Source organism: Ptychodera flava, chromosome 6 (genome assembly GCF_041260155.1).
Source record: "Ptychodera flava strain L36383 chromosome 6, AS_Pfla_20210202, whole genome shotgun sequence".
NCBI classification, from domain to species: Eukaryota; Metazoa; Hemichordata; class Enteropneusta; family Ptychoderidae; genus Ptychodera; species Ptychodera flava.
This window is the reverse complement of record NC_091933.1, coordinates 17,950,582-18,510,449: the sequence shown is the minus strand read 5'-3', so window position 1 is coordinate 18,510,449 and position 559,868 is coordinate 17,950,582. Positions and strand designations below refer to the sequence as shown.

At 38.0% G+C, this 559,868-nt stretch overlaps 23 protein-coding genes, 1 long non-coding RNA gene and 1 pseudogene across 50 annotated transcripts; 6 read left to right on the top strand and 19 right to left on the bottom strand.

The window, feature by feature from the left end:
• Positions 1-40,387: 40,387 nt before the first annotated feature.
• Positions 40,388-59,228, top strand: LOC139135043 (uncharacterized). The gene is made up of 4 exons (XM_070702230.1): positions 40,388-40,711; positions 52,366-52,912; positions 53,884-53,972; positions 56,332-59,228. Exons 2-4 carry the CDS (start codon positions 52,376-52,378, stop codon positions 57,005-57,007), a joined length of 1,302 nt encoding a protein of 433 aa, XP_070558331.1. The 5' UTR covers positions 40,388-40,711; positions 52,366-52,375; the 3' UTR covers positions 57,008-59,228.
• Positions 59,229-61,931: 2,703 nt separating this feature from the next.
• LOC139135042 (uncharacterized) lies at positions 61,932-76,503 on the bottom strand. 2 transcript variants are annotated; one of them, XR_011552922.1, is made up of 6 exons: positions 75,986-76,503; positions 69,828-70,030; positions 67,498-68,514; positions 65,884-65,969; positions 64,038-64,982; positions 61,932-62,626 (listed from the first exon to the last, which is right to left on the bottom strand). XR_011552922.1 is itself a non-coding variant. In XM_070702229.1 (5 exons), the coding sequence occupies exons 1-5, from the start codon at positions 76,371-76,373 to the stop codon at positions 64,730-64,732; spliced, it is 1,947 nt and encodes a 648-aa protein (XP_070558330.1). In that variant the 5' UTR covers positions 76,374-76,503; the 3' UTR covers positions 61,932-64,729. The 2 variants fall into 2 exon arrangements, 1 of the variants encoding a protein (XP_070558330.1); XM_070702229.1 differs by having other exon boundaries at positions 61,932-64,982.
• Positions 76,504-94,994: 18,491 nt separating this feature from the next.
• On the top strand, positions 94,995-105,136 carry LOC139135041 (inhibitor of growth protein 3-like). Its single transcript, XM_070702228.1, has 10 exons — positions 94,995-95,151; positions 95,267-95,338; positions 95,429-95,529; positions 95,648-95,713; positions 97,157-97,253; positions 98,410-98,457; positions 99,048-99,325; positions 100,156-100,325; positions 101,049-101,244; positions 102,096-105,136. The coding sequence occupies exons 1-10, from the start codon at positions 95,124-95,126 to the stop codon at positions 102,210-102,212; spliced, it is 1,173 nt and encodes a 390-aa protein (XP_070558329.1). The 5' UTR covers positions 94,995-95,123; the 3' UTR covers positions 102,213-105,136.
• Positions 105,137-109,674: 4,538 nt separating this feature from the next.
• On the bottom strand, positions 109,675-149,676 carry LOC139134237 (mucin-22-like). Its single transcript, XM_070701150.1, has 11 exons — positions 148,816-149,676; positions 147,247-148,462; positions 146,009-146,998; positions 144,355-145,920; positions 143,847-143,962; positions 143,378-143,436; positions 142,571-142,758; positions 141,910-142,090; positions 141,390-141,575; positions 140,373-140,769; positions 109,675-110,039 (listed from the first exon to the last, which is right to left on the bottom strand). The coding sequence occupies exons 1-11, from the start codon at positions 149,674-149,676 to the stop codon at positions 110,004-110,006; spliced, it is 5,796 nt and encodes a 1,931-aa protein (XP_070557251.1). The 3' UTR covers positions 109,675-110,003.
• Positions 149,677-149,819: 143 nt separating this feature from the next.
• Positions 149,820-150,815, bottom strand: LOC139134235 (salivary glue protein Sgs-3-like). Its single transcript, XM_070701149.1, has one exon. It carries the CDS (start codon positions 150,813-150,815, stop codon positions 149,820-149,822), a length of 996 nt encoding a protein of 331 aa, XP_070557250.1.
• A 204-nt stretch (positions 150,816-151,019) lies between these two features.
• On the bottom strand, positions 151,020-152,419 carry LOC139134234 (uncharacterized). The gene is made up of 2 exons (XM_070701148.1): positions 151,687-152,419; positions 151,020-151,531 (listed from the first exon to the last, which is right to left on the bottom strand). The coding sequence occupies exons 1-2, from the start codon at positions 152,417-152,419 to the stop codon at positions 151,020-151,022; spliced, it is 1,245 nt and encodes a 414-aa protein (XP_070557249.1).
• A 328-nt stretch (positions 152,420-152,747) lies between these two features.
• On the bottom strand, positions 152,748-155,039 carry LOC139134233 (mucin-22-like). The gene has a single exon (XM_070701147.1). The coding sequence runs from the start codon at positions 155,037-155,039 to the stop codon at positions 152,748-152,750; it is 2,292 nt and encodes a 763-aa protein (XP_070557248.1).
• Positions 155,040-156,149: 1,110 nt separating this feature from the next.
• LOC139134232 (uncharacterized) lies at positions 156,150-157,013 on the bottom strand. The gene has a single exon (XM_070701146.1). It carries the CDS (start codon positions 157,011-157,013, stop codon positions 156,150-156,152), a length of 864 nt encoding a protein of 287 aa, XP_070557247.1.
• A 431-nt stretch (positions 157,014-157,444) lies between these two features.
• Positions 157,445-158,491, bottom strand: LOC139134231 (uncharacterized). Its single transcript, XM_070701145.1, has one exon. It carries the CDS (start codon positions 158,489-158,491, stop codon positions 157,445-157,447), a length of 1,047 nt encoding a protein of 348 aa, XP_070557246.1.
• Positions 158,492-158,745: 254 nt separating this feature from the next.
• On the bottom strand, positions 158,746-159,603 carry LOC139134230 (salivary glue protein Sgs-3-like). The gene has a single exon (XM_070701144.1). It carries the CDS (start codon positions 159,601-159,603, stop codon positions 158,746-158,748), a length of 858 nt encoding a protein of 285 aa, XP_070557245.1.
• A 151-nt stretch (positions 159,604-159,754) lies between these two features.
• On the bottom strand, positions 159,755-160,525 carry LOC139134229 (uncharacterized). The gene has a single exon (XM_070701143.1). It carries the CDS (start codon positions 160,523-160,525, stop codon positions 159,755-159,757), a length of 771 nt encoding a protein of 256 aa, XP_070557244.1.
• A 370-nt stretch (positions 160,526-160,895) lies between these two features.
• LOC139134228 (mucin-22-like) lies at positions 160,896-173,416 on the bottom strand (annotated as a pseudogene).
• LOC139134227 (uncharacterized) lies at positions 173,413-177,054 on the bottom strand. The gene is made up of 3 exons (XM_070701140.1): positions 176,997-177,054; positions 174,266-174,582; positions 173,413-174,177 (listed from the first exon to the last, which is right to left on the bottom strand). Exons 1-3 carry the CDS (start codon positions 177,052-177,054, stop codon positions 173,413-173,415), a joined length of 1,140 nt encoding a protein of 379 aa, XP_070557241.1.
• Positions 177,055-222,728: 45,674 nt separating this feature from the next.
• On the bottom strand, positions 222,729-224,765 carry LOC139134226 (uncharacterized). The gene has a single exon (XM_070701139.1). The coding sequence runs from the start codon at positions 224,763-224,765 to the stop codon at positions 222,729-222,731; it is 2,037 nt and encodes a 678-aa protein (XP_070557240.1).
• A 69,460-nt stretch (positions 224,766-294,225) lies between these two features.
• LOC139135040 (ADP-sugar pyrophosphatase-like) lies at positions 294,226-306,745 on the bottom strand. The gene is made up of 8 exons (XM_070702227.1): positions 306,350-306,745; positions 303,442-303,562; positions 302,188-302,295; positions 300,491-300,586; positions 300,127-300,182; positions 299,653-299,698; positions 298,274-298,336; positions 294,226-297,996 (listed from the first exon to the last, which is right to left on the bottom strand). Exons 1-8 carry the CDS (start codon positions 306,728-306,730, stop codon positions 297,896-297,898), a joined length of 972 nt encoding a protein of 323 aa, XP_070558328.1. The 5' UTR covers positions 306,731-306,745; the 3' UTR covers positions 294,226-297,895.
• Positions 306,746-306,986: 241 nt separating this feature from the next.
• Positions 306,987-350,951, top strand: LOC139135037 (6-phosphofructo-2-kinase/fructose-2,6-bisphosphatase-like). Of its 9 annotated transcripts, XR_011552918.1 has the most exons (17): positions 307,021-307,187; positions 309,593-309,756; positions 333,405-333,527; positions 333,862-333,958; positions 334,719-334,857; positions 335,405-335,461; positions 335,592-335,713; positions 337,035-337,096; positions 337,500-337,573; positions 337,978-338,202; positions 338,564-338,668; positions 339,065-339,106; positions 339,647-339,734; positions 340,045-340,107; positions 340,537-340,601; positions 346,703-350,216; positions 350,495-350,951. XR_011552918.1 is itself a non-coding variant. In XM_070702223.1 (16 exons), the coding sequence occupies exons 2-16, from the start codon at positions 309,648-309,650 to the stop codon at positions 342,715-342,717; spliced, it is 1,416 nt and encodes a 471-aa protein (XP_070558324.1). In that variant the 5' UTR covers positions 306,987-307,187; positions 309,593-309,647; the 3' UTR covers positions 342,718-345,689. The 9 variants fall into 9 exon arrangements, 6 of the variants coding, with proteins under 6 accessions (XP_070558324.1, XP_070558321.1, XP_070558322.1 ...); XM_070702223.1 differs by lacking the exons at positions 346,703-350,216; positions 350,495-350,951 and adding an exon at positions 342,673-345,689 and having other exon boundaries at positions 306,987-307,187; XM_070702220.1 differs by having other exon boundaries at positions 346,703-350,951.
• On the bottom strand, positions 324,708-329,033 carry LOC139135038 (ubiquitin thioesterase OTU1-like). Its single transcript, XM_070702226.1, has 2 exons — positions 328,895-329,033; positions 324,708-327,983 (listed from the first exon to the last, which is right to left on the bottom strand). The coding sequence occupies exon 2, from the start codon at positions 327,943-327,945 to the stop codon at positions 327,031-327,033; it is 915 nt and encodes a 304-aa protein (XP_070558327.1). The 5' UTR covers positions 327,946-327,983; positions 328,895-329,033; the 3' UTR covers positions 324,708-327,030.
• A 1,073-nt stretch (positions 350,952-352,024) lies between the features above and the next one.
• LOC139135036 (uncharacterized) lies at positions 352,025-357,242 on the bottom strand. The gene is made up of 5 exons (XM_070702219.1): positions 356,987-357,242; positions 356,060-356,224; positions 355,134-355,327; positions 354,295-354,493; positions 352,025-353,616 (listed from the first exon to the last, which is right to left on the bottom strand). Exons 1-5 carry the CDS (start codon positions 357,225-357,227, stop codon positions 353,363-353,365), a joined length of 1,053 nt encoding a protein of 350 aa, XP_070558320.1. The 5' UTR covers positions 357,228-357,242; the 3' UTR covers positions 352,025-353,362.
• Positions 357,243-362,958: 5,716 nt separating this feature from the next.
• Positions 362,959-366,686, bottom strand: LOC139135035 (large ribosomal subunit protein eL20-like). Its single transcript, XM_070702217.1, has 5 exons — positions 366,559-366,686; positions 365,003-365,182; positions 364,373-364,502; positions 363,938-364,047; positions 362,959-363,135 (listed from the first exon to the last, which is right to left on the bottom strand). The coding sequence occupies exons 1-5, from the start codon at positions 366,673-366,675 to the stop codon at positions 363,040-363,042; spliced, it is 633 nt and encodes a 210-aa protein (XP_070558318.1). The 5' UTR covers positions 366,676-366,686; the 3' UTR covers positions 362,959-363,039.
• Positions 366,687-366,836: 150 nt separating this feature from the next.
• On the top strand, positions 366,837-394,589 carry LOC139135029 (exportin-T-like). 2 transcript variants are annotated; one of them, XM_070702196.1, is made up of 23 exons: positions 366,837-366,954; positions 367,216-367,306; positions 369,227-369,366; positions 369,650-369,719; positions 371,270-371,488; positions 371,670-371,753; positions 374,351-374,620; positions 375,083-375,162; positions 376,122-376,278; positions 376,901-377,127; positions 378,183-378,327; positions 378,782-378,832; positions 380,757-380,990; positions 381,462-381,557; positions 382,917-383,059; positions 384,100-384,159; positions 386,119-386,404; positions 387,211-387,400; positions 388,684-388,751; positions 390,880-391,044; positions 391,805-391,924; positions 392,360-392,416; positions 392,560-394,589. In XM_070702196.1, exons 1-23 carry the CDS (start codon positions 366,896-366,898, stop codon positions 392,584-392,586), a joined length of 3,039 nt encoding a protein of 1,012 aa, XP_070558297.1. In that variant the 5' UTR covers positions 366,837-366,895; the 3' UTR covers positions 392,587-394,589. The 2 variants fall into 2 exon arrangements, with proteins under 2 accessions (XP_070558297.1, XP_070558298.1); XM_070702197.1 differs by lacking the exon at positions 384,100-384,159.
• Positions 394,590-398,200: 3,611 nt separating this feature from the next.
• LOC139135030 (serine/threonine-protein kinase TBK1-like) lies at positions 398,201-513,210 on the top strand. Of its 17 annotated transcripts, none has more exons than XM_070702215.1 (16): positions 398,201-398,222; positions 496,199-496,296; positions 496,936-497,076; positions 497,437-497,563; positions 498,251-498,432; positions 502,130-502,287; positions 503,666-503,956; positions 504,392-504,591; positions 505,199-505,257; positions 505,934-506,025; positions 506,889-507,233; positions 507,924-508,040; positions 508,819-508,920; positions 509,716-509,812; positions 510,330-510,502; positions 511,154-513,210. In XM_070702215.1, the coding sequence occupies exons 2-16, from the start codon at positions 496,201-496,203 to the stop codon at positions 511,302-511,304; spliced, it is 2,331 nt and encodes a 776-aa protein (XP_070558316.1). In that variant the 5' UTR covers positions 398,201-398,222; positions 496,199-496,200; the 3' UTR covers positions 511,305-513,210. The 17 variants fall into 17 exon arrangements, with proteins under 17 accessions (XP_070558316.1, XP_070558304.1, XP_070558302.1 ...); XM_070702203.1 differs by lacking the exon at positions 398,201-398,222 and adding an exon at positions 410,300-410,448; XM_070702201.1 differs by lacking the exon at positions 398,201-398,222 and adding an exon at positions 425,356-425,523.
• LOC139135034 (uncharacterized) lies at positions 465,774-485,897 on the bottom strand. The gene is made up of 3 exons (XR_011552917.1): positions 485,256-485,897; positions 467,734-468,134; positions 465,774-467,021 (listed from the first exon to the last, which is right to left on the bottom strand). It is a non-coding gene; the product is annotated as an uncharacterized lncRNA (long non-coding RNA).
• Positions 513,211-520,163: 6,953 nt separating the features above from the next.
• Positions 520,164-531,237, bottom strand: LOC139135033 (probable E3 ubiquitin-protein ligase makorin-1). Its single transcript, XM_070702216.1, has 7 exons — positions 530,873-531,237; positions 529,647-529,772; positions 528,750-528,979; positions 527,595-527,812; positions 526,168-526,382; positions 523,851-523,961; positions 520,164-523,449 (listed from the first exon to the last, which is right to left on the bottom strand). The coding sequence occupies exons 1-7, from the start codon at positions 530,965-530,967 to the stop codon at positions 523,134-523,136; spliced, it is 1,311 nt and encodes a 436-aa protein (XP_070558317.1). The 5' UTR covers positions 530,968-531,237; the 3' UTR covers positions 520,164-523,133.
• Positions 531,238-531,302: 65 nt separating this feature from the next.
• Positions 531,303-538,751, top strand: LOC139135028 (transmembrane protein 121B-like). Its single transcript, XM_070702195.1, has 3 exons — positions 531,303-531,476; positions 532,618-532,813; positions 535,092-538,751. The coding sequence occupies exon 3, from the start codon at positions 535,104-535,106 to the stop codon at positions 536,184-536,186; it is 1,083 nt and encodes a 360-aa protein (XP_070558296.1). The 5' UTR covers positions 531,303-531,476; positions 532,618-532,813; positions 535,092-535,103; the 3' UTR covers positions 536,187-538,751.
• Positions 538,752-550,573: 11,822 nt separating this feature from the next.
• On the bottom strand, positions 550,574-551,791 carry LOC139134225 (beta-1,3-galactosyl-O-glycosyl-glycoprotein beta-1,6-N-acetylglucosaminyltransferase-like). The gene has a single exon (XM_070701138.1). The coding sequence runs from the start codon at positions 551,789-551,791 to the stop codon at positions 550,574-550,576; it is 1,218 nt and encodes a 405-aa protein (XP_070557239.1).
• Between the last annotated feature and the right edge of the window lie 8,077 nt (positions 551,792-559,868).

Sequence of the window (559,868 nt, the reverse complement as noted above, 5' to 3'; positions counted from 1 at the left end):
TCATTATATCTAAATGGTCCATTCATAAGCTCTGTGGTATTATCAAAAAGCCATAACATCGAACTAATGTTAAAAGTGTTGTAATAAATTTCCGTTTCAGATGGCAACATGGATATATACATCAGCTGGCATCATGCAAGGAATCTGTGTATATTTTGGTGGTCTGTTGGATAACAAGTTTGGAGCACGCTTGACAGTATTCATCGGTAGTGTTATTCAAAGGTAAAATGCCACCACCACAATCATAACCATGATCTACCAGAGTTAAAAGTCCCTTTGACAGCGGAAGTACATCTGGTCATTATGAATAAAATTATTTCACAAGTGAGAATATCCTCATTGCAGGATAGAAAAACTCGAAAAAGACTAAAGAATCAGATTAGGTACAATGCGCCTCGGGGACAGATATTCGGACTCTCAAAGTTCTTAAATTGTTTTCTGATCTATCACTTATTGAGGCTCATTTTTAAGCTCTCACCGTCTTAGAATATTGAAAATCCCATATTGATTTTTTCCTCCTTAGAGTTTTCACAGGGATAGCGGCCATTTTGAATTTCAAATATCGCAAAATGTTGGGCAATTTGGTACGCCAGTTCCAAACTTTGCACGGCGACCCCCATTTTAATTGTTGATTGGAGAGTGAATGGTTGACAGTTTCACTTAGGAAAGTTTTCAGCAAAAGTTTAAGTCTTTCACTTTGGAGGTGCATACCACCTCAATAGCTTCGCTGACATATTTTGATAGGCTAGCCGATTGGGATATGGTGCTGTACGTATTTTTAATCATGTAAATATTTTGACAAGGTACCATAAAAGAGATTATAACAACGATTCTATTTCCACGATTACAGTGCTGGTGTTTGGCTGACCTATTTTAGTATCAAGTACTCATTCTACCTTGTAATTATCACATACAGAGTGATGACTGGGATCGGTACTGGTTTTGCGTATGGAACGGTCATCACTTGCGGAATGAGGGTAAGAGATGTTAGGGTGCTTTTTGCGTCGGGTAGTGACATAATAAGATACGAACACAACTGTGCCAACAAATTCAAAGATTCGGCCATTGTGCTCGAGGAACGTCGGTCATTTAAAGAGAGAAATAAATTAACACAATATTATAAAGAGTGTCATCGATGGTGTCTTTTGAGGAGGATGATAATGAAGAGTCTTTTAAATATGAACATTTTGTTACAGTCAAATGATGTCATTTTTTCGTCTGCCATCTATTACAGTGGTTTCCGAAACACAAGGGTATTGTCAGTGGTTTTGTAGCCACTGGAATCGGTGCCAGCACCTTAATATTCAATCAACTTCAGACTGCATATATTAATCCAAAAAATCTCTTGCCAAAAGAGACGCCCGCCGGAAAGTAAGTACCCTTGTCTTGTCTATCCAATCTTTCCTCACTTAAACCTATTGCAGTGCTGTAAAGGGATCATATTGCGCAGTATTGGAAACACCTCCAGGATTTGGCAAAGTGCTTCTTGTCTGTGGCTTCTCCGATAGTTCACTGGCTGCCATTTGTTGTGAATTCGAACCCGATAGAAGACTTACAGCAGATCTTGCTTACTGTACAGAGTTTTCTCTCGACTGCGCAAATTGCGCATTTCGAGCCATTGTCTGCCCTGTAAAAATTACTGACAGTGCGGAATCGCACACAAAACAAAGCCAACAAAGTCGTCCATACATACCTGTGAATTTGCTACTGTTTCAAGTCCAGTTGGTGACGTGCATGAGTGTACACAACCAATAGAATAGCCGACGACGTAGCTGCGGTTTAGTGTCAATGGATACTACCACAATTTTTGTTCATATTTTGATAGTGGTAAAGTTTTGGAAGCAGAACTTGAAACTATGTATCAATGAAGGAATTATGGAAATTTCCAGCGTTAGAATTCTCTAGGTACTGCATACCGTGATGATCTCGATTGCAATGAAAAGCAATCGTTTGATCACCACACATTTTCATGGATTTAGGCTGCATTCACAAACACCTCTGGAAAGGGGAGGGGATTAAACAAATTCTCAGCTTTTTTCAAATACCCCCTAAAACTCACAATGTGTTCAATTCCCCCTTCTTGCTTGCTATGATTCTTAAGGCCCCCTTAAAGTGTATATCTTACCTTTTTTGTATGTCTGAACTTAATCGAATTGCATAAAACAATATTCATTATATCGGAAAAATCCATCATGTTGTAGACAACTATTGCTATGGCAGTGTAATCCAAAGTTCATCATGTCAGGAAACATCCGAGTTCATATCCGCCGCGTATTGGTCACGTGTTATAACGTCAGAACTGGCTAACATGTGACAGCAATCCCCAGAGAGCAATAGTAGACACATTGGGTACCAATTTCAAGAAGATGTCAGGTAGTTCGCTATGATGAATAGGTGCGCGGTAGAGCCGAATCGCAAGCGTAGCGAGGAAGGCGCGAGCTGGGAATTCCCAAAGTATACCTTGACACAAGACACTTCCCTAGCACTATAGGGAAAAAGTGCGTGACTAGAGCGAGAAACTGACGCTTTCTCGCAATCGGTGAGAATCTGTTCTTATTCTCACCGCTGTCGGTGAGAAAATTTTAATCTCCACTGGAGATTGGTGAGAAATGCACACCTTGGTGAGAATCAAGTGTGAGAACAAATTCTCACCAGTGAGAATGGAAATTCTCACTAAGTACAGCGAGAATTGAAATTCACTGGCGAGAATCATCAAGAAATGCCGTTCAGAGTCTTTATGATTCTCGCCAATGAACGGCGTGTCTTGATGATTCTCGCCAGTGAATTTCAATTCTCGCTGTACTTAGTGAGAATTTCCATTCTCACCGGTGAGAATTTATTCTCTCACTTGATTCTCGCCAAGGTGTGCATTTCTCACCAATCTCCAGTGGAGATTAAAATTTTCTCACCGACAGCGGTGAGAATAAGAACAGATTCTCACCGATTGCGAGAAAGTGTCAGTTTCTCGCTCTAGTCACGCACTTTTTCCCTATAGTGATTTATCTCTGTGACAGTCCGTCGTTCTTCGAGATTAATAGGCTACTAGCCTCACAGAGGATACCGCAAAATATATATTAGGCCTACAGTACTATAGAGTGCTGTTATTTTCAACTAATAAACTTACTTAGTGGTGAAAACCCCAATTCTTAGTTTGAGGTTTGAAAATTAGTGCCATGGATTAAAACCTACATTCAAAATGTAACTAAATATTTTGCATCTCATGTCATGAATAGAAAGTTTACAACCATCGTTATCTCGAAGATTCCGTATCATAATATAAAGAATCAACATTTCAATATAACTATCACACAACACAACATAACATAACATATCCACAGGACAATATAATGATGGCAAATCACCATATAAAAATCTACATCAAAAGATGATGAATGAACCTCACAATAGAACAAATGCACATCAAAATATAAAACTGTTCCTCATAATATACCGAATGCCCATCACAACATAACATACGTCCATTATACTGTAACGAATGCACATCACAGTATAATAAGTGCTCAATAAAATATAACAAATGCCCGTCAGCATATTACAAATGCCATTACAAATGCCCATCACTATATAACAAATGGCCCTCACTATATAACAAATGCCCATACCATATAACAAATGCCCATCACCATATAACAAATGTCCATCACTATATAACAAAAGTACATCACCATATAACTAATGCCCATCACCATGTAACAAATGCTCATCACTATATAACAATTGCCTATCACTATATAACAAATTGTCATTATTATATAACAAATGCCAATCACCATATAACAAATGCCAATCACCATATAACAAATGCCCATTACTATAAAACAAATGCCTATCACTATGCAACAAATGCACATCACCATATAACAAATGCCAATCACCATATAACAAGTGCCCATCGCTACATAACAAATGTGCACCACCATATTACAAATGTGCATCAAATCATCATTTTACTTCACTTAAGACATCTACGGCTTTCCATGTCTCCTGCTTGCCACGTGTGCAGCTTGGCCGGCGACGGGATGCCGACAGTATCGTACGAATACAGAGTTCGCATCACAGATTTTACGTGAAGCAAAAAAATATAGCAGCATACATGTACATCCTGAATACCATTAATGGTAATAACAATATAACAATATAACAATAGCAACAACAACAACAACAACAACAACAATAACAACAAGTATTTGTAGAGCGCCATAAATCTTCAAAAGTTCAAAGGCACTGATCAACAGTGGGGTAAAATATTAAATGCAAAAATAATAAAACACATAAAACGGGAAGTCCTCGCCAACACACTTAAATACAGTAAACAGACAAACACACTAATCAAACGACATAAGCAGATCTTAAAAGATTTGCCTTCAATTTCATATAAAAAGTCACCAGCGTATAATACTGGTAGCGTCAAGAGGTAATTGTTTCCATAACTTTGCTGCACAGTCGGAAAGGCACTTTTTCCATATGAAGATTCGCTTTGCTTAAACTTGACTGGGAAAGGAAATTAAAAATGGCCCATGTAGATGAAGTAATTCACAAGAATATTGTGAAGCCCACCCGCAAATTGTATTTTAATCAGGAGTAATTGTGGTGATATGGCGCTGTCTTGATATAAGTTCGGGTGTACCAAAAGAGTTGATGACATGTAAACAGGCCGTTCCACAGCTAGTGATTCATGATCCTACTTCAGACGAGACATCGATATACGAGTCATTGGCGTATGATAGTGAAATTTATCAAATCACTTTCGAACAGGTATTTTGACCAAAAGGAAATATTGGATAGAACACCCACATGTTTCTTGTTACTTGGAAGTTGCTGTACAGTTCTCCAAGTCATTGGAACGCTATTCATGGCCGACCCTCCAGAAAGTGAAGTAAATATAATTTTGTACATTTACAATATTATGTTGTTACTTATCTATACCACCATGTGTATCAATATTTGCATATTTTCGACTTTTCATATTCTTATGCCTGAAGCAAATCGTACTAAAGAGTTTGAAGGATTAAATTATCTTTCATTTTACTAACAACTGTTTATTAGAGACAGAAAACATCACGTGAGCGGTGGGAAATACAAGAAATTTAAAGGAGATTATATAAGAAGGGAGAGACTAAATACACATACAAGTCACACAAACCAAAGGTGTTTACATTTTCATCCTCAATAATGCAGTCACTTCAGTCATTCATTTTCATTGCACCGTGTCTCACATAATTGCAGATTATTTCCTGTAATCCCTCAACTTTGATTTGATACTTCAAAACAATATATCATGGAAACAACTAGCATTTAATTTCCCCCTTCATTTCTGGACACTTATTTGTTTTTTCGCAAGATCTTGTTTCTGAACAGGGAGACTACATCCGAAAGACATCATATTGTTTCCGAAAGCGATGGCGAAGAAATAGACTCAAGAAGCAGTGGCAATAATTTGAAACCTAGTGCAGTTGTTCGGACCAGAGCATTCTGGACATTGTGGTTTATATTTACTCTCAACACGGAAAACAGATGTGTTGGTATCATCTTTGTACAAAGTGAGGGTTTTTATACATTCTGCTATCCCCATTTGTGATATTTGTTTTACGAAAGTACAAATGTTATCTACTGCTTTCCTTTTTAACCCGTCTTCTTAGCTATTCAGACCTCCTTCCCGCTATACTAGTTCATGCCTCTCATCTGTATGTACAAACAGCCTGAACAAATACACTCCATTCATCAGGAGCTTGACTTATTACAGACGAATGGAAGTGAATAATGATATTCGCTGTTATATTCGTCGTATTTTTGTCTGTTTACCGTTCCAATATAGTTATCGTCTGTTGAAATTCGTTTAAGAGAACTTCTAACCTGAAAATCTCATCTCCCTTAACTTGTTTACCTCGATCGATTTTAGATTTCCAATGACTGTACTTTTAATTCATATATATATATATATATATATATAATATATATATATATATATATATATATATATATATATATATATATATATGTCAACAATAACAAGAATAAGCAAGCAACTATTAAATCCTGCAATTTTGAAGCAACCAACAAACAAATATGATTAACAACAATTCAACACCGTCGACTTTTTCTTGCATGCCAAGTCTAACGGACAAAAGTATGCGATTCATGGTAAAGCGCTCGAGTGAAAACAATTCTTGGCCGGACAAGTATTCAAGCTTTGTTGACAAATACAATACAATGGGAATTACACTGCCGTGCATGCGCAACCGCTTGAACGCGGTCTTGTCGCTCCAAAGCCCAGCGTCTTGGCAAAAAACCGCGCAAAAATCCGGCTAAATGCCAAATTGATCATGGTAAGGGATTATCGCGTATCGAGTGTTTCGACTGTCACCAAGGCTCTTCAGTGAATTGTCGAGAGAGATCAAGAGAGATCAAACGAAGAACGAGAGAGAGAGAGAGAGAGAGAGAGAGAGAGAGAGAGAGAGAGAGAACAAATTCTCATCACTAAACCACCGTAATATTTGAACTGCATTCCTTTTTTTTTTCCATTGCGCAGTGTTATAAAAAAATCGTCGTAAAGTAAATGGTCCAACAAGGTCAGCGTCAGCTTCGTACCTATATTTTCGAAAACAAATCCGCCGAGCCGTGTGTTTCTGCCTTAATGTTACATCAGTACCGCGAGATACCGGAGTTTTACTCTACTGACTATACTTGCCACAAGTATATTGGCACTTACATATCAAAATAGAGTACATTAAAGGAATAATATCAGCAGATTGTTGCGATAGTGTTGAGAAATAGAAGCAATAACTCGGACAGACTGTCGCGTAGATCGTGGGATGCCAGCCAGTAATGCTGCGAAGCTACTAGAGCCAGGCTGCATAAAGCTAACTACCCCGGTAGCGTGATCCCAAAATCACGGAAATGGGAGCATTTTTGTTCATCATAACGGTCAGTGAAAAGTAAAAAAAGGAGATACTATTTCCACTAATTTGTCCGTGAATGATTAGAATATCATCTGGAACCTGGTAAATAATTGCAATAGATGCACAGTCGTGGAAGTGTTATCATATGGCCTTGGTAGACTGTCATTGGGGTAGGCTAGTATACACGACAACGATATGCTGTATTGACGTGTAACACGTTTGTCACTTAATATGAGATTGGCATAAAAATTATCATTAGCTCACGTGTGTGAACACGTGGGCTAATGTCATAGCGATGTCTGTCTGTCTGTTCGTGTGTGTGTGTGTGTGTGTGTGTGTGTGTGTGTCTGTGTGTGTGTGTGTGTGTGTCTGTCTGTCTGTCTGTCTGTTTACACGATAACTCAAAAAGGCCTGAACAGATTCAAGTCAGATTTGGTACACAGGTACCATATTTTCATATTTAATCAACTTTGTAGTTAGGGTATATAACTCTGAAATTACGGCACTCAAGTCAGTGAAATCTGGTACAGATATTGATCTGATAAATATCTAATTGTACTGACATAGCATTTGGCAGTGTCAAGTTAACAAATAGCTCATTTACATATTTTATGAAGTTTTGTAATTTGTCATATAACTCCGAAAGAACGGCACCAAATGTGATGAAATCTGCTGCAGATACTGATCCGACAGATATCTAATTGTGGTGTAAAGCGTTTAGTTGTGTGGAGTTAATTAAGGGTTTATTTGCATATTTAATGAACTTTGAAATTAGTGATATTACTCCAAAATTACAGCATTACATTTGATGAAACCTGCTACAGATATTGATCTGATAAATATTTAATTGTACTGAGAAGCATTGGGCATGTCAAGTTAATAATTAGCTCATTTACATATTAAATACAGTTTTGTAATTAGTGATTTAACCCTGACAGTACTTTGCGAAAGTTGATGAACCTGCTATATATAGTGATATAACAGATATCTGATTGTTCTTATTACACGCCTCACACGGGTGTCGATTATATTGGTATGAATTTGGTTTATTGACAGGAATATTGAAAAACATAATACAATAAATCCTCGTCAGAGATAGTTACTCTTGCAGTAGACCGTATACACGTCTAGTCTTATCAGAAGTCTGCTTTCCAATCCGCGTTGTGTGCTCAATTGAACTGCTATCAGAATATACAATGTCTGTCTTTGTTCTTGTGTTTTGGTTAGTGATTATCCTGAGGTCTGCAAATGTTGCGTAACATCTCCTTGCTCGCTGTTTTGTCACAGGTCTTTTGAGATACGTCAAAGGTGCAATTGTTTTACGCAACTTCATAACAGTCAAAAAGTATGCAATAATTCATGTCATACTGTATTATTTCATGCGTCAAGTAGTGTCTGATAAATGTCAATACATGTCGAGTCGTCAGCAGCCAATTTGAATGCTTGATAACTAAGTTTGTGATTTTATCAAACTCGACGTCTTCAATGCAGGAGTCACATTAGCAGATCAAGTTGTTCTGTAGCGTAAATGCTAAAGTTTACTTGTCTGTTTACTGGCTAGAAAACTTTCTGTGAAGCGTGCTAATATTAATGAACCTGTTGTAAAACACGTGAGCACATTCATTTCATATCTGGTTTTAAAATTATCCTCCCCCCTAAGGTTTTGTAAATAAGGGGATACCTTACAGTTTAATTAATTTTCTCCCATATTTCTCAAAATAAGGAGGTTCGTTTTTGTGAAAAATCCAAGATAAGGGTTGTTTAATTTTTTGCGAAACAAGCATGCATGGGTACCCAACAACTTTGTGAGTGCCGCCGCTGGGTTACCAATCAACCCGATCTACTGATTGTAAGCCCTATGTCCTCACACGCGCGACCGTTTACGTAGTTTGGCAAATAACAGAATGTCACTATTGCAGAAGTTTGCATAACTTTCTCCGTTGTCGGTCAATCAACTATATGGCGTGATCACAAAACATCTTCCAAGGTCGAAGATATCATCATTATCAACGTTCGCGATTACATGTACAGATTGACGACAAATTAGCGAGGCATTTCCACTCAAACTGGTAATATTTAGCGCTTCCATATCGCTACATCAGCACAAATATTGCTTATTTCTTCACTGAAATAACATCCCATAGTGAGTGCACGAGGTTAACGGGAAATTTTCGAAGTTGATAAAAGTTAGCATTACTTGAATTCAAACGTGTGTTGGGATGATAAAAGTTAGGTGCTTGAATTTTTTTGACTATGTGTACTTTGTTATTTCAGGTGTTTGGGCAGAATTTCATCTTTGATGATCACTTTTTAGCTCTCGTAGGTTCTATTGCTGCCGTTATCGGTTGTCTTTCTCGTGTAGTTTGGGGATACCTGGGTGACAGATTTTCCTTCCGTGTAAGTATGAGATAAAATAATTGATTTTGTAAGGTTAAATATTGAAGTACTTCCTTAAAGCTTGTCCTTTCGAGAAGTGCTTGGATTCGCAACCCAAATGTTTCTCGCGTTACAAAAGGCATTCGTATATGACTGAGTGGTTATGTGTAAGAGGGAGGTGATGGAGTGAGTGTGACTGAGGCAGAAACACAGCGTCTTTTTGAAAAAAAGATATTAGAGTGACTGGCTTCAAAATTATTGGTATAATTATCTATCAAACTCTTACAAATAATAATTATCTCTGTTTTCATAGGCTGCAATGCTCTTTTTATCCACCAACACTGTTGTGCTCATGGTTACGTTATACTCACAAGTGAGGCTGGAAAAGCGATGTTCACTATATGGATGTGTGCCATACAATTTACTTTCGCTGGAAACTTTGTACTTTTTCCTATGGCAACGGCAAGGTATGTTAATTGTTTAAAGGTTGCATTAAAAATTGAACGAGATAGAAGGTTTCAAAACAGACATTGATGTCATTAGCGTTTCAACATTCAAGAATTACATATGGCGTTACACCGGTAATACGCCCATCTAGAGATATCTTCAAAATATGGTGCACCGATTGCAATTTATTGTTTATGTGTAACAACTATTTGGAGGACCGTTTTATTTTTCTTTCTAGTGCCAAAAATATGCAAATGAACAAAACATTATCGAAACTCTTAAAAAATATTCATATTGAAAATCGCTCATCCAATAATTGGTGTTTAGATCCATACATATGAGTGCATTCTGAGGGGTTTTTGTAGATTAAAAAGCTTTATTTGAATTTTAACATTGTTTTTCAGTTTTATTAAATATTCAGCGCACGTCATGTGCTCTAAAGACTGTCTGATTGCTTCAAAATGAGTTTTCAACTATCCTATGAATAACTTCCCTGACATTCGTTCAAATGCTTGTTGAAAATTGCATTTGCAGACTTTAGCGTAATTTGTTTATATGTCTATAAAGACAAGTCCTGCTAGACAGGACATGATGAAAATTTGTTCAAATAATGTTAGAATTTTCGTCTCTTAAATTTTCTCTTTGGGTGTCAATATGCTGAAATTTGAAAAACACACAATTCCTTAATTGCATTTACCTGAAGATCTAACATCTCAAAGGTCGCTATGGTGATTGCCATGATTACGATAGTTAACACGATTGGAACTAATTTGGGATAATTGGATGGTGAAGTAATGTCTATTTGATCTGCAAATGTAAACTCATCTGCTTTTCTTTTTAAGTTACACTCTTGTTTTTATGGATAATTTGTAATATCACAACATTCAGCTATAGGGCACCTAAAGTTTTTGAGAAATTTGAAAAATATGAAAGTCCAATTATGCCAATCGTGTTAGTTTTACTCTGATGTAGTTAATATAAAAACCTTAGAGGCGCTATGTGTGTGCATACCTGATTATTAGCAAAGCAGCATGTAAAGGGGACAAAGACGGAAGGATATGCCTGTAAAACATCAACAGAGACTGTTATAGGTCAACTCTAATTATTCCTCCTGTTCAGTCTGAGGAGCGACTAACACCTTTGGCGTAAAGGTACAGACCAATTATATTCTGTCACCTTCTTCTGCCCAATCACTAAGAATAAGTTACCATAAACCTCTAGCGAACCGACGATTGCAAGTTTCAAAGTGATGTTTCCCAGTGTTTTCTATGTAACATAAATTGCTTTATTTTATTTGGAAATGAGCCTCCTCTTATCTTGCTAGAAAGGATGATTGCATCTCTTCAATCTATTGCAGATCCTTTGGTGAAGAAAATGCAGGTTCAAATTATGGTATTTTATTTACTGCAGTGTTAGCATCGACAGTGACGGGAACGCTAGTTGTGTATTTCTTGTTTCAGCACATTGAATGGATTGGTCTTTTGAACTTTTGTGCGGGATGTTCGTTGGCTGGTGAGTACCATATCAAATATCATGACAATAAGTGAAGATAAACGATGCAATCTACTGCTTATTTCGGCAATTCATTCGGACCGAATAGACGATGCAATCAGCCGGTTATATCGGAATTCAGTCGGATCGCATAGAGGCATAACCTATTTCAATATGTTTTATACATAATGACAATAGCTGGGTATTTGTATTAAATGTATAAATGTAATATTTAATGCAGTGCGATATCACTCGAAATTATCACAGTGAAAACCTCTAAACTACTTTAATGGTAAATAACTGTGAATGCTTGAGGAGACCAGGCGTGATTATGAACACAAAAGCTACTATGAAATGTAATTTTTAATGTAGGCAGACATACGTATAAAAACTTGAAACGCTTATTTTTACACTTTTGGAATATGAAACAAATTCATGAAAGGCGTGATTTTACTTGCATTCAACAGGTGGTATATTAACATTTACCTTCAACGTGAAGACACCAAAAGGAAGGGATATATAGGAAGAGCATTACCACAAGACAGCATATGGCTCTTTGAATATTTGAACATCGCTGCTCAAACCAATTGGATTTGAGCTAATATCATACCTGTAGCAATTCAGTCATATAAATGCTTATAGGAGTTATTGCCCAAAGTTCAGTCGATATAACATCGTGTCCGAGTGATATGTCCGTATTTTGACAAGTTTCGCAGTAAAATGCCCCTCTTAGGCTTCATTGACAAATACTTGAGATGGGGCTGGAGGAATCCAAGGAGATTTAATAACTCAGGGTAGTAGAGGGGGACTTGAGATTTTGCTTCGGGTTTCATGACTTTTATTTCGAAAAAATCTCAAATGGTATGAATTAAGTATGAATTACATTGAACTTCCATAGAAAAGCAACAAGTAGAAGGTGCAAATGTCATAATTTTTGCCAATATTTCCATTCAATGTGTCAAATATAGTTCCTTGCTGTCTCCCTACAGCATGTTGAAACGCAATGTTCAGCTTGTCAACAAAGCCTGTAAACACCATTGGTGATACCTGAATTGTCTATCAGACTGGAATTCAGTTGTCAATGATACAAATACACAGTGCACTTACTCAGGTGACAGGCTGTGTTAGCAAGGTGGATACTGGAAAGTTCAACCGGCTTTTAAGGAGTAGCACGAGAACACATCTGGTAAACTGAACAAAACATATTGCCAGAATTATCAAAGTTAATACAGCTACGGACCCGCTACTGCCTGCGGTCAGTGTCACAGTCGATGCATACCAGAAGTGACAGTGACAGAGATAGCTATGACTCTGATGTATTTGAAGCAGTCTCAGTGTAGGTCATTCGACGCTCATGACAGTGATCATTCTTATACACACGCTGCATCAAAAGGCAATAATACAGATAAATTTGCACTAACTGTGTTGCTTGTTTTATAGCACAATATACGTGAGTTCATAGGAGTCCACATGAATACAGGCTTGTTGAATAGAAATAATGGATTCTTAACTGTATACAGGCAATAATCCATGCTAGTACTGTAAGTGTTATAGGGTTTTCATGCAGTACAGGTTTAGGCCGGAGAACAACACGTGGGAGACCAGGAGACTTGACAGTTATCAATAAACAATGGCCAAAAGGGAAAAGAGGTATATCAATGTATTCAAAATATTATTGACTTTGATACACAAAATGTGCATCTCCTTGAACGTTGGTGCAGTTAACTTCTAATCCTGCATGGCTACTTGTATTTGTCATTTTGCAAATAATACATTGTCCATAGAGATTAACCCTTTCACCACCATGGTTTGTCCCAAATCCATTGTTTTATATGGTAAAGTTGGACCTGTATACAGGGAACTGGGGTGAAAGGGTAAACCAAGATGTGAGTAGCTATGTTACAGCTTCAAATGTTTTCTCAACATTGTACTGTGTATCAATATCTTTTATGTTGTCATTCTTTTAATCATGTTGAAAATTGTTCCCACAGCCTGAGTATGAATATGCAGCAGTGTAGTCGTCTATTGACATTTATGGCTAGACTGAAATGCGACTGACAGTTATGTAAGCACAGGGCCGTAAGGCATTTTAGTCATAACAAAAGAATAAAAAGTATGTTATCAATAAATTTATGATTATGAATATTGTTGACAAAAATGTGATATTTCTGTCATTATTGTATACTTCTAAAAGTACCCAACTGCACTGGAATCCTGAATGATGATCATTATTTATGCCAAATTCACAGAGTTGTAGTGCAGGCTCTCAGAATTATTGTCTTTTGTAGATTGGCCCCAGTCGCTAGTGTTCACTCCACGATCTATGTAACAGCCTGCCAGGGTATACTGCTTCAAGTCGTGCTAGCAAAGAGGTCTATCTTTATGGCACGTATGCACATTTCAGGCTGTAACAGACAAAGACTTAGTGTTGTCGTTATACCTGTGTAAAATTAATAGGTCCGGTCTGGAAAAGCAAAAGCTGCTTCGGCAGACAAACCGCAACTTTCATGGGACAAGTTATTGTTTTTCTGATTATTTTTAAATTGATTCTGACAATCTTAGAATAGCTGTTACCTTTAATAAAGTAATGGACGAGGTCAATATTACCTACACATACATCTTGAGATGAGCGCTTACCACAGTTCAGTTGCATAGCTAGCATGTTGTCGCTAATGCACTTGACATCAATATTAATAAACTATGATTGCACTTATGCTATATTCAGTGTACAAAAGTTTGTGACCCTGTGTCATATAGCTGATAGTTCTGTTTGTAGAAGGATGTTTTCTCTTTCTGGCATAGGTTTAATCGGTTAATGTAGACTGGTTTTTCCTTTGCCTCGACCTAATATTCATGTTGATAGGGGGGTCCAAAAACATGCGCGAACAATTTCAAGTTAATTTGCATACCTAATAGATATTGATGTTTGTGCGCCAATGTCAGAATTATATGTAGTACTGCTCACAGAACTCAAAAGGCTCTGTTCTTCACTACGGCATATCGGCTACCAGCATAACATTATTGATCGAGTCAGAACCCAAAGAGGCAGCATTTGAATTGATCGTTGCCTACAAAACATCATCGAGGCCTAAGCTATATGACCAACACATGTATCAAAAACACATGTCCTGTCCTTTACTTGAGACCAAAAGCAGTAGAATCAACCAACTTGAAACCAAGCATGTGTTGCTATTGCAGTCTGTTACAAAGTTTGTTACCAAAATAATGTATGTTCCAGAGTCCAGAGTTTGAAACAGGCAACTATCGGTCCAACACCTCTATGAGAACGTCCCTAAAACATTATACCTATGCAACCATATTTTTATGTCCAGAATATTTACCCTAGTGCATGTACACCTTGTGATACAGATTGTCTGCAGTGAACATCGCATAGCCTTTTTGCAAGCACAGCACTTCAGTTTCCTACGTACTGCACACAATATTCGATGTTAAGAATAACAACTACATGTACAGAGTCTCATTAAGGTTACTTCCTTAGATAATCGGTTTGTTGGACCGAACGTGAATTTTCTACACGCAACTTTAATCTTTAACTTATTCATAAAATTTTTGTTTCAAGTTCTCTCATTATAAGAAGATCAGAAACATTGCTAAGATTTGCGATCGTGACACGACACCGCTATGCGTCCTATACCAGTCTATTTCTTATTTATCTATGTCTATGTTATTTATAGCTATTGATATCGTTAAAAACTTTATTCTTAGAATCGCAGTGGAGAAAATGTTTTAGAAATACAACCCTTCTAGTATAAAATATCAGTAGTCCCGCTACAAGATAGAAAGATGCTGCATAATAAAGACGTACATTAAGATTGCAATTAGACTGAGGAGATATGATATTGTTGTACATAATGCATTGTCTCTCGGCAAGCACTTGAATGAATCTTTGCTTGGCAAAATATCTACCATATAACATTGTAAGCTATATGAACGAAAACAGAGCACTATTCTGTGACATTCTTAAGGGTGCAGACTGTCAAAAAAGTTGAACGTGAATATGAATGTATGCTACAGTACAGCTAAGGTAAAGGTGAAATATGTCAAGTCTGCTATGTATTCAATGACAGGATGAAAGCTCCCGTAATTCCCCTTATAGGCCAGACATAAACACGTTTCTATTAAGTCTTACACTTAATTGAACGATTTGCGCTATTTATAGTAAAGTAGCTGTTCCATACGTTACTGGTTGAAAACGTTTTTTACTAATTATGACATTCAATTCGTATACATGGCAGTAGACAGATCCTTTGCACTGATTCAAGAGCCTAAAGGTAAGCTTCTCGCTTTCTGCTTCTTCAGCATTGATGATGTTTAGTAACGGTGCTTCAAAACGACCCTATGAAATTTTTGCTGTTACTCTGCTGAATTAGACTCTCAATGCATCTTGTACACACAATGTTGAGGCTTTACACAGAATGTACATCTGTTTCATTGCTAACAAAAGCGGGGTATATTTATTGAATAGTTTACAGAAACCTTTCTTAACTACACAAGAACTCACAATAGTCACACTATAAATATTGGTTTCTCGCGGAATCGCGAAGGCATAAAAATAGCATGTGAGCACGCGATTTATGAGATGCGCAGCAACTTTTAACACTTTACTATTTTGCTGTTGGGACGATGTTTGAAATTATCAATGGAAATGACTCACGCAATGAGTGTAGCTGATGATTTAAAATGGCCTACTGTCTATGTTTCTATCTCGAAATAAATTGATTTAGATGTCTAAATAATAGTTCAATGTCCTTGCGTCTTACTTTAAAGGAAATGTTTCGGGACAAATTCATGACCCTTATAGGATGACAAATTTTCCCTGAATGATCAATACTATAAAAATATCACTGATTATTCAACTTCTGGTATTCTTGAGTGGTGGGCACTCGTTGGCAGCATGGATAGTCTGCCGGATCGATCATCAGTGTACTTGGTTAGCATGCATAGCACCTATCTACTATGCGATCCCTCGCTTGAGCAGACCACCAAGTTACTGAGCGCCTATATATGCGGTTAGTTAGTGGATCATCCAAACCTATAGCCGAGGGCGTGAATATTGCCATCCAACGAGTATACAAATATGTACTGTGGTGTTGAATCTCCTCTTTGTTCGCCTCGTGTAGACTTTTGACAAAGGAAATTTTGATAAATAGAGACTTTGACACTTGTTTTGCCTCCAGCAGGGTTTTTACCCGTCATTTCCCGGAAAATGTAGAGATTAATGCCAGTATTTCGGTCAAAATGCCGACTATTGACCCCCACTTGAGTTTGTAAATGTACGCAAATCGGGAGCTTGTGTCTCACTACCCGACTATTGATGATAATAGGCACATATGTCAGCTTTCAAGGGTATTTGCGCATGTTCGGATTTCACGACCAGTTCGATTCTGCAGCTACGAATTCTGAATGTCTGAGTATTACGCAACTAGTTTGAATTCTGCATTCATTGGTTTCAATCTTCAACAGAAGCGTTGAATTATGATGTGGAATTTCAAACAACAGAATAGAAATTCTTGAATTGCAAAGTAGCAGTTAGATAAGAGAAACGCTGAATTGTAAAATGGAATGTAGAACTGTAGCAAAATACATGTCAACCTTGACGGTAAATTTTTTCCAGCCAGATGCATTCGATTTTTTAATTATTGTGAAAGGTTCATTAGTATGTCAATGTGCAAATATTTCAGATCTATCCTATTAACACCTTCGTTAATATTTCATATAACCAGCTGTCTTGCCCCTGATTACAAAGCATATACCTTTTAATGCGATGGTTTTATATTTTCTCCAGCAGAGACAGAACAAACCTACGAGCCGTGTTTCTCATGAGAAATTCGTAATGTTGAATTGCAAAATAAAATTGTAAAAAGTGAAAATTTTCAAATGTAATCGGTGAATACTGTAAGATAGAACAAAAAAAGAAGGGTTGATTGGAAGCCATGGGAGAAGTTAAGCGGTTGTGGCCAATGGCAAGTCAGTTATTAATGAGGAGGAATTTGTTGCGGTGTCTGCATTTTGAAAGGAATTCTGCTCGTTTGTTAAGGGTTGATTTGCTATCTGAATAAATTATATGGAGTTTGTCCACTTTCAGGAAACTGCCTCACCTCTTCAGTAATATACAAAGCCACTGTCACCACAAGCAACGATCAGAAACACTACATTGGACTCACGGACTCAACCTTCAAACAAAGATACACGTATCACAAGTACACATTCAAAACACCCAAGCACAGAAATAGCACGCAACTCTCAAAGTTCATATGGAAACTCAAAAAAACAACATAAACTACGATATCAAATGGTCAATCATCGACAGAGCTCCCCCCTATTCAAATAAAACCAAACGCTGCAACCTTTGCATAACAGAAAAACTCCATATAATTTATTCAGATAGCAAATCAACCCTTAACAAACGAGCAGAATTCCTCTCAAAATGCAGACACCGCAGCAAATTCCTCCTCATTAATAACTGACTTGCCATTGGCCACAACCGCTTATTTGAATATGCATACTCACCTGCAACACAATATAAACAGTTCCATTCCCGTCAAACCCTCACTCTTGATGATTGCTTAGCGCATGAAACAGCCTGTAGAGTGACAACTACAAGTTCCTAGATTCTCAGTATTACCGCCCTGCAGAAATGCATTGAGCACTATAATTTACCTGCATTGACAACCAAACCATTTTCGTAAAAAAAAAAAATATATATATATATATATATATATATATATATATATATATATATATATATGTTTATATATATTCCGAGAAGATACGTCTGCATATATTGTATTATATTATATTATATGATATAATATTACATATATATATATATATATATATATATATATATATATATATATATATATATATATATATATATATATATAATTTATATATATCCAGAGAAGATACGCCTTCATTGGATTAGATAGATAGATAGATAGATAGATAGATAGATAGATAGATAGATAGATAGATAGATAGATATCAGTCTCTCGAGTGACAATGTGGTTTTAAAATGCGTGCAATAGTTTTATTGTGATTATTGAATTCATTCCGCCCACCAAAAACTTTGAAAATAAAATTGTCGGAGACAGTTTTCAAGTTAAAAATCAAAATGTATTGTGCTGACAACCGTTTCACCATAGAAAACAATTGTTGTGTGGTTGAAAAGTATAGTTCCAAGCATTACAGTTCAAAGCATTTGGTAATGGCGACGGCTGTCTGTTCTACTGGTTTGGGGGAGTGAAGACGAATCGCGAGACTCGACGTCCAATATCAGACTCGAGCAAAATATAAGCTTTGAAAGAATTCAAAATATTTATATGAAAGTTATTTTTCCTTTAAAACGTCTCAGTTGCGTGAAACTCCTTGGAACTTGAAATAAGGACGTCCAATAGGTGCAAAAAATGGTAAATAATGTGAAAGATACGATAGAATCTTATTGTAACTGTGTCATCTTAGTCAAAACTTTCCATCGTTCGGAGAGAGGAGAAAGACTAAACGCAGAGCGACTGCGAATATAAAGACTTGAATTCCAGAGCAACTGCAATTCGACAATGTTTTTTATTTTGGATGAAATAAATGCTAAAATGTGAACAAACAAAGAACAATCTTCATAATGGGGACTCTCATAATGTTTTATGCTTTCCAAAGAATCATCACAAGATCTTTTTATGAAGCTAAGCAGCCTTTGGGAAGTACCTCTGATACATTTCTTCTGCACGTTTTCTAAAGATAGGTCAGAGATACAGATCACGATCACACTTACTGGTAGGCCTTTGATTTCAGACACTATATACACATGACAACTATTGTACAATAAATGTCTAAAATGTCATTTCTCTTATCGGTTAATGAGCTAGTGCAAGACTGGAAAAAATATACAAATCAACGTAATTTTAGGGGCCCAGTTGTTTCAATGAAGGACACAGGATGAACCAAGGAAACTCCATTGTTTACAACAGAAAATAGTATTTGGCCGGTTTTCCGCAGTGCGCCAGATATAATGTTCCACTTGGTTTTTACAACATAGAGAACAGACCTAAAGGTCAAATAAGGCATATTTACCGTGACAAAAGCATAACCTTCACTTGTATACAATTTCTTACAAAACATGACACAAACCATCATGAAATTGTATTTCTTTTTCGAATTTTTCATTTTCGAAGTAAGTAACAGTTGAACAGTACAGGAGATTATCATCATAAAATGGTATTTTCCGTACTTATTCATTTTTGAAGCAACTACTGTTAAATTTTCCCAGGAAGGCTGTTGTACTTCATTCTTCTCAAATATACAAACGTTGGGAAAATTACCGAATGTGGCAGTAGTGAAAGTGAGAAGAATAGTGAGAGCGCCACCACCGTCTAGAGTGAGTGAGGACATTTGTCCATTTCGATTACGGCTTTGCAACATTCTCTTCCAACCAGTTATCTGTACAACGACAAGTTTGAGCTTAGTTTCAGACGGTTATTCTGGTTCACTGAGACCTTTTATTGTAATTTGAATCCAGATCCCGGAAGGGATGAAATTTCAATAAAGGATATGACATCATGGATTACATTAAACTTTACATAACATATACTTATCTGGTGCAAGAGACAGAACATATATGTACATTGCAGCTGTAGGTTTTATAGGGGATTGATCGCCATTTTTTGCATGTATTTCAGAGCGGTCATCAAATTTTACACCGGCTGAGCGTCACCATATTTTATGTTGTGCACTGTGCACTGATTTGACACACGGCCAACATAGAATCAATGATGACGATGTATGATAAAAATTTCATAATTTCCCTGCATTTGCTGTAATAACCTGTCTTATCCACGATTATGCTTTGATGTGCCCGTAAGACCAAAACTGAAACTTACTGTTCGTTTCAGGTTACTTCCCCAAAGCTTAATATTTCCAAAACATTGCAATATGCCATGGATCTTGGTATAATTCAGCTTTTTTGGTATTATGTACTAGTTGACATGAATTTCATAGAACTCAGAGGGTCATGCTGATTGTTACAGTTAATGATGCAGGACTTGTAATTTAAACATGCATTTTAATTGTTTTCGAGACTGTGGGGTAAAGTCTAAATCAAGTTTTATTCCACTAAACCGCAGGAACAAAGGAATTGTGGATAAGGTGTGATGCTAATAAGCTTATCAGTTTTCTTGATAAAATGAAGGTAGTGTACATATAGGTAGGTAAGTAAGTAGGTATAAAGTAGGCACGTAAGTTGGTAGGTAAGTATGTATGTAAGTAAAAACGTAGCTGTGTTTCTTTCTTTGTTGTCAGCTAGGGATAACCATGACAAAGATAGGATTCGGTGGAAAAAAATGGAACAATAGCTGTTCTAGGTGCAATGTTGATCCATTTTATGGCAGGGTGGTAGGTGGTATATTTCTTCAGTCTTTCTATTCTTTTAATGCAACACAAGAGCAGTCAGTTTCACTACCGTAAGCACTGCAAGGTTTTTTAATAATCTCTGTGTTTATCTTGTCAATGATGCAGCTGGCCTATCTTGTCAGGTTGACCTTAATCTGTCGGATTTCACCCGAAACGAATGCATGATGTTGCTGCAATCATACTCCTCATATTGTTCGGCGCATGCTCGGCTGCGACGAACAGCTCTTTGGACGACCTCCCGTGTTTTATGTTCTACAGTCCTTCCTGTCTCATTTTTAGGCAGAAGCCCTTCTTGTTATTTTACTATAAGTGTATAATGTCGTCAATCGTTAGATGTCTGTGTGTTCTACTCATTGCTCTTTCGCTTGTGAGTGATTTCTGTACTGGTCTGGATATCAGAGGTGACCAAAATGGTGGCCTGACGTACACACGTGAGCAGCTTCTCCTGCTTCGTCCAGTTTCAACATCACACCTGTTGTCAACTGTCATCTCCTTTGATGGCCCGAAACAACGTAAAAGAGGTAGGCGTGGAGGTGTACGTACAAGACTGCGTAAGAGGCCTACCAAACCACCTCTACCAGCAATGGTATTTGCAAATGTGCAGTCTTTGAGAAACAAAATGGACGAACTTCATGCGAATAGTCGTTTCGATAATGTATACAGAGAGGCATGTGTTATGGCTTTTTGTGAGACTTGGCTAAATGATAACGTGACAGATGATGATATCAGTCTGGATGGATTCACCGTATTTCGTGGCGACAGGAATTCTCACTCTGGCAAAAGCAGAGGTGGAGGCGTTTGTTTCTATATTAATTCTCGTTGGTGTACTAACATCAAAATGCACAAGAGGCTTTGTAACCCAGATTTCGAGATACTAACTTTGTCACTACGTCCTTTTTATCTGCCACGCGAGTTTTCAAACATTGTGCTATCCTGTGTCTATATTCCACCTCGTGCGGATGTACGTATAGCAGCTGATGCCATAGCCAATCACACCCAGAATATGCTGTCTCACTATCCTGACGCTCCGATGTTTATATTAGGTGATTTTAATAGCTGCAGATTAGAAGACATTTTGCCATCCTTCCATCAATATGTTGATGTTGCGACACGGAAAGAAAAGACTATCGATCTTTGCTATGGGAATATTACCAACGCGTACACTGCCCGTTTGCGCGCACCTCTGGGTCGTGCCGACCACAACGTGATCCAGCTCATTCCAACTTATCGACAGGTGCTCAAAAGAATGAAACCAAATAAAATCCAGGTTCGTCATTGGTCGGAAGATTCCATCGCACAGCTGCAGGGCTGCTTTGCCAGTACTAACTGGGATGTTTTCACACCAGAGTCAGGAGATCTGAATGATCATGCATCTGTTGTCACTGATTATATCAATTTTTGTACCGATTCCGTAGTGTCTACAAAGTCTGTTTTAGTCTATCCCAATTCAAAACCATGGGTTACTTCAAATATCAAATTCTTACTTAAACAGAAACAATCAGCATTCCGATCAAGAGATAGTCAACAAATTCTAAGGGCAAATAGATTACTACGTGCAGAAATCAAGGAAGCAAAACATAAATTCAGGAAGAAAGTTGAAAGTGAGTTTAGTAACATGAATTCAAGGAAAGCTTTTCAGTATTTGAAAAAGATGTCCGGTCAAAGCGTCGTACAATCAACATCATCTTTATCTGATCCACAATCATTGGCTTCAGATCTTAATATGTTTTACACCAGGTTTGACAAAAAAGACTTTTCTGCGGAATGTAACAGAAGGCTGACCTCCTGTCCACTTCCACTTCAAAATGACATAGTCATTACTGCTTGTGATGTACGGCGCCAGCTGAAAGGTACGAAACCGCGCAAAGCCCCAGGCCCAGACGGTGTTACTGGTCGGATGCTGAGGGCGTGCGCTGATGATCTTGGTCCTGTGTTTCAAAATTTATTTCAGCGTTCCATTGACACTGGCACTATCCCTAAAATTTGGAAAACGTCGACAATCGTACCCGTTCCCAAAATTTCATCACCTTCTGAATTAAATCACTATAGACCAGTAGCCCTCACATCTCTCATTATGAAATGTTTTGAAAGGTTGATCCTGTCAAATCTCCTCCCCCACGTTCAATCAAAACTGGACCCAAATCAGTTTGCATATCAACGTAAAAGAGGTACAGATGACGCAGTCGCTTGCCTTCTCCATAGATTGTTAGAACATCTTGATAAAGCTGGTAACTATGCCAAGATTCTATTCATTGATTTTAGTTCTGCTTTTAACACTATTCAGCGACATATTATGATAGATAAATTAATGAAGTTCAATGTTCCATCTTCAATTATTCATTGGGTTTATAATTTCCTAACTGACAGACCACAGTGTGTAAGGGTTGGACAGTCCAAATCCACGATGATTTCTACAAACACTGGTGCCCCACAAGGATGTGTTTTAAGTCCGTTCTTGTTTATTTTGTATACAAATGATTGCCAAAGTAGTTCTCCCACTAGCCCATTTTTCAAATTTTCAGATGATGCAGCTGTACTTGCTCTCCTTAGTGACTTAAACTCGAAAATTGATTACATAAATTCTGTTAAATATTTTTCTGATTGGTGTAGCTCGAATTTCCTAGAGCTAAATGTATCAAAGACGAAAGAGCTTACAATCGACTTTCGTCAGGTTCCTGACCAAAATGACCCGATTTGTATTGATGGAGAACCTGTTGAACAAGTGACCTTTTTCAAGTACCTTGGCGTAATTCTCGACAGTAAACTTTCATTTAGTCATCATACAACAGCCCTTCAAAAGAAATGTCAGCAGAGGTTGCACGTGCTTTGGAGGCTGCGTTCCTTTGATGTGGATTCACATCTGTTACTCTTACTATATCGGAGTATTATTGAACCACTTCTGACTTATTGCAATATCTGCTACTTTTCGTTGCTCTCTACCGTAAATCGCAATAAGTTGTTAAAAATCTCGCAAACTGCTGCTAAGATAATTGGTAGACCCACTCCGTCCTTTCGTCAGTGCTCACGGATAGTGCAATACTGCGCAAAGCACGATCAATCACTGCTGACGTAAACCATCCTTTGTATTCCTCTTTTGAATTATTGCCTTCAGGAAGGAGATTTCGCTGCTTGAAGTGTAACAAATTAAGGTACAGAAAGAGCTTTGTCCCAACAGCCATTAAGAGACTCAATCTCTGAAGTGTATTTTTTTTCCGTGTGTTTTCTGACTTAGTTTGTGTTTTGTTTTTTTTTTGTTTTTTATGTCTGTCAGGTCGTTATTTTTATCCTCTGAGCTGTAAGGTGATTATCCTTTTTAGGACAATAAAGTATAATAATAATAATAATAATAACAAGGCAGTATTGCTGAAGGCAATGAGTACTTGGGCCGTGATAGAGTAATTTTGAGGACAATATATACTACTATTCAAATATGGTCTTGAATTTCCTCCTGTCAATGAGGCATTTGATTAACTGGTTATTAAACGAAGCAATGGCATGACAACGGCAAAATATGTCTAGCAACTTTTGTGGAGTTTGAGGCAGGGGTTCTTTATTTATAGCGGGAATTGCTTAAACTCCTTAAATATTCAAATTACAGCAAATTTCTTTTGTTCTCGATGGTAGATGTCTAATATTTAGATGGGCATATTTAGATTTCTACCCTATAGTTATCCCTATATACCAAAAATCGGACATCCAGCTCTATTGGCTTGCTCAGAATTAGATATGTACATAATTAATGAGGTACAATATGTGGTGTCATAAGGTGTCCCATCATACCATTTATGAAGGGTGTAGCACTTGTGGTTACTGAGTTGTGGACAAATATATATATTTGAGGTCAAAGGTCATCGAGGTCACGTGACATTTTGTCAAAATAATTGTATTGCTAAGTTATTCCTATATACCAAAAATCAGACCTCCAGCTCTATTGGCGCGCTCAAAATTATATATGCGCATAATTAATGAGGTACAATATGTGGTGTCATAAGGTGTCTTATCATACCAAATATGAAGGATGTAGCACTTGTGGTTACTGAGTTGTGGACAAATATATATATTTGAGGTCAAAGGTCATTGAGGTCACGTCACATTTTGTCATAATAATTGTATTGCTAAGTTATTCCTATATACCAAAAATCAGACCTCTAGCTCTATTGGCTCGCTCAAAATAAGATATGCACATAATTAATGAGGTACAATATATGGTGTCATAAGGTGTCCTTTCATACCAAATATGAAGGGTGTAGCACTTGTGGTTACTGAGTTGTGGACAAATATGTATATTTGAGGTCAAAGGTCATTGAGGTCACGTGAAGTTTTGTCAAACAAATTATATTGTTAACTCATCCCTATATACCAGAAATCAGACCTCTTGCTCTATTGGCTCGCTCATAATTAGATATGCACATAATTAATGGAGTACAATATGTGGCATCATAAGGTGTCCCATCATACCAAATATGAAAGGTTTAGCACTTGTGGTTACTGAGTCATGGACAATAATGTATATTTGAGGTCAAAGGTCACCAAGGTCACATGATATTTTGTCAAAATGTCTGAGATATCTGCGTGAACCGATGGACTCACTGATGCACTCACTGACGGATATGAGCCAATCTATAAGCCCCCTGGACTTTATCCGTGGGGACAAAAAAACTGTGTCACTGCATCCTTTAGGCAATATGAATACGATGAGAAACTAAATTTTTATTTTTCTTGGCATCATACATGCGAGTCTATGGAGAACTGCCTTATACATGGGAGTCTATGGAGGTGTAAACTAAAAAGTCCTCTAACACGGCCAAATTTGATAGCATTGTGAAACAAATCGACGTGCATCTGTATGGGGTTGGGTACTGTAGGCGTGAACGGACGGACGGACGCACGCACATGACCAAACCTATAAGTCCCCTCGGACTTCGTCCGTGGTGATTAAAAACAACGCAACAGTTATTACAGCTACACCGGCGGTAGGTTCATATCCAGAGCCCCGTACGGTCTGCCGCCGTCGCTTGAAAACAATCTCATGCACCCGGCCATATGGGCAGCTGGCCGGATCACAGTCGCTCGAGAGCTATTCAGCTCTGGGACTATTCGCCCCATAGACGAGTATACAGAAGCGAGGTATTTCTCGCTTCTGTATACTCGTCTATGGGGCGAATAGTCCCAGAGCTGAATAGCTCTCGAGCGACTGTGGCCGGATGCATGACTTCCCGGAGAAGGCGAGCTGTCACGTTCAAAGCTCAGGATTATTTGTCGATCAAATTTCAGTAAATTTACCTTACCTAGATGAAATTTTGTCTATAGGCTGAAATTTCGCCGAAGTTTGACAAAATTACATCGATTTTTCAGGTTCATATGCGACATTTTTGAGTTTTGAGTGCAGACAGAAATAAGTTTTGAGGCAACATGGCTGCGACCCCATGTTGACCCCTAGCCCTGCGTACGATGCTATGTGCTACAGCTAACACACAGCATCGTACGCAGGGCCAGCGAGAGAGTTGCCGACATCGACGGTTATTTACGAGAAGTGAATAAAAGACTGTCATTTTTGGAAGCGATCGAGTAGCTGAGGTAGGCTGGGATACGATTTGGGCCCAAGAACGCTGAATTTCGGCAGTAATTTGGCTTTTTACGTCAAGTCCCAAAATGGATGTGAAGTCACCTACCCAACGTACGGGTCTTTGCAGGGCTGTGGTGAGCGCCCCGGTTAGCTGTAGCGGAACACACAGCATCGTACGCAGGGCTAGTTGACCCCCAAGTGAAAATGTGTTCGCGATCAAATCTTCCTATATTTTTTTCAGAATTTTCAACAAAATCATTGCTTCTTACATCTTTTGTAAAATATAAAATACTAAAATAAACTGCGATGTGCCATGTCTCCAGATTTCTAAAATATCGTTCGTTGACCGTTCGACACAAACTTGTGACGCAGTTGAAATTCAATACTGACGCCAAATAAATGAGACGAGATCAGTCTAGACATCCTCCAAATTATCCAACCATTCGCATTGGAGTTCAGCTCGCTTAGAGTATCATAACATTTTTCGGCCTTTTAGATCGACCCTAATATCTCCCATTTAGGAAATAAATACACAAGCTACCTCGACAAAACTTCGTGCACCATGCACCATCCAAGACCAAACGCACTACAAATCTGTCTTGACGTCATCATCTCCTTACATGGTAATCGGCATACCGTATTTTTTAGCAAAGGGGACACAGAATACGTCGGAGTATTCAGTTTCAAAACGTATTACATTGTGTGATGTTGTCAAAAAAAAGTCATGTTACTGCAGTGGTATAAATTACAAAACACAAAAGTTCAAATCAGTTTATTTTGGACTGGCTTTACCCAACATTTCATATTGTTTCTTATGCCAGATTTGACCACGTGCTTACTGGCGACCCCTTTTCATGCAAATTTTGTGTCAAATGATGTGTTCACCTGGAAAAACAAACGTACGATTTCTAAATGAAGGAGGCGAAATTTGCCCTCAAGACTCGAAACCACCCCTTATGGGGTGTACCTAGCTATTTTTAACGAGCTTCTCGAATCTGCAGCTCTATTTCGAAATGATGGTCTGGTTTTCTCAGCTCAAGGATAAGTGTTCTCCATCGCTGTGGGCGTTACTATTCTCAACCGGGGTACAGTTTCCAGTCGTAATGTTTTTCATTGTGTCCGGGATATAAAACCTTTCCTTTTCAAACTTTCTCTTTGATTAACACTAATCCACATCTTGTCAGTGATTAAACATGTTTCAAGTTTAAATGTTAAATTCTGGTCTCGAGCCCTCCTGTTCGACCAAACCGAAATTACCCCTCCCACTTTGGCTCGTCCAGTGGGTATAGCAGGGTCGTGCCATCGCCTAGTAAACGGAGGGTGCATTAATTATTGCATTTCGATGCACATTTTGATTATATTCAGAAGATTTTGTGGCAAAAACTCAGATAGAGAAGCATTTATATTCACATCTCACTTATTCAAGACTGGCTGAGAGCAGCACTTCCATTCAGTTAACATCATTACGCCATTTATTATGCCAAGAAAGATGAAGCCAATACATTTTGCCCTCCCTGGTCTCAGCCAGAAATGGTTATACCTTACAGTTTTTTCCCACGGAATGAAAACAAATGTACTTGGGCTGAGGCCCAAGTACAATAATATTGAAGATGGGTAGCAACTGATGGAAGAATGGCTTGATCATCCGTTTAATGATATGTCCCCATGGGTGATGCTTTCTTTTTTAATTTTTTCGTGAAGTTTTGACTGATTTCTTCGTAAGGTGACTTGGTGCCTTACCTTGTTGGTTCGAATACAAATATACGATCGAAAATCTATTGTATTTTCAATACAAAATCGGATTTTTTTCCTTTATCGACGGATTGTGAAAATACTATAACACACTCTGAAAACAATTTATGTCAATTACTCTAGAAGTACACCTTTCTGTCGGTACATATCTCCCATTTGACAATCAAGATCATCTCTGATTTTGTCAATTTTTTCTAGGAAATGACTGTTGAATCTATTAGCTAACTCAAAACTTGTGGCGTGATCTGGTAAAGGTGTAATACAAGGTGGTTTTAGCAATGAGTTAATGACACCGTAAAGCTTTTTATGATTACCATGACAGTCATTGACTTTGTTTCTGTAATATTCAGAGCAAGCAAAATCAAGCTCCCGGCAAAAGCGATTTTTAAACTGTTTAAAAGTTTGTCTGCTGATTACGGTTTGATGCAGCCTCCACTTTCTTTCTAAACGTCTCCTCAGTGTTCTGACACGTGTAATGTGCTCATTTAATTTGGATATGCTTTTGCGGCAGTGTTTAGTGAACGGCATTTTCGGTCGCTCGAAAACCATGAAAATAAGGCTAACGCAAAAACGAATCGATAAAACCCCACAAAAAATCATCGGCGAACACTAACTAAGAGTACAATTCATCCGCTAACTGGAAATAGGACGGATGCTACACGAAGGCTGAGATATCTGCGGATAAAATTCTGGCGAAAAATGCCTAACCGTCACTCACTGGCTAGAGGGCGCTAAATCCCCAATTATACATGCAAATGAAGTACCCTCCTTTCAGACTGTCTATCTCGTCGGTCTATGGTTTCAGCACTGGGATCTTCCTGACATATTTTGCTGTCAAATCATCATATTATTTGGTAATAATTACGTACGGGATAATAGTTGGATTCGGTAACTCTCTATCGTACTGGACCAGCTATAACTTGCGGAATGAGGGTAAGATATGTTGAGGGCGCCCTCTACCTTTCCTCGAATTTGACCGTTCCTTATACTTAATAATTAAAATATAAAAACTGCACTGCAACTGTATAGTACGCTCCGTCGTCGGCTAGGCTGCACGCGTGGGGAACGGGAGACCCATTGTACGTGTTCTTCAGATCGCACACGATCAAACCATGCCATATTGAGTACGTCGAAACATATAAAGAATGAATCAGGTAAATGTCAGTTTTTCATTGCCCAAGAGAAATACAAACCAGCTAGAGTTAATAAATACTTAACTGCATACATAAACTTTTTTTGAAAGTAAAATCACATTATATACCGATCGCGATCCAACGTTAAGGATTGTATTTCCCCTGCATAGACTCTGTAGCCTTATTTGGCATGGGTTCAATGTTATCAAAGTGATTTCAAACTTACAATAATCTATATGCCCGTTTTCTAAAGATTAATGATTTCAATTCACTACTAATTAAAATTCAGTAATAATACAGGAGTAATAACCCCTCGGATGGACAGTATATGTTACACAGTCGATAGATCAGCATGTGGATGACCTCGCAATCAGCCGTGGTGAACAACAGTGATATTAATGCGCATAGTTTGTCCGAAGGCAATAGAAATATCGTTCATCAAATTTCCGGCAAAATCAAACTTTACTTTTAATTTGTGATTAGGCCTATGACCTTTGTGAAAATAAGAGCTTACGGTCATTGACATTTTAGAGTGGGTAACTATCTAGTTTTACAAAGTTCTCATCGACATGACTTTAAATTTGGCAAACAGTACATTTCTCAGTGCGTATAAGCGAAATTTTTTGCAAAGGTTGACCAAGTCATGAGACTAACAGCCTATATTTTCCCGCCAAAATCGCATACGGGATATAAGGAGACATTTAAATTTCATGACAAAATTCTGTTACAAACGAAATCGTCCGTAGATATAAAGTAGTATGAAAGCTCATGATGTAATGACCACGGACTAATTCACAATTATTACGATTTCACAATTTTTTTCTCCGAAACCCGAAAAAAATCGATAAATAGTTTACATTTCACTGACATTTTTAATACATATGTCAAATTATTTTATTCGGGTTATGGTGTCTGTTAAGTTGAGTGATAATTGCTCTTTCAGAATAAGCTGAAAAAGAAGACAAATTTTGAGTCCACAAGTTGAAATTTTACCTTTTTTAAATATTTTAGATTTATGCGGGAAAATGTCAATTTTCAGTCACGTGACCATGTCTCCCAACGTTTTTAAAGTATAACAAAACAAAGTAGTTGACCAACTTTCAATCACTTTTGACCATATCCCTTGAAATGATTGAGTCCGGTGTGTTTTCTACAATGACCCTACTGGCGCGGTCGTATTGCCACTATTAAGAATGGGGGCCGTCTCTCATGAGTCGAACTTGAAGGAGGACGAGAGAGATGCAGCCCGCATCCTCGACTCGTCGAGAACGATAATGTGGGATGATAACCTCACAGTATTTTAGTAGATTATATGTGATATTAATACAATGGCTCGCTGTTTTTAAACTTTCAGTGGTTCCCGAAACAAAAGGGCCATGTTTGCCATCTTGGTCTGTGCCGTATTCTTTACTTTCTCTGGAAACTTTGCACTATTCCCGGTGGCAACCGCAAGGTATGTGATACAAGGATTAATAAGCTGTTTTTTTATTTATTTATTTATTTATTTATTTATTTATTTATTTATTTATTTATTTATTTATTTAAAGAATTTGTAATATTCGAGAAGAGGCAATTAAACGCATTAGTAAAACAGAAGGCTCCGAGGCAAGGGTACTGTCAACCATTATTGGTGTGGAATCTTCTTTTGCAGCTTTTACGATGTTGTTATACATGTTCCGGACTGCCTTAGGATTTGAACCTTTACTTCTGAGTTCTTGCAGAAAAATTAAGATCGTAACCCCATCAAAGTATATATTTTCTGAAAGCTTAGATATTAGCAAATAGTGTGCTTTGTATAATTTGAAAATAGTTTACATAAGGACCACGTGACAGTCACGTGCATAATTTCCGGTCAAAATTAATCATGTGAACAACTTTATTCGTTGCCAGTCTATACTGAGAAAGTTTGCTTGGGTCTGATTTCACTTGGTTTAGCAGAGTATCTCTTCCATGCATTACATCTAAAATATCGGTATTCATCCATTTAGGTTGCCTGATACGTCTAACCCTACATGGTGCGTGAATATCACAAATTTTATCAGATATGATGAACCTAAATTCTCATCGCAACTGAATATTGTTCGAAATATCTACTAAATTCCATGGAGCATGACAGCTGTCACGAAGAAATAAACTGTGGTCAAAATTAGTAAAAGAACGAAATATGACTATAAGATGAGAGGGTACACACAAACACTTTGACTTTCTTTTGCGCACCACAATAACAGGACAATGATCCGAAAGACCAATTTCAGGTACAAAAACTTTGGCGACACTCTCATGATCAGTGGAGTTAACTCTACGAGAGACTCCACAATAGTGAGAATGTAGTTATTGTCTTTTACAATTGTATATGTTGTATGTGGAGGCTAGTTGACAAGGAAAATAATGGTAAAAGATAACGTACCCGATTAACTGCACGGGAAACATCCGTCTCATCTTTTGATTCCATGCACCTCATATGCCTTTATGACAACTGTTAGCATTCAGAGAGGCACGGGTCGCTGATCAAAGACTGAAAAATTGTCATTCCCCTATCAGTGTAGATTTCTACAACGTTCTTCGACATGAAATAATAACCAATACTGAAAAGACACAAGTGGATAGCTGATAAGGAAATGAAAATTCTAGGGGACATATCATAAACACTGTGAACACTGCTGAAATACGATTGGAACTAATTGTTCGAATTTATCAAAAGTGCCAGGCGCCCTTTAGGTGAAAGTTGGCCCTATAGGTGAAAGTTGCAATTATATTACAAATTACCCATAAAGGCAAGTGCATCGAAAAAAAAGAAAAGCAGATGAGCTTATATTTGCAGATTAAACTAACATTAGGCCAAAGAAAAAAATTGTGCTGTTCCGATAGCCCGACCTACCCTATTTTTTGCCTGCCGACTCGGACCCTAAGCTTTTTAGAGCTACGTAAACACGGAGGTACAAAAAGAAAGACAGAAAAAACCATAAAATCACGTGTTCGTTACCTTGCTTGAACGAGGACGTCTTTTATGTTGTTTTTCCTTTTATATGCTATGATAAGTTTTTCTGGAAATGTTGAGGCCAGTGTTTGATCGCCCCGAACCCCTGGAAAGTGCATATTCAAAAATGAAAATATTTTGGAAAAAAAATCCCTACCGACCTACCTATCCTATTTTTGAACACCATGTTATCGGAACAGCACAATTTATTTTATTTTATTTTATTTTTTAGTTTTGGCCTAACTACACTATCCTATTATCCCAAATCAGTTCCAATCGTGTTCTGGGTGAGCAGGTTTTTTTTGTGAAGAAAGAAATAACATGAAGTCTTGTCCCATGATGCAATACTGGTGATGCTCCTCCAACAGACTCTTTTTTGGAAATGTAAAGAAAATAGCAATAGCATTTTCTTGCGTTTCTTCGTAAATGTCAACTGAATTCGCTGTCATTGCACAACTTAAGGAATCATCATTCTATCCACATGGTATAGGATCATCGCTAATTAGATATCACCTCATGTACTTATTAGTAAGATTCTACAGATAAATGTGCACGCAGGCGCGCATCCACTTTTACACATGTTTATCTGACGGTTAAGAGGATAACTAGCCTATAGTTCTCCAAATTATCTAATAGATAACTTTCTGTTCACACGTGACTGCTTCTTCGACACAAGGGCAGGTTCTCTAGACAACTTCTTCACATAAACAGATCACATCAAAATGATAACCACTCTCAGGCAATCAAAATAAAAGTATAGTTGTTAGTATAACACAAATCAATTACGACAATACTTGAAAGTCTACACAAGGGAATTAACACATCGCCTAACACAAAGCGGAAGGTAATATAGCAATAATTTCCCATTCAGGTGAATTTTAACAAATTCAACCATGACAGTCATCTTACGTCCGTGAGTGTGGCGTCAAATGGGCCATAGCGGTTGTTCCCATGCAAGATCACGACATTATCGGGCCTTTTCATTGTCAAACGTCGATGTTGCACGACCGAGAAAGACTATAACTGTGTGTAAACTGTACACGTATCACACGGCAATCTTGGTGATTATACACTGAGTAACCGGAGACCGTCCAAACGTACCGTGCGAACACAGGGCAGCTTTGTTTTCCGTGTTCTGTTCTTTCTTGTCCTATGTTTCCCCGCTTTGTGCTTTGAGTACTAACGGTAAATAGCATAATGTATGCAGTATGTAGTGCGCCCTCCCTTGGTGAACTTTTCATGCAGGATTTCTGCCTTGACCCTCATACTGTTGCCATTATAAAGCTATAAGCCTATTGGATAGATAGAATGCCAAACCGTAAAAATGTGTTTGGGATTTTTGTTTTAGGCTCAAGAACGTCTTTCATGACGCGACAATTACCTGACCCATAACTGATCCCTAGTCTAACACCTTTCAAAGTATGTAACATAAAAAGTGGGACAGATTAAAAAAATCCCAGACACGCTTTGGAAGATTAACACAACACCTTTTGATCATGCTAGTTTTGACCGGAAATACCGCAGCGTTAAAAATTAACTGTCACGTGGTCCTAATGTAAACAATTGTCAAATAATACAACAGACAGGTTTTGCCAACTTATGCTTTCAGACAATAATACACTTTGATGGGGTTACGGGCTTAATTTTTCTGCAGAGAGTTCATTAAATTGGAAGGGTTAAATACTTGTCTTCAAACCTTCAGCTGAAAAGAAAAGAAGCAGCCAATCCCTAAACATTAATCAGCCTGCACAGGATTCAGAAACTGGAAAGAGTATATCATTTGACATAGACTTCGTCCCCTGACGTTACATAATGATATGAGGATAGAAATGACTATGTTTTCCAATGCTTTTTGACTGAATATAGGCTGTTAACTATGGGCTTAAATACTAGTTGCCAGTTAAGACAGATATTACTTATTACTTATATTATACTTATATCATGAGCGCCCTGGCTTTAAACGACACCTTACATGCAGGTTTTTATATTGTGCGCCTGTACTTGATATCAATAGATCCAAGAATGATGAAGACGAGAACGTTGAATTCAGACTTTCTCTGATCCACCACAGGTTGCCAGTAGCTGCACCTCTTAACGTCAGTTTTCATTATTTTTGTTTGAACAATGTAGAAAAATGTCGTGGTGTATCTAAAAGTCACTCAAGACAATCACCTATGAGAAAGTGTCATTATATTCATGTCCACTACAATTATGATAAACTGACACATTGTATGCGTTGACTGACACTGGCTTTAAAATGACAAATATTTTCAATGCACCGCAGGTCTTTTGGTGAAGAGAGTGCTGGACCCAATTACGGCATTTTGTTTTCTGGGGTGACTGTATCATCATTGACGGGCACCCTATTTGCTACTACACTATCCAACCACATTGGATGGAATGGTCTGTTTTACTTTTGCGCAGGCTGTTCACTGATTGGTAAGTACAACAGTACAACTGTCAAAGTGGTCAAAGATAAATAAAGACAGACAAGCTGCTGACGTGGTATTTTTGTACTCTTCAGACCTATTCTGGTTGTTGTTGTTATTGCTGCTGCTCAGTGCTGCAACCATGACTGCAAACTGGCACGAAGTGGTGTAACAGGAGTGTAGCTTTATACACAATGCTTGAAAACCAGAGCATGCATAAATAAATTCTTGACGGAGCTTAAGGAAACTACGATGAATTTCGTAATTTTCAGGTGACAATTGAGTATCCGAACATGATTACCAATTTCTTGCAAGCAATTGCTAGTTGAATTAACATAAACTTGAGCGTCAATAAGCAAAAGACCAAACTCACAGAGAATTGAAGTGTTTTTCTTTTAAATTTCTTTGCCAGGTTTTATATTAACCCTTACCTACAATGTGAAGACACAGGATGGACGAAATGTTTGAGAAAAGTATAAAAATAGCAATGTTTATGGCTTTTTGAAGATTTGTTCCAAACAGGAAGGCTCAACAAACGTATTGTGATAAATCTATGGGAATGCATTGGAGTGTATTGCGCATGCTTGAGGAATACCTGGCAGTTAATATGGAAGTCGCGTCGTTTTCTTCTTTCAAAAAATATCCTTTTGACCCTGTATACCAAAACGGCAAGAAATGTCAACCGTGATTTTTTTTTTTGCTTTATACTCCTAATATTGGATACTATATAAACGTTTGTGTCCAGGGTCGATGGGTTGTAAGTCAGAAATAAGCCCACCGTCGAACGAAATCAAAAGCTGAAATTCAGTATTGTACTGGAAATTGAAAGAACTAAAAGAGCTTGACATTATGCATTCATGAAATAATTGTCTAATGAAACGTAATTACGGGTATTCTCTTTCATGCAATTCATATTGGGAATACACCTTGAAAATGCTGCATTTTACAGCTATCTTAAAATAGGTGGCTCACACTTGTAGGACATAGTTTTTTACTTGGTCCAACAACTTGGGCTTTCATCGATCACCGTAAAGCTCTTAGAGTCACGCTACTTACACATTGTTCAAAGACCGTGACAAGATATTATCATTTCATTATTGCAATATTTCATACGATATGAATGACTTCAGAGATATCTATGCTCGTATCGGTGTTTTAATATCAACTGTCATTCAAGATGCCGATTATTGTTACAAAAGTGTGCAAAATTGGCTGAAATCCCACGAAATTTTACTTTCTTTAATTATCAATTGGAACGATCCAATTTAAAATTTGTTTATGCTCTGCTCTACCTGCCGGGATTCTATTGGGTACACGAACAATGTCAGAAATTTCGTAAAATCTAGAATGCGTAAAAACACTTTCTTATAACACGGTAGGTCAAAGGTACGGTCAAATGAAAACCGACCCACAGGTCATTTGAAATTTGAAGAAATGGAGAGAGCTTACAAATATATAGGTGATTGTGAAATAAGCAGTTGATCAGCTGAAAAATCATGTGGTGATTGTATATCTTATATCTTTCAAAGAAATTGTCAGGCTCATGCAAGGGTGAACAATGAGAGAGACAGGAAAAGGGAAAACTGGGCAAGGTCAGAATAAAATGCGTGTTGATAACTTCACCTCGGATACGCAAAACGACCATCAAAACACCCTGTGCAGGAAATGAACACGATGCCGGCCTTGCGAAAATTAATGCATCTAACAATAACAGGAATCTCGCACACTGAAATGTCCTGGAATCTGACATCAGTCTGTATGATGCCACCAATCAGTTAACGAAGGGCCGAACCACGGTCCCTCCACGTGGCCGAACATAACTGGCTTAAGCTCCCTCATCGTTCCGTCGGTAACAGATCAGTTTTGACATGAGAGAGATGGTATTGTATCTCTCTATTCGTTCGCGAACATATTAAGCGACACATTGAAAATTGCCTAATAAAGAGTATTTTATGCTTCGCCACCATCCTATCTCTTAGGAACTGAAACCACATACAAACTCCTTCTGTATTAGCTCCTGTGGCTACACATTGCCAAATAAGATATCTATTAAGATTCAGGAAACGTCAGGGTCGTACAGTCCAACAGTCTGAGAGAAACATTTTGTTCGGGCAAAGAGTTTTCCCGCAGTGCTCTTTTTTTAGGGCGCTGTTTACTTGAAAACTCGATATCGAAATAGCAGCACGTAAGAGTTTGTATAGGATTTTAATTGCAGCGGCTGCATGCTCTATAAGTGAATTTTAATGACTTCCCGGTGAATTATCATAATGTATCACATGTCCATACAATTTTATTTTATCACGCTCCAAACACGTTTTCAGATTAAATTGAGTGGTGAAACCTAGGTCATAAATGCTAGCTTCAAGTTCTCATATTTCAGTATGTGCGTAATATCTAAGGAATGAATGGGCCAAACGTGCAAATAACATTGGTTGCGGAACGTTAAAACTTCCAAATCACCTAAATTCATTCGATTTTCCATTTTGGTGAGCGCATTCCAATCGCTTTTCTATCATATGGCGCAATTGGTACATACGCCATGTTTTTATTTTTTTTTCAAAATTTTTTGAAAAAAGTAATGGCGGAAGCGTCCATGACGATTGAAAACACTAAACTATTTTGATTCTTCACGGATCAATGCCGCTACATGGGCTGTAAGAGTCGTAAATATATAAAACTTTGCTCTAGCGGTAGATAATAAAACGGAGAATTTCCTGGAGCGTACCCTCTGGCCTATAAGTGACCCCAGCCAGTATCGGGTGATTGAGCTCTTTGCATGGGGTGGATAGGGGGTGATGGGCGCATTACTGATCATCAATACATCAACGAAATGTGCATTTTTGTCATTTTAGTCTTGATCGATCCTCTCAAGTTGCTATACTGTTGGGCTCTCTGGGACTGGTTTGACCCAACACACCACTGCCAGTAGACCGAATTTGCCGGATAGACGGTGATATTAGTAGTGATTGCATTTCCTCGGTAAACATTTCGTCACTACATCAACTGTTGCAACAGCGCTGCCCTAGCAAGTTTCCCAGTTGAGCTCTCGTTTTTCCCTTTCATGTCTTTTTCTTTGACTGATAGTGCTCTCAACATGAACTGAAACACGAATTGAAACTCGTGAGAGATGGCTAGTATCAGCCACGTCACAAATACAACCGGTCAGATTTTATGTGTGTCATGGATATAAAGATGATATTTGTTTTTCGGAGTATGCTTGTAGCATCGCTTCTTTTTATATGTCCCACACACAGAGAAAAAGATTTGACTGCGACATTCAAGTCAAACATCCTGTTCCGGTTAAGTGGAATTCCCGGAAACATGGAAAATGGAAAATGGAACATGGAAAATCATCTTAATTTGGAAACACATTCGCTATACCCAACTTACAGACCGAAAATAGCGATCTAAAATCCCAGTAGCTCAGAGTATACGTGTGAGGCGCACAGGCATATAAGGCGCCCACATGCACCAGTCGAACCAGAGTTCTTATCGCACGTTCGCTCATAAGTATCTCATTTATCCATGGTCAAATATCTGTCTGTATGTCTGTCTGTCTCTCCCATCCAAGGAGGGGTGCCCGTGGACAATTGACGAGGGGGCATTACTTTTCTTGTGGATTTATTTTTACATGGTCAAATATCTGTCTGTCTCTGTCTCTCTGTCTCTGTCTCTGTCTGTCTGTCTGTCTGTCTGTCTGTCTCTGTCTCTGTCTCTGTCTCTGTCTCTCTCTGTCTCTCTCTCTCTCTCTCTCTCTCTCTCTCTCTCTCTCTCTCTCTCTCTGGACTTCGGAGAACTCGTCAACACTAGAAATACAACCAAATAATATCTAGTTCACTCAGTTGTATGGTCTGATAAAAGGAAATTTTGTTGATATACACAATCCCTCGGTCCAATCATAGTCATTCGAGTGTTCACCCCATACTGACGGTATGAAAAGATAAGAACCGTGCCTTACTTCAGAAGGCGCGTGCGAAAGATACCCACTGCGCAATTAAAATCAGCTGTTTGCGGTCGGTATTTTCGCCTTCCTCGATTCGATGTGGTCTTCCTTGCTCTAAACAACGCCTACCCCTCGGCTGAAGTAACAGAACCCGGCCCCCAAAACAAACCCGTCTCCCAACACTACACTCTATCGAAAAGGGGTTGCACATACTCGATCAACGACCATCTTGCGCGACTCTTACCAGAATATAGTGTAGTCGTATGCGTTACACACGAGTTGTACTTGGGACTGAACTACGCGTGGGCGATGCTACCGACTCAATGATTTACTCTGTGTCCAAACACATATGTATAAAGTATAACCACTAGCACATTGAAACTTAGAGAAAATTCTGTTTAACTGATTATATGTAGCTAGTTAGATCAACGATGTTACAGTAAACCATAGACAGAATTTAGAAAGAGAGTATTAAAACAGTGGGCGCGTTTGTCGCAGGGCCGCGGCCGGCCGGTCCTTCTCTTCATTTTAATCAGATTACCCGCGCTGAAACTGCAGGGCTCGAAATTAACTTTTTTCCCTGGTAGTCCGCTTGGGCTACCATTTTCTGAAGTTGGTAGCCTGATGACAATGGCTGGTAGCCAAATGCATATTTTAGTTCAGGATATCTTTTTTCATTAACCCGACAAGAAAAGGCTATTTTCAAGATCCTGTCTATGAAGTGAATTTTCTGGTCATTTGATGTGAATACTTGCACATCTTTAATACCCAAGGAAACAGGTATAATGGACGACAGAGAAACTCAAAAGTTTGGTGACTATTGACAACCAGTTCCACTCTCAGAGTTGTAAGCAAATTTTGATTGTCGTCATGACAACAACACGACCTTCTGAGCATGCACTGAGACATACTGTTGCAGGGCTGAAAATAGACCATCTCCCTTTTGTAGAGAGGAGGCATAATTTCCGTGTAATTGTGATTGATACATTATGATCAAACTGCAATGAAAATGAGTTTTCATTGGCCATCATTTGCTGCGCCTGTCATTCAAGTACGTCAGTTCAGATATTAAAACTTTGTTGCAAAGTTCCCTCTCACGGCCGGTAGTCTTCGTAATTTGCATATGACAAAGTCATAGTCTGGCCTTTCTGTGTCCAGCTGGGTTTGACTGCATTTAGCTCTTCCCAAAGTGACGGACCTGACATGGCATGCCAAGTACTGACTGAAATTCAGGTCTCAGGCTTTGGTAGTCCATGTGGGCTACCATTTAATTGATTTTGGTAGCCCCAGAGAAAAGTTGGTAGTCTGTGGACGCGGGACTACTGCTAATTTCGAGCCCTGAACTGCCACAAAAAAATAAACGGCGCGACTGATCACAAATTTCAGTCGGAGGCGCAAAGTAAGTTTTTATTGTCTAATCTGTCAAATCTGTCTAATTTTCCATTTTCCATGTTCCATGTTCCATTTTCCATTTTGCCATGTTTCCGGGAATTTCACTCAACGTCCTGTTCCCGTTCCTGTCCTATCGATACTACGCTTTCTCACTGCTAACGTTGCTTTCGAATGGTACTTTCTGATATTCTTTGCTTTTCATACTTCCCATTTTCTTGCACTCGACTTTGTAAAACGCGTGATCAAACGTTCACCCAGCCTGACTTTCACTGAAGAAAAAAAGACACCACAAATAAGCTTAATATCGAAACCCGGAGAGATCACATGAACTGTAAATGAAAGTAGATTATTAAATTTCGTTTTTATTGGGTTGTCTTCTTGTTGTATTCGGCTGCAAAGCCTTAAGAAGGGCACGTTGATCTATATATTACTCCACGCAGAGGATGAGAGATGGATGCCCGTGCAGTTTTAAATTGAACCTCCCGTCCCTCCTGTTTAGCCCCGTACGTTGCCCATCTAATAAATGGTATCACCCATGAGTCATGTGATATCTGGCCGAGGAGTTGAATGCGGAAGGTATGCACTTCCGCGTCTACCATTCGCGGCATTCGTCTGCAGAAGTCGGGAGATAATTTCGTGGTTTTTCGTCAACAGTATGAGGTGGGATGTACATGAAACACTGAATGTGCAATTTGAGAAAGTTACACCGCAAGTGGAACGTGTTTAGCACATCCAAGAGAGAGTTGTATCGAGGACAACGGACGCGTCGCTGACAAACACACTCGGACGATTGATTGGTGGAGTCGATGGTGTTGCCGTCCGGCAGGCCGTGGTTAATTGGCCCACTTAAGAAGCCAAGGTAGGTACTAGCGTCAGAGTGGGAAGAAGTTCATATGTAGATGACACCAACTACAGAAGAGTTTTTAAATAGTTTTTGGGCCATGACAATGTACTGGTTGTGTTTCCTTTCTTTGTTCACTTGCTATTAACCCTATGTGTTCATCGTGGCTGTCGCTACTGTGAGCGACAGCAGAGAGGTCACGTCCCATGATGAACTATTGGCGGCGTTATATGCAGTAGAACATAACTCGTACGTGCTGCCAGTATCAATATATATTTAGTACATTTGTTTGGCACAGTTTCCGCATACATGTACCGCCACTACCATTGTCATCCGAGCTACAAAGGTATTAGTGCTTCATTCTTGCCAAACTGAAGAAAACAGACACTACACTTACGAAAAAAGGCAGCCTAGCCCGTTTCAAAAAAAAAAAACTACTTCGTTCATACTTAAATGCGATCCAGTTGCTTTTGATCATGGAGGCATTCAAACAACCTTCATGGTTCAATAAACATGGCTCGCTTGCTAAAACTTCAAGTGTTCCAAGCTTTATAAGCTCATCGTGACAGATTTGCGTAACATATATAGACACGTAAATACGTGTACATTGATACATACATGGATACCTACGTAGATACATATAGCTAGCTAGCTAGCTATACATACATGCGTTTACGTACGTACATACATACATATGTAAATATCGAACTGTTACTCCGAACCGCCGAGTACCTTTGAAATACCACAATGATCCCTTCGCGGGGACTGTGCAAACATACATGAATCTATACATACATTTTTATTCTTCCCTGTTCCTATGAGATAGTGAGTGAGCCATTTCATTAAAGGGGAAAGTATCCTAGTTAATTAAAATGACAATAGCTGAAACTGTTGATATTATTTTTATATTTTTATTTATATTCTAGGGAAAAAACATTCTTATTATTCAATCCAGAGTATGATGAAATAGAGTATTAGTCTTGCAAATACATCACATTATGTACATATACGGTGTTACTGTTGACGGATGAATTTTACTCCAAACTTATTTATAATGCATCACAAACAATAACAGCACCACGGTCCCTGTCGATAGAGGGAGCATGATTTTACCAACAAAATAAGATTACCGAGAAACTCATCCACCGTTACCGTTAATGGCTCTTTAAAGCGGCATTCCTCAATCCCCGGTTGTTCTCGCATTAGTGCTTTGTTTTCTTTGTCTGTGTATAGGATTTAAGTGCTTTGTTCTCTTTTTAAGAGTCGTGTACCTTAATCAATTTGTCCAGAGACAAAACTGGGTCGACGGAACAACATGGCCGACTACTGTGAAGGGGAGGGTCCGAGTATTTCTGGAATTCCAATGCATGCTAGTACCTGGCTTGCATAGGCATGACTGTAGATCCATAACTATGAATATATTGACTTTGCACAAATGATAAAGTCTGGAAATTGCTGTACTATAGTTTGCCATAAGATAGAATGTGTCTCGGAGACAGATATGGGGACTCTCAAATTTTTACAATTTTGCTGATCTAGCATTTGTGGGAGCTCACTTTAAAGCTCTTCGAGTGACAAAAAATTCACTTTTTTTATTTTTCCGAGAATCGAAAATTGTATTTTTTTTCTCCACGGACTCCAAGTTAACCACAGGGATGGCAGCCATTTTGAATTTCAAATATCGATGATATGTTAGATGATTTGTTTCTCAAGTGCCAAACTGTGTGACCCCTGATTTTTATTCTTGATTTGGTGAGATAATGGTTGAAAGTTTGCTTCGAAATATTCCTTTATCATCGAACTTAGTTAAATGTATTTACATCATTCCATGTTCAATTTCCTCAATAAAAATTCCAAATACTAAAGAAATGTTGTTTTTTTTAACTCTCCTATTAATATAACCGTGATGGCATACCGGTACTTTTGTAGCGTTTTGTTTCGAAGTCATGATCAGTTCCTGAGGTATCACTTCCCATGTATTGTAGAGTGTAATTTGCAGTCATGAGTGATAGCCCATCATGCAGATCAGATGTTTGTGAAATAGGAAAGAAATTTGCGGAGTGAACATGTTGTTGTTGTTGTTGTTGTTGTTGTTGTTGTTGTTGTTGTTGTTGTTATTGCCGTAGTGTTCATGCCTCTGAAGCCTGAGTGCATGTAACTTGTGTAATGGGTATAATAAAGTACGACCTCTCTGTCTATAAGGAAACAAACTTCCAATGTGTAAGTTCAGAAATTACATTATTCCTCATTCTGAACGTAAATCAAAATTTTGCGTCTTAGAGCGCCAGACGTGGCAATTCAGTATCTTTCTTACTATATTTGTTTTTCCTTGTATTGGTGCGCATAACATGCATAAGAAGAACTGTAGTCACCAAGGAATGTTTGGGTTACGTTATGTCATGAAATCAAACGCAATACTTTACGAGCCATAGCAACGCACAACAAGAACTTTGACCTAAAGTGTCATTTGCTCACGTGATTTTGGATCCATACGTTTACATGCTTGGCCCAATGTTCAAGTGGTCTGATCTGTTTATGGTGCCTGTGGGTGCCGAGAGGGATTATGGATCCATATATATATAGGGAACTTTAAGGAGCAATAATTTGCAACTTTATGGGTTTTAATGGTTCGTCTGGTCAAGGCATACTTGCGGCTGTGAAGAAACGTACATAGGCGGTCCAGAAATTGTAGATTTGACCTTTGAACCCAATTGTCAGGGGTTCAGTTTATTTTTGCCACAAGACTACTACTATCTACTATATAGGCCTACATGCGATATGCACGGACCTCCCAACACCTCCCATGGCATGTCCCTTCACATAGTCGGACTGGAGATAATATTATAGACTGAAAGATCCGTCGCTCGAGGGCCTCGAGGGCGACGAATCTTTCAGGCTGGAGCTCAACAGGGTCTCCTTTCCGCACTAGTTGCACAGCACCCGTTCCTTGATTGTGGTTTTGCGCGATAGTTTATCTGTTGATAACGTTCATAGGGACGGTGTGAATCTCGGTAATCCATCCATGCGCATCACCAATCATGCTGATTAGAATGTGCGAGTGAATGGCATGGGTACCGTCTCCTACACAGTAATTAGTTACTGGACGGAAAGATGCAGTCGTGTACGGGTCTCCGCTAACTCAAGCGCTAGCTTGATTGAATCGTTGCCGTTTGGGAAGGGTAAGGCTGCAGTTTGTTGTCCGGCCCCAAAGAAGCCAGCGCCCCACCCCGCCCCACAGTACGTCGATTATACTGTGCCTCGCAGGGGAGGCCAGCACTCCTATAGAAAGGTGTAGGGGCACGTGCCTCCCGGATGGGTCACTTTCACATGAAAAAATCCCTAAACATAGAGTAACTTTTCATCTAAAAAAAATCTAAAGATAGGTCAGTGCATAGACCTCCCAAAACACTATAGTCAGTGACAGAGAAAATGTCCCGTGCTACAGTGGAGAACTTCACATGCGGGAGAATAACGGTAAAAATTCCCATATATTGTAAAGAAAATCGCTGACAAGGGGTCATAAATTTTGGAATGTTCATGATCGATATTTTCAACTGGGCCGACGGCATAACTTTGTATGAAAATAATACAAGTAACCCCTCCCCCAGGAGACAGGGAACGGTCGAGTGTGTATCGTCATCCTAACCATCTCTGTTGTTTTAGCGCACGGATGTAACGTTGGCAATGCTACAGAAACAAAGTGCGTTCCATCATGTTTTACTTTCAGTAGATCCAACTGTATGCAAGACAGCACAATATATCCACTATTCGAGCTATTTACTAGACGTAGTGCGGCTGCGGTTGCGGTTGCGATGATGTAGTAGACAGATGTCAGGACCCTGGAGCTCGAAGTCCTAAACACCTCGCTACCAGTAAGGTTACAGTGAACGGACAATACCAGGGTTATCTCTACAGAGCAGTGCCCTAAGGGGGCCAAGCTGGCTCTTTGTCGGATAACTCCATTACGCATGACCGGCTTCCTACGTTTGACTGTCAGACACTGAATACTGTATTACTGTATTGTAGGCCCATAAATAAGGTAAAGCGGTGCCACTCGCGAAGTTTTCGGTGAGAATTTTAACCTGCCTGTCTTCCATAGGAAGCGTTATGTTATTATGGCCGGGGTGAGCCTGCAAATTCTTCGTGCGCTTCTGTCAATATGATAGAACCATATCCAATAAAAAGTGCTGATGTCCCCCAAGGTTATAAAAGTTTGATGACCCCTGAAGAAGGCATAGAAGGTTCTTGATATTGAACCTTGTATAAATAAAGTGCACTAAATGTTTCGTCCTCAATAGATCTTACTTTGATACAGATCCATCTTTTAGAGAATATAATTTGTCAACTGTCGTATGTTTTGTGTTATACGACCCCAAGGTATGGCTAAACTTTGTGTCAAATGTAATCACTTCCCAAAATTTTATTAGAACGCTGTTGATGTTTACACTTTGTATGAATATAGTGCAATAAATATATGTTATCCTAAGTAGATCGTACTTTGATACAGCTCCGTCATGGAGTAAATGTAACCTGTGTCAACTATCGTATGGCGTCCAACGTAGAGGATGTCTCATAGGCAAATAAACACTTCCCAATTTTTATTAACATAATGACCGTAAGTCATTATGTTAAAGGGGTTGAATGGAATGTCGTCCATTGAATATTTTCCGTAAATGACAAAAACTGAACGGTCCCTTATTCTAACCTCATTATTCTTACACTACTGTTATACCTTATAACCACAAAATTTTTCAAGAGACGAATACGTGATTGTCACTCAACAAACCATTTACAGAATTATGTCTTCTGCTTTTTTTCTCCGTATGCATATACATGTCTCTTTTCTCATAAAAATTGGCTTAAAATCGCAATGTGAAAAATAGTCTTTCAGCTATATGTTGCACATTGACTTTGTGGTCTGTCTAATTCACAGTGAGTGGGGTTTTATGCTCACGTGTTGACACACGTGAGCATATGTCGCAGCGATGTCTGTCTGTCTGTGTGTCTGTCTGTCTGTCTGTCTGTGTGTCTGTCTGTCTGTGTGCTCAATATCTCAAAAACGGCTAATCAGATCTGAATCAAATCTGGTACATAGATTCAGTTTGCAAATGGCAAGAACTGATTAGTTTTTGGTGGGTGTGGCTTGCTTACTTTTTGCTCACTTGCATAATTAATGATTTTAGAAAAAACGGCTATACATTGAGAACGACTGCACACAATTTGATGAGATTTGCTACAAATGTTGATCACATCAAGATATATCAGCTGTGCAAGTTATTAAGGGTTGACGTGAAAGATAATTAATAATTTGCATATTTAATGAAATCTACTAATTAGGCATATATATCTGAATTTACTCGATCAAAATTGACGAAACTTGGTATGCATATTGAGGATACTATGATTTAACATTACTGAAAGTCAATAAGCATTTTTACTTCATCCAAATCCTAATTTGCATATTTAATGACCTTTTGAAATTAAGGATATATATTTGAATTTACATGACCAAAATTGATGAAACTTGCTATGTACATTAAAGATACTATGATAGAACATTATTAAATGTCATTGAGCATTTTTACCTCAGCCAATTCCTAATTTGCATATTTTATGAACTTTCCTAATTAGGGGTATTTATCTGAATTGACGAGACCACAGTCGACGAAACTGGCTATATACATTAAAGATACTATGATAGAACATTATTGAAAGTCATTAAGCATATGAACATGAGCCAATTCCTTATTGCATATTTAATGAAATTTCATGATCAGGGATATTTATCTGTATTGACCAGACCAAAGTTGACGAAACGTGCTATGTACATAACACGACGTTACTGAAAGTCATTAAGCATTTTTACTTCATCCAGCTCCTAATTTGCATATTTAATGAATTTTTTAAATTAGGGATATATATTTGAATTTACATGACAAAATTGATAAAACTTGCTATGTACATTAAAGATACTATTATGTAGGCTAACGTTATTTTTTTTTTTTTTTTTTTTTTTTTTTACAAAAAATCACTTTTATTCATCTCTCAATTATTTTTAAACTGTACACAACTTTCCCAAGACAATTCAATTGGAAAAGTCAGCAAGGGGAAAAAAACACCCACAACAGCAATGAACAAAAAAAATACAATGCGGCAACGGTATTATTCACAAAACTAATCCATCATAAATACTTTATCATTTCTTCTATGTATTTACTCTTCTTTGTGATTTTCAGATACATTAGTTCTTCCTTCAGAAAACGTTCAATACATTTTTCATTCAATATCTATGTCTTGTATACTACAAGGTAGCAATATTTATAACTATGTTCATCTTTAAACGTATCAATATCTATCATATAACCATACACCGCGTGTTTCCACAGTATTTTAAAGTTCGTTTTCCACACCATATTAATAATCTCATTGACTTTTTGCCAGAAACGGATTGTAGTAGCGCACCCAAACAGGAAATGCTCACAATCGTCCTTCTTATGGCATGTCTTACACTCAAAGTGGTCTTCAATTTTCCATTTCCATAAGTTATACCTATGCGGTAACTTATCATGTAACATAAAATAATTAAACTGGGCAATTTTAGGCTAACATTATTAATAGGCATTAAGCATTTGTGCTTCAGCCAATTCCTAATTTGTGTATTTAATGAACTTTCCTAATGAGGGATATATACTTGGATTTATTTGATCAAAGTTGGCATAACATGCTATGTACATTGATGATTATACCAGGTTATACCAATATTGATAGTCATTTCGCACTTAAGTTTTCGTGTCAGCTAATTTATAGTTTGCATATCTAATGAGCTTTCAAAGTTTGGAATATATAGTTTGAAGGACTTGACCAAAGGCATGCAATTACACTTGCTATGTAAAGTGGTGATACAATGACAGCAGTCAAAGAAATTAACTATTTCTATTTCAGCTAATTGCGTGTTTGAATACTTAATGACCTATAAAGTTAATCTGTGGTGAATATTGTTCATTATGTTGATCATAATACTTTCAATGAAGTTTCAAACATGTGGCAAAGGTTCAAATTTACACATAACTTCAATATATAATTAAACACGTGAGCATTTACAGTTCATATCTGGTACGGTTGATAAATGCCGATAATATCAGACGGTCATTATGTCCAAGCGCCATTAGCGGGATTTTTAGAAGGCTGTTACTATTGAAACTTGAAATAAATGTTGTGCAACTATCCTAAATCACAGACAGGGAGTCTGTGCCTAAATAGATCTCAATTTGATACTGATCAACAATGGAGTATAAAATAACTCAGTTGTGTCAGTCGATGCATTTCCATATAGGTCCGTGTATAAGACATATGCTAATTGTGCTTCTACCAAACTTAAGTCACAGCATGATGATACCAAGAGCCTGTCATCCCCACCCTGCTGGTAAAAGCTCTTGTAAGACAAGTCTGTGTAACTATATAGACTTGTCAAGACAAGAAATAAGACACTAACATATGTTCTTGTATGCCGACCACAGTGTACTGACTTCAGAGAATAAGTAAAAAACAATCGGAGAACCGCCTTATAGTTTCCTGGAATGTTTTTTTTTAAACTGAAATAATGCATTCTGACAGAATGAAGTTTTTATCGAAAATCAAATGATCCACTCCCAGTACATTTTGAAAAAAAGCAATCCAATTTCAGATGACAACCCCCCCCCCCCACCCGAATTCGGCCGGCCCACCCTAGCCACTATAACTGGACGCTCCCTTAGCTGTACTGTGTGTTCGTCAAAAACTTCGTGCTTTTTAGACATAGATAACATTGTTTTTATTTAATATAATAGCGTGTGAAATGCATTCTGTAGACAGAAGAAAAACACTGGCAAACACAAAACTAACAGCTGAGTCCAAAATTAAGTGTGTGCATGTCACAATAATTATGATTTGTCTCCCAGTAAACAGGCTAGTATATCCAGTGAGAAATTCTTCTCATAGAAGAAATCTGCGTGCTAAAGAGCTCCGTGCTCTTATTGTATCGTAATCATTTATCATGTTGCTAAATATCATTTTAATTTATTCATTTAGTGGGTCTGAAACAATGGATATAGCATGCCATGCCCGGGCAATTGATAATTAATGCTTTACATTCTTTTCAAAGGTCGGTGCAAGTCTTTCTTGAGTTGTGATCTTTATGGCGTCGTTATCCGTAATAGCCATAGTATTATATGCTCACCCTCAGCCACGGCCTTTCGCCCTCTCTCATGTGTGCTATACTCTGATATATCAGCGGCTGGGCCATGACGCCTAGCTGTGGTGCTATATTCAATAAACAAGTTCCAGTTCCACATTATAACTCGTCAGTTCCAGCGTCGCCGCCGTCATAGTTTGTACTAAAATGATGACATGATGAAGAACTTTTCAGATGCAAATTTGTAGGGCGGGTTTTTTTTTCAATTTTTGTCGAAATGTTGTTTCCCCAGATACCACTTGGCTTACATGTTTAAAATTTAATATGAAGCGTCTAATCTTAGGGATATCCTCATTAAAGGGTCAGTAGCTGTATTTGTTGGTAATTCCTTCACTATTTGTGTTTTTTTTCCCAATGTTGACTACTTTGTTGTTCTACTCCTAAAATACTGTTAAGATACAAAGAATTCAGGTCGTCAACTCACCCTATACATGTGTGATCTTCATTAGGCCGAAGTAATTAAATTCTTTGTTTTGCGTCCACTCTAAATGGGAAAAGGTACGCGCCTAAGCGGCTGAAAAACACACACAAGAAAATTAACACAATGTAATTTGATTGCAGCAAATAAACAAGCGACCTAGCGGCCGATATAGCTCCGCTGTGTTTATGTAGAGAATAACTATTTTAGACACATGTTGATGAAGAAGGAGGAAATCTTTGATAGCTCAATGCAGTGGCCAGAAAAAAGTGGCTAAAATAAGCTGCAAAAATACACAATTGAAGATTTCATCATACTTTGAATATATCACATCGGATCATCCCTAGGAACATGTCAACCAAAGCTATCTGATGAGTAGTGTTTTGAGAATAAAAATTTTCTGACCAAAATGGCAACAATTGCCCCCCCAAAATAAAATTGCAGATTTCATCATAATTTCAAAAGATCAAATTGAGTTCATCTATAGAAACCTGTATACCAAATTTCAAAGCTGTTAGACCAGTACTTTTGAGAAACACATATTTTGACCAAAAATGGGAAAAATTGCCACAAAATTCAAAATTGCAGATTTCATCATTATTTCAATAAATATCATGTAGTTCATCTATGGAAACCTGTATACCAAATTTCAAAGCTATCAGATGAGCAGTTGTTGAAATACACATTTTTTGACCTAAAATTGCAAAAATTGCCCCAAAAATACAAAATTACAGATTTCAGGAGAAATTAAATATATATTACTTAGCTCATCTGTAGGAACCTGTATACCAAATTTCAAAGCTATCAGACCAGTACTTTTTGAGAAACACGTTTTTTGACCAAAAATAGCAAAAATTGCCCCAAAATTACAAAATCGCAGATTTCATCATAATTTCTACAAATATCATTAAGGTGATCTGTAGGAACCTGTATACTAAATTGCAAAGCTATCAGATGAGTACTTTTGGAAATACACATTTTTTGACCAAAAATGGCAAAAATTGCCCCAAAAATACAAAATTGCAGATTTCATCATAATTTCAATACATATCATTTAGTTCATGTGTAGGAACCTCTATACCAAATTTCAAAGCTATCAGATGAGTAGTTTTGGCAATACACATTTTTTGACCAAAAATGGCAAAAATTGCCCAAAAATACAAAATTACAGATTTCATCAGAAATTCAATATATATTACTAAGTGCATCTATAGAAACCTGTATACCAAATTTCAAAACTATCAGACCAGTACTTTTTGAGAAATACATTTTTGACCAAAAATGGCAAAAATTGCCTTAAAAATGCAAATTTGCATATTTCTTCACAATTTGAACAAATCTTAAATAGATCATCCCTAGGGACATATGTACCAAATTTCAAAGCTATCTGACCGGTAGTTTTGAAGAAGAAGATTTTTAAAGATTTTTTTACCAAAAATGACAAAAATTGCCTTAAAATACAAATATGCAAATTTCACCACGATTTGAAGAAATCTGACTGAAGTCACCCTAAGTAAACTGCACATCAACTTTCAAAGCAATCTGACAAGCGCTTTCAGAGAAGAAGCTTTTTTTACCAAAAACAGCAAAAAATGCCCCAAAAATACAAATATGCAAATTTCACCACGATTTGAATAAACTTAAGAGAGGTCACCCCAAGTGAACCGCATATAAATTTCAAAGCAATTGGACTTGCGGTTTCAGAGGAGAAGGCAATTGTTGACTGACGACAACAACGGACGACGACGGACGACGGACGACGGACGACGGACGACGACGGACGACGACGGAAAATCAACCTATTTGATAAGCTCCGCGTCGCTGACAGCGGAGCTAAAAATTGTAATAAACTTTTAGTTCAGAAAAGCTAAGCGGTCATGTCCTAAAATTTCCTATTCAAATACATTGTGTGTGTTTTTCATGAAAACTTTAAAAACCTACGAGGGTGGGGACGCAAAACAAATAATATAATTACTTTGGCCTTATTATTGTTGACAAGTGACTTATAGTCTTGAGTAGATTTCAAATGTAAAACAATATTAAATATCGATTTTACTCTCACAGAGGCTGTGTTGACAAGCTAAATATTGGATATTTCAACATGCTCTGCGGAGTAGAACAAAACTTTGGTTGACACACAAAGCAAAAATTGTGAAAAATCATCAAACCGTTACAGCGTCTAGCTTATCGGTATATAATGGCGGGCATATTTAATCACTACCTTAATATTTGGCATTAGAAATCTCTACATGATTTTCTCAGTGCAAAGTTCCCATAAAGAGAATATCACAAGCAATACAACCATATTACATAATAGCATGCATACCTAAAGGTGTGTAAGTTTTGCAGTGCGCAGACACCGTGACGCCAATGACAAATCTGTGCGGAGGAGAGATAATGATTGCCACGGTGCAATATGATGACATTCCTTTCAGCTTCAGGGTGCTATGCAATGAAACATTTGTTTGTTGTTTTTTTTCCCCGGAAAAAATTACAGCGAGCAATATCAGCCGCTAGTTTGCTTGTTAAGACTGTGTTAACGGGGAGCGATCAATAAAAAAGCAAAAAAAATCATTTGGCAAAATTGTAAATGAAAATGTTTGCCTGCCAGTTAGTGGGGATGCACCTTTGGAGAAATGCAATCTTTAATAATAAAATATAGTTTAAGACAACCAACCAAAAAGCGGTTTTGCAGCGTAGAATTACCATTGGCACTGAACAAGGTCATTCCTTTAAAAATGTATAATAAATAACGCTGTACATTTTCATGTAAGTGATCAAATTGAAGTCACCCGCGTCTTGTAGTAGGCTTTTTGTCCGAGTCGTTCAGGTGTATTGACCCCGTGCTGTGCACTCACTTGATTTGCAAATAATGCTGACGAAGGGAACAATAATCGAAATATTTAACTGCAGTAGGAACAAAATTGCTTCCGTAGATGCTGGCGTTTTGAGAGAGCATCGTGCGATCGAGGAATTCGTGCAGTATTGTGTAATTCAGATCCTTTACGCTATCGTTTATTTCAGGTAAAGCAAGATGGCGTCTACAACCATTGAAGTCATACTCAATTTGCAGAATTCAGGCCCTGAATCGCACACAGTGCCTGTGCATCCGGGTTCTTCCATAAGATTTTCTCTCCAGAACTTTCTCGAAAAACACGGGCTCAGGTCTGGGGACTTGACCGCCTATGACACCACAAGAAAAAAGAGCGTCAACTGGGACGAGACGGTTGACGGCTTACTATCAAGCACCGTACTGATAAGTGACAGCAAGCCATCGCAGAAGAAAGTCTTCCCAAGGAGTCGCTCGACCGACGATCTTGCACCACCAGTGACCTCACCACGGTATAGAGGGTTAAGAAAAGGATCACTTCCCGCCACACTACCAGAGCTACCTCCCAGGCCGGGCAGGCTACCAAGTGACACTCTACCAGCTGACATCCCCGAACGACCGCCACCTCCGCCCCCACCCAGAGAAATCGCCACTGAAGATTTGTTTTACTCAGAAACTAGATCTGAAAGTACCGATATCACCGAACTTCCATGTTACCATGGTACCCTGACAACTAGAGAGGTAAAACTAGTTCTTAAGAGGTTTACAGTATTACGTCATACGAATGTTATTGATATGCCCTACTGGATCATTGATATCAGTCCCGATGGTGGATTTATTTCGTTCATTTGTGATGTTTAAATGTATGTACCACATTCTGTTGTCGAATCTGTCACAATGTTTCTCAGGAATACCTGCCGCTTCATATGCTACTCTTAGCCAAGAATTGAAAAATTTTACAGTGATTTGTTCATTTGGTCAAATGTATTGAATGCGGAAGATATGGGCATCGAAAAGTTTCAGGATTCTGTGGCGAAAGAAGTCACGTGACTTTAAGACCCGTGGTATCGTACAAGTTGGAAGTTAAAGAGTGACATATTGTATAATATATATCATTCACGTTCTTAAGAAGTGTTAGAATTTGATAGTCTGTCACACGGGTGACACAGTATTATGCAAACAAAAGTTTATGTCTGTCGTTTCAGATCTGTACATAAGTTGTGTTGTTGTTTTTTTGTTTTTGACCGTGTTTTGTTTCGGCTGTAAATTCAAGGATGGGGGACTGCGGTAAAATATAGTTCCTGGTCTGAACCCAAAGCATCAAGTTGAAATTCTTAGCATTCAACTTGTCAAGATAGTCTGCATCTATCCAACGAACAATGGCATCGTGTTGGCAATGCTGATGATTTTGTACATCATGGGAGAACAACAAGAACATGTCTTTAAAAAAAATGAAAATTTCGAATGTTACAGCTATTAACCCTTTCACCACCATGGTTCCACCCAAACCCATTGTTATCAATGGTGATCTTGGACCTGTATACAGGGAACTGGGGGTGAAAGGGTTAATAGTCTGGACCAACCGCTATGACCATTTCAAATCTAAATATTCATGCATGCATTCATTTTATTTGCCCATTTATTTATTTATTTATTTATTTATTTATTTATTTATTTATGTTTATAACTTGTTCATTCGTTCTTGTTTGCAGGTTGAAGTGTCACTGGGTGGTCGTCCAGCGTATTCATTTTTGGTCAGGAACAGTATGTCAAAGCCGGGTAATTACACGGTGTCGGCAAAGTAAGTTTGCGGAGGGCCTTTGGGTGTTTTAATTTTAAGGATTACATGTACTTTAGTTATGTCAGAGCGTACGGTCATTCAATAATCGTGGTAGGCCTATGTAGGCTAAGTGGCGGTCTGGCAAAATCAACGGAGTCGCCTTAAAGGTATACAGTCACCTTTAATCTGAATATGCCTATATATGGTCAAAGGGGTGTTCCTTGGTATTCAAAATGCCCATGTGAGGGCGGTGTTTTTAAAAAGTGGCCACCCACTTAAAATCTGTGATTGGTTAGATTTTCTCTTTCCGTGGTAACTGTGGCAAAATTGGAACAGGTGACAGTATACCTTTAAGGTACATGTAGTTCGCGCCTCGAAAGTAAAGGACTTAATCTTTTGCTCAAACTTTCCTCAAGGAATCTTTCCACCATTTACTTTCAAAATCAAGAATAAAACTCAGGGGTCACCGTGCAAATTTTGGCACTAGAGAAACAAATAACCCAGATTTACCGATATTTGAAATTCAAAATGGCCGCCATCCCTGTGTTAACTCTATGGAGAAAAATAAAGTTTTCGATTTTCGAAAAACTAAGCCAGTGAAAAGTTTTCTTACACCAAGAGCTTTAAAATGAGCTCCCACAATTTGAGAGTCTGAATATCTGTCCATGAGGTGCATTCTACCTTAATTACCATGGCTGTTCACAAGGGAGCTGGGTTGTTCTTTTACCGAATTCACCGAAGTTATGGCCGTTAACGCTTCCGTTGCTGCATCTTTATTGTGACGTCATGATTTAGCTTTCAAGTTATTTCATGCCATTGTACGAACTGAGTTGTGCATGCATTTATACTTGTCACCACGTCCGTGCAAGAAGTGCGTGTTATAACTAGCGATGCACCCCAAAATGGCTGCCAACATTACACCACTCGAAAAATATCCAAAATCAATATGACAAACTGACTTATGTGTGTATCTAACGATACTGAAGTTTAGTTTTTTATTTGGAAACGACTTTGGAATAACAGCCTGTTATTTAGTCCTGGTGTTGACGGGTAAAAGCGCTCTTCAAATGACAGTTAGAATTTAACTTTACACCATGTGTAGCAATAAATTAAAATTGAATAGAAACGGCGCCACGTGCACTGTAGCGTAGTTTGTTCAATGCTATATATAGTATTATAGAAACAGACGTCTTAACACCCAGAGTGTGTTCAAATGGCTATGCCGGTCCTTAAAATATGCAAATGAGCATAGAAAATGTGACAGTCAGAACCTAAAAACTGCTAAAAAGTCGAGACTTGTCGGTCAAATTGCCTTTATACTTGGAATATAATTCCTAGGTACGCTCTAGATAAGAGTTTCATTGAATTAACATGAAATGTGCATTATTAAAGGCGTTGAAAATGTTTTCATCTTTTTCTCCTTCAAAGACTTCAAAGAAACGAAGATGCTTGTCAGGTTTTTTGAAACTCAATTGTTATGTTCCTGAGGATTTTTCACTGTTTTTTGTTTTGTATGTCAACGGCAGTTTCTTGTTCTGCTCCCAAAGGCATTTCAAGATACACAGTATTTAGCTCTTCAACTCATCCTTACACGTATGTAAACTGCATTGTTATTGTTGACAGGTGAATTTCAGTTCCGATTCAAATTCAGATGTTAACAATAACAATGCACTTTACACCCTGTTTCTTGAAAAGCTGCACAATGGGCATTTCAACATGCTTTTTGGAATATATAGTACAAAAAGTTGCCGTTGACATAAAAAAGCACAAAAAACCATGGCCTTTTTAAATGATGATGAAATTTTCATATGTAATTCTTTAGGGGCAAATTTGTAAATAGAGGTTCAAAGCATCTTTTTTCCTCTAAAACCACAACTTGATATTTTCAAATTCGGTCTTTAAATGCTAAGGGATAAAGTCATTGGAATTTGATTAATATATGTGGATTTGTTTGTCAAAATTGCCATTTTTGCCGAAATTATTATTTATTTATTTTTTTGAAAGTTACATATGTACAAGTGTCCACCTTTACTATTTAGGCTGATTTTGTTTGTTGAAATTTTTATACGTTGTATCCTTCTTGCCAATTTTCTAATATTCCAAGTTGGCCAAAACATCTCCTCCACTGAAACGGTTAGTCCCGATACATTTCAAATATAATGTGCGGCAAACTTAAAGCAAATGTGGGCGAACACGATTCCATTGACACCAAGCAATGGTATACCATGAGATTTTGACCAGTTCACGACACATGTGCACGGGTATTTGACTCAACTCTGAGGAGGCCGCTGCCTTCCCGTCATATTCGTTGTTCACACTGTGTCGTCACATTTTAATCGTAGAATTCACGCCGCCTTGTTTTCCATTCTTGTTTTCACAGTTACCACAACAAAAACATATTCCATTTCCATGTCAACACGGACGGAGGAAAGTACTTTGTTACTGAAGATTGCAAGTTTCCCAACATGCCGGCGCTCTTGAGATATTTCCAACGGCACCCTATTCCAGGCCAGCACGTTCAAGATTTGAAACTTATGTACCCCATTACAAAACCATGCGTTGGGAAGCCGAACGATAAGGGATATACAGAGTTTATCAAGAAGGAAGCATTGAGCACGGCGAGCTACTTGGCAACGGCGCCGACGGGGGAACAGCACCTCCAGAGCCCCAAACGGAATCATCTGTCTCGGACAGACAGGCCGCCCGCTCCGCTGCCGGAAACAGCTTCCGCGCAAGGAAAATCTGGCTCGAAGCTCTATTCCACAACGCTCGAAGAAGGGAGGAGTCGGCTGCCGGAGCTCCTCCAAAACCTGAAAGTTCAGGAGCGTGGAAGCGACGCTGGCAAGCGCTGCATCTGTGGCCTGTTTGTGGAGGAAGCAACTCTCATCGGTGGCTGGATGATGCATCGCAGCAACGATCCAGAAACCGAGGGACAAATATACTTCGCACGAGGCAATGAAGTGGTCTGGGACTTGCCACAGGAGACGATGGCTGAACTTGAGAGGGTCAATCCAAAGAAAGCTGAAATAGTTCGCCGTCTCCTCCTTAGAGACTAAGCTTTGTCGTCGCGTAATATTACAGGAAAACAAGACCACGGTGTGCCTCGATTTCTTTTTTTGGATTACAACAGATAATCCCCCTGGTGTTTGATTTTTTATTAGTCGCTGAAAACTTACCACTAGACCCCAGTATGTTACGGCAACGAGACGGTTTTTCAGTTTGAATGCTTTTTCAACTACATAACACATTGTGGGTTCTCAGATTAAAAATGTACCACTCTCCATCGATGAACTCATGCAGCCCTCTCCTACACTTTGGTGCAATGATGTACTTCAGGTGTTTTCTTAGACTTGGTTCAATTCGGTGAATTTTTAAAAAATGTTAGCCTTTACAACATTTTCTCTTGTGTCTCCTCTGTTTCATAGAAATCTATTTGACATTTGGCAGCTCAGGTCTTCCTAGAAACCGAACGCGTTACCTTTAAGTCTTACTTAGTTTCTATCGGCTTTGGGTGAAACTCCCCTCTACATTGTTCACCCCATTCATCGCGTTCACCCCGTTCACACGGTTCATACGAACAGAGAAGTATCGCGTCATCCCCACTCACACATTCACAACTCACAGCCTTGAACCAAGTCTGGTGTTTTCTGTCCATCCGTCTGAATTTTTTCCAACCTGTTGATAATCCTGACGCTTATGTAGCATCGAAATTTTCGCTTACTCAACTGTCGTCATAACATTTCCCGTGTATACAAATGGCATGCTTTTGAACAATTGCTTGCCATAACCCTGCATCTTTACACTTGTCGGTCAATGCACGGCAAAAAATGGGAAGTAATTTTCCTAAAAGAGAAGCCACAATACATTCTTGTACGCAGAGTAACATCGTATACTTAAAAAACTGTCTCGTGAATTAAGACAGTGTAATGCCCGAAGATATCAACAGTAATTCTTTGAAATGTAGCCAGCCGAGAAGATAAAAACAGTAAAACTTTTCGAGTTAATAAGGCCAACTAAAGACAAATGTGTGTGTTTCCAGTACCACGCGTCAGAAAATTTGGGTACGTCGGAAGAATTTATTTTTGTTGGCTGAGACCCTTAAAATTAAAACTTGGAGAATTTACTCGAATAAAAATGAGGAAAAGTCTGTAGGGTCGTCGAGTTTTTCCAGGGTAGATCAGGTTACTGGAAAATACACGCTTTTTAATTTTGCCATAATGGGCAATAACTGTAACACCTGAACATTTCCTTCTCCACTCTGTGGATTTGTTTAACGCAAGACATAAAGAAAATACAGTAGGCGTAGACCAATAATCGTCAGTACCATTACAAAAAGAGAAAAATATCAAAAGTTATAGCCGATTGGGTTTCAAGCATTATTTACAGTTTACAGTAAGTCTCGTAGCAAATTCGTAATCACATAGACTATTGCAGAGATGAAAATTTATTGTTCACAGAAATTAACAAACTCAATATTTTGGAATTAAGCAATGTCAGTATTTCTTTTCTATTTTTTATATATTTGTACTGGTATTACACAATATTATGTCATGCAACATGAAAGAGTTTGAAAATGTGCCCAGTATTCATGTGTCAGTGCAGCGACCAGCATGCACCTTGATTTTTCGACACCCGCATTTGTTACTCTCATCAATAGATATCCCGTAAATTTGATTAATAGACACTTTGATGGAACTGTTGCACTTCCTTCACCTATTGAAGTAGACTGAAAGGTCCGTCGCTGGAGGGCGCTTCCCACAGCGCGCCATCTACCGACAGATCTTTCAGTTGAGTATTGAAGCGTCATTGAAAAAACTCAACTTTAAACAAGATTTTTTACAGTTAACGAAAATTGCCTTGAGTTACGTATCATCCCTAATTAGGCCTTATTATCAAATAATTCATCATATGTTTATCCTGGTCTTCCAAAAATGAATTATACTAAGCTTGATTTAAGTGCCTCATTGCAAAGTGAAACAAAGAAGTACCTATTTTCAGTGGAATATTTCCTCTTCTTTTTCCCCCACAGGCCTTCCACAGTGCACAGAGAGGGCCGTCCACGCCTATTGACACATACAATGAGATGTCATGCTCTCATCGTTTCAGTGTGTCATTTTATTTATTTTTGATGAATTTTGTAACAATTACTCGACAATAAAAAAGGTCTCTAATTCAAATAGTTTTTTGGGGTTTGTAATTGTTTCAGTGTGTCATTTTATTTATTTTTGATGAATTTTGTAACAATTAATCAACAATAAAAAGGGTCTCTAATTCAAATAGTTTTTTGGGGTTTGTAATTTCCAACCACATGAAGCCCAATAAGTTGCATATTTAGCGAGAAGCAATATATATTGACATCTTATTTTCACGAAGTCGACACATAAGAAGTACCGAAAAATGCTTGTTATTCTCGCTAATGGTGACGATATTGAACTTGGTTCAGATACCGTCTTATTCTATGCAATTAGTTAGAGAGAATGAACAGGTGTTTGTGGTACATGACGTCTATTTTGAAATAGATTATCACCGATTTACGATAGTTTAATCCCATTGCATTATTTTGCCAAATGTTTCCACTTCCCGTGGAATTTTCAAGCTTGCGGTGTTTGACCTATTCAAGCGATAGTGTGCCGAATTTCCCGCTCCAGTTGTGAAAGTAAGAAAACAACAAAGTCAATTGGCTTATCCTTGGTCGACAGAAGTAAAACTCATCAATATTTAATATCTTGACAAGCGGAATATTAATGCTTTGCCCTGTTCAGATTCTTTCACTGTATTAGTAAGTATCAAATTCTTGAAACGGGCGGAAACGTTCATGCAACGCTATGAATAAGGAAGAGAAAATACGCCGACATTGCAAGCTAGGGGATGTTATACGCTCTATGAAATTAAAATAATATGGTTCTATTAATAGCTTACAGCAGGTAATGCGTTTTTGGGTATTTCCGAACAGATCTACGCTATATGATTTTTAACCCTACGTGAACGCAGCAACATTGCAATAAATCACATCTGGGCCTTCTAATGAAGGGAATAAAACGAAAAATTATTTTCGGTACACGCTCTTCATACATTTTTCAGTTCGAAGTAAATTCAAGAAGACTTCTCAGACTGCTTGTATCCAGTCGTGTGCAACCTGACGAGAAAACTGACAAATCTCGCAATTATACGTTGGTTCGCATTACAGACAGTATTTTTTTAGTTTTCGTGTCACCTCCGTCTATTGGAGCTCACCCCACGGTAAAGAGTGAATGACCTCTTTGATGGATTATTGCACCCAATAACTTTTAATGAGGAGCAGTAGGTCATTTCGGCTTGTAGTTTGTCCATGATGTCGGAGAGTTCCTCAGCCTTCCCGTATGTTGAAACGTTCGGTGCATTCCCTCCCCAGAGCGAAGGTTCAATCCGATAAAATTTTGGAATCTTTTGGAAACATTTGCCGATGAACGGTTGATTTGTGTGCAATGTGCGTGTCGTCAAAGTCGCACTAATAAGATATTTGAAAAAGCATGGCGTCATGGTGTCACAGCTATTGTGTATACACCCGCCGTCATCCAGCCATCAATATCATTTTACGGGAAGTTGCCGAACCCGGAAAACCAGAGTTTCGAATGATTAAGGGTGCAAGACAAGTAAGTGACCTCTTTAATCTAACAATTCTCTGGTGGTTAATAAGCTCAGAACCCCCGCAAATTATGCATTTTCTGAAAGCCTAGATATAGGGAAACATTTCGGTAACCACAGTGTCACCACTCTTTACATAACTATCACGTGAAAGGTAATTTGCATAACCTTTCAAAAATCTGTTTTCCCTATGTTTTGCCTCAATACTTCAAGACTTGCTGTAATGCAAGCTTTCAAAACGCTCTTCCAAGGTGTGTCTCAGATTTTTTTATATATTGCTTAGTTATTTTTAGAGCACAATTTAAAGAAATTAACTGAGGTTAAATTCACCGCTCTGGAAGTTTTTATGGCATAAATATTGTTTAAGAAGGTTTAAAAAAATATTCTGATACACGTTTTAGAAGATCTTTAAGACAGCTTGCAGTCACATGAATTTCTGGCACATATCTTAAAGCAGTGAACAAAATATAGGGAAAACCGATTTTTGAAAGATTATGCAAATTACCAGCCACGTGATAGTTATGTAAACAATGGTGACACTTTGGTAATCAAAATATTTCCCTACACCTAGTCTTTCCGAAAATATATAATTTTTCGGGGGTCTGAGCTTGTTTACCACTATAGAAATGTTAGCTTAAAAGGTCAATTACTTCTCTGAGAACCTTAATGACATTTCACCAGTGATGGTACTGATTGAGACATTACCTCCCTACATCCTTGCCTGTGAATGGCAACAATTTGTCTGAGAACACCGTCTGTTAACATCTATGTATCAATTTATACAACGGAGGTTTAGGGATCGGACGCTATTATTTATTGACGTAACCATGCATCCTTTGTTTTCATTCGATCAAAATTTCTGCTTTAGTCAACTAGTTATAGACTGGGCAGTTGATGGCCATGCACGAGGGATTATAAGCCGCTGAATATTTTGCAGATATTGTGAGAACCCTTTCTGTCTTTATCATGGCATACAGTTAACCAGCCGCCAGGGGAGGGTTCTGACATACCTCAGTCTTTGTATTTGAAATAAACTACCCCCTACTTGACCCAAACACCAGTTCATCTCATGCCCTTATTTCTGTATCCGTGTACGGATATTTTCCCCCTTTGCCTATACACGCACATCCTCTCAGCGTCCTATGATTTAATGACGTAACCATGCATCCTTTGTTTTCATTCGATCAAAATTTCTGCTTTAGTCAACTAGTTATAGACTGGGCAGTTGATGGCCATGCACGAGGGATTATAAGCCGCTGAATATTTTGCAGATATGTGAGAATGTATCAAGTCACCTGTTGATGTTGTGAAGATGCGAGGAAGTTTGTCTCCAAATGAAGTACTACGACACCAACATTTTGTTAAACTTTCAAATTTTATTTCCATGAATTATATGCACCATTTCATAGAATGAAAACATTATAAGAAAGTAATACGACAGTCTTGCTGCGTTCATCTGTTGCTAACTTGAAAACATTCCAGATCTGTGCGTCTACATTATTTTGACCATATAAAAAATGTATTATTTTTTTTTGAAAAATGTTGTACTTTGTTGTTGGCGGGCTTCTGTATAGCGCCCTCTAAGTTTAATGATGCTGATATAAAGTTGATAATGATAACAATAAGACACTTTCGTCATGTGTCACATATGCAGAACGCTTGGTAATCAGTCAGAAGACTCATACTGGAGGGTATTCGTTTTCGTCATGTGTGTCAGTTTGTACTTCCAATTGTCAGGAATTGCCGGTAAATTTCAAATGTGTGAATACACTAACCAACAACTTCAACGGAACAACAGTACAGTCGATCATCACAGACGTGTAATCTTACCCAATTACTCATCAAACTTTAGGGTAAATGCAGTGCTGTGAGGTATGCACACTGTGTACCATGTACAGAAAGTATGCACATGTATGTATGTATGTATGTATGTATGTATGTACGTATGTATGTGAGTTTGTGCATGCGTGTGTACGCTCGTGCTCGTGTGTGCTACAAACACTAAACAGGTTGAGTTGACACTGATCAATTTCACGTTAACACGATTGGAACTAATTTGGGATAATTGGATCTTCTTATTTTTCAAATTTCTCAAAAATGTTAGGTGCCATATAGCTGAATGTTGCGATATTACAAATTACCAATAAAAACAAGTGTTTAGGGAGCGTTCAGTTTTTACGGCCTGGGGGGGGGGCGGCAAAATCTTGTCGCCGGTGTTTAAAAAAATATAGACCCCCCCTGAATTTTTTGTGAAAAAAGATGACCCCCCCCCCTTTGTCAGACGAAAAAAATTGATGACCCCCCCCCCCTGAAAAATAACCAAAACCCATATGTCAAATTGACCCGCATGGTTTGGATTTGAACTCCGGTACGCGGCACACTTTATTCGATGCCAGTGCACAAACTTCTCAGCCACATCCATTGAAATGTCTGTTAATTAGGACGACTGTAAGGCAATTTTAAACTTCATTTCCATAGACAACTCATGTCCATGGACATTGTATAAAGTAAACTTTATTGGAGTGGTTCGCCAAAGGCAGCCCTCCGGTTAAGAGGGTCATGGGCCATTACGTAAAGTCAACTTTATTCTAGTGGGCCACCAAAGGTGGCACGCCGGTAAAGAGGGTCGATCATGGCTATTGCATAAAGTAGACTTTACTTGACAGGGCCGCTGAAGGCGCGCGGCCATTACCATTATTCAGTGCGTGATCACAGGGGTCCCTCAAAAATGTTTCTAATACAAGCCGCGGCTTCAATTGGGAATTTTACGGTAAGATTGCCGTGGGGTATTACATAAAGTCAATTTATTGTAGTTGGCCGCCACAGGCGGCCCGCCGGTAAAGAGGGTCAATCATGGCCATTGCATGAAGTAAACCTAATTGGAGTGGGCCGCCAAAGGTGTCTGCCCGTTAAGAGGGTCATGTGTAATACATAATGTATATTTATTGTAGTGGGCCGCCAAATGCGGCCCGCCGGTAAAGAGGGTCAATCATGGCCATTGCATGAAGTAAACCTCATTGAAGTGGGCCGCCAAAGGCGTCTGCCCGTTAAGAGGGTCATGGGTAATACATAATGTATATTTATTGTAGTGGGCCGCCGAAGGCGGCCCGCCGGTAAAGAGGGTCGATCATGGCCATGGCATAAAGTGAACTTTATTGTTGGTATTATGTTTTTGAAAATGTGGTGACCCCCCCCTTTCCTACCAGTGAAAAAGCGATGACCCCCCCCCTTTGCGGATTCCAAAATTATGATGACCCCCCCCCCCCTGGATTTTGCCGGCCCCCCCGGCCGTAAAAACTGAACGGTACCTTACTTAAAAAGAAGAGCAGATGAACTCACATTTGCAGATTAAAACGACCTTACTTTACCATCCAATTATCCCAAAGTAGTTCCAATCGTGTTCGTTGGTTCCATAATTAAGATGGATAAAAGATAGAGTCTTTTACCAATGAAAAATTGGACAAATTTAAATTTTAACCGTTATTTTGATTTCCCGCCATTTTAAAAAAATGGTAATATTACAAAGAAAACGAAGCATATGATGTCCCGGTGGAAAACATTCAGCACTATGCATTATATTGGACTACTCTGTTGTTTCTGTGAAGATACCAATGTATATATGCACGACGTTCAGTGTTTTTGCTTTATTTGCATGAGGGCGCCATTTTATGTTTGGGAAAACGTTTATTATTTATCTTGCTCAAAATTGCACAAGCAGTCCCAGTGGACAGTTTATTATACTTATATAAATACCCACAATGAGTACATTCCCATGAACTTGTTTTAGTTTGAAAGCAAAATCACAAAAATAATGCTAAAAGATACAGCTATTGGGCCTTTAAGAAATATAGTGTGAGAAACTATCGATTTCACAAAAATTGAATACTGGTTTTTATAAGTGCTTGATTTTTCACAAAATGACTGAAGACTGGAAACAAGCAGAGGAAATGCGGGGTTGGCGGGCTCTGACAATGTTGTGGATTTCAGTTATCAACATCATTGTTGTTAGGTCCGTATTTATGAAAATTAATAGTGAAACTCCCAGTTAGTTATTATGCTAACATACGTGTAGCTTGTGCGTTTCCATCCGAGAACGTCAATACGCGTTCTCATGCATTTACACCATGGAACACTTGCCAACAGCCTGCGGACCATCAGTACCCGAGTCTCCAGTCAACTGTAATCGGTTTATGAAAACGAACGTGACTTCGTCTTTCCGGTACGGGTGGCGCTGTAGGGTCTGCCGCAGTTTGGACGTTTTTGGACTGGCCCTTTGCGACTACGTCGTTGCACCTATAGACTTCGAGTAAATCTTCCAACGTGCGAAACTTGTAGTGGTCCTTGTTGATGTATACCTTGCCGTTTTCGTCTTGAAATATGCAGAAATGTTTCAGTTTCCTCTGGAACCTACAGACAGAATGAAACATTTTCAGAGATTAAGAGACTGAAGAACGTGTTTCCCATACTAATAATGGTTTTCCCAATCATGAATGAGCCATCGAACTCTTCACATTTCGATTTGTCCAACCCACTTTGTTTTCTCATGATCAAAGTAGAACGCGCCTCGGGGACAGATAGTTGGACTCTCAAGTTTCTACAATTCTCTTCTGATCTACAACTTGTGGGGGCTCATTTTAAAGCTCATGCAGAAAGAAAAACTTTCAACGTCTGAGTTTTTCGAAAATCCCAAATTTAATTTTCCCCCACAGAGTTTACACTGGGATGGCGGACATTTTGAATTTCAAATATCGCAAAATTTGGGTAATTTGTTTCGTTAGTTCCAAACTTTGCTCGGTGACCTTGTTGATTTGGTAAGAGAATGGTTGAAAGTCTCTTTGAGGAAAGTTTGAGCGAAAGTTTTACGTCTTTCACTTTCGAGGCGCATACTACCCCAACTAAAGATATTGTTGAAAAGACCTTTCGTATTTTTACGAGCGTCATCTCAACCTTTCAATGCAGTCTAGTGTGACGTCACTCTCGAGACAGCAAATGGTATGCACTGTGGCATCGGTGTCACCAGCAATTCACACTCATGCAGAGGAGTGTCTGTAACATCTGGACATACAGGTCCTGCTTCATCGAGATTCGTTACAGCCAAAGACGATGAAAACTTCTGATTTCTTTCTACTTCCTAAAAATATGACGCTACTAAACTACAGCTGTTTGCTTGCTTCCGTTACTAGTACGGAGTGTCCTATAATTTTTGGAAAAGGTTGTGTATATAGGGGATCGCATTGCTGAACTTAAGTGATATATGCAAAGCTTTTAACTTTCGCAGCAATATATAGCGGTGGTATATAATACTCACGTGACTGTAATTAAAGTTTTGCCTTCATATGGATGGATTAGGTACCAGCCATCTTGACGAATGTACGGTTTGGTCACTTTGTCAACCTGTAATCAACAAGGCATGGTGTCTTGTTAAGGTTACCCTCCTTCACAATCGAAATCGCTCCATGATTACGTCATCATGGCTGCTACACTAGTAGTTAGTGAAATGTTTTTCAAACGTTACATGTTATATCATGGGTTCACAAACTGTATTAGTTTTCATGTATTTTCCTTTTTTTTATTCTGTTGTGAAATGTGAGACCACAACTTAATTCACTTCACTTTCGAGTAACTTGCTACGTCATCATAGCTTCAAACAATAGAACGCGCACTCTCTACGACGCGCGCGTCCACTGGACCGTCATCACAGTTGTTTTGATGGAAACCTATCTTCATACAACTTATTGCTAGTGATGACTGAATAATCATTATATTATCTTAGAGTTGTAAGTTTTAAATGTTTGAATGTTGACATACTTACAAAGTATTTAAAAATCCCAACAAAATAATTTGAAAAGGATATAGTTCTCATCAAATTGTGATTTTTTTCCATTTTACATATGGGGAGGAGGTGATGTTAGGCGATGTAGCGTTGTAAATAGGCTGGTGACCCAATATTTGTATTTGATGTATTTGCAATATCTGAACAGTAGTTTATGTGAAAATAAACAAAATTGTTGGATTGGAAATCTAAATAATTCTACAAAGTATGGATAAGGCGTGGTCATTACTTTTAAGTTTGCAACTGCTTTAACTGTTGTTTTGGAAGGCCTGAGAAGTGATAATTTAGATTCTTGTGAACATTTTCAGCAGAAAGATAGCTAAAACTTTCATTTATTATTCAATGTGGTTCACATTTAAATAAAACAAGTGCAGCATTTCAAGAAAGGAACTGAAAGTAAATATATCGGGTTGGGCGACGCTCACAGGAGATTCATAATTTCTGTAATTCGAATGGGATAAAGTGGGTGTATTTCAAATCCTTCTAGCTGACAAATTAATCTGGTGACATATTGATTTTTTGTCGTAATCTCACCCTCAATTATCTTACTGTTAGGGAAAATGACTAAAATTGTTGGTCAAAAATTTAGTGGCTCGATCCCCCTTAAGACAAATTTCCTGTTGATTGCCCTGTGATGAAATGTGATTTACATAACTTCAAAAGTCTGGTATTCAACTTACTAATACGGCATATGTGCATGCCGCGCGGCAATGTCTAATGTCAACGCCATTGATGACAACGGCTAATTCATTTTCTCATCAATAAGATCACCACATATCAATAGATGATGTGTACACAGAATAGCCCAAATAGAATACATATAGTTTGGTGCACAGCACACGCAAATAACAGTGTTTTGGCCGGTTTGAGGAGCCGCTTTCCCTTCATTAGACGCTACGTGTGAAAAAAGGGTGCGCCGAAAGTGAAAAATTGTGACTAAAATTTAACCGCGCGCTGATGTGTTTTGCTTTACCGGTCGTCTCTATAGAGTCTGTGACTGCGTCTACTTGAAACTTTACCCCCAATTTTCAACTCCCCCCTCCGATATCAGATGGTCCACCCCTAAGTGTGTTAAAACTACAGTCTTACCGCAGCTGCATCGGATGGAAGATTTGGATGCCATGCGGGATGATCAGAACACATTTCCAGTAATGTGTGTCGCTGGAAACGGCGTGTGGAGGCGCTACTAATGCTGTCAAAATCGTCGTCCTCATCGCCAGGTGGCGTGCTGTCTCGCAGGTAAGAATAGTTGCTGGCGATGCTCTTTGGAGCACCGTTGAAGGTGTAGTCCGTGTAGTCAGCATCGAGGTTATACGCGTCATCGTCACTGGTTTCTTCTGTTTGCAGTAGCTTCATGTAAATATTTCTATCAGAAGAAGAATGACTTGATTGCAGCTCTAAACTTGATCTCATCTGGCATACGCTTGCATCCCCTGAAACCTTCAGCGATATTCCTGCACGTCTATGCTGCACCGGCTCCGAGACATGCCTCAGACTGTCATCCAGTTGTTGCTCTGGTCTTTCGTTTAAGACAGGTGATTGTCGTCGCTTAGAAGGAGTGTCTCGGTCGCACTCCATCCGTGCCGTCGGGTTAGCGGCAAGGTGCTCCCTCGAAACTTTGTCAGTGCTCGGACGCTTATCAACAGGGGCAGTCTTTGCTGCTTCCGAAAATCCACAAGCTGGCGAAGATGACCGGCGAATGTTCGTTGCTTTGGGAGTCAATCCAGCGTCCAGGGTGTCCCCTGGCCTCAGTGGCCCAATGTCAGAGCCACGACGGGTGTCGCCGCGAAAAGTCGCGCCGACGCTCGCAAAACCACCTGGTTCAAACGCCCGCGGCCAGGTATTCACCTGTGGCAATGGTACAGCGCCTTGTACTGTTCCTATTTTGCACCTATCAAAAGTGAAGTAATGTTTCACGATCACCGTTGGGTTCGGTGAAACGGATCGCGTCGGCGATGGTAACGGCGACGAAGATCTGGCCTGTGACGGCGCCGAAAGGGTTGATGAAGAATCGGAAGATGAGGAATCACCATCATCTGGAGTGTACATCCGTTGCAGATCATCGAGCTCGCTGAAGTCCTTTGTGGCGAGCACAAGTTCCAGACCCTTTAGAAAACAGTGAGATACAGTCCAATAAGGCTAGCTGCACTGTGGATGCTGTCATTCCACACAGGCGAATACAAATTTCAAGTCTTATATAAAAATATATATTATTAGATATGAATATTATTATTAAAACCAGATTACCGTTCAATATGTAGAAACGACGTAAATGTTGTGTCAAGTGTGTCCCGTACGTACGTGTTCAGTAACTTTAAAAGTACTGCCGCAGAGCGCGGCAGGAAACTCTGGAAAGAAGCTCAACCTTAAAGGGGAAGTTCACCAAGGATCATTTTACATATGTGGTAGCTCTGTGGTCATTTACCCAGGAAAAACTATTTTCACCATTTATAACTCGCAAGATTTTTTTACAAAAACGATAAAAATAGTACAGGAAGTTGCCCATGTAATATCATGGGAAAAAAGCTCCAAGCTTGCTTAATGTTATATGGACGGGACCATCTCCGGACGGGTATGGCCCCTACATTGTCCACTCACAGTAACACAGTAGTAAACAGCAACACAAAATCTGACAATGGACATTTTATTATAAGTGAATCATCGTTTATGCAAGGATACTCAGTATAAACAAAATTTATGTAAATACGCACAGCCTGGTTTAAGCATGGGTGAGTGGACAATGCCATATCTATGGGAAAATGGTCCCTTCCATATCACATTATGCAAGCTCCAAGCTTGGCGCTGTTTCCAATGATTCAAATTACATGGGCAACTTCCTGTACTATTTCTATCGGTTTTTGTAAAAAATATTGCGCGTTATAAATGGCTAAAATAGCTTTTCCGGGGTAAGTGACCACAAAGCTAGCACATATGTAGAAATCGTCCTTGGTGAACTTCCCCTTTAATAAAATACCAAACTGGTTTTATTTATTATATTCATGTTTCATAACTCTTTATATAGAGTGCATAAACTATAAATTTCGTATTCGCCTGTGGTAATTTCACTCAATTGACGCAAACTTTGTCTCACTGATGACAAAAGATGGGACACATCTTTAGATCTTTCAAATGGATCATAAAATGAGATTATTGGAATTTGTTTCACACGTCCCTCTCACTTCCCCAATCGATTTCGCACTTAGAAGTTCCGACAGTATATGGGGTGTCATAAAACGACATGCGCATTTACTTGTAATACATTTTAAGGAAGGACTCTCTCTCTCTCTCTCTCTCTCTCTCTCTCTCTCTCTCTCTCTCTCTCTCTCTCTCTCTCTCTCCCCATACATCTATTCCAGGCATTGTTGTTGCCTGACAACTATAAGATTTGCTGATGTATGGGAATATATTACAAAACTTACTTTCAACTTCTTCGTGTGAGTTGACCAGTCTAAAATAAAGCCCGACTGTTTGGGACTGATGAACAAAATATCCTCTTGTACCAGTCTGTTCTCCTGTAGAAATTCGCTGAGAACTTCCTCTATGGTGGACTTCTTTGATGAGTGCACGGTAAAGTCACGAGGGGTTTCTCCCATCCAAATTCTAGCCTCAAGTTGAAATTCACCTGTAAGAACGAAGTATTTCTTGAATAATTTCGTTCAAGTAGCTAGTGAAAGCATGCCCAATACCAGGCACCTCTGTGCTCGTTTTGAAAACAATAGCACCGTCACACACACATACAAACTGAGTACGCTCGGCGGTGAGTTCGACCACGGTCCGACTTACAATTCGACATTGTTTCCCATCATTCATATCTGTCCAATCAGCAACGTAGCCTGATCCGGCTTTGGCAGTTCTGGAAATCGCCATTACAGTTGACCAGTCAGATATGTTATTTTTTTCCCTAGGCTGTGGGCAAAATACGTTATACACCAGTTTCACAACTCCTGGGGTACTAATTCTATACTCCGCATGGATTGATTTATGATCACTTTCGAGTGAGACAGCTTACATAGCACCAACGCTGGCGAGACATAGACCCTGGGGTACCCCCATTGAAAAGGTGTACGAGTATGTGCCGTCTGCAGGCCCTAAACATTGGTCGATAAGAAAGCAAATGTCTCATACTTTAGGAAAGCCTTCACATGCAACAGAATAAAGGTGATAAAGCCCCATATGTTCAAGCAAATCTATAACTACAGTGGGTTATATTTTTGGAATATACATGTCATGGGTATGTTTTCAACAGGGACGACATACGTGTCTCCAAATGAAAATACAACCGCGGCAAAGCCAGTGCATGGGTAACTGATTGTAATACAAACACTAACAGTAATTAATATGTAGTCTAACTGCGCCTTGTTTATCTATACTTTGTGGCTGTCAGTAAGAAATCTCAGCAGGGTGGCGTTAAATGGTACTGTCTTCAGGAAGTCCATGCCAAGTTGATTTCTTATATTTATGTTTGGCAAGAAGACTTCTCATATCTAAACCAAGCACCCCGTGGTTTATTAGCTCTTTATCAGTAAAATAAAGGTGCCGCTTCTATACTTTAAGGTTTTCCAGTACTTGTTGCTATTGTAGTTTCTGTTTGTATTACAATCAGTTATCTATGCTCTGGCTTTGCCACGGTTGTATCAAGAGTACCAGGGGACACATGCAGGTTCTCCATAAGTATTTTGGTGGATCGGGAGCGTTATATCCAAACACGACAAGTCTGTTACTCGTATGGTGAATTGCTAACTTCTTGACACTGACTCGCCACAGTAATTCGGCGTCATCACCGGATTACGATTAGAAAGTGCTAGTTCGTGCTATCCTAGCGGGTCCGGGGTGTAAGATGCTAGCAGGTACGCTTACCCGTTCCGGGCAGGTGCGCGTGATACCATCACTCACTAATCAGGTGTTAAAAACATTGCCAACTGCAGATATTGTCCGATATGGGTCTCTTTATGGGCCTGTTTAATTTTGTTACCTTGAATTGCAATTGTTATTCGACAAATGTTGATGCCATATCAATTAACCATTTCAGTGGCGGACGCTATATGTAATGAACGATCACTGTACCCTATAGAACATTCAACAAGTCATCGTTGATGACACAGTCCCCACTTGTTAGTGGGTGCTTTGATTACAGGTCCTCAGAGAGGATAGAGTCCCCTTCATTAGGTCTGTGATAAAAATACTTTTGAATAAATTCGCTTGATACATGTCTGAGTTGTAGTTCAGGACATGAAAAAATCGTAATAAAATGGCCACATGGTGGCCATAATGGATCGAATCACAAAACAAATCAATGTGCATATGTATGACATACGGTAGGTCAATGTCCTTGTACCAACTTTGATTAAAATTGGTTGAAATATGCCTGAGTTATGGCTTTGTACATGAAAAAATCATAACAAAATGGCCGCACAGCAGCCATATTGGATCGTATCACAAAACAAATTATCATGCATATGTATGACATTGGTCAATCTCCTTGTACCAACTTTGAATAAATTTGCTTGATACATGTCTGAGTTATGGTTCTGGATATGAAAAAACGTAATAAAATGGCCACACGGTGGCCATATTGGATCGTATCACAAAACAAGTCAATGTGCATGTGTATGACATAGGTTGATGTCCTTGTACCAACTTTGAATAAAATTGGTTGAGATATGCCTGAGTTATGGCTCTGTACATGAAAAAATCGTAACAAAATGGCCGCACGGCAGCCATATTGGATCGTATCACAAAAAAAATTGATGTGCATAGCTGTGACATTGGTCAATGTCCTTGTACCAACTTTGAATAAAATCTGTAGAAACATGCCTGAGTTATGGCTCTGTACATGAAAAAATCGTAATAAAATGGCCTCCTGGCGGCCATATTGGATCGTATCACAAAACAAATTGATGTGCATATGTATGACATAGGTCAATGTCCTTGTACCAAGTTTGAATATAATTGGTTGACATATGCCTGAGTTATGGCTCTGTACATGAAAAAATCGTAACAAAATGGCCGCCTGGCGGCCATATTGGATCGTATCACAAAACAAATTGATGTGCATATGTAAGACATTGGTCAATGTCCTTGTACCAAGTTTGAATATAATCGGTTGAGATATGCCTGAGTTATGGCTCTGTACATGAAAAAATCGTAACAAAATGGCCGCACAGCGGCCATATTGGATCGTATCACAAAAAGAATTGACGTGCATAGCTATGACATTGGTCAATGTCCTTGTACCAACTTTGAATAAAATCAGTTGAAACATGCCTGAATTATGGCTCTGTATATGAAAAAATCGTAATAAAATGGGCGCCTGGCAGCCATATTGGATCGTATCACAAAACAAATCGACGTGCATCTGTATGACATATGAAGTAATCCTTGTACCAAGTTTGAATGAAATCACTTCGGGCATCTCTGAGATATCTGCGTGAACGGACGGACGGACGCACGGACGGACGCACGCACACACGCACGGACACGACCAAACCTATAAGTCCCCCCGGACGGTGTCCGTGGGGACTAAAAAGAACACAGCATCTTTCTTGAGCTAAGCTGTCGAAAAATTTGAAATTCTATGTATGTATGTATGTATGTATGTATGTATGTATGTATGTATGTATGTATGTATGTATATTTTATGTATCTATGTACGTATCTATGTAAGTATCTATGTATCTGTGTATCTATGTATATGTGTGTATCTATGTATTCATGTATGTATGTATTCATGTATGTAATTCATTACATTGCAAAAGTGGCCAATAAGGGAGCCGACATTATTTATGGCCTGGGGGGTCAGAGGAATCTAAGGGGGTTCACTCAAAAAATCGAAAGCTACAAGGAGGGTTGCTCAAAAGTGGATAACAAGAAGGGGGGGCTACTCAATTTGGTTGATATGTACTGAAGTATTTAGTGAATTCGAAGTTATGAATTAATACACCAAAGAACAGCAATATGTATGCTTAAGATATGTATGTTCATACCCGGTATATGTACACAGTGTCACACACACACATGTAATATATATATATATATATATATATATATATATATATATATATATATATATATATATATATATATATATATATATATATATATATATATATATATATATATACAGGTGGTTTCAAGTAGAAACTAAAATCTCATGTACTTGGAATATATAAAGAAGGGCTGCTTAACTAAAACTGGTTCTGAATGCACATTCTGCCAGAGCCATGAGTTAGTCCCCAGATGAAACGTATACCACAGCCAGTGCCAGATCCTGCCAGACCAATGCACTACAAAGATGTGTTCAACACCAGTAATGAAAATGAAAATGGAAGTCAAGGAATAGTATATGACTTTCAACCAAGAGCTGAAATCACTAGAAAGTTCAACTGTGGTGAAATAACTAGTAGTGACAACATTGCAGTGCTGGCATTGTCAAAACAACTCGCTGTTCAGGAGAAATACATAAAATCATATGTGTTGCATTTAGAACAGCTCAAGCAGACTGCTAAGATCAGACAAGCTGACAGACATAAGAAGAAAGCAGAAAGAGAAATGCACAAATATGAGGTGTATGACTGGCTTACATTGACTATAGCTGGAGGACTACACAAATTGACAGTAAATGAACTGGACAAGTATTTAGAACGCCATCAACTGAGCAAGAAAGGAAAGAAGGAAGACAAAATCAAAGCAATAATGGCAGATTGCCTTCGTAGATCACAAATAGACTCTTCAAACCTGGAAGTAGCTGGAGCTGCAAGCAATACTGATAATGAAACAGCAGACAGTGATGATGACAAGGATGTTGTACTACATGTACTCAATGGTAGTAGTGACAGTGAATTTGAAGTTGAGGACAGTAGTGATGATAGTATTATACAGACACTCCCAACAGTTGTGACCAGAGGTGGCAGGAGAGCTGGATGACGGAGGAATGCCCTCAGCAGATACAAATAGTGCAAGCAATCAAGTATCCAGTGCTGTGACAACATAACTGAAATACTTGTGTATGAACAGTGGTGTGTCTGTGTTAAATTTTAATACAGGGCAACAGGGGCTGCAAATTTGTAAGATTTCAGGGGTATATATTTTCAGAAAAAAAGGAACCAGTTGGGTAAGAAAAAGGAATACAGGCATTGTGTGCTCATTAAATAATTTTGACCCTGATACAGGTTTGTATTCACATCCCAGTGTCCAGTCCTGTACATACAGGGCTGGGACAGGCAGAAATTTCAGGCCCTGTCACATCACTTTGTCCACAGCACTGTATACAGCCATGTCAAAAGAGCACTTGATACAGACCTGTACATCAGCCCCTATCACAGCAATGGAACCTCTTTCCGACACAGACCTGTACCAAAGGGTTTAATCAGGGTCTGTACAGGGCCGGTTGCAGCAGCAATCCATTTTACTGTATATATATTTAACTTTCCCAATTTTTTTTTTTTTTTTTTGGGGGGGGGGGTCACTCAAAATTTCTTTAGCAGAGAGGGGGGTTACTCAAACACGTCATGGTTGGCAGGGGGGGTTACTCGAAATTTTGGAGTTTCTAAAGCAATTCCTCCGACCCCCCCCCCGCCGTAAATAATGACGGCTCCCTAACATGGAAGTATGTCAAATTGTCATGAATCAATGCATCTCTTGTAAACCACGAAAGTTTAACAAGATACAGATCAGTAAAGCAGACTTACTTCATCAACGAAGTATGGCGCGTAATCACGGCCAATATTCGAATTTTCAACTATACAACTCCACATTTTCAACTTTCGAACTCCCAATTTTCAACTATTACGTGCCATAAACGGACAAAGTTGCTCTTTATTGGATACTTGCAAATAAACATTGCCACAATCATACCCGGGCCGATACAAAAGCTTTCTCGAGGTCCAAACTTTCGTAACAGTATATGTTCAGTCATGCATGGTGACCGTAGTGCACGGAGATGGATTTTGTAATGCAGGCTGTAAAAAGTTTCACTGAATCACCGTCCCTCCACCCACTAAATGTTAAATCTTGTTGACTTGGTACAAACAGAGTTGAGGTTGTGCACAGTTGACCAGTATTTCTGCGTTTTTTCAAGAAGTCAAACAACACAAACTACTTTTCATATCAAACAGAATTCGAGAAAAAAAGGTAAAAAAGGGAACTATATATACTTTGTCCTTTTAATGGATTGGTAGCCTGACCCGGATTTTACCATGTGGTATTACAGCCGCGGGATGCAAATAAACGTGAACAATATGTTGTTTACCTGTGGCTCAATCTCACCCTCAACAGCCCAGTGAAGTACAACAGTACACACTACAGAAATTTAATAAAGTTGAATTCATAATTTAAACGTAATATTCCAATACAATGGACAACTTTGTTTTTTTAGGGTGTCGCACACTTCTTTTCAGATGCGTGTGGCCACTCATGATTTGTGTGGGCCTCAACTGCTAATATACCAACCGTCAGCTTATTCTATCGAGATCTCTGTCTGTCATCCCTCGCGATAATGCGGCGGTCATTTTGAGTTACCTTTTGCACAAACTGACGTGTTCTGCGACCACTTATATCCATTTAAGTTCATTGTACTGACCTTTGATAGCTTCTTCAAGCAACATGAGTGCATCGAGTCTTCCCAGCTCTTTTAGTTTTTCTCGCATGACGCGGAAAGTTGCGCCCTCTCTTCTGCCCCAACGACGAAAAACTTCGTACACTGGATTGGTTCCCATCGTAGAACTCCTGCCCAACCTGTCACATTCTTCGATTTCATCCCGGGAAAGTCCCAGCTTGTCGGCGAGATTCTGCCAGCGGTAGAACGGCGACTCCAACGAGAGGACGTTTGAGAGTTCGGTCAGCCAACAGTCACCTATACTGAGGAACATTTCGCTGAGTTGGAAAGCCTCGTTGATGAGCGACCTGCGCTTGGGGCGCCGTTTCAGCTCGCGGGTGACTTTCCAAGTGTTAAGTGATTCAGCAGACATAGCAGGAGAGTTGCGGTGAGTCCAGCTCAGGTGGTAAAAATATGATAATGCTATCGTTCGAAGAGATGATCATAAGTACGCTCTTCCGTCCGAATAACACAAGTCATAAATGTCAACCCGGAAACGTTATTTGGGTCACACGCCTTCTATTGTGCCCGCACACTTTTGCATCAGTCTGATCGATCAACCATATTAGGAGTTGTTCATTTGCATAAAAATCTCTGTTTGTAGTCTGTTGGCCAGGCCTTGTAAAAGAGCTTAGAAATGGCATTACGTTGACAGGGGTCATCTGCAAAAACTGATTTTAAGTTAAAATGATTCATTATGAGGTGCCCAGACATATTTGAGAAGATCAATATCTGGTTATTCCAATTTACATGAAACAGCCAAACAGGATATACACTTATACATAAAACGCAAACAACCCGAATATGAACGATGTGTGAAGTTGCTTTCCCTTTACTACCTACGCAGAGCAAGTTGGCCTTGTAATGGGGCAGGAGCTACAACTGTTGATAATTTTTCAATATTTCTATGCAATGTATCAAACACAGTTTCTTGGTGTCTCTGTACAGCATGCTGAAAACACGATATTCAGTTTGTCAACAAAGCCCGTTTGTCTAAATATTGGTGATAATTGAATGATGCAAATGCACGGTACACGTAGGCTGTATTGGCAAGCTGAATACTGGATAGCTCAACATTCTGTAGGGAATAGAACAAGAACACAATTGTATAAACTGAACAAAAATATTGTCAAAATAAAAGTTAATACAACTACTGCCCTGCTACTACATATATACTGGCAGTGACAGTGATACATGTAGCTCTGACTCTGATGTAGTTTAAGAAGAGTCTCGGTCATAGGACACTCAATTGACAGTGAAACATACATCTACTTGTACACAAGATCCAGCCAGAGAGCAACACATAGAAGACTAGAGGACTAACAGTTACCATGGATTTTTGAATTCTAGCATATGAGAACAATCAAATATTACAGAAAAAGATGGGGTCACCATGATTGATCTCATACAAATATACGATGAAAAGTCAGTTTTTCTAAAATCACTTAAAATCAATACATAAAACCATTCATTTCAAGTTCATGCAGTGAATGAAAGTTTCACATCTCATTGTACCAATAACACAAAAGTAAAACTTTGAATGGTAAAGACTCTAATTTAAATGGAAAAATGTGTGACTAAATGGAATCTTTTATTTTTTTTATCAAATTTGCCACTATTACACCCAAAATTTCTGAGATAAAAACATTAATTTCATGGAATATTTTAACCTTCCAGTATTGTCAATTTTGTAAAACATTTTATAAGTGGCATCTAAGTTGTATATGTCTTGTACTTTTGAGAAAAAAAAAATTGGTAGGTCACTGTGCTCATTTTTTCACAATTTGGTTAAACGTAGCTAGGAATACACAATTTTCATACTCTCTCATGATTGTCATTTTGTGTGCTTTTCAGCTGGTGCCATTGAACTGGCCAGAGTTGGATAAACTCAAGTCGGCTTAGACTGAGAAATCCAAAAAGTTCACTGATGCATTTAAAAATGAATCAATTTAAGAACTTTCCCTAGGTATATGGCTCTACAACCTGCTGATAAGAGATAGTGTTGAACATTTGCGTGCAGAACGACACATTACATGTTTCTTTTACTCTGCGTACATTCCTAATAAATATGTGGCTATATGGTAATTGGGGGGGGGGACTTGAAAATTTTTGAGGGTATTGAGGGGGGATCTGAAAAAAAAAGATTTCAATCGCGATTCCTCCAGCCCCCCCCCCACCATTTTTTTTGAATGCGGCCTTATGCGTACGCGGTATTCTCTCGCTGTCGCCTCTCACTGCATCTGACCAACACCCATAGAAGGTCGCTTTCAAATATCACGCACTGAAGCGATTCCTCCAGCCCCCCCCCCCCACCATTTTTTTTTTGAACGCGGCCTTATGCGTACGCGGTATTCTCTCGCTGTCGCCTCTCACTGCATCTGACCAACACCCATAGAAGGTCGCGTTCAAATATCACGCACTGAAGCAGCCAGTGAGAGGCGACAGTGAGAGAATACCGCGTACGCATAAGAAGACGTCGCCGTACTCTACATCTGATTTTAATACTTTACTTAACTTTACTTTACTTTACTTTATTGCTCAACGACACACTCAAGGAGTGCGGTAAGGCAAAAAACTCGGCAAACACTGGATGGAGCTGCTGCTGGGGGAGGAACTAACGTACAAGAAATAAATTTGGCAAGAGGTAGTTTATCTTTGTGAGTAAAGATATACATGAACTTTTCTCTGTCATTCCAATCAAGAACGCCAGGATTTATACAAACTTGTGGATGAAAATAGACTATCTCGATAAACTCTGTATTTTGGACATTCTATTACAAATTGAAATTCATCCTCAACTAAAGACTTACAATACTTGCAGAATCTTTCATTTGCAGGAACTTTTGGAATTGACCTTCTAACCACTTCTATTTGTAGATTGTGATCCAAAATTCTTAGTTTTGTCAGCCACCTCCTATAGGTAAAAGATCGTATATCTAGCAAGTAATTTTCTAATTCAAATTTTGTCTTAAATAGTCAGTAAGTTCGGAGCTTATTGCTCTGCATTCAACACTTCCTTGTATCATTATGAATGTTTCTCAGCCATGTTCGTTCATGCGTTTCACATAAACTATCATATACATTATTAACTGTGGAATTGATATTGCAAATACAAGACCATATATCACTCCCACTGTAAGAGTTCAAAATGCTTTGTATATAATTATACCAATCTGAATTCAACCTGGATGTTTAAGCAGATCTCAGTAAGATGTCATCTGATAAAACCAATCTATGCCAGTATTTGAGCATGTGCCTTATCACCATAAAGTGAATTGGATATCTACCCAGCTCTCCAACAACACCATCAGATGGTGCATGTTCAGAGACTCCTCGGAAAAATCTATAATAATATATACTAACATCATTGAGAAAGTTACATTTGTCACTAACTTCATGTCCCCATATTTCACAGCCATATGTCATAATAGGAACAATTAAACTATCAAAGAGTGATAATGCAACTTTTACAGAAAGTTAACCATTTTGAAGGCCCTTACGAAGGCTGAAAAGAGCTTTCATTGCCTTAAATTTAAGATTGTGAAAATTACCTTTGAATCTACCATTTGGGGTAATGACAAAAGCAAGGTAACAGTACTCTTTCACTAAGTCAAGAGTCACAGTAACTCCTTTTACAACATGATTACTTTTGTTAAACACAATAACTTTCGTTTTCTTTATGTTAATAGATAATTTCCAATCACGACAAAAACTATAAAGTTTATCTAAGCCGCTTTGTAAGCCTGTTTCAGATTCTGAAATCAATAAAAGATCATCAGCATACATTAGACAATTGATAAGGAGTTTACCAAGTTTGATAGGACTCTGGACAGTCTTGACTGGAACCAAATGTACTGGGAAGATCATTTATAAAAATATTAAACAAAGTTAGACTTAAGTTACATCGTTGCTTAACTCCTAAATTGGAGTCAAATTCTTCAGTAAAGCAGTTGTTACTTTTCACACAATACTTAATATTGTCGTACATGGACTGAATTAAGCTATAAAAATTAAGCCATATTTCTGTTGATCGATAGCAGAACGCAAAACAAGATTATCTGCAATTATTATTAATCAGATTGATGACAATGGTACATGCGCAATGTGTACTGAGTACTGCGGACTGTGGTTATTACGACTTTGGTTCACGTTGAAACTTGAAAGTAGAAATGTCCACGGTAATAAATCAAACATGTTTTGACCGCGGGGTGTCCGGGTACAAGCAGACTTCGCATCGCGACGATTCACGTGTGCTCGACATGCTCTATGCCCCGGGACTGTTTTTCTTGAACGTACGTAGCTTGGGCGCGCGAGGCCGTTCTCACTTATTAGGTTACCGTCTTCATATGGTGTTGTGTGCCGAACATGAAAATGTTTACGCATACAAACTAGTTTTCTGTCAAATAAAAAAGATATTTCTGATAATTAACCGCACATGTTGAGGTTAATATATTTCCCTGCCATTCTTCGCCCATTTTTAGACAGTACAACTATAAACTCGGACGTGCCTAAAAGCATATGGGATACGTTTTTCATGAATTCGCTTTAAGGTTTAGATCGCCAACCTAGAGGACCCGACTAGGACCGACTAGGCCTGGGTTTTTCACTTTGCCGAAAATGTCTACTCGTTGATGTGTTGCAGCACGACGGAACCCGGAAGTAGCTGACTCCATGCAAACGGCCATGACATAGGCTGGTATTACGACGAACCAATATACCTGACTTTATTATTACTGGTATTTTGCTGAAAATCTGGATTTTCGCCATGAATTTATTTTAGCTTGTGTTATGCAAAGTATGGAAAATTGACTTGTCAACGGTAATTTTAATAGTATACAATTAGCGGACATCAGTTTCTAGTGAAATCAGTAAAAACAAGGCAGTATTGCTGAAGGCAATGAGTACTTGGGCCGAGATAGAGTAATTTTGAGGACTGTACTACTATTCAAATATGGTCTTGAATTTCCTCCTGTCAATTAGGCATTTGATTAACTGGTTATTAAACGAAGCAATGGCATGACAACGGCAAAATATGTCTAGCAACTTTTGTGGAGTTTGAGGCAGGGGTTCTTTATTTATAGTGAAATTGCTTAAACTCCTTAAATATTCAAATTACAGTAAATTTCTTTTGTTCTCGATGGTAGATGTCTAATATTTAGATGGGCATATTTAGATTTCTACCCTATAGTTATCCCTATATACCAAAAATCGGACATCCAGCTCTATTGGCTTGCTCAGAATTAGATATGCGAATAATTAATGAGGTAAAATATGTGGTGTCATAAGGTGTCCCATCATACCAAATATGAAGGATGTAGCACTTGTGGTTACTGAGTTGTGGACAAATATATATATTGATGTCAAAGGTCATTGAGGTCACATCACATTTTGTCATAATAATTGTATTGCTAAGTTATTCCTATATACCAAAAATCAGACCTCTAGCTCTATTGGCTCGCTCAAAATAAGATATGTGCATAATTAATGAGGTACAATATATGGTGTCATAAGGTGTCCTATCATACCAAATATGAAGGGTGTAGCACTTGTGGTTACTGAGTTGTGGACAAATATGTATATTTGATGTCAAAGGTCATTGAGGTCACGTGACTTTTGTCAAACAAATTATATTGTTAACTTATCCCTATATACCAAAAATCAGACCTCTAGCTCTATTGGCTCGCTCAAAATTAGACATGCGCATAATTAATGAGGTACAATATGTGGCGTCATAAGGTGTCCCATCATACCAAATATGAAAGGTTTAGCACTTGTGGTTACTGAGTTATGGACAATAATGTATATTTGAGGTCAAAGGTCACCAAGGTCACATGATATTTTGTCAAAATGTCTGAGATATCTGCATGAACTGATGGACTCACTGATGGACTCACGGACGGATATGACCCAATCTATAAGCCCCCTGGACTTTATCCGTGGGGACAAAAAACTGTGTCACTGCATCCTTTAGGCAATATGAATACGATGAGAAACTAAATTTTTATTTTTCTTGGCCTTATACATGAAAGTTATGGAGAACTGCCTTATACATGGGAGTCTATGGAGGTGTAAACTAAAAAGTCCTCTAACACAGCCAAATTCGATCGCATTGTGAAACAAATCGACGTGCATCTGTATGGGGTTGGGTACTATTCTTGTGCAAAGTTTGAAAGAAATTGACCAGGGCATGTCTGAGATATCTGCGTGAACGGACGGACGGACAGACTGACATGACCAAACCTATAACTCCCCCAGGACTTCGTCCGTGGGCACTAAAAACAACGCAACAGTTATTACAGCTACACCGGCGGTAGGTTCACATCCAGAGCCCCGTACGGTCTGCCGCCGTCGCTTGAAAACAATCTCATAAACCTGGCCATATGGGCAACTGTGTGTGAGCAGCTGGATGCTTGACTTCCCGGAGAAGGCGAGCTGTCACGTTCAAGCTCAGGATTATTTGTCGATCAAATTTCAGTAAATTTACCTTACCAGGGCTCGAAATTAGCGGTAGTCCCGCGTCCACAGACCACCAACTTTTCCCTGGGGCTACCAAAGTCCATGAAATGGTAGCCCACACGGACTACCAAAGCCTGGGACAGGAATTTACTTAGTGGGCGACATGATGTTGATCGCTGACGCCACTACACATGCTATACCGACGATCATACAGTCAACCCAGCTGGACACAGAAAGGACATGTCGAATTTGTTGCGACAAACTTTCAATAAAATATCATTTATATCTGAACTGATGTACTTGGATAACAGGCTCGAGAAATGATGGCCAATGAAAATTCATTTTCATATTTATTTAGTCACAATTTATCAATCACAATTGGACACAAAATTATTCAAACTGCAAAGAAAAAGCTGTCGGGCCATCCACACATTTAGCTTTCCGGGGGAAATATAGTCAAAATTGCCACGAAAGTATTAGGAACATGACTGTACCAAGTTGTCATCCTGAAATTCATAGCCAATCTATTTTTAGCCATGTTATGTTTACACGTGTGAGTGAAAAGTCGTTGTCATTGCGTACATCAAAGCTCTGCGTATGTGTGAATAGGTCGTCAAACTTTGAGGCGTCACCGTCGTCCACTACACATGCTATACCGTTCTCCTAAGGCCATGATCAGCAGGTATTGATGTCAAATGACTAGAAAATTCACTCACTGGATAGAATCATGAAAAATAAATCGTTCATTGTCTAGATATAAATAAAATATTCTTTACAAAAAAACCCTCTTCATTCATGCATGGGCTACCAGACCTTGTCGCTGGGCTACCAACTTAAGAAAATGGTAGCCCACTGGGACTACCAGGGTAAAAAGTTAATTTCGAGCCCTGCTTACCTAGATGAAATTTTGTCTATATGCTGAAATTTCGCCGAAGTTTGACAAAATTTCATCGATTTTTCAGGTTCATATCCGACATTTTTGAGTTTTGAGTGCAGACAGAAATAAGTTTTGAGGCAACATGGCTGCGACCCCATGTTGACCCCTAGCCCTGCGTACGATGCTATGTGCTACAGCTAACACACAGCATCGTACGCAGGGCTAGCGAGAGAGTTGCCGACATCGACGGTTATTTACGAGAAGTGAATAAAAGACTGTCATTTTTGGAAGCGATCGAGTAGCTGAGGTAGGCTGGGATACGACTTGGGCCCAAGAAACGCTGAATTTCGGCAGTAATTTGGCTTTTTACGTCAAGTCCCAAAATGGATTTGAAGTCACCGACCCTACGTACGCGTACGGGTCATTGCAGGGCGCGCTGTGGTGTGCGGGGCGATTAGCTGTAGCGGAACACACAGCATCGTACGCAGAGCTAGTTGACCCCAAGTGAAAATGTGTTCGCGATCAAATCTTCCTATATTTTTTTCAGAATTTTCGACAAAATCATTGCTTCTTACATCTTTTGTAAAATATAAAATATTAATATAAAAATGCGATGTGCCATGTCTCCAGATTTCTAAAATATCGTTCGTTGACCGTTCGACGGAATACTCATTTCGCAAACTTGTGACGCAGTTGAAATTCAATACTGACCGCCAAATAATCTTAATGAGACTAATCATTCTAGACATCCTCCAAATTATCCAACCATTCGCGTTAGAGTTCAGCTCGCTTAGAGGATCATAACATTCTTCGGCCTTCGTTTAGATCGATCCTAATCTCTCCCATTTAGGAAATAAATACACAAGCTACCTCGACAAAACTTCGTGCACCATCCAGGACCAAACACACTACAAATCTGTCTTGACGTCATCATCTCCTTACATGGTAATCGGCATACCGTATTTTTTAGCAAAGGAGACACAGAATACGTCGGAGTATTCAGTTTCAAAACGTATTACATTGTGTGATGTTGTCAAAAAAAGGTAATGTTACTGCAGTGGTATAAATTACAAAACACAAAAGTTCAAATCAGTTTATTTTGGACTGGCTTTACCCAACATTTCATATTGTTTCTTATGCCAGATTTGACCACGTGCTTACTGGCGACCCCTTTACATGCAAATTTTGTGTCAAATGGTGTGTTCTCCTGGAAAAACAAACGCACGATTTCTATATGAAGGAGGCGAAATTTGCCCTCAAAACTCGAAACCACCCCTTTATGGGGTGTACCTAGCTGTTTTGAACGAGCTTCTCGAATCTGCAGCTCTATTTCGAAATGATGGTCTGGTTTTCTCAGCTCAAGGATAAGTGTTCTCCATCGCTGTGGGCATTACTATTCTCAACTGGGGGTACAGTTTCCAGTCGTAATGTTTTTCATTGTGTCCGGGATATAAAACGTTTCCTTTTCACAATTTTACTTCGGTTAACACTAGTCCACATCTTGTCAGCGATTAAACATGTTTCAAGTTTAAGTGTTAAATTCTGGTCTCGAGCCCTCTTGTTCGACCAAACTGAAATTACCCCTCTCACTTTGGCTCGTCCAGTGGGTGTAGCAAGGGTCGTGCCATCGCCTAGGAAACGGAGGGTGCATTAATTGTTGCATTTCGATGCCCATTTTGATTATATTCAGAAGATTTTGTGGCAAAAACTCAGATAGAGAAGCATTAATATTCACATCTCACTTATTCAAGACTGGCTGAGAGCAGCACTTCCATTCAGTTAACATCATTACGCCATTTATTATGCCAAGAAAGATGAAGCCAAGGCATTTTGCCCTCCCTGGTCTCAGCCAGGAATGGTTATACCTTACAGAGTTTTTTCCCACGGAATGAAAAACAAATGTACTTGGGCTGAGGCCCAAGTACAATAATTTCAACTGAGTTCTATATTATTCTCCATTTTCATTATTATTATTAACAATTTTTATTGTGTGTCGTAAATTTGTGGCTTGAAGGAACTTTCAACTTCACTTATCAGAATCTTCGATTCATTTTGGTCACTTTCATTTTCACTCTCTTGCCATTGATGTTCATCTGGTAATTCATATTCCCCCTCTATTTCTTCAGTTTCCTCAATTTCACTGTCACAATTCTCATCAACTATCTGCTCATCTTGTATCATATTCATTATTTCAACATTTTTACCTCCCAAAGTTTCATCTTTGCTGGTTTTATTTTCACAATTGACACAATGACATCCAGGTCAACATGTAACCCCCTTCTTTCTGCATGAATATTGCCTATTTTTACATCTTCCTTTGCAATCACATCCCTTTGCATAAAAGGTGACATTTTCTCGCACACTCTCAAGATTCTCATCAGTATCCCAAACAATACTCAGTTTTGTTCCTTCAACTTTAAACCCATAATCATCATATGGGGGCAGCTGGATGTGTGTTTTGTGTGATTGATTCCACAAATTAGATATGAAAGAAACACGTAATCAGTGATACTTTAGTGCTGATGGATTTGGTATACATTCTTCCTCACTTCATCTTTGCTTTGTTCTTACTAAAATGGTGTTCCTTATTTTGAGAAGCCATTTATGATGTATGTCAACTGCATCACCATTGGGATTATTTGATTTTACATGTTTGAATATATCTACAAGACTTATACTCTCATCAACAAATTCACTGTTAAATTTCTTATAGTATGCACATCCAACAAGTCTGTGAAACCCTATTAAACCAGAGGAGCTCTCTGTGTCAGCCAAATTTCCTTCCAGCCAGAAATGAAACTGGAGTACTGAAAGAACGTGTTTAGGAAAGCAGCCTTTCCTAAACCAACAAAAAATGAAATATAATCGCACCCTGTTGCAATAAAAATTATCTGAAAGCATTTGTTTCGTTGTCCATCTGGAATTTCACAGACATCTGGATCTTGTGATATTGAGTCACTTAACTGATTAAGATGCAACCAGGAAATGTGACCTCGGGAACTCATCTGAATGTATATGTCCTTCTCCTTATTGATACCACATTCATCAACATGATTTAGTTCTCCAGATTCAAGGTAGGGGAGCCCAATGCACCATGGTACACACCAGTATCAGGGGATAATATGAGAGGATATTACTGTGTGATGATTTAACAACATGCAGCCATATTCGTGTGTCTGTTTCCTCATGATTTTCACTGAATACAGGATTGTGAACAGCATCTTGTATTTGGGCATTGATAACAAATGGAAATGCCTTGCCTTTGTCATTGCCATCAAATCCCTCTGCAACAAGCAATTCCTGGTTATATACAAGCAAAGGCTTCACCAGTTTTGGAATTTCTGTGCACATCAATTTTATCAGAAGCCTTTTGTTTTTTCTTTCACCCAAAAATATTTGCCATGGCTCTTTGGGAAGGGGAGATTCCAGTAATTCCAGTGTCAGTGAGTCATACACACAACACTTTTTCTTCTTGTTTGTATCCCTTGTCCACTGTTCCAGGACTTTGGGACTTGGATTTGATTGTGACAGAGAATTTGGATCATCAAATAGAAGGTGAACACTAGCATGCCTGAAATTTGGAGTGATCCACCGTCTGATTATATATTGAAAGTAGTCTTTAAATGATTTGTGGTGGCTCCTCATTGGGGCAGTCTGTATAATAAACATGCCCTCAAGAACAACTAGACCAGGCTTCCACTCAGTTTGTTGGGAGTGCATCTACCATGACATTTTCTTATTGATGTCTGGATGTAAGTACCTTGGTAGTGTTGGACTTTGTACCTTGGTGATACATACTACCATCTGCACCACATATGGCCCTGTAATGGTACAAATTGTTTGAACCCATCTATTGCTTGCCCAGTTTTAATTGAAAAAGCAAGTTGCTTTCTTAAACTCAAGTCTACAATTTTTTTTCATGCTGGTCACTGCTTCTGACTTTTCTTTTCACAGTTTTTACTGTAGGGAATGTTTTCAGCCTCGACTGGTGCTTCTGTGCTGGGCAACTTGAGCAATCTAGCAGAAATGTAACTATCACATCCTTTTTTGCCCCCATAATTCCGCTGTTTTCTGTAATGTTATTCAGTGTTTCCGGTAGTTTTTTTTTTTTACCATGCGTATGCCCTCCGCATGAGGTCACTAAAAATGCGTACTAACCTGATTTAAATGCTTACAATGTATTATCCTATCACAGTCTTTAGGTACTAACTGTTGCAAAACATTTCAAAACATACATTGTATTCTAAACAGACCTAACAACTTTTGAAGTGATTTGCGTTTACCAAACAATTATATAGACCAAACAAGTCTAGTACATTTTTCTTTTTACCAAAGCCCTTTCTTGGCTCTACCAAAAACAGGAAATCCATGGTTCAGATATTGTTATATCGCTCCACAGAGTTATAAATCAAAACTAACTATGAAGTCACCGCGCAAAAGTCACAAAGCTCAGAGTCTGATAACAGCTAAAATTTTGCCGGGTCTCTGCGTGCTCTAGAAGCGAAAATCTCTCTAGCCCTTTCATATGGGAAGTCGACGACACGAGGCCCTTCCATCGACAGCAACATCAAGTTATCAACATTGTCATCAGACAGTCTGCTACGCCTTGCCGTTTTGATCCTGTTCTGACAGCTGAAACCCCTTACATGGTACTGAAGACACGGGCATAACGAGTGCAATACATGCCAATTTTCGAAATGCAGGAAACAGTTCTGCGTACTCATTAGTAAGTAAACGACATAACTCGGTGAAATTAGGGTGGCCGTGCCCACGTAACGTGAATGACATCTGTCGAAACTCATTCCGCAGCGAGTGCTCATTCATTACGGGCTGCACGTCCGGGTCACCGTGGTGTGATCCAAAGTGATCGATAAGTGTCTCCAAAGACTCTCACGGAGTTCAGTGTCATGTTCCGGGTATTTACTCCCATTTAAGACTATTTTCAAGTCAAGAAAAACACACCAAATAAATGCCAGACAATTGAAATATTGGGTTTGTACTGTACGAATCAAAGGAGAAAGATGCTAAATATCTCCGATTTTTGCCCTTTCCATCGAATTAAAGGGTAGGTGTGGTAAGTACAGGACATGATGCTGCCACAAACCCAATATTTCAATAGTCTGGCATTTATTTGGTGTGTTTTTCTTGACTTGAATATACAGATGTTGGAATCCCAGTTGCTCCCCTTGTCTCAATATATAGAGGGAGTGAATAAGTCTAACCCTAACCCTAACCCTAACTTAAGCCTAACCCTAACCCTAACCCTAACCATCGGAAATACGTATCAACAAACAAACAAACAAATAAATAAATAAAATAAATAAATAAATAAATAAACAATCAAACAAAAAATAAATAAACTGCTCTTTATTGACAAATATTAACAAAACAGCTTTTCGCTGTTATGTTATTAAAAATAACAAATAAACAAACACAAACACATACACACAAACAAACAGACACAAATAAACAACGAGTACGAGTCCCCTGTGGTCCATGTTCAAAATTAACTGCTTGGTCACCATGTGTTTGGGACTCCCTAACAAAGTGATAAGTAGTTTCATGTAAAATGACACCGACAATTTTTTAAAGTCGTATTTGACTATATGTATGCTCATGTTGGCTTGTGCTCGCTGGCTAGTGGTCTAGGGGGATCTATGACTTCGATAGTTGAAAATGGGGAATACGAATCCAAAATGTAGAGTTGTATAGTTGAAAATGTGGAGTTCGAAAGTTGAATGTGTTGAGTTCGAAAGTTGAAAATTGGGAGTTCGAAAGTTGAATGTGTAGAGTTCGAAAGTTGAAAATTGGGAGTTCGAAAGTTGAAAATGTAGAGTTGTATAGTTGAAAATTGGGAGTTCAAAAGTTGAAAATGTGGAGTTGTATAGTTGAAAATTGGGAGATTGAATGTTGAATGTTGAGTTGTATAGTTGAAAATTGGGAGATTGAATGTTGAATGTTGAGTTGTATAGTTGAAAATTGGGAGTTCGAATATTGGCCTTGATTACGCGCCATATACATGTCGTGGCCACGAATGAGTATTGCTTAAATTTGTTTCAGTAAGCCGTCTGCTGTAGTATTATCGCGACTTTCCATCCCCGAACTCTAACATTATAGCTGGCCCGTTGTCATGAACACCGCGCACTGCTCTGTCGAGAGAGCCACAGTACAGAGCACGGCAAAGTCGTCATTCTCGAGTTTTTATTAACATAGCGTAGTCGCTCGTATCTGACCGCCGAGTACAGTAAAAGGTTAAAAATGTTGTTGACAGCTTTGCGGTATTGCATTACTTTATCGACCTTGTGACTAGCATCATAGCTTGTGAACAATGCAGTGGACGTTAATGAGATACATTCAGTCTTCGTAGAGGAGCAGCAACTCCGTTTTTGCGACCAGTCATGACTGATGCGCCGTCCGACCCGAGTCCAATCACTTTGTCAATATTTATGCCCTTGTCTGCAAGAACGGACGTTATTTTATCGGTCACAACTTCCGCGGTACCATTTAACATAGTGTAATTACCGGGAAATACTGTTCGTTGGCTACCTCTGTCGACAAATCTGATGAACAATAGTATTTTTTTCTGGACGGTTACGTTGACAGTTTCGTCGCACAAAATGCCGGCAAATGGCGACTCTGAAATCTTCCGTGAAATTTCCTCCCGGAGAGTATCGGCGAGTGCAGATTGTAGTGATCCTACACTTTCTTAGTGTGAGTAAGTGCCAGTGGCAAGCGCCTCTTAGCCATTTTCCCGCTGTAGTTCAATCAGGGAAAGAAACTTTCTGTTGGATATGTCCTCTCAGTTTGTGACAACAAATTGGACTGACATGATGCTCTGTATGGGAGCTAAATTGCTAAATTATCCAGCAGTTCCGGTGATGGTTAATGGATGGCAGTTTTAACGCTCAAGTTTATTAATGACTCGTGCGCTTCGTCCAATGCAATTTCCCGCCAGTTTATTCCTGTGACTGAAACAGTAAAACCACCATCACTTAGATGACCGAGTACACTATTTGGCATACATAACAGGTCCATCAAGTGCCTGGGAAAAAGCCGGAGATATGTTGGCCTGTCATACGCATGGAAAAGTGGGGCTAATATCTTAAGGAATGCCACCCTCAGAGTCCAGTTAGAACTCCGAACTGCCAAATACAAAGCAATATATGAAATACAATCACGATGGACAAAATCAGTCCAAAATTTAAATGTATCATCTTTTCCACACATATCAGTAATAAACATGAGGAATTCTTCTTCCAAGCCACTTAATTTGTATTTTAAATCACTCAGAGATGTGATTCTTTCTTCATGTACATTTGAGAATTTTTGCAAATCCTGTATAGATTTCAGTACAGACTTCAAAACTTCCTCAATAGCAAGAATTGTTGTATTTGATATCTGTATAGAGCTTCCCATGAAAGCAACAGAAATTGGTGGCACTGTTTAAAATTGTGACATTCGATTAATTTTGTCAAAAGGCCTTCCTCCTTATAATGACACTTTGCAATTTCCTTCAAGCCAGCATCCATGTACCCTACCGGACAAGGGAAATGGGCCCACTACGCGTGGGAATCACGGGTGTATATTCAGGAGAACGGTAACGTGTACGCGGTGGTACACGTTCTGTAACCCGAGTGTGTTTTGTTGGTTCACGTTCGTCCGTGTACTTGTACACGCGGGTCAAAGTCCGCTTCGAATCATGATTTTGATGAACCATCGCAAACCATAAAGGCATTCCCATGGGCACAAACTGCGCCCCACTTCTTGCAGACTTATTTTTGTATTCGTATGAAGCAGAGTTCATACAATCACTTCAGAAATCTGGATGTAAAAGGATTGCCCAGCGATTTAACAATACCCACAGATATATCGATGATCTCATCAGTTTAAACAATCCTGGTATATCCCATTATCTACACTACATCTACCCGGATGATTTAGAAATAAAAGAAACAACTGAAAGTGTGGACTCGGCTTCATAGCTAGACGTATTGTTTGAAATTAGACAAAATACACTATATACTAAGCAGTATGACAAAAGAGACGATTTCAATTTTGAAATCATAAACTTTCCCTTTTTGTCGAGCAACATACCATCATCTCCAGCTTATGGTGTGTACATTTCACAACATCTTAGATACAGTAAAGCATGCAATTCATATGAAGACTTTCGAGTTAGACACAGCCTATTAGCTCAAAAGTTAGTGAGGCAAGGATTCTCAGAAAGTAGATTAGTGAAATCATTTAAGAAGTTCTATGGTAGATACGGAGATATTGTATCAAAATATGACCTGTCTGTTACTCAAATGATGAGTGACAGCATACCAAATTTTGACTCACAAAAGTAATTTGGTGAATTCACCAAATAACAATGGATTTGTCGCTTTGGGTCAATCTTGACGGGTGCGGCTAGCTGGCAGGGTACGCTTATCCATTCCGGACACCTGGTACAACCACTATTTTGTGGTTCAAGATGACCCCATTGCCTTTGTCATTTTCAATATGTTCCTTGGACCTGGTAAATTTCTTAGTTACCTTGAATGATAACGATTAGTGGACCTGATTTGATGTCTATTTGAATGAGTACTGCGCCCTCACGAGTTCAGAAAATCTTACCCTTTGTAGGTATACTTGATTTCCACAGCCATGCTAAAGAATCGATCGGTAAAAATGCATGTGGATAACAGTTGCGGCGAAGCTGCAGTTGATTGATTTACCTTTATGTAATTACATAAACGTTGTGATTTCCACCATTTAGAACAGAAACCATCGTGTTTACCATTGAATTTTGGACAGCAGACTCTATGGTAACATCTGAAGCTTAGTGACAATGAGAAGTGTTCTGCGATCCTTAAACACACTACCGGCCTGCATAATGTTGCAAACTCTTTGTGCTATGAGGTCAAGTAAGGATTTTTCAACAGCCTATTTTTCACAGGCGTGAAAAAGTCAAACTCCGTGAATGCGCAATGTATCGAAAAATGCAACAACACGTAATCACGGTACTCCATGTTAGTACTAAAAATCGCCCGTGTGGCCAGTGCATAAGATGGCCGTGATTTATCTCAATAAAAGCACATACTTATGCATGCAGATAAAGGTAGGTATGATTTCAAATTCTTGGTTCAAATCGCTGGTAAATATACTGTGAAGAGCATGAATATTGTCTCCGATCCGAAATCAAATGTAGCCTTGAAGGAACGCGTATTCATATTTTTGAAAGTAACGGGAAGAACAGATTTTCGTATTCGTCGAGTTGGCTGTGTGACTTCGTCATATTTATTGTCAATAAAGCAACGGTAGCTGGTTGGTATTAGAATAAAGAAAGTTGCTTTGTGTTTTCTGTGTAATTAAAGGTAGCAAAAGTTCATGGTCGTTACTATGGGAATAGAGTAATGAAACAATCTCTATAACAGCTAGAGCAGTTTAGCAAGTTAATCATTAGTATGACATTGTCGAAAAAAGTCACAGAGGTACGAGAAATCTGAACGATTTCCGATACATAGTTCAGAGATCTTACAAAAAGGTCCCGAGAACTTCCACACAATATTCAGTTTGTCGACAAAGCCTGTATATATAAATATGTATGAGGTAATAAGGCCAAAGTAATTAAATTCTTTGTTTTGCGTCCCCACCCGCCTAGGTTTTTAAGGTTTTCATGAAAAACACACACAATGTATTTGAATAGGAAATTTTAGGACATGACCGCTTAGTTTTTCTGAACTAAAATAACTAAAATTTTGTTACAATTTTTTATTTGCTGCTATCAAATTACATTGTGTTAATTTTCTTGTGTGTGTTTTTCAGCCGCTTAGACGCGTACCTTTTCCCATTTTGAGTGGACGCAAAACAAAGAATTTAATTACTTTGGCCTAATTTAATTATAGTCCAGACTGACAGTCAGTTGTCAGTGATACAAATGCATGGTATACATACACAGGCTGTGATAGCAAGCTGAATACTGGCTAGTTCAACATGTTGTAGGGAGTAGAACAAGAACACAGTTATATAAGTTGAACAAAAATATTGTCAAAATTATCAAAGTTAATACAGCTACTCCCTACGGGTAGTGTCACTATCAGGTACCGCCCTGCTACTGCAATGTCACTGTCACTGCATACCTGAGCAGTGATAGAGATAGCTCTGACTTCACTGGCAGGCCAGCTTTCTTTTCAATGTTAAACTGGCCCTATCTATATGTTGACAAAAGTCAAAATAGAATGCCAGATACGTCGTTTCTCGGGAATGTTGATTTCGGATATACTTGCGACCTGATCTCTACAATTCAAATGAAGTTTAATGACATTGTGGAACATATCCCACACGCCTTTACACACCCGTGTCAAACGCGTAAAAACGGGAAGGTAGTGAAACCAAAAGCGGCATTGGCACTTACGCGCTTATCGCTACTTTGCAAAATTAAAGTTAGTGTACGCTTGCTTGTATTTTACCATTTTCTTGTACATAATTGTGTTTGATTGAATACGGATCGTCAATTAATGAACGTTTTGCTACTAAAACACTGAAATATTGACATTTGTGGAAAATTCGGGGGGGGGGGGCACCTGCCGCCCCCTCTAGGCTACGGCAATAAGAATTAACCCGCAGCAAAGTGATTTGTTGTTCGTCCTTACATATAATTATACCGTAAGAAGTCTACAAGTTATGATCGTCACGATAATCTTACTGTGGATGCTCACACATTATTTCTTGTGACGATACCACTGACTCGCTACTTCTTCTCGATTTCGGAAAAGAAGGGCGCGCTCAGTTTGCTTATCGTTCTCCGGCTTATCTCACATTGATGCTAGCTGGAGAACACACATTTGGCAAACGTCGCACAACGTCGCCGAAAAAGTTTGATATAAATTAAGAATGATTTGGTACATGAACTGCACAGTCCGTATGTTTTGCATCCAGAAATTATCAAGAAGGCCTAACTTTTCTGACAGAAACAAGTGTCATGATCTTGCAGCCACACATTTTGCATTAATACAACAACAACAACAACAACAACAACAACAACAACAACAACAACATCAGCGATTACATGCACTTCTTTAATGTACCATCGGAAAAGGCATGCATTAGCCGGGAACATTTTCTTTATGTATTAGATTTGATTGTTTGTCACCCAAGGAAACGTGCAAAATGCATATGATGGCTACAAAGTCTCTTGTCATTTGCATCTAGAAACGGACTCTTTAGGCTAGGCCTACATTGACAGTGTGCGGAAAACAAAGTGTTATATCTGTAGCTTTGAAATAGGGTTTAAGTCATTACACCTGAAAAGCGTTTTTCTGTAGCTTTACCAATAATCCACGCGGCGGCCGCTGTGTATCGAACCACACGTAACTGTGTCCTGATCCTGACGGAGACGACAACAACGCAACAAAATTGATAGAAATGACGCCCTCTGCGAGATGGCGACGAAGTATGCACGACAACGAGGCTATTTCAAGATGGTGGATATTGTGTGGCTCATACTCGTATAACAAACAATGTGATTGGGTAATCGCCAAACGACTTTAAGGCACTGTGATGTTAATTTTTTATCTCTAACATTGTCCCGAACACAATTTATTTAAAAGTGAAAGTTGGTTAAATAACAATTTTGAGGGGAAAAAACGCTCTACGGGAAACAGTTTGGTGACAGAGACAACGGCGTGACGGCGCCTTTGCAGCCAGTAGCCAATCAGATGCACTGTATTATTTAACAAAAGACCTAAGACGCTCGTGTTTCAGGCCCGACCATATTGATCTAACAAACTCGCCCGAAACATAGTAAAAATGCTGTACTTAGAAGACTATTTGGAAAGTATGTGTTCGCTTGTAAAGCCTCTTTGAACATTTAATAGTTAAACTTTCGATATAACTTGCTGTTTAGTTCGCACGCCGGACTGTTACTGACATATTCTCAATTTTTTACACAGTGATCGAACAATTACCAATGGATCTCCGAGAGAGGTTCACAGAAATACGCGAAATGGATTTGCAAGTACAAAGTAAGTTTTTACTTTCTGTCAGCTACTTTACCTTCTGTCAGCACGGTCCTTATAACTGAACATAACATAATGCATTCAACTACGTTTCAGATGCAATGGATAACTTAGATGAACGGGTAAAGAACTTCTTCAATAACGGCAAGAAGATGAAACCAGAACAGCGAGACCAGGAATACGAGAAAATTCGAAAAGTGAGTATGACTGTATAACTCGACACTATCAATATCAACTGCGTCAGGTAATGTTTTCTTTACATAAAGACAGAAAACTGTTTTAATTTTTCGTGTTCTTATTGTGTATTGTTCTCAGGACTATTACAAAGCGCTTGAAGACGCTGACGAAAAAGTGCAACTTGCTAACCAAATATACGACTTGGTAAGTAATTTACATAATTTATGCAAAGACGTATATTGTCACAATGAATATGTCCGCACACAGTCCCTCTACGTCCACTCACCTGTCTGGAAACAAACACGTTTCCTAACAGACTGAGACCATATCGAGCAGCTGTAAACTACAGGCGAGAAAAATGTATACCGTTTACAGTTTACTTCCATTGTTCCGCTGTTATTTGGATCATCGATGTAGACTTTACAATAATATCAATTATTAGCTTTTCAATTTTACAATATGGTATCAAGTTGTCCAATATCAATAACCATAAGTATGGGTATGATCTGCAAATTCAAGCTATGTTTTGCATTTGTATGATCGGTCAAACAAATTTGATATTGTCAGGATCCGTATTTTCTGGAAATTATTTTTTTACTTTCACATGTGGCACAGGAAAATGTTTGAAACATGATCTATGAAAACTTTTTCTTTTTTGCATTCATTTTGAAGCAGTCAACAAATATCTAATTTACTCCACTGTTCATATCGCATTCCTACCGTAATTCTTGTTTGTTTTTCTTTGCATTTGATATTCCCAGCAATATGCAGTGCACATATTGATTTATATTGATTTTGACAAATTATGTAGTTATTTTGACTTTGCAATTTAATTTTTGAACATCTATATCAATATGAATATTAGTCACATTTAACAAATATCAGAAAAGACAATATCTGACATTGTTATTTACATGTCAGCAGTGAAATTATGAATTTCGTAAATGCCAGAGATAACGTGATTTTTAATGTTCTTCAATAAAATGAAAGGCTTTTCAGTCTTATGCCCTTTTCCCAAATTATATTTTGAGCGACATATCTGACATCTCCAGAATTAAATTTGAGCAACATGTGAAAATGTAATTTTGATATTTAAAAAGTTTATATCCATATTCAGAGTTCTTAATGGCATCATATGGACGATATAGAATCATGCTGACGTACATTCTTTGATGTAGCAAGTATTTCTTGGATCGTAACTTCATGGAGAATTTTCAATATTTGGACTTATTTCTATCAGAGAACCTCGGTTTTTCTGTGGTCTTTGATGCAACATGGCCACTTGTGACCTGTTATCCCTTCAGAAAGGAGGCTTAAGTTTAACCCTTGATTAATGTTAAAGAGATACAGTCGTCGTAACTGGTCTCAAAAGTTGTATGGGACCCATATGACCAATGGCAACACTGTATCCCATTTACGATAGTGATTGATGAAAGTTAAAATATGTCTGTCATAATCTACATCCTATAATTTAAATGTTGCACCTATGATGATGAGGTGCATCTAGATATCGTGTACAGAATACATTGTTTGTAAACATGAAAGTCGCATAGGCACAGTTCCGACAACTGTTTCCATTTAATGTTCTTATTCATGTGGATGTACCAGTCACTAAGTGTAATTACTGTGGCTACTTTTGATTTTTAGGTTGATAGGCATCTTCGCAAATTAGATCAAGAACTCAACAAATTTAAAATGGAACTGGAGGCCGACAATGCAGGTGTTACTGAAATACTTGAAAGAAGTGAGTAGCCCTTATCAAGTATTTGCCGTTAGATTTTTGATATTGTTTCTCTGTCAGCTCATAGATCTCCAAAAACATTCCCCAAGGGTCTATGGTCAGCTGGAGAATTGGAATCCTAGTTGGAACCTCTGTTAGCAGTAACATGAATGATAGTTGTAATAGGAAATAGCATAGATATTCCATACTCTGCGCACAAAGATCTACATAGATTGTTTAATTAGGTAGGTGCAAATCACTCCAGAGTACTGATATCAGAAATTCAGATGACCTCAGTATTGTGGATACTACCAAAATACAGTTATTTGTTGATCAGGGAAAATATTCAGCTTTAGTAAGTAAACTTGTATGAACTATCGAGACAGTTTATCATGTGTAATGATATTAGCTGTTTACACTAGTCATCTCATCAACAAATTGTTTGGTTTCACCTAACACATCATTGTCATTTGTTGTGGCGTTCTCCATCATCAAGGTTTGAAGAATGTCACTGTTAGTGCGTTGGTCCATAAACATCAACAGAAACATTATTTTGGTGCAAATGAAAAAAGTGTTGACTGTTACAAATAAATTTCAAGCTTACAATCTGCCCATAAGTCCTACTTTTAACAGCTTAATTCTGAATTTTGAAATGTTGCTGATTTACAACTTGGGCTTTCATTGCTGTTCAAAATAGTTATGCTTGATGTCAACTGCAAGGATTCTTGGCTTTCACTGTTGGGTTAGACCAAAATGCAATGAATGGACTGTTTACAGACTGACTCGCCATGGGCAAAATTGTGATGCCAGATGGCAAATCTCCCGGTGTAGAGTTGATTAGATCAACAAAAATGAATTTGCCACCACTGAAAGTGATATTGTTTTATTTCTCAGAAGGTAGGACTGCATCCAGTAAGGAAAGTGTTTCCTTCCTTAAATACAAACTGCAATCACACCGTGTCAGTGATGAAAGAAAATTTATTCTGTTCAATTGCAGTTAAGTTAGTGACATTGTCGATATTTCTGTCACAGTTTCCAAATCCTTCAGTAGAAACAAAAACAGTGGTTGTCCAAATTGTTGAATTCTAAAGACGTATAAATGTCAAACCGTGGCATGATTGATTATTGTTACCGTTCAGTGTTGGTTGTCACTGACCTGAAAGCGTTGCATCTGTTTCAGGATCTCTGGAACTTGATGCACCATCACAACATAATCATCAGAGGGAGAGTAAGTATCTGTTAACTTTCAGTATACTGATATGTATGTGGTATGATAATCTTACACGTTGTGACGCACACCAGCATGATTTCAGTATGGTTTCAATTTTAGTTCTGAGAACATCAGGGAGAAAGGAAATATTCTACGCAGTGAAGGGTTAGCGTGTAAATTTTCCTGCAGTTTTCCCAGTCAGTCTCCCTCTATCATACATGTAGCTAACATACAATTTATATTAGGGGATGAAAGAAATTTTACCAGGGTTCCAAACTAAAACAATTTAGCAAGGTTTTTTAATCTTTGCAAAAAACACTCCAAAAGATAAAAAAACAAATGTCCGTTACCTGTGTAGTGTGTCTGAGTAAACCCCCCCCCCCCCAAAAAAAAGAATGGCACAAACCATATATATACCGGTGCAGAAGGAAATGGGGTTGATGGAGGTAAACAGAAGAAGTGGCTGTGCTTTTTGTTTTATGTCAGGGTAGGTTAGTAAATTACCTTTTTTGTGGAAGAGAGTACAATTAAATATTAATATCAATGTAACAACTTCGAGCAAAGAATAAGTTTTTTCAAATTAAATGTTGACCCCCCCCTCCCCACAGAAAGGAAATACACTACCAGTACTGTTGAGAACCCTGTGGAGAAAAAGGCCAAACCAGAGAAGCTTCTTTCCAAACTTGCAAGTGAGACGTCTCTTGATGCCCCAGGACACAACAGTAGTAGTTCAACTCCACCGGCAACAGCCCTGGTACAGGCCACAAGTACTGCAGATAGTGCAAACACTGCACAGACATCACTCTCATACAGGCTAGGACAGATGGGTGCCGGAACAAGTGCCATAGCACTGGCAGCAGCACAGGCTGTGTCTCATACACTACAGGTAAAGTATATTTACTCTAGACTGATTTAATTCCACTGATATGCCATATATTGTTGAACAGGAAGACTAAGATTTCTTAGTTGTGAATGGAATTTATTTGCTGTACATGTACATTATGATAAAGACATAATTTGTGCTGGTTAGTGGATAGCAAGAATATAACAGCCCATGAATGTAACGGCTGCATTATTCAGCGCATGTGCCCGAAGCATTGCAAGTATACGTGAGTTTTTGTCACATAGATTAATTTTATTCCTCACTATTTTCATGGTTGAGTAAAATTTTGAAGCTGGTAAAACTTGACTTTGAAGATAGATAGTGTCACAAAATTAAAGAGTTTACTTTTGTTTTCTGTTAATGCATGTTACAGTAAAAACCAGCTGAGAATGAACAACGAAATTGATCTAAATGTACAAATTTTCTTGTAACTACAGACAGAGGCAGAAGATAACCTGTGGAGGTTGACACATATGAAGTCCATAATGTTGAAGTGTGACATACTAGATCAGGCTCATTTCTTCCACATTGTACACTACCTTGTGCTATACTGCACTATACACTTTCAGCAACTATGCGCACATTGTGTGTGTTGATTTTCACCACACTGATCACAAAAAAGTGCTTGAGGTTTGTGCACTGTGCAGTAATCATGCCTTGAGACTGCTCGGGCAATGCACTAAGGAGGTGTCCAACAGATGCACACCTGATGCACTGCTGCGCAAGTTTTTCCGGTCATCATGCTGTATACAGGATCATTTGGAAAGTTCACGTTGAAGAAATTGTCAGTCATTGATGAGCCATTCTTGGTGATTCGTTTTGTTTTAATTCAGATGCAACAAGGGCGACGGACGGCAAGTATACGAGCTACCTATGATGCATTGAGAAGTGGTGCCGATTTATCTCAGATGTCAGGTTACACAGGTGCTTACAGCACATCAACCACTCCTGCCGCTGCCAATAACAGATCATCAGACTCAAGGTCACAAAGAAGTAACAAAAAGTGAGTGTATAGAGGGAGGTAGTCATCTTTTCATCAACAAGATTAGTTAAAAACATCAATAGATATCAGCTAACTACTGAAAAAAAAGGTTTTCCTGCTTTTCAAGAACAATGCTCTTGGAGAGAGAAATTACTTGAAAAACACTTTATTTAAAAGCTTGGTTAGCAGTAACTTTGATGTATTTCTTGTATTTTGTTCAGTTTGTGAGAGACAGCTGTGTTGTTCTACCGTCAAAATTACATCCAAATGTCTTGTATTCAACTAACCAAGATAGCATGTTTGCATTTTAAGGTAGTATGTCCCTCGAAAGTGAAAAGATTTTGCTCAAACTATTAATATCTATATACATGTAAGCTCATACTTGCATGCCACATCAAACCAAATGTGAGCCAGGTGTCATTGACGCTGTGTTTAAGTTTACATGTAAAGATATAGTGCTGACGCAAAGAATTTTCCACAATTTGCAAAATTGGCGCGAAGTTTTCAGAAAAGCACATTTGTTAGATGTCACACTGAGTCTGTGTATCTGTCCCTTAGGTGCATTCTACCTTAACCCTTTCAGCACCATGGTTTGTCCCAAATCCATTGTTTTCTATGGTAAAGTTGGACCTGTATACAGGGAACTAGGGGTGAAAGGGTTAATGTTGTATGGTACTGCGAAAATCAAATTTGAGTCTATACTTGAATTCATTCAAAATATTCTGTACGTTCTTTTTCATACAGGCAAAACTCAAGAAGTACATCATTTAGGGCAGAGCCAACACCTCCACCGCCACCACCACCTCCAGAAGTGGTTCCTGATCCGGTTGTTGAGACTGCTGCTGTGGAGCCAGATTGGACCTTTGATCCAAATGAACCACGTTACTGTGTGTGTAATCAGGTGTCCTACGGAGAAATGGTTGGCTGCGACAATGATGATGTAAGTATACTCTGCTTGCGAACTTTTGTAACATACTTTTCACCTAACCCTGTTGCTAAACCTAATCAAAGAGATCTTCAGTGAAAAATGGCTACATGGAACTGTGAAAATATTTACACCCAGTAAGTACACAACTACAGCAATGTCACCCATGCATGTATGACAGCTAGACCATGTGCAAAGACTGTCAGAAGCCTGTGGTACAGATCTTTGTTGGCAAAGATGGCGTAGGGTTTTAACAGTGCTGTGATACCGTCTGTACACTGTACCGGTATTGTGAAGACCTTGCTACCTGATGTACAATATTGAGCATAGTTGGGTTTTACACAACCTGAATTTTATGCTTCTTAAAGACTGTATACTGTATAACATGTAGGTGACCGCACTCCTCCGTAGGCATACATATAGGACATGATATGAAAGTTTTCCATTAAATGCCAAACATCATGGTACACTTGGAGACCTGTTGCCCAGGGTGCGCCTTTCATATTATTTCATTAGTATGTTTAACTAGTTCACCCCAATTCCCTGTTAAATCACCATTGATATCAGGAGATTTGAGCCGAACAACTGTGGTGAAAGGGTTAGAATCTCCAAAAGCTTGTGAATCAACAGACTCTCCAGCATGCTTTGAGCTAATAACATTGGACTCTCTATCTGTAGAACCTTTTATTATACAGTATATACATTAGAACGAATACTTGCTCTGAAACTCTTCAAGTCAATTGAGAATTTTTCTTGAAAAATTCTGATCTTGAATGTTCACTCGGGAATGTATCCCCAACATTCCATTGCCTTTAAGCGATTGTGGTACACCCACTCAGTGTCGTCATATTTTTTGCACTCTGCAGTGTCCAAATGGAGAGTGGTTCCACTATGGTTGTGTGGGACTCTCTGAGGCCCCCAAGGGTAAATGGTACTGTCCCCAGTGCACAGCGGCAATGAGAAGAAGAGGAAGAAAACTGTGATGTGTGATGTGACGTGCACCAGGAACCCAGGGCATGGAAACAATGCACACACACAGACAGGGATGATATCATGAGTTGAAGTTGTCGTCTGTCACCAATATGTTTCTGCAGAACGGAAGTAAGCTTGCCAGTGTTAATGTGTTCAAGGGAGGAAAACTACCGGACTCACGTGCTAGACAAAGAATTTAAATTTGTCATTCTTTGTAAAGATACAAAGCATTGAGCAGTGAGTGTAGATACAGTTTCTGTCATTTTTGACGTCAGAGTAGGCTATCTTGACAACTTTTCCATACGCTACTTTTAATCTCTTTCACGTTTTTGTGGTCTTTTTGGCAGTATGACTATCAGTGGCTGTGTGCAAATAGAGTTTCAAAATGCATTTCCTGTAATGAATTCAGGACAGCCATCAAGTATAGAGTAAAACAAATGGCTGTTGTAATATCCAAAAGGACATCTGTGCTAATGCAGTGGTTGCAATAAGGACACATACATGTATGGTACAGCATGTCAATCAGTGTCCAATAGCATGGTTGAGTTGCTCAGGTTACACATTAATAAAGGTGGGCATTTCTCCGCATTTTGCCTCGAGTAGTGTGGGCACGCCTTTGAAAAAAAAAAAATCATTTCTGTCACAAAAATTTTCACAACACCCAGGATTCTTTGCATTGAGTGTTTCTCTGACCAGGCAGAACACTAAAATTGGCCAAAGTATAGACACATGAAAGTCTTGCCTGTTCTGACTTTCAGTCAGTTGATGATGAGTACATAGGTGTATGACGTATGAATAGGTTGAGCAGCTCGTTGATTACTCAAATCACAAATTGCTGTCCCGTTTTATTGGTGCAACTACCTCAACATGACAATCAATGGCATTTGACATGAGTACATACATGCACTGATAAAAGTCTTGGGTTATTTTTTTTCCCTGGTGAACATTATCTCTGTGTGTAAATGGTAGTTAGCAAATGTATGTGAAGGGGGATCATACATGTATTGTGTAAAACATAAAAAAATATTATGATGACTTGAAAATGGATCTTGACAACTGACCAGGTCAAACAAAAATGGTAATCTTCTGTATGCTTGAGGATGTCTGTGTGATACTCTTGTTAAACAGGTACATATATGTCATTCCATGGTGTCATTCCATCAGTGGAGAAAACGACACAAACTTGTGAAAATTGCATACACTGTTGTATGTATTGCAGGCAGTGGTTTTGCAGCCTCTCCAGTTTACTTTTGTCAAAGAGACTTTCCTTCATCCCTCAGTTCTTACTCATAGGTATGTTGAAATGTAGGAGAGCTTTAAATTTTGTGCATCGTGTTTGAAGACCGTTTGTTTTACGTTGGTTGTTTCAGTAGTTTTTTGACCTCTTGAACTTAAGTAGATACTGTTCTGCATATTTTCTTGACGTGGGAGCTAGAAGCACACCATGTTAGTGTCGGAGCATCATTCAAAAGTAGAGTTGTATCACTGTAATAACCACAGTGATACTGACTGTCATCCAAATCAGCTTCCGGCCATCAGTGGACAATTTCTGGCTCTTAATTTGTCAAGTCGGTGCACACATGGGTTACAATTTATATTTCAAAATGAACAAGGTACCATGATAGTCCAGTTTCCATCACCGGATATCAGTGTCATCAGTTGGGCCACAGCCAGATCCGGTCGTGGCAGCTTGTTTGTGTGGTTGTGTTTACTACATTTATGTTGGATTTTTCTGTGATGTTTTATCGTTTTGTAATATGTGTCTCACCAAACGTTTTCAGCTGTGAGAAACTCATACCATAGAAACAGTGACAGATTCTTTGTGTACTTTTATCAAGGTACCAACTTGTACAAATAGTCCTTCATCTCCATACCTGTGTAATCATGAGCAGTGCAATAAATTACATGTATGTAGTTGCTGCCGACGTAGTGTGCGTATGTCGGCTTTTGGTGTGTTATCAGGGAGTAGACTTGAAAATTGAAAACCAGGAATGCACAAAGATCTGTATTTGTTAGTAAGCTGTTCCTGACATGTAGGGTGTGACACGTCTTCCAAGATTCCAGGGTTACCAGTGAATGTGTTCTTTGTTAGAGTGAGTTTGCATAATACGAAACATCAAGCGTCTCTAGTCTTGAACAGCAGCGTAGTTGTTTTTTTCCCTGGCAGTGAGTGAATATACGTGTGAGTAGTTGAATATCAGTTCTCTGAAGTGTTAATTGTAAATCTATGTCACTGCACAAGCTTCAAATGCAGGGATGTAGGGCTAGAAATTTTCGTATTAGCTTGTAACCGGAATTTTTCATGGAGACCGCTGTATCTGAGTGCTGGAATAACAGTTCTGCTCTTTAATATTGTGTAATTGAATTCTTATGAAACTTAATCTGTTCAAACTTTATTTCATCCATTGAAGTATGCCAGTGCTGTTCTGACATATAAAGCCGACTGTTTAGAATTTGGATGCAGATTTCATGTTGAACGTGTTTGGACATGTGTTGCATTTCACATTTTAGTCTTCATACTTCAGTGAATACAGAGTTACCATTGTGCCTTTTCATTTCCTTAACATTCTGTTTCTTGCCATCATTTTACTGCGCTCAGTTGATGCGACTCGCAGCTCAGAAGACGGCGTGTACCAACAATGTGCTGCATGACTTGCTGTGGGGGAAAAATGTGATTAGTGTGAACTTTGCGTTTCAAGGAAAGTTTCATTTCATCACCTCATTCTTTGTCAATAATGTACATTTATGTCAAAGTTTTTCCGGGTTGGTATGGGTTTATTTTTTTCTTTGTGAATGAGTGCAGGTCACTCCCTAACTATTTGCAATTATGCAGAACACTTTCCAAGTTGGGATTATTCGAAAATATGGGTAAAACTTTTATTCTTCAAATATTGTAAATATGGAGTTTAGTTCAATAAAGCAACATCTACCTGAAGGTGTAATGTGTGCCTTTGAATCACTGGATGCTTGTCTGTATATGCGACAGAAACTTCCCCTGTCAAGTACGTTGTGTTGCATGCAGAATGGGGAAAAGGGTGGTATTGTCATCCACCTAGAACCATGTCCCTGTCTAATGCTTTTGGAAAAAGGCACCTCACAGTCGTGCAGTGTTGTCTAAATACAGGCATTTGCATGCCCGATATAAACTTGTGCATGTTGGTCTCGGAATAGAGTGATAGTGACCATGCTATGCTGCATAAGCAAAGTCATCCACCGGTCCCTCAGCCTCAAGTACATGGTAATTTTATCATGACTTGACATGGTGACAAACTTTACCTGAAAACATCATAATATTTCTTGTAAACATTTTACAATGATTTGATTTCCCTGTCTGTTCAATACAATGTACTTCAACTTACAAATGTACATGTACACCATGCGGCTGTCCTTGCATCTCAATATTCACCTTATCATTCTCTTTTGACATTTTAAGTGTGTTGAGAATTCTATAAGGCCAAGAAAAATAAAAAGTTTGTTTCTCATCCTCGCAGGCATCAATTCAGACCCCCGCGTCAACCTTTTTTTCTGCTCATGAGGAAATAAATGAAAAAAAAACGTAAAAATACATGACGATAGTGCAGAACACAGTGCTGTATAAAACAGAACTGTACATAAAATAACTGACACTAACATTCCATTCAGAACTATACACATGTCACTGTTATATTCAGCTGTCAAAACTGCATTGCTTCACTGAAAGTCAAACCACAGAACTGTTGCGATACAAAAATACTAAAGCAACACTGCTATACATTTATTTCTGCGTTCATTCGTATGTTTTCATTTTTTGGGGGCGTTCTCGTTGGTTGAAGAATAAAAAAAATCGAGAAAAACAGTGTCACCGTATCATTTTTGCAACATGTCTAGGATGAGAAACCTTTTTTTCTGGGCCTAATTACATGTATACAAATGATTTCATTACATGATATATCAGACCACAAAGGGGATGTGGTTGTTGCTTTTCTGACTTAATCCAAACAAATGGCGATAACTTTTTGATATTGCAGGCGTTCTTATCAAAATATATTTGCAGATATTCACATTACAATGGATTTGTTATTCCACAAGGTACATGATAAAATATTGACAGTCATGATACAATGTTGTGTGCACCTCAGTCATGCACATATGGGCCTTTGCAAGGTTAGGCACTACCTCACCGCCATAATGTATTGGTCCGCATAACCTGTATCAGGGCCATAAAGATTTAAGACCAACAAGCTGCAACTCTGCAAATGTTCTCCAACCTCAAGGTACCTACCGTTTTCCTCAGATATTCATTGCAATCTACAAATTGAAAGATATAGTCATTAACTATCTCTCAACAACATTTGCTTGTGACAGAATAGGCAAGAAATTGAGTTTTGTTCATCTTTAATTTCCCACCATTTTCAACATCTTACCATATTATGTGAAAAAACAGAATTTTTTGTCAAAGTTGAGTCAATCCCTTTCCCGTCCTTTCAGTTAGTTGCACCATGTTGTATTTGTAAAGATTCAAATGTGTACATGCACCATTTACGCATATCGTGTAGTTGTATGGAGGTGGCCATATTTGGGTGTGGCACCTGTTTATTATTTGTCTTACTGAAACCTCCCCATGCAGTCCCACTCAGTGGATAATTATACTTGAGTAAACATCTCTTCGTAAGAACATTTCTATGAACTGATTGTAATCTAAATGTAAAATCATGAAAATAATGTCAAAAGTTGCAGCTCATGTGCCTTTAATACTGCATCACTCACATTTTAGCTTTACTAGTTGCAAAGCTTAACTTAAATTTTTGGTAGTTCAAGTGGGCTACCATTCATGTAAATTAGTAGTCCTCCCTTGTTCCCACCATGTAGCTTACTTTCAACTGAAATGATATAATTTGTTTTTCTGATGTATCTGAATAGCCACAAAAACCAAGGAAAGTTTTCAGACCGACGTTTTTTTCTAAAACGACATATTGGCAATGTGTGAAGACTGAGAGTATGAACAGCGCTTTTCAATCAGCCTGTTTGTTTACAAAACTCTGTAAAAAAACAATCAGCATTCTCTGTTCACGTATGCCCATCATTAACCAAGCATACACTAGACAAAAAAGCCACTCAGGATTTATGTGTCAAAAACAATGGCTAATTCATTTGCTGTAATGTCACACCAAGCTGGAGAAAATGAGTGACAATTGTTTGGAAAAGACTGCAAGTCAGCCTGTAGCCAAACACAATGCTCATTGCTCACCCCATTAAACTGTACAGGGTGGTTCCACTCATGATGCATGCGAGTGAGTGGTAGTCCTGAGCAACAACCAATGTCCAAAATTAGTGGTCCCAAGGCAAGGTTTGGTTGTTTTAAGGACCAGAGACAACTGTTTATTTCGAACCCTGTTTTGTCAGATGGCTGGAGAGCAGTGTTACACACAATGGTTGGACACACGGCTTTCACTTTGCTGGTGACAGTTTTCTGTGAGAAGTACAAAGTTTATTGAAATGTGCATGTGTCTAATCAGATGTAAATAATGCCAAGAATGAGGATCTACACATATTTACCGGTTCATTCGAAGCTACAATATCATACATACACCAAACAACATGTCTCTTTTGTACGCTTTCATGGTTTGATTTATTTCAATGACAAAACATATTTACACACGATCAATCAAAACACAGACATAGAAAAACCACCCCATACCCATTGCATATACATGTACTTTAAAGCAACTCAGTTCATTTAAAATGATGTATTACAGGGGCAGATTTTCGGGCTTACCGGAGTAGACTGTCTGCCACCAAACACTACCTGTGTAGGCGCACTTGATATACCATGACCTTACAATGTTTGGGGTCAGTGAGGGAATCTATGTATTTCACTATGTAAGTTTCACGTGGTATCATGTAGTCCTCTTTGCAAAAATAATTTTCATAACTCCTTGCATTGCTTTGCATCAAAATTGAACATTTCTATAATACAAGATATAAATTTCATTCATGATTGCAAAATCAATTCAATTACACAAACTCTGTTACTGCATAGATAAAGTTTTTGAGTCATGTGACTGTAAGTCAGTATATGAAATATGCCACAACACCAAGGTTACTGTTTATTTAGTGTATCAAATATTTTGGTTTTGGCTATTAAAAGGCTCCTTTCATTTTGTCTGAAATGCTTTGAGTGTTTTTTCATATTTTTCAAATTTCTCAAAAGTGTTAGGTGCCCTATAGCTGAATGTTGCAATATTGCAAATTACTCATAAAAACAAGTGTGTACTGTAAAAAGAAAAGCAGATGAGATTACATTTGTAGATTAAATCGGCATTACTTCACCATCCAATTATCCCAAATTAGTTCCAATCGTGTTATATAAAGGGACAAAGTCGCCCATTTTTCATGAATTTTGTTTGATACGAGATACTACTTATATTGTTTGACATGTTGAAAGATACTGAATGAATGGGTGACCATGCATATATTCGACCCCGGTTTTAGACACGATCAATGAAACATCGCAAAAAATGAATTAATGGTCATGACCATTAATTCATTTTCGCCATGGTTACATTTAATTTGTCTAAAACCGGGGTCGAATACAGACATGGTCACCGTATGTCTTTCAACATGTCAAATAATATAAGTAGAACCTCGTGTCAAACAAAATTCATGAAAAAATGGACGACTTTGTCCCTTTAATAATTTGTCAGCAAGGTTAATTGTTGCGTGCAAGACTTTGTACTTCAACGTACTTTAGAAAGAAAAATGAGGAACTTTGTTTTATACGACCAAGATAATGAAAATATTCGATCTGATTAAATTAGATGTAAGATTAGCTCGTTGCCTGTGGCTATCGTGTGTGCTGCCCTTCCTTCTCTACCAAAACAAAGCTAGGGCAGCGATCACGAATTTCTGATTGTGATATCTGATTTTAATCAGGTTTGACAATATCCGAAGTCAAAACCGTCGTCTCTTTAAAATGCACTGCTAGGGTCGTCTGTTGCACTAAATTGAATTTGTGTGTTTTTTGAGTAAGAATTAATGAGCACTCTGGCTTGAATGATCTTGACAAGCTAAGTCACTCTCTATTTGGCACAAGTTTCACATCCCCCCCCCCCCCACGAAAAAAAAAAACCAAAAAAACGAAAAACTTCTCTCTACCCGCCTAGCCATTGATAATGGATGAATGTGCCAGTTTGTTCAAATGTCATAAGAAAAATGTCCGCCTAGTTGTACCACCTATACCTTGAGTAATATTAATTTGAAGGGTTATTTACAGATATTTATCGCAACAGGCATACTTTTCTTGTCGTTTGCCCTTAACACGATTGAACTAATTTGGAATAATTGGACTTTCATATTTTTCAAATTTCTCATAAGTGTTAGGTGCCGTATAGCTGAATGTTGCAATATTGCAAATTACTCATAAAAACAAGTGTGTAATGTAAAAAGAAAAAGCAAATGAGATAACATTGTAGATTAAATCGGCATTACTTCACTATCCAGTTATCCCAAATAAGTTCCAATCATCCGCCAGATGATAATGGTGTTCCGCCTTTCTACATTTTCTTAAAATCATGAGCCTCCGATCGACAAAATAATGATATTTAACTCAAATTCAACAGTTTTGTGATATTTTCTGTAAACTCATTTTTGTTCGAGAGTGAAATGAAATGGCAGCATTTTCTTTGAGCGAATGTGAGCAATCTACACCGGGTACCAATAATCGTCGTAAACCACGGGCCCCATTACGGCAACATCCACTCGCATCGGTCCGTGGAAGGAAAGAAAAGTTCTGGCTGGCAAGAATGGTAGCAATGTGCCGCACCTTATTTATATATAGAAGATGGTCGACTGATCCGGAACTGTGAAGTAAGCGAAAAAGAAGAGCTATTACGGTTATCAACTGACACCGTATACGTCACTCTCAGGATCAGAGTCGCTATGATACCAAGTCTAATGCAATGATCATTAATGGCTATGCTGTGGTCACATTATTAATATGGTGCTATGATTGATCATCATTCAAATGTATCAAAGACACATGTTCCGTTGTGTGTGAAAAACAGAAAAAGATAATTACCCATCATTTCTATGACTCTCGCGAATATGAGAGAACCTTAAAAGGGGAATTTCACAGAGTTATATCGGTATGAGATTTCAAAATATCGCCATGGCATTCTGAGTGTATCATACACATTTGTAATGATAAAATCTTGGAAATTATAATAGTGTTTTATTTCAATTGAGATGATGACCATCTGTTATAAAAGTCTCAGTGCTCTTGAATGAAAAATGATTTGTCCCCTATATTCTCTTCAGCCTCATTTCACAAACAAATGACTAAATTTTGTGACTGTCTTGGCGCACTATTTGCCTCCATGACCAATTGGTAGTGGCTTTCTTGGAAAGTATGGGTATCCATGCGCGCGTGTGCTTCAAATCACGGAAATATGGTATTTTTGTTCATAATCATGGTTCCTTGAACACAAAAATGAAGCACTTTTTCACAGAGGAACTGCCCCGCGAAAGGATTAGAATACCTATCCGATATTCCAAACTCACAAAATATTATGAAGTTGTAGTATCCTGTTTTCAGAACTCATTCAAATCGGGAATTCGCAATGAAGATCAGTGTCTCGCCATTTAATACGACCCTCAAGTTGCTTTGTTCAGGCTGTCTGTTCCAAACGTTATCAAGTTGCTTCAGACTGAAGTAGACGTAGCAAGCTCGTAAAGACAACAAGAATAAACTAAACCGATATCATGTTGATATTGAAAACAATTTTATCGCTCTAGTCAGTATTGACATGTCCCTGTATTGTGATCTTAGACTTTTTAAATTTGGAAGTGTTTTTAAAACTCTTCTAAAACCCGGCTATATGGCTGCCCCTAGAGAACGCACGGTCTCTTGCAGCGAATATGATGAAAAGACATGAATATTCATACTTCTTTGAAATTCAGAGAAAAATTATCTTTACATATCAGGTCACTAATTCAGTTTCAACATCAACGCTTTGCAACAGCACGAACATGTTTAAGTTTGCACATAAATGTTACAAAAATGTTGACGACGAAATGTTCAGACTAACTTACTGGTATCGTTGGGTCGATATGGTCACGCCTCAGGTCATCATCTGCTTCATTCATAAAGCTCCATTCGCTGAGCCAGTTTCGAAAGACCTCGTCAGTCGGGCCCTTGCCGCTGCCAGTAGATTGCCGTTGGCCGTTCTTATACCAATCAGTCGCATTGTCACTGATTTGACTTTGACCATCTGAAGAATCGGTACCGTGTGCTGTCTCTTTGGGACAAACGCTGTCCTTATTCAGCGGATTAAACATTACGTCTACAGTCTCGTCTTCAATATCAACCTCATTCCAGCGGTCAGGGACGGCAATGCTATGGAAATTATTGGATTGCCTTTTCCGGAAATGTTCTTCATCGGGTGAAGATGATATTCCCTGTCTAGAATCTATACCATAAAGTTCATAACTGCAATAAATAAATTTATCAATCGCGTCATGAAAGTTGCGCTAAACAAACAATATACCAACCGACGATATATCCACTCAACTTTTGGTCCACATGACAGACGTAAAATGTTGATTTATGGAAGAACTCAGATTTTCACCTCATGCCCCGGTTACAAATATCTTAAGCGATATCGCGCCAAAATACGTCGAACGAAAAATAGATCACCTTTTTGCTGAAAGAATGGTGTTGTTAAAGTGTAGTGATCAGTGCAACAATTTTTATTTCATATTCTTCTGCTTTCAGGAGAACTTTGTGGAGAAGTGAATAAAACATACGACGCGTTTGTCTCAATTTCAAATTCCTTGATCTTATCTTAGGGGGCCTAGACGAATGTCAGAGAAATACTGGACATCCGGGTGTTTGACATCACAATGAAGAGGCACGAGCATGCAGAAGTAGGCTGACGTGAAAAATGAATACAAAATGTGCACTCATTTTATTTATTCGGACAAGTGTATGTTTTCAATTTTGAAAATTTTCTATATCGCTTCGTGTATTCTTTGAGTTTGTTGGAAAGTGTTTTGAAAAGGAATGCGTCCCATCGCGTTGCTGCAAAGCAGCGATTGTCTACTCACCTTTCTGTAACTCCTTTGGATGCTTTTTTCATCTTCTTCCATTTCCTCGCTAAAATCACCACAACGACCACCACTACAACCACGAGAAACAGCAGAGATAGACCTACTGCCAGATATATGTATAACTCATTCACGTATTTCTCACAGTGTTTACCTCTATAGTACCAATTTGTACCTGTTCTACACCTGCAATCAAGCGTTAGCTTCAGTGACAAGGATCTTATCATATTTTAGGAGGGTATCTTTTGTGAAAGCATTTACAAAGCTTGAAATACTTGTCTGTCCTTTTTTTCAAATTTCGATAGCCGACCTTCTTTGCTCGCTTGGAGTTTGGGCAATACTATTGTAAGCCACGATTGCAAGATGAAGAAGTCAACGGAACAATCAATGACTGTCAAATTTCTGTAAGTTGACTTTAAAAGTGATCATCAAACTCAAATTTTAGTTTGCTCAGTGTATAAAAAATGAGGTGTAAATTCTTTGTCTGTCAAGGCAGGTTTTACGAATTAAACCACTTCTTTTCTTTTCCATAAATTTAATACCTGCATTCAATTTCGTTTGTAACTTCATTTTCATTATTATCGTCGTAGCTATGTTTGCAATGAGCCGCATTTTGACAGTAGCCATAGTAACAGTCAGATCGACACACTGAACCACTTCCTGTATTTGTACATGTAAAATATGTATTACATGGTTCGACAGTCTCTGGGCTGCACCAATTGACTGAAAAATAGAATACAAATTTGATATTCAGGTGAAGAAATTAAAGAAAAACATGTCTATATGTGTACGCGTGTATGTACTCTGTATGTAGCATGTACTCTGTATGTATGTATGTATGTATGTATGTATGTATGTATGTATGTATGTATGTATGTATGTATGTATGTATGTATGTATGTATGTATGTATGTATGTATGTATGTATGTATGTATGTATGCGTATATGTATGTATGTATGTATGTATGTATGTGTGTATGTATGTATGTGTGTATGTATGTATGTATGTATGTATGTATGTATGTATGTATGTATGTATGTATGTATGTATGTATGTATGTGCGAGTGTAGTTATATGTGTTTGTCTACAGATATTGCCTTAAGTAGAAGTTCATTAAATAATGGGTCCAGAATTCATTTGTCAAAGACATTGGACGTTGCACTCATACAAGATGTATGAGCGCAAGGTATCATTTAATGAGAAGAACAGTAAATCGGTACTTCACAGACAGAACACCTTACTGGAAAATAGATCAAACTCTACAGCCAATGGAACTTTAAAATGTTCTTGTTTTTGTTTTAAGTTTAGGTGCAAAGCAAGACTCTTTTCGATTCGTACAGTAATCAAAATTGCCTTGTACAGAAGTGTCCGTGTTGCTCTTGCACACGTACATAAATTAATTCGCTCACCTCCACAGCTGACGTCATCATCAATGCTACATCCTAAGTAATCATAGGGTATTTGGAAATTGCCAACAGTTTTGTTATCGACGGCGTCTTTGAGACCAGACATTTCATATGCACCATAGCCGGATAACGCTTCAGTAACCGATGTTGAATTGAATATTGCCTCAAAGTGAATGTCCACGGTGCCCGGTCTGAAAAAAGGAGCGGGATTTTACAAAAAGAAACCACGACTGTGGATCAGTACTTTGGTAGTGTCCTGTACATGCAATAACCGTAGTGGCTTGTGACAACACACCATCCTTTCATTGTGGGAAAGTTACATTTTATATGTTTCGCTTACAAAGTGGGTGTTGTGGCATTTTACTTCATTTTGAAAGCTACTGATCATCATGTTTGAAAAAGTAAAGAGAAACACAAGAGAAATTAGCTGAGCAATATTTCATTCGAGGCTGTTTGCTAAGCTAGTTTACTCTCGTGTGTGGGCGATTTTTCGTGAGTTTTTTCCTCTCTAGTCGTTGAGCAAAACATTCAACATGTTTGATAGTTTTTGCCTCGCGAGGCAAATTCCCCACCGTGTGTGCGCCGGAGAAAGTGATTTTCCTCAGTTCTTTTTCACCAAAGCGCCCTTGTGGACATCACATGACAGGGCAAAATGATCGCCGGTAGTCTGGCCCGTAGTATTGAAGACACAGTCGCTTGTGGTTCGATACATGGCAAAGGCCGTAAAGATATATATGGCAGACAAGATAGGTTGGGCTTTCTTTCTAATCGTAACGACATTTACCTGAGCTCCTTGATTTCAAGGCGAATAAATCCATCAATGTTCCCGAAGAACTTTCCGAACTGTGGAAAAAAAGACTAATTCACTCATAAGAAATTGATAAAAATCCATCGCTTTCAATAGATTTTAATACAGGATCAAGGAAGGCATGCAAGATAATGTATCGCGATGACTGTCATAAGAAAAGTCTAGTCATTCCCAACTAGTGACGATTCTATCAAGTCATACTGTCTGTGAATTGATGTGTAATAATGCACATGTGGAAAGTAACACAATTGTACGTTTCTTGTCATCTGTCACTTAAACCGTCGGTAAACACAATAATTTCACCTGCGAGTCATGCTAGAACAGATCATAAAATTGTGAATCCCTATACTCAGAAACTAGCTGATCTTTAAATTCTTCTTTCAATCGAGTGCGTTAAATTCAGCCTTGGTTGTTCTCTCACTTACATGAATTGCAACATACCGAATCATTAAAGTCATTCTCAAATTCCTTAAATTCTTGTGACGTTTTATCCCCCAGTTTTGACGACCAGTTTCTAAGAACTTGTATATTGTAATAAAATACCATCTTCGGAAATTCTGAGGAATGATAAAGATACGAAAAGTAAAATAACAGAAATTAGTCAATTACCCATACGATTTCAATTTGACTTTCTGCGTGCTTGAAGTATCCATTAATTCAGTCTGAAGGGAGCCCACGAAGACAGAGCATTGAACAGTAGCAAAGCCGTCTTCTATTCCTGTAATAGCACTGTTATATTTGAAGAATCGGCCGACATACAATGATTTTAACTCGTCCTTTCTGAATGACATATTTCAATATCATGAAATAACAATCACACTGGCCGTAAGAGATTCAAATTTTCAAATACTACCAAACACCTATGTTAAGAAGATAACATTTTCATTCTACATAAGTCTGTTTTGTCAATCAAAGTATAATGCATACCTTTCTTATCTGTTGCCTGGTCAGGGGGTGATTCTATCAAGGGTACATCTGACACTGTTCTGTCTATATATGTAGTCATTGAAGGTGACCGTTCATGTGAAGTCGTCCTGTAAAGTCTAGTGAAAGTAGCTCCATTCTCAGTTGTCACGAAGTTGTCAGTTGATGTTCCGCCTGTAGAAGATATAGTAGTGGAAATTGTGGTATCAACGAAAGTCACTGATGATGTCGACATATAAGTGGTTGAGCCTTCCGAGTAGTCGGTTTTTACTGATGAAGTAATATCATCTGTTGAAGACACGTCAGTTGTTGAGTCTTCCAAGGCTGTTGGTGGACTGGTTGTTCTCTCAGAAGAAGTGGCAGCATTGCTTGAGGAGAAACTAGGTGTTTTTTCTGTTCTACTAGAGGCCGCTACAGAAGAAGTTGTATCAGTAGTAGTCATCGGTGATGTTGATTCTTCAGACGTTTCGACTCGAGTATTCGGTTTTTTGATGAAGTAATATCATCTGTTGAAGACACTTGAGTTGTTGAGTCTTCGGAGGTTGTTGGTGGACTGTTTGTTGTCTCAGAAGAAGTGGCAGTATTTGTTGAGGAAAAACTAGGTGTTTTTTCTGTTTTCCTCGAGGCTACAGAAGAAGTTGTATCAGTAGAAGTCATCGGTGATGTTGATTCTTCAGACGTTTCGACTCCAGTAGACGGATTTTCGGATGAAGTAATATCTTCTGTTGAAGACACTTCAGTTGTTGAGTCTTCGGAGGTTGTTGGACTGTTTGTTGTCTCAGAAGAAGTGGCAGCATTTGTTGAGGAGAAATCAGCTGTTGTTTCTGGTCTACTAGAGGCTACAGAAGAAGTTGTATCAGTAGAAGTCATCGGTGATGTTGATTCTTCAGACGTTACGACTCCAGTAGTCGGATTTTCTGATGCAGTTATATCACCTGTTGAAGACACTTGAGTTGTTGAGTCTTCGGAGGTTGTTGGACTGTTTGCTGTCTCAGAAGAAATGGCAGCATTTGTTGAGGAGAAATCAAGTGTTGTTTCTGTTCTACTAGAGGCTACAGAAGAAGTTGTATCAGTAGAAGTCATCGGTGATGTTGATTCTTCAGACGTTTCGACTCCAATAGTCGGATTTTCGGATGAAGTAATATCTTCTGTTGAAGACACTTGAGTTGTTGAGTCTTCGGAGGTTGTTGGACTGTTTGCTGTCTCAGAAGAAGTGGCAGCATTTGTTGAGGAGAAATCAGCTGTTGTTTCTGTTCTACTAGAGGCTACAGAAGAAGTTGTATCAGTAGAAGTCATCAGTGATGTTGATTCTTCAGACGTTTCGACTCCAGTAGTCGGATTTCTGATGGAGTAATATCATCTGTTGAAGACACTTGAGTTGTTGAGTCTTCGGAGGTTGTTGGACTGTTTGCTGTCTCAGAAGAAGTAGCAGCATTTGTTGAGGAGAAATCAGGTGTTATTTCTGTTCTACTAGAGGCTACAGAAGAAGTTGTATCAGTAGAAGTCATCGGTGATGTTGATTCTTCAGACGTTTCGACTCCAGTAGTCGGATTTTCGGATGAAGTAATATCTTCTGTTGAAGACACTTCAGTTGTTGAGTCCTCGGAGGTTGTTGGACTGTTTGTTGTCTCAGAAGAAATGGCAGCATTTGTTGAGGAGAAATCAGCTGTTGTTTCTGGTCTACTAGAGGCTACAGAAGAAGTTGTATCAGTAGAAGTCATCGGTGATGTTGATTCTTCAGACGTTTCGACTCCAGTAGTCGGATTTTCGGATGAAGTAATATCTTCTGTTGAAGACACTTCAGTTGTTGAGTCTTCGGAGGTTGTTGAACTGTTTGCTGTCTCAGAAGAAGTGGCAGCATTTGTTGAGGAGAAATCAGCTGTTGTTTCTGTTCTACTAGAGGCTACAGAAGAAGTTGTATCAGTAGAAGTCATCGGTGATGTTGATTCTTCAGACGTTTCGACTCCAGTAGACGGATTTTCGGATGAAGTAATATCTTCTGTTGAAGACACTTCAGTTGTTGAGTCCTCGGAGGTTGTTGGACTGTTTGTTGTCTCAGAAGAAATGGCAGCATTTGTTGAGGAGAAATCAGCTGTTGTTTCTGGTCTACTAGAGGCTACAGAAGAAGTTGTATCAGTATAAGTCATCGGTGATGTTGATTCTTCAGACATTTCGACTCAGTAGTCGGATTTTCTGATGGAGTAATATCATCTGTTGAAGACACTTCAGTTGTTGAGTCTTCGGAGGTTGTTGGACTGTTTGCTGTCTCAGAAGAAGTGGCAGCATTTGTTGAGGAGAAATCAGCTGTTGTTTCTGTTCTACTAGAGGCTACAGAAGAAGTTGTGTCAGTAGAAGTCATTGGTGATGTTGATTCTTCAGACGTTTCGACTCCAGTATTCGGATTTTCTGATGAAGTTATATCATATGTTGAAGACACTTCAGTTGTTGAGTCTTCGGAGGTTGTTGGACTGTTTGCTGTCTCAGAAGAAGTGGCAGCATTTGTTGAGGAGAAATCAGCTGTTGTTTCTGGTCTACTAGAGGCTACAAAAGAAGTTGTATCAGTAGAAGTCATCGGTGATGTTGATTCTTCAGACGTTTCGACTCCAGTATTCGGATTTTCTGATGGAGTAGCATCATTTGTTGAAGACACGTACGTTGTTGAGTCCCCGACACTTGTTGGCTGAGTCACTGTCACAGACGTAGTGGCAGCATTTGTTGAGGAGAAACCAGGTATTGTTTCTGTTGTAATAGAGGTCAGAGAAGTAGTTGTGTCAGTAAGAGTCGCTGATGATGTTGATTCTTCAGTAGTAGTGACTTGAGTATTCGTTGCTGTTGATGAAATAACATTATCTGTTGAAGACATGTACGATATGTTTATGTAGCAAACTGGAGTGGGCCACGTTATAAGAACAATCAGGTATATCCTTTAAGCTAATATAGGGCAACAATGATATAATGATAACTCATATTTAATATTTTTGATAGATGCCTAAAGTCATGTGATGTTATGGTGAAATGAGATATTAAATTAAGATAAACAATACATCCAATCACGAGCGTCAATACAGCTCTTAATCTTCAATTTACATGTCAAAGTGAACATCCACCACTGACAGCTTACTGAAGGATCAGGTGAAGTTCCCATGTCCATTTATTAAGTGTTGACTGCCTTCATTATGTTACTATCATCCAATCATACTGTGCTTTCTTCCAGACTTCTCGTAAATTAGCGTCATTTTGCATTTCCCGCCAATTTGGCGTGTGTCCGGTTTACGTAGATTAGTTTACACCATGGTATTTATTTACTCTTAACTTTATGTTGTATGTAACTGTTAAGAATTAAAATACATGAATTTGAATTCATTAAGTCTGCTAACGCAAAATATATTGATGGCTATAAATTAACCTTTGGGTAAAGTAACTAAGTTTTGGAGGTGTGAGTCATTCCCGTAACAATGTTCTGGTGACTATATACAAAGTATATGCAAATGAGAATATAGTCAAGTGAACAGCCAAGAAGTAGTTCAAACTGATGGCATCACTGCTTCAAAAGCGATCAGGTATCCCTTTCACGCAAACATTTCAAAACTGTCCTATTTATTTTTTCTTTTGGCATCTCAAAAAATACCCTTTCCTAATACTTGCTTGCAGTCTTTCCTATTGCCAACAAACTGTGGATGGATTTTTTAAGCTTCTTGGAAATTGTTTCCTCCAAAACTATTCCAAGACACACCCAAAGTATATGAAATTGCCCACCTCTTTCGGTTGATTACTAACAGAAAAGGGCAAAATCAAAAAGGCTAGTAGAAAAGAGCTTTGAAATTCCCGTTGGCATTGGAAAGGGACGTCAACTTGTCTCTTGAGAGTAACTCTATAAATCACAGCGAGAGGGCATTTGTGATACAATTTTCCATTAACAAGACTTATTTGACCTCATTTATATCTCAATATAGTACATTTACTTGATGATGAAATGCCTCTACAGTTTAGTTTTTATATCGGCATGTTTGCTGCCCCGGTAGAAAGACGGTCATCAGGGGTCGCTTGATTCAAATCAAAATCTATCATGCCAGGAAGTAGATAAAACCGAGCTCGTGTCTGTTTCCCTTTCTAGTCGAAGTAGACCAGTTTGTTAAATCACTCAAGGTTTGTATCAATCTGCCTGATCGTTTTATTTAGTTCATGTTATTTAACTGAATCTACAACTCCTGAACAGTCGCTTCATAAACATTGAATGACGTCGAAGTAATGCAACACTTGAATTGAATGTTGAACTTATGCGATGTATTCATATACTCACCACCCTGCAACCGAATATAAATTTTGTCTGCTATATGTGTAATCGAATAAAAAGTGCACATAAACAACTAAAATTAAAAGGCTGAAGTTCAAGCTACTTACCTTGTATAAAACCTAGAATAAGGAAAGCTATTAGGCCAATAGTAAGACGGACCGTCATGATATCTAACGCTTGTACTATTATTCCTCGGAGTAAAAACTTACAGACATCTAGCTGATTCCCCGCACAAAGCACGCTGTGTATAGGCCAACGACTTTGCAACTTCTGTACCAAGGAAATTTTCATATGACGTGTTTCTAAACCAGTGCCCGGATTATCAATCCCACTCAGTTTTTTTCATTGTTTGACAGATTAGCTTATCGATTTCCTTGTCATGATATTTATTGTTTTTTCATGGCAACATTTACATCAGGTTGGCTCGGAAAATGCACAGGACAATATATACTGACAAGTTCACATAGCAAAGTCTTTGCGTTTTGACATTTTCACGTGGGTTGTTGTGGGTTGTTACTTATTCAGCATTCACATACCCTTGGACCTATGAGCCTTGGGTGGGGTGCCCTTGCGTGTCTTTAAGGGGTTCAAATAATTTAGATACTATTTATATAAAACCCTTATGACATTGATTAAGTGCGAATTGTTACAAACATACACCCTGAAAGCAAACAAAATAGAAATATGCAATTGGGCCACAAAGGACCTGTCATAATGAGGTGACTAACTTTCAGATCGTGTAACCCATTCATCTGATAGCGGCATGTGTCGTTAGGGTGGGAGCATTTGGCATGTCAATAGTGTGAATATTGATGTAATATGATGTCATGGGTGTACGACGTTGCACGTCAATAGATTCGGCGCTAGGAATTCATATTCACCTAGATATGAGTCTAATAATGCTGTATGGAGTCAATTCAGACGTATATGAGGTGAGGTTTAAGTTTGATTCGTTGTAAGGAAGCACAGACAACATAGCTATGTGGTCGTACTGTCGCCCAGGAAAGAAACAAGTTCTAAGGCCGCATTCACAAATACTTGGAGGGAGGTTGAAAGAATTCTGAGAGGGTGAATTATTTGAAAGGTAGAAGAGGGGCATTTGAACGGTTTGAACTGCCTGAAGGGAAAACAGAAAAAAATTTGTTCCTTCATTTTAACATTATAAGATTCTTCAGTTTGGTTGGCAATTTGAAAAAACAAATATCGTCATGACATCCCAAGGCTCCAATATTAATAGTAACGAAACAAATTCTGGAGTAATTTTATAGCATTTCAGTAAAATGTACATGTATTTTTTTTTTATCAATTTTAAAAAGTATGGATGCTATTGGATTTTCATATGAAAACAATAGGTAGAAATTATAACAGGCGACAGAAGCTGCAACTGTTGGTATCTTCAATACTTATGATCTCTGTATGAACCGGCGCTTTTTCTTCTACTCCTTCGAGCATATATTTAAATTTCTATATCAACAAAAACAGGAGATTGTAATTTTAACAATTGAATCGCTATCCAGGCAAGTGCTGACTACATATCATATCAACTTTGACAAACCAAGTACCTCTTATTTTTAAGGACCAAAACAGGTAACTGTTTGCACACAAAACTAGCAGCAAAATTTGCGGCTATACTCTCCCTGCCAAATTTCACCAATGCAAATAAACATCTTGTACAGGCTGTGTTCGACAAGGCCAGGAGAATACATGGATATTTCAGCAAGGTTATGAGTAAAATGTTCTTAAAGAACAGGCAATTGTTTATACTGGGTAACCAAGATGGAAATGACCAGTAGCTATTTTCTCTAAATTTGTATTCTGTATATCAACCTCATTTGCTTTGTACTTAATTTTTTTAAATCGTGCTGAATGCTTTAAGCTTGTTAACACAGCTTGATTATGAATATGCAGCAGTGCTATTGTAATACTGACACTTAACTTTATGGCTTGACTGAAACGCAACTGCCAGCAATATAGAGGGATTTAAAACAAATAAAAATTCAATCATGATTCCAGCAGCGCCCCAACCAAATATTTGTGAACGCAGCTTTCCATAATGTTAAACAAGGAAATACAGCCCAAGTTTTAGTGTTTGACTTCTGAGTATCACGTGACCCGTATGACAACGGACTAGCAATTTGTGAAAAGTTGAGCATTTGCGACGTAAATCTGGCATATTTATTTACTAAAACTTGTAAAAACAGGTGTTGTTCCTTTGAAATGTCTGTAGCAACACTGAGTACCGCTGTCAGACAATGTTTATTTTTACCAATGAAGGGGGATATAGCCCATCGCAAGCCAAAGCCGCTTTTCTGCTCACTGTGAGTGGTCCATGTCGTTTACCATTGCATTTTTTAAAATCTTCATCATGTCGATTTCAAAAGAAATGCCGTACAATTTCAATATATTCTCTTCCATGTTTTCTCATTTTGCTTTCTTATCCTGGATCTGTCCGGCGCCCTCAACCGTTTGTCCATGATATAATCATCAGTCTGTTAAACAAAACGACTTCTCTGCAATAAAGTGACTCTGAAATTGAACCATACCGTTGACAATGAACTTGTATATTCCACAAGGAAAGAGTTAGCTCAAATTACAGTTTCACATTTATGAAGTCAATAAAAATATGACTGAACAGAATAATTTATAGGGATTTTCTCCTAAATGTTGTAGTAATTTCATCCTGCTATATCGTGACGATCTTATAGGGTTACAGCGGCCAGAGTATCCCTGTCTCAGTATGCACCGTGTTAACATCTGTACTCCATTTGCATATTGGACGCGCAAAGCCTTAATCATTCAGGTCGAATGTTGTATCTGAAGATGAGAAAAGTTGTCCTTTCAACATATTCATCAGTTCGATTTATATGTTCTTTCATCTTGGGTGTATAGATTACTCGAGCGATTAATTCTCATAGACTTGAGTATAATGGTGAACACGAAAATATTGGGTCGTCTTCAAATTCTTTAATACAATTTTTTAATACAAAGACCACAAAAAATTAGCAATTTTATAGCAAGGACCAGATATTCAAAGATCATGAAGATTTCAGATTTCGGAAAACGAATCAAATCAAGATGACCGAGATTGCGTCGTGGAACCCGATTGAGTTTGTATCAGAATAATCTGCACTCGCAATCGGGGTGCGATGAGATAATTTGCTGGAAGTTTAATGTAATTTTAGATGCCATCGTGTACATCTGTGATAGTAGTTGGTGATTTTGTTGATAAAATTTACCGTATGAGTGTCATAGGATGAAACTTGCATTGAATTAAAATGTGACGTCCTGTCGGGAAATGAATAGCACTTAATGTGTTCAATAACTGTGTGATACACGAGTATGCCGCTCCGGAGTTTCCAAACTTTATCAGCTAGCCGATTGACCTAGAGAATGAACTTCATCTATACACCCATCCGTACCCCGTCCGTCTTCAGGACCTTGGTTGATATCCACTAAGTTATCTCTCGGGCATCATCTTTGCGTTCAGACAAGGCCCTCTGAAAGGGCGATTGAGACAACCCCGTTGATTTTTTTCTGAAATCTCAGTGTTTCACATTATGCTTCTGTTACAGTCACCAGATTTAATAGTCTTGCTCGTTTTTCTCAATCAATCGTGTCGGTCAGTGTAGAAAGTATTAGTGATTTATGATGAAAATTAGAGTCGTCATTACCATGTAACTCTCTGTATTTTCTGGTGATATTGATTTGAAAAGGGCACCGTAAATACGTGCTTTTGAGCCGGAAATAATTATAAAAGAGTCGGGTAAATGTCAATGTTTTTCCATCGCTCCGAGGCGTGGTTCCTGTCCGTGTTCGGAACGATGTCATCGCCAGATACGTCGTCGAATGTAAATAATATGTTTCCGGCGGAGTGTTCCGGCCACTGAAACCAAAAGCGAAAAAACCGTCTCATGTGTTATCTGCAGAGTACACTGCCTTTCAAGACATAAGGTACACATGTACATCGATAAGGCATACAAATATAAACATCGCGAAACCTACAAAGCAAAGAAAGAAAAGCCATTCCTCACAAAAGCAATTGAAATCGACTGTCAAACTGTTTGCTGTGAATTACAAATCACTGCAATTTCTTCAGATGCACATGACAATACCTGACACACTTGTTGACACTCAATATACACGCTACAATGTATATTAAGAAATGCATACATACATACATACATACATACATACATACATACATACATACATACCAATTTTTCATTCCATTCATTTATCTTATGCGTTTGCAAAGAATCGACAAACATATTTTTGACCTTGCCTGTTATAAAAAATTGTTATAGTCTAAGTACGTACAGAAATACAATGGCTGACAATCTAACCTTGATGATCAAAACTTCGCAATTTTACGTAAGTGAGATATACTCGAACTAAAGCTATATATGCCGTATTGCAACTCGCATTACTAAGAGGTTTACTGCTCCTTAACACCTATTCAAATCAAGAAGCGGCAAAGCCTCGGAAAATAAGACTCGTATTTCAGCAGAGATTTTCCGTACGCTATTGTCGGCATCATTTCAGTTTAGATTAATGGACATCTTACATTAAAATTACAAACATGCAGGGTTGTTTGTCATCCTAGTTCTCTCACAAAAATAATGATGTGAGTTTTTTCATTCTGTTTTGTTTAATTTTAGATCGTTCTGCCATGCGAAGCACATTATTTCTTAATTTTTTTTCTCGAGATAAGATCGAAAATGGTCACGTGGCTATTCTTGATCGACGCGTGCGAGGCAGTAGGCGTATGCACTCATTTGCATGAGTCTCTTTTGAGAGTTGTTGAAATTGATGACTGTACAGGGATCTCAGAATATATTTATTCTTGTACGGAAAAAAATCGCGTGATTGGACAATAAGTATAAAACTGTTCTTACGTAGTCCCCCAAAAAGCGAAATGTCAGCGTATTTGAATTCACGAACGTTTTCATAAATTAAAGATTTTTATCCGTCCGTGCTTCCACTGAAATAGTCGATAAAACTTTTACGCGTGGTTGTATTCGGGAATGCCAATTAAAGTGCCACCACGTGTAAAATTTCAAACGCCAATGAACAAGGTTTACAGTGACAGGGTATAAAATTACGAGAGAATACACTTTCATTATTACATCAGCTCAAAGGGCCCAATGTCATCTTCCTGACACCGTCTTACTTTCTCCAACTCTCTCTTATTTCTAATCTGTCTCAAACTCTCTTAAATCTAATCCGATGAACACCGTCTGCATCACAAAGCTTTGCTCTCCGGTGTTATAATCGTCTCTCTTCTTCGATATGTCCGGTTCTCTCTTCAAATCGTTTACCTCAAGATACGTACTTGTAGGCGACTTATTTTTGCACTCAAACATCACAATTTTCAAAGCGATATTTCTTATTAAAGATGACATGAAACCCCCCTAATAGTATACATTTTCAAAAAGCAGAGACTCTAAAGCTTAGTATGGTAGCAGTAATTTACTCAAAAGATGATGAGGAACATAATGTTTTTGGTAGAAAACCTAAATTTTTGTATCAATGATAAAACTTCATTTAAGTAAAAAAACTTGATACTACTTATGGAATTTAATATGTCATTTGAAAGTGCAGCGTGCGTAGGAAAAAAACGACAATTTTGTTTTGCATTATGGAAGGGTTGAAAGACTGACATTCAAAAAGTCATTAAAATCATGACAAACAGAATTGCAACGATTCCTATTCAAAATGTCAGAACTTTAATGCCAAACAAAATTGTCGTTTTGTTGTATAGTATTTAAAGAAGATAATTACACTAAATTTGACCAAGCCAGAGTATTGAAAATAGGAGAATAAAGAAGCAAGGAAATCGGGTTATTTGCATACATTTGTATAACTTTACACTTCTTCCTCACCCAACTTACGACTGATTGTCATGCTCAAAGGTGAATCCAAACAAATATTTCAATCTTGAATTCAAATAAAAGTGATTTTTAGCAAACAACGCTGTGTTGTGTGCAACGCCATCTTAAAACAGAGTCATCCTTAAAAGAAGTATCTAAGTTTGTTTGTTTTTTTAAAGTGTTCAAAGAGCTTTACATTATAAATTGACATATAGTCAGCTGCAAGAGATTCTTCGGTAGTTACAGGTTCAAAACCCTACTTTAAAAGTATAGGAGCTACAATTTTCAAACAAACACCACAGGCCAGCTGGAAGCGGTCTTAGAGTACGTCCAATTAATGGAAATTAATCTCTCCCTGTCGGTTTGTGTAAACTACCCTGTATATGCAACTTGTAATTTCGTCATAAAGTATCGCACTCCTACACTGTAAAGTTAAATGTTCAAGGATAGAACACCAATTAAACGCCTTTTTGTAACACTTTTTGAATGCCTCTAGACGTTCAGAAATTTAACACTACGTGTTCAACCAACGTTCAATTTTTGAACACACGTGTGCAGATTTTGGACGCTACGTGTTCATCAGACAGTATATTGAACACCATGGTGTTCCATATCTGAACACACGTTGCACAGGAAATATGTTCAAAAAATTGAACGCTTTTACGCGTTCAAAGGGCTGTAACACTTTTTGAACGCATGGACGCCGTTCAACGATAAGTGTGTTAAAGGCTAGAACACATGATGCGCGCTTGTTGAACACCTTTAATTTTGGACGTTCAGGGGGTGTTCAAGCCTTGAAATAACATTACAGACAATTGATATCCAGTAAAATTATTTTATTCTAAAAATACACGACATATTTCTAGAGTAATATACAATAATTTACTGTAAAATGGGCAAATAAACATTGCCACTTTGTATGTAAAGTTTGTCAGAGGAAAAAAAAACAACAGTGTTAACACCTTCCTATCAAAACATAAGCAATAAAAATCACCATATTGTGGAGTACGTTTTATGTTCATACTTGTTTAAAGTATGTTCATACTTGTTTAAAGTATGAACATAAAACGTACAAAAATCATCTGAAAAAGCTCAAAATTTGGAATACTTATTGTGTTAAAAAGATGTATATGTATAAAATGCATCCTCCATTTTTGTAAGATGGTTTCTTCTTGTATACACATGTAAATTTTGAAGAAAAAAGAAGTTAGTCAAGGCTTCTCTGATGCACATGGTATATAGTTGTCCACACTAAAGTAAACACAACATGTCAAGTTGTCAAAGTGTCACAGTAAGGCACAACATGCTGAAATGGGGAAAGTGGGTCCTTGGCAGGGTAAAACCTATTTCCTTGTCCAACAAAGTCCTTCATAAACAAAAAGGTTTGTTTGTTTGTACTATCTTTAAATAAACCCTGAAATAAATGGGTGACATTTCAAATATATACTTCTGAGAAATTTAAAACATATTCGTAAAGACCTTTCAAATTCTGGTGTACCCTGCTATTAATTTTTATACATTTTTTTTAACCAAAAATGGTGAACATCACCCTTAAAATGAAAAAAAAAAGTACATTTCATTAAAACTTGAATATATCACATTCTGGTAATCCCTAATGTCTTAAAAATGTCTGAAATGTCCTAAAAATACAAAGTTGCAAATTTCTGCATAATTTGAACAACCTGAAAAAGACTATCATTAGAGATCTATGTCCTAAATATCAAAGCTGTTCGATAAACAGTTTTGAAAAAGATTTTTTAAACATTTTTTGACCAAAAATGACAACAATTGCCATGAAATATAAAAAATTGAATTTTTCATCACAACTAGCACAAATTTGACTGAGGTCATTTTTAGGGACATGTTTACCAAATATTGAAGACGTCAGTAAAAGAGAAGAAGATTTTTGCCAAAAATTGCAAAATTCGCCGCAAAAATACAAATTTGCGTATTTCACCATAAATTGAACATATATGATTAGGGTAATCTCTGGGACTTGTAATTCAAATATTAAAGGATTCGTACAGGCTGTTTTAAGAAAAACCTTTGGATGTACAAATTTGAGGACAATGCTACACATCCACCTATTTAGCTGACACCAAAGCTAAAAACCAGTTGCTAAGTACAAGAGACGTGTTGAGCTACAATACAAAATTATCTACGGTTTGGTAGCAGGCTATGATCAACTAAATGTTACAAGGGCATAAGCTTTCAAAGACGTGAAGTCTCCTTCATCAGATGCAAGGGAGGATGAAAAATTGAAGCAGAAAGTGACAGAAAATTCAGAGTGAAAATTTCAGAAAAATCAGTAATTCAGAGTGGACATTTTTTATTCTGAATGGTCTGTCGCTTTCAGCTTTAATTTAAATAAGGGAGACTACACGTCTGAGGAAGTTTATTCTCCGGCAACATTTAGTTGATCATAGCATGCTACCAAAGCTGAGATTAATTCAGAACAAAAATACAGAAACTTATCAAAATTCAGTTACTGACGTGACCCTTGGAAATTTAAATCTACATTAGAGATGAACTGAGGTTCTCAAGCTTGTTTCCAGACAGCTACCTGTATACTCATCTTCTTCGCTATCTGTACCATCAGCTTTTATAACAGCTCTATGATTTTCAGTTAATCGAACTTTTTACATCCTGAAAAAATGCAACAATAGGTAATATGGCGAGATGAAACTTTAAATGAAAGACAAGGGGATGATTAGGTTAAGGGGAAGGGGAGACTTTCATATACAGTGCCTCTCTTCAATACTGTTACAAAATATTTGCTGCTTCTTGTCATCAACTGATTAAAATAAAAAAGCCAAACTCTCATATGCTGAAAAAATACATTGTATACTCTACGATGTTTAACTGATGTTTAACATGCGACTGTGTCTACTAAAAGACATGTGTTAGCTTTGATTACGCAGCGGTACTATGCAAGGCGTATCGATCGCGCTCAGGTCAAGGGTTATCGCTACAGTTGTGCTGCGATGACCCTTGACCCAAGTGAGATCGATCGATAGGCTATGGCCAAAAGTACAACTGCGTATTCACAGCTAGTTGTTGGTATAGCAGCCACTGAAAGAAAAAAAGGTTTCTTCACGTAGTTAATCTATTTCAAGGTACAATACAATTAATTTCAAAGGATAATAATACAGATGCTTCAAAATTCAACACCTTTTACTATTTTTGAGAGGAAACTTACCCTTTCTGGTCTTGCTTCCGCACGATCACGACTTCAGCGTGCGTTTACAAGAAAAATGTCGCAACTTCCGTTTTGATGCATGACGGGATAAGAAAAAGCACCAAAGTTGAACAGCAAAGTGTTAAGGAGTAGAACGCCTCTTGCACGCCGATGTTAAAATTAAAACGTTCATGGTAGTTATCTGATTTTCTTTTCAAAATTTCAAAATTTCAACCCGTAATAAACGTGTAAAATTATTTTGTATACTTTCTTTTTTAGAAAAAACATGCTTTCAGTAATTTTAGACCGGAGATATTTTTCACTTAGTGGGAAATTTGTTACATCAAAATCCGTGTACGTTTGCATAACAGCGATGCAGTAGTAAATTTAATATAGCCATAGTAAAGTAAAAAACACTAAGATTGTTAATTGTTTTACAGTATTGCAAAATTTCTGTAATGCTGAGTTTTGAACACTTGAAGGAGATGGTTGTTAACACTACGTGTTCAGGTTTAGAACATCATTGTTAATAATATGAACACTAGTGTTAACAATATGAACACTAGCCGTTCAAATTTGAACACCGACATATACATTTTGAACGCGTAAAGACGCGTCTGGCGTCCGCTATTTTTACAGTGTACCCAACTGTGGGATGGCATGATCGCTATTATCGTTTAATTTGCATTAGCATGAGCGCATGGGTTTAACTTTACAGTTCACAACGTCAATTCTCACAATAAGTAACTAGAACGGCAGACTCCACTATTTCTTTATTTTTTTTCCAATGACACAGATTTTACTTAAGGAAAACACACGCGTCTTGAGAGCGCGTTACATGTTCTCGTGGTGCAGTTTATTTGCTAAAGCAAGTCAACCTGGCAATAAATGTTGATTGCTGTAATTCACGTAGAGAGAGAAGTACGAGAAAATGACGTGAAGAGATCTTGTCTTATCTTACCTCTCACACATCTCAAGCACCCTCCTTATTAACTTTGTGTCGTGTTTTTTGGTTTCTTCAGTTCTAAGTGCGTTCTGTTGTGTGTTTTTTAGCAGAAAAAATATTTTATGCCGAGAAGTAAAGCATAATGGTACTTACATTAATTACTTCAGGATCACAACTAATATCGCCATTGTTTTGGGTCTGATTTAGAAATTTGCCTTAGTTTTCAAATATTGAGACTACGGACATCTTTGAATTTTACATGGTAATGGGCAAATTTACACGAATGTATTTATAACCTGTAAAGTACTACAAGCAATTCCACACAAGTGATTTTACGATATAAAACGGCGAAGGAGATGCAACATATTAATGATATGAACTTTACGTTTTCGTGAAACAGTATTCATCATTTCTTAGAAAAACGAAGAACAAAATTTACAGTTTTGATACTTTTTTCGTTTTCATTATACAAAAAGTAAGCTTAATACAGCACAGCGTATATGCAGCGAAATCCATGAGATTAGACTGAGCATGTTATTACTATAGTCGTCACGAAATACGGTAAGAGTCATGGCGGATAATCACCTGAATAAAGGAGAGCTGGCAATATTTTCGTCCTGATTGGTGGGAATGAGGTTTACAGAGTGATGATTATTCTGATTCTGACATCACGAATCCCTAACGTGTCCAAGGACACATTGAACATCTTGGCCAGTGACCTAGTTTGCGAGGTTCTCCACATTTCATATTTTAATTCGGCATTGGAGCAGGGAAAAGGGGACATGGAAGTTGTTTCTTTGGCTTGATTGCAATTGTGAGTTATGGAAACGTAATCAAGCCGAGTTTGACTAGAGTTTTTAATAGTCTTATTAAATGCTTAAATTCCTCCTTATTGACGCAATATTGCTATAAATAGATATGTAAACATATATGAATAAATACAAACAAGTTTTGCATGGAAAAACTTGTTTATATTTTGCCTCATAAACAACTATATATGTATATTAGAATGACACTTTATGAGGACCTGTAGCCAGAGCAGTTGACACAGAAAGAGATCACATGTCATTATACAGTCATGTACCAACAGAACTATTTCATAGAGAAATTACAGTGTCTGAGGCTCTTTGGCAGCTACGGCTATTCATAAAGGCTGCACAGGGGACTAATCAGACCAGTTACAAACCTGTCCTGAACTCATTGGATTTTTGCTCTGGATTCTATATTTTTTACAACCAAATGTTGTCATTTCTTTTCTCGGCGAGGTCAAAGGTTTCAACTGATGATGCAGATGCGCAATTCATGCAGTACTTTTAGAATGAAAGATAGAAAACATCCAAGATAACAGACAATGCCCTGAAATGATTTCATGAAATAGTTGCTGACTCGGGTGAACAGGGAACTTTCTTGTGTAAACGATGAAACACTGTCAGCAAACCAATACACAGCATGATGAAAATAGAGTATTGTAGCACATGATAAATATTCAGCGACTCTCAATGGCGATGTCCTACTTCCAATCTAGCGTCCACGACATTGGACTCGGTAATCTGCTGCATAGAGTACAATGTTTCCATTAAAATGACGCCATTATTGATGATAATATGTATGACAATTTCCCTAAATTCATTTTCTCATAACAAGTTAATCTGTTTTGTAACAAGGACGTGTGTGGAGTAAGGCCAAACAAAAAAATATGTGCTGTTCCGATTACCCGACCCAACCCAATTTTAACCCCCCGACCCTAGACTTTTTAGAGCCTCGTAAACCCGGAAGTAAAAATAACGGTATGAAAAAACGTGAAACGCATGAAATCACGCGAGAACTATGACAAATCGCGCGAATCACGCGAGAACTAATACGTCATTCTTCTAGAAGTGATGCCAGACGGTCATGAAAACTTGCGACATGATGACATCGACACTGACAGCTGTTGCACACCGAACGGTGTCCGGTTTTCAAACTGCTGTATCTCAAAAAGTGTTGGGTCTAATTCAATAAAATTATCGATAAAAAAAATTTCAATTCAACTGCTCGTTCTACCATGGGATTTTTTTTTTGAAAATAAAGAAAAAAATATCGTGTCATTTTAGCGCTCAAAATCCAGCATTATTTTTTGCCATACAGCGCTGCAGCGTGCCGTACTGCGGTACGCACATTTCTCAGGCCACTACTTCCTATGTTAAAATGGAATGGCTCGTTACAGTATGTTGTTCAGTGCCTAAACGGCGTTTTGTGGGTAGCTTTTCGCTAAAATGCAGGGACAATTTTCAGTGATCGGAGTTAGTATACCAAACAGCAACTGTTATATTAAATTTGTGGAAAGTTTGAAGCATTTTCACGGCCGTTTTTTGATGTAATCTTTCATTTACCTTGTTGTTGTCATTTCCGAACCGCGCCATGCACAGCGCGGCCATGCAGGCCAAGTGAAAACCCGGAAGTGTTTTGTGATAGTGAATCGAGCAAAATTTTGGTCAATTTTACTTTTATAGTCATTCTATCATTACAATATAAACCCGTACACCAAAAACTGTGTGTTAAGGTCAGTTCTGAGTAGTTTCAAAATCTGTGCGTTCGGAATTTACCGTGAATTTTGCCGTACGTACGTACTTCGTTGAACACTTCAATGATGTACCGGTATGGGAATAAAGTCAGCATGCCATGGTTATTATTATAATAAATGTATGTAAACAACCTTAAACGTAAACTGGGAAAATGACAGATAGGGGTAGTGCAGGAATCGGGAATTGATAAACAAGACAAGTTGAAAGACGGGCAATGAAGAGAGAATGAAAAATCTAAGGAAAGGAAAGGAAAAAATCATAACCATGGCTCTAGATTTCAATGCTAAAGGAAAATTGACTACAACAAGATGACAGCTTTTTAGGGGGGAGTAATATTCTTGTGTAAAAAAGGACAGCTCCAGGGGGATTATTCTGTACTGTGAGTTGATCAGTTGAACAATGACTTATTTTATTCATATTCCTATGATTTTTGGTTTTTGAATATCAGAATTTCTCAAATGTAACACTTAAGAAATTTTACAGATCTAATTGTTATTACTCAAGTTTAACTGTCCAAAATTTGACAGAGCTAGCTTAAAACTCTGAAAATTACAGTAGTTTGAAAATGGCGAAAAATAGCTTTTTGACTGGTAGTATACACGTAACACGGTGCCTTCCAATTAATTTTCAACTCTGTCTCACAAAATTTTGGCATTTTCAAGTCTCTGTGTAAAGAAAACAAAAGCTCCTTATACCGTACTCTTACAATATATTGCACAAAAAGTATTTTAAAGCAGATTAGTTAGAGAATTAATGTTATTATACAACTATATTTTTTCATAGGGATACCCACAAAATGACTCTCAGCTATATGTTGAAATTTTTTGACCTTTTGTCAAAAAATCGAGCATATTTTAATTCTAAAAAAATCGTAACCCTGGAAGTAGACAAGATAGAACCATTATTCAAACAGTTTTTTGAATCCTGAGACAAGATCTTCAAGAAAACATACAATTCAAGTAAGTTTAACCGAGAACAAAAAAGGGCCTGGTATGCCTACTTATAGCAGGCCTCTACTATATAGCAGGCCTCGTCTAAACAAAAATGGTGACTCGCGATGGACATAAACGTGTACTCAATTTGTTTCGCAAATGCGATCATGGTGAGAAAGGTCGATTTTGTCTTCTGTTAAACAGACCGAACATTCGAAGAAATTTTGGGAGAACACCATCCAGGTTTTTCTGAATGTAAAATGTATTCTATTCAAGTTGAATGTGCCAGTGATGCTGCTGGGGCGTGGTTGTAAGTACAACAGACAAATATACAGGTTGGCGAGGCTACAAACAACTTCAACGTAAAGCATGTGCGTTTTTCTTGCGAGTGACTGCTAAAAGCTGAGGATTTACCTTTAGATAAACAGTTCACTTTCGTGTCAAAGAATTGTTATTCAGCCATATCAATTTCCATGGCAGTCTAATAAACCACACACTTCAATTCTACTGATGAATATTTTATTTTAATATATTGGTATTCAATTTGAGTGCGTTTCATGAGGAAATTGTTCACTGGTAGTTTGTTTGAACGCGTACAAAATGCACATTGAGAAATAAAAAAAAAATGAAAAAAAATTTCCCTACCTACCTACCCTATTTTTTAAAACCATGTAATCGGAACAGCACATATTTTTTTGTTTGGCCTAATGTAATAAATGATGAACTTTAACCTTACTTGATTTGTATTTCCCATTTGTTCGTATTGCTTTTACAACCAAACGCCACCGGACTCTTGTCTCCATAAAAGTAAAACGATGTACAAATATGAACATTCCATTGAAAAACGGATATCACACGAGAATAAATCATGAACACGGAAGACAACTCGATGACATATTTGCGAAAAACAATGATCCGTCTGCTAGAGGAGCGATACAAATTTGACGCGGTGGGTGCTTCCATCCATTTTTCGGACATGCCGCGCCTGAATGTTGTCACAAGAATGAAGCATTATGATTCATAAGTGAAATGCATGCTGTCGTTTTACCGAACTGTGTCTGTAACTATAAATTTTAAATTTCGTGATTTGACTGAAAACGGCGGAATAGTTTTTTGTCTTGCTGTCATTGTAATGCCGATTCTGACGTATTTTGGTATCACTGAAAGGTTCCACACATCGGTGATATTATGGATTGAAGACGCACGAAAATACCGTCTCAGACCACAGGGTACAGGGGAAGGCCCCTTGGGTGGGGAGGAAGGTGTTTTTTGTGCAACGGTTTACCTTATTTGATTTTATTAATTTTGACTGTGATATTTCAAATAAAGAGTTCAACTCCACACCGTCTGACTGCTTTATATATTACCGACAAGTCCTTATCTCCTCTCCAACTTGTGTATACACCACTGTAATTGCTCCGAAAACATTGCCAACTTGCTAATCCGCTGTCGGTATCAGCGGATTAAGTGATTGAGTCAACACCACAGCCGTCCCACACGCATTACGTGCATGGAGGTAGGAAGTACCTCCATGCTACGTGTGGGACGGCTGTGGTGTTGACTTAATAAGCTAATCCGCTGATACGCTCAGTCATTACAAGTTAGCAATATTTACGCAGCAATTAGAGTGGTATGTGCACTGGTTGAAGAGGAGATAAGGAATTGTAGGTATTGGAAACATAATAGTCAGACAGTTTGGAGTCAAACGCAAGTTGGCAATGTTTTCCGAGCAATTACAGTGGTGTATACTGGTGACAGTTTTCTGTGAGAAGTACAAAGTCTATTGATAAATGTGCATGTCATCAGGATGTAAATAGTGCCAAGAACGAGAATCTACACATATTTACCGGTTCATTCGAAGCTACAATATCATGCATAGACCAAACAACATGTCTCTTTTGTACGCTTTCATGTTTTGATTTATTTCAATGAAAAACATATTTACACACAATCAATCAAAACACAGACACAGAAAATAACTCCATACCTATTACATGTGCATTGCACTTTAAAGCAACTCAGTTCATTTAAAATGATGTATGACTTGAGTAGATTTCCGGGATTACCAGAGTAGACTGTCTGACACCAAACACTACCTGGTTTGAAGGCCCACTTGTCTCCCATACCACGACCCTTACAATGTTTTGGGTCAGTGAGGGAATTCATGTATTTAACTGTTCAGGTTTCACGCGGTATCATGTAGCCCTCATTGCAAAAATAATTTTCGTAACTCCTTGCATTGCTTTGCATCGAAATTATAACGTTTCTGTCACAGAATATGTAAATTTCATTCCTGATTGTTTGCAAAATCAATTCAATTACACAAACTCTGTTACTGCATAGATAAAGGTTATGAGTCAGGTTATGAGCCATGTGACGATAAGTCAGTACATGAAATATGCCACAACACCAAGGTTACAGTGTATTTAGTGTATAACACGATTGGAACTAATTTGGGATAATTGGATGGTGAAGTAATGTCGATTTAATCTACAAATGTAATCTCATCTGCTTTTCTTTTTACATTACACACTTGTTTTTATGAGTAGTTTGCAATATTGCAACATTCAGCTGTAGGGCACCTAACACTTTTGAGAAATTTGAAAAATATGCAAATCCAATTATCACAAATTAGTTCCAATCGTGTTGTACCCAATATTTTTGTTTTGGCTATTAAAGGGTTCCTTTCATTTTGTTTGCTCACGTTTTCGCACACGTGAGCATATGTCGCAGCGATGTCTGTCTGTCTGTCTGTCTGTCTGTCTGTCTGTCTGTGTGCTCGATATCTCAAAAACAGCTCATCAGATCAGAATCAAATCTGGTACATAGATTCATTTTGCAAATTGCAAGAACTGATAAGATTTTGGTGGGTGTGCCTTTCCTTACTTTTTGCTCATTTGCATAATTAATGATTTTGGAAAAAAACGGATATACACTGAGAATGACTGAACACAATATGATGAGATTTGCTACAAATGTTGATCATACCAAAATGTATCAGCCGTTAAAGATATTAAGGGGTGACATGAAAGATAATTGCTAATTTGCATATTTAATGAACTTTCCTAATTAGGGATTCATATCTGAATTCACTTGACCAAAGTTGATGAAACTTGCTACATATATTTAAGATACTATGATGCAGTATTCTTGAAAGTCATCAGGCATTTTTGCTTCATCCAACTCCTAATGTGATTATTGAAGAAACGTTTGAAATTAGGGATTTATATTTGAATTAAATTGACCAAAATCGCTGAAACTTGCTATGTACATTAAAGATACTATGATATAATATTATTGAAAGTCATTTGGCATTTTTACTGCAGCCAATTCCTTATTTGCATATTTAATGAACTTTCCTAATTAGTGATATATATCTGAATTGACTTTTGACCAAAGTTGAGGAAACTTGCTGCGTACATTGAAGATACTATGATATAGCATTATTGAAAGTGTTACTTCAGCCAATTCCTTATTTGCATATGTAATGAATGTTTCTAATAGGGGATATATATATCTGAATTGACTCGACCACAGTTTATGAATCTTGCTACATATACTATAATACAACATTATTGAGAGTCGTTAAGCATTTTAACTTCAGACAATTTCTAATTTGCATATTTGATGAATTTTCCTAATTAGAGATATTTATCTGTATTGACCTGACCAAAGTTGACAAAACTTGCTATGTACATTGAAGATACTATGATATAGCTTTATTGAAAGTAATTGCTTAATTTTACTTCAGCCAATCCCTTATTTGCATATATAATAAACGTTCTAATTAGCGATATATATCTGAATTGACTTGAACAAAGTTGACGAATCTTGATACATATTTTTAAGATACTGTAATACAAAATTATTGAAGTCGTTAAGCATTTTTACTTCAGCCAATTTCTAATTTGCATATTAAATGAACTTTCCTAATTAGGGATATTTTCTGTATTGACTAGACCAAAGTTGGCAAAACTTGCTATATGTACATTAAAGATACTATGATACAACATTATTGAAAGTCATTTAACATTTTTTATTTCAGCCAATTCCTAATTTGTATATTTAATGAACTTTCTTAATTTGGGATATATATTGGGATTTACTTGATCATTATGATTTACTTGATCATTTAAATTGATGATTATACCAGGTTATAACAATATTGAAAGTCATTTCGCATTTTATGTTAGCTAATTTATAATTTGCATATCTAATAAGCTTTCACAATTTGGCATATATAGCTTGAAGGACTTGACCAACGGCAATTACACATGCTATATTAAGCGGTGATACAATGACAGTACTCAAAGAAATTAATTATTTTTATTTCAGCTAATTACATATTTGAATACTTTATGACATTTAGAATTAATCTGTGGTGAATATTGTTCACTATGTTGATCATATCACTTTCACTGAAGTTGCTAACATGTGGTAAAGGTTCAAATTTGCACATAAATATATAATGAAACAGGTGAGCATTTTCAGTTCATATCTGATTTGAAATGGTTTGAGTGTTGTTCTAAGCAATAAGTTTCCAGCTCCATTATTTTTTGATGTACATCTCTTATATTTATTCTGCCCTTATCTTGTTCACCATACTGTTCAACTTATCAATACATCTTATATATTTGGAATTTCCCAACTGAAAACTTAATTTTCGGCCAGACAAGAATTTAACAATTTGTCAGCAAGACTTTGTATTTGAACATACTTTAGAAAGAAGAATGAGAAACTTTGTTTTATAGGACCAAGATAATGAAAATTTCGATCTGATCAAATTCGGTGTAAGACTAGCTTGTTGCCTGTGGCTATCGCGTGTGCTGTCCTTCCTTCTCTACCCAAACAAAGCCTAGACAGCGATCACGAATTTCTGATTCTGATATCTGATTTTAATCAAATTTGATTATACCGAAGTTAAAGCCGTCGTCTCTTTAAAATACATTGCTAGGGTTGCCGTCTGTTGTACTAAATTGAATTAGTGTGTTTTTGAGTAATGATTAATGAGCACCTTGGCTTGAATGATCTTGACAAGCTAAGTCACTCCCGATTTTGAACAAGTTTGGCGTCCTCCATCCCCGACGAAAGCCCCGCCTTCCCAAAAAAACAACTTCTTTCTACCCGCCTAGTCATTGATCATGGATTAGTGTGCCAGTTTGTTCAAATGTCAGAAGAAAAATGTCCGCCTAATTGTACCACCTACCTTGAGGAATACCGTTATTTGCAGATATTTATCGCAACAGGCATACCTTTCTTGTCGTTTGTCCTTGTCAGTTCGCCAGATGATAAGTGTGTTCCTCCTTTCTAAATTTTCGCCTACTTAAGAACCCCCGATCGACAAAATAATGATATGTAGCGTAGAAATCAACAGTTTTGTGATGTTTTCTGTAAACTCATTTTTGTTCAGAGTGAAATGAAAAACGCAGAATTTTCTTTGAGCGAATGTGAGCAACCTACACTGGGTACCAATAATCGTCGTAAACCACGGGCCCCATTACGGCAACATCCACTGGCGTCGGTCCGTGGAACGAGAAAATCCCTGGTTGGCAAGAATGGTACCGATTTGCCGTACTTCATTTGTATATAGTAGATGGTCGACTGATCCGGAACTGTGAAGTAAGTTCAAAAAGAAAAGGTAATAGTGATGAATTATAGATAGAGCTGTTATCATCTGACACCGTAGGTCACTCTCAGAATCAGAGTCGCCATGATACCAAGTATAATGCAATGATCATTAATGGCTATGCTGTGGTCACATTATTAATATGTTGCTATGATTGATCATCATACAAACGTATCAAAGACACATGTTTCGCAGTGTGTGAAAAACAGAAAAAGATAATTACCCATCATTTCTATGACTTTCACGGCGTTTTACGAATATGACAGAACCTAAAATGGGTGATTTCACAGAGTTATATTGGTATGAGATTTCAAAATGTCGCCGTTGCATTCTGAGAGTATCATGCACATTTGTAATGATAAAATCTGGTTGATATGATGACCATCTATTATAAAAGTCTCAGTGCTCTTGAATAAAAAAATGATTTGTCCCCTATATAATCTTCACCCTCACTTCACAAACATATGACTCTATATTTTGAGACTGTCTTGGCGCACTATTTGCCACTATAACCCATTGATAGTGGCATTCTATAGGGGAGTATGGGTATCCATGCGCGCGTGTTCTTCAAATAACGGAAATACGATGATTTTTTTTCATAATCCTGGTCATTGAACACAAAATGAAGCACTTTTTCACAGAGCAAGTGCCCCGCGAAAGGATTAAAATACCTATCCGATACTCCAAACTCACAAAATATTCTAAAGTTGGAGTCTCCTGTTTTCAGAACTCATTCACATCGGCAATGCGCAATGAAGATCAGTGTCTCGCCATTTAAGGTAGAACGCACCTCGGGGACAGACATTCGGACTCTCAAACTTTTACAATTCTCTTCTGATATACCACATGTGGGGGTTCATTTTAAAGCTCTTGGTGAAAAAAAACTTTTCACCGGCTTAGTTTATCGATATTCGAAAATTTTTATTTTTCTCCATAGAGTTAACACATAGATGGCGGCCATTTTGAATTTCTAATATCGGTAAATCTTGGGTTATTTGTTTCTCTATTACCAAAATTTGCACGGTGACCCTCTATTTTTATTCTTGATTTTGAAAGAGAATGATTGAAATATCCCTTGAGGAAAGTAAGAGAAAGTAAGTCTTTCACTTACGAGGTGCATACTACCTTAATACGACCCTCAAGTTGCTTTGTTCAGGCTATCTGTTCCAAACATTATCAAGTTGCTTCAGACTGAAGTGGACGTAGCAAGCTCGTAAAGACAACAAGAATAAACTACAACGATATCATGTTGACATGTCCCTGTGCGTATTGTGATCTTAGACTTTTTAAATTTGAAAGTGTTTTTAAAACTCTTCTAAAACCCGGCTATATGGCTGCCCCTAGAGAACGCACGGTCTCTTGCAGCGAATATGATGAAAATACATGAATATACATACTTCTTCGAAAAATTCTTTACATATCAGGTCACTCATTCCGTTTCAACATCAACATCAACACTTTGCAACAGCACGAATATGTTTAAGTTTGCACGTAAATGTTACAAAAATATTGACGACGAAATGTTCGGACTAACTTACCGGTATCGTTGGGTCGATATGGTCACGCCTCAGGTCATCATCTGCTTCATTCATAATGCTCCATTCGCTGAGCCAGTTTCGAAAGATCTCGTCAGTCGGGCCCTTGCCGCTGCCAGTAGATTGCCGTTGGCCGTTCTTATACCAATCAGTCGCATTGTCACCGAGTTGACTGTGGCCATCTGAAGAATCGGCACCGTGCGCTGTCTCGTTGGGACAGACGCTGTTCTTATTCAGCGGATTCAACATTACGTGTACAGTCTCGTCTTCAATATTAACCTCATTCCAGCGGTCAGGGACGGCAATGCTATGGAAATTATTGGATTGCCTTTTCCGAAAATGTTCTTCATTGGGTGAAGATGATATTCTCTGTCTAGAATCTATACCATAAAGTTCATAACTGCAATAAATAAATTTATCAATCGCATCATGAAAGTTCCGCGAAACAAACAATATACCAACCGACGGTATTCCCATACACCTTTTGGTCCAAATGACAGACGTAAAATTTTCATCTATAGAAGTACTTCGCCCCATGCCCCGGCTACAGATATCTTAAGCAATACCGCGCCAAACGAAAAATAGATCACCTTTTTGCTGAAAGAATGATGTTTGTAAAGTGAAGTGATCAGTGCAACAATTGTTATTTCATATTCTTCTGCTTTCAGCTGCAGGAGAACTTTGTGGAGAAGTGAATAAAACATACGACGCGTTTGACTCAATTTCAAATTCCTCGATCTTATGTTGGGGGGGGGGGGGGGCTAAGCGAATGTCAGAGAAATGCTGGACAGCCCGGTGTTTGCCATCACAATAGAGACACAAGCATGCAGAAGTAGGCTGACGTGAAAAATGAATACAAAATGTGCACTCATTTTATTTATTCGGACAAGTGTATGTTTTCAATTTAGAAACTCTTCTACATCGATCGCTTAGTGTATTCTTCGAGTTTGTTTGTTGGAAAGTGTTTTGAAAAGAAAGGCCTCCTATCGAGTTGCCGCAAAGCTGGGATTGTCTACTGACCTTTCTGCTACTCCTTTGGATATTTTTTTCATCTTCTTCCATTTCCTGGCTAAAACCACCACAACGACCACCACTACGACCACGAGAAACAGCAGAGATAGACCTACTGCCAGATATATGTATAACTCATTCACGTATTTCTCACAGCGTTCACCTCTATAGTACCAGTTTGTACCAATTCTACACCTGCAATCAAGCGTTAGCTTCAGTGATAAGGATCTTATCATATTTTAGGAGGGTATCTTTTGTGAAAGCATTTACAAAGCTTGAAATACGTGTTTGTCCTTTTTTCAAATTTCGATGGCCGATCTTCTTTGCTCGCTGGGAGTTTGGACAATATTATTGTAAGCCACGGTTGCAAGATATAGAAGTCAACGAAACAATCGACTTTAAAAGTGTTCATCAAACTCAAACGTAAGTTTGCTCAGGGTATAAGAAATGAGGTGTAAATTCTTTGTCTGTCAAGGCAGGTTTTACAATTAAATGAAACCACTTCTTTTCTTTTCCATAAATTTAATACCTGCATTCAATTTCGTTTGTAACTTCATTTTCATTATTATCGTCGTAACTATGTTTGCAATGAGCCGCATTTTGACAGTAGCCATAGTAACAGTCAGATCGACACACTGAACCACTTCCTGTATTTGTACATGTAAAATATGTATTACATGGTTCGACAGTCTCTGGGCTGCACCAATTGACTGAAAAATAGAATACAAGCAATTTTTGATAGTCAGGTGTAGAAATTAAAGAAACTTATGTGTACGTAGATATGCATGTATGCATGCATGCATGCATGCATGCATGTATGTATGTATGTATGTATGTATGTATGTATGTATGTATGTATGTATGTATGTATGTATGTATGTATGTATGTGTCCGGAATTCTTTTGTCAAAGACATTGGACGTTGTACTCATACAAGATCTATTGGTGAGTTGAGCGCAAGGTATTTCGACATCATTTAATGAGAAGGACAATAAATCGTATTTCACAGACAGAACACCTTACTGGAAAATAGATTAAACTCTACAGCCAATGGAACTTTAAAAAGTCCTTGTTTTTGTTTTCAGTTTAGGTGCAAAGCAAGACTCTTTTCGATTCGTACAGTAATCAAAATTGCCTTGTACAGAAGTGTCCGTGTTGCTCTTGCACAGGTACATAAATTAATTCGCTCACCTCCACAGCTGACGTCATCATCAATGCTACATCCTAAGTAATCATAGGGTATTTGGAAATTGCCGACAGTTTTGTTGTCAACAGCGTCTTTGAGACCAGACATTTCATATACGTCATGACCGGATAGCGCTTCTGTGTCTGATGTTGAATTAAATATTGCCTCAAAGTGAATGTCCACTGTGCCCGGTCTGAAAAAAGGAGCGGGATTTTACATAAAGAAACCACGACTGAGGATCAGTACTTCGGTAGTGTCCTGTACATGCGATAACCGTAGTGGCTTTTAACAACACCTCATCCTTTCATTGCCGGAGAGTTACATTTTATATGTTTTGCTTTCAAAATGGCTGTTGTGGCATTTTACTTCACTTTGAAAGCTACTGATTATCATGTGTGAAAAAACTAATCGATCTTAAAGCCTGCCGCATACGAGAGAAATTAGCTGAGCAAAATTTCATTCGAGGCTGTTTGTTCAGCTAGTTTACTCTTGTGTGCGGGCGATTTTTTGTGAGTTTTTTCCCTCTCAAGCCGTTGAGTAAAACATTCAACATGTTTGTTATTTTTTGCCTCGTTTGCTCGCGAGGCAAATTCCTCACCGTGTGCGTCGGAAAAATGATTTTCCTCAGTTCTTTTTCACTGAAGCGCCTTTGTGGAGATCACATGACAGGGCAAAATATCGCCGGTAGTCTGGCCAGTAGTATTGACAACACAGTCGCTTGTGGTTCGATACATGGCAAAGGCCGTAAAGATATATATAGCAGACAAGATAGGTTTGTCTTGCTTTCTAATCGTAATTATAACGACATTTACCTGAGCTCCTTGATTTCAAGGCGAATAAATCCATTAATGTTCCCGAAGAACTTTCCGAACTGTGGAAAAAAAACGACTAATTCACTCATAAGAAATTGATAAAAATCCATCGCTTTCAATAGATTATAATTATACAGGATCAAGGAAGGCATGCAAGATAATGTATCGCGATGACTGTCATAAGAAAAGTCTAGTCATTCCCAACTATTTACAATTCTATCAAGTTATACTGTCTGTGGATTGATGTGTAATAATGCACATGTGGAAAGTAACACAATTGTATTTCTTTTCATCTGTCACTTAAACCGTCGGTAAACACAATAATTTCACCTGCGAGTCATTGCTAGAACAGATCATAAAATTGTGAATCCCTATACTCAGAAACTAGCTGATCTTTAAATTCTTCTTTCAATCGAGTGCGTTAAATTCAGCAGTGGTTGTTCTCTCACTTACACGAATTGCAACATACCGAATCATTAAAGTCATTCTCGAATTCCTTAAATTCTTGTGACGTTTTATCCCCCAGTTTTGACGACCAGTTTCTAAGAACTTTTATATTGTAATAAAATACCATCTTCGGAAATTCTGAGGAATGATAAAGATACAAAAAGTAAAATAACGGAAATCAGTCAATTACCCAAGTACTAAGCTATTTCAATTCGACTTCATGCATGCTTGAAAGTAAGTGAAGTATCCCAAGATTCAGTCTGAAGGGAACCCACAAAGACAAAGCATTGAACAGAAGCAAAGACGTCTTCTATTCATGTAATAGCACTGTTATATTTGAAGAAATCGGCCGACATACAATGATTTTAACTCGTCCTTTATCAATGACATATTTCAATATCATGAAATAACAATCACATTGCTGGTAGTAAGAGATTCAAATTTTCAAAGACTACCGAACATCTAAATTGAGAAGACAACATTTTTCATTCTACACATGCCTGTTTTGTCAATCAAAGTATAATGCATACCTTTCTTATTTGTTGCCTGGTCAGGGGGTGATTCTATCAAGGGTACATCTGACACTGTTCTGTCTATATATGTAGTCATTGAAGGTGAACGTTCATGTGACGTCGTCCTGTAAAATCTAGTGAAAGTAGTTCCATTCTCAGTTGTCACGAAGTTGTCAGTTGCTGTTCTGGAAGTAGTGGAGACAGAAGTACGGGTAGGGGTATAAAAAGAAGTCACTGATGATGTCGATTGGACTCTTGTTGTAGCTTGATTTGTCGTTGTTTCCGAATTGGTAATGCTATCTGTAGGAGACACGTCATAAGTTGATTCTTCTATATTTGTGGATAGACTGCTTGTTGTAGCATGGCTGGCCATTGTCTCTGATGATATACCATCATCAGTTGAAGACACGTAGGTTGTTGAGTCTCCAAATGTTGTTGGTGGACTGCCTGTTGTCTTGGAGGTAGTGACAGTATCAGTTGATAAAGAATCAGATGTTACTTCCATAGTACTTGAGTACAGAGAAGTACTTGCATCACTAATAATCACAGATTGTATTGATTCTTCAGTAGTTGTGATTTGAGTAGTCGTTACCCCTGCAGAAGTAGTAGCATTGGTTGAATACGTTTCAGTTGTTGCTTCTTCTGACGTTGTTGGCTGACTGGTTGTTGCCTCGGAAGAGGTGACAGCATTAGTGGCGTGGAGATCAGTTGTTGTATCTGCTGTACTAGCAGCCAGAGAAGTAATTGTACCAGTAGAAGTTGTTGATGACGTTGATTCTTCAGTAATTTTGATTTGAGTAGTCGTTACCCCTGCAGAAGTAGTAGCATCTGTTGAATACATTTCAGTTGTTGCTTTTTCTGACGTTGTATGCTGACTGATTGTTGTCTCAAAAGAAGTGACAGCGTTGGTGGTGTCGATATAAGCTGTTGTATCTCCTGTAGTAGAGGCCAGGGAAGTAATTGTACCTGTAGAAGTCGTTGATGACGTTGATTCTTCAGTAATTGTGATTTGAGTAGTCGTTACCCCTGCAGAAGTAGTAGCATCTGTTGAATACGTTTCAGTTGTTGCTTCTTCTGACGTTGTTGGCTGACTGGTTGTTGCCTCGGAAGAAGTGACAGCATTGGTGGTGTCGATATCAGTTGTTGTATCTGCTGTAGTAGAGGCCAGAGAAGTAATTGTACCAGTAGAAGTTGTTGATGATGTTGATTCTTCAGTAGTTGTGATATGATTAGTCGTTACCCCTGCAGAAGTAGTATCATCTGTTGAATACGTTTCAGTTGTTGCTTCTTCTGACGTTGTTGGCTGACTGGTTGTTGTCTCAAAAGAAGTGACAGCATTGGTGGTGTCGATATCAGTTGTTGTATCTGCTGTAGTAGAGGCCAGAGAAGTAATTGTACCAGTAGAAGTCGTTGATGACGTTGATTCTTCAGTAGTTGTGATTTGAGTAGTTGTTACCCCTGCAGAAGTAGTAGCATCTGTTGAATACGTTTCAGGTGTTGCTTCTTCTGACGTTGTTGGCTGATTAGTTGTTGTGTCAAAAGATGTGACAGCATTTGTGGTGTCAATATCAGTTGTTGTATCTGCTGTAGTAGAGGCCAGAGATTTAATTATACCACTAGAAGTCGTTGATGATTTTGATTCTTCAGTAGTTGTGATATGAGAAGTCGTTACCCTTTAGAAGAAGTATCAATGTTGAAGACGTTTCAGTTGTTGCTTCTTCTGACGTTGTTGGCTGACTAGTTGCTGTCTCAAAAGAAGTGACAGCATTTGTGGTGTCAATATCAGGTGTTGTACCTGCTGTAGCAGAAGCCGGAGAAGTAATTGTACCAGTACTAGTCGTTGATGATGTTAAATATTCAGTAGTTGTGATTTGAGTAGTCGATGGCGCTGCTGAAGAAGTATCATCTGTTGAAGACGTTTCAGTTGTTGCTTCTTCTGACGTTGTTGGCTGACTGGTTGTTACCTCGGAAGAGGTGAAAGCATTAGTAGTGTAGAGATAAGTTGTTGTATCTGCTGTAGTAGAGGCCAGAGAAGTAATTGTACCAGTAGAAGTCGTTGATGACGTTGATTCTTCAGTAATTGTGATTTGAGTAGTCGGTACCCCTGCAGAAGAAGTAGCATCTGTTGAATACGTTTCAGTTGTTGAATCTTCTGACGTTGTTGGCTGACTGGTTGTTGTCTCAAAAGAAGTGACAGCATTGGTGGTGTCGATACCAGTTGTTGTATTTGCTGTAGTAGAGGCCAGAGAAGTAATTGTACCAGTAGAAGTTGTTGATGATGTTGATTCTTCAGTAGTTGTGATATGATTAGTCGTTACCAATGCAGAAGTAGTATCATCTGTTGAATACGTTTCAGTTGTTGCTTCTTCTGACGTTGTTGGCTGACTGGTTGTTGTCTCAAAAGAAGTGACAGCATTGGTGGTGTCGATATCAGTTGTTGTATCTGCTGTAGTAGAGGCCAGAGAAGTAATTGTACCAGTAGAAGTCGTTGATGACATTGATTCTTCAGTAATTGTGATTTGAGTAGTTGTTACCCCAGCAGAAGTAGTAGCATCTGTTGAATACGTTTCAGTTGTTGCTTCTTCTGACGTTGTTGGCTGACTGGTTGTTACCTCGGAAGTGGTGAAAGCATTAGTAGTGTAGAGATCAGTTGTTGTATCTGCTGTAGTAGAGGACAGAGAAGAATACTTGTACCAGTAGAAGTTGTTGATGATGTTGATTCTTCAGTAGTTGTGATATGAGAAGTCGTTACCCCTTCAGAGGAAGTATCAACTGTTGAAGACGTTTCAGTTGTTGCTTCTTCTGACATTGTTGGCTGACTAGTTGCTGTCTCAAAAGAAGTGACAGCATTTGTGGTGTCAATATCAGATGTTGTATCTGCTGTAGTAGAGGCCGGAAAAGTAATTGTACCAGTAGAAGTCGTTGATGATGTTAAATCTTCAGTAGTTATGATTTGAGTAGTCAATGGTGCTGCTAAAGTAGTATCATCTGTTGAAGACGTTTCAGTTGTTGCTTCTTCTGACGTTGTGTGCTGACTGGTTGTTACCTCGGAAGAGGTGAAAGCATTAGTAGTGTAGAGATCAGTTGTTGTATCTGCTGTAGTAGAGGACAGAGAAGTAATTGTACCAGTAGAAGTCGTTGATGACGTTGATTCATCAGTAGTTGTGATATGAGTAGTCATTACTCCTTCAGAAGAAGTATCAACTGTTGAAGACGTTTCAGTTGTTGCGTCTTCTGACATTGTTGGCTGACTAGTTGTTGTCTCAAAAGAAGTGACAGCATTTGTGGTGTCAATATCAGGTGTTGTATCTGCTGTAGTAAAGGCCAGAGAAGTAATTGTACCAGTAGAAGTCGTTGATGACGTTGATTCTTCAGTAATTGTGATTTGAGTAGTCGTTACCCCTGCAGAAGAAGTAGCATCTGTTGAATACGTTTCAGTTGTTGTTTCAACTGACGTTGTTGGCTGACTGGTTGTTGTCTCAAAAGAAGTGACAGTGTTGGTGGTGTCGATATCAGTTGTTGTATCTGCTGTAGTAGAGGCCAGAGAAGTAATTGTACCAGTAGAAGTCGTTGATGACATTGATTCTTCAGTAATTGTGATTTGAGTAGTCGTTACCCCTGCAGAAGTAGTATCATCTGTTGAATACGTTTCAGTTGTTGCTTCTTCTGACGTTGTTGGCTGACTGGTTGTTGTCTCAAAAGAAGTGACAGCGTTGGTGGTGTCGATATCAGTTGTTGTATCTGCTGTAGTAGAGGCCAGAGAAGTAATTGTACCAGTAGAAGTCGTTGATGACGTTGATTCTTCAGTAATTGTGATTTGAGTAGTTGTTACCCCAGCAGAAGTAGTAGCATCAGTTGAATACGTTTCAGTTGTTGCTTCTTCTGACGTTGTTGGCTGACTGGTTATTGTCTTTATAAAAGTGACAGCATTGGTGGTGTTGATATCAGTTGTTGTATCTGCTGTAGTAGAGGCCAGAGAAGTATTTGTACCAGTAGAAGTCGTTGATGATGTTGATTCTTCAGTAGTTGTGATATGATTAGTCGTTACCCCTGCAGAAGTAGTATCATCTGTTGAATACGTTTCAGTTGTTGCTTCTTCTGACGTTGTTGGCTGACTGGTTATTGTCTTAAAGAAGTGACAGCATTGGTGGTATTGATATCAGTTGTTGTATCTGCTGTAGTAGAGGCCAGAGAAGTATTTGTTCCAGTAGAAGTCGTTGATGATGTTGATTCTTCAGTAGTTGTGATTTGAGTAGTCGATGGCGCTGCTGAAGTAGTATCATCTGTTGAAGACGTTTTAGTTGTTGCTTCTTCTGACATTGTGTGCTGACTGGTTGATACCTCGGAAGAGGTGAAAGCATTAGTAGTGTAGAGATCAGTTATTGTATCTGCTGTAGTAGAGGCCAGAGAAGTAATTCTGGCAGTAGAAGTTGTTGATGACGTTGATTCTTCAGTAGTTGTGATTTGAGTAGTCATTACCCATGCAGAAGTAGTATCATCTGTTGAATACGTTTCAGTTGTTGTTTCAACTGACAATGTTGGCTGACTGGTTGTTGTCTCAAAAGAAGTGACAGTGCTGGTGGTGTCGATATCAGTTGTTGTATCTGCTGTAGTAGGGTTCAGAGATTTAATTGTACCAGTAGAAGTCGTTGATAACGTTGATTCTTCAATTATTGTGATTTGAGTAGTCGTTACCCCTGCAGAAGAAGTATCAATTGTTGAAGACGTTTGACTTGTTACTTCTTCTGACGTTGTTGGCTGACTGGTTGTTGTCTCAAAAGAAGTGACAGCATTGGTTGTGTTGATATCAGTCCTTGTATCTGCTGTAGTAGAGGCCAGAGAAGTAATTGTACCAGTAGAAGTTGTTGATGATGTTGATTCTTCAGTAGTTGTGATATGATTAGTCGTTACCCCTGCAGAAGTAGTATCATCTGTTGAATACGTTTCAGTTGTTGCTTCTTCTGACGTTGTTGGCTGACTGGTTATTGTCTCAAAAGAAGTGACAGGATTGGTGGTGTTGATATCAGTTGTTGTATCTGCTGTAGTAGAGGCCAGAGAAGTATTTGTACCAGTAGAAGTCGTTGATGATGTTGATTCTTCAGTAGTTGTGATTTGAGTAGTCGATGGCGCTGCTGAAGTAGTATCATCTGTTGAAGACGTTTTAGTTGTTGCTTCTTCTGACATTGTGTGCTGACTGGTTGATACCTCGGAAGAGGTGAAAGCATTAGTAGTGTAGAGATCAGTTCTTGTATCTGCTGTAGTAGAGGCCAGAGGAGTAATTCTGCCAGTAGAAGTTGTTGATGACGTTGATTCTTCAGTAATTGTGATTTGAGTAGTCATTACCCATGCAGAAGTAGTATCATCTGTTGAATACGTTTCAGTTGTTGTTTCAACTGACAATGTTGGCTGACTGGTTGTTGTCTCAAAAGAAGTGACAGTGTTGGTGGTGTCGATATCAGCTGTTGTATCTGCTGTAGTAGGGTTCAGAGATTTAATTGTACAGTAGAAGTCGTTGATAACGTTGATTCTTCAATTATTGTGATTTGAGTAGTCGTTACCCCTGCAGAAGAAGTATCAATTGTTGAAGACGTTTGACTTGTTACTTCTTCTGACGTTGTTGGCTGACTGGTTGTTGTCTCAAAAGAAGTGACAGCATTGGTTGTGTTGATATCAGTCCTTGTATCTGCTGTAGTAGAGGCCAGAGAAGTAATTGTACCAGTAGAAGTTGTTGATGATGTTGATTCTTCAGTAGTTGTGATATGATTAGTCGTTACCCCTACAGAAGTAGTATCATCTGTTGAATACGTTTCAGTTGTTGCTTCTTCTGACGTTGTTGGCTGACTGGTTGTTGTGTCAAAAGATGTGACAGCATTTGTGGTGTCAATATCAGTTGTTGTATCTGCTGTAGTAGAGGCCAGAGAAGTATTTGTACCAGTAGAAGTCGTTGATGATGTTGATTCTTCAGTAGTTGTGATTTGAGTAGTCGATGGCGCTGCTGAAGTAGTATCATCTGTTGAAGACGTTTCAGTTGTTGCTTCTTCTGACGTTGTTGGCTGACTGGTTGTTGTGTCAAAAGAAGTGACAGCATTTGTGGTGTCAATATCAGTTGTTGTATCTGCTGTAGCAGAGGCCAGAGAAGTAATTGTACCAGTAGAAGTTGTTGATGATGTTGATTCTTCAGTAGTTGTGATTTGAGTAGTCGATGGCGCTGCTAAAGAAGTATCATCTCTTGAAGACATTTCAATTGTTCCTTCTTCTGACGTTGTTGGCTGACTGGTTGTTGTCTCAAAAGAAGTGACAGCATAGGTGGTGTTGATATCAGTTGTTGTATCTGCTGTAGTAGAGGCCGGAGAAGTAATTGTACCAGTAAAAGTCGTTGATGACGTTGATTCTTCAGTAGTTGTGATATGAGTAGTCATTATCCCTTCAGAAGAAGTATCCACTGTTGAAGACGTTTCAGGTGTTGATTCTTCTGACATTGTTGGCTGACTAGTTGCTGTCTCAAAAGAAGTGACAGCATTTGTGGTGTCAATATCAGATGTTGTATCTGCTGTAGTAGAGGCCGGAAAAGTAATTGTACCAGTAAAAGTCGTTGATGATGTTGATTCTTCAGTAATTGTGATTTGAGTAGTCGTTACCCTGCAGAAGAAGTAGCATCTGTTGAATACGTTTCAGTTGTTGTTTCAACTGACGTTGTTGGCTGACTGGTTGTTTCTCGGAAGAGGTAAATGCATGAGTAGTGTAGAGATCAGTTGTTGTATCTGCTGTAGTAGAGGATAGAGAAGTAATTGTACCAGTAGAAGTCGTTGATGACATGATTCTTCAGTAATTGTGATTTGAGTAGTCGTTACCCCTGCTGAAGTAGTATCATCTGTTGAAGACGATTCAGTTGTTGCTTCTTCTGACGTTGTTGGCTGACTGGTTGCTACCTTGGAAGAGGTGAAAGCATTAGTAGTGTAGAGATCAGTTGTTGTATCTGCTGTAGTAGAGGACAGAGAAGTACTTGTACCAGTAAAAGTCGTTGATGATGTTGATTCTTCAGTAGTTGTGATATGATTAGTCGTTACCCCTAGAGAAGTACTATCATCTGTTGAGTACGTTTCAGTTGTTGCTTCTTCTGACGTTGTTGGCTGACTGGTTGTTGTCTCAAAAGAAATGACAGCATTGGTGGTGTCGATATCAGTTGTTGTATCTGCTGTAGTAAAGTCCAGAGAAGTAATTTTACCAGTAGAAGTTTTTGATGATGTTGATTCTTCAGTAGTTGTGATATGATTAGTCGTTACCCTGCAGAAGTAGTATCATCTGTTGAATACATTTCAGTTGTTGCTTCTTCTGACATTGTTGGCTGACTGGTTATTGTGTCAAAAGAAGTGACAGCATTGGTGGTGTTGATATCAGTTGTTGTATCTGCTGTAGTATAGGCCAGAGAAGTATTTGTACCAGTAGAAGTCGTTGATGATGTTGATTCTTCAGTAGTTGTGATTTGAGTAGTGGGTGAGGCTGCTGAAGTAGTATCATCTGTTGAAGACTTTTCAGTTGTTTCTTCTTTTGACGTTGTTGGCTTACTGGTTGTTGTCTCAAACGAAGTGACAGCATTGGTGGTGTTGATATCAGTTGTTGTAAATGCTGTAGTAGGGTTCAGAGATTTAATTGTACCAGTAGAAGTCGTTGATAACGTTGATTCTTCAATTATTGTGATTTGAGTAGTCGTTACCCCTGCAGAAGAAGTATCAATTGTTGAAGACGTTTGACTTGTTACTTCTTCTGACGTTGTTGGCTTACTGGTTGTTGTCTCAAAAGAAGTGACAGCATTGGTTGTGTTGATATCAGTCGTTGTATATGCTGTAGTAGAGGCCAGAGAAGTAATTGTACCAGTAGAAGTTGTTGATGATGTTGATTCTTCAGTAGTTGTGATATGATTAGTCATTACCCCTGCAGAAGTAGTATCATCTGTTGAATACGTTTCAGTTGTTGCTTCTTCTGACGTTGTTGGCTGACTGGTTGTTGTGTCAAAAGAAGTGACAGCATTTGTGGTGTCAATATCAGTTGTTGTATCTGCTGTAGTAGAGGCCAGAGAAGTCATTGTACCAGTAGAAGTCGTTGATGATGTTGATTCTTCAGTATTTGTGATTTAGTAGTTGTTACCCCTGCAGAAGTAGTAGCATCTGTTGAATACGTTTCAGGTGTTTCTTCTTCTGACGTTGTTGGCTGACTGGTTGTTGTGTCAAAAGAAGTGACAGCATTTGTGGTGTCAATATCAGTTGTTGTATCTGCTGTAGTAGAGGCCAGAGAAGTAATTGTACCAGTAGAAGTTGTTGTTGATGACGTTGATTCTTCAGTAATTGTGATTTGAGTTGTTGTTACCCCTTCAGAAGTAGTATCATCTGTTGAATACGTTTCAGTTGTTGCTTCTACTGACGTTGTTGGCTGACTGGTTGTTGTCTTAAAAGAAGAGACAGTGTTGGTGGTGTTGATATCAGCTGTTGTATCTGCTGTAGCAGAGGCCAGAGAAGTAATTGTACCAGTAGAAGTGTTGATGATGTTGATTCTTCAGTAGTTGTGATTTGAGTAGTCGATGGCGCTGCTGAAGAAGTATCATCTCTTGAAGACATTTCAATTGATCCTTCTTCTGACGTTGTTGGCTGACTGGTTGTTGTCTCAAAAGAAGTGTCAGCATTGGTGGTGTTGATATCAGTTGTTGTATCTGCTGTAGTAGAGGATAGAGAAGTAATTGTACCAGTAAAAGTCGTTGACGACGTTGATTCTTCAGTAGTTGTGATATGAGTAGTCATTATCCCTTCAGAAGAAGTATCCACTGTTGAAGACGTTTCAGTTGTTGATTCTTCTGACATTGTTCGCTTACTAGTTGCTGTCTCAAAAGAAGTGACAGCATTTGTGGTGTCAATATCACGTGTTGTATCTGCTGTAGTAGAGGCCGGAAAAGTAATTGTACCAGTAGAAGTTGTTGATGATGTTGATTCTTCAGTAATTGTGATTTGAGTAGTCGTTACCCCTGCAGAAGAAGTAGCATCTGTTGAATACGTTTCAGTTGTTGTTTCTACTGACGTTGTTGGCTGACTGGTTGTTACCTCGGAAGAGGTGAAAGCATTAGTAGTGTAGAGATCAGTTGTTGTATCTGCTGTAGTAGAGGACAGAGAAGTAATTGTACCAGTAGAAGTTGTTGATGACGTTGATTCTTCAGTAATTGTGATTTGAGTAGTCGTTACCCCTGCAGAAGTAGTATCATCTGTTGAATACGTTTCAGTTGTTGCTTCTTCTGACGTTGTTGGCTGACTGGTTGTTACCTCGGAAGAGGTGAAAGCATTAGTAGTGTAGAGATCAGTTGTTGTATCTGCTGTAGTAGAGGCCAGAGAAGTAATTGTACCAGTAGAAGTTGTTGATGATGTTGATTCTTCAGTAGTTGTGATATGATTAGTCGTTACCCCTGCAGAAGTAGTATCATCTGTTGAATACGTTTCAGTTGTTGCTTCTTCTGACGTTGTTGGCTGACTGGTTGTTGTCTCAAAAGAAGTGACAGCATTGGTGGTGTCGATATCAGTTGTTGTATCTGCTGTAGTAGAGGCCAGAGAAGTAATTGTACCAGTAGAAGTCGTTGATGATGTTGATTCTTCAGTAGTTGTGATTTGAGTAGTTGTTACCCCTGCAGAAGTAGTAGCATCTGTTGAATACGTTTCAGTTGTTGCTTCTTCTGACGTTGTTGGCTGATTAGTTGTTGTGTCAAAAGATGTGACAGCATTTGTGGTGTCAATATCAGTTGTTGTATCTGCTGTAGTAGAGGCCAGAGATTTAATTATACCACTAGAAGTCGTTGATGATTTTGATTCTTCAGTAGTTGTGATATGAGAAGTCGTTACCCCTTCAGAAGAAGTATCAACTGTTGAAGACGTTTCAGTTGTTGCTTCTTCTGACATTGTTGGCTGACTAGTTGCTGTCTCAAAAGAAGTGACAGCATTTGTGGTGTCAATAACAGGTGTTGTACCTGCTATAGTAGAAGCCGGAGAAGTAATTGTACCAGTATTAGTTGTTGATGATGTTAAATATTCAGTTGTTGTGATTTGAGTAGTCGATGGCGCTGCTGAAGTAGTATCATCTGTTGAAGACGTTTCAGTTGTTGCTTCTTCTGACGTTGTGTGCTGACTGGTTGTTACCTCGGAAGAGGTGAAAGCATTAGTAGTGTAGAGATAAGTTGTTGTATCTGCTGTAGTAGAGGCCAGAGAAGTAATTGTACCAGTAGAAGTCGTTGATGACGTTGATTCTTCAGTAATTGTGATTTGAGTAGTCGTTACCCCTGCAGAAGTAGTAGCATCTGTTGAATACGTTTCAGTTGTTGCTTCTTCTGACGTTGTTGGCTGACTGGTTGTTGTCTCAAAAGAAGTGACAGCGTTGGTGGTGTCGATATCAGTTGTTGTATCTGCTGTAGTAGAGGCCAGAGAAGTAATTGTACCAGTAGAAGTTGTTGATGATGTTGATTCTTCAGTAGTTGTGATATGATTAGTCGTTACCCCTGCAGAAGTAGTATCATCTGTTGAATACGTTTCAGTTGTTGCTTCTTCTGACGTTGTTGGCTGACTGGTTGTTGTGTCAAAAGAAGTGACAGCATTTGTGGTGTCAATATCAGTTGTTGTATCTGCTGTAGTAGAGGCCAGAGAAGTAATTGTACCAGTAGAAGTCGTTGATGACATTGATTTTTCAGTAATTGTGATTTGAGTAGTTGTTACCCCAGCAGAAGTAGTAGCACCTGTTGAGACGTTTCAGTTGTTGCTTCTTCTGACGTTGTTGGCTGACTGGTTGTTACCTCGGAAGAGGTGAAAGCATTAGTAGTGTAGAGATCAGTTGTTGTATCTGCTGTAGTAGAGGCCAGAGAAGTAATTGTACCAGTAGAAGTTGTTGATGATGTTGATTCTTCAGTAGTTGTGATATGAGAAGTCATTACCCCTTCAGAGGAAGTATCAACTGTTGAAGATGTTTCAGTTGTTGCTTCTTCTGACATTGTTTGCTGACTAGTTGCTGTCTCAAAAGAAGTAACAGCATTTGTGGTGTCAATATCAGGTGTTGTATCTGCTGTAGTAGAGGCCGGAGAAGTAATTGTACCAGTAGAAGTCGTTGATGATGTTAAACTTTAGTAGTTGTGATTTGAGTAGTCAATGGCGCTGCTAAAGTAGTATCATCTGTTGAAGACGTTTCAGTTGTTGCTTCTTCTGACGTTGTGTGCTGACTGGTTGTTACCTCGGAAGAGGTGAAAGCATTAGTAGTGTAGAGATCAGTTGTTGTATCTGCTGTAGTAGAGGATAGAGAAGTAATTGTACCAGTAAAAGTCGTTGATGACGTTGATTCTTCAGTAGTTGTGATATGAGTAGTCATTACCCCCTCAGAAGAAGTATCAACTGTTGAAGACGTTTCAGTTGTTGATTCTTCTGACATTGTTGGCTGACTAGTTGCTGTCTCAAAAGAAGTGACAGCATTTGTGGTGTCAATATCAGGTGTTGTATCTGCTGTAGTAAAGGCCGGAAAAGTAATTGTACCAGTAGAAGTTGTTGATGACGTTGATTCTTCAGTAATTGTGATTTGAGTAGTCGTTACCCCTGCAGAAGAAGTAGCATCTGTTGAATACGTTTCAGTTGTTGTTTCAACTGACGTTGTTGGCTGACTGGTTGTTGTCTCAAAAGAAGTGACAGTGTTGGTGGTGTCGATATCAGTTGTTGTATCTGCTGTAGTAGAGGCCAGAGAAGTAATTGTACCAGTAGAAGTCGTTGATGACAATGATTCTTCAGTAATTGTGATTTGAGTAGTCGTTACCCTGCAGAAGTAGTATCATCTTGTGAATACATTTCAGTTGTTGCTTCTTCTGACGTTGTTGGCTGACTGGTTGTTGTGTCAAAAGAAGTGAAAAGGTTGGTGGTGTCAATATCAGTTGTTGTATCTGCTGTAGTAGAGGCCAGAGAAGTAATTGTACCAGTAGAAGTCGTTGATGACGTTGATTCTTCAGTAATTGTGATTTGAGTAGTTGTTACCCCAGCAGAAGTAGTAGCATCTGTTGAATACGTTTCAGTTGTTGCTTCTTCTGACGTTGTTGGCTGACTGGTTATTGTCTTTATAAAAGTGACAGCATTGGTGGTGTTGATATCAGTTGTTGTATCTGCTGTAGTAGAGGCCAGAGAAGTATTTGTACCAGTAGAAGTCGTTGATGATGTTGATTCTTCAGTAGTTGTGATATGATTAGTCGTTACCCCTGCAGAAGTAGTATCATCTGTTGAATACGTTTCAGTTGTTGCTTCTTCTGACGTTGTTGGCTGACTGGTTATTGTCTCAAAAGAAGTGACAGGATTGGTGGTGTTGATATCAGTTGTTGTATCTGCTGTAGTAGAGGCCAGAGAAGTATTTGTACCAGTAGAAGTTGTTGATGATGTTGATTCTTCAGTAGTTGTGATTTGAGTAGTCGATGGCGCTGCTGAAGTAGTATCATCTGTTGAAGACGTTTCAGTTGTTGCTTCTTCTGACGTTGTGTGCTGACTGGTTGTTACCTCGGAAGAGGTGAAAGCATTAGTAGTGTAGAGATCAGTTGTTGTATCTGCTGTAGTAGAGGCCAGAGAAGTAATTCTGGCAGTAGAAGTTGTTGATGACGTTGATTCTTCAGTAATTGTGATTTGAGTAGTCATTACTCCTGCAGAAGTAGTAGCATCTGTTGAATACGTTTCAGTTGTTGTTTCAACTGACAATGTTGGCTGACTGGTTGTTGTCTCAAAAGAAGTGACAGTGTTGGTGGTGTCGATATCAGTTGTTGTATCTGCTGTAGTAGAGGTCAGAGATTTAATTGTACCAGTAGAAGTCGTTGATAACGTTGATTCTTCAATTATTGTGATTTGAGTAGTCGTTACCCCTGCAGAAGAAGTATCAATTGTTGAAGACGTTTGACTTGTTACTTCTTCTGACGTTGTTGGCTGACTGGTTGTTGTCTCAAAAGAAGTGACAGCATTGGTTGTGTTGATATCAGTTGTTGTATCTGCTGTAGTAGAGGCCAGAGAAGTAATTGTACCAGTAGAAGTTGTTGATGATGTTGATTCTTCAGTAGTTGTGATATGATTAGTCGTTACCCCTGCAGAAGTAGTATCATCTGTTGAATACGTTTCAGTTGTTGCTTCTTCTGATGTTGTTGGCTGACTGGTTGTTGTCTCGGAAGAAGTGACAGCATTTGTGGTGTCAATATCAGTTGTTGTATCTGCTGTAGTAGAGGCCAGAGAAGTATTTGTTCAGTAGAAGTCGTTGATGATGTTGATTCTTCAGTAGTTGTGATTTGAGTAGTCGATGGCGCTGCTGAAGTAGTATCATCTGTTGAAGACGTTTCAGTTGTTGCTTCTTCTGACGTTGTTGGCTGACTGGTTGTTGTGTCAAAAGAAGTGACAGCATTTGTGGTGTCAATATCAGTTGTTGTATCTGCTGTAGCAGAGGCCAGAGAAGTCATTGTACCAGTAGAAGTTGTTGATGATGTTGATTCTTCAGTAGTTGTGATTTGAGTAGTCGATGGCGCTGCTAAAGAAGTATCATCTCTTGAAGACATTTCAATTGTTCCTTCTTCTGACGTTGTTGGCTGACTGGTTGTTGTCTCAAAAGAAGTGACAGCATAGGTGGTGTTGATATCAGTTGTTGTATCTGCTGTAGTAGAGGATAGAGAAGTAATTGTACCAGTAAAAGTCGTTGATGACGTTGATTCTTCAGTAGTTGTGATATGAGTAGTCATTACCCCTTCTAAAGAAGTATCAACTGTTGAAGACGTTTCAGTTGTTGCTTCTTCTGACATTGTTGGCTGACTAGTTGCTGTCTCAAAAGAAGTGACAGCATTTGTGGTGTCAATATCAGATGTTGTATCTGCTGTAGTAGAGGCCGGAAAAGTAATTGTACCAGTAGAAGTCGTTGATGATGTTGATTCTTCAGTAATTGTGATTTGAGTAGTCGTTACCCCTGCAGAAGTAGTAGCATCTGTTGAATACGTTTCAGTTGTTGTTTCAACTGACGTTGTTGGCTGACTGGTTGTTTCCTCGGAAGAGGTAAATGTATGAGTAGTGTAGAGATCAGTTGTTGTATCTCCTGTAGTAGAGGATAGAGAAGTAATTGTACCAGTAGAAGTCGTTGATGACATTGATTCTTCAGTAATTGTGCTTTGAGTAGTCGTTACCCCTGCTGAAGTAGTATCATCTGTTGAAGACGTTTCAGTTGTTGCTTCTTCTGACGTTGTTGGCTGACTGGTTGCTACCTTGGAAGAGGTGAAAGCATTAGTAGTGTAGAGATCAGTTGTTGTATCTGCTGTAGTAGAGGACAGAGAAGTACTTGTACCAGTAAAAGTCGTTGATGATGTTGATTCTTCAGTAGTTGTGATATGATTAGTCGTTACCCCTAGAGAAGTACTATCATCTGTTGAGTACGTTTCAGTTGTTGCTTCTTCTGACGTTGTTGGCTGACTGGTTGTTGTCTCAAAAGAAATGACAGCATTGGTGGTGTCGATATCAGTTGTTGTATCTGCTGTAGTAAAGTCCAGAGAAGTAATTTTACCAGTAGAAGTTTTGATGATGTTGATTCTTCAGTAGTTGTGATATGATTAGTCGTTACCCCTGCAGAAGTAGTATCATCTGTTGAATACATTTCAGTTGTTGCTTCTTCTGACATTGTTGGCTGACTGGTTATTGTGTCAAAAGAAGTGACAGCATTGGTGGTGTTGATATCAGTTGTTGTATCTGCTGTAGTATAGGCCAGAGAAGTATTTGTACCAGTAGAAGTCGTTGATGATGTTGATTCTTCAGTAGTTGTGATTTGAGTAGTGGGTGAGGCTGCTGAAGTAGTATCATCTGTTGAAGACTTTTCAGTTGTTTCTTCTTTTGACGTTGTTGGCTTACTGGTTGTTGTCTCAAACGAAGTGACAGCATTGGTGGTGTTGATATCAGTTGTTGTAAATGCTGTAGTAGGGTTCAGAGATTTAATTGTACCAGTAGAAGTCGTTGATAACGTTGATTCTTCAATTATTGTGATTTGAGTAGTCGTTACCCCTGCAGAAGAAGTATCAATTGTTGAAGACGTTTGACTTGTTACTTCTTCTGACGTTGTTGGCTTACTGGTTGTTGTCTCAAAAGAAGTGACAGCATTGGTTGTGTTGATGTCAGTCGTTGTATATGCTGTAGTAGAGGCCAGAGAAGTAATTGTACCAGTAGAAGTTGTTGATGATGTTGATTCTTCAGTAGTTGTGATATGATTAGTCATTACCCTGCAGAAGTAGTATCATCTGTTGAATACGTTTCAGTTGTTGCTTCTTCTGACGTTGTTGGCTGACTGGTTGTTGTCTCAAAAGAAGTGACAGTGTTGGTGGTGTCAATATCAGTTGTTGTATCTGCTGTAGTAGAGGCCAGAGAAGTCATTGTACCAGTAGAAGTCGTTGATGATGTTGATTCTTCAGTATTGTGATTTTAGTAGTTGTTACCCCTGCAGAAGTAGTAGCATCTGTTGAATACGTTTCAGGTGTTTCTTCTTCTGACGTTGTTGGCTGACTGGTTGTTGTGTCAAAAGAAGTGACAGTGTTGGTGGTGTCAATATCAGTTGTTGTATCAGCTGTAGTAGAGGACAGAGAAGTAATTGTACCAGCAGAAGTTGTTGATGACGTTGATCCTTCAGTAATTGTGATTTGAGTAGTTGTTACCCCTGCAGAAGTAGTAGCATCTGTTGAATATGTTTCAGTTGTTGCTTCTACTGACGTTGTTGGCTGACTGGTTGTTGTCTCAAAAGAAGAGACAGTGTTGGTGGTGTCGATATCAGCTGTTGTATCTGCTGTAGCAGAGGCCAGAGAAGTAATTGTACCAGTAGAAGTTGTTGATGATGTTGATTCTTCAGTAGTTGTGATTTGAGTAGTCGATGGCGCTGCTAAAGAAGTATCATCTCTTGAAGACATTTCAATTGTTCCTTCTTCTGACGTTGTTGGCTGACTGGTTGTTGTCTCAAAAGAAGTGACAGCATAGGTGGTGTTGATATCAGTTGTTGTATCTGCTGTAGTAGAGGCCGGAGAAGTAATTGTACCAGTAAAAGTCGTTGATGACGTTGATTCTTCAGTAGTTGTGATATGAGTAGTCATTATCCCTTCAGAAGAAGTATCCACTGTTGAAGACGTTTCAGTTGTTGATTCTTCTGACATTGTTCGCTTACTAGTTGCTGTCTCAAAAGAAGTGACAGCATTTGCGGTGTCAATATCACGTGTTGTATCTGCTGTAGTAGAGGCCGGAAAGTAATTGTACCAGTAGAAGTTGTTGATGATGTTGATTCTTCAGTAATTGTGATTTGAGTAGTCGTTACCCCTGCAGAAGAAGTAGCATCTGTTGAATACGTTTCAGTTGTTGTTTCAACTGACGTTGTTGGCTGACTGGTTGTTACATTGGAAGAGGTGAAAGCATGAGTAGTGTAGAGATCAGTTGTTGTATCTGCTGTAGTAGAGGATAGAGAAGTAATTGTACCAGTAGAAGTTGTTGACGACATTGATTCTTCAGTAATTGTGATTTGAGTAGTCGTTACCCCTGCTGAAGTAGTATCATCTGTTGAAGACGTTTCAGTTGTTGCTTCTTCTGACGTTGTTGGCTGACTGGTTGTTGCCTTGGAAGAGGTGAAGCATTAGTAGTGTAGAGATCAGTTGTTGTATCTGCTGTAGTAGAGGACAGAGAAGTACTTGTACCAGTAGAAGTTGTTGATGATGTTGATTCTTCAGTAGTTGTGATATGATTAGTCGTTACCCTAGAGAAGTAGTATAATCTGTTGAATACGTTTCAGTTGTTGCTTCTTCTGACGTTGTTGGCTGACTGGTTGTTGTGTCAAAAGAAGTGACAGCATTTGTGGTGTCAATATCAGTTGTTGTATCTGCTGTAGTAGAGGACAGAGAAGTCATTGTACCAGTAGAAGTCGTTGATGATGTTGATTCTTCAGTATTTGTGATTTTAGTAGTTGTTACCCCTGCAGAAGTAGTAGCATCTGTTGAATACGTTTCAGTTGTTGCTTCTTCTGACGTTGTTGGCTGACTGGTTGTTACCTTGGAAGAGGTGAAAGAATTAGTAGTGTAGAGATCAGTTGTTGTATCTGCTGTAGTAGAGGACAGAGAAGTACTTGTACCAGTAGAAGTCGTTGATGATGTTGATTCTTCAGTAGTTGTGATAAGATTAGTCGTTACCCCTATAGAAGCAGTATCATCTGTTGAATACGTTTCAGTTGTTGCTTCTTCTGATGTTGTTAGCTGACTGGTTATTGTCTTAAAAGAAGTGACAGCATTTGTGGTGTCAATATCAGGTGTTGTATCGCTGTAGTAGAGGCCGGAAAAGTAATTGTACCAGTGGAAGTTGTTGATGACGTTGATTCTTCAGTAATTGTGATTTGAGTAGTCGTTACCCCTGCAGAAGAAGTAGCACCTGTTGAATACGTTGCAGTTGTTGTTTCAACTGACAATGTTGGCTGACTGGTTGTTGTCTCAAAAGAAGTGACAGTGTTGGTGGTGTCGATATCAGTTGTTGTATCTGCTGTAGTACAGGCCAGAGAAGTAATTGTACCAGTAGAAGTTGTTGATGATGTTGATTCTTCAGTAGTTGTGATATGATTAGTCGTTACCCCTAGAGAAGTAGTATCATCTGTTGAATACGTTTCAGTTGTTGCTTCTTCTGACGTTGTTGGCTGACTGGTTGTTGTCTCAAAAGAAGTGACAGCATTGTGGTGTCAGAGATCAGTTGTTGTATCTGCTGTAGTAGGGTCCAGAGATTTAATTGTACCAGTAGAAGTCGTTGATGATGTTGATTCTTCAGTAGTTGTGATTTGAGTAGTCGATGGCGCTGCTGAAATAGTATCATCTGTTGAAGACGTTTCACTTGTTGCTTCTTCTGACGTTGTTGGCTGACTGGTGTTGTCTCAAAAGAAGTGACAGCATTGGTGGTGTCGATATCAGTTGTTGTATCTGCTGTAGTAGAGGACCAGAGAAGTAATTGTACCAGTAGAAGTCGTTGATGACATTGATTTTTCAGTAATTGTGAGTTTGAGTAGTCGTTACCCCTGCAGAAGTAGTATCATCTGTTGAATAGTTTCACTTGTTGCTTTTTCTGACGTTGTTGGCTGAATGGTTGTTGTCTCAAAAGAAGTGACAATGTAGGTGGTGTCGATGTCAGTTGTTGTATCTGCTGTAGTAGAGGCCAGAGAAGTAATTGTACCAGTAGAAGTTGTTGATGATGTTGATTCTTCAGTAGTTGTGATATGATTAGTCGTTACCCCTGCAGAAGTAGTATCATCTGTTGAATACGTTTCAGTTGTTGCTTCTTCTGACGTTGTTGGCTGACTGGTTGTTGTCTCAAAAGAAGTGACAGCATTGGTGGTGTCGATATCAGTTGTTGTATCTGCTGTAGTAGAGGCCAGAGAAGTAATTGTACCAGTAGAAGTCGTTGATGACGTTGATTCTTCAGTAATTGTGATTTGAGTAGTTGTTACCCCAGCAGAAGTAGTAGCATCTGTTGAATACGTTTCAGTTGTTGCTTCTTCTGACGTTGTTGGCTGACTGGTTGTTACCTCGGAAGAGGTGAAAGCATTAGTAGTGTAGAGATCAGTTGTAGTATCTGCTGTTGTAGAGGACAGAGAAGTAATTGTACCAGTAAAAGTCGTTGATGATGTTGATTCTTCAGTAGTTGTGATATGAGAAGTCGTTACCCCTTCAGAGGAAGTATCAACTGTTGAAGACGTTTCAGTTGTTGCTTCTTCTGACGTTGTTGGCTGACTGGTTGTTGTCTCAAAAGAAGTGACAGCGTTGGTGGTGTCGATATCAGTTGTTGTACCTGCTGTAGTAGAGGCCAGAGAAGTAATTGTACCAGTAGAAGCTGTTGATGATGTCGATGTTGATTCTTCAGTAGTTGTGATATGATTAGTCGTTACCCCTGCAGAAGTAGTATCATCTGTTGAATACGTTTCAGTATTTGCTTCTTCTGACGTCGTTGGCTGACTGGTTATTGTCTTAAAAGAAGTGACAGCATTGGTGGTGTTGATATCAGTTGTTGTATCTGCTGTAGTAGAGGCCAGGGAAGTATTTGTTCCAGTAGAAGTCGTTGATGATGTTGATTCTTCAGTAGTTGTGATACGATTAGTTGTTACCCCTGCAGAAGTAGTATCATCTGTTGAATACGTTTCAGTTGTTGCTTCTTCTGACGTTGTTGGCTGACTGGTTATTGTCTCAAAAGAAGTAACAGCATTGGTGGTGTCGATATCAGTTGTTGTATCTGCTGTAGTAGAGGACAGAGAAGTAATTGTACCAGTAAAAGTCATTGATGATGTTGATTCTTCAGTAGTTGTGATATGAGAAGTCGTTACCCCTTCAGAGGAAGTATCAACTGTTGAAGACGTTTCAGTTGTTGCTTCTTCTGACGTTGTTGGCTGACTGGTTGTTGTCTCAAAAGAAGTAACAGCATTGGTGGTGTCGATATCAGTTGTTGTACCTGCTGTAGTAGACGCCAGAGAAGTAATTGTACCAGTAAAAGTCGTTGATGATGTTGATTCTTCAGTAGTTGTGATATGAGAAGTCATTACCCCTTCAGAGGAAGTATCAACTGTTAAAGATGTTTCACTAGTTGCTTCTTCTGACGTTGTTGGCTGACTGGTTTTGTCTCAAAAGAAGTAACAGCATTGGTGGTGTCGATATCAGTTGTTGTATCTGCTGTAGTAGAGGCCAGAGAAGTAATTGTACCAGTAGAAGTTGTTGATGATGTTGATTCTTCAGTAGTTGTGATATGATTAGTCGTTACCCCTGCAGAAGTAGTATCATCTGTTGAATACGTTTCAGTTGTTGCTTCTTCTGACGTTGTTGGCTGACTGGTTATTGTCTCAAAAGAAGTGACAGCATTGGTGGTGTTGATATCAGTTGTTGTATCTGCTGTAGTAGAGGCCAGAGAAGTAATTCTACCAGTAGAAGTCGTTGATGATGTTGATTCTTCAGTAGTTGTGATATGATTAGTCGTTACCCCTGCAGAAGTAGTATCATCTGTTGAATACGTTTCAGTTGTTGCTTCTTCTGACGTTGTTGGCTGACTGGTTATTGTCTCAAAAGAAGTGACAGGATTGGTGGTGTTGATATCAGTTGTTGTATCTGCTGTAGTATAGGCCAGAGAAGTATTTGTACCAGTAGAAGTTGTTGATGATGTTGATTCTTCAGTAGTTGTGATTTGAGTAGTCGATGGCGCTGCTGAAGTAGTATCATCTGTTGAAGACGTTTCAGTTGTTGCTTCTTCTGATGTTGTGTGCTGACTGGTTGATACCGCGTAAGAGGTGAAAGCATTAGTAGTGTAGAGATCAGTTGTTGTATCTGCTGTAGTAGACGCCAGAGGAGTAATTGTGCCAGTAGAAGTTGTTGATGACGTTGATTCTTCAGTAATTGTGATTTGAGTAGTCATTACCCTGCAGAAGTAGTAGCAGTCTGTTGAATGCGTTTCAGTTGTTGCTTTCAACTGACATGTTGGCTGACTGGTTGTTGTCTCAAACAAAGTGACAGTGTTGGTGGTGTCGATATCAGTTGTTGTATCTGCTGTAGTAGAGGCCAGAGAAGTAATTGTACCAGTAGTAGTTGTTGATGATGTTGATTCTTCAGTAGTTGTGATATGATTAGTCGTTACCCCTAGAGAAGTAGTATCAATCTGTTGAATACGTTTCAGTTGTTGCTTCTTCTGACGTTGTTGGCTGACTGGTTGTTGTTTCTCAAAAGAAGTGAAAGCATTGGTGGTGTAGAGATCAGTTGTTGTATCTGCTGTAGTAGAGGTCCAGAGAATTAATTGTACCAGTAGAAGTCGTTGATGATGTTGATTCTTCAGTAGTTGTGATATGAGAAGTCATTACCCCTCAGAGGAAGTATCAACTGTTGAAGATGTTTCAGTAGTTGCTTCTTCTGACGTTGTTGGCTGACTGGTTGTTGTCTCAAAAGAAGTAACAGCATTGGTGGTGTCGATATCAGTTGTTGTACCTGCTGTAGTAGAGGCCAGAGAAGTAATTGTACCAGTAAAAGTCGTTGATGATGTTGATTCTTCAGTAGTTGTGATATGAGAAGTCATTACCCCTTCAGAGGAAGTATCAATTGTTAAAGATGTTTCAGTAGTTGCTTCTTCTGACGTTGTTGGCTGACTGGTTGTTGTCTCAAAAGAAGTAACAGCATTGGTGGTGTCGATATCAGTTGTTGTATCTGCTGTAGTAGAGGCCAGAGAAGTAATTGTACCAGTAGAAGTTGTTGTGATGTGATGTGATTCTTCAGTAGTTGTGATTTGAGTAGTCGTTACCCCTGCAGAAGTAGTATCATCTGTTGAATACGTTTCAGTTGTTGCTTCTTCTGACGTTGTTGGCTGACTGGTTGTTGTCTCAAAAGAAGTGACAGCATTGGTGGTGTCGATATCAGTTGTTGTATCTGCTGTAGTAGAGGACAGAGAAGTAATTGTACCAGTAAAAGTCGTTGATGATGTTGATTCTTCAGTAGTTGTGATATGAGAAGTCGTTACCCCTTCAGAGGAAGTATCAACTGTTGAAGACGTTTCAGTTGTTGCTTCTTCTGACGTTGTTGGCTGACTGGTTGTTGTCTCAAAAGAAGTAACAGCATTGGTGGTGTCGATATCAGTTGTTGTACCTGCTGTAGTAGACGCCAGAGAAGTAATTGTACCAGTAAAGTCGTTGATGATGTTGATTCTTCAGTAGTTGTGATATGAGAAGTCATTACCCCTTCAGAGGAAGTATCAACTGTTAAAGATGTTTCAGTAGTTGCTTCTTCTGACGTTGTTGGCTGACTGGTTGTTGTCTCAAAAGAAGTGACAGCGTTGGTGGTGTCGATATCAGTTGTTGTATCTGCTGTAGTAGAGGCCAGAGAAGTAATTGTACCAGTAGAAGTTGTGTGATGATGTTGATTCTTCAGTAGTTGTGATATGATTAGTCGTTACCCCTGCAGAAGTAGTATCATCTGTTGAATACGTTACAGTTGTTGCTTCTTCTGACGTCGTTGGCTGATGGTTATTGTCTTAAAAGAAGTGACAGCATTGGTGGTGTTGATATCAGTTGTTGTATCTGCTGTAGTAGAGGCCAGGGAAGTATTTGTTCCAGTAGAAGTCGTTGATGAGTTGATTCTTCAGTAGTTGTGATATGATTAGTCGTTACCCCTGCAGAAGTAGTATCATCTGTTGAATACGTTTCAGTTGTTGCTTCTTCTGACGTTGTTGGCTGACTGGTTATTGTCTTAAAAGAAGTGACAGCATTGGTGGGTGTGATATCAGTTGTTGTATCTGCTGTAGTAGAGGCCAGAGAAGTATTTGTTCCAGTAGAAGTCGTTGATGGTGTTGATTCTTCAGTAGTTGTGATTTGAATAGTCGATGGCGCTGCTGAAGTAGTATCATCTGTTGAAGACGTTTCAATTGTTGCTTCTTCTGATATTGTGTGCTGACTGGTTGATACCGCGTAAGAGGTGAAAGCATTAGTAGTGTAGAGATCGGTTGTTGTATCTGCTGTAGTAGAGGCCAGAGAAGTAATTCTGGCAGTAGAAGTTGTTGATGACGTTGATTCTTCAGTAATTGTGATTTGAGTAGTCATTACCCATGCAAAAGTAGTAGCGTCTGTTGAATGCGTTTCAGTTGTTGTTTCAACTGACAATGTTGGCTGACTGGTTGTTGTCTCAAACAAAGTGACAGTGTTGGTGGTGTCGATATCAGTTGTTGTATCTGCTGTAGTACAGGCCAGAGAAGTAATTGTACCAGTAGAGTTGTTGATGATGTTGATTCTTCAGTAGTTGTGATATGATTAGTCGTTACCCCTAGAGAAGTAGTATAATCTGTTGAATACGTTTCAATTGTTGCTTCTTCTGACGTTGTTGGCTGACTGGTTGTTGCCTCAGAAGAGGTGACAGCATTGGTGGTGTAGAGATCAGTTGTTGCATCTGCTGTAGTAGGGTCCAGAGATTTAATTGTACCAGTAGAAGTCGTTGATGATGTTGATTCTTCAGTAGTTGTGATTTGAGTAGTCGATGGCGCTGCTGAAGTAGTATCATCTGTTGAAGACGTTTCAGTTGTTGCTTCTTCTGACGTTGTTGGCTGACTGGTTGTTGTCTCAAAAGAAGTGATAGCATTGGTGGTGTCGATATCAGTTGTTGTATCTGCTGTAGTAGAGACCAGAGAAGTAATTGTACCAGTAAAGTCGTTGATGATGTTGATTCTTCAGTAGTTGTGATATGAGAAGTCATTACCCCTTCAGAGGAAGTATCAACTGTTGAAGATGTTTCAGTAGTTGCTTCTTCTGACGTTGTTGGCTGACTGGTTGTTGACTCAAAAGAAGTAACAGCATTGGTGGTGTAGATATCAGTTGTTGTATCTGCTGTAGTAGAGGCCAGAGAAGTAATTGTACCAGTAGAAGTCGTTGATGATGTTGATTCTTCAGTAGTTGTGATTTGAGTAGTCGTTACCCCTGCATAAGTAGTAGCATCCGTTGAATACGTTTCAGTTGTTGTTTCAACTGACGTTGTTGGCTGACTGGTTGTTACCTCGGAAGAGGTGAAGCATTAGTAGTGTAGAGATCAGTTGTTGTATCTGCTGTAGTAGAGGATAGAGAAGTACTTGTACCAGTAGAAGTTGTTGATGATGTTGATTCTTCAGTAGTTGTGATATGAGAAGTCGTTACCCCTTCAGAGGAAGTATCAACTGTTGAAGACGTTTCAGTTGTTGCTTCTTCTGACGTTGTTGGCTGACTGGTTGTTGTCTCAAAAGAAGTGACAGCATTGGTGGTGTCGATATCAGTTGTTGTATCTGCTGTAGTAGAGGCCAGAGAAGTAATTGTACCAGTAGAAGTTGTTGATGATGTTGATTCTTCAGTAGTTGTGATATGATTAGTCGTTACCCCTGCAGAAGTAGTATCATCTGTTGAATACGTTTCAGTTGTTGCTTCTTCTGACGTTGTTGGCTGACTGGTTATTGTCTCAAAAGAAGTGACAGCATTGGTGGTGTCTGATATCAGTTGTTGTATCTGCTGTAGTAGAGGCCAGAGAAGTATTTGTTCCAGTAGAAGTTGTTGATGATGTTGATTCTTCAGTAGTTGTGATATGATTAGTCGTTACCCCTAGAGAAGTAGTATCATCTGTTGAATACGTTTCAGTTGTTGCTTCTTCTGACGTTGTTGGCTGACTGGTTGTTGTCTCAAAGAAGTGACAGCATTGGTGGTGTCGATATCAGTTGTTGTATCTGCTGTAGTAGGGTCCAGAGATTAATTGTACCAGTAGAAGTCGTGATGATGTTGATTCTTCAGTAGTTGTGATTTGAGTAGTCGATGGCGCTGCTGAAGTAGTATCATCTGTTGAAGACGTTTCAGTTGTTGCTTCTTCTGACATTGTTGGCTGACTGGTTGTTGTCTCAAAAGAAGTGACAGCATTGGTGGTGTCGATATCAGTTGTTGTATCTGCTGTAGTAGAGGCCAGAGAAGTAATTGTACCAGTAGAAGTTGTTGATGATGTTGATTCTTCAGTAGTTGTGATTTGAGTAGTCGATGGCGCTGCTGAAGTAGTATCATCTGTTGAAGACGTTTCAGTTGTTGCTTCTTCTGACGTTGTTGGCTGACTGGTTGTTGTCTCAAAAGAAGTGACAGCATTGGTGGTGTTGATATCAGTTGTTGTATCTGCTGTAGTAGAGGCCAGAGAAGTAATTGTACCAGTAGAAGTTGTTGATGATGTTGATTCTTCAGTAGTTGTGATATGATTAGTCGTTACCCCTGCAGAAGTAGTATCATCTGTTGAATACGTTTCAGTTGTTGCTTCTTCTGACGTTGTTGGCTGACTGGTTGTTGTCTCAAAGAAGTGACAGCATTGGTGGTGTCGATATCAGTTGTTGTATCTGCTGTAGTAGAGGCCAGAGAAGTAATTGTACCAGTAGAAGTTGTTGATGATGTTGATTCTTCAGTAGTTGTGATTTGAGTAGTCGATGGCGCTGCTGAAGTAGTATCATCTGTTGAAGACGTTTCAGTTGTTGCTTCTTCTGACATTGTTTGCTGACTGGTTGCTGTCTCAAAATAAGTGACAGCATTTTTGGTGTCAATATCAGTTGTTGTATCTGCTGTAGTAGAGGCCAGAGAAGTAATTGTACCAGTAGAAGTCGTTGATGACGTTGATTCTTCAGTAGTTGTGATTTGAGTAGTCGATGGTGCTGCTGAAGTAGTATCATTTGTTGAAGACGTTTCAGTTGTTGCTTCTTCTGACGTTGTTGGCTGACTGGTTGTTGCCTCAGAAGAAGTGACAGCATTGGTGGTGTAGAGATCAGTTGTTGCATCTGCTGAAGTAGAGGCCAGAGAAGTAATTGTATCAGTAGAAGTCATTGATGACGTTGATTCTTCAGTAGTTGTGATTTGAGTAGTCGTTACCCCTGCAGAAGTAGTATCATCTGTTGAATACGTTTCAGTTGTTGCTTCTTCTGACGTTGTTGGCTGACTGGTTGTTGTCTCAAAAGAAGTGACAGTGTTGGTGGTGTCGATATCAGTTGTTGTATCTGCTGTAGTAGAGGCCAGAGAAGTAATTGTACCAGTAGAAGTCGTTGATGACGTTGATTCTTCAGTAGTTTTGATATGAGTAGTCGTTACCCCTTCAGAAGAAGTATCAACTGTTGAAGACGTTTCAGTTGTTGCTTCTTCTGACGTTGTTGGCTGACTGGTTGTTGTCTCAAAAGAAGTGACAGCATTGGTGGTGTCGATATCAGTTGTTGTATCTGCTGTAGTAGAGGCCAGAGAAGTAATTGTACCAGTAGAAGTCGTTGATGACGTTGATTCTTCAGTAGTTGTGATTTGAGTAGTCGATGGCGCTGCTGAAGTAGTATCATCTGTTGAAGACGTTTCAATTGTTCCTTCTGCTGACGTTGTTGGTTGACTGGTTGTTGTCTCAAAAGAAGTGACAGCATTGGTGGTGTTGATATCAGTTGTTGTATCTGCTGTAGTAGAGGCCAGAGATTAATTGTACCAGTAGAAGTCGTTGATGACGTTGATTCTTCAATAGTTGTGATATGAGTAGTCGTTACCCCTTCAGAAGAAGTATCAACTGTTGAAGACGTTTCAGTTGTTGCTTCTTCTGACGTTGTGGCTGATTGGTTTTGTCTCAAAAGAAGTGACAGCATTGGTGGTAGTGATATCAGTTGTTGTATCTGCTGTAGTAGAGGCCAGAGATTTAATTGTACCAGTAGAAGTTGTTGATGACGTTGATTCTTCAGTAGTTGTGATTTGAGTAGTCAGTTACTCTCTTCAGAAGAAGTATCAACTGTTGAAGACGTTTCAGTTGTTGCTTCTTCTGACGTTGTTGGCTGACTGGTTGTTGTGTCAAAAAAAGTGACAGCATTTGTAGTGTCAATATCAGTTGTTGTATCTGCTGTAGTAGAGGCCAGAGAAGTAATTGTACCAGTAGAAGTCGTGATGGATGTTGATTCTTCAGTAGTTGTGATTTGAGTAGTCGATGGCGCTGCTGAAGTAGTATCATCTGTTGAAGACGTTTCAATTGTTGCTTCTTCTGACGTTGTTGGTTGACTAGTTGTTGTCTCAAAAGAAGTGACAGCATTTGTGGTGTCAATATCAGGTGTTGTATCTGCTGTAGTAGAGGCCGGAGAAGTAATTGTACCAGTAGAAGTCGTTGATGATGTTGATTCTTCAGTAGTTGTGATTTGAGTAGTCGATGGCGCTGCTGAAGTAGTATCATCTGTTGAAGACGTTTCAGTTGTTGCTTCTTCTGACGTTGTTGGCTGACTGGTTGTTGCCTCAGAAGAGGTGACAGAATTAGTGGTGTAGATATCAGTTGTTGTATCTGTGTAGTAGAGGCCAGGAGAAGTAATTGTACCAGTAGAAGTTGTTGATGATGTTGATTCTTCAGTAGTTGTGATATGAGTAGTCCTTACCCTGCAGAAGTAGTATCATCTGTTGAAGACGTTTCAGTTGTTGCTTCTTCTGACGTTTTTGGCTGACTAGTGTTGTCTCAAAAGAAGTGACAGCATTGTGGTGTCAATATCAGTTGTTGTATCTGCTGTAGTAGAGGCCGGAGAAGTAATTGTACCAGTAGAAGTCGTTGATGATGTTGATTCTTCAGTAGTTGTGATATGATTAGTCGTTACCCTGCAGAAGTAGTATCATCTGTTGAATACGTTTCAGTTGTTGCTTCTTCTGACATTGTTGCTGACTAGATGCTGTCTCAAAAGAAGTGACAGCATTTGTGTGTTGATATCAGTTGTTGTATCTGCTGTAGTAGAGGCCGGAGAAGTAATTGTACCAGTAGAAGTCGTTGATGATGTTGATTCTTCAGTAGTTGTGATTTGAGTAGTCGATGGCGCTGCTGATGTAGTATCATCTGTTGAAGACTTTTCAGTTGTTGCTTCTTCTGACGTTGTTGGCTGACTGGTGTTGTGTCAAAAGAAGTGACAGCATTTGTGGTGTTGATATCAGTTGTTGTATCTGCTGTAGTAGAGGCCAGAGATTTAATTGTACCAGTAGAAGTCGTTGATGACGTTGATTCTTCAGTAGTTGTGATATGAGTAGTCGTTACCCCTTCAGAAGAAGTATCAACTGTTGAAGACGTTTCAGTTGTTGCTTCTTCTGACGTTGTTGGCTGATTGGTTGTTGTGTCAAAAGAAGTGACAGCATTTGTGGTGTCAATATCAGTTGTTGTATCTGCTGTAGTAGAGGCCGGAGAAGTAATTGTACCAGTAGAAGTCGTTGATGATGTTAAATCTTCAGTAGTTGTCATTTGAGTAGTCGATGGCGCTGCTGAAGTAGTATCATCTATTGAAGACGTTTCAGTTGTTGCTTCTTCTGACGTTGTGTGCTGACTGGTTATTACCTCGGAAGAGGTGAAAGCATTAGTAGTGTAGAGATCAGTTGTTGTATCTGCTGTAGTAGAGGCCAGAGAAGTAATTCTACCAGTAGAAGTTGTTGATGACGTTGATTCTTCAGTAGTTGTGATTTGAGTAGTCGATACCCCTGCAGAAGTAGTAGCATCTGTTGAATACGTTTCAGTTGTTGCTTCTTCTGACGTTGTTGGCTGACTGGTTGTTGTCTCAAAAGAAGTGACAGCATTGTGGTGTTGATATCAGTTGTTGTATCTGCTGTAGTAGAGGCCAGAGAAGTAATTGTACCAGTAGAAGTTGTTGATGATGTTGATTCTTCAGTAGTTGTGATATGATTAGTCGTTACCCCTGCAGAAGTAGTATCATCTGTTGAATACGTTTCAGTTGTTGCTTCTTCTGACGTTGTTGGCTGACTGGTTGTTGTCTCAAAAGAAGTGACAGCATTGGTGGTGTCGATATCAGTTGTTGTATCTGCTGTAGTAGAGGCCGGAGAAGTAATTGTACCAGTAGAAGTTGTTGATGATGTTAATTCTTCAGTAGTTGTGATTTGAGTAGTCGATGGCGCTGCTGATGTAGTATCATCTGTTGAAGACTTTTCAGTTGTTACTTCTTCTGACGTTGTTGGCTGACTGGATTCTGTCTCAAAAGAAGTGACAGCATTTGTGGTGTTGATATCAGTTGTTGTATCTGCTGTAGTAGAGGCCAGAGAATTAATTGTACCAGTAGAAGTCGTTGATGACGTTGATTCTTCAGTAGTTTTGATATGAGTAGTCGTTACCCCTGCAGAAGTAGTATCATCTGTTGAATACGTTTCAGTTGTTGTTTCTTCTGACGTTGTTGGCTGACTGGTTGTTGTCTCAAAAGAAGTGACAGCATTGGTGGTGTCGATATCAGTTGTTGTATCTGCTGTAGTAGAGGCCGGAGAAGTAATTGTACCAGTAGAAGTTGTTGATGATGTTAAATTCTTCAGTAGTTGTGATTTGAGTAGTCGATGGCGCTGCTGAAGTAGTATCATCTATTGAAGACGTTTCAGTTGTTGCTTCTTCTGACGTTGTGTGCTGACTGGTTATTACCTCGGAAGAGGTGAAAGCATTAGTAGTGTAGAGATCAGTTGTTGTATCTGCTGTAGTAGAGGCCAGAGAAGTAATTGTACCAGTAGAAGTTGTTGATGACGTTGATTCTTCAGTAATTGTGATTTGAGTAGTCATACCCCTGCAGAAGTAGTAGCATCTGTGAATACGTTTCCGTTGTTGCTTCTTACTGACGTTGTTGGCTGACTGGTTGTTGTCTCAAAAGAAGTGACAGCATTGGTGGTGTCGATATCAGTTGTTGTATCTGCTGTAGTAGAGGCCAGAGAAGTAATTGTACCAGTAGAAGTTGTTGATGATGTTGATTCTTCAGTAGTTGTGATATGAGTAGTCGTTACCCCTGCAGAAGTAGTAGCATCTGTTGAATACGTTTCAGTTGTTGCTTTTTCTGATACTGTTGGCTGACGGGTTGTTGTCTCAAAAGAAGCGACATTATTGGTGGTGTTGATATCAGTTGTTGTATCTGCTGTAGTAGAGGCCAGAGAAGTAATTGTACCAGTAGAAGTCGTTGATGATGTTGATTCTTCAGTAGTTGTGATTTGAGTAGTCGATGGCGCTGCTGAAGTAGTATCATCTCTTAAAGACGTTTCAATTGTTCCTTCTTCTGACGTTGTTGGCTGACTGGTTGTTGTCTCAAAAGAAGTGACAGCATTGGTGGTGTTGATATCAGTTGTTGTATCTGCTGTAGTAGAGGCCAGAGATTTAATTGTACCAGTAGAAGTCGTTGATGACGTTGATTCTTCAGTAATTGTGATTTGAGTAGTCGTTACCCCTGCAGAAGTAGTAGCATCTGTTGAATACGTTTCAGTTGTTGCTTCTACTGATGTTGTTGGCTGACAGGTTGATTTTGTTGGTGGTGTTGATATCAGTTGTTGTATCTGCTGTAGTAGAGGCCAGAGAAGTAATTGTACCAGTAGAAGTTGTTGATGATGTTGATTCTTCAGTAATTGTGATTTGAGTAGTCGTTACCCCTGCAGAAGTAGTAGCATCTGTTGAATACGTTTCAGTTGTTGCTTCTTCTGACGTTGTTGGCTGACTGGTTGTTGTCTCAAAAGAAGTGACAGTGTTGGTGGTGTCGATATCAGTTGTTGTATCTGCTGTAGTAGAGGCCAGAGAAGTAATTGTACCAGTAGAAGTTGTTGATGATGTTGATTCTTCAGTAATTGTGATTTGAGTAGTCGTTACTCCTGCAGAAGTAGTAGCATCTGTTGAAGACGTTTCAGTTGTTGCTTCTTCTGACGTTGTTGGCTGACTGTCTGTTGCCTCAGACGTAGTGGCAGCAATGGCTGAAGAGAAAGTTATAGCAGTCAGAGAAGTAATTATATCAGTAATGATCATTGATGGTGTTGATACCTCAGTTGTTGTTGGCTGTCTTGTCTGTGACTCTGTTAAAGAACATCAGCAGTTTAAGACACAGCAGTCGTCTTATATCCATTTTGTTACCATTATTTGTCTTATTACCATTTTATTTGTCTTATTACCATTTTGTTAATGTATAAATCAAGCAGGCAATATTCTGCGAAAAGAATATTACAAAAATTATTAGAAAACTCTGTGATATGCTTTGGTTTTTCTAGCAAACATGAGTGGAGCCGGTTATAAGGACGATAAGGTATATCCTATAAGTTAATATAGGGCAACCGTGATACAATAATAACTTAGACAGCGATGTTTTTTATGAGTACTTGAGGTCAATATTTTAAGGGACTTGATATTATTGGTGTTTTTGTAGAATTGTGAACAATGATGAACATTGGGTTCGCAAGGGGCATTGGTTTATTTTCCTGGCAAAGGGATTATACAAATTAAAGCCCCAATAGCTGCTAATTTTATGCATTATTTTTATGATTTTATTTTCAAACCAAAGTTGGTTTGTGTAAATCTGCTAACTGAAGGACGTGTATTGAAGTATCACTGCTCGCTGATTTGGACCATGCCTACACGTTTTAACAGGCTTAAGAATAAACGGGTGCCGCACCTATAAAATGGCGCCCTCACAGGAAAATACAAAAAACAGTATTTCCTGCACATACACATCGTGATCATACCGGAAACAAGTATGATGCCATTTACTTGAATACACAAAACAGGATGGCCAACATTTTGTTGTTGTAATTTTTATTTTCTCTGTTATATGATGAGTTTTTGAGAATGGCGGGAAATCTAAAATGACGTTAAAACATTTGAATTTACATGCCACTTTGACACTCATTGCAGCGTTATACACTTTTTCAATCTCTAATGGGCCTTATTCAAAGAAAACTCTTGGAAAACTAAGGATATTTTGAGATCGGTTTATTAAACATTTGCAGCTATTGGGGATTTAAAATGTTATATGTGATGATATTACCGTTCACATTTTTTTCACTGAATACGATTGGAACTAATTTTGAAGAATTTGATCTTTATATTTTTCAAATTTCTCGAACGTGTTGTGTGCCCCATACCTGAATGTTGCAATATTACAAATTACTCGCATAAGCAAGTGCATTGCTTAAAGAGAAAAGCAGATGAGCTTACATTTGCAGATTAAAACGACATTAGTTCACTATCCAATTATCCCATTCGTGTTAGTGATATAACCGAAATTTCGTGTTTTTAATACAATATATTAAAGGTGAGATGTGTGAAATTAAGATAAAACAACACATCCAATCATGAGCATCAATATAGCTCTTAATCTTCACTTTAGATGTCAAAGTGAATATTCATCACTGACACCTTACTAAAGCATCAAGTGAAGTTCTCATGTCCCTTCATTAAGTGTTGACTGTCTTCATTACTGTGACCAACCAAAAAGCAGTTCAAACTGGTTGCATTACTTGTTCGAAAGCGGTCAGGTCCCTCTCCCATAACCATTTCAAAACTGTCCTATTAATTTTTCTTAAAAATGGCAAAATCGATCTCAGAAAGTACCCTTTCCTAATACTTGCTTGCTTGCACTCTTTTTCTATCGCCATCTGTGGCTGGATTTTTCAAAAGGCAACTTCTTGGAATTCTTTTCCTCCAAAACTATTCCGAGACAGCCCCCCTCCCCCCTGCCGATATCAAATTGCCCATCTCTATAGCAGTTGCTTGCTGACGGGAAAACCAAAAGGCTGGTAGAAGATCTAGAGAGCTTTTCCGCATGGGCATTGGGCCGACGACGTCAACAACTTGTCGCTTGATGAGAGTAACTCTTCAAATCGCAGCGACACGGCATTTGTGATCTAATTTTCCGTTCACTCGACTTATTTGACCTCATTTATACCTCAATATGATACATTTACGTGATTATGAAACACGTCTACAGTTTATGTTTAAAGAAGCTTGTTGTCTGCTCCTGTAGAAAGACGGTCATCAGGAGTCACTTGATTAAAATCAAACTTTATCATGCTAGGAAGTAGACAAAACCGACCTCGTGTCTTTTTCCCTTTTCTAGTCGAAGTATGTTCTAGTTTGTTAAATCACTTAAGATTTATATCAATCTTTCCGTTCGCTATATTTGATTGAATTTACAACTCCTGAATATTCGCTTCATAAAAATTGAATGACGCCAAAGAAATGCGACACTTGAATTGTATGTTGAAGCTATGCGATGTAGTACCTCACCACCGTGACCCTGCCACCAAATATAAATTATGTCTGCTAGAGGTGTAATTGAATAAAAAAGTGCACACAAACAACTAAAATGAAAAAGGCTAAAGTCAAAGCTACTTACCTTGTATAAAGCCCAAAATAAGGAAAGCTATTACACCGACAATAAGACGACCCCTCATAATATCTAACGCTTGTATTATTGTTCCTCGGAGTAATAACTTACAGACATCTAATTGATTCCCCGCACAAAACACGCTGTGTATGGGCCAACAACTTTGCAACTTCTGTGCCAAGGAAATTTTCATGTGACGTGTATTCTAAACCAGTGCCCGGAATGTCAATCCCACTCAGTTTTTTCCATTGTTTGACAGATTAGCTTATCGATTTCCTTGTCATGATATTTATTGTTTTTTTCATGGCAACATTTACATCAGGTTGGCCCGGCAAATGCACAGGACAATATATACTGACAAGTTCACATAGCAAAGTCTTTGCATTTTTGACATTTTCACGTATTTTTATATTTTCTATTGGGTTGTTACTTATTCAGCGCTTACATACCCTTGGAGCTATGAGGCTCAGCCTTGGATGCCCTTGCGTGTCTTTCAATGAGTTTCAAATAATTTAGATTCTATTTATATAAAACCATTATGACATTGATTTAGTGCGAGTTGTTACGAACATACGCCCTGAAAGCAAACAAAATAGAAATATGCAATTGGGCCACAAAGGACCTGTCATAACGAGGTGACTAACTTTCAGATCGTGTAACCCATTCATCTAATAGCGGCATGTGTCGTTAGGGTTGGAGCATTTGGCATGTCAATAGTGTGAATATTGATGTAATATGATGTCATGGGTGTACGACGTTGCACGTCAATAGATTCGGCGCTAGGAATTCATATTCACCTAGATATGAGTCTAATAATGCTGTATGGAGTCAATGCAGACGTATATGAGGTGAGGCTTAAGTTTGATTCGTTGTAAGGAAGCACAGACAACAACAATAGCTATGTGGTCGTACTGTCGCCCAGGAAAGAAACAAGTTCTAAGGCCGCATTCACAAATACTTGGAGGGAGGTTGAAAGAATTCGGAGAGGGTGAATTATTTGAAAGGTAGAAGAGGGGCATTTGAACGGTTTGAACTGCCTGAAGGGAAAACAGAAAAAAATTTGTTCCTTTCATTTTAACATTATAAGATTCTTCAGTTTGGTTGGCAATTTGAAAAAACAAATATCGTCATGACATCCCAAGGCTCCAATATTAATAGTAACGAAACAAATTCTGGAGTAATTTTATAGCATAACAGTAAAATGTACTTTTATTTTATCAATTTTAAAAAGTATGGATGCTATTGGATTTTCATATGAAAACAATAGGTAGAAATTATAACAGGCGACAGAAGCTGCAACTGTTGGTATCTTCAATACTTATGATCTCTGTATGAACCGGCGCTTTTTCTTCTACTCCTTCGAGCATATATTTAAATTTCTATATCAACAAAAACAGGAGATTGTAATTTTAACAATTGAATCGCTATCCAGGCAAGTGCTGACTACATATCATATCAACTTTGACAAACCAAGTACCTCTTATTTTTAAGGACCAAAACAGGTAACTGTTTGCACACAAAAGTAGCAGCAAAATTTGCGGCTATACTCTCCCTGCCAAATTTCACCAATGCAAATAAACATCTTGTACAGGCTGTGTTCGACAAGGCCAGGAGAATACATGGATATTTCAGCAAGGTTATGAGTAAAATGTTCTTAAAGAACAGGCAATTGTTTATACTGGGTAACCAAGATGGAAATGACCAGTAGCTATTTTCTCTAAATTTGTATTCTGTATATCAACCTCATTTGCTTTGTACTTAATTTTTTTAAAATCGTGCTGAATGCTTTAAGCTTGTTAAACACAGCTTGATTATGAATATGCAGCAGTGTTATTGTAATACTGACACTTAACTTTATGGCTTGACTGAAACGCAACTGCCAGCAATATAGAGGGATCTAAAACAAATAAAAATTTCAATCATGATTCCAGCAGCGCCCCAACCAAATATTTGTGAACGCAGCTTTCCATAATGTTAAACAAGGAAATACAGCCCAAGTTTTAGTGTTTGACTTCTGAGTATCACGTGACCCGTAATGACAACGGACTAGCAATTTGTGAAAAGTTGAGCATTTGCGACGTAAATCTGGCATATTTATTTACTAAAACTTGTAAAAACAGGTGTTGTTCCTTTGAAATGTCACCAGCAACACTGAGTACCGCTGTCAGACAATGTTTATTTTTACCAATGAAGGGGGATATAGCCCATCGCAAGCCAAAGCCGCTTTTCTGCTCACTGTGAGTGGTCCATGTCGTTTACCATTGCATTTTTTAAAATCTTCATCATGTCGATTTCAAAAGAAATGCCGTACAATTTCAATATATTCTCTTCCATGTTTTCTCATTTTGCTTTCTTATCCTGGATCTGTCCGGCGCCCTCAACCGTTTGTCCATGATGTAATCATCAGTCTGTTAAACAAAACGACTTCTCTGCAATAAAGTGACTCTGAAATTGAACCATACCGTTGACAATGAACTTGTATATTCCACAAGGAAAGAGTTAGCTCAAATTACAGTTTCACATTTATGAAGTCAATAAAAATATGACTGAACAGAATAATTTATAGGGATTTTCTCCTAAATGTTGTAGTAATTTCATCCTGCTATATCGTGACGATCTTATAGGGTTACAGCGGCCAGAGTATCCCTGTCTCAGTATGCACAGTGTTAACATCTGTACTCCATTTGCATATTGGACGCGCAAAGCCTTAATCATTCAGGTCGAATGTTGTATCTGAAGATGAGAAAAGTTGTCCTTTCAACATATTCATCAGTTCGATTTATATGTTCTTTCATCTTGGGTGTATAGATTACTCGAGCGATTAATTCTATAGACTATAGTATAATGGTGAACACGAAAATATTGGGTCGTCTTCAAATTCTTTAATACAATTTTTTAATACAAAGACCACAAAAATTAGCAATTTTATAGCAAGGACCAGATATTCAAAGATCATGAAGATTTCAGATTTCGGAAACCGAATCAAATCAAGATGACCGAGATTGCGTCGTGGAACCCGATTGAGTTTGTATCAGAATAATCTGCACTCGCTCATCGGAGTGCGATGAGATAATTTGGTGGAAGTTTAATGTAATTTTAGATGCCATCGTGTACATCTGTGATAGTAGTTGGTGATTTTGTTGATAAAATTTACCGTATGAGTGTCATAGGATGAAACATGCATTGAATTAAAATGTGACGTCCTGTCGGGAAATGAATAGCACTTAATGTGTGCAATAACTGTGCGATACACGAGTACGCCGCCCTGGCGTTTCCAAGCTTTATCAGCCAGCCGATTGACCTAGAGAATGAACTTCATCTATACACCCATCCGTACCCCGTCCGTCTTCAGGACCTTGGTTGATATCCACAAAGTTATCTCTCGGGCATCATCTTTGCCTTCAGACAAGGCCCTCTGAAAGGGCGATTGAGACAACCCCGTTGATTTTTTTCTGAAATCTCAGTGTTTCACATTTTGCTTCTGTTACAGTCACCAGATTTAATAGTCTTGCTCGTTTTTCTCAATCAATCGTGTCGGTCAGTGTAGAAAGTATTAGTGATTTGATGAAAATTAGAGTCGTCATTACCATGTAACTCTCTGTATTTTCTGGTGATATTGATTTGAAAAGGGCACGGTAAATACGTGCTTTTGAGCCGGAAATAATTATAAAAGAGTCGGGTAAATGTCAATGTTACACAATATGATTCTTGTAGTCTTTCCATCGCTCCGAGGCGTGGTTCCTGTCCGTGTTCGGAACGACGTCATCGCCAGATACGTCGTTGAATGTGGATAATACGTTTTCGGCGGAGAGTTCTGGCCACTGACACTGCATAAAAACCCTATAATACTTACTGTATTAACATTGATTATTGCCTGTATTTTAGCTGAAGAGTGCATATACAGATGAATACAGTCAAGAATCCATTTTTTGTATTCAGCATTACCTGTATTCATGTGGATTCATGTGAATTCACGTGTATTATACTATAATACAGGCAAGTCATTCGTGTGAATTTATCTGAATTATTGGGTTTTCATGCAGTGTGAAACCTAAAGCGAAAAAAACCGTCTCATGTGTTATCTGCAGAGTACACTGCCTTTCAAGACATAAGGTACACATGTACATCGAGAAGGCATACAAATATAAACATCGCGAAACCTACAAAGCAAAGAAAGAAAAGCCATTGCTCACAAAAGCAATTGAAATCGACTGTCAAACTGTTTGCTGTGAATTACCAATCACTGCAATTTCTTCAGATGTACATGACAATACCTGACACACTTGTTGACACACAATATACACAGCTACCAATGTATATTAAGAAATGCATACATACATACATACATACATACATACATACATACATACATACATACATACATACATACATACATACATACATACCAATTTTTCATTTCAATCATTTATCTTATGCGTTTGCAAAGAATCGACAAACAGATTTTTGACCTTGCCTGTTATAAAAAATTGTTATCGTCTAAGTACGTACAGAAATACAATGGCTGACAATCTAACCTTGATGATCAAAACTTCGCAATTTTACGTAAGTGAGATATACTCGAACTAAAGCTATATATGCCGTATTGCAACTCGCATTACTAAGAGGTTTACTGCTCTTTAACACCTATTCAAATCAAGAAGCGGCAAAGCCTCGGAAAATAAGACTCGTATTTCAGCAGAGATTTTCCGTACGCTATTGTCGGCATCATTTCAGTTTAGATTAATGGACATCTTACATTAAAATTGCAAACATGCAGGGTTGTTTGTCATCCTAGTTCTCTCACAAAAATAATGATGTGATTTTTTTTATTTGTTTTGTTTAATTTTTGATCGTTCTGCCATGCGAAACACATTATTTCTTAATTTTTTTTCTCGAGAGAAGATCGAAAATGGTCACGTGGCTATTCTTGATCGACGCGTGCGAGGCCGTAGGCGTATGCACTCATTTGTACGAGTCTCTTTTGAGAGTTGTTGAAATTGATGACTGTACAGGGATCTTAGAATATATTATTCTTGTACGGAAAAAAATCGCGTGATTGGACAAAGTATAAAACTGTTCTTATGTAGTCCCCCAAAAAGCGAAATGTCAGCGTATTTGAATTCATTTCGCGCAGTGAACGTTTTCATAAATTAAAAGATTTTTATCCGTCCGTGCTTCCACTGAAATAGTCGATAAAACTTTTACGCGTGGTTGTATTCGGGAATGCCAATTAAAGTGCCACCACGTGTAAAATTTCAAACGGCAATGAACAAGGTTTACACTGACAGGGTATAAAATTACGATAGAATACACTTTCAATTACATCAGCTCAAAGGGCCAAATGTCATCTTCCTGACACCGTCTCCAACTCTCTCTTATTTCTAATCTGTCTCTAACTCCTTAAATCTAATCCGATGAACAACCGTCTGCATCACAAACCTTAGTTGTCCGGTGTTATAATCGTTTCTCTTCTTCGATATGTCCGGTTCTCTCTCTTCAAATCGTTTACCTCGAGATACGTACTTGTAGGCGACCTATTGTTGCACTTACCCATCACACTTTTTCAAAGCGATATTTCTTATTAAAGATGACATGAAAACCCCCTAATAGTATACATTTTCAAAAAGCAGAGACTCTAAAGCTTAGTGTGGTAGCAGTAATTTACTCAAAAGATGATGGGGTACATAATATTTTGGGTAGAAAACCTAAATTTTTGTATCAATGATAAAACTTCAAAGTTGATACTACTTATGAAATTTAATAAGTCATTTGAAACTGCAGCATACGTAGGAAAAAAAGACAATTTTGTTTTGCATTAAATGGAAGGGGTTGAAAGACTGACATTCAAAAAGTCATTAAAATCATGACAAACAGAATTGCAATGATTCCTATTCAAAATGTCAGAACTTTAATGCCAAACGAAATTGTCGTTTTGTTGTATAGTATTTAAAGAAGATAATGTTAAAATTACACTAAATTTGACCAAGCCAGAGTGTTGAAAATAGGAGAATAAAGAAGCCAGGAAATCGGGTATACATTTGCATAACTTTACACTTCTTCCTCACCCAACTTACGACTGATTGTCATGCTCAAAGGTGAATCCAAACCAATATTTCAATCTTGAATTCAAATAAAAGTGATTTTTAGCAAACAACGCTGTGTTGTGTGCAACGCCATCTTAAAACAGTCATCCTTAAAAGGAGTAAATAAGTTTATTTTTAAAAAGTGTTCAAAGAGCTTTACATTGACTTATAGTCAACTGCAAGAGATTCTTCGGTAGTTACAGGTTCAAAACCCTACTTTAAAAGTATAGGAGCTGCAATTTTAAAAAAAAACACCACAGGTCAGCTGGAAGCGGTCTTAGTGTACGTCCAATTAATGGAAATTAATCTCTCTCTGTCGGCCTGTGTAAACTACCCTGTATATGCAACTTGTAATATTTTCATAATAAGTTCAGCAGACTCCACTATTTCTTTGTTTTTCTTCAAAGACACAGATTTTACTTAAGGAAAACACACGCGTCTTGAGAGCGCGTTACATGTTCTCGTGGTGCAGTTTATTTGCTAAAGCAAGTCAACCTGGCAATAAATGCTGATTTCTGTAATTCACGTAGAACGAGAAGTACGAGAAAATGACGTGAAGAGATCTTGTCTTATCTTACCTCTCACACATCTCAAGCACCCTCCTTATTAACTTTGTGTCGTTTTTTGGTTTCTTAAGTTCTAAGTGCGTTCTGTTGTGTGTTTTTTAGCAGAAAAATATTTTATGCCGAGAAGTAAAGCATAATGGTACTTACATTAATTACTTCAGGATCACAAACTAATATCGCCATTGTTTTGGGTCTGATTTAGAAATTTGCATTAGTTTTCAAATATTGAGACTATGGACATCTTTGAATTTTACATGGTAATGGGCAAATTTACACGAATGTATTTATAACCTATAAAGTACTACAAGCAATTTCACACAATTGATTTTAGGATATAAAACGGCGAAGGAGATGCAACAAAATGATATGAACTTTACGTTTTCGTGAAATAGTATTCATCATTTCTGAGAAAAACGAAGAGCAAAATTTAGTGTTTTGATACTTTTTTCGTTTTCATTATACAAAAAGTAAGCTTAATACAGCACAGCGTGTATGCAGCGAAATCCATGAGATTGGACTGTGCATGTTATTACCAGTCATCACGAAATCCACCAAATACGGTAAGAGTCATGGCGGATAATCACCTGAATAAAGGAGAGCTGGCAATATTTTCGTCCTGATTGGTGGGAATGAGGTTTACAGAGTGATGATTATTCTGATTCTGACATCACGAATCCCTAACGTGTCCAAGGACACATTGAACATCTCGGCCAGTGAACTACACTGTAAAAATAGCGGACGCTAGACGCGTCTTTACGCGTTCAAAATGTACATGTCGGTGTTCAAATTTGAAGGGTTAGTGTTCATATTGTTAACACTAGTGTTCATATTATTAACAATGATGTTCTAAACCTGAACACGTAGTGTTAACAACTATCTCCTTCAAGTGTTCAAAAACTCAGCATCACAGAAATTTTACAATACTGTGAAACAATTAACAATCTTTTGTGTTTTTTACTTTACAATGGCTATATTAACTTTACTACTGCCTCGCTGTCCGGCATACGTACACGGATTTCGGTGTAACGAATTTCACAATAAGTGAAAATATTTCAGGTCTACAATTGCTGAAAGCATGTTTTTTTTAAAAAAGGAAGTATAAAAAATAATTTTACACGTTTATTACGGTTGAAATTTTGAAATTTTGAAAAGAAAATCAAAAAACCACCATGAACGTTTTAATTTTAACATTGGCGTGCAAGAGGCGTTCTACTTCTTAACACTTGGTGTTTAAGTTTGGTGCCTTTTCTTATCCATGATGCATCAAAACGGAAGTTGCGACATTTTTCTTGTAAGCGCACGCTGAAGTCGTGATCGTGCGAAAGCAAGACCAGAAAGGGTAAGTTTTCTCTCCAAAATATTAAAAGGTATTGGATTTTAAAGCATCTGTATTATTATCCTTCGAAATTAATTGTATTGTACTTTGAAAAAGCTTAACTACGTGAAAAAACCTTTATTTCTTTCAGTGGCTGGTGGACCATACACTAGCTGTGAATACGCAGCAGTGTTTTGGGCCATGGGGTATCGATCGCACTCGGGTCAAGGGTCATCACTGGAGCGATGACCCTTGACCCGAGCGCGATCGATATGCCACATTACCGCTGCGTAATCACAGCTAACACATGTCTTTTAGTAACCACAATCGCAAGTAAATTTAAAACTTTAGTTAAACATCGAAGAATATTGTTTTAGCATATGAGAGTTGGCTTTGCTTTTACTTTTCATCAGTTGATGACACGAAGAAGCCAATATTTTGTAACACTGACGTAAAGAGGCACTGTATACAAAAGTCACCCCTTTTCCTTAACCTAATAAGGCCAAATTGTCTTTCATTTGAAGTCTCATGTCGCCATATTATCTATTGTTGCATTATTTTCAGGATGTGAAAAGTTGGATGAACGTGAAATCGAAGAGTTATTACAGAAGCTATTGGTACAGAAATTGAAGAATATGAGTGTACAGATAGCTGTCTGGAAACAAGCTTGAGAACCTCAGTTCATCTCTGATGTAGATTTGAACTTTCGAGGGTTAGTAACTGAATTGATAAGTTTCTGTATTTTTGTTCTGAATTTATCTGAGCTATGTCCAGAACGCTATGATTAACTAAATGTTACTGGAGAATAAGCTTTCAAATACTTGTAGTCGCCCTTATCAGATGCAATGGTAGAATGAAGAATTAAAGCAGAAAGCCACAGAAAATTCATAGTGAAAAATGTACACTCTAAATTTCGGAATTTTCCTTAAATTTCCTCTCTGAATTTTCTGTCGCTTTCTGCTTCAAATCTTCATTGCACCCTGGCATCTGATGAAGGAGACTTCACTTCTTTGAAGGCTTATGAGTAACATTTAGTTGATCATAGCCTGCTACCAAATCTTTGATTATTTTATATTTTAGATCACGACGTCTTTTGTTCGCGATTTGTTACTGATTTTAGCTTTGCTGTTAAGGACGTAGACCTTATATCATAGGTGAATGTGTGGCATCATCCTCAAATGTTTACATCCCAAGCGTTTTCTTCAAAACGGCCAGTACGATTCATTTAATATTTGGAGTACAGGTTTCCGGGGATTTTCCTAATTATATATGTACAAGTTATGATGAAATACACAAAATTGTATTTTTGAGACATTAAAGACATTTCAGACATTTTTAAGACATAAGGAATTATCATGTGATATATTCAAGTAAGCCAAATTTTTAGCTTTTTCAAACAGATGTTTTCATACGTTTTTGCAAGTATGAACATATAACGTAATCCACAATAAGTAAAACCTGTTTTGTCACTACTTTGTTCATATTGTTTGAAAACGATCTACAGTGTTTATGGAGATTTTCTTTTGTTAAGTTTTGATAGGAAGTGTTAATTAGCGTTGGTGTTTTCCTCTGACAAACTTTACAAAGTGGCCATATGGCCACTTTGTAAAGTTTGTAGAGGAAAACACCAACGGTGTTTATGGGCCCAAGTGACACTAAATAATTGTATTTTACTAAAGGAATTTTTGTGTTTTTTAAATAAAATAATTTTACTGCATATAAGTGGTCTGTTTTGTTATTTCCAGGCTTGAACACCCCATGAACGCGCAAATTAAAGGTGTTCAACAAGTGCATATCATGTGTTCTAACCTTTAACACAGTTATCGTTGAACGGCGTCCATGCGTTCAAAAAGTGTTACAGCCCTTTGAACACGTAAATGCGTTCAATTTTTTAAACGCATTTCATGTGCAACGTATGTTCAGACATGGAACACATGGTGTTCAATATAATGTCTGATGAACACGAAGTGTTCAAAATCTGCACACGTGTGTTAAAAAATTGAACATTGGTTGAACACGTAGTGTTAAATTTCTGAACGTCTAGACGCGTTCAAAAAGTGTTACAAAAAGGCGTTTAATTGGTGTTCTATCCTTTAACACTTAACTTTACAGTGACCTAGTTTGCGAGGTTCTTCACATTTCATATTATAATCCGGCATTGGAGCAGGGAAAAGGGGATATGGAAGTTGTTTCTTTGGCTTGATTGCAATTGTGAGTTATGGAAACGTAATCAAACTAAGTTTGAAGAGAGTTTTTAATAATTTTATTAAATGCTTAAATTACTCCTTATTGACGAAATTTTGTGAATATATATACATATTATATATATATATATATATATATATATATATATATATATATATGTATATATTATATATATATATATATATATATATATATATATATATATATATATATATATATATAAGGTGCTTAAAACTCGAGTAATAAATATCAAATGTACTTGATGTGTATTTATTTCTGTTTACATTGCTTTGCGATACTGCATTGAGCTCTGAATTCACACACAAGTTATATATAAATATATACATATATATATACATATATATATATATATATATATATATATATATATATATATATATATATATGAACCTCTTTTCATTCATGGTTGATAGAGAAATCTTATCCCTTTTATAGTATACTTACATTGAAAGCATTATTTCATTCTCGTTCATCTGTTGGTTGCAATATCTGACAGCCAAAAACAAAACTTCACTTGATAGAATTGTGTCACTTTTAGCTCAAAATTAATTGGAATACCCCAGAGAAGTCTGTCATCATTTTATAATCGGCAAGTACTTAGGAAAGCTCTTTCAATTCTCTTATCTAGAAATCATATTTTATCGACAAATTTCGACATACAACCCTCGGGTCGGCGTTTTAAAGGTCAAGCCGGCGCAACCTGTTATTCATTCCCACCGCTGTGCCGCTTTTACATGTAAAATGATTCGTTAACTGTTTTGTGTGATTGTTTTCGGTATCGTTCTGTGTCTGTGTATTTTTTGTTTATTTTTAATATTTGATGTATTGTATTCGAGCTACACATTTTAATGCCCATGTTTGGGAAGAATAAAGTTCTATTGACTTGAATTATATATATATATATATATATATATATATATATATATATATATATATATATATATAATCGGTTTTTGTCATTATTTACAGCAACTTAGGGAGTCTGAGACTAGGGCTATTATCTACTTGATTGACTGTTTGGGGAATAAATGGGTTTCAACCTATCAGTTTGTTACATGTAAAAACCTTCAGAGACTAATTGATTACGCAGTCAAGTCATCATCATCATCGGCCTTACTTCAAATAAATGTAATGTGGAAAATGTAAGGGATGAAGGTGTCTGCCGTTCAAAATGAAAGAGATGTTATTATATATGCAACATAGGATGCGAATTTCATCGGTTCCATAATGGATACATTATTCCATAGTATGTCAATGGATCTGTGTCCGACTGGGCAAGCTAGTGATATCCGATATAATAGATATCATGAAATCCGGACTGAATGTCACGTTTCGCCCGTCAATTAAAAATGTGTCGGGTGTGCTGGATTATTTGTGTTATGAGTTTCAATAGTTATCATTAGAGTTTATTTTAAACAGTATAATATATTTTTACCTTGCAGAACTTTTTATCGTAACCTTCGATAATTATACACAATTAGTCAGCTGTCGTCTTTACCGCACCCATTAGGAAGTGGAGAGAGTGAAACAAAAACTGCACAGTACAAGAAATTTATGTCTAATACGATCAAAAAGAATGAGAAATGTCGGCATTATACTTCACTAATCTTCTTGTGGCCAGCGGAATGCCTCACCGTTGGGCTGACCTGAGTTTCCCATCGTGCATCCTCATCGATTATTGGAATCTGAGGTCATGGTCTACTCTTATGGCTTTCAGTAGGGAAACCACAAAACTGCACGAAATCAACGTCACTTTACTAGAGAATTTCCGCTTTCGTCGGTTTATCGAGTTTGAGGTTTATTTAGCGTTTTAGGCGAAAATAAGAGTTACTATAGGTAACCGTTAAGGGACGCCCGGAAGGTGTCTTTCATAACTGGTGTACATGGTTTTTAGCGACCCTTCTCCGTTTGCTTCGAGGCTGCAACCCGCTGCTGCAGATCTGCTGCAGTACAAGATGGCATAGGCAAGCTGGTAACTGTATTAGACAACAACTTGTGGGTCGTACATTGCGACCGTTTGAAAGCGTACGCGTACTTGAACGTTTTTACGTCCCCTGAACATTGGTACAGGGCCTGTATGGGGTGAAGAATAGAAAACGTAAGGCGAAGTTTTAAGATATTGATTGAGTAGAACGTATCATTATAGAATACACCGATTAAATATACCTTGTGGTTTTTCATCTTACAAGGTGTAATTAAGCAATAACTCCCGCCACAGGCTGGTATACACGAAATTTTGGAACGATGCGCGACAGAAGGCGAGCTCTATTTTGGGGGTATTGAACTCAAATTGACTGCATACACATCGATTCTGCTAATTCACGCGGTTATTGCTATTACATCATCATATTATTATTATCAAATGTTTTAGTTCATGGCCGTAAAAGGTTGTTTCCTTCGTGGCTTTTAGTATGAAAAAAAGGAGAAAACAGAGTAAAACATTGAGCAATCATCGTCGAACGGATATTCTGCGCCCGCGTGGCCTGGCATTGCTGACGGGGATGACGCATAGCACGAGTAAATCTGCATGTGGCTATGGCAGAGGAAGCCAAGCAGGCCAAAATAAGTGACGTCGTTGATTTGGCGAAACGTAGGCTTTATAAGGCCGTTCAAAAAGCAATATTCTAAACGTTTACATAACTCTTGTGATGATTGTCATTTATTTGTCTTGGTCATATAACAAACTACATCTAACCCTATGAAAAATATCTTTCCTGAGAAACGTACAAATTAAGAAATTTTCATGTGATAAATATGTCATGTTTGTTAAAATTATTGCAGGGCTAGGTACGGTCGAAAAAAATAAAAACAAAGCACAAAGTTTCATGCCGTAAAGTTTTGCTTTAAGATGATGCCAGTGTCCAAGCCCCCTCCCTCCACGAAATGCTTCCTGTGAAGATCGCCCTGCTTTATGTGTGGCTGTCGCAGAAACAATCCAAACACGCATTTGCTCCTCAGAGAGTCTTTCTGGTGCGCATGCTTCGTCAATGATGACTTCTCCCTGTATCGTGCTACCCCCTCTATCGTGCTGCCCCCTCCAGCGATGATTATAGTAGTAAAGTCTGAACGCGCCCTTGTTAAACAATCAGCGCGTTGAAATGAAAATTACATCGAAGATTTGCAGGCGGTGGCGGTCTTTTCAGCTCGTGCGTGTTTACTCCGAGGCCGTGAAGAATATTAATTGGAGCCAACTCTATGTGTGGCTGTCACCTCAAAGTTCTCCAACGCATGATCACGACTATTGCGTTTGGCAAATTGTCCATTGACCCTGTGCGGTGTCATTATTAGAGAAACCTTTGAGCACTGCCTTCCGTGGGGATCAGGACGTAAGTTTAACGCAAACCCGAAAACCCACAAGCACGCAATCCTGATACGTGGTTGTTGCTAACTGTCCTTGCGGTGTAAACATGGCAGGAATATGGCTGTAAGTAACGCATGGTATTGCCAGTGTAAACGTTCATTAATCGTTCATTGTGTGTTAAAATTGTCTAAAAACATCGGGCAAAATGTGCATTTTCCTTATAATCATCCACACATGTAACACGGTGCTACTCGTCAACCTAACACAAGCTTTTTAATAGGGGTTGCAATCTTTCACCGTCGTCATGACGATAGACGTCATGATACTCCAATCAGAGGTTTTAGTTTGACGTTACCATGGCTGTAAAAGTTATCATTTGTCACGATGACCTTCTCTATCTTTGATACTTAAATCGGAATTGTGTGCATCCCTTCCAATCGCATGAAAGGCGATACACATTGTTCGTTTGGATTCAGAGAGACCAGCTCCGAAGGCTATTTTCTGAGAATGTCTTAATGGTTTACATAGAAATTGTGCAAAACGGAAGATAACGGATTGCCATGACTCTTGAAAAAAATGTTACGAGGCTAGATTTGGTATATAAGAAGGCTGAATGATTATCGCGACTTTATAAAATAATGTGTTAAAACGTTAGAATCGCCTTATATTAAGAAAATCAGGCAAGCAGACGTGATCTACACAACATAAGATGTCCATTTCGATAGGGGTGAACTGTGCTGAGACCAACGCTGGAGTGGGCAGAACGCCTGCAAGGGCGTTTCGTGTTACGAAAACTCTATTGATTCCGGCAGTGTTAGTCTCTCTTGGTGACTTATGACACTGCAGCAAACGCCAAATTAAAATATTAAGAACATGATTTCCTTTAGGCATATGGTATTTTATCTGGTTTTTTTAAGGTTGTATGGTGGTAATTGTCTGGAAGGTGCTCATATTTATAAACCTCGTCCGCTCTGAATATGAATTGATCAATCACAAATTGACTTCTATTTTGCATGCAATCCGCTCCATTACCGGTCATAGATTTTGTTTGTTTGTTTTGTGTTTTGGTTGTTTTTGTTTTTTGTTTTTTTTTGGGGGGGGTGGGTGTTGTGACTTTTTCCATCTGTTACATTAGCCTTATGTATTATAGATGTATTCGCACTACTGTAAGTTGTCTAAGTGTTAACAGTCAGCTGGCCGCACGATTTCCACAATGTACGTATTTTAGCCGCAAAGTACGGCGGTGTAGCATCGAATGACTAGTCATTATACCCGGAAAGGGAATTGACGCTTGGCGGGACGATATTGATTACTCAACGCCGAAGGAAGTGCGAGGAAGGAAATATATTCTAACCCTACTTTCAGGAATTCTGTTATTTTCTGCCCTTTCACGTAGTCTAACGTGCTCCAATTAACTCACCTTCTATTTTCAATCTTGTCACTTTAATCCAATATTTATGAGTTTCTAATTTGTAAGGGACACTGAAGGTAATTCCGTATTGGATTTTGTTTAAAAAAGAATAAAACAAACAAGACTTGATGTGACCAGAAGATTGCAATTTCCCACCAAAAATGAAAGATTTCATCAAGAATAATTTGTAAATATTACCCTGCCAATGAATATGGCATGCTTCATTATCAAAATTATTTCAATAGCGATGTCGTAAATAGCAAACCATATTCACCCCTGTAACAACGCCTGAACATCCTCATTCACAAGCCTGTCCGTAGAGTTTGCATGCATAAGGCCGTAACAGTCCCATGACACTGGTTTGTATACTGTGCTATTCATAAACACGCGTGTGTAACGAGACCATGCTTTCAAGCTGTCCCAGTTTTACATGACTGTATACAGTTCAGTGCGGGGTTTGAATGTTGCACTTTTTTAGATTCGTCATTTCTTAATCACCATATTCTAGTGAAGTACATTCGTATTAATAAATAGGTATAGGTAGATGTGTAAACATACATAAATGCATAGATATAGCAAGTTTTGTATGGAAATACTATTGTTCATAGTCATAGCACCCCTATTGTTCATAGTCATAGCACACTTATGGGTGAAATTCCAAAATCAAATTTTTATACACAATATGCACTGCTAATCACCATATTCTATAGTAAAATACATTCATATCAATAAGTTGGTATAAATAGATATGTAAACATATATGCATAAATACAACAAGTTTTGCATGGAAAAAATTGTTTATATTTTGCCTCATAAACAACTTTATATGTATATTAGAATGACACTTTATGAGGACCTGTAGCCAGAGAAGTTGACACAGAAAGAGATCACATGTCAGTATACAGTCATGTACCAACAGAAGTATTTCATAGAGAAATTACAGTGTCTGTGGCCCTTAGGCAGATACGGCTATTCATAAAGGCTGTACAGGGGACTAATCAGGCCAGTTACAAACCTGTCCTGAAATCATTGGATTTTTGCTCTGGATTCTATATTTTGTACAATCAAATGTTGTCATTTCTTTTCTCAGCGAGGTCAAAGGTTTCAACTGATGATGCAGATGCGCAATTCATGCAGTACTTTTAGAATGAAAGACAGAAGACATCCAAGATAACAGACAATGCCCTGAACTGATTGCATAAAATAGTTGCTGACTCGGGTGAACAGGAAACTTTCGTGTGTAAACGATGAAACATTGTCAGCAAACCAATACAAAGCATGATGAATATAGAGTATTGTAGCACATGATAAATATTCAACGACTCTCAATGACGATGTCCAACTTCCAATCCTGCGTCCACGACATTGGACTCGGTAATCTGCTGCATAGCATACAAAGTTTCCATTAAAATGACGCCATGATTGATGATAATATGTATGACAATTGCCCTAAATTCATTTTCTCATAACATCTCCCAATGTTAATCAGTTTTGTAACAAGGATGTGTGTGGAATAATGTAATAAATGGTGAATTTTAATCTTACCGGACTCTTGTAAATGTCTCCATAAAAGTAAAGCCATATACAAATATGAATATTCCATGGAAATCCAGTTCCATTAAAACATGTACTAATTAAAATCTATTTTTTATAAAAAAAAAAACGGATATCACATGAGAATAAATCATATATAACATAACATATAATTTATTGCAGTACAAGGCCTCGGCCCATCGTAAAATTCAATGAAAGAAGAATACAAAAGAAGGAAGATGGTCAGTGACAAACATATCAATAAACAAATTAACAAAAATATAAATGTTGACAAATAAACATATAAATACAATACAATGATGAAATAGTTTACAATCATTTAAATTAAATCTGTTACACTTTCCTCTCGTCTTTTAAATGCTTTTCTCAGGAAAGTGGCAAACTGTTGGATCTCATTAATATTCTGCGAAGATAAAATACGAATAAGATTTTCATCGGATGGAAATGTTGTCAGTAATGTGGATATATACCTTGTTCTTATATCACTATAAAGTGGGCAAATAAAAACAAAGTGAAATTCATTTTCTACAAGTTCAACGTCATTTACAATCTTACAATGCGTACAAATTCTTTGTTGAAGTGGCAATTTTAGGTGTCGTCCCCTTTCAACATTCAGTCTATGACTACAACAACGAAAATTTGAAAAAATAATCTTAATAATTAATACCCTTGAGATGACTCAGATACTTTTCCGGCTCGAGCAGCGATTTAAATTTACAGTACAGACTTAATTTAGGTGACTCTGTTCTATTATCATGCCATTCTTGCCTGAAACAATCTTTTATTCTTTGTGAAAAAACATGTGAAAAATTGTTATGAGAATAAATCATGAACACGGAAGACAATTAGATGACATATTTGCAAAAACGATGATCCGTCTGCTAGAGGAGCGATACAAATTTGACGCGGTGGGTGCTTCCATCCATTTTTCGGACATGCCGCGCCTGAATGTTGTCACAAGAATGAAGCATTATGATTCATAAGTGAAATTTATTAGGTACATGCTGTCGTTTTACGGAACTGTACATGAAACTATAAATTTTAAATTTCGTGATTTGCCTGAAAGCGGCGGATAATGTCATAGTTCTTTCTCTTGCTGTCATTGTAATGCCGATTCTGACGTATCTCGGTATCACTGAAAGGTTCCACATATCGGTGACATTATGGCTTGAAGACGCACGAAAATACCGTCTCAGACGTACTTTGCCATTACAACACTGTGAATTGTCAGAAACCAAATTCCAATGACGTCATTTCCGCACAAATCTCAACCCAGCTTCCCAATAATTCATGCGCCCGTTTACTCATATTTCATGAAAGGGGCGGAGCAAACATAGCTATTTTGGCCAATTTTCTTCTTTAGAAGTAAGTTACTCTGGTCTAGCTGCATACTAGAAGAATCTAAAAGAGTTGCCGACAAAGAATATTTCTGTGCTGTACCCAGAAAGGAAAATAAACAAATTTCCGGCATTGTGTCTGATATTTGTCACATTTGCTAGATACACGTCCACATGAAACTGTCGGTTTCTCTGATGAACAAAAGCACCTAAAGAAAAAAAGTGGAAGTTATTCCAGGCATTCATCCTCCAAGACACCATTACTTTTTAACTTCATGTTTGCTTTCCAGAAATCATTTTATAATAGCGTACAAACATATCTATTTGGTGCCTTTCTACATAACGGGGTCCCTTCATTTTTGAATGGCTCCATGCATTCTGTCAAAAGAATGCACTTTACTATCATGATCATGATTGCCGTGTAACGTATTTGGGAGTAATTTCATTCAACTACCGATTTCTACTGGTTATAATGGAGGTGTTTTTTTTCTCATGAATACACTATGTTAAAATGTAAACTGAATTAAATTCGACAAATTCGGAACGAATAATCAAAGCTGTTTGCAACTGCTCTTTCGCTACGATGTGGAAAGTCGCGGCAGGCACTCATCTAAGGGAGCGTTCAGTTATTATGGCAGGGGGTGGGCCGGCAAAATCCAGGGGGGTGTCACCTGAAATTTGAAAACTGCAAAGGGGGTCATGTATTTTTCAAACAGCTCAGAGGGGGGTCACTTAATTTTCATAAGTATCTGTCCCGTCAAAAAGCAGTTTCAGTGTTCAGAAATATTCTGGACGATAAAAATGATGTGTTGAATGATTTCATTCTCTGAAGTTATTCAACTGTAAATCTGAACAAAAGTATAATTATCTGTCACATGAACAACTTGACTTGGCAACTCTGAGGCTTGTCTTATTGTAAATCAAGCTCACTGAGGGCAATGAACAATGCCTATTACTTACATATTAGAGATATAGCAAGTTTTGTCAGGGAAATTATTTAACAGATACCTGTACTGGGACTACCAGTACCATGAAAAGTTAAATAATACTTTTAGGTGAAATTCCAATATCATAATTGTTGCCCGCATCTGAACTGTCGAATACCCTACTTGAATCTAGTACATTTGTATCAATTATCAAATACCTATAAAAGCACAAATCAATTTAGTATAGTATTGTAAAGAAATTATTCTTAGTTTTCTCTTAGACTCCAATGGAATCAACATTTCGGTGAAATTCCAAAAATCCAATTTCTTGCCCACATATCAACCTTTAACCATCCTATTTAACTAAGTACTTTGAAATGAATTATCAAATGTCTATAAATACACAGATTTTGATAGTTTTGTATTGGAAAAAATTATTCATAGTTTCCTCATAGACTCCCATGTACAGCAAATCTATATTTTGGTAAAATTCCAAAATCCAATTTCTGGCGAACACATCCATTTCTTATCACCCCAGTCTAATCAAGTACATGAATATTAATAATCGAGAGTACATAAATACACAGGTTTACCTATTTTTGTATTGGAAAAAAATATTCATACTTTCATCATAGACTCCTATGTACAGTGGATGATCATTTTCAGTGAAATTCCATAATCAGATTTCTTGTACACATAATATGCACCTTGAACCATCATATTCTAATCGAGTACAATTATGTTAATTATTGAACGTCTGTATATGCACAAGTATAGCAAGTTTTGCATTGGAAAAAATATTCACAATTTTATCATTGACTCCCATGTATAGTGGGATGAACATTTTTGGTGAAATTCTAAAGTCAAACTTTTTGTCCACATACTGTCGCAACTCTTTTCCTGCTTCACTCTGGGTCTTACTGGGGAATAGCCTCAAGCTGTCTGTTGCAAACAGTATTCGTATATTGTCCAGTCCTTACGAAGTATCAGAGGTACCATGGGACCGTAATACTTGTGTAACTGAAGACGAACTCGCCGGTAGAATTGAGATTGATGGCTTTATTTACAGCACGGGAACTCAGCCCGAGTTACAACTTAAACTCTCATCATCGTCTCTCCTGAATGAATGTCATTTCTCATTTATCACAATTTGAAGTTTACTCTCTTACGTAATCTACCTTTACTCAAACGGTAATACACATTGTATTCTATTGACACACCATCTCTTGATACAACGAAATGCTGACTCTTCATGATATGTTGACTCTGCAAACTTACAGTCATTGTCGGCACTTTTATTGCCACCTGGATTGTCACCTTGAAACATCACGCGTTGTACATGCGTACAATCGCGCCACTTTCTTATATTAAAGATGCTGACGTGTAAAATGCTGACGTGGGAGATATTACAGGATAAATCAATATCATAAAACCCTGTTTGTGTCACTCGGTACTAGGTAGAAAATATACGTTCGATGTGAGAAATTTAAGACTTTGACAATACCAGTTGTAACAACCCTATTTCATTTAAGTACATTTATGTAAATTATCAAACATCTATAAATGCATAGAGATAGTTTTGCATTGAAAAAGTATTACATAGTTTTCTCATACATTACCATGTATAGTGAATCAACATTATCAACAGCTGATTTTCAATTAAATCCAAATATCAAAATTTTGTACACACACGCTTGTGCAAAAATATTGCAATCCACCTGTAATTTCTGTCCAACCCCTTTGAGGGGTAATTTCAAAATTACAGCGAGTCAGAAGGGAAAATCTGAGCATTAACAACTTGTGAGTTTTTAAGGAAGGTCATTTGAAAAAATCTACGATTTTTTTTTATTCTATCGCTCCATTACCCCCTGAGGTGTTTGTGTGTGCAGCTTTACTCAAGCAATGTGGGGGTGTCATGAAATTTTTGTCATCTTAAAAGGGGGGTCATCAATTTTTTGGTACATTGGGTAGGGGTGTTCACTTATTTTGACTGATGCGCAGGAAAAAATTGCCGGTCCACCCCCGGCCATAATAACTGAACGCTCCCTAACTACACAAGTTCCCCACTGGTCTCTCGCTACCTAATGATTTTCCTTCCAGATCAAAAACACCCGTAAATAATCAATAAATCTGTATGTTCTCTAACTTGTCAAAGTTACCCTTTAGCAAAGAAAGTAATCCCCAACCCCCTGGTGATAGAAACTGCCCTCCCGCCCTTTCCCCCCGCTGGCTGATGCGAGAAAAATGTCCACCCCCGTCTGCAAACACATTTATTTCGTAAGTAGGTTAGTAGGCTGCTCATGTTTGGCGGCTATCTTGTCAGTCGTACGATTTCAATATATTTTGCTTTGACTTCAGTCATGATATTTTGCAGGGAATTGTAGCACAGGCTGCGCATGCGTTACAAGCGCTATACGTCATTATTGTATTCGAAAGAGCGCAAGGTGTTAAATGGAATCATTCCCGTTTGTGTACATCGATCTTTTTGGAGTAAGTACTCAGTGCCTGTGCATCGCTATCACGCAACTTCCTTGTTTCCCTTCGGACTCTCTCTCTCTCTCTCTCTCTCTCTCTCTCTCTCTCTCTCTCTCTCTCTCTCCTCTCTCTCTCTCTCTCTCTCTCTCTCTCTCTCTCTCTCTCTCTCTCTCTCTCTCAGACGTGTTCCAGAAAATATAAAGCAAAGTCGATAAAAATGGTCCAAAGGACACTCTGTAATAATTCGTTCGACTGACGCAGTGGGAAACACTTTGCCAACATACAGTGTCTAACTCCTTTCACGTGATTAAACATAGAGTATCATCTGGGACCATGTTTAGTCTACAGATAGATAGGACAGTGGATTGTTAATCATATGTACGCGCGCCGGGGGTGTCTACGCCCACGCTGAATTTTGTTTATACAGAAATGTTTTGGACATGGATTCGTTTCCGATCAAGACTCACAATTATAAACGAAGATAACAAATGTACATGTGCAAACATTGCTGAATTGCAATGGACTTTAACAATCTATTCTCTGTGTTTATGCCTTAAGCGACAGAATCGCAAGTACTTCTTAAAAGATCATGTGTTTGATATGAAAGATTGAGTTCGTCCGTCCCTTGTGATCTCTGATTACGTCAGATCTGCAGATGGATGAGTCAGTGTATACTTTTGCTCTCACGATGTGAATTCGTAACCCATGGGAAATGTAGGTACCGATAAAATCGTCGAAACATTTGTAGTCCATGAGCTAAATTAGAGTTTTGGCAGCATTTTTTGCGGCAAGGTTCAACCATATCCTTTCTGAAAGCCTAAAATCTGTAGTTTCTGAATTTTATTGGCATGTCACAGAGGCAGCTTTTGTGACTGAAAACCGTTGCCATAGTAACAAGCTCCTAAACTAATGAAAGTTTGCAATTTGATAAAAACGTGGATCTTCTCGCTTATAAGAAAGTTTTTTTAGTCGAGTATGAGTTCATGATTGTAAAATGTATATATCCTGCCTTAGAACGCATAGTTGCTAATAGGCTGACCAATCATATTGCTACTCATTCCCTGAGTGATCCGTTACAATCTGCGGACAAAGCTGGTCACAGCACAGAGACTGCTCTCTTAAAGGTTACTAATGACATATTGTTAGCACTTGATGCAAAACATGATGTATTTTTGGTTTTACTTGATCTTTCCGCAGCGTTCGATTTCGTTAATCTTGATATAATTGTATTAAGTCGGTTGTCAGACCTTGGTGTTTCAGGAAATGCGCTTAATTGGTTACGCTCATATCTTTCTAACTAAATCATGTTTCCGTCAAATTGATACCGGGATTCCACAAGGGTCAGTTCTTGGCCCTATACTATTTAATGTATATGAATCTCCTTTGGGGAAATTAGTTGCCTGTATAGTTTTTATGCAGATGATTCATCACTATATATGTCTTTTAAGATCAATAAAGCTTCTGTGACAGCTAGCAATATTGAACTTTGTATTTCATAAGTTAGGTCTTGGATGTCTGCAAATTTCCTTTGTTTGAATGATGATAAAATTGAATTTGTAACTTTTTCTGCATCTTCCAGTAATGCTTCGGATGATAGAATATAGGGGATACAGGTCGGTGACACATTGATTCCTGCTCAAAGTCAGGCAAAAAGTCTTGGAGTTATCTTGGTCTTACGATGTACCCTCATGTCAACAATATCTGCCGCTAAGCTATTTTTCACTTACGACGCATTGCAAATATTCGCAAATATCTTTCTAGATCAGACACGGAACAGTTGATTCACGCTTTTGTGACATCTCGCATTGATTCATGTAATTCGCTTCTTTATGGTCTTCCGAAATACTGAATTAATCGCATTCAACGTATTCAGAATATAGCTGCTAGAATTGTAACTCGCTCAAGAGTCACTGAGCATATCACCCCGATTTTGTTTCAGTTGCATTGGCTGCCTGTTTCTCAACGTATTGTTTTTAAGATTCTTATCTTCACCTATAAATGTATCCATTCACTCGGTCCAACTTATCTTTCTAGCATGGTTAATTTGTACGTCCCAACCCGTAATCTAAGGTCCGCTGACCAATTTAAACTGTGTCAAAGCAGGTCACGCACAAAGAAACATGGGGACCGTGCCTTCAGTATTGCCGCCCCCTTTTTATGGAACAACCTTCCGATTGAGGTTCGTCGCTCCCCAAGCCTGCCAAGTTTTAAATAAGTTTTAAAACACTTCTTTTTAATTCTGCTTTTAACTGAACTCGTCAATTGTATTGATTTTTTTTTATTGTTTTGTTTTTAATTCTTGTAACCTTTTATAAAATTGATTGTATTTTACCCAGCGTCTCTGATCACACTATTTGTGTGGATTTAGTCGCTTTATAAATGAAGAAATTATTATTAATTATTATTATTATCAAATATTCTTGAAAGTAAGGGGCATTATCACGTGACCAAAAGGGGTCAAAATTCAGTAACTTGACATTTTTTCTAGAAACAATCAAATATAATCTATATTGAAGAAATATGGCTACAAAACAGATGAATAATTATCATAGTCCAAGCTACTTACAAATTTGAAGTTCTTGGGCCATTTGGTTGCAAATTTTATCGTAGAACTGATATCTATTCCGAAAACACACTTCTCTGCAGTTTTTAACAAGACAAGCGGAATAAATGTCTGTAATGTGTATTGTGATCGGAGGAATACTTCATGATATCAGGGTAAGAGCTCAAGTATGTATGTATGTATGTATGTATGTATGTATGTATGTATGTATGTATGTATGTATGTATGTATGTATGTATGTATGTATGTATATATATATATATATATATATATATATATATATATATATATATATATATATATATATATATATATTGCACTGAACACTACAGGGCAAAGGCTATAATGTTATTAGCAGGAAACTCAAACCAGAGAACACAAACAATAGGATGAGTACATAGTCCGTAGAAAGCTATCTAAGAACGCAAGAAATGTGTGTCTTCTGTAGATCTGGCACTGCACTGTGTCTGCGTCTCAACGGAGCAAAGCATGCAACCACATCGTAAATCGGCTGAGTCTAATGAGTGGTGTTTCTTGCGTCGGAGCATCTGGCGTTGATACTTAATTGCTTTTTAACTATATCCCCCAAATATCTCAAGATCTACTTAGGTAATAAAAAAACATCTACTTACTTTATTTGAGGAGGACAGAAAATCACTTCATTCTGCGAGGCACTTTCAAACCCTCGCTACTATCTGTAAGAAAGCCTATATTGCAATTTTTGAGTTTGAAAATTTGACGTCTTTTCGGATTTGCCATGGACAAGCATACTTCCTCCACCCCCCCCCCCCCAGCCTTGAAATTGCACAACTTTTTCGCTGACCTTCAATTTGCTTTTGTTCCTTATGTATGTTGGCCTGTTGCATCGTCAAAACATTGTTACAAAATCTCCTCATTAGAAAATGTGGTTCGTTGAACTCCTGACAACACTTCGCATAATTACCTTCCTTGCCATCTTCGTCTGCCGAATGAAGTAATGGTGATGGTCGATGACTGACGACAAGTCTCGGTGAATCGTTTTAGAAGACTCCATCCAGAAGTCCGAAATTGGTTTATTTGCAGGAAGAAAGAAATTAAACACACTATTAAATGCAGGTGTCCCCTGGCCTACAAAAGTTCTTTCTGATACTTCTGACTTTGCAAAATAATGTGATGATGTAATTGTGATTTTTTTTATTCCAGAACACACCGACATATGAATATTACCGCAACTTGTCGTTTTCGCAGAGTGCAAAACACTTTCTCTCTTTTTTTTCATTATTTAGAGGTATAAATGGAAGAATCTTCCACACATATAATCTATTAATGTTAATGATTCGATATCGCCGCTCCTTTTGGAATAACATATTGAGCACACCTATGACGGAGAAACATGATGACCTGCAGATGTCGAAGTAATGCAAGCAATTACCGGAAACATACCTAATTTCATACACTGTATATTTGTTACCTATATTGGTTCGTTTGATATGATACTTTGGATGGTGTGGTTTGGCTTTCTAATTATTGCAGCTACATTTCAATCACGTCTATCTCTATAGCGTTCCGAAAAATAATAGTTACTGGCGCGACCGGTCAAGCCAAGGAAAGGGTTGTAGTTTTCGAGTTTAATAGACTCACTTTACATAACATGCATAAGGTTGTATTATAAAGTGTTTAAAAGGTTTCTCTACCCTTCGTATATGTCTGCTGACTCTAAATATGGTAGCGTTACCATGGAAACCGACCACTAACACTGTGTACCATCTTTTATATTTTCAATACCCATTCATGATACTTATCGAGAACTATCTGTAATTCATTCGTTGACTATTGTAGTCAGGCAGGGCATGGACTTCAAAAAACATCAAATTCAGCGGGCCAGCTAAACGAAAATGTCAGACGGTCTCACATTGTAAATACTGTAAATATTTTATAGAGTATAGTTGTGAAAAGCTGAGTCGCCGTATCATTGAACTGGTCATAGGGCCTGTATTCTGTTAAGGTATTTCCCGCCTCGAAAGTGAAAGACTTAAACTTTTACATTCAACCATTCTCTTACCAAATAAGAATAAAAATCAGGGGTCACAGTGCCGAGTTTGAAATACGAGGAGCAAATTACCTAACATATCGATATTTGAAATTCAAAATGGACGTCATCTATTTGTTAACTCTGTGGGCGAACATTAAATTTACGATATTTAAAAACTAGGACGGAGAAAATGTTTCTCACTCTGATAACTTCAAAATGAGCCTCCACAATTGGTAGATCAGAAATGGACTGTAAAATTTTTAGAGTCCAAATATCTGTCCCTGAGACGTTAATTGTACAGCATGATCTTTACTGTTCTCTGTTCATTTTTATCGCCTTGTATATAAACTTCTAGATTAATCAATTTTATAAACGCCAGGGCAATAAATGAATGGCGTAGAAAAGTATACAAAGAATATGTAATAAAAAATTGGAAGGATTTGGATCCTACATAATAGCTGAAGGAGTTAAATCACACAAAACATGAGAGAATTTGCTTTTTCATTTGTTTCCACTTGAAGGAGAATTAGCGGTCCAGATTGTTTGGCGTAATATTTGGTACTGTAACGCATAACTTTACTGTCTATGCGAAATGAGGAACAATTAAGATATTGATGACCTTGTCAATATCTATGATGTACTCGAAATGTTGATATTATTAATACTGTAATTGTTCCCATTTCAAGTATCTAGGAAAGGAGGAACATTTATTGATAAAAACAATTTTCGTAGCACAGTGATTGGACGACTGTAAATGACTGTCGGTTGGGATCCAATGACATTCAGCGACTTTTCCATGTGCTGTAAAGCGAAAAGGAAAATTAACCCTGTTGTACCAGTTAAGTGATTTTTTTAGTAATGCAGAAAGGAAGGAGAAAAAGCTCAACTCTTGTCAAATACCAACCTGATTTTATTACTAATATTCATATTCCATAACTACTTTTTATATTTTGCGTAGACGATAAATTCCTTTCCCGCCTGTGTCTGCTTCACAGTAAATCGATTACTCAAACCAATCACATGCTCATCATCTAGGCCAAAGATATTCTTCTAGTCGGTCATCTTTTTTGTCACCGTGTACCTTCGTATAGAAAGAGGGAAAAAACGCGATCATATATCTTCCAGAACGAATTTTGTTGAAAATATCGAGTAAATACTGTTATACTATTCACAAAATCTAACTATGTGCAGCGACTCGACCGACTCACGCTTCCGGCGCTCCGGAATGGCCCCACGGCCGTTACAATTAGAAGGTAATCTTGTGCTTTTGCAGAGAGCGGGAGATCAGCTATGCTATCATCAGTCGCCAAATCAAAAGAACTGATGAGGACGGACAAATTTGACGTCTGTCATTCTCTAGAAATTTTTACCCGAATGATACGTAACATGCGAGATTATATAAAATGGCATGTTTAACAACGATGCAATCTCCACCATATGCAAAACAGGATTTCTATGGTGGCATTCGTCGACCTCGTATAATACAGCGTTGTCAACCCACTGGCTAATCCTGTCAACCGTAGACAGTATTGTCAACTGAGAAATTGGTCGCATTGCAAGCTGGATCTTCTCCCTATAAGAATGATATTCTGATGTATTTTGTACAAGATTGAAGTTTTGAGGAGTGAGTGAGGTTGTTCGAATTCGTTACTGCCCTCCAAAGAATACATCAACATTTTCGTTCCAGCTCTTTTGTTTTCACCCCACCTCACTCCAGACCACAAAATCGTGCGCCTTGCTCTCAGCTACCTCCTCCCCGCCACATCACGATTTTGCCCTCCTCGTCGAATCACGCGCCCTACACCGTGACGAACGCTGAGCGAAAACAATTATGAAATTTTGAGGCCTCACCCGATAGTGATAAAAAATTGTCTCCTTGTCAATTTCCTGCCCGCTAATGCGAGAAAAAAACGGACAACAAGTGAAAGCATAGAACCGCTCGTGAACAGTTTCCTGAGAGAACCATCAGCTGTGTTGGCTACCATTTCTCCTCGCTTGTCTACTCATATCACCCACTGAGGGACTGGCGGCTATCCTCTACATGCTGTAAACTTCCGCTCGTCGAAAAAGATCAGATTTTAGAAAGAGGCCTATAAGATAGCAAAATTTCCCCACATCTCGAACATATTCTTCCAGTGAAGAGAGCTTTTTAGCTCACTAGTTCACACATATGAGTTAATGTCGCAGCGATGTCTGTCTGTCTGTCTGTCTGCCTGCCTGTCTGTCTGTTGGCGCTGATATTCAAAGAACGGCTGGTGAGATTGGAAGGAAATCTGTTACATAGATTCTGTTTGGGAATGGCAAGAACTGATTATTGTTGGTCGGCGTGGTTTGCATATTTTATGCTTATCTGATTAATTAATTAAGAAAAAGCTTATATACGTTGAGAACGGCTTCACAAAATTTGACAACATTTGGAGCAAATATTGATCACTCTAGGATGTATCGTGATTGACTTGATCAATGCCGACGAAACTTGCTATGTACATTGGAGATGCTATAATATAGCGCTTTCGCACTTAAACTAATTTGCATATTTATTGAATTTTCTAATTAGAAATACATCTGAATAGACGTGATCAAAGTTAACATTTGCTATGTACATTAAAGAGACTATGATGAAATATTGATGAAATTTGTTCAATTTGAGCATTTTTACATCAGCTTGTTATTAACGTGCATATTTACGAACCTTCTCAATTAACGATATAAGACTGAATGAACTATAGCAAAGTTTATGAAACTGACTACTAATATTGATGAGAAATTTTATATTGTATTAGTGGAAGACTCTTGGCATTTTCATTTCTCAGCTAATTCACACTTTGCACTCGTGCTCCAAATTAGGTGCATTAAAGTGGAAGGACTTGACCAAAGCTGATGAACATTTCTCTGTCAGCTGATTGGTAATTTGCAAATTAATGAACATTTCATAATTAGTGATAACTTGAGGGACTTGACCAAAGTTGATGAGAGTACCATGTATATTGATGATAAAGTTATGTAATAGTTGTGAAAGAAATTTCGCATTTTTGCATCAGCTCATTTATAGTTAGCATACTTAATGAACTTTCACAGTTTGGCATATAAAGCTTGAAGGAGCGCACCTGCTACATAAGTAGTGATACAATGACAGCAGTCTAAGAAATTGAATATTATAATAATATAAATTATAATAAATGAAAAATTTATATAGCGCCATATATAAAAAAAAACTGCCCATAGGCGCTTTACAAAAACAACAAAGTCTTTACATGTATGATTTGTAAGCCTTAGTGTATAAATAAGTTTTCAGTTCTTTTTTAAAACTCTCAATTGACGGAGACTCTTTAAGTTGCTGCGGAAGACAATTCCATAGCCTTGGTGCTATACAGCAAAATGCGCGATCTCCAAAAGTTTTAGAAGTGCATCTAGGAACGACCAACAGATATTTATTTCCAGATCGGAGATGTCGATTGGGTTGGTAGATGCTTAACAGGTCACTAATGTATGACGGAGAATTACCGTGTAAGGCACGGAAAGTAAGCAGTAAAATTTTGTATTCAATCCGCTGACAGACTGGTAACCAGTGCAGCTTGGCTAAAGCACTGGTAATGTGGTCAAATTTCCTGGTTTTTGTAATAAGACGGGCTGCAGTGTTTTGAACAAGCTGCAGTTTACTCAAATTAGTCTGGCTGATGCCGTAAAGGAGACTGTTTCCATAATCGATCCGAGATGTCACCAGCGTGTGGACAAGATATTTAGCAGTGTCCTCTGTAAGGTACTTTCTGATATGACTAATACTTCTGATGTGAAAATAGGCTGTTTTACAGGTTTCTGTAATGTGGCGATCCATATCCATATTCATTTCAGCTAATTACATATGTGTATACTTCATGAATTTTGGAATTAATCTATGGTGAATATTGTTCGTGATATTGATCATAACAACTTCAATGAAGTTGCAAACTTGTAGCAAAAGTTCAATTTACAATCCACTGCAACATATGCTGAAACATTTCAGTTCATATGATATCGATCCTTTCTATGCATGGCTGTCATTGGTCAGCTCTATTGAGCAATCTGATAACTTAGTAGTTCCTTGAGCGGTCCAAAATGCATAGATGGCAGCGTTCATTGACGATGTCAACTTTCGTTCGAACGGCACTCTACGGAGCATACTGTTTATAGTGGGGTAGGGAAATATACTGGCCATGCACCATCATATGTGCAACTTCAAAATCAACAGTGTGACGTTTGTATGGAAATATAGTCAGGAATGGTAGACATGGCGTCTGGGATCATTTGTTTTTAAAAACGGTGTTTCACTCACACAATGAGACCCTCAAATTATAAAAAAAGTCCCAAGCAGACTTCCAAATAGTACCGTGAAAGGCTGACTTACAATGCATTTGGGGAATCCGTTTCCATACTATTGCCATGGAGATATCCTCCATCTCCAAGACAACAACTGAAGGGTTTCGTGACGCACGGAACCAAGTTTTGAGTCACACGTTCATATTTGACCTTACTCCTCTTTTTTCCTGGGTTCACTACTTCTGCTCGGAGTCATAAAGCGATGTAACGAATAAAGATCAAGCATCGCACAAGTGACCCCCTTTTTGCAAAACAAGAGATAGCAAAACGATTTGACAGACAGCGGGAGAAAATATGAAACCTACACAACGTAGGATTTAATCCTCCGTCTGTGTTTTGGTCTTTTTTACTGTATACCTGGCATGTTATTTTCTAATACTATACTTCCTGTGTCTGCGTCAGCAGATGTCTTCCGAGGGAGGAATTATCTTTACCCTCAGGATAAGCTACCATTGAAAAGTGTACACGGTTGTCATTATAGTAATTTCCAGATAGATTCATCACATGATTGGCACGCTACGGGAAGGCCAAGAAAAGGTTCGGCAATTATCTGCAGCCCGAAAGTTATATCAAAATTGACAGTGACCTTCCTCATCACATATCTCGCCTTTTCTTGTCCATTTTGTGGGGAAATCCTACATTTTTGCTGGGGTGTAATGATGCTGTTCACAGTACAAGATTTGATCATCTGATGAGATGTCCTTTGATCAGCTCATTCTCTGTCGAAAACCGAACTGAGCTGATTATCTCCCGCACCAAATATATTAATGAGGCAGCACAACCAGATGTCCTCGTATGATGGATACATAATGAAAGTGTTTTTTTTAGAGAAAGCCGTTAAAAGTCCCAGTACATTGCAGGTAGATTTCTTTCTCAGTCTTGCCAATTGCGTTATAGTGAGGACGTTTAAGAAGGAAGTAAACCTTTTCATCGGCTCCTGCCGGTTTACTTCATTCACGGGATATTGTGTGGATGTTCTCGTTATCCTACGTGTGAATAGCAGGGCTGTGCACATTTTGCTGACAAATTCCCGACAAACTGTAATTGTAGTAGAAAATGAAGTAGAGGTCATCTTTGCTACTTTTTGAAGAAATTGCCACCACTTTTACCAGCGTGGAGAACTCGCCGCCCAGTAAACGTCTTATAATGTATTGTTGAAGTGCATGTACATCAAAGCACATTAAAACAGTGACACAGAACAGCATTACATAGCATGCGGTGTGTTATAAAGACCCCTTAACTTGGTCTTCATTCGGTCTATAGCCTCTGTTTATTACCCTCCTCGTGGATTTTCGTTGCCAGCCTACACATCGCTATTCCCTGGGGCCGTATGCATGAGCCTTCGGGGCAATAAACAGGCGCTTTAGTCCTCATGACTAGGCAGTACATGTTGACTATATTTCAGAACTCCGAGGAAGATACACAAAAACTAATTAAAAAGGAATATGTATTGAAGTTTATTTTAGACAGAGTGTCCATAGCGGTAATACGAAAAGCGAATATGATAGGCGATGTTCTAAAAATCAAGTCATCTTTTATGACACAGTCCCCACACAGTCAAATTGCGTGTTTGTTGGATTGATCACATGCAAATGAGTGATTAATGGTCCTGTTTACATGACCTAGTTATAGGAGGATTGATTTAACAAAATAATGGATATTTATCTTATTGGTGTATGTTAAGCAGGGTTGAGTAAATGGATTGGAGATCCACGTCCACAGGCCACTTCATACGAACAGCTTTGGCGAGAAGTGAATGTTTCTTATTAAATTTGTCAATTTACTGGGTAAATGTTGTTTATTCTGTTTGTGTGATGGAGTGACCTAATATTATCCTTAACTGCTCATCTTATTAATCATATCGATGAGTTTCACTCAGTTGGCCCCCGTGTTATGATGATGTACTTCATCAATCAATGGCCTGACAACTGTGCATATGTCTATTTATCACAATGATTGAAACAAGACAAATTCTCTGGCTCAGCCTCTTGAGTATGTATTCACAGCATCTTGCCATCTGGTATGCTCGTTGATCCAAATGCCTTATCATTGTTTTGGCTTCCTTGATCTATGATATGTTATGAAATGTTTGCTAAAGTTGGTCCACTTTATGACAAATGTACCTCAAGCGGATACGGACTCAGACTCGTATGTAAACTCAGGAAGTTTCATCATCCAATTCCGAGAATTTCCCATCATATTGACTTGTATCATACATGTTTTTTCTCGTGCGTATGTAAAGTCATAATGTATTTTCCTTGTGCCAAGCTTCAAAAAATCAAATCAGCAAGGTATGTCAGAGTAATACTCTTGACATGAAAGATGTATGACAAAATTGCCTCGTTGCAGCCATATTGTATCATATCCAAAAATAATATAGCGTGCATGTGTAAGTCATAATGTGTTGTCCTTGTGCCAGCTTTGAATGAAACCGGTCAAGATGCATCCGCATAATGCCTTCAGACATGAAGAAAATTGAAACAAAATGGCCGGCACTGCAGACGACCATATTGGATTACATTACAAAATCAATCAACGTGCATATGCATGCCGGAGTGTATTATCCTTGTATCAAGACAAAAGAAATCAGCCCTGGCATGTCTTAGATATCTGCGTGGACGCACGTACGCACCAGGGGAGCCAAATCTATGTTCTCACGAACGACTAAAAACCGATTAAGGGCGTCGCCATATTGACTTTGATATGATAAGAATCGTCTTAAGGTAGATCGCGCCTCGGGACACGAAATCGGACTCTCAAACTTTTACAATTCTTTTCCGAAATACCACTTATGGGGATTCATTTTAAAGCTCTTGGAGCAAGAAAACTTTTCACCGGCTTAGTTTTTCAAAATTCGAAAATAGTATTTTTTCATAGAGTTAACACAGGTTTGGCGGCCATTTTGAATTTCAAATATCGGTAAATCTCGAGTTATTTGTTCCTCTAATACCAAAATTTGCACGGTGACCCCCAATTTTTTATTCTAGGTTTTGAAAGAGAATGGTTGAAAGATTCCTCAAGGAAAGATTGAGCAAAAGTTTAAATCTTTCTCTTTCGTTGCGCGAACTACCTTAAGGCCAAATAAAAAACACATTGTGTGTTTCCGATAACATGCCTTCGGAAAGGTCGGAGGATTTTTTTTGTTTTGTTTGCTGAGACCTATAAAACAGTGAAATTTACGTAATTTACTTAAATTCTTTTTTAAAAGTTGATAAAAATGTCTTGGGTCGGCGTATTTTTCAAGGGTAGGTCGGGTTACTAGAAACTCACATATTTTGGGGGCTACGTAAAAGATACTCACGTAAAACTTGATCATTGAAAAAATTATAATAGAGATTACAAAAGTTGACCGACTCTATTAAAGGATCAAAGTTTAATTGAAACGAGAAAATCAAAGTTGGATTTAAACTATCTTCAGTCGATAACAGTAACTATTACGGTAGGTTGTAATATTCATGTTAATCCATTACACAAAAGATGTAGCGTAGACATTGGATTATATCAAGGCATTCTTTAAATTCCTATCTTCATCCTTCAGTTCACTTTAAATGCCCCAGTGTTTCAATCTGTGCCATTTACTCTGCATGGAAATAGAGTCGATTGTTAAGCTCCATTAATACGTATTTGCCCGCCGGTCAATATGTAGATATGTCTGTAAAATCGCTATTGTAGCCATGTATTTTCAGTCAGATAGCCATTATCGGAGGAAAAGGTTGCGCACCGTAATATATCCCGATCTATGATATCGTATGATCAAGGCATTACTACAACTCAATACAAAAAAATCAAATTACTCCCTCATTTATCGAACTATAATATAATTCCTCTAATATTGAGCACGCTCTTAAAGAGCAGGGAGTTTGCTTTCTCCCAAACGTATATAACTTATTGTAATCATCTGGTATAGTCGGCGGTCTGGGCAGATGTAGCTCATTGTGCTGGAATACCCAATTTACCGATGTGCCATCCACTTTGATGAGGCCTGTGACATGTTTTTTCGTGTAGGCGTACCATACGACTCGAATTTGTAAAGGAAAACTCTGATTTGTTTACCAGGCATATCGCCTTCACGACATCAGTACTTCGTTTGTTGGTTTTTTTTAGTTTTAGACAAATCCTCATTTTAAGTAAGTGAAGATTACAATTGCAATCATGAGGAGCATTAGGGAAAAATTACTCTCACATTGGATTTCTTTAAATATTAACTTTTGGGCGCTTTTAAGATTTTAAGGATACACTTTGATAAGCTGAAAATATTGCACATAGTCATGTATACCGTACTCACAGCGAAAAGAATAGGATGTTTTCATCAGAGCAAACTTAGATATGGTTATGGCCATTACTGCTTTTCTAGGTCACTGTCCCAGATGCAAAAGATACACATTAAATAGTGAAAGGTTAATTAAAGGTAATGCACAAGAAATTCCATAACACAACACTTAGGCAGATATGCTGTATGAAGATATCACCTCCATGGGTTTTGTATACGTATTTACAAAGATCGATAAGTATCTTATTATCTGACATAGACAGTAATGCTCTAAATGCATCATGGTTTGGCTCAACATATGCAAATCTTAGTAAAACCTTTGTTCTGAGAAGGTTTTACACGAAATATTTTCCTACGTGCGAAATACATTTAAAATTCTGTGTCTTAAAAAGTGAAACACGTAAAGTGGAGGTTTATTAATTAATGTGCACTCCCGGTATTTTTTCATGGGCGTGCGGATTGGAGAGGTGCGTGTGGGTTTGTCAGAAACGGCATCATAATACAAAATTGATTTCGCATAAGAACTTTCGTTTTGAGGGGGTTCAAGTAAACCGAAGGAATTACGTTTCTTGTGTTTTCTTACAACAAGAGCTTTAAAATATACCCCACAAGTTGTAGATCAGAAAAGAATTGTGAAAGTTAGAGAGTCCGAATGTCTGTCCCCCGTATTTTACCTTAATGGACACAGGAGTTCATCACAAGCAATTCACTGTTTACAGTGTTAAACAGTCCAAAAAAACCATTATCTATACCTAAAGTCTCCGAGTCCACAGCGGCGTTTTAGGCACTTTCGGAGCAATGCCAGTCGATGACCACGTGCGCCATAATCATTTCGTAAAATTATATTAAACATTTAAATTGAATATGCGTATGCGGGCATTGAAACACAAACCAATCCGTACACTTCTCACTCTTATTGATTGGAATTCTTGACAGCCGGAAGAAGATTTTCGTTAAACTGTCGAAGAAGCCAGAGGGCATAAATGCACTATAGAAGACGTTATCACATTCACTCCTTCAAAATTTAATTTACCATCTGGCATCTCTCCTCGAAGGGCATGGTATTACTCATACTCCACAGCAGGGCATTTTGAATGAACAAAATGGGTATTCAGCTGGTATTATATCTTGTTAGTAGATAATTACCCCCCTTTCCTAACGTCTGCAGAGGAGCACTAATAATGGTACATACTGCCCGATGACATACAATTCCATTCGATTTCCTGATAGAATTATCTTTTAATGTTATTTTAATCCTCTCATTCATCTTGTGTGTGGCATTTACCTTTTTTTTTTTTTAGTGGACTAATGACAGATTTTTTAATTTGCATTACCGATTAATATGGCAGTTCTGTCAGCGCTCGTGACGCCTTCAAGGTTTACCGCGCCGCCTGTGGACTTCATTATCGTCATGTTCGTGTCATTTGAGGAGACATTCATTAGGTCAATGTCTTCGATTACCCTGGAGGAGAGCTTGACGGAACGGGTCTTAAGACACGCTTAGAGACAGCCCAAAGTAAGTGAGACAAGTAAGTGAAAGAGTGGAGTGGCCGTGTTTCTGTTCAGCCTTCATCAACAGAAAAGCCAGGCAGATTATACCGGAGATATATAATTTCCTACATACTCGATCACTAGTTGTGGCCAATGATTTAATGGGTTCATGGCAACTCCATCGCATTTGCAAAGTAGAAAATCTCTACCATATGACAACTCTCCGAACAGAGAAAATTTACGTATGAAGCTTTACAAAAATGGTTGAATTTATAATGTACATTTAGAGATTAACTGCCTCTCTTCTTTCCTTTATATATATCGCTTTTTTTCGAATGAAGCTTTTAACGAACGGCTTGCTTTAATGATCAAATTCTAGATGTCCTAGGAAGTACGCCGCTTTCAAAATAGAAAACGTACAAAAGATACGCTCTACGTGTTACAGGGGAATCATGGAGAGTTTCTAGCGTAGGAATTTTGAATTCAAGAAAACCATTTTGACAGCCTTTCAGTAAGAAATAGCAAGGTTGTGAAAATTCTTATCGATAATTCGACATATACTTCGTCTTGCCAATGTTGTTAACATGATGACATCTCTAGAACATCAGCAGTCATGTTTCTGAGAGTGTCCAAAGTTAGAATATGTAAATGCGGCACAAATATACATCTTTTTTTTAATAATTTCGGCGCTAGGTTAATTTGGCCTGATGTCAGAGCCACCGAGAATTCAAAATCATGACTTTATTTTTTCTTTGGTTGACTTTCATGTACATGAAGTAACATAAAATCAGATCAAATGGAGTCAGCGAGGTGGAAAATTACATGTCAACATTTGTTATTGGATCCATTTTGTGAAGAGCAGCATGGTTAGAAGATGTGTAACAATATGTCGATCTTCATTAACATTAAAATTTAATGAGCTGATTAAATTTGTATCAAGTGAAGTCTCAGCGCGACATACTTCCTTCGTATCGCTGCACAATTGTGAACAGTCATCAATCTGACGGATTAGACCCAAATTGGTGTGTTAAACTAGAAAAGTCGAACAATAAAAAGCAGGTTTCATGGTAAACGGCCTGTATTGAAGAGTTGACTATATGGTATTTTTTTGTTTCAGTAAATATACACTGACAATGTACAACCCTGTATGAGAAAGGTATCATTGTGCGCATGTACAAAGTCGTCTAACTCACTTTTGTCATGGCTGATACTCGCTGTCAGCCACTTGACAGTAATGTTGTTCTCCCCGTTGACATAACAATAGTCTTTAAGTATTTTGACAACATCAAGCGAAGACAATCCAAAGTGTTTTATCAATTTTTACCTTTCCGTGCTTGTCTCCAACTAGGTTACACTATGCTACACACCATGCTACACATCAAGCTACACACCATGCTACACACCAAGCTACACAACAAGCTACAGACCAAGCTACACACCAAGCTACAAATCGATTTACAATTAAGTTGTTGTTAGTGACATCGACTCTCCCTTGTATCTGTGTATCTAGCAATATTGTATACGTAACATGTGTGAGAGCAGAAAAATATTGTAAAAGAATATTACGTCCACCTCACATGGATAAATGCTATCTGGTGGGTACCAATAACTTAAGTAAAACTGTTCAACATTTTGTGTTTCCTCCTGAAATTCGAGAGCAAAGAAAAATGTTTTATACAGCCCGATATCATATTTTGCTCTCTGCTAATTTGATTGCTTTGACCAGCAGGGGAACATAGCAGAACTTAACAAGAAGGTAAGTTATCCTACTTTCCTTGATAGTTTAGTCACATAGTACAAATATACACATTTTCAGTTTCACTGTGCGTCACGTGGTAATTGCGGTGATGTAAATAAGTTATAAGTGGATCTGACAAGGAAGTGATGGAGAGGGGAGGAAGATTTACAGAAAAGTGCAGAGGGGAGGCAGGAAGATTGGAAGAGAGATATGAAGGGTGTCATTTTTCTGAAAGGGTGGTCAGGATTTATTTGGCAGATGCTGTGTTTGTGTATTCATGATGGTGTACGTTCCGGCTACGAGAAAGCAAGTCTGTCGCGGACATCAGCGTGACTCGGTAACCTAGACAACAGACAAACCTAATAACACTCAAAGTCATCCAGTCATGTTGACTCCGAGAAGAGAAATTGCATTAAACGGAGTGAGCAGTCCGTTTGCCGAATTTGATAACCCAGGCATTTCACTTCCCGAGTAGGGGAGTATGTTGAGCTTCGGCATTCTTGAAAAACCCGCTCATCAATTTCTCTAAACGCGTGACTGTCATTAAGAACGTCCGAATAGCCGAGGGAGGGTGCAATACGTACGTGTTAAACGAGATCTCTGTTGGAAAACTTACGTGCAAGTCGGCGGTCTCGAAAATTGAAAGATAGATGCAGATGTCATCCATCCATTCATTCATGCTTCCCGCAGGTTTTCTAAGGCATTGCGACACATTATCCTTCAAAATCAGCCAGCAGAGTACAGTGACACGTACGAGCTCCGTGAATTGTGTTCAAGTCGGCGACCATCACACGGATCTAAAGGTGCTGGGGACACGAAGCATCGTTTCCATTTCGAATAAGTGAGACAGACAATGAGGAAAGAAAACCCAAAAAGTTACAATGAGTACACGAGGGAAGAAACAAGAAGTAAACTAGAGTATATAGAGACAGACTTACTTACAAACAGATCAACGAAAAGAAGTGTTTGGAGAATGAAGAGGAACGATAGTTCAAATTGTTACAATCGCATATGATATCATTTGAAGTAATTTGTTTTGGTTACAAAAATCTAAATTTTGTCACGGAGCCAAGACAAATATAGGATCATTCTGAATTTACTTCGATTCGCTATTGTCTATTGTATGTTTTTGCCAGAATACGAAAGGGGATCAAGCCTGGGTTGCCATTTGTCTGACGTCGGTATCTGTCTCCTGACACGAGACACCGTACAGTCACATATTCAGGTAATATTTTTTTATTACATGCTTTTGACGGCAAGATAATTGTTGTTCATCTAGATAAAAAAACGATGCATTCCCTGGCCTTATTTTGTCTCATTGAGCAACATAACCAGGACAGATGTATCGACGGCCTTTGAAATCTCAAGACATGAAATAATACATTTTCACGTCATCGCTGAGGTGGACTAAAGCAAACTAGATAAAAACTAGAACGTCGACAAACTTTTAGGTCACTTTCCGAAAGGTATGTCACCGATGAAGCTGGCGGTTTCACACGACGTCACCTGTGAGCCAATATTGCTAAATCCACTCAACAGGTTGACGCACAATTGCAACAATACGCGAGAAATGTAAGCGATATCACATCATTTCCACACTACCGCAGAAGTAGTTCTGGCTATTGGTTCTATTAGTGTTGGTAACCACTGATATAAGACACTGGTAAAGAGGCCTTAACATTAAAAGGAGAGTGTCGATCGTCGGAACTCTGCTCAAGGTTGTCAGGAACCCCTACGACCGAAGTAAACACTGCCTAATTTATCGAAATAAAGTTTGATATTATAAAAATATTATAAAATGAAGTAAACACTGTATCTAGCGTACGTTGGCGATTGATGAAAGTCAAAACATGTTTATTTGTTAACAACGGATATCATAAATTAGAATGTTGCGGCTATGTTGACGTGATGCATCCAGATATCATGCATGAAATGCATTGTTTGTGAACAAGAAAGTCGCATACGCGTAGTTCCGACGACATCTTCCTTTTAAGTCAAAGTAAAATGAAACAGCTCGCAGACACCTACCTTCAGGAAGTTTCAGGTGCAGCAGCTGTGTAAGTATACCCTCAGCAGTTTTGTGCTCTGTATGTTCTTTATCATGTTCTTCTTCAACTCCGAAACGCAGATTTTACTGCTGTCAGCATTCCCATTGTAAAGCTTTCGTGCATATGTGCTGAGCATTGTTATGGCTGACAATGAAATCCACTCATCGACACGAATGTGGATATACGTATAGGGAGCCTTAACAAGCAAGCTGAATATTGGTCATTTTGCCAAACGCCTATTCTTTTCACTTTATTTTCTCTGCAGCGGTGTCCAATTCTGCAACAGAAAACAAGGACAGGATTCACGTTATTGACGTGAATGGGTCAGGGGAGCAAATAAGCAATGACAGCAGATATAGAAAGTAACTACTGAAAAAAATGTCAAAGGTTTCAACTATTATATATCCCTTTGACCAAACACTTCATTAGCAATATGTGGTACATTAGACAAGGCGAATACATTCATTGAAAACTTCATTTATTGTTTATTTACTCTCCTGTGATATATATTTACTCAACATTCAATTTCGTAAAATTCTTGAGTATAATTCGTGAAGAAGATGACTCGTCGCCTTATGTTACTTTGCCAGAAAAATCAAAAGAATTGTGATTTATTTCTTGTCTCGTTAGTAACGTGTTAACCTTTGCTTTTTAAACATCACTCAATTTCTCCTCGTGTATGTTTTGACGGCTTAGGGACTGGACATAAATTACAGGGAGGGGGTGGGCCGGTGTTTTTCGAAAAACCGCTGCGTAAAAAATAGTGACCCTTCAAAAGTTCATGCACAAAAATTAGTGACCCTCTCCCCTTATCCGTGCATGTAAGATACCGTGCATGAAAATAAGTGACCCTCCCTGTTACTCAATACCCCCAAAAAAAACCCGCAATGTGTTAAAGACCCCCTTCTGACTTGCTATACTTTTTAAGTCGCCCTCCCGAAAGGAAGGCAAAATGTGGCCGATATAACGCATTGTCCAAGAAATATCAAATCATATGTGTGTGATAATTCATGTAAATGTACTTTGCTTGAAGTGGCAGGTAAAAAGTGCATGCCTGTACAAAAAATGTAATTTTTAGATTTATCGATAATGTTGATTCACTATACATGTAGTCGACTATAAGAAAACTACGAATGTGTATTTCCAGTATAAAACTAGCTATATCTGTTCATATACAGATGTTTAATAACTGATATAGATATACTTGATTAGCATGGGTTGTTTACAAGTGCACATGTGAACAAGATATTTGATTTTGGAATTTCTGTCAAAATGTTGATCCACTATACATGGGAGTCTATGACAAAACTATACATGGGAGTCTATGACAACACTGTCAAAAAATTTTCAGAATTAAAAATTTGCACTATTTGTGCATATATGGACCCTCAATAATTGACATAATTGTGCTTGATTAGAAGAGGGTGGTAAAATGTGCATCTGTGTACAATAACTTTGTTTTTGGAATTTCGCATAAAATGTTGATCCACTATACATGGGAGTCTATGACAAAACTGTAAAAAAAATTTTCAGAATTAGAATTTGCACTATTTGTGTATATATGACCCTGAATAATTGACATAATTGTGCTTGATTAGAAGAGGGTGGTAACACGTGCATCTGTGTACAATAACTTTGTTTTTGGAATTTCGCATGAAATGTGGATCCATTATACATTGTAGTCTATGAAGAAACTATGAATAATTTTTTTTAAATACAAAACTTGGCAAATCTGTGTATTTATGTATGCTTGATTATTGATATTTATGTTCTTGATTAGACTAGAGTGGTTACAAGTCCATGTGTGTGTAAGAAATTTGATTTTGGAATTTCACCGAAATGTTGATTCACTATACATGGCAGTCTATGGTGAAACCCTATGAATATTTTTTTCCAATACAAAAATAGGTAAATCTGTGCATTTATGTACACTGAATTATTGGTACTAATGTTCATGATAGACTAGAGTGGTTTCAAGTCAATGGTTGTGCAAGAAATTTGATTTTGGCATATCACTTAAATGTCGATCACTATACATGGCAGTCTATGATGAAACTATGAATAATTTTTTTCCAATAAAAAAATAGGAAAATCTGTGCATTTATGTACACCTAATTATTAGTATTAATATTCATGATTAGACTAGAGTGGTTTCATGTCAATGGTTGTGCAAGAAATTTGATTTTGGAATTTCACCAAAATGTTGATTCACTATACATTGTAGGCTATGAGGAAACTACAAATAACTCATAGGTTATCTGATCCTAAATTGTTATTCAAAAGTTGTTCGACCTGAAGCTTCCAGTTGTTATTGATGACACTATGCACTATTCTGAACAGTTTGTATTCTGTCAATGTCCTCAAAAAATTAAAAATGTACATACAGCGACATGAACGTTTGACACCGACCTATACCCAATGTATTGTCAATGGGAGAATGATGTCAAATAAGTAATCTCCCAAATTGTTATTGAAAGAGTTATTATAGGGGACAGTTATGCACAATAGTGTTGAATAAGTAGAAATCATGACAACTTAAATCAATGTGGATGCTTGAATCATCAATACATTGTTTATTATACCTGAAATTTGCGCCCGAAGGGCGCGCCGAAAATGGTAATGGCAGAAAATGAAAGTGCCAGGAGGTATTTTTTCTTTTTTCAGTATTCCATAACGTGCACATGCAATTTCAGCTTTGATGCATGAAAAAAGGTGACCCTCCCCCATAGGCTTGCACAAAATTTTATGACCCTTCAAAAATGCTTGCGCGAAAAATGGCGACCCACCCCAAAAAAACACCGGCCCACCCCCCCCCTGTAATTTGTGTCCAGTCCCTTGCACGTCATAGCCGGCATGGGTCTGTCTTACTCGTTGATTAATCGAATCTCTTTGGTGAAAATTCAGCGGGGGTGTCCCCGACCCCGATTCCGGAGAACAACATAATTTATTCACAAGAGAGATGAGATAGAGTGCGACAACAAGGTTAATACTCATTGCATTAGGCACGTCTGTCAAACACGCAAGTCGTGCAATATTAATATCAGATTGCAGCCTTGCAAAGCATGCCGATACGAGATAAGTAATGTATGATCAACGTTATGTAAGATCCTCCACTCTGTTATACGTCAACTAGCAGGATGAGAAGATGCATTAATTACTTTACCAAGTGTTCATCTTCAGGACATTAATATCATATGCATAAGATGGCCAGCAGAAATGTCTAGGAACATTGCGATTTACTGTTGCCGTAAACACGATTGGAACTAATTTGGGGTAATTGCATGGTGGAGTAATATCTGTTAATCTGCAAATGTAAGCTCATCTGCTTTTCTTTTTAAGTAAATTACACTTGTTTTTATAAGCAATTTGTAATTTTGCAACATTCAGCTACAGAGCACCTAACACTTTTGAGAAATTTGAACAATATAAAGATCCAATTCTCCCAATATAGTTCCAATCGTGTTTCCAGTGGTTTTGAGATGAAAGTAATTAGTTACCAGCATTCTATACTTACCCAGACAACTCAGTTGGGTGTTTCAAGGAGGAGTGCACTCTTGTTAGCCGACTTTTCGCGAAAGGCATGGTGACTTCAAGAAGACGTATCGTCAAAAGTGGTTTATCATGCGTGGTTCTCGTATTTGCCTTTCAAATGAAAGGTGAAGTGAACATCCGTTATTGTTTTCTCGTCTGAAGGCACGCAAACGAATTGTGTAAATGTTACTAGTCCGTTCAATATGACTATTCAGGTTGGATGACGTTGTTAATATTCTTCGTCGTCTCGTCGTTTGAAACATACTGTTCTTGCCGACAGCGAATATATCGTATGTCAAAGTTGTTTGTAGCCATGCACGTGGACAAAGATGTGTGTCCGTCGCCACGGCATAGTAAAGGAATGCTGCAGGTATATTGAAAACAAACTGGTTTACTAGTTCTTCAGTCAGAAAATCCTGCACGATTTTATCAGACCCGATTAGCGTTCCATTAAAAGTAAATTTTTGAAATGTTTTTGATATGTTTGTAAGATGCCATTTTCTTCTTCTGCGCCAAAATCATATCAGAACACCAGTCTGTATTTGTGGCTATGTCAGACTGTTATTGTTGACAACAAAATTTAGTCCAGACTAGAATTTATTTGCCAACAATAAGAAGCGTACGTTGAATACGTTATGTCGGCTACACTTGTATTTACATCATACTTTCGGGAAAAGAACAAGAATATACTGTGTTTTACTGTATCAATAATCATTACTGTAACAAAAATTTCATTCATCAAAGCTATTGCCCCGTTGATATTGAATAACACGTGTTACAAGTACGTTATGATGTAGCCACAAGGGACGGTCAGGCTTACATCTTAACTAAATATTTACTTTGTGGTTGCCTCTATTTGACCTCTTGATAGGCGTTGTATTTCATTATGACTCTAAAAAGAACATAATCAATTTTCTCCGATGCGTCTGAAATGTTTTCTTTGTAACGTGTGACAGACAGCCTTTGTGATTGTTCCCGAGGAGGTCTTGTGAACTGAGGCTGATAGATCGATGTTTTCATCAACTTAAAAGGTAATTTTCTCGGGGGTTTTTTATCATTGTCAAATGATACGAACAAAAATTAATTATCATCGTCAAATGATACGAACAAAAATTACTCGACACGAAACTACCAAACTTCAGAGTGCTGTTGATTAATGTTTCGTTCACTCGATACTTGGTGTGAACGATACCGGTTGTATTCTGAAAAAAAGGATACTTTTTGTAACAAATACATGAATATAGTTATAATATATGCGACCATAACAGTTGAAACAAGCTTATATGTAATGCGGAGAGATTTCCTCCAAAAACATTAAGTGTCTCAGCTCGCTCCTTGAAGGGTAAAGCGTCACGTGTCTCGTTCGCGCATACGTCATATGCTTCATAAATCCCCTCTGATACGTTGAGTTGATAATATGCGACTCCCAGTTGATGTTAACAGCATTTATATTCGGAAATGTAGACATTTAGGAATAATTAAAGTGACTAAATAAATCCTGGGAAAACGATAAAAAATTCATGTGCGATATATCGTTGTGACGTGCAGAAGGCATCTAGCCCATGTTGCCTATTTGTCGGTTGCTATCGAGTCTACTTTCTTGCACGGCCAAGCTGTCACTACAAAATTGCTGCTTTTCACTTTACTTTCCTCATGATTTCGTCACTTTTTGGCTCATTTATACTTTAAGGCCCAGCTCTGCTTAGAGTCTGTGGCTAATCATTCATAGGAATGTGTTTGCCGGGACTACATAGTATCGTTGTTGGGCCCTAGCCGAGGTTGGCCCGTCATAATGAGTGTCACAGTTGACGTCAAAGGGGAATTCGTGGTGGATCTTGACATCTTTACAGAACAACTGTTTAATCGCAAACACTTAGAGACGGGTCTTTGTGGTGCGTGTTGACATGCTGAAAAAACAACTGTTTTAATAAAAACACTTAGAGACGGTTCAATCCAGCCAATTTACATTTGCCAACTTCTAACCGAAGCCATGAAAAATACAATGATACGATCAACAGAGCGTGAATATCTTCCGAGGCTTTTTGTTTTGTCTTTTTTTTTAAATAAATAATTCAGTGTTAATGAGAGTGTGTGCATGCTTGGGTGACTTTATTGATAGGTGAACAGATTAATCGTTCATTACCTTAGGACCGTACGTCCTAAGGTCCTTAGAATTGTTCGTGTCATTCAGGAGCCTCCCCTTTCATCAAATATTTATTTGACACAAAAGCCTTCAGAGGAATTTAAAAAGTAGGAAATTTAATTTAACTGCAAACATAATACAAAAGAAATCCCCGATAGTCTCTTAACTCGTTCACGTACCAAATTGAGATTCTCGTTGAAAAAATATTCATAGAAAAGCACTTTCTGTAATGTCCATATCGATATATTTTCGCCATTTAAAAAAGTTGTACGAATGTTTTTCTTGTGTTCCGTAATTAAAGTCATGGGAATGTGAAAATAAAATATTTACATGAAAGTGATATACATCCCTGGAAAGTGTGTGCATCTGACGTAGCAAAGCTAGAGGCCTTCCGCATCACTTTTCTCGACCACATCTGCAAGCGAAAAACTTTCCCAACACTTTAGAGAACTCGGCTTTGAATTGCTTGTTTACGAGAACGTAAACTACGGGGTTCAAAGCGGCGCCGAACATGGCCACGGATACGGAGAAGATCTCCAGCTCGTAGAACACGTTCTTACGGAACAAGTAGTCCCCGTAAAAGGCGGTGAAAAGGGTCACGATCGGTAGTGGCATCCAGCAGACGACGAAAGATCCGATAATGTACCAAGCCCGTTTGGCCGTTCTGGCCTCGACGCGACGCTTGCCCCTCTCCTTGGCAGTGTTGTTCATCACGCAGACGGAGCCGTAGAGCTCTTCCGTCGACTCGCTTGCCGCCGCGTCGTTCTTGGTGGGAACCATCAACTTCACTTTATCGCGCGTTTTCATATCCGTGACCGATGATTCCTGGCGACTGTTTGCCATGGGTCCGGAGACATTAACCGAAACTGGACGAGTAGTCATTGCATCTGTTGTGTCGACATTATCGGAAGGATAATCTCCTTTCGTTTCAGCTAATACTGTCCATCTTTCGACGGATTCTTTTGTAGGCGATGTAAGGTTTGCTATCTCGCTCGTTGTTTCATTTTCAGTTCCTCTCCCTGTCGAGCTGTTTTCATGTAAATCCACCGGGCTTGGCGGTTCGCCTACCCTCGACTGTAAAATACTCCCTTCTCCCTGAGTTTCTTGGATTGAGCCTACATTCCCATGTCTCCCTTCGAAAGTTGGACTGTTGCCATAGCAACTTCCAGATATGCCAACTTCTTTTCCCAGGGAATCCTTCTTTTTCTCATCTGTTGCAGTGACAGCGTCAATTAAGAGAAATGAGTCTTCGGCGTGTTTCTGCTTGTTTCGCCCATGTGCCACTGCCTGCGGGGTGATTTTCACACTTACGAGCCCAGTTTTCCCGGTAGCCGTTAGGCCTAAATCATCTGCTGACCTCTGCGGTGCGGGCAGATCTTGCTCTCCCTCGAAACAATATTTTCCAGAGCGGTTTCCCTCTCCCGAGATCACGGTTCCTGGCAACGGAACTGTCGAGGTTTGTTCGTTTCCCATCGTTTCACTCGTTGAACGATTCCCGCCAGGAATGACGTCAGCCGTAAATGCATATGGCTGTGCTATCGCAGTAACCGTACCTTCGACATCGCAAGAACAAGGAACGGGCTTCCTGCCGTTATCCGTTTCGACGCTTTCCACGGGAGAAAGACTCGTCCCTACCTCGTCAATCACTTTCTTAGGAGTACTCACCCGAACTGCCTCAGCAGAATGGTTGTCAAGATGTGTGGTCATGGTTACCTCGGGCTTCATTATCGGCACCACTTTGTTTTTCGCCGGCGACGGGGATATGCCCTGGTCCATATTCTTGTTATGTTTATGCACGGTCATCCAGATGCGTGTGTAGAACACGATGATGATTATCAGGGATACACCTCCTATCGGCGAGATGAAAGCCGAGCTGGACGTCGAGATGCCGTCGTGCGAGGTGTAATATAAGTTATCGGCTTTGCACAAGGTATATAGCGGCGAAGTTCTGAATTTTACGGAGGTTAGACAAGCTAGAAAGAAGGCTGTAGACCAAGCAACAACGATGCCCCCTGTCACGCGCTTTCTCCTATGTTTAGCCTTGAAAGGATGGGCGATAGCGTAATAGCGCTCCATGCTGATGGTGGCCAACGTGATCAACTGCGTGCAACTGCACATGGTGTCAAAGAATACTTGGGTAGCGCAGAGTCCGTCACCAAGGTCCACCGATGGATTAGCACCGTTCATCAACACGATGACTATAACAAGTGGAACGTTAAAGGCACAGCTTGTTATATCTGCCACCGCTAGGTTCACCAGTAACGCGTTGTTGGCCGTCCGTAGATATTTGGCCCTGTAGACACTCAGGCAAACCAGCGCGTTGCCGGCAATTCCGACTACAAAAGTGAAAATGAGCAAAGTGCTTGATATCACCACCACACTCAGATGGAGAGAGTCCGTGTCCACTCGTGTGTCTGGAAACGACAAATTCATGTCCACTTGGAATTACGGTTTCGATACAAACACCGCGAAAGTAGATAAGCTACTGGCACAACTAGTGTAAGCAAGTCCGTTTGACTTCATTCATTCATTTGACTTCATGTGCATTCGAAGGCGTTTTTCGCAATATCCACAAGCGGTGTAATGGTTGCTGTTGCGGAAAGTCTTGGTCAAACATAGAGTACAAGCGATGCTGTTCGGGCGCTTATTATTCCCATCAAATTGATTGATCACGACTCTGTTGTTCAAAAAGCAAGTTCTCTTCGAGAAGAAAATGCAATGCCTCTTATTTGTCTAGACCGGCATGTAATCAATATTCAATTAAATGTAGATTTTGTAATTTCCGTGTACAAGACAAGTTATGTGCGTTCCTCGCTCTTGTCAACGTTGAGGTGGTAAAAAGATATCCTAAAGACATTTAAATGCCAGTCTATAGGGTGACTGACATCTTAATGGTTCCTCACATGAACGTCGGTTTTGTGTTAGTTCCATACCTTTCCGACAGAAGCTCGGGCTGTGGCGCGGAGTTCGGTATGCAGATCTTCGATCGGTGTTGGCTTGCACTACGGAAATGAGGACGTAACCTGGCTCGATCATAACCGGATACTAACGGAGACGTGACATTGCCCGCTGTTGAAGCACATAACAACGATGTCGAAAACAGTTTCCATTCGTTTGTGTCTTGTAGATTGGATCGCAATCGTACAATGATGTGAAGATACAACTGGGGCTGTTGTGTGTATCTCTCATGATTGGGCATGCGCAGTCCAAGCGCCTGGGCATTGGCTGCTTTCCTTAATCCACCAAGGATTTTGATGATTGATAGGTGGCAAGACGTCGGTCAGTCACGTGTGTGAAACATATGACTGTCAAAATGTGTCTCTCAAGAAAGGTATTAGGATGTATCTTTTAAGTCTGAAGAGGAAAATTTCAAAAACATTGATGTATGACCCTCAATTGTCACCCAGAGTTGTTCAGAGTCGAGTGGGACTTGATCATTTTCATGTCGATGAAACGCGATTGAAGGAATATCGGGGACGATAAGGAAACAAAAACAATCTTATGGAGAAAAATAAAGACGCTTGCTTCACATGACAACGGCAGGTTCTCTATGCTGGTGCCCTAATGGTAGAATCGACGTCCATTGTTGAGCGCAATTGCAGCTCTGGGAGTCTTTAGAGGAGATATTAAAATGTAAAAAACTCCATAAACAAACGTAGGATCATACGTTCAATTTAGTCTCTTTCTGGTCTTTTCACGAGCTTCGTGGATATCAATCATACGAAGGCCATAGGGTTCTGCTGGCGTCCTTCCGGGCTCTGTTCATTTCATCGCTCGCACTGCATTTTCTTATCGACTCGTGCAATCGATATTACGAAACACGCCCGGAATTCGCCCATCTATCAGTGTGTCAACTGTAATACCTGTACATTATAGCTTTCAGCAGGTCTTCACGGAGTTGTATTTTCATCTGATTTGCATGGCGTATACGGGGCACGACAACACGTACTGATGCTAAAACCAAACAATTTGCTTCTTAATTTTATCTCCATTACCGTTTCATTAACACAGAGAGGCATGTGACAGGCATGATATTGTTACGCGCAGAGGGATATTGGATCTTATCTGTTAGAAAATGACATTTACCTTCATGAAAAAAGACATCAGATATTTAAACAATTAGTTTTCACTTTCCCTGAACGCGTTTCCATGGTAACGCAACGAACAACCGTATCTGAGCCTGTTTTATGTAAAATATACCTGTTTGGTCTTCGATTGCAGATGAGTCATATTGCTGGTAGTATTTTTTGCATTATCGTTGTATGCTTGATAAACTGTGCGTGCGATAATCTGTACTGAAGCCCCCGTTCAAATTAGTGAAATGTGAGAGTCTGGCTTATTTTTTACCGATAAAAAACATGATCGACGGTAGATTTTAATACTGTAACTCTAAACCGCCAGGTATGCGTCTCTGTGAGACGGAATGAAAGTATGGGGATTTTCAGAGCGCCGGCTTCTTCATAATTTGCATTAAGCTGAGGTGGCCCTCCATCATCGACGTTAGCACTGTCAGCAAACGACCATTTCGTCGTTTATACTGATGGCACTATCCTATATTAGGGCAATTCTCTTCGGTGACGCCGGCCAACTGCAAACTAACCATGTTTAGTGACGTCGAAAGTCGACCAGAGATGCAATTTATGTAGTGGGAATAAAATATAATTTTCTTGAATTGTTCGTAATGTAATCTATTGATTCAGAATTGTTGCTGAATGAAAATGCCAGACACTAAAAACGATACAGACGTTTTGTTCCCCACAGTAAACTGATTGTACGCCACGCAAAAGTGCATGCATGCACGAAACTAAGCAAGTACACGCGCCCACACATGCATTCGCTATTACATGTTTAAAAAATGTGTGTTCAAAGATAGCACTGAGGCGATCTGAAAATCAATTGAGATGGCTGGAAACAACGGGGCTTTTCGTCCCACATACAATCATTTTCAATCCCTTGATATTTCATTTGCACACCACCCCGTTAGCACTGGCGTCCGACCGGTAACATGTACAAACTGTCGCAGACTATGGGCATATTATGGTAATGTTTCCCTAAAAGGCATGCATGTATTCGATCTTATATTTCACGAGCTCTGCATTGATGCTGCCCATTCTTTGCCACCATGCATCGTCGCTTATAATCCGATTGACTCTTTTCAGTTTGCCGAAACCCGTTCGACACTTCAGTGCTGCTGCAGCAATCCCATTGCCTGAATTACCTAACTCAAGCCATGGATACTGAAAAAGCAACTAGGCTATGCGATACGAGCTCTTCGTCGATGAAAAGCTGAAAGAATGTCGCTAATATTTGAAATGTTTGTTTTCAATACTGCGTTCTTTTTTAATAATAACGCGTCCATTAGTATAGCGTATAAATGTCTTACTTGGTCCATATGAAAAATGCTCATAGATCTGTCTGTCATGTCACCAGCATGTCAGGTACTGACAAATCGGCTTATAATCTTCCCCGAAGCCGAGCTAATTACACTGTGTCTTTGAAGAATATATGGTGCACATGCACCTTCCTTGACCGATCCCTTGTCATTATTTTATTGTGCCATCGTGCTTGCGTCAAGACAAATTGCACTCCGATCCGTAGGAAATTTTAGTTGACGTCCCCGCCTCCCATTGATGAGGTGAGACTATTTGGCGAAGAAATAGGCTTTACATGTATAATTAATCCAGAGAGACGTTCACTTTCAACATCAAGGGTTTCCTGTGCCCCCCGTGTATGAACAAATTTCCTGTCCATGTAATATTTTTGACAACCTCAAGGGGGAGCGAGCACCTCTGTACGCCTCGTGGGAATTTTAAGCAAACCTACACCTACGTCATTTGATATGATTGATGTGAATTTGGAAGCAGCAATTATGAATTTGCATGCCTGCCTTGTTTTATTTTTACAACCGTGTCCAGTTAGCGTTGGTCTGTAGTGACGTGTACCATTGGTAGAACAGAATGGTACGCATGTGACGACATACAACCTTAACCCTGAAGTTTCAGTGTCAGCTTTCATAAAAGAAACAAAATCTAAGCCATCTGGTGTATAGAATCGTAAAAGACGTGATCACGACGACTTAATTCAACGCAAAGCATTTGGATACAAAATCACAGGACGGAAAATTAAAATGGATGGTTTAAATGTATGAAAATCTGCCTATGACCCTTGGCTTTTGTCAGAAATAAATAAATAAAACGTCCGATGTAATGTCCGCACAATCTTACTTTTGCATATATTTCTTTATTGTTGCTTTGCCAGAGGTCCGCACATCTGTCGTCTGGGAATAATTGTTTTATTTTGTCGTGTGTGTTGTCTCCGAAACGTTTATTTGGTTTGCACTTTATTAATATTGTCTTCCTTGCTATGTAAATCTGATTTTTGATGGAGGGATTTTGGACGAGCGTGATCATCTTTCTCATTTTGGGTCGAAAAAACAGTTCCGTTGAGTTCTTCTATGTAGAATGCGCCTCGGGGAACAGGTATTTGGACTATCAATTTCTTACAATTCTTTACTAATTGTGGATGGAGACAGGTATTTGGACTGTCAATTTCTTACAATTCTTTACTAATTGGGGAGGGAGGGGACTCATGTTACAGCTCTTGGAATAAGAAAACTATAACCGTCTAAGTTTTTCGAAAATCGGAAATTGTATTTTTCACCATGATGTTAACACAGGGATGGCGGCCATTTTGAATTTCAAAAAATCGTGGGTCATTTGTTTCTCTTATACCTTAATTTGCACGGTGATCTCTGATTTTCATTCTTGGTTTAATAAGAGAATTGCTGAAAGCTTTTTAGGGGACTTTTAAGCAAAAGTTGAAGTCTTTCAACATCGATGCACTTACTACCTTAATAGTGCTTGCTTTTCAATTACAACACTTCCTCTGAGACTGTTCGGAAGAAGAATTCTAGTACTTGTAGGGGACTTTCGGGGAATTCGCTTTCACCGTGCCAGCTTTCCTTTCGAGAACAACATTTTTCTAAGGCCCTCCCAAAGCTTTGTGAGGCACCTCGGTTCCTAAATAATTGAATAATTGCTTGATTCATAAGTCTTGCGAGCAAATTAACTAATGCTCAGTCTATCTAAATGATAAAACATACCATCAGTCAGTGTATGAATAATGCCTAAGAATTCGAACGTGATCATAAGTACAATGGGAATAGCTTTACATTACCCGGACGTACATCCGTTAATTTTGTCCTTGCGACAATCCTAATGTAACCGACGAATCGTATTCGCATTTTCATATCCGTATCTCACTAAGGTTACTGAGTGACTGGAGTGGCATGGGCATCTACGAGCTATAGCAAAGGGAACCCGAAAGATGAAATGTGACTTGTGATAGGCATTCACCCGCTGACCAATGGCGGGTGAAATTCAAACCTGTGTGAGTTGCTAAGAAAAGTCCGTGGCTAATTTTAGGTTCGTGCGAAATGTTTGGTTCGTTAGCTCATAATTAGTCTTCCATGCTCCGGTGTGACGTCATGAAAATGCAGGGGGGTGCATGTATTTCTGACTCACTGGGTCGGGTACTGAACATCATCAAAACTTGAATTCGCACAGATCGCTTTCCCGCAACTGCGACACTGTAAAAAAGGCGTCTTGCGGTTTGAGATGATGTGCAATATTTCACCATGCAGTCTACTGAAATGACCTGGGTATGGAGATCAGCATGGTGCATTGTCGTAGACATGTACCAAATCGATTATTCCAAGAAATACCACGCCGGAAGGCCTGTCAGCTGGAAGGCTGGATGATAAGTTATGTCCGCATTGACGCAGACAAAACGTTGTTCAGGAGGTTGCAATTGTAGTGAGATCCTATGTCAATCTACATTATTTACATTTTACAACGTCATAACACCGTCTGACAGATGAATACAGGTTTTATCGACCCACAACCAGACGAATTACTCTTTCATACAACAGAGATCCCTGTCCTCATCTTACCCCCAGAACAACATAGATTCTAAATTTTCCTCAGGTCGGAGTTATAGGTTTTCTTTCACAGGAGCAAACATAATGATTGTACTTGCCCTTACATCGAAAATCAATCACCATTTTTGCTCAGGCTGATACTTTTAATCGATCGAATAGCTTTCGCAGGCACAGTCAATGATTAGAACTTTCCTCAAAAGATAGCTGTGTGTTTAACTGACTTGTACAATAAATAAACCACATCCCTAAAGGCCTACCAGCTGATATATATATATATATATATATATATATATATATATATATATATATATATATATATATATATATATATATATATATATATATATAATAATATTATATTATATATATATATATATAGAGAGAGAGAGAGAGAGAGAGAGAGAGAGAGAGAGAGAGAGAGAGAGAGAGAAAGAGAGAGAGAGAGAGAGATTGTACAATAAATAAACCACATCCCTAAAGGCCTACCAGCTGATATATATATATATAGAGAGAGAGAGAGAGAGAGAGAGAGAGAGAGACAGACAGACAGACAGACAGACAGACAGACAGACAGAGACAGGGACAGAGACAGAGATAGATATGAGAAATTTTTGCATAAATTCATTAATTTATACACTCCAGATATATATTCTGAAGTCTATATACGAGTTACTTTATGCAAAAAATATGAAATTTTTCTTTACCATGTATATATGTGATAAAGAAAAAATCCCATTTTATGCGTTAATTAATTAGTATATATAGACTTCAGGCATTGCCCGGTGCACCTCCCGATGAGGATTCAAATAAAACTTTCCTACCACGATCGCCATGAGACATCGAAAGACACCGGTAAGATTCCTATGATGTGAACAAAGTATGAAGGCAAATTTTGATTTTACTGTTTCAGACTCTAGCTGATAGAGCTCACCTTTTCGCCAATATCTTTTAAAATCTGACCGCTTAAATTCGACAGTTTTTATGATAATTTGGCCTATTCTTGTAAATATCATCGACTCAAGGAATTCACAATCCTAAACTAAAGGGGTAACTCGTCGCGAAACCCCCTTACATGATCGCAATAATTCCAACGTCAGTAGACATCCTACAATTGTAACACTTGGAAGATGGCATGTTAAAGATAACCATCCATTTCAATTTGGAAGTCTTTCAATAACATTTCCATGCACAATGCAAAGCTCCCAGATACTTAGAATCCCGTCAGAGAATATTTATTGGTTATGAAAGACGAACGTTGAAATGAAAGCCGCATATAGCCTTGCTGTGTAAAGTCCAGAATAGAAAAGTTAATTTTATCTGTGTTGAAATCGACAGGATAAACGCTATTGAACAAAGTAATAACATCTTTAAAATGGAATATTAAAGGGATAACTCGTCACAAGACCCCCTAACATGATCGAAATAATTTTCATGTTGATAGATATCCCATAATGATAACAAAAGATAGCCTGTCATAGATAACCATCAAACACCTTTCAACCTTTATGCACGCGTATTCGAATTTGTCTTCCGAACAAGTCACCTGGAAAATCAATGCATCATATATGTAAAAATAACTTACATTCCATTATCAGTCATCGCCAACCATGAAATTTTCGTTGAACGCCTGTTTATGACTCAAAGAGTGCATTTGCCGCGCGCGGAGGTCGAAAACTGAGGTCGAAACCCCATTAATAGTATATATTTTCTGAAAGTCTACGGATATTGGCAAATAAAGTTTTTGTTACTTATTCTTTGAGGTATTAGACTATGGATCAATCACCGGCCAAGAAAATTATTGCGTCATAGAATTCAGTCTAGAAAGAAACAAAAAACCGCGGCAGACACTCCTTGCAAGACTGATGCATAAGCTTTTACATGTAAAATAATGACACAAATTTCTGAAACACCCCGGCGTTTGTATAGGGGAAGAGAGAAAAACAATTTTTAAGAGGTAATTCAAATTGTCTGTCACGTGATCCTCGTCTAAACAATGATTATAAAATACAAATCACAGTATGTGCATATATCTTAGGCTTTCAGAAAATATATCCTTCAATTTGGGGTTATGAACTCAATTTTTTTCTTTCAGATAATTCATTGCTCGGAAGCGCCCATTACTTGTCTTTAACCTTTAACATCCTTTTTGCAAAGACCTGGTAATGTATAATGATGTTTCATTCTTTTGTGTCCGACACAAGTCAGGAGACCCTGAAGACATACTTCAAAGTGATTCATTATTCTTTATAGCGCTGTTGCAGTTTTTGTCTTCGCTTTCTCCCAACAATAGATTTTCGATGTTCAATCAATTTCCCATGCAGCAAAAATTGAAAGTGCCTCCGGAATTAGCGACACACAAAGAAAGATGTATCATGAACTATTTCTCTTTCCACGGGAGATTTAAAATTTAATCCTATTCCAGGATATTCAATCATATGTATCTTTAATTTTCAAGGACTGTCTTCATAATGAATAGATACTACAAAGAGGAGAACAACGCAAGCATTTGGTTCGCCCACAAGTGTTGTGGGTGGATGGCGAGCTTGCCAGTAATTGAAGTGTGGTGGCAATTATAAGTATAGCACTGGTGTCAAAGAATGTCATCGACTGTAGATTCGGTTGATGGTGTTGCGAAGTACAAGGCCTGTATTTACAACTGAATACTTTTAAAGTACCTTTTCAGCGAGAATCATAATAATGTATGATTTCATACTCTTCCTCAAAACGTACAGAAATGTTTAGACCGCGGGCGGTTCGCAAAGTTGGCATCTACCTTGAAGCCACTTCTGAGAGAGATTGCAACTTGCGGTAGCTCTTTAATCTCAAATAGATAAGTAGTATGTTGAAGTTTCTTGAGCCCCGAGAGTGCCATGCCATCTTCGAAGTTTGAAAAGGGACGATTCGATAACACGGTAAAATACAAAAATGTTATATCTGAAGTATCTTGAAGTTCTCGAAATTTGATCACAGGCACATGGCATTGTACTCATCATTGCTAACCCTCTTCCCGATAGAAGCCAATACTCAATCAGACACACTGTCCAATTAAAGAAACCAACCAATCAATAAGTCTATTCCTCTTGTCTTCGCTTTCTCATAACAATAAATCTTCGACATTCAATCAGTTTTCAATTCAGCAAAAATTAAAAGTGCCTCTGGAATTAGCGACACACAAAGAATGATGCATCACTAACTATTTCTTTTACCTCGAGAGATTTGAAATTTAATCCTATTCACGAGACTCAATCATATGTACCATAAAATTTCAAGGACTGTCTTCATAATGGATAGATATTTGACAAGAAACTTCAAAGAGGAAAATAGAGCAACATTTGGTTCGCCAACAACTATGGCGGATGGGCGGCGCGCTTGTCAGTCATTGAAGTGGTGTGTCATTTTTCACACCCACATAACTTTTTCAATAACATCCTAACAAATCTACGTTTTATATTTTAGAAATAATTAGTTGTTTAAAATATGCATAATTCCCACCAAATGTGTTCCTTTGTTGTAGGCGTTACCGAAAAATACACCTCCACACAATCATAAATATCTGCAAGCGGGATGTATGCGGTATCGGTTTGAATAAAATAGGTACGTAGGTAGGTAGGTAGGTAGGTAGGCAGGCAGGCAGGCAGGCAGGCATAGGGTCTTTGGTGTAAGTAAACAAGCACGTTCCATTTTTTCCGAAAGATGAGTAGGAAATATTTAAATATCTTATTTGCTTTTAGATCATCAAGTACACGACCTTTTTGAAACTGATTGATCTTGTAGCAAACACATTCGTAGATAATGCGTCAAATGAAGTGTTCCTTTTGTTCTCAGCTATCGGAGATTGTTGAAACGGCGTGTATACTCCAAAAGCCAGCAATATATCTATAATGCTACACACTCTACTTCCTGCTAGAGTCAAAGATTTAACTTTTTCTGACTGTGGCAACATTATATGAAACGCTGAGGGCGAGTAGAGCGATCCGCGTTCAGCTTTGTTTCTATACCATTTTGAACAAAGGCTACGTCGTCCGTTTTTAAGCGACCTGAAGCCCTCCCCGACCCTATCCCGTCGACAAATCACTATTTTCAGTACTCCCCTCAATGTGATGAATCACCTGCTGTGCGTGTCCCGTATGAAGCCATAGCTGCTGTGCGTGTCCCGTATGAAGCCATAGTGAAAAGTTGTCCAAACCGTCAAAGTATCAGCGATGACAACCGCCAATCACAGACCGTGACTGATTGGTGTTGACCTCAAGATCCCATCCTTCACACCAGTTGAGCAAAATAGATATTTCGTCAGAAAGTATCGAAAAGCAATTTGCGTTTTAAGGTTTTTCTTTAAACCCTTGTAGTAGTGCATTTTCACAGTATTCTAACTACTTGAACTCGTCTTATGCTCGCCCTGCAAAATGACTCGGTAGGAAAAGAGTCACCGAAATGACTTGGCCGTTAATGCGCATCTGCATGCAAAGTTATATGTGAAAACTTTTCCCAGTTCACAGATTGGAAATTGTTCCAAAACGCTTATGTGTGACCACAAGAATGGTTGATGTGATGATTGGGGTTTGAACGTGACGGTTACAATTTAAATTTGCAAAGTGTTTAAAAGGGCTTATACGCGGGAAATAAACAACACAAACGTACATAGCTGTAATATACAGAAAGTCAAATCCAAAACATTGCTACGGCAGGGTGTCATCTTTTTTGTCTCAGGTACTGAGTTTGTTCTCGGCGATAGGATAAACACGGAGATAATGATGCTTCCTGTTTTCTCCCTAAACGCATTTTTTGGGATCTTAAGAAGTCTCAAATATAACTAAAATTGCATCGAGTTCGTACATCACAATGTTGTAATCTGACCAATCATTATGCAGTTCTTCAATCGCAATATATTCATTTTTCGCATCCCACATGATTAGTAGCTTAGCTGTGGAAGCAACTGACATAGTATTCAAATTCTGTGTTTTAAACCTTTTGGGATAATAAAAGGGAGAAACGTTTAACTGTAATACGGAGAAAATCTCTGTTTGGTTTTTGTATCAAACTTGTAAAATTTAGGATGAAGACAACAAAGCAATATTCTGAAAGCTTCATCTTTCATTACTGGATAGAGGCATGCTGAGTAGAAATTGCTAACACAAAGCCCTAATTTGATAAGGATTAAAATCGCCCACTACGAATTTGCGATCATAAGAATTACCACTATCAAAATTCAAGATACATCAATATTAATTTTTGAAGCCACGTGTTAAACTAGAAAGGCTTTCTGATCTTGGCGAACCTCCGAAAAGACTCCGTACACACGCGAGTGGTTTACGTTTTATGGTCAAAGGCAATGACGTATAAACTTTGACGACACCGAGTCAAAAATTTAACGTGCAAATCCACCTGCTGTTTAGAAAGGTTTACTCCTGTGAGCTAACTAGAACACCCCTTTAATGTTTATATGTAGGTTAAGGGGTTTGCATATGCATGATAATTTAACCTTTCCTTGGGCAAGCGACAGATCGTGCAATAGGCATGTACACTTATAATCACCTACCTGTATAATGTTCAGGTCGGAACAATGGCTATATATTCTGGGCATTTCATGTTTTTAGTTCCCTTTCTTCCTTATGCAGGAACCGACTGTTCACACTAAAATTTATTCATTAATTCATTAATTCATTCATTCATTCATTCATTCATTCATTCATTCATTCATTCATTCATTCATTCATTCATTCATTCATTCATTCATTCATTCATTCATTCATTCATTCATTCATTCATTCATTCATTCATTTTGTCTAAAGGAAAATTTCATGGGCACACCAGGTTCGTGTCTTGAGACGGTCAACTTCCAAAAACAAAATCGCCCGATGTTTCAAATACTCTGCCAACATGCGCGAGCCTGTTCAGCCTGGTCGGGAAGAGAATGTACGTGGATGTATGCAATTACGGAAGAATTGGGTGGGATTTTCCAATCTTCCAGATGGTTGATTTTGTTGCAGCCGAACGGGCCTGCAGTCAAGTTGTGAGGAAATTAGAGTTGCAGGCAAAACGTAGTCACAATAATACAGATTCGTTAAAATCTTCAACTTGGTAACAGTACGGAAGTTCCATTATGTGCCGTGATTTTCCCGTATTATAATCAGCTCATACTGTTACAATGGACCAATCAAAGCTCTTTCTTCAAGGAAATAAATTGGACATTATCCCTCTGCATCTTCGTCTTCATTTTCAGCACATTTTCATAAGTCGGCACATGGCTTAATGAGCGGCTTTGGGAGCTGATCATCTGCGTTTCCTGGAGCGTGGCCATCGGGATCAACGAATCGACCGAAATTATCCTTTCCAAACTATGACTCAGAGGTAAATGGGAACGGGCCTACAGCATACAGCACAGCTGAAAGGTTTACCTAACCTATGTTTGTCCGTCACCTGTGTCGCTCAGGGAAATAACTGCATTAGGCACAGGTTGCCACCCAGGGGATCTCTTGATGTGGCTAATAGTAGAACGCACTAACCCACTGAACTCTACCCTGCAAGTTGTAGAACTCAAATTAAGGATTTTCCGGCTACCAATGTTCGTAGAATTTGTTATCAGAAGTGTTTTCAGAAAAATTCACGGTTTGTTGTGAGGATTTGATAGTCATTTAATTATCTTTTAGCCTTGGGCTTTAAATGTTATGATTTAGAGCTTTTCAACTCGGTCTGAAAATAACAATAAATAAGCTTACAAACAAAAGGAGTTGTAAACTTCCTTCACATAACTCCTACCCGCACCTGAAATCGAACGACCACAAGATATATGTCCACAGAAATCCATGCCACTCCTTCAATAATTAAACACATCCCCAATACAACAAGAAAGCACATCTCCGCTCCTCAACATAGTCACAAGTAAAGCATTAAGAGAAAATTATAACGAGACATTTTATGGGTACAATGACGAATTTGAAATAAGCACGTGTTGACAGTCAACAAAATGAAAATAAACAGAAAGCGAAGAATCACGTTTCAATCTACCTATCAGTGAGAGAGTGAAAACGAATATCGAAAAAACATATTCGTCCAGTGCTCGATCAGCATTTCTCGAAGAGTACAAACTACACAAGATTATCAACAGAATTAAAGAGAAATTGAGTTACAGCTGCAAGGAAAGTGTGGCAAGTTTCACCGAACCACGCAACAAAAGGGTATTAGACACAAGACAGTGCGTCCAATCATGAATGCAGTTGCGGTAACAAGTCTATTTGTCAACTTGAGGGGGGTTTGCCAGTCTTAAGGCGTTTTCTTTAAAGCCACAGTTGCAAGTGTTGCCATTGATAAGATGCAGTATACACAGGCCTCAACACATTTATGAAAATCATTATGTGTGTATTTTGTGTGTATGTATGTGTGTGTATTATATTTTTAAGACGTACATACATGTAAACACATATAGCCTACCTACAAAACAGGACAGCAAGTTCTTTCTTATTTAGGTGAAATGTATTCTTCCGGTGTTTTCTGGAGTAATTCCACTTTATGGAGGCAATAGTGGAACACACTGGGATTTAATTTGCATGCTTATAAGCATGCATATTACAGTAAGTCTACATACTAATACTACATACTTATGTGAATAAAAAGACAAATAGAAAAAATAAAGGGTCAATGTATATTTATAGAGGCAGAAGAAAGAAGTCAGACATTCACTCATTCGAAGTAGAAAGTCAAAACATCTAGGTCACCGTGTGAAAATCGTGTAAATAAACAAAACATTTAGTCTCTTTCGGCGGGGAATGAATGTAAAGCCAGCATGTAAGGGTGGACTTCTAGCATTATTAACTTTGACATTTTGTCCACACGTAGGTGTGATGTTGAGTTCAATAAATGGTCGTTGTTTTGAAACTGAAATTAACATGTACGCCCACTCATTGTTATTTGTGCTGATTGGCAACATATGTCAACAATTTCAGTAAACAAAGAAATCAACTGAGTCACTGAAACTCTGTATGTCAAGAGACGAAGAAACACTTGTTTTGGGAGATTTCAATTTTCATATATCATCGCAAAATGGTGGAAATCACTACCTTTTTTTAAATGTGTAGATTCCTCGAATTTAAAACAGCTTATCTCCGTTCCTACCAATCAATTTCAGAGGCAACTTTTCTTGATCACGTTAGTTGCCTTATCTGTGATCTTGAAATTGGCCTTTCTGATCATTATCCTGTCTACAGTCCCTCCACACACGAGGGACTGTGTCCTAACTTTATTTCATTGCGCTTGAACGCTAACTCAAATATCGCTTTTCCCGTTATATGATTAGGCTAAGTCCGGACACTTTCGTGGTTTCAATCACAGTCCCCTGTGATCTATTCCGCTCTTGGACTATGCGCCTTATAGACGTGTGTACATATGCTTGAGAAAAACCAAGTCAGGAAATGAAATGGCTATTTCGTATAGGGATTGTGCCACAAGTAGCAAGTTCATCTATCATGTAACCGTCGACCGTTCCCTATCATTCTCAAAATTCATACCTGGTACTTAATTTGCTTCACAAACGCTCGTTTCGTGTGATTTTCAGCCGAATTCGAAGGACACATCGCCAAAACATAAGCGTGAGCAACATTCCGGTCACCTCACAGTGGACGTTGGGCACCTCCACTTTACTGACGTTAGCGCCGCGTACCCATGAGGGGTGACTGGAAGGTTGTTCATGCCTTATGTTTTGGCGAGGTGTCTTCTAAACTCGGCCGAAAATCACACGAAAATTCATACCTGATACTTCATCTGCTTACAAAATGCTCATTAAAGACGGTTTATCGTATACCCATGCCCATATTGCTACATCCTAGTGACGTTCACCGTAAAATATCAGCCGTGATATTTCACGGTAAACGTCGAGATATGCACGATGAACGTCATCAGTTTTAGAGTTTTCCTGAACTACATTAGCAGTTTGTTTGTAAACAACGTACACAACAAAATGGCTGCCGCTCCCCGCCTGCGAAGCGATGTCGACGACGTAAAAACTTGAAGGGCTTCGAGGAACACGGGTATTAGGCCTACGGAAATATCACGTTGAGTCTTGAAATTTTTTCCCATGGAATTTTTTGGTCAAGTTCTAGCAAACATTCTGCCGTTCGCACGGCGCCGGCACTATGCACGGTCTCCACCGAACAGGTAGTGAGCGCGTGGCGTGACAGCGATGTCGCGCGCGCGACGACTGTTGACATGGCAACTCTAAGGGTAAACTAACAAAATGGCGTCCTCTCCGCGCGAGCTCCGTGCCGTACGACGATCGAAATCAGGATAGATTTAAAGCTGAGCAGTTTTTGATCGGTTACAGTTGTAATAGCATATTGCACCTTAAAATGTTCCTTCTGTATGACGATTTTTGTATCCCGGTGTCTTTCTTCTTGGGTTTCATTGAGATATGGACGACTTGCAGCGATGTCGCGCATGATGTTGACATCTTCGTCGTATAGGCCTACTTTATGAATAAAGCCTGTCCACATAAACATTCTGATATTTATGCGCAAAGCGTAATAAAGTAAAGCCTCAAAATTTAAGGTTTTTCGTTCTATTAGTAAAAATTCCCTAAAATTATGGGCATGGGTATATGATAAATCGGTTATTACCCAATATCGCCTGTTCCTGTGTCGTATCAGCATGAGTGTCATTTGTGCTGCGTCAGACACGGGACGAAGTCGAGTGTCTGACGCAGCACAAATGACACTCATGCTGATACGACACAGGAACAGGCGATATTGGGTAATAACCTCTAAGAGTATGAATAGGCAACCGTTACACACGCGATTGTGCAATACCTTAGTCCAAGCTTAAGTCAAAGCTTATATGAAGCTTGGCGCCGCAGCTCAGTACAATGGTTTGCGTGCCGACCTTAATTTAAGACTGGTTCGCCCAAGATTCGTTGAAGCTTATTCTTGCAAACCTTTGTTGAACCTTAGGCAACTAACCTTTATAAAAGCTTAAACTTCCAAATCTTGTTCCAAGCTCGGGCAGTAAACCTTGGGCCGAACTTTACGGATAAGCTTATTTTCATCCTCGTTTCTACTGTAGCTTTTGGGTCCCTTGACCCAGCATTTGACCGAAAGGGTTATTTTTTGCTCAGTTTAGGGAGGCGATTTTGCTGCCGAGTCTTGGCAAATGACCCGTTTGAAAATTATGATCCACATTTATGTAAAAATATAGACCAGTAAGCGGGCTTTGGATAAAATAAACACGAACGTGTAACCGTTGAAATATGTTTGCGTTGAGACCGACATCGCGACAGGAACACTTACGCGTTACGCCCGGTGCTTTCAATTTCATGTCGTCTGCACAGCGGAAGAAGAGTGCGGCTTGATCGACTGCATCACGACTTTTATCGATTAACCACTATATGACAAGTTTCTTGTTGACAAGTTTTAATACTGATGTACTGAATTATATCGAGTATCGCCTTAATGAGCCACAAAATCCGACAACACTTCTGAAAATACACGACGGCGAAGAGATGCACACACCACACCTTACGATTCGTACTCTTATAGTGACTCAGAAAGTTCGTGATCCTGTTCCTTGTAAGATTTTGACACAAATCATATTACTAGGTAAAGATACTCCCAAAAAAGACAAACTTTAATGTAGGTCGTTTAAACAAGTTTAGTCATATTTAGGCAAGCCAACGACAAAAACGAGCAGACGATGTAAATACCTTTGAAATGATTTATTCGTATATTGCAACAAACTGTACACAGTATACAAGTTACGAAGCTGTACTCACTTCAAGTTTTCCCTGATCTGCTCACAAAATCCTTTCTAAGATGATAAATTCGGCATATGGGACGTGTAAGGAAGGGCATGGATAATTCTTGAAGATGAACTGACTGGCACATCTACTATTAAACGTAAATCCACATTGCATTCGTACGTAGAGGCCGTATATCTGCAGATTTACCTCCGGGAGTTGCGCGAGGTCTAATTTGACCGGATTTTTGGTGGGCCTCGTAACTTTCATGAAGGGCTGTGAGTATTTTTCGGAGTTGAAAAATTACTCTCTTTAACACTCCAGCCTATGTTTCACATTTAATTCGGTACTTCACACAAATATTAGCATCCTTCAAATTATGGAAACCCGGATTGACATCTTTATAATTAAACTGTTTAATGTGAAATTTTACCACAACCACCCAGTGAAGTGGAATGGCCCAAAAGTGGAATAATATCAACAAGTGAAACGGTTACCATCACTCCTTCGTAACCACTTTCTACATATGAGTACAGCGCGAATAATGAATAAGCAAGGGCATATTTCTATCGATTTCGTATCAAATATCGGAATGCCGCCGGGGAAATGATCATAACCAATGTATGCATAAATGATAAAGAGAAATGTGTCCGCATTTTGGACACATCACTCGAATACAACGCGATATCGACCAAACTGCGTGTCTGCGTTTTCCGGATTTCCCGGCCATACGTAAAGCTCCGTTGTTTGTCCTTAGGTGAAGGTTAAAATGCCAAGCTTCACTGAAGCTTAATCCCAGGTAGGCTTGATTTAAGATTTGGCAATAACCCTGTTCCAAGCTTTGGACACAATCCTTATCTCAAGATTTGCAAACAAGATTGGATTAATCTTTATCGACAACAAGCTTGGCCGAAGAGCATTGGCAAACCTTCACCCAAGCTTAGAGTACCGCCAAGCTTGGACTAAGGTACTGCACAATCGCGTGTGTAGGGTTCTCTTCTGACATTGTCTTACGGCGGAAGGGCCCGAGCGTGCGAGGGCCCCTACGCAGTACGACCAAGGTCCGCAAAAGCCGTAAAGGTTTTATCGTATACCTTATGGAATGATAAATATGTAGTTTACGTAATATTTAGCATTGTTTTGGAGATAAACATGCCTGCGATATCAAAAATTCATCGCCATTTGTGTCAGGTATTGAGAAAAGCAATGGCCGCTTCGCGTCGCGGATTGACATTTATAATGACGTCATTTATTTACCTGCAGAATTCTAAAACGCCCAAAGCAACATGCGTACTAGTGCATGACTAACAGATATCCAGGCTAGAAGAAGGACAAAAGCGTGATGTCAATTTATTGTAATTTATACTGAACAGGCACGCACCTAGTATACACAGGATTTCACAAGAATTTAGAAATATAAGCCGATCATGTCACCGTCGCGGCTCCACAAATAATCACAAAAACCCGCACCTGTTCTTCAAATCGGCGTTCTATAAATGGAATTTATCGCATGGTAACGAAGGAAAGACTTTGAAGAGCTAAGCATCTCGATATTCGCCTTATTTTACCAGTATTATTCATAAGTTTCTCAGTATTCTGTAAACAGTTCGGCAACTCCTCACTCGGATGTCAAATACCAACTGTGCTGTCGATTAATGGAAAAGCAACTCTCCTTACTCGATGAAAAGAAGTTTGCTGGTAATGATGAGATGCCCTCAAAATTTCTGAAGAGTGGTGCGTCGTGTGTTGCCGACTCTCTTGCTGATTCAGACATTTTTAACACGACATTTAGAAATGATGCCTTCACCATGATCTGTTTCTAATATAGTCGTCTTGTCCCTTACACAAGGGCGGTTCGAAGAGCGACATCAGTAAATGTGGGCCGTTCTTTCTTGCCCTATCACTCAAAAATCCCTGATAAGCATCTTTACGTCAGCCATTTTAACTATTGGCATGTGAACGATTAGATTGTTCAGTCCCAACCTGGCTTCAGAGTACATATCACTCGTGCAACGCTGTTTTGATTAAATTGAAACTTAAAGATCATTTTCTCTCAAAAATTCATTATGGTCTTTACAATGGGTTATCGTTTTTGGATCTACGTTAAGCCTTTAATTGAGCTGATCACATGTGACATTCTCATGAACAAACTTGGTATATCTATGGCGTTTCAGGGAAATCTCTTCATCAATTGGTTTGTCTCCAAACCGATTGAGTTTTGCCAATTTTAATTTGCTACCTGACGGACAGGACTCAGTTTGTTTATTATTTTTGGTGTGATTTGCAGGTCCTGCCATTGCCTGTGGCGTTCTGAAGCCCCCGGTTATCTGTTATTTTATCAACAACCTTCCCCCTTTGCCCCCAATACGGTGAGTTCGATATCTTTGCTAACGACAAGACTTTGAGTGTTCCAAGCAATTCAGATCTGGAATGAACGATGACGTTGTCCCAATCTCATACTGGGTTTCTCATAATGTTACACGACTGTCAACACGGCGAAAGCAAAAAAGAACTGGTTGACGTCGTTACCTCTTGGCCAAAATTTAGAGATTTTACCAACACTGAGGCACCTGTTCGTGTCGTAAAAGTTTACAAATATGTATTAATGGCCCTTGAATGGCTTCGCACCTCTTTCAAGTAATAATAATTAATAATAACAAGGCAGTATTGCTGAAGGCAATGAGTACTTGGGCCGTGATAGAGTAATTTTGAGGACAATATATACTACTATTCAAATATGGTCCTGAATTTCCTCCTGTCAATGAGGCATTTGATTAACTGGTTATTAAACGAAGCAATCGCATGACAACGGCAAAATATGTCTAGCAACTTTTGTGGAGTTTGAGGCAGGGGTTCTTTATTTATAGCGGGAATTGCTTAAACTCCTTAAATATTCAAATTACAGAAAATTTCTTTTGTTCTCGATGGTAGATGTCTAATATTTAGATGGGCATATTTAGATTTCTACCCTATAGTTATCCCTATATACCAAAAATCGGACATCCAGCTCTATTGGCTTGCTCAGAATTAGATATGCGCATAATTAATGAGGTACAATATGTGGTGTCATAAGGTGTCCCATCATACCATTTATGAAGGGTGTAGCACTTGTGGTTACTGAGTTGTGGACAAATATATATATTTGAGGTCAAAGGTCATCGAGGTCACGTGAAATTTTGTCAAAATAATTGTATTGCTAAGTTATTCCTATATACCAAAAATCAGACCTCTAGCTCTATTGGCGCGTTCAAAATTATATATGCGCATAATTAATGAGGTACAATATGTGGTGTCATAAGGTGTCTTATCATACCAAATATGAAGGATGTAGCACTTGTGGTTACTGAGTTGTGGACAAATATATATATTTGAGGTCAAAGGTCATTGAGGTCACGTCACATTTTGTCATAATAATTGTATTGCTAAGTTATTCCTATATACCAAAAATCAGACCTCTAGCTTCATATTGGCTCGCTCAAAATAAGATATGCACATAATTAATGAGGTACAATATATGGTGTCATAAGGTGTCCTTTCATACCAAATATGAAGGGTGTAGCACTTGTGGTTACTGAGTTGTGGACAAATATGTATATTTGAGGTCAAAGGTCATTGAGGTCACGTGAAGTTTTGTCAAACAAATTATATTGTTAACTTATCCCTATATACTAGTACCAAAAATCAGACCTCTTGCTCTATTGACTCGCTCATAATTAGATATGCACATAATTAATGAGGTACAATATGTGGCGTCATAAGGTGTCCCATCATACCAAATATGAAAGGTTTAGCACTTGTGGTTACTGAGTTATGGACAATAATGTATATTTCAGGTCAAAGGTCACCAAGGTCACATGATATTTTGTCAAAATGTCTGAGATATCTGCGTGAACCGATGGACTCACTGATGGACTCACGGACGGATATGAGCCAATCTATAAGCCCCCTGGACTTTATCCGTGGGGACAAAAAAACTGTGTCACTGCATCCTTTAGGCAATATGAATACAATGAGAAACTAAATTTTTATTTTTCTTGGCATCATACATGCGAGTCTATGGAGAACTGCCTTATACATGGGAGTCTATGGAGGTGTAAACTAAAAAGTCCTCTAACACGGCCAAATTTGATAGCATTGTGAAACAAATCGACGTGCATCTGTATGGGGTTGGGTACTAGGCGTGAACGGACGGACGGACGCACGGACATGACCAAACCTATAAGTCCCCTCGGACTTCGTCCGTGGTAATTAAAACAACGCAACAGTTATTACAGCTACACGGCGGTAGGTTCATATCCAGAGCCCCGTACGGTCTGCCGCCGTCGCTTGAAAACAATCTCATGCACCCGGCCATATGGGCAGCTGGCCGGATGCATGACTTCCCGGAGAAGGCGAGCTGCCACGTTCAAGCTCAGGATTATTTGTCGATCAAATTTCAATAAATTTACCTCACCTAGATGAAATTTTGTCTACAGGCTGAAATTTCGCCGAAGTTTGACAAAATTACATCGATTTTTCAGGTTCAAATACTACATTTTTGAGTTTTGAGTGCAGACAGAAATAAGTTTTGAGGCAACATGGCTGCGACCCCATGTTGACCCCTAGCCCTGCGTACGATGCTATGTGCTACAGCTAACACACAGCATCGTACGCAGGGCCAGCGAGAGAGTTGCCGACATCGACGGTTATTTACGAGAAGTGAATAAAAGACTGTCATTTTTGGAAGCGATCGAGTAGCTGAGGTAGGCTCGGATACGACTTGGCCCAAGAACGCTGAATTTCGGCAGTAATTTGGCTTTTTACATCAAGTTTCAAAATGGATTTGAAGTCACCGACCCTACGTACGGGTCTTTGCAGGGCTGTGGTGAGCGGGGCGGTTAGCTGTAGCGGAACACACAGCATCGTACGCAGGGCTAGTTGACCCCCAAGTGAAAATGTGTTCGCGATCAAATCTTCCTATATTTTTTTCAGAATTTTCAACAAAATCATTGCTTCTTACATCTTTTGTAAAATACAAAATTCTAAAATAAAACTGCGATGTGCAATGTCTCCAGATTTCTAAAATATCGTTCGTTGACCGTTCGACGCAAACTTGTGACGCAGTTGAAATTCAATACTGACCGCCAAATAATCTTAATGAGACGAGATCAGTCTAGACATCCTCCAAATTATCCAACCATTCGCATTGGAGTTCAGCTCGCTTAGAGTATCATAACATTTTTCGGCCTTCTTTTAGATCGACCCTAATATCTCCCATTTAGGAAATAAATACACAAGCTACCTCGACAAAACTTCGTGCACCATCCAAGACCAAACGCACTACAAATCTGTCTTGACGTCATCATCTCCTTACATGGTAATCGGCATACCGTATTTTTTCGCAAAGGGGACACAGAATACGTCGGAGTATTCAGTTTCAAAACGTATTACATTGTGTGATGTTGTCAAAAAAAGTCATGTTACTGCAGTGGTATAAATTACAAAACACAAAAGTTCAAATCAGTTTATTTTGGACTGGCTTTACCCAACATTTCATATTGTTTCTTATGCCAGATTTGACCACGTGCTTACTGGCGACCCCTTTTCATGCAAATTTTGTGTCAAATGATGTGTTCCCCTGGAAAAACAAACGTACGATTTCTATATGAAGGAGGCGAAATTTGCCCTCAAGACTCAAAACCACCCCTTTGGGGTGTACCTAGCTATTTTGAACGAGCTTCTCGAATCTGCAGCTCTATTTCGAAATGATGGTCTGGTTTTGTCAGCTCAAGGATAAGTGTTCTCCATCGCTGTGGGCATTACTAATCTCAACTGGGGTACAGTTTCCAGTCGTAATGTTTTTCATTGTGTCCGGGATATAAAACCTTTCCTTTTCAAACTTTCTCTTTGATTAACACTAATCCACATCTTGTCAGTGATTAAACATGTTTCAAGTTTAAATGTTAAATTCTGGTCTCGAGCCCTCCTGTTCGACCAAACCGAAATTACCCCTCCGACTTTGGCTCGTCCAGTGGGTGTAGCAAGGGTCGTGCCATCGCCTAGGAAACGGAGGGTGCATTAATTGTTGCATTTCGATGCACATTTTGATTATATTCAGAAGATTTTGTGGCAAAAACGCAGATAGAGAAGCATTTATATTCACATCTCACTTATTCAAGACTGGCTGAGAGCAGCACTTCCATTCAGTTAACATCATTACGCCATTTATTATGCCAAGAAAGATGAAGCCAATACATTTTGCCCTCCCTGGTCTCAGCCAGAAATGGTTATACCTTACAGTTTTTTCCCACGGAATGAAAACAAATGTACTTGGGCTGAGGCCCAAGTACAATAATAATAACAAGGCAGTATTGCTGAAGGCAATGAGTACTTGGGCCGAGATAGAGTAATTTTGAGGACAATATATACTACTATTCAAATATGGTCTTGAATTTCCTCCAGTCAATTAGGCATTTGATTTACTGGTTATTAAACGAAGCAATCGCATGACAACGGCAAAATATGTCTAGCAACTTTTGTGGAGTTTTAGGCAGGGGTTCTTTATTTATAGTGAAATTGCTTAAACTCCTTAAATATTCAAATTACAGCAAATTTCTTTTGTTCTCGATGGTAGATGTCTAATATTTAGATGGGCATATTTAGATTTCTACCCTATAGTTATCCCTATATACCAAAAATCGGACATCTAGCTCTACTGGCATGCTCAGAATTAGATATGCGAATAATTAATGAGGTACAATATGTGGTGTCATAAGGTGTCCTATCATACCAAATATGAAGGGTGTAGCACTTGTGGTTACTGAGTTGTGGACAAAATATGTATATTTGAGGTCAAAGGTCATTGAGGTCACGTGACGTTTTGTCAAACAAATTATATTGTTAACTTATCCCTATATACCAAAAATCAGACCTCTAGCTCTATTGGCTCGCTCAAAATTAGATATGCGCATAATTAATGAGGTACAATATGTGGCGTCATAAGGTGTCCCATCATACCAAATATGAAAGGTTTAGCACTTGTGGTTACTGAGTTATGGACAATAATGTATATTTGAGGTCAAAGGTCACCAAGGTCACATGATATTTTGTCAAAATGTCTGAGATATCTGCGTGAACCGATGGACTCACTGATTGACTCACGGACGGATATGACCCAATCTATAAGCCCCCTGGACTTTATCCGTGGGGACAAAAAACTGTGTCACTGCATCCTTTAGGCAATATGAATACGATGAGAAACTAAATTTTATTTTTCTTGGCCTTATACGTGAAAGTCTATGGAGAACTGCCTTATACATGGGAGTCTATGGAGGTGTAAACTAAAAAGTCCTCTAACACGGCCAAATTCGATCGCATTGTGAAACAAATCGACGTGCATCTGTATGGGGTTGGGTACTATTCTTGTGCAAAGTTTGAAGAAATTGACCAGGGCATGTCTGAGATATCTGCGTGAACGGACGGACGGACGGACTGACATGACCAAACCTATAACTCCCCCAGGACTTCGTCCGTGGGCACTAAAAACAACGCAACAGTTATTACAGCTACACCGGCGGTAGGTTCATATCCAGAGCCCCGTACGGTCTGCCGCCGTCGCGTGAAAACAATCTCATAAACGTGGCCATATGGGCAACTGTGTATGGGCAGCTGGATGCTTGACTTCCGGAGAAGGCGAGCTGTCACGTTCAAGCTCAGGATTATTTGTCGATCAAATTTCAGTAAATTTACCTTACCTAGATGAAATTTTGTCTACATGCTGAAATTTCGCCGAAGTTTGACAAAATTGCATCGATCTTTCAGGTTCATACCCGACATTTTGAGTTTTGAGTGCAGACAGAAATAAGTTTTGCGGCAACATGGCTGCGACCCCATGTTGACCCCTAGCCCTGCGTACGATGCTATGTGCTACAGCTAACACACAGCATCGTACGCAGGGCTAGCGAGAGAGTTGCCGACATCGACGGTTATTTACGAGAAGTGAATAAAAGACTGTCATTTTTGGAAGCGATCGAGTAGCTGAGGTAGGCTGGGATACGACTTGGGCCCAAGAACGCTGAATTTCGGCAGTAATTTGGCTTTTTACGTCAAGTCCCAAAATGGATTTGAAGTCATCGACCCTACGTACGCGTACGGGTCTTTGCAGGGCTGTGGTGAGCGGGGCGATTAGCTGTAGCGGAACACACAGCATCGTACGCAGAGCTAGTTGACCCCAAGTGAAAATGTGTTCTCGATCAAATCTTCCTATATTTTTTTCAGAATTTTCGACAAAATCATTGCTTCTTACATCTTTTGTAAAATATAAAATATTAAAATAAAAATGCGATGTGCCATGTCTCCAGATTTCTAAAATATCGTTCGTTGACCGTTCGACGGAATACTCATTTCGCAAACTTGTGACGCAGTTGAAATTCAATACTGACCGCCAAATAATCTTAATGAGACGAGATCATTCTAGACATCCTTCAAATTATCCAACCATTCGCGTTAGAGTTCAGCTCGCTTAGAGGATCATAACATTCTTCGGCCTTCGTTTAGATCGACCCTAATCTCTCCCATTTAGGAAATAAATACACAAGCTACCTTGACAAAACTTCGTGCACCATCCAGGACCAAACACACTACAAATCTGTCTTGACGTCATCATCTCCTTACATGGTAATCGGCATACCGTATTTTTTAGCAAAGGAGACACAGAATACGTCGGAGTATTAAGTTTCAAAACGTATTACATTGTGTGATGTTGTCAAAAAAAGGTAATGTTACTGCAGTGGTATAAATTACAAAACACAAAAGTTCAAATCAGTTTATTTTGGACTGGCTTTACCCAACATTTCATATTGTTTCTTATGCCAGATTTGACCACGTGCTTACTGGCGACCCCTTTACATGCAAATTTGTGTCAAATGGTGTGTTCTCCTGGAAAAACAAACGTACGATTTCTATATGAAGGAGGCGAAATTTGCCCTCAAACTCGAACCACCCCTTATGGGGTGTACCTAGCTATTTTGAACGAGCTTCTCGAATCTGCAGCTCTATTCCGAAATGATGGTCTGGTTTTCTCAGCTCAAGGATAAGTGTTCTCCATCGCTGTGGGCATTACTATTCTCAACTGGGGGTACAGTTTCCAGTCGTAATGTTTTTCATTGTGTCCGGGATATATAAAACCTTTCCTTTTCACAATTATACTTCGATTAACACTAGTCCACATCTTGTCAGCGATTAAACATGTTTCAAGTTTAAATGTTAAATTCTGGTCTCTAGCCCTCTTGTTCGACCAAACTGAAATTACCCCTCCCACTTTGGCTCGTCCAGTGGGTGTAGCTAGGGTCGTGCCATCGCCTAGGAAACGGAGGGTGCATTAATTGTTGCATTTCGATGCACATTTTGATTATATTCAGAAGATTTTGTGGCAAAAACTCAGATAGAGAAGCATTAATATTCACATCTTACTTATTCAAGACTGGCTGAGAGCAGCACTTCCATTCAGTTAACATCATTACGCCATTTATTATGCCAAGAAAGATGAAGCCAAGACATTTTGCCCTCCCTGGTCTCAGCCAGGAATGGTTATACCTTACAGAGTTTTTTCCCACGGAATGAAAACAAATGTACTTGGGCTGAGGCCCAAGTACAATAATAATAATAATAATAATAATAATAATAATAATAACAAGGCAGTATTGCTGAAGGCAATGAGTACTTGGGCCGTGATAGAGTAATTTTGAGGACAATATATACTAGTATTCAAATATGGTCTTGAATTTCCTCCTGTCAATTAGGCATTTGATTAACTGGTTATTAAACGAAGCAATGGCATGACAACGGCAAAATATGTCTAGCAACTTTTGTGGAGTTTGAGGCAGGGGTTCTTTATTTATAGTGAAAATTGCTTAAACTCCTTAAATATTCAAATTACAGCAAATTTCTTTTGTTCTCGATGGTAGATGTCTAATAAATATTAGTATGTGCACAAATAACATGGTGTTTGTTTAACTATATTTTGGTGGAGATTTCAGAATCCGATCGTGACCACCCCTCACAAAGTCTAATGGTGCGTCCCTAAGTGAATTGTTCTGGCATTGGGAAGCAAACTCAACATTACAGGATTTTATTAGAGCCAGTTAAAGGGCCTGAGAGGTAACTGCAAAATTTAACCAACCTCAAGTTACCATTTAATTTTCGCAGATATTCATTGCTATCTATAAATTTTGCTTATGGCAGAATAGGCGAAACAAAGAATTTTGTTAATTCTGCCATTTTCCAAAGCTTGCCATACTATTTGAAAAAAGGGTATAAATGGAGTGGATTCCTGTCCCATCCTGAAGTAGGTTGCACCATGTTGTATTTGTCAAGATGGAAAGATTGCACGTGCACCATTTTTGGTGTTTATCATAATTGTATGGCAGTACTGTGGCCATATTCGGGAAGAGAACTGGTTGCCTTACAGAAATCTATCCTTGTAGTTCAACTCAATGGATAATTATACTTGAATAAACATCGCAGAGTCAGAACATTTCCATGAACTAACTTTAATATAATAATAAAATCAAAAAATATTCTCAAAAGTTGTGCAAAATTTGCATCAACTTAATGAGTGTTTGATATAACCTACTAATCTATGAACTGCTAGACAAACTTTTGAACTGTTAATCAAGTGTCAAACATAGCACCAGAAATCGAAGCACAATCTGGAAACTTTTTGAAAATAACACAACTTGCGCGTTTTTTCCTGAGGTAACATTAATAACACAACTGAATTAACTATATTATCAAACAACATGTGCAATTATTACACGTAACTCTCTTGACAATTGGGTTTGGAAAAAATACAAGATTTATCCACTAAACGAGTGGTAACCTACACATGTATGAAACTATAGAACACGTTTATCAAACATTCATTATCTATACAAGTTGAATAGTTTTTGAATGGAAATTGTCAGTGAAACATGGTTAATTTGCCATTCTATATGAACAATGAGAGGAAGTGAAAAACACAACATAATTGGCTTTTAAGGTTATTTTTATGTCAATTAGCAAAATGTCACCACAACAATTACACTGCATTTTTACAATTGGTAGACTTGCTTTGTTTAACACTGCAGGATTACTGATTAATATACTGTCAGGAAATGGCCGAGTTAGCACTAATTTGGTGTATCCAGACGCAGATTCTGAAGTGATTGCATGCATGCATGCAAGCTGTTGTAAAACGATTCATTGACAATGACATAGTCCCCACTTGTAATAGGAGTATTAGTCTTGATGGGGCAGGGAAATGTGGTCATTAAGAAGTATCACTGAAGTGTACATGTTGAGATCTATGGGCACGTAGGTCTATGTTGTTGTTCCCAATTTGAAACATCAGACATGTCTAAGTTCTGGTTCTAAATCGGGAAAAAAGATCAGACCTCTAGCTGTATTGGCCAGCCAAGAAATACATATGTGCATAATAAATGAGGTACAAGATGTGACATCTTAGGGTCTAATATCTTATCAAAATTGAAGGGTATAGAACTTGTGGTTACTGAGTTATGCATATATATGTATAATCAAGCTCAAAGGTCATCAATTCAAGGTCACGTGACATTTTGAAAAAAACATTGTATTGCTAATTAATCCCTATATGCCAAAAATCAGACCTCTAGCTCTATTCGCTTGCCCAGAATTAGATATGTGCATAATTAATGAGGTAAAGCGTGTGTTGGCATAAGGTCTCCCATCCTACTAAATATAAAGAACATAGCACTTGTGGTTACTTATTTATTGGCATAAACGTATATTTAAGGTAAAAGGTCATCGAGGTCACATGACATTTTGTCAAAAAATTTCTACCCTATAGTTATCCCTATATACCAAAAATCGGACATCCAGCTCTATTGGCTTGCTCAGAATTAGATATGTGCATAATTAATGAAGAACAATATGTGGCGTCATAAGGTGTCCCATCATACCAAATATGAAGGGTGCAGCACTTGTGGTTACTGAGTTGTGGACAAATATATATATTTGAAGTCAAAGGTCATTGAGGTCACGTGACATTTTGTCAAATAATTGTATTGCTAAGTTATTCCTATATACCAAAAATCAGACCTCTAGCTCTATTGGCTCGCTCAAAATTAGATAAGCGCATAATTAATTGGTGCCATATGTGGCGTCATAAGGTGTCCCATCATACCAAATATGAAAGGTTTAGCACTTGTGGTTACTGAGTTATGGACAATAATTGTGGTTACTGAGTTATGGACAATAATGTATATTTGAGGTCAAAGGTCACCAAGGTCACATGATATTTTGTCAAAATGTCTGAGATATCTGCATGAACCGATGGACTCACTGATTGACTCACAGACTGATATGACCCAATCTATAAGCCCCCTGGACTTTATCCGTGGGGACAAAAAACTGTGTAACTGCATCCTTTAGGCAATATGAATACGATGAGAAACTAAATTTTTATTTTTCTTGGCCTTATACATGGGAGTCTATGGAGAACTGCCTTATACATGGGAGTCTATGGAGGTGTAAATTAAAAAGTCCTCTAACACGGCCAAATTCGATCGCATTGTGAAACAAATCGACGTGCATCTGTATGGGGTTGGGTACTATTCTTGTGCAAAGTTTGAAAGAAATTGACCAGGGCATGTCTGAGATATCTGCGTGAACGGACGGACGGACGGACTGACATGACCAAACCTATAACTCCCCCAGGACTTCGTCCGTGGGCACTAAAAACAACGCAACAGTTATTACAGCTACACCGGCGGTAGGTTCATATCCAGAGCCCCGTACGGTCTGCCGCCGTCGCTTGAAAACAATCTCATAAACCTGGCCATATATGGGCAACTGTGTATGGGCAGCTGGATGCTTGACTTCCCGGAGAAGGCGAGCTGTCACGTTCAAGCTCAGGATTCTTTGTCGATCAAATTTCAGTAAATAGGTCCGTGGTAATTAAAAACAACGCAACAGTTATTACAGCTACACCGGCGGTAGGTTCATATCCAGAGCCCCGTACGGTCTGCCGCCGTCGCTTGAAAACAATCTCATGCACCCGGCCATATGGGCAGCTGGCCGGATGCATGTCTTCCGGAGAAGGCGAGCTGTCACGTTCAAGCTCAGGATTATTTGTCGATCAAATTTCAATAAATTTACCTTACCTAGATGAAATTTTGTCTATAGGCTGAAATTTCGCCGAAGTTTGACAAAATTACATCGATTTTTCAGGTTCATATGCGACATTTTTGAGTTTTGAGTGCAGACAGAAATAAGTTTTGAGGCAACATGGCTGCGACCCCATGTTGACCCCTAGCCCTGCGTACGATGCTATGTGCTACAGCTAACACACAGCATCGTACGCAGGCCAGCGAGAGAGTTGCCGACATCGACGGTTATTTACGAGAAGTGAATAAAAGACTGTCATTTTTGGAAGCGATCGAGTAGCTGAGGTAGGCTGGGATACGACTTGGGCCCAAGAACGCTGAATTTCGGCAGTAATTTGGCTTTTTACGTCAAGTTTCAAAATGGATTTGAAGTCACCGACCCTACGTACGGGTCTTTGCAGGGCTGTGGTGAGCGGGGCGGTTAGCTGTAGCGGAACACACAGCATCGTACGCAGGGCTAGTTGACCCCCAAGTGAAAATGTGTTCGCGATCAAATCTTCCTATATTTTTTTCAGAATTTTCAACAAAATCATTGCTTCTTACATCTTTTGTAAAATATAAAATACTAAAATAAAACTGCGATGTGCAATGTCTCCAGATTTCTAAAATATCGTTCGTTGACCGTTCGACGCAAACTTGTGACGCAGTTGAAATTCAATACTGACCGCCAATAATCTTAATGAGACGAGATCAGTCTAGACATCCTCCAAATTATCCAACCATTCGCATTGGAGTTCAGCTCGCTTAGAGTATCATAACATTTTTCGGCCTTCTTTTAGATCGACCCTAATATCTCCCATTTAGGAAATAAATACACAAGCTACCTCGACAAAACTTCGTGCACCATCCAAGACCAAACGCACTACAAATCTGTCTTGACGTCATCATCTCCTTACATGGTAATCGGCATACCGTATTTTTTAGCAAAGGGGACACAGAATACGTCGGAGTATTCAGTTTCAAAGCGTATTACATTGTGTGATGTTGTCAAAAAAAGGTCATGTTACTGCAGTGGTATAAATTACAAAACAAAAGTTCAAATCAGTTTATTTTGGACTGGCTTTACCCAACATTTCATATTGTTTCTTATGCCAGATTTGACCACGTGCTTACTGGCGACCCCTTTTCATGCAAATTTTGTGTCAAATGATGTGTTCCCCTGGAAAAACAAAAGTACGATTTCTATATGAAGGAGGCGAAATTTGCCCTCAAGACTCAAAACCACCCCTTTGGGGTGTACCTAGCTATTTTGAACGAGCTTCTCGAATCTGCAGCTCTATTTCGAAATGATGGTCTGGTTTTCTCAGCTCAAGGATAAGTGTTCTCCATCGCTGCGGGCATTACTATTCTCAACCGGGGGTACAGTTTCCAGTCGTAATGTTTTTCATTGTGTCCGGGATATAAAACCTTTCCTTTTCAAACTTTCTCTTTGATTAACACTAATCCACATCTTGTCAGTGATTAAACATGTTTCAAGTTTAAATGTTAAATTCTGGTCTCGAGCCCTCCTGTTCGACCAAACCGAAATTACCCTCCGACTTTGGCTCGTCCAGTGGGTGTAGCAAGGGTCGTGCCATCGCCTAGGAAACGGAGGGTGCATTAATTGTTGCATTTCGATGCACATTTTGATTATATTCAGAAGATTTTGTGGCAAAACTCAGATAGAGAAGCATTTATATTCACATCTCACTTATTCAAGACTGGCTGAGAGCAGCACTTCCATTCAGTTAACATCATTACGCCATTTATTATGCCAAGAAACATGAAGCCAATACATTTTGCCCTCCTGGTCTCAGCCAGAAATGGTTATACCTTACAGTTTTTCCCACGGAATGAAAACAAATGTACTTGGGCTGAGGCCCAAGTACAATAATAATAATAATAATAATAATAATAATAATAATAATAATAATAATGTGCCTATTATTCTAAGGAAATATATTCAGACGGACAAGACATACGGGATTTCAAGTACTTCTTCCATTTATAGAGGCGACAGAAAGCGTTTCACGCCAGAAATATTGAGAAATATGAGAAGATTTTTTTCCTTAACTTCAGTTTCAGATATCAATCGTCAGGTTACAGACAAAATACAGACAGGAGATGGTTGGATACGTGGTTGTTCGATCGCCCTTAAGGCGACACATGGGGTTTCAAGCTGGTAAATTACGACCGCCGAGAAGAATCATGCAATATTACGGAAAGATGAGGTTCGTAAACGGCACTTCGTCTTTGACAAAATTCGTTAACATTATACGATAGGCTGGGCATACAACATCTCTTTGAAGAAAAGTCAACTAGGAAGCTAAATTTCGGCAAGTAATAATGCTACGGAAGGACATGTGGACAGCATGTCTACTTTCCTCAAGTCCGCCCCAGCAACTTTTGTTAATAACCGAAGCCTCTGGATATTGAAGTTTTTAAGATCGTGGCACTGACATAGGGTGAACTGTTTCTAGGTAAGCATACAGCACGACTGACAGATGTGATCGCAGTAACATTTGGAAAACGGTCACTCAACTGTCGTTCCAACGCCAGGGGATGATTAGACTCAGTATTTTTTCCGCTGTTAATAGTCAAGTCGTTGATGTAGTTTAAATTTGCCCTTTACTCCAATCATTTAAAGGCTAAGCACAGTCAATTACTGAATCCCTACCCAGCAACCCCTGCGTGTATGGGCGGGTTGATAGGCATCAGGAAAAACAATCTTGCAAACAAGCAAGTTTGTTGCAATTGCGCCTCATGAAGAACTGATTCAAAATAACAAGAAGCCAGCTGTACAAACTATGAACTTGTCCTTTTACACATCAAGCAGCTTTACAGTAATAATCACAATCAACCTAGCAAAACAAAGCGGTGCAGCTGCGTACATATCTAATGGCAAATCCGGTAAAATTAAAAGTAGCTTACTGTTAATATTTCCCGTCTCCCAATAGCATGCTGAATGGCCGAGAGTCGTGCTTTTCTGAAGACCATGCAATCTTTCAATTCGCGATGGATACGATCAATATAGTGGCATTTTATTCCTGGTCTTTGCAAAAGGACGCCGATATATTGTTAGCAGTCTAGATATACCCAAGCCAACTAGAAATTCCTACAGAATCATGGTACAGTGACCCGTGTCCGAACATAAATTGCATATTAAACACAAAGTAAGCTTGTTTTTGTAAAGAAATAACAGCAAGAAATATCACTGCGCATGATTCAACGCAAGACTGTATACCTGTATACCTTTAACCAGGTTTCTCTTCTCGTGGTTATAGTTGGCCTTTCAGTCATTGGCTCTTTTATTGCCCTTTGTTTAATTTTGACACTTCCTAATTACACCTTTGTTTCGTTTTTACACCTGTATGGCATATTTTCACATGACTATTTATGGCTGTTTTGCTCTACTATTCATTCAATCTCTGCATCCGATGAAGGAGGCTGTTGTCTTTGAAATGCTAAATGCATGCTAAATTCATCTGCAGTTGATCTCAGTGTGCTACCTAAACCTCAGTAATATTTAGACAATGGAACTGATTTTGAATATTACTGGTCTAATTATGTCGAAGTCTATTGTGTATTGAACCATTAGTAGAGATAAGTACTTTGACTAATTACTCACATCAGCCCGGGACACTGATATAGGAAATGTATACATATAATCATAGACAGTAGAGCTACTGTCTATGATATAATCGCTCTCCTGAGAAGTGCCTACTTTTTCGTCTCATGTAGACTTTTGACGGGGAATGTTGATGAAATGTATATATGTAGGTAGGTAGGTAGGTAGGTAGGTATGGATGGGTGGCTGGATGGATTTATGTATCCATGCATGCATGCATGCATGCATGTCTGTTTATCTGTCTGTCTGTCTGTCTGTCTGTCTGTCTGTCTGTCTGTCTGTCTGTCTGTCTGTCTGTCTGTCTGTCTGTCTGTATGTATGTATGTATGTATGTATGTATGTATGTATGTATGTATGTATGTATGTATGTATGTATGTATGTATGTATGTATGCATGCATGATGCATATCTATGTATCTATGTATCTATATATATCTATCTATCTATCTATCTATCTATCTATCTATCTATCTATCTATCTATCTATGTTAATAACTTAATATTTCCATTGTGGTTCCCAGATGAAAATAATAAAGAAGCTGCTAATATAATCAAAATCATTTCAACTAGAGATAAAAAAATCAAAATGAAATTCAGTAGACAAAGAAAAAAGGAAAATTAGTCGCGTGTTACAGCAATTGAAGGGAAGCCAGACCTGGCCTTCGAATTTTGAGTACAGATAATGACTTTCTTTTTGAAAGCTGGGATAACAGTGGATGGAATTATGAATATTCAGCGGAATATCATTCAATACGTGAAACCCTGAAACGCGAAATGAATATTATTGTCCATGAACCTCAGAATAGTGAACGAATAGAATATGGACGTGATCCTGTGTGGTATAAATGACAATTGGCTGTTAAATTGAAATGTTCAGAGAGAGGGCTGGGGGCATTATTATTGATCGCACTGCCTACATGGTTTATTTTTAGCTGGTTCCCTCTTTGTTAAACGGGTTGCCAGCCTAGCTTTTTGAAATGCTGGACTGACACATGTGTTTCTGCAAGTAAATCTAGAACTAATCTTATAGCCTATCAATATACATTGAGAGCTTTGTTAATTGCACTTAGTGCGCTTAGTTAAACCAAAAATGTACAAGCAGACTCATGATAATATTGAATTAGGGAAGAGGCAAACAACTTTCTGATGTTCGAATACAAAATATGAGATTTCGGATAATCTGAATATAAGTCTTGCGTTAATTTACTTCAGTCATTTATTCATTGTCTGGGTTTATTCGATTATAGTAAAACAGTTTACGTATATGCAAAATATATATACGCACACAAAGTCTCTCTTACGGAAAGATGTTTGATCATCGGAAGTTAAGCTATATGCTTACCTTACATTTCGATGGCCTAATGCCCTCTTGCGCTGATTCTTAGATTTGATAGCTTGCGGTGAATACTGAACACCGAATGTTGTTACTCAGGCTGTTCAGTTTGATGGTACAAGTAAGGAGCTTTCTCTTCTTTTCTTCGGAGAATCAGGATACAATTAATTTTATTTTCGAGTCTCTGGTGATTGAGGCCTCTTGGGAAATGCCACTCAAGAAACAGTGCAACGTTGACAATACTTTGAACCACTCCTTAAAATAGCTTAACAATAAATTTTTAAAAATCCGATTCCGGAAAACCTCCTTAACAGCCAAGACAAGAAAACTGAATATTGAACATTTGCGATTTTGCCAAAATACGCGTCAAAAGAATACTCTAAAAAGGATGACCAACCTTACATCTTTATATTCTCTCTATATACCTGTGGTACAAACAACTATCACCAACGATCACGTCGCCATGAATTATTCAAAGTCATCAGCGATGATTGCCATCGCATAGAGCCTGGGGTATGGAAGCGAAGCATTGATACCTTGCCTCGTAAAATAGTGATTTGCCGTACTTTCCATAGATAGGGTTTTTGTTAAACAGTAAGGGAAAAATCATTTAAAGTCAATGACCGTATACGATTACCTGGAGAGATATCTCCATAATGCCTATTGACTTTCTTACAAGCGGATACATCAGGAGCATTTTTCATAGACCAGATAGCCTTGTTAAGAGCAGACAGAGGTACAACAACTGTTATTAAATGTAATATTCCTTGAAAAGAATTTTCTTGTCAGCAGTGACAAAGAGGCAAAGAGGCAACGAAGCCTAGATTACTTGCTATTAAGTGACTAGCTATTCATTATAAGGATTATGCGTTCTCTTTAGTGAAAGAAGCCCATTCATTGTTCACAGGATTGGCAACGTCAGAGTTGATGACGTCGACACTGAGAAGATTATTGTCGACTACGTAATTCAAGGCATGAATCGTCAATATAACATTTGACGAGCAGGCAAGCTGGAGTTTCAAAATAATTAAATTCAAATGCACTCAGCGTTAATGGTAATAATGTTAATTGATGCTGTATACCGTAGGCAGTGTTTTTACAATCGGATAACACAGATGTATCTGTTCATAAAGATGTAAATATGATTGATGGCCTTTACATGTTTTTCCTAATGCGAGTGTTTTGTTTAGTTTTTACCTCTTAACGCATTTTCTATTGATATAAGGAAAGCAAAGAAGCGTTCACAATTATTTTTATTTATGTCCCATTTTCAGATTCATGGGCTAGTGTAGCTGCATATATCTGACTACCTTCATGTGTGGGCGCCTTCGGGACAGAATGTGAGATCCGTGACCAACTGCTCGGACGTCAGATATAGAAGGGATATGGTCGAACAGCACATCGGGAAGACATGGGAAGACGCTGGTAATGTTTAAGAATATTTGCATACTCAGAGCGAATCAATATGTAAACATATCGCCAGGAATAAGCATAAAAGCATTTATTTGAGATCCCTGATAAGTTACAAATCTTGTGACGTTTCATGACGAAATTCACGACGTTTCCACGCAAAATATTTAGAAAGGGTCAAAGGTGAAATAAGTCAGCATGGCGAGTGTTGTGTGAGATGGCATCTGATTAGTTTAGGGTGGTATGGAAGCATTTTGTCAATGAAATTTCATTTTTGTTTCGAAAAATATCACATTGCCAAATACCTGGAAGCACATTTATGCACTGAATATGTCTTGATTCCAGTTATAAGCTGATTTTGAGGTTGGCGTGAACAGCAAAATTTGGTGGCAACTTGCACTGAGGAACCTTCAAACGTCACATCTGCTAATTGAAAACTTCTGTTTGTGGTCTGGTCATTTGCAAAAACAAAAATTTAAAGACCCACCTTTTTATTCAGTACTATTATTTATGTGTTGGAAGGGTCACCGTTTATTAGTAACTGTTGATGCGTGATTTTTTTAGCGTTTTCTGCAGAATTTTAAATACTCTTACATTGGTTTCACTCTAGAATTTTCGTCATTTTTAACCATGTAAACTTTTTTACGTAATTTGACTGTTTTGATACTGTAAGTTTCTTCTCTTTTGCTTTGCTTGCTTTTTATTGATTTAAATATGTGAAGCGCACGTGCAGTGCGTTTTAAAGAAATAAATGTGATAACTAAATATTGATATTTGAAAAATAACCTGGTTTTCACCGACCCTGTGTTCTAAAATGAAAAGAATGGTTATTTTTAATGGAGTTCACACTGGGAATGGCAAGGTGCTACCAATTTCAAAACTTTATAATAGAGTTTGATTATTTTCCTGTTTGATCACAATGCGGACACTTATATAGCAATCCTAAACAGCGGGGTAATTCAAGAATTGTGAAAGATCAAACAGGGCAACGCAAAAGAGCAGAGATATACTGCGTGGTGTGTTTTCCCCTCGTTTTCTTATTATCAACATTTTCAAAGTGAAAGACCGCCGGGCTGGGAGGTTAATAATTATTTCATCTATCGATGAATGTAATTTTACATCCTGCTAAACTTACTGCTTCTACACTGATAAACGTCGTAAATCTCGCCATGGCAAGCAGTACTTTATGTGTCTACAGTTAACAGGCGTTTCAAGCCGTCTTCAAGCGAAGACTTTGCGTGTCGTCTAATCAGTCCGGGTTATGTCTCAATGGAGCATATAATACGATTGACCTATCAGCGACTCCCATTAACTAATAGGAAACGTCACAGGGCCCAAAAGGTGAAACCACACGCTCTAGGACCAATGGTGAAACTCGGAATTGGAATGGACCACGTTTCACAGGAAACCCTATGCAAAAATGAAGTGCATAGAAATATGTGTATATTCCCGTGAACGTGTTTATCAATGCATATGTATTTGTTTGTACAGCTAAATGATATGAATTCTAAGCATCAATTTTTCATGAAACACTGCAATACATCTCTCTCTCTCTCTCTCTCTCTCTCTCTCTCTCTCTCTCTCTCTCTCTCTCTCTCTCTCTCTCTCTCTCTCTCTCTCTCTCTCTCTCTCTCTCTCTCTCTCTCTCTCTCTCTGTAAGTATACAGATATCCTTGTGGGAAATTACGGTGCTCGATGCTAATTGTAGAGCTTTATGAATAATAATAACACAAACTACGTCAAGTACAAAGTAATGACAACAGGAAATTCCCCTATAAAAGCAGGATTATCATAAATCTATGCAAATGTCAAAAAGCCACGTTACTGATTGGAAGTGCCGTATTTGGTCCCAGAATCCCATAATTTTGCCATGTTTCAGGTGTTCATTGTCGATGAATCTTGATATGGTGTCTGTGAATATATAGCGACTAAACTTGAGTCGAAAATAAACTGAAAAATGTTCCGTATTTTGTCGGAGAACGCATGTGTTTCAAAATGTGTTCCCTGTATGACCATTTTACCCCTCTTTGAATATGTCATGAAAGTGCCCATCATGATTATTCAAACTTATCGTACAGTCAAAGTGATGCTATGAGAATTCAAAAACTCCCGCCCAGTACATGCAAATGGCTGCGTAAGCAGTAATCCCCCTATTGTGCACCCACGGTCCTGTAACTTCCCGTTTAAAGTAATTTGTGTGTGTGTGTGTGTGTGTGTATATATATATATATATATATATATATATATATATATATATATATATACACACACACACACACACACACACACACACACATATATATATATATATATATATATATATATATATATATATATATATATATATATATATATATATATATATATATATATATATATATATATATATATATATCTGACAACGTACCTCAAGGTTACTCCGAAATGCAAGTAGAACCATTTCACGATTGTCAGGACGAATTACTGGAAAAGGGATCTCGACGGCTACTGCATTTTGTACGACGAATGCTCGAATTTTCCTTCTCTGCTGTTAATTTGCCACCAGTCCTCCAGGTTTATTGTAATGATCCTGGCAGACTCAGAGCTCTACCGTCAGTTTTTGTGTTTGATACAAAGAGGGCTTTCACTGAATAACACTCGACTGACGGGCCCTTATCACCTTTTGAATTGCTGATTTAATCCAAAGTCTTTGTGGAGAGAAGATTGATACGAGTGCCATGAAGCCATATAGGAAACACTTTGTTGCGTTAGCTGTAACAACGGGTATTTTCTCCCTGAATTTACATGTATTTCAGATAAAAAAAAATATCGATGAGAGATCGACATGGCACAAATATTTCCTAAGGTTACATCGACCTTTTTTCCCATTAATCCTGCGCTACGTGGTGCACCAAAAATGACTGGAACTACGCTTGGATTTCTTGGTGCTCTTAAGATTGACCAGGGATTTTCAGTCGAATAATATTCTCATGGGGTTTCTAAAATATCTCTTGGGGGAAAGAGGAAGTACGCTTATGTTATCAGAAAGCCAGAAATGTCCACGAATTACTGTCGAAATAAATATCCGGAGGCTCACCATTGTCCTCCCCTTCTTCTGGGAAGACTGCCTGAATAAACTTGTACTTATCCATAACAATTCAAAGAAACTCATCTTTGTCGCGAAGATATTATTGCTGTTAAGATACACGTTTTTTAGTTTACTCCCTTATCGGAAAAGAGAAAGAAGGGATAGGCCTTATCAGTTGTCCACGCGAGCCTTTAGAACGGACCTTGCAAAAGATGAATATTTCAGCGCATGACAATGAAATACATAAAGCGAATATTTGAAAGGCTATCGCAAAATTGCTGCATCATTTCTCCATCTTCCCCCCGGGAACACAGAGCAGATTAGAAGATCTGGGTGAGTGTCAGCAGAATCGATACACGCACCATTCTATGAGGAAACGTCGGACACATGGCGTTTATGTGGTAGGCCTACAAATTTGGCATCAAGGGACACGTAACGGGAAAGACAGTGTGTCTTTCTCAAATTCTGCATCGATCGTATAACATGATATATTGTCTCAAAAACTATTACAACGGAGTCATGTATGGAAAGGAGGAAAATGCACATTACAACCGGCGGTGATCTTCAAGTAACCTGGTACTTTTGAAAGTATGATATGGCGAGCCTCTATTCCATACTTGATTAGTTGTCTATACGATGTCATGTAGGAATCGGTAAAAGTTTCCAAACGAATTGTGCGTGTTTCAACCATGCCCAACCAAAACGTCGTGATGTAGGCTTCCCACCCTGTTGAATCTTCAAACTTTTGAATATATCATGGTATCCAACTTTCTCTTCGTCCGACTATTACATCAAAAAACCCCTGGGACGAATAGCCGACAAATCATTCTAATTATTCTATCAATGATTGCCGGTCGTCATTAAGTGGGGATTTAAAGAAGCCAGAGCCAATCAGAATGCAGCTGAATTTATGTAACCATTCGGTAATCTTCGAATCATTAGACTAGAACATCGGAAATAAGAGAAACTCCCGTAATTTATCATTAGTAGTCTACCTTGAAGGATAGGAATATCAATTTAGCAATGTCATTACACTTTTTTGCCTGAAACATGTCTACTCTTACATCCTGGCACTATACGTACATGTCCCATATTTTAAACTTCCTGCTATTTATTGAAACCTATGATTTATGAATATTATTGATAGCCCATTTTGGTATTTTATTGGACTGAGCTTCCTTTCCGCTTTGCAATACCTACAAAATCACAAAATCGGTTAGGTTGGGGTTGAGTGTCCCTTCCGCTCTGTAGTAAATGGAAAGTCGCTTGCAAAAGCCGTTTACGGCGTGCCTAATGAATGAATGAATGAGTGAGTGAATGAACGAATGAACGTATGTATGTATGTATGTATGTATGTATGTATGTATGTATGTATGTATGTATGTATGTATGTATGTATGTATGTATGTATGTATGTATGTATGTATGTACACAGGGCGTTGTCTACATGTCCGTCCCAGGGGTGGGTAGGTGTTTCGTTGTATCGCTAATAAAGATATATTCTACCAACCTTTGGTGTTTCGGTCTTAACTTAGCACTGCCCTTGACAATCTTGCGTGTACGTTTTATCAACATGCTGCGTCTATTATCTGATGAGTTTGAGTGCCTAATTAGCCAAAGTAATCAAGGGTAAATTACTAATCTGTGGACGCTCTCACCAGATTATCACCGGATTAAATTTGACAAAGTCAACAACGAACGCACCAGCAAGGTATAACTGAACCCTTGCTGGTGCGTTCGTTGTTGACTTTGTCAAATTTAATCCAGTGATAATCTGGTGAGAGCGTCCACAGATTAGTAATTTACCCTTGATTACTTTGGCTAATTAGGCACTCAAACTCATCAGATAATAGACGCAGCATGTTGATAAAACGTATACGCAAGATTGTCAAGGGCAGTGCTAAGTTAAGACCGAAACACCAAAGGTTGGTAGAATATATCTTTATTAGCGATACAACGAAACACCTACCCACCCCTGGGGACGGACATGTAGACAACGCCCTGTGGTATGTATGTATGTATCTGTATGTATGTATGTATGTATGTCTGTCTGTATCTATCTATCTGTCTGTCTGTCTGTCTGTCTGTCTATCTTTTATCTATCTATCTATCTATCTATCTATCTATCTATCTATCTATCTATCTATCTATCTATCTATCTATCTATCTATCTATCTATCTATCTATCTATCTATGTCATAAAATATTTGAAAGAACTCTACCGTGTGATGGATAATTGAGCTGAATCCTCGGTTATTAACCGTGAGAGTTATCCGTCAAGTACAACGGAATATCGTATATCATTGATTAGCGGGGATATTGTGAAGTATTGGTAACACGATCGGAACTAATTTCATTTGGGATAATTGGATGGTGAAGTAATGTCGATTTTATCTACAAATGTAATCTCATCTGTTTTTCTTTTTATATTACACACTTGTTTTTATGAGTAATTTGCGATATTGCAACATTTAGCTGTACGGCACCTATAAACACTTTTGAAGAATTTGGAAAACATGAAAATCCAATTATCCCAAATTAGTTCCAATCGTGTTCTGGTGTTCTTAGGTAGGTTAGATCAGAAAGATAAGACCCAGAGAAAATAGACAATGGTTTCCTATACGGGTAGAAGAAGTGTTGCTTTGCATTAAATAAGATTGGAACTAATTTTGGATAATTGGATTTTCATATTTTTCAAATTTCTGAAAAGTGTTAGGTGCCGTATAGCTGAATGTTGCAATATCGTAAATTAATCATAAAACAAGTGTGTAATATAAAAAGAAAAGCAGATGAGATAACATTTGTATTTGTATATGTAATTCAGTTTTTGATCCTGCAGCTTTTGATCTAGTCCGGCAGAGACCCTGCGATTCGCGTTCTTCCCTTTGGAACACGCACGCGCCCTTCAGAGACGCGACGCGAATCCCAGGGTCTGGACGTTCTTGCAAGCGATCGGTCGGATTTTTGCCTGATCCGGGTACTTTATAGAACTCCACGCATCCGTTAATCAAAAAAAAAATGACAAGTACCATAGCCAAATTAAATTAAAAATGAAAAATAAAAACGTACCACGTATATAGGTCTACCGGCTACTAGTATATATTCTCTCCGCCAAAAAAGATAGGTGTTTCTTTTGAGGTCACTACCCTAATGAATATTCATACCCTTGCAAAAACGGACAGTCGCTGTGTCTGGCAGCGCGTGCTCACAGTTGCACAGCGTAGCCTTCGAATGCAGGCCCATCGTGGGCGCGCACAAACGAGGCAAGCGACTGTGGAGAGTCTACTTTTGATCCTGCAGGCACATGTATGATCGGTAAGCCTGTTACTGAAATACGGAACTTACCGGTGTATGTATAGGTCTTTGCTTCTGGTCCTGCAGGCACATGTATATGATCGAGCTATAGGGATTTTTGTTCCCACATAACAAATAAAAGTGGGTAACAGAAAGCACTCCCTTTATGAACTTTGCATTAATATCATGCCAACCGATTTGTAAAGTCTGCTTTTAGGCCTACATCATGTGTGTACTATACGTATTGTCATTGTAGACAGGTTAATTCTGGTCCGTACTAGAATTCAAACGTAGAGCAATAACAGTGCATTTTACACGTGTAGACGCCATTTTGATCAGCTAAATCGTAGCGAGAACAAGGAAGAACAAATTCGAGTGATACGGACTACTGCAATAAATTACTTTGTCCTTACATCTACAATGAGTAGCCAATAAATATGGTGAGAAATGTCGTTGTTCCAATCTTTGTGAGACGCATTACGTAGCAATACAACCTACCCTTTTGATTTTATGACGCTCGTATTGATTTATGACAAAGATCGCCCCAAAAAATATATAGGGAGCTTATTAAGACTGGAGCATTGCCATTTATTTTCAGTATAAATTTCTCTTCTATGACTCTGTACAGTGGCCAGTGCCTTAGGGTGTATGGTAGAATAATATCACCAGTCGCCACAACTGTATGGAAAATACAAACTTTGAAGAACGAGTGATTCATTGATGCTGCATTTGAAAGTATACAACATGCTGTTCAAAGTATGAAAGTCGTTTATTTTTTTGTTGCACTGATTTGTTTAAACTCAAGTGAAAAATGTTGTTCTCTACATTTTTTGAAAGATATAACACATTAACAAAAAATATCAAAAACAGATACAGGGCTTGGATCGTTTCATACTGTTGCAATTTCAAGCGATACGCTGCCTTTATACTTCGAATTACCGGGATTGTAATCTAGACATTTGGCCTGTCAGCCTAAAGCCAATTAATTATCTGTAGATCATCCTCCACCATATCAAGAGCGAGATGTTGAAATGCGTCTTCTCTGAAATCAGGAAACGCATTTCAGCGCTCAGGGTCATGCTCCGTTTTACGAGTGATCACAGTGATCACCGCGTTGATATAGAGCAATTAGGCCAAACCGGAATTCGAATCGACCACGGTACAAACAAAGCCATGTGCGCAAACGCGCACAGACGTACGTGTATTTCCATACGCGTTCAGTACACATGTGGGTTTGTTTGTACCGGCATCACGTGATTATTTGGGCGTACTGAGTATGTAGAACGGCGTACGCATCGCGTCCTTTTTATTCCGGAGTAGAACCATTAAACCAGACCTCAAAAAGTGATGACGATCGACATCTGTTCAATAACTGAGCGATGGCGTTGATACAGCTCGCTTTGAATTAAGGAATTTACCAATCGTGTATCTCGGGGCGGGGGAATAATGGTAACAATCGTCAATCTTTAGGACTGAACCTTGTAGGATATCTTTTGAGGCTATCAGCGCCACTTATTATTTTATGACCTGGCTTGTGACAACTGTTCGGGCACAAATATTTGTCAGTGGTTAAGGCACTCTTTCAATTGCAAAGTTTTCATGTTTCTCAAGTCCAAGCTCATGTTATGTGAAGGTCAAAGTGGCTGGCTGATGATGTTTTTTATTCGTTATTTGTCTTTTGTTTTGCAACAAAGCGCCTTGTTTGGAGAATTTACATTGCATGAAAATGCTCGTCTTCTGCATTGCAACGTTATCATTTCAATGTAGGATTTTCTGAAAGTCCTGAGACCGACAGCTACTCAAACACGCTAGCAGGCTCTATTTGCCAGTCGTACCTTGACATGATGGATTTTCCTTAAATGCCAAGGTGGTAAAGAATTAATGTACTTGGATATAGTTCGAAATATGACACGAAATGGCCAGCGTTTTCACCATGTGTTTGTTCGATGAATAATGAAAAATCGGGTTACACTTTATTTGAAGCTCCATGGGCTACCGTATCTTATTAACTTTTACAGGATTTGTGTTTTGTTTCCGGAATACCTGTTTCTTGTTGTACTCAGGAAGTTGAAAGTGCCTTGTGTTCAAGTCGCCAATACGACACGTGTGTGCTATGTCTAATGCTATCACTGACAACCGAATATTAGTAGGAACTAAACTTCACGTCAATAACATGGGGTTTTGTACAATCCGTGACATTTCGCGGCCAAAGGATATATCTAGTTGAATTTGATATATCGGCATATCGTTATTTTGGTAATGATCTAATTTTCTATTTGATTTTCACACTTGCATTTTCGGTCAATCCCTATAAATACCGATGTATCGATTTCCCGTATGACAATCGACGTATTGGACATACATGATCGTCATGTGCTTCTTTTTTGCAAACCAAACTCCATCAATCTAACTTTTTACAATTTACGACATGTGCGGTACATTTTGCGGCCATCCAATGGTTAGAATATGAAACCTAATAATTCATATTTAAAATAATCTGGGAAACATAATTTTTCTGTCACATGTTGAGGAATGTTCGATTCTAACTTTACTATTGACCGAATGTTCGATATTGTAGTCAGAGTATCCCTTAAAAATAACGATTACTGCAGAAATTAAGGCTCCAAAACGTGACCGCGGGCAACTTTCTTGATAAAGATTTATGATGTTATCACCATCATTTTCATGTCGGAAACACTCCGTGGATGCATACAGGTTAGCAACATCACACTCCGATATGACGACAGACACACGCCAAAAGTAACGTATCCTCACTGAAATTTTCTACTTCCACTTGTGCAAGTCTCACTTCGCATCTCTGCAGCCATGTCATCTGCCCTGGTCGACATGACGTCGTCCCCCCAGGAACGCGCTACTTTCACAAGCAAAGACTGTTGCAAAATGGTCAATGTACGCTCAGGTTTTGGGAAGGGAGAAGAGCACCAGATGCATGGCATCAACAGTATTGCTCGCCGAGGGCAAAAAATTACTAGCCCTCATGTTATGGCCCATGAAATTTAATCATTCGAAAGAGCTAATTTACACCACGACTTTCACAGTTGTCGTCATATTTCCCTTTCCTCACTATGTTTTATATGGTCGACAGTTAGCTTCAAGTAAAACCATCCATAAACCATCCACTGCAAATGACGTCCAAACGAACGCAGATGCAGCCACCAACAAAGCTCTGTAGTAACATAAAATTGCATTAATCCTTTATACTTTGACATTTTTCGACATTTTTTGCAACGAATTTAGCCCCTAGCACCCCTCGGCCAAATTCCAGCCAAAATCGAATACAACATTCGGGCAATAGATAAATCTATTAGCTTAAAAACCGAATACCAAATATTGATTATCACCTCAATCAAATTGCATGTTTTTTACCAAATGACATTCTTAATCATCAAATTCAAACCGAATGAATAAAAGTATTGAATGGCTGCATTGTGTACAGCGACAATAAAGAATAGCATGTTATAAGTTTGTAAAAGCGTGTCTATATGACATACTTGATGGAAAGGAAAGTGACATTTTAGCAATCAAGCTATGAGTCGATATGTCTTTTCGAAATACATATATTGCTTGGCCGCGAAATGTCACGGGTTTTGTACACACTGTGTTTAAAACTTTAATGCTCTGTTCTTCGATGTGACATAATTTAGACAGAAGAGGAAGAACATTGTCCTTCATTATCGGATTCCACTCCCATACATACACATATCTTAAATTACTTATATTTGGTATTTTCAAATTATTCATAGCCTACAGACGATGAACAATTTACTGATAGAGTGAAATATATCGACCGTTTTGTAGCACTAACGTATACGTTCAACCTAGATTGTTTAACAACCTAAGTTAACTTTTTGTGCCAGACTTCATCTGTTCGTTCTTCTGAGGTTTGAAACGGAATACGCTTTACATGACAGTATATGATTTTCTGTTCTTAAAACGTGATCCACGATCAGTCCAATTATGAACTTACATATGTCCCTCATTAGTTTCCACGTGACAACATCATCACCTCTGTTCGGTTCTTTTGTTTGTTTACAATTGAAGCAGGCAACTGAAATGTGTCTGTGGGCGGAGGGGGTGTTACAACCGATAACGTAGTAACTAACCGATAACGTATCAAACCCGATAACGTAGTAAAAATTTACCGATAACGTAGTAAATCAACCGATAACGTAGTAACGAACCGATAACGTAGTAAATTTTTCTAACCGATAACGTAGTAAAAATTTACCGATAACGTAGTAATTTTCCTAACCGATAACGTATCAACAAATTTACCGATAACGTATCAAATCAACGTATCAATGTATTGGATCAAGTGATTCATGGGAATTGATTCATAGGGATAGATCTATCCTCGATCGATCGATCAATCCATTGATCAATCGATAGATCGACCGACTGATCGATCGATGCACTAATCTATCAATCGATCGATCTTTCTATCGATTGAATGATTGAATGAATTGATCGATTGCTCAACTAATAGAATGCTTGATAGATCTATATATATATATGAATATAAACACACACACGCACACGCATATATATATATATATATATATATATATATATATATATATATATATATATATATATATATTTCGATGGATAAATTGATCGATCGACGGATAGATAAATAGAGAGATAGTGTATCAACTCAACCCATAATGTAGCCAAGTGAACAATAACGTATCAAATCAACCGATGACGTATCAAATCAACCAATTATGTATCAAATCAACCAATTATGTATCAAATCAACCACTGACCTTGTCAAGTCAAAGAGTAAAGATTCCAATCAACTGACAATTCATCATGTCAACAAATTGGACTTGGAAAAAAGTTTTCGACATGACCGATCACAAAATTTCGTCACTTACAACTTCAGTTTATCAAAATGACAATAAGTCTTTACAATCATTATGTAACTTTCATTCTGGGACTGATTTTACAGGTTAATCTGGACTCATTGTTCAATTGAATTCCTTATCATCAAAATTCATTAATTTTGCAAGTTACTCCTGTAAGCAAGCCAAGTCAACAGATTTTGTAGACAACATATTGTTTTTCTTTCCTTTTTATCCTTTCTGTCATGATTCACGTCAAGTCACATCTTATTTGAAGTAGGATTACGAAGACATCGCAAAATTATTGAGTAGTCGTACATAGTATAGTGCTGATAGAAAAAAAAACACTTAAGCCAAGAAAAATAAAAAGTTTGTTTCTCATCCTCGCGCCCGTCACAATTCAAACCCGCCACGTCAACAATTTTTTTCCTGCTCATAAGGAAATAAAGTTTTAAAAACCCGAAAAAATACGCGACGATAGTGCATAACACAGTGCTGTATAAAACAGAACTGTAAACAAAATAACTGACGCTAACATTCCATTCAGAACTGTACACATATGTCATTGTTATATTAAGCTGACAAAATTGTGCATTGCTGCACTAAAAGTCAAACCGAAGAACTGTTGCTATACAAAAATACTAAAGCAACACTGCTGTGCATTTATCTCTGCGTGCATTCCTATGTCGTTTTCACATTTTTATGCACGTTCTTGTTGGTTGCAGAATAAAAAACTGAGAAGAAAAAAAAATGCGTCACCGCATCATTTTTGCGATATGTCTAGGATGAGAAACAAACTTATAGTTTTCTTGGCCTTACCAGAGTTCACTCATATATTTATATTAGGTTCCGGCATATCAATCACTGACATGCTTACCTTTTTCAAATACACCCGATGGAGATTTTCAATAACATGAAAAATCGTCAATTTTACGAATAAATCATTAATATTCTTTGGTTAATCACTAATACGCAGTTACTTCTATCGGTGACGTATCCAATATGTGTGCGAAATTTGCGATGTTGGCTGTCGGTGATTGCGGTATTGGTCTGCTAGAGCCAAAAACAGTCCCCAGGGGAAAAAAGGTTTTCTGTTTTGTAGCTGGTCCGATTACTTTGTTAAAACATGTTTTGTGATAATCACATTTATATGCGAAGCAAAGTATACCCAGACTTGCCTGTATAGCTTTTGTTGCAGGACGAACGACTAACTTGATCTAAATGTTGCTACACTACTGGAATGGGTTTGGAAAGTTGTTTCTAATCTTGCTTTTACAACCATACTTTTTGTCTGATTTGTAGCCGATACATACACATTATAGTTTTCTTTCTCGGTAGGGTTCTCTGTGTAAACCAACAGCCGCTCATTCCCCTGCCTTTGTTTCATCAGTACCTATACTATCTCTTTGAATTTTACCCAACTAGAACTAAACTGTATAGCTACTATAAGAAAACTAGAAACAACTTCCCAAACCTATTCCAGTAGTTTAACAACATTTAGATCAACTTAGTCGTTCGTAATACCATGAGAACAGCCGAAACATGATTGATTTGCTACAGAAATTTGTAACAATTTACGCTAAACGGAAAAAATAAATAGGAGAAAAGAGAATTGAGTACGAGACAATGTGATAACAAATCGATCTATAGATCTATCTATCTATTGACCAACTTATCGAATAGATCGATCGATCTATCGATTCATTGATGTATCTTTCTATCGAATTAATAGATCCTTCATTATATCGATCGATCTGCCTATCAATTTATCTATCGATCGATTGATCGATCGATCGACCGACCATCTATCAAACATCAATAGATAGATCAATCGATCTATCCATTGTGTGATCGATTTATTTATCGATACATTGATCGACCCATTTATCTATCTATCTATCTATCTATCTATCTATCTATCTATCTATCTATCTATCTATCTATCTATCTATCTATCTATCTATCTATCTATCTGTCTATCTATCTAATATCTATCTATAAATCGATCAATCTATCGCTGCCCATGAATCGCTTAATCAGATATTATCGGTTAATTGATACGTTATTAGTTGTTTTGATGCGGTATTTGTTGAGTTTTCTACGTTATCAGTTGATTTAATCCTTTATTGGTTCATTGATACGTTATCGGTAAATTTGTTGATACGTTATCGGTTAGGAAAAATTACTACGTTATCGGTAAATTTTTACTACGTTATCGGTTAGAAAAATTTACTACGTTATCGGTTCGTTACTACGTTATCGGTTGATTTACTACGTTATCGGTAAATTTTTACTACGTTATCGGGTTTGATACGTTATCGGTTAGTTACTACGTTATCGGTTGTAACAGGGGGCTGTGGTCTCATATTGTGCAACAGAGCTCGAAATGTGTCGTTTTCATCCCTCGGTATACCACAGTACTGTAAATTTCCCATAATTCATTGCGATTTGTATCCTCAGAGATTCCCCAGAGAAGTCTGCCATGTCTCCCATGTGTAGACAAATTCACAGACTAGTTGTCAAAATTTTGAAAACGTACTTTTATGCACACCATTCTTCTCAATTCTCATTTTAAATGATTTGGAAAATTATGCAAGATTGAGAGAGGAGATAGCATTTTTGTAAAATTTTCCACTGATTGTGTCTTCAGCCATACAGAATAATGTGATGGAAAGTAGGGAGACTAGTTACACCTGTTTTATGAAACAAAAGGATATTGATTTTTTCCAATGGAAATGACAAAAGAAATTTGCATTCTAAGTTTTCTTAGAGAATGACCCCTTCAGTTCGTCACAACTTGCTGCCTAAAAAACGTGGCATTTGTAGTACCTAAAGAATGTGACTTTTATGGTTGTTTAGTGGTTATTTTGAAACTTTCACTGAAATATCTAAACGTACTTTTACTAGATATTATTTGACAATTCTTCTGATGCTGAACATTAGTGCTTACATGCAGAACTGAAAAAGTTTTTAGAAAAGTAACCTTCATGGATACAAATCAAAGAGAATTGTGGGTAATTTATTGTACTGTGTGTCGGACATCCTTCATTAAGGTAGAATGCGCTCCGGGATAGGTATTTGTACTCTCAAACTTTTCCAATGCTCTTTGTTTCACCTATTATCGAGGCTGATTTTGAAGTTCATGGAGTGCAAGTTTTGAATAATGAGCCCTGATCTTTATTCTTGAATTCGAAAGGGGAATGGTCAAGAGAAGGAAACCCCCTCTGAAACTTTACCCCTCAGTCTCCGGCGTGTTCTCCCCTTGTACTTTCAAATTCTGCCCTGTCAGATACCCAGGTGAAAACACTGTCATGATACCCATCCAAATTAAACAATACTATAGGGTTGTATACTGGTCATAGCATGGGCTTTTACATCTACATTTTGCTGCGACTTTGAATTTAATTTTGTTGGTTTCACCTTTTCCAACCATCATCAGATAAACCGATTATAATCTAGGAGGGTACATCATGATTTGAAAGATCTTAGCTATTGCCATATTTTTGTTCATTAACATTTTTTAAGTTTTCTAAGGGTAAGGGTGGGAGTCAGTCACAATTTCTATGTTAGAGAGGGGGTTCCTCAAATTCATCATGGTTTGAGGGAGGGGGTGTTATTCGAAATTTCAGAGTTTCCGATGAAATCCCTCCGCCCCTACCCCAGGCCGTAAATAACGACGGCTCCCTTAATAGCAAGGATGGCATTTTGCTGTGTCAGTTCTGATCGGATCAGATGTCTTCAATGCAATGTATCTGCCTGCAAGGTCTGTCTCCACGATTCTTTATTACGATTATATAGGGCAACGGTACCCTCATTGATGGTAGACGTCGTTTAAAAAGGTGCTTTGTATTGATGTTGGGAGAATATGTCCAAAGATAATTAGTTTTTTTTTGCTACAGAACACATGTGGTTCCATTTGTACGCTCTTTAATTTGTCAGCCTCAATTCTAACAATACATTTAGCAACAGCTTCGGTCTTTGAGTTCGTTGATATAGTTTTCAACACGATTTCTCCGCAGGTTGCTGAAATGGTAGCACACCCGTGGATTCGAAATTAAAGCGGTCAATATAATCAATTAAGATTGATTGACCATAACACTTATACGGGTGACATAGAGGTGTACGTCATCAACGAAAGCTTGTCGATTTTTGATAAACGTTTTGTGTTTAATTCGTACGAATGACAAAACGACCGTGATGGCGCTGGTAAATCGATATTGTAAATGCTTTGCCGATGGCCGACAAAGTCCTCACGGCGCGCTTTTCAGAAAATTATTTCCGAAACGTGCTTCCTGTGTTTGATCTCGTCGTTTGCGATGCATGGTCCACAGACAGCAGTAAGATGATTATTAAGTTAATAAATAAATGAATAAATAAATAAATATAAAAAATAAAGAGAAACACTGTGACATCTAAAAAACACTGTCAGACAGTAACACTGTAAACAAGAGTCATTATTGAAGTTCGTCTGTTTCGTCATCAACGCCGAGGGTCAGAGGTCTCCATTCGCAGCAGCATCATCGTAAAAGTTCATCTCAAAAAATGGTGTTTATTATTCTAAATTGTACAAATATTAGTATCTGTCAGTTTCATTCTTTGTATTAGGCGTGCGACACTAGCCATGAAATGACGTGACGACGTGAACAGCTCAAGAATATGCAACTTTATATGTTCATAATACATATATATATATATATATATATATATATATATATATATATATATATATATATATATATATATATATATATATATATATATAGTTAAGAGATTGCCATCAAGCCATTATGGTGATAACCGGGAGGGCACATTGTATACATTTTTTGTTATATATATTTATATATAAATATTATTTCTGATGAGTTCCGTCTCTACAAGAATGGTTAAAACTAAACGAATAACGGGGGCGATCATGCGATATGACAGTCGCACAAAACTGGTGACGAGACTTAAGTTAATGGGGCCGATTGGGGTATTATTTGGAATAAAAATGAGTAAAACGAAGAAAACAGGTAATTAGTCGATCTTTTGTACACAATATTTGCAGTAATGTCAAACGTGTTAGGTGTCCCATGGTGAATGTGCAATATTACAAATTACTCATAAAAATACAAGTGTATAACTTACAAAGAAAAGCAGATGAGCTTTATTTGCAGGTAAACCGACATCACTTCACCATCCAATTATCCCAATAAGCAAACAATCCAAACACAGAGACACAAATTTTACTCGTCTGAGATGTTTGAAACGACACGTGAGTGACTTTTGAACTGTAAGACTCTGCGTAAGTGTTGGCAGGGGTGCATGGGGTGAGGATGCAGGTGGCAAAATGAAGTGTATGCATCTTGGAAGTCCTCACACTATATGTACAACTCTTTCAATCAACCGTAAAAGGTCGAATCTGCAAACCAATCCAATATTTCCGTTTTTGAAGTTAAATTTTTGTTTCCATATAACAAGATTAATGTTGTATTATCTCTTACTTTTTGGTGTATTTTAATTTTTTTTCTTTCTGTTTGCAAATCACAGTTTAATTCAATTTTTTTCTTTTGAAAAGAGTAATGTCACGTGATCAAACGTTAGCTCTTCCCGTATTTGCCAAATATCCAATCATAGTTGACTGCCTGTGGTTGGGTTTTTTCTGGAAGAAAATAATGAAATATCGTCAAACATTACATTTACTGCCTTCATGAAGAGATATTTTCTTCTATTTTGCTGAACTTGAACTCTATTTATGCCAAGTGTAATTTGGTATTATAACTTGTACGTTCTTTCCGTCTGTATACTTCGATATATATATATATATATATATATATATATATATATATATATATATATATATATATATATATATATATATCATCTACTCATTTGGTTGTGACTGTTTTGTCGTTTATTGAGTTGATATTGTTAACGCAACGTTCCGTCCTAATAGTGTGCCTTCATCAGGTGAAAAGATGTCTACAAAAGAAGATAGAGATGAAAAAACCCGCAAAATTAGATTACAGTTCACCTCATACAGGTGTAGAAGGGATCGCAAAAACAAGCGTTGTAAATTACAATGGGCATGGAGTCGAGGAAATTCTTACCGTGTATGAGTGGCGCAGATGGAAAGTGGCTGCTGAAAATCGGGCGCAAGTAGTACTTGCACGAGGGCGCTGCGGGCAATTGATATTTAAATCAGCTGGGGAGAATAATTAGCTAAGAGTGTTGAGTCCGCTAGGTGACAATGTTCCCAAATTGAAATCCAGACGTACTCTATTTGACTACGAACATGTCATCCTTATTTAGTTTGATGGTCCCCATAGTCGAAATGTCTTGAAGGATGTGTTGACCCTGATTAAAATGGATTACAACGGGAGTGTTGGCTTTTAGTGTAATGGTGGATAAGTGGTTGGTGAATCTGAGGCGAAATTCTGTCTTTGTTTCCCCTGCGTACATTTTTCTTTTAGCGGGGGGGGGGGAGTTGCATCTGTTGCATGTAATTAAGATAAATAAGTTTGTTTTGATTTACAAGTAATGTACTGTACATTGTGTTTGTTGTGTGACTTTGAAACTGTCTGAACTGTGTGGCATTGGTAGAGTATCAACAAATGTTGCACCCTCTATTGAAACCACAATCGTAGAAACCTTTCTGGAGCGTGGATTGTTGTTGTATTTCCGTATGGACCAACAGGTCTCGTAGATTACTACGGCGATACGCTTCGATAGGTGTGTCTGGGAAAGTGGTTTTTCAGCGAGTTCATTTATGCAAAGATAGCAGAGTGACAACTGAAGATATGTTTGATGTTTTGGATGTGTGGATTAAGATCATTCTGTTAATAATGGTATATGTGACTGGTCTTGTTTTATACTGTAGAAGCGTGTCTCTAGGAATTTTTGGCACTATTTATTAGGTCAACGAGTAATTTTCTTTGTATCCACGTTTGATAAGTGACACTTTGAGTTCACCAGGCGGTTTTCTTTCCAACTTTCTTTAGCTCATATATATATATATATATATATATATATATATATATATATATATATATATATATATATATATATATATATATATATATATATATATATATATATATAACTACCTGCAAATAGAATGGTACGTCCCAAACATATAAATGAGTGTAGAGATAATAATCCTTTCACTTCCCGTCTGAAGATTGCAGGATGCATTCCGTATGAAACTTAAGTAACAGATATTATTACTTTGTACTTAAAGTAGTTGTTGTTATTAGGTATAACGCTCTGCCTTCCGCATTAAGCACACAAGAATATCTGTGTACTTCGATATGTATATATATATATATATATATATATATATATATATATATATATATATATATATATATATATATTGGTTCCCTTTTCCCTTTACATTTTTCAATTCTAAGGTTTGTCAGGTAATTCAATGAAAAATGAATAACATTTTAATGCCATCTAATTGTTCTAATGTTACAGTAATAAGTTAACAAAGTCCAGACCCATTTTGTCACATTTCATGACTTATCTCTCGAAAAAATCTAAACATGTATGATTTTTCGTAAAAGAGTCAAACAAGTGGGCCTAGTAAAGGCTCAGGAGCTGCAACTGTTGATAATTTTTTCAATATCTGTACGCAATATATCAAATACAATTTCTTATTGTCTCCCCACAGTATGCTGAAACATGCAGTATTCCGTATTTTCGACAAAGCCTGTATATATAAACTATGTAATGGGATGATAATTAAATTAGAGTCCAGACTGAAAGTCATTTGTCAATTATACAAATGCACAGTACACACACACAAGCTGTTTTGCAAAGCCGAATACTGGACAGTTCAACATGCTTAAGGTAGTAAAACAAGAATACAGTTGTATAAACTGATCAAAAATATTGTCAAAATAATCAAAGTTAATACAGCTACACTGCCTTGCTACTACAGTATCACTGCAACTGCATACCGGCAGTGACAGAGATAGCTCTGACTCTGGTGTAGTTGAAGAAGAGTTTTGGTCAAATGACGCTCCTGGCAGTGAAATATACTTGTGCATAAGATCAGACCACAGAGCAACACATGATATGGAAGACCAGAAAACTTGAAAGCTATTAGGGATTTTTGAAATCTCCCTTATGAGAATAATCAAATATTAAAGAAAAAAGATGAGATCACCATGCTTGATTTTCTAAATTTTCACATTCTCATCGTAAAATAACACAAAAGTAAAACTTTGAACATAAAGACTTTAATTTAACGAAAAAATGTGTGACTGAATGGAATTACTTCTTTTCTACCAAATTTGCGATTATTACGCCCAAAATTTTGGAGATTAAAAGTTTATTTTATGGAATATTTTAACCTTCCAGTATTGCCAATTTTGAGCAGCATATAAGTCATAAATGTCTCATAATTTCGAAAAAAATTTTTTGGTAGGTCATTTTGCTCAGTTTTTCACAATGTGGCAAAATATAGCCAGGAATTCACTCTCATTTTGTGCTCTTCAGCAGGTGCCACTGACCTGGCCAGAGTTTGATTAACTCAAGACAGCTTAGACTGATAAATCCAAAAAGTCCACTGATGCGTTTAAAATGAATCAATTTAAGAATTTGCCTTAGGAATGTGGCTCTACAAACTGCTAATAACAGGTACTGTCGAACATCTGCGAGTAGAACTGCCCAATACATGTTTATTTATCTTTGCGTGCATCCTTCATATGAATGCGGCTGTATGATAATGGGGGGGGGGGGGCTCTTGAAAAGTTTTGATCATATAGACGGGGAACTTCAAAATTTTGAGGGTACTGAAGGGGGATCTAAAAAAAAATAAGATTTCAATCGCGATTCCTCCAGCCTCCCACCCCCCCGTTATTTGTAAACGCAGCCTTACTTGGCATCGTACGGAAGAGGATTAGTACCATATTACAAGTAATCGTGTAAGAAGCTACGATCAGAACTAATCTCCAATTCATCGCTTGTGAAACAGTACAATGACACTGTAATATATACCATTAGACCTAAGATACAATCGCGCATACGTCTAAGTCAGCCCCTGCAGTTCTACGAAATCACGTGTTTCATGACGCACCGGCAAAACTTAATTGCATGATGTATCAATAAGCGGTCATCAAATAACAATCATCAGACAGATTCAACATAGTATGCAAGAATAGGTACGAAAGCCGTGTAATATTATCGGCAAAGGAGCGCGCTAAGCCAGTGAAATTAAGTCAGTGTCTTGCACCGTCGTTCTTTCAAAATTCGAAAAGCAAGACGGTATGAGAACAACTAGAATGGCACTACAATGAGCCAATGGGTCACCTGTCTTCAATTACTGGAAAGGGCAATGCATTGCACCGACTGTAAATCAGACAGATTAGCAGCCTGATCTTTTGAGATATATCGAAATCCATGGCTTTCTCATTTTACCGTCTTTTCTTTCCCTTCTCGTTCTTGCGTCAAGAAATCCTGAATCCATTAGAGCATGAGTTGACGACGAAGCCCGTAATAAATCCGGTATGATACACTTGGGTACTCTTAAATCATATCTTTAGGGTATGCAATTCAATTTATTGCACCGGACGGCGTCTGCGCCTTCGGTAAGTGTTTTCAGTAGTGATTTGCAACCGTTTGAATATTCGCTGAAGCCAGATAAAATTCCTGTTGTTTAAGGATGTAAATGGCGCCCTTACTAAATTATTTCAATCCGAATTGACATTAATCTTTGACGATTGTGAATAATGCCCTTACTAAAATGTCTCGATCCAAATTGACATCTGTCTTTCAAAAGTCGGTCAAAAGTAATTGATGTCCGTTGAATCTGTTCATTGAAGTTCCGTCAAAACTAGTTTTCGTCTAGACATAAAATTTATGTCAACAAAACGTGACTTAAACATAGACAGGTTTTGATGTATTCAGAAATTCCAGCAGCCTCAGGGTGCGTGGTGAGAAATTTAGATGTATAAACACAGCACACACAATACTGAAAATATATTAGTATTGGCATGACTCCTTTGAAAGTTCCGAATGATGCATATATAACCTTCGCTGAACTTTCTTCGTGTCATGACCGAAAAGATAACGTGCCGCACATGAAAAAAACAAACTCGGTGACACTGATTCCTTCTTTCATTCGGAAAGGTTATTGACTACCGGTCGTATCTGACCATAGGGCCCTCGATCTACGATGATGATGATGATGATGATGATGATGGTGATGATGATGATGATGATGATGGTGATGATGATTAAATATTTAAAAAATGAAGAAAAATAAAACTATATTGGGACTCAGTAAATTATTTTCTTGTTGTCATTGTTGTTGTTGTTGTAGTTGTTGTTGTTGTTGTTGTATTTACAGAAAAGAACAAAGTATGCGTTGCAAAATTCAATACAGCCTAATTATACACTTAGGCTGTATTGAATTTTGCAGCGCATACTTTGATCATCATCATCATCATCATCATCATCATCATCATCGAAGATCGAGGGCCCTGTGATCTGACTGGAAAGAAATACTGTACATGTTTACCGTAATGAATAAAGAGTATCAATTGGAATCAAATGATTCATTAGCTGGCAGATTTTCCTATCATTGTTGGCTTTATGTACAACATCATTATTACTCTCCTGTCCCCTTTTCTTCCACTCACTCTGACATCGAACAAAGTACAATGACGCTTTACATTCGTCCAATGTAGAATTTAGTACCAGCTTAGAATACATGAATAACTGCAGCACACGTTTTCTGACAGATCCCCGGTCTGTCTACGTTTATATTTCTTGGTGTTTTGCCATAAAGTCGGGTATATAAAGGCGAAATAAAATATAGACATGTATAGATGCTAGGGATTGCATGAATGAATAGATGAATGTTTGAGTTATGAGCACACAGCTCTGTTCTGGACTTGATATAGGCTTGGATAAAATTGTATTCACAGTGCGATAGGCATGCACGCAACGAATGCATGTCGCGTATATCTCGTTTATTACGTGGTAGCCGTGGCTGTATAGGGCTGACACCACGAATGAAGATGACAACGCCCTTTTGCAATCATTTTCGGATAACGTGAGAGACTGCAGCAATCGGTCGATTACACGGACTCAAACCTGAGATTGGTTGAGCGGCGATATGTGGATCATATAACAATGCGTAGATAAAACGATCGTGGTTACGTATTTAACCCCTTTCAACTTAAAGACTTCAGATCATTTGGCGTATATATTCAAGCGAAAATTAAAGACATTTCACCGGATAAATATGGCTTTACGTGATCCAAGACTTTTCATTTCATGAGTTAAGTATTGCCATGACCCCGAGCGCCCATCTGTCGTATCAAAACCTTACAACACTGGGTACTGAAGATATCGACGTAAAGTTCTGAAAATCTGACAATCCGACAAAGTATTTCAGCCTACCAGGAAACACGCGGTTCAAGCGTTAATGCCCGGCAGGCACTTCTTCTTTCCACGTTATTTTCACGAATTTCGTACCGAACTGAGGTTATGTTTAAGTCATCAAACTCACCACAGTGCTTCCATCACGGACTGTGAACTCACCTATACAAATGTGTATATGTATATATATATATATATATATATATATATATATATATATATATATAATATATATATATATATATATATATATGTATATATGAATATATATACATACATATAATATATATACACACACATACATAAATTTATATATATATATATATATATATATATATATATGTATTGTATGTATGTGTGTGTGTGTGTGTGTGTGTGTGTGTGTGGTGTATGTGTGTGTATGTTTATACACTGTTACAGGAGATTTATCGGTGACTTTGAGTGTCTGAGTAATATCTTTGGTTGTGCCAACAAATAAGACGGTTTGTGTATGGCTTCCCCTAAGTGTCGACAGTGCACACATTTTCATTAAAATAAAAGAAACTTACAGTATTGTTTGTCCTCAGTACATCTTTATCCTGGCTCTTTCTATATGGCCAAAGTCACCTTGGCTAATACAAATTTATTTAATGGGTCATGCAAGGTCAACACACTTTCTCATAGTTTCTCGGCGTATATTTGTTACCTTCGTAAATCAGCCTTCTATTATTTTTTTTTATCCCGTCACAAACGGTATTATGATTGTGTCAGCAATGATTTTAGTTTTCGACAAATCGGCCTATATAGTATATTTTTTACTGGCTAAAAGAAATATGTTCTTCAGAAATACACAGACGCGAACTTCAAATTTAAAGTACATGTTTAATCTTCTTTACAAAGTTGGATCAGTATTTTCATAGATAACGTGTACTGGAATGGACTCACATGTCAAACCAATGGGATTAGTTGGGTCGGTTACTACGTGGTGACACGAGCGGATATAACAATAAAAACGTCAACAAAATTGTTATTATAGGAAAGCTTTTTGAGTTTTGTTTGGTTGGCAGTGCGTGACATTTTATGACGACGATATATTACATTGAACAACATTTTGCATAGAAAGAAGCTGAGTTTATCCTGCAGTGGAATGTCCCCGAAGATTTGATTATGTTTTTGAAACTTAATATTTACCACTGACGTCTAAGATGTGCTGTGAATACTACCAACCTATGATAACATGTAAACGAAGTGGCCTTTTGAATCAAGATAATTAATTCGTTTGCGACTGCATTAGCACGTATGCTTAAATTTTCACTTGCGCTCTGTGCAGTGTGTTGAAACAGATGACAACACATTGTTTTTGTGAGGATTCAAACGCGCATGTGCAAGTGGCCACCATTTTATTTCATAAGTTTGATTTGCATGGAATCGCGGGTTTTAATTGAGTGGAGCAGTTGCTAAATATCATTCATCCCTTTGAAACCTATGGCAGTGCTCATTCATATTCAGTTCCAGCCTCTCCTTAGTAAGAAATGTTTACACAACTTTTAAGAGGTACATTTACATGAACTATAGTTTAAAATGACAGGAAAATCGCGGAAATAGTGCAAAAAAAGTTGCAGCTTTGACAAACTTTGCAAAATATAGAACGCGTGTATTTGACACTTCGCCAAGTATGAAGGACACTCACACTTGATCTCTCCGGTAATTGGTGTAGTTATTGTTGTGTGCTCGGTCCGAGTGCGCCACACATTTCTCTTACAACTCGCACGGGCTTACAATTTACCAACGTGTAATGTCAAGAAACTATATTACTGAATGAGGTCCTCACGCTAATAGCACTCTAATTAAATTTAATATATATGAGAGTCAAATTTCACCTATTATTTAAATATTTTTGGTAAATGCAAGGTTAACGAGAGACTTAGGAGCCACTCTTTATCCTTATTTGTAGGAAATCATAGCGCATGGATTGATAATTCACACACAGTGGACTTATTATTCACAATTAAAGTGTTTACTTCTGCTAACACCCCATCCCCCTCCAAAGAATATAAAAATACTGAACTATCATGTATTCTTGTATTGGCGTCAGTTTGCTCTTTTTATACCACATTTATAATTAAAATTAGTTCCTTACAAACAATTTCAGATAATTTAAATGTCGGAGGGTTAAAGTTTATAAATATGCTGTCTGTAGTTACAAAAAACACACAAAACTTTTCTCATCATTTTAATAAATTTGCACATACTTTGCCAGAGTTAGTTGTTTTGGTGTTTTGGACAATTGCTCATATAAATCTAGAGTATTGACGTCAAACGAATTCCTGGGTGGCCAAAGAAGGTTCCATATGACGCACGGTACCATGGTCCTTGCAATTTTTACAGTCCGACGTCAACATCAAACCTCCGTCCCTCCACGCCCTAACACAAACCTTGCCAGTTTGTCGTCGCATGTACCTACACGTGTAATTTCGAAACACCAATTTGTTAGTTCTCACATTCTTCCCTCGCAGTTATTCAGCCAAATAAGCGGAGCATCTAAAGAATCTTTACTGGTAGGGTGAGAATTACTGTATAGACAACAGGAGTAAACGGGTGCAGATCACATTATACACATGATTGCAGTAGTGCCCCACCATCAGTACTTCGTATACATGCATTGAAGCTGTCCGCCGAGGAATAAGAATAAAAAGATAAAATTGTCATTCAGCAGATCTAAACATGACTTAATCAGTAGAAAGACACAAGTCAAAGTCGATCATTGTTGGACAAGTGGTTTGAGAAAAGTTCGTTCGCTGTGTTGAAAATACATTTACTTCACCCGGAAAGTTCATGTAAATAAATTTCGTCATTATAAGTCGAATACGTAAGCTCCCAAAAGGTCAACCCAAAGAGTCACTCAACCTGTCCTCTACTCCCATTTCATTCACAGAAGTCGCAGTCTTTATTAATAGCATGCTTTCGATTTATCTTAGATCATTTAAAGAACATTCTTTGTTTGCCGTCTTTTGATTTTTGAAAAACCTACCAGCCAGCCAGTAAAAAAAAAAGAACAAAAAACACAACATACATCAATCGCATAAACTTTAACTTTCCATTGGCCACAAGTGTCCCAAGTGTCAAATAATACAAATCCTGAGCACAGTTCCTGTCGAGTTAAATGCTCCATTATCTGTAACTTTTGGCTATTTATTCTTAATTATGTGTATCAACTACTTTTTTAGCATGTAACAACAAAATTTGTCTGAATTTCAGGCAGCGGTGACCGATGTCGCGCGCGTGCAGCAATATTTAGTAACCAATCAGACATCACGATCAACGCTATTGGAAATAGGATAAAAAGTAGTCCGTCTAATACCTTGTGAGCTGCTAACGAGTTATTGGTCAGGGCGCTAAGCCCCACGTTGGTGATCGGTAAAACAAACTAATGAAGGGGATTAGGGAGGGCAATTATCAGACATGGACTGTTTTCTTTGAAATACTATACAGAGATGGCTAGTAATAGGCACACACTAGACACAGGTAACACAGGTAACGCTTGTATAATGAAAAAAGTTTAATTCATGACATTTATTGATCATATTCATAACTTCTAGACGAATATTGCTTTCAATACCCTGTTCCCATACATACATACATACATACATACATACATACATACATACATACATACATACATACATACATACATACATACATACATACATACACACACACACACACACACACACACACACACACATACATATATACATACATACATACATACATACATACATACATACATACATACATACATACATACATACATACATACATACATACATACATACATACATACATACATACATACATACATACATACATACATACATACATACATACATACATACATACATACATTAAGACAGAAGGCAGAGCCCCACTAATCTAAGCAATGTCCCGCTATGTATGACTCAGCCTACATAAGTGGTTTGTACACAGATATTGCTAGCAGTTGCATTTCTATCCATGTCAAGTAATGAATTGAAATGTCAATATTACAATAACACCGCTACATATTCATATTCTACTTTGTTAACCGGCTTAAAGCAGTTAAAGTTTTTAAGTACATGTACAAGAAAATTACATTGATACACAGAATGAAAAAGTCTTGAAGTGCTATGTGCTTAATAATTATTAAAATTCCAGGGTCATTAGGTGACATTACAATATAAGGAATAATGTACTCCCACCCGGCCCATAATGGACTCAAAGTAAACTTTGCACGACATGATGTACGAGGTGAAGCCGAGTACATTTTGGAGTGCAGCGTTTGCCTTGAGTCCATTATAGGGTGGAAGGGGTACATTATTGCTATAATTATTTTATAGGTTTGGCGATGCCAGTGAATTTGTAAATGTAGGTAAGCATCTTGGGCCACATCCTGGATAGTTTGATATATTATTAGTAACAATCTTCGGGTATGGCCTAACAAAATTCACTGGTATTCACAAAGCTATAATATGATATTCATCAGCAACCTACCAAACCGTGAAATCTGAAAATTAAAAAAACATTAGGAACCAAAGTATTTTCAGATCCCACCTTTACTAAGTGCAAACTTTTAAAATCCTCCCTTCCAGCAGAACTTTTAAGTCCCTCCTCGATTCCTCCGCCCTCTCCCACCCAGTATTTGTGAATGTAGCCTAAATTAGAAGCAAAACAGGGTGATTTTCTGTCGTAGGCCTTATTTCCGACATTTTGGGTCTTGTTTTCTTCAAGTCAAGCAGTCTTGATAAAGTTTTTTAAGCAGAACATCAAGTACCAAGAACTTTTCAATAACAAACCAATTTTCACGAGAACTGACGGTATTAGGAGTTTAAAGAACGATAAAGAAGATACATTATGCTTACGTCGCAGTATTGACAACGAAGTTTACAACTTGCACCCCGGGCCTGCACCGTACGATGTTTTACTCAGACATCGAGATAACCCAGGGAGATATGTCATTAAAACAAGAAAGCCACAAAATATGTCGTAAATAGTTACAGAACGCACCATTAATCTAACCATATGACATAATTCTAAACATAAACCCAAAGAAAAGGCTCATTCGCGTGTGTGAGATGAACTGGTCAATACTCGATAGCATATCCGATTTCGGGTAGATTTATGGCTTGGAGAAAAGTTAAGTACAGCTATTATGGCCGCTTTTATTGCGTTTTCTACAGCAAGCTGTTTTAGCATTATTTAACTCTCCTCGTTTTCATTGCCTCTGTGAGCCTCATGTTGTCATATATATCTGTCAACTTCCTATTCGCCCTCTCTGAAACATTATCATAAACATAAGTAGCTATCCCATACTTCATTGGAAGCAGTAAAACTGTTATTGTATACGAAATAACAGTCTAAATGCCTTTCGACTCAGAGTCATCTTTAATAGCTCCGATATTCTTATGTTCAATGATCACCCTAATACATGGCAAATTTCACAATTTACCCTAATGCCTTCTAACATGGAGGCACTGTGCTACCTCCAAGCTTCCACACACATAAGCTTATTCACCCATTGCAATAAACGCTGCTGAATCACATCGCATTGGATGCATTATACCATCGATACTCACAACGACAACATATTTGTTTTCACCTTTTGCCAAGCATTACGCACTTGGATGTTTTCGTCCCACACAAGTGGTTCAGTTGCACAACAGTTATACATAAAATATATGAGAGTCGTTGAAAACATGCATAGTATCATGTATCAAAATCAAAAGATCATCGGATACCTCTAAGTGTTTAATTATTCATTGTCTCGTTTTCTAAATTCACCACACAGATTTACTCGTTTCGCCTTCTAGTCAACGTAACGTGATCAGTCAAACGCTGATTTCACATTGCTGCTATCCTTTACAACTATACACTCAACTAAGATCACCGATCGAAGCAAAGTAATTTATTCATAATCTGCGCTGCCCATCGATTCCAACGCCTCCGAAAGAAATTTTGTGATATGTTATCTTGATGCTGGGGATCACAAAAAATGGGAAAATTTGATTATTAAAAAGGGTTGATATTTTATAAAGTCCAGCTGCTTTTGCTGAAGATATTTTCGCCTGCGGGCCATCCGGGTACTTGCGGGTTCTTACGTCGTTTTTGCGTCAGCGCGGTTAAAACAAACAATTGAAGTTCGGATTTTCAACCACCAAACCAATATTCAAAGTTTCAACATACATAATAATGACATAACTTTTAGTTCTACTTTTTCCACACAATTTCTGTATCATTCGCTCTTCCGTAACGTCTGATCTCTCATTCACCTCGTTCACGTGCATTTCACCTACTGACGTCACTCCGCGGTCAAGAATTTGCAGAACTTGAAGGGGAATGGGAAAGGTTAGGAAATCTGGAAGTATGGTTGCCCTGACTGCTCGCACAAATTATGTCAAATCTTAGATGAAATAAATAGCGTATCCTCCTGCTGACCCATCATAAAAGCAACATCTTTCAATAATGAAATCAACTTTCAAGGGACCGACAAAAATATCATTCCTCTGATCTGAATTTTCTGGCAAAGGAACCGGAGTGGCGAGTGAGTTCTTTACGAATATTACCCCCATGCAAGTCGCGGCGTGGCTTGCACAAGTCCAATGGTCGTACAACAAAACTGTTTTTGAAATTAGGTACAGCTTTGGAACGAGGTTAATGCCGAAGAAATTGAGGGAAATTTGAGGGGATTAGTAAAGAAACTCCAGTTAATCAGAAGCGATGATTCCAGGAACAATGCATTTATTTTTTCTAGTCTAACAGGTTATTTTTTTTCATTTGAGAGTAAGTTTAGCGTAATTCATTCTGTTGTGGGTGAATCACTGCTCGGAAGTCCTCATGCTCGTACTTATACAGACATTTGACCATATTCCATGAAATCTGAAACTATCGCAAATATGACAGCATTCAGATATATGTATTGCTCATGTGACCAGAAAGTGCCAGCGACAATTTCTCAAATTCATATGAGGTGTCAAGTGAATGTGTTCTTGTTTTAAGAGCTGAGCTAAATCTGTCTTAAGTTATTACATATAGAGCGTATGTGGTATTGCTTCTTTATTCGCTTCCATTTTGCATGGAATCAGATTACATATTCTCAGGACTTTACTAAGCTAATATAGGCTATTTGTTTTCATGTTTCAATTTGCTGCAGATATTGAAGGTGTTAGAAGAGCAGCAGGGTAATTGGAAAGTTTCCGCAAACCATTTGCCTAATAAGCAATTTTGCGTAATTACAAAGAGTTTAATATATATTCAAAATAAGTAAAACACGCGAACACAAACTGATTAATTCAGAAATAACTCTTCAGGTTCTGAGCACGAGCTTGCACGATTATGAATTTGTCATGGCCATGGCATCTCAACAAATACTGCCAAAATTTCGTTCGATATGCGAGTTCATCAGTGAAATATGCAACCACTACTCTGCATGCTGTACTACATCCTAGAAAAGGGCTGGGCCGTAGCGCGGTCTTGTATTGATGTCTGTGATTGTCCTTTTCCTTCTCTGTGAAATCGACAACTGTGTGTGAATCTCAAGTAACCTATGATTATTTGACTCACTTTTGTCCTTTTATTCTGTCAGAAATTGCTTGTGCACGCCAGAAGATCAAAATGATCAGTAATCCATGAGACGTAATTAAGAACTTTGGTGGCGTTATACTGGTCTGTATAGCTGCCAGCCTCTGACCATCAACTGTCTTCGAAACTTACAAGTAGGCCTATACGTGTTTGATGCACAAATCTGATGATGCTCGACAGGTGACTGACTGGTGCATTTGAAGATATGTTCAACTGCATCAGCAAGCAAGGTACACCAAAGAGCCTTGAAGTTATAGAATCGTTTTTAAAAAGAACAGATTAAGATGTATAAAGCATAATTGTGGTCATTCATAATATATAGTGGATGATATTTTTCGCCCAATTCGTCATCGACTGAGGGTCAGATTTAATAGAAAGATGGAAAGGGCAGCGACGTATATTGATGTAATATTGATATCATGTGGATTAAAGCTACACAGAGTGAGGCGATCGCCTTTAGTTACCTTTAAGACGTCCTTTTGAAAATGTTGTCTGGCTGTGGTGACAAAAATACCCATTTTTATCGCAGGTACCCTGCGGATCTCAAGAGTTTTCACATGCAGTGTTCAATGCCATTAATTAAAAACGACATTTATAAGCTAATTTTTTCCGGCTATCTCCCCATACTGATCTAGTCCAAACGTCTCTTGCGAATAGCCACCTCAGTTAGGGCCTTCAAGCATATTGTAATATCCTTCTCCTCAAAGATTGTCAAAAGATTGCTCAACGACTGATCGTGGCTGCGCGGTGCTATCATCGGGCTTGGAATCCATGACTACCGAGAGCTCTGCTACCGTTTTCTTAGGATGAGATCGCCCGTGCAGTCTACGACAGATATCGCTTTTTCAAATAATTTGTTAGTCTCAGTGGATCGAAGGCAGTACCCGGAGATACAGAAGCACCAATTCAATTGTCACTCTGTGGTGAGATAAAAACTCTTTTCCACTTTCCAAACGTGTTTTCCCAATGATTCGACAAGATGCGAGTTCAACCATTTTCCAGGACAAGCTTAATTAGTCGAGTACGATACCGGTACGTGCCAGTGTGACAAACTGCCTGGAAGTGAACCGAAAGCTTAAACCTCAACCAAAAGATTACATATTTTCACCGAGAGGTAAAATTTAGGTTATTCCAAACTGGGAGAATTTAATTATTATCTTAAAATGTCACAAGAGGACAAGTCATGTAAAGGTGTAAAAAATTGTTACAAATATTTGTATCCGAGGAAAAGAATAACCGGACAGGATTTCTCATTTTGAAAATAAATGTTCACACGTGGAAACCCTACCGAATATTCATTGCCCTAAGCCTGATTTTTATGGAATAATGTTTGTAAACACAAACAAACAAACAAAACAAGCAAGGAAACTTTTAGTGTGCCATCAAACGATTAAAAATAAAATAAAATGGGGCCTATGTACTGTATACCTAAGCTTATTTCTTGTAAACTACAGCAAAACACGCACATGCAAAACAGATATGCGACAGCAGACATACGAGAACAGCTTGAAGGAAAATAATATGTGGGTGAGAGCTTGAGTGCGCATGTCACTTCAAGTTACCTAAGATCTATGCAATGCCCGATACACACGGCGGATCCCTGGAAAAACAACGAGAAGGCCACCTGGAATGTAGATTCGTATACTCGTCGTATGAGGGCACTCCAACATTCGAGAAGGGACTGGCTAGAACCGGTGGATACAGTGGATAGAGGGACTGTGGCTTAGCCTTTTACCACGACTACTAATGCCTGGCTATTCAGTGGCTTGCCCAACACTTTCAACTTTTAAACCCTGGCATATTTGGAATGGCAGCAATCATATACGATGATTTCACTTACTTTAAGTTTCTCATTTCTTGTCATTTCAATAAAAAAAAGAAAGGATTTAGAAGAACTGGCTGAAAACCATAGTGCTGAGATAACACAAAGGAGTTGAAAATCTTTCTCTAGTTCTTCCACCAGGGTCGATAGGAGATCACAGCACTCCAAACAAGACATTGTGTAGAATTTAGATGAAACCTGCTATTTCATCACAGACATCGATGACAACAGAGCACCATGAAAAAAGGAAATACAACAAAGTTAGTCGCCGAGGAATATAGTTACATTCACATACGTTGGGTCACAGCATTGAGGTGGAAACACCTTATTTCTAACGGTTACACGGCATTCTCGCCAGCCAGAGCATAATTTCCGCTCCGCAGACCTACATTAACCATAGGGGATTCAATCTCCGATGATGACGATGACAATGATTAAATATTTAAAAATGAAGATAAATAAACATATATTTGGACTCAGTAAATTTGTTGTTATTGTTGTTGTTATTGTTGTTGTCGTTGTTGATACTATTTGCAGAAAAGAACAAAGTATGCGCTGCAAATTTCAACACAGCCTAACAGCCTAACTATACATGTGCGTTGCAAATTCAATACAGCCTAACTATACATGTGCGTTGCTGCCTAACTATACATGTGCGTTGCAAATTCAATACAGCCTAACTATACATGTGCGTTGCTGCCTAACTATACATGTGCGTTGCAAATTCAATACAGCCATTGAATTTGCAACGCACATGTATAGTTAGGCAGCAACGCACATGTATAGTTAGGCTGTATTGAATTTGCAACGCACATGTATAGTTAGGCTGTATTGAATTTGCGACGCACATGTATAGTTAGGCTGTGTTGAAATTTGCAGCGCATACTTTGTTCTTTTCTGCAAATAGTATCAACAACGACAACAACAATAACAACAACAACAATAACAACAAATTTACTGAGTCCAAATATATGTTTATTTATCTTCATTTTTAAATATTTAATCATCGTCATCGTCATCATCGGAGATTGAATCCCCTTTGCATTAACATCAACCACGGCCACTTTGCGGGTAGCGCCAAGCTGTTGCCGTAAAGGGGCGCGTGGTTTACGATGATGCTACCGTCCTCGGTTAAAGCAATAGTTATTCTGTTGTGAGATGCAATGTGGTCAGCTCCTACAGAAGGGAGAATAGATAGACATCTTCAACGAAAAGTTGATTGGTGTCTTGCATCACAGGGAACCCAGAAATCTGGTTGTTGTTCTTTGTATTGTTGGTTATGTTTATTAGTCGTGTTGTTGTTGTTGTTGTTGTTGTTGAACAATAAAATTCAACGGACATAACTGTTGTTACGTTGGCAGAGAGTTGTATCGGGCCAAGTAATGATAGTGTCCATGTAGCGTTTCTTATGACATCTAAAAATTACGTTTGAAACAACAACAACACAACAATAATGTTCATTGAATTTTATTGGTCAATAACAACAACATGACTAATAAACAACAATACAAACAACAACAACAACAACAACAACAACAACAACAACAACAACAACAACCACCAGATTTCTGGGTTCCCTGTGCTTACACAAGCATGAACTGACATTTATATAATGTACACATACACAGACACATACACACACATACACACGCACTCATCCTCCACATTAACCTGTGCTTGCATGCTACAAAATCTACAGTAAAAAGTTAATTTCATGTTGAAACACCATTTTATTGTTCCCCACTTGTTAACAATATTACTGCCCTTGAAAATTGCATGTGAAGCATATTACAAAGACTTCACAATCTACAGAGTTCTTTGACAGAAAGAAAAATTGGCAGACATGATAATTAACAAATCTCAGGAATGTGTAATTTTATAGAGGATCTTAACTAGCTGATGTCATACACCCTGGCAATGTTGGCTTGTCATAAATCATACAAACATCAATGATGTGAACTGACAGAGCAAGTCAGAGATACAGAATTCCATTTCAATTAATTTTGCTGTACCTCATGAATTAATTCAGTAAAAACACCACACCAAGTGGGGTGGGTGAAAAAAGGGTAGGACTTCACATATTTGAGGAAAGTTATACTTTCATATCTGACTGATTTCATGGCTAAATGGCTGATACTGTTCTAACTTGAGATACTTGAAGTCATGATGTAACTCAGTGTTGCTGAGCAGATCAATAAAAACTACAAATCTTCTTATTGAAAGCACTTAAACTAAACCTTATGGTAAGACATTGCTTTACCCTTCAACATCACAGTGTGTGCGATGGAGTTGTCCTTAAATTAAAATCACAGAAAAGTAAATATTTTGAATGCTAAGTTTATCCTTCGAAAGTAAAGTTGGCTTCAAAACATCTGGAAACTCCTGAAATGCTTATTGTATATTTGGAGGCTTCTTTGAAAAATTCACAACATATTTGAAGGTTACTTGAGGAAGAATTACTAGTCAGCCAATACGTCTTGGAGATTCACATGAATGTATTCCGTATCAGGAACAAATGCTACACAAGGATTTCTTGAACATTTGAGTTTACAAAACTTAAATCGCTTTTTAAATTTTATGACTACAAAACTATGGTTAGAGCTATTCTTTGAAATCAAACAAAGAAATTCAATACATGGCTTTATATTTTCCAACTTTATGACAGTAAAATAGATACACCGTTGTGAATTCATATAAATGTAAAAGTCATGGACACAACTTTGAATACGATGTAGAAGGTTGTCATGGCAGTTGATTGACAGCCTGTTTTCATGACCTCTACATGACCTGTCACCCCAGTATTTCCCGTGGAATGATGCGCTCAAAAGTAAGCATTCCACTTTCAGCAAAATCAAAATTCTTGATTAAAAGAAAATTCTGTGGCAATTCCATGGAAAATTCACTAAATATGGTTGACAGTCACGTGTGTATTCACCCTTAAAACTGGCGAGTTCCCGCTGTTTAAAACATCAGGATGAAAAATCATGCAGTGGTCCTGAAAAGAGCTGATTAAATTGTGAAATAAAATTTTAAACTGGAAAACTGTAAATTGATTCACGGAAGTTTACCCCAGGACTTAAAGAGTCAGTAATAGAAGTGGGGTGGAAAATGGGACAATAAGAGACAAGGTAGTCATAGTACGTAAAGAATGCAGATCTTGGTTTCCTCAAAACCTCCCCCCCCCTTCCCCTCCGCTCCCCTCTCAAATGAAACTACGATACGCAGATAAAATATAGCAATGTTGACAGTTACTTCTATGATCGTTTTTTGTTCAATGTATTTCACGAAGACAGCACAGTGGCCAGTGACATGCATGACATTGAAGTTCATACTTGGCTTACGGATAAAGGTAATAAGTTGATATAACTGGAACAAAACACTACTTTACAGAAGATGAAATTCAGGATGACTCTGGGAACAATGTCACCACTATTAAAAACATGGTGATACTGGGTGAATTCGCTGAGGTTTTTCTCAACAGAGTATCAGTTTATCTTGTATATTGCAGCTGCGTACACTTGTATCACTCAAGCTATAATCCCCTTATCTTTAATGACTTTTCAATTTTGAAAGCATTGCATTTGGTAATCCAGAACAACTTTTCATAAAAGTGATAAGAAATATCATATTTCAGAATCAGAGAAATGAGATTTGAGAATCTGAGGGTCAGTAAGTGTGTCAAGCATTGTGAGTTAGTCAAAAAGAGAATGACCATATACGGGTAACAGTCATTGGATATGCAGTATTGACACCAAAGAATAAACGGTGTACAGTGGCTGCATTTTGGCAATGCCTGGACTTTTACATCAGTTTGTACTCTCATGGAATTTATTTTTTCCAGGCTGTCGTATCAAAGCATTGGCATGAACTCTGATTATCTCTCCATTTGCTCCATACCTCACTAAAATCACCCTGTGTCATCATCATATGAACATCACAAACATCACCAGAAGAACTCCAATTAGAAACAGACAATTTCCAAAGGAACCTGGCAGTGTCACAACATACTGTATTTGATGAATTCTGAATCACATCTGAAAACATCCCCGATTTCCCCCTCTCACCCATTCACTTCAATAATTATGAAGTTCATTTGTTGTACATGAAATATTCTGAAAATCACAGTTTTAAAGAGATTGTGGCAGTAAATTAGAATAAGATTCTAACATTTTTGTCTATAGCAATTACCTTGTTTTCACCATTCCTTTCATTTAAACATATTTAAAAAATTCATTATGTGAACAATGATTATATATGTATCTCTTTATCACTATAATGAATGAATTCCAGTATGATGTGCGTTCATCTTTGCAGCATGTGATGACTGTTGAAAACCTAGCACTTGGCTGCTGATCATACTTTTTATAGTTACCATAAGAATCTAAGAATAATACGAAATTGCTACACCTTAGAATAAAAAAATCACAAACGGAATTTCTTTAAGAACTAATTAACAGGTGAGCGTGTCACCAGTGTCCCACACCCTCATCAAGATACGTTATACTTTGATTAGTCTAAGTTGGGTTGGCGAATCATTCAAAATGTTTGACACCAGCCAGGTAAACTCAAATCTCTACAACCAACTTAGTTGCTATCAATGACCTAGTACTAGACACACTCTTACACAAATCATATCAGCACCATAGGTTATAATATCTAAAGGGATTTTGGGAGTTCGATCTCTGATCCCCTCCTTTAACAGATTTCAATTCACGTTACATTAATTAAGACGACAGCCTGTGGCCAGAATTTAAGTGAACTTCGTCATCACCAACAAACACACACGTTACCACTAACAAGCACAGTAGAACGTGTATTCTTATTCAAGTTTGGGTATTGCCATCAGTAACCATGGTAACACACTAACTGTCTTATAGGAGCAGGTGGCCAGAGAGTGGACAAAATACCAATGTGCATTTTTTTATCCAAGAGAAGGTACACTTATGATATAAAATAGTCATAACATATATAATCTTCATAAGTAGAACAATGCCCACGTCAAGGGGCACATTTGGGTGGCTCTAGCCCTACTCCATAACACTATGTCAAGGGACATGATATCAATGAATTACGAAAATATTTCAAATGGCTTTCAGAAAAACAAGAACCTGAGATACCATCCAGAGATCCTGAAAAATTTTAAAGTTTCCTTTGTAAAAAAAAAATGCCCAAAAACTTATTCCTTGTAGAAATTCTACCATTGATGAAAATTTACGGTGGTTTAAAAAACGGAGGTTATCCTGAACGTCTCTCTGTTTTGAAATGCTATGCGAATCAGCTATGCTGGAATAACTACTTGCACTAATTAAATCCTTTTGAAAATATAAGACAATTGAATAAAAAAAAGCAAGACCATCTTTTGAATTTGTTTTTACCATTTTCACATTTTCTTTGTGTTGAAGAACTCCTTGGACTGGTGAAGGCCCAATGCATACGCATATACTCTTGAATCGATCACAACTTTACCATCTTCGGCCAAATCTGATAGGGGAAATAAGAGCAGAGCTCAATAAAAATTTCATCGCTATCCTTCCACAGACAGGCCATGTTCAAGAAAGGTGGATAGTTTAACACAGCCTCACAAGGGCACTGCTGACGTCCTACCTTTTACATAGTCCTCAAGATAGCTGAAAACTTAAATTCCCACTGGTACATAAAAGATGAAACATGTTTCACAATATAGTGCAGTGTGTAATTTTCTTAAAATGAGAATGATAAAATTACATTCATTTCATTCAATGAGACATACAAAATGTACCTTGTAGCTGGTATATTAGTCCACGGATTGGAAGTAGAAGAACTTCTATTGACTCACAATCATCTGAAACAAGAAATTTAAAACTTTATTTCTGTCTGTGTCCAGATTTGACTGCCAGATCTTGCGATTCTGAGAATCTTCGAAATGGAATCATGTGTTCAACAGATAAATGTTATATATTATTGCCTGAATACATGCCATGGGTTTATGTGCCTGAGAGCAGGTGACAATTTGCCCGACGCTAGGAGGGTAAATCGTCTACTGCTGCGAAGGCACATAAACCCATGTATTCAGACAATAAATATATTTATTACATGCCTTTCACAGTTGAAGCTATATGACATTTAGTTACATGCAGGGCATTCTCAAATAATTTTACCATTATCAACCAACATCAAACAGATTTTAACGAAAGTCAAAATAGCAGTGTGCGTATTGATATTTTACGTCTAGTGTTAAGCGTCTACTTTGACGTCGAAAACGTCGAAGGGCTTCATCGGACTGGGTAACTATGGAAACTGGTCAGTATATCATTTACATGCCTGCTAACTCCCCGGAAGTTCCTATTCAAATCGATGCACTTATTTGCACCAACATCGAGGCATGTAATACATGTATATCCATCACTTTCACCAAATCATGATAGACAGTGAAGATTACAAAAGAACTGAGATAACCTTGACTGTAAAAGTAAGTTCCGCACCAACCATATTTAAATTTCTATTGTTATGGTAGGTCATTCTCCCCATCCATGACCTGAGTTTAGTTTAGAACATTCTGCAGGTTTTGTGTTTAAGGCCATTCTCCTCCATGACCTTGAGTTCAATTAGTCATGTTCAAAACTTTCTAAACAGTCATCTTTACTACAAGTTAAGATATTTTTTAAAACAGTATTAGCATACCGTATCAATAGCAAATCTAGATTGTTCTTATATCCTCCAGATAGAATCATTTAGTACAAATACAGAACAGTGCAGATTTTAAGCGGACTGTTCGGGATCACTTCAGTGTTTATTTCAAGACCTTCACACTCATGCTGGGCTTGTTCTGTGATCTCTGCAAACCTCACCCATCACTTTGCCACTCTGACTCAACTCTGGAGACTAATCAGGGAGTTTGTGCCATCCCAGCTGAGATGTGCAGCCTGTAAACTTTTACACCTGTACTTCATCACTCAATTTAGTGATTAGTTTTAATGAATTTCGATTTTAGAGAAAATCGCTGACTTCACCACCTTTTTTTCTGTTGTAACACTATGATTAACAAGCAGGATAAGGGGCCTGGCAGGATAAGGGATATGCATATCAATGATTGCTTTCTTTTCAAAATCTGTTTTCGACTAACCACAGAACTAGCGACATAATGGTTGAAATGCTTACCCTTATTCTGACGAGGTTTTTCATTGACTGGATCATCACCATCAATCTAAGAGAAAGAAAAATTTGTGATTTCACCCTGGATTTTTCAATGGTTAAGAATTGTTCATAAACCTTCAATTGTGAGTTACATTTTAACCCTTTGAGTGCTGTAATTTTTCCCGCCAAAATTTTACTGCAACATTTTACTAATTTTTATAAATTTTTCTGTAATTTTTTAAATAATTTTTACCAAATGAACATAACATTTCATTGGCTACACTGTATTATCAAAATTTTAGCAAAATGACTGGGGTATATTTTATGTAGGCAACAAAAATTGACTTCGGTGCTCAAAGGGTCGATATTGAAACTGTATTGAACATGTTAAAATTAGAGTTTGGACAGCTGACAAGTATGAAATGCAGATTTGAAAGAAAACCTTTGAACACCTTATCCTCACTGGACTGTTCCACACCAATGTCATTTTGTCCTTACCTGCAATGAAACCTGAACAACATTGCAGTTTGAAACACCAGGGTCAAGCGCAGAGACTGAAAAATGGAGGAAAAAAAAGAAAAGTGATTGTCAACAGGAATCAAATGCAAATGCTAGAAGATTACCCCAGAGCTTACATCACTGCTGTAATAAAATTGATTATTTAACAGTCCACTGCTTTAAATTGGTACAAAGCACTGGTAAAATAAAGTTTAAGAAACACTGTCTTACTGGAATTCACGAGCAGAACTGCTTGGAGCTGGTTTCTGTAGTAGGTTTTATGGTTGTCAGTAAAAATCTTGCATGATTGGCGAATTCTGACTGTCTGAAGGATTCTATACGAATAACTCAATAATTGTCTCACCTGTTCCTTTGTGTGTGACTGTGGCAGTGTAACCTGTTTCCTCTTTCAGTTCTCTGAGTGAAGCCTCTTCAATATTTTCATTAGGGTCTATGAGTCCTAAAAATGAAACACTATAATATCAGTACATGTCCCTGGATGGACCCTATCAGTCACTACCGTACCTGGATTGACCTATCTTTATCATGTGGAGCAGATAATTGTGTACAGCATACCTGAATTCTATGTTGCAGGATGACAATAGAAGACCAGTTTGGAGATGGAGATAGCACCAAGCAACACACACTGACATACATGCACCACTGGGAATACACACAGAGATATCATTGAGTGAAAAAAGTCACAAATTCATTGAATTGAACAAAATAAAGTTCTGACACTAGTAAATAAAAGAATCTTCAAGTACATACATTGATAAAACATGTTATGGTCTTTTCTTATTTTTATAAACTCCCTGATTCCCAATATAACATATATATATATATATATATATATATATATATATATATATATATATATATATATATTCAGGCACAACAATGTCTACATCTCAAAAATGTCATTTTTTTTGTTTGAGCCAAATAAAATCTGTTATAGTGAGGAATTGTACTCAATAAACTCTACATAATAATGGGTGTAAACACTGAGCAGTGGTGAAAAAGTCAAATGAGAACCAGCTTTCTGTGTTCACCACAGGCATAGGTTAATTGGACATGGACATCCATCTTGAATGTGCCCAAAGTTAAGGAAGTCTCACTCTGTGCAAAATCAACTTTGTTTGCAATGTGACCATTCTAGTGGTCGGAGCAGACCAATTTCAAAAATTTTAAATTTGGACAGCTGTTGAAATTACATGTATATATGAGTACATGTCCACTAAACTATCAATCAACCATGATTATCACGAAAGCATACAACATCTGCCTTTAGTTCCCATCGTAAAATTACAGTAAAAAGCAACAGCTGTACACACTGTGTGCACCTTTTAGTACCAGTAACTCGGGTGACTTTTTGATAACATTTTTCTAGGCTATTGATGAAAGCTTTTCAGTTTACAAAATTGCCTCATCAGCAAAAACTATTCCTGATGTATCCTGTGTAAAAACACAGGCTTGTAAAATAGGTTGTATCTGACTCTAACTCCATTTATTCAACAGATCCTACAGTTCACACATTGTCTAGGATGGCAGTCATACATAGTATAACTGGATGATGACCTAAATTTAAATGAGAAGCATCTACTTATTGTATCCTCGTGGTAGCACAGTAGATTTTGATTTTGTCACATATGGTACAACTCAAGACAATAACCAATGTCAAAAAGCTGCTACTAGTGTATAGGGAAAGTGAACACTCGGAACTTTCTTTGCTACATGTATTAAAATCACATCAATGACACTGTCATTCCCATACAGTTTACATCATAATTTTTAGAAATCTGTGAAAAGGATGAAAATTCTAAAACCGAAAATTTGCTGGTCCTGTATAAGTCTTACACACATTGCAGATTTCATCATAATAGGCATATATCTAAACTATGTCATCACAAAGGACTTGCATAAACAATTTTTAAAGACGACTGATAAATAGTTTGAAATAATAAGACTTTGTGACTAAAATTATATGAGGCAATATGGGAGCTTAAAATAACGCTTATGACCCTTTGGGAAAATATGACTATAATGTGTGACACTACATACCTGCTGGGAACTCTACAGTGTAGCATTTCATGGCTGGCCTATACTGTTTCACAAGTACCATACAATCATAGTGTAACACTCTTTTCAGCACTGCTATCATACATACAGCTGTAGAGAAGAGCACAGCACAGGTTCTTTCAATACTTACACCCTTGGTGTAAACATACATGTATATAGAAACCATAAGTATAGCTATGGCTACAGAAAATCTGAGAACTGTTCCCAAGTTCACAGTTTCTTTGTTTGCCGATCTTGAATGTTTTAAGGGGTTGAAACTGCTGCTGTAGATATTTCTACATTTCAATATTTCATTTGTGGATAATCTGTAACCTATCCTTTTTGTCTTCTTACACAATGAATACTTCTTTTAGCCTCTGTTTCTATTCAACAGTATTGCATGGGCATCTTGAATTTGGTGAGGAAAGTTACAAGTTCAAATAAAGTGTGAAAAAACGTGTTTTGCTCCTTTGATTGCATGGCCAAGGAAATTCAAGGACAAGTTTTATTCTATTTTTTTTGAAAAATACAAAATCAATGATATGTGTTTGATTCCAAGATGTATCACTAGCTGGTAGTTGAGTTGCTGTTTGTAGTTAGACACTGAGCATCTGCATATCTAAACTACAGTTGCACATTACATAGCCATTCAGTGTTTGGTGGGCCTTGGACCAGTATACACGCAAGTCAAGTGGACCAGCAGTCATGGTTCCAAGCCCTGCATACGTTCTTTATTGCAAAAGCCCATCAGTAGTGTAAAGCAAAAAATCTTTGCTGACGGTAAATTTTTGTGAATTTTGGCAGGACCTGAAAAATTGCGAAAATGACATTCCACAATATTGGTGCAGAGGATACTGAATTTGTAGTGCTCAGTGTGCAAAGGAGATTGTGACTGCTAAGAAAGGAAAAAGCATATATCTTGCCTGATCAAATCATGAAAATTTATCGTAGCGAAAATTTTACAGACTGAGTTTACAGTATTTGGTGATAAGTTCACTGTTTCAAGAAAATTTGCTGGTCCTAATGACCACTGGATTCGCTCACTCATGTACAGGTATTTAAAAAGTTTACGCAGGTGATTTCACATCCAAATTAAAGTAGCTTGATGTCTGTATCACGATGATCTGAATTTCATATATATGGTTTAATATGCAAAATACAAAGGCACCGTACATATTATATTCACTCACTTGACACTACATTAGTTCTCAGAATGTTGGACAAGTGCTTTGTGACATAGTCTGATTGATATCTTACCGTCAACTTTGATGTTTTCCCCTCTGGTTGTTCTTTCAACAGTTTCCCACGTTCTCTCCTTGCCCCGCTGATCTCTGTAGGTTGTCTTGTTCAGAGACAACCATTTACCAGTACACATCGGCTGTGCAGATAAAAAAACCCACAGTTGTTGATAGTGTCATCATATCTCGTTATTTAAAATAAAGAATTGAAATAAAGGTTATGTACACCTAAAAATACATCTTAGTTTTGTTCATATGAAGGAAATGTTGCTGGAATAACCCTGGAGATTTTTTCCTCATTTTTACTGATAGATCTATGCTAACCACCATCTGCCCATTTCTTCATAGTTTTAAAAACAATTTTACAAAAATTGTAGCACAGTGCAAATCCTAACATTACGAGATCGATCATTAGTTTTTGAAAATACTTTTCATGGAATGGTGGTCTACCAACTATGACTGAAATTTGATGTTTAAGAAATTTTGATTCCATAGAGTGAGATACAACACTTGGTGTCCAGCTTAGGGCTGTGGATAATTTAAACATGAACACGGAAACTAAGTGCGTTTGTCCTCAACTCCCTTCCCTCTCCCCTAAACGAAAGTTTGGAAGTCCGAAAATCCAACCAAGCCTCATTCTGTATCTGTATCCAACAATCGGTAATTACGTCACTATGAAATCATGCATACACAACGGACCGCCCTCACCAGCATACCCCTTCTAAAATCAATCTCTGTTCAGCACCATCTCAACAATGATGCAACCAAGAGAATGAAATGAATTAAACAGTGTATCCATAATGATTGCTACGTTATTTTACTCATGCACTGATTCATGTCAAAAGAATGCTGGTGTAGCACCGGTGCCGTACTGGCCTGGTACACGCCGAACGTGTAGCGAGATCTTGCAATAGGAAAACTTGTAGTGCAATTTTTGCGCATGGTAATCCAAGTACACCCCAAACCCCCTCCCCCCCTAAAAACAGAAGTTGCCTTTACCATGCATGAGTTTTAATTATCCACGGCCCCTTACGACCACATTGGCAGAAGTGATACTGTTGGTAAGGGAACAGGTAACCTGTAAAACCATCTTCAAATATTTGAAAAATTTGCTTCACCAGGAAGAAATGTACTCCATTTCAGTGCAAAAACTAGCACTGACTGCGGCCACTTCAAAAAGCAATTTCAGAAGAAATAATGCAAGAATTTAAGGTGCCGTTGCAAATGACATGGCGTATTTTGCTCAAAATCACTTTTTTCCAAAGATTTATTCAATTTTTATTGATTTGTAAATGCTGATTGGGTTCACCTTTGAGCATAACAAGCAGTTGTAAGTTGGACAGGAAAAAAGTGTACATTTATTCAAATTTATGTAAATTAACCGATTTCCTGGCCTCATTTTTTTCCTCCCATTTTTAACATTTCAAAACAATTTGATTCCACTCTGGGCAGGTCAAATTTTTTTGTAACTTTCACATTATGTTCTTTAAATACAACAATTTTGATTGGCAATAAAGTTCTTACGTTTTGGAAGAAAGTTGTTTCAACTTTGCTTGTCGTGAAATCAAATGGTGATAAGGAATGGAAAGAGAGCTCTAGAGTAATTCAAACTATTCGTAGATTGTTTATGCTGTAGTCTTGATTTCATTTGAGAATGATTTTCATACAAGAAGCATAACAAGGTTTCAGAGCTTCCCCTTTAACCTTCACCAGAAGACATGAAACACAACAGTATACATTGAGTCAAACACAGAAAACATTCAAATACCGTCTCCTGATGTGTTTGATCGAAAAATTCCTTCGTTGGAGCAATAAGAGTCATTCTAAGGATTCTGTGGATCCTGTTTTGTAAGTGAAATGACGAAAGTCTGCTGTCATATTCATTGCCAATTAGAATATCATGGGTCGTGGCTTCTGAGAAAAATTTGTGTGTTATATGCTGTAGTCTTGATTTTTGAAGAGCATTTGTATCACAATCATTTTATTTTTGAGAAAACACCACACTATTATAGGTACAACTCTTTTCCTGTCAAAGAGTATCACTTCCCTATCTGCCAAGGCAGTGAAAAGCCGTATTGAGCCAAAACCTTATGCATTTTCACCCACTTGGCTTGCAATGTCACAGTGGCTTTAGCCTGTAAAATTTATGTTTTCAGTATCACTGTTTTAGGAGCCTTAAAATGCACCATACCGGACAGGCTGTGCTTCACTAGTTTTCACTAAATTGACGTGATGGTGAAACAAAAACTTGGCAGGATAAGGGGTCAGTAAATTACATAGCTGACCAATGTACAGCCTCCTAGTCCTAGGTGAAATATGCATGGCTTGCCATGTAGGCCATGTTTTCAAGTCATGTTTAGCCAAAGTCCTTGATATATGTCCCCCCTTTCCCATTGTGTAGACTTTTGACAAAGTAACTATACATAAATCATAGACTTTAGATCTTTGTTTATTCTAGCAGGACTTTGACTCTATTCTGACCTTTGACCCATCATTTTGTATACAATGCAAAGTGTTCATGGTGTTGTCATCAGTAATTGGCCAAAAAATGCATATTATTGGCTTCCAATTTACCGAAAAATACAAGAGTTTATGCTTGTTTTTTAAGAGTCTAGGGAACACCGCCCATTCAGAACCTTGTTTCCCTTCTACACAGCAATGAATAACACTAAAATTACTGCCAAAACGTGAGAAACGGTGTGTGTTTGAAATTGAAACACCATAATCTTCAACTTCAAGATTTACTGTCTGGGACAATGAACTTCATAAGTTTTGCTAGTGGTAATGCACTTACACGACTTACATGTACACTTCGCAATGTTTGTCAACATAACGGAACACCCTGCGCATGCTCAGATATGCGCATATGGTTTTAGACTAGAGGCCGATTACTGCGTACTCCTCAAAATCATGTACTTTCCTCTCACCTCTTGTTTTAGAAACTCGTATTTCCCACTGGTTTCACCGTTGTTGATATTGTTGTTCATCTTATATCTGTTTGATATCGAAAACAGTCTTTGGTGTCGAATAAACTTGGTATCGAATACGAGGGGTGCTCTTGGACTCGGAGAATGAAAATGTGATTGCGATGATGACAAAACGCTATGTTGAAACAAAGTGTATGGCTTCCGGAAGCCCTTTTTTACATTAAGGCGATTCCCAATCGGTGCAGAGCTAATGTAATTTGTCTGGTTATACTGGATATAAATGAAAAGCGAATGCAAACGTCCACCTCGTCTACATACAATAGCTGGGTTTGCACTAGCACAGCGCAACGCGCGATTCATTTGGGCCCACGGTACACGCATTTAAGCCGTAGCACTCAGAAATGCCTCCGCTCGCAAAGACAAAGTTCCCATATCAAGTAAGTTTTATATGTGTGCGTATGTTCATGAAAGCTCTAAAGTACGTTCGAAGTTAAAAGTGAAAGCATAAAATTGAATTTAGCGTTGTAAATGTTCGACAACAAGTGTCTGAAGGCCTTGTGTATTACAAGTTACATGCCCCTCAGGAGGCGGATTAATAGGAACTGATTTCAGCCTTGAATGACCTTGCTCTGAGGTCAGAGTTCGTAAGGTTTATGACCCGATTTTGCGCGGAATTTTTACATAGCGGAACTCGCTGGTGTAAACACAATCAACAGCACGTAGACTGAACGAAGTGCCATTGAATCTTGTCCTATCACCTTTAAATACGTTTCACTTTCTGGGTACGCACTGGTGCGCTAGAGAAGGTTAAGCTGTTTGAGGAGACGCATCATAGCTGGTACGTATCATTTAAAAAAATATAATAATAAACCGACTTTCTTCCATGCGATTGTGAATGCACGATTACATATCCAGGGCATACTTCCCGGATAGCAGATAGCCGTGATCTGAACTCGTTTCGCGATGAGCATCTTTCAACAATGGAGATAGGAGCAGGGCTATCTATGCTTTTAATATGATAGGAAGGACACTTAAGGACAGACTTGCAGAACTGTTCCCAAAATTAACATAGTTGGCCCTTTATTGAGTAAAACAACTACTCAAACTCAAGCCGACCAGCCGAGTCGAGAAAACAAAGGTCATAATACCACTCAGTACGGCTTGGCAATCCAGTGCAGTGAGTCGCTCCTATAAGGTCGTGTAAATGTCAGTCTGAGTCGTAAACAATTATCGTCGGTTATCGTGCCCCTGATAATACATGGACCACTTCTAACTCTGAGAACACTGATGACAGATGATGATGATGATGATGATAATGATGATGATGATGATGATGATGATAATGTCGACGGCAAAGGGGTTTCTCACCATTGCTCTTCAGTGATGTTTGAAAATTCACTTTCACAACGACAGTCGGTACTAGTATATTGAAGTTCGACAACAACAGTCGCATTTGCATTACAACAGATAAAGGAACGTCAGCCAGATTGCAATTTATTTACCAAATTTCCAAAGTGTAATGCAAACTAAAATCATTACTATGACATGTCGCTGCTGTCAGTTATCGGTCTAACTACACGATCGTAACATTGTAACAACAACCCTACCCCCCACACCCCCCCTGTACAGATGATGTCACATCGTACTGGTATTACTTGGCCGATAAAATGACGCAATGGACCCCTCGCCTGGACTCTTGAATTGTTTACTCTGTTTGTCTACCTGTTGTCGATGGCTTTCAAAACAAAGGAAGGTAAAACAGGAGTCAAATATCACGTGATATGACCACTGAATGCTGTCACTCAAATAGTGGTTGACAACTCTTTTGAAAAAATAAAATCAGGAGCTTGTAAATTGTTATCAATAAATTATTTGAGTACACGACTGTTTAATGATACTCTACATTCCTGGTACTGTGAGCACTCACCAAAGCTCATTGTGTTTTTATTTTGAGTATTCCAAGTAAGTTATGCTTCCAAACATAGAGCAAGTTGTTATTTTGTTGAAGAAAGCTCTATACCAAACAGAAAATCCCCAAGAACTTGAGAAGAGATGTGTCATTACAATTTATCTATTAATATGTATCCTACAGCAAATAAAGTGGGACAAAAAGCACATGTCAGTAGTGAATAGCACAACCTATCTAGTATATGATACCGATACATGTATGAATACAACAGAATGTGTGAGTGATTAGCCTTGTAACAGCTGCACCTTTCAATGAATTGACTGTTTCGAGGTACCCTACAGGGTTTTTGTTGAGGGTTGTAAACTGGTAAATATCACTTTATGCTCCACAGTCGTTTAAATGGAATTTCCCTAGCAAGATAAGTGCAGCTCCGTTTTGGGGCAGCCGGAATCTTGTCCATTGTTCCTCAAACCACAATTTAACAGCACACTTCTTGTCATTACCACACCATGGTAATTTTTATTACACCTTCAAGTGTTCACCTTGGACATGAATCTGATTTCTGAAAACTGAATCCTTCCTGTAACAGTCACAGTGTGGTTACTCAGAAAGACAAATATACACGAAAAGCAAATGCCAAATGAGTAATATCCCCAAACCTTGCTTTACATGTATAAGAAAGAAGATAGTTGCAAAATTTGACAGAATGCAGTTTGAATTGGACAACTCCAAAAAAATATTGTGGTGTCAGGAAAGAGCAACACAACATATGTGTGCAAAACACACAACATACTGGTACATGTTATCAAAGGGCCAGTAATTCTAACTTTTCATGATTTTTTCACTATTCTTGTTTTATTGTCAACCATAATTTCTTGTTCTACGCCACAAAGCATGTTGACATACACAGCATTCAACTCAGCCTGTACATGTAAAAAGTGCATTGTTATATATTGTTGACGAGTAAATTCTGGTCTGGACAAGAATTCAAATGTAAACTGTAACAACTGCATTTTACACATATAGATGCTAAGTTGACAAGCTAAATATAGTGGGTGTTTCAACATTCTTTTGGAAGTAGAACAAGAACTTGCAATTCACATACAAAATAAAAATAATGAAAAATTCATCAAAAGTTAGAGTTATTGTACTGGCCTTTTACAGTAAATACGAAACATGTTTTATGGAAGTCTTTAGATATATTAATGAATAAAAAATTAAAGATTTTTCTCTAGGATGCTGATTATGTACCTTGTGCATGGTTCACATCTAACAATACAGATCATTTCCTATCATGAAAAAATAAACATTGACAAGTGGACTTTATTTTACAGGTCAGTTCCACTGATGTCAAGGATCATAGGTCCAAGATTACAAGACTGAATTAGTATGCTTGGAACATCCGGTTTACCCCAGAGTCCAGGTGCTGATGGGCATGGCCATCGCATTATCATATCATCTCCAGACAGACAAATATCTGTTGCGTCTGATGATGGATGTAAGTTTCTGTCATTTTAAATTTTTCTATTAAAGGCAGAGCCTTGCTTTAGAACGAAGCTATGGCGGCGTTCATTGTGTAAGTGGACACCAAACAGGCAACACACGGGCACATGCTCCAGAAAATGCCACTTTTTAGACACCGTGGTGCTAAGCACCAAAGGTGTCCTTTGTCGCCACAATGTCTGTGTGTGTGTCCGTCTGTCCGTCCGTCCGTCCGTCTGTCCGTCTGTCCGTCTGTCCGTCTGTCCGTCCGTCCGTCCGTCCGTAGACAGATTTTGTTCCACTCATAACTTAAGAACCCTAAGTTCAATGTCATGCAATTTGGTATTTGGTATTATCATGATGAGACTTAGATCTGATTAGATTTTGGTGGGTGTGGCTTATTAATTAATTGCTCATTTGCATATTTTATGACTTTTTTGCCATAGGGCTATATCTCAAGAAATATTGAACCAAATTTGATGTGACTGTACACATACTTAATTACCCTATAGCATAACTATGGTAAAAGTTTAGTAAGTTTGGTTAATTAATTCTAATTTGCATATTTAATGAATTTTTGTAATAAGACTACCAGTATACTCAAGAACTTCTTAAGCAAATGTGATGGCCATACTTTTATCAGCTTGTAGAAACATCATAGTTAAGAAACAATTATTTTTAAAATAATGCTACACCATGAATACTGTTTTATGTGTGATTATTTTTTTTCAATAAAATAAAAAATGTGTTCAGTGGGTTTCCTCATAGGAGTGTACGTTAGCAGTAAGGGGTTCGTAAAGTTGTGTTTGCGGTGCCATCTAATGGTCAGAACCAGTAAGGCCTTTCACGATGCTGAAGTTAGACACGGTTTCGGATTCAGTTTCGGATTCGGTTTCGGATTCGAGAGACTGAAAGAAATTTTATATTTTCAGCCAATTGTTACACTGTGGAATACTGGATTTTCCTTACTTTCCCTGGACCTTTTTTCAGCTAAAATAATATCTAATCACACTAGACAAAGTGAAAATAAGATCACAATAAAACAATGCAGATATTTCATGGCATAAATTGTGTGCATATATTCACAAGTAAAATGGTTAAAAAATAGAAATTACAGAAAGCTTCAAAGGACTCTAATTTAAAATTTAAAGGAAGTGTCGAGCAAGGAAAACAATATTTACAAAAACATACTTTAATCATTTTATATGTCACAATGTGTGTCACATGGTTTAATGTTAATATGTTGTATTAATTTGATGTTTTGATTGATGTTGTTTTACATAAATTGCATTTTGACTGTACCATACTAAACTCTCGGACTAAACTATCAGTTAATATGTTGCGTAATAAAGATAGCATTGAATGCATTTCTTTGAATTGTGCGTAGTACTGTTAGCTTGAATAGTCTGAACTGCATAATGCCCATAATTGAGATGGACAGCTCATAAGTTGTAACTTTTGACTGATTTTTCAGCAGTTTTGTCTTGTGTAGTCATGCATTACAGTTCCTTGCTCTACTGCCTAAAGTGTTTTGATTTTTAAACTTTATAAATTATGATTATATATGAAACATTTATGTCATGAAATACATGCTACATTTATGTGATAAAATACATGCTATTTGTGCAGTAATTTCATCTAGTTAAAATATCTCCTTGTGTATCAGTAGTTATTATATTCTTCAAAAAAATAATAACATAAGCTTGAAATATAATAATCGCAAACATTCCATAATCCAATGACAGTAGGTCAGAATTCGCAAGACAATAGTTGTAAACAGACACAAAACAGCACAGAACAGACAGTAAATAGACGGTACACAAACAAAGTCATATTCATGAAAGAAAGATATATGGACCTCTGGCCAGAAGACCAAGAAGTGATGTCAGGTGTTTCGAAAATGGTAAGCGCATTCGAAAATGGTAAGCGCATCCTGCCCCACATGTGGCACCCGCCATATATCAATCTATAAGTCAGATAGGTAGTGGTCACTAACTAAGGCCCAATGTCACCGATGCCATCAGTGATCATTTGATGAAGAGAGATATTGTATTTATCTTCCAGCTTGCGATACCTGCCAAAAAGCGTTTGAATGTAGAGACAAGTCTTGCTCTGGTGTAACCTTGATTTAATAGTTTGAAAGAGAGATGGTCATGTCTCTTTACAAAATCACCATATGAACTGCATGCTCTAGCATATCGAATAAGCTGGGAAATGTATACCCCATATTAAAGCTGGTGAGAGTGGAATATTACTTATGAGGTGTGGAAAATTGATGATACTAAAGTTAAAATCATCTCTCTTGTCATATAGCCTAGTAGAAAGGTGACCATTTGAGTCAAATTCAAGTAAAATGTCCAGATATGAAGCAGAAAAGGCCATTTCTGTAGTTTCTTTAATCTCCAATTCTGGAGGATAAATCATATAAAACTATTCTCAGTTATTCGAATCCGAAACCGAATCCGAAACTGAGTCCAACTTCAGCATCGTTGGCCTTTCAACCTCGTGCATCGAACAGCCATACTTTCTGTGTGTCGCTACGAGATTCAGTTCCTGCTACGTCTATCTACAGTCAGACCAGTGGAGCCAGTACGACATTCGGTAAGATGTTTATTCTTGTATCCGTATTTAGAGCATTTGTTAACTTTGCGTGTACCGATAATAACTGTGAGTGAATGAGAGGTGAGATTGTGAGAAGCTGTGTGCGGAAAGAAACGGCCTCGAAGGTTATCCAAAGCACGTCACTGATAAGTCGTGTTAAAACTGATAAGTCGTGTTAAAACGTGTGGCAACATCTCACCACACATCGAGTATACAGTATGGGCCCTAATTATGGTCTAGTTTAAAAAGAGTATCTAAATTTACGAGGGATCGACTGTAACAGTGTTTTCAATATTCACGGAGTTCATTCGAAAAATGTTAGTCGCGTGATGACGACGCCATTGTTTTACAATTAGGGCTTGGGCGTGCATTAAAAACAACCGTTCCCCTGATTTCTACCACACTTCGATTGAAATGATTCTTATAGTGGAAACTGAAAGTTCAACCCCGATTTGCGAGAATTTTTGGTTGTTTTTGGGCATCGTAACTTTTGTGGAGTACGAGTCGGGGGCCCCTGTAAGGTTGTGCCGTCACGGACATAGCGGAGTAAGCGAAATGTGGTGTTTACATGGTTCAAACTAGGATATATTTTCATTTTAACATACCGAGTCTGAAAACAAATGACCCTCCTGGTTTCACTTTAGTAAATTACTATATCTTGTATTTTCACTGATATCGTGAAACTTGCCAAAATGTCTCGATAGAACTCGTTCCCGTTAAACACAATGGCGTTTGTTATGCCCAATCAGATTGAGCGTTCTTCCGCACGCTTTCCAATACATTCGACACTACATAGTACAAGATATCGTAAGACGTAATCGTTGCTATGATTGGCGGAAGCGTTTTCATGCCCTTCCGCATGTCGATAGGGGCCATGAGGTAAATTTTCTCAGTAAACGCAATATCAAGAGAAATACGAGCGTGCGGAAATGGGGCAAAGAATATGTAAAGACATTTAACACTTCTAAATAAACAACAATTATCAAACATTTATAACCCATGTGTTGCAAAATGTAACTGGCGCATTTTTCTTTCCAACCATACAGCGGTGCACGGACAGTGGGCTATCGCCATGGGAAATATTCACAATATAGCAATTAAGGCATTTCTGTGTTCAAGATATGACGGTCGATGAATTTCATTCGGTTGTAAAACAAATTTTAAAATTACCCCTCTGTGTCATAGTGTGGCGTTCAAATTATGGCTAAACATTTCAGTTTAAAATGTTGAAAAATGAAGTGTAGTCCACAGTCTGTTTCAACATATGCATATTTATTACTGGTATGTTATTTCATTTCAATAATTTAGCCCATCTTTAGTGTGTATTTTTTATTTCTTTAGTCCATATTTGTTTAGCAGTGTTCTAAAATTTTTGAACAATTTGCAAATTATTCTGATGATATTTCAGATGCATATATTTGTGGTGATGATAACATAGTTGGTACTTTGTACAAAGATTGTGAATTTTGTGCAGTCCAGCTGCAATTGAAACATCAACTGATAATGGTGTATTAGTTTCCTATTGGATTTATATGTCAGAATTGCACAAATCTGTGCTGAATTAGAATAATGACACTGATCAAGAATCGCATCTGATTTCAGTTTTACAGTGGCTATTGGGAGAATGTTGTTCGCAGAGGAAATGCATAATGTGCATTGAATGTAAAATCAAAATATTTAATATGAAATTTAAATCATTTTAGTGAATCATAGCTAGACAACCTATCTCTGACATATTTTTCTTTCTTTTGCAGTACTGGTATTCACTGTGTCTTTACTGCAGCTGCTAATTAAAAAAAGAGCCAAAATAAATCAGAATACACACACTTAGTACACAGACATTTGACAACAACATCCAACAGTGACATTGACAATACATACTAACAAGCAGAGCTTGTTAGTTCTAGAATATACAGAGTATTATCTCACATAGTGAGTGTCTGAATATTATTCTGAATCGTATTCCAAAGCACATTCTGAAAGTACTCTTCTGAAATATCCAATAACAGTACCTTCTGAATACTTTCTAGAAATACTGAGCTTTTCATAGTTCACCTATGCACGTATTTTGAACTATCATTGATAGTGAAGGCATTGACAATAAACATTTAATATTTACGTGCATTATATATTTAATTGAACTTGACATTTTAGAAGTACACTGACAAATATGAAAACAAAAAAGAAAAGTCAAAAAGCATCAAACCTTGCAAAGAAATTATACATGGAGAGCCGAAGGTCTTCCCCAAAAAGCCAATATGAGATTGTCTCAATCAGAGTGGATGGCAATTGTCTATATCGTGCTATAAGTTATGGGATCTACAATACTGAAGATTACCACATACAAATCAGACTTGGTGTTATTGATTATTTAACTACACATTGGGATGATTATAAAGATGTAATCAAAGTTGAATATGCAAGGTGGCATATCCAAACGAAAGAGGAATATGCACACTATATGAGCAGACATGAACCAGGTTTAGCTACATATGCAGGTCATATTGAGTTGACTGCAGCTGCTATTGTGTATAATGTATGTATCCAAGTACATCTTGACCCTGCAAATAACCCCATAGACACTGTTGGCAATATCAATGGACCATTAATTATCCATCTTGTTTATAGAAATGCCATGCCAGACAGTGGACATTATGATTTTCTGAAACCCATTTCAAGTTCCATCACAGTTCCTACATGTAGACAGCAGTGCAAGAGAGAATGGATTCAAAAAAAGAGGGCTGATCCAAATTTCAAACAAAATGAGAAAGAAACCGATTTAATTAGAAAGAAAAGAAAACGATGTGATGAAGAAAACAAAGCACAAGAGCAACAGGCAGATTTATTTCGAAAAAGAGCCAAGCGGATAGATGAAACTTACAAAGCTAATGAACAAGTGAAAGACAAAATTCGAAAACAATGTGTTCGTTCAGATAAAGATTATAAAATGACAGAGAAAGAAAAAGATCAAATACGAAAAAAGCTTAAACGTTGCCATACACAACATAAAACAACAGAACAACAGAAAGACTTAATTCTTAGACTTAATTAAAGAAAACAATTCGCAGAGATAAACAATATAAAGCAAAAGAACAACAAAATCAGGCCATTTACAAGAAAACAATGCGTTTGGATAAACAATACAAAGCAACAGAACAACAGAGAGATGTAATTCGTAAGAAAACTGTGCGCTTAGATAAAAAATATAAAACAACAGAACAACAAAATCAGGCCATTTACAAGAAAACAATGCGTTTGGATAAACAATACAAAGCAACAGAACAACAGAGAGATGTAATTCGTAAGAAAACTGCGCTTAGATAAAAAATATAAAACAACAGAACAACAAAATCAGGCCATTTACAAGAAAACAATGCGTTTGGATAAACAATACAAAGCAACAGAACAACAGAGAGATGTAATTCGTAAGAAAACTGTGCGCTTAGATAAAAAATATAAAACAACAGAACAACAGAATCAGGCCATGTACAAGATAACAATGCGTTTGGATAAACAATACAAAGCAAAAGAACAACAGAAAGATGTAATTCGAAAGAAAGCAGTACGTACAGATAAACAATACAAAGCAACAGAACAACAGAGAGATGTAATTCGAAAGAAAGCAGTGCGTACAGATAAACAATACAAAGCAACAGAACAACAGAAAGATGTAATTCGAAAGAAAGCAGTGCGTTTAGATAAAGGATATAAAGCAAAAGAACAACAGAAAGACGTTATTCGAAAGAAAAACAGACGTTTAGATGAGGCATACATTTGTACAGAGAAAATCAGCAACGCTTTATTCAAGAAAAATAGACGAATTGATGCCCACTACAAACAAAAAGAAAGACTGAAAAATAAAATTTCAAAGTCAAAGAAGCGATTAAATGTATTTCATAGACTAAAAGAGAAAGCAGCAAATGCTACCACAATGAGAAAATCCAGACTGAACATTGCATATCGTGAAAAGGAAAGGTAAGAAACACCATTGCTATGATGAAAAGACGGACCAATGAAAATTACAGAGCAAAAGAACGTTTACATGACAACAGGCAAAAACAGAACCAAAGACACTGTACACAACTGAATGTGCAAGAACTTATAGAATATTTCCACAAAAGTATTTCTGATGGACCTCACTATAAGTGTGCATGTTGTAGTCAGCTCTGGTACAGAAAAACTTTGATTAATTACAACAATATCAAAGACACTCTACCACTTATAACTAGACTCAGGATAACACATGATGATAATGATGTGCAATGGCTTTGCTCAACATGTTATTCATATTTGAAAAAGGGCAACATTCCTCCATGTGCAGTGCATAACAACATGTCATTTCCAACTTTACCAAAAGAGCTTGCACTTCATCCATTAGAAGAAAGACTAGTTGCATTACGTATTCCATTTATGCAGTTGAGAGAGCTACCTCGAGGACAACAGACTTCATTACGAGGGAATGTTGTAAACGTACCATGTGATATATCTACAACTGTTAACACATTGCCACGCCCATTAGATGCATCACAAACAATACCACTAAAGCTAAAAAGAAAACAAAGTTACAAACATGCATATCAAGTGCAAAATATTAGACCACAGAAAGTTGTTGATGCTGCACAGTGGCTAGTACAAATTCTTGTCTGTACAAGTCTGAAAATGTCACTATCTCACCCCACACAAATCATTTTGGTGTAGTTAAAGATAAACAGCAAATGGAAAGAATTTTTACCTCAAGACAACTCTGATAAACAAATTGCAACTGATGATACACAATGCACAGATGAATCTAACAGATCAGATAGTCATACAGGTATAAATCAAAATGACTCGGATCATTCAGTAACACATACTGCCACAACTGATAAGATTATTACATATACCACAGATAATGCTGACAGTGAACTGAACATAAACAAAGCACAAAGTACAAGTAATAGGGATCAGAACCACCAGAATCTATTACATGTAACAACAAATACTGAAAATGACACAAATAAAACAAGTAACACAAAAGACTGTCCTAATTTGCCAGAGCAAACAAATGTAACATCTGACACAGAATCTGATGATGAGTGGACAGAAGTGACAAACATAGATGACCGTGCTACAGGAAATCTTGATACATTACTTACACCTGAAACAACTGATATTGACAATGATGGTGCATACTGCTATGCTCCAGGAGAACGCAATAAACCGATGGGTTTGTTTCAAGATAAATATTCTGAAGAGTTGTCATTTCCTACAATATTTGCTGGCCAACCTAGACCAAAGACAAAAGTACCTGTACATTACAGTACACTATGTAAATGGGAACTAAGACATTCAGACAGGAGAGTTGCTAAATCAGTGCCGAACATTTTCTTCAAACTTAAGAAATTACAAGTAAAGCAAATACAAGACAAAGCTACATTATCTCTACGTAAATGTAAATTTGAAGGCAAACAATTGAAAGCTGCTTCTTTCCAATCTCATGAGCAAGTACAAAATGTGTTGCATCTTGATGAAGGTTACAAAATTTTGAGAACTGTCCGAGGATCACCACCATATTGGGAAAAAGCAAAAAGAGATTTATTTGCAATGATTCGTCAGCTAGGACTACCCACATTTTTCCTCTCATTTTCTGCTGCAGAAACTCGATGGCATCATTTACTACGAATACTTGGACAAACTGTGCATCACAAATTATACACTGATGAAGAGATTAGTCAAATGACTTGGAAAGACAAATGTGAATTGATTCAGTCTGATCCTGTGACTTGTGCAAGACATTTTGACTATTCTGTACAACGATTTCTTCATGATTTCTTAGAGAGTTCTCTTCATCCTATTGGTGAAATAGCAGATAGCTTTTATCGAGTTGAGTTTCAACAGAGAGGATCACCACATATTCATATGCTGGTATGGATCAAAGATGCTCCACAGTATGATAAAGATGATAATGATACAATCACTGACTTCATTGACAGATACATCTCTTGTCAAAATTTAATGAATTCTGATGATGAGACACTGCAAAATCTGATCAACCTGCAACTACATAGACATGCCAAAACCTGCAAAAAGAAGGGACAATGTGTCTGTAGATTTGGCTTCCCATTGCCACCAATGCCAAAAACAATGATACTGACTCCTCTTGAATCTGATTGTCCAGAGGAAACACAAAATCAACTGAAAGAACACTATGTCAAAATAAAGGCGGAATTGGATAATATGTGTATGGGTGATGATATCACATTTGAGGAATTTCTGTCCAAACTCAAACTTGATGAGCAAACATACATTGATGCTATTCGCTCATCACTTGCAACTGACAAGGTTTTTCTCAAGAGAACACCAAATGATATCAGAATTAATAGTTACAATTTAACATTACTACAAGCTTGGAGAGCAAATATGGATATTCAGTTTATTCTAGACCCATATGCATGTGCGATGTACATTGTGTCATACATAAGTAAGGCTCAGCGAGGTATGAGTAACCTACTAGAGCGTGCCACCAAGGAAGCAAGAGAAGGTAATAAAGATATCAAAGACAGAGTTAGACATATTGGAAATAAGTTTCTTAACCATGTAGAAGTGAGTGCTCAAGAAGCTGTATATTTGGTACTTCAAATGTCACTGCGCCGTGCTACACGTGATTTTGTCTTTATTAATACATCACCACCAGACAGTCGCACAATTTTGTTGAAACCACTCTGTGAAATTCAAGGAATGCCTCCAGAATCAACTGACATAGAAACTGACAGTCTCATTAAAAAGTACCAACGTCGCCCAAAACCTCTCTTGGCATGGTGCCTGGCAGATTTTGCAGCTTGGTTTGACTTCCACAAAGATGACACAAAACATAATCAACAAACCACTATGATGACAATGTTGATGATGAACTTGTACAACCATCATCTGAGTCACATGTTTCATACAAAGTTGGTGGACTGATCTACAAAAAACGTCAAAAATGTAAAGTAATTAGATATGTTAACTTCCACAAAGCAAAAGAACCTGAGAATCATTACAGAGAACTATTAATGCTGTTTCATCCTTGGAAATCTGAAAGTGAACTCATTGAGAATTCTGATTCATATCAAGAGAAATATATGCAGTTGAAGGCAGACATAGATGCAAAGAGATGTCAATACCAACATAATGCTGAAGTTCTCCAGCAAGCAATAGAGAATCTGCAGAATGAAAACGCTGAACAAAATAATGCTGTGAGTACAGTAGCACCTAATGCAATACACAATGATGAACAAGATGCTAACCAGGGTTCAATTGAAAACAATGGCTATGCATCTTTCAATCCAGACAAACCTGAACATTCAAATTATGATATTGGTCAAGACCTAGGTATTGCTGTCAATAACCCATACATTGAGGATTTACAGCAACCCAGAATGAACAAGCAGGATTTCCATAATCTTGTAAGGAAACTAAATGAGAAACAGAAAGAAATATTTTATCATATTCTCAATTGGGTAAAAACTAAAGATGCTCAGTTATGTCTGTTTCTGACAGGTGGAGCAGGAGTTGGCAAATCTATGGTAGTCAAAGCAATATACCAAGCACTCTTACGATACCTTGGAAGTATACCAGGTGAAAACCCTGACCTTATCACAATGATTCTAATGGCACCAACTGAAAAGCTGCATACAATCTTGGTGGTACTACTATTCACAGTGCACTTCAAATACCTGCTAGTCAAGGTTTTCACTACAGAGCACTCTCAACAGATAAGCTCAATACATTGCAAGCAAAGTATCGAAACCTGAAAGTAATATTTATTGATGAAATCTCAATGGTTGGTAATGGCATGTTCAATTATGTGAATCTACGGCTGCAGCAAATAATGGGTAACAAGAAGTTGTTTGGTGGTGTCAGTATCATTAGTAGTGGTGATTTGTTTCAACTCAAACCTGTGTTTGATGGTTGGATTTTTCAAGATCTAAATGTGAACTATGGGCCTTTAGCAACAAATTTTGGCAAGAATGTTTTACAATGTTTGAATTAACAGAAATAATGAGACAAAAAAATGATGCAAACTTTGCTCAGTTACTAAACCGACTTCGAGAAGGAAACCATACAGACAATGACATTAAATACCTTGAGACTCGTATTGTGCAATTGAACTATGAAGATGAAACTACAGAACATGTTACTGACATAGTCCACATTTTCTACAGCAATGCCAGTGTTGATTCACATAACATCCTAGCCTTTAACAAATTGACAGGATTTAAGACAACCACTGAAGCAGTAGACACAGTTATTGGTGATGTTGATCAAGCTGTTAAAACTAAAATCCTAAAGAGTGTTCCAAAAGCAGCTCAAAAGACAATGGGTTTACAACATACAGTGCATATTGCCATTGGACAGAGAATTGACCTCTGCATAAATTTATCAGTTGAAGATGGCCTCATAAATGGTGCATCAGGAATAATCCGATTCATTGATATACTAGATAACAACAATGTCACCAATTTGTGGATTGAGTTTGATGATCAGTCTGTAGGCCGCAAAACACGTCATGACAAGAAACATCTACTGCACAGTGGTATCAAAGCTCAGTGGACTCCAATACAAAAAATATCAAGACAGTTCAAAGTAGGTCGTTATAAAAATGCTGAAGTCTTACGAAAACAATTTGCTATTCGTCCAGCTAGTGCGAAAACAATACACCGTTCACAAGGTGACACACTCCAACAGGTTGTTGTAGATCTGCCAAACAAAAACAGTATCATCTACATTATGTTGCACTGAGTCGTGTAACTCATCTAGAAGGTCTTCATATTCTGAATCTGCATCCAAAAAATATAACAGTCAGCAGTGATGTTCAAACAGAAATGAATCGTTTACGCACTGAAGCAATGTTACAACCAAATTTACAATTTCCCTACAAATACGATGAGACCTATTTTGTAGTTGCACATCAAAATGTGAGATCATTACATGCCCATTATGAAGATGTTGCATGTGATTACAGTTTAACAGCTGCAGATGTGATAATTTGTACAGAGTCAAAACTGTCCCCAAATGATAGTTCCAGTTATGACTTACCAGGCTATGTAACTTACAGACATGATGGGTCATCATCAGGAAATCAGAGATCAGCACATGGCACTGTTATTTACTCCAGACATGGCTATTTTGAAACACCACAAAGCATTGATTATGGTGGCATTGAATTCACACTATCAAAGTATCAAACACCTATTGGTATCTTGCAAATTATTGGTACATATTGTAATCCAAATACTGTAATTTCAACTTTTGAAAAGGCGATTTTTAACCTGCATCTTAAACTTCATCCCAATGACCCCATTGTCATAATCGGTGATTTTAATGTAGATATGCAAGACAATTCTGTCAGAAAACAGAAACTATTACAGTTAATGACAGAAACATATGATTACAAACAGCTGATACACTCTCCAACAACTGATTATAATTCATGCCTTGATCACATCTACACCAATATTGATCCTATTGAAGGTCATGTACTTGAATCTTATTTCAGTGATCATAAGCCAATATTTGCAGCCTTCAATTCACACACATAAATGTGACATTTGAATGGAAAAAAAATAATTTTCAATACAAATAACACTCATTTCCAATAAGCAGAAATGCATGTTCATTTATCATTAGTAGACTATCGCTCATAGATTTAGTCATCCCCTTTCTCACCACTGTTAAGTGATGTTTTGCGCCAAAGACTGAGAATAATAAATGTTTACACAAATTGTCATGTGTGATACAGTTCTCCACTTCTCAGTACACTTTGTTCTCAGTTTTGAAAATGGTCAGTAAGCCTGTAGATTTCTTATTCACATTAAATACCTACTCTATAATTTGTGTATGACAGTATTGACATTTCTTTGTCACTACTTACAGTCTGTACAGAGAGACTACTACTCTCTATGCTATTTATCAATGAAATTCTCTTTTTAAATTGCATTCTATGTCAGATTATTCCCACAAACTTGAGCACAATGAGGCTCGCTGTCTACGATGATGATTTCAAGTGAATCAATAATGCATCCAAACAAATTCAAAATTTTTTGTATATCCAGTTTTTCTATAGAAATCTAAGCCTTACATTCTAAATTAGTTTGCACATTTAATGATCGCCTGTCTGATGAACATATGCTGTTCCATAATTAAATAATTACCAAACTAACAGCTAGACGCACTTAAGTACGCTTAACTCACAAAAATAATTTGTAAGCACACACCGCTACACAGGATATGGTGTTCAAGGAATTTAATAAGCAACAGTGGACAAATACAAAGCAGTGATAACCTAATTACGGAAAATACAATGTCAAGCAAAACTACGAAAGTAAAATCTAGGCAAAAACCATTTCAAAACTAAGCACAAAATAACTCAAAGATTGGGTGAGGGGTCTCCGCCAGTCTGCTTCCTGGGCAAAGGTTTGGGTTGCAAAGTTGTGATTGCAGACCTTTGGAAAGCCGAAAGTGAAAGTGGTTCCACCGGGCCGGTGGAGACCACCTTCTTGAGTGGGGGTACATGCAATGGACGGCCCACAGTGAGAAGCAGACTAGTGGAACCAAGGAGGAGATGGGGTTGGTGGCGGGATAGCTTGGCAGACAGCCTGATGGCCTAGAATGAATGAACTTGGACCAGAAGCTTGCAGCAAGGATTAGGTCAAGTGCCGTGCGCAAGAAAGATTGGTAGCAAGATAGCAGATGCTAAGGTGTCTACGTCAGCAGATGAGTAGTTAGATAGCCAGTTATAAGATGTCTACGTCAGCAATGCAAAGTGACTTCGGGACATGTTGTTCTGCAGGCAGCCTAGCTTCGTCGACTTACAAACTGGATTTGTGTTAACACACAATTCCTTATTTAATGTGCAATGGTCAAACACTATTCATGAAATATCTACACATCTCCCTAATACACTGATGACCCACGGTGTCCACTCAAGTCTCACTTTTTAGTTTTTAGTTTTTCGGGCCGCAAAAACGCAGACAGATTGCCAAGTGGTCAGTGTGAAGCTGCTGCCGATTGAACTCTGTGGTTATATTCAAATTCTTGTGCGACTGGAAGACGATTTTTTAGGAAATTTGAGCATTGGTGGTGGGGAATCAATGACCGTTGGGGATTTAAACCGACTGTCAATCAAACCCTTGTGTAAACTCTGTTTGCAGGATTAGCAAAAGGTGACAAAAGGTTGAGATCAGTTTGTGTAATTGATGTTATAGATATCAAACATCGTACTGGCCAAGTATTTGACTGGGAGGAGAACTCCACCAATGCAAGAACCTGGGATTGAAAATTGCAGCTTTAACCCTTTCACCACCGTGGTTTGTCCCAAGTCCATTGTTTTCTATGGTAAAGTTGGACCTGTATACAGGGAACTGGGGGTGAAAGGTTTGCCTTTCTGCAGACAATAAGAACATCAATAGAGTGGGTTTGATGACTGACAGTCATTCAGACAATATTTTTAAATAAAAAATCCCAAGGTGCTAATCGTGCCCCAGGGTAGATTGGCGCTAAGTTGCAAGATAGACAGAAGAAACAGGCGAGATGCATTTTTTGGCATCAACATACCACAACATATAGAGGTGTACTTTTATTTTAGATAATTCTTAAAGCAAATTGACCAACTTGATAAAAATTTCAATGGAAAGCAAAGGACTAACACCATGTAAATACAAGTATTAATGTGAAAACCAGGGATTGAGGACTGTGTCTTCAAATCCACTGTAGATTGTAAAGACACAGAGTAAAACCATGAGCATCACTTGACACCCCAAAAAATTATGTTTATCAATGTGACATTGGTAAAGCTCAATTTCACTATGGTAAAACAATCGTAAAAGAAGGATTAAACTAGACCAAAAACTAGCAATGACCATGAGTGCTGAAGTGACATCATTTAAAGGCAATATAAAGGTACTGCTGTAATTAGACAAGCCAGGCAAATCGCTTGGCATTTGCCCAGAGGGTATGCAGTTTATGGCTGCCACTCATCAAGGATATTATCCCCCACCATAAACACAATAGCCTGCTTATTCTTTCAATGTTGTGATCATCCCAACATCAAGGCAACAGTCTGCTGAAGTTTATTCCTTCAATTTACTCTGGTACAATATACTTTGGGCAAGGCCATTGTCTGTATAATGAAAAGAGCGCCCTCAGTGTTGGGGATAGAATTCCAAACGTTTCACGTCTGAACCCAAGCCCTTCTGGCTTACGGCAACATGAAATACTCAAAGGTTAGCTGTCTTTCTCTACAGTACAAACTTTGTAAGTACGACCACTGGATGTGAAGAACAGATTTGATAAAATTTGTAAATGCAAATGAGATGCCTCTGCCTAAGACAGTCAAAACAGCAGTGGTTGGTATTCACAAGATAATGTCTGTATTCAAAATTCTTCAGTCACAAAACCAAATATCAAAGTTCATAAGAAATATGACACTTGTAAGCCGCGTTACAACATACATTAGAAGTTGCCGAGCATTGTCTGAATACCACATGAAAAAATATGCAAGTTATGTAAACTAGTATTGAGTGTTTTCTCTCTACCATAGATCATATCACCAGTTCCATGTAACATCGAAGTACTTGACATCTTTCTTAATCAATTTTCATCGAAAAGATGAAAAACTGGACTCTGACATTGCTTAACATTTTCTGGGTCATCATTTTGGGAGGCAACATTCGACTTTGAGCTACCGTACATTTGCATCAATACATTAAATACATACCACACCCGAAAATACTCAGAAGAGCATTTTATTTTTTGCAAAATTGTTGCAACAATGCATAAATTTAGGATGGCAAGTTCTCTGAATGTAAACATTTATAAAAAAAAACGCTTCTGATGCACAAAAATGGCAAATCCTGTGAATACAGTACTATTGTACAACCTGTTGGAGTTCATGACTGTAAAGAACAATAAAAGACAGATCCAAGAGCACTGTCATCTGTATAGTACTATTACATGTACAAGTTGTATTTGGTAAAAACAACCCAAATATGGCACACACTTTTTCATTCACATTTACCATGCAAATGTATACATGGTTCCAGAAATATTTGTCAGCATTATTTGAATGTCATGTTTCATTCAAGCATTATGTCTATTTTTAGTGTGATTAATTATTGCTTTCTGGTCTGACAATCATTAAACTTCTTTCAGCATTTGAAAATAAATTTGTTAGATTTGCACATCTCCAGGATGTATTTATTAAAGTAAATGTCTTAACCATGTGAAACATCTTATGCAAAGTTATAAACTTATTCCTGAAGCTCGTACAAAAGTAAAAAAATTATAAAGGAAGTCCTGAAAACAGACAACATTTTAATAAATAGGTTGATTATTTACACAGAAATTAGGGCACGGCTATGGAGGGATGGGTTTGTTGCACTTCACTGCATTGTGACTGCAATCAGAGATTACATGTACACCCCTTTGTGAATGTGTTTCCAAAAACAGACATGCAGTCTCCCTGATGAGAAGGAGCTGTTCACTGTTACAGTCACTCCAACCTTCTACATTGTACCATCACACTGATGCAGAGTTACACACACCGTTACTCTACTCAATGTTTGATTTTACGGATCAAACACATAGGAGATCTTGAGGTAGAATGCACCTTAAGGACAGACTTTGGACTCTGAAATTGTTTCTGTACTTTTCAGGGTTATCTCTTGTGTTGACTCATTTTGAAAGTTTTGTAGTAAATAAATTTTCCAGTCGTTATTTTTTTTTTGTGATAATCGAAAATTTTATTTTTCCCACATAGGGTTAACACAGGGATGGTTGCCATTTTAGATTTTAAGTATCAATACATGCAGGTAATTTGTTTCTCTAGTGCACATGTACCAACATTTGCGTGGTGACCCCTGACTTGTATTCTTGATTTTGAAAAAAAAGGATATTTGAAGGTTCCTTAAGGAGAGTTTGAGCAAATGTTTAAGTCTTTCGGTTCTCAACTTTTTCAGTATTTGTTGACAGCAGGGATGTAGAAATGAGGTGGACGGGGAAAAAATAACTGCCTATGAATGGCAAAGTTCTGGCTGTAAACAATGGAAAAACTACCAAATTACTCACTGCTTAGGTTTTTAGAAATAAAAATTTACCTGGCATCCAATGGGATTTCAGTCTGTAACACCTAATTTTATATGTGGTGAGAGAATTTGCTACATCCCTGTAGACTGCAAAATTTCTTTTCAGAGCACGGGGGCATACTTTACCTACATAGCTTACATGTTTAGATCATTTCTTCAGAGACACTCCCTTGTTGACAACTTCCTGAGCTGGATTCACAGCATATATTTACATTTTGAAGGCCATTTAGAAGACTCATGAATGCAATTTTGTTTTCAGTGTTTGCACACACATTACAATAAAAACATTTTGAGATTTTCCATATGGGCTAATGACAGAACCAACTAATTTCCATATGTAACAATAGAGGTATGTGTAAATAAATTTATTTCCATCATGGAGGTAGTAAAGGGAGGATCTACTACCTCCATGTTTCTATTAAAGTGATTGTAGTTCATTGTCCTATGGCAGTATATCTAGGTGATCTGTGGGCAAGAGCAGTACAGCCTATAAATTATTAAAAATAAGTCCAATACATTCTCAAATTCCATTTGATCACTAATATGAGTGCCCTACCACTGTTCACGAGAGGCCATGCGGCACCGTGTTACATCCCGACTTCCTCAAAGTTTTTGTGACCAGTCTTTGACGCGTGATACTGGGCTTCGGCTTCTCCAGTCAGTCCGGTATTGCAGTCGAGACATCGTAACCGGAACCTGGCCAAGTCAGTGTACTGCTTCTGTCGCCTCTCCTCTTCTGCCAGGGATAGCGCCTTTGCTAGAACTGTGTCATCCGTTGTAGGGAAAACAGTTTGCGCAGGTTGGCTAGGATCACCTGTTTCCAAAACCAGAGGGTCATAATGGATCCCACTGTACAGCACCAGCAGTCTGTTTGGATAATTATCTGATTCTCCAAACCGACTGATGCTGCAGGACTGTATGTCGACAACGTCAATCTCAACGCCATAGAACTTGGACAAAATGGAGATTTCAATGGCACCACCCCAGCTCTCATCACTAAGAATCCATGCACAGTATTCATCATTGTCCCTGCCGAGAAAAGCAGCATTGTACGTGCTGGGATCATTTGACACTACGCTAGCAATAAGTTTCCTCAGTTCTACAGCTCTACCAGGTGCTGCATCTCCTTCTTCCAAAAGCAAACTTATACTTGTGAACAAACAGGAATTATCCGCATCCACTGAAAGTTTCCTCAAGCGTCCTCCAATGGGAGATTTTACAGATCTAGGCAGACGTTTTGCTGGTCCTGCTGAAAGATTTTCTTCTACGAGTACATTGTCGCCGGAACGAAATGGTAAACTTTGTAGAAGTGCATTTCTGTCTGACAGATCAATGATTTTGGGAGGGTATCCATGTTTGATTACTTGTGACTCAACAGGGATGCCAGTCAGTTCAAATAACTTGTGGAGAAGGCTGCCCACAGTTGAATTCAGAGATAAATCTTCAATTGGCTTTCTTCCGTTCTTTGTCTGACATCTGAGATACAAACGACGGTCACCCATAATGATTTGAACTGCCCCTTTCAGGTGAGTCTCACATCCTGTAGAAAGACAAAACCAAAAGCGTATATGTGTATCATGACTCAAAATATTTAAGTTAAAACTCTGTACATTGTACTTTTATAGGTATTACCTAAACAGACAGGAGCTACGGAATAGCTGTTTATATAGATCTGGGAGTAACTTTTATCATCGAACTTTAGTACATTCATTATCAAACTTTAGTACATTCATTATCAAACTTTTGTACACATTCAGCAGTTTGGAGGCAAAATTGTGGAATAATTTCTCATATTCGCATGTTTTTTCGTAAGGGTTGAATCTGAAATTACCAAGTGTCAAACTCAACACCATCTGATAAATGTGCATCCCTGTTTATCAAAATTGTAAGATATTGCTGTGTCATGTTGACGAATGAAAACTATATTACTAGTATTCCTTGTCTTCTGCCTCACACTCCACTGGCACACAGATCAGTGTCACCCAGTTTAATACTAAAGTATTTTGAATGGGGTAGCAGATAGGGAATGCTGTCCACACAGTATAATATTCACCGAGTTATCTCCGGACGTCATTATTACGGTATCAGCCATGACACTATAGGCCGCGTTATTTTACATGGAGAGGACAGTGCATGTGGTCATGGAGCTAGAAACGTAACTCCATGATGTATTAGATCATATGTACCGTCTCTGATTTAGTAAAACTGATAATTTGAATAGTGTCACATCACATATGCGCAACCTTGTTGTTGTCACCGTGCGTAGAGCTTGCACATAGACTTCCCCCCTCTACTGTCTATGGTTTGCATGCCGGTGGAATCAAGGCTCTCTTCTGCATACTCCCTCACAGTCAGAGTGAAGGCCGTTAGAAAAAGAAACCGAATCGTGCGGTTGCATGATTGAGGTGATGCTCTTGGCGATGTTGCGGCAAATTTTTGTAGATGACTTACCAATATTTGGGAAACAGTCGAGCTGACGGCGCGGCAAAAAGGCCGAACTCGGTCTGCACTTTTTCAGCTGTAATCTGCTTATGTTGGGCCTTCCGGTTCAAAATATGTAAAGTTTATTTTGGTGTGATAAACGTCACGCTATTCTGAGCTCAGATTTGCTGACGTCATCAGTCACAGGAAAATGTCGGCAGTCAGTCAGAGGACTCCGCTTGTGAGAGCAGGTAAATTTTAGACCAAAACTTCTCGATATTTTTCGTAATATTTTAAATTCTTTTATGTTTATTCTTTGATATGGAAAAATAGTAAGCTGTAAATGGACGGAAGTATCTGTGTTGTTCCCAAAGCGGTCGGAATCGAAGCAGTCATTGCTATTGCTAAGTTCATTCATGAGTTCATCCGATCGTCATGTTGTAATACTTCGCAAGTAAGGAAGAACGGCTTCAGAGGAAACGTTTCAGATATTTTATGTATTGTATGTTATATGGCGCTTAGTGTTATTTTTGTCGATGGACACTTTGATATGTACAAACGAAGTTATTGGTTATTTCCGTGGATAATGTTATTTGTAAACACCCTTCCCCTAAAACAGCGTGTCAAAAACGTTGAGGGCGATCATTACGCTAGCGCTACGCGTGTATATACACTTAGCCCGGCCTGTGCCCCGGCACCGCGTCAGGCGTGGTGAAACATGAACAGCGCCCGTGTTCCGATGCACGTACGTACTATGTGTCTGTCAAAGTGGCAATCAATGTCCGGAACTATTATCATGCAAATTTGAAACGACCAGCCCAGAACGTAAACCGGATGTGTCGTCAAATCATATGGCCTTACATATCACCCTATTGTGTGACGTCACTGACATGTATCGGCCGCGTGAACACTTTTACTTCGTGCATGTACTCGACGAGCAAAGCCCCGTGATAGTGAGGGCCTATGTACAAGCAACGATCACGCGACATCTATAACGTGAAAAATCATCGACACGATGGTTAAGTCGGCAAAGGATCATATTTCCGACGCGAATTTTCATTAGATTACAAGCAGCACACACCGAGCGTCGACGAAGAACGTTGCTATTGCGATTGTCGAAGGCGAGAAATCTCGTTTGTTTACATTTTGAAAGCTTATCGACTCGCCACAAATTTTCCGTCGGACGCCGGTACCGGTATCATCCTTCACTGTCACATATGTAAAGCCCGTCCAGTTGTGGGTCATGCCGTTACCCAAGCAGATCATCAGCTGTAAGTTATATTTTGACAGTCAAAGAGAGATTTTAATGGCATAGGCATCTAATCTGAACACCGGAAAATAGAGACAATTGCACATTTTGTTTATTTTTCCCTTGTGAACTTCACTTAATTGGTGGCGTGAATAGTCTTGCTAATATTCGTGCTGTGTCTGATTTTCGGCCATTGTGCAACTGAAAGAAAGGTGCTGATTGTTTGATTTCTTATTATTTACTCCTTTGTTTAGGTGTCTACCAGGTGTTTACCGGCATGAGGCATGGGGTGTCCATCTACCTGCCATGTCGTGCATGTACCGATAAATGCATAATTTGTGACTCCTCCGAAATCTACCCAAAAAGAAAGCTATTTCTTTCTTTTCATTTCAGTTATACTTGCTTTCGATTTCATTCATAGACACAAGAATAGCAGGACTTTCACTCTATTCAAAACAGCAAAATGTTGTATATTATTATAGTGCTGTTTACTTAGAGAACCTCATGGTCTGGTAGCGTAGGTAGTTTCACGTAGGAAGAGCAAGTGTACCTGTAGTACATACAGACATCTATTATGTAACTTTTGGAAAGTGTGTTATATATGGCACTGTGGTAAATGTCAACTGTGCTGATAAGGCTAATGTAATTGCCTTAGCCTTGCCAATAGAAAATAGAAGAGATAGAACAAAGCCAAGAGATAATCAGTGATTCAGATGATTGTCCATGATAAGGAAAGAAGTGAGAACAGTAAACTAAAGGATTGAGATGCAGCTCAGTATTTATTGTTTTATCATGTTTTGACCAAGGAAATAGAAACGGCTTTTACTGCCATGTAGTCTGTATAAAGTGGCTGAATTTTGCACTGCACAGAGAGTATATGATTCGGCAGCCTGTTTGTACAGAAAATCTCAGAACTTACAATCTACAGTCCTTTGTTAGAAGGATCCTGTAGTTTCAAAGGATAGGAGTCGGTATTTTGTCCTCTAAGCAGAAAGAAAACAACTCAAATTATTAAATTACATTGCATTTGCCGGTGTACTGGCAACAGGATGATATTTATACTAATATTTGTGTTGGTACGTCAGTGAACACACACGTGTTTGGGGTGGTACTTACCATGCAGTAAACTCGTGACACAAGCCTACACAACAAAATAGCACAGTCAGTAATTAATATGTATTTGGGCTAAGGCGGTGCTTCCTGATGTGTGTGTCACGAAAGGTATTCCATTCAGTTTGTGATATAGTACAGTACATATCACTATGTTGTGAGTTACGGGAACAAGCGTGGCAACTGAGACTGTGTAATTTTTCAGCTGTCTCCAAAACAGGGCAGTGGTTGACTTTAAATTATACCATTTACCGTTATTTGAAATCTCCAACATGAATAATGTATTAGGTTGCTATGTATGACCCAGAAGTATTGATTGGTTTGCTGTTATTGAGTGGAGTCCCAGACTTATGTCAACAAGACTGAACCCTTTCATCTCAATACAATGTCCATGTTCAGTATATTTGATATGTTCTGTTGTTTCTCAGAGAATATTTCTTCAAAACAATGTCTAAAAAATATATCTGTAGTTAATATGAGTAACAGTAGTAGGGACTTTCAAAGCCATGCACTGTTCTATATAACATGCTGTCAAGCCCAGAGACGAGTTTTCTTTCAATACTAGAAATAGTGCTTTTATTTGCAAGATTCCAACAGTCTTCAGATAGGACTTACTGATAATAAGTCCATGGGCAGTGGTCTATACAAGTCTATTGTTTGTGTGTACATGTATGACAAATCACTCCTGTTTAGTGTGTTGTAGATTGATGTGAAATATGTGATGTATGTTACATAATACCTGACAAAGTTTGTGTAATTCATTTGACTTAATATCTACATTGTAGTAATGTATGTACATAACAGTAGCATTGAAAATCAAATGTAAGCTGACATGAAAACCAAGACAAAGCAGCTGCAGCGTTGACAATAGAACACAAACCAAAACAATTCTAATATGGAATTTGAGAAATGTCCAGTTGTCAATATTCACTGGGAAACTATGACAAGGTCATACAAATATTTCTAAAATATTATCACAATTGTATTTATCACATTTGTATTTTAGTAGAAGAAAATGGTTTTATTTTTGTATTTTAGTAGAAGAAAATGGTTTTATTTTTGTTGGTATCATCTTTTGTTAATGCCATGTTACCGATAGGAGATCTAAAATTTTCACAAGGCTTCAAATTACTCAATTGTATGAAACAATGAACACAACCGTTTAATCATAAGAAAGACCGTCTATGATTCAATGTCAAATCTAGTGGTAGCAAACTTGCAAGGATATACTACAAACATTAATAAGCTATTTGTTGTGCCAGAGGCTGTAAACTTACACTTGGACTTTAACAGGTATTTTGACTAATCTGTAGCATTTTTGACAGGCCTCCCCTTTGGTTTTACCTTTCACCTGTAGACCTGTAGCATAACACAAGATTGTAATCTCCAATCTGTTTGAAGAATCTAAAATGTACACTGCACATTTGTTGAATATGAACTTGTTTGTACGTAATACCTCAGGTGGTTTGGATGCTGTTTGTCATTGATGGTCTGTAGAAAGTTCTGAATTACACAACCCCAGATTTTTACCAAAGAAGTATAATTGTTTTGAAGGTGGGACTTTGTAAGGAACAGGATTTGAATTAACACAATTATAACATCACACAAAAAAAAGCTACGTTTTAACCTGACCATCTGTTCTGCTGACAGTTTTAAGAAAAAGACAAATGCATACTATAGCATACTACAAAATAGAAGTGGAATTGGAAAAACCAATGAAGTAAAGTGATTTTTGAATCATAAATCGTAAAGTTTGAAAGGCAGGGAGAAGTTTGAAATGGGAACCACTTTATGAGCTTAACAAATAAATGTCAGTAGTTTTACCAATGCCTATAATCATGTACAATATTTCTAAAATAAGGTACATTTTACTATAGTTGTTCCAAAGTTCCTCTGGGCTATGACCAACATAATAATGGAAGATGGGGCTCGGAAGATGGGGCTTGAATTGGGAACTGTTTGAATTCATAATGTTAGAAAATCATTGACAACTCTGATTTTCATCTTCGTTTCACTCTGACCAGTGGGTGTCCTCATACCTGGTTGATGTGCTCTTTATTTCACCATTATTTATTTGTTTCAGCTTGGTGTTTGGAATATTGTGTGGTTCCTGTTCTGTATATTTAGAACAGACAAATATGCCAAACATAAACAGCAATCCTTGTTGTGCTTCTGTTTTAGCATCATGTCCGATAGCACATCCTCAGACTGTTATTGTGATGGTTGGTTTACCTGCCAGGGGCAAGACCTACATCTCCAAGAAACTTACCAGATACCTCAACTGGATTGGAATTCCTACTAGAGGTCAGTTGAAAATGTCCATACTGTTACAAATCTGTTGTGTTCAGGATATATGCAGAAATAAAATGGATGTGTGAACCAGCCATTGGTCATAATCAATTCATCTCTGAATTCTAAGTCTTTTGAAGTGTAAGTTTTTTCATGCATCAATTGTCCTAAACAAGAGATATTTTGTTGTTGTTCAAGGCCAAGCATGACTAATGTTAACGCATATTACTTTAATGGACACGTCTACTAAACACGTTCATGTTGCATATCCTTTTGTTTATTTGTCAATGTGAATGTATATACATGGCTGTCTAACTAATGTCAATTACTCATCTTGATGTCATTTCAGTTTTTAATGTCGGAGAATACAGGAGAAATGCCACAGATAGCTATCGCAATCATAATTTTTTCAGAACTGACAATGAAGCGGCACAGAGAATTAGGGTGTAAGTGAGCAGTTTTGTATTTAATTTACCGGTTCTAACTTTCCTTCCATGGAGTTTCGAAAACTGAAACAGATATTTTCATAGAATTTTTCTAGCTCGGTGAAATTGTAAATGATGACAGAAAACATGAAAGTAATTAGATCATAGGAGCGTCTATCTCTTTAATTATTAAACTCTTCTACCATAATACTGGCAATTATTGTAATGCAAAAAACCTTCATGTACAGTGATATGTGAAACACCTCCAGAGCTTTTCACATGTTTGATGTTTCTTTTAATTAGTTTATTGTGCAAAGCCATGAAAGTGAAAGAATATTTTGTAGTGTTGGAAATGGAAACTACAGCATACATCATCAGTATTTGAAAATAATAAAAATGGTCAAGTGATGTCTGTTTCTGGAATGATGCGCTGGCCTCAATTTAGGAATTTCCATAAATTTCATTGAGTCAGCCCTATACCAGCAAATGTTGTAAAATTTTCTTTTTCTTACATGATGGCACATCATTATATCATCAACATTATCTTAGAAAGGTTAAAATATTTTACAGTCTGACATGATATACTTATCTTTAAAAGTGATAATGTATGATCTTAAATACAGATATGATGGAATTAAAAATATCTGTAGTAGTTGCCGATTAACAATTCTCAGTTCCAGTATCAATAAATAGCAAGGAAGTGTTGTTGCCTGAATACAGACAGTGTTCCATGAAAGGTTTACAATCCTTGTAAAGCAGTTTCTTTGTTCCATCATCACAGGAAATGTGCCTTGGAAGCCTTGGAGGATATGTGCAATTGGCTTGAAGCTGATGGTGAAGTGGGTGTATTTGATGCCACAAACACTACTAGAGAGAGACGGAAGGCAATCCTTGATGCCTGCCTAGAAAGATGTTTCAAGGTTAGTTAGGTTTTGGCAAGAAGTGACAGTATGTGTTGCTCCAACAGTTTCATCAGTGATGACAAGTAACAGGAATTTCATAATGTTCGCACAGTTGCATTGCTTTTAATTGAGAGTGATTTTAAATTCATTTCATTTCATTTGATGTGATTGAATTGTGGAAGTACTGCAAAGTACTGAGAACATGGCAGTTGAATACTCAACAGACTGTTGATTTCATTCATCAAAATTTATATGCGTGTGTTTTGTACTCGTACATTGCAAATGTTGCTTGTTATTAGCACTCTAAAATTCAAGTCACTTTCTCAGTAACCCACTGACAATTGTTTGAAAAAAATATGGAATGATGTAGTAGGCTTTTTATACGTCAAATTCTAATAACTGTTAGATTATGGGAAAGTCAACTCTGAAATTAGAAACTGAATAATGTTTTATGACAGCGTTGTTATTAATTTGAAATATTTTTTAATCAAAAAAGTACTTGTAATATATATAGATAATCACCTCATCAAGATATCATGCTAAAATTCTGTCATTGTTATTTCAGGTATTCTTTGTTGAATCTGTGTGTGACAATCCAATGGTAATAGAAGCAAACATTGCGGTAAGTTTTGTTGTCTTCTACGCATCTTTAGCTTGGAATTAAAATGCAAGTATTTACTGTTTGTAGGTACTCACATCCTTTTCAAGTTTGTATCCCTCATGGCTTTCATGTATAACATCTGTATTTTCAGGAAGTCAAGTTGAGTAGTCCTGATTACAAGGACATGAACAAAGATGAAGCTATCCAAGACTTCCTGCAGAGAATCACCCACTATGAGGAAGCCTATGAACCCATGGATGAAGAACATGACAGGTATGTGTGTATAATCTACAACCTCCACTAGGTGTCCTAAACCTCAACCCATTACTTCCTTTGGCAGGATTTTTTGTGAAGCTGATTTCAGTTGGACTGGTCAGACTTGTGGACTTCAACAATGCAAAAAATAAATAAATAAATGAAACCAGTATATTACAGAATTTTGATTTGGAGAATGTTATACTTTGTGAAACCATGCATGGCACCATTAAGTGGATGATTATTGGATGAGTGGCTTCTATGCTTTATCAATGTAGCTAGGTGCAATGAGAAAAGACTCCCTGGTATGAGTTGCCATTATAGAGAACCCCTTAGCATGGAATTACTTTTTCTGTAGGAGCATTGGGATGCCACAGTCTAGCTTACCCTTGGTATGAGTCAGCAAAGTCACTGATTATATATCTACCCATGAATTGTAGTGTAAAGTTCAAGTAATAATGTGGCAAGAATGTCGATGTTTGCTGGTAGTTGAATTGTTTTATGTAATTTCACATTATATGTAATTAGATAGCTTAACTTGTTATAAATAACCACAATGCCAGATGGCGTGAAATGCCTGCGTGTAAAAAGTATGTTTGTATGCTGGTATGTGAAGGAAATTGTTTATTCATGTACTGTGGCAGAAATCTGTATTCATTGACAAAACATGTTGTAATTATCAAATGGATGAAAGGAATTGATAAAAAGTGACCACCACAAAGTAGTATTAAATTTTGATTTAAATCTTGAATTTTGAAAGATTATTAGAGTTTGTTGCCCTGTATCACCTGTTGCTGTGTGGTACATGAGTGCCATGATGATATGTTAAAGTGCAGTTTTGAGAAGTGCACTGTCTGATCCTTTATTGCCTCACAATGTGCATTTACCTCATCTTCATCTCAGATATAAAAATTTGAGAAAAGTACCAGTTTTTCAGGATGTTCAAGACCCCTTTTGTAGATTCAAATTCCATAAGGTGAAGAGCGTCAACTTTTGTTTAGGATAAAACCACTCTAGCCATCACGTTCTGATTGTTTTCCGTGATCCTGCACTGCTAAACATCACAGATATCACGATTTCATACATGCACAGTAAAGCTGTGCAAGATGGTGCAATGAAATTTTGCAATAAATGAAGGCTTTGCATTGACACCGTAATCAGAAACAGGTAGTTCCCTTGTATAAATATGGTTTGTAAATATTGTGTCATAGAGTCATTGTTCCTGTTTTGTCACATAAAAGGTGATTTAAATGTACTTTTTTAGCAATGTGATTAATTATCCCTGAAATAACGATGAAAATCAAGCTGAAAAATAATTTTGTTCTTTTTTTTTTCATAGGGAGAAGTCATACATTACAATCATGAACTGTGGAGAGAGATTTCTTGTAAATAAAGTTGATGGTAAGTAGTACTGCTAAACATGCTTCATTAACTATTTTGTTCTATTTGTCCTGACATTCGTAAACATTTACTTGAATTATGATATGTGAGACTTTTTACGGTGCATGCCCTGAATTTTCAAAATAATAAGGAACTGCAAGAGTTGAACTCTTTCAACTTCAGTCAATGACATCACTAATCCCAAATAGTTTATATAATCATGATCATGTCATGTTTATATTCAAATATTGCATGTAGGTGTAAGTACAGTTTAAAACTATGTGAAAGTACTGCTTCTTTACAGCCAACAGAGAAATGATTTCTTCTTATATTAATACACTGCAAAAGAATATATTGTATTATTTTTATCTCAGTTCAACCTCAAAAGTTTTAATTATAATGTTCTATTATTCTGCATTTCCAGGTCATATTCAAAGTCGTATTGTCTACTACCTCATGAATATTCATATAATGCCAAGAACTATTTATTTAACAAGGGTAAGTATTATTTTAGCTTTCCTGCCCGGTAAATGTAGGAAGATTTACTTTATTCATCGGAAAAATTTTCTGCATCATTTGCAGTCTGATAGTTAAATATCCCGAACAAATTGGTTTATTTTTGTAATTTCTACACCACACCTATCCTTACCTTTATCTCAATTTTGTACTGTTGCAATTATGCAGAGTTTTAAGCTGTTTATGCAATCAAATATTTTGTAAATATTTAGACCACATATGTTTCCATACTGAAAATCCCAGTGATCAAGTGCCATTCCAAGCTCTTTTGTGCTTTGATGCATAATTTGAGTAGAAAATGCAGAAATCCATTCTGCAAAAGATAAGGGAAGATAGCATATACAATCTGTAGATTGATGTAAGCTAGTTTTCTTTGTGTGTTCCAGCATGGTGAGAGTGAATTAAATTTGAAAGGGAGGATAGGTGGTGACTCAGACCTTTCTGAAAGGGGCAAACAGTATGCAAACGCCCTGGCGAAGTACATGGAAGTTGAGAATTTACCAGACCTCAAAGTGTGGACAAGCCAGCTGAAGCGGACGTCCCAGACTGCTGACGGAATCATTGGCAGTGCTCCCATCGAACAGTGGAAAGCTCTCAATGAGATTGATGCAGTAAGTCAATGATCACATGGTCTCATTGGTCAGTGCTTGAAGTCAGTGTGTAGTCTGGTATTTGTGTGGCCGTCGTGAGTGGGGGACTGACTCTGTGTCATCTCAGAGCCAGTAACCTGGTCAAACATTGACACTCAGTCACACAGCAGAGACTACCTTTCCACAAGATGCAATCCCTACTTTACACAATTTACTCTGTTCAGTCTGTGAAAAAAATTAAATTGATAGAAAAGCTTATCCTCACAAACTATGAAAAACTTAAGAATAAAAGTCATTGTATACTGCATTGTTGTTTATCCCTGGTCAGTCAGACAGTAGTTCTGTCGCACTGACTTTGTTTCTCCCTGTGTTCTTCCTCCAGGGTGTTTGTGATGAAATGACATATGAAGAAATCCAGGATAAATTTCCGGAAGAATTTGCCTTGAGGGACCAGAATAAGTATCACTACAGGTATCCAAAGGGAGAGGTATGTCTCTTCATAAATGTCAATCCTGTCAACTTCCAAACTCACGTGTACAAGACTTTAAGTTGAACTCGTCTGGAATGTGACACAGTTATGTTGAAAATATGCAAGAGGCTTGTTTTCAAATGTTTTGCAATTTTATCCAACACAGCAGTACAGAAATGGAAATTCAATATCACATTCAAAATATACAACACATGAGTACAATGTAAGGCCTTAGGCAGCAGACAGTTTATACTTTGTCTCATTGTTGAAATACTTACTACATTTTTGCAAAAATTACCTTATACACTGCAAAGTTCTTTCTTAAATTATTGCTGTTCAAAACAACTCCATTTATTTATTGAGTGAAATGTGTATATAAAAACTAATGAGAACCTTTTACCTGTTCATTTTCAGTCTTATCAAGACCTTGTTGCAAGACTAGAACCAGTCATAATGGTAAGCCAATCAATTAATTTTTGTCTGTTTCACATCAGATTGATTCTATATTAGTCCTGCATTAAACCAAGTTCAGGCCATGCAGTGCAGGTTGAGTGTATCATTGTCAAGGAGACGGCATTTTATCAATGCATGTAAGATTACACAGACTTCAATTTTTTAACGTATTTCAGAATAATTTTGCATCGAATCAGGAGGATTTTTGGGCCAGTGTGCAGCGTCCCGGAGACTGTTAAGCAATTGGTTGGCTGAATCTTACTGTTAGAATTGAATATTACAAATAAACTCCTTAAGTTGCTGTGAATTGTGACAATGGACCAATCAGATTCAACCTTCTGAGCACCCTACACATCAGCAGGGGGATTTTGCATTAATGGAATCTCTGATACTGTGTTAATTTTTATGTTGAAGCAAATTTCGGTTCTTTCTGCTGACTGCCAATTTAAAATGCTCCTAGTAAAAAAAAAGGACATTCCCACTACCCAAATGTCCAAGTGATCCATGTTGGACTCATCTTTCTAAATGTTAAAAATTTTTCAGGAGCTGGAAAGACAGAAAAATGTGTTGGTGATTTGTCATCAAGGTGTGATGAGATGTCTGTTGGCGTACTTTCTGGACAAGGGACCAGGTGAGTAGAATTTGATTTTACACTTCACAGACTACATTGTCCCTGCCCTGACCTCATGATGTCCTGTATTCAATAAGGATAAACAAGCGTGTCAGTGTTCAGCTTTTGTCAATGCAAAAATTATGTAGGCTTGTATCATTCATTTTTTGTCATCCATAAAGTCAGTAAATTTTTCTGTATGTTTGTAATATTATCATATCATGTCACAACATTATCAAGACATGATAAAATGATACTTGAAATTTCTTGCTATAATGCTCTTCCTTTCGGTAATCTGTTTTCTGAACCATGACCTTTCACCTTCTTCCAGATGAGCTTCCGTATCTCAAGTGTCCACTACATACTGTCTTGAAGCTTACCCCAGTTGCATATGGTGAGTGAGTATGGGTCACAGACAATTCTTTGTTTGTAGAGACAGACTTACAGTGAAACATGTTTGTGAAAAGTTTGTTGAAACAAGTATTTTTAAAAAGTGCATGCTGTTGTATTAGAACTTTTGAACATTCATAGAACTTTCTGATTAAGGAATGAAAAAATATAAAAGACATAAAAATCATACATCAGTGTCAGGAATGTCTTTTGATGCATCTCATTATTTCTGTGAATCACAGAGAAAGGAAATGTGTTTGCTGGATTTTATCATGCGGAAGTGCAAAGCTCCAAGTGAGTTTTCCATGGCATAGTGTCTTTTTAATGCAATGCAACCAGAAATTATGATGTTTTACAAGTGGCAAGAGCATGTGATCTTTGGTTAGAAAAGCTTAGTGTACAATAATCGAAATTCCCTGTTGTTTTCCACCAGGATGCCGAGTTGAAAGTGTCTCCTTGAATATTGATGCAGTCGACACTCACAGACCAAAACCAGCTGTAAGTAGCATTCCTTCCAGTCACAATTTAATGTGTATTACATAAACACTGACATTGTTAGAAAGAAAGGCCATCTTTTTGTACGTGTCGTAATATCTGCAGACTGCAACTGTGAAGTGCACAATGTAATAATCAATGAAGGTAAGGTACTTCATGGTACAGTTTTCAATTTTCCAAAACCATGTCTTAGGTACGTACTTTGTGGACATGTGAGATGGACAAACTTATTTGTTCTCTACCACTCAATGTGTGGTGTCATTAGACTGTCCTCATTACCAGAGCCTTGTTGCCCTCAGTGAGTTTCCTATCCCCAGTTACTCTACATAATACCACATCAGTAGTACAATACACTCTGTATGTTGTTTCTGGCACACGAAATGTACATTTTATGCTACCGAATGAAAAACAGGATGTGATCAGGACATAGTCCTGTTCAACAGCAAAGGTTCAGGTGTTCTCATGGTGAAATGAAATGCCATATCAAGTTAATTTTGGTGTACATGAATTGCTGTGTAAAAAAATTGAAGCCATGTCTTGTTAAACTGTTACAATACTTTGTACAGCATATTGAATAGCTTATGCAAATGTAGAGATATCACTTATGGCTTTCAAATTCACAATAATTATAGAGCATCATCTGTCTTATCCATAGAAATATAAAGATATGACATAGTATAGAAATGTAAATTTATGTGGTACCCTATCTGTAAATTAAGAAACTTAAACTGAGATGGACAATGTCTATATTCTGTCTTTCAATGGTGCTATGAAAAGGTTTTTGTATTTTGTGTCACTTTGATGTGTAACACTTAAGAGTGTTTTTGGAATTTACAAAAATGTAGTATTTATTATAGGTTTTAGTAAATTACTCAACTCAGTCTCAGTTTCAAGTATGTGGTTTCAAGTATGTGTAAAGTAGCAATGTATGTTACATGGAGGAGCTCTGTCCATTTCCTGATGCAAAGTTTTTGTAAATTGTAATTTGTGTCTCCATGTAGACGTCTGTGGAATAGAACCATTTTTTTCACAAAAAATAAGCTGTCACAGATAGGTTGTTCAAAAAAAATAACTACTGCAAACAAGTTCTTAAATTATTATAAATACCCCAGGTACTATATTTGAGGTTGGGGTAAACAAAAGAACATTTAGTTACTTCCATGCGTCATCACTGTGACTGTCTTGCTGAAGTTTAAGAGCCATTAGTGATGTTAAATGTGTCACATTAACTTTGATGGGCACCAGGTCAAGACAGTTTTGAAAAAAGCAAGAAGTATTCAGCCTGAGTGCAAGAGAGTCTCGGAAAGTATTTTGTAAAGGCCCCTTTGGACAGCAGAAGATTGCAATATGGAATCTGCCAAGGTTTTGTGATGCTTCTGAATGACTTTGACTAATATCTGTGTTAAACATCCGTTTAAGCTATCTGTTGGCACTATGTTAATCAGACTGTCCACACTAAAACAGCTGTTGGTCTGAGAAGTACTGTAGCAGCTGTGTGGTGTCTAGTAGACAAACATGCAGCTATCTTGCCAAGTTTTGAAATCTTATGAAAAGTTTGTGACACCTATTGCATCATAAAGTCTAGTAAAACAACATTTGGAAGCCGTTTTGATTCATTGACAAGGTCAACTACTATAATTATCTGTCTATTATTTTCATGAAAATATAAATCATAGCAGTGGTATATTTTGTTTGATATCTGTAGCTGTATATTTCCCCTTACATCTAAGCTACTGATATGTAGTTTTTTCCATACAAAGAAATGCTTCTCCTTCAAGTTATCCAAAAAAATTAATAAATAAACAACAAAGACCCTGTTGATAATGTGATTTGGATGAGTAGATTGCAATTTTCCTAGTAAAAATCAGTACATATAGAATATTCCGTTGAAAGCGTCACCTAGTATCCATGGCTCAGTTGCTACTCTGCTCAGCTACTACCCTGCCTCACACTGAAAGAGACTGACCCAAACATCAACGTTGAGAGGACGTTAGATGCTCTGTTCTCATCTTGCGGTGATTTACCAAGCGTTCAATACAAAGTAACCGCCTTCTCTGTCTGTTTTGCTCAACAGCATGTCCAACCAATCAAACGTGAGAAAAGAGAGAGGCGTAAATGAGAGCGAGCGAGCACAAGCCATGAATTCTCTGTGTTGAGTTGATAAATCATAAGAGAGTCAGCTAGAAGGCAATCATTATAAACTGGCAGACATCAGTAGGAAGACCAACCCTCTTGACAGATCCCTCCTCATTTCTTCTGATTATTCCCACAATGCTAGTGCCAGCTATGGAAGGATTGGGTTTTTAGCACAGGGGCTGCTTTGGATTTTTTCTTTTTGCATCATGTAAAGTCTTTTATAGATTGCCAAATGGACATGACCTTGAAGTGATATGCAGCTGGGTGGGATTTGATTTGATCTGACCTTTCCCGACCTGTGGTCTTTTCAATCTGGAATAATCATCCATTTGAAAACTTGCAAAAACATTTGTGTATGTGTAGTTTTTTTGTGCGTGATTTTCTTTATATAAAAGAGGCTTGCCCGCCTCCTTTGAAACATTTACAAAAACAGCGATCACAGACTGTAAGGATTCTGTTTATCTGAAAACCAAGATTTTTTTCAGGTGTAACTGTGGTAAGAAAATATTGCAACACAAAGTACCACTTCTTCCCTGTTTTTTTATTGAGAACAAAAAAATTGTAAATATTTAGTCTCCAGTGGGCAGAGTTGCCTATGAGAATCTAAGATTTAATTTTGTTTTTGAGTAAGACAAATCTTACCAATCATGAATTGTGAGCACAGTGTATGGATATTGGAAATTATCTCCGGACAGTACACTTATCCACATATACAGACTTGAAGATGTCAACAGACTATCAATATAAGGGGGATATTGGTGCGAGTTTCCAATACCAGACCACAATTCACTAGATTTCGCCCCAACATTCCATCTTCTCTCATTCAGTTTCATTGAATCTGTTGCAACATGAGTTGTTCGATCAAAGCTACTTTGACAAAGCAAATCTGATGCTGTATTCATTTTGGATTCGGGTATTGACGAACACTGACGATCAAGTTAGATAAGCTAAGTAGGCTTCACATCAACAAAACTTGAAAGCCTTGTGAAGATTATACGCACATTTTTCACATATGTTAATCACCTGCATTTGTCCCATGGCCAAGGGAGCAGGGAACTGTGAAAGAATTACTTGACTTTTTCAAAGTGAGCTTCTTTTGATAATTGCTGGCAATTAATTAACAAGACCTGCGACAGTGTAAGTTTATCCATACAATGTATTCTGTGATGGCATATGAATCTGTTTTGCCTTGCACAGATCTCTTTAGTTGAGTGCCATGTCATTTACAATTTCTATTGATGCCCATCTGTGTGGCCGATGTGCCATTGGACTGTAAATGCATAAAGGTGCTTTTCTTGAAGGTAATAAACGCACAAATGAGATTAATAAGATCATATTTCTATCAAGAAGTACAAAGAAAGTTATTCTCGTTTTATATTATTTATTCTTAATGGAATAATACAAAAGGTTGCCATTTTCTTCAGAGATATAAAATGTTTTGAAGTTTAAGAATTTGTCAATTGTCATTTCATTTGCAAAGTACTATTTCTGTCATAGAATATCTGAGCAGACAACGGTCTCAGTGAGATATTGTGACCACCTTGTATGACAACAATTTCAGTTCAAATGTAAACTTCATTTTGACAGGGACTTCATGACATTTTGCTGACTGTTCCATCAGTCTATTGAAGATAGCACTGTGCTATTGTGAACTATGCGATCGCCATACCATTCTATGAATTTACATATGGCATAGTTACACAGATAAACAAAACAGACTGATGGTCTTGCTTGGACACATATACAGTGGTGGTAATGTTGTTTCCTATGGAACCCACTACTGTTGTATTTGTGTGTGAAATTCTGTCAGCATTATGTACTTTCAGTGTTTTACGTCTACATTTTAAAGAGCAATACTTTATTATATAATTTTGTATCAGTTCCTAATGTCGTCATCAACATTTGACATGTTCTTTTATTTTGAAATTTGTTATTTCAAGTTAAGAACCCGCGGATAAAAATCAATATATGTTTTAATCTTTCCATCCCATTCACCTGCACCTGGTCCACAAACCAGAATGAGAATGTCTGATAAGTTCTCAAGTGTGTCACCCACTTTTCGTTATTCAAATGTTTATATCCAATGGTGAATAAGGGTAGCAGTACATATCCAGTCTCCATATGCCATGTGATTAAATAGTGAAGTGTCACACAAGTGGAGAAGGTCTCTCTCTTTATTCCTTTGATATCAGCCAGCGAAAATAAAATGTTATGAAAATTTCCATTTCCATGTCAAACACCTACATTCAAAACAGAAAAGATAAACTGATTTTTTAGAAACCAGTGTTTATCCACAAACCCATCTGGGCAGATAAAACAGGTGATGAGACTATGGAGTAGACTTGTCCCAGACAGCTTACATGGTCCTCACCAGCCAGTGTACTGTAATAATGTGTCGATCAAATGTACTTTATGTGTGTGCTATTTTTTGAATTGTAAGTATGTTTAATGTTTTCCAGTATCTCATGAATCCAGTATTCCATGAAAATCATGTTCAGAAACATGAATTAATGCAGAACAAAATGCCCTGTCTCCTGACAAAAAAATGCATTATTTGAATCATAGCTCTGTAATAAAGATTGAAGTACAGTACGCTGTACAGATTCAGGATCCGGGATAAATGCAGTACATATATTGGCACCATGTAGTTTTGAGTCCGGAAAAGCCTGTCACAAAAGTGTCAAATTTCAAGTCAATGAGAGAAACTGTCCAATGACAGTTTGATTTACCAAATAATTTTGATTGAATCTTTCCATTTTATGTACTGTGGGGAGTATTCATGTCGTCACTTTCAATTCCATTGTATGTATATTTCAGTGCCATGAAAAGCAACATACAGAGTGTTATCCATTAATGTCCAGATAATTTATAGAGTATAAATTTCAAATTCTGTTCAGTGTATATATGTATTGTGTGATCTAATAAAGTGCTCAAATTCTTTCCATTCAACCGAAATTGGTCTCCTTCTAAAGGATTGTATCTGTAAGTGTGTATTTCGATGACCTACCGGTGCTCCAAATGTAACAATGCATGTCTATTTCTAGTCTGTGCATCTGTCTGTCTCTTTTTGACATCATGAAAGTGTGGATGTACTCAGCTGATCAGCGTTCAGCCATCCCTGCCAACAGCCATTTCAAATTTCACCTTCAAAGACATAGTCATTTCCACTGATTTATCACCATGTTCAAGTCCAGTATGTGTATACCCACCATGTTCCAGTCCGGTATGTGTATGTTGTGCTGAACGCTGACATGAAACCATGCGCCAGACCAACAGTGTGGTTAGAGTTCTTTGATATGTGAAGTCTTTGTTGTGTTACTGCTGCAACTCTGAATTGCTGGAAAGCCATTTCTTTCCGTTGAGCAGTGAATTGATTTGGTTTCTGTATATTGAATGGCTTCCTGTTTACACGTGTAACTAAGTCATAGAAAACAAGTACAGAACTATCATTGAAAATAAATATCCTGTCACACTGTTCAGCATGAGTCTTCTGCTTAGCCCAAATGGGATATCTCAGAAACAAACACTGAAAATATATCTGTGTTGACAGTGATGATGTCACACTCTTTGTGCAAAATTGCAAGCTGAACAGGGAATAAAATAAGATAAGCATTATTACAAGAACTCTTTGCACACACACCACACTTTCATAGTCATCAATGTGTACACCTTTGTTGGTACACCGTATTCCTTAGCCCCTGCAACCCCATATGTGGATTCCAAGTTTCTGTCTTAAACAAAATGATGAGGACAAATAACAGTACTGTAGTGAAATAGACATATAATTGTAAGATGAAGTTTATTTTTCGTTTAGGAAAAGCATGAACGCCGTAGATGGACTTTGTCAATCAGTGCAAATCAAAAAGCTACTCTGAATGGTATGGTTGCATGTCTTATAACATGTAATACATGTATCATTGCCATTGTGTTAATGCAGCCTTCCATTTGAAAATCTATTCTGTTTGCAGAGGCTGACCCCCAGTCGGAGGAACTCTGATGCCCTTTCCACTGTTCCAAGCTATCCAGACCACTCAATTGACAACATCAAACTGACAGACGGAGACATCAGGTTATCAAGTGGACATCCGCCCGAAATCCAAACATGATACAAGGATCTGACACACAGTGAGAGATCTTCAAAATAAGTATAATTCCACGGCAGATGGGGGAAAAGCTAGCAATATTGAAGTACTGAAGTATTGCAATATTGAATGGACTATATTCCATACTTTGAAATTCTGGTATGACTTGGTTGCTCAACACACCAATCGGTCACTGGCCTAAGACTCGTCAGCATACACATAACAAATCAGCATCTATCTTTATATTTTAAGTGAAATTATCAAGTTCTGCAAGGTTTTGAAGATGATGTCACAATGATCATTGATAACAATGAATGTAGGGCCAAACCATTGTTGTAAAAGGGTTACTCTGTACAGTATGGAAACTGGTCTGTTCACTTTGCTTTACCTTTGAAAATGTGAAAAGAGGGCACTTCATACCAATGAAAGCCCTGTTGGAAAGTTCACAAAATATTGGCAGTGATTGAGTAATAAGTTAGTTATTCAAAACGACTTCAAGCAATAGTGCTGATCGCAAATGACGCCATTTTTCTCAAAAATAAATATTTGTCTGCATTTTCAGCTAGGAGAACGAAAATAATATGTGCTAATGTTACAATGTGTACGAAAGGTCACACCATGGAGCCAGCTCCATGGTCACTCAAATTCATAACTCAGACTTCAAGCTGCAACAACAGTCACGTATGTAACAATAAAATTTGTCCGAATTTTGACCGATGTTGCGTGCGTGCGGCTATATTTAGTAACAAACGTGAAATTGTGATCAGCGCTATTGACATGAGTGTTGCATTCCCATTCTATTGTAAATTCCCCCATGTTATCTACAAAGAGTTTTCAAGTGTGCTATTTTGTGCACCATGCAATATGAAAATTCATGTCAAAGCTAGTCAGTCATGAATTTTATCTATGTAACTCCGTGGTACTTATAGATATGTTTTCACTGAACCCCAAATACTTCACTTGAACACAGGAAATTTGTTTCAAAATGTTCTGAGCAAAATGATCTATATAAATACTTCAAGCCCAAATTGGAGTTTTAAAATACTCAACACTGAACAATGCTTTGAGAGCTTTAACCCACCAAAGGTAATTACTGAATATTTCCTTGTTCCTATCTGTGCATTTTCAGTTTTAGCTATCATTTTAGCTGTCTGAGTTTACCTTATGTGGGATGGGATTTCACACTCTTCGCTTGTGTATCTTTTTTTTTATCTTTAAAAAAATACATATTCCCAAGTTTACAAGACATGACGCTGCTTGCCGACATACAAATATCAGTATCATGTATGAAGTATTTTTAAAGTGGGAACTAAAAATAAGCTTACGTGCCAGTACCAAACATGGCTGGCAAAAGAAATACAAAATATTATAGGAATAAATAAATACATTTACATTGTTGTTGTGTAGCATTTTCAAATCAGGATCATGATATAATTAATGAGAAGAATGGTTTTGAAAAGTACAGGGAAAAATGTTTGAAACAGAATTTGTTCTTCAATTTGTAATATTTTCTCCAAAGAAACACTCTCATTTGACAGAGTCTTACAGGTAATACTTTCACGGTGTTACGCTTATTCAATTTACAGAAGAAAAAGCAAGGCACTAAACCCTTCCTTGACTTCAAGTATATGATGCAAGAGTTGTTAATTCCTTGATCCCAGAAATGCCCTGTATATCATTGCATCATACACTGTGTTGTCCAAATCCTTGCTGAGATCAGTAGGGGAAAGATTCAGTTTGATTTTGAAAACTCTGCTTTGACAATTTTGAATTGGTGTGATGAACCAAACAGTATAACTGTTGAAAGTGAAAGCAAAACAATATCTATTGATATATTAGAAGTGTAATGTACACAGAGAAACATTGACAGTAATGTTGCCCCTTTCGTTTTGTTGTACATATGGCTTTACTGCATCAATTGTTTCTGTAGGGACTGTTCACATACCGCGCATAATCTCCCTTGCTTTAAAATGGTTGTTTTTGTCAAGATTTGCTTTTCTGGCTTCATTTTTTTTACAAATAACTAATCACAAAGGATATTCAGAATCTGATACCTTCATTAGGCAGAGAGTTGGCTTTTTTCATACAGTGATTGAACACTACATACACTGAAATGCTGAAAGGGATAAGAAATCTTCCAAACTATACAGTCATAGGAGATGAGGAAGTTGTAATTTCTACACCATGTATACATGTATTAGATGCTAAGTTTCAGTTTCTTCTTTAAAACAATTTGCTCCCTTACAAATTGAAAATTGTAAATATAAAGTCCTCAGGAATTATTTTTATGCACATGTATATACACATCATCACCGTTACTGTATGAACCTCTGGTGCTTTCAGAAAGGCTTAGTTTTATTTTAACATGTGGGATTGTTAATAAGTATGATATTTGATAATTGTTCATGAGTGCAAGGGATTATTAATACCAAGTTTTCAGTATGAGTGGCTTTTTTAGAAGGGGTGGGTCGGGGTTGGTGGAGTTATTGCTGTTCACACATAATCACTGAACGTGAACTCTGAACTGTCGAGGGCGCCCTTCAGATCACCTACTGAGATGTTTACAGTTGATGAATGCATAGATAGGAGCGGAAGCGCCCCTTATTTGTCTGATGCCTTCAACTGTGTAAACTTTGAGTTGACAGTTCTTATTGAAGGGTCTTGATATCTGATGTCGCTAATTGCATGCAAGTTTCTCTGAGCCAAGATATTGTGTTATTACAAATACAGAATGGCATCACTTGCCATTGATGAAAATAATCCTTGCAGACATATATTAAAATGATATATATATATATACATGTTTGTAGCACAACATAGTTTTTCCATAACAAAGGTTGTGTACGTATTTCAACAGATATGATGTACCTCATTAGCAATATAACAATCAGTAATCATTAAGGTATAGAACTTGTGTCAGAATACAGCATTGCGGCTTCTCCAATACATAGCCAACAGTTTTTGCTGCGGTTAGGTGAGCACACATAAATGGTTTGGTAACCATAGTAACATTTCTGTTCTTCCTTTGCATGATCAGTTTCTGGTACCGAGAGGGAAGGATCCACTCTGTAACAATTACATAGTAGCTACATGTACCATTCTGGCAAAAACTTTTCTTGCCAAATTAGGAGAATGTCTCCCTCTCCCAAGTTTAGTCTCTGAAGTATTGTTAAGAAGCAGGTTTTGATCAGAAAGCCAAGAGTATAAATCTGTATCTGTGATGCATTCACATACTCCAGGTGGTGCTCTTTACCTTGTCAATCTCTATTTTGCAAGACAGAATACATTGAAAGTATCCTGTTATCACAGTAACTAGCCTGATAAGAGACAAAAGTAAGCATACTGGGCTGTTCATACACTGCCCCAGGAAATGAAAATTATGTATATTTTTCAGCTGTATGTGTCATAACCTTTCCAACCCTCTGTATCTGTTTAACCGTAATGAAAACAAAGGCATTGAGAGCAAATCTGATTGTGAAAGGATTCAAATAGACAGTTGGCACAAAATAGTATTTGTATTTTCTTTAGAAGTATATACATAATAACACACCTTTATTGGTGTGAACAGATTCAAATCAAATGTGGAGTACAAGGTGTCTCTGTGAAAATGCATGCGATGAAAATACCCATGTGTCTTGCAGTGATTGTACATGTATTTTTTGTATCTATTTATGATAGCTACACTACATATCTAATCTACAGAGCTAGGAAATGGTGTGTTGTAAATTTGTGGCTACACAGATGCTTTGATAGTGATCCAAGCAATGAAGGGAAATTGCCTGCCATCATGTAATATTGTATGATTCTGGACTTCTACTGTTGACACTGAAAATGACTTCTGTAGATTCATGTTATATACTGTATCATACAGGTATGTTTAATTATTCAGAAAATTCACAACAGGTACGTTGTTTCAAGTTGAAGATGTTTATATTTTGTGATACACATGATCCCCCGTTTTAGAACTTTGTCTGAAACCAACCAGAAAAGCTGTATATTCATGTATATTTACACCCATACCCTGGAGAGTCATTTGTGCTTACTTAACTGTCATGTTGACCCAATGGTGACTCCAAATGTGAAGGTTCAAGAAAACTTAGGAATAAAAAAACATGCAGGTTGAAGATTTAATAAAGTTTGTCTTGTCATCTGTGTGTAATTTTTGGAGAACCAATACTAGAAGTTACAATTCTAGACCAACTGGGTGAAATTAATTATTTGTAGAATATTCCTACCATTTGTTCTATGAAGCTTATAGTTGGTATAATATAAGGTTATTCACAAAATACCGGGATTTATGTCCGAGTACATCGTGCAGCGGAGGTATATCCGAGACGCGTAGCGTCGAGGACAATACCGTAGCGTACGATGTACGAGGACATAAATCCCGGTATTTTGTGAATAACCTTATTATTATACACCTTTTTAGTCCAACTTTACTTGAAAAAAGTCGAAATTTAGGCGTTTTTGGATGCTTCTGCACTGAGCGATCACGAGCAGACTTGGAACGCGTTCAGCGCATCCGCTAAGCGCACAGAATGAAATTTCAACCCGCGCTGCGCAGTGCGCGTGGTAGAAATTTTACATCAGCAGCATAATTTCACTCAAATTCACGGTTTTGGACTGACCATTTGCTTTGTGAAGTACTTAATGTTAAGAAGTATTAATTGTTGTAAAAATGTAAAATATTCTCTTTTTCCTCGCGCTGACGTAAAGGTGTTTTGAGGTCAAAGGTCAATAGCGTCCAATAACACTTAAAGTTATTGTACTCCGCGTCAAAGTTATTGGACTCCGCGTCCTCTGATACCGAAACTTACTGTACGACGAAACTCCATAGGTTACAGACGTAGGTGTATAATAATGTCTGTTATTTGTACAACCAAGACCTCACCAACCTCTGCAGTGAATGAATTAGACTGAAACATCTGTCACTTGGGGGCACTCTCTACGCTCCCTGCCATAGAGGAGGAGTGTAGAAAGCGCCCATGAATTGGTTGACCATAAACTTGAGTACAATCAAAATATTCGTTCCATGAAGCCACCTCCCCTTTCCCCAAAGTGATAATGGAAACATCTGATAAAACCAGCTCCACAAAGGGACAATACTGACAACCACTCTACAAACTTCCAAGGTGGTGAAAATTTTGCAAATTACGTGTGCACTGCACACCCTCTCTGTCACAAAGAAAGGTTACGCAGGAAGAAGAGTCCGTGGGAAAAATAATACTCTTTTAATAATCCAAATAAACAATTATTTTAATAAGCAACACTGACAAAACAATAAACTCACTGCTGTCACTATTTTTGAAAACAATAAAACCTTTGAGAAATGTATGTTTTCAAAAATTACCCTGATTTTGGAAAAGTTCTTCAGGAATTCAGGACGGAATGATGTCACAGTCCATCCGCATCAACAAACATGTACAAATATCCTGTACTAGTACATTGTCACAAGACTCCACAACATTGCTTTATGGCATTCCCACAAAAGAAATCGAACATTCAGTACACTTCACAGATACAATTTCTCCAATGGTTAGGGTGTATCACCAAAGGTTCACTTCCTTCTAAATTCATCTTTGCCCAAACTACCTCTACTGAGCTGAACACTTTCTCAAGTATTTATGCAATTTCAAAATTTTTGGTGTTTCACATCAGTGATTTTAATGTTAACGAGATGCAATCAACCAATCTTTGTGGCGAAACATCACACACCGTAGATATTATTACTGCTAGGACATTTTAAATTAACTTGAAATTGCTGAAAGTTGAAATTCCAACATTCTGGACTTCTGGCATTGCCAAGACCACCAGCCGATCACAAGAACAGGTCTTGAAAGCAGGCTTTATATACAATGTATATCAATCCCACACGCTTACTCTCTCACAGCAGAGATAAGGTATCAGATTAGGCACACATTCAAAAGGTACCCTATCATGTAAAATGAAATTGATATGCAGTGTATGTAAGGCCCTGCTGTTACAGGGGTCTTTTCATTGGTAGCTGGTAGTCTTGCGACCAAAGTTGAATGTCACTGATAATTGTTACAAATTTCAGATTAGTCACTGCAACAGCAAGCTGCAGTAATACCTGTAGTATGTCTTGAAGTTTTCAGGCTGTTCAGACACGCCTGCAGCACATTTTTTCTGAAACACTAATAAAATCAATGCTCTCCCTGATTATGCGTGTGAGATTTCAGATGAAAATAAGTAATACAGTAGTGATTTTGAATTTGATAGGATTACATATCAGTGAATAACACTCCTCCTCTAAAAGTTCTCTAATAACAGTAAACTAGTGTCAAAGGTTTGACTTCCCACTGGGACTTGTAGAGGTGGAGACACACCCAAGAAAAAAGCCCCCGAAACACCACGCACATTTTCACAGCTTATCCATTAACAAGTGCAATGACTAAAATTCTGTTTCAGTGACATTAAAATGTAGAAACAAATTTAAAATAAACACATCAAAAGCGGCAGTAACTTCTGACAGAGTCTACTTTGTAGCGGCTTTAACCTGATCAGTTGAAAAGAGCATGATGCAGTTTACATCCAGAGAGGGCGCCCTGTATAGCCACAGCTTCCAGACCTTGGTGAGTTGACATATGGCAGTAGCATACACGTTTCAACGCCGCTCGTTTCACCACAACGCTTGGTACAGTAGTACTCGCTGTCGTAGTCCCCAGCTATCCACTTTGCCAGCTTGCCGCATTTCTTGCAAGGCACTTCTGGTTTCACATTCTGCATGAGGATGTTGTTGACAAACAACAGACTGCCAACAGCCTGGAGGTGCTTCTTCCCTGTTAACAGAGGAGATTTGGTTGGATAAATTTCTTTGTCTTTGTTAAACTTGGGCAAAAAACCCCAACTTACTTGCTGTGAACACAAAAGTGCTCTGTCCCCATCATCCTGGATTATAACTACACTTTGACAAACAAACAAACAATAACTCAACTGTCTCATTAACATAAGCCTTTATATTACCTGCTATAGCGAATTAAAAAAATGTTTTCAATAACTTAGCTGACTCTCGACATATTTTTTGCAATTTTTTTAACCGCTTCTTATATCTAACCATATAAGACAACTTACTTCAAGATGTAATGGCTATTGGGTATAGTTTTCTGCATTTTCACTTGGACTGCCACTTAAAAAGAAGCGACTGGCACAGATTCGGCCCTCAAATACTAATACAGCTGGTATTTCCCATGAGACACTGAAGTCAACATGCATTAGCTTGCACATCAAATCCAAATAGTAAGTCAACATTTTTACATACTAAAAGAATTTTATATGACACAGGTGCTATAGGCAGACATTCAGAATCACTGGTACAATTTTAAGCTAACACAAAGCAAATGGAGTCTTCATGTGGACATTTTCTAAAACTGAACGGTGACTGTTGCATTTTAGAGAAAAATGTTGATCAAAGCAGTATTGTATAGAGGGCAGGCTGCAACCTTCAGCTACACACTAACCTAGGTATTTCACAGTGACTTCAGTTGTTGTACCCATATCATACTCATACAAGATGCTATATCCTTCACAGTATTTCATCATCCTCTCTGTCATTGGTTTTTCTTCTTCCACCAAGTCAAAGCCACTGCTGTAAGCCGATGTGATCCGAATCTCTTTGTGAGGGCTCATCATTCCAAGAATGGCTGCACGCCAATCTTGCTGTGTTGGGGTAAATCAAGGGCAAAATATAATAAATGAAACAAGTTTTCCACACTTCAGAAGATGAGTAGACCTCTGCGGAAATCCATGGAACTCTACAAATACAATAATATGACACAACTAATCCTGCGCAGACACTATCATTGCTGGTTTACCAATTGGAAATTCGTTCCCAAGGCAACATTTATGCTACTGACCAGAGCTATATAATTGTAGGCTAGAAAGTCTTTCATGTAACTTCAAGTCATGAGATTGTCCAATTGTAATTAAGCCACATGTTTAGAGTTACAAACAACTGGTAATTCATAACTTCTTTGATAAACTCGAGAATTACCAATTTTTATTTCACACTTTGGTGTGCAGCAGCTCTCCCTTACATTGTGGCAATGTTCATTTGTCATAGGAAAGCATGTTGGAAAATGGGAAACCCATATTGTCTTGAGCTCACACTCAAAATCATCTGTTTACATTCAGCGGAGTTATTTTTGACACTTTTGCAGTTATGTACCGTTGTTATTTTTACCTTAAGTGACTTAATGCAAGTATCTTATGTTTTCTTGATTTAATAAAAAGGTAAAAAACAGGCGACTTTGTCCCTTTATGTCTTTCACAGTGCTAATTAATGCAAGTTAAATCATACCCCATTGGCAGATGGTTTGTTGCCAGCGTCTGCCTCTGCACTGGTTTCTGACTGTGAAGACTCTTGCTCCAACTCTTTATTGATCAGGAAATGACTCATATGGCCGCAGCATTCCATCCACACTTGACGTAATACAGAGTCCAGAGCCTTGAATGTTGCATCGATATTGAAAGCCAGTAATAAGCGATATGCCTCTGAAATTCAAACAAGAGTTTACAAGTGTAAGTGATCATAACCTTCAGTAAATGTCAAAGTCACGCACAGACAGAAATTTGCTGTAACCACGCAGAAATGTCTACCTAATCCATCTTGTGGACCACTTTTCAACACAATTGTCTTGTCAAATCTCTACTTGTACAAAGTTTCCAAACACTGTGACAGTTCTAGATTGGTAACAGCAATTAAACTTTGAAATTGCTAATTTGAACTGAAAGACATTTTGGAATCAATCAAACCTCCAACATATCCCTTTTTTCCTCTCATTCTCTAACACACAAATAGATCATAAACATCGCCATGGGGGTGGTTGTGTTCTCTGAACATTATGTTGGACATTGAAAAATGACACTTCATGACACTGAGAGTCGGTTATCACTGAATTTCAACCGATCTTATTCCTACGTCTCACTGGACAACGAGATGAAGACGTAAATATCAAACAGAAGCTACTGATACTCAATTAAATTTTCCTGAACAACCTGTAAACATTTGAAGACCAACAAAGTTTTGTGAATGAGGTTTGAGAAGCATGATTCAAATCGTGGAAAAAAACTATTCAAACTTCCGTTTGGACTTTTCTATTTTGACTGTCAAAAATGTACTACAATGGTCCAAAGGGCAAGGGTCACCAGGGTGTAGCTAGCCTCTGACATAAAACTACCGTATGTGCATGCTTGCAAGCCATAGCTGTTTGCACGCTGACTTACCATTGCAGTAATAGCTTTTGACCTGCAGTAGCATCACATTGGCATCACCTTCTTCAAACCAACATCCATTGACATGCTCCAATTCCTGTTTGCTTGACATGACTTGTCTACATCTAGTGCACTTGACACCAACATTGCTGAATGGGTCTTTCCGCCTGATGGCTTCTAACAGAATCAGATAAAATCATTTTTAAAGTAATTTAATATCTTGAGTGCTTCAGTTTCCTTCTTTTACTCTACAATTGACATTATTGTGCAATCATTACAATTCCCCAAGGTGCTAAATATTTTTCTGAGTCATCCATGCTATTTCTTCTTCAAATGAGTGTATGAGTAACGGCATAACATGTTAATTCACAGACAAACTTGTTTCCATTTCAGTAAATGATTTTAATCATGAGGGAATAATTTGAAATTTTTTATTACCATTTATTTTGTATTTGTAAAAGTTGGACCTGTCGTATTAAATTTAAACTTTTTTCCTCTTTCCGTTCATCTTGACCTCAAAATACTATATCCTTGTACAAAAATGGTAAACCTTCAAAAAACTGTCGGTAAGTAAAAAGCTGGAATGCAATATGTCTATATTTATTGATTATCATACAATAAAAAGATGTACAAAAAAATGAAAACTCAGGAAAAAAAGTGCTTTTCTGGGCAAACTTGGAAGATTGACTTTGTGACTTTTAAAAAATCTTTTGAAACAAGGATCAGATGTGTATAGTGCAAAAGTGAACGGGTCTTAAAGTTACACAGAAAGTGGTTAATATGGGATATGAGACTTTATTATCTATATATGGATGAAAATCAGCCAACATTGGCAATAGACAACACACGTATATTAATGTACTCCACAACATGTAATAGTGCAGCAAGGGAGACAGCATAGAGGGACGAACAATAAGTGAATATTTTTAGTATAATTACTCTTTTTTCCCGTCCCTCCATCTGATCCATTTTGCAGCCTCTTTACCAAGTCTTCTTTTCTCCCTTGCATGGACAGTTTCTTCTCTCTCAGTTGGTCTTTCAACTCAGGGACAGTCAGGCCAGAAAGTTTTAATCGTTTCACAAGCTCATCTTTCTTGCCAGTGACAGAGTAGCCTGTCTCACGAAGCCTTTCTTTCAGCTGAGGTACTGTCATAGATGAGTAATCCTGTGACTTGGCCATCTTTGTCTGTGATTTCTAAAAAAAAATTACGCAATCACCATGTAACTACATGCTGTTACATTAAAGGGACAAAGTTGGCCATTTTTCATGAATTTCGTTTGATGCAACAGGGCTCGACGTAAGGTCAATCATCCGCTAGCCCGAAGGACTAGTAGCAGCTCATTTTTAGTAGTCCTAAATGAAATCTACTAGTCCTGCTCAAGCAAAGCCAAATGTTGCTCTCATGTTGTAAAGAGGTGTATATGACCATTCTCATATTTTTTGTCGCAAAGGTTTTTAAACCCAATAACTAACTTTCATGCAAGACTAGCACATTTGCTTACTGCAAAATGTTTAACTTTGAATCATATATAAACCACAAAAATAACCTGAATGAAATGTCCTGTGTAGGAGGAGAGGTCATGAAAATAGCCTATTGCCATCAAGAATAAAATCAGAGGTAGGGATGAATTTGTTGGAAAATCCTTCATAGCTCAGGTAGTGCGCCATTAATTTGCAAAGAACATGTTTGTTCATGGTGGGGACAGATTTGTTTCTCCAGAACTGAAATTCATACAGCCATTCACAAATGTTCCAGTGGAGTGCCTTCATATTTTTGACATATATCACATTTTAAAATTGACCAGCTTGTGGGGAGGACCTCTCATTTGTAATAATGGTTTGTGAAAAATTTTGTTTTTAATAGTAAAAATGTTGCATTTTACCATTTCATGTGCTTGTGTCTTTATGAGTTTTTGCCAGTTACTTGTAACACAATGTGATTAGCACAAAAATAGCCAATGACTCCCAGAAGTGATTGGATACAACAGTCTGATACACCCATTTCATATGTTGTTTTTTCACTACTGTTTTAAGGTTCACTTCACTGTTATTGCCCCAATAATTTACACTTTTCCACTAAAATGGCAAAACAATAAGTTGCTAGCACCAAGTTATTATCTGTGAGGAATTCCCTCACCTGTACAAGCAGTAGCAACTTGCCATAGCACTGTTTTGGCAAGCTAGATGGCTCTTTTTAAGATCAGCTTCAATCAAGCTAGGGGGTCTTGACTATATATGGAGGTCAGCATGTGGAGGCATTCTAAAGCAGGGTCAAGCTGGCTACGAACTATCGGAGGTGTTGTTTGGGAATGCCCCTGAAGAAATCTTGAGAAAAATCTTCTTTGAAAGGCAAGGATACAGTGTTTGAACGAAATTGTGGGGTTGCTCATGTTTTTAGGCGAAGTGATGAGCTTCAAGCAAACCAAAATACACGACGTGCAGACAATTCTGTTTGATGCTCAGCGTTGCATTGAGCCGTGTTTCCCGGGGCCATGTTACTGGCATGTACAGTACAATTTGATTCTCCGTAGCAGGTAACTGTTTCATTTTAAGTTGGTGATCAATAAAGTTGCTTCACTGTTTCACTGTCCAATTTGTTTGGGTAAAAGTTAGTTTATTTTTATATAAAATGATCGAGGCGTGGTTCATTCTTATCGAATGAGTGGCCCGGCGTCCCATTAGTTTTGTAGCGATAAACTTTCCTGGACAGCTGTACGGAACTTGAAAATTGCACTAGTCCGCAGGACTACCTCCGAAGACATTTTTACTAGTCCTCTTGAAAATTTACTAGCCTCGGGCTAGTGGCTAGCGCTTATGTCGAGCCCTGTGCAAGATACTTCTTATATTGTTTGGCATGTTGAAAGATACTGAATGAATGGGTGACCATGCATATATTCAACCCCAGTTTTAGACAAATTAAATGAAACCATTGTGAAAGTAAATTAATAGTCATGAAAATTCATTTATTTTCGCGGTGGTTAAACATTTCATGTATCGTGTCTAAAACTAGGGTCGAATATATGCATGGTCTCCCATTTATTCAGTATCTTTCAACATGTCAAACAATATAGTATCTCGTATTAAACAAAATTCATGAAATATGGCCGACTTTGTCCCTTTAAAAGTTGCTAAAATGATTACAAATAAAATGCATGTGTGAACTTCTTAGATATTTACCGAGCATTAAGGGTGAACTTATCTTGAACTTGGAGGTGAAGCAAATTCTGAAGATGAACAATGAGATCAAAGGTTACTCACAAAATTTTCATTCTACTTCAAAATGGCAGTTTTTCACTGACTAGTAAATACAGGGGTGACCGGGCAAATCATTTTTGGTATAAAATTGATAATCAACCAGGCCTTAAGACTCGACTTTTCCAAAAGTAAAACTTTCAGTAAGTAGCTGAATCATTCACAAGTCTATCAGGCGGTTAAGTTTTGTTAAACAAAAATTGAGCTTGTCTGAATTCTTTACCGATATCAACTACTTTATCTCAGACGATGTTTATAATTTGACCATTTTCTGACTATGTTTAAAGATTTTCAAAATCTTTCAGGTTTGACAGCATCTTCCTTTTGATGCATGTACCACATCAAAGTTCAAAGATGTTTCTTTATCTAAAACTACTCATTTTTTAGAATTTGCTTAAAGTTTCCTGCAAAGTGTATGCAGGTCAGCAAACAGGCGGGTTACGGTACACTTGAAATGTGCCATGCGCCAGCCAGTGATATACACCTTACAGTTGCCACAACCCGCGCCATCTTTGCCGGTATCTTCATTCATCATTTTGTTACTCTGGGACCTTTCGACCTGCTGTATGACGATGTATCGTAAATTTCTACCTTCGGTACACTTCGAAAGAACAATATTGTCCGTCCCACGGGCCCTCAACTCATACAAGTGAAACCATCACTGATGCAACCAGTAATTACTAAAAGGTATGCCAGTGCTGAAGCCATGCACAGAGCCAGAGTATACTTCAGCTGACGATGTTGCCCTCTTTTATATCAAACATATTCGCTTACAGTCGATTGATGGTCCAGTTCATACATTTCAGGAATTAACTCCCACCAATATCCAAAATCTCTCTGATAACTGATGCCGGTGAAGCTGACGCTGTAGCGTCATCCTCATCCTAATTTTCGCGTGACCCCTGAGGCTGAGGATGAGGATGACGCCAACTTTACCCTTGTGCTGCAAAGGCATAGGTAGGTCAACGGTCATAGAAATTCTCAAAAATAATATTGTAAAAATCTTCAACATGGCTTAATGACATTTGAAATGTAGCTACCTTACCATGTAGTCTACAAAATTAATGTACAGAATTTTGATTGATCAATTTTTAATGTTACAATTTTACGCGCAGTGATTTTGAAAAATTCTGACCCTCCCTCCAAAAGTCCCTTTGGGCCTGTGCCCCTTGACGTAGAATTCGTAAACACACATTAGCTTGTCATCGGTTCATGCACTTAGACGGCGCTGTTGAGGCCAGAATGTTGATTTATCCATGAAAATGAATGAATCAATAAATTAAATTGCAGTGAAAATGCATCTATTTCTAGCTTAACCTGCAGACGGTGGCGCTTGAAATTAGGGTTACCCGCGTGCCACCCCCGGGATGCCACCTTCGCGCTTCGTCATCATGATTCCAGATTTGTGACAAAATTTTATGGGCCCTGACGGCTCAAGATCGAGGATTTTTTCCCTGGGCATGATCCAGAAAACTGCCGACGGCAGGTAAATATCCTTTCCCCGTGTCTTCGATAAAGAGTAATGGCCAACACTTACCGAGAAATGATTCTTTTCTACAGCAGGGGTCTGTGACAGCACCGGCGTTCAACTGACGGGACTGCTAAGTTGAAGTCACGTGGTGAAAACTTGAAGCAAAGTTGCGCCTCTCTTATCGTGAGACGCGAGAAGCGGTAAGAGTACTTTGAAGTTATCCACATTTGTGATATCCTTACGATGTAAGCAGATTATCAGAGAAATACTGCTGCCATTACAATAAAAGGTTGTCGAAATTCGTTTTTTATCATTTTATGCATGAAAATTATTATATTTTATGAAAAGCGATCGTCTATAGAGGGCGCATACCTTTTTAGCAAAACCAGCTCGAGCTCGAGCAGTGACAGAATGCAATGCAACGCGGAAGGCAGGGCCGCAAAACTTCGTTTCCAAATGTACAAATCCACGATTTTCAAATTTTATTGTTGGATCTTGCGAGCTCCAAAAAGATCACCCCCTCAATTAGAATTACAATAAAACCCTATAGAAGTGCTTCATGTTTGTAAGAGCACTGGTCAGCCTCTTTATTCGGGGGAGGGGTGGATCGGCGGGTGTGGTGTGTGTTTGTTTTGTTTGTATACGAGTCAATAATCACGTATAATGCATCATACCACTCACAAATTGCATCATCCACTTGCAGTTTTCAATGGGCCTGTAAGTACTTTTGGTTAAATTTTCCCCGATGTAACTTTCTACCATTACCAAAGCAACAATAGAATAGGGGGTCAAACTGCAAAATTTAGTGCCAGAAGAACAAACTACAAAGCATTAACAGATATTTGAAATTCAAAATGGCCGCCATCCCTGTGTTACCTCTATGTGATTTTTGAAAAGCCAAGATGGTGAAAATTCTTCTTACTCAAAAGAGCTTTAAAATGAGCCCCACTAGAGGTAGATCAGAAAAGAATTGTAAAAATTTGAGCGTCCAAATATCTGTCCAAATGCACATTCTATCAAAACTCTATTCTCAGATTGCCAGGACCCCTATGAACGATGTGGATGCTGTACTAGGGTACGTTTGTGATTGATGAAAGTTGAGACATGTTAACAATGAATAATGTAAAATCTAAATGTTACATCTACGTTGACGTGATGCATCTAGATATCATGGATAAAATATGTTATCTGTATACCAGAAAGTTGCACAAGTGCAGTTCCGAGGACACCCCCTCACAAATTTCAAGTGTGTATATATCCATATCACAGACCTTGTACTTTGGGGAGAGCAATCACTGCTCGCCTACCACTCACACAAACAACAATTCACGAGAGCTACTTTCCACTCGCTCAGACCTAAAGCAACCTGAACACCAGCAAATAATAATTTATCATTTGGGAGTGTATACATGTAGTTTAAGGTAACCATGAAAAATTTCAGTCTTGTTTTGGATAAATGAGTTGAATATGTAAAACTCTTACGGGTTCATGCTTTTATTTTTTAAATCAAATTTTCATCAGCATGTTGTTGCTCGAACATTAATTCTGAAAACATAGTAAGGGAATGTCTCCTCTGAATTCAAATCATATAGTGTTCATCAAGTTTGATATTTTCTCTCACCTTGCTCTTTTCAAGGGAGCTGTTGAATCACTTGCCTATCACTCATATAGACGATTTCAGGGGAGCGAATTTTAGCTCTCCTGCCATTTTCAAAAGATATGCCCTGATATCATTAGCATGCACATGGGTGTCCTGAACTCATAGATGGCTTTCTACCAGGGTTTCATGGTAAATTTAATGATGTACTTGGTAGATGCAGAATCTGTGTAAGGGCCATGGTGCAGGTTAAATGTGAAATACAAATAGGAAGCCCAATATAGGGAACAGAAAACTATCCTGTAGACGAAAGTCACTTTTTAGATCCTCAAAAGTCATTACTCTCCAAAATACAGGCGTTATGTACTTCAATATCCGTCACATGCTAAATTGTAGGCGTGTCAAAAGCTGAGCACTGATTTTATGGCACATGAGCTCAAGGTACAGGAATACTGACACATGTGCATCCACACTGAAAACACACACACACACACACACACACACACACACACACACAAACTTCCTTCCCTACACGATGAGGACATCATGTATGTAATCTTTTGTGAAATCAAACACTCATAGCATAGGGCTGTGTTCACAATTCACAATTTATTTCTTCCTCATGTGAATAGCAGTAACCCAAGCTCAAATGACGTGCCAAGATCAGCAGTTTACTGGAAAAAGGTGTTGGGTCTGCGAGTGGTGAAACGTGGCCTGTGCAGACGAGCTGTGACACGATGTGGCAGAGGGAATCGGATCTTGGAATTCTGCAAGGTGAGAAGAAAAGAGAAAATTTGAGTGGCAAAGCAATACAAGTGTAATCCTGCAACATCATGCATTGTAGTAAAACTTTTGTGTACACATGGAAAGCCTTAGGGAATTCACAACTGAGGAAAATCACCCGTTTGAACTGAGTAACTTCAAAAAGTGACTTTCAAATGTAACATATGTTTTGTTGGCTGGTGTAACAACTAGGATTCACTTCCATAACCTGTGTAGTGATGGTTCTGAAAGGCGACTAGCTGTTTGGAATTGATATCTGCACATTTTACTGAGCATTTGAACAACAGAATGTGGAAATGCTCTAGGGATGTATGTGCATCTAAATGGCAGGATATGCATAGATGTAAGATTTGGTGCAGCAGACTTGGTGAATAGAAACCATTCTTTCGTTCAGTTTTTATTGCCTTTTGGGACATCTCCAAAATATTATTTACAATAACACATAAACATATGTTTCCTGCAATGTGAACAATGATTATAGTTGGCCTGTTGGGTCCAGAAATGCTCTATAAAGAGAAGGATTCACCACTTTTGCCACAAAAAACTACAGGAAGGTAAGATGGTCTTGCTTGTTTGGTAGGTGTGTTCTAACATGTGTCAATGAATCAATATACAAGGATACCATCCTACATTTAATTTGCCAATTCTATCAACTAGAAATCCACAAACATAATTTTCATTCCCTAGACATGGAAAAATGACCGTGACACCTAATTTCAGAGATTTTTGGAAGTCTTAATTTCAAAAATTTCAAAATGAACTTAGGTAAACTAAAAAAATACTTACGTGAAATTGCTTGACATGGGGTCTCCTGCACTTACTGGCTGGAATTTGTTCGACTTTCAGAATCTGAATGGAGTGAGAGCGGGCCCTGTGACGTGCTCCCATGTCACGGTCTGCAAGATGGAAAGCAGAGCATAGCCTTTCACAAACAGTTCATGTAATCAACTTGTCAGTACCTTATAACTGACCATTCTCCTATGCAATAAGCACAACAATGATGATGAACAAAACAGTCACATGCAAAGTCCGTTTTTTTCTTAATGGCAGGTGTGATGTAGTTAAAATTAGCTGCAAAACTATGATGTGATCTGTGTCTTGCTGGGGAACACATCCCCCCTCCCCCCAAAGTCCTACCAAATTACAATAGAATAGCTACAAAATGATAGAGTCAGAAGAATAATTAAGTTTCCGGTTGGAAACACAGCACACTATACTTACAACACTGTGTAACAGCTTTTGATACAGTCATGTCTCTGTATTCTCTGTACATGTTGTGGGTTCCGCTACGTGAATCATAACGCAGCCAGATAGCAAAATTCTTGATTTTCAGAGGACTTTTGTCGTATATCTGTAATATTCAAGATGATATTGTATATAAATGGTTTTTTATCCCTTATCCTGTCAAGTTCATAAAAGCCCCTGTAAACATGCATACTGTACACATGACTTTTTGGGACTAAAGCTGCTATTACACGCCAAACCAAGATGGTTTTATGTTTTTGGCTCAATACCGCTTTTGTACTGACTATGCAAAATGGGAAGTGATACTCTCTGGTAGGAAAAAGGTTTAAGTTAGATAAAAACCCCTGTGAAAAATGAACATTCAACAGGAAAATTAGGTCTGACCTGATACTTGTAATTTTTTTTTACACAAGAAAACTTTAGTTCTATTGTATAAAGTTTAATGGTGTGTTGGATATATGCATCCAGGGAAGTGAATGTGAAAAGTGAAAACACAGTATTTGAGTACATTTTCATTAAACTGGACGTGTGAAACACAACTCAATCTGAAAAAACACAGTATTTGAGTACATTTTCATTAAACTGGACGTGTGACACAAAACTCACTCTGCGGCATGAGACAATCTCCCCAACAGACTTCTTGATCTTCTTGATTCTGTTGCAAAAATACCAGAAGCGAGACTTGGCTACAACATTATCAGGGGCAAATATCCTCATTTTATACAGCTTAGGAACTGGGTCTTTTTGTGTTGGCAAATGTCTGCCAATCACTTCATATTCCCGCAACTGAAAAAAATAAAAGTACAAGAGAATGAGATGGTATGGAGCTCTCACAAGGCCAATATAAGGTGGCCACCTGATGAAGCCTGGCAGTACAAAGTATTCCATTTGATACCCTCTACTGACCTAAAAAACATTCATTTACAATGTTTTGAAGAGATCTATATATGTTTCATTCATTGCTTGCACCGACTTTCTAAAACAAAAATCCCATCAAATTCAGAATTGCCCTCAATTGGCACAAAACAGACAGATAGCCAATTATGAAAATAAATTATAGCAATCGATATGCCCCGCAATTCAATATTACGAAGATATAAGCTGAGCAAAAAGGCTGATGAGCACTATGAAGGTAGAAAGCTATTTTCTTGTTGCAACTAGGATTCACTTCCATGACCGATGGTAGTAGCAGTCTTGAAAGGCGACTAGCTGTATATGATTTGATATGCGCACAGTCTACTAAGCATGTGAACAATGAAATGTATGAATGCTTGAGGGTACATGTGCACTGGAATAAAGTATGTGATGATTTTCAGCAAAGGTAAAGCACATAATGCTGATGCACAATGCTTCACACAAATAAATAAATAAATAAATGATGTGACAAGAGAATGAAATTTCCTTGGAGTCAAACACAAACTGCAATGACAAAAAAAATCATGTAATCCATGTCAATATGACTGAGACATCAAACACTGTAGGAACATATGACAACAAAGACACTGATTTATCATTTTATGAAATACTGTACATTTTACAACTATGTCCCTGTGCATTTCAAACAGAGTGGCAAGTTTCTTCACACGTCATTTTTTTGTTTGTTTCATCTACTACACAAGTATGCAGTATGGTAGAAGAAACTTGATGTTTCCTCACTGTCAAAAGCTAGCCATCCCGAGGCCTAATACGTCCCCTACATTGTATATGAGAAATTTGGTACATGGCCCTTGCTTCGTCCACATGTACATACGGTTAGGTTTGTGTCGACCTGTACAATACTGGACCCAATGCCTCCAACAGCAGTGAACTTCTACAGGGGCCTACTCCAAACACTGACGTAAACTTCTTTTAAGTATTGAATAAAAACGGTAGTAGGGAAAGATTGGTTCAGATAGTCTCCAAGTATTACGTAGAAGCTACCCTTAAAAAAACCCACCGGCAGGCGGATGCGCACATGAGGGACGGGCAAAGCACTGTTGCGGCCATATTTGGATCACATTCCGATTCAAAGACTGTCAAAACGATACCTTATTAAACGCTAAAATCTCCATCCCACTTCAAATGTAAAATATCATTTTTGCGCTATGACAATATAGTTTAATATCATGCATTTCTCAGATTCCTGACTTTTCGTTAAAGAGTATATTTTTGACGCTATTCACCTCGCCTTTCGCCTTCATGTTGAAGCTGCTGCACACGCATGGAAAGAGACAGATTGAAGCGTTGCATTTTGGGTATCCTTTTGCCAAAACAAAATCTTCTCGTTCAATTCTGATCATTATTTACCCTAAAAGAGTGATTGATTGTATAAATTTCACACTTCATTACGAATAAACCGTATAAAAAATACGGTTTAGAATTAAAGAGGGAGATATAGCAAATTATCAAAAATTGTTAGTTCTAGTCTGAACGGAACGCTGAAAGAGTCTAGCGAGGTCAAAGGTCGTATTGCACGTTAGCATGGCGGAGCATATGATGTAAACCTGTGAAACGGATTGAATGAAAAAGTATGGTATAGTTTGTCGTCAGCAACGACAAAAGAGTGACGAAACTTTCTGGTAATTATAGTACTAGTACATATTTTTCAGTTTTTGACCATTGTCGCCATTTTTATCGTAGGAAATTGACATGAACTTGCTTGAAAAAGACCAATGACACCATACTTTTAATGTTTGTTGCGACAACGTGGACCTACATAACACGCACATTTGCATGCAGTTTCAATATACGGTCATGACATTGAATGACACCATTTCCGCAGTTTTTCAACGAACCACCGATATTGATAATTTGTTCGGCTGTCGTTTTATATGGCCTAGGAGTCACGAAGACGAAAGCCGTCGCGAAAGGATGGACGAACAGGCGTTGACGGGCTTGCGCCCAACATCTGATTCAAGTGCCCAAAGAAGGGTAAGTAATGGCGTTTTCATCATGTAGTGACACATCACTCATTAGGTCATGCTTCTATATTCGTTCGTTCGCCTTAGAATTATTGTATTTGTTTGGAGTAATAAGTGTTTATATTCCAAGTCAAGAACGAAACTAGCTGATGACATTTCCATGAACAACATATTTGTGAATTATCGGTATCACGTGCACATGACTTTGTTGTAGTTTCCTCAGATTGAAAACAATAACAATTAACATTGCATCTCGGAAAGAGCAGAATATAACGTATCTTGGTCATCAACTCATTTTAATACAGACAGAAATTTTGGATATATGAATAGCATAGCAATCGTACCTATGATGGTGGGTGAATTTTTTTTTGGTGACATTTATACATTTGAAATTCTGGAAGCCTTATGTATATTAGCTGCAAAATTGTAGCTCTACGGTGAGGCGGTAGTTGAGTTTTGGTTTTTGCGACCTCGCTCACCAGTAGAGCTACAATGCCGAAGGCCCTGTAGCGTACAAAATAAGCGCGTCACACATGGCGCGGCATTTTCATGTAAAATCCCACATAGTTACTGCGTTTGGTCGTACCGATTTATCACTGCTTAAGACTAAACACTATACTACACTAACCTTGTCGTTTATGGGGTTTGGTATTAGCACAGACACGTCGATCGCGTTCCATAAACATTGAGCGTGTTTCTGGGAGCCGCCATTACCGGAAGTTGGTAATGGCGGCTCCAAGAAATGTTTTTGGAACGCGATCGACGTATTTGAACAAATACCAAACCCCATAAACGACAAGGTTATTGTAGTATAGTGTTTAGTCTTCAGCAGTGATAAATCGGTACGACCAAATGCAGTAAATATGTGGGATTTTACATGAAAATGCCGCGCCATGTGTGACGCGCTTATATTGTATGCTACAGGGCCTCGGCATTGTAGCTCTACTTGTGAGCGAGGTCGCAAAAAACCAAAACTCACCGACCGCCTCACCGTAGAGCTACAATTTTGCAGCTATATGTATTATGTATGCTTTCTCCGAAATGTTTACACACTCCATAAGGAGCGAGTCAGTTTAAAATACACTCATACTAGTCAAAGTATTCCCATGCAGTTAAGCAGCTTGCACAAGCTCAAAATATTTATAACCGTTCATCAGTTGTTTTGTTGATTTTCTTTGTACAGTGTATGGTGTTTCTAATTATTAAACTTATGCGGCAGTCAATGTCAACCCTCACCTTCCCCACCTCGAAGCATAGTGGGGGATTGGAAATTAGTCTTATGAAATTTGTCAAATGCCCCTTCCCCTGGGGCAAGACAATCTAGAAAATCCCCACCTAAAACAAGTAAATCCTCCACTTTCCCCCACCCCAATGGGTGAGGCATTTATAAATTCGGCACTTGTCCATGAAAGTGACAAGACGGATCAATATAAAGCAATTGCCCCACCCCTCGGGCATAGTTTCATGGCAAACACAGTCTAGTCCCCTACATTCGTCCTGGATTGCCCGAGGTGGGGTCCCTTTGGGGTTACATTGATACTGCATTTTGCATACATCTTTTTCCCATATTGAAATAAATATTTGTAAATAGGCTAGTGATTATTTGACAGAAAAGATAAGGAACAGTTAAATAATGTTAGAAAGTTTAATGCCATTCATCATCAAGAATGGGCTTTTTTTTCTATCTGAAGAGATCTTTCCATACCATCCAATCTTGCAGACAGCTTCATGTAAGCCATATGTTAATGTCACATCAATCAAAATAGCAGGGCATTTCTCGCAAAAGCCAACCTCAAAGGAACAACAGATATAACCTCTCCCCTTTCATCTCTCTACTTTGATACTCTGCCATTTTTCTCATGATTTAAGAAAACAGAGTGAATATGTGATTGCTATCTTACATGACTATTATTGCATTTTACCATTCAAGGCAATGGCATATTTTGAACAGATGAAGCAAATGGAAGATGGCTGGCAAATCTGTGGTAGCGCCCTCACTCAGGGGCTGTATGAAGATGACCACGTCAAGTTCTTCTGTTTCCAAATACTTGAGCACTTCATCAAGACCAGGTAATAAGATTAAGGAAGGCCAAGAATTTTATCAGACCTGTGTATTCCCGCAGCGCTACCATTTTAAAAATATTTTTAAAATATAGGTTGGTGTTCATTCTCAGTACCACATGCCAATTCCATTTGAAGTTGCATGTAGAAGTTTGTTTTGAGTCAAGTTTATAAACTGGTTTATTATGGATTAATCAGGTGATTAAAAGAAATAAGTATAAGCGGCTGTCATGATTTTGAACTGGATGCAAAAACCTTTAACTGTATTGTTAATTACCCTTATGCCTTCTAGATACAGGACAGTACCTTCAGCACAGCAGACGCAACTGCGAGAGATGTTACTGAGATGGCTTCAAGTTCAGGTCAGTCTCATTCATTTTTTGTATACAAACATAAATGCATGCCTCACAAGAGCGATTTTAAAGCAAAATTCATAGAAGTTAACCAACTGTGTTTGTCATCTTGCCTATCACTGCCTTTGACAAAGGAAACCTCAACTTCGTATCCTCTGCTTGCAACTTGTATTTGTATCATCTGTGTCAGTCTACCTTAGTCCAGTCGCATGGTCTGAGATGAGCAAATCAGTTGAAATGTCCACCAGGGAACACTGGCCTGGGAGAGGAATCTCTGTTATGTACAGTAACAGCATAACCTGAATGTACATTTCCTGATGTGAATTGTGCTGCTCGTTGTAGTTATACATTAGACTTGTTTTCCTTGTGTTAATTACACTCTATTTCCAAAACTCGTATCTTCAGAATCAATGTTAGATCATATCAAAAGTTACCAGAGGTTAAGGTAGCGGTAAAGGCTATTTTTGCACCAATTCTTTTCTCAGAGTTAATGTCAAGTTTCAAGTGTTAGAATCAAGATATTTAGTTCAAATTTTCAGGATAACTCCCTTGGTTAATACTTTCTCCAAAGAACATAAAAATTGTATATTTGTAGCCATGATTTTGAAATATGACACCAATCAATATTAAAATTAATTTTCATATTTTTTTTACATATTTGAATTTAATAATAATTAATATTACCAAATTAGTTATAAATATGTTGACACTATTAATTGTAAGATTTGTACGGCTGGATTTGTAAATAAAATTTGTTTTTATAATTTTACATGGGTTTACATATCGAAAAATTATTAAAAATTCTTTCAAATTTCAAAATGTGATTTTTCAAAAAGTACTTCAAATACAGGAAAATTGTGCCGTACAAATCTTATTCTGTAACCTTGTTAATGAACTGTAAAAGTTCCATGTCCATATCTCATTTCAAAGGTTGGATTAAATTGGTATAAAATTATGTAGGAAAACTGTTATTCTGTCAAAAATGTTGAAAACAAGCCATATTTGCACCCCTCTTTTGAAGTCACAGATCAGTCTTTTTGGTTAATCTCACTTTTGACACCTCTTTGACACTCAAAGAATCTAAAAATGCATTTACAATAGCAGTCACTCTGTCAAAAATTCTGAATGCAAGCACTGCCTTGTCAAATGTTCCTGAAAAACAGTAAAAAATGACTTTCCCTTTTCAAACATTTTTTTAAAAGCTAGGGGACCTCTACCATAGTTAATACACTAAAGACTCCCCAACTTCCTCTTATTTGGTCAGTTTTTCAGAAGTTTCAACGGGCTATAACTCTGCAATGCCTATGACCCCAAATGTCTAGTTTTTTTATTCCACAGAGAATGTTGACCACTTTTATATTTTAATAGTTTTATTGAAGTTTATAACTGACGCTCTAGCCTGTACCGCCACCTTAAAGCATCTTAACTGTATGTTTCATAGCATTGACGCTGAGAATATGATCATGAAACTGTATATTTGCATTAATGCTGAGAGAGTATTTTCCGTGTATGTAGCGAAACATCAATGCCAAACTTGAATGATTACTTGTTCATTGCAGAGTATGTCTGGGAAATCAGAGAAGACGTTCATTCGCAACAAAGCAGCGCAGCTGTTCTCTTTAGTCTTTGTAATCGACTACCCACACAACTGGCTGTCCTTCTTCTCTGATCTACATCAACTTTTGAATTACGGCAGCAAAGCTGTGGACATATACCTTAGAATCTTAATGGCCATCGATACAGAAGTTGTGGACAGAGAAATACTGCACACAGCTGAGGTAAGACCATACCTTGATATAGACATTTGCAAGCGAAGATATTCCTCCTTGTGCCTGCCTTTGGTGGTACAAATAAATGCAAATTGCTGTCAATAATACAAGTGTGTCTCTGTCTGTGTATGTCTGTGTGTGTGTGCAGAGCTGCAGAGCACTACATTTTGATTTGTTCGTTCTCCTGCAGGAAAGTCAAAGGAACACGATGATTAAGGATGCTATGAGGGATCACAGTGTGAGGGAGTTAGTGGATACGTGGTACCAAATTCTGGTGAGTAAAGTTACCTTTATCAAGACAGAATTATTAACAACTAATACCATGAAATTTATTTCAGAGGTCCACAATTTCTATCTTGCACTGTGAAAGCAGACTTTTTGATAGGCCTTTTCTTGGGGAGGCTACAAGCCGATGCCCAGTAAAATTTAACAAGCCAAATACCACAGTCTGTCTTTGAGTGTGTACTAGTATACTGAGCTTTCTTAGTATAGAGACAGTCTACCATAGTTAAGTCCAGCATGGAGAGTAATTTCGTGATAGATTGTTCTGTCACCGTGTATTAAATAGTATCAATACATCCAGGTATAGAATAATTAGGCCAAAAAAAAAGAAATGTTTCTGGTCAGCGCGCGCGTCACTTGAACAACAGCGCGTCACCCTTTTTTTTCTGTTTGTGGCCGGCGGCCATGGCTGACACCAAACCAAAATGGCTGAAGAAAAAAAGAGAAAATTCTTTGGGGGCATGATCAGTGACTGCATGAACAGTATATATGTGACTATATTGATAAAACTATAAAACTGACCCTCCTCCCTCCCTTGAGGGAAAAAAAATAAAAAAATAAAAAAAATAAAATGCGCGTCGCCGCACCATTTTTAGCTCCGCTGTCAGCGACGCGGAGCTTATCAAATAGGTTGATTTTCCGTCGTCGTCCGTCGTCGTCGTCGTCCGTCGTCCGTCGTCCGTCGTCGTCCGTCAACAATTGCCTTCTCCTCTGAAACCGCAAGTCCAATTGCTGTGAAATTTTTTATGCAGTTCACTTGAGGTGACCTCACTTCAGTTTGTTCAAATTGTGGTGAAATTTGCATATTTGTATTTTTGGGGCATTTTTTGGTGTTTTTGGTAAAAAAATCTTCTTCTCTGAAATCGCTTGTCCGATTGCTTTGAAATTTGATATGCAGTTTGCTTAGGGTGACTTCAGTCAGATTTGTTCAAATTGTGGTGAAATTTGCTTATTCGTATTTTTTAAGGCAATTTTGGTCATTTTTGGTAAAAAAATCTTAAAAAATCTTCTTCTTCAAAACTACCGGTCAGATAGCTTTGATATTTGGTACATAGGTCCCTAGGGATGATCTATTTCAGATTTCTTCAAATTGTGCAGAAATATGCAAATTTGCATTTTTAAGGCAATTTTTGCCATTTTTGGTCAAAAAATGTATTTCTCAAAAAGTACTGGTCTGATAGTTTTGAAATTTGGTATACAGGTTTCTATCGATGAACTAAGTAATATGTATTGAATTTCTGATGAAATCTGTAATTTTGTATGTTTGGGGCAATTTTTGCCATTTTTGGTCCAAAAAGTGTATTTCCAAAATACTCATCTGATAGCTTTGAAATTTGGTATACAGGTTCCTACAGATTAACTAAATGATATTTATTGAAATTGTGCAGAAATATGCAAATTTGCATTTTTATGGCAATTTTTGCCATTTTTGGTCAAAAAATGTATTTCTCAAAAAGTACTGGTCTGATGGTTTTAAAATTTGGTATACAGGTTTCTATCAATGAACTAAGTAATATATTGAATTTCTGATGAAATCTGTAATTTTGTATTTTTGGGGCAATTTTTGCCATTTTTGGTCAAAAAATGTGTATTTCCAAAACTACTCATCTGATAGCTTTGAAATTTGGTGTACAGGTTTCTACAGATGAACTAAATGATAGTTATTGAAATTATGATGAAATCTGCAATTTTGTAATTTTGGGGCAATTTTTTGGTCAAAACATGTGTTTCTCAAAAAGTACTGGTCTGATAGCTTTGAAATTTGGTATACAGGTTTCTACAGATGAGCTTAGTAATATATATTGAATTTCTGATGAACTAAATGATATTTATTGAAATAATGATGAAATCTGCAATTTTGAATTTTTGGGGCAATTTTTCCCATTTTTGGTCAAAAAATGCGTTTCTCAAAAAGTACTTGTCTAACAGCTTTGAAATTTGGTATACAGGTTTCTATAGATGAACTAAATTTGATCTTTTGAAATTATGATGAAATCTGCAATTTTTATTTTTGGGGGCAATGGTTGCCATTTTTGGTCAAAAAATTTATTCTCAAAAATTACTCATCAGATAGCTTTGGTTGACATGTTCTTAGGGATGATCCTATGTGATACATTCAAAGTATGATGAAATCTTCAATTGTGTATTTTTGCAGCTTATTTTAGCCATTTTTTTTCTGGCCACTTCATTGAGCTATCAAAGATTTCCACCTTCTTCATCAACATGTGTCAAAAATAGTTATTCTCTACATAAACACAGCGGAGCTATATCGGCCGCTAGGTCGCTTGTTTAAAGAAAGACCTGACCAGAAACTTTTTTTTTTCTTTTTTTGGCCTAATATACCATTGTAACAAGGCATCATGAAATCCAAGAAACCAGATGTGATATATGAACAACAATCGTGACTGATAGGGGAGAGGCTTAATGATATACAACCCTTTCATTGATCCCCATTGTAATCTGCAGATGACCCTAATGCAACAATGTTCGTTGTGCCAACTTTGGAAGCAAAATGATTAAAAACTTTAATGTAGAATGGGTAAGTTTGAGGAACACTCAATTGTGTACATTATTCCTTTGAATTCACAGACTACCTATGAGAATACATGTCCAGAGGTGACCTGTCTCTGCCTTGATGTTGTTGGAGCCTATGTGTCCTGGATAGACATCACGCTGATTGCCAATGACAAGTTCATGGCCCTGCTACTTCAGCACTTAGGTGTGGATGTCCTTCAGGAGAGTGCCTGTGACTGCCTTCTGGAAATTATAAGCAAGGGGATGAACCCAGTGGACAAGACAGAACTTGTGGAGTCCTTGATAAAGGTCTTGGAAACAGCTGGGGTCTTGCCACCAAAGGAGGTGAGTAGAAAATGGAATTCAGAAATAGTCAAAAGGGGGGAGGGGGGAGGGTGTTTTCATTGGCTCAGTGAATATAATGTGTATTCGTTGGTGATTGCTAAAGTGGGATTACCCTGTTTGTGTTCTCTGTCTTGAGCAGAACTTTGATAAGATTCTTATAGGTATAGCTTACAGTACTTTGGCAGATGTAATGTGTGTCATCTTTTTACCATCTTTTATCAAAATATAAAATTGGTGTGAATTGCTTGGCTTTTGCAGTGCTCTGTATTAGATATGCAAATCTGAATTCAAGTGAATCTGAATTGAAGTATACAGAAAGTTTGAGAATGTATGTAAAATGTGCTTGCAAAATAATCAGATATTGATCATGATCTTCTTTGTTATTGTGAGATGTATCTTGGCTTATCAGCAAGCATAATATGAAATTTGACGTGACATGATTTGGTCTGTGTTTTGTTTCAGGATGAAGACATTGACTTTTTAGCAAAGCTAGCCAAGCTCATCAATGGGGTTGGTACAAACCTGCTAGCTAGCTGGACCAAGTAAGTCACATAGATATTCCTGAAAGGTCACCTTGGTTACGATAATGTGGGTTGATGAGTGAGTTTAACCCTTTCACCCCAGTTCCCTGTATACAGGTCCAACTTTACCATAGAAAACAATGGATTTGGGACAAACCATGGTGGTGAAAGGGTTAAGGCTTGATAATAACAGCAATGTTGACTTAAATTATAGATTGTCCCATTAGCCCTTGAAAGATCACAGTTTTCTTATAGGTTCAGTAGAAAAGTGTAATACTGAATTTTCAAAGGACAAAAATGATGTGTTTCTGATCTTTTGTTTAAATATTGAGCAAAGATCTTTGCTAAAATTATTGGAAAAGTGAAACAATGCATTTTCATACACACTAGAATTTTATCAGCATGTTCTTTATTTCTGTCAATCAATTGGGCTGATGGTGGATAGAACATCCTTGACCATGCTAGATAAGAACATGTACAAAATTGAACAAAATTTACAAACATGTCCAAAAACAACACCTTGTAGCTTATATCATTTAGGTAAGTAATGGAAAGGGACAGTAACTGCCAACGTCTTGCAATATTCAGAGTTTTTGTTCCATAAAAGGGGAGTACATTTCCTCATATTTCTCAAGAGTCTTGAAATACAAAGTAATAGGCCTGCCATCTCATTTCAGTGTGTACAAGATGCAGTGCTATTGTTGGCAAATGAATTCTAGTCCGCACTGTAAATTAATGTCAACAGTAGCATTGGGCATAATGCACATATACACTGCGCAAATATTTTGAACCCAGCATTACAACATGACTTTAAGATCTGAACAAGATACTGTAGTGTATTTAACAGACAGGACAAAAATATTGGAATGATATCAACATTTACAACAAATGAGCTTTGCAAGGTGGCTCAAAGTTAATTTTGCTTATAACATTATCAAGCTTAGATAATGACATTATCTGAAATGTTATTTTGATGACAGATTGGTCAAGTCTGGAGATCAAGAAAACACGCAGAAAACTTTCCAAGCAGCCAACAATAAAGTGCCTTTGATGCTACGTTTCCTTGGTGATGAGGATGATGATATCTCAGCGGCTGTGATAGAATTTACCCATGATTATGTTACATCTCTAAAACAGGTACAGTTTCATCTGTGTTATCAATAGTTTGCTGGTATAGGTTGATTAAAAATGTGATGGTGTTGAGCCAGATATGAAAATATGAAGTGTTCAGGTGAAGTGGTTTCTGTCTGCTTGCTTGAGCGCCCTCTACCAACCATTTCATAGGAGATTGACTGGTGGCAGTGTTCATGGCAGTGGTGTCACAATGTATTGCACTAGCTCCACTGCTTTCATTTCCTCTTGTAATTATTCTGCAGAAGGACTAAATCCTGCTTATTTCTTTAAACTATATTTTCTCTCTTCTTTTATGTATGATATGGAATGTGTTTATTGTAAAGAAGTCCTTTTTTTATTGAAGTTTCTAAATATTCACATAGTAAAAGATAGGATGCACAAGATATCTGACCGCTCCCTATAGTAACTGAGTGACATAAATGACATGTACATGGTTTCAAAAGTCGACAGCAATGTTGCACTTTGTTATCGTGGGAATGCATCACGTTGGTACCTTTTGTGTAATAGATTATTCTCTTCCTGATGTGAAAATAACATTGACCCATATCATATGTGTGCATGAAAAGATTTCCTGTGGCTTGAAGTGCCTTGTTTGTGCAATTGACGGCTTGTCTCATGTCTTCAGATCCCCAATGGCAGCCAGATATACAAAAGCCAACTGCAGAGTATTATGTACACCATCATCAAGAAATTTGAGTATGATGAAAGCTACAACTTTGAGAGAGAAGGAGAAGATGAAGTAATGTTCATGGAGTACAGAAAACAACTCAAAGTAGTCTTTGATAACATTGCACAGTTAGATAATCAGCTGGTCCTAGCAACCGTACATCAAGTTGTCATGGCAACATTAAGGTGAGTATATCCATCCCATTTCATTCTTAGAAGTGGTACACCACGAGGATATATCATGATTTTGCAGTGTTTTTACCCAAATAGAGACTGTGTCAGATTAATTGTATAGAAATCATAACTGACACAGAACTTATTATGAAAAATCTCTGATTAGTTAGTCTGATAATCTTTCATAATTTACATAGCGTTTCTTCAATATCCAGAAGTGTGAAATCTGAGGTGTAAGTACTAGCCTTATTCACAAGAGGAAGGCACAGGCCAAAATGTGATATGCGTCAGTAATTTTGTAAATTACAGTGACATAGCTGCTATATTCTAATGTTACATTGATGTATGAGTGCTAACCCCTGGAGTCATGACTTTTGAACCGTGGGCACAGGTACCTCAATACCACTCTCAACTAAAACTCAGCATGTCTACACGTTCGAACACATGGTCACAATATCTACCCTTTATTACCGAAAGTGCACATACATCCCTGAAGCATTTCCACATTCTGTTGTTCAAATGCTCAGTAAAATGTGCAGACATCAATTCCAAGCAGCTAGTCGCCTTTCAGAACCATCACTACACAGGTTGTGGAAGTGAATCCTAGTTGTTACACCAACCAATAGAGTACAGTCATTATGTGTAATTGATTTTTTACTGTATGACATCTCTCATCCTTGCACTTGGTCAGAGTGTAGGTCAAAGGTCATTGAAATCGGACCCTATACATCATAGCTACACTGTAGCAGTGCCAAGGAAACATATTCACTCTTTTATCATATCAGTCTTTGAACTGCAGATTTTATCCACGTTGTAGTGTAGCCAGCTTCATTAAATTCTTTGTACTCATTTCAAAACCAGAGCAGCTCAGTTTCAGTTTCAGAAATCCAACACACCAAACATGATACAGGTGATAAACATGTTACTTTCACAATTTGATTGTCTCAAAATGTAAATTTAACGACTTACTACCACATTAAGATCAATTACTGGGTAATGAATAACAGAAATCTAAACAATATGATACTGGAGTATTGAAATCTTTGTTGTTAATTTTCCCTCAACAGACAATGGGAGTCGGTGAAATTTACCGAGGTGGAATTGGCGGTCAGGTTCCTGTACAATATTGGTGAAGCAATTCCAGCCAATCAGAGCAACCATTTCATGGGAGACTCTCCCAAAGTTACAGCCATGAAAGAGATGATGAGTATGGTAGGTAGCAGTGACTCCCCAGGTCACTGGGAATAATTGCTTATTTTCCTTTGATGTGAGTAAAAATTCAGCCATAAGATGATCAGAAGGGTTTTTTTAACCCTTTCACCCCCATTTCTCTCTCTAGAGGTCCTACTTTGCCATAGAAAACAATGGAATTGGTACAAACCATAGTGGTGAAAGGGTTTAACCCTTATACCCCAGTTCCCTGTATACAGGTCCAACTTTACCATAGAAAACAATGAATTTGGGACAAACCATGGTGGTGAAAGGGTTAAAGCAGTATTTGCAATTACAAGATATATTCTAGTCTGATTATCTTTCACAATTGATACAGCATCGAGTGGATCTCCATAAGTTTATCAGCAATGACAGTTTGTGACTTGTTTGTAATGTGTTTTCATATATCTATGACATCAGTCATCTAACGTGAATATTCATTTGAATCTTTCAGCTGGTCACCAGTAGAGTTGTTGGCCATTCACACTTTGCTGTTGGTTTACAGGTTGGTTTCATTCATTTTGTTAATGCATAAAAATCGAAATACATCAGAACAAGAAAACTATGATCTCTTCATTCATAGCTTTCAATCTCACTTGGAAAGTGTTATTCAAGATCACACTGGTGGAAATTAGGGGTTGTTCTGATGTTAAAAAAATTACCAAAAAGCTTGTATTGCCAAGATTCCATTGTACCTTTATTTTATCCTTCATCAATAAAAATCACTTGACATGTCAGTTAACAAACAATCTAAAAATAACTCTGACCAGCATTCGTCTTGCATGGTAACACTTTATGGTAGTTACCAACCGTAAATTTTATTTTCCCATAAAAGCATCCAGTCATGATTTACTGAATGCAATTTAGCATGCATCTCTGCCCTAAACAGGTAGTGACAAAACAATTGTGTCGGTGGTTTCTGTTTGCCAGGTGTCGACGATGTTCAATGGTCTGTCTACTGAATACCGCCACATGGTTCTTGATTTTATTACAACCTCATAATATATCCTGATACAACAACACCATAGAATTTTAGCACCAAACTAAGGATGTAAACTTTGATCCCCACACCAATAAATTGTTACAGTGAGGAGCCTGAGACATAAACTAACTGAGAAGTACACAAGATCTGCCCTCAAAAAGGCAGAGTGCAAATCAGATAAACAGATGGATATTTTGTATTCATTCTCTCAAGTTATTGACTGAAACTCTTTTGACCCAGACCTCAACTGCTGTCTGTTGACATCATTTATTTTTTCAACCATTTTCAGTATTATACGGGGAAGCCACTGCAGTGAACTGCAATAAAACTGCTCACACTAATTAGTTTCAGCTGTAGCCAGCTGGCAAAGTTGACAATATTGTATGTCCCATGCAGACAGTGTGTCTAGGGAAATTGTAATTTATTGAGGCAACACACTTTTATGAGCTCACTGCTATAGCATCAAGTAAAATTGTATGTCTCATGCAGACAGTGTGTTGGGGGGAAAATTGAAATAAACAAGACTTGTACATGGACCAGTGCATGGTAATGTTACATTTACCCTGTTCAGATTGACCACTTTGCGTCGGTGTAGGGCCGGTGCTGGGCCGGGGCCGACGTACAATAACCAATGTGGACACGCTGCGTCGGCCTTGGGCCGACACAGTTTGGTCCCGGTGAGAAGGGGGGTTCAGGGCCGATGCAGGGCCGATGCAAAATTTGGTCTGACGCAAATCACCTGTGTGGACACGTTACGTCGGCCCTGGTCCCAGTTGACGCCCTACATGTTCATTTTGAGTAACGCATTGGCGCATAGGATATGGCGGTTCATGGGACTAACTGGAGCTGGAGCACGGAGGAGACGTAAATGACGACTGGTAGTCATATTTGCCCTTCTTGTGCGTAAAAACCGCCGGAAAATCATGAACAGTAGAAACAGCGCGCCAGTATTCAAATCTGCCATCTTGAACCTTGACAGGTCAGAGGTCACAAAGGACGGCAAATTTACGTCTGCCCAAATTCAGGTACCGGTAAGTGCGGACACAGACCAAATCTGTTCCCAAAAGGAGGATTATTTTGCATCGGCCCAAATTTCAGTTGGGTTGCCAATGTGAACAAGGCTATAGTATCTCAATCTTGAACACAGGGTGCCAATCGTAAAAGTTGGCAGTTTCTGTTAATTTATTTTGACTGCCCACATGCAGAGTTAAAGTCGATCTTGTGTCATCTGACTCTGTTAATGTTATCGCTAGCTAAAGCTGAAACTAATTAGTGTAAGCAGTTTTATTGTAGTTCACTGCAGCAGCTTCGCTGTCTAATACTGAAAATGGTTGTAATGTTGATGAAATGATGCTCTGTTTGAGCTAAGCTTGATCCATTTTCTTTCATGTCCACAATTCAGAGTATTATAATAATCTAACATTTCACGTTCTTTGTATTTGTCAAGGTATTTGAGACCATTTGCCGCTATGACAAGTTCTTCAACTTGGAGCCTCAACATATCCCAGAAGTCATAGCGGCATTCCTCGATGAGCGGGGTCTCAGAAACCGACATGTCAACGTCCGAAGTCGGACTTCATACCTGTTCTGCAGATTTGTAAAAGCTGTCCGAAGTCACTTGCACCTGTTTGTGGAAGAGATTTTGAAGAGGCTGCAAGAAGTGATGGTCATCACTCCCCCAGTACGCTCTCTCACTTCTCATCTCTCATTGATAATTTCAAAGTAGTTGTGTCCAAGCTGTTTACCAATTTTCTCAGCTTCATGAGACTTTTTTGTTGACTCTCTTCCTTCTCCCCTAACTTTCAGTTCATAAAAAGCCTCAATAACACTGGGAATTGTGTATGAAATATACTTTGCAACAACGCTGTTTTACACAAAGAAAATAAATATTACATCATCAGTCAGCTGTTGTAAAGTTTTTTCGAAAGACATCGATGCAATGTAAATTCTGTAAAACATATTAAAGTGTTCATTACTTGTATAATATTCCGCGAAAAATTAGTAAAACTGGTTTCAGTGCTTCACTTTCTACTGCTTGCTTTTCCTCAGGTATGTTATTTGATATTTCGATTTGCAACCATGAAAATTCCACTTGCAAAGTTAACTTTTAAGCTTTTTAAAATTCAGGATGTCACGTTTGTCTCTTTGCCAGGACAATGGTCACCCAGCTCTGCTTTCCAGTGATGATAAGCTGTTTATATTTGAAGCGGCTGGTGTCTTGGTCGTGGCCAGCCAGTACCCTCCAGAGGTAAGCTGTGTCCATGGTGTACCGTCCATCCTGCATGTGTTTGCATTGGTGTGTCTTGTGTAAATGATAAAGTGGTCTGTGTTATTTGAGTCATCAGAATGTGTACAAGTAACATTTGTCTGGGTAACAGGTTTAGGAAGTGACCGTTGGACATGTTTGTAATTACATGTAGGGTGTAGGATGGTATTCTGTTTAACATTTTCTTTCCTTGGTGTATTTTTGTGACAGTTGTTATTTGATGTGAATCTGTTTTCTTCTTGATTTATTCAGCGTAGGTGTAAAGTATGTGATCTTTATCTGATGAATGAATGTTTTATGAAGCATCCCAAAGTGCCTGTGCTCTCATCAGGGTTGGTATTTCTGTGTGTGTGTGGGTGTAACACATGCGGAGGTGTAAAAAATTTATGTTAAGTTCTCATAACTTTGATCATCAGCTTTAACGAAGCTTATAACTCACCCATAAATTTTAGAAAATGTGTTTCATTCTATACACAAGACAGTATTTCATCCCAGACAGAAAGTTACAAAAATGTCATCTGGTAATACCGGTATTTCTTTATCTGCGTCGTTACTGGCATCTTCCAACGCATCCTCTCACCATATTGCTGTGAAAATTTCAACACATACAAACTTTTCTTTTGTGTTTGAATAATAATGCATGTAAATTTGTGAACCAAGAACTGGCTGTCAGTGAAAAAATCCTCTTTGCGCGTTGACAACATAATTACACAACTCAGAATGCAAGTGAATTACAATATCACCCAGCCATTGATTGACAAATATTGAAGTCATTTTCAGTTTTCTCATATCATGCATTGGTTTTAAAATTGTGTGGAAAAATTAATTGATAGGGTCTCTGATTTGGTGAAAATCACATTAAATAAGGGACAGAGAGAGTCTTTGTTTCCATATTTCGCTCGGAGGTACACATGGTTGGGCTAAACTGTCAGGATGATTTACAGTGGGTCGTCATGGTTGGCCAGACAGACAACTAAACTCATGGCAGGATAGTGAAGACTTAGTGTGCAGACAAGGTTGGCGAGGCAACAACCATCAGCGGGGTGATATATGCAAACATGGATCCAGGTTGCCCAGCAACACATTTCAGTTTTGAGAATGAAACATGCTTTTGTGCATAATCAGGATGATATTGAGGTGGAAAGACACTGCTGGCTCTACAAGAAGTTGTGATGGAGACAGGCATACTGGGTTGGCTAGGCAACCAGACCCATGCTAGGGTAACATATAGCACTGCCCAAGTTAAAGGCAGAAAGATAGTGTTAGAATTAAAATATCGTGTTCAGGAACTAATGGTCTTCACTTTTAATCTTGTCGATGGTCCGCTCATTTTCATTACAGAAAAAACTCATTTTGATGAAGAGTCTGTTGGCTCCAGTGATTGCCAAGTTCAACACCGTGCTTTCGAAACTGTGCAAAGAGCAAGATGAAGAGCAGCAGCTAGTGTATGCTGAACTTGTCAGTCAGTGTATTTCATGTGCAAGGTGGGTAGTCAGACCCGGACATTGATAACTCAAAGACACATCAAGCAGCAAGACTGACAAATACTGAGCTTGTGCAAAGCTGTAGTGTAATTCATCAACATTATCTGAGGGTTTTGCTTTATTTGTTCACCATTTAAGACACCTTTAGAAAAGCTCTGATTTCTACGATAATAAGTAAAGAAACTACGGCCCAGGGTTCTTCAGGTTGTGTTTAACCCTTTGCACCCTGACCCCCTGGTGACCTATGACATCATGCGGACATTTTTGTCAGAGCCGGGTTCAAAGGGTTAATAAGCAATATCAAAAAGTGTCAGCCAGTGGAGCAGAATCATTATCCCTCAATGTACCCAACATCACTATAAACAGCCCCTGTGTGTCACATTTCTGTCCCTCTCTCCTCTCTCTCTCTCTCTCTCTCTCTCTCTCTCGGAATCCCACTCATTCCTTTGCCATGTATGGCTGTCTTACTACAATAGTTTTTGTGTCATTCTAACAATTCACTTCATTTTTGGGTGAGCACTGTGCTTTGACATGGGTGATATGGACACCATCTGTTAAAGTCCCTTCAAGCTCTTTGGTGTTTTCTTTCTCTATCGGTATAATTAGAGAACACATCACCCACCATTATTTTATCAGCAGATGTTATACATTTACTCATATTTATTTGTCTAACCCATGCAAAGTCTATCACAGTACTTGCAAAAACACCAGTGGTATAAAATATGCATTTGAAGTAAGGGTCTTTCACCGCCCTGGCATAGGAACGAGTACGCATCATATTGAATCATAGGCAAAGTAGGCTGAGAGTTTGCCCCAACTAGTGAAAATATCTCATTGTATTCTGTTGAATATGTGTTATTTCTTCAGAAACAGAGGCTAAATATCATGTGAAAATCCTGAAATTCATGTACAGCTTCCTTAAGCATTCAACCCATCTCTTTATATTCATGCCAAGATATAGGTGGCAATATCTACATACTGTGTATAGCTAATCATGAATCATGTAGTATATTAATTTCTCCCATTACCAAATGTCATAGAGGTCTTGTACAGTCGCATGTTGACCCAGAGATACAGCCAGGCTCACTAGAGTATGCTCAGTAAGTATCCACCAAGGCTAAAAGGACATTAATGGTATTTAGATGACTAAAATGTACAAGGCAAGATATAGCTCTCAAACCAAGGTTACAACTAATGTGGGTCAGCTCAGAGCTTTGTGAAATATGGAATCTCCAGTGCTATCCACAGTTACCAGTCTTCAACATTAAACCAAGTGACCTTTCAATTAAAAAAGTGTTCAAAAATAGTTAAATCAACTTCATGTTTCTTTTTTCCTTTGGGGTAGCAAACGTTAATCCTTTTGTTTATAAGGTGTTTTCATCAAATTTAATAAATTTGATATGTAAACTCTCCTGAGTTCTGCTTTGTCTGATATGTTTTCATTTGTCCAGCAGAAGTGATTAATCGATTTTTCAGTTTTTAAATGTCACACTTTAAAGTTTTAAATGCTGCGAGTTCTATGCAAGTTTAGTTTGTAATAACTTCAGTGGTGTTTAGGACAGATAATATGTTCAACATCATTCAACCTTCCCACAGGAGGACATTTGATAATCATCAATAGGAACCATTACTCATTGCTTAATCCGTCATAACCAAATTTGGTACTGCCATATTGTATGCAATAAACAGGATGCAGTAAATAGGTTGGAATACTTGGAAACAGTTGGAACAGTTTGGTGAATTTCCATACGGCACTTGCCAACTTAACTAATCATCTGCAGTTGTGAAGAGAGTATTTAGATGCTCTCATTGACATGTGTTGCATATTGTACCAAGTTACTGTAATGGTTGTACATCAGATAAGGTTAACCTTTTGGAATTACTAGTATACTTTTAAAGCTCCAGTCAATGTTATTTAATTTTTGGATAAAGTAATAGTAAAGTGTAGGCTGCAAACGATGTAAAGAGTTATCACTGGCTCAGGAATGTTGAACATTATACAAATGGTACACTGTTTAAGATTCATAATTATGAGAACATTTTGCATACGATGAAATCCATATTATAAAACCTGTCAGAGTAAAATGACAAGGTGACTGTGCTCCTCTGCCATCTCTGGATAAAATTATGCAGACAAAACATCTTCAAGGCATCGTTGGCTGTTTGACAACAAAGCAGCATAGGGACAGAAGATGTTTCTTATGATTTATTTGATTTGTTGTGTGTGATTGTTTTGGTCACATCTCTGTGATCATATCCAGTCTTCCAAAATCACCTGGCAACCGTTCTCACCAATGTCGTACTTGATTGACAGGCCATTTTGCTAATGAGTTATGATGTACCATATTGTAGCAAATCATCATGACTTGCAATAAATCCATGACCACAGCTATTTTCCTACTTCTTCAACCAACTGTGTGCAATACATACTAGTATATCACGAAAAATTACCCCTGATCACGCCAAGGTCATATGTTACCATTGTCAAGTCGAGTTGGTTAAAACCAGTGAGACATAACACATGTTGCATTTGAATATTTGAAAGCCCACGAAAACATGGGTACATTTAACACAATTTTTACTGTCTTAAGCCTCTGTGACATATATACCAAGTAGGCGAAAATGCTTGTCAATTTTAACCTAATTCTGTTTTTTCACTGACTTGGCAAATGACAAGTGACAGGCCTGATAAGAAAAGGGTTAAAATGAAATTGAATGAATGAATAGATCAATGTATATAACCACAAGAAAAAAGTCTAACAAATTCACAATTATACAAAGAACAAGTATGATTGTATAAAATGTAATCTTTACAGAGTAGTAGAAGTGGGAAATAGACCAAAATAATTATTAAAATCACTGTAGTCCAGCCTTTCAACTCAAGAAATGGCATTTCCGAAATAAACATTTTCATTGCAGCTGTTCCATATACTTGCAGTACTCAACAATTTTTGTGTTAAAGACTGCTGTTGAGACAGCCAAGTTCATGAACTCTCAAAATGCTTCTTCTGTGGCATCACACAACTGTAACCTTTTAATTGTCTTTTTGGCCTTGACAGTCGGACCAGCAAAGCATTTCACACCAACCAAACCATGAAGCAGTGTGGCTGTGAGCAATGCTACCTGGAAGCTCTCCAAGTGTTTCTCCACGCCCTGGACACTCCATATCAGAGACAAATTGTTCATTCGGCGGTACGCCAGTACTTACACCGAATGATTGTTTGTTTAGAGAATACTGTACTGCCATACATACCCATAGCAGTGGAACATTTACTCAAGGGCTGCAGTGCAAAAGACATCCAGGAGTTTATTCCCCTTATCAATCAAATTATCAGCAAATTCAAGGTACGTGGTACTGTCAGTAGTCGTCCAAATTTTGGCCAGGTCAGGATGGGCCAGCCCATCACTCTTTTAACTTGTAGGCAAACTTAAAGTAGTGGTGTCCCCTAGTCCTGTAATTTCTAGCAATTTCAATTTAGATTGGCCCTCTAGGCACAGTATAATGAGCAAGGTCAAGGTCAAGTAATACAAGTATGGTTACCCACACCAGTTAAACTTTGAGATTCATTTTGATATGTGTCCACTATTTGTGCCCGCATAGTATTTTGCGTCATCTTCAGTTCCACCCTCTTTAGAGTAAACACTTCTTTATAAGAATGAAAAAAAATTCAGTGCATGTCCATATATAGGAAAAATCTTTGCAGAAGCTACAGCTTCTGCTTAATTTATACTTTGAACAAGTGAAAATTTCTTCACAAGCAACTTTGAGAGATGCTGCTGCCTCCAAATGTCATCTCGTCAGTGCCAGAAGGCAAAAAGTGACATTGATGTCAAAATCATTTGTCTCTCTATAATAACTTAGAATGATTTCTCATACAGGGTAAGATCCAAACAAAGTGAAATCTCTTTGTAAGACTATTATTGAATATTTACCAGTTTCACATTTAGATTATGACTGCCATTATTGCAAACTCACATGTTCTTCTGCATTTCCTTGAATAGAAATTTGCAAATGCAGTTGTTTTTGCAGTGATTGGTCATGATGTGATTAAAATGTTGATATTGAAAAAGTGAAAGCTGTTCATATTGAGGTAATATATTTACAGTGCTGTCAACATGTTAATGATGTGCCTTATGGTCTCGCTTCACAGAAATTAATAGTACCTTTTGTCCAAGAGGTTTTCATGCCCGTGGTGACGACCATCTTCACAGTGTTGATGCAACCAGTGGATTCCAACGATACGCAAGCTGCAAAGGAGAAACAGACTCTGCAAAGGAGTTACTTTCAGTTCCTGCAGGCACTGGTCATCAATGATGTGGTCGAAGTCATCTCAAATCAAAGTAAGTGAATTTCTCAAAGATACTCAGCATGCATTGTGAATTGTTTTAAGGTAATGCGTGGTTTGAAAATGAAAGACTTTCGCTCAAACTTTCTCAAGCAAACTTTTAACCATTCCTTTTCAAAATAAGAAATAATAATAATAGGGGTCACTGTGCAAATTTTGGTTCTAGAGGAACAAATTACCCAGTATTTTCCTATATTTGAAATTCAAAATGGCCGCCATCCCTGTGTTGTCTGGATGGGGAGGACAAAATTTTTGATTTTTGCAAAACTAAGCCAGTGAAAACGCTAGTTACTCCATAAGGTTCAAAATGAGCACCCACAAGTGGTAGGCCAGAAGAATATTGTAAAAGTTTGAGAGTCCGAATATCTGCCCCCAAGGTCCATTTTACCTTATAAAGCAAAATATTTGATCTTTAAGTTCATGTGCTGTCATGATTTTGCAACAAGTGTAGCAAACCCTTTATTCTCTGGTGTAATTTACCATTGATGACGGAATTTCCCTCTTTACCAGCATGCCTTGGGAAATTAGACCTAATCTTCCCAAAGAAAACAATCAGGTCCCTCAGGGGGGTCCCTCCCATACTTCAATGGTAATTGGCTCGCCTAGGATAGATTGTACTGATCTGCAAAATTGTATGGTGCAGGCCTAGTGTTTCAGTCTTACCGTCTTTGTTAGTTTAATGTGATTGGAGTATGCATGAACAGGAAGATAGAACACATTTAATAGTGAACAAATGGCCATCAACATATATCGACACTGTCAGTGCAGTAATTTCTCTATCTGATCATTATGCTGCTTTACTGCTCACATCAATTGTTCACACATCTGTCATTGTCCAAGGTAACTCTCAATGGAACGTCTCCCATGAAACACCAAAGTTGGCAACAAAGGATGTCACAAAAAGCTATGATATGAATGAATAGCACTTTTGCATTTATTTGTGTGGATCTTTTAATCATCAAATCACCTTTTCCCATAGAAACAATATCAGTCATCGGCTGTTAAAGGCGTAAGACAAATGCCAACGCATAGTTGCCATAAATTTTCGTCTATCAGTGCTCCCAGACCCAGTCTGGTTTACACCTGTGACCATTTTATGGTCAAAATATTTTATAGTGAACTAATCTTCACACAGCTGTGTACTGTAGTCCAGAGAATGTGAACCCTTCAGACAACTTTACATTGAGAGTCACGGCAGCTGTGTAAATAAATAAGCTTTGAAGCAGTGAATGCAGAGAATAGTGAATTTCATTTTCCTCTTCTGTTTTGACTCCAAAGGTCCGCAAGACAGTCACCAAGTGCTCATGACTGTCATAGAGGGCGCTGTCAACTTTCCGGACCCTGTGGTGAGTGTTTTTAAAGAATATTTTTTGTCTTTGTAACATATTTCAAAATGTGTAAGTTCAGTTGAGAGAAATCTGAACCGGTCCAATTTTGCATGGAATGTAGAATGTTACTTTTTGACTAACTTTTATGTTACACTTAGTAACCTTGTGTCATGTCAACATTCCTGTTTGTCAAAACAGAGTCCATATAGTACATTGCAGTTCCGTTGTAAGATTGTAGGATTTCAGTTCCTCTGCTTGTACAAATATGGCTTGTTTTTGCCGAGGAGTTTCTGAAACTGTATGAAGTCAGCTTTAAAGTATGAAGGCTATCATATGTGTACAACTAAACATCTTTAAAGAGAAACATCTCCAATTCTGTTTTTGCTTCTAGAGTCAATTAATAACTTTCGTCCCAATGACATCAGTATTTTTTGCAGCTGCTTATCTGGAAAATAAGTGTACAAATTGATGAATATCAGAAAATCTAGAGGTCAGGAAGATCTATTTGTTGTCAGTCTCGTCTGTCTAGACAGCAGGTGGTAGGAACTCTCATGCAGCGCTAAGTTAAACTGTAGTGTAATTCCCCAAGCTATTTTTGGCATGTAGTACTGCATATGATTGTCTAGCTCAATGTAGTGTATCTTTCTTCATGACTGTCTTAAAATGTGAACTTCACAGTTCAGAACTGTGTTTGAGACAATACATGAATACTTATTGTTTTTCCCCCATGTGTAAGAGTGGCAGTTGTAGATAACCATGCTGGTACTCACATACACTAGCAATGTTACTTCAATGTCTCTTGATTTATTCTGTTTATCTATACTTGTACCGGATGGCACAGTGTTTCCTGAATTCCTATTAATTTGATCCGTACAGTTACACTTAAGAGCTCTGACAGATGGTCAGTCACCTGGAAATAGAAATGTTTAAAGATTTACTTCAACCTATTCAGGTCCTAGAGTGTTTAATAAAAATGGGCATAATTCTTCATATCAGAAGCATTGACAAAGCTAGGGCCAATTTCCTGGCATGTCAAGGCATCAATGAAAACCTTCCCTCAGTTCTCAAATAAGATGTTTTTCCTCCTTTTTCACTCCTTGGCTGGCAAATCAGGCTATTTCCCCCCATAGAGATATACTCACATTTTGCCGTAAAGTTTCAGTTTAGTATTAACCCTTTGACTTTGAGTGCTGTAATTTTACCCACCAAAACTTTAGTGCAACATTTTACAAATTTTTATGTAATTTTTGATAATTTTGGACTAAACAGGCATCTTATTACATAGACTTTATTTTCTTATCAAAATTTGGCAAAAATCTGAAAAAAAATTGTCTCGAGTATATTTTATAAAGTCGGTAAAACTAGTGGCGTTCAAAGGGATAACCAGACATGAAACATGTTCTTGTTTGCAAATAACTGTTGACACAGTGAATACTGATGTAAGGTACCCCTATGGTATGCTTTGTGTGCTTTCATTGAGCTAAAAGAGACATTCCATATTTCTCGTCACTGTGTGTCCCATGACACTGATGTCAAGCAAAAGAGACTTTTCATAGAATGTGCTGTACCCTCGTTAATTCAGTTTAGTTTTTTCATGCAGTGACCCTTTGTTGATTCCACAATAGAACCAATCACAATCCTAAATTCTAACACTGAAATGTCTTGTTCGATACACAACCAAAATAATTGCTATCAGTCAAATAACCTTCAAATATCCAGAATCATTCACTCATACCTAGTTTGATGGCTATTCAGCAATTTCTAAGGCAAACAAAGCCTTTTTGTACACCTTACAAAGTAAACATGCCAGAACATTAAATTTGCTTTTTAATGGACGTCACAGATATAAAAAGGTATGGGGCTAATCATAAAATTTATACTGATACATAAAAATAGATGGAAATTTCTAAAATGTGCATCATAATTTGAAAAATATGACATTGCTTTCAGTGCTCTGTTGTGTATACTCAGGACTCCATATTTCATCGGGTTTCTCAGATATCTTGTTTTTTTGTCAATTTGACATTGTCTTCACTCTGTCCAGATATACCAAGTTCATCCTAAAAAGGTTCAAAAATTGATTACCAGGTTTCAGATGAGAACACATCTTTTATTATCACAAATTTTTGCATTTATATCATTTCAGTCTCAAAAGACCTGCTTTGCAATCCTTCGCAAGCTGGTGGAGGTGTGGGGTGGCGAGGACGGACCGCAGGGTTTCCGAGAGTTTATCTATAAAAATATTATACCTGCCTGTTTCCATGCACCATTGAAGTCCACGTTTGATTTGAACGATGGGCAGACATTTCTGGTGAGTTCTTGTGTAACTTTTGCTTTGCTGGCATGCACATGTACGGTTTTTCCCCAGCATGCTATTTATAGACATAAATCTATGTTGATGATGGAGATCTCCTAGGAGACAAAATCTTTCAAAGCCTACATCACGGATATTACATCACGTAGTATAGAAAATGAAACTAACATCATATGGCTCCAGTCCAAATATTGAAGTATTTAACCCGTACCCATTTTACCCTTTTTGACAACCAGATATATTTGAACAATGGACGACTAGCTACATGCGGCAATGAAGAATTTCTGTTTAAAAATTGTAATAAAACGTATAAAATACTAATAATTTTCTGTAACAAGTCTACAATCATGTGTATCAGTATTTAAAAGAAGTCTGAAGTGTGGTATATCATGTAAATTCAGTAAACAAACAAAAGTAGTAAAATGTAGCAGTGAACATAAGATCTTAGCAGACACAGCAGTGAAAATCCAACAAATTTTTTGTTTTTAAACAGTGATGCATTTGGCATTTGCTACAATCGTACTTGTCCTACCTTTACAGGCCAGTACATTATCTTTGCTGTGTAGCCTCTGATTGCCATGATTTCATCCAGATTTATTAGCAGTGACCAAATATAGTTTCTGTTTGTGTGTCATGGTGAAAGTGAAAGTTTGCCTGCACTTATGGGGCAGCCGGCTGGCAATCTCCTAAAGCCGTCACACTACAAATGGAATGCCATGCAATCTCTTTGACTGACTCTGCATCGATAATCTTACAGGCTCTACAGGAAGACAGTGCATTGCTGAAAACCATACTAGCCAAACAAGGTGCCAAGGCACACTCTTTCCTTCAACATGAATATTTACCATCCCTTCAGATTTTACCAGAACTTGCACAGGTGAGCCATGCAGTCATTTCTTGTTGTCATTCGACCCACTCATTGTTTCATTTGTTCATGTTATACATGCAAATTGCACATTTACGCAAAAGTTGCCATTTTAAAGTACATGTATATAACAGCAAGCATTCAAGTTGATGCATTCAGTGTAGTAGTAGCACACATGTGTCATCTTTCATTGCAAATAAATCTATCAATTGATTCTACACTATTTCATTAAAGATACACTGCCTAAAGATTAATACTGCAGAATTTCATAAAAAATATTCTGCTTTACAATTACCTGGACAATGTCTTGTCAAAAAATATATTGCTGGACGAACGGTTCACCTATAGTGTTAGTTAAAGTTCAGCCAGTAAGAAATTGAGGTAAACTGGGTTTGCAGTCAATGATTTGATAAATAGATATTGTTTTGTTTCATTTTCACATCACAGGAATTCTGTCAATTACTCGAACAGACTGAAATTAAAGTATTCAGGAATTATTTTAAGGTGAGTTGACCTTTCACATCAAATCAAAGTCCCATGTCAGGTGTCTCAATACATTGATCACCACTATTTCCTTCAATTTTACTTCAAAATTTTGCCTTCATTCTTCTTTCCGTTGGTTGATTTTATCTGTCATCTCCTTGCAGGCGTTTCTACAGAGGTTAAAAACGTGACAAAGATCCTCTTGTCCGGCCATTTCACACCGAGAAAACAGTGCAAATATCACTCAACAGCAAGCCCTCAGCAGGTTGCAATGAAAGGAACCAGTGTTTTAACGACTCTGAGCAAGCCTTTCACTCTGTCAGGAGCGGGTTTATCTCAAGAATACCCCGCTCAAAACTCGACAGTTGTGCTTTGATGTACGCTGGAAATGATTCAATATTATTAACAAAGAATGTGTCATAAAAAATATCCTAGCAAACCAGAGACTCTAGTGAAAAATAAAACTGTCTAGCTGCATATGTTTATTTGTGTGTATGCAAATTTCTATCAAATTGTAATGTACAAATGATATCTATATATATTTGTTTTTATTTTTTTTTTATTGAAAATTGATAATGTCAGTTCATTATGTAGCAAGTGTAACATTTATTGTATAGAATATTTTGGAGGTGTATGGTTGATGAATCTAGTTTGTAAGCAAGGCAGAATCGAATTCCAAGGAAGCAAACTGAAAAAATGTTGAAAATAATCCTCAACAGTTGTCCATCAACTCAAAAGGGAATATGATCATAGTTAGAAATTGAAAACAAAAAATTCTGAAATGTACAATAAAATGCAAAATAAGTGTAAAGTAATTTTAAGTACTGTATTTGATTTGCTGTCTCGTTGGCTACATTGTAGCCAGTTAGCTACCTGCAAGAAAACTGGCTACTCAGTATCTAGTGAGCAAAACTTGATATTTAGGGAAACAAATTTCAGAAATAAAAAGATGCTCGTGCTGTACATTTGCATTCTAGCTTACACTGAAGATGTCAGTATAATTACCAGACTGGTATCACAGTACATCAAATCTTTTGTCTTTTTCACTGTTTTTATTTTTATCAGTGAATGACTTCATTCTACTTAGAGTCCAAGAATAATGTTGGTATGGGGTACAGAGATTTGAATATTTTTATGAAATATTTTTCTTACCACGGCGATAACTTCGGATAAAAGCAACGTCCCTGTGGCTGTGAAATGAAAATGTTAAAATTTGGATCATCCAGGATTAATTTTGGGTATTATTTTATTTATTTGAGTTGTTTTGTTTAAGCAATATTTCAAATGTCAACAACTTACTTTCATCATAATTTGACCTGTCTACAGATGATATTTTTTAATTTCCAGTGAACCATTTCTTGACATCATCTGAAAAAGTCAAATAGATGTCTTAAGAGCTTAGAAGAGATAGTCTGCACACAAGAGATCTGAAAGTAATTTATAGATGTATTTACTTCAGAAAGTTTTTTTCTTCAGTTGCCAAGTCATTATGTGTCTGAATTGATCTCCCCTTAAAGCTCAAGGCAGAGATATGAGGTGACAATTAGAAAATTCCTTCTTGATCTGTTTTTGCAAGAAGAAAGTATTTGTTCTGAGATGTATTTTAAATACCAGCTATGCTCACTGCAGTTTTCAGAAGAGTAAAATTTCATACCTCATTTTCAGACAGAAAACTGATTAATTATTGTTCTGTTGAAACGTATTTAAATTAACACCAAACGATGAAATCTTTGTTTGTGAACCTGTGCAAATCTGCCATACATTTAAGAATATAAAGTGTTATGGCAATATTCTAATCATTTTTCACTATGATAAACTGTCACAAGTGCACAGGTAATTACCACCAATTTATGTCATAAAAACTTCTTTTATTCTGAGAAAAATATGCATGATCATGTAAGGTTTAAAGGTTTTCTGTTCTGTCCCTCTGTAGCTGTGTAACTTTGCAATAGAAAACAGTATGAGATTTCTTAAGAACAATTGCAAAAGAGTAAAATTACTCTTTAAGAAACAGTGTATGGCAAAAATTAAACCATGTTTGAAATACTGGTGTGAAGTTCACTTCTGCTATATCATTCATACAGTATTTTTGTGGGACATTTGTGACCTTGAGGAAATTTCACCAAATTTCAGCAAAAGATTACAAATGTTTTTCAGAACAGTGGAGCAGAATAAATGGTATTGTTTCCTTCAAGCAGCTGTTACTATATCTAATATATCATGTTTTTCAACTGCAGAAAGCAAATTCATGCTGAGAATCGGCCATCGTTAGAATATCCTATTTCATTTACCGGTATATTCCTTGCATTCTTCCCTGATTTAGACATGGTCTGTACGCTCCTGGAAAGTCCTTGAATTTCAAAGCCTGCTGGTAAGTCCTCCAAATATCCTTGAAGATGAAATTTTGTCTTGTAAAGTCCTGTGAAATTTATAATCAACCCAAAACTTTCAAAAAGAGCAAGATAATCAGTTTTGATATTGTAAAAATGACATGTAAAATTATATTCAATTATAAATCTTAAAGATTTGGAAAATGGTATTTTGGATTCAACAAGGTGGTTGAATAGCCCACTTTCATGACCCTGTGTGACCCTTACATCCTGGTCAATCAGAGGTCATGAAAGTGATCTCTTTTACATGACTTTTAGTGTATGTAACTGTGTACATGTTTATTAACGATTTTTGACCTCGACATGTCAAATCTTCAATGAACTCCATAGCATTTTTAGTTTTCAATCTTTTCTGCTTATAAACATCTCTTAAACGGAAGACAGCAGCTGATTAGAATTTATCACACGGCAAATCCTACCTGGCAATAACAATCATTAGTCTACAATATTTTGATCTGCAATTTTGTTTCACCTGATGCAATAGAAATGTGACAACACAACAAGTTAGACATGAACTTCAGGTTTAATGAGTGTTCTCACAAACGAGACGTCGATTTTGAAATATTTTTTTTTTTGTTCAAAGACTACAATGTCAAGTAGGTTTTACTGCCTTACATCAAGACACTGCACGGTATATGCTTTGATGAAGGTGTCGTACAGTTTTGCTGGATACAAATGTACAAGTTGTACATTATTGATAGGTTTTTGGATTTTCAGCTGTTGTGATAGTGTTTTCCTTAGCACAGGGGTTGAAGAGATAAGAAATTTTTCAAACCATTAGATCTATAATGCATTGCCTCCTCAAAACTGCATACGAGCATTTGTATTTTATCTGTAGAGTTGTGAGAACTTTCATCGACAAGAAATCTGCTGTAGGGGCTAAAACAGCTTTGCTGTGGGCCATCTTCAGGAAGAGAATTTGTGTAAGCAGATGAATGACAGACAACCATTTTAGCCTCATTGCTTTCACTTGGGTATCTTGGAGCAAACATGGAATGTCGTACCATGTGTTTTCCTTTAATGTCGTCATATCTAAACCAAATGCGTGTACTTGTGAAGCAATGCCTTACAAATCATTGGATTTGTTATCCCTTGGCAATTTAAACAAGCATTGTAGTGTGCAATATATATTGCGACATTTCTGCTTTAAAAAAGTTCATGCCATGGAGGATTTCTCAAAGTATAAGACGAACTCAGAGATGTACTACAAATAAAGATGTTCATATGCAGCAAGTCTAGCCTTCATTTGCAAGTGAAAACATGAAAACAATTGTGTTTCATGATAGATAATGATCTTTGTTTTGATGTACTAGACTTTGTATGGGAGCTTTTTAAATTTATCATTTTAAAGTTGTCAACAAGTGTCACAGCCTGGTACAGGTATTTGTTTTGAGCGTCGTACATGTTAAAAAAGCTGCCTTTTATCTGTTAATGGAATTACAAATGAATAATTAAACTCACTGAAGTACAATAAATGTTCGTATTGTATTTAGATCAAGAAACAGAGTTCCCTCAAACTATTCTTCTGTAAAAGTTGTACACAGATGTTTCATCATGGTAACTGTAGAGAACTTCGCACGGAAAGCAATTAACAACATGCAATTTTCTCGTTAGACCCTGGAGCGAGATGGTTTCTCTGACATGTTGCAAAGTCTGCGTGAATATATCTATGACAGAACAGAATCTGACATTTCCTTGAGACTGAGGATTTCGCAAGCTGCACCACTTTGTTGTATACTTGTGCTCCTTTATGTACATTCTTGTTGACTATCATGCTTATCATTGCATAGGAATCAATTGTTAAAATGCTACATATGTATCACCACATTATGTAAACAGTTTAACTGAAACACTCCTTCAGAGGATGCAAAGTGAACACTGATATAAATTAGCAGATGTGGGACTTCCATAGATAATATTCTGCTATCATTTGGGTTTGTACTAGCCGTGGCATATAACCATTTCAAATCGACATCCTCAAATCTACATGTAACCTCGCATTATTTCGATAGTAATCACTATTGTAGCAATGTAGGGCAGGATAAGGTCTCACTGTTGTTGGACACTTTGTACTCTATATTTCCTTCACCACTCGGCAAGCTCTCGTTTACGAACATGTATTAAGGTCGACCATTTAGGTGGTAGCGAAATCTGCATGGGTCAACCATGAACCTACGGCTGAGTTAAATCAATTATTGCGCAAAATGTGAGTCCTGGAGCTCATCGCTGCGTCAGACCGCTACTGGTATTACGCAAGTGCCACATGCTCCGTGTACCTGACCTCAACGATTGTCCAAACGTGTCCTATCTTTAATAGAGGTAAAACAGAGTCTCGCTTTGACCGTCTATGCTGTGTGTCCTCGGCGTTATACGCCTGTAGTAGGAGCCGTATGGCGCCAGGAACACTAAAAGGTGGAACTCGACTTCGACCACAGGCGGCCCACACACTATTAATAAACTTATTATTGAGTTTTTCTCAGTTTTCTCTATCATTTCCTCTCCTTTTCTTCATGCTCTGACTGATCGTAGTAAATAAATAAATATAGCCTAACCTGGCCTCTTGACTCTTTATTTATTTTACACCCCATTATAAGGACGTTTGTTATCTCTCATGTACACATCTTGTAATTAATTAGTCTACATAACTAATCATGCTAATCCGTGGACTTATCAGGCATTGTCTTGGTTGATCAACATCGCGAAAGACAGAAAGGTTACTAACATGTTCATTAAACTATCTTTCCAATGTTGACCAACCCTTGATAAGTCCACGGATTAGCATAATTAGTTGTGTTGACAAATTAATTACAAGATGTGTATATGAGAGATAAGCGTTCTTGTCATGGGTTGTTGAATGAATAAAGAGTCAAGAGGCTTTGTTAGGTTATATAACTATTTATTTTGATTACTCCGATCAGTCAGAGCATGAAGACACAGTCCCTAGAGCCCTATATCCATAGAGGGACTGTACGAAGAAAAGGAGAGGAATTGATAGAGAAAACTCAGGAAAACTCAATGATAAGCTTATTAATAGTGTCTGGGTCGCCTGTGCTTCGACGAGGGACTTCCCCGGCGCGGCGGTGTGTACAAAGTGCGTTCATGATGTCAGTTACTCTAGTGGGCTGTTCCGGCATATGACAGTCACGTGATACACCTATGCAGAGCATAGGCATGATGTATACCCTTTGGATAGAGTAGCTGTGACTATTATGGCAAGAGTTATCCGGCAAAAACAGGTACATGCTGGATTTTGTATTTGGATGTCGAAATTAAACCAGTATACGTTCACGTTTTGCCGCGTTTTGTCATTCAACCTCTTAAAGCTTTGCGCGCGCAATGGCAGCTAATTGGACTCTCAGTCTTCTGTAGGCAGTGCATTTCATCTGTGGCGTAACTACAAGTATCACGTCAATGTTTTGTCTGCTTGCCGTTCAAAGGTGAGTGTCGCAGTGGAAGCCGTTAAACTTTTGACCAGTGTGCCGTATTTTTGTCTGTCAGTTTCCTGTATTCGAGTCTGAAAAAAAAGTCAACGCAGACATTGCACGTATATAGAGAATGCACAGACTGTTGGATATATAAGCCGAAGACGACTCGGACTGCAATAAACTGTCAATCCGTTGCTTTCCATTCTTCTTTGTCTAAAAACCATTATCGCGAGCCAGAGCAATAATTTCCGCTCCGCTGACCGAGGGGTAGCGCTGAGCTATTGCCGTAAGAGGCACGTGGTTTACGACGATGCTAAAAACAGACTTTCCACAAAACTTATCCTTTCATAGATTTGTTAGAAAGTACACACCGTGCATGTTTGCTAAAACAAAACCATTTTAATGGTGGTGGTATCAACGAAAGTGAAAACTACATGTGTAAGGTTACTTATATCACAACGTGAACAGGAGCATTGCGATGATCGTAATTTGAAACTATCAGTTCTAAAAGTAGATACAAAGCGGACTTTTTCATATTTTATCATATAGTCAAAATGTTCTCGGAGGCATCCTATAACACCGAACAGTCGCGATACTTTGACAAAACGTATTTATAACTCTCAGTCCGTATCTGAAAAAAGTAACAGAGATGTATTAATTTCTAAATTTAAAAGTAATAGACTACTGTACCTGCCAATGTATCATTCATCCTGCAGTTATCCTGTCTCAGGGAGCATTGTCGAATGAGTTGTTAAATTTAAATCGTGCTGGATGTCACATTAATTACTACGTTGAAGCAATCAACGTGCGCAACGATTTTTGGCGCTCGTTCAGACGAGACGACAGTATAGGTACCTGCGCAACAAGAATCATTTTGAAACGTTGTCGAGTGTGTGCGCACGCGCGTCACAGGACAGGTGTTGCGACATCGTGCGCGCAATCCAATATATAGTATAATTTTTCATCGTATGACTTATACCGTATTGTGAAATCAGATTAACTCTTGATGCTGTTAAAGTGATATCGTTTAGTTGAAAAACATGACGAAACGTTTCGCAATCGTAACTTCGTCTAAATTCGCCAATGACAAATGTAACGCTTGTATTATTCCTGCAGTCCAAAAGGCCTCGTTTTTATTTGATTTGATAACGTTGAACCGCTGTGTGTACGAATTGGCCGGTAGACAACAACGAACTATCCAGCGTAGATGACACTTGGAGAAGCCAACTTGATAACTCCACTTTGCAGATGAATATCACTTCTTCACGTCACGCTTAAATATCGTATGCTTTCAGTAAATAAGGTAGGTCGGCCGACGTCGAAGGCATTTTTTATTTGCTGTTATTTTTGGTCGGAGGCGAACGATAAAAACAGCAAAATTGTGCAACATCATGCGTGATCTTAAAAATATCAAACGAAGTCAAACGTCGGAGGGTTTTAAAAGAGTAGATTGGGCTACCGGAACTACAATTGTTTTTATTTGGTTTGATCACCGTCCCGGGTGGAGGGACGGTGGTTTGATTATAAGCGATCAAAGACTCCCAGCAATGGACTTGATTCAGCTTTCTGATGTACACACTAATGTTTCGGGTTTTACTGCGACATATTTTTCGATTAGTAATAACAAAGGAAGAAGTCGGACAAAATTTATAAAATAATGCGAGTAATTCACTAAAAAGTTGCACTTCAGTCAAGACCGTAAACTTGAAAATTCCATTTTTCATGAAGAGAAAAGCTCCGAAATCACAAACGGCCATGGTCAAGCCTTTTACTCATAGGAAAACAAATAAAATCAACAAGAATAATATAAATAACAACGATAACAGCAATCACAACGTCAATAATAATAATAATAACAAGGCAGTATTGCTGAAGGCAATGAGTACTTGGGCCGAGATAGAGTAATTTTGAGGACAATATATACTACTATTCAAATATGGTCTTGAATTTCCTCCTGTCAATTAGGCATTTGATTAACTGGTTATTAAACGAAGCAATGGCATGACAACGGCAAAATATGTCTAGCAACTTTTGTGGAGTTTGAGGCAGGGGTTCTTTATTTATAGTGAAATTGCTTAAACTCCTTAAATATTCAAATTACAGCAAATTTCTTTTGTTCTCGATGGTAGATGTCTAATATTTAGATGGGCATATTTAGATTTCTACCCTATAGTTATCCCTATATACCAAAAATCGGACATCCAGCTCTATTGGCTTGCTCAGAATTAGATATGCGAATAATTAATGAGGTACAATATGTGGTGTCATAAGGTGTCCCATCATACCAAATATGAAGGGTGTAGCACTTGTGGTTACTGAGTTGTGGACAAATATATATATTTGAGGTCAAAGGTCATTGAGGTCACGTTACATTTTGTCAAAATAATTGTATTGCTAAAATAATCGCAATCATACCAATCCATAATCCAATAACACTAGGTCAAAATTTGTAAGACAATAGTTGTAAACATAGACACAAAACAGCACAGAACAGACAGTAAATAGACGGTACAAACAAAGTCAAATTCATGAAAGAAAGATATATGGACCTCTGGCCAAAACACCAAGAAGTGATGTCAGGTGTTTCGAAAATAGTAAGCGCATCCTGCCCCACATGTGGCACCCGCCATATATCAATCTGTAAGTCAGATAGGTAGTGGTCACTAACTAAGGCCCAATGTCACCGATGCCATCAGTGATCATTTGTCGAAGAGAGATATTGTATTTATCTACCAGCTTGCGATACCTGCCAAAAAAGCGTTTGAATGTAGAGACAAGTCTTGCTCTGGTGTAACCTTGATTTAACAGTTTGAAAGAGAGATGGCCATGTCTCTCTACAAAATCACCATATGAACTGCATGCTCTTGCATATCGTATAAGCTGGGAAATGTATACCCCATAAGCAGGTGAGAGTGGAATATTACTGATGAGGTGTGGAAAATTAATTATACTAAAGTTGAAATCATCTCTCTTGTCATATAGCCTAGTAGAAAGGTGACCATTGGAGTCAAATTCAAGTAAAATGTCCAGATATGAAGCAGAAGAGGCCGTTTCTGTAGTTTCTTTAATCCCCAATTCTGGAGGATAAATCATAGCGAGATATTTACTGAATTCAGAGTTATTCAATGAAATGACATCGTCTATGTATCTAAATGTTAGGTTGAAAGTACGAGCTACAGAGACCTTTTTCTGCTTGATAAGGTTCTGGATAAATTTTGCCTCGTATGAGAACAGAAATAAGTCGGCAAGTAAGGAGCACAGTTAGTGCCATGGGAATTCCTATACAGTGTTGGAAAATGTGTCCTCCAAATTCAACAAATATGTTGTCAATGAGGAAATCAAGCATACTGATAATGTCTTTCTCGGTATAAAACACTTTAGCATTAGTTGTATTTTTAACAAAATATGTAGAATTATACCCTAATACCACATATTTGTAACGGCGTGAACCGTTTTTGTAGAAAAATGCTTGGTTGATGATGTTTTTCAAGCGTTCTTTCAATTTATCATGTGGTATTGTGGTATACAATGTGGAAAAATCGAAAGTTTTAATAGATGTTATTTTTGAAACAGATCTTGATTTCAAATTTTCCAAGAGTTCCTTCGAATTTTTTAATATCCACATTTGATTTATACCACTCCGAGAAAAGACAACATCACAGTGTGCTTGAAGTCCCCGTTTAACAGTACAAAGAACAGAAGTCAGTATCTTCGATAACTCTGTTGTTGAACATTTTGAAGATCCTGCGATAAACCTAGCTTTGTAAGGTGTTTTGTGGAGCTTTGGTATCCAGTATAAGCTAGGCAACTTATTATGGTCATCCTTTGTTGTAATATTAAAATTATCCATGTAATGACTTATGGTTTGCCAAATTTCAGATCTGTTGAACATTGATTGTCTGTAAGTGGAGTTGGTTGAGGTCTTAGTTACACCAAGTTCGTCTATAAGACATTCAAAATAATACTTCTTACAGACAAATACAATGTTATTGGCAGCTTTATCAGCAGGGACGACAACATATTTGTCATGGATATCATTAAAACACTTAACAGCATCAGGATCTTTCAATACAGAATAGGTTCTTCTGCAAACATGTGATCTTAGTCGACCAATACGGCCACGCACTATTTTCCTCACAGATTTGACCCATTCTGACAGTGTGTCCAACTCTACATCCTCCCTTTTAGCCCATTTCCTGGCATATTCTTCAACAGAGTCCATAATGATCTTAAAATTATGGTTCCAGTTGATCCTGCGAGGTTCTCTGAACTTGGGTCCACAAGATAATATCTTACGAAGGTGGTGATGTTCAACCAAGTTCAGATCACCAGTGATGACATGGCCAACTGGAGTATATTTGAAAGGAAATGTAGAGCAGTCACAGTATGCTGGTGTCTGAAGGAATTCATAAATTTTTAAGTGCCGCAATGCCTTATTGTAATTGAATATTTTATTGGAGATTGTCTTGGTGTACAGATATGACAGAATAGGTACAGACTTGTGTACAGTATACAGGTATAGTTGATGTAACCTTTTTGTTGTGAAGTATGTTGCTGATATTAATGGCATCAATTCCTTTGTTATAAATGGAAGATGTATGAAATGACGATGATCATCAGTCATAGGTTCAGCACGAACAGGCTTGTATAGTCTGTATAGTGCAATGTCAGCAATAATACTAACCAGTCTGTACGGTTGTTTGTTCGGATCTGTCAAAGACAATCCCAATGCATAGACATGCAACCTTCTCAAGTCCTTGATGGAAAGAGCAAATAATGAAGTAACGAATGTGATGGAGACCTAAAGGCTTCTGCAATAAAAGAAGCAGTTCATGAAATTTGTCATGGCAATTGGATGTAGCTGATGTATCCAATTTAGGCCGATGGTAACGCCTATGTCCATGACTACGTCTTCTACGGACAGAAGACTCAAATAGAGGCCCATCACATTCACTTACTCTGACAACCAGGACTTGAGAGATTGCCTATATCTTTGATGTTGTCATTAAAACCATAAGGCATTGCGGTACCTAACTGTTCCTATATACCAAAAATCAGACATCTAGCTCTATTGGCTCGCTCAAAATTAGATATGCGCATAATTAATAAGGTACAATATGTGGTGTCGTTAGGTGTCTTATCATACCAAATATGAAGGATGTAGCACTTGTGGTTACTGAGTTGTGGACAAATATGTATATTTGAGGTCAAAGGTCATTTAGGTCACGTGACGTTTTGTCAAACAAATTATATTGTTAACTTATCCCTATATACCAAAAATCAGACCTCTAGCTCTATTGGCTCGCTCAAAATTAGATATGCGCATAATTAATGAGGTACAATATGTGGCGTCATAAGGTGTCCCATCATACCAAATATGAAAGGTTTAGCACTTGTGGTTACTGAGTTATGGACAATAATGTATATTTGAGGTCAAAGGTCACCAAGGTCACATGATATTTTGTCAAAATGTCTGAGATATCTGCGTGAACCGATGGACTCACTGATGGACTCATGGACGGATATGACCCAATCTATAAGCCCCCTGGACTTTATCCGTGGGGACAAAAAACTGTGTCACTGCATCCTTTAGGCAATATGAATACGATGAGAAACTAAATTTTTATTTTTCTTGGCCTTATACATGAAAGTCTATGGAGAACTGCCTTATACATGGGAGTCTAAGGAGGTGTAAACTAAAAGTCCTCTAACACGGCCAAATTCGATCGCATTGTGAAACAAATCGGCGTGCATCTGTATGGGGTTGGGTACTATTCTTGTGCAAAGTTTGAAAGAAATTGACCAGGGCATGTCTGAGATATCTGCCTGAACGGACGGACGGACGGACTGACATGACCAAACCTATAATCCCCCAGGACTTCGTCCGTGGGCACTAAAAACAACGCAACAGTTATTACAGCTACACCGGCGGTAGGTTCATATCCAGAGCCCCGTACGGTCTGCCGCCGTCGCTTGAAAACAATCTCATAAACCTGGCCATATGGGCAACTGTGTATGAGCAGCTGGATGCTTGACTTCCCGGAGAAGGCGAGCTGTCACGTTCAAGCTCAGGATTATTTGTCGATCAAATTTCAGTAAATTTACCTTACTCAGGGCTCGAAATTAGCGGTAGTCCCGCGTCCACAGACTACCAACTTTTCCCTGGGGCTACCAAAGTCCATGAAATGGTAGCCCACACGGACTACCAAAGCCTGGGACAGGAAATTACTTAGTGGGCGACATGATGTTGATCGCTGACGCCACTACACATGCTATACCGACGATCATACAGTCAACCCAGCTGGACACAGAAAGGACATGTCGAATTTGTTGCGACAAACTTTCAATAAAATATCATTTATATCTGAACTGATGTACTTGGATAACAGGCTCAAGAAATGATGGCCAATGAAAATTCATTTTCATATTTATTTAGTCCCAATTTATCAATCACAATTGGACACAAAATTATTCAAACTGCAAAGAAAAAGCTGTCGGGCCATCCACACATTTAGCTTTCCGGGGGAAATATAGTCAAAATTGCCACGAAAGTATTAGGAACATGACTGTACCAAGTTGTCATCCTGAAATTCATAGCCAATCTATTTTTAGCCATGTTATGTTTACACGTGTGAGTGAAAAGTCGTTGTCATTGCGAACATCAAAGCTCTGCGTATGTGTGAATAGGTCGTCAAACTTTGAGGCGTCACCGTCGTCCACTACACATGCTATACCGTTCTCCTAAGGCCATGATCAGCAGGTATTGATGTCAAATGACTAGAAAATTCACTCACTGGATAGAATCATGAAAAATAAATCGTTCATTGTCTAGATGCTTTTGTGACATCGCGACTTGACTTTTGTAATAGTCTATCTCCTGTATGGGATTCAAAAATACCAACTTGAAAAATTGCAGTCTGTTCAAAATGCTGCTGCACGCTTAATTAGTCGTACACGGAAATGTGAACACATCACGCCTGTTTTAATGGATTTGCATTGGTTACCGGTAAAAGAAAGATTCAAGTTTAAAATTCTTCTCCTCGCTTTCAAAATCCTAACCGGTAACTGTCCAGAGTATTTGAAATCACTGATAGATATTCAGTTCAACGACGTGTTCTCCGTTCCTCTGATAAATTATTGTTAATTCGGCGCGATACGAGAACACTACTGTAAACTATGGTTTCCGTGCTTTTTCAGTTGCTGCTCCAATACTATGGAATGAACAAGCGTTTACTAATGCTATTTTAAACTGTTCGGTCCAATCCTTTAAGCGCCAGTTGAAAACTGATCTTTTTAAGGAATGTTACTGTGTTTAATGATATGTTTTTTATTTTCTTTTATTTTCATTCTTTTCATTGTTTGTGTACAGAGCACTGAGACGAAGTGTAGTGCGCTTTTTAAGAAATAAATAATAATAATAATAGATATAAATAAAAAATTCCTTACAAAAAAACCTCTTCATTCATGCATGGGCTACCAGACCTTGTCGCTGGGCTACCAACTTCAGAAAATGGTAGCCCACTGGGACTACCAGGGTAAAAAGTTAATTTCGAGCCCTGCTTACCTAGATGAAATTTTGTCTATATGCTGAAATTTCGCCGAAGTTTGACAAAATTGCATCGATTTTTCAGGTTCATATCCGACATTTTTGAGTTTTGAGTGCAGACAGAAATAAGTTTTGAGGCAACATGGCTGCGACCCCATGTTGACCCCTAGCCCTGCGTACGATGCTATGTGCTATACAGCTAACACACAGCATCGTACGCAAGGCTAGCGAGAGAGTTGCCGACATCGACGGTTATTTACGAGAAGTGAATAAAAGACTGTCATTTTTGGAAGCGATCGAGTAGCTGAGGTAGGATGGGATACGACTTGGGCCCAAGAACGCTGAATTTCGGCAGTAATTTGGCTTTTTACGTCAAGTCCCAAAATGGATTTGAAGTCACCGACCCTACGTACGCGTACGGGTCTTTGCAGGGCTGTGGTGAGCTGGGCGATTAGCTGTAGCGGAACACACAGCATCGTACGCAGAGCTAGTTGACCCAAGTGAAAATGTGTTCACGATCAAATCTTCCTATATTTTTTTCAGAATTTTCGACAAAATCATTGCTTCTTACATCTTTTGTAAAATATAAAATACTAAAATAAAAATGCGATGTGCCATGTCTCCAGATTTCTAAAATATCGTTCGTTGACCGTTCGACGGAATACCATTTCGCAAACTTGTGACGCAGTTGAAATTCAATACTGACCGCCAAATAATCTTAATGAGATGAGATCATTCTAGACATCCTCCAAATTATCCATCCATTCGCGTTAGAGTTCAGCTCGCTTAGAGGATCATAACATTCTTCGGCCTTCGTTTAGATCGACCCTAATCTCTCCCATTTAGGAAATAAATACACGAGCTACCTTGACAAAACTTCGTGCACCATCCAGGACCAAACACACTACAAATCTGTCTTGACGTCATCATCTCCTTACATGGTAATCGGCATACCGTATTTTTTAGCAAAGGAGACACAGAATACGTCGGAGTATTCAGTTTCAAAACGTATTACATTGTGTGATGTTGTCAAAAAAAGGTAATGTTACTGCAGTGGTATAAATTACAAAACACAAAAGTTCAAATCAGTTTATTTTGGACTGGCTTTACCCAACATTTCATATTGTTTCTTATGCCAGATTTGACCACGTGCTTACTGGCGACCCCTTTACATGCAAATTTTGTGTCAAATGGTGTGTTCTCCTGGAAAAACAAACGTACGATTTCTATATGAAGGAGGCGAAATTTGCCCTCAAAACTCGAAACCACCCCTTTAATGGGGTGTACCTAGCTATTTTGAACGAGCTTCTCGAATCTGCAGCTCTATTTCGAAATGATGGTCTGGTTTTCTCAGCTCAAGGATAAGTGTTCTCCATCGCTGTGGGCATTACTATTCTCAACTGGGGGTACAGTTTCCAGTCGTAATGTTTTTCATTGTGTCCGGGATATAAACCTTTCCTTTTCACAATTTTACTTCGGTTAACACTAGTCCACATCTTGTCAGCGATTAAACATGTTTCAAGTTTAAATGTTAAATTCTGGTCTCGAGCCCTCTTGTTCGACCAAACTGAAATTACCCCTCCCACTTTGGCTCGTCCAGTGGGTGTAGCAAGGGTCGTGCCATCGCCTAGGAAACGGAGGGTGCATTAATTGTTGCATTTCGATGCACATTTTGATTATATTCAGAAGATTTTGTGGCAAAAACTCAGATAGAGAAGCATTAATATTCACATCTCACTATCAAGACTGGCTGAGAGCAGCACTTCCATTCAGTAACATCATTACGCCATTTATTATGCCAAGAAAGATGAAGCCAAGACATTTTGCCCTCCCTGGTCTCAGCCAGGAATGGTTATACCTTACAGAGTTTTTTCCCACGGAATGAAAACAAATGTACTTGGGCTGAGGCCCAAGTACAATAATTAAATAACTATTATATATAGAAATATATACGCGAATAACGATAGGTTCAATTTCCCTGAAAAATTCACAAGAGAGGTATTTTGGGTCGTAAAGACCAAATATGATATCGATTTCACGACCCCATATTTCCATGGTAACCATTTTAGGGGTCGAAAATTTCAGTTTTTCTAATATCTCATGAAAACTACTTTGATTGATATGAAAATTATTTAGTGGGGGAGTTCGGGTAAGAGAACACAAAAACCAGACTTATTTTAATGTTTCAAGTTGCCATGGTTACATTTTGGGATTGAAAATGTGACTTTTTCCCTACTTCCTATTAAATAACTATTGATTGATGTAAAAATTGATCACAAGGGTTTTCTGGATAGCACACCCAAAAAAATCACACGATTTAAAGGTAGATGTTTCCATGGCAACCATTTTAGGAGTAAAAATTACCAGTTTTTCAAAGATTCCACCTAAAATCCAGTAATCATAAGAATGTGTTATATCAAAGGGATATTTTGGGTTAGAAAGACCAAATATCCAGTGTAAAAATTCAGTAATCAACAGAAATATTATACCAAAGGGCTATTTTGGGTTAGAAAGATATAATATGATATCCAATTTTACTGCCCTGTGTTTCCATAGTAACCTATTTAGATTTTAACATTTCAATTTTTTCCAAATTCCATTAAATGTTCTCCCAGTTACTATGCAAATGCTCTCCTAAGTGTTATAACAGCATGAACTCCATGTTCATTTTTGTTTTATGTTGCCATGGTAACAATTTTTTTTATTTAAAACATAATTCACTTTTTCTATTTATTTTATTGATTTCTAAGTACAACTTTTAACATTTGTTCTACAATAATAATAATTGTAATTTCTTTGCCTTCAACTAGGAAGAATAATAAAGATAATATATAATGGGGCCATTCTGATCAAAATTATGCTTTTCGTTAATTTTAGTGTGTTAGAATTAATTTTATATAGACCAGGAATAATTTTTCAAGCATTTTTAATTTTGTTTCATGCAGTCATCCTGAATAAGTGTTACATAGTATAGTACTAACTTATTTTGCATTTTATTGAATTAAGTTTATGCCTTCAAATTAATTTTACGTGCTAAAATTAATCTACTAGTATCTCAAATTAATTTTATGGACCAAATTCCCTTAGCACCCAATGTACCATTATTTATCACAAGCAGTAGCGCACATTTTTTTTATTTAAAACATGATTCACTGGTACTTATATATTTTATGGATTCATAATTAACGACGTATTAATATTCATTTTAAAATAATTTATTTTGATTTCTTTGCCTCATTCCAGGAAGAATATATATATGTATATATATATATATATATATATATATTATATATATATATAATATATATATATATATATATATTCATTCATACATACATACATATATATACATACATATGTACATACATATATTTATGTGTGTGTGTGTGTGTTGCGTGTATGTGTGTATGCTCAGAGCGAATGAAATGCAATCGAAACAAAACACTTCTCTCGAAAGGTTACATGGTGTTGTCATCATCAAAGAATGAACCAGAAAAGTAACAAGACAAGCGATATTTAACTCTATGATCGCTGAACCATGGTAACAGTGACGTAATGTCGGGAAACCCCTCCAAGAATATCATTCGAGGGTTCTCAAATGGTAACTTGAAGTTCGACAAAAAATTGTGTTTCTGGTCAAAGCTTCTTTCCCAAAATGGGAAAGGGAGAGATAATGTGCATATAGGGTTTTTAGATCAGTTCCGGTTAGTCAATCTGCGTTCAACTAAAATATACAGTCAACAGTGTTGTATGTCTGCAACTTTTAAACTAAATTCATTGTTCACATCTACAGAAACGAAAAGTGGAGTGACGCGGAAACTATTCCTTTTTTCTTGGCCTTATATCTTTACAGTTTATCCACGCTATAGTATGATAGAATAACCATGGTTTATCATATAACACCGATCGCAAATGACGTCATTTTCTCTCATTAATATGCATAAATAAATATCTGTACGCATTTTCCGCATGAACGACGAAAATAATTCTGTTAGTGTTGCAATGAATATTAAAAGTCACCCTAGTTCATATGAATTTATGGCTCGGACTACAAGCTGCAACAACATCCGTGCATATGCAACAACAAATTGTCCGAATAACAGGCAGCGTTGTCCGATGTCGCGCGCGTGCAGCTATTTTTAGTAACAAACCTGAAATCGCGATCAACACTATTGTTTGATCATCATAGGTCAGTTCAGTGGATGATTTTAAGTTCGCCACCAATAGGAACAATAGATGCATTGTATGCAAATTGTGTTCTCTGGGGTCAGTTTTGATGAAAGGCACAGCAACCACAGTTGGCGTATCAAGCGAGGCTGCAACGTTCTTGTCTGAAATACGGGCGCATAAAAACGTTTCCAGGACAGGAGTTACACAGTTCACAATTTTTCTTAAAACGGACAAATAGTACATGTAGTTAGTTAATAAGTAATCGTTATTACGATATGTATTAATACTACCAGTATATCAAACAATTGTTGTATGCCTACGAGTACACACATGACCTCTGAAGTAGTTGCAGTGGGGAATACCCAGGTCTATAAATAGAATCACGCACACTGTCTTGCACATTCGTGTAGGCTTACTACAGAAAGAAACAGACAAATGTCAACTGATCTCTGGTTTAATTCTTACGTTAAATCATTTTTCATTCATGGGAATGGAGAAGCCGTCTTTCGTCTCTGCTCTAAGGTAAGGCTTCTGAGAATGATCTCACATAATTTTAACAAACGTGTGCACGCCTATGACTCAGTTCGTCACACACTGCTAGCTGCAGTGCAGTACCTGTGACATACAGAAACCATGTCACAGCACAGGGGCTTTCCAGTTTATGAAACGAGCGACTTTGCAGCGATACTGCAGCTCGAGGTTTGCTCGGGCTTTAGGGGCCGCAGCGCATCCTGCAACTAGACATCGCTTGAAAACTAGTCACAATAAATAGAGAGTGTCCTATTGATATTATGTTCACACAAAGACAGTAGAGGGTGAAGACCTCCATTGTCTGCGGTTCACAATGAAATGACAGATTTGGCTATCTGCACAGCAAGAGGACAACAGAATTACTAAATACAACCCGGTAGTGAAGAAAAAACAAAAAAAGAGGTACATGCGTATCAAATCACAGATAAGAATTTTTGAGGAAAGACACAGAAAACATGCAAAATGCCGTTTAATTTCTAAAAACTTTTTAGTTAAAAAAATGTTATTTCCTGTCATGCTTTGATATATTCGGAGGCCAATGCAGAACAAAACAAAGCAGATGCAGGAAAGACTTCCCTCAAAAATCTAATTTTTGATGAAAGGCAATGCCGTTAGAAGAATGTGTTGCACCCCAAGTTGGCTGTTAAACGATGGCAAACGTTCTCGGCAATGCTGCCCTTACCATTTACTCTATATTCTAAAAAGAGGCTTGAAAATTGGCGAACACTTGTTTCTTATGCAAGCCTTTCTAAATAAAGGGAACTTGAAACAGAAATATATATCCCTTCCTTTTTGTGTGTGTGTGTTTTTTTTACCGAATCACTATCTCAAAAATTCACGTGTCTCTATATGTCATTGAAAGAACAGCAACATGTGAAACATGCGCTTTTCTGATAATGGCAAAGAGCACAGGAAGTTTTTCTTGAAACGTCTGGTACTTTATCCGCTTTGAAAACATCTGGAAAATGAGCACACCACATTGAACTGACTATCACAAGACACATTTTTTTTTGGAATTCCGCATCACCAACCTTGCGACAAAAATGTATTAGACGTTTATATGTGTACTGGGCTTACCGGCATTATCATAATGCCTGTCCACAGTTCTTTTTGTGTTTGTGTGTTCATTGAGTGGAGGGTATCTTCTCTCTACCTGCACACATCATTTCAGTATGAACATCGGATGCCCATCGGATGATCGGCAAACGGTGAGATAAAACCTATCAGATCACACGAGGCAAATCAGACATTGTGATATCGTGTGATCGGGCGATGCAAATGGCAAATGATCTGCTCTTTTCCGACGTCTGTGACCTGATCAAATATCAAAAGTAAATGTTGCTTATCAAAATTAGTGACATATAGATTGTCAGAACCCCCTGCATAGTTAAGTTTGTAGGTCACAGTAACGTACATACCGACTTCGTTTGTTTAATAAGGTTTGCCCCATTCTGCCTGTTAACTGACGATAACACTATCCAATTAATTCATTTTTAAACAAACAGTTTAATATTTACATACACCGGTCTGTACTTTAGATAATGGAAGGTTTCGTCACGCGCATAGCTTTAACATGACGTCATGGGAATATTGATTGCATTGAGCGCAGACAAAAGTTATTCGAGAATTAGGTTAATGTAAGAAAGTGCTACATTTTGCAGACATTTCAGTCTACAAAGAGATTCTGATCCTCCTGCAACTAACATACTAAAAACATTTGCTGTTACATTACCATGATATTCTTTTGAAATGCCTCCATGTAGTACAAGTATGGATGGATGCATTGCTCATGCAGAGCAGATACGGACTCGCACGTACTAGGCTGATCTGTATGTACAACTCAACAAACCGTAGTGGAAGTATAACGGTAACTTATCGATTGAATTGTCCCTGTTGCACTAGCGAGCATTCATGGTGCCGCACCATCGACGACGGTACCTGGTCGAAGTTGATTCGTGTAGTAGTGCACAGATTGTGTGGTTGTTTCTTTACATATTTCACGTCCCACAATTACTACAAAGCTTAAACTACGATCGAACGCGGATGCCCAGATTAGGCGAGGACATACCTTCAAGCTGAAGTCAGTTCCTATTCTTACACTCTTCTAGAGTACAAGATTGTATTGTCGCCAGTTCTACCTTTATGGCTTTTCTCTGTGCCATTGTTTAGAAACCATCGCCCAAACTATCCTTTGAATGGTTCCCTTGGCAGGACATCTCGAGAGTAATGGCAGTTCGTCCATAATAAGTAAATCGACGCCATCTTATCGTTTTGGAAATAACTTATTGGCATTGAAACGGGCGATGTCATTGCAGATTGAACGAGACCTAATATGACATTGATTGTCACATTAATTAGTTTGTCTGCAAGGGAGGCCCCGTGTATTCAGTTTTTGGAGTGAGCGTGCTTTTTTCCAACTGCCCGTCACAGCCATCACCAAGATATAGCTTCATTAGTTGCCCGTTCACAAGGTTTAACATACCGGTATGACGTTGCATTCCATTTGGCTATGGCTGTTGACCTTGCTTGTCAGCAGGTAAGACAAACTGTACTGAATTAGCAGCCTTTGTTTTCCCGGGTCATCCGTGATCAGAATTAACAAGTACAAGGCCTCGGCATTGCGGTGTGATTTCCAAGTACGCAAATGGTTGTGTTCGGTGGCATAGCAATCTCTGATATGCAATAAACCATGCATCATCCACACTCAACATTATCTGCTAAAACGAGTGCAGATGTTATTCGCAACTTTTGACATTTATCTATTTATTCTATGATTATTTCTTGATTGAACAACTATTGAACGTCCTTCTCTGATCGTAAATAGTCGATCAATATCATATTAAATAATGGAAGTTCCAAAGTACATTTTAGAAAGCAGAACAGAAACTGAAAATAATAAGTGGCAGAAATAACATACATAGGTCAACATCAATGGCTCAACACTGTAAAGCAGTTTCGATTAAAAAAAATCTGATTTTGTTGACGCTTGCAGAAATCATAGTTGGTTTTTTAATCATGCAGCACGGAGCAGACAATTGCATCGATTTGTAATTTTATTCACAATATGATTCAATATCATGCTTTTTCCCAATTCATGTTTTCGTGCTCTGTAGTTATGGGATATGCAAGCGTGCGAAATGATTTGTTTCATGACATGATCCAATGCCACCGTGCGATTGTGACCATATCAACGTTCGTTTCTCAGTGATGATATGGTGGTGGTATACGGCATTCAAAAGCACTTCAATTTCCTAGAACAGGTATTTTACAGCGATGTCGTAATTTTTGTTTCCGTTGCATTGATATCAGATGCACTGGGGGTGAATTTCGATCGCGGGGGTGTGCGTATGTCAGTTGTTAATCTCGAAATGATTCTTTGCCGGAATATAGGCCTACATGTTTTGCATCTTCCCACTTTATGGCCACCTACATTATGCCATTTAGTAGCTTAAGATTCGTTATTGTCATATCCGCAGTCATCAATACAAGAAATTTCGCCCAGAGGAGTAATTCTGAATGTTGTTTGAATTTTCAAAAGATACCTTTTTCTTTAGAAGCCATCCACATGGTATCCATATTTCCGTGATAGCAAAGCAGCATGATTATAACACTATTGTCCTCCGTTCTGAAAAACGTGCCCATAGGTTGTATAAAAGGTCAAAAGGACTCGTTTGTTCGAAATATTGTTTACAAAATGCCTTCATGTTCGGAGTATGTGCACAAAATATTTGCACAGCTTGTATACAGAAAATATGCCGTTTCAAAACATTGCAGCACAAAATTCTTTTCCGCGTTTCTTATGTAGCAGATATGATTTCCGGTAAACGACAAGGGAACAGTGTACACCAAACGAAATTAGTTAGTTACCAGCCCAACGTATATGCAATGCAGACCAGCATGTACACATAAAATAGGCTTTATGACAGATAAGGCGAACAAAACGCCGAGGACAAGCAAGTGAGTTTGATATCTTTAACAAGTCGAATAATCACAGTTTCGCATTCCACCTAACAATGCATGTATTGAGCAAAAAAGGTCAACAAAATTTGAACGTTTCACATCAAGCTGTTTCGTTGTGATAACGTAATTTGATACGACATCCGGAAATTTTCCCACGCGAATAACAGGCTAGTTGACACCCACGACTACGGTTTCATAAACTAATATGCTTGTTCGGCGAATGAACTAGAGATCGTATGTAATATGTATGTTTTCGAAGCCGTCATTATTTGCGACCGGGGTCGGAGGAAACTGAGGGTCAATAAAAAACTGAAAGCTACAAGAGGGTTGCTTAAAATGTGGGAGAAAGAAGGGGGTTACTCAATTTTTGGTGCTGAATGAATTGAAACACCTCTCAGATTGTATCATTGCACACATCAATTTCTCAAAATTTTCGGTGCGAGGGGGGACACTCCATTTTTGCTCTCCCTTTGGAGTATTCTGACAGTTTTACGATAAAAAATAAGTTGAAAACGCCTGTCAGATTGCACCAGACTGCGCCATTGCACACATCAATTTCTCAAAAATTTCAAAGGATCTAGGACCAAACGGAGCTACTATGAATTCATCCTTTATTATGACAGAAACATTAACCATTTTGACATTTAACCATAGCGCATTCAGGCTTTAGAAGCTAGCAGCTGGAGAAATTGTACGGCCGGCGAGGTTGCAAACAAGTAATGAATAGATTAAAAAATGCTGACTCTGACTGATTACAGAAATGTCAGATTTTGCAAATGACACAAGAAGGTCACATATTTTTCCATTCCTGCACATTCTTTGGTCTTCACTCTCTGGCAAACCGTATTTTTTACAAAATGTATAATTTGTCATTGTTTGGTTGTTGAATATTGTGACTCAAACACTGATCATGCAAAAAATGCAATAAAAATATGTGTTCATACAATATTACCGAGTGCAAAATAAATTGAAACACCTCTCAGATTGCACCATTACACATATCAATTTCCCAAAATTATCGATGCGAGAGGGAGCGCCCCCTCTCGTGCTTTCCCCCCTTGCGGAGTTCTAACAGTTTTACTTGGTGAAAAAAAAAACTAAAAACACCTCTCAGATAGCACCAGACTGCACCATTGCACACATCAATTTCTCAAAGATTTCCACGCGAGATAGGGGACACCCCCGGTCCCCTCCTCTGACACCTTCCCCTAAGCCCTTCGCTTGTTCTCCCCTGTAGTTTCAATTTCTGCCAAGTCAGATATCCTAGTGAAAACCATGTCATGATACCCATCCAAATTAAACAATACTATATGGTTTTGATACTGGTTATAGCGCGAACTCTTATATCTGTATTTTGTTTCACTTTGCATTTCATTTTGTCGGTTTCGCCTCTTTCAACCGTTATGAGATGACCGAGGATGATGTAGTAGGGTACACCAGGATTTGAAAGGTCTTTGCTATTGCTGTATTGTTGTAAATTTTACAAAGATATGTATTGATGTTTAACTTTTGTAGGTTGGGGCAGTCAAAATTTCTGTGTAAGAGAGGAGGAATTTCTCAAATTGATCACGGTTGGCGGGGGGGGGGTTACTCGAAATATCGGATAAAAATCCGATGAAATTCCTCGACCCCCTAGCCGTAAATAATGACGGCTCCCTTACTACATCGCTACGTAAGCAGTGGAGCCAGTATCTATGGTTTCTATGAACACAAGTCTAGTCTGTCCATCTGTCCGTCTGTCCGTCCGTCTGTCTGACTGTCTGTCTGTCTGTCTGTCTGTCTGTCTGTCTGTATGTATGTATGTATGTATGTATGTATGTATGTATGTATGTATGTATGTATGTATGTATGTATGTACGTATGTATGTATGTATGATGTATGTGTGTGTATGTATGTATGTATGTTGTATGTATGTATGTATGTATGTATGTATGTATGTATGTATGTATGTATGTATGTATGTATGTATGTATGATGTATGTATGTATGTATGTACCAACTGCTTATCTGCTATCTACATTCCTTTGCATAAACAGGTTTTGTTGTGTAAGATAACGACCGTAAAGTAAGGCCTTTAGGCTGCGTTCACAAATAACAATTAGGGGGGGGGGGCTGGAGGAATCTCGATTGAAATCTTATTTTTTTTCAGATCCCCCCTAAGTACCCTAAAAAATTTTCAAATGCCCCCCCCTCTATATGGTCAAAATTTTTCAAGGTCCCCCCTAACTATCACAGGCCCGCATATTTGTAAAGGATGTGAGCGCAGAAAAATAAACATGTATTGCGCCGTACGCTAACAGGTGTTCAACACTACTGTATTAGCACTTTGTATAGTCATATCCCAAAGGCAAGTTCTTTAAATGCATCAGTGAATTTTTTAGATTTATTGGTCTAAAAGCCAACTTGCTCTGTTGAAGAGCACACAAAATGCAATCATGAGAGAGTAGGAAAATTGTGAATTCTGGCTAATTACCGTATTGCACAGTGACCTACCAAAAAATTGTTCAAAACTACAAGACCTATATGAATTAGATGCTACTCAAAATTGACAATACGGAAGGTTAAATATTCCATCAAATAAATGTTTTAATCTCTGAAATTTGGGTGTGATAATTGCAAATTCGGTTGAAAAATAAATAATTCCATTTGGTCACATATTTTTTCTTTTAGTCTTTACTATGCAAAGTTTTACTTCTGTATCATTTTATAATAAGAGTGTGAAATTTAGAAAATCAAGCAAGGTGACCCCATCTTTTTTCTTTAATGTTTGATTATTCTCATATGCCAGAATTCAAACATTTCTATGTTTTCTTCCATGTGTTGCTCTCTGGCTGATCTTGTGTACAAGTGAGTTTCACTGTCATGAGTGTCATTTGACCAAAACTCTTCTTCAACTACCATGTACATCAGAATCAGAGAGACTGTCTCTGTCACTGTTCAGGTATGCAGTGACAGTGACACTGCAGTGGCAGGGTAGTATCTGATAGTGACACTACCCGTAGGCAGTAGCTGTATTAAGGTACCGTTTCAGTTTTTACGGCCGGGGGGCCGGCAAAATCCAGGGGGGGGGGGTCATCAAAATTTTGGAATCCGCAAAGGGGGGGTCATCGCTTTTTCACTGGTAAGAAAGGGGGGGGGGTCACCACATTTTCATAAAACATAATACTAACAATAAAGTTCACTTTATGCCATTGCCATGATCGACCCTCTTTACCGGCGGGCCGCCTTCGGCGGCCCACTACAATAAATATACATTATGTATTACCCATGACCCTCTTAAACAGGCAGACGCCTTTGGCGGCCCACTCCAATTAGGTTTACTTCATGCAATGGCCATGATCGACCCTCTTTACCGGCGGGCCGCCTGCGGCAGCCCACTCCAATAATTGACTTTATGTAATACCCCACGGCAATCTTAATGGCCGTGCGCCTTCAGCAGCCCTGTCCAGTAAAGTCTACTTTATGCAATAGCCATGATCGACCCTCTTTACGGTGGTACCGGTGGCCCACTAGAATAAAGTTGACTTTACGTAATGGCCCATGACCCTCTTAACCGAGGGCTGCCTTTGGCGAACCACTCCAATAAGGTTTACTTTATACAATGTCCATGGACATGAGTTGTCTATTGAAATGAAGTTAAAAATTGCCTTACAGTCGTCCTAATTAACAGACGTTTCAATGGATGTGGCTGAGAAGTTTGTGCACTGGCATCTCTGCTACACGAATAAAGTGCGCGGCGTACCGGAGTTCAAATCCAAACCATGCGGGTAAATTTGACGTATGGGTTTTAGTTATTTTTAAGCGGGGGGGGGGGGCCATCATTTTTTTCGTCTGACAAAGGGGGGGGTCATTTTTTTTTCAAGAAAAATGCAGGGGGGGGGGTCTATATTTTTTTGAACACCGGCGACAAGATTTTGCCGGCCCCCCCAGCCGTAAAAACTGAACGCTCCCTAACTTTGATAATTTTGGCAATATTTTTGTTCAGTTTTACAACTGCGTTCTTGTTCTACTCCCTACAGCATGTTGAATTGTCCAGTATTCAGCTTGCTATCACAGCCTATGTATGTGTACCATGCATTTGTATCACTGACAACTGACTGTCAGTCTGGACTCCAATTAAATTATCACCAAATACATATTTATATTTATATATACAGGCTTTGTCGACAACTAAATATTGTGTGTTTGAGCATGCTGTAGGGAGATAGCAAGAAACTGTAGTTGTTATATTGCATAGAAATATTGCAGAAATCATTAACAGTTGCAGCTTCTGCCCTGTTACGAGGCTCAAGTTTGTTTTTTACGACAAATCACACGTTTAGATTTTTCAAGATAAAAGTCATGAAATGTGACAAAATGGTTCTAGATTTTGTTAAATTATTACTAACATTACAACATTTAGATGACATAAAAAATGGTATTCATTTTTCATTGAATTACCTACAAAAACTTGGAATTGTAAAATGTAAAACTCAAAAGGGACCCAAAAATTTTCAAGTCCCCCCCTACAGGTAGAGCAAAATTTTCAAGTCCCCCCCTCCACTACCCCCAAAATTTTCGAATCCCCCCCTGAATTCCTCCAGCCCCCCCCCCTAACCGTTTTTTGTGAACGCAGCCTTAACTATACATTTTAATCTCGCAAACTTGCCCACTTGAAATTTCAAAAACTCTAGACTCTTTGACTTAAATGCACACGCATATTTATTATTGGCAGTTTCAACCATATGGCAACATCACAGTGTTCTTGATTCGTCGTGTTGACCAAATTCAATCGTTGTATATAAGGCAAATCGGGCATGCAACTGTGACTTGCGCGTTTGCGCCACGTCATATCATGTATATTCATCTGACCCACAGAGAATTACAACCCAAAAAGAAATTTTAGCGTCTATGGACGTTCAAATCTACATTACGCGCTTTATGAACGTGTATTATTTTCACTCTCGGAGAATGAACTTTGGAGTCAGCTCATTCGAACAACAACCAAACAAATAATGTTGAGATAAAAATCAAGAAAACCGTGACAGCATAAAGATCAACGAATACAGTCTGTAAGAATGTATTATCTCGAACAATTCATCCATTCTGATCAAGGGTTAAGGTACTTTCCTCTTCAATGGATCAATTACAATAGACCACGAAGGAAGCACATTCATTGTCTGTTATCATTTGCCACTGACAGAAGATATGACTAACCGAACAGAGCCAATTATCATTCTACTATAGGAAAGCCACCTTGCTGTCATGCCAACATACTGTCAGTTAAGGTAGTATGCGTCTCGAAAGTGAAAGACTTAAACTTTTTCTCTAACTTTCCTCAAGGAATCTTTCGATCATTCTCTTTCAAAATCAAGAAAAAAAATGGGGGTCACCGTGCAATTTTGGTAGTAGAGAAACAAATACCCAAGATTAACCGATATTTGAAATTCAAAATGGCCGCCACTCCTGTATTAATTCTATGGAGAAAAATAAAATTTTCGAATTTCAATAACCAAGCCGCTGAAAAGTCTTCTTACACCAAGAGCTTTAAAATGAAACCCCACAATTGGTATATCAGAAAATAATTGTAAAGTTTGAGAGTTCTTACATCTGTCCCGGAGGCACATTCTACCTTAAAGCTTCATAAGCTGTATCTTTTGGCTATTTTTTCAGAACTCTTGTTTTGTTGTTTCCCTTACACTTTCTGCGTTGAATCCCTACACTCTAATTTAATGCAAAGTATTAGGATATCAACACAACCTATATGAGTATAATTTACATTGTTATTGTTGAAAACTGTATTCAAGTCCAGACTAGAATTCAATTATGTAAACATGAACAATGATAACTACACACATACAAGCTGTGTTGACAAAAAGAATACTCGAAATTTCAGCATGACAAACGGATTAGGGTCAGACACGGTAGTTGATATACAGAAGCAGACTACTTAAAAACATGCACAAGTTAAGGTTACAAGCTTATGTCCCTTTAAGTTATAAAAGCAACTGTACAGGGTTATGTTGCTGACATTTATTCAGATTTATTCACTATATTTCAAGTTACACTGGACTTTGCTATTGAAGACGACCAGGTGTTTGTAAGTTGACAGACTGCAAAGTAGAGTTATAATTTTTCTCACTATTACGGGCATACAACTATTTGCCAGCATAATGCAATGCCTCTGGTATGCATACATAATGTAAAACTGCATCGCTTATAAGTCGTGGTCGCCCATAGGCTGATGTCATAAAATCAATTGTAGACAAAAGTTGCCGATATTTTTACAGGTCTGAGCTGGCTCATAGCACAGTTCGATATCGATAGTATACGTAAATGCATTTGCTGGTATTGTATTGACCTATTAGGGAACTACCTATCTCGACGGAAAATGAATACTGCAGTTCCGATAAAAATAAGTACGTGAAAATCCTAATTTCAAAAGGGCTCCCCATTCACTTTACGAAGTAAAGCTGTACCGATACATTAGTAACGGTATATATGCATTGAGAGTGAGCTTTAACCCCCTGAGTGATATCGTAACGAGTGACGCTGGCAGCCAATGTTTCCGCTACCCGCTCTCCGAAAAGCAATATGTGACTAGAATCGACTAAGATGAGATCTGCCGAATTGACAATGCCAGGTATTACCCCTATTTGTAACAATCAACCCTATTTGTAACAAAAGCAGTTTCAGAAAAAATGAGTTTCGACAAGGAAAAAAAAGAAAATTGCCCCCAAACATACAATATGCATATTTCATTAAGATTTCAACAAATACGGCCAAGTTTTTTTTAGCCAGGCTCCGCGCTGGATATCCATCTGATGCAAGTTTTGAGATGTGCTCGGTCTTCGTGTCGCATTGCTTTCGTGTTCACTGACTCCACCTCTCGTAGGGAGGCGATGACCAATCTGAAATAAGAATCAGAAAGAAAACGAGTCAATCCTACACCTTATAAAGGCATTGATTCGGGTTTTTTCTCTTTCTTTCTGTAAAATATACCCGACACTGTCGACTTATACAGGTCTTACTATTCATGCACATGCACTTACAACTTTCAAATTTGCCTAAACTTTACCTAATCACAAAAAATGCACTGAACATCCTAATATGTACAATTGTTCATCGTATGCCTCACCGTGCACCCCAGAATCTTCATATGAAGTTGACGTTATCTACAATCTATTTTTAATCTCACCTGACTACAGAAATAAATTGAATTTGACACAGACTTAAGCTGATGACAATGAGATTGGAAGGCCACCCTTCGGAAGGTTATTAGTACAATTAAGATACATGCTATGCTTTATCATACATGCTATGCCTGTTTTGCCATTCTCCTTTTGTTTAGAAAGTACTGATATTCATTTTCACATGTCAACATATGACTCATATTTTCAGTTCTCTGTGACCGGAACTACTTACAGCTAGGCGTGCGGATTGCGATGGTTTGTTCATATAACTGAGCGAACAGAACTCATAGCACTCCGAAACGTCATTAATACTTCAGTATCACTCATAATGTTGTTGATCGCTTTCAATTTTTAGCCATCGCACTCAAGTTTAATCACGTTTTATCGAAAAACAAACGAACGAACGAACGCATTGAAATTTGTATGATAGTAGTAATCTTTATTTAAAGCACTACAGGCCACCGGCCCAATGTACAGTATAGAAAACAAAATACAAGATTCTAGTACGCTGAAGGTCAGGGGATCAACATGAAGTTTAACGTGAACTACAAATTGTGTATGAAAATATTAAGTACAGTCAGTCTCATTTAGAAACAAACGTCTCTTTTGTATAAATGTATGAATTGCAACCGACACGTTTAAACTTTCACAATCATTGGTGTTTTCATGTCGTCTACGCTACTGAAGTCGTGGTCCTCATCACAAAATTTCTGTTGATGAGTTTTGATATACAGATAGTGAATTACATTAAATACAACCATTAATCAACCACAAAAATCAGACAACACGACTGAAATACATGACAAAAAACATACTAATACAATACATTTTAAGTACGACGCTGCAGCCACTTCATGTGTCTAGTTTTCCTTTCTGAGATAGTAAATTCGACGTACTGACTGCAACGGATACTATATCCATAATGCAATTCGTTAATGCTTTAGAGGTGGCACTCTAAGACGCCACTCGAGCACTGTCTAGCATGGTGAAACCAGATATAGTTGAACAGAAAGTTCTCTTCATTGAATTTGTTATGATCGACATAATGATAATATTCACTATAGATTAATTCAAAAATCATCAAGTATACAAATATGTAATAAGCTGAAATGAATATACTAAATTTCTTTTGTTGCTATTGTAATGGTCGTATCTCGCCGGTCTGGGGAGTGTACTCACTGCTGAGAGGTACTTTGAGATCTTTGACAGAGTAGAGACTCACAGAATTGTTGGATATCAATGATGGTGGTTTATAAATGAAGTGTAAAGTTTACACATCAGATGCCCAGCTATCTCCGACTGAAAATAGTAGGTGATGATCACTTTTAAAAAGAAATCATAACATCCCAATTAGATTAAATTAGTTAATCCTCCAATCACTAATCAAGTGGTATTTCTTGATTGGCTGCAATAATTAAAATATTCTTCCCTTCAAGAAATACATTACTAAACTTTCTCCGATTGGGCATCGATCATATAAAATTTTACATAATCTGCATAAGTGACATCATCGTTGTACAACATTGCCCTTATGTAATCGTCCCAGGGTCCTGTCTGGACTTTAGGTAGTGATGATACGAATTCACTCTACTGCCTTGACAATAGATGTCACTAGTACAAGTTTCTACCTGTATCCTTGATAGGTATCAATGACGCAAATACATTGAATGTCCCTGACAACGGAGTTTTAACCAAGATGAAGGAAAATTCGTAATGATCATTAACCCTACACCAAACTTGGAAAGTTTCAGCCGTCTCGTTTCACTGACTTTTGTACATATCCGAAATTACAAAAACAATATCAATAAGCAAAAGAAAATTTAGTCTGTAACACTATCATTGTATACCACTTTACATAGTATCTAGCTGACAAATTAGTAACTAGCTGATATGAAATGCGAAGCGACTTTCACCACAGAGAAACATAGACTGTCTATACTATTTATCTGTGCTTTCACTAATATATTATCATAGTATCTTCAATTTACATAGCAAGTTTCGTCAACTTTGGTCAGTCAATCGGAATATATATTCCTCATGAGGAAAGCTCGTTAAATATACAAATCAGTAACTAGCCGAAGTTAAATTGCTAAATGACTTTAATAATGTTATATCGCAGTATCTTCAATGTACATAGCATGCAAGCCATTTCAGATATATCTCTAAATAGGAAGTTCGTTGAATGTGAAAATTAGTAATTAGATGTTCTAAACAATCTAAACTGACTTTTCGTTGTAAAATATCATAGTTTCTTCAATGTACACATCAAGTTTCGTCAATTTTTAAATACAGTCAATCCAGATAAATAAACAAATTAGAAAAGTTCATTAAATATGCAAATTAGGAATTAGCCGAAGTAAAATTGCTGAATGACTTTCAGTAATGTTATATCTTATTATCTTCAATGCACATAGCAAGTTTCATCAACTTTGTAAGATCAAAATAGCCATGTCAGATATATATCCATAATTAGGAAAGTTCATAAATATGCAAATTAGTAATTAGTAATTAAAGATTAAAAACTAGTAATTAAAGAGAACTGCAAAATGACTTTTGCTAACGTTATATACGCGGGCTCGAATTTGACCCAATTTTTGACGGACCTCATAACAAATAACTCAGGTTATTTTTCACAACACGATAAAAACATATTTCAGAGCCTCCGACCCGAGCTTTGTTTTACTTCCACTGTCGTATTAAATTTAAATATTGGTGTTCTTCAATTTGTGAAAATATGTCTTGGCATCTTAATATTCAAATTGCTCTCTCTGAATGTCTCGCACAGCTCCCACTAACAATAATGGAATAGCTCAACCGCAGAATCATATAAACAACAGATACGGTTACAATCTCTCTTTAGCAAGTTCAACCTTCTGTGAATACATCAAGGAGACAGCAAGGTCGATTCTACCGATGTCGTCGCTAATATTCGGAACGTCCCTAGGAAAACCATTATCAAAGTATGCATGTATGGTAAAGAGGTTATTTATTACACGAAGTTTGCGCAACTCCTAGAAATGCTGACACATCACTCGAATACGATGCGATATTGACCAAACTTCGTGTTATAGTCCTTTATCGATTCATCATGAAGGGCACCATACCATGAGATAAGCTATTTTCATACAGGACCACACTGTGAATATTTGACGCGGCATTTCCTGTTGTTCCCGGTCGATCTCTTCTACGTGATGATTAAACTGTGCCAAACTATATTTAATTGATGTGAATTACTATTGATGAAACGGCCCACGTACGTAATAAAACCTCGGATAACATTGTATTACTCGGTAACGATTCCAATGGAGCCTATAGTCCTTTGTGTTCATTAGCTTAGTATTCCGAATCTTCATGAATATGTACGTTAACTTTCGACCTGCCCATACGATGACGTCAACTCTAAGTCACCTGCTTTTAACGTCATCCCATACTGCATCGCAAATGACCTTTTTGGCAATTTGCCGATTACCCTGACCCTGAGCCAAGAGAATACAAATTATCTTACTTTAAACTGTTTGAGAACTAGCAATTGACCCTTTGAAAGTCGTGAAGAAGCTGATAGATTTAAAAAACAAACTGTTCTCAAATAATGACTTAAACCCTTTATCTGTCTCTCCATGGGGTCAAAGTTATACATCATAGTAGAACAATGATTTTGACTGGCAATGGAAGGCTACAACCTTGAAAATATGGTCGCTCTTCATGTAACTGCAGGTCTGAAATCGCTGCACCATTGAGACCATTACCTAATCATCACATGATGTTGGCTAGACTCATTGTTGTATCCGGCCAAGTGATAACGAAATATCGCATTTAGGCAGACATGTGGAAACTGGATAAGAAAAGCTGATAAGGACAACTTACCATTTAAGTTCTCTAAGGCAATCACCTATGCTGCGCAGAAAGTGTGTAGATCTTACGCCACAGGAAACTGTAAGTACCTTATCTATTGCACTGTGGTTTCAAAGCACAAAGCTGAACCTTCAATGTCAAATAATGTCTCCCCAGTCCGGTGTTTTGTTCAATTTATTTCAATAAGTAGGGTTTCTCGGAAGTTGAACGTTCTTTTTCAATCTTGTAAATGTCTTATAAGTGTAGTCACTTTTAACTTGTTCATTTACAAGTGTACTTCTGAAGTCTGCAAACCGTCTTGCTATGATATCTTTGAATGCAGATCATAGCATTGCACGGAGGTTGACCTAAAATGACCCTGAGCTAAGTAAAGCAACAGAACAGATACAAATTAGATGTCACCGTAAACTACAACCGCTGATCATTCAAAAGTGGAGTGCAAAGCAAAGTCATGTGTCTTTTAGTGAACATAAGAACATGAAATATCTTTGGTCTGAAAACTAAAATCATGAAAGTAATATGAAAAACATGAAGCCACTGAGCCTTTAAGATGTAAAAGTCTTAAAAGGTCATCTTTTAATGACGTAGTGGTTTAACGATGCTATTGGCGTGGTTCAAAAGTTTCAGCATCGTTGTTTACAATAACAAGTTAACATTTCTGGCTGTAGATCAAGTCCAGTGTGTTTATGCCGAATGGCCACCACTGGCATGAGATTTTGTTGTAAGGCCTATATCTTCTCTAATTTTACTCGACGCTTTGTACAAATTTTACCTCGAATTTGGCTCAGGCCACAATTCAAGCAAATCTGTGTCGAAAAATACCAACGCTCGATAAGATAAAATTGTCTAAATCGCGATAGCTATTTCAGCTGCATGCAATGTCAAAAGTTACTCTGGCCGAAAGTCACGCAGCCGACTACGTGATCAATAAAAGTATAAATAGGTCAAATGTTATAGCATCAAGTTGATTTGGTGAGACGCAATCGAGTGACGTTTGCCGGAAATTGCCTAAAAACATCCGAAAACATTTTCTGCATTTGCATTCTTCTAGGAACGTTTTTGATTGTGAAAAATAAAGGATGTCGGTGAGGTCGCTAGACCTCTGTAAGTTTCAGCTTCTTATTATTTTTAGCACAATAATATAAAACCTAAGGTTCCGTAGGAATGTCAGCTTGGTTGATAAGACTCGCTGCGATCGCATTATTTGCACAGCGTTGAAGCGCAGCCCGTGGACATTATGAATACTAATCCAAAGATTTCCTCTAAAATCTTACGCAATAAATGTTTTGCCTGACAATAGTTATTTTACCAGTTCCATGATGCAATGCGCGCTAGGGTATACAAAGCGTACTCTTGTCATAGAACTTTAGTTGTAGAGTATACGCAGGGTATGTTACTCATAGAACACTATGGCAGGTTGTAGAGTATACGCAGGGTATGTTACTCATAGAACACTATGGCAGGTTGTAGAGTATACGCAGGTATGTTACTCATAGAAACTATGGCCGGTTGTGTTAGAGTATACGCAGGTTGTTACTCATAAACCGCTACGGCATGTTATACCCTGACCTGTATTATTATCCACCTGCGTTTGTAACCTATGGAGTTTCGTCGTACAGTAAGTTTCGGTGTCAGAGGACGCGGAGTAATTGGACACTATTTGACTTTTGACCTCAAAACACCTTTACGTCAAAGGGGAAGAGAGATGATTTTAAATTTTAACAAATTATACTTCTAAACATTCAATACTTCACAAAGTTAATAGTGGTCAAACCAAAACCTGCGAATTTGAGTGAAATTATGCTGCTGACCTACAATTTCTGCGGCGTGCAGTGCGCTGCGCTGGTTGAAACTTCGTTCTGAGCTGTGCGCTTAGGAACCCGCTGAACGTGTTCCTAATCTGCTCGCGATCGCTCAGTGCAGTGCGCGACGGGCATCCCCAAAGCGCTTTACTTTTGACCTTTTCCTTGTAAAATTGGGCTAAAAAGGTGTATAATAATAAGGATAATCACAAAATACGGGATTTATGTCCTCGTACATCGTACGCTTTCGGTATTGACCTCGACGCTACGCATCTCGGACAATACATCAGTGTGACAGTTTTCGGACGACCTCAGTTTTCGGACATTTGGATGTGCTGTCAGTTTACACTCACTTCGCTCCGTATCGATAGCGTTTTACAGGTCATGTGACCTCGTATTAAGTCAGGTGACACTGTTGTCCCGTTTTCGATAGTTTTTTTTGGTAGAAAGCTATTGAGGACGCTACGAGCGGCGGTCACAAATTGTCGTCTGACACCGCGTCAGTGATACTGTCAACATACTGCCGTCAGGTCAAGTAACTGAAATTTTGACTAAAGTCCTGATTTAGCATTGAATTTAGAATGTGGGGAGAATAATGACTTTGAAATATTCTTTCAATTGTTCGCCTACGATTGCATGTAGTTTTAACGAAAACTGCGCAGTTGAAAAAAAGTACATTTATGAAACGTAAGAAGTGTACAGGTTTTCGGACAGAACAATATTTAGTATAATCGTGTGAACGTAGTAAGTGACTTACCGCGTAAAAACTTGACAGGTAATACTTCCATATGATGAAATATACTTGCTATATTTATTAAAAATGCCTGTGCGATTCTAATACAAACAAAATATGCAATGGAAATAATTATAAGGGATGGACCATTAGATCTTGGGAGGGTGTGGTCAAAACAGAAAAAAAATCAGAGCAGAAAGTTAGGGGAAAAATCTTCGAAACTAGTTTGCAAAAAAAAAAAAAAAAAAAAATAAGAAGACAAATGCGTAAAAAAATCTGCAAAGTCTTTAAATCTTGAATTTTTTTTAGATTTTACCGACAGGAAGCAACTTTCTGTATTTTTAGTACATCCTCCAGGCACATTTTTAATTTTGATTTATACATTTAGAGTGACTGTATCCCTTATACTGGAAGTTGTGATTATCTTATCTTTTCAGGACTTTTGTATTCTGATCACTTGAAAAATTATAAAATTATAGAGCCTGTTTTCTACTTTTTTCCTGCGTACAAACCAAGCAGGTATGCTAGGTAAAACATTGAAACTATGGTATGGTTGTCAAGACAGAAAGTTATATTTGCCTTTTAAGATCAAGGTAAACAGATGCAGGCCACATCAGGTTCATTTTTTTCACAGCATTTTATTGCAATGATGAATGCAAGAATGGGTGAACAAGTAGAAACACGTCAATAATGATAAAACAACATATCAAGTCATTATGTATTATTTTGCTTTTAAAAAGGCATTTTCAATTCTTTTTTCTCAAAAAACAGCCTCAAAAAACAACAGCAACACATTTTTTAACATTCAACAATACACTACGTAGAATGCCATCTATCCAACAAATCCCAACACAAAAACACACAAAAGGGTTGAACTTTGCAAGTTTCTCGATAACAAATACTGAATAAATCTGCATGAATAATCGTTTGTGTGTAGCAAATGCTAAATGACAATTATCTGAAGAATTTTCCACCACAAAAAAGAGCATGATTTAAACAAATCTTAAGGGACTTATGTAGCAAATTTCAAAGAAATTGGACAAGCCCTTTCAGAGAATACAGATTTTTTGACCATGAATGGCATAAATTGCCCTAAAAAGACAAATATTGAAATTTCACCACATCTATACACATCCAATCAATTTGGACATACTGCTACAGAGAAATAGATGTTTGATCAAAAAAGGGCAACAATTGCTCTAAAAACACAAATATGCAAATTTAACTATACTTTGCAAGCAGCTTCTCAGCTTGTCAAAATCAATTGTAAATCATGAGATATGCATGATGTTTGGTAGGGTGAATGTAGGCATTTCACCACGCAGTAGAAAGGGAAGCCAGGAAACCAAAATAGTCAATTTTCAAAACTATAGGAAGCTACTGAGGAGCAAGAAGACCATGTTTCAGAGGAAGATGTGTAATCTGAAAAAAATGCTCCCCAAGTGCCACCAAATAACACCATTTTAATCTCTATTTTTCAAAAGCTCCAACGGCAGGAGGGGGACAACCCCCTCCTGCCGTCCCCCCGTGACCACTTGCGCGGTCGCTTGTGGTGCTTCGCACCACATCTTTGTCTTCTTTATCCTCAGACAGTGACAAACTAAAAACAAATTATAAATCTGAAAATTTACTCTGAAAAAAAAATTTGCACACTGAGCTAATCTCAATTGCAAAAAAAATTAAGAAATTTACAATAGTAAAATTTTTTTTTCACAATTTCAATGTGACCACCCCTCCCAAGATCTAATGGTCCATCCCTAAGTAATACTCACTGAACAAACTTAGCGAAGTTAGCCCACCCGTAACGAAAAGGTGCCGAAGGCAACACGCAACAGAGACAGCCCGTGTCGGATATCTAGCGCTATACACGTCGAAATATAGTTGAGACGTCCATAACTAATTATCATGAAATATTCTTATATACAGCTTTCTAAACACACCACGAAATTAAAAATCGGTGGTTTGAAGTTTCAAATTATCAATTACTTAGCTCCTAATCGCATTCCAAACACGACGTCCGATTTGTGGGATTGCAGTCCGATTACTACGCCCTCAACATGGGGTCAAAACTTTGGACACTTTGACCCCGAAATACCACTCCCGTCGTGTCAACTGAGTTTGAGGATAACCACAATAAAGTTTCGAAAAGTATGGTAATAAGATTTCGTATTGTTGGTCATTTACGAAACGACTTGTGGGTGAAATTCACTACCCTGTCCGAAAACTGTCACACTGAGTGTACCTCCGGCGGCAGCACAATGTGTACTCGGACATAAATCCCGGTATTTTGTGAATAACCTTATATTGTCGTCGGTAATCGTTAAAAAATAACGAGGCAATTTTTGGGATTGCGAATTTGTGTCATTCCTGCTAGAAAAACAGTTGTACGATGCAAAATCAATGTGTTTTAGTTGTTGTGAGTATATACGATGTTTGATACAGCTACAGCAATGCATTATGGGATAACCGGGAAAAGGTCTATTCTGATCTGATCTTCGGGTTGTCCTTGCAATTTAATATTTAGCCAACTGTATTTGCGCCGCTAAAACTTCCATGGAAGAGGAGAATGACTTCATCGGAATTCCATTGAAACGTAGTAACATTCAGACACGTAAATTGGCTTATTTTGCATTCAATAGACCATACATGCAGTACACCCAGTGACCCACGCAATTTGTTCATGCATAAAACGTGAGTATGGCATGTTCTTGAATGATAAGGATCATCGTTGGTGGCACTGCTTTTGAAATCGACCCATTCCCATGACATGTGACTGGGAAATGCTCCAATTCCAAACGCATTGAAGAGCGAACCATGCGAAACCATTGTGAAATCACACAACAACATGCGACAATAGAAAAATATCACAGCGGGATTTGCATGAACTTCCGAAGACAAGCCCCAGGATATACTCGTAATACACTTGTCACCGTCACGTGAGTTGAAATAAATAGTTGAAATTTTTGATGGAAGAAAGTTCTTTCAGAATAAAAACATTTCATTTTTAACGATTTGTTGTGCGTAAAATAAACGTTCGCTGGGTTTGTACGTTCAACAATCTCTCTACGACAAAATTACAGCAAATAAGCAATAAAATTTTTTTACATCGACACTGACAAGAATAATTGGTGATGTGCAATGGCACCCATTTTTCTTTCATGCAAGATTTTCCCGGTTATCCTCATACTTGGATTAAAACAATGTCCACTAGCACTTTATGTAAAGAAAGCGTCCGGCAGACAACTGCTTGAAAATCATCGCGATTATACGACTTTGCACACGTTCGTCTTTGGTAAATTTGGCGTAACTTGCACAACATTAATATTTATTCTTAGCAACTAATCTCGAATAAATATCATACGTTGTAGAATCTTAACAGTCGAGAGTTTTTTCAGGAGATTCACTCTTCCAGCCTATGACATCGTTTAGGCTTTGTAGAAAAGAATTTCCCCTTTACAAGCCACACTGTTAATGTATAAGTTACCCCTTTCAGAAATGCGTGAAAAGTAGGGTTGATTTTTCTCAGACATGGTGCTCTTCATTCTGTTCATTGAGATTCACGACAGCAGAACTGTCGTAACGTCTGCGGTAACCTGGGACTTTGTACGGACAGAGAATTAGTTTGCCTAGACACGCGACGGTAGCTGAAACGCTGTACATGGCTGATTCCCTGAAGAAGTCAGCACCGGTTCAGTCCGTCAGAATTCAATTCGGAGGTTCTCAGGAGTAGACGAGAACATACAGTAATTTAAAAACGGATGTAGGTGGTTCCGTGATTTTTAGCTAATATAGACTATAGTCTATAGAAGCTATTGGGATGGGTATCCGTCCGGCGTCTGTCGTCAGTCTGTATGTATGTATGTATGTATGTATGTATGTATGTATGTATGTATGTATGTATGTATGTATGTATGTATGTATGTATGTATGTATGTATGTATGTATGTATGTATGTATGTATGTATGTATGTATGTATGTATGTATGTCCGTTTGTGAGGCGTCCGTCCACTCAAATATCTTGACAACTGCAGTACTTACTGATTTGATATTTGTTGTGTGGATAAAATATATGATTTTGAGAAACCAATTTTATTAATTTTTTGATATTGTTGAAAATAGGCAAATTAATGCCAAAAAAGGTGTTTTTGGTAAAAAATCTTCTTCTTCATAACCGCTGGTCAGACAGCTTTGTTATTTGGTATACAGGTCCCTAGGGATAACCCAACTTAGATTTGTTAAAATTGTGATGACATATGCAAATCAGTATTTTTACGGATTTTTTTTTTCCAATTTTGGTGAGTCCATCCTGAAATGAGCTATCAAAGATATCCACCTTCTTTATCAATGCATGTGTCACAAAAGGTTATTCTCTACATAACACAGCAGAGCTCTGTCAACTGTTGAGTTGCTTGTTTTTTCAAAACCGCTGGTCAGACAGCTTAATATTAGGTTTACAAGTCCCTAGGATGACTTTAGTGAGATAATTTCATACAGTCAGGAAATACTTAACTTTGTATCCATGGCTATAGTAGCTTCAGGGACTTTGGCCCTATGTTTTTAATCTTTATTTAAAATTCGCTGGGAGTTTCACATCGATCGTGCCTTGCGGCAAATATAATATTCTTGGAAGTACAAAGCAAAATACAATAATTAACAAATCATTATTTTTTCAAACACTTCTACAAATTCACTATCTTTTCGTTATTCTTTCTCAATCCTGTATCTTACAAACACTCGTGTCTGAAAAGTACATCTATCTTTCCCATCCCCGAGCCAATATTTATGAATGGACCATTTTCCTAACAAAATAAAGTTTGATCTCTTCTCCATTGAACTTTGTGAAAAAAAAACCCACTTTTCTGCATTACAGTTGAAAATAATGTCAACACTAGTCAAAACTACATTTTACTCAAAAAATTACAAATGATAATTGTTATTTTTACCCAAAGACGTTTTGCCACTTGGCATTCCAAAAAATGTATGTTCCAAAGAATCGGGAACCTGACATACATTACAATTCACAGAATCGATTTTTTCCAATAATGCAAATACTTCTTACATGGTAATAACCTATGTAGCAATTTCCATTGAAATTCTCTTAATTTACTTTCTCTTGTACATAAATAAATATTCTCCCAAATCATCTGACTGTGAACAAGTGTTTGTAAGCTATTTACTCCTAGCGATGCATACCATTTATCGATTGCAAGTTTATCAGTGTTAGAACATTGTTGCTGTAGGAGAATGCGATAGATGGATTTTACAAGTGATTTTGTTTATTGGAATAAATTGACCATCTGTGTATAAATCATATTGCAAATTCTCTCGTATAAGTGACTTGTAAAAAATATGATATTCTCACACCAACTTTGCGTTACATTTCGTTTTGCAATGACATTATCACATGCTATGTACCAGTCATTTAAAACTCTGACATAAAAATGAGGTATTAATGACGATACATTTCTTGGTAAAGAATTCCAACATTGGTTTTGTTGTAGTAAATCGTCGATAGTAAAGTAATGCCATGGTATTGCAGCCCAAATGCTGCCTTTACTAGAAACCAATCTTTTAACCCAAATGGCATTGATAGCACGAAGCTGTTTATCAACATTGATACTCTTGACACCACCCTTGTGGTAGTCTTTTTCAAGTGTTGTTTGCTTAATTTGACGTTTTCTCTTGATACAAAAATCAACAAGTTTTTGCACTTTAGCTTTCACTTCTTCGGGTATACCGATCACTTAAGCTAAAAAACAGAATTTGCGAAAGACTTTCACAATAACAACTCTCCCCTAAAGTGTTAAATTTCTTCTGCCCCACGTATTTTAAATGTTTTCCACATTTTTTTATTTCATTTGACCAATTTAATTCTTTGCATTTTTCAGCATCGTACCCAAAATACGCTCAAAGGGTTTTCACAGCTTCATTTGTCCATTCGATCCCATCCACCTTATCAGTACAGTACATCGCTTTCGACTTTTGACTACTCATTTCTAATCCACAGCACTTATAAAAATCTCCCATAACATTTAAACAATCTTAGTAGAATCCTTATCTTTTACAAAAATTGTCAAATCATCAGCTAGTAAAGAGATTTTCGCAGAGTTGTTAAAAATGGATGTAGGTGGCCCGTGTTACACTCTGGTTGGGACAGTACTGTTCTTGTTGATTCTTCAACTACGACAGGATCCAGGATATACCTACAGTGTACCTGTCATGAAACAATAGACTGAAATTTAGCACCTGAAATTTAATGAAACTATAGCTTCGCCTTATGTCTATACATTTTTCAGCTGTCTACTGACTAATGTAGGCTTTAACCTAAATTCTCCCCTTTCAGTACCGAAGACTCCACAAACTGAGCTAATGTTAAAGTTTAACTTAGTTTGATCATGCGCAATCCATAGTTTAACACACTTCTTCATGTTGCATTTTTCATTACTGTAAACAGATAGGACATACTTATGAGAGAGAGAGAGAGAGAAGAGAGAGAGAGAGAGAGAGAGAGAGAGAGAGAGAGAGAGAGAGAGAGAGACAGACAGACAGACAGACAGACAGACAGACAGACAGACAGAGAAAAAGACAGAGAAAGAGAGAGAGAGAGAGAGAGAGAGAGAGAGAGAGAGAGAGAGAGAAGAGAGAGAGAGAGAGAGAGAGGGGGGGGGAGGGAGAGGGGTGTGTGGGATTGTTTACGAATCAGGATCTTTTGAGTTCAAGTGATGGAGACAGAGGCGTCGACTGTATTTCTTCAAACTTTATTACTACAGCTACGATGAACTACTGCTACAATAATATAATGTATCATTGGGTGGATAGGTGACGACCAGATCCAGTGGTGAGCGATGCGCTCTGAGTATACGCATACACATACACTATACTGTGCATAAACATATACTAAAGTAAAGTGGCTAATTCAGGCTGTGATATAGCCGATTTTGGCGGGAAAGTAAGAAGCGTCTTTGACTTTGATTGGTTAGAGCACGGTTTTGTGGAGGGACCGTGGTTAGAGATGAGTCACACGTCAGAAAGAATTAAAACTATGTGTAAACACAGGATGTTGGAAGGAACTGAAGAGATTACAATCTGTCTTCATTGTCAAAGAATTAAGAAGTAGCTATCTTTGTATAACGTTTCTCGACAAGGGGGGAGACTATGATTTAGAAACTTACTCTACAACACCTGAACCCCTTTAGCTTGTATCGATCGAGCTCATTTCGAGGTTATGAAGTATCCCTGGATAGACTTTTTTTACTTCATAGACCATAACTGTGAAAAGGTAATTCTCATTTATTAAACTATAAAATAGTTTCACCTTTGCCGGATATTTCGCCTTCTTAGCTAAGTGGTGATAAAGTACCAAAGGTTATTAAAAACTAAGGAAGCATTTTCTCAATGGTTGCTCTGTAAGAAAGAACTGTAACGCTTTGGTCAATCCCAAAAGAAAGGAAAGACAGAGCAATAATACTACTACTACTAATATATCAATATCAACTTCACTTTAAGGTGTTTTTTTATTCATTGGTAAATGGTTTGGTAATGTCGACTTTTTTTCAGAACGGGTGCTATCCCCTTGGGCCCTCCTGCCACAAAATATGTTCGTATTTCATGGAAATGTTGGCGCGAAACGTTCAAAGAAGAATCCAGGGTTGCGACATATCGTGCGATATCCAGATCGGTTCAAAGCCAATTCGAATCAAAACCGACTTCGTATGTAACCACCTCGGTCAATGCAAAAATTGCTTAAAGCTCATATGTTTTTTCATGAAATTTGACTACTTAATTTTCGATACTCGTTACATGGCACCATGCAACGAAGAATTAAACATCCGAGGAAGCTACATACATCTCTGTTTATTAGGGAGTTAGTGTGCACGCGGGCAATACTTTAATCTGATGTCAACCACTCGAAATAGAATTGAAATTTGAAATTCGACTGGGTTTGCTCTAAGCTAAGAAGACCATTCCAACTACATGCTGAAGATAGTACGCGCCCTAAAATGAATGACTTGAATAACTTTTGCTCAAACTTTCCAAAATAAGGAATAAAAATCAGGAGTCGCTGTACAATGGTTGGTACCAGAAAAACAAATTACTTCAAATTTTACCGATATTTGAAATTCAAACTGACCGCCATCCCCATGTAAACTGTATGGGGAAAACAGAATTTGTGTTAATAGATCGTTGTCAATGACACAACTAAAGAGCTGATCACAGTTATGATTGACTGCTAGATTTGGTGTGCTGCCTGATGTTCCCTACTCGCAAATTAAACACCATCATTATATAATATAAACGATAAGAAAACATATCTCATATTAACATGTAGCTAGTGAGATTAACCTGTCCGGTGTTTCACAAAACCCCAGCTGTGCTTCTTCCAGAGTTCTTTCCGCTCCAGAATTTACGGTAGCTATCCCGGCGCTGTGATGGTATTTCCAGCTATTAATGGTGGTGCAGTCGAGAAGACAATGCTCTCACCTCAGGTTTTCATTGGCATCGCTCACCTGATACTTACGCATCATGCACTATTTATCGTAGGAAATCACAAAACATTAAAATGCTGGCTTTTTCGTCAATGTGAAATTTACCCTTGTCATTTTCAGAGATTTCCAATCTATCTATTTTTCTTCCTTGATTTCTACTTATCCATGCATGAAACGTTGTGAGCTATAACACGAGTCATCCTACAGAATATACGCGATTGAGTTCTGTGTGTCTCCAGTAATATCACTGAACATTCTGAGTTATAATTGCGGTCTGCGAAGGTAGACCCATGCTAATGTCTTTCCAGGGTTTAGAGCGCATCATCTTACCGTCCTATATCCCAAACACCCCGATACTTTCCAAGTGCGAGAGCTAGAGTCATCATTTAACATCTTCGCTCAACTAAAATCCGCTTCCTTGTGCTGACTAACTTCAGGCACGGACTTTTGTGGGACCGTGCTTCAAGCTGTGTGAAAACCAGCAGACGTTTTTTTTTAAGTCGGGACCTGTCACCCAAGTTTGCGAGTAACACCCAGTGATATCGCCGAAGCGCTGTGTCTCTGAGTAAGCGACGATTCGTGACGCTCAGTGCCCATATTGCCAGCCGATATCCTCAATCAGTGACGGATAAATGATCACTAATATAAATTCACCCTTCTTGAAATCGTTGACGCTACCAAGATTCGTGATTGCCCTGGTAGAACATGCGGTGAAATTGTAAGCCTCACGTGGAACACGATTAATTAAAGTAAACTTCCGTGTCAATTTCCTTGTCAATTCTGTTCGCGTGACTGTCTTCCATATTATAATCGCCACGTGACCAACAGCATGGTCAATTTACTGAGGGTTTCCCAGTAAAGAAGAGTCTGTATAACCTCAGTAATTGTTGGAAAGCTACTTATATAAGGAAAACAGAACTACAGTCATACATATCTTTAGTCTGTTCGATGGCGATGGATTACAGAAAATATGCGCGTTGTTCTCCATGTACCATATCGGTCTCACATATGGATCAAAGTTTGAACCACTTAGCCCAAGATAATTTATCGGAAGTCTGGTAGGACGCGATTTAGTGTACCGAATCTTTCTTGCGGCTTTCTTTTTCCCGGCATCTTGTTTGCGAACATTGTGACAGGTAAGTGTTGCCTCCGGTATTATCTTGCATGCGGGTTTGCTTGTCAGTTTGCTCAGCCCCATAAAACGTGCTTTTAAACTTAATGTAAAACGTAGCCTTAGAAAATAAAGTTACGTGTTATGTTGACGAAATCGGTGCAAAGTGACCGAACCTCAGCTACTTCAACTACCCGAGAGAAAGTGCCTGCAGGGAAGAACGCGCATGTCAACGCTCAGGGGGAGTCGATATTGTTGACATACCTTAAAATAATCGATACAACGTTCAGATTTAAATGAACTATTATAAAAACGACTTGGTCAAAGTCGCAATCCCCAATACCTAGTTATAACATTAACTTCTTGCTGTGGCATAGACTTTGTGCCTGGCGATTGTCCTATAGGGCCTACATGTTTTCGCTCGTAGTGTTTTATCCAGCAGATAACTTTGTTTTGAGATAAAGCTGCCCCTTTAACTTATTTGACATTGATTTTGAGAAAGCTGTATCGATATGAAGCACTTGGTAATCTAATCTAATCTAATCTAATCTAATCTAAACAGAAATATGACTCACTTTCCAATGCTGCCTTGCTTGTGACAAGCGTAACAATAACGTTACAAGAAGACGTAACTCTTTGCATTTGTGTCGTAAGTCGGTTCACATCAATCGACCGGCGAGGCTATTATGTGTATTGCAGCGAATTCTTGATTGACCCCAAGTATACCATTTGTATCAAACTAGAAACATACTTCCCGAATAGATGGATATTCTCGTACTTTGATTAATACAACAATATTTTTGTTAAAAATGCAGTTTTATTAAAGAGGCACTCCCACTTGGTAAAATTTTTAAACCACATTTTTTTAATGCCAACGGTCGATATTTGACGTGTTGACTGCGCGCGGATCGCGAGATATCGATAAAAAATGTCAATTCCCGAGCGTATTTTTCATATCCCGAAGTTTAACGATCGTTTCTGATTTTGACCCGAAATCCCCCGAAGGTTTGTTGTTGTACTGATTGACGATACTCTAGGGAGTCTACAATAAGTTGGAACGACGCAATTAATTTATTTCCCACTGCGAAGATTTTATATAGGCCTACAGCATTATGCCTTTACCTCAGGTACGTTTTTTAAAACTCCTGCTTAGTTTTTGTCGTTTTCATTATTCTAAATCAGTTGTATTATATTTTTAACCAATACCACGTAAACATCAGTTTTCCAAATATTAGCTACCTACGATGACTACATTTTGTCGTCTGCCACACAGTACGCCGCGCGCGTGGTATATGTCTATGCATACCACGCGGCGGCCGCTATGTATCAACCGAACGTAACTGTGCTAGTCACCTATGCGAATTCTGGTTGAATCAGCAAAAAATTGTTCTTCGTTTTTACGCCAAGTCAGTAAGACTCATCTTTCTCCCACAGGGCATGACTGATCACCGACGCCAGTGGTACTGTGGCGTACAGCAGCGTCAGCGTAGACTCGTACTCCATAGCTTAGTTGACAATGGCCCCAGTGCCGAACGTTCGATGTTCGGAAGCTGAATTTAGGTGGGCCACCGGAATTCAAACTTTTACTTTTTTGAAGACATGTTTTTATCGATATCTCGTGATACGCGCGCAGTCGCCACGTCAAATATCGACCGTTGGCATTAAAAAATGTGCTTTAAAAATGTTACCAAGTGGGAGTGCCACTTTAAGGAAGGACTCAGTGGATATACTGCCAACAGTAATATAACAATATTCATGTGTATACAATCATGTTATCATGATGTACTAATTACTGTATGTTCCATACTCGTATGAAGGGAATCTTAGGCGGTATGGTGCAAATATTTAATGACACACTTAGCGTTTAGGAAAAGCAAGACTCTTTTTATTTTCAAAATTTGCATGTGTTGGAAAGAGGCAAGTCACGTGGAGCAAATGTTAATTTTCTCTGTCACGTGCCATTCCGCTTTTCCGCCTCTCGGGTGAAATGTAATAAGGTAGGTTAACCAACACATTGCATCCATAATTGAAAGACTCATGTACAATTTTTCACCAGAATTTCGGAAATCACGCTATGTAAAGACAGGAGTGTACAACAAGTGGTTTGAAGTGAAGGCATCTCCATATTACTGTATAATGCTATTGTTTATCATAAACCTATTTGCTTGTCGATAGAACATTATTTACTTTGCGATGTCACAGTTAAAACTGTGAAAGTGTGACATCAGTTGTACACCTGAGGGTTAAATATGTATGTATACACACATACACAAATATACATGTATATATAAATTATATTTACATGTACGTCAAAAGGTGTGAAACAGAGCAATGGTTAAGATCTACCACGTTGGTGTACGATTGTATTGCTATTCTAAGTGACTTTTTGTGATTTTATCTTTATCTCAATATCTGAAGTTCGGCATTCCCGTTAAAATCGCACAGGAGAAAAACAGCGGAGCTTTTATCTAAATCACCAGGAATTTTGTCTGTTAGTATTATTGACATGTCATGGCGTCGGGCCTTGTTACTGTCAGTGGAAAAAGAATCCATTTGTAAGGTTGGTACGCCATTTCCTTGTTTACCGTCCCTTTAAGGTAGAACGCACCTTGGGGACAGAAATTCGGGTCTTCAAATTTTATCAATTTTCTTCTTACCTACCACTTGGGGGGGGGCTCATTTTGAAGCTCTCGGCGAAAGAAAAGTTTTCATGGTCTAAGTTTTTCGAAAATCGAAAATGTCATTTTTTCCCATAGAGTTTAACACAGGGATGGCGGCCATTTTGGTTTCAAATATCGAGAAATCGCAAGTTATCTGTCTCTCTAGTACCAAAGTTTGCACGGTGACACCTGATTTTTATTCTTGCTTTTGTAGAGAATAGTTGAAAGTTTCACTGAGGAGAGTTTGAGCAAAAGTTTAAGTCTTTCACTTTCGAGGTGCATATTACCTTAAAGGCACACAGGGTATAGATGTAAAACCAATCCCAATAGGCTGCTGGCGTTCAATTCACATCGTGAACGACAGGAGGCAACAATTACGAGGAAATGATATGAGCATAAAAAGAGCTTATGGCGAAGTCAATGTATGAAGCCCGTGGCTGTTGTAGTTTTTGGCAAGATGTAGCCGACGTTTCCGGAAACCTGTCGATTAGATTTGTTTAAAGTGTCGGAATATGTCGCTCTGTTTTTGGTAACCGCTGTCAGTCACGAGCACAGGGTCATGGGGTCAAGGGTGTCAATCCGGAATCTTATCAAGCCAATGAATGCGTTTTGATTAGCCGCCCTGATGGTTTTTGTCAAAGTTATACTGTTAATGTTTAATATCAGATGATCCAAGACCTAGTAACTTACCAAAAGGAAAAATACTTTTAATGGCAGTGTGCTCCAACTTTGATCACAAACAATAGAATAGATACGACCTGTATCCCAATCAAGCAGAGCACCACTCAAACTGGACAGTTTTTTGACAGAGTCTAGGTTACACTGAGGGCTGAGCTATGAATATCTGTATATGGCGTAGTCAAACTACTATATCAGTATTTTAGTCACAATTTAGAACAAACAGAAATAAAAAGATGTCGCAGACTTTTGATTGTAGGAAAATCTGCTGGTGCTCGTTTCTCGCGCCCTTCGAGTGATATCATGTAAACGAGACCGGATAGCTGAATATCGTATTTGAAAGCCATAAGTAGATGATTTCTTAAAAGAAATTTTCCAATAAATAGGATAACAACATTCTTAATGCTGCTTGGTTGTCAACAAAACGATAGAAATTTTCCAGCGTTCCCTACCCTCGCTCAAACTCTCCGACCCTAAAATTGTTCCCCTCTTCCAGGAAAATCCCACGAGAATTGTAAAACTTACGTTGAAATCACAAGTGACATGTCGTCAAATCTATAACTGGACACTGTGACATGATGACAAAAACTGTGACATGTAGAGTATTCTCGAGCATGGGTCTGAAATCGACATAGTTTCCTTGTCAACAAAACTATGTTTAAAAATTTATATTAGACCAGTTCAGTTTTGGGTGATGATGAACTGAATTAGTGACATCAAAGAACTATACCTTTCATGAGAATCTAGCTAGTATGTACACTGGTGGCGCACTTTGCTTTGGCACCAACATTTTAATCATAGCTCAACTGTACAGACAAATGTTTTGTTTGGCCAAAACCAGCAAAAAAAGTGCTCCCAAAATGTAAGTATTCAAGTTAATCATAATTTCACCAAATCTGGGTCAGGTCACCCCTTAGGACCTGCATATAAAAGCAATGGGAAAAGGGGATTCTGAGAAGGTTCTTGAAATTTTTTGCAGGTAACAGCAAAAATTGCCCCAAAATACAGTATTGCTGATTTCTTTACCGTTTGTACAAAATGACAGATATCATCCGTCGGGACCTTCATGTACAATTTCGAAGTAATCGGATACGCTGTTTTAGAGAAGGTTTTTTTTACAGATAACAGACAAATGCATCCAAAATACAAGTACGCAAACTTTGCCACAATTTGAACAAAACCTGACTAAAGTCACCCCCAGGAGCCTGCATTCGTTACTCGATAGAAACACGTCAACAAAAATATATTCTATATATATATTGATCGTTTCGCATATTCAGCTATCGGTGGCGCTATAAATACTACTGTCCATGCGTAAAATGCATTTCTACTGCTACAGTGAGACCTCCGGCTTCCCTATAGTAGACGACACTTTTAAGAACAGCGTTTCTGATTACCTTGCGCCAAGAAGAGTCTGCGAAAACTCGAGATTTTACATTTAAGCTGTTTTTATTCAAGTGAAACTTTGAAGGATCAAGTACATAATTCAGTCTGCTAAAAGCTTTTCATCGACCTAAAAATCAAATTGTGGCGCACTTTTTAAGTAGCTAGAACGACTTTGGGAATTCCCGGATTATTCAAAACCTACATGAGGTGTCGGGGTGTTACACTATTCGTCGGTACACGTAGGCAGCTATAGAATACGTACAAATATCAAAGGTACTAAGAGTGGAGAGAAAATATGACCTTATTCAAGGTAAGTTCACGTTCAAAAACAGTGAAGATCGTCCATGAACGTAGCCGGACACACCTTAAAACTTGAGGTTAGCTAGCAGGACGAATGAGTCATAGACAGGGCCCCTAGGTAAGTTAAGGCTTTATGTATATAAGTAGATTAGCCTGCATACACGCCCGTATATTGCTATGTATTTAGCAGACAAATATTATTTTTTACACATGAAACCAGGCTTCGTATACAACAGACACTGAGGTCCCGTAATCTTAGCTACAAATCCACAAATGAAGGTTAATTTGATGTCCTTCATGTCGGTTTGTGCCCCTGAACTCTTGGACGGAATACTAGTTGCAAGTTACAAGAAGGTCACACCCTACCGTAAACAGGCAAACTATTCTTAGTTTAGGTATTCTGTGTACATTCCGCATTTTAATGTTGGATCCTATAAACAATGGGCCCTGCTCTACTCTCTATAGGCCCACATAGTTTGATTTCGTCAGGTATAGAATCCGAGTTGACTGACCGCAAATCGATCTTGTGTGTCGAGATATTATCGGTAAATCTTCATGCAAGCTTAAACAAAACTGGGCCAGTCTTTAATACACAGCTTACATTCTGAAGAAAGACACAAACAATGAAACTCATGGAGGAAAGAGTAGGCGGCACAAAAAGTGGAAGTTACTATCACTTCAAAACAGGGACTTTGCGACATCACATTGATAGCAGACATTTGCTACGTTTCATCTAATTTACAAACATTTCGGTCATATTGGGTATATTTTTTCAATAATTTGCTATATTACTTATGCTCGATGCAGATGAAGTATACAACATGCGCTCTCATCTGAAGAAGCATTATTTTGCTGTAATGATATCTCCTATTTCGTATAAATCGGGTGCAGCCAACGGAGCTATTCATTGAAAAAGCTATTCCGGGAGCAATTTTCGCAGATAGGGAAATTTTAATTTGCTTGGGCAGGGATATATTTTTGGTGGCAGGGGAGGAAATTTTAGGGTTTTTTTGGTCGGGCAGGACAGATATTGGTTGATTGTACCGGGGATAGGGCTTGGAGAAAAACGAGGAGAGAGGGGAAGCTACTTCAAAAACGGGGACAGGGGAAGTTGAGCCATGGTGTTTCCGGTAGAAGGTCACTGCAGTATGTGTCTGCATGGAAATGTAATTTTCTGGGGAAATTTTTTCACAGGGGAGGGAAAATCGACAGGTTTTTCATCTCAGGATAGGGTAGCTTCATGTCTGCAGGGAAATGGAATGACAAATATTGAGGGGAGTTTTTTCCAGGGCAGGGGAAATCGACAATTTTTTTCGCCACAGGGAAGGGTAGCTTCAAAAATTTATGGTGGGAAGGGGAAATAGGCAAAACTAAGTGGTGAGTGGGTAAGCCTAAAAATGAAATTTGAGTGCGGGAGGGTAGGTCGAAAAATTTTCAGTGGGAGGGCAAATTATTAACGGCTAATTAATTACCCTCATGAATTAAAATTAGTCAGTTCACATTACTTGCCATGCACAATATATCTTGTCATAGTAAAGACCCCTTTAATCGGGCATTGTTCGTTGGCTGCACCTGATAAATGACCACGGAGAAAACTTACGTGGATGCATGGAGCTGGAAACGGCATGGTAAATGTGAACGCACTTCTGACATGATCGGGCACACATCACTAATGAGTAAGCAGATCTACTGATTCAGTTAGCAGGTTCTGTTTATTAGATATACAAACAGGTAGACAGACAAGTAGATAGACAGACAGATAGCTACACAGCCAGATAGATAGATAGGTGGTCGCCGCCATTGCAATCCCATGATTCTTGTGATTGCGTCATCGTATGTCACGGCCCTTCTTCTATCGTTTTCAGGGCGCCTTCAGTAATTACATGGGGTGGGCCGGGGGAATTCAGTGCACACCTGTACTGTAAATGTGACCCTCCCTCCGTCCAACAGTCTTAAACTTGACCCTTCCCCAACCACTGCAGTATTCTCCCCAGGGATTTCTGAAACAGTATCAGCTAATTTACATAACAACTGATTTAATTGTTATGTAAGTTAGAGACAGAAATTACAGGGGAGAGGGCTGGCGTTTTGGGAGGGAGGGTCGCAATTTATCAGACAAGATTTTTTGAAGGAGCATGATATTTCATGCATTTGGGGGAGGGTCACCATATTTTGCGCAACAATAAGAAGGCAAGATGTGGCTGATATGTAATGCTAACACCAAAAAATATCAAATCATAAAACAATGGAGTCTATCAAGCAAACTATTAACAATTCCCCCGCCAAAAAAAGCTCTATCTGTACATTTATGTATGTTTAATAATATATGTAAATGTATAGCCTACTTTGCTTGAAGTGGGAAGTAAAACGTGCATGTGTGCACAAGACATTGGATTTTGGATTTCATCTACAATGTCGTTCACTATACATGGTAGTCTATGACAGAACCATGAACAATTTTTTTCAAATATAAAATTCGCAAGATCTGTGCATTTATGGACGTTTGATAATAGAAAGAAATGTACTTGGTTAGCAATGGGTGGTTACAAGTGCATATGTGTACAAGAATTTGATTTTGGAATTTCACCGAAAATGTTAACACTCTACATGGTAGTCTATGACAGAAGTTTTGAACATGAATAATTTTTTTTCCAATAAAAAACTAGCTAAATCCGTGTATTTATATATGTTTGATAATTCAATTCAATGTACTTGATCAGACTAGGGTGGTTACAAGTACATGTGTGTGTAAGAAATTTGATTTTGGAATTTCACTGAAAATGTTGAGTCACTATACATTGTAGTCTATGAGGAAGCCATGAGTAATTTTTTCCCATACAAATCAAGCTAAATCCGTGTATTTATATATGTTTGATAATTCAATTCAATGTACTTGATCAGACTAGGGTGGTTACAAGTACATGTGTGTGTAAGAAATTTGATTTTGGAATTTCACAGAAAATGTTGATTCACTCATTCACTATAAATGGTAGTCTATAAGAGAACTATGAACAATTATTTTCCAATATAAAACTAACAATATCTGTGCATTCATAGATGTTTGATACTAGATATACACTTTGCCACCTGTCCCATATTTTTGTTGCCTCTTGTCTGTAATCAATTTGGACTGTTCAAGGTGTTTAATGTAGGATACCACTGCATCTTCTTTGCTTGTAAAGCTTGTGGATATGTGTATGTATTTAAAAGAATCAGTGTATTTCGTGGATGATTTCCTATTCAGGAAATATCACATGGACAATCGAAGGTTAGGCTGTAAAATCAGCTTCTGTTAAAAGAGACTCTCCCCCTAAGATAGGTTTATATGAAATGACCCTTCACCTTGGACAGCTTTCTAAAAAGTGACTCTTCCCATCATGATTCCTCCAGCCACGGTCCCTGCTCTAATAATCTTCAAAGTGACATGAAGTCATTTATTTATGTAGAGTTAATGTACTTTTCTGTTTCAAATACAAATAATTTCATGATCTGAATGACGCTCTAAGCAAAGTAACTGAACTTCACCATGGGTAATGTACCTTTGAAATATAAGTGCACTCATCTTTATTGACATATAATCTAATTACCAATTCCTAAACTTGGACATGATCTCATGATCCATAGACCATCTTCATCAAACTTTCAGAACAACCGAATGTAATGAAAACCAATGGATTGCTAAAATCTTCAAAAAAAAACAGTGCAGTCTGTTAAGATATATGATCTTATTACGTCAATATGCCAAATACGCATATAAGCTCATAAATCTGTATGCAATAAAATTCAGATTTCTTGAACCTGACTAAATAAATCTGACGTCCGATCCAAGTCAGTGAATCAGGTCTTGCCACACAGGCTAATAACAGAAATTCATAAAATAGTCATCGAAATAAGATGATAATCAGTATTCCATGTCCATCAACCCTCAATCGTAAGATGACAATGAAGTCATTAAAATTATTCTAAAGCCTTATAAATTTCGGACGGTAATTCCTGAGAGATCGCACGTGCGCTACATCATTTATTGTTGAAATTAGTCGGAAATGTGCAGGCTACCCTTCCATGAACAAATCAGGTTACATTAACGTGGGCTGAAATGCAATTTGAGTTATGAACGAAACGGAACTTGAGTCTATGAGACAAACAGACACTGAAAGATCGATGACATGGGCCCACATATGTTGAATATGCCAACACGTGGGCTAAACCACCAGGGGTTACGAACTATGATTTTGAGGTGCGGCATTCAAACATTTTTCTCATTGAAAATATAAGCAGTGTGAGACCTGAGGTCGTCCTACTTTATCAAGAAGCTAAAAAATGATCCAGTTATGTGCGGGCTTCCATCTCCGACTGTAACTAGGGGGAATCTTGGCTCCTTGCTCGTTTGTTTATGCTTATTTATTTGTTATGTATGGTTATTTCTATCTGCAATAAAGAACCAATAAGGAGTTGTATTTCTATTCATGTTGTCAATAAAGAATGGTGTTTATTTGTTTGTCCGTTTGTTTACGAGTAAAGTCGATGATAAATGATACTTTAAAAAGTTTGATAAAATCCCACATATGAATTAAAGCATGCCCCTCCTTTGCCATGAGGAGTAAGCACTCATGTGTGTCCACCACTCTCTCTGAATACTGCCGGTCTTAACAGAAAGTGTGATCGTGAGACTTTACAGAGAGTGGTGGACACACATGATTGCTTACTCACGGCAAAGGCATGCTTTATTTAATATGTGGGAATGTATTAGAAACTTTCTCAAGTATAATTTATTGACTTTACTTGTAAACATACAAACAAACAAAAAACAAATCGACAAACAAACAAACGTTATTCTTTATTGACAAACATTAACACAAATACAATTCTTTATTGGCTCTTTATTGTATATGGAAATAATTTAAACGTAACAAAATAAACAAACAAACACGCACAAACGAACGAACAAGGAGCCAGACTTCTCTATGTTGTGACTAGGAAAGAGAAGTGATGAGCGGTTCCGTATTCTTTAGTTCACTTCGGCAATCTGCACCGCGCCTTTCATCGTAGTAAGCCTTTGGTTGCACTGGCAGCGCGCCGGAAGTACCCAAATACTACTGAATCGTTCTGTCTTGTGAAGAACAGATCTGTAGAAAGGTTTTACGCATAAGTATTGTGTACCAATAAAAGTTAGGCTCGCAGTTTGCACTTCCTGTTACACAACTGTTGGCAGTGTTACTGCCGAAAAACAAATGACAATTTCCTCATAATGGCTTGGAGACTATAATATTGCAAGAAGAGTGTCAATCAGTTTGGTAGAGTTCGGGAAACTTACCAGAGTTTTCAAAGTTTGATGTTTTTGATTTTGGAGTTTCAGTTAGTTGAACAATGAGAGACGAAAACAAGTAGATGTGCTATTCCTTCTGGTTAACATCGCTGTCTTTCCGTAAAGACGCATGGAATGAATGATTTTCCAGACAACTTCTGTTCAGTTTTTCTTGTATTCGTTGAAATTTCTGTAAGAGCGCTTAGTATCGCTTCAGGACTTACTTCTATAACCTTCATTGCTAACTGAACATTGAGGCTTTTGCAAGTTTGCTTTCACTGCTGCACTTAACATTGATGGTGTATCTGATACAGTGCCTAGGTGCTCCGGCTTATTGTTACTGCTCGATGTATCTTGTATCTCCTACCTGTAGGTTGTAGCATAGGGGATAGCGTAAATGTCGTCCGTCCCCGGGGTGGGGCGGGGGTAAAGATGTCTTAGTCTCAGCACACCTTTCTTGATGCTATTATTTATTATGTACAGGCTAATACGCTTACCTATGATATATCTCGCCACTAAATATTTATACTACCAACCTTTGGTTTCTTGGTCTGATCAGTCTTATCTTAGCACTAGTTTTGTAAAGATTTCTTTTTCTCCTTCACTGTGTATATATTTGTCCTTTGACAATCTTACGCGATGTTTTATCACTTTGTTGCGTCCATATCATCTGCGTGTATACCCTTGCTGGTGCGTTCGTTGTTGACTTTGTCAAAGTTAATCCTGTGGTAATCTGGTGACAGCGTCCACAGATTAGTAATTTACCCTTGCTTGCTTTGGCGAATTAGGCAACTAATTGCATCAGATATAAAAGAAATCTTTACAAACCCAATGTACTGTAAAGTAACTGACAGGAGCTTAAAGTTCTCTTTTGCTTTTTATTACAAAGCTGGGTATCGATAAAATTTATCTGGTTCTGCGAACTCGGCGTTGATTTGCAGAACTGCCGACGAACAAATTGATCGTATTATTGACCTTATTTTCGTTTATCGAAAGGTTTATCAAACATTTGCCTTGATACTTCCCAAATGTTATCAAAAACCAGACTTATCACTACATAGCGATGGATGCATAATGTCTACGAAGAAAGCTGTGCATTTTTGAACCTTTCTCATGACAAGAAATCTCAGAAACTTATTCCAAATATTATAGTGACTTACAAATGCCAAACCATGTCGACTTTACCTAATTGAAACATAAAAAATAACGTTCACGGGAATGAAATACGTTCATTAAAGGGACAAAGTCGGCCATTTTTTCATGAATTTTGTTTGATACGAGATACTGTATATATTTTTGACATGTTGAAAGATACTGAATGAATGGGTGACCATGCAAATATTTGACCCCGGTTTTAGACACGATAAATTAAACCATCGCGAATATATATATATATATATATATATATATATATATATATATATATATATATATATATATATATATATATATATATATATATATATGTGTGTGTGTGTGTGTGTGTCAAACAATATAAATAGTATCTCGTATCAAACAAAATTCATGAAAAATGGCCGACTTTGTCCCTTTAAGTAACTAAGATACTTGTTACTTTGAATACATCATTTCGTTCAACATTCGCAGCAAAAAATATCGCAATCGTTGTAAATCTTTTGATTTACGCAGCAATATTAGGGAGAACCCGAGCAACGAATTCATGTCAGTATAACCTTTAGAGTTCAGTTGACTGTGCGCAAAAAAAGTGCGCAGATCGTGTCTGCTGTTACATACAAGTCAGTTTTAGGACGAAGTCTGGTGAACGTGCCATGTAGCCTATACAAATGGTATTGAATGTTCTGTAACTGCCAAAATAATCCTGTGTACTTAATTTGGACATGTTTGATACAAATATCGAAACCGAACATCTTACGTATATATTCTCTTTGCATAAGATAAGACATGAACAATATACGTATACTGCTTCCAAAAAGAAGATCATTCAGAGAGGTCACCATAGCAACGTTTGTGGTCATTTCTGCGTGTGTGGTCATGCGATCATTTGGTTGTTGAAAATAACGCACCAAAATCATGAAAATGTCGGCTAATAACAGACAGTCCTCGCCACCATCATCAGCATTACATGCAAACAATGCGATGACGTAATCCCCATGAAGAGCAGAATTGAATTTCATCTCAGTAAACAGTTTCTTGCCAGTGGGAAAGGGTCGAGTTTGAAAACTTGAGAAGTAAGCTTATCAGTATATGTCTGCCTGCCGCACCACCACTCATGCAGAAAAAGAAACATTCCGTTAATGGCCTCCCTGAATGATCTTCTGTACCGTACGCTTTCTTCAAGATGTGATACGCCCATACCGTGAACAGGACTTAAGCTTATATCGGTGCGGAACATGCTAAACACAGAAAAAGAGACCCGGACAATCAAAGTAATTGTTGATATCTCTCAACGCTGGTAATGGTTCCCTTTTTAGTAACCGGTTGTACACGGAAGGAAAGGAACAAGACGTTTATCAAGTTTTAAATTGTCGAGACTTTATAGTGTCGTCATCATCCGAGTATGTATGCAATGCAGCTCCAATGACTATATGCCTTTAAAAAGGCTTGAAAAATATGACGCTTGCATTGGACATTTGTGACCCTGACATATCTACAGATTTTAAAGAACTTTCTGTATAGCAACTATCAATAATCAAATTTATTTCCATTGTGTTTATTTAGTAAGTTAATTAGTTATTATTTATATATTTATTCATTTCTTTCTTTTTTATTTATTTATCAAATCAAAACGGGACGAAACAAAGACCCTACGGAGATAAAGCCTGAAAGATCCGTCGCTCGAGGGCGCTCTCTACGCGCCCCCCTTACAAGAGGGGGCGGAGAAGAGGGCGGAGGGGAGGGTAGAGAGCGTCCTAGAGCGACGTATCTTTCAGTCTAACGGAGATTTAACAGTGTGAAAATAGAAACCTCTGTCTTGCTTTCGGATACCCTCATATTATATACAGATATAGCATTTGATGACAAATCATTCTTTTGATCGAAGTCCTACGCACGATGACCTGTTGAACGTCTGGCTCAATGCTACGTTTGCCCTGTGAGTTGCTTGAACTTAAAGGGGTGAATCGTATCTTTTGTGAGATTCAAAAAAAGTCAAAAAATACTAAATTAGCAGTTAAGGTAGTGTCACCTTGAAATCGAAAGACTTAAACGTTTTCTAAAACCTTCCTCTTGGGAACTTTAAACAAATCTCTTTCAAAATCAAGAATAAAAATCGTGGGTCAGTGTGCAAATTTTGGAACGATGGAAACAAATTACCTTAAATTTAATGGTATTTGAAATTCAACATGTCCGCCATCCCTGTATTAACTCTATGGGTAAAAATTAATTTTTTTTCGATATTCACAAAAATAATACGGCGAAAAATTTACTTAATCCAAGATTGAGCCCACATAAGCGGTAGACCAGGGCAGTATTTCCAAAAAAATTTGAGAGTCCGTATACCTGTACCTAAGACGCAAGTTCTACAAAATGGGGTTTTAGGAAACGCATGCATGAGACATTGAAATTTTCCAAGCCGAAAGCGATATTCCGAGTCACTTTATAGTCATCGATTACTACACAGAAGCTGTACATACGAATTAATGGCACATCTATGCGCGTTTGACCTCAATATTACTCTCGATGACGTAATTAACGTCCCCAGTTCCGTCATTTGTCGGATTTGATACATTTTGTGGTTGTCATTACCTATGTGTTGCATTAAAGAAAAGTAGCGTAGGGGTTTGGGGAGAAAAATCATACGAAATGACAAGGGAAGATGGACAAGGTAGGTGCAAATTTGTCACGGAATATGTTTTGTACTGTTATTACATTGTACAACGTATTCCAGCTCATGTGCCGTAATTCGAGCACGTTGAATACGTGCATAGACAAAACAAAAAATGTGACCAACACCATTATTATTAGTTTTGGTTGTAACGTTTCCGAAGATATGTATTTCATTTCCGAAATGCAATATTTCAATGCACTCAATCATGGAGTATCAGAGTTTGGAGCTCTGTGTTATGTATATTTCATTGTTCAACCATTCATAACATCGGAAAATTGAAGGTTTAAGTTAGAATAAGCTTAAAGGTCTCGCTATTACCTCAATGATAATGTGTTTCCAAGGCAAGGCTTGTTGATTCGTCTCGAATTCTGAAAGTAGATAAACATTTTCTTTTTTTGTACAAACTAACCGTATGTTGATTATATGCTGGTGACAGGAAGAAGAACGAGAAATAAACCTCAATGTACGCCAATGCTGACCTTTCATTGTTTACGATGACGTCATGGGGGTTTCCTTTTACGGTAGCCTTATAACTAACTGTGCCACTAATACTTTACCTTACAATGTCCCCGTGTCACCAACTATGTCAAACTGACCTTCTAAACTGAAATGTGACCCAAAAGCTCAGCTATCATGGCACACATCCGTGATTATGGTCATACATAGTGACTCTGTGGGACACGCATGACATAGGCGCCTGTAGGTCGATATTCTGTCTTTACTGGGAATTGATCCGCCCTTTTCCGTAGTTCTCGGAAAGGGTTAGTTTATGTTCAACGACAGGAAAGCATGTCGCCGTCATTTCCAATTTCACACTTGAGGAACCATGCGACAACCACAACAAAACCAATTGAACTGTGTATACGTCAGCGAAAGTTCTGGGGGTTTCCAACACGCTGTGAAAACTGATAATGAAAGCCACAATTCCTCTTTAGCTACACATTACTTCATGGAAGCGGGTCAACACTTTGAAACGTTTGAGATTGAATGCATTAGCCTGTTTTCACCAGAGAACTGAAAGTGTCACACTTATTGTTGTAGAATACTCGACGATATTATTTATATAGCCTATCCTTTGGTGATCAATAGTAACAGCAACAATAATAGAATATATGAAATAATAATAATAATAATAATAATAATAATAATAATAATAATTTAATATTAATTACTTCTCGGTCATATCGAAAGAAATCCGATCTGTCAGATAACTAAAAATTACGTCCACATACAAACAGAAAGTTGTTTCTAGTGATCTAATAAACAGTTCGTGATTTATTAAGTTACTTATTATGTACTTTACGTACATTTATCAAATTATTATGTCTCTGTTTGAAAATGTCCACAATCTAAAGATATCCATGACATAATTACTTTTCAACTGTTCCACTGAGTGCAGTGATGAAGACACTCATCACATATAACTTAGTAAATACCACAATAAGCTTTATCAACAATCAGTCGAAATAATTTTGCAGGGTCTGTTCCTACTTTTTCGGTTAAATGCACAGGCAGAATGCATAACTATCGGCTCTGGAGGCATTTTGTCCACCGGTACCTTCCAAGTTCAAATTCGACACTTGTCCGGCGTTTTCTTGGTCATTGCAAACTACGCGGGATTTTTGTCGATCATGAACCAATATCAGCAAAGAATGATAGCTTGGCTTACCTTTGAAAATTTGACACAACAGAGGAATACAGCAACTCTGCTTTGTATGAATGATGCTATCCATTGTCCTGTTTCCAAGGTGCGTTTGCTATCTGTATCCTCTAGAGGAACGTCTTACCCGTGAAAAGACTTGTCCCAAAAAGTCCGACAAAAGAAGTTAAACGACATCTAAACCTTAAAGACTTTGAATTCACTAAAGGTTATTTGAAGCCCTTTTATCCTTAAACAACCATCACCATATTTACATAGAGACGTGATCTTTCCTCGAATTAAACAAATGACGAAAATCACCAAAACAAGTAGTTGATGTATCTCCGCAGTTTTTTTTTTCTGAATAAAATCGCTGCATAGCATCTGAAAACCAAATACAAAGGCAACTGAAACAGCTATTCTATCCATTCATTCGATCACGACGGAAACCACACACATTTGATTGGATACATGACGTCACCGCGGATCATAAAACTGACATAAATATCATAATCATTAGATTCAATGGGAATGCACGTCGAGCAATCATGAGGAAAATTTGAGTAAACTATGATCGCAAAAACTTATATATGTACAAATTTATGCCAATTTTACAAAAATCAATAGGAAAATCTCTTAGAAGATACATATCAAGTTAGATGGTTATAGGACCAGCAGTATGAGAAAATAGAGAAAATTTGCTCAAACATTTCCAAATGCAAATTTCACCATTTGAACAATGCTGAATGAGGTGATACTTGGGTATTAAACTTGATTGCAATTGGACGAAGAATGTCAGAATGAAAAATTACAAAATATCACATACGCAAATTTTACGCTAGTTTAACAAAGTCAAAAATGGAATCTTTAAGAAACTAAGCTCACAAATCTACTCAGGGGACGTACCATAGATCACCTGGTTTCACTATGCTTGAAAATTTAGTTACAAACAGCTGCAGCCTCTTTTTTTTTCATTATATCCATAAAGAAAGTAACTTAACCGGATACCGAACAAATTTGTTTATAAAGTAGAACCATGAACCAAACAACACCTAGCATGTAGCCTGTCCCGGTACGAGGGTAACGAAGCTCCGCAAATGAATTGCTCCATTCACGTGATGCATATGGCGCCAAACTTGAGAGGCAACCCGCGGGTTTCGCAAAGTTGATCGATTGCTACCGAAAACTACCTGTCTGCAACAAACGCCTCTGAAAATTAGGTAATGACAATGTGATGAGATGTTCCATTCGACACACTCGGTAAGTGAGCCTTGCTTTAGTCAGTTTCGGCCAGTACAGACCCAGGTTGTCAACAGGTTGAGTGAATCGCACTTATTCATTGTGAACACAGTGCATGCCTACTGCATGACATGACGGCATGGCCTATAAACGTGAACCCGCGCGCGACTCATAAGCTTATTTGCTCATCTTTGACACGTGGTAGCTGAACTTGCAGGGTTTTGTATCCCTACTCAATAACACATCTCAGTCGCTCATGATCACTAGTTTTTCTTGTTACCTGTGAAACTCTGTGTGCTGCCTCCTTGGTCAGACACCAAAACACGAGGTCAAGCTCGTGTCAGTGTTTGTCAGAGTACACCCTCCAATGTGTGGAGGGACTGTGATCCAATGATCCATGTGGTCAAGAAAGGGATTTTTAATAGCATTGTGCGTTTACACATGATCTGCGATCTGGTTAGTCGCCTGAGCTTCAATATTACAGGTAACGCGATTTGCGTTTGTTCACGTTTTCGTCCCATTTCACGGACTAAAGTGCAGTGATATACGCTAAATCCCATGCAGACTCCTTTGTGGCCTGCTGCATGGTGGCTGCGTCCACTGCACTGGTTCGCTAAACAGCGTATGATCGTAATTTTCATACACTGCAGACTTGCTCCAAGTCTGTGGGCATATAATCAAATGAACCTCAGCACACTGAAAGGCTAGGTGGTAGGCTGGTGCTAAGATCGTGGAGTGTGCGCCTTGCCCTTGGCCGGACAGTAACTGCTCTGGCGAAACAAGCCAAGCAAATGAGGCCAGTAGTCTACATACACTGATGCATGATGCGCCCTCAAGCATAGGGAGCCCAGAAATCTGGTTTTTATTGGTGGTGGTATTGCTGTTTATGTTTATTACAGGTGCCGTCAACTAAGCTGTTCGTGCAAAAAGGTGTTCGTGCGAATTTTTTCAGCGGGCGGGCAAATTTCAAAACTAATCAGCGGGCGGGGAGAAAATATTGCTATTTACTGTGGGCGGGAAGAAAATTTTTGACATTGGCAACGGAAAATACGTAGAGGGAGGGGAAAGCCGTGGTTGATAGAACTTGAGGGGGGAGATTAAGCGCCTGACTTAGAGGGGAGCAATGTTCCAAGGTACGCTGCTAACTGCTGGCATGGGTTTGTATTGAATTGGGGTGCCTAGTGGGCATCTAGTGGGCAATGGGAAATTTCAGTAGTACTGTAGTAGTAGTGGGAGAGGGCAGTGGGGAGCTTGAATTGTTGTGGGAAGTGGGGAACGGGCAGACCATAGATACTGGAGGGCAGTGGGCATTAACATTCAGCGGGAGGGTACATTTTCCGTGTATGCCAGTGGGAGGGCAGTTACGAACAGCTCTACTTTCCCCTCCAAATTTTAGATCAAGGTCAAAAATAAGTAAACTAGTTATATCAGTCTTCAAAACACGTTTTGTGATGATTTTGCGAAATTGATGAAATTTTCCAGTTGGCGGCAACTGATGTTGTTGTTGTTGTTGTTGTTGTTGTTGTTGACGACCAATAAAATTCATCGAAGATAAATGTTGTGTTGTGGTTGTGTCAAACGTAATGCAGATGTCTTAAGAAACGCTACTATTCTTAGACCCGATGCAAGGCTCCCATTCTCGCGAGCCAGAGCATAATTTCCGCTCCGCCGACCAACGCCATGGGTTGCGCTAAGCTGTTGCCGTAAAGAGGCGCGTTGTTTACGACGATGTGCAACTCTATGCCGACGTACTCTCTCTTCATAGACTGTGTTCAGTCTATGAAGAGAGTGTACGTTGGCATAGCATTGCATCGGGTCAAAGAACGATAGTATTGTAGCATTTCTTATGACATATACATTACGTTTGAAACAACCACAGCACAACAATTATCTTCGATGAATTTTATTGGTCAACAACAACAACGACAACATCACGACTAATAAACAAAAACACCACCACCAACAACAACAACAATAAACAAATTTCTGGGTTCCCGATGCCTGAACTAGGTCAACCCAGATCCGAGCCAAACCAGGAGCCAAAAATGAATGGGGGGGGGGGGGAAGCGATATAGGCCTATATTTTAAACATTCTGTATTGTTGCCAACCATCAAATTGAGTGCTAATCAAGCTTTGCTCATTGAAAGTCTGTTTTTCTCATTTGTAGGTGAAGCCAAATATTCAAGGAACACTAGCTGTATCTTTCGACAATAATTTCACGATTTTTACTCTGTATATCAATGACAGATATTTGAACGTACGTCTCTTCAATTCATGTTACCATTAGACACAGAAATCAAACCTAATTGTTTCACAGTCTTTTACGGGCCATAACTTGACACAATGTTGAAAAACACAATGACACTTTGATCAACTCTTAACCTCTGATTTACGTCAACTCTCAGTGTTGACATGTTATTGACACGTCTCAACATGATGTCATCACGGTTGACGTGTTTCTACGCACGAAATGTCGACGTACCGTGTGGCAAAACCCATGATTGCATATAATATAAAATTGGAGTAAAGAATTTACAGAGATGTTCTCTCTAGTTGAAGTTCACTGGCGAACGTCCTCTCATGATCATCTCTGAAAGTAACGTAGATTTATGTTTTCGCGGAGTTCACCAAGCCTTTCGTAGACGTCATACGGTGTTAGCACGTTTCCACGGTGATAAAAGAGGGACTCTCGGCAATCTTAAGTTTGCTTGTGTCAGGGTGCTGTTTGGTACGAGGTCTTAAATCTCAACTTTGGCCATATTTTACATGCTGTTTCTAAAATGAATCTACGCATCGCCGAACAGGGCGGCTGCGAGAATCTACTCTGCGCAACTGTACTGTTTATGAGCAGACTAAATTTTATGAAAGATACATTATTTCATTGCAACTGGTTAAAAATTAAGAGCGAGTTTCTGTGAAAACGATCATTTCAACGACGCCACTTTCAGAGTGTGGCTGAATACAAGCATTGCCGGCTGCTTAAAGGTATTTATAAAAAACACCGCCATTTCGTGATCATCCTACGCACATATTTTCTCTAAGGTGGAGCGAGGCATTTGCAGCAGTTTGCTTTGACCATCTGGCCACCCCTTCAAATATCAAACACAAACATGAAAAAGTATGGAGAGAATTGAAAACTTCAATTTTTTTTTAAAAAACTTGCGATTCTGAAAATTCATAACACTATACACTAAAAATACCGCAATTATACGGTGTCGCTCAAATTTGATCAGAATTGGTACATACCAGTATGGGTACCAAAGATCAACAATAAATGTTGTTTATCTGTTCAGTGCAGGAAAATTCTACGTTGATGTTATGACAATGATTTCTGCACAGTACAACCAGAAAAACAACAAGAAATATTTAATCCAGAAAAACAAGAATGACAAAAGTAATTAAGGTCTGAAACTTTAGGTACTGAAGGTCAACTTTAGCAACATGATAGCCCCCCTTAGTTTGACCATAGACGGTCTTCCTCCCCTCTACTGACGGTCTTCCTCCCCTCTACTGTCTATGGTTTGAGCAGGTCTGTTAATATGTAACAGTTCATAAACAATGACAGGAAATGACTCAAGTCAGTGGAGTAAGATTGTTTCAAGCCTGTTTCAGAATTTCGCTTTTTCTTACCTCATTTGCACATTTTTGACACTGATGTGTTCATTTGAACAAATTCACATCTCAACCCCTACATCTACCTGTACACCAAATACTAAGACAGTAGCTTTGGCGGTATGGGAGCCTTTGTGTGTGACGGACATACATCCGCACATACCCACAAATATACAGACACTTAGACTCATCATATAAGCTCTTTTTGGTATTTATATATAAAACCAAATATGAGCTAAAAAACCAACAACAGTCCGATGTTGAAAAATGCATGCGTAATTCTTTTAATTTACATTTCTCATTTACTCTTAACATCCATTGGTTCAGATTATATATATATATATATATATATATATATATATTATATATATAAACAAATAATGCGATGTACATCACATGTAGACGTAAGAAATAAGGTACAGAATGGCCGGTCACAGAAGCATGATAAAATGTAAAAACAATGATCTCGATAATCCAGCACTATTTGTAAGTCAGCATTTTAACCTTCCCAACCATTCAGTAAAGAATATGAAAGTCATTATCTTGGAAACGGTTCATAACAGTGATCACAATGATAAATATTCTAGGGACATTGTTGAAACTAAGTGGATATTTTTACTTAACACCATGTATCCAAAGGGACTCAATAGAGAGTCACCCATTCCTGCTATAGTGTAACTTCTAATTCAATCATTGACTTTCGGGTATTTTTAACCCTCCCTGTCAGTTTGACTACATACGGGTGATACCTTTATTTTTATCACATTTTTATCACATTTGTTTTTCAACACATTTACATCTTTTAAGTATTGACATTGAATTTTACCCTGTATTTTTACCACTTTTTTATTTTGATGGTGATCATTATTATTTAAGACTTTTACATCTTTTTTAGAATATTGACATTGAATTTTACCCTGTACTTTTACTAGTTTTTTTATTTTGATGGTGAAATTTTCACTTCAGTAGAGTTCTATTTTCTCCTGCTTAAATATTTCAGTACCGGTTGTTTTTCCTACAGCTGTCTCTCCACTTTCTAAGACATTGTTGGTTCATTTGTATTGTACACCGTATTGCACATTTCTTACGTCTGCATGTGATGTACATCGCATTCAACATATCAAATCAGCTTGTAGGTGTCAATCACCCAATGCATTTCAACCTCTGCTCTGGTTGGTTCAGTGTCATTTCCATCTTGACAATCAACAAGTGAGTACAGTCTTGCGTTGTTCCACAACTCTTTGTGTAGTATAGATCCTTGTGTTGAGTCCAAGGTCCAGTTACCTGTAAAAGTACTTTTTTTAGAGTTTCGCTTTTCAAGTTCGTTTCAATTTTTTAGCTTCCTGTATTTTCTTTCACATGCTTTATAGTCTGTTATCCGTTTATTTCAGTTTTTAACCCTGATGAAGTGGGATTAAGCCCACGAAACGTCGGACAATAAAATTTAGTTTGTAGTGAAGAACACTGTGTCCTAGAGTTGGTGCTGCTTGACCTATCCTGTTAGTGTATATATATATATATATATATATATATATATATATATATATATATATATATATATATATATATATATATATATATATATATATCGCGTAGCCGCTGTGACAACAGGTGTACAAATGTGCATCATGTATATGACAACAGGAGAAGCGTCGTATGCTACATATAACATTTCTTGTTTCTGCAACAAGCTATCGTCGACATCTGTTGGAGCTGTAATATTTTCCTGAGTTCGTTCAGTGAATTTTCAAGGCAACAAGTGCATATGCTTAAATCGAATAATTAGATAACTCATTTGGATGTGTGGATGCTGTAAATCCTTAGCTGCTACTCAGTTGGTATAGTTGACGAAGTTCTATGCAGGGTGTTGGCACGTGTTTCCAAAGTCATTCAGGTTCGGATGCGGTTTGATTCCGACGTGGCGTAATCCATCATTTCACCTGAGAATGAACAGTTGGGTCTAGCAGGCGCACTGTCTATCCCGTGTAGATTTTGTTCAGAAAGGGTAGAGCAAGCGAGCTTATTTTTCTTGTCACCTTGAGAGATTACACTCACGTGAAATATGAATGTGGCAACAGTATACGAAGCAAACAAGTGTTTTTATTTAGTCTAGTGACGCATGTGTGCAATAAGACGATATATGGAATACTGAAGATGATTCGTTTACATTTTGTTCAATACTATACAGCCAAATCAACGATAACGTAGGGAGGTGATTTAACAAACTTAATTAATGACCGCCAAGATTTGGTGAATTTAATAATACTGACCCCCCTCATGGGAAAACACCTGAGTGATTCTGGCATGGTTGTAGGTTATTGAGCGGTGTTATTGTACTCACTTGTATATTACGTTACCTATTCTGATACGACAATATTGTCGTACGACATCACGAGAGAGATTAGTTCAGGCCACGTGGAGATCACAACTCGTCAATAAAAAGTAATTTGAGTCATCCCTTTCTTATAAAATACCACAACGGAAGGCCTCATTTAACTCATATTCACAAACACTGGTTCTTTACCAGTGTCACTTCAATTTACCATATTTGATCTCATTATTCAAAGAGATCCATTTGATTCTTCCACGAACGACATGCCCTGACAGTAAAATTGTCCGGAGACGCATTTTCTCAAGTGAGAACCATGGGAATGCTTAAGTCAATGGAAAAAACAAGGTAAGGGAAAACAGTCGGTGGACAGATTTGTTGACATGCATAGCCTTACGGCTTACGGCTTCATTCCTTGCTTGCCGTGATGCTCAGTGAACTTTTAGCAGTAGAGAACACGCATGGTTTGTTACCTACAGAACACTATGGCGGATTACACCTTGGCCTTTATTTTAGTCGCCGATGGATACAAAATAAACAAGGCATTTTTGGCATTGGAAATTTGTGCCACTCTTGTATATCAACCTGTTGTACAACACAAAATTAGTACGTATTTGCTGTTTTAGGTGTTCGATACAGCCACAGCAATGCATTGTGGGATAATCGGGAAAAGGTCGACTCAGTTCAGTGACTCATTCCCGGGCTCATGTGGCATGAGGATAACGTCATTCTTTGAGTTCGTCGACTGACTAACATGACACCCGCACTTAAAACCAGCGGTGGCGTTCTGAGGAGGGGTACTAAAATTAAAATCACAACTCAGCATGAACTGTAGACAGTAGTGATTTTATATTGTCGTAAAATCAGCAAAACTGCATGAAAGGGACTAAGAATGCAAGTTACGACATGGCCGGGCTTGCACGTCGTTTTAAGCGTCATGTGCTTTCGTCGTGTGCTGTAGCGGTAAGGTTTGTGCATTTGCCCGTTACCTGAGTTGTCCAGACAATTTCGCCAGCCGAGGGTGTTTATTCGGCCAGGGACTCTCCCTCAAAAGGGAGACTACACTACCCTGGACAATGTTATCCGTTGTGAATGTGTGTGCGCATGTGTGTGTGTGTGTGGATGGATGGATTGGTGGATAATGACTTTGAAAATTTTGCATCAGTAAGGAGATTATGCTCACAACGCGTTTACATCTATAGCGTTGTTAAACTGCCTCAGCCAGGATGGATGCTATCTTCTTCCGATAGCTGAAGTAGGGGATCGGGCAAACCTGGTGTTTATTTCGAGGATTAGTTTGCTTCAACCAGCAAAGATAACCATGCACTTTTCGATCATAGACACCAGCTACGACGTATGTGTCGATGAAAGCGACAGATTGACTGGTTAGGTTTGAAATGTATGAGATTTATATGCCTGTCGTGTCTTTTGGTCTCGTCGTATAAAAATACGACCGGTTTTCGTCCGGTTTTCGCCTTTGGCACTGCAACAAAGCGAATGCAAATACGTCAGCAGCATAAATTATCACTTTCTCCACCTTATTGTTATAATATTTTGCTATGTTACAATATTTTGCAATGTTATCTATCTATCTATCTATCTATCTATCTATCTATCTATCTATCTATCTACCTTATTTCTTCCTTTAATGTCACACTGTGACGTACTATGTGTACTGTACTATGTGTAGTACGCTTTCCCCTAAAATATAATATATATATATATATATATATATATATATATATATATATATATATATATATATATATATATATATATATATATATATATCACTCGAGTTTGAGTTTCACGCACAACGTGATCAACTGATGGATCTTTAATCGAATATTGGTATGTTGGTAGGCGGAAGTTTGACAGATAATATTCATTCTCGTGTCTGCATTTGGATATGAATTCAGAACTCTTATTCGATATTTCATTGGCATTATTAATGAGAAATTTCTCTGTCTACATCTTTTAGATTTGTCTGAGTCTTAATAGCCTTAGATAGAATAGACCATGATACGCTGAATGGCATGTTTTTGGATTGGATATTGCAAACGTATCTTGATAATTCTTTGCTATTGCTGTAAGCCTTGTTGCTGAGGGATCGTACATGATTAGGATATCGTGTTCTGAACCAAGAGTCCTATGTAGTGTTTGATAGTGTTGTGAGTACTGGCGGGCGCCTTGGAGTTAGCAATTTGTCTTACCCCGATACTTGTTGGCTTTAAATCAGGTTACTGTTCTTGGTGATGTTACTGGTGCGCGATTCGATGATTTGGGCCATACAGAGCTGTAGCTTACCAACTCTACTGTAGCTCATAAATAGGTATTCTTTCATGAATGCTGACTGAATGCAGCAGAGTGGACTTGCAAAAAGAAACCAGCATTTATCCGCGGGGAGAAATAAATGTACACTTCACATTACAACCATATTTTTAGAAGTGCTACCTAATTTTATTGCTGGAGGGTAAAATTTACCGCTGGAAGTCATAACATATTTTTATCCCGGATAGGATTTCGCCTCTTTTGCTACGGTTATTATGGCTAACTTTGCCATGTTTTATGTGCGTTTATGGTCAATCGTCTCTACTGAAAGCAGTGAAGAATATGTATGTATCGTCGTTAGAAACAAAAAACAAAAAAAAAACATAAGAAACAATAAAAATACACCGACGAAAATTTTTGTTTTGAACGGGTGACCTTCCACTTTAAACATGCCTCGACAATGTAATTATCATGGAAACACTATGAGTTTGAACTAAATGTACAAGAAAGTATTCGCGTTAGTGACGTAGGGACGGTAAAGCATCAGAAATTCAGTTCTGTGCTAACAACACACATCCATGATTTCATTGCGGAACAGTGGGCCTACGAGTTTTCTTAAAAACAGACCTGGTCCTGATATACCTGCAGCAACTTGGCCTTGCTCCGCTAAGAGTAAGACTGTCACTGTATGGAAATTCCCGATTGTCACAATGGGGTTTTCCCACTTTCAATGCCATCACAATACATATGACGTCATTGTTTACCCTCGCCTTTCACCTGTAGTACACATAAACATTACGCATAATACCGTCGTGGCGTACCGTCCGTCAAGTCCGACAGACATCGTTATCGTTATCCAAAGAAAAATTAGGCTACTTGTTCAACGTTTAATATTTTGTGTTAATCGTTAACATGGCGGCGTCCTTGCAACTCGGAAGAGCAGCCCAAACAGCTAAACAGGTAGGCGCCCTCATCACTATAGCGTTGCAGTTGCACAGCGCAGTATTATGACGATCGATGATATTGCAACAATAGTCACCTGAAGCATAGATATAAAAAATACATCCATGCCTGAAGGCATGAACTCTGACAGGTGTTAGTTTTATTTCAACATATGCACAACGCCTGACATTGGATGTGTATGTCCGTGCCGTTTGCAGTTGTTTTGGGGTCAATGGAACAGCAGAGAGCGCAAACACTGCACAAAGCCACAGACAAAGCATGTAGACGTGGCGGTATGCTTGTCGCTGCGTATATAAATGCTGTGCTTTTGTTATATCAAACAATACCTTATCCGGATCGATCAAGAAGGCAAATGATGTCACACATGTACGATGTAATGTTGCATACAACCTCATAGTACCATACAGTCTGTTTGCGGATGGTGAAATCTATTTATTACCTTAAACGTATCTATGTAAGTTTTATTCAGACCGAACGTTTTACGTTGTATGTTTTGTTGTAAAATACAACGCTGCTTGTGAACACCGGAGTACACATGTAGTTGTGCGCGGTTCACAGGTTGCACGTCTTTCAAATATGAATCATGCAGTCTTCATAAAGATTGACAAATCAGCCATAAATTCAGAAAAAATGACATTTTTTACATTCTGTAGAAAAAGTTGTACAGACCCTATGGGTCAATGGTCTTTTTCTAGGGCCTATGATTTGAGCCAACGCACTGCTTGAAGGGTCATGGGTAAAATGCATGATGAAAGTTTTCAATGAATTGCGAATAATTCCATATGTCCGACACAGCAGATAACTTGTTTCTGGTCATCATGGGCAGAAGATGAGATTTCTTCGCTCTACACTTTACAGCGGTGGCCAAATATTGATCTACTTGAATCACGATATACAAATATTCCAAATGTTTCGGTACGATTCTCTTCGTTTCATGTACATCTATAAATGCAAAAGTTCGGTGTAAACGTAGATGCCAATAAGGCATTATGTTGATGTGTCATATTAATTAGCAAGTACAAGCAGCTTTAATCGTTTGATGTCGCAATACTGTTACAAAATTGGTCATTATTTGTATTTCAAAGGTGAACTCGTAAAGTTCTCATTTATCACACTCTTTAGTAGCTATGTTTGTTCAACTTTTACCTACATGTAAAAGCAGTAGTACCTGTTCAAGACCTTACCGATAGTTAGACTCCACAAAATATTGTTTTCTTCATTGGTTTATGACCAAAAAGTGCACACCCTCAAAATTTATGGTTCGCCCCTTGTGCACTATGTCGCTAACTCCTTTAAGCCATCTTTGTCACGTGTTCCTTCAGTGACGTATAAACGACGGCAAAAACGAGCGTTGGAAGCAGTAGCAAATAGTCGTAAGATGTGAGTATGCACCAATCTAATATTGCTTTTACGTCGTACAATTTATAAATTACTTGAATATACGCGAACCCACAACACTGCAGGTCAACAAAGGTCACCAGTAATGTAATTGACAACTTCACCGTACTACCGTGATATTTTCAACAGTTGACTTCTCTTAGAGTTGTATTGTAAGAATGTAAGTCTTGATCAGTGCCAGTGTTTCTTCGAAGATACGCTCAACTGTTTCACGTAATCCGGAAGTTTAATTTCACTATCTCGGTCAACTTTTCCTCGAACATCAAAGGTCAACTATCCCACACATTGTTGTAATGTTGTAAATGACCCTTTTGTTAATTGTGTGTGGTGACGTATGTGCCACGTATACGTCACTACGCCGCACAATGTTGAATTGATGTCACAGTGCTAATCGGGGTTATTTCCGTACGTTGGTCTACTGTCATCATTTCATAGAAAAGACTGCTCGTCTTTGATATTATCTTTGATAAAACCGTAAATTCGGCGTAAAAAATCACCATACAATTTGATCCCCATCGATTGTTATTATCAGAGAATAACTAACAAGGTCCTATCACACACATAAAAAAGCTTGAAATATTACTTTGACTCCGAAGCTACGCTGATGTGGTATTTTGTATTATTTATTACACGTTATTAAAACAGCATGGGACATTTCCCACGCTTGAGTATTCAATGGTTTCAAATGACGTCTAATTTTGAGTAATTTTCTCACGACGTGATAAAGTACGGCATCAAATAACTTACAAGCTGGTGTGAACATACAGTTGAACATCTACATTGACTTACACTACTGTCACTCTAAAAAGTGATCGCGGTTAAATAATTACAACTTCGAAATGTTCTTCCATCGAAATATTGTAAAACTTGTATGCGAGTCTCCATAAGGTAGAGTCGTCGACTGTAAAGAAACTGCTTCCGCCGAGAGGCTCTTTCCGTCTCGTCTACGTAGATATGACGTCATCTCCGCACGTATGTTATCTTACCTTGGCACCAGTTCATGCATACCGTTCAGGTGCTCTCAAGTTATCAGGTGACACATATCGATCACCATCACATGAATCAGCTGGATTATGCTGCCATTATATAGTGACAAAAATTAAGGAAACTTTGTCCGTTAACTTCTATGAACGATGAACAGATCTAACATATACGGCTTATGACATGAATGCTTTGTAGCTTGTCAAAGACTCATAAAAAATTACAGACTTACATATCGAAATCATTCTTTTTGGGATTGAAGCTGGCTATTTGCAGATGGTCGTTACGACTTTTCTCCGAAAACATGACCTTGGGGACGGTGATGCAGAGTATTTTTTGTTGTATGAAGATTTGACAATGTTTTTCAGTGTACAAGTAGAGCATGCTGAAAGTTTTGCCTATAGTTCCAAATTTTCAGCTGCCTATCAAGTGAATATTGTGAGCCGAAGGCAACAGAGCTATAAATCTGCAATTTCGATCCAATTTGAACAACTTCTCTCAAGATAGTAAAATATTGGCCGACCAGCAGGAGGAAAAATATTCAGTAAAATATTGGTTGCCCAATATTTTACTGTATTCATTTTCACTTGCTGCAGTTTTATCCCTCTTTTGAGGTCGTTTGTAATTTCTCTCAAGATAGTATGGTCGATCCCTCACCTATATAGTGAAGCCTTAGCATAATCCGAGACTATAACCCAGTCTGGTGTACTGTTTTCAGTGCGGTTGGGTAAGATAACAACAACTCCATGGGGTCCTGCATTCCTTCACGGTCACGTTGGGTGTCAGGTTAAATGTAGAGATCATATGATCTGAACGTCTACCAGTCAAAAGAGCCGTATTCTGCCGACCGCTCCCTCAACGTCGGGAATTCGAAAATGCCTGAGAAATTGAACAAAATTTTATGAGATCAGTTTTGAATCATGAGAATCGTAATCAAACTTTGTCTCACTGTAACTTGATCAACTTTTTTACGAAACCGAAGCATTTTGCACTGAATATACGGCTAGTTTTCAACTTTACTTGTGATTTTAACCAAGTACAAATATCACACTTTGACAATAGACGTATACATCTATTTCAGTTTTCGCTTTTTTATCAGTTTATGTTTAATTTGTAACATGACGTGTCCAAGTTTGTCAATGTATCAAATAGCTTCTGAGAAGTTTACACGTCAAGGACTTCCAATGTTTTCCTCCTTTGTTTCGAAACGATCAAAGACAATATCAATTCTGCAATACTCTCTCGTCCCGACTTATCGTGTGAGCAAGCCTTAATGTAATAAAAAATCTAACAAACCCTCAAATAATTTATCGAATAACCCGCATTCGTTTCAAACGCACGAGGGTTTACATGCATTTTTCAATTACCTGGTAAACGTGCACCAAAATCATTTATCTATATCTTGAATCAAACTTCTTTACAAATCTTAGCACATTAAATCCGAAGTTATAGTATCTTCAAACGTGACCACCCTTGACCACCCTTTTTTTAAGCGATCGTGATGTGTAAGGCCTTATCCTGAACCAATCATTGTGATAAGCTGTATCATGGTACAAAATTAGGCCCACCTTGTGCTGAACCAATCACTGACCTTCTGTTATCCTTCCGATAACAATATAAAGACGCATCAGGGACGCGTTGACGATACGAAAACAGCTGCTGATGCAAATGACAAAAGGTCGCATCAGGTGATGAGGTTCAAGGTCAATGCGAAGGAACTAGCATAGTATACCAAGAAAACGTGCGTCGCAAATTGTGCGTAGAATAGAGCCTTCAAGTGTCGATTAGATTGGAAAAGAAGGGTCTTCAACTATTGTAGAGCTTGTGCCAATGTCCAGACCCTGGAAAGTGTTGTCTGTTGTCCTTACATTGCATTGTCGTCTTGCACGCCGACTACTTCGATTTCTGTAGAGGCAGGCATTCGTGTGAAAACATTTAATGCGGCGGGAATCTCGACAAATACATGATGCGCCTTACTACTGACGACGATAGCTGGAAAAAAATGAAAGAGGACAATATCATTTTATCTCGCTTATCGAGCGAATAATATTATACCGCGACATTGGCACCTGACGTTGTGTTTTATCCGATAAATCGATAATAGGGTCCATATTAAAGCCCATGGGTCTCATCCTAAGATAATATTCTAGACACCTTCGACGAAATTTTCGATAATAAATATAAGACCAATGTCGCGCCTTTCATGGAGAATGTTTGACCCAGCGGAATGTTTGGCAAGTAGGGCATATTATGTAAACTCGTAGAAGCAAGGTTCACACTTACTTGTACATCGTGGGGTTCTGCAAATGACAATTCGCGAAGTTCGCCCCGAAATTGGCCGATACAGGTAACTTTAAATTCTGAGATACAATAACTACCTCAAGATCTGACCTTACAAACTCCGCGTCGGTTATTGACACAAGCTAGGGTCGGACTTCAACCTATTTAATTAGAATCAATGTACAAGGACAGTCGTACTATATCGATCAAAATTAGGGACCGAATAACCCTTTGTTCTCCAGTTTACTTTACATATCACAATTTATTGCTATCACTGGTGTAGATGACGCAGCAACATATAGATACGCCTACGGAATATCCAGTGGTGAGTAAAAGACTGCTTTTGTCGGTATAGGTACATTCCCGTTTTCTTCTGACAGGACTGAGTTGCACAGCTATAGCGACACAATGCACCATCGTTACATGTCAACCGTGCTAAGCTGCTGCAATGCAGCACAACAAACAAACAGGGCGAATACCAATTCAGTTGGCTTTAAAGACTTCCACTGTGAAATGAAATGAAACCAATCGAAAACTAGAATTCCCTTGCACATATAAGACCCTCTCTGGTTTCTGCTGTCAGGGGTCCTCACATAAGTAACGTGTTTCTTTAAAAGAAGTTTAAGAAGTAACATTGGAATGGAATTTCAGGTTGTAACTTCAGGAGTAACCTGAAGCCGTCTCTGGGTGATTAGTATGTGTGACAGCTTGCTAAATGACTCAAGATATGGCTATGGTAAATAGGCACACTGTTGACCTTATCGTCGTCGAAAACTTATTTTATGAAAATTTCGACACAGTATCCCTCAATGCTGTTTCGGAACATAAAGCTATGATGTTGTCAAAAGGGTATATATCATGACTGGATATTTAATAGAAGGAAGTTTACTCCACAGGTGAATATATACTGTGACCTTTGCTCTTAGCTATGACACAGTTGTGCTGTTTCTTGCGATGCCCAGTTTACGAACTGAGTTTACGAGCTGGGTCAATTGACCCTCATAATTATAACCGGAACCCTGCATCTTGCAATCAGGACTTGTCTTTACCACATTTATCGCAAAGTCGCTCTGAGAAAGAGGCATATCATTACATTTCGCTGACGCATTCAAACCTGATGACCATCCACGATACCAAAATACAAGCTCAAACATCTAACGTGATTGTCTAAAGTTCAAACTTGTAATACTTTACCTACTCGATAGTTATCAACTGGGTATACAAGTACCAGATGGTTGAAAAAAGCGAGCAGAGTCGGAAGAACGAGTTTCTTTGCAAACAACGCCCCTACTTGCTGTATTCACAGATTGACCTTTTACAATTCCAAGTTTCTTTAACTATGATATTTCCTAATTAATCTGCTAAAATCTGTTATCCCCAATATCCAGACATGCACCATGCAGTATATTACGAAATGCTGCATGTGGGTGGGGCGAAGTTCAGGCTATCGTATCTGACAAATGTCGACCGAAGAGAAGCATGTGATAAAAGTGGCGTGTTCTCAAGGGGCGGCTCCCCGAATTCAGGTAGAGAACCACAAATGGGCGGAAAAGTGTTAGCCGAATTATTTTGATTTTTGCACAAGTAGAAATAAAAGATGACGTCATTGCAGATTGTCATTTTCTTGAAACTTTCACAAGCGACTCCGTAGGTTAGTCCGCAGGCATTTTGATCAAGATATTTCTGTACATCTTCATCGATTGGTCAGCAATTGAAACCAAGCCGTAATTTCTTCGTGCATGTGAATTGTATTCATAAAGGACGTTCACACAGTACAATAAATTACCCACAATCATGTTTGATTTGTACCAACGACGTTAGTTTTCTTATAACTTTTTCAGTTCAGCATAAAAGCAATAATGTGAGGTCTCAAGATGATTGATTAATTATATTTATTAAAAGTACGTTGAAATATTGTAGTATAAATTTCAAAGAAACCGGTAAATAACCATAAAAGTCACATTCTGCAGGTACTACAAATGTCACAGTTTTGGGAAGCAAGTTATGACCAGCTGAAATGGGTCATTCTGTGAAAAAAGTTAGCATGTAAATTTCTTTTTGTCTTTTCTATTTGAAAAAAATCAATATCTTTTGTTTCATAAAGCAGGTGCAACTAGTCTCCCTACTTCCATCACTTTATTCAGTATGGCTGAGGACACAATCAGTGGAAAATTTACAAAAATGCTATCTCCTCTCTCAATCAAGCATAATTTTCTTAATCCTTTAAAATGGGAATTGAGAAGAATGGTGTCCTTAAAAGTACATTTTCAGAATCTTTACAACTAGTCCAGGAATTTAACTACACACGGGAGACATGGTAGACTTCACAGGGGAATCTACGTTGGTACAAATCATGATGTATTATGGGAAATCTCTAGTACTGTGGTTCAGAGAGCCAGGGTGAAACCAAATGGCAACGCTTCAATCAGCAGTTGACATCTTTGAAGGCGTAAATCTGTCATGAAAACCAATGTTGGCAGCGCAAATGTATTTATGTTGTGATTTATATCACAAAGTAAGACAGGATACCTAATGTTTCTATCGTATTTCTGTTCCACTCTTTGCGACCTACAACATATATGCGCTTATAAAGAAAACGAGGAACTTTGAAGGGAAGAAGTTTTTGAATATGATGCCAAGTCGAGCACAATGTAGGCCCACAAGTTTACGTCCAGCATCGATTTCTAGACAAGGTTCAGACCACTTTGACAGCGATTGTTGAACCTTGAACCTCCTTTAATTTCATTTCATTTCAATTCATGCAACAGGATCCATTGCTTCACTGTCTTTGATGAAGGTTTTTCAATTAAGGTAGACAAAGCCAGCGTTAACTGTAATATTACCCACACTTTCACGTATTTAAGCAATCGCTCGTTCATATTATGAAGTGAACTGATCAAAACCGAGTGGTATACCGTCGCCGAGCTTGGTTTATTGCTATTCATAGCAGTTTTTTGAAATTCTGGTATGGAACGTAAAAAGAAGATTTTTGCTCTTGTCAAAAGCTCGCACATGTGCCAACCATGCTATATCGTGAATATACCACAGTTCTTTTCACGTCTCGACCAATCAGATAGCTGTATTTGCGCCATCAATATACTGGTATGATATAATACTAATTTCGTTACAACAAAGAAACTCATGTCCGAACCTTTGCATAGGGAGCAAACAAAACCACAGTGAAATACTTTAATAAAAATGGAGAAAAGTGTTGTTTTCAGCTGGTCTAGTGTACTACCTGCACAACTGCACTATAATTTCTAACTCGGAGAGTGGACACCGCACCCGGTGCATGACGATCTGTTATGCACAGAAACGAAGTGCCGTGCGACAAAAAGAAAAGACTCGGTATCACTGCAAGCGACTCGGCTGTATCCCTGGTCACGTAAAATTACATATAACAGTTATTAACACCGTGTGTTTGTTAGAATAACCCCTAGATAAACGGCACGTTTGTCTTGTATAGTTCTCAAAGCGGGGGACAAAAAGACATGATATGACGATTTATTTCTAAAATTTTCTCCGTTAAACTCTCAACGATTGTCTTACAAAATCAAGATAAAGATCAGATACAGTGTAAAATTTGGTTCAAGAGAAACAAATTACCTAACATTTACCGCTTAACCGATATTTGAAATTAAAAATGGCCGCCATTCCAGTCTTAACTCTATAGGGAAAAATAAAATTTTCGATTTTCAAAAGCACTAAGACTGTGAAAAATTTTTCTTGTACGTAAGCTTCAAAATGACCTCTATCAAGTGGGAGATCAGAAAAGAATTGTAAAAATTTGATAGTCCGAACATGTTCCCGAGCGTATAGTACGTTAAATTCGAGATGTTCAAAAGTTAGTTGCTGGTTTTCATGTATCTTGCGCATTATAGCTGATATCCGTTCGCAGGTTCAAGCTCCAGGCCGGTTGTTCCAGTTACCACATTCTTGAATGAGGGTACATGTAATGAACGGCCCTAGCGGACACCAGTTTAGAAAACTTGACGGAGAGACCGTGTCAGTGCCAATTACTATTAGGCCGTGTTCTTGTCTGCATTCACATTCTTACACATTCCATGCAAGTCGTAAGCATTTCAACGCTCATATCTGTCTTGCGTGTTTGCTAATTCTACTTCTGAGCGAATTGATAAAAATTACTGATGCAGTGTATTCATAGTAGCCATGGGCGTATTAAGTTCACAAAAATGTTCTACGGGGGCGAACCTATCCCAGTTCAATACGACCGAAAAGACTGAAAGAGAAGATGGCATTCAGACTTAGATATTTGAAATATGCCAACCTGTCGAAACACCTAGTTATCGGAACACACCCATTCTTTACGTAAAGCCCAAATCTATGTTTCCGTTTGATACAAATATGCATTAATGTGTATGTATGTGTATATATGTATGTTTGTATGTATATATGTGTATATGTGTATGTTATTATGTATGTATGTGTATATATGTATGTATTTTTGTATGTATGTGTGTGAGTATGTGAGCGTGGTAGTGTATGAATATAGTGTAAAATAGATAACAGAAAACAGCAGATGTATATATATATATATATATATATATATATATATATATATATATATATATACACACACACACACACCCTTCATTTACCCTTTTCATGATTATAAAATTTTTCTGCGAACAACGACATTATTCGATCGTTACTAGGAACTTGGACAGGACATAAGGCAATTGAAGGTCAAAGGTCACACACCAGGAACTTCGATGCCCTTCTGGTTGAAACAAGGAGTATTAAGTTGTGTACAAAACAAATTTAAAACTGTGCTGTTTACAAAATTTGAATCTGGTCGAAGAGCAAAATTGAAAACATGGTTTGACGGACACGAGTTAAAGTTCGAAGGTGAGTGTACCTCCGGTAACACGACGACAATTCAGACTCAGTGCCGCGATAGTTCAACCATGATTTTAATATATACAAGGCCCGGGTTGAAATAAGTTAGGTCCGCGGCAATTTTGACTTTCGCGATTGGCTATACTGTCATATCGAGATGCCAAACATTCTACAATTCCCTCGTTTGAGATAAATGGTTACTCTAAATCGCTAATACGTTACATGTTGAGTTGTACAGCAATTATTAGGCAGTAGGAGAGAATCTAACAAGAATTGAAAGAAGGAAGTCTGTGACCCTTCGCCCTGTACATGACAAGCAACGCGTACAGAGCTATCAGATCGAATTTGGTGTAGCTTACTTCCTTGTTCGTTTATCCCTTTGTTGTTGTTGATGTTGTTGTTGTTGTTGTTGTTGTTGTTGTTGTTGATGATGATGATGTTTGTTTGTTTTGTTGTTGATGTTGTTGTTGTTGTTGTTGTTGGAGGCATCTAATCACTTAGTTCACTTTCCTTGCACCGTAGGTCAGCGTTCCCCAAGCATTGAAAACTGTTCATGCAATAATTATAATATAAATGTATCGTATGGTGCAATCCTACATCGCAGTATAGTATTTACCTCTGAGCGTGTAAGTCAGCTATCGCTTAATGCAAGAGAGCTATGTTCCTACACTTAGAGCATCGTCAAGCAAAACTAGAACATGTCTAAAGCTACTGAAAGTAATAGCTGTGATATCGCAGCGGTACTTGTGGCGTGTATCGAACGCGCTCGGGTCATTTGGGTCATCGCCTCAGTCCGGCCCCAATGACCCGAGCGCGTTCGATACACGCCACATGAACCGCTGCGATATCACAGCTACTGAAAGTAGTGACATCACGCGTGGCATACATAATAATACATATCTTACATACATACATACATACATACATACATTACACTCATACATACATACATACATGTATTGTATATGTAGACCAGACTATGTTTATATCGCGTATGTGTGTCCATATAATATTTGTCTGTGTATATTTTTTGTAAAGGTATTCCCGATAATAACATCTTGCTTTGTTCAAGTATCTGATGCTGCCCATTACAGTAGTACCACGCCTTGCACTTGAGAAAGAATCTTTAAAAGTCTCTTACTTTCTCATCCGAGCTGAATGTTCACATTTATTTACTAAAACATTAACAGGAGAGACTGGAAATTCCGTTGCTAGTGCACGAGGATGCCCTTTCATTCGAGCTATGTATTTGGCAATATACCGAACAAGCATGACAAGTGCCAGCAGTTTGTATCTCCGTTCTAAATATGAGTTTGCCGACCGATCGATTGCAAAATTAGCTCTGTAGTATGAAAGTCTTTAGAAATCAATTTATATTTCTCAACGATTCTTAGAATTGTTTCAAAAGTCTTCACCGTACTGACATCGTTTTCAAGGTAAACACTGCGAAAGTATATCCGATATTTCGACAGAGATTTCTTCGGACAAGGCTCTCCGGATGAGGCTGATCAAATGATGCCAGGTCCCGTATTTGTACAAACTGTACCTGTCAATACTTCATGCAACATGAGAGCTTTAAGATAGCTTAACCAACCTTGAACAACTTCTATGATATTTCTTTCTCTGTCACGAAGGGGTCTAGTTCAGATAGAGCAGAAGAGACGCGGAGTTTAATATTGCTTTGCCAGTAAGAACAGAGACTCACTATATATTATTTGTCAAGAACCTCTCCGTCGTAGTTTTGGTACTGGACGCAGAGTCGAGTGCCAAAATTATGGACAGGTTCGGGATAAAATGCATTTTTGGTAGACAATTTATTAAGCAAGAAACAGAGCTACTAAAATAGCTTTCGTATACTGACATTCAACATAGCACTAACTGTGTAGCCAATCACCTGTAAAGAATAAAACAACAACAATTAAAGCAACAAAACGATTATCCATTCTCCCGATGCAAATATCTATCGTCGATCGCGGGAAGTTTAGATAAATTCTCTGCTGACAAAAATAATTTACTGTATTTACTTCGTTCTGATTCTGTATACCTTGTTTTTCTCTAAGAATGTACATTCTATGCGTGTGTTATTCGTGATGTGAAAATGGAAATCGTTAAATTATGGCGAAGAGGCCCATACCGTGCCACACTGCCCTGTCATTCTGAGCACAGCGCCACCAATGGTGGGAGTCAGAATTGTAAGGTTCATCTCTCAGGCGTATTGCGCCTTGCAGTCTGTCAGTTGGAATGCCTTGTATCACGGTCTGACCATTCTTGTATACTAGACAGTACGTTTACTCGCATTTCCCTTCGTGGTTTTTGGTCATTATTTTTCATCAATTGTTTTGAAAGAAGTGTTTTTTGTATGTTCCGGAGTTGGTTACGCATAGGTACTATGACCGGTGAAAGTTGCATACGCTGGCGCTCAGCTTCATATGCCTATATGAAGCTGAGCGCCAGCGTATACAACGTTGTGCGTTCGACGTTCGACAGCGGTCAGCGATTCATTTGTTAAAACAGAACGTGCGTTATGGTTCAAGAAATATGAGATAATGAGATTGCTGCGGTTTCATTCGGCTGGTTTGCTCTGTCTGATCTGAACAAAAACACATGTCGATTGGAGATGACAAGTTTTAGTCTCTTGTATGGTAGTTGCTCAAAGCATAGAGGTAGAAACTTCCAACTCGCTTGTCATGGGAAAGAGGCTTTGTTTATGATGTAAGATAAAAAAGAACAGTTTTTATGAAAGCGATAAAACTCTGTGTCGATGCAGTAGCATTGAGATATTGGGAATCTTTATGCAATGCGATATATAGTGAATTTTTCAATGAACCTCCGATGAAACCAGTAACCCAGTTAAAATAAACGTACCATGACAGCTGAGCAAGATGTTCTTCGCCTGCGACAATGGAAGGAAAATTTCAACGTCTGCTAACATGGAATAGTCTAAGTCGGTCTATCTGATCAACTGAACTTTGTGGTGAATTTGACACGTGTATATAAAGGTGTACTGCCCGACTATTTCTCAGTGCGGAGGAATAAATCCCGAGTAAAGGCAAAACCCATATGCACAGTAATATGTAACTTGAAAATCAAATAGACTACCACTTATATATGACTTTCAATTATGGTAAAAATATTTAATACCACACAGGTACATTTCTGGTAAAGTTTCTTTGGTTTTTTTTTAAGTTCTTCTCATTTTTATTTTTTTTTATAGTCGGACATTTTGCAATTAAGACGCGGTCCAAGTCTGTGAATAAATAATGATTTGGTTAATGCGACGTATTAGAGAAATCGCTACTGTTCTTCTGACCGCAACGCAGAAACTTATTGCCGATCGCCTCCACCCTGAGTATGCGCAAATGCACTGCAAGATCTGATGCGAATACAGCGTATCAGTTCTGATTGTACTGCGACAATCTAACACAAAGTGTTTCACACAAAAAGTACCATCAATCAATGCGTTACAACCTGCAGAAACGATTTTATTTTACATTATAACCGACTTGCATCAAGTGTAATCTGCAATGTGCAATAATTAATCTTATTGACGAATACATTTTCAAAACTGTACTGAAAACATTCGCTGGTAACTTGAAAAGATTATCGGCCGGGTGCTGAAAAACTGGATACCAAATATTCAAACAACTCAAGGGAGACTTTTGGTGGAAGATCGTTTAGTATGGTTAGATAGAGTTAGAAATGACCCAAACACGGAAACGACGATCAGAAAGATCTTAACAGCTCAAGGATTGTTTTGGCACATTTTCGCAAATCGTGCCATTTTACTGCTCTGAATATTGCTGACAGTTCTCATTACAAGGCAATACAATGTGCCTCGCCATAAAACTGTAGTTGACACACAGAAACAATCGAAAGGTGAAACACATCAGTGAAAACTATGCAAGTGGGAAGGAAAACCAAACGTAGAAGAAACTGTCTCTGCAAACGTGGGTGAAGAAAGGTGGTTTGTAAAATTTCATGCGACCTAGCGGCAAACTTAAACACACCTCCGCTGTTAAATTTGAAAAGTTAGACTACGGGGATAATTTCGATAAGTTTTTCAAGTATAGCACGAGTGTTATGCTATTTAATATCAGCAAAAATCTGAATGAGTAAGCCCTCCTCTATATTTTTCAGCGTATGATTTAGTATTTTTTGAAATAGTGGTAAAATTATATTTTGCAATTATGCTACTTCCTTTGACAAAATCAAATGGCAACAGAATAATATACCTTTGAAGAGAAGAATTTTTGACCAAAAACGAAAGATGTAAAAATACAACACTGCCGATTTCAAAATAATTGGATAAATTTACATGAAATAATCGCTGAGGACCTGTTAAGCAAAATACCCAAAAATTAGGCCAGCAGTTTTGAAGAACTTTTGACCAAAATTAAAGAATTATCCACACAAATACAAATGTGTATGTTTTCTCCATATTTGGAACTATAGTTAATAATATCATCCTCGGGGACTCTGTACACAAGATATCAAAGGAACTGGGGCAGTGGTTTAGAAGGAGAATTTTGACCAAACACACGCGAAATACCCAAAAATACACAACAGCAGATTTTATCATAATTTTCATTAATTTACATAAAGTCAAGTTGTCAACGGTATCATTGGGCATCTCCTTACTAAACATCAAAGCAAGCTAACAAGAGGTTTAGGAAGAAGCTCGGAATGCAACAAGTTATCGGACGATCCCAACCACCTTTTCTCAGGTGGTTTACTGATAAAATCACTCTAGTCTTTAAAATATGTTGGTTGTCAACCCGAAATAGTTTGGTGATATAATAATATTAAAAATGTTGTTATCTTGAGAAATTTTCAAGTTGAAATAAAACAAATATGCAATGAATGGAGTTTTTTCTTTAAGGTTTTCGTACAGCTCTTTGACTTGAAAGATAAATTATTATTCTGTAAAATAAACAGCAGGCAGGTTGAATAAGTGGTATTTTTTCCGAATCCAAATTTTCTTAGTAATTAAAATATTCATGCAACAGTTTTTGTTTTTTGTTTTGGTTTGCCCATCCTACTGTAGGATGTCAACATGAATTAGAATCTGAAAATAGCAATGCCCCCTACGCCATGTGTGGACGTCCCAACCATTTCGTCCATAGACGGCGGCAATAAATTATACCGGATCTTTTGACAATTAGGGTCAACTATTATAGTCAGTTATATTATGTCTGTATTCTAGGATCGACTCCTTCTTTTCACGAAGGCCAAAAGACAGAGTCGAGGGCCTAGACTATTATGTTCGCAACACTCTGGCATGACTGTTTGTAGAATAGGGTCCTCGATCTCCGATCTCCGATGATGATGATGATGATGATGATGATTGTGATTGTGATGACGATTAAATATTTAAAAAAATGAAGAAAAAAAAATATTTTGGAATCAGTAAATTTGTTGTTGTTGTTATTGTTGTTGTTGATAGTATTTACAGAAAAGAACAAAGTATACGCTGCAAAATTAAATAGAGCATAGTTATACACATGTGCTTCAAAATTTAATACAGCCTAACTACACACACATACACACATACACACACACACACACACACACGCGCACATACATATGCGTATGTATAGTTAAGCTGTATTGAATTTTGCAGCGCATGTGTATATTTGGGCTGTATTGAATTTTGCAGCATACCTTGTCCTTTTCTCCAAATACTATCAACAACAACAACAAAAATAACATCAACAAATTTACTGAGTCAAAATATATTTTTATTTTTCTTCATTTTTTAAATGTTTAATCATCATCATCATCATCACCATCGTCATCATCATCATCATCACCATCATCATCATCACCATCGTCATCATCATCATCATCACCATCATCGGGGATCGAGGCCCCTATGTTTGTAACAATATTTTCCTTTTTCAAATTTTCCCATAATTCCCATGTTGTTGTCATCTTGATGTATCACGGGTTAATCTCTGGTCGGTATACTGTGAATTCCTAAGACAAACGTGGCCACGTCTTTTAGTGATGATAATATACGATTTCAGCATATTTTGATGGTCATCTTTGGGGTATATTCTGAGATTGGAGAGTCAAAGGCTCTTAATCTGGATGGTAATTAAACGCCAACACAAACTTCCGCTTCCGAGTCCATGCCCTCGCCCACGTGTCATTGAACCGGCGTGGGCACGTAACATTAATGGTACGGGAACATATGTCAGGGTGTATGATAGATGGGCCTTCGTCACATTACATTTATATTTTAAAATCGGAAAACCCATCGTTCAGGAACACCAGATCTCGAATTCCAATGATTATGTGTTCCAACGAGCCATGTATTGGCCGGACCACAGTCTTCTTTGACCTTCTTTGACCTTCTCAGAAGACAAGGCATGTACGGGCCCTAGGCCCTGTACAAAATTACCGGTACGTATATACAGGCCACGTGGCTTAGCTCTATTGTCTAGGCCTACTCGGTTAATAACATATTTTTTTATTTAGTCGTCTCAGTCGTCTATATTATCAGAGTCCCGTGTAACCATTTAAATCGACCAAAGTCAAAACAGGTCAGAATTATGTTTTAGAGGAAAGCATATGGAAAGCCACAGCTAGGGGATGCGTTTACATTATACTATGCTGTGCCCCTAAGATATTATTCAGAATTTCCATTACGTTATATAGTCTTCTCATTATTTCGTATAATATTTTAATTATGTGTTGTAGTGTTGTTATTATAATACGTAGTCATTCAATTATGTGTTCTAAACCTGGCATTATGTTAGGTAATATTTCCACTATGGAGTAGTCCGTTCATTATGCTGTACAGTCTTTCCATTATGTGGTATAAACTTGTAATTATGATTACATTCCAACATAATATCAAGACTACGCCATATAATGGAATAACTGCATATCATAAAGACAAATAAATATGACGTAATGGAAAAACTAAAGAATATAATCACAAGTTAATGCGACATAATGCAAACTTGAAGACTACATGACGTAATAACAAACTGCATCACATAATGTAAAGACTACATGACATAACGTGCACACTATATCACATAATATAAATGCACCACCTGAGACAGCTACGGCGTTCCATAAAAGCACATGTGCCATTTGTCAGATTATCCCAACGTGATTGGTGTACGCTAAACCAGCTGTGGAAACGCAGCTATCTGTAAATGATCCGTGGTGAGGTGGCGTATGTCTATGCGGGTCATCAAAAGGTCAATCCAGCCCCACCACGGATGTTGACATTTTGATGACCCGCATAGATACACGCTACCCCGCACAGATAACTGCGTTTCCACGGCTACAAAGGTTAAACCATCACGAGTGTCCACGAGTACCATCGTATACGACGCATCAGATCATCAAGGTTCCCCTTGCGACCATAACCTTATGTTACTATTCAGATAGTCGCATTGAGATTGTCCTGGTTTCCAAAACGTGTCCATCAGAAGCAAACACTCCTTTCTTCCAGCTATCAACTGTGCTTGATGGCATTCATTTCCTCTAGTTGGTTTGGACAGTCTTTAGTTCAATGTCGACGTCGTGTATATATGCTCTAAGTCTTAGGGGGAGACTGAGCAATACAGAGGTTTTAAGATTCATCCAATTTCTTGCAGTTGACAAAACCGATGATTGGGTAAAAGGGTCGGATTCGATGTCTTTGAGAAGTCTGGGTGTAAACCTCAAATACAGGGGCAGAAAATTTCAGTGCATAACCTAAATGGGCTTGAAAATAGACACCCAGCGGCAATGGGGAGCCAGTCATGTTGTGGTCACACGAACTTTACCGCTGAGAAACGTTTGCTGTAAATTTCAGACGATCCCAGTACATTTTCTAAAAGGACCAACGACACTTCTTATACATAATTTAATGATATTATAAGCATTTTTGGTAAAGGGAAACAAGTAATTTTCTTCTCTCAAACCTACGTTGAAATGCAATTCATCAGCCTTGCAAACCCGACTTACGGAACACGAATTGTTGAAAATGAATTCTCGTCCATATACGTATAGTGTGAAACCCTGCATACAACTATGACAGTTGACAGATATATAAAGACTAGTTTGGCAAGCTGAACATCATTCATGATTTTTCGTGATGATTTCGAAAGTAAAACATATAAGCGGTTTTTCAAAAATCAAAGAACAAAATATCGTGAAATAAGAGTACATCATATGTCACAAGAAACAGAACTTTAATTTCTTCGATATGTTTTATAGATGTCCAAGAAATCTCTGAATTAAGGACGTAGGAGTATAGATGACGCGTTACATGGTAAAGGAAAGTACGAATTGGCGTGGCTAGTGTACCTATCTTACATATCATAACAAATTTATGCAAAGTAGGGTGTATTCTATAGATTAAATAAATATATAACTTGATGACTGAACGTGCAGCCCGGCAGCCCTGGCAAAATAACGAATTAGCACTCGAAACCCTCAAGTAGTGAGAACTCAAAGACTTTAGGTGGCAATCGTCGTTTAGGTGATTCCCTATATTCGTCAGTTTTACGCTTATACAAAATCCAAGCTGGATCTTATACTAAATGTTAGGTATATACTCAGTCGATATCATTTGTATTGTTTACAAAGTTAGTTTTCTCCATCCACAGTGTCCTGCACGCATTTCAAATCGGCAAGTATTGTTTTTGTAATGCAAATTGAGGTGATGAGATGCTGATTATCAAGGGGTTCAATTGATCTCACTACCCTTACTTTCATGTCCAGAGTTTGCTGATCTTTTTTTGGCCCGTGATTCAGAGTTACAATGCAACGGACTTCTCGGATCATGTTATATTCAAAGTACATTTCGTCACCTGGTGGAAAGACCGTGTTTGAATGCGGCTAAAGAGTTAACGCTGACCTGAAAATTTTCTAAATGATGTACAGGATACTCGGAGGTCATTAATAATCAGATATGTATTATTATGCCATTTATTTCCTTAGTTTGTAATCCATAAGTAGATGGAAATACATGCCCAATAGGCAGGTAAATTTCAACAAGTACGACAAACTTGATACAGAGTAATAAACGCCGTTGTACTGTATTGCTGTACGTTTGCTTTACTGCGTACATTTCTTGTCGATTATACAGTACTGAGAGAAGGAAGTGTAATTCAGGCGAGACGTAGCGCCTCCTCACCTGTGGTGGCACTCTCAGGGAAAGTTTGTACCCATGTATGTTCCCACAATCACGGAAGAAGGGTGGTTTTTTCATCATCAAGGTCCGTGAAATGACTAAAATTGCCCCTTTGAAGCCAGGTAAATAATTTTCGTGGATGTACAACCATGCTAAATGCCGAACTGAAAATAAGATTGTATCAAATATTGATGTCATACAATATTGTCCCAAAGTTATCCCGTTGCTTCAGACTGCAATAAATGCAAGCTGGTACAGACAACAATATACTACATTGCTGTGTACAATATTGGCATGGCTGTTACTGCATTTTGAATTAACCCCTTCCTCTCTAGATTTTGTATATTAGGGTTTTTTATCAATTTATTTCCAATATTCGTCAAAATAAGGGTGGCTGTTGAAAAATACCAGATAAGGGGTGCTATTCAGTTTTGTGCTCCCCCGCAAACCAATTCAGTTTTGTTCTACAATTCACTTAAAGTTGGTAATGCCTCATGGAATATTCCGGCCGAGAAGGTCAGACCTCTACATGGAATGGAGGGGGTGACTCATTCATTGCAGCATAATTTGAGAGATTAAAACCAGACGACATTTTGTGAAACGCCCTGAAGACGTCAGGGACGAATAATTTCGATTCTCCGATGTCACTCTTTATTTATGTAAGTACATTTACTTTCAAATATGGAGAAACTCATTCCACTGCTATCTTAGGATCGAAGGACAGGCAGATCTTGCATCGTCACATGGAAACTAGGTTTCTAGAGTTTACTAAGTAAGCCGGCAAACTTAATCTACGTACACCGACTGTATAAGTTTACTTTCAGATAAGGCGCCTGGGTACATCAACGATTTTGACGTTTTTGTCTCGAGTTTGAGAGTGTGTAAACATTCAATCGACGATGTTGAAACTCCTGACCAACATGTAGTGTAAGACGTAGTTATCCACTAAACTGCACTTTTACCCGTCGCCGTATAGTGATGAGTCAGCTAGTATATTGTTCCGTAGTTTTTTCATTTATCAGAATGAAAATGCACATTTTGATCGTCGCCATATTGACGACTCAGTTACTCATTGGTCGATTCGGGACTATCCAAGGTCGAACAAACCAATCAAAACCTCCCTTGTTGGGGTTTCTGTAACTATCTTGCATGTGTTGGTTCCTGGATCATGTAAGTAGGATTAATTAACGGTAATATAATTACCTTAGGTGGATAATGTATCGATTGGCTGTAAATAAATCTCATTAACCGGTACATTTCGAGAAAAATCCCTTTAATCGGATTGTCACTTTGTCTGAAGTTACGCATGTCCTTTGCCATTTCCTGTCATGTTTATACTTGCAGGCGTCGACAAATAGCGTATTTTTCTTGCAGTTCTTTCTCGCTCTAGTCAGAAAAATTGCTGACATTTCGGCAAATAACTATGTCTAGCAGTCAGCTATTGTTGCCGATCTAAATCGTGGCAAAGCATGTGCGGGGATAAGATCGGCAGGGGATAAAAACGGCACTGTATAGTATGGTTAGTTCAAAGGTCGTTGTTGTGGTGACTGCTATTGTTATCATATGCCGGCTTATTTGCATGGCGAGTAAAGCAAAGTGTCTGCGGTGTAGGTTGAAGTCAGCGGCTTAGTCTATTTGCAACTACATTCAGTGTAAGTAACTCTCATTTTCGTATTAATTATTGTATGTTTTTGAAATATCAGCCCTGTGCGTTTCTCTCGTTGAATGTCCGCGGAAGAGGGAATTTTACAAGGGGTTTTACCCGGGTACGCGACGGAAATATTTACAATATAACATCAGTAACAATATCAAGTCACAGTCTCCTTGTCTGTGAACATTGCAATAAAGGGCAAAAAATTGTCACAATACACACCTTCATTCACTTACTTCCCAGATAAAGTAAGCATAGTGTCTGCCAGAAAATTAAAAATGTCAAACCTGGATAAAGATGATTTTTCAAGCGAAATGTAGACAGTCCTTTGTTCATGACCGAGTATCGTACGTGCTGGGAATAGTAGATGCGCGCGCACATTCAGGCCTACGGCTTTAGTTGCAGAATGGATGTAAAAAAAAGATCTGTTCTCAGTCACTTATGGTCTATTCCGCTCTGTGTCTATGCACCCCATAGATGTGTGTACATATGCCTGATAAGGCTTATGTACACACGTCTATGCGTCTATTGGGCGCATAGACGCAGAACGGAATAGACCACAGGTGACTGTGATCTGTCCCTCCGATCAAACCCTTCACAAGTAATATGAATTCACTGTTTTATTTTTGTAAATGGCATGACCCCACTATGTAAACATGGAAAGCTTATCTGGCTTTCTACGTCAATGTGACAAGTGTTCAAATAAATGGGCCATTAATAGTCAAGTTGACGCGTGATTTTGATGTTTTGACGCTACATTTCCTATGGACGCGTCAAAAATACGCGCAGCCATATATCCGCTCGACCTCTACATATAAAATTACAAACCGTAATATAATTACAGACAAGGAGAAAATATTACCAGACAGTCTGAACCTGTCATGTAGTACATGTGTTTATATCGATGCCCCCCTGTCTGCACACTACGCAAGAAGCCCTGCGTACGATACTGTGTTCACGGCATTGTACGGCCGGCCGGACAACCGTGGAAATACAACATCGTACGCAGGAAAAGATGCACCGTGCGCTCGTTATCGAGCAGCTCGTATGTGTCGTTTCACAGTAATCATTTACTTCGTAGCTTTGTTGCTAATAGAAGGCACAGATATTTCTTTTGACAAATTTAGTTTTATCTTTTACTGGTACCAGATCTCCATTGAACCTTATAAGTTTGATTACTCACTGAGTCCACCTCCGCCCATCACGAGCGCGAGCACCGGCTGATCTGCAGATCTTGCCTGCTCTTGTCCGATCAACACGAAGGCACGGTACATAAAATATTTCGTCGTGTAGGCAGTTGAGACAGTTTGGTTTAACCTGGTTAAACCGGGATGTCGGGTTCAAACCACAAAAAAGTCCATCTTCTGTAAATAGCAAAAGTCATGATGACTGTATCAATCGATATGTCCTTACACAATGACTCCTTCCAGTGCTTGGCAATTCTAACGTTCACGCCCGATGAGTCATAACCAGCTTTTGTCAGCTCGATCACGGGTTGTGCGTTGGCGTGTTGCTCGGAGTCGCTAGCGAGTCGAACGGAAAGCAGGCTTTCCTTCTTTGCAGCATGCATCTTGCCGCGTAATGCCAAAATGTCTTTTCACAGCCGCAGACGTTCTACTACATGCGACAGATGTGTGGTGGACGAGGTTGCTTCTGTGGCATGCAGATAACATGATACAGCGGATCTCACGTGCGTTTCACCAGTACAGACGAAGCGAAGAATGCACGAATGCAGCTGCTGTATCGTTTTGCATGTTTGGGGATTCCCCACTTTTGTGCGCAAGCGCATACCAATCTATAGTATACTGCCCTCCGCTGATAGGTTTAGGCCTAATCGTCGTGATCGCCGGCCCCACCCCAATTGATGAAGAAAAAAGGATCACGCAGCAGGACATGGAGCTCCGTGCGCGTGCGCAGGGTAATCATGACGGGAGTTTCAGTAACAAAAGCGAGTCATAGTGCGACATCGGACTCTAAAGAACAACCCTATCCACCGAACTGCAGAAACTGAGTTGATGCACAGGCATTCGACTGAATGCAAGCAAACCGTCATTGATGCAATCGGTGTTCGATTGTACAATCGGTGTTCGATTGCACCAGTGACGGTTACGTTTGTTGGCAGTTTTTCAACCGGCGGGCAAATTTAAAAGGCAAGCGGGGAGAAAAGGTCAATATTTATAGTGGGCGGGGAAGAAATTTCAGTTTTTACCGTGGGTGGGGAGAAAATTTCTGGTAGTGAGTACCCGGCGGAAATAGATAGGGGAAGGGAATGCCGCATGCCGTGGTTGCTAGAACTCCAGGGAAGATTAAACGCCCACTAGTATTTAGAGGGTAACAATTTCTAAAGGTTGAAATGGTAAGCAATTTTTGAATGGGGACTTTCAGTGGTCGGGAGACGGCAGGGGAGCTTTAATTTTTGTGGGGGCGGGCAGACCATAGATACTGGAGGGCAGTGGGTATCATAATTCAGCGAGATAGCATATTTTCCGTATATGCCAGTGGGAGGGCAGTTACGAACTCCCCCTCCAATTTTTGGTCAGGGTCAAAAAAATGTAAAATCACTACATCAGCCTCCGAAACACGTTTTGTGATGATTTTGTAGAATTGACGAAATTTACCAGTTGGCAGCACCTGACCTTTAGTACCAGGATCGGGCTGGCGCCCGTGGCACAGATCACTCAGTGATGTTTTCCTGATATATATCTCTGCATTGAGTACGATCTTAAAATACATATCTGCTTAGTCTGTATAATTTAATATGTTTTATGGAATCAAGTAAAATACATGTTGTGATTGTAGTGTGCAACTTTGGGTTTCTGAATCCAATCATAGACTCTCCAAATTTGGAGGATCCATGATGCAACTCGATAATTTGCAAAAGTATGTTTGGATCCGATGCTTATAATGAAAACGAGGACAACAATAACCAACTACTACTACTACTACTACTACTACTACTACTACTACTACTACTATAATAGTCATCATGATCATCATTGTCATCATTATCATATTTATCACTATCAACATCAGAGCCTATTAGTGATCTCACCAATTTTGTAACAGCATACTGAATGACATGCTTCTGATTAAAATCAGATGCAGAGTACGGCGACGTCTATACTTAAGTGGTATTCTCTTGCTGTCGCGTCTCACTACAGTAGTGAGAGGCGACAACAAGAGAATACCGCGTAAATATAGACGTCGTTTACTCAACATTTGATTTTAATCAGATTCGCTTACATCGTTTCAAGAAAACTTGCGGTCCTCGTGATATGTTTACGTTTTCACAAGGCAGTAGTTTCTCTTTACTTCTACCGTCTATGGATTTTAGGCGTCTTACCGATATAAAGGGCTAGCAAAAACGAATTCAAATGCACTGATGGCATATATTCGTTCAGTTACATAAATTAAAACAATTATATGAATAAAAAATATTAATTGAAATCATGAATCACTCATTAGCTTCTTACACTGTGAGCCTGGTGGTGTAGCAATATATGTATGCTCTCTTCAAAATTTATGAGATAAAATCGCTGATGAAACTTCTTGAAAATGTCTAGACTCATGATTCAAAGTTGGTTTTAGGTATTTGTTGAGGTCATTTGATAAAATTACGAGTATTTTAATGTATTCTAAAGTACTGGAACTTCATTTCTTATATTTTCTCATACGATATACTATGATTGTGAAGAGGAAAGTACGCTGTCTGTAATTAAAAAGAAGCTACATGCCAAAATAACCGAAAATGAATAACTGAGGGTTTCCAATATTTTGTTGGTTTTGAATATCCTTTTCATTGTGAATGAGTCACACATTCATTTTGCAGTTTCAAGTACTGGAAACGACAGAAACACTAAACATTATCGTCACAAGTTCAGATACTTTTCAAACATTTATTCAGCCGTGTGACCTGGCATCAGGTTGATTATACTCGCCATGTGGCGAAAACGAGAGAGGAGAAACGATACAGATGTTTAATCTTAGCTTTTTGTATCGAGCACGTGATTGCCTTATATCCAATAGTAGGCAAAATTCGATAGTATTCCAAGAACTTCAGCTTGTTCCGGGAATTGATTATGATCACAACTGCTGAACTGAAAAGAGTAATCGAAAATCTTCCATGGCTAGCAGAAACAACTGCAGTATACCAGCAAAAGTCTTGAGTTAGTTTCATGCCAGCCGATGACGAGACGCAACATGTAAGTCTGAACGTTACCCCATGCGAAAATGACGTGTACCTGTTTTAAATCAGTATACATGTAAATCGAGCTTTTGGATAAACCGGTGCGCTTGCAAAAGTACAGTGTAGAGCGATATTTGTTTGCCCCGCCCACTAAACACTACCTCCGTCGAACGGAGCCTCTCTTTTGACGTTTATCAATATCGAACATACCACCTCAACATCGATCGACCACAGTCAAACTTAAAGCCCTGTAGTATCTCTCGTCGGTGTTTGTAATAACTTGAGGAAGCTCTTCAGCGTGTGCCAGTTATAAGGTGGTATTGTCAGAAATTTTTCAGTTGCACCAGTTTCTTTCATGAGTTGTTATTGTAAACGAGCTTATAGGTATGCTCTGCCTGCTGCTCTCACAGCATACTCCGAACTCCGACCAATATGTATTTCACACAGAATTGAAGAAAACAAAGACAGCTTTTTTTTCTGGAAAACGTTGACTTAATAGAGGCATGTCGGCATGTGTATAACCAGGTCGTCGAGAGGTCATGTTTATCTGTAGTTTCACTCTATCAAAACGTTTTACTGTGAGAAAATGGCGGCAATGCATTGTTGTTTACCCGCGGGACTGGCAAAAGTATATGATTATTATCATACTACCAAAAGTGTCTACCGCATATTTGATTTGCATATGTTCACCCATTCGACGAACGTTACTCCGTGCGAAAATGACGTGTACCTGTTTCGATCTTCAGGATATACCCGTCTATTTAGGTAACAATACCATACAGTTGATACAGTTCAATTAAGCAAAATTCCTCAATTTATCCAATAAACTATTCTTCTTTTATTACTTTTATCAGGACCTTTCCATTACGTCTGAATTACAAGCTTCGCTCCTACCCAGGCTCCTGCAATTTATTATAGCATTATGGAACCGAAACCACGCATTTGACAGACCAAAAGTTTCGGTCTCGTACATGATTTCGTGCTCTCCTTTAAAGACTATCAAAGAAATTTGAAAACCATTCCTTAGCCCTTATAAACGACAAATGCAAATTTCGGATATGTTTTTTTCTGCTGGTTTGGCATTATCATATACAAACATGTACAGGCGTAACACTGATGTTTTGCTGAAATATAATATCGCTTTGTTAACTTGAAAGGAATAGTTTTGTTAGCATTTGGCCATTAAAGCTATCAACATAGGATAAAACATGCGCATAGCAAAATTTTATACGGGTAAATATGCGATCTATTCTCGTTTTTGGTATATTGATGAATGGTTTAGTTATGGAAAGTTACAAGTACTGCTACTGTATATCATAAACACACACATTATACATACATACATACATACATACATCATACATACATACATACATACATACATACATACATACATACATACATACATACATACATATATATATATATATATATATATATATATATATATATATATATATTACTTTAGTGTATACTGAATATTCAGGGAGATAGAGATAGATAGATATGTAGATAGATTGATAAATATATAGATAGATGGATAGATAGATAGATAGATAGATAGATAGATAGATAGATGGATAGATGTTAAATCTTATAATCTATGTACCAAGCAAGTTTCATCAACTTTGGCCAAGTCCTTCCAGTTACCTAACCCGACCCTGTGGCCCAGGGGCACTTAATTGAGGTTCATTATCTCTAGTATGCTCTGTGACCTTTGACACAGTGCCCACAGGAGTCCCTTTTTAAAGTTCAGAAATTGGGAATATTCATTAAAACTCTCTCTGCTGCTATCTGCTGCTATATCATCATATCATACCATCATTATATCATAAATATACCTAGCAAATCATATCAACTTTGGTCAAGTCTTTCAAATGTTGTATCTCCGTAAAAGTTTGTTAAAAATGCAAATAATTAGTAATCAGCTGATGTAAAAGTGCTGCTTACTTTTATTTGTGCTATATCATTATATCTTCAGTGTACATCTCAAGTTCGTCAACTTTGGTCAATACAGATATATATCCCTAATTAGTAAAGTTCATTTGTATGATGCAACTGAGAAATTAATGCCACTGTCAAAAAACGTCAACATGATCTTGAAATCTGCCACAACATCCAACATTCATGAGATATTTTGCAAGCTACGCCCACAAAAAACTAATATGTTCTTGTCAATTACCAAAAATAATCTATGTAGGCCTAACAGGTTTAACTGAATCTTGAGATGTCGCGCCGAGAGACAGACTGACAACCAGACCGACAAATACCCTATGCGTAACACGTGAGCTAAAACTGTCACCTCAAGAGATGCTGCAGCGACGTATAGTTAGTATTCATTAGCTCACGGTCCCTTTGTGCACGGACCGTGATTAGCTACCGGTATTGGCAGTATGATCTAACATAAAGATTTCGGCGATTCGCCGGTGCATATATATGTGAAATGTTTGGCCCAAAATGTTTATTTGTGACAAAAATCAGAGCATTCATGAAACTATGGAAAACCAGGAAAAACTTTGTATACTGTTGTGCTAAATTCCTCTTCATCGATTGTTTCTAGTTTTTTTTCATCTCTCTAGTTTAATGCTCTGATTTCGTTAAATTGAGTGACAATTTGAGAAGACATCTACTTTTACCGTATATATCATATTACCCTACCAATCCATGTATTTCTGATAGTGTGTGTTCCCCCGAAAATACCCTGTACTCTTAGCCTGATCATTAATTTAATCGGTTATGCACGATATCCCGGACGTTACCGGGATATGCGGTTGCATAGAGCAGCAGGTACGGGTAGCGAAAGCCAGCGGCAAGACCTGAACCACTCTTCATCGCTAAGTAAAATGGTCAAGAATTTACTTCCCACGCACCGTCAGGAAGGTACAACTACTGTCGCTGTTTTTTGCATTTAACAGCTGTGTGCGCGTTCAAGGGTAGTCGGACCATAGGTGATACTGGGTGAGTCATTGTGACAGGTACTTGGATACCGAACTTTGTTACGTACGATCATGGTACGATACGACTGGACCTTCGAACATTGTCTTAAGGTTGTGCATATTCAGTATACCATGTCCCTTAATACAAGAAATACACAACTACATATGACGTCATTCATGATCAATAACAAAGCATACGACTCTTGGTAGATTTTAATCTAATCTACCATAGTCACTTCTACCGTCGAATGCCATTTATTCTGCGTGTCCCGCAAACAAGGAAATAAAATAGGATGTGAAGGTCGAAGTGAACAATGCATTGTGTGTGTAGGCACCGATTTGTCTTTCGTGATGCACGACACACGCGTTGTGACGGAACTCTTAGTTCGGTTAGGAATGCGGACGAGGATTTTTGTACTGCGGCTATACCTGCTACATTTATAAGGGCTACCCCCGACGAGCGTCATGGATAGCTTTGAATCTGGCCGATGAACACGGTAGACTAAATTAGGCCAAAGTAATGAAATTCTTTGTTTTGCGTCCACTCTAAATGGGAAAAGGTACGCGTCTAAGCGGCTGAAAAACACACACAAGAAAATTAACACAATGTAATTTGATTGCAGCAAATAAAAAAATTGTAACAAAATATTAGTTCTGAAAAGCTAAGCGGTCATGTCCTAAAATTTCCTATTCAAATACACTGTGTGTGTTTTTCATGAAACCTTAAAAACCTAAGCGGGTGGGGACGCAAAACAAAGAATTAATTACTTTGGCCTTACTTTATAACACACCTCATCCGCAGTCTAATTCGCCAATTGATACTGTAGTCACGTGGGATGCGATCTTTTTTGCTGATCCATGAAAACGACGTCATCAGGCATCATTTGTTGGAACTGTTGCCTGCCAGGCATCAGTGCCGAAAAATGATGCCCGATGACGTCAAAAACGATATCGGCGCATGCGAGAACCGGCATGTAAACAAAGATTTCGTCTGCGGCCGATCAAAACGATAGTCGATAAATTTCTACGTTTGTCCTACTTTCTGGAGGAGAACCGGACGCTCTGGTTTCCAACAAGAGCTCGAAACGGACGAAAACGATAATCAAAGGTGCATGAACGTTTTGAAGAAGTATTGCGATCCTGCCGGGGAAAAAGTTTTTCTTGCCGAACCACTCCAGCATATTACATGCGACAAGTTTTGTGTATGGTACGTTCCTATTACTGTGGATGAGGTATGTTATAAAACACACATTGACCGGCCATGAGGGCAACGGCATATGTCTTTAACGCATAGGGAAACAGTCTGTTTTTTGGGGTGACTCACAGTCCCTCGGGGTACAGACGTATGCTGTTGCCCTCATGGCCAGTTGATATGTGTATAATGAACCACAGTCAGTTGTGGTTCGGCATTCGGCGAGGGCGCCTTGAAAGTAATAGCCTCTCTTTCTTATAACGCCCATGACAGCGAAACATCAGACAAACGAGTGAAACATATTTTGTACACAAGATCAGGCCGGAAAGCAATAAACAGAAAACCAGAAGACTTGACAGTTATCAATAGACAATGGTCAAAAGGGGCAAAAGGTGTATCACTTTTCACAAGTAAATGTTTACTATAGTAGCATCACCTTGAATGTAATGAAAAGCAAAAAACTGAAAAGTATCACAATTTTATTTCTGTAATATTGTTTGCCTAAGGGATTTTTGAATTCTGGTATATTAGATTAATCAAATACTAGAGAAAAGTTGGGGTCACTGTGCTTGATTTGCTACAAACATACGATGGGAAGTCATTATTTTTCGTTCATGCAGTGAATAAAATGTTCACATTCTTATCGTAAAAGAACATAAAAGTAAAATTTTGAAGTGCCAAGATTCTAATTTAAATGAAAAAAAAATGTGTGAAGAAACAGATTTCTATTTTTTATTCAAATTCGCCAATATTGCACCCAAAATTTCAGAGATAACACGTTTTATATATTCTACGGAATATTTCAACCGTCCTGTACAACTTATACAAGTAGCATTTGGTCATAAGCTTATATTTCTTGTACTTTTTATATAGAAATTCTTTGATGGGTCACAGTGATCAGTTTTTTCACTATCTGCCGAAGTGTAGCCAGGAATTCACAATTTGCATACTCTCTACTCATGATCGTCATTTTGGGTACTCTTCAGCGGGTTCCGTAGACCCGACCGGATTTGGATTAACTCATGTCGGCTTGGACAGATATCCCAAATATCCCAATCCCAAAATCCACGGGTGAATTTAAAAATGAATCAATTTAAAAACTTTCCTGGGAATATGGTTCTACAAACTTCTGACAATATTTTTTATAACCACTACAGAATATAAGTTATATGTAGGCTACGTCAAAAAAGTGTATTGTCGAACATCTGCGAGCAGAACTGTGCAATATATCTTTATTTTTTTCGCGTAACTCCCTTATAAAAATATACGGCTATATGATAGTTGGGGGGGGGGACTTGAACAATTTTGATCATTTTCCATTTTGACAGTTTTTGAGGGTTACTAGGCCTAAGAGGGGGATCTGAAAAAAAAATCAATCGCGATTCCTTCAGTTATTTATGATGCTTCATTAGTGGCCTTAGATGACCTGGATCAGCACAATCAAAATTCTGAACTCAGTCGAAACCATAGACAGTAGAGGGGAAACTCTCCCTCTACTGTCTATGTTGAAACCAATTCTCTTTTGAACGATGTATGGGGTTAACCGTGATGACAACGAGAACAACAATAATAATGATCATTAGGCCTAAATTAATTATTCGTGCCCAGTTGATTCGATTGAATCACTGTGATCTTGCCAATGAAACGCATATATATTGTACTTCTTTCGGTCTGCTCGTGGAAATATACAGAAGTAAAATGAAACCGATTTCGCAAGCTTTAAAAATATGCAGTGACAACAAGTTTTTAGGAAAAGCTGACACCGGCAGAATATTTAATGGTTGGATTGCAGTCCTGCAGAACATTACCCTCCTGTTCGTCTGTTTAACTCCAACTCTGTCATCGTTGTTCACCAACTGTAATATCGGCACCAGTGACCATAGAGACAAAAAAGGTATGAGTACGTATGTTCTGACAGCTTGGAATCTGTAACTCTAAGCATGGAGATATTAGGAGCAGTAGGAGGCTCTTTGAGTTTCTGTGACGTAGGCCTACGAGCTGTGTTTTGTGACCGTGAATGGTCGAGGTGCAGGTAGATCTGAAGATCTGAAGATCTGAAGTTTAACAGACGAAAGCTCGTTCAGTCATTTTCTAACTCAGCCCTGCCATGTAATCTCATTTACTAAAATGATGTTTTGAAATCACTCCATAAAAATGAAAATACCGTAGTTAATCGTCAGTGACGTCACTACCGGTTTAGCATGCCATGGTAGGTGGCGCAGTACAGTTCCAAGTTGCAGGCCTTCTTCAATGGCGGAAGTAAATAAACGCAGCGCAGCCCCAGCAAAATACGCAGTGCGAATCCAGGCCTCGAGCTGCAGCACAGCTACATGGAACGACCTGCACGTATAAGTGCACGTGCAAAGAAGATTTATATGCACTGAGCTATAGACACCGACAGCAAACGATTGTACAACTTCACCTGCTCCATTTTTCCATCTCCCGGCTGGAAAAAACGCAAACGGCTCATTTTTGTTTCGATATTGTTTGAACTTGATAATTTAGAACATGTATTTCGCCGTGACTTGCTTCAGAGCTTCATCGTTTACATAGGAAATGATTTCGACAGCTTTGTGCTTCTTTTTCAGGTACTATTAATTTACATGTAAAATGTACAGTAAGGAAATCATGTTCGATAACTGCAACTGCATATCAAAGCCAAACTTTACGATAAGAGCCATGTTTGTGCATTCCGTTACTTGTACCATGGATTTTACATCCATGCTTGTACTATTGCTATTCTACCCCTGTCCATGCTCGTTGTAATGTTGTAGAGCGATGAACTGGTTCACCTCTTCTCTAGGTCTGGGCATTGAGGTAAAAAAGATGTGCAATATGGTTGAAAACTTTCACATAGGTTGTAAATGTACAGGGGAAATGCAGTGTTTTATCTCCCGTGTGCGCTACAGATTTTTACCTGCTTCCGCAGCATCGTCCACAGGGTCGTAACGCATAATTTGTCATCACAGATTAACTTTTGCATGTTATTTTAATATACAGATATATATTTGAAAGTTTCTGACAAAAAATGTAATATTTATGTCGCCAAAGTATATATCAACATAAATACCTAACTGCAATGGAATCCTAAATGATGTTCAGAATTCGAACCTTTGGCAAAGTGGCAAAGTTGGGCTCTGGTCAGTATTACAGCTGCATAGATTTTGCACAGATTCTGAACATTGCGTAGGATTCCAGTACAGTTGTCAGTATTTGTGAGAGGATACTATCGTGACAAACAATATCTTATCACTATGTATAATTTACGACTTTATTAATGACATAAACCCTTTGAATTTTGTGTTGACTCATTATGCCTTGTGGCCCTTTGTTTTACCTGTCTTCGGTATGATTAAGTGAATATCCCATGATTTTAAGAAAAAACACATTTATGTCCTTCTAAGCCAAAAGAGTGAACTACAAAAATGTTATAATTATCTTCTACGCCACTCTTGGCTTGCCCTGCTCTGAAAGCAATTATACATGAGATTGCTCCAGAAAAAACACAAATTTTAGATACTGATATTTTAATTGTCACTCTTTTCTACAAAAAAGTCAAAAGTAATGCTTGTCCAACAAGCTGACTGAAAAGTATTGAAAGTGTTGTTTCTCATTCAGTTGTGCCAACACAACAGCAATACCTGTTCTTTCTTAATGCAATTCCTGCAGAATTTTATGGTAAAAATTTGCTATAAAAGTGCGTACTTGATCCTGCAATGCAAATATCAGTTTTGAAAATGATAGAGCTGTCCTCGAAAGCATTTTGGTCATGTTTGTAACCTGTATTCAATCTTTCCTTTCTATCATTTCAGCTATGTCAAGTTTAAGAAGCAGTAAACATTACATATGGAACACCGGAGATGTACTGGGCACCGGGGCCACAGGGGCTGTTTACAAAGGAAGAAACAAGGTGATTTTCGCGAGCCTGAGTTATATTCGGTTTTTTATGATTATTTACTGACTATGGTTAATAAAGTTTTACCTGTTTGTTCATAACCTTGATGTTGCAAAAGCCACAAAGTTCTGTAATGTAGTTGCAAGCTAAAACTAGGTGTGACGCAGTGCTACATATTTGCTACCACGGCTTTACAGTATAAGTCAAAAGGTCATGTAAAAGGATTACTGTGGGCACAATGAGCTCTGTGACCTGCCCAAGTTACGCTATTATATTACATGAAGCGTGAAGGGCCCACAAACCTGAAATGCAAATTTCACTAAACCTGTGGCACGCTGCCATGAACAGAGTGCGTGGGCAATTCATTTGATTGTAAATCAGTGAGTGTAGGACGCTTGTCTGAGTGACAGTTGGTAGTTCGACTATCTAGATATGGATTACAACAACACGCATCGGATGACATTTCCTGTTTATCACAAAGTAAAGGAAAATTATAAAAGTTTTTAGAAACAAAAGTTATGTTATGTTATGTACATGTTTACATTGGAGACATATTAAAATTTTAGGTCATGTAGCCTAGATATTCCTGCCTATTTTGGAGTTGAAATGTGAAAGAAATGTTGTCATCTCATCTGTTTTGTTAATTGTTGACAGAAAACCGGGGATGTGGTCGCTGTAAAGACATTCAACCAAGTTAGCTACATGAGACCATACGAGGTGCAGATGAGGGAATTCGAAGTGCTGCTCAAACTCAACCACAAAAATATTGTCAGGCTTCATGATATCGAAGAGGAGGTATTTTTTTATAAGCCTTTCCATCACTGTTTTATAGGTCATTCAGTGTCACATTGTAAAAATGGAACATCATTGAGCTTTATGATATTTCTCTCTTCTTTTGCATTTGTATGTGCAAGGTTCAAGTTGAAATTCACAAACTTTTAGTGTTGTCTGCTGATCAGTTCTATATAGAAAACGCTTTCTTGAAAATACACCATACTTGATGGCATGTTCAAGTTCAATGAGACGGATGTGTATTTGCCTTCCTGTCTTTAAGATTTGTTGCAGTGTGTTATCCAGAGTTCAAACTGGAATTCAACATTTTCATATCCTGTGTTTTTTGTATTATACCTAACTTGTTTCTCCGTCAACTTCCAGCAATCAACCAGACAAAATGTTATTGTCATGGAATTGTGCACTGGTAGTTTGTATACAATGCTGGACGAACCTGAGAACGCTTACGGACTATCAGAAGATGAATTTAAACAAGTTCTGAAAGATGTTGGTCAGTAGATCCATTCAGTGTTTCTTCAAAGATAGCTGCCATTTGCCACATAAATATTACATTTTGTGCTCCACACTGACTGTTATGTTACTGGGGATCTAGTTTAAGAAATACTAAAATCGCCCAGAATGTCAAATTCATGTATGAATTGGTACATGGATACAATGACAAAGGTCCATCCACACACAGACAAGAAGTGTGCTCCACACAATAAGCCAATGTCACAAAATTGCTTTTATGCTGACAATCCTCTTTGTGTCCCGTTGTAATAAAGTGCTAATTGCAGTTTATAGTCTCAATATAGCTACATATCACAAAACTTGCCACTGCAAACCAAATCCCAGACAAGTTATGTTGTGCCTATGGCAATTGAAGTGCCTTGCTTTAGACCTTTTTGGTTTTCAACAAACCAATGGTATTAGTGAGTTATAGTTTTCACTACTCTTGATCAGTTAAAAGTGTTATAGAAAAGTTTGGTCAAAAATGTATTTCTAGAGATCAATTGGTACATAGACCCTTGAGGGTCTATGATTGGTAGAACTCTGTGACACTTTGAATCTGCACCCTGTTGTGATGGTACATATTTTGAAAGCCTTTTCTCGGTGTTAGTTTTTTAGTATTCCATGGTTTATCTGGCTGTTACTGTGTCATAGCATTAATGTCTGCTTTTTTTTTTATTTGACGCAGCCGCTGGAATGGAACACCTGAAGGAAAGGAACATCGTACACAGAGACTTGAAACCTGGCAATATCATGAGAGTTCGAGGTGAAGATGGAAGTTCCATCTACAAACTGGCTGATTTTGGAGCAGCACGGGAACTGGACGACAACCAACAGTTCATGTCCCTCTACGGAACAGAAGAGTATCTGGCAAGTAAAATAATCAAGTTGTCGCCAATTAACCTTCCTATAGATACAATTGTCTTTGATTTAAAAGTGAGGGAAGATTACAAAATACATGTGTCTGTTTATCATATGCAGCCACCTTTGAATGCAGACAGCCAAAGACATTGTAGTATCAAGGAAGTGGTCTGCTTTGTGGCGATGTAATGTAAAGAGGCCAATTAATTATCATGCCAAAGTTTAGCAAGTTCACCTCTCAAAATTCAGTCATGTGCAATGGGAATATCAATTACTCTCTTAAAACTTCTTAGTCCGTACATGTAGATGCTGAAAGGGGAACGCGGAGGTTTTTTTGATTTTTTTTCGTTACTTCATGTATTGAGGAAGTTTGACATCATATCATTGTAAACTAAGCAATAAATCTAAAGCAGTGGGTGGAGTACTTTGGTGGAAGAAGATGAGAAAGAATGAAAAGAATTTTGAATTGCAATCTCTTTGCTTGCTAAACTGGGAAAGGTTTATACCATACACTGCTGTATCTTGACAGAAAAGTTACGTCACTTTTTTGTTGTACTAAATTTATAAACAAAAGGACAAACACAGATGCTACTATTAAACATTGCATCAGTCAATTGTTCTGTTGGATTGATGAAAATATTTAGCTTTTTGAAAACTTACCGTAAGGAGTCTTGTGAAATTTCAATCTCATTTTTAGGCGTGCAAATACCACATTAGATATCTAGATTTGATAAGCACATGAAGAGCAGACCGTGTCACCATAGCAATAACGTGTTTGTGTTTGACCTTACATACCAGGTGAAGGAGGTCACACACAGGAGTCACACACAGTACATACACCTTCATAGCTACTGTAAACATTTTGGCTGAATAATTTTATACTCTTGCATCAGCCTGTCATTGACCTTGTAAGATCATATTTTCATAAATCACAGTTGGTAAAGGATGCACCAACATGGAATTTTCTCAATGCCTGTTTTTCAGACTGACAGAGAATAAGGTATTTTTGTCCATCATACAAAGGAGGTCAAAAGGTCACAGAATTATTTCATGAAAAAAGGGGTCAGTTACGGACTTTTGTTTTGTTTCCGCCGTAAATTCACAGTGGATATCTTCCAATTTGATGAGGTTAATTGCACAAAACGACAGATGGTATGATCACGGTTATGACTTCAACTTGACAATTTTTTGGTCATGTTTTCATGTGTCATGTGACATCCACATGTATCACAGGTACCATCCACATATTTCAACGGGCTTTCCCCAACCACCACCACTCTGACCAAATGACCACTACACCCATGCTCAGAAGTCATTACAACTACCAGTTAAGGCACTTAACTTACCTCGGGCATTCTCCTGAAGGTGAAGCCAAAAAATTTTGTTCCATGTTTGTGGAGAGCATGCGGAGTTGAGACGTGCATGTACCATTCAGCAGCTTATGCGGCATCATTTGACGTTTGGAAAGGAAGAGCTCGTGACCCTTCTTACCATATATGGTTCAAGCAAAGCAGGGGATTCCCCAGCATGATGTTAATTTACATGTCCACCCAGGTCGTTGCCAGGACACCAGCCAATCATATCTTGTTATTGTACAGTGTGTATATTTAGAAATTACTTCACCTACATGTATCAGCCGACTCTGTGCTAGTGCAGTGAGTAATTTCTAGGTACCACACTTTTTTATTCTTTCACGGAAGGATTCCATGATTCCTAAATAAAGTCTAATTTTAGCTACAGTTTTACATGTATTCTTCTGTGATGTAAGAGTTTGCATTTGCTCCATGATAAATGGAACTATTTTTTGCAAAATTTCTGTGAAAGACGCTTAAGCAGTAAATGAGCAAATTTAAACATGAAGACAAGCAAAGTTAGTTGATTTGCAGTGATATGCCATCATTTATGATACGTATTAACAAGATTTATTAATCGTAGGATTAGTCAAAATCAGATACTGACTATGCACATGAAAGAACAACTGCCCAGTGTTTTGAAAATACTTCAGTAGCATTTGAAAAAGCTACAATTTTGAAAGATGCTAAATATTTTAAGGAGTGTTGCATACTTAAGATGTTCTCCTGTGATAGGCGTAGATATGCTGTGTCATAGTCTGAAGTAGACACTTCAAGTTGTTGATACACAAAAGACATCATGGAATAATTAAACCATGTGTGTGATACTAGGTGGGTAGACCGTACGTGTATCTCAAAAGATTTTGACTCGGTGACCTGTAGTACTTTGTATAGTTCATGAACTGTACAGTGCAAACAGTTCCATACATGACTAGTACTGCTAGATTGAATCAGCCTTGCAATGTATAAATGTTGTACATTGTGTCCCAGAAAATGACTGTGTTCATCAGTGACATGAGTGTTCATCCTTCAGATCAATATCACAACTGTGACAAAAGTTCTTTTGAACAAAATTTTGATATCAAGCTACGTATTGCAGCCAGTTTTAAATAAAAAAGATAATGTTCACAAAAGTTACAATTTACAGGATTGCCATACGGTACTTATTTTATGGTTTTTACCCAAAGGTACATTGTTTCAGAACTCTTAACCTACAAAAAAAAACGAAACAAAAAGGAAAGGGGAAGAATCTCATTGGTGGATGGATTTATAGATTAATGGATCATTTGTGTGCATGGGTTAAAATTTATCCTGGTTGATAATTTAGCAATTATTGTCTATATGTTAGCCATCATTTCACATTCTTAGTCAAAAATCTTCTGCACAACTGCTCATTGGATTGCTTTGAAACTTGGTGTTCATGATCTCATGGAAGATGTCAGTGAGATGTATTCAAATTGTGGTGAAATTGTCATACTTGAATTTTTGGGGCAGTTTTTCCCATTGTTGGTCAAAAAACCACCTTCTCTTACATGCCCTTTTCCAATTACTTTGAAACTTTGTATGCATGTTCCTAGGGGTACACTTACTTCTATTTTTGGGTCTTTCCCCCCCTTTTTGTCAAATGACCTTTGAAAGTGCTGGTCCTATTGCTTTGAAGTTAATAAGAAGGTTCTCAGGGATGATCTACATCAGTTTTGCCCTGTTTTTAGTCAAAGAAAATGACAAATATCTCACTCTTGAATTCCCTGGTCCAGATTTAAAAAACTTGAGAGCTGCTACACATTTTAACGTTGTATTTGGTGTGTAGATGCATGCTCAACTGTAAGTGGGACTTTGTTGAAATGAAGGTATCATTTACCAAAAGTATGCAAATGAGCAGCAAAAGTGTAAACTTGGTGACAATCTCAATAAGTACTGCTGTCAGAATTTTACATGTTGGTGACGATTTGTGGAGAAATACAACCAGAGACCTCCAAGCCACTAATAAGTATTAGTTGTTTGCTTAAATATTACTACTTGATGAATTACCAAATATTGTTTACATTAATTCATTGTAAGACAATCTTTACTTTGGTATGGTAGATTGTGTCACTAATTTTTGATGTACCAGGCTGCATAATGTTGTATAAATGTGTATATCTATTGCAACAGTTGCCAAACATTACATACTTCGCTTTGGCATTTGATGGATGGTGCATCAAAATGTGTTCAAATTTACTTGACATTATCAATATTGCAACCTAAGGCCCATAGAAGCTATTAAATATCATACGTACACTCACATTGGCCTGTCACATTATCAAGCCAAATGTGCGCAAAGTGTAATCGATGCTTTTTTTTTTCCTTAACAGCACCCAGACCTTTACGAAAGAGCTGTGCTCCGCAAACCAATGGGGAAAACGTTTTCTGCATCCGTTGATTTGTGGAGCATAGGAGTTACACTGTATCATGTAGCAGCTGGCAGTCTACCATTTAGGCCCTATGGAGGAAGGAGAAATAGAGAGACAATGTGAGAGTTAAAAATTTTATTCTCTTCCCACTCTAAAATTACCAACATTTCTTTCACTTTAAATGTTTCCAAAATGTACAATGCAACAACTGTTTTTCACCTTTGACAGAGTTCTGTTCATTGCAAATTTCACGCCAGTACCATAGCTTTTTAAAGCTTTTTGGTTTGTGGGTATTGAGACATTTTGCCAAATCACAAATCTTTTGTATATGAATTCTTGCAGCAGAATATACATCCTAAAGTTGTTAAGCTTTAGGAGTGTACTATCATTTTGAACTACAATTCTTGCATATACAGACAATTAAAGACAATTACATAGTAGCAGAGGGTGTCTTTAGAAGGGAAGAATTATAAGTTACTGTACATTTGTCGGATCAAAGATTCAGCCTTGACACGTAAAGATGTTTTCAGCAACCTGAGCCATATTCTAAATCTGCTGACAATAAATAGTTTTTTTCTATATTGAAGCAAAACCTTATGAAATGTGGAAATTTTGCCCAATTGCTCCTTTTCTTGGGATGATGGCTTCCCCTAAAAAATTCCTGACATAAGTGGCAGATTTTCAAGAAATGATTTTTTTTCTTCATTCAATGTTACAGTACATATAACTGTTGAGTCATGTACAGCTATGTTTCTGCACTTTTTATGCTGTCTAAATATGTGTGTGATAATTTATTTACTCTACTCTGAGTGTATCCTTATTCTCTGCTTCCTTTATTTTTCAACTAAAATATGTATGTTTTTCATCATATTATACCCATATTGAAGGAGAGATGAGTGTCAACAAAATTGTAAAGTATATTATATACTGTAGATCATGGATGCTTGCAGTGTTGCATGGATAGTCAGTCAAAGGCTGGAAGTTTGAGGCCAAAAACAGAACCTTGATAGTAGCTAAAAAAATAGAAGGTTTGACAGAACAAATCAGCGAAAAGTCTAAAACTAACAAAATGAAACATCCACCCTCAAAAATACGTTTTGTTGGTAAAAAATACTTTCAGAAATTCATATCTTTACTCTGGTAACTGATTTGACTGATGTATGCCAAATCTAGGGGAAAATTCACTGTCCAGCAATTCTCGATCCGCATTCACTTTGTCCACCTTTTGGGAAGTGTACATTCACGTCCATAATCTTTTGCACTTGAAAGACTTTCTTTCTACTGTCCAGGCTGTGCTGCGAGCACCTGTGCTGTAGATGTACCAACATTTGAGTTTTGACCATGGCCAAGCCTTGTGTTATGACCAGCAACACTAAGAAAGGGTACATGTACAATTGTATATAAAACGAGACAACTGTTCGAAAATGACAGGGAGTCCAATCGTTGTGTTGTTTCTCAATAATGAGATACCATATGCTTTCCTCTTTGTCACAAAAGGTATTACATTACAACTCAGAAGGCCTCAGGAGTCATATCAGGAGTTCAGAAAGATGAAAGTGGTGACATTATCTGGAGCAAAGAACTTCCAAAGACAACGCAGCTGTCTCAGGGATTGAAAGATCTGGTAACACCCGTACTGGCAGGATTGATGGAATGTGATCCCAACACCATGTGGACTTTTGAGGAATTCATTTCAGCAACTAGAAGAATATTGACAAGAAAAGTGATTGATGTCTTCAATGTAACCAAGGCAAAGTTACACAAGATTTATGTACCCCCACATGAAACGTGAGTTTTGTTCGTTTTTGTCTCCCAAGACACAGCAGCCATGAAGATTGAGACTTTTGGAAAATTTGGTAAAGTTAGTCATACAATCAAATGCTGACACTGAAATCTGAAAGTGAAAACATTTGAGGATTTTCTGATTTCATTTATTTTTTGGGAAGTTTGATTCAATGATAACATTTGATGATATATGGCAAAAATATTTCAAAAGATTGATTACCAATAGACCTTTAGACACATAAATCGTGCCCCAGTATAATTATTTCAAATGACCTTCATACTTCCATATGATACACCATTGTTACATTTGCTCTGGCATATAAGGAAATTCTCTGATAAACAATATACATTTTAGTTATGTAAAGTATTTTTTGTGTATGTTTTTGCCTTTGTTTCTTGAGACTGGGTATTCTCAAAATCTGTCAAATATTTGTTCAGATTTGCAGAGTTTCAAGATCTCATAGCAGCACAAACAGAAATCAGTGTAGGGAATCAAGAGCTGTACCTTGGCCATGAGAATTTCTGCCCCGATCCAAGAAAACAGTGTGCCACATACCCACATACAAAAGAAGACAGTCCAGTTTTCCTCTTTCGAAAGGATCTTCTCGATTTTCCACATGCCATGCCTGTCCATATTCGTAAGTATGACCATTGACTCGGAAGTCGTATTCAAAGCTATGGTAATCTGTGTGTTCTGTGACTGATTGTTTCATATCCCAGAAATGTGAATCAAGGAGATGTAGTTTATGAAAATTGGATTGACGTGAATCTGTGAATGAAAAATGCATTCACATGGAAATGGTGGTATCATCAAGCTAAATGTTTGAAAATGTCATGAATTTTTGATAAGTCAGCAGATCCAATGTTCCAGAACATGGTAGTTCCACAATAAAACTTTATGTAAAAGGATTTAACAATCTATAATATAAAAACCTTTCTCTCAGCTGTCTATCCGAAACAGAGAAGGAAAAATGACTGTAATGTTTTTTCCCTGATCCAGTGAGTGAGGAAATGCTACCAGCAAGTAACTTTTTTCTCAGTTTTCATGTTTGAAAATATCATATTTTTGCAGACGGTGTAGCAGTATATTTATCACAGCTTGACAATTACTGTCAAGTCTGAAAAGAAATCCATGCTCTTTGTTTCTCATGAATTATATTGAAATAAAGAAATTGTCTGAGTACTCACAACTGAAATAGACACCAGTGCAAAATCAATAATGAATGATGTTTTTTACAATTTCAGCAAAAATACCCAAAGTGAGCAGCACATATTCACTGGATGCTGATTCATCAGCAGCCAAGGTAAATGTCCAAGAAGTGAAGGTGCAATGGTTAGAGCCCATGGGCTGTATCTTTTTACATTTTCTTTTAATAAGATGGTTTGAAATCAAATGCAATGTATGTAAAAGTGCTTACTGAAGAGTGACCACTGAATGTTCAAACTTTGGCAACAAACACACAATTTTGATATTAACAACTAAATAAATTTCAAGTTGCAACTGCAATATGGCTGCTGCATGTAGATACCTGTAAGTGTGATTGGTGGTACTTTTTGGTAAGTACAGTAAATGCGAAAAGATACAGCTAATGGGGCTTTACCCCCATTTTGTTGTTAGCAGGATTAGAGACAAAAGCTCTACAGCTTCCAAGATGATGAGCAGCATCTAATATATAATGAGAATGTAAGATTGATATTAAGCTAAACAAGAAAGAACGTTTCATCACATGTGATGCTGAAAAATTTCATTCTGACATCACAATGTCTATAAATCACAGCAGGCGATGTCTTAAAAAATTGTATGAATATGAAATATCTATGCATAAATATTTTTGCTCCTAATATTTTTCTCAAAAGTAAGACATGCCAATGTTTTTCCTTTGTGTTTGCATTTTAGAACAGTTTTTACAAACTTTTTAAGCCAGTTTGATGATGTAGGTTGTGTTTTTGAGCGTAATTATTATGTTTGCTTCCTTGTAGATGTCAGCAGCAGTGATGTATTACATCAAACGCACCATGCAATCGATTATCCAGGTTCAAGCTTTGATGAGCAGATCCGTCAAAATTTTCAAGTACGTTTGTATCATTAGTCACAGTTTATTAACCCTTTGAACCCGGCACAGAAAAAAAATGTCCCTATGACATCATAGGTCACAGGGGGTCAGGGTGCAAAGGGTTAAAGGAACAATATCTGTAACTTTTGATGTCATTAATTTTGTTCTGTGAAACAAATAATGTTTGTATTCTTCTTCACAAAGTATGTTGAAAAGCAAAGTATTGCAGACACATTGCAGTTCATTTAATGTTGTTGAAAAATGAATTCTGGTCTGGACTAAAATTCAGTTGTCCATAATGATACTGGGCACTGCATAGTTTACCTACAAACTGTATGGACAAATTGAACTCTACACATTTGACATGATATTTTCCTCCTAAACAAGAATTTGAATTTTAAAAATAAACAGAACAAGAACACTGGAAAGTACAACATGGATTACAGCTTATGGGCAGTGTTCCCGCTAAGGCTTATATGCGCGCTAATTGCGCAGTGTCTCCGACTGCTCTCGCATTGAAATTTCATGTTTTGCGCAACTTTAGTCTCAGTCATTTCAATCGGTATTAGTTTTGAAAATGATAACTCAGGGAAAAATGTGTGATCTCAGGGTAGATTTTACTTCCGCTTTTTGAGTTTAGCACCCGTTGGTGGCGCAGTTGCCACCAACGTTCATTGTACATTGTGACGTACCTCAATAAATTAGCATATACATGAATGACCCAGCTGTGAGGCAATCAGGCGTATCTCAAGTTGCGCACCCTCTCAAAACCTTAGAGGGAACACTGCTTATGGGTATTTGGAAGCTGTTAAATTGATTTCATGCTGCTGTGCAATTTGAAACTGTCACAGTTTATGGTATGTCTGATATATCTGTCGTAGGTCCATTGTGAAGCAAGAACTCAAGGAACTGAGGTGTTTCCAACAGGAAATCAGGGCTCTGGACGCCAAGGGCAAAGAGTCCATCCATAGGATGAGAAGTCAGGCCCATTCCCCAATGATAACGATGGTGTGCATGACCTTAGGTCGACCGGCAAATGCGGCACAAACTGAACTGCATGAAATGAGAGAGAAAGTCATCAAGTTATCGCAGGACTTAGAAGAGCTGTCTCACAAATTTGAAGAGCAGTGCGCAACACTCAACAGACTTTGCTCAAAGATATGTGAAGAGGATGAATTGTCACACATATGGAAAGATCAAGCAGGGTGTCAGCCAAACGACAAATGGTAAGTCGCCAATGGCTAGTGAGGAAATCATGTCAGTTACTGGGACTGTTTTTCAAAAACGTCATTGTGATCAAATTATTCTTGTCTATGTGTATATTTTCACAACTGGATATACAACCTTTTCTGTGGAAGAGGCACCAAAGAACAGATAAGGTCAACAAGTGAATCAAACGCGGTTGACATATATCTGTCGTAAAGTCTACATGAGGTTAATGAAAGCCATGGCAATCGTTTACATACATGTAGAGAGCTTCACTTGAGAGGCCGTTGTAGGTTTGAAAGAGATGTCGACTCATACAAAATTGAGAAAGAAAAAGAACTGACTGGTTCAACTCTGAGCACATGCCCTCTTCCACTCATACTTAGCCATCATTCATCAATCATATTTGTGATAATGGTGACACCAAGAATATTCGGTTCTTAGGTGGCCATGCCTGGTAATTCTAAAGTGTGTTAAGGCCATACAGAGTACCGTTGTGCACTTTGAAAGATATTGAAAGATTGAAGCTACCAGTACATGTTTTCATCAAATACCCAATATAAATGTACTGTGCTATTATTAGTTCCATAAACACTGATCTGAAGTTGAAGCCATGGTAAAACAATAAATGCCATCGCTCGTGCATTGCACTTGTAGAATTACATGCAGGTCATTTTACAATTGGTGTGTCTTTCTTATTTCTACAACAGCATTGCAAGATTGGATGTTCTGCTAGACACAGTTGCAGGTATCGCTGTCCAGTTTAAAAAGGAGAAAGCGATGAAGCGGCTGCAGTACAATGAGGAACAAATACACAAGTTTGAAAAGCAAGTGGAAATTACTCACTTACATCATTGTGAAATGCGATACTGCAATATTCGAAATGCCTAGCAACTGTGATAACTAGGGGTGTGGCAGTTTGTAATGGCAGCAAAAATGCAGATGTCTAGGTTTGACAATAATAAATTAAAGCTGGTGTTTTCAAAGAAAAAATTTGCCAGAACATTTGCTGAATGTCAAAAACCACTGTGAATTGTTAAAAGTTACAGATTTTTGAAGGTGTGTCTGGAATTCTACCAACGTTTTCACTCATATGGCCAGCAATTGTAGCTGGCAAAACATGAGCATAGAAAAAAAATAAGATATTGATCTTTCTCAAATGGTAGCTTTACCCTCTTTGATAAGTCACAGAAAAAAATTGATGATTTTGCCATTGAAATGCTGTCGGCTCTGTTTTCCGAAGTGAATTACCTGACATGAATTCTGGACAACATGAAGTTTGATGGAATTCACAACAACATAACCCATGTATTGTAATTTCCTTTTTGATGTAAAATAGTTATCGTTTCATCAGCTTTGTAATGCCCTTCACTGCAATCTCATCACAAGCTGCAGTTGAGAGCCTTGAATTTTTCGTCATAAATGTTACAAATGATAGTTGTCCTTACAATAGTAGCATACATCCAGAATGTTCAAAATTTGGCATACAGTATCATAAAAGTTTACAATTCTGTACCTGTATGTATGCCAAGTTGTTGTGATCTAATATCTACAAGTATAGGTCAGTGTGTACAACCCTAACCCAGTCAAAATTTACATTTGCAGATTGAGGTTGACCACTCTCTGTGGCTGTGGAGTCTCTCTCTATCAAGATCACTGTGAACCAAATCTATCCATTGTACACAAACAGTTGTCAACCTGGTTCAAGTGAGTCTTCAGATGTTTCTCATGACCTACATTTTTTCATGTAAAAAGATTCAATTATAACGGTGTTTTACAAAGGAAAAGTTGAAGGAAAATTATACCTTTCACTTTTTTTAGGATGCCAATAAGTGAAATGATAGAAATTGTAGATTTTCTGTATTGTAGAAGGTTACGTTTCATTCATGTGTATATAATATTTTGAATCAGCGAAGAGATAATTTCTGATGCACAGGTCATCAAAAAGTATTATCATCGGCAAACATATTTGTGGTACTTGTACAAATTCAATGCTTGTTTTCTGACAAAGAAACAAAAAGGAAGTTGACCAATTACATGTACAGACAACTGTGCAAAACCATTACAGGTTGCTGTTAAAGATTTCATTGTTTGAAGAGATCAAGTGTCGACCGTATGTTTTGTTTTGTTTTGTTGTTCAAATACGTTGTACAGTATTTTTGTTACATTTTTAGCTCTCTTGTCTGTGATGTGAGCTTATCAGATCATTGGCCGCTTAAATATCTTAAATATCATAGCATAGCTATATTGGCTCCTAGGTTGTTATGTTGCCAAAGATGTGAAAACAGCTTTTCGTGATGAACCAATTTGCCCCTGAATTTAATGCAGTTTTTATCAGGTGACTATCAGGACAGTGTAGATTACGGGATTCAGCTTGTAGTGTAGATTACATTATTAAGCCATATAATTTGTTGAAGATTTACTATATATGTGCTTTAAGAGTGATGAGGAAATATTCTGTATAAACTGTATCCATTAATTTTTTTTTCAAATTTTTCCCAGAACTGCAGGTGTATACCGTAGAGACATGACAGCTGTAGATGGAGAACTCTCAGAGCTGATGGAAAAATATGAAACATTTTCATTTGATATCATAAATGTAAGAGCAGCTTCTTTCTTCCTTTATCTAAAACATTCAACCGATGCTTGTCAAGTTAAGGAAATATTTTCAACCATATCCATGAAGTATTTAGTGACATGACATGACATAACATGACTGACATGCAGCTGTAACTGTTATTCTTATAGGCTTCAAGTGAGTGAACACCAAAAAGTAAAAAAAATTATGTTGTGACTGAATTGGGCATCACTGAACTGTTAATCTTATCAAGAGTGTCATCTTTCAAACAGTGAACTAAGCTTTTGAAAAATATTTGTGAGAAATCCAAATGTTATCAATTTTTACAAAAGCACACCTTTAGTTTATATGGATGTTCCAACGCAACCAATCGTTGCTTGTAAAAAATTGCACAATTTAAGTTTTGAAGGCCAGTATCAACATACATCCACCATAGTTTGTGTCAGACTGTTAATAAGAACAACACCAAATGGAATTGAAGAGGAGTCGTCTTGTGTGCTTATTAATTTATCTCTACATTCATTAATTTACACTCCAGCTTGATACTGAACTTGGTAAAAAAATGGCGAATATCTCAAGCTCACTGGAAGGAGTTTTGAAGGAACAACTACAAAAGAAGAGTACCTTTGACGCAGCAATGAGCAATGGTCACGGCCCTGGTCCAGTATCTCCAAAGCAAAAAGTGCTCATCCCTAGAGATCTGAAAGAAGAGTGAGTAATACAGTCTCTTGTTTTTATTACATATGTTTCAGAATTTGATGAACAATTTTAGGTTTCACCATTGCTGAATTTTAACTTTGAAATTTTGTGTTTTGCGTAGAGACTTTTACAACAAAAGTGCACTTGTACTAACACATTTGTGAACTTAATGTCTCTCAACCTTTTGGTTTTGAATTATTAAACTGGCTGATGTACACTATCTTAACCTGGCTTGAACAAAGTTCCAAAGGCATACTTAGAAACTCCTTATCCAAAAGATACACTAAACATGTATTTTTATAGTGTTAAAAATTTGCATTTGATCATGTTTTATGTTGTATATTTTGCTTTTCATTTAGGAAATACAATTTTCTTTCTGTGTAGGTCATTTGTTTGTTCTGTAATTATTGTGATCATGTGATAACTTGGTCATTATGTACATCTGCTATAGCCTGAAAAATTTGAAAATAAGAAATTTTATTTTACATGGAGCCCATGCCATCAATGGTTCTTGTGTAGTGTGAAATGAAATTAACATATTTCTTTACATGTGATAAAAGACGACGTATCCAACAGTTCATGAGCTCATCGGATGTAAATCTTTCTTATTCTCCATCACTTTCATCAATCGGTAAAGTTCAACTTTGTTTCCTTCCAACGCAGGATGAAAATCTGGCAGAAAAACATCAAAGAAATCAACAACGGTATGGACAATAACACTTACCTGATGCGGAAATACAGAAACCGGGTTGATGAACTCCAGAGGGGGCTAGACAGAGATGTAGCCTTGGAAGAGGAAGCTAACAGTGTCTAGCCACAGAGACTGATCAAATTATCCTCCCTCTCCAAGTAATGAAGATACCAAGCGCAAAGTTAACATTTCGACGACTAGTGAAAGAGTACACAAAATTCTTAACACTCATCTAAATTCTTCACTATGGTGCAGGCTTGTTGATAATGAGATGTTGAACAATGACACATCCTCACCATTGATCTTGATGAGTTATGCATACAAATAGTTTCCCAGAGAATTTTAATAAGATGTCGTCTCTTTCTGTGTCCCATCAGCAGTTACTGTATGATACACTTTTTTCTGCAATGTGATCTCAGTTTAATTGTTTATAATACATTGCACGACGTACATTGATATGTTATTCTCTGTACAGCACTTAAAATTAACATTGTGCACTAAACAAGCGTCATTCACAGTAGATTAACAATATGTATAGTTACACAGATTACCAAATTAGAGCACTGTTCAAATTTAGAAGTGTTAAGGAATGTGATGTCTATGTCAGCATTGCTTGGAGGGGGGATACAATGGCCGCTAAACCAGACGGCAAACCAAATGGAGACACAGACTGTATATCCAGGTTAAAACGTCTGCAGTTTTTTTTGGCTATATTAAGTAGAAATCAGTGTTGAATGCCATGGTTGGGTCAAAAGTCAGTGACTTGGGAAATGTAGTCAAGGTGCTGTTCCAGCCCTGCGAAGGGTTTGATTATAGTACGGAGAGTTGACCCAAGAAGCTGAATCAGGGTCCTCATAAAATTATACACCCAGAACATGGTAACAAGAAACACTGATCTCAATCGAGCAACAACTGTGAAAAAGCCTTTTTTAACAGCTAGCATGCATGCTCATTTTATGAATGCAGCTGCTGAAAAATATTTTTCAAAGCATGTTGACAATATCAAAACAGGAACATTATGTGCATTGTTTTTAAATATGATTGTTTACCTCAATATATTAGGATTGATTCGTGGGATGATAAAGTTGCATCAACACTGAACATTAACAAAGGCATGGCATACAAGGCGACTCCAACAAGTGTGGTTCAAATATCATATGATAGGGTAAAAGGTGATATGATCCGGAATATTCCAGCTAGTCATTCCTCGAATCATAAGTCTTCTAATACTCAAGATCAGAGGTAGGCATAATGAGTAGATCTGCCATGCAAGTGTTGACAACTTACCGCTGACTCAAAGTGAGTCCTTAAAAAGCAGCATAAAAGTCTTTGCGACATCAATTGAAAACTATTTGCCAATAAGTACAGTCCATCTCTGGTTTCATCTACAACAGCATGTAAATTGAGCATCCTTAAAACTGAAAATCAATCCAAAAGTTATCTTTGCTTCCCATATATCCAATTTGGCATATATCCTAGATCAAGTATAAATTTTGCCTTCATTTATGGCGTCATGTCATAGAGAGCTGATAAAATATTAGTTTTGTTCAGTGCTAATCTTACTCATGAGAGAGTGACCATGAAGTTGCTTCAGATGTGTTAGAAGGAGTATGTACATGTATTAAACTGAATAATAGGGCTGTTCACAAATGACGTCAAATGATCTCACATTAATACGCAAAACTACAAAAATATCACTTTATAGGCAAAACTGCTAATGTTACAATGAATACTAAATGACATAGAAGACTACAACGTGTACTGACAGCCACACATACACCACTGACAAACTTTGTCGGCATTTCTAGCAGCAGTGTCAAATTTCATGCGTCTACAGCTATATTTAGTAATAAACCTGTAACCGAGAACAACAGATATCAAATTTTTTACAAGTTGTAAATAAACTGCAACTCTCATGTTAATTTCTAAATGTAGAGGAAAACTAGATAACCATTAATTTGAAACGTCTGCTAGGTATTAAGTCTATTTAAATTTCTGTTTTGTGTGAATATTTAGTCATTCTTTTTCTCCTTATAAACAAACTAAGAATCGCCCAACAAAGTGGTCGTTTGATGAACCAATGAGAATGACAAAGTAGCCGACCACACTTGATAATAGCATGAAATGCAACTTTTCACAAAAAAATGAGAGGTCTTTAAAAGTGTTTTCATGAAATCTTCTTGTATTAAGTAGTTTGTAGTATAGGTTTTATGGTGTTTGCACTTCCAGCCCAGAGTGGGAAAGCAATGGGACATGTTTATGCTACCGTAGGGACATTGAACATCATCGTTAATGTGCAAGATCTGTACAAACTGCATCCTACAGTCAGCATGCTTGAAAAATGAAAAATACTGACACCGACGTGGGCAAGACTAGTCAGTCAGTGCCTCGTCTACTTTGGGTTTGTGCTGGTGCACCTCATGCTTTTGCCAAGCATACTTTGATTCAGACCTGCTTGTGTAAGTGAATGAGGTAAACCATCACTTGTCAGTAATATATACAGGGAAAAGGAAAAGGAAGATGAAGAGGCCTTCTGAGAGGCCTTATCCTTATGGTGTACATGTATTTATCACTCTGGTTGAGCTGTCACAGCCTACGTCACTTAAGTCAGGATTTGATTATGATATTGCATTGCAAACACAATTTTCCATTCTGTTTATGAACTTTACAAGACAAATTTGAACATCTTAAATACACTTTACAAACTCTTGAAATGCATTGTATTAGCTTCACGTGCTCTTGAATAGGATTAGATAACATTTTCCGTCTGTGTAAAAACAGCAAAATACCAAATTGATTGGTAGTACATTTAAGACACAAATAACACAAGCTTAGACTGGAGAAGTCGTTTTGATGCTTGGACCAAGCCCCATGTTGGTTTACATATTGTTTCATATGTAATGTTTTTTGCAGTATGTCTTTCATTGGTAGGGATCTTCTTATATATATACAAATCATACATTGCACGGCAAAGACATCATTTAATTTGCTGAGGAATTCACATTTTCTGAAAGTAATAATCCTGGTTTTTAACGTCTTCGGTCTTCTGATTCTTCACCACTGATTAGCTCAGAAAGTGTACCTGTACATTGAGTCATAGATTGTGATATAGCACAGTTCTACTCCCCTGGTGTTACAGTCAGACAGTGTAGACTTTGGGTCTGTCATACATCGGGAAGACACAGCACAGGTACGCCGTGCATTCATAAAAATCAACGATTGTGAAACACTAGTTTTAGATCAATTGAAAAAAACTACATATGCTGTTTTGTAACGTTGTATTTTAGCCAGACACCATATTAGCCACACAATTTGTATGGAAGGTAAAAATCTCATCGTCTTTCTTCTTTTCTTCTTTCAAGCTAGTTATGAGTTAAATTGAAAATCTGCTGAAAAGTGGGTGTGAAATCAGTATGATATTACAAGTATATATTTAAGTGTGTTGATACCTCATAAGGTATCAACACACACATTTGCTGAGCTGCTGGTTGTGAACCATGTTGACAAGTTTCTGGTGAAAGCGTAATTATCAAGTGGTAATTGTCTCATGGATCATGTTTGTGTGTTTGCTGAACTGTGTCATGTTTGACATAAGCCAAAGAAACCATTCTCTGTGCTCCGTGTGTTACAAGAGCACAGAACCTCTCCTTTCATATTAGTGATTTGATGATCTTGCACTTCAAGAGTTTAATCATCAAATTAGCATTTTATAGTATGTATGTATTCTCCCTGAGAGTATGGTTTCTGTGGTGTCTTGACTAAAGAACAATTTAGCATACATGACAGTAGCACTGATGTGATATCAAACTGTAGCACACTGTGGAAAAGGCCGGATTTCAACCATATTAACCATCATTGAAAGTATAAGAGCTTGTCATAACGTCAGTACAGACCTAATTTTCCTTTATAATACTTTGTAGAGTAAACCGAACGACACCGAAATTATCTTGTCAAGGCACGTGAACAAGCCTATAATTTGTCACACCATTTCCCCGTAGAACATAAGAGGAAAATACGAGTGTCTAGTTATCACAAGTATTGTGAATTGCTGTATTGTGTACACAGACATGTATTGTAGTTCTTGTCATATATTCTGTCATATTACAACAGGTTTGACAAAGTCAATAGCTTTAGAGAATATACAGTAGATCAGCCTATGGATAGTGAACAGCTGCTTCAATACTACAAAGTTTTGGATATTCTATTGAAAGGGACTCTGTCAGGACCAGAGGTCTAGGTTTTCCATTACTCAGTAATCAGAGCTCTTGCATTCTTTACAGGTCTATGATTTTTTTTTCAATATTTGTTCAATGTTCAAGTTTTTCTTGTAATCAAATTGTGGGACGGGATGATTTTGAGGTCAAAAGTGGTCTTTGAAAGTGCTGATTTGATTCTAGATCATCCCCGTCAAAGATGTCAATGAACTCTCAGAGGCTACCAAGCAAAAAGTAAAACCAAAAGGAAAATGCGATTCTGTCGTATTTTTACAAGGCAATGCAATATCATAGAGAAAAGAAGCATGTAAACAGATTTGTCCATCTACTTATCAATTAACAAGAATATCTACGGTGAAGCCTGTCTTTTCAATATACTGTTGAGAAAGGCAACATCCGAAGTTGAAAGTTCTTATTAGTAACAGACTTGTAGAATTCCATTCAGTTTTATTGCAATGTTCTGTATAGTCAAATTTTGAAATAGAGCAGCAACACCCAGGTTGTCTGAAGTGACTTAGACTGGGACAGATTGAGTGACAAACACCATTATATTTATTTATTCGCAATTAATGTCTTTCAACTAGAAAACACTGCCAGACAAGTTGGAAGATCTTCAGTTCCAGCTTTCTGAGGCCTGAGGTACTGAGAAATTGTCAGTCTCAGGTTTGTGTGTCAAATTTATATTCTTTATAGTCTAGATCCATGTGAACAGTGCTCATTCAACAATATTGTGTGTGACCATGGGTATAATAATAACTCTGTTATGATGTTAATTAATATTGATATAGAAGCTATATTTTTTCTTAATTTGAAAAGTCTCTTGGACCATGGGAATTTCTAGAGAAGTTTGTGCCTATGGGTAGTTGGGTGTTACACCAAATTTAGCACTTGGTGTGTCAATTTTTTTTGTCACAACATATCTAGGGTATGACAGTTTTATATTACCACAGGTGGTGGTATATGTCGTCAGTTGCTATTTTCTATAAAGAAAGTTTACTAGAATTTTCTTGTGTTTTCATCAGCCGTCTTGTAATCTTTTGATTGTTGTGCATATATGCACAGAATTTGTGTGTCAGGTTTAAATTTTCTGTACAGTCTTTCTATAGTATTGTCAGCAAAAACCAGTTAACTATTGTGTTTGTGTGGTCTGATCAATCTTTTAGTTTTGAAAACTTTCCCATTTTTCCGGTCAATTCAAATTTCCAGATATATGGATATTTTGTTCACTTTCTTTATTGGCAGCAGCCTTGGCTGTGTATGTCAGGGAGGCAGACTCTGGGCAATAAGCAAATGATTAATAAGCAAATGATAAATAAGAAAATGATTTATCTTACAGCCAGTCATGTATGCAAAGCGTACAAGTGAGTCACAGTTGCATGTGCACCATCCACTGTTTTGCAGATGAAATGACGGTCGTGAAAGCAACCTTAACTTTTTCTGACGCAGTCATTTACCTAGCCTCATTTTCTGGATAGTTTGAAACATTTATCCATCTCAAATGCATCGTTGGCTTCCTTTCCTTCTCAGTGCTCATACCCGCCAATTCGTCTGAATCTTTCCTGTGTTGCTCAATTGGTAATTTCGAGAGATACACCATCATTTCAAAATTCAGGCACCCTTGAGGCTTCCCTACAATGAACTGCGGCTGGCAGTAAAATTTGTGTCAGCCTTAATTACTTGAAATGGTTGACACATCTTCCTAAAATTGGTTATTGATTTAATTAACCTTATGCTGCCCTGCCACAATTCCCTGCTTTGGCAGCCTCAACGGTGGGAAAACTTTGAAACAGTAGTTTGTCCCTTGAAATTATTGAAAAAATCAACACAAGAATGTTGATACAGATTGAAGTGGGTGCAGTATGAATGTTTAGGCGTAAAGGGTACCAACAATGGCTTTGCGATAGATTAACATTTCCACCTTGCCAGCAAAATAGGCCAGGTACAATGACTGTGCATCGACAGAAGTGGAAATTGAGTTCAAAACTTTCTTCTCATATTGCTGGAGTGATGGTGCGCATGCGGCTTTGGCCATCCTGCAGACATGAAGCCTATGGCTGATTGAGGTACTTACCATACAAAAAGCCTAATGTACACATTTTCTGGAGATGTAAGAATTGTGTATCCTCACCTTACATACCAGGGGCTTCGATGTAATTTGAATATGCAAATGAAGTACCATTTTGGGAGCAGGTACAGCATAACTGCTCAATGAACGTCTAAAGTCTCAGAAAAGGCTGCTTTGCCTTTTGTATCTATTCTAGGCTAAGAAAATCAGTTAACTCAGTTTGTGTATAACTTGTCCATGCACAAAAAACTTCTTCGTTATATCTACAATTCAATTTTACTCAAAGTTATATTCCTGTTTAAATTACTTTTCTGTATTTCTAATGTATTGTAATGTATTGTAATGAATAAAATATCTTTAAAGAGACATGGTGTTGTGTGGTACCTAATTTGTGTTGTACTCTATATATTATGGAAGCATGATGTGAGAGGCACTCATTTGACCAATGGCAATACATCATGCCAAGGATTTTGATTAAAGTTCAGTACCTACATCTTAACCTATTTCACTCGTCAGGTACATGTAAAAGTAACAAAAGACGTTGGTATGTATGCAAGTCCGAGTACATCGTTCTGGCACAAAGTTTATATCGGAGGAATTTGCGGACTGATTATACGCTCAGATTGTAAAAGAGAAATATTTGCTGAGGAGTGATACTGTTAACATGTAGATAAGCTCATATTAATTGGTGAAGATGCAGAAGTTCAGTCATTTGTGAATATACGTTACACAAAGTTACAAAAAATAACCAGTCAATAAATAGAAAACAAATGTACCATATATAAAGGCTGTGTTTATGCTGATTGTATTACAGAATGAAAGAAAACCTTATGTGTTGACAAGAAACTATTGACTTGAAAAATAGATGTAGAAAATCATTACACTACAAATAAAGAGATTTTGAAACCAAACAGTTATCATAGTCAAAGCTAGCCTGTGGACTTTAACCTTTCAGTTCACATAAACACTGGACTACATCATCATTGATTTTAACAACTGCTGGTGATTATTTCATAGTGTACAAGAAACCTGCAGAAGAGTGAATTTGTACCTTGCAAATCTGAGATTTATAAAGCAAGAAATCTAACTGACTGGATCTGCTTAGTGTCGTATATCAAATAGGTAATTGAAATTCCTCTATCAAAGAAGGTGGAATTTGGTTGTGAATTTACAGATTAAATCAACGTTGTGAAGATGACAGTTAACCAATACAAAAGAAAATCCACCCTTTTCAGCCACATCGTTAACTTTAATAATACCAGCTGATCCAGATCTGAAGCGCCACAACATGGGTGGATAATGTAGAACAAATTACAAATCATAATTATATTCATTCATAAGTTTTTCCTTCTTAAATAAATTAAAGTGCCAACTGTTGATTAATGTTTATAAAAAGTGAACCAATTAATTATTCAATGATTACAATGTTGGTTTCACCTCAAGTGTTTTAATAGTCTGGATAACTAGACCCTCTACTCTGGTCAGCTGGGGGATGCCATAGGAAGTGTACATAGCACCCCCAGCACAGGGTTTGGGTCACCCAGATAACCTCAGTGTTTGCTGTAATGCAGGTGACAGGAGATAAAGTCCACCATAGGTACATTCAACAAGGTTGGGGGTAGACGCCATAATGTGATGAAGTAGGTGACCTTTGAATGACCTCTGTGGTCATTGTATACATGGTGACCTCCAATGCTTTAAGAGAGACAGCAAGGTCAAGGGAATGGATTGATTACAATCAGTGTTCTTCATATTCCAAATAAATGCCAAATACTTTTAAAGTCTTAATATTCTATGCCCAAAGGACTGAAATGCTAGTAAAAGAGCATCAAGATCATCACCAAAAGGATTTCATAGGATACATGTAGGTGTAAAATACGAGCATGCACATTTCAAATAGATTACAGGTGCAAGTGTGCCCTCTAGGACAGTATGACATGCCATGACGCAAACAAATTGCCTGTGACACAAGCGTTTTTTTTATTAACATGCAAAGATACAGGGCTGACACAAAGAATTTTCCAGTTACTCAATATGACATTTTCAGAAACACGTTTTTCAGAGGGCACACCAACAGCAACAGGTATATGTACATATATTACCACTGCATCTATCTTTGCCACATGAAGTTCACATTTGGTGACGAAGTCCACTGAGAACTTTAACCATTTATGTTTTTTTATTGGCTATTGTATTATATAATCAGAAGAAAATATGGATTTGAAAATGGCTGAAGCATATATGTTATCAATTCTTTCCCTGAATGGTGGCAGAGTATGTGACAAATGTCCTGATTGGTTACTGAAATGCAGATTATTCATTCTGGCTGGTGAGATCATGCTGATCAGACAGGCCCCGGATACATGAATACCAAGCAGGTCTTTCTCCAGTCTAGGTTTGATTCTAATTATGCGGAGTAAAAAACAATACATTGTCCTGCACCATAACATGCATGCAACCACTATGGTTTACGCATGTTACTATGACAACATGCCACTTTCAACAGCAAATTTTGGCATTACCTTCAGGTTTTGAATGGGGAGGGGGGTGGATTTGTCTATGTGGCAACATTGGTAGGGCCTGCGAAACATTGCAGGCCATGTAAAATGTCGAGTGTCAGATAGATATTGTCAGTGCAAATGCTATAGCAATTTCCACTTTCTGTGGGGAATGTACAAATAAGAGAAATTATACTGCAATATATTGCATTATTTTACACAGCTGATTCAGGGCAACCCTGCATTTATTGAGATACAATTTTAGGATAAGCAATAAACATACACACAATCACAAAAGTTAGTACGAGATATAAGACAGAAGACAGGCATTCATGCCTTGGATCTAATGGGCTTTGGGTTTCTTTCTATTTTGCTTCAAAGTACAATATTTCCTGAGAACTACTTTGCAAATATCAGTAAGTAGCAAGAAATCTCAATCATATCTGAAAAATGCCAAGGATGTTTGATATAACAGTCTTCATCAGAGAATTGCAAATATACCCGCCAAAACTGCAAAGCTGGATCTGTGGCTTTGATTATAAGAGAGATTTCTTCCACAATTGAAGGACACTGGAACATGTGATGATGCCATATTATTGTACCTAGCTCATTACAGAAAATTCATCTAAATTTACAGAGGTCTACATCCATGACGGATATTTCTGACATCTATAAATAGTCACTCTTGTCTGATGTGACACAGTCAGTATCATATCTGATCATGATACTGTGAATGAAAATGCAAGCAACCGCAAAAATATCTACAAAAACTAAAAAAAACCCCACTATTTCTGTTCAGTTTTTTAAGTCACACAAATTCAAGACAATCATTTTGATCTGAATAAAAAAACAAATTAATTTCAAACAAAAAACAGTTTACAATAATGTGACATCACCATGAGATGTGAAATCCTGAGTAATAAGAGCACCTGTGATTGGCTGAAAATTCCAACTGTTTTGACAAATGAAGTTGCTAGTCTTCCAATACAAAGAACACATACTGGGTGATATGATGCAGACTTTACAACTGAATCTTTTGTTTTTTTCACCAATTGTTTTGGTATTTTGGTAAAGGCAAGGTTTACATAGTTACTGTTTATAATATACAATTTTCTATTGGCAAAAGGTCAAGGGGTCAAATTGAGGCCAAAGGTCAAGGAGTCAAACTGACCCACTTATTTCGCATTCGTGATGGAAATAAAAGTGTTTTTTTTTTAAATAGTCCTTTCTCATGAACCAATAACCCTAGTGAAAATATTTGTACCTGTGAAAATATTCAATAATTGTTGCCTCTAAAAATTATGTACGGCACAACAATTGCCCATCGTTCGACATTGCTTTGTTATTTTGTTTTGTGTCAGGAGTGCTTTCTGCAAATGGGCCAATGTAACTGCTAGTCTGTCATACATCTACCCAAAGCTTACAGTTGCATAAAATGAATATATAAAGGCTGCACTAACACAATTTCTGGTTCAGAACCGGAGTTTGCCATCGGAGTGTGGCTCTGTTTTACATCTACAAAACGAGGTGGTGATATAGTTATTGATTGACACTGCATGTCTCAAGTAAGCTTAATGACATAACCCACAGCTAAAACCCAAAACAGACACGGCAATAACAAAGGAAACAGAAAACACTGCTGCACCCACTGAAGCAATACTATTTTACTTGTAAAGTGATTTTTTTTTTATCTTCCCAGAGTAAACACACGATTCGAAAAATCTCATTGGTGGCAGACAAACAAAAAATATGCAAACATTTTCACACATTCTCATTAAAGCTGTAAAAAACGAAAATAAACATACCTGTAATCAGATTTCACACTTTTTTTTTTGAAATAAAAAAAGTATGGAACAAAACTTGACAGAAAGAATTATTTCAGTAATTTTGCGGCAAAAATAAAAGAATTCTAAGTCACACTTAGGAAGAAAACCTTACATCGTGAATGAAGTAATGCACTACTGGGATTACCCAGCCACAAACAGATGGGAAGAGTGCTTAAGCGGAATATTAATTAATCAACAAAATAAAAACTACTTAAATTAAAAGAAAAAAGCAACAACAGTAATAAAGATGAGTAATGTAAGGTATTTGTTATCATAGTATCATTGCACTTTTGGCTGTATCTTCTTTACACATGAAATACACTGTAGACTTTGGCATTACGGAAACTGTGATATGGATACTTTGATTCATATTCGTGCATTAAAGACAGTATACTAGTCATGAAAACTGCTCAAGAAAGTTTTGAGTGAAAATCATCTCTGATTGCTTTGACCGACTACTTCTGGGAAATAATGTGTTCAAAGACATCACAGCAACTCAAAAAAAGTAACGATAAAACAACCAGGCCCATTTTACAGTAAGTCAGACAATACTCGGCTAACACAGCAAATTATAAAAACCATAACTTGCAGAAATCGGATAAGATACTGAGTCAGTTGATCTGTGGAAAGAGCTCTCCAAAAAAAAAAAGAAAATCTATAATGGCTCCTGTCACCTGCAAATATACGCATGTGTGCAGAACACACGAAATTCAGCAAATTTTCTGTAAGATTTTTTTCTCAATGTCTTGTAAAATGTAGAAAATATGAAAGTCACAGTGAAATAATCACATTTGTAAGTCAATTAATTTATTTTTTAAATTATGTGGGTAAATATGGCGGGAATCACTACACCTAGTAAATAGCATATAATACGATATGACGCAAACTACATATACAAAGGGTCATATATTTGTGTAGTACAGAATAAAATCAAATTCCTAATATATATTCTGCTACTATATAGGATTGCTATAATAAGTCTATTGCAAGTACAGCTACACATTATTTGGCTAAATTAATTCATAATGTCTCCACAGGATAAAATAATCTGTATAAATAGAACTTGATGCTGCAATATGTAAATACTACGGTCTGAGAAAAATCACAGAATTGAAATCAGACGTTGTCATACTGAGTTGAGAACATCAGTAAAATAAAAAAAAAATGGCAAAACCAAAAAAATAAATCTGCAAAAACCAGAATATTGTAACATAACATTTCTCTTGATGTGTGCCAAAGCATTTTAAAGTTCAACTACAAGTAATTCACCTTTAGAATAAATGGAATGGTCCATTCGCTATTTGGAACTAGCCTAAACTATTTATGATAGGGGGGGCGAGACAAATTATCTACCAGAAGTCATCATCGGAAAGATCTATGTCGTCGTCATCCAAGAAATCATCAAAGTCACTGTCAAAGTCATCGTAGAACAAAAATAACATGTTGTCGTCATCGCTGTCCCAGTCCCAGGTGAGAGTTTCCCTCTCCTCGAAGAAATCCCACAGTCGTATTGTGTCCATGATGCGCTTCTCACCGTCAGCATTCTCATATCTGCGAAGTTTGGGCTCTTCTTTGGTTCCGTCCGGGTACAGGTGCAGGTAGAAGCAGCTGCCGCCGAATGGGCAGGCACCGCGACCCTGGTCAAAATACTTGCATGGTTTGGTACTGAAATTGACGGGAGGAAAGACGGAACTTAGTTAAAGGGTGCTCACCAACAGCGACCGATCTTCCAGTGTATGTGACAATTTCAGTATTCATCTTGAATGTATTATAATAACATTGAAGACAAACCAAATTTTCAACTCTGACCAAATTTTTTGTAGTACCTTTTGTTGATATTGAGTGGAAGATACAACTAAATAGACTCCTTCAGCTGATGAAGATGCATAAAATTCAAGCAGTGCTACAAAAAGACAAAAGAACAAAAGCCTGACAAACCAGGATATCTTAATATAACTTCATATATCTTTTAAATCTTCTTGTGTACACAGATTCCTTATAATTTACCACCATAAGTTGTGGTGAATAAAAACAGATATAGATAAATAAATAACACAATCGCCTACCTCAATACAGATTTGTATCCTTCGATCAGTTTTTGCTTTTCTTCTTTGTCATCAACCCAATAATCACTTGGAGTGACAAAGTTAGATGGAATACGACATTCAGGACAAGCTCTGAAATGGAGTAAACATACAAATAAACAATAAATATACAAACAGACAGCAATCAATAAGCTATCACATCAAAACAGTTTACATGTATCCAATGACCAAACTTGAGTGGCCAAAGCACTGAACAGAAGTGGCATGCTTTCAGAAAAGAAACCTTTTGGCTAGTTTATATCTATCACGTCTCATACATCAAATGTCAAATGCTACATAGGATTCAATGGTAACTTAAACTAGGGATACAGTCGTCAGAACTGTGCTTAAAGGTCATATGGGACCCATACGACCAATGTAAACACTGTATCCAAGGTACGGTGGTGATTGATGAAAGTTAAAGCTCCATAAGCTATATCTTTTGGCTATTTTTTCAGAACTTTTGTTTTGTGGTTTCCCTACACTTTCTGCATTGAATCCCTAAACTGTAATTTAATGCCAAGTATTTAGCATATTGACACAACCAATATGAGTATAATCTACATTGTTATTGATGAAAATTGTATTCTTGTCACCAATTAAAGGGAAACAGTTGTCAGAACTGCCCTTGTCCGAGTTTCTTGTTTACAAACAATGTATACTGAATCATCTGAACTGAACAGATTGCAGATGGAAGAACCCTAAGGCTCAAAAAAAAGGAAAGATTTTGTTTCACATCCTTGTGTGTATCAATCTAGACTAGCTGCATAAGGCTTTTTATTTTCATGTTTACTTGAAAAATTTATATGTAAAAGGTGATGTGTTATGCAGGCCCTAAAAAAGTTAATATTTATTATCTGTAGGATCACATACACACAATGCAGTTCTGAAAAGTGAAGTCATCACAATGGCATTATGCCGGATGTAAGAATTACCATTGTATGTAAAAATGTCTGATTTTTTTTCATGTTGGCAGTCAGATCTCATTTCATGAGGTCAAAACAAAAAGATGCTAAAATAGCATTAAAGTGCATCACTGCATCATTTTTGTTGGAGACTCAGGATGGGAAACATTGTAATTATGATCTTTTTGGCCTGAGGTTTTCAACCTCTTCCTTGAGTGATAGACTTCAAAAGTCAACCTTGACCTGAATATTTTATTTAATCATCTTTACCAAGTTTTCCCAAGTTTTGACCTCTGTCGGCTGTTGACTTTGAGTTTTCTTGTTGGTTACATGCTATTTTTGCAGGTGTGTACAGAAATATCTAGTTCCATATTTCTAGTCATATTTTGCAAAATAACATCTGTGATATTTTAATAATGGTTGACTGGCATTTCATTCAGTCTTTGATACGGAGACGATTTTTTGAGATGGGTAGATTTCCCCATTATGAGTCAACTCAATATCTAAGTTGTTTGATATTCTACCAAAACTGTAAGACATGATTGCTGTTGTTTCCGTCATCAAAGTAACTTCACATAAAATGGCTGACAATTTCTTTTTCAAAACATCAATAATAGCACTGTTCCAAAATGAAGTCATTTTTCTTTCATTATTAATATGCAAAAATAAATTTTTGTCTGCATTTTCCGCAAGAACGACAAAAATAAAACCTGCCAGTGTTACATTAGATACTAGAAGTTACACTAATTTATGGCTCAGACTACAAGCTGCAACAACAGCCACGCTGAAATAATAGAATCTGTCCGACTTTCAAGCAGTAGTGTCCAAAAACGCACACATGCAGCTATATTTAGTAACAAACCTGAAATCGCGATCAACGCTATTACCTCAGACAGGAAAATAAAAACAAAACATATCTATTACACTATATTCTTGTAGCTAAATACTTTGTACTGCACGGGAGAATTATTTCTCTATCCAGAGCTTTCGACAACTATCCAGCCGTCTTTATCAATGGTGTTTGATTAGCACCACTGCGCATGCGTGATCTTAAAATATTATCCCAGATTCGGGGAAGTTGATACCGTCCGCCATCCCGATTCAGCGTTGGTTTATGTGTTCTTATGTATATCGCTTCCTTAATACCTCTCTTGAACCAATCTGGCTCCCGATCCAAGATTTTCACATTTTCTACCATGAAATTATGACCGGGGAATCATTGTGAATATGTTTAGAAACCTCTGAAGTGACGCAACTTGGACGCCGATGTTCTTTCACTCGGGCTTGCAAGGATCGTTCTGTTTCTCCGATATAGTCCATTTTGCATTCATTATCTCCACACCCTCACATCGGATGAGCACAGATGAGTCTGCATCATTATATCTATTACACACCTAACAATTTTCCTTTCAAACTGCTTAGCACTTCTCCATTTCCGTATGCAGCTCAAACAGTAAGCATGGCTACACTCGGACAGTATTCCGAACTTTCTTTCCTTGGGATCGGTCTTTTCCAGGATGACTTCCATGCAGATACCGCAGGTCTTCTCCTTGCTGTGCTGAACGGCGAAGGAGATCTCCATGTTCCTTTCATGCTCCGCAATGCATTCCTGTAAAACGACCGCAAATCAATATCCATGTAAGAGAATAAGCAATAGCGACATTGACTAGAAACACATAGCCCTTCAATGGTAAGCCCCAAGATGTATCATACTCCCTCTCGTCACCAAACACTGACTGATAATCATGCAGAATCAAGGAATTACAGTTCACAACTGCTGGGTCACACTGAGTTGAAAGTGAGTACAATACTACATGTATATGAGCTTACAGTTCAAATTATCGCCCACAAGTCCCAATTCAATTTGATTACTTTCATGTGTCTGATGCCCATCAGTTATCAAAATCACACTTTCACATCATATAGTCTTTTGAACCTAATTTTTTTTTTATATTCAGGTGGATACCCTGTCCAGAAAACAGACATTCAAAAACTTGGTATAAAACTGGCTCTAAAAGTTTGACAAAGATTGTAAAGTAATTTGGCTAAAAACAAAAAACAGTTATATTGCTGTCTGGCTGATATTCTATGATTCAATTGACAGTTTGTTCTCACAAAATATATATAAAGACATATAAAACAGTTTTGCTTTCATACTGTGTTTTTTTCTCAAAGTCTATACCTGTAGATACGAATTTCCAGTCATCTGAAGTTCTTAAAGTAGAACTTGCCTCTAAAATGAAATAATCATACTGCAGTTTTGCTATAAGGTTCCTTCAAGTACTGTCATTCCAAATCAAGAATAAAAATTTGGGGTTACCTTGCAAATTATGTTACCAGAGAAACAAATTACTTAACATTTTTATTTTTTGATATTTTGAATTCAATATTGCTGCCATCCCAATGTTCCTTCTATGGCGAAAAATTAAATTTTTGGTTTTCACAAAACTAAGATGGTGCAAACATCACTTACTCTGAGAAAACGAGATCCCTAAAGCAAATGGCCAAAAAAGTTTTTCGAAAAATTTGAGAGTCCAAATGTCTGTCCCCTTAATGTTTTCTTTTTTAATGCTATGGTTCAAATCTGGATAAGAGCCGGGTTTGGCAACTTTTTCACAATTATGTGTCTTAATACTTTTATGCCTGACAAATCAATTGAAAAAGTTCCTTGCAAGGGCTACTTTGCATATATTTAAAACCAATAAAAACCAGGAAAGCTTCAAAATTAGAAAAGGAATTAAATTTTGCCATCCATGAAATTAGCAAATGCAGAGTTATTTTGACGATATTTGATGACGAAATGAATGGACAGAACACTCACAAGTTTGTGTTTTTCGTTTTGATCTGGGTCGTCTGGATGCAGACAAGCTTTGCCGCACATGTCACAGGTGTTGCCATGGAGATACTTGCAGTTGTCACCATAGCGACAAGTTCCAAATATTGCATAGGGACAGAGGAGTTGCTCTTCTTTGTCTTTCTTCTGTGTCTTTTCATCGGATTTCTGTTCTCCGGCAATAGCAGCAGAGTATGAACTGGGAACTGTAAAAACATCAAACGTAATTAAAAGACATTTGTCCCATTGTGTACACAAGCTGATTAAACATATCAGGAAGTAGATAAATGTTCTCCTGCCATCCGTCTGTATCCTATGCATTTGTGAATGATTTACTCATCATATTTCATTTAAAATACATCCACTTGATAGTTTCAAGGACATACCAGCGTGCTTTATTATCTCTTTGTCTTTGAAAGGCATGCTTATGATGTCCCAAACAATGACAACACAACAAATTGGTGATTTTAACCCTTTTCCTGCCGAGTCCATATTTCACCACCAGGTCAAGATGGTTAAAATTAATGACACACAACATATTCCACATGGCGTATTTTAACATAATGCTGTACATTTGAAAGCTGTTGAAAACATAAATACTGTAAACTTGATTTTTTTTTACTAAAGATGCTATAACAGACCAAGCCAAGTGGGTGAAAATAGGTCATGTTTTGGCTCAATACCGCTTTTAACTGACTTGGCTGATGGGGAAGTGATACTGTCTGGCAGGAAAAGGGTTAAACCATCACGCAGAGAACTTCCAGTATACAGGACTTATCAAATCTATGAATGCAAAGCAGTCACTTCGCACTGTGAAAGAGAGGACTTTAATCAGCTTTTCATTGATCCTTGTGTATATATAATATTTGGTGAAAACACAATCATTTTCACAATTGAGTTTCACCACCTTACAAGGGAAATGGAGATTAAGTATATCTTTTGTTCTTTTGTATTGTATAAAATGAGCACCAGTACTTGATGATGACTTGACTGATGCACAAACCACTCAAGGTTTTCTTTATGTGAGGATTTTTAACATGTACTTATATAGCTGAAGCCAAGCATTTTTTGCAAATCCTAAACTGATGGTCCAGGACTGTCATCAGTTAAGGGGGGGCACACGGAGACAAAGACATTACTCACTTGAACCCTTGTACGGTTGTCCCGGAACAAACTCTGCCACGTTGACGAAATCTGCCAAGTTCAAGCCTTTGCCTTTGAGGCTTTCGGACAGTGAGTTGGAGTCCGGGTCCTCGGTGCCCTTCTTTTTCAGAGTGACCATTGAACTTGAGTGATCCTCCTTGGGCAGAGTACCCATTGGCTTTGGAGCAATGTGAGACGTTGGTTTGGGAGTGGGTTTCACATGATCATATCTGTAGAAATATGCAGAATCAATCTTCAACATAACCTAAGTTACATTGCTCACACACCTTTGTGGTCTGGGAAAACCTCATGGCAAATGCCTATTATTACTGTACAGCACAAGGGATCTTATTTGTTTTGTGTATGAAATGTGTTTGCTCTATATCACTTACATAGAACATGCCACAGATTTGAAAGACTTAAATTTTTTCTAAAATTTTCCCTACCAAAAATTTGAGCAATTCTCTAATAAAATTAAGAATAGAACCTAGGAGTCCCTGTCCAAATTTTGGTCATAGAGAAACAAATGACTAAATATTGACCAATGTTTGTGATTCAAACCCCATCCAGCCCCCTACTCCAACCCCTACAACTTTCCCAATGTAGAGGTCCAACTTTATCATACAAAACAAAAGGATTGGATCAAACCATAACAGCACAAGGGATAAAACAGAAATAAATGCATATGAACTGACAGCTGCTCTAACAAACTGGCCATCTCAATCATGCATTGGTAACTAGTAACAGTGACACTCAGATCATGTGTAATCAGCATTGTCTGGAGCTGGCGACTGTTGATTTGCAGGTGTCCAATATTATAATGCCATGGATAAACATCAAGAAACATTCACAGTCTAGTACCTGTCTAATTTTCAATGATTGAATAACTCATCTCACCTGCATCTGTCGCCATAGGCGCACTGCCCTTTTAAGTAGTACTTGCAAGTCATGGCAGGTTTTGCAGACAGATCATGGGAGTATCGACAGTTCACACCTTCTCGGCACATCCCATTCATAAAATATCTGCAGAAGAAATGGGAAATTGGCTGTCAGGAATTTACCTACTAAACACAGTTACCAACCGTGTACTAAATACTAGTAAACTGGCTGACTCGCTCAATGTCATTGATATTAACGTTCAAAAGTGACAAACAATACAATGATACAGTCACTTTCAATGTCACTGATGGCCATTGAATCAATAAACTCTTTTTTAACTTCAGATGTAATGCTACAGAGCCATGGCAACTGTGTGAAACCGATTTGCTTTGTTTTTTTCTGTCACTGACACTTCTGTGTCAAGTACAGCAACTTTAAGAATCTAAGACCTAAACATCTTACATTGTTTAAAGATTTCTTCTAAGTTCTAAAAAAAGACATCACAAGTTTTTTTACTTCCCATTGTAGCAAAGTCGAGTAGAGGACAATCACATTTTACTCAGAGTGATTAAAACAGATAATCTACCAAAAAACTCGGCATAGAATCCGTTATGGCTGATACTAGCGATAGCAAAACATTGGTATTAATAATTAAAACAACAGGATGTGGCAAATGAAAGCTTGTACATATGAAAGCATGGGGAAAATTTTGAGCAATAAAAAATTCAAAAATACGTTTTTAGTTCACGTTCGCTTCGGTTATCTGCATACAAATCTTAGATATCCCACGAAACTATGGCAAGAAGCCGAATTATTTATGGGTATAACCACTAATTGAGCTCTGCAATGCCCGAGGCAAGGGGTGCGGTCGCCCGCCAGATAACGTGAAGAGTGCAAAAGTTGTGCGTGGTAACATAAACGACACTATGGTCATATGATGATCTATACAAAACATGCTACCAGAGTACCACCCGATGAACATAAAAAAGACTAAACCATGGCATGACCTTGTTCAATTTAATGACTGATCTCAAGAGATCCCAGCTCTATCATACCACGATTCCTGGAACATGACATGTGTAAAATGCATTTATCTCACTATGGGCGACACCCATTCAAACTCTGCACCACCGAACCGGTCATTTTCGTATCGCGATTCAGTATGTCGACATACGGCACGCGTTTAGGCAGGCAGGCGGAGGATTGACCCGATAAAGATCACTAAATTTGTGCACCATACACACCTACAGAGAACTCGCTTGGTCCAATAACTATCTTGATGGCGTGGATCTGGTGTGAACCTCGTCGATGGAGCGTGCATGCGATGACCCTCCGCCATTGCATCGATTGCCGGTGTGGCGCCGTCGAGTTCTGATTTCACAACTGGCTAGGAAGGCGCAAAACGGATTAACCTGAACCCAGAGCACATTTACATGACTCGGTGTGCACCTGTTTCCACTGTTGTGATCTTCTCGAAAACAACGCCAGAACCTGTCGTTAGAATTTTGGTTTCGATAAAGAAATATGTAGGTATCTGAGGGCAAGCGCGAACATTTGCAGCACTCCCCGGCGTTTCACATACACTAACCAATCACCTTAGGGGTATCGGAAAATGACATATAACCCGGAAGCAAAAGTTTGCATTATTACAAACCGGAATCCGGAAGTTGTCTGGATATGGGAGCCTCGCAATGTAGTCTGGGAGACAGCCTCAAACTTGGGAGGAGCTGCAGAGCCACTCCACAGTCGTTTTCCTTGGGCGTGATGTGTGTGAAGGTTCACTGCTCATCAGCTTTGCTGCTTTATGAAGGTGCGGTTGCGTCTTCTCCTACAAAACCGGACGATAAGGTGAGTTTCAAGCAAATGGATCAAAATGTTTCATTTTCTCAAATTTGTTTTCAACTTGATAAGAAACCTGTCCAACTGATGTCTGCTTGCGCGAACTATGTTACTGACTGTAACAAGGTAGTCTCTACTACCTCCATGTTACTGACTGTAACAAGATTGTGTGTACCTGCCAACATCTCCGAGTCCCAAATCATTAGACCTTTCAGATTTCATGTCGCTCCTTGATGATTTCATTGATCTATAAATTAGTGAAGAAAGAAAAAAAAATATTCCTATATTCACAAGCACATGACATGACAAGAAAATATGCAGACTTGTGAAATCTCAAAGGTTGAATCGAAAGTACCGATTAATTTCAGTTTTGTTTTGTTTTTTTTTTGCACTGAAATTTATCTTTCCTCCACTCTTTAATATCTCGTTTATACATGTAAGACTGTCAGTGTTTTTCATAGATTTCTCATTTTCACCACCACTCATCAACCTTGAAATTATAAATAGTTCCATTATCACAATAAACAAATTAGGACTCGATAAAATCACAGTTGCTCCGCCCATTTACTACTTTCGGGGCTTTGTAGTCTCAAGGCCACGCCCTCACTGTTTACATGTTTGTGAGATATCGCATCGAGATATTTACGTGTAGTTCTGCTAAATTATACTTCATAATATCAGGAGAAGAAATCAGAAGGCAATGTCACGTTCATGTGACGACTGTATGTACTTCTACAATCTTGTAGCGATGGCTTAGTATATTTTGACCTTGAAATGATAACGTTTCACCGCGAAACCGTCACCTCTATTTTCTGTTCAGTCGAAATGTTATGTTAAAGAAACAAAACGATGGAGTTTGACCAACGGTATGACAATGATATTAATTCGGTGACATGAGTAATGCAAGAAATACTATAGCCTACTACAGACATACTGACAGTGACACCATATTGTGTGATTAAAGTTTACAGGGTCATGTAATCACAAACATGACAATATTGATTCGTCACAGCTATTTATAGCTTTGTAAACGTGAGGTGAGTTAGGCCAAAGGATTACTTTTATACATTTGCAAGTAAAATTACACATCAAGGAATGTATGGTATGACCATTGCCTGCACTAAACTGTTTGTGTAATCATTTCTTCCAGGAAGTACAAATATTTCATGGAATCAACTATTTTGCGCTGCTGATGGAATAACTGTATGGTTAAAAACCCCACCAGGGTTATAGCCTTGATAATCCAGGCGTATGTTGTGCAACGAAATTGAAACTGAGTACATCACCATCTGTCTGTCTAAACATCTTGTAAACTACAATTTTTTGGCAGTACGACCTGTAAGCAGGTAAGATATGACCCCAAACTTATTTTTAAGGGATAGATCATTGATCTTGATGGGATGGTTGAATTAGGAACTTATTTTTTTCAAATTTCAAAGATTTGAAGGACATGCATGATTTCGTTTTCCAGTCATGTATGTAAAAGCAGATCTGATCATTTTGGAACAATTTCCATACAACATTTTATATTTTTACTTGCTCTGTCCATCTTTGATCCATCCATATGTACTCTCTCCCGTCTCTCTCCCCTCTCTCTCACTTAAGAAACTGTCATGCATCGATCTATATATTAATACGCAACGTGACATTTTCTATGGACATGTCAAAAATATATACAGCCAAATATCCTAGCGCGACTTCTTTAAATTAATATTCACATTGTCTTGGTATAGCAGTTGTGTAACCTTTTGGTATGTAATTGTTATACAGCTGTTTTAGGTGACAGTTTTTATGAGAAACTGTTTTCATGGTGCTTCAAGGTTTCCCCTGAAAATTGTTTCTCATTTTCTTCAAAAGTGTTCTAGGTGCATTAGCCACTGATGACAGTCCAAATACACCCCAAAACACCAATCAGTTTGAGGTGACGATCCTTAACCTTGACATCAAAAGGTCAACTTGCATGCAATCATTTGCCAAATGTATAACTTTTTATGAACAGGCCAGATAAACTGCCTTTTTGAACTATTTAATCTTATGATCTTATATTAGGGATTTCAATATTATTGATGAGATTTTCCCTTAAAGGGACATTAGCTGTAATTTTTGACTTTTTTTTCTCTACTCTGTTTCACTGTATCAACTACAGAATTTTACTATAATCCGATCATCATGACCAATGTCCAATGTCCTGCTTGCCAACACAGCCCGTGTATGTGAAATGACCATTGTTATTGTTGATAAATGTATTCTAGTCCGGACCTGAATACAAAATTTAAACAATAACAATGCAGATTATACTCATATAGGATATATTTATGAGCTAAATATTAGGAATTTCTCCATGGTTCAGGGATTCAAACCAGAAACTGCAGATGATACACAGAACAAACAAAATAAAAAAAATGACCAAAGTTACAGCTAATGGATCTTCCCTTAATGAAACTGCAATATCAGTAATTTCAACAAAAGACAAATATCCAAGGCTGTGTGAAATGCACATACAATAGTAAACGACATATGGAGCATCTACTTTCACTTTGATTCATCAGATATTGACATGTCTTACAGAGAGCTGAGCATTTAATTGTTCAAAGAATTTCAGGGACACATTATAGATGATGACACTATTGGTTTCATAAAGTTATCATTTGTCGTTGTTTCATTTTTTGCATGCATAATATATTTGTGAATAGAAACGCAAAAACCTAAATGTAACTTTTGTCAATTTCAATATTATTCACAATATTTTTCCAGATCAGGTTTGGTGTTTTTCAAATATTATTCCAAGTCGCCATTTCCATAACTTGACTAATCACATGACTTGAGCAAATGGTGCTATACTGTTGGAAGTCTCATGACAATTACAAAGTAGTTTGTAAAACGTATTTGAAATTTTGTTGATGTGGTTTCAATAATTTACCACATAGATAGTTACCATAGTGACATGAGGTCACATTACATATTCAGTCCAACAAAAAATTACTGCAAAGAATGATAACCTTCCAGCCCCGTGAACTTGTATGTCGCTTTGAAGACAGAAACGGAAACATTTACCACAAAAGTGCAACATTGGCAGTGGCTGTCAAGAGGTTAATATTTGGCTGAACGTGAATCTGTTACAAAGTCCTAAATGGACCAAATGCAGATTTCAATAATTTTGTGTGAGAGAGGGCAGTATTTATCAACATTTTTGTACACTTTAATTTGACATGAGTCTGAATTACAAGCATTACATACTTTGTCCACATATTGCAAAATTATGCCATAAAATCAAATTCCAAACTGAACATTTACTCTTGAATTGTGTGTGGTTGAATTATCAATGAGATATATTCAATCATTTCAAAAGTGTTTGAATGTATTTGTCAATGTCAATAGTATTGGACATCAACATTCATACGGACTTTGTTGATACGTTTAATAAATACAGCGGGCATTTTTCGTGTGATTTTAGGAGTAGAGTGAGAAATGTATTTCACAAACAGAACAAAAAGTTTTAAAAGGCTTTGAAAAAGTTAAAGCTAAATGGAACTTGACATGATATTTTTGAAAATTTTCAACACCACCCCCCCATCCCCACCCCCCACATGTCTTACAAGATTGTCTTTTTGGTAAATTTCGCAGAGTCTTTGAACCATGCCGGATGCCAAGGCTGTCAAGCAGAAGCAGTTAATTGCCAGCATCCTTTGCATCACTGCCACAGTCATCAGCATATTAGTGCTAATTGCACAAGGTGCCATACTTGACTACTACTTAATCTCAAACAATCCGGGCAACAAGGCCCACTACGCATGGATCGTCTGTGATGTCGTGGCCCTTGTGATTTGGCTGTACACACTTATAAGATCTTATATTCACCTGAGACAACGGCAGAATGAAACTCAGACAGATGGCAAGGTTGTGTCCAAAGTTCAGCGTAGTGCAGGCCTTGTCAAGTCTGTTTTAGGTGACGAGCTACGTTTCATTTACATCTGTTGGCTGGTGTATGCATGCTGCCTGGTGCCAAGGGTTGCGTACATTTTCAAGACCATTGCCAACTACCTTAAGGAAGAGGCCTTCTGGGGGCCTAATACTCTCAAAATTACTGTCTCCCTGGCTGCCGTCCTGTTCCTGTTTTTAGTCTACACACACCATGACAAGGAGCCCAACACAACGCGAATTCATTACCTGTCCTTCCTAACAGGCACTGTCACGTTCAACATCCTGGACAGCTGTCAGATGCTGGATATGCTATTCATCACAGAGACTGAAATCTTGCTGACATACCAGTTAGAAAACACCATCTTGGCATTTGCATGCGTCAACTTCTTCCTGCCGGTGCTGGCCCTGATAGAGCTGAGGCAGACATCGGAGAGGGGCAAGACCACAACAAAGTGGTACAAGTTCATCTATTGCCTGTGTCACATCTTCCTGACCAACCTTCCCTATTTCATCATCCGATCCTACCTCTGGCACGGTCGCAACAGCGGTGTCTCCACCTACCTGACCAAGAACGTCATCATGCTGGTCTTGGATATCCACGAGTTCTTCAGCAATCTGGGAAGCTTCAGGGTCAAGATTTGCAAACTCTGCAAGAGTTCATTTTTCCACGACAAGTTTATCGACGACTTGAAGATTTGTGATGATTGCAAGGTGTCCCCCAGTGATGATGATGACGGCCACGACACCGACGACAAAAATGAGATTCGTCTTCGTGAAATGAAAGGGGAGAAAGTGTAAAGCTGTTGAGTTCCTATAACCCCTTGGTGGAGTTTCCATTTGTGGCAGTCTACCCTCCTCCACCCTCTGATCATGATATTGCAGAATATGTGCTAATTAAAAGACAATCTATCAAGTGTTATTGACTGTAATTACCTATCAAAGATCAGCACATCAGTCTCAAGTAACATTGAAACATTTGCAATACTATGCTCTTTAAAGAAAATTATGAGTTGTAAATATAAGTACATCAGCAGATTTGCAAAGAATCATATACACAATCTCTCAAAGAGCCAAGGATTTGAAGATTCAGGGGATTGGCAAGGCTTTGAGTTTTGATAGTAAAGACACTGTGATCAGTGAGGACTCATAAACTCTACTATAATTTCCCGGCATCAACTCTACATCAGTGTCCATAAGCAGTGTGTACCCACCTCCTTGTGAGTGAAATCAGGTTCACTTTGCTTATAGATAGACTTAGACCTTTCTAACGTATACAACACATTGCCACCATTGGTAGTTCAGTGTTTTTGACCGGTTCATCGCTAGTAGTAGACGGAATCTGCTATTGAGTTAGCTGTTATTATAGAGTACACCAGTTGCATTACTTGATCATAGATGATGATGATGATGATGATGATGATAAGAATGATGGATATGATGGTGGTGGTGATTAGCATTGTATATGAAGATGATAGCTATAAGTGCTACGGATATACTTTGAAACAACCCATTTTTTCTTCCAGTAGATTTGGCTAGTTTTAATCTTATTGTGCATGCCCTGTTTCATAGAAACACACATTGACAAGCAGGGTGGGATGGTGTATTTTCATCGATGTAAAATACAATTTCTGTATAATTGATGTGACTCAAGTATAGTTTAGATGAGGCTAACAGCACACAATCATTGTAGCAAGTTTATGCATATCATGATCTTGAAAATAAGCGGAATAACATATATATCAAACTCTCTACTTCAGTAACCAACTCTTCAGATCATTCAAAAAATGTTCACAAAATTTTCTAAGTTTTCTTTCACACAAGAGTGCATGTTTTTTTTTCCATGAAGAGAAAAGATCATGTTATATGGACATGAAATTACTGTATGACTAGTGTAATTTTATCTCTAGTTGGTAGTTCTTTTTCAGAATGTCGTATTGTTTAGGTTGAGATGTCCATGTTTCATAGTCCAGCTCTGTAAACTGTAAGCTATGTTTCTTTGTATCAGTGAAGTTTCGTGATGAATTGGCATCATTTTACAAGTGATATAGCCACAAACTGATGATGTCAAATCGCCGTACACAATACACAGTGCCATAATTACAAGGTGTCTGTGTTTTGTGTACGGCCATATGATGTCATCAATTTGTGGCTATACCACTTGTAAAATGGTGCTTATAACATTTTTATTGCATTACTGTATTTTCACTACAGGAAACAAAAGACCTAGACTCTGTCATGCCAACTCTGTCCCAGAGATCAAACTTTACTGATTTCAAGGTGATGAATTTTGATAAAGAATGAATGCTGAAATAAGTAACTAGGATGTTGAACCGAGCATGTACTACAAATTTTTGCAGTCATTGTTTAATTTCTTTTATTTCACAATGCTCCTGACACGTACATGTATATTATGAGACACCTTTATAATACTGGAATTGAACTTTGCATGGCAACTACATATATGCTGTCAGTCTTTTATCAGTTTTTAGCATTGCGCTGTAATTATGTGTGCTGTTTTTGTCAGCCCAAATTTTTACTGATATTGAAACGTGAGTGCTTAAAAAAAAATTTTTGCAACAATATTGGATGGGCTTTGCTTGTTCACGTCCATAATCCATCAAGATTTTATGCTCTGCTCTTATCTGCCACAGAGCATGTGTAGAGTGCCTCTACCTTTTTGCATATATATGTGTGTGTGTGTGTGTGTGTGTGTGTGTGTGTGCGTGCGCATATGTGTAGATGTCAGTGTTTTATGATCATGTCTAATCGTCAGAGGGTTTTTAATTTAATTGATCAGAAAACGGATATTTTTTTTTTCAAAATTAAAGAGCATATATTTTTGTCAATGTTTAACACTTTTTTTGACATTTACATTTTTTGATAGCAGTGATAAAAATAGTACGGTCACAGCAGCTCCAAAAATTCACCTCTTCAAGTCTTCACTTTGTGGTATAAATATTAGCTTTGAAATTGTCACAACAAAATGTCGGGGAGAACTTTGTCTCAGAACTTTATCCATAGACAACAGCCAGATGTCAGAGTTTCACTCGGGACATACTAAAATTTCAAGTTTGCCAAATTAATGATTGCAAATTGTATGTTTTTAAAAATTCAAAGATGTGTAATTTAATGTGATAGTGATTGAAGTTTTTAGTACACAGTTTTTCAAATGATCAATGTAGATTAATACATATCACTGTATAACAGTCTGTATAATAATATTAGGCTGAAGTGTTGCTTGTTGATATTCTTTTGAAAATGTATTTTTCCCAGTTTTTGTATTATTTATGTTGATGCTGTTCCGGATGACCAACAGCTTTGTATGACGAGATTTTTATGTCATTAAATAGATCCAGGATGTCATTCCTTGAGTGAGTGCTGTGTACAATTTTCTCACAGACATTACAGATTTGCTTCCCAAATTTACTTATTTCTTCAATTCTATTATGAACATTGAGTTAGCTAAGGTTTCCAACACTGCTCGGCTGTGGTGTTCAAACTTGTAGTTCATTCATTGCCAGCCTGCAAATTTCAAAGTGCAATATGTTTGATTCAGCGAATTTCGAGGACTGAACCAAAGACCCATTTGCAAAGCATAGGTAAAGGCCGTGGCCTATGCCATTTATATACCCAACATTGTCCTCTTCCCTTGTATCTTGCGCCCTCAAGGTTGAAACATTATAGCTGTTGTTTTTCTGTTGAACACGTTGATAGATCGTGCAATGAAAAGCGGTTAAAGGGCAAGAAGGCTGTCCTGTCTACAAATGGCCAACAGTAGTTGGTCGACGAGAGAGACAGAAAATAAATCAAGTGTCACGTGCTTGCGAATGAACCATCCACAGGTCCCATAGTGGACAACGTTGATTCGACTGGAGAGGGTTATTCACAGAGATACGCCATTAATCTTTCTCGTATGAAACTTTCCACTATTCTCTTGTCAAATCAAGAATTACAAAGACGGGTCACCGTGCCAAGTTTGGTACTACAGAAACAGATTACCCAACATTTTCTCACACTCAAAGATATTTGCAATACAAAATGGCTGCCATCCCTGTGGTAACTCTATGGCTATAAATAGAAGTTTCGATTTCCAAAAAACTTAGACTGAAAATTTCTTAAAGACCTTTAAAATGAGCCCCACAAGTGGTAGATGAGAAAAGAATTATAAAAATTTTAAGTCCCAATTAGAGGTGAATTCTACCACAACTACATGAACGTTTTCTAAAAAGTTTTTTTTTTCATCGTTGCATATATGTGTTTCCGTCTATCTCTAAGTAATTAGGATGGATGGGTAATAGTGACCATTGAAACTCCATACTGTATCAGTGTGAATTATATTGAAGAACATGCACACACAGAGAGAGCAGAGGAAAGCAGGGTCGAGAAAAAGATTAAAACGCAACTTGCAGACCTGTATTGAACAAAATATCTTTGTTCTTGATGGTGCTTTTGCTAATGGCCTCATGTCTACATGGGTCCTGAGTTAGTTTGAAAGAAATATTAACGCGTGGCGATCATGCACTTACTAAAATGGCTAAAGCACCTTTTAGTCATTTCTGCATTGTCCAAAATGCAAGTTCTGCCGAAAATATTTGAGACTTTCAATATAATAAGACTTTGGCCATGCTGCTTACAGTTCTTGTCGCATGAAACTCGGATTAAACCGATTTTTGGTTTCGAGTAAAAGTAACGTTTTCAGTCAATTCTTGGCCAGTTTGACTTCATATCATTTATTGTCAATGAATTTTCAGAGCAGTGATTTAGGATTGGCACCATTCTTCCTCAAACCATAGTTTTATATGATAACTTTCTTCCGATTGTGTTACAACCCTATAAAATGAAGTGTTCCTTTTAAAAAATCCCCCTTGAAGTATAACATTATCCAGAAAAAAATCCGATTTAAACTTTCCGCCCTTCATAAGCCCCTCCACATTGCCTCTTGAAAATAAATTTAAAAACATTCGAAAAAATAATTTAAATTAATTCGCCTTAGGCGAAATTAAAAAATCATCAAAATGTATTCTCCTTAGATAAGTTTCCATCTCACTTCAAAACAAAAGCGTCATCTTTCTGTTTACAGTCTAGGTTCTGTTTAATTGGTATGCACACAGCCCATAGTGTGGCTACCGTAAAAGTAAATTTTCACCATGCTTTTAACCTTACTGCTTGCAGGGAGAGGATGGGATTCATACAATGAAATCCTGATTTTAAATTGACATTACTTCCAGTTAGTGTTTAAGCGTTTCCTGTCTTCAATATCCAGAGAGCTGGTGTGTGTAGCAAGGGGGTTCTATGGACTCGGATCTGGACTCAATTAGGCGTGTAGTAACTTCCCTTACATTGAAGCAAAGGAGCACCCCTGAGTACGTCGATTGCAGGACAGCCGGGTGTGCCGGAGGCCTGTGTCGCCCCCTGGACCGTGTCGCATTGTGATTAGTCTCGCATGCCAGACCTCGAACCTGCATGCGACGCGAGCGGCGAAGCCGCGAGCAGCGAGTAAGGGATGGACCATTAGACCTTGGGAGGGGGGTGGTCACAATGAAATTGTGAAAATTTTTTTTTACTATTGTAAATTTCTGAAATTTTTTTTTTCCAATTGAGATTAGCTGTGCAATTTTTTTTTTTCAGAGTAAATTTTCAGATTTATAATTTTTTTTTAGTTCGTCGCTGTCTGAAGATAAAGAGGGCAAAGATGTGGTGCCAAGCACCACAAGCGGCCACGCAAGCGGTCACGGGGGAGGTCAGGAGAGGGGTGTCCCCCTGCTGCTGTTGGAGCTTTTGAAAAATAGAGATTAAAATGGTGTTATTTGGTGGCACTTGGGGAGTATTTTTGGGGGGGGGTGGTCAGGAGGGGTGTCCCCCTCCTGCCGTTGGAGCTTTTGAAAAATAGAGATTAAAATGGTGTTATTTGGTGGCACTTGGGGAGTATTTTTGCGGGGGGTGGTCAGGAGGGGGTGTCCCCCTCCTGCCGGTGGAGCTTTGAAAAAAGAGATTAAAATGGTGTTATTTGGTGGCACTTGGGGAGTATTTTTGGGGGGGGAGGTCAGGGGGGGGTGTCCCCCCCCCTGCCGTTGGAGCTTTTGAAAAATAGTGATTAAAATGGTGTTATTTGGTGGCACTTGGGGAGTATTTTTGCGGGGGGTGGTCAGATGGTATCGAGAAACTTTCAAAGTTCAAGCCTTTTGTGTGTTTTTGTGTTGGGATTTGTTGGATAGATGGCATTCTACGTAGGGTATTGTTGAATGTTAATAAATGTGTTGCTGCTGTTTTTTGAGAAAAAAGAATTGAAAATGCCTTTTTAAAAGCAAAATAATACATAATGACTTGATATGTTGTTTTATCATTGACGTGTTTCTACTTGTTCACCCATTCTTGCATTCATCATTGCAATAAAATGCCGTGAAAAAAATGAAACTGATGTGGCCTACATCTGTTTACCTTGATCTTAAAAGGCAAATACAACTTTCTGTCTTGACAACCATACCATAGTTTCAATGTTTTACCTAGTGTACCTGCTTGGTTTGTACGCAGGAAACAAGTAGAAAACAGGCTCTATAATTTCATAATTTTCAAGTGATCAGAATACAAAAGTCATGAAAAGATAAGATAATCACAACTTCCAGTATAAGGGATACAGTCACTCTAAATGTATAAATTAAAATTAAAAATGTGCCTGGAGGATGTACTAAAAAATACAGAAAGTTGCTTTCTGTCGGTAAAATCTAAAAAAATTCAAAATTTTAAAGACTTTTGCAGATTTTTTTTTTACGCCTTTGTCTTCTTATTTATTTTTTTTTATTTTGCAAACTAGTCTGAAGATTTTTTTTTTCCTAACTTTCTGCTCTGAAAATTTTTTTTTTCTGTTTTTGACCACCCCCCCCTCCCAAGATCTAATGGTTCGTCCCTAACCGCAGGTTACGAGGTCTGGCAAGAACCAACTGCTCAGGAATGTGATGACGTCAAAAGTGGGCTGTCTTTCCTATGCTAATAAGTAACTTTGGACCACCGCGTACAGACGGCCATAACGCATTTTCACTGTACTCGTACTCGTGTCCACCACGTTTCACATATCTGTGCCGAAAAAACGCTCGAGCAAAAATCTACGGCGAGAATTTATTTGTTAGGCCATTTACCACCAGCTCTTCGGCAGTTGAATTGGGCCAAAATCTGAGCTTCGTTTGAACGGAGCAAAATGAAAAAGCAAACTCCATAGAGGATGTCGACGATCAACAAAATGCAATCGCAAGCATTGAAGCAAGGCCGGAGCAATCTTAAAATTAGAGATTGGCCATATTTTGTCGGCAAATTCACGGAAACGTCGTCTCCTTCCAGATAATCTGGCATGGCTACCTCCTGCTTCGGTTTCAGACTGTCCATCACCACTTTCTTCAACGGCATAGATCATTTTTGCAGATTTTTTTCATCATGGTCACTGGGGATAGCGTAACCGTGATTTCATGAAGCCGTACTGTCTGAGGTCAACGTACGGCAGTTTACTTCGAATGAAACATTTCTGGATGAATGACACGATCATTCAGTCAAATTCAAAAGGCTATTTTTAGACGCTCCACCTACATTCATGGATAACAACAGATGTACTCTTTCATCCAAGCCGATTTTTGAAGCATTCTATTGGCAGTATATATAGCACGTCGGTTCTAGCCAGACCTAGTAAGGGACGATTCAGAATTTACTTCCAGGGGGGGGTGGAGGATTTTCAGGGGGGCCACCCATTTTTCCCAAGAAAATTTAGGGGGGGGGCCAGACAAAAATACCACAATCTTTTAGGGGGGGCCAAGGAAAAAAAACATCAATTCAATATTTGCCCAGAATTTCTGATCTCTACAAAAGAGAACCGTAGACGCTACCTGGGTGACAGATAAACTCAACATGTTTAGTTAAACTCCTTTAGCTGCCAAATTCGGTAATATTCACAGTGGTTTGTTTTATGCATCTACTGCAGTATCTTGTTCTCCTCCCTGAAGCGTTATGAAATGTCCAGTATTTAGCGTGTCAATACAAACCATACAGTGAACAGTCAGGGTTGTTTTTGTTGAAAAGAGATCTCAGATCAAGTCCAGACTAGAATTCATTTATCAACAATAACAATGGTCATTTATGTTCACACTGGTATGTTGCTAAATACAGCATTGGGTGTTCTATGTAGTGATAGAATAACAAACAAATGCTGATACACAGAGATGAACATGGAACAAATGCTAAAAATTACAGCAAATGTCTTTTTAAGGTTGGGTTTACCTTGTAGCTTGTAAAGCAGTTGAAAGTTGCATGATAAAGAAGTGTTAATTTATGCAAATGTATGCAAATCACCTGATTTCTTGGCTTCTTTTGCCTCCCAATTTCAAAATTTCCAACGAATTTAACTCCACTCCGGCTGGGTCAAATTTTCTGAAATTTCACATTGTTTTTTAAATGCTATATAACACAACAACTATCAATTGGTTTTGTTTGGCAATAAAGCTCTTACATTTTGAATAAGAGGCATTTTGAATAAGAGGCATTTTAATTTTGCTGATAATGATTTTAATCAATTATTAGAGTGTCAGTCTTTAAACTCCTACAATTTTAAAATGAAGATGGATAATGCCAAGTATAATAGTTGTTTTTTTCTACATGAATACTATCCTTTCAAGTGAAATATTACATTTCAGAAAATACTGTCTAGTTTTCGACTTAAATTAATTTTTATCATTAATACAAAAATTGAGGTTTTTTACCCCAAAATATACACCCACTTCATCCTTTGAGTAAACTACTGCTACTGCTACTCTTCTTTTCTGCTCCTTTTTTCTATGTTTCATTCTCATCAATTTTACCCTTTCTAAATTTTTTAAATGTTCTACATAACTTTTTACAGTGCTTACATCTACTATAAACTTTTTTGAAAATAAATTTATGGCCGTCTCATCTTCAAGGTGCTTTTCAACGAATAGGTTTTAATGTTGAAAATAAAAATATTACGTATTACTGTCAAAAATATATGGTGAAAATTTACAAAAGGGTTCATTTTCCAATAATCCTGTATGTGCATCCAGAAGATCATGTGGCACTGCACCAATGCTATGGTGTCGGATTGTTGAAATATTGTGTACACAAGAAATTTGCTGTAGTCCAAGAAGTGATCTCAGTGTGTATGAGGCTAGGAAAAATGTGGATAGGCTTACACATTGTGTATTGATGCTAATACTTTTGTGTCCCATTCGTTCTGATATGTATAATCAAAGATTTCACAGTGGCGGCTGGCAGAAAAGGCAAAAAAACAAATTAACATGTATTGTTTCGTGTCATCTGAAAACATGCGCATCATGACTATTTTAAAATTAAAGTTTGTTAAAAAAATTTGAAATATGAATGCTCTGTCAATTTTGAAAAATACTGCTCACAAAATGTGAATTTTGACTTACACAGGGTTATCTGCATTTTAATATGAACATTGGATTGTGAATGGAATGAGCAGAATAACATGTGAATTCATGTTTTGGATAAGGTGTTTTGTTCAAGAAATGTTCTAAAATATTCCTCAGCATTGTTGCTTTCAGTGGCAGCAACTTGGTTTTATGACAACAAATTAGAAAAAAAGAGAAAATTAAAACAAGTTGGCTTTCACCAATTTTAATTCCTAATGCTTAAAACTTTCACCGTGAGTCTGCAAATATTCAGCATCATCAAATGAAAATGTATGCTGAACGTGTGCATGTACATGTACATCTCACTTTCCAGAAATATCTGGATATCTGCAAATGAGATGTACCATTAAACTTCAAGATATATATCACTTTGCCAATTATCTGCGCCTCTGATTTTCTGTTCACCATTTCTAACTGACATCTTTGCTTGTCTTTGTGTGCATCATATGTATCAGTGAGACATAACGAAAAAAGTATTCATATTTAGTAATTAACTTTTCTTCAGAAATTTACAACCAGATATGTTTATTGCTACCCTTTCCAAAAGTGTGCCACTTGCAGTCCCTGCAAATCATTCTTTTTATAGTCATATAACCCTGAAATGATTTGTTATATCATCGATTAAATGTCCACTACAGTTCCTGCAACTTGTTAGACTGGATATGTCTATAATGTATAAGCATGCATGTATATATTAGGGGGGGGGGCCATGGAAAAAAACAGGAAAGATGAGGGGGGGCCATAGATTTTTTCTATAATTTACTAGGGGGGCCATGGAAAAAAATCACCGAGAAAATAGAAAATCCTCCACCCCCCCCCCCCTGGAAGTAAATTCTGAATCGTCCCTAACCTGCGGATACTCGCTGCTCCCGGCCTCGCCGCTCGCGCCGCACGCAGGTTTCGAGGTCTGGCATGCGAGACTACATTGTGATGGGCCCGGGAGAGGCTCGCTGTTTAGTAGTAAAGTGTTCGAGGATTTTATAAACTCAGATACAAGCTATCAGTCCGGGTCAGCTCCAAAATTGGAGACTCATTATGATAATGTATTCCGGCATTCAGCCAATCATCGACCAGATTACATCATTAATAAAGTACAGGTCACGCTGGGTCACAAATTACCCACCAAGTGTGATCGGCAGTTTTGGGCCGCTTATTAAGCCCCTGTCTTGTGAATTTCGACGAATTTCGACAGTCAACATAATCCACGTATTCTGCAGAAGGTCATGTCCAACAAGGAGTCCGATTAGTGAACAAATATTCGAAATATTGACGATTCATTTCTACCCCCAGTTTATCGATTTCGCTCAAGTACCGAGAATCATTTTGTGGATGTTCGTCATCTCTATTAGAAATACTGTTATAAAGGTTATTTGTGTAGGTACGCGTATAACATTTTGCAAGAAAGAAGAGCAATGTCAGAGCTTTAAAACGATACCTGTTTTGTAGTTGTCAAACGCAGACTAAAAATGGTACGCGATTTTGAAAATGTGTTGACAGAGTGGCCACACAACTGTTCCCCATACGGTAGAATTTGTATCGCTGCCATCTCCGATACAAACGGGGTATTCTGAACGATCTGTGTAGGTACACGATTTATATTTCGCAGGACTTCAAGCCAGAGTCTAGGAATCACAGCGATATATGGGGTTTGGTTGTCTTAGCCAGAATAAACTGGTACGCGATTTTGAAATTGTGTTTTGACAGAGTGGCCGCACAACTGTTCGACATTGTGACAGAATACGGCGCGGGAGTTCGACACAGTATGGCGTACGTAACGAAGGACGCATGTGGAGGTTGCCAGGAAACACAATTTTTACTGATGGCGCGCTGGCCGCTGATTGGCTAATGAGAGGGGGAAAATATTATGGTATAGCGTCTCCAATTTTGGAGCTGACCCGGACTGGCTATGTAAAGCCTACAGTCTAGCGCCCTCAGACGTTGAACATAATACCTCTGACAACTCTTGAATGTGGCGAACTTGTTCCAGTAAGCGAAATATAAAAAAAAACCACCTGGTCTCAGCGTGTGCTTGTTAATGGCCGGCTGTCTGATTCTTTACAAACATCTACCGGTTCTCCACAGGGTTGTGTTTTGTCTCCTCTGCTCTATATCCTCTATACAGATGACTGTAGAAGTAACTACGAAGGTCGCCACATTGTAAAATTTGCAGATGACTCGGCTCTCCTCTCGCTTCTTGTAGGGCCTGATGAACAACATGGTCCCGTCCTAGACGAATTTGTTAATTGGTGTGACAATTCATACCTTAATCTGAACGTAGTCAAAACCAAGGAAATCGTTTTTGACTTCAGGAGACAAAAACACAAACCTGTGGAGAGCATTATTCATGATCAGGAAGTTGAAATTGTTCATATTTACACATATCTTGGCTCGATTTTTGATGATAAATTGAGGTGGGATGCGAATTCTGAAGCGATTTTAAAGAAGGGGAAACAACGAATGTATTTTTTACGGAAATTGGAATCCTTTTCAGTGAACAAGACAATTTTATCTCTCTTTATAAGTATTTTATCGAAAGCATCATAACTTTCTCATTTATCTGCTGTTCCAGAATTTAAGTTTAAAACACAAGAATCCCATAGGAAATGTTGTCACTTTAAGTTCAAAGATTATCGGCGCACCACAGAGGAGCATTTTGTCATTTTACAAGCAACAGTGTCTGAGGAAAGCACGTTCCATTTTAAATTCATCAGAGCATATTTTAAATTCAGAATTCCAACTGCTTCCTTCGGGAAGACGTTTTAAGTGTCCAGTTTGCAAGACAAACCGGCTCAAGAATTCCTTTATTCCTACCGCTGTGCGGTTTTTAAATGATGTATCTTAACGGTCGTTGTGTGTTGTCACTATGTTTTAGTTTTAGTCTTGTTTCGATTTACTGTGATATTTTGTGTGTTGTCCGCCAATCTGAATTGCCCTTAAGGGATGAATAAAGTTGAATTGATTGATTGATTGATTGATTGATTGATTAGAACGCATTTTCATCGTCGTCATTGCATCCATGGTATGCACGTGACCTTCAATCTCCAAAAATACTTCTTCCATCAATTCAAAATGGCAGAGGTCAACCGAGCAACATATAGGTGGACGTTGTGTTGATATGATTATTCTGCAAATTTCACTGAAGGGGCGTAGATTTCCGATAGGTATGAAATCATTAACTGTAATTTGTCAGGTTCATTAGTTTGGGCAGACAGAGAGGGTCTGACGTACTTGAAGTGCCCTTGAAAATGATACAATTGATATGTTAAAAACTAGAACACGGTCAGAGACCACGTCAAAGTCCATTCCATGAAGTGCGGCCTACAGAAAACCAGATATGAACTGACAATACTCCTGTGTTTCAGAATATATTGCAATTGTCCGTACATAGAAACTTATGCAAGAAGTTTACAACTTAACTTCATTGAAACTGTTATGATTAACATCATGAAAAGTGTTCCACGCAGATTAATTCCAAAGGTAAGTAAGGACACAAATATGTAAACTGCCTGAAATAAAAACACTGTCATTGTATCACTTTACATAGCAAGTGTTTTGTGTTTATTTCTTATATGGGAAGAACTTTTATCCCAAAACGCATGGCATGTGATGAGTAAATCCTGGCCAAAATACGACTGCCAGGATATCAGATTTGACTGAATGCCAGGACAAGTAACTTTGAGTCCCTCAAACAACGTTTTCATTTCGTAATGTTTTTTCCTCATTTGGCAGCTTTAGAATGTGTTTCTTTAAAATGTATGATAGGATCAGCTTTTCATTATACCTGCGTATATGCCCTTTCGCCGTCACAAGCGGAGGGATTGTGCAAACAGCATTGCCAAATGTAGGCCTAACCGTGACAAAAGGTCTCTAAAAAATATCGCATCTTTGTAGGCCCAGACTGATCAGCACCTGAACACAGTGACACGCTTTTGGATAACGTTTTTTCCTAAAATTTCGACGTTGCTCAGGCGCCACACACGTTGAGGTCACATCCCTTTTTGTAGATGTGCGCCTGGCTCATTGCGGTATAGTGTTCAGGATCTGACTGTAGGTGTTTGGTCTGTAAAGAACGTGTAAAGCACACGACCCTACGCCCCCATTTGCGTGAAAACAGGAAATTTTAAATAGATGTTTTATAAAATGTTAGAAATCGAGTTTGTCGGCGGCGATTAGCTACAACGTGCCATCTTCTTAGTATTATATATTTTCATCTGTGATAAAAGATTTCATAGGTCAGCGGAAAGTCTGAATGAGGGCCCTTAACTCTGCTAGAGCAGGTGCATTGGGATGATTCAGCCTGTTTATCACAAAATCAGCGACAAGGTGCTACTTTAGTGTTCGTTCTGATATGCTTCATTTTAAGTAAATATTTGCGCATGGCGATTGGTGATATTTTAAGCGTAGGAGTACAAAGTCAGTGTTGTCAGTCCTAAGGTCAAGTGTAGTTTACAAAAGAAATACTATCAATGATGGGTAGGCTAAAGCGTTATGGGACCAGTGATCCATGTTTCTATCCGCCCCCAAAATAAATTATTGACAAGTAAGTACAAAGTGTAGACTGCATTGCAGCGAAGAGAATCTATTTGGTGCTGGCGTTCACAGTTGAAATCTTGGCTTGTTAATACTAATTTAAAATACGAGAAAGTCAATATAAAGTATTTAATTAAACACCAAGAACTTTTCACCAATGGCTTGGAAAGTTGTGTAAGTTGTGCAAACGACAATATTTAAATGAGTTTTACAATAAAATTACGTCTATATTCTTCCATTTTGAGCGAGCTGCAAGCCGATTTCTTTCACATTCAAGTTTCACCGTGTGTGTGTGTGTGTGTGTGTGTGTGTGTGTGTGTCTGTGTGTGTGTGTGCGTGTGTGCATATACATGTGAGCAACACTGGCAGAATATAAACACAAGTATAAAATTGCCGTTTTTGTACAGTGATTGGAGATTTCGCACTGCTTGCGAATTCTGAACCCTGATTTCTAACCTTGATTTGGTAAGAAAATGGCTGAAAGTTACACCGAGGAAAGACTGAACAAAAGTTTAAGTCTTTAACTATCAGAACATCATACAACCAGATGATAGAGGTGCTGTATATAAAATCTGTCCCATTGGCCACTCTAGCAGTCAAGTCACGTATTCATGGTGCTCGTTTCAGGTAGTCCCGTTAGAGTTCACATGTGAAACTGCAGAGGAGCCATGTCTCTGATGTAATCAGTGGTATTGCATCTGTATATGCTCTGAGTTGGCAGAAATGCTGGTGTATCGTTGTTCATATTTCTGAATAAATGACGAAACAGGCCTTATAAGGATAGCGACAACAACATATAAATTCTGTATAGTAATGTGATGTGGGATTTTTTAGGCTTTTTTATCGGTATGTACCCCGCGTTCTGTGCACCGACTATTGGAAAGGTAATAATATAGAAAGATTCTCTTCTACTGACTATGCTAATACGTAAGCTTATACACAATCACTACTCTGAAAGGAGGACCATCTTCAATCAACAAAGTGGTCGCACTTGTTTCTTCGGTAATTCCCCAGCGCGACTCGGACCATTCTACATAGGTTTGACTTCGGAAAATGAACTTTTCTCATTACCGGTCGTTGCACTATCATGCTTGAGTGGTAGCAGGTTCAGTTGGTTGGGAGATTCTTTAGCCAGTAACTTCGCAGAACGATGTCTGATATTAAACGATGAAGACTTTTGATTTCTGCCCTCTCATTGTGCATATACCATATAGACACAGCGAAAAGTTAATTGCTTCTCCATGTTTCTGATTCGTCGAACGCTTTCCAGGATCTTGTCTTTGCAAATTTTTGATAGTATCTGATGTTTAACTCAATTGGTTGATAAGTCCTGTCACGAAGCAGTTCTGAAAGACATTCAAGTGCGAGGCCGTCGTAATGTATGTTGAATTTATTGACAAACAGGTGAGGTTGCCTCGTGATCCAGGGTAGATCCCGCCAGGTGAAGATGCATACGTCGTGGACGAACTTGCCCTGACAGGATGGCATACCACGCCACAATTTAGCCCTTGCCACCATTGCCTCAGAACCGTTCTCTCCTGGTCCCCCCGGGGCTTCGGGCAGCGAGGCTAAACTCTGGTAATACGTTTCGTCTGGAATCCCTGTGTCGTTTAACCACACGAGAAAGTCCCGCGCTATTTTGCTGTGGTGCAAGAATTCCACAAATTGTCGTGTGAGGGCGGTTTGTAAGCCACCCTTGTGAATTGTTATCCCTCCCGGGACCGGTTCGGTTTTTCTCTGTGAAGTTTTCTTTATTTTCTGGTTGATGGTAAGATATCTGAATTCGGTTCTTTCTGGGAACTTTTTGGCCGAAGTGACGACATCATTCCGGTTATCAAATGCTTTTAGAATTCTAACGATCTCCAGGTTTGTCTTGAGTGGAAATTCTGACCCTGCGAGATTAACAACGTATTTCCATTGATTGTCCGATTGTAGCAAGTCTCGTTGGCATTGGCGTTCTGCATACACCAGGTTGATCGATCCCCAATACACATCATAGAGGCGCGAAGCAATAAAGACATTACTGAAGCAGTCGACGATGGCTTGCATTGCGAAGTGAAGTGCTGGTGGTGCCTTGCGATCAACGTGAATGCAGTATACATTGTGAGGTCTGTAGATAGCTCTCAACAACAGTTCCACTTGATAAGCCGACGTATGTACCATGATACTAAATGCTAGCGGGAAATCCTTCTCTTCGTCCGTCACAGGTCTGCCAAGGTATTCCGATGTCCTTACAAATTTATCACAACCTGCTGCCATCTCTGACATCGCCTGGTCTGAAAGGATGCGCTTCCTCGCAAACGCAACGAGGTTGTCTACAGCTGTAGAGTTTTGAACGCGTCCCCGTATAAGTTCGGCACACAGTGTCTGCTTTCTGTGTACCACGGTATCACCAATGTTAATATCATCAAACAAGCTTTGGAAGAGAGTGTAGAATCCAAACATTAAGATTGATACCGCAAAAACATGTTTCCTTCTTCTCAATTTAATTAAGGCTCCCATAACGTTTCTTAAGTTATCCTCTGCTCGTGTGTCGGATAGTAGTGTGGCGCACCCTAAGTAAAGAAAAATACTAGTATTGATCATTATATCATACCAGTATATTGATGGTCAAAATCTCGTGGTATACCATCGCTGGGTGTGCTTTATTGCTTAAATACTCCATGCATGCGCAAATGCACTGAAAAAAGTTCACCTCATACACAGGACGCGTTCAAGGTAACTCGGTGACGATTGCATGGGATCGTATTACTTTCATTTTACTCAGAGCGTTCCACATAATACGTTGTAACTTGGTGAAATTCCTTTATTTTACTGACGTAAATCAATGACTCTGAATAGAGTCTATAGCAGGCTACCGAAAACTTTTAAACTTGGAGTTGACGACTTTGGAATTGAATAAAATTGCTGTGAGCTGAAGTAACAACGGGATCAAAAACAGTGATATTGCCAGCTTTGTAAAATATTACAATATAAGAGACGAAAGTCCAGTTTTTAAGCGATAAAAATGACCAGTGACGGTAAGCTGTTTTAGTTTGTTCAAAGAAATCCCGTTCAAGCTAACACGAGTAAAACCAATAACGGGATTTTAGCGACAGTAGTACCTGTGACAGCTGGTACCTGTACCGTAATCTAACAGGTTATCTCGTATCCAACTGTCATTAGTCGAACAGGCGCTAGGGAATATTTAGTAAGGATTCCGAAGATTCTTGCCTAACACCAGCATTTTTGTCATACTCAGTCTGTGCCTTCTATATTCCATTGCGGGCCAACGTCAACTTTCGGTAGCTGTTCAATTCACTCGTAAATGCAGGCTGCGTAGATGTACACATTTAAAGCGAAAATTTCATTGCAAGGATGCGAACCAGTGCGGTCAACAATAGCGTTAACCGATGCAACTCATGACGTACGATAAATTTTGCTAATCCCATTCCACATGACCAAAACAAAGCCAAGAAGAGTTTGGGTTGAAACTGTTCATGTCTTTTTTTCATACCGACTTTGAGTACTTGATATCATTCTTTATAAACCCACCAACAACTACAGGGTTTCTTTTTACTCTTGATTTTTTTATCTAATATACGTCGTATGATTCTAAACTCATCAAACGAGGTAAAATCAAGCACATTTCAAAGAATTTTGACAAAAATGTCAATTAAAGCTCCCTTTTCAAATTCCTTGCCCGCCAATGTCCATATTATATGAAGAAGTAAAAGATGACCTACCAACACATTGCGCTGAAATTTTAGTATTATATTCATTATTATATTTTTCAACTTTTATCTGTCTTTCCTGGTTTTTTTATCGTACCATTGTGTGACGCCGATATTTGCAACGACAGGTATGCGTTATGAACATACTCGCTGATACAATTTTGATCCCACGAAATGAAAGGCGCTTACTTCCATGATAGAATGGTATGCCAAATATTGATGGAGCCAGAACGATGTGTAAGCTCAAATCACCTCTGAACTGTGTATATTTAGCAGTTTTTGACACGCACTGCTTGTCCTCTTTGAAAGGAGAACCAGAGTATCAGAATGTGGTATTTTTACGTCTCTCATATTATTATAAAAGTAGTATGCTTCCGGAAAGTGTATGTACGTAAATGTATATATATATATATATATATATATATATATATATATATATATATATATATATATATATATATATATATATATATATATATATAATATATATATATATATTTGTCAGTTTTTTGTCTATATATATATATATATATATATATATATATATATATATATATATATATATATATATATACATTTTATTATTTATATCCAAGATCCAACTAAAATCAACTAAAATGCCAAAACTAAAATGCCAAATAATCGAAAATAAAATAAAAGTCGCTAATGAGAAGAATAACTGACTCTGCTTAATGCCTAATTTTGCGATGGCTGTGCCTGCCTGTACTACGGCATGTCGTGTGTTCGTGCCTGGTACACGAATCATTGTATTTACAGATGTTGAATAACTGCCATTCATGCCGTTCTTCATAACCGATGATACATGCATCGCCATTAATCTGTAAGTACAAAGGACAGCGTTCTTCACAACACAGTCTTGATTAGGACATTTGGCTTGTTGCAAATAACACTTAGGACAGAGGTCGTAGCCGAACAGGCCGGTTTATATAAATGTTGTTAAGTCTTGAATAATGGAGCTACTCATTCATTGAAGTGCATCAGAGAGCACTTCGGCATGGTACAGCCTTAGGCAAGACAAATTAAAATAATTTGTTCTCAGGAATCGAGATTCGCCAAATTTTCCATACGCTGGGGATTGGCATAAATCGTCAAGGTGTGACAGGGCCATATATGAAATCTGCATTATTGCCGTTGACCGTTAGGAAATTCAAGTCATCAATGTCAATAGTAGCTTTATGTAAAGGTGGTATTAACAATCTGAATGCTGCTCACTCCCAAGTATTCAACCTTTACCCTAGTTTCCTCATTATCTGTCAAACCCTACCAGAGCAAACAGTGAAGAGTTTGATTCAAACTTTGGTGATGAATGGGTTCAGCGAGTAACCCACGAAAGGTGCTCCTTATTCATTTTTAATCAGCATTTTATCAACAAACCTATTCTCTTTTCAGTGCAAAGTCAGTAAATTTGTTTAAAATGATATTCATCGTTTGTTTCAGTTCCTCTCCGCGGCGTTGAAATTTATACTCAACATTCGTTGTGACAAGATTATCGGGTATATGATTCTTAAAAAAAGGTTCGCCGCTTCTGTTACGAGAGAAACGATATTTTTGGTCTGGACTTGTAAGAAATTTAGTCTATCTACGGCACGAATGTGTGGTTTTTTACTTTACTCCAATAAGACTTGAGCTTTCGTTTTGAATTACTGCCTCGAATTCGACACTATAGCTAGACTTGCCCCATGTCAGTGAGCTTACTAATCTCTTATAGCCATTTGAGTTGAAAGAATAAACTTCTGCAAACTTTGTCACGCTGATCGCGGTGTGATCGCGAAACAGACAAGTTTTAAAGGGTTCGTCTGAGCCAGATACAAAATAGTAAAGTTTACATCTGCAAAGCTACAGCCAAACGCAGTGGTCTAGTCTACACGTAAGTGTGCCATCGGACCGCTTCCTTGTAGATAACACAAATACTAAAATGTTCATACATACATTGCATTCTTCGTAAATACTCTGCTTTCAGGGGAAAGACAACGCTGTGAAGTACAACCATTTTCAGTAATAGAGCGCGAAGCCACTGCAGTGAACTGCAATAAAACTGCTCACACTAATTAGTTTCAGCTGTAGCCAGCTGGCAAAGTCGACAACATTGTATGTCCCATGCAGACAGTTTGTCTGGGGAAGTTGAAATAAAAAAGATTTGTACATGGACCAGTGCATGGTATTGTTACATTGTATCTTAATCTTGAACACAGGCTGCCAATCGTAAACTCTCATTTACAACCCGAGCCTCAGACAGAGCTAGTTTTGCCTTCGTACAAGCAGTTTTTTTGTCTGTATCAAGTAGCCTTGTTCAACACCAAAGTGGCCACGGCTACAGCTGAAACTAATTAGTGTGAGCAGTTTTATTGCAGTTCACTGCATGGGCTTCGCGCTCTATTACTGAAAATGGTTGTATAAAGATCACCGTGAAATCACCTGGTCATGGCGACATTGCAAGACAATCGCTCTGATTCGTTGGCTTACTACGTCGACGTTGACGTTGTTTAAATCACAGCCAACCGTTATCAACGAGGCATCAAATTATCGAAAACAAAGTATGTCAGGCGTAGGTAAATGACAGGGACAAGTCTATTTGCAGAACTGTCACGATGTGTTTTTTGTTGTATGTTTGCTTTAGTTTGATGAATGACACAACTAGACGTCATTGTCACTGCGCTGCTCTGTTGTCAGATAGGGGTTGGTTCAAAGCCGTAGTTAACCCCAAAACTACCTTTATAGAATTACAAATGAGAAGCCATCCGACAAAAGTGAGGAATTTTTGTCCGACATGACAAAGTTGCAAAGTTGTATTTGATCTTCCATATGACGTCAACGAAATGTTGAATAAAAGGACTTGGTAAAATTAACTTACCTGACTTGGTAAAAATAACTTTACCGGACAACTGAAGTCGGCCAATGTCGGTCAGAATGTCACAACCAACATAATGATGACAGTTACTTTAATATAGCTGTTCATATATACATACATAATTTTGTATGAATGACTTGCTCATGAATTTCGTCTCGAGCAGGAACCATTTTGCGAGTAAACTAAAACAGCAGAGATTGAATATCGTTAAATTGCAGTATACCAAGATTGCACTGCCAGCTCACCTTTAGGAAAGAGATGTCACCATGATCCAATATGTGAGTTGGCTGACGACAGCTTTAATGTTGCCTGCACATCATGGCAGTCTGTGTATGCTTCTCACACTGCATGCACACTCATTGTATCTCTGAGCACTATCTGCTGATCTGTGAACATATTTCATGTGTAACTGCGGAGCGCTAGGGGTGCGTTGCCATTGAAAGTCGGAGAGCCTAGGGCGCCAGGTGCGCCCGCTTTGGTCACCTTTTCTGTAACAACAACATTGCCTCAAGTCATAAGTTTGGAGTCAGTGTGGCGGCAAGCTTTGACCTCAGTGAAACCGAAGTATCTCTGTTCAACGTTGATGAAAATGGAAGAGACTTGATCTCGCATAACATACAGTAAGGGTGTTCATGTATATCCGAAAATAAGGGCAAGACTTGAAAACGTTGATAGGATGCATTTTGTACTTCTTGTGAATAGTTTAGCCGCCTCGTGAAATCAGTGTGTTTTGTGTAGGCCTATATGTGTCATTTCTGTTGCAACATCGTCAAAATGACCCTGGAAAACTCACATTGATTTATTTTCATCGCCAATGAGAGAGGACGGTTTGCGACGACTCTGACGATCGAATGTCTTTTTTACAGGGACAATAACTAACTTACATAGTATTAATTTTGTTCAGAAAAAAACACACCTTGATTATGTTGAACGACATAGTATTCGCCTTGCAAAGACTATACATTGTGTGCAATATGCCATGTTATTGTTGACAACTTAACCCTTTGAGTGCTCTAATTTTTCCCACCAAAATTTTAATGCAACATTTCACCAATTTTTATGTTATTTTTTTTTGATAATTTTGGACCAAACCGACACCACATTTCATTGGCAACAGTTTTTCATCAAAAGTTCGGCAAAAATCTGAAAAAAATTGACTGGGGTACATTTTATAACGGTGACAAAATTTTACTTTGGCGCTCAAAGGGTTAATTCAAGTCCGGACCAAAATTCGTTTCTAGACGATCGAGGACTTTGGACATTCTTGACACACATGCACACTGGTCGACAAATCGAGAACGAGGCATTTCAATATGATTTTGAGAGTAGAGCAAGAAAATGTATTTTAAACACGGAGGAAAACCGATGGACATGCAAATAAATGACAGCTAAGGGGAGTTTGAAGAATTTCAAGTGCCATCAAAGAAAACTTATCTGAAAAATTTTATAGTTTTGAAACTTATTGCTAACATAAAAATGCTCAGCGTTGCAATTTTGCGTACAGCTTAGGCTATTTGCTTTGGGATGAACTGTGTGTACTGTGAAACTTCTGCCCAAATGGTAATGTGAGTAAATAGACGTACGATACTGCAAAGTGTTACAAATGAATTAAACACACCACTTTCCCCGAGCTACACAGGGTAACGATTCTGAATACAGCTACCTGTACCGGTACCGGCGTTCAGTCTGGGAGCGGGCGCCACCCAGTGGTGGCTTCACAACTGTTCAACTCAAGTTCACTGTCACGGGAAATACTGTTAGCATTCCGTTTTGTCAAACATTACCTTCAAACAATAATTTGCATAACTAATTTTATGTATCTTTTAAGATAAGCATAGTTTATTAACGTGCATGATGTGAAACTTCAATATGTTCACCCAATCACATACTGTTAGTATAATGAAATCGAACCGTCAACCGAGAAAAACGGGATTTCAATGTTTGCGTGATATCGGTTTAATTGCGGTATTCTTTTCAGAAATTAGCAACTGGAAAGACAAACATTTCAATAACGGCAAAATGTAGTCATATACAGAAGAGTTGTATACGATTCATGCCTTTGATAGATTTTCAGCATGTATTTTAGCATAGATAGTATAAACTGTGAGTCATACTTGATGGACGATTAAGGGACTTTTTTGACTTACAAGCAACGACGTATTCTACACAGTGAGACTTGCACGTTATAATAACTGAACTGATTTTGTTACGATGATCAAATTAGTCGGGTCGGAAGGTAGGGTTCCCATGCACCCCATGGATGTATTTTTTAACATACATTTTTGTAATCCTTAGGGTCTATATTTAATGAATTTTGATGTTCCCAAAATCAAATCGTGTCCCATGGGGTTCATTTGGCGCCATCTTTGCCGCCATCTTGGCCGCCATCTTGGATTTCAACAATGGGGTAGGGGTCACGTATCTACCGCTCGACGGAAACAGAAACAATAAAATACTATAAACGTTACATTTTTAGAAAGCCAAGATCATAGCCTTTTCATTGATATATAACTTAATAGGGATTAATTAATATTCGAACGTCGATTAGACTTTATATCGGCCATTGGCCGTAAATCGTAAAATTTGCTAAATTTCACACCCAATAATTAAGTTCCCGTTCCTCCAAACATTTTTCATAAGGTATTTATATATTTTTTGGAAGAACTGAGTGCAATAAACAAGAAAAACAACATTAAAAGTATGTGTCTTGAGATTTAGTGGGTGCATGAGCTTGTTTTCTTATTACGCGGTATGCCACATATCCGTGTGTAACATAAGGGGTAGGGGTAATGTTTCCCTTTCTGTTTCGAATCATGAATGATGAAACCATAAAAGTGTTACATTTTTTGAAAGTGCTGCATCAGACCTTTCTAAAAATATATAGATTTATGGGGTAAAATTGTATATTTAAAAGTTACAAAGCTTAAACCTTTCGGTTTGTGTCGATTTCAAGTGATTTTTTAAGAACGAAATTACAACATATGGGGTAGGGGTAATGTTTCCCTTTTTGCCTCGAATCATGAATTACGAAACCATATAAGTGTTACACTGTTTGAAAGCTCTGAAATGGGCCTTTCCAAACATGTATAGTTCTATTAGGAAAAGTCCATATTTGAAACTTACAAAGCTTATGCCTTTCAGCTTGTGTCAATTTTAAGTGATTTTTTAAGAACGAAATTACAACATATGGGGTAGGGGTAATGTTTCCCTTTCTGCCTCGAGCCATGAATTATGAAACCATATAAATGTTATACTGTTTGAAAGCTCTGAAATTGGCCTTTCCAAACATGTATAGTTTTATTGGGAAAAGTCCATATTTGAAAGTTACAAAGCTTAAACCTTTCAGTTTGTGTCAATTTTAAGTCATTTTTTTAAACAAAATTTTAATATAAGGGGTAGGGTAATGTTTCCCGTTCTGCCTTGAACCATGAATTATGAAACCATATAAATGTTATACCGTTTGAAAGCTCTGAAATTGGCCTTTCCAAACATGTATAGTTTTATTGGGAAAAGTCCATATTTTAAAGTTACAAAGCTTATGCCTTTCAGTTTGTGTCAATTTTAAGTGATTTTTTAAACAAAATTATAATATAAGGGGTAGGGGTGATGTTTCCCGTTCTGCCTTGAACCATGAATTATGAAACCATATAAATGTTATACTGTTTGAAAGCTCCGAAATTGGCTTTTCCAAACATGTATAGTTATATTGGGGAAAGTTGCATATTTGAAAGTTACAAAGCTTAAGCCGTTCAGTTTGTGTCAATTTTAAGTGATTTTTTGAACAATATGCACAAAACAGTTAGTCCGTTGGCCAGGTATCGAAATCATCCCCTCTAAGGCATTTTACCCACTATGATTTTCTGTTAGCTAGTATTCTCAGCTGTCATAATCTGCTTATTTTCCATTTAACTGATGGTGTGTGAGAGTGTAACGACTTGTT

Excerpts from the sequence above, each read along its gene's own strand:
- LOC139135029 (XM_070702196.1), top strand. The coding sequence starts at position 366,896 with ATGAAAAAGTATGGTATAGTTTGTCGTCAGCAACGACAAAAGAGTGAC. Across the intron at positions 378,833-380,756 it reads ACTTTGCTGTTGGTTTACAG|GTATTTGAGACCATTTGCCG; the intron begins GTTGGTTTCATT and ends GTATTTGTCAAG. Across the intron at positions 387,401-388,683 it reads CGAAGTCATCTCAAATCAAA|GTCCGCAAGACAGTCACCAA; the intron begins GTAAGTGAATTT and ends TTGACTCCAAAG.
- LOC139135030 (XM_070702198.1), top strand. The coding sequence starts at position 473,156 with ATGCCCTTCTGGTTGAAACAAGGAGTATTAAGTTGTGTACAAAACAAA. Across the intron at positions 504,592-505,198 it reads TGCCATGCCTGTCCATATTC|CAAAAATACCCAAAGTGAGC; the intron begins GTAAGTATGACC and ends TTACAATTTCAG. Across the intron at positions 510,503-511,153 it reads CCTAGAGATCTGAAAGAAGA|GATGAAAATCTGGCAGAAAA; the intron begins GTGAGTAATACA and ends CTTCCAACGCAG.
- LOC139134232 (XM_070701146.1), bottom strand. The coding sequence starts at position 157,013 with ATGACTACTCAAATCACAATTACTGAAGAATCAACGTCATCAACAACT.
- LOC139134235 (XM_070701149.1), bottom strand. The coding sequence starts at position 150,815 with ATGTCAGAAGAATCAACACCTGAAACGTCTTCAACAGTGGATACTTCT.
- LOC139134234 (XM_070701148.1), bottom strand. The coding sequence starts at position 152,419 with ATGACTTCTCTGGCCTCTACTACAGCAGATACAACAACTGATATTGAC. Across the intron at positions 151,532-151,686 it reads TTCTTTTGACACAATAACCA|CAGATACAACAACTGATATC; the intron begins GTCAGCCAACAA and ends ACTTTACTACAG.
- LOC139134229 (XM_070701143.1), bottom strand. The coding sequence starts at position 160,525 with ATGTCAGAAGAATCAACAACTGAAACGTCTTCAACAGTGGATACTTCT.
- LOC139135035 (XM_070702217.1), bottom strand. The coding sequence starts at position 366,675 with ATGATCAGAATTGAACGAGAAGATTTTGTTTTGGCAAAAGGATACCCA. Across the intron at positions 364,503-365,002 it reads AGATTGTCTCATGCCGCAGA|ATATACGACAAAAGTCCTCT; the intron begins GTGAGTTTTGTG and ends TGAATATTACAG. Across the intron at positions 363,136-363,937 it reads CCCATGTCAAGCAATTTCAC|AATTCCAAGATCCGATTCCC; the intron begins GTAAGTATTTTT and ends CTCACCTTGCAG.
- LOC139135041 (XM_070702228.1), top strand. The coding sequence starts at position 95,124 with ATGCTGTACTTAGAAGACTATTTGGAAA. Across the intron at positions 100,326-101,048 it reads TCACAAAGAAGTAACAAAAA|GCAAAACTCAAGAAGTACAT; the intron begins GTGAGTGTATAG and ends TTTTTCATACAG. Across the intron at positions 101,245-102,095 it reads TTGGCTGCGACAATGATGAT|TGTCCAAATGGAGAGTGGTT; the intron begins GTAAGTATACTC and ends TGCACTCTGCAG.
- LOC139134233 (XM_070701147.1), bottom strand. The coding sequence starts at position 155,039 with ATGTCATCAACGACTTCTACTGGTACAATTACTTCTCTGGCCTCTACT.
- LOC139134231 (XM_070701145.1), bottom strand. The coding sequence starts at position 158,491 with ATGTCATCAACGACTTCTACTGGTACAATTACTTCTCTATCCTCTACT.
- LOC139135028 (XM_070702195.1), top strand. The coding sequence starts at position 535,104 with ATGCCGGATGCCAAGGCTGTCAAGCAGAAGCAGTTAATTGCCAGCATC.
- LOC139135036 (XM_070702219.1), bottom strand. The coding sequence starts at position 357,227 with ATGGCCAAGTCACAGGATTACTCATCTATGACAGTACCTCAGCTGAAA. Across the intron at positions 355,328-356,059 it reads CAAAAGCTATTACTGCAATG|AGGCATATCGCTTATTACTG; the intron begins GTAAGTCAGCGT and ends TTTGAATTTCAG. Across the intron at positions 354,494-355,133 it reads ACAAACCATCTGCCAATGGG|CAAGATTGGCGTGCAGCCAT; the intron begins GTATGATTTAAC and ends ACCCCAACACAG.
- LOC139134225 (XM_070701138.1), bottom strand. The coding sequence starts at position 551,791 with ATGTTTGGATTCTACACTCTCTTCCAAAGCTTGTTTGATGATATTAAC.
- LOC139134237 (XM_070701150.1), bottom strand. The coding sequence starts at position 149,676 with ATGACTACTCAAATCACAATTACTGAAGAATCAACGTCATCAACAACT. Across the intron at positions 143,437-143,846 it reads AGAATGACTTTAATGATTCG|TTCGGAAAGTTCTTCGGGAA; the intron begins GTATGTTGCAAT and ends TTTTTTCCACAG. Across the intron at positions 141,576-141,909 it reads ACAAACGAAATTGAATGCAG|GTGTAGAATTGGTACAAACT; the intron begins GTATTAAATTTA and ends GCTTGATTGCAG.
- LOC139135040 (XM_070702227.1), bottom strand. The coding sequence starts at position 306,730 with ATGCGTGTACCGTGGGCCCAAATGAATCGCGCGTTGCGCTGTGCTAGT. Across the intron at positions 300,183-300,490 it reads AGTCACACACAAAGGAACAG|TCTCTGCGCTTGACCCTGGT; the intron begins GTGAGACAATTA and ends TCCATTTTTCAG. Across the intron at positions 299,699-300,126 it reads TTGTTCAGGTTTCATTGCAG|ATTGATGGTGATGATCCAGT; the intron begins GTAAGGACAAAA and ends TCTTTCTCTTAG.
- LOC139135033 (XM_070702216.1), bottom strand. The coding sequence starts at position 530,967 with ATGGCGGAGGGTCATCGCATGCACGCTCCATCGACGAGGTTCACACCA. Across the intron at positions 529,773-530,872 it reads ACCAAGCGAGTTCTCTGTAG|ATATTTTATGAATGGGATGT; the intron begins GTGTGTATGGTG and ends TTTCTTCTGCAG. Across the intron at positions 528,980-529,646 it reads GCCTATGGCGACAGATGCAG|ATATGATCATGTGAAACCCA; the intron begins GTGAGATGAGTT and ends ATATTTCTACAG.
- LOC139134227 (XM_070701140.1), bottom strand. The coding sequence starts at position 177,054 with ATGAGGGGTCGTCTTATTGTCGGTGTAATAGCTTTCCTTATTTTGGGC. Across the intron at positions 174,583-176,996 it reads TATTTTGGGCTTTATACAAG|CCATTGCTGCCACTACGTCT; the intron begins GTAAGTAGCTTT and ends CTTTCTCTTCAG. Across the intron at positions 174,178-174,265 it reads ATGCTACTACTTCTGCAGGG|CAGATACAACAACTGATATC; the intron begins GTAACGACTACT and ends CCTCTACTACAG.
- LOC139135037 (XM_070702220.1), top strand. The coding sequence starts at position 309,648 with ATGCTTGGAACATCCGGTTTACCCCAGAGTCCAGGTGCTGATGGGCAT. Across the intron at positions 338,203-338,563 it reads CTCTCAATGAGATTGATGCA|GGTGTTTGTGATGAAATGAC; the intron begins GTAAGTCAATGA and ends TTCTTCCTCCAG. Across the intron at positions 338,669-339,064 it reads ACAGGTATCCAAAGGGAGAG|TCTTATCAAGACCTTGTTGC; the intron begins GTATGTCTCTTC and ends GTTCATTTTCAG.
- LOC139135038 (XM_070702226.1), bottom strand. The coding sequence starts at position 327,945 with ATGGGTGACCGTCGTTTGTATCTCAGATGTCAGACAAAGAACGGAAGA.
- LOC139134226 (XM_070701139.1), bottom strand. The coding sequence starts at position 224,765 with ATGAATTTGTCGTTTCCAGACACACGAGTGGACACGGACTCTCTCCAT.
- LOC139134230 (XM_070701144.1), bottom strand. The coding sequence starts at position 159,603 with ATGACTAATCATATCACAACTACTGAAGAATCAACATCATCAACAACT.
- LOC139135043 (XM_070702230.1), top strand. The coding sequence starts at position 52,376 with ATGGCGTCTACAACCATTGAAGTCATACTCAATTTGCAGAATTCAGGC. Across the intron at positions 52,913-53,883 it reads GTACCCTGACAACTAGAGAG|GTTGAAGTGTCACTGGGTGG; the intron begins GTAAAACTAGTT and ends TCTTGTTTGCAG. Across the intron at positions 53,973-56,331 it reads AATTACACGGTGTCGGCAAA|TTACCACAACAAAAACATAT; the intron begins GTAAGTTTGCGG and ends TTGTTTTCACAG.
- LOC139135042 (XM_070702229.1), bottom strand. The coding sequence starts at position 76,373 with ATGTCTGCTGAATCACTTAACACTTGGAAAGTCACCCGCGAGCTGAAA. Across the intron at positions 70,031-75,985 it reads GCTTGAAGAAGCTATCAAAG|GTGAATTTCAACTTGAGGCT; the intron begins GTCAGTACAATG and ends TCGTTCTTACAG. Across the intron at positions 64,983-65,883 it reads AAAACTTTAATTACAGTCAC|GTTCCAGAGGAAACTGAAAC; the intron begins GTGAGTATTATA and ends TTCTGTCTGTAG.